Raw genomic sequence first — 576,716 nt, forward strand, 5'->3', positions numbered from 1 at the left:
TTAGTGGACTCTTTTTATCAGAACTGTGCTGATTCACCATCTGACAGGCTGCCCCTAAATATCCTAGTTGTATGTCTGCTTTTCCTTTACCTGTTACTTCTAACTGTGGAGATATTTTACCTCATCATGAGAATGAAAGGCAGAAGAAGGAAGACCTGGGAACCCTCACAGGAATGGAGGATGAGGGTTAGCTACATTATTTGCCCTTTTTTAAGGTTTTTTCCTTTCCCCCAAAGATGAGAGAGTTCTTTGGTGTCCTTTGCTTTTAGTTTCTGAGCATGTTATGTTATGTGATGCTGCTCCTATTCTGCTTGGCAAAAACTGCACCCAGCTCTCTGGGGTCCCTTGTGCCAGGCACACCTACTAAGAATGGCTTTGCCTAAGGAGATTTAACTTCAAACAAAGGCAAATGGAATAAAGGAAAACTCTGACACATAGTCCCTTTTCAAACTAGGAAACTGATTCAGCCAAATCAGTTCTTCAGTCAGTTTCTCTCCAACATTGGTCATTGCTGTTGGCTGGGAAAGTAGAACACTCCAGAAAAAAAGGTATATCAGGTATCAAAAAAAGAACTTGCTTCTTCTGGTATGTACACCTAGAATTGCAGATAATACTGCAAGAGGGTTAGAAGCACCTTTAATTAGCACCCTTAATTATCTGTTTTCCCAGCATCTTGCTTAAGAGATTTAGGCACTGCAATGCTGGTAAAGTGATGGATTTCATGCAGTAAAATGCACGGTGCCAAGAAGATTCCCTGAACACGGGGCTTTGTACCCCCAAAACAGAAAAGACTGGTCTGTGTAATGGAGCACAAAAGCCAGCTGATCAGAAAGACTGGAAAAAGTTGTGGTTTAACTTTTCTCTGGTATTTTGTACCCCTTTGCACTTGGTCTGTAATTAAATGCTTAAACCTGTGCAAGAAAACCCCAAACCAAAATAGACAAAAACACAAATGGCAAAAAGCAAACAAACTCAAAATGCTTAAAGTTGTTAAAGCAATTAATTTTTGATGCAGAAGGCTTTTCATAGGCCTGTGGAAACAAAACCCACCTTTGACTGAACAGTCCAGCTATTTGTTTATGTGGAAATGAAGATGGCCTCTCACACTGGGGCCGTGTTGCTGGCAAGAAGGAGCTAAGTTTGGCTGAGATGAAGGCAGAAGAGCAATTCAGTTCTCATTTCTGCACCCTCAGCTGAAGGCAGAGCCTGGGAATGGGGAGATTTATCTTAAAGAGGGCTGGGAGATGCAGTTGCTTTGTTTCCAGACTGTTGAATATGAAACTATTCTGACAATATGTATACAACTTCCCTCTAGTCCTTTTTCTTGTTGCAGCAGAAGCAGATATATCCCAAGCAAAAACAATGCTTCATCCTGTCAGATTTGGGTGGAAAGGGGAGGGGAGGATAAAACATGAAAACAATTAAAATGTTTATTTTTAATAGTGTCTGGCAGTAGTCAGAGGTTCTAAAACTATAAATAAACAAAGGTCATAGTTAACGATGAGAAACATATGCCATACGCATGTTTTTAAAAATTTAGATAAAGAAAATAGATAACAAGTAGTATTACGTAGATGGCTCTTGATCAGTCTCATCAAAACTGCCATTGCAACATAGAATCAGAAGAATGTAAAATTCAGGTGTCAGTTCCTTGAGTCACCTCTGTTCTGATGCATTTAATGTCATCTTCCCCCTTTTTTTGATTTGAGGACAGGACTTGCTGTGCCTGGAGAAGATGTGAACCTGGTGGGGCCAGGTCTTTGCACCAACCTGCAGCTGCTTTTAAAACAAATGCGGGATCTGAAAATCCACTTGTGTCCAGAAAGTGGGAAATTCTGTTTGGTGACAAACGAATACCAAAGCTCTGGCTGAGAGGACAACCCTGAATTTTGGTATTTGCTAGAAGATGAGGGCAACTTGAGTGCCAGCCCAGGTGGCTAATCCAGCCGTGGTGTGTGGTCAGCAGCCCTGCTCTGCTGCAGGATTGAGGGCAGGAATACGGCTCCAATTATCAGAGCTATTTATGTGCACTTGCTTTTGGCAGTCCTGCTTTGGAATGCTGCTTCTAAAAGGTTTCATACTTTTCTCTTAAGCTTCTTAAAGGGCCATTATGCATTCACAAACATCCATATCCATCTGGTAAGGAATGTCTCCCAACTCAATTAACACCACATCCACACCAATCGCTGCCATTCTGGAGTGTGATTCAGTATTCCAATTGTGCTTCCATATTAAGAGAGGAGGCTAGGAAAGACTGGGAAAACGACAATTTACAAGAAAAACATAAAGAATAATAGTTTGAAAAGGATTTTAAAAATAATTCTTTTCACAATAGGCTTTTTGGACATTGGCATTTCTGAGTTTTAAGGAAACAGCTACATTCTCTGTTTTCAGGCCTGATACCAAAGATTCAGATGCAAGTGGGGCCCTTTAAAAGCAATAATATTTTCTTGAATCATTTCTGTTATGCTTAACAGCAAGTAAGATTTGCAAATACATATAATTTTTATATTCATTCCTGTAATTCCACTGCTTTAAAGCGTTTTCTTTATTGACATTTGCTGCTGTTGCTGTATGTGTTACTTTAGTTACACAGCACTTCAATTCAACACTGAAGGTTTTTCTTTCCAAAAGTACCAAGACAGATGGCATAAAAGGGTATGATGTCTTAGAAAACATGATGGCCACTAAGAATGCATAAGAAGTATTGAAGCAAAGTCCAGAATTACTGGAAAAACCAAAGACATTAGAAATAGAGGGAAGAAGGCATCTACCTGGCAGAAGAGAAGATCAGTTTCTAAAACGCTTTTAAGTTAGAGGAAGATATGTGGTCTCCAAAGGATTTTTAAGGAAACAATACACAACAGTAAATGACACAAGAATTTCAAGTGTTTTGAAGTGGGAAATGAAATTAAAGTGGGAATAAGGGGACAGAAAACAATAGATGCAACTTTCTGCTTGTAAGGCAACTGGGACAGAAATTTGTTTTTACAGAAGGAATTCAGGAACATGATGGAAGTGTGTTAGAGTTTATCTGAACTGCAGGATTATTGTTATTAGCAGAACGTTGCACAGCTGTTAGTGATAATTGAATTTCTTGGCTCTTCATGTTAGTATTTCTACCAATGGACTTTCTATCTTGGCCACAAAATATGACTTCACTTAAATCCTCTACAAAATTAGTTCAAGCCACTGTATAGTTTATTTTTAAATCATGTGTGTTCATGTAAGAAAAAAGTTCTCATTTAGTATTTGGATTTTTTTTTCCCTGTAAAGACAGGGAATTGGCCATTTAAATACAAGCTAGTAAGTAATTGGAATCACTAGCTGTTCATGGAACCTTCTCTATCAGGCTACTGTTGGCATTCTGATTGGATTCCATGTGAGTGAGTGATAGAGATGAAATGTAACAGGCAAAGCAACATTTTGTCTATTCTAAGCATTTATTATATAATGAGATTCTTATTTTAATCATTGTCTTTCAGATTATAAATCATTATTTTCCTCTTTTGCTACAAGGGAATAAACTCCCAAGCAATGAAATATGGTTTAGGTTATTATGTCTTTTTAATTCACTGCCTGAATGATAGCACATAACCCGTCAGCTTGCTGGAAATCCTCGCCGTTAAGTTGATTGATAAGGGAAATAATAAAGCAATAACTACTTTGATTTTGCACCATCCATATATTGTCACAAGATGGGAGAGTCATGCAGAAAAATGCATTGATAAACTGGTTTTACCTTGTTGGAGCATCAGTGAGATTGCTGGGGGGCTGCCACACCTGAGTCATAAAGGAAAGAGCAGGGTTGGTTCTGCCTGGGGAAGAGGAGGCAAAGGGAGGATCTTAATGCTGTCTTCAATTATCTCATGGGTAGGTGGAGAGCAGATGGGAAAGACAAACTTTTTTTTTCAGAGGTTCACAGCAAAAGAAGAGGGAATAGATACAATCTGCAGCAAGGGAAATTATTCTAAGAGCAAAGGAAAAAACAGACCTTTGCAGCAAGGATGGCCAAACTAAAGGGAAATCCTCTTCAGTGCAGTGATTCAAAATACCACTGGACAAGCCCTGGGCAACCAAATGTACTTTTGAAGCTGTTTTAATTTGGAACTTGGATCAGGTGTTGTCCAGATCTTCTGTCAGACAGAAATCATCCTGGCATTTTCTGACCACATTACAGCCCTAAACTCCATTAATGACTACTGTAAGGTGTATTTAAAGTCCATTAATGAAGTCACAGAATCATACAATCATAGAAGGGTTACGGTTGGAAGAGACTTTAGAGATCATTCATTCCAACCCTCTGTCATGGGCACAAGCACATGTTGCTTTTGCTGCTCATATCTGACCCTTGCCATCTTCTGACTTTAGAATATCCACTTATCATTTTGTCTCATCTGCAATGAAGAGAGTGACTAATATGACACCTCTAAAACACAGAGGAGGGTATTAAGAGATCTTTATAATTCAGGAAGGTGTGGAAAAGACTCATTTGACCTTCTTAATGCAGGGAGATGACAGAGAGAAAAAATATTTTTCTATGATAGGAAAGTAAAACTTGAACCATCTCTCTACCTGAAAAAAGTCTGTTTTCAGGGTGCTACATTTTTCTTTTTTCTCTCCCTTTTTCCCTGATGCAAGGCATGCTGGTAAATCAGTCAGAATTCTCATGTGTCTTAGGAATGAAAAACACTGAGAAGCACGGGCATGTGTACATCAACATCAAAAAATATGTCCTCCCAGTGTATCTTGGAACTACGTGTGTGAGAAAGAGGGTGGCTCCTGAAAGCCCTGCATTCCATGCCTGGGTCTGTGGGACAGAAGGCAGCTGCCATCCCTTCTGCACTTTCTGCTCTGACTTCTGCAGGACAGCATTTCAATTTTCAGTGCAGTTTTGTAGCCTGAACCTTGCCCTTGTGAGGCCTCAGGAGGTAAAAAGTTAAAAAAAGCTGCTTCTCCTTTGGCTGACCATTCAAAAGTGTTGTTATTCTGCTACTGCACAAGTAAATAAAACAGCATGAAGAGATGAAGGCTAGAACATTAAAATATATGTGCCATCAGCAGGATTTCTGAACAATTTCAATATGTTCTCTGAAGCAGCAGAGGGACCTGGCAACAGCTGGAGCTGTATTTGGTGGTCATCAGAAATTTACACTGATATGTACTCCCTTGTAGGTATGATTTTCCTGGGGAAAGGGGACTTTGTATTATTTGGCAATAACCCTGCAGTATTCATTGGAGGAAAACTTGCCTCAGTATTGAGAAAAATCAAACACTTGAGTTTTTTCTCTTCAAATATAATTTATTCTCTGTTGATATTTTTGTGATAATTATTCCCCTCCCCACTGATAGCTTATTATTATTTGCTCGTGATTTCAGAGCAACATCTTAGTTTTGATCAGAATTTAACATTGGTCTCTGCTAAAGCAAATAAAGCCACATTTTGTATAAGAGGTCTCTAACTTCAAGGATTTCCTTACTTCAATGAATAGTTCAATGCAACTTTTTGGAAACCTGGTGCCCTGTGAGGACTGAAGTGCTCAGACCCCTTTTGATTTCAGATATTATATATAAATGTGAATATGCTGAAGAAATGTAAGCAGTAGGGAAGCAATGCAATGATATTTGAAGGTTTCTTACAGTACAATTTCTTAATATAAAAGCAGTGCAGAGGTGTTTCTGATTGTGCTGATGCAGAATAGCAGATATGGAAATCCTGTTTTGTCAGTTCTTTCTAACACAGTATTGTTCCTCCAGTATATGATTCCCTGCTCCAATTACTCCAGTCCAGAATGACTCAGTTTCCACATTTCCTTAAGAGATAACTCAGTCTGTTAAATAACACCAGGATGGTTTTGCTCATGGTCTGTTTCTGCACTGAGTTTTATCCAGTGGTTGGTAGCAAACCTGAACAATTTTGCTTCTGTTGTTTTATTCTCTGTGTTTTAATATCACCAGTGCCTTACATGAGCCTATTTATGGACCAGGACTATCTCACCTCTAATACTGATGTATTATTAGTTCATTGTGTGTGAAGGTAAAATTTTTTGGGTCCTTTCTACATGAAAGTTGTACTGCATATTTTTATCCATTCTTATGTCTTTCCTCTATCACCTTCCAAATAATATCTTTTTATAGGATTCCAAGCATCCCAGTGGAAACACACTCTGGATTTTTTTTCTCTCAGTTACTTTACCTATCTTTTTTCTGCAACAAATAATTTCTTGGTTTGTTTTTTTAATCATTCTATTGCAAAGGCTTACCGACACTTGTGCTGTGCTGATGTGATGAGCAGCATGAGATACAGTCATGATGGAATAAAAGTGATGGGAACTGAGGTGATGGAGGAAATGGAGTAAATATGCATTGTTTTACTACTATCAATAAAGAGTCAATGTTAAGGAATTAGAGGGCTGATAGAATGCCAGCTTCTGGATAAGAAATGAAACAAAAGCCATGACCAAAACCTGCTTGTGGTTATTCAAGTTTCCATGGCTCTATTCCAATACTAACATGCAATTTTGAAATCCTGACAAAATTCAAATTCACTTATTTACATTCTGCCTCCCCATATTTCCTATTATTGTATAACACATTCTTGTTACTTAATTGCTGTGTAATGTCCTGTGATGCTTAGCAGGTGCTGCTGCTTTTTTGGGCTTGGGAATGTGATCTAAATGAAATGTAAACCTGTAGTTCAGTGAATCACCTGTCTCTCTAACCTTTGATTCCTTTTTATGTTGTTCATATTCATTCAGACTAATATTATTTTAGCATTATATTCCTAAATTAATTTACATTCCCTTTTAACACTTACACATTTAGCCACAGGATAAAATTTGTCTCAAGTACTGTAATAAGGTCCTGGTGTGTGGATATACAGATAGATCTACTAAAACAACTTCAAGCTTTTGATGCTTGGAAATAAAAATATAAATAAAATAGGCACATTTAGTAATTTTCTTACTTCCTTGATCTAAGAAAATGAATCCCTCAGTTCTATTATTTAATCAAATAGCTAAAGCAAAAATTTAACTGTAAATAAATCTTAAAAGTAGAAATTTTTTCATGTTTCAAGTGAACCTCTGGTCTTGTTTCTGTCAGCCAGAAGCTTCATGTAATCACAACTGGCATTTTAGGACTTCTCAAGTGTTTCTTAAGATCTTGTTTGGCTTTGTGTGAAAAAGTAGACCAGCACATATCCTATTTTGATTCCTGACTAAACCAAGACAGAAAACTCTAAGGAGAGATATCCTAAAGTGTGTTCTTTCAATGTCGGTGGGCAATAACTTTGAGCTAGATTTAGAAAGATTTAGGAGAAATTGAAGGCTATAAGTTCAAATATTAATTAGAAAAATTTCTCCATTCTGTTTAACATCACAGACACCTAAATTCTCCAAGTATCTTTGACTTCAAAAAAACTCATAATTCTCTCTTTGCACACACCAACCCCCGGCTAAGGAGCTCATGACCTCTCCATGCTATCTGCTGTGTCAGTGCCCGAAGGTGGTACCCCAGCTGCAGGCACACAGTTTGTCTGAAACTGGCACTTTGCACCCCAAACACAGCGCAATGTCGGCTGCTTTTCAAATCAAAGCACCACAAGTTCCTTTCTTCGCTTCCTGCAAGGGAATCCAGGATTGTAGTGCTGTCCTAAGCCATGGGAAATTTAGTTGCTTGCATGTCATGAGTGGGTGGAAGTTGTATCTTTCAGAGTCTGTGAAAATGACCAGCTCCTGCCTGCATTAAATGTTCTGCTGTGCTGGCTGGTGACAGCTGAAGCAGCATTGAGCTCTCTTGGTGCTCCAGTCCTTTTGTAGTTGACTGGGGAATTGTTTGGACTGTGAGATCTCAGGGAGGAACCATCATCTGTGCTTTTAAATTGTCTAAAATTTGATGTTCTTGATATTTGTAGATGTCAGTGAGAAAAATTGAAGATGGCTGAACTTTTTGTGTTTATGTGTAATAAAGCAAGAAAAAAAATGCATTAGGAAATGGAGGGGAGTTTCCTCTTATTTTTTGCCTCTAATGTTTTGAATAATTCCTTTTCTGCCTTTATTCTAGAATTTGATAGATGGCTTCAATGTGAATGCAAACCTTCTTATTCCCTAATGAAACAGTATTTTAAAAAAAACTTTCAGCATCAGTGAAGTAGGAAAAAATGTTAAAATTCTGATAGCATATGTTTAAGGGCTGAGTTTGACTGAAAAATTCCATTTCTTCTCAGCAAGGTTAACGCTGAACAAAATCTATGCTACCATCTTAATAAGTGCATATTCTTCACTTGCACTTTCAAAAACAGTGTGGATGTGACAGAATTTTTCAAAGCTAAAAAGCATTTTCAAAATTAAATACATTGGGTTTCTTTATGATAAATAACATCATGCAACCATAGCAATGTTGAGTGGTGTCCTGAAATACAATCCATTTTCCTGCCTGCCAGTAAGCCTTACACAACTTTGCTTTTAGAAATAAAAGAGCAGAGGTTGTAATATTTATGATTTTTTTAAATCAACAACTGTTCAGAAAAAGATTGTTGGAGAAAAATTTCCTATTACCCTTGAATTTCACAAGGCCACTACCCCTTCTATCACTTATTAATACTATAGTGCCTAAAGGCTCCAATTAGGTATTGGAACAGTGATAACAGGCACTGTAAATGTGCAAGACAAATCTTCCCTAAGGGGCTATAATAAAATATTATTTTATAAAACCCAAGTAATTTCTTAAAATAGCTTTATAGCTATGGCAGACTATTACTAACTTTGGCCTAGATCCTGCAGTGAAGATGTGCATTGTGAGTCTCCATCCAGCAAGTGAAGACAAGGAACCTGCTCTTTTAGCAAAGGGCCATTAAAAATGGAAGTTGCTGGTACAATGTGGAATTTTTTTGTTCACTTCTAGGAAAAAAAAAACAAACAAACAACTAAAAAACCCAAACAGGGTAGCTTGTTGTTAATGCTGAAAACCTAGCCTAGAAGTTACTAGTCAGATCAGAAAATAACTATTGAGGATGCTCCAAAGCCACCGAGTGCCATAGAGGACAGAGATGTACAAGTAGAAAAGAAACATGCTCGTTGATTAGGATGATGAAGAGTCTTTGACTGATCAAACCTTTGCTTAGGTCATGTTCACAGCATTTTCTGAGGTGTCTGAAGCCAGCTAACTGCAGGGACCCTTCCCGGTGGCACTGGCTGGACTGTCCTGTCTCTTGGTCCGCACTGCCCCTTGCCCAAGTCCCGGAGCGTGTTTCCCACAGCCATAGGTGCGAACAGCACTGAGCACACGCGCTCCTCAAGAGCGCTACCAAAGGTGGCTATTTTCAAAACTGCATTCCGGACCCGCACGATTTTCCCAGATCCCGATTTCCTGCCCCGTGCCCGGGCTGGCCGCGCCTCTCGGGTCCGCGGCGCGTCCTTGGCGCATCTGTCCGGTTTCCCCGGGGCGCGGACCCCGCCGGGGCACCGGGCGCAGGTAGCGCCGCTCCGGGCGCTGCGGGGCCGCGGCTGCCGGCCCGGGGGGCGCGCCCGGTGAGCGGCGGCGGGAGGGAGGGAGGGAGGGAGTGGCGGGGGGGCCGCTGAGCGCCGCGGGGTCCGCCCAGCGCCGCGGCCGCCCGGGCTGCGGCAGGAAAGGAGCGGCGGCTCCTCGGAGAAAGGAGGAGGAGGAGGAGGAGGAGGAGGAAGAAGAAGGGGGGGTCCCTGCGAGCGGAGCCGGCCGCAGCGAGAGGCGGGGCGGGGTGGGCGCGGGAGGCGTGCAGGGCCCGCGGAGCGGCGCGGACGGACGCGTGCCATGCGCGGCGCGGCAGCCGGCGGCTCCCGCTCGCTGGCTCAGCATGCGCGGGCTGTGCCCCCGCCTCTGCCTGCTGGCCGCCGCGCTGGGGCTCTGCGGGGGCAGCAGGAACTGCCCCGACCTCATCGTGGACCGCTGCCTCTGCGCCGCCGAGCGCGCCAAGGGGCCCGGCCGCCCGGCCCTCCGCATCAAAGTGGTCTGCACCGGCGGGGACTTGGTGGAAACTTTGCAGCCCGCCGTGCTGCCCAACCGCACCGTGTCCCTGTGAGTACGGCCCGCGGGCGGAGCGCACCTGGCGCGGGAGGGAGGGCGGGGGACACGGGGGATCGAGGGGACCCCGCGCCCGCCGCTCCGGAGCCGCGGAACCGCTCCGTGCCCGCTGCAGCCACGACCCTGCTGCTAAAAAGTCTGTGAGAGTTTGGGGGTGTTTGTTTATTTATTTATTTATTTTTTCGTGTTCAGCTGGGAAACTCCTGCTGGCGTTCGGGTCCAAGCGGGGGAGCTGGGCTCTCCCTGGTGTGAATTGCACGCTGCTGCGGGCGGCGGTGTGGGAAATGCCAGTGGCAGCAGAACTGATGGAGCTCTCTGCTGTACCTCTCCGGCAGCCACGGGACGGGCTCGCACCGTCCCGGCAATAAATGGATGGTATCGGTAATGCTGAACTGCTTCCTGGAGTGCTGTGTCATTAACTGGTTTTCCCTTTCTCTCTCGTCTTCTCTAAATAAAGTTTGGAATTTGATGTCTCCTTTTTAAAGATGAGTTTCTATACTGCGGTATGAAACTCTCAAATCTCCCATATCGTTCAGAGTTGTCTGGTAATTTAAAATGATTCGGGGTACTGTGAATTAGGTTATAATACTTTGTTGCCTGTTGCACACAGCTAAACTTGAATAAATAGCATGTTGTAAGTAAGGTAGCAGAACTCTCTGTGATTGTATCCTCAAGTACGGCTGAAAGTAATGTCCCTGTAATACACCCGAGCAGTAATAGCTCTGTGACATTTACCCTTTGGATCATACACATATCTACAGATCTTTTACTGTTGAATTTAGTTCTGTTGACAATTCCTGCTATGAACATCTCCACTGTTCAGTGCATTTTCTTTAAGTCAACACTTTTGGGAGGCAACTGGTAAAGATAGTAATTCATAACATCTGGGGAGCTTGTGCTTGTAAATGTACAGATGTGCTGTGTATGCTCCAGTTCAGTTTTAGCTATAACTGTTGAGTGACTTGATGCTGATTATCTGTATGCTGATTATTTATTTAGGAAACTTCTGCTTCTATACAAGAGACAATAATTGCACTTCCTCCTAAATTTTAATAGGCTGGTTTAGAATATTACATTACTTACCAATATAAGCTTTAACCTCAGTGATAAATTCACTGCTATTTCTATAGTTTGTATAACTGGCTATGGAGTTAGAAGTGGTACCCACCAGATTTATAAAATGTCAACATCTTGGGGAGGCAGGAACTACTTTTTCCTCTTGGTTATAAAGCTGTAGAAACTCTCACACTCAGCATGTCTGCAAAGGTTTTTCCTCTTAAGCATTGACTTGCAGAGTCTTATTTAGGTGTTTAAGAAACTTTTGCTGAGGTAAGTACCAGTCAAGGAATCCAGCTGACCATGAGATCAACAGAAGTATGTATTCACTGCAGTGAAAAGAAATTGAATTGGAAACAGAAGTGAGAAAAGATGAACAGGGCAGGTGGTGTGTTTGAAGTGGTAGGTGGGAGGATTTGCTCACTTATACATATGATTTAAGGCACCAGTAGCAAGCTTGATCTTATCAACTGAAACACATTCATTTCAGGTAACACTTGTTTAAAATTAATGAGAAAGGTACTGTGCTAGTTTTTTAAACTTAATAGCAAATACCTCTTGATCTGAGAGCTGATTAGTTGGCCTTAGTTGATACAAAAGATACACTTTGCAGTTTTTTTTGTATTTCATATGGACAAGTATAGTACTATGTATCACATAAACATATCCCTTTTCCTCATACAGTCTCTCATCTCATTTTTGAGAATTTTTTTTTCTTTCCCAGAAGTAAATTTAAGGTTAAATATTGAAGGTAAAAAAGAAAAAAAAATTAAAATCTGTATTAGAAGTTTTCAGTAGCTAGAGCATACAGGTGAAAATGCGATTGAATATGTCAAAGATTTTCCAGGTGAAACTGGTTTTTATGAATTAAGTTACACTTGTGGGATATGGCCAGCTGTAGAAAATAATGATAATGAGCTCAAGTATTAGTTCTGTTACATTTGTTTTTGTAGCTGAATAAGACATGCAGGCAGAAGAGAATATTCTGGTAGATGCTGCTTGCTTCCGTTCAGTTTTATGGGCCCACAGAGAGAAAGAGCGCTTTAACATATGGAGCATAACCTTTTGGATTGCTTTAACAATTAAGAAATATAGAGGTGAGTAAAAGAATATATGTTCAGATGCAATAATACTGTAATGAAACAATGTAATAAACATTTTGTGGGGTTTGGGGCAGATTATTCATTATATAGGGAGGCTATTTCCCTAGTGCTATCATCTTTTGGAAGGGAAGATCAAAGCCAAACTGGTAACTGCTCTGCAGAGATGGAAGAGAATTACCTCTGCTTTATCTCTTCAGCCATTCAGAAATTTAACATCTCATTTACATGCTCAGTAATGGTACTTATCAGCAAATTTAGAAGTTATGATTTGGTAGTTTAATTGAAGCCTGAATTTGGTGGCTTAGGCTCTTTCACCTGAGTGAGTGACTGTGGGTCTTGTCTGAGTTTGATAGTTTAGGCTCCATGGTATATATGTACTGAACTATTGCTGCTAGGAATGCTTCTGACACAATCACACGTGGTGACTGCAAACCAGCGTGAAGTCACTGAAGAAATGCTTATTCTTGACATGTTTGGACCAATTACTTTGAGATTATGAGGTGAGGAAGTCTGCAGAGTTTCTTTGAAATAATTTGAACACTAGAGCTATTCAGTACTGTCTAAATGCTCCCAATGATAATCACACTAGAAATAAAATCAAAATATAAGCTGAAAAAGCACCTATTCTCTCCTCTTTATTTTATATTAAAACCCAAACCAAACAAAAAAACCCCTTGTCCTGCACTCTGTTTCACTGTCTTTATTTAGTATTTCACTGCTTTGGAAACAGGATTCATGAGCTTGATGTGGATCAAAAGCAAAAACTTAGCTGTAGCTTCACAAAGTATTGGACGTATCTTGTTAAAAGAGATTCTAGTCCTTATGAATTTGCAACATGCATCTCTTGCTTTGTATTTTGGGACAGGGTGGAGAAAGGGAATAAAGGGAATTACTTTTTTTTTTTTTTTTTTCCCCATGGAGAATACAGCTGTTGAATCACTAATTTATGGGATCTACTCTCACCATTTCACTCTCAGTAGGCATTGGAGTGTAGACCCAACAGAAGGAGTCATATTGCTTCAGCATAATGTAGTTTTCTCATTTTAGACTCTGTGGTTGAATACTTGGGAATTATTGTATGAAACCAATATTTTACATTTTTTTTAATCAGTGTGTTTGAGTTGTTAAAATGTAACTCTAGGGAATGAGTCTATTTGCAATATTCTGTCTCTTCTGTGTTGATGGAAAAATTAGTTGTAAACTTTTTGACTGAGTTGCTGAAATTTGGGCTGTGTGGAGATGTTGCTATGCTGCTTTTTACAATGTGAAACTTCTGCAGTTTGAAATTTTGGGAATTAGGAGATTGGATTCTCTACTGGACAGTATATTGGTAGGTTACTTACATACTTGTTTCTTTCATATCGAGTAGTGTTAAAAACTTCATGCTTTTAATCTTAGAAGTTCTCAGTTCAATAGGTATCACTGGGCAGAATGGACTTTGAAGTTATAAATGCCATCAGTTTCTGATAGTAGCATCACTTTTTTTTCCTCCCTCAATTCAAAAGAAAGTCTAAGATGTATACCAATGGTTGATATTTTTACAAATTCTACCCACAGATACACCTATTGAAATGTGTAATTTTAAACTGTCATAATAGAAATGAAGAAAATTTATGGTAGTGTATGGATTATATAAATTCTTGATCATACAGGATTCTTCATACTTTTTATGTCTAAGCCTTTCTTCTGACTTTGAATTGTCTCAAATTCCTCAGATTCTCAATTTCAGAGTAAGGCTACATGACTCCAATGGTAATCCATAGCCATGATATGTATGAAGGGTGTTCATCTTCAAAGCACATCACAAACATTAAATACTCTTCTGAAAGCAGCATTGCCCCACTTTCCTCTGTCCCAAAATTACTTTTATGTCACATTCATTTATATCATGTCCACTGGAATTTTTTCAGAGTTATTATATTACTGTGTTTTTTTCATGTCTAGTCTGCTCTTTTACACGCCTATATTCAGTTTAGGATATATCAATCTTGTTTATTTGATATGAGCATCTTGTTTTAAAAATAGATCACAAAAATGTTATGTCCCAAAGAGTTCAGCGCTTAAGCTAGCCAAAGCAAACAAAGAGTTGAAGAAAGACTGAACAAAAAATATTATTCAGTAGTTTTATTTCCATGTCTTGAAACTCACATATTCTTCTTTATTGATTTGAGAGCTAACATAGCATTGCTGATTTGTAAATAAGAGCACTGTTAAAGAAGGTAGGGTGATTCTTGTTATAAAGGTTTTTGTGAACATTTTCACCTTGGTTAGTTTATTGTGTTCACTCAAAGTGGCAGGAAAAAAGAAAAAGAAACAGGTTTCCTGCTTCATTATTTATATGTATATACATATTTATAAATGCTTTCTCTGAAACTCTTAAATAAAGAAAAAGAAAAAAAAACAGTTTGTGGAAGAAACTCCTAATAAGGAAGTCTACATAAAATACACCAAAGACTTGGAAGGTCTGGGACAGATGGTTAAGGAGAGCAAATTATGGAGAAGAGAAAGGTTGTAGTGATGAAAGGTCTTCAGATATTACTCAAATGTTAGTCTAATTCTCCTTGATAATACATTTTATATATTCATCTAGAGTGGCCATATAATATTTTTTTTGTTTTGTTTTTTTCTGACAAGGATATACCTGCACCTGAAAAGTACTAGTAGTGTGACCATTTCCAAATGATGACTCTTTTATGACTTGGATGAAACTAGTGCATTTGGCATCACTGGAAATGCTAACCCAAGAGGAGTGTGAAAAAAATTCTGCTGTGGAAAATAGAACTCTCATAGCAAATAGTGTTCATAATACTATAAATGCTACTTTAATAGTTACCATATACCATAACTTTTTAAAGGTATATGAGTCATCCTGAAGTTTCTTTCTCTATTATTATTAAACTGTAAAGGCCATGAGTTAAAACAGTGCCATATATCATCCTGGTGCTTTTACTTCCTCGAGTGTAATGTTATCTGAAGAAAGCAGTTTGTGTAAGAGGATGGGATAAGAATATCTGGAAACAGATAAAATTATTTTACAGTATCGAACAGTTCATTAATTTGGTAATTTAATGTAGAAATCAAGTCCTATTTTTGTTGCATACTAGGAAATTTGCAGTATTGTGGTCTTTCACTAAGTTTCATTCAAGAGGTAAAAATAAACTGGTGAGGATAGCCAGGGGGAGAGCAATGCATGTGGGAAAGGAGTTTTATCATGTAAGTATATGATGTGATACCTATCGAGAAGTTCTAAATGAAGCTGAGGTTTTATGATACAGTGTAATTTGTCAGTTGTCTGGCTACTGACCTTGTTTGCCTTAAACAGGAAGAGATTTAATAGATCTTATTGGCTCTCTTATATTTTTTTTGGTATGTTCACCTAATAGTCATAAAATCTATTTAATTTTATTGATCTAAAGATATGTGCAACATAAATTAGTTTCTGAAGTGTATATATTTGCATCTCTTGCAGTGAGTTGGTGCCAGGGAGGTGATTTGTGTATATGAAATCTGCTTTTATATCAAGCTGCATGAGTTGCTGGCCCTTGGGACCAAAGTGCTGTCGTCTCTTAAAACGGATTATTCTTAAAAGATTTGAAAATGTGATGCCTTTTTTTTTTGGTTGTTTTTTTTTACTTTTGTTTTAAGGCATTCTAGAACGTTACTCAAAGTAAATTTCTCTTTCCTTGTCCCCTTCTAAATATCCTGACAGTATAATAAAATACAAGGTGAGGTGAAGAGTGGGGAGTGGTGAAGTGGTTAGGAGAGAGGTGAAAGTGGGAAGGTCCAGAAAGAAAGGGTCTAAACAGTATTATTAAAAGGAAATTCCAAAGGTTTAGAATTTTATGTGTTGTCCTTTTTCTGCATCCTCAGTGTTTTAAAATCACAAATATTTAAATGATAGATGCTTTATAACAACAGAATCACATTAACCCCCTGTGATGCTAGAAACCCATTTATTACTTTGCTGTTAAAACAGACCCAGAAACTTTATGGGCAGACATAGCCAAAGAAAAACTATGTTTTTGTGAAAAGTTTCTCCCAATTTGAGTTCCTCTGTCATCACAAATTTTTCCACTATTGGATTCAGCCATGTTCCAGCTTATCCATCCCTACTTTCCTCACTGATGTCTTTTGCCTTGGTTTTATAATACAGAGATGCCATAAATGTGAAAGTTAAAGAGCAGAGTACCTTTACCAAGGCAGAACTTCTGCCCTAGCAGCCAATAGGAATCACACATTTGTATATCTGCTCCTTACATGCTTTGTTCATGCACATCTGAGAGCCAGGGCTTTCACCCCGCTTGGTTTTCACTACTCAATAATATTGATGCATGTTTTCAATAATTGCTATTTATGCCATTTGATTTAGATTTTTGTGGAAAAATAGCCTATTGATTCTAAGCTTCCTCCCTTTCCATATTTCTAATGGAATATCCAAACCCTCACAGCAATAAAAGCATACAAACCATGAAAAGTTTGAGTATGTACTTAGCCAGTCAACTGTGATTATTTTTTATCAGTTACAAGTTTACTGTCTAGTTCTCGACTTGTCAAATATGATTTGGCTAAGACCTCTGTATTATCTATGATATTAGCATTTTTTCCTCTACTTTAGCAATTATGCAATACAGGGAACACAGTTTAGGCTTTGTTCTTAGTCTTGTGGCAACATGCCATTCTTCACCCTTCTCTTAAAATCAGTTCCAACTGTGTTTTCATGCCTGGGACTGATTTGAGACTGTTCTGAAGTTATGGTTAGTCATGAAAACTCTGGTTTTGCAATTTCTGTTACAGTCTTGCAGAGTTGTTGACAGTTTCTTTTCTGTACTTAGTTGGATATCATCTTCTCTGAACAGCAGTTTGTCAAATGCATAAACAGTTCTGCCAATAACACAAGCACACAGAGGTTTATGGGTGTTATGCTCACAGACCTGTAAGTGTGCAAAAACCTGAGATTGATTCCTAGATCATATAGAATCTGGATTTGTTGATAGCTGTGCAAAAATAAGCAAATTATTTTAAATTTGTATTTTATGCTTGCCTTTGAATGCCTATTCATCAAAACTTACAAGGATGGAAGGACACTGGTCTGTGTTTTCAGCATTTCTACTGTAGGCTTGGTACAACACACAATGAGGTTTAATGGATTTTCTATGTTATTAAGGTATCATTATGGCTTTCAAGTAACCTGGTAAGTCAAGGTCTCTAAATTATGAACATTTATGATTCTCCTTGTTTATTGAAGAATTCATAGCAGTCAAGCTGATGTCTCTTCAAAAAACCTTTTTCTTTATGTTATGAGATTGCCTGTCCCAGAGAACTCATGTTTTGTAATCAAAAGTATTAATTGCAAGGGTAAAGATTTTATGTGTACTGTGACTTGAGAAAAGAAAAACTGCATCATAAAATGGAAAATAAGGTTAAAGCTAGTAATAACAAAATCAAGCCTGGAAAATGTGAAGAAAAACATAATGGAAGAATTGAACATAACATTATTTTATATTCATAGTTCCCTGGCAACATTTGTGTTTATATTTGCATTAGAAATTAATGTGCATGGTACCAATTTCTTTGAGAGAGGAGGGGTGGAAGGAGATCATAATCTGTTGGTGAGCAATTTTATTACCAGATTAGTTTTCATGGAATTCTCACAGGAAATATACTGAAATGTCAGGTAAGATTTTTCTAATGGAATGTGCTGGCACAATCTGGCACAACAGGAGACATACAAGCATTTAAGAGAGAGGGAGAAGCAAAACAAAAATATTATCAATACTAAGCAATAAAATTTGCCAGCACTCCTAACTCCTGTGAACTCCTAACTCATGATTTTTTATATATTAATGTGTGTCCTATCTGGGGGACTTTGCCCTGCTAAGAAAAATACTTAGCTCTTTTTTTTTTCCATGGTCCATCCTCTTTACTTTGTCCCATCTGTCGCATTCCCAGAATCTTTCAATTCTACACTTTCCTTTTAAACTCCTGTTATTGCTGATACTTCTGCCTGTTTTTTCTTCTCATCTGCATCTTGGTCTTGCTCACAGATTATATGAATTGCAGTCTGCCAGTGCATTTCTAAAAAAGTAAGAAACTCATCTCCCTCCTCATCAGCTCTGCTCTTGGTCCTCTGCTGTGCTGCACTTCTGTGCCAGCCTCTGCGATTTCACTGCCCTGTGCTGCAGCCTCTGCTTTCAGCTCACGGTCCCCACCACTTCTTTAGCCTTGCATGACTTCCCAGTTTCTTTTGCTTTTCTAAAACCCTCTATTACATCTTCCCTCATCACCTTTGATCCTTGATTCATTTTAACCTTCTCTTCTGAACTCGTTGAGTGGAACTGAAATAAGCGAGGACATGGGTCCTTAGAGAGATCTGAATTAAGTCCTGGAGTTCAGCCGTGCCTGGAATTGGGGCCAGGCAGATGGAGTTGATCCTATTAGACAACTTAGAAACAAGAAAAATCGTTTTATCTCTAGCTCTCCCTCCTTAGATCTTATCATTAAAACTGCAGCTAGTGGAGTAGAGAGGTCTGAATGTGGTAGTGTCAAGCAGTGATTTTATATTGACCCACCAGACATGCCACTGCTGATCAGAGGGAACAGCCACAATGATCAAAGTTGTTTTCCATCCTCAGCATTGCATATGGTTTAGAAAGGAAAAGTCTAATTTCCAGTATTCTCTACTCCTTTGTGGCAACATTCAAACAGTACTGCAACTGCCCCTGAAAAACTGTGAAATGTATGTAAAGATGAAATCTTAATGTTTGTTGCTACTCTCCATGCAGTTCTTGAGCCATAAAACTCAAGTTTACATTAGCAAATCTAAACTTAAGGGGCTGTATCCATTTATTCTATAACACAGCTAGTACAGCTAGTATTATTCACATCATTATCATAAATCTTTATCTTAAATTAGATCAGGTTAATGAACTGTTCTCTGCTATGACTGAGAAATATGGCTATTTGTCAGCTGAGGTAACAGTTGACAAATATGTGCTAATTTTGGAAAAGACACATTTTTCTATCCATGTTGCACAGGGGATGCAGGAAAGGAAGAAATCGAAATGCATAAATGGATTCCTGCTCTCCACTGGAATAAAACAAGGTGTTAATCTCTCAGTAATTGATGTCATCATTATAAGGCTTTTTCATTGGGAAGGCATTCATGAATTCTGTTGTACGAACATTTTCATCATTAGAGTTTTGTTTTACTGGAGTCCCTGATGCAGTCACACAGCATGTCACCTGTGGTAAAGGGAGAATACCAAAATTTAGTCACATTATGCTTCAAATAACTCTTCAAAGTTGTATTACAGCTTTTAAAGGAATTCCGATCTCATAGTGTTTAGAAAAAACAGTCAAGCTGTGGGAGTTATGACACCAGATATTCAGGTAGCTGTTAAACTGCTGATGTGAGAATAACATCTGAGATTTGTTTCTTTATCCCTCCATGTTTGGTAAACAGTAGGTTCTTGGAAAGTTAATTTGCTCTTTGCCTGGCCTGTACAATGTAAGGGTCTTGTGGAGGGAAGTTCAATACTTCTTTCCTCTAACGTTGGGAGACTGGTAAGATTATTGAGTCTGTCCAGTGGGGGCATTAAGTCATCAGTTGTGTTTTTATGGGTTCTTTTTCTGTGAATCATACTTTCCTTTGCTTTCCTTTGCTTTCTTTACCACCAGTGTTGATAGGGTCACACAAAGGTTTTAGAGTTTGAGGACCCGTTTTTTGTAGACCCCAAGTATATCTGAGGAAGAGCAGAAGAGGACAACATTTGGGATATGAACATCAGAAAGTGACTCAATGTCAATTTTAGATGTTTGGTATTTATTTTTATGTCTTAATGTGCACAAAATTAATGCCAACTGTTACTCTTGTTAAAGTTACCTGGCATATTTGTATACTTGCTAGTCCTTACAGAGCTCTAGCAGATGTTCTGGTTCTGGTGTCTTTCCTTCTTTTCCTGTTTAAAATAGAGAGATTTGCAGAATAAGAGAAAGTAAATTTTCTAACACTTTCCTTTGTCTTTCCCTTCTATTATAAAAGGATGAAAAAAGAAATTCCTAAGACAAAATGTGGGGGAAAAAACATATTTTATCATTTATTGTTGTACTATTCATAATTCTCTTCCCTTTCTGCACAATTAAAAGTTATAAATAACAATATAAAGAGTCAGCAATATAGATTGATGAAGCAAAAAAATAACCCGGAGTGAAATAAATATAATAAATTATAATCTTCTGTATTTAGAGCAAATGAAGTTACTGCTGTAAAGTACTTCATGATTATTGATTATCATTATAAATTTGTTTCTAATAAGCTGTTATTTAAAAAACAATTCTAACTAATTCATTTGTGCCTGTATTTAATAACAAGTCCATTAGTGAATTGATGTGTGAAACAACCTTCATAACAGCTTTACACAGTTGAACAGTAACTTGCTGACTAGGACAACATCTCTATTTTAAATAAGTAATACAGCAGTATTGCTAATTGGATGAAATTGCTTCATATGAAAACACCCTCCATATATTTTCATATATTTTTAATAAGACTAAGGGAGTTTAAGCCTGACTCTCTGTGTAATTAAATGCTGTTTGAGTTTTTGTTTCCTGTAGTTACCTTTGAAGAACTCAGGTCAACTCTTTTGGTGTTGTTATTGTGGCTACTTTACAAATGGAATACTTGGTTACTAAGCTATTTGGTAATGAAGAGGAATTAGATGCCAAGCTTTAGTTTGGAAAATACTAGAGCAAATAATTTTTTAATGCTAGCTTTCCAAAGTACTTCTTTAGCTGAAGCAGAGTGATTGTTTTAAACAAATAAAATCCCACAAGTAATCATTTATTTAATAGCACTTAAGTCAAGTTGGTTTGGTTTTTTTCTCTGAAAGTTTCTGTCAAAATGGTGGCACTGAATTACATGTTGAGACAGTCTTTCCATATGATTAACTAATCTCTTAGCCTTTTGGTTGGTTGGTGCTTCCTTTCTGAAATGGGAGTAGGTAATAAAGCTTTGGAAGAAGCTTTAGTGGGAAGAACTGTGGCAGTTGGGTTTCCTGGCTGTTTTTACCTGATGCTTTGCTGTTTTGTGTGAATTGGCCATTAATAATACTGTTCTTGAATAAGGGAAGATATGATAAATGGACCTTTAAAATGTTTATGGTTCATTTTAAAGTGTTTATGGTTACACAGCTTTTCATTTTCTCCAGTCTGGACAATTCATAAAAATACATATAGCTGTCCTGGACCAGACTGAAGAGCCATGGATTATCCCAGTATCTTGTCTCCAGACTAAAAATTTTTAAAACAGGTGCCTACAGTAGAGTAACATTGTGATATTTTCCAAAAGAATCTTGTTGTGTGTATCACAGCTTGGAGTTGTAGTTCCTGTGCATCTGATATACCCAAATGGATTGGTTTTCCAAGCCTGATCCAGCCCCCCTGCGATCCCATGGCAGTTCCCTGCACTTGGAGCATCCCATGGCAAGAAGTACCACAGCACCTTGCCTGCTAGCAAGGAACCATCCTGCTTTTGTTTATTTACAAATTCCAGTTTGCTTCAGTCACAGCTGATGTGGTTCTCAAACCTGGGAGAATGGACCATGTTTGGTCTTCAGTAGGGGACTTTATATCTCTGTGCTTTTCTCTTATTATCTGTTAGTCACTCTCAGTGAGCTGAAAGGTAAGGGGGTGATGAAATGTCACAATGTAATTAAATGTAGTTTATTCTACTAATAATATGCTTTCTTCTGTTTTCAACACTGTGAAGAGAGAACAGTGATAAAACTTCTTTCTATAAAATATCATTATATTTAACTCAGTCCATGGGAGAATTCATTGGTCTTCCAGGAAAAATAAAAGAAGCTCTATTCCTGCTCTTAAATTTTGGAATAAGGAAAAATGAATAAAAGTTCAAAGTCAGATTTCTCATTGGTTGGCCTAGTTTTCTTGTGTCAGACTGATAGATTTTCCCGTTTCCCTCTGTATTCCTGAACAATAAGAGCATCTTCAATTTTCCTTGTGTTTTGAGGCCAGTATTTTGTGCTTTGTTTAGTTGTTGGCACTGCAGAAAGCAGAGAGGGAGATCCTCTTACCAAGAAAAAGCCTTCTAAATTGCAATAACACATTGCCAGTGAAAAAAGGTTTAGGAGGAGGTAAATGCCTTCAGAAGGTGTAGAGTGCTGGTCATTGGTCCTTTTTAATTTCATTTTTCAGATGTTAAAAATAAATTTCTTTGGTTATTGAGTCTGGCACTGTATTTGTTTAGAAAGACTGCAGCATGACTCTGCTGATTGATAACACTGAGTTATGCTTCACTTTTTTCTTTCACTGTATTTATAGTTATTATATCCTGAAAGAAGTTGAGTAATTTTGTTATTTACTGGATATGGGCCACAACACTATTTATCTGAGACTGGAAGAAAATGAATGAAACTGGAAGTGGAAAAATTCTGATTTTGAGCCTTACTGGGGGGAAACAAATGCAGAGTTGTACTTCTTAGCCAGTCTAGAAGTCCTTGGTATAGTCTCTCCCCATTATTTCTGTGAGATATGCATGAGACTGATCCTCTCTGAACATCTGGCCACAGAGCCTGTGATTCATCCCTGTCCCTGGGCTTTTACTCTTTATTTTTCACTTTGTTCTGCACCATTTTCCTGATTTTGTGCTGTACTGCTGACTGTCTTGGCTGTGCTTTTTTGGGGAGAGGTGTTTTGGGTTTTTTTTTTAACTTGTAAATGATAGAAGCCACCTTCCAGTTACTGAGGAGTAGGAAAGTCCTCTCCTTGAGCCTTCAGCAGGAAAACCTTTGCCAGTTTTGACTATTCAGGGTGCCCATTGTCTGCCAGATTAACCCTGGAAAACAAGATATTTAGGGACGGATTTATCACAGGCTTACACCCCATCAACTGAGTGCTTTTTACAGCAGGGCAAAATGCTTATAATATAGATAATTTCCTCTGTGTATCAGTGTGCCTGCATGGTTTGGAGATTCACAGACTGCACAGAGGACATCCTGCCCAGTCATCAGAGGCAGATCTCATTTGCCAAGGTCTTTGTGCAGAGAAAAGAGGAATGTGCCTGTTGTGGGCAGTGAGTGGGAGCTGAAGGCTGTCCTGCAGCAGTGGAGGATGCTGTGGGGTCCTGACGGGTCCTCCAGCCCTGAGTGGTTATAGGGGATTGTGTGCTCACTTTGAGCTTGCAAGTGTTGTGTTAAAGTAATATTTTTGGTCTGTTTTTGTGTTGTATTTAATTGCAGTTACTCTGCAGAAAAAGACATATCGATCACTGAACAAGTAGTATTTTATTTAGTTTTCCAATGTTTAAATTAATGGGGGTGAAAGTATTAGTTGATGACTTGAACTTATGAATATTCCATTAACTGTCCAAGTCTTTTCCTCCTCTGCTTTTCCGTGATCTTCTGTAAATTTAAGTGATCAGAAAGAAGAGTCCTATAAAATCCAGATTTAATTTAACATTGATAAATGTTAAGTGAAAAGGGGTATTTGGAACATTTAAACTTTGCTTACACTTTGATTGGCTGTGAACGAGGCACTTGGTAGCTGCCAGAGCAGGAGTGATGCTCTGGAGGCTGGAAAGAGTAAAACTCAGAGCAGTCAACATGCATGAGAGAATAAAACATCTTGTTCCCACTGTTTAAGCCCACAGTAGTGCACCTGCATCTTGGACACTGATTCTGACACAGCTCTGATTCTTCCATCTCAAAATGGCATAACAGGACAAGGAAAGGTATAGAAATATGCAGAGTTGTGAGAAAGCTTGTGTGTGAGGAATGATGAATAGCTGAGGGGTTATTATCCTGAAAACCTCTAAAGTGTGTTAAAAGTAAATAAGGAACATTATTCACTGTTTTCCATATTATGGGGCTGAAGAGGCCACAAATTAGTGAAGTTTCATAAGAAATTAAAAGTAGGTTAGCTGCAGAGCTTCTTGCTGTGGTTTTTGTATTCACATCTCTTCTCTTGACCACTGTTGGAGACAGGGCAGAGTTACTGGGTTCCTGTCTGAGCTGCTGCTGATGGCTTGTTGCTGTATTTATGCACAATGCAGATGGAACACACTGAGTTCTCGGGTCAGGTGAAATGATTCCAGCCTGGGGTAGCTCTGTGCAGTTACACGGATCACTTGGCGAGCTGGACTCCATAGATCAGCATTCATTTTAACATGGCCAAGAATCTTGTCATGGGTCCAGAATAAAGAAAATAGTTTGCACTTGCATGTTCCAGAAAACAGTTCCAAAATTGTGTCACTGAAAAGCAGTTAATTATAATGGTACATAATCAGTTAAACATCTGTTCCTGGTGTGATATTACTAAAAGTGCAGTGGTAACATCATCCTGGATCCAAAATTAGGAATAAAAAGCAGAATTAAGGAGTGTTACTTTTGTTTGCTGCTACCAAGAAAAAGATGACCAGAAAAAGGTGTTACATTTTAGTTTCAAGCATGATTTAAGAACTACAAAATCTGTGCTGTATCCTTGAAAGTGTTCTCATAAATCTGTTTTACTTGTTTGAGATTAGGAGTTTTTTGATCATTTTTCTGATCATCAGAAAAAAGAAAAAGATGCCTGATCTTGAAGATGCTTTAATTTGGGAAATAGTAAGATAGTTATTGAGAACTCAAACCAAATGAATTCAGAATAAGAATGCAAATGAAAATCTACATGAGAGTAATTAACCTTTGGAAGACATAGGAACTGTAATAGAAACTTTTTCCCTTCTTAAATTAAGACTGAATATTGCAAAACTTCAACAACTTAGTGGTTTGACATGTTTATTACTGGGAGAGGTTCTTAGCTTTGTGATCACATTGTCTCTTCTGGGTATTAAAATAAATGACCTGGTGAAAATTTACTTCTAGTATGTATTCACGTGTACTTATGTGAGTACTACCAAAGCCATGATTTCAGTGGTTTTGGGTATAGAAGTACCAAGGCAATCTCTGCAGTGTTTCTTTCTGTGTGCTGGAAGCTGCCAGTCCAGCGTGGTCCTTGTAAACATGTGACTTATTGTTTCTAGCACAGGAGTAGAATCCTGCTAGTATCAAAACAGTGCTGTTGACTGTGCAGTTGTACACTGTGTGTTTGGAAGTTCTCAACACTGGATAGTTTCCAAGTGTCTTTTGGCTTGACACTGGCAAACGTATTCACCAGGTGTACTTCATCTGTGAATAGTTCTGCTTTGAGTTCTGCCAAATACTCTGGCTCTAATTTAACTCTTGAGATGTCAAACCCAGTGATGTTCATGGTGTTTGTTTATTATTTGATGGTGCACAATTAATTCAGTTGCTCCGTCAAATTTAATCCTTGCCACTTTACCTAAAACAGACTGATCAGAAAAAAGGTATTAGTGTAAGAAGTTGCAGTTTAAAGATAATCACTGTGTCTACATTCTTTTGTAATGAATTGTATTTCTGCTTTCCCTGTCTGTTTCTGCCATTAGTTTTTTTTATTGATTGGTGGTTGTTGGTAAAGGGGATTCTACTAAAACCCAGTATAGCTCTAAGTCAGTGTATAGCAGCTTTATTGCAGAGATGAAAGTCATGAAGAGCTTTGTGATTTGAATGTTACCATCCTTTGATCTTTAAGTTACTCATTAAGTTTAATGTTTCAGTAGCTACTGTTTTGAAGGTCTTCTTCTGTACCTCGTATTTTAAATTTTAAAAAAGAAGTTATTTCTGTAATTTGGCACTGTTTCTTTCCTGTACTAGAAAATGCGACCTTTGAGCCGTATTATAAAGATTTCCTCTTAGACTTTCTTAGTACTGTTAAAAATAATTTATGCAACAATGAAAGTAGTATGTTATAATTTATAAACACAGGCTGAACAAATTAGATGTCTGTTTTTTCCATATCACATTCAATCAAGCTTACACCTAGTTGGAGAACCTACAGTTACATCACGTGTGTGCAAAATTAGTGTATTTCACTTACTGAAATGACAGCTGTCTAAAAGAACATATAAATCACCCTGAAGATTCACTGGCAAATTCTAGTTACTTCTTATGTAATCTAGAATTATTTCTGTATTATTGATGGATGATCTCTTGTGTAACAGGTATGAATATATACATTATATTATACCAGACTTCTAATGCCACAGGAGTAATCCATGGTATTAAAGGAGAAATCTTAATGCTGGCAGTTCTTTAATTGCAAATGCTTTCTAGACAATTAAACTACTGCTGTTTCAATTTGTAAAGTAAAAATATAGGGAGGGAGGGGGTTTCATGATGCAGTTAGATTTCAGCTTTCTGCTGTGTAGAACAGCTACTAATAATTTGGAATTAAATTGAGATATGATGCATATGCTGGGGGGAAAGGTTATGTTTAAAAATGAAAAAAAACAAAACCCCCACAAAACATTCATAGCTCTTGAAGCCAGCAAGCTTTTTTCTACTCTGTAACTTAAAACTGGCTTTCTAAGACAATGTGCAAACCATTATAAAAGTATTCAAGAGCAAAGTCTTTTGCCAGAATTCGGTAGCAGGATCTTGAAATGTTTTCATGGTATCCATGCTGCAGGCATTAAAGGAGGCTGCTGCTCCCTTCCACTGTTCAGAGCTCTTCACTTCATGTGTAGTCTCTCCAGATGCTTTCTTGATTCTCTGGCATTGGTAAAAATTATTGCTGCCACCCAGTTCTGCAAGCAGGTACCATTTTCACAGGAAAAACTTTTTAAAGTCCCATCAGTTTATGGCACCATTAATGAGGTCTGTATGGAAAGGGCTTATGGTACAGCATGCGTGATCAAAGATTGCAAAAGTTACTTAATACAGTATGTATTTATACAGCATTTTGATGGAGTATGTGTCCAAATGTTATTGTCAATAAATCTTGACAATAGCCAAGCTGAGAAAATACAAACTGACAATAGGAGCTGGCACATGAGTAGCAAACGTTATACTTTGGGGATTTCTAATAAAATAAAAGGATATTGAACGACTTAAAACAAGCTTTTTCTGAATTTAATTCTTCCCAGGACACATCACTTGTATATTTAAGCACTTACATTATGAGCCTGGTGAGAGTGATAGTTGCAGTTTCTGGGATTTTTTTCAAGAACAGAGAGTGCAGAACATGTTCTGTGCTCTTTCAAGGTGACTAAGATCTTACTTTACTTTAATGAATATAGAATGGGGAAACTTGCTCATACCAGTCTGACGGAAATACATCAACAGTTCCTTTTGTGCAAGATGATAGCACGGTACTTGATTAATTTTAATAATGTTTAGGAGAGAGATAAATTCCCATTTTCTATAGTGAGAAATCAGCTCTTTGTAATTGGTTCAGCATCCAAGTCAAGATCCATTTTATAAAAGAATGTTCCTTGCTTTGCTATTTTTAAAGATAATCAAAATACAATTTTTAAGTTTACTGTAAGAAATGTTTAGTCTGTGACAGAAAAGTAATATTACAGTATTTGCTTTCTGGTTTGAGTACTCTGCACAATGTGCACATTGGCTTAATTTTAGCATTTACCAAAATTTGTAGTCTTGTCAAAAGCTAAATTTATACTTCTATCTGTAGTATTTGTTGTTCAGAAAGTGTAGTTGAAAGGAAGTTGAGATTTTATTTTATTTATGATACAAATGACAGATGTTGTACTTTGATAGCTAACTATAATTTTTGGTTCTGTTAAGACATGTTGATGGTGTTCATAAATGACATTCAATATTTAAGAACAATTAAAAATCGTCACAAAACAAAGCACCTTAGGGAGTCAGACTGTTGGTCCTCTAGACAAATATACTCTGATTTCAGTCATTTGAAAAGTATGAATTTAGGTTGCAGTATTATTATTTTTGAGATGAGAGGGGGAAAAAAACCACAGGGGGTAGTGGTGATGCATGGCTTGTAGGAAAGCAGTAAACTGCTAAATATTGTACAGATTCAGATGACCATTGTCAACACAGTGGAACACCATCTTTCAGGTAAATACTGGATATCTCTTTAGCTGTCAGAGGTGGGGTTTAATGATAATCTGTACTTCCTTTCAGTCTTACTGCATTTTCACATCTACCTGTCATGTCATTGCCATTTTCTCCCATTACAGTGGTACAAAAGAAGAATGGTTGTGCTGGTTTCTTGCGTATACTGCAATGGAAATAGCAAAGAATTTCTTCTTTTTATGTGTAAGAAGTCACAGATAATGTGATAAAATGGCAGTAGCTCCTGATGATAAACAAAAGCATCCCTGCCTTGTTTTTCCAGGCCTGGCTGAATGGTGGGTCTGTGGGGCTTGTGGCAGAGGTGTGAGAGGATGGGGTTTGGGGGAGGTCACCTGTCATGGGTTTTCAATATTTCCAAGGCATTCCAGCCAAGTATGGAAGTGTTAAAAAAGTTCAGCTAAGTAATTTTTGTTTGCCAGTGTTATGGGTAGTGCATTTTGAAGTCATTAAGGTATTTGAAAAGGGAGGAACAGGGTCTATTTTCAAATTGCTTTACTTTGTATATTTGCAGTATTATTATTTTCTATTACTTCAGCTAATGACCAGGACACACTAAAAACCTGTGTGGGTAAAAAAGAACAGAAAAAAAAAAAACCCACAAAAACAGCTTCATCACAGCTGTTATTTAAGACCTTTGAAAACTTCTGAATTTCCGACTTTTTCTGATTCTTAGGACAGTTTCATTCACATTAGCTTGATTTACTACAGTGACTTTTAACATCATCTTATGTCAGATACAAGATATGTGGAGCATTTGAACTGAAAAATACAGTTTAAAAATCTTTCTATTAAAAAAAGAAATTACTGTGAGCAACATTATGTCATCAGATGATCCAAGTCTTGTACTGCTCCAGGTCAGAATTCAGGGGATTAGATTTGTCCATGATTTCTTAAACCGGGGGGACATGGTTTAAGACTCTCAGACTTGAGTTTCAAGAGTGAACTATTGCCTTTCAACCAGCCCTATGGGGCCCCATATAAGTAGGCCCTTTATCTTTAGGGTTAAACATTCTGAATGGATGAACTTCAAATAAATACGTTAATTTTTTATGTTGTCAAAGCTGCTTTTCTTGCAAGCTTTCCTTAGCTTGGAAGAAGAGCTGATGTATTTGTTTCTAGAAGAATTATATTTCATAGAAGATGGTAGGAAAGGAATTTTTTCCCATGTTTCTTTTTCTGTTGGAGTGGTTTTAGTTGTAACCTAACACTTCTAGATGGATTTCTAGCTGTAGCTGCCACCAGCCTCAGTAAGTCTGGCCTGCCACCTGCAACAGTGTGAGCCTGAAAGTAAACCAGTCAGCCCCAGGAGTGCTTAGTTATTGTGCCTTAGAATATGTGTAGCACACTTAAGGAAAATACTTGTGCAGTGCTTGGCTTTTGTGAAGCTCTCTCCAGTTCATGTGCCTGCTGGCTTGTTGTTCTCAACTTCAGAGGAGGCTGGGATCACGTCCCATTTCAGTGAGGTTTTGGGACCTTCGTGGTCAGCCTTGATGTCCATTCCTGCCTGTCTGAATCCAAGCTGGAAAAAGGAGCTTCCTTCTCTGCATCAAGATGTTGATCTGGAGACAGAGGTTCTGATGAGGAAAATAAGCATAAGGGGAGTGACAGTGATGTCTTCAGATGGTGAGTTATGAATTAAAAATTACAGGTGCAGTCCTCAGTGTCAGTTAAGGATAAGAATGTGATGGATGTGAACAAATATGCTCTGGTGATTCAAGTGTTTCTGCATGAAAAGTTGTCATTATTGTTTATTTATGAAGTACTGTGAAGATGTGCTGGGTTTCATAAATGATCTGAGAAGTAGATGGAGAGGCCAAAGATGCTAAAATTATCAAGGATTTTTAAGTACTGCTTCATTTCTGCAGTTCTTACCGAAAAACTAAAATCATAACTTTTTAAGATGGATTTATACGTGATAACTCTTAGATGGTCCTAGGTTTGCCTCTGTTGTTTTATTCCATGAATAAATTGATTGGTACAAGGTATTCAGAAGACTTGGAAAGCAATGCAGTAATATGAAGTCTTCAAATACGTGTTAATTACAGTAATAATATTTTGAAAGTCTGGAGACCAGAAAAAATGATTCCCAGAAGGAAACCAATAGTTCCGATGAATTAACCTTCAAAGAGAGATTCCAAGTATAAAGAAAAAAGAAACTTCTTCTATGCTGATATATCAAAATTATCTTGAATTTTATTTTCATGTAGTTGTAGAACATGGATTTTAACTGTGTATGTTAGGAGAGAAGAGAATTAAATGAAGAACATATTTTAAAATACTTTAGTGGCAAGGTAGTTTTTTTACACACAGGTAATTACCATAAATCGTTATTTTTGATTTTTTATTAGATACTTATGCATTGAACCCAGAAAAAGTAACATTTTTATTTTATTTCTCAGGAGAGAAGAGGTAGGGCCAAATGTTATCTTTGGCAGGCATAAAGATCATCAGAATTTTGTCCAATCTTTGCATTTTGCACTTGTATCTACTGAGTTTTGATGAAAAATCACAATTTGCCTGTTGGGCACTCCTGGAATAAATGCCACAATTTTTACTTTAATTTCCTTTAATACACGCATTTTGTAATGTAGAAATGTTTCTCATTGAAAAAAACAACAACAACCATTTAAATAATTTTTCCTAATCAGTTAATTATGAAAGACCAAGCTTGTTTTTCCTTTTCCGTGCTGCTCAAATAATATTTGAATGGGCCTGGGAAAATTCAATACTCTGAACTTTGGTGACTGGATATAGACATCATCCCCAGTAAGCAAAGAGGGAGTAACATGGATACATCAACATAAAGAGCAAACAAATGCATTGACAGGATATAATGAGCAGTAAACTTAAGAGGGGGCTTTTAGTGAAATTGGAATGGAGTTGAAGTAAAGGAAGTGAACTTTAAGTATGGCACTTGTACAACTTATGAAAGATACTCTTTTCAAAAGTGTTTACCACTGCAGTAAAATAAATAAAACCAAGTTTAATCCTCTGAGACAAAGTTTTTTGATTAAAATAGAAACACCTTGACAAAGCAGTAAGTTTAGTTGATATGAAAGCCAAATTGGTATACTTGTATAAACTATATCTGAATGCAGACAGTGACACCGTCAGAGCAGATAATATAATGCTTTAAAAGGAAATTTGGAAGAAGAAATGTGTAAGGGGATACGATATAAGAAAATAAAGGTAGTATATAGAAAGTAATCTTACCCCTAAAGAGTTGCAGCTGGGCCAATTATTAAAGATTAGGAGCAGGCCTGGCTTTACCAGGCCACAGCTGTAGCCAATAAGAAGAAGGGCGTTATAAAAGAGTGGGTTGGCTACTTGAGGAGAACTGGAGTCAGTTGGCAAGAAGGAAGAGTCAGTGCTTGGAGGAGATGCCTACGAGAAACATCAAGGAGGTATGAAACTCCTGCACTAAGGAGACAACAATATGGAACCTTTGTAATGTAATGACAACAGAAATGTACAATGAGAGCGTGTGTTTTCACTGGAGTAGATTAAAAGGGTGGCAGGTACGTTAATTGATGCTTTGGACTAACAAGTTTGTTGAGGACAGCCTTTAAGCAATGTCTTTAAAGTCTGCAGTACTTCACGTGCTAGAGACAGACTTGTCAATGTACAATATTATCGTTAAGATAGTTCTTATATTTGTGTATTGTTTACTAGCAGAAGAAATCAGAAATGAATTTGAAATGTAAGGAAAATGCAAGAGAACCCTTACGAATGCTGATAGAATAGCTTATGCTGCTGGTTTTGTTTGGATAATTTGCTCAGTGTAGACATATTAAACAAAGTTCATACCCTTTTTATTTATTGGTGCCTGCCAGCTGCTGTTTATAATGCAACATGTGCTCAGGACAATGTATGCAGGGTAATATTTATTTTGATTTTTTTGGCAGGTTCAGGTCAGCTGCACATTTTGTTATTTTACTTTTTCCTTCCCTCCACTTCACCTAAGTCAGGAACCGTAGCTTCCTGTAATGTGGCTTTCGGATATTCTCTGAGGAAATTGAATTTCGGGATTCAAAAGCTGCCCATCTCAAGTTCAAGAGCTCTTCTTTCTTCATGAATACATATTTATGAAACTATATAGCTTTGGAAAATTTTAATCAGCCTTATGAAAGTTCTTTCTCTTTAAACATAGTAGGAAATCTGAAAGAATTTAAAGATAAAGGCACATTCTTGAAGTTTAGCAAGCTGTCTTAAAGTTTCATAATAACACTGTAGGATTTAGGAATTTAAATTCCTTTTATTATAGAATCAAAACCACCTGTAAGTATATAAAATACTTTGCCTGACTTAACATTCCAAAGCAGTATGGCAAAGAGCTCTACCTTTATTTTGAGCTTATCGGACTATTAGGAGTTTGATAGCTTTCTCTGAGAACACAGAGAGTGTTCAGAAGAACCAAGTTCACTTGGAATGCAAACTTAGTGGGCTGTATTTTTTTTTTTAAGGTAGGCTGCATGTTAGAAAGTAAAATATTGGACTTTTCACTTCTTTAAGTGATAATGCATTTGGGAATGAATGAGGCAAGTTGTGGTTTGTAGTTATTTTCGCTACTCATTCTTTCTGAACTATGCAGCTGCAAAATTATAGAATATAAACTATGTGGCCAGAAATTTTACTTGTCTTATGAATTTTACAGGCCTTGGGCTAATACAGCTTATAAAATCTGGTGGCAAACTTAAAGAAATATAAATAAACTAGTGTCATGAGTACTGTATAACCTTGTTGATGCAGATATCATTTAAGTCATATTCAAGCTAAATAAGAAAACTGTTAATCTTATTCCTGCATCCCTCTTAAAGGCCACAGTAATTTTGTATATATTTTTTCAAAATTATGAAATAAATTGCTACCTAAAGCATGTAACTGCTGATTAGTCAGTGGTTAGCTGATGATTTACAGATGGGAGCGAGAAGAGCCAGATTGCAGGCCAAGGAGGTTTTTATAGTTCTGGTGTATCATTAGGATAAAATTGCAACCATGGATGCTTTAGAAGAAGGGTGATCAAGTAGTTAAAGTGAGGTACCTCTTGTAAGGTTACTACATCTGTTCTTTATTTGACTGTGGTGAGTATGGTGAAACTTGCTGGGGCATTCATTAAAACATCTGTCTCTTGGGCATCTCTGCAGAGAATGCTTCAATATAAAAAGTGTGAGAACGTGATCAAAAGTGAACTCGCTTTTATAATTTCAGTCTAATCCTGTTATTTGCCTCAGTGCCTCTGTCCTGGACCTTCTTCCCTTGCCCTCTTCTGGCTGTTGCCTGTAGTCCCGGACCTCACTTCTATGTTTCATGTAGATGGTGAGAGTCTTCCCTCAGGTGCTGAGCTGAGCTTATCCTGATGATGGTTTCCAAGGCTTATATGTAGATATTCTGCATTGGCAAAACAGGTACTCTGAGAATATTTTATCTCTGAGCAAAGAGTTTATTGTGGTGAGCAATTGCCTAGAAATGTGTAAAGAGATTTCTAGACTGATCTAGATTTCAGTGAGACTCTAGTATTAGATCATGTACTTTAACATGATTGAAAGCGTGAGGCTCAGGTATAAAGACAGTATTGCATTTTTAAAACCTCTTTTAAAAGTACTCTTTTCAATCTGTAAATGTATAAAAGCATAAATAATAAGATGAAAGAGGTATCTCAAAAAAAAAAAGCAAAGTACAATGTACAGAGCAGCCCTATGATAGCTGCTCTATATTCACATGCAAGAGAATGCTGTGACTTGCTTTAATAGTGTCATATGCTTTGTAAACCTATAAAATAGAGAAAAATTGAAGAAACTAACTCCAGGTTTGGTATTCTGAAAAGCACTAATTTTTATAGACAGAATCAGTGTTTGTGGTGAAATCTATAAAATGTTGAAGACACGTGTGTTGCTGGGTCAGATGGTGTTAACTGCATCCTCAGTGGTTTTTATATTCTGTTGACATTCTCTAAATGAGGTTGGCAGTTCACTCTCTTACTGAGTTCAACTCCAAGTCATTTCAGGAAGTTCTTATGCATTAACTTTGCTATTTTATTAATATTATTCTCCTCCTCCCCTCTTTCTTCTCAGCTGAACTTAAACAGATGCTATAGCTGTGCAAGTATCTGATTTCAGGCTCTAGAGCCAGCAGTAGGTCCTAAAGTTCTGAAATTGGTTTTAGAAATAGCCTTTTAAAGGTTTACAAGAGTAACCATTTTATTTTGTAGTACAAGCCATAACTGGAAATGTGATTTCTTCTACTTTAAGATAAATTTGCAGTCACACAAGCTGCAGTAACAATGATTTATCACAGCTGTAAAAGATTGGTGCAAGCTCAAAACTTACCCAATAATGAATGTTTTCATGAGACTTATTGCCAAGGCAGGTATAGGGGAGGTTTTGTTTTTAATATCTCAGATGATTTAGTTGATCAGAGTGAGAGCAGAGTGGCAATTTACAATTGACAGACTAAGTTAAGTCTTTCTGTCAGGCAGCATTAGGTGTGGAGGAAAGGTCAATGAATGCCCCCACAGTTTTTTATTGCCCTAGGCAGCCAAGTATCTACATGAAAGTCAATGCCAGAATTTCACCAAGTGACAACTGATTTAACCCTTCCTTCACCAGTTTTGAAGGCAGCTCTGTCACTGCTGTGAGCTGTGACACTTGTGAAATGGAATGGCTGGGCTCAGTTGTCATCTTAATCTAGAAGAAGGCTGTAAATTTTCAAAACTTCTGCCCTTCAAATATGTATGGAGATTATACGTAAAGAAATTTTGACAGTCAATATCTTTCTTTCTAACCCAGGTACTTAGAGCAGTCTGTAAAACTGCCAAGGAGTCCAGCAATCTTTTTGATTTATTCTCTACATTGTAGAGGGAGCTGAGAGTACAGGAGACATCTGACATCTTGATGGAGTTCTGGATATGTGTTCTGAAGCAGGAGTTGTTTGCTGATGCCTTTAAGTTTATGGTGAACTCTGTGGATGAGCAGACAGACTTTTCTTGTACTGGATTTTAAGTCTTGGTACACTGCATCTGCTAAGTGGAAGTGATTTCAGGCTTTACAGCTTGACTTTGCAAAGTCAATACTCTGTGTGCCACATTCTAATTCTTTTAATCTTGTTTGATCAAATTGTGCCATTTTGTCCTGAATGTCTATCAAATCATACTGGTTACAACTAGGAATGTCCCTTAAAGGCTTAATATAATATTCCCTAGGATTTGGCAACATAAAGAAGCTCCTGGCTTTCCAAAGAGACCTGCAAAACCCTTATTCTCTGGCATTGACAGTGTTAGTCTCAAAGGTGTATCCTCTGAGAAAATTCCTAAGTATGTCTCACAAAGATGAGTGATTGTTTTTCATGTTCAGTGGTGGCAGGCAGTGAACTCAGACTTTGTTTGGAGGTTTTCTGTCTCTCCTCAGAAGATCCCCTTCCTGCCCATTCCTTGGGCTCTGGGTATCCCTGGGAGGAGGAACCACTGCTTGCACTGCCCTTCTGCCCGCATGGGTTTCATAGCTGAACTTAATGTTTTACCTGTTTCACATTAACAGGAAAAGCACCCAGAGAGGGTGAGGCAGTTGTGCTTAGCTGAGACCCAACTGATTTAATGGAATCTGTAAAAGGAATATATGCTTGTGTGTTGGTTTTCAGTCAGTGATTTAATAAGGAGCTCAGTCTAAGGGGTGAAATGAGCTTTGCCTAGACATTGCAGCTGGAGTTTCCTTAAGCTGTCTGAAGTTGACTCATGTATCTCAGCTAATTCTTGCTCACAGTTTTTGTTCTCCTGGTATTCCTCAGCAATGCAATTCTTATTCATCCCAAAGCTCAGGTTGAAATCAGTGAAGTGGGAGGGAGAGTTGCTTGCTCAGAGTTGCAGCCTGAGACGCCGGAAATTTGATTTTGTTGCCAACTCACCCGGAAGTCCAAAGCCACATGAATAATTCTCTTTCTGGTACTTTGATTCACTTTCTGTGAAATAATAGTACTTAGAGAAATGGGTATAATTTTAAGGGTAGAGAATACCCAGATGTGCTTTATAAAACAAAGAACATTAGATCTTTCAGTGGTAGGGACCTAATGAAGTTCATCTCATTTTTGCTTCTACTAGATCACTCTGGATTTTGTATTTGATCATAAAGCCTGTGTGAAAGCTTAAATATTTTTCCATTATCCCATTACTTCTTAGTTGAGATCTAACTGTTCTCAATACCTATTTTATTTTGCACTGGAAGCAAAGGGAGCTTGAAATTCTGTGTTTATTCATGTCCTGTGCTATTATCAAGAAAGATTATTGCAAAATAAGTACAGTCTTGGTTCTGTTCTGCTACAACCAGTGAGAGAAGGCTTTGCAATGAAAAATAACCTTTAAAACTTAGCATAATTCATAAAACAGTTTGCTATTTCAAATATCTGAAAATCTATTCCCTTAGGGTTATAAAAATTCTATTAGCCAAGGAAGATAGCTTTCAGAGTAAGAAACAATATATTTATATATCCTCTAGTATGTGTGTTGTAGCAATAAAAAAGGACACAGAAGATACTGTCTCTTGCTTTTCTGCAGTTCCCTTTTGGTCTTGGCTATATGAAACTTCTTTAGGTAGTACTTCAACATTTAATAAAATTTTTTCAGTACATACAGGATGATAATGATCTTCAGATGCACATGTATCACAAAAGATAGCTGTTGTGTCATTCATTACTGTAGATGTAAGAAACATCAAATGCAATTTAAAATTCCACTTATCTTGCCTCTGCTGAATCATAAGATAATGTCTGAGTGTCTGAAATGTAACACATCCCCTCTCTAGGGCTGGTTAATCTGATGAGGGAAGCTTGTCTGAGTGGTCTATCTCCAGTATCTATAACTCTGAAATGAAGTGAACTTATGGATGGAGACTTTTTAGATAGAAATGTGAAAATAGTATCTAGAAAACAGATTTTCCTCTTTATTTAGTATAGGATTCTTAAGGCATGCTTGAGTTGAGTATCAGATTATTCAGCAGCAACTATATAGCTTTTAGTTAAGAACTGCTTCAGGGCTGACAGTCTGAATATTTTGCCGTGAAAAGAGCCCTCAGGGAGCCGTGGACGCTCAAAATGAAGCTGCTTGGTGAGATTCCCAAATTCTTACTCTCCTTCTGGCCTGCTGGTAGCTGGCAGGAGCTCAGGGTGAGTTTGAGTGTCCTGTGCCCGTGGGCTCAGTCACCAGCAGCCTTTTCCCCATCCCGTGAGTGCGGTGCCGAGCGCTGCGGTGCCGCTGGGGAACCCTGGCCTCTTCCCCTCCTCAAAAGAGATGGCAATCCCAAAGGTTCACTGTGGGCTCCAGAGGGGCAAGAGGGAGTGTCCTGCAGGGGGAAGGGCTGTGGGGCTCCCTGCTCTGCCAGGCCAATCTCTGCGTTTTGGGGCTCTGGGGTCTGCTACAGCAGAGGACTTTGCGCGTCACACTTTGAAGAGAAGGAAAGAAGCATTGCAGGAGTTGTGACTGAGGGCTGGGGTTTTTGGGGAAAAAAGGCCTGATTTTTAACGGATTCCTCTAGTGTGCCTGGATGGTACCCTGGGTCAGGTTTTTTTCTTCATTTGTTGTTGCTTTTTTGTCCACAGTATCTAGGAACTTCTTGTTTTAAAGAAATTTGGCAACCGGGCTTCTCAGAGATGAAGACTTTTTAAAAGTGCCAAATCCCTCAAAACTAATTCCAGTGCTGTCATCTTGTAATAAGATGCATTTTATAGGTATAGAAACATTTTTGAAAGGAAAGAAAAAGCAAATCAGAGCATGACACTTTAAATAATATAGCTGTAGGTAGACAACTGATGTGGATGTGTTAAGCTTCTCTTCAGGTATATTGTTCTTATGGGAGTGTGTGCTTATCATGCCATGAAATGCTTTAAGGTAATCTATTATTATACATAAATATTCAAATTGGTGAGACCAGAATCATGCATAATTAAGACATTGAGCCATTCTCATTAATATTTTCCCTAGTCTATACTGAATATAATTGATTTTGTACTGAAGCAATCAGGTCAGATTGCTTGGCTTATGTGAAGGACTTTGAATGAAAATGTCTCTGTTTAGTCTAAAAGTTCCTAATACAAAGATTACAGTGAAGAGAGATATTTAAAATATGTATTGGGATTTATGTTACCATCTTGAAATTGTTTATTTTTGGACATAAAATTCCTGCTTTTACCTAATCTTTAATACACAAAGCTTTCAGAAAACTTGGTTAAGAAGGACTTCTGATGCCTTCTAAATATTTTGTGGCATTTACTGGGGCTAATTTCTGACACAGTTTCTATATTTCTCTCAGTGCCTTGCTAATATTCTATAAGAACTTGGAGTCTAGTGGAGGGAATGAAACAAATTTTAAAGAAAGGGACCTAACAAGCAAGGAATACCAAAGTTAGCTTCATTCAATACCTGAAACACAGTAGAAATAGGTATTTAAATGAAGTTTGAAGGAAAACTGTCTTTGCTCTTAGTTTAGTCTTTCATAGTGTGAGGGTGAAACTGATCGAAACATCATTGAAATATTCAGGTTGAATGTTGGAAATATTATTTGATAATCCAGAGTGGATGTTACAGTTAATTTTTTCCTAATACTGGTTAAGGGTTTTTTTTTTTGTTGTCATCAGGCTGGCACTTGGTAGTCTTTAAGATCTGCTAGATGGGTTCAGTCAAAATTCAGTAATAGTGTTACATACTTGTACCAGCAACTTGCTGCCCTAAATTCTGTACATTAACCATCTCCTATGTCAACTCCGTGAGCACAAAGTAATAAGTGTATGAGCAGCACAGAAATAACAGCTACGTGTGTTGCATGAAGTGCAGTTATAAATGATGAAATGGCATTTCAATGGAAAAGAGACAGGTGGGTGCCCATGCTGATTTTGGCTGTTACAAGAATTGTCTGTTGTGCCCTGTACTTTCTTTTGCTTTCTTGTCTTTGATGGGTGATGGATCTTCCACATTGGTATACCCAACTGCCCATTACTCTAACAGGGGCTTACCCAAAGAATGAATGTCTAAGGTATTTATTTTAGGAATTATTTAAGGACAGAGTATTTTTTGTCATTGTTGTTCAAGCAGGTTGTACTGGTTTTCTAAAGAACAAAAATTATGTATCGCTTGTAGATCATTTTAGTAAATAGCTTGTAATTATATGTGTACCAGAAAAGACAACCTTTATCTTACTTTTCTTTACTTGCTTTACTTCATTAGTATTCATAGCTATACTCTCTGCCCTAACCCTGCTTTTATTTCCTTTGTGCCTTTTATTTCTTCAATTCTTTCTGAAGACAGTCTCTGTTTTTAAAAAATAAATAAGTGTGACTGGTCTTACTTATCCTTTCATGCCATTTCAGGCATCCCTGAAAGGTGCTATCACTCTCATTATTTATTCAAGGATCTGAAGACACTTCTGAAAAAAAGAATAAATTATTCTGTCATCATTAGTTTAGGAAAACTTTTAAAACCTCTGAAAGAAATGAATTGGGAAACCATTATGAATAACCGAGCTTCATTTAACATAGCTGTGATCATTTCAGGACGTGATTCCCTGCAAAGGCTCTGGAATTCCTTGTGGATATTGCTGCCAGAGTTTATTATTTTAAAAGAAATGCATTCAGCTACAGTTATTGTATAACTAAATGTTTTAGGAGCCATTTGGCAGAAATGCACACTGTGAGGTAGAGCTGAATATTTGCAATTGAGTATCAAACAGAAGGTGGCTGAGTGAGCTGAACGTTGACTGATGTGAAAGAAACAGATACAAAGCAAGGTAGGGAGAAGTGAGTTGTGTAATGTAAGTTGAATCAAATGATAGGTGTCTTTGTATTATTTATACCAGTGTTTTGAACAGTTGTGCTGAAAGCTTTATTTCAGAGATTGCAGCTATAGTTAAAAGGGAAAGAACATCAAATATTGAACAACACAGCCTTAGGAAGATAATTTTAAGTACCTGAGCTGATAGATGCAGCATTTGAGACTGAGATTAAAAAAAGACAAATCACAACTGAGGCTGTCATTGACCACTTTAGCTTGGAAGCTGGGAAGTAGATGGACTTGGAGGTAATTGCTGTGTTACATTCATCACATGGGGTGAAAACTGCCTTCTCAAATGTCCTAGGAGAATTACCTTAAAGCCCATTTTCTTAAGGTAACCACATTTCCCCTCACCAGCGCAAAATCTCTGCATGATAAGACATGAGGATATTGCTTAGGCTTAAAATCAGTACTTTCAACCAAGTAAGTGGAGTCTTCTGCTTACAATAATTAATTATTAATTGTCTAGTTAGGGACCCATGTTGGGTAAAGCAAAAGGAGTTTCTGGAGAAGCTCAAGGTCTGCATCCTCATGTTTGGAGTTTCTCAGTCTGACACTTACTGTGACAGTTCTCTTGCATAAATATCTGATCTGTCCTATAAGTTTAGAGCAGAGGATCTCTGTGCTGTCTAAAGGTCAAATTTTTAGGCGTTGTTCAAACTGTTGCAGTCTGTTTTTTAAGTGGTGCTCAAGGCCAAAATAATCCACAACAGCTATTCTGGATTACACAATCTACAAAATTGTGTTGTGGATTACACAATTACACAAAAGTGTCCCTATTTTACCTCTCTGAACAGTGCTCTGATCTACCTGGGTCTGCTTTAGGCAGGACATGGGCCTGGATGACCTCAGGAAGTCCCTTCCAATCCAGATGATTGGGAGAAGCAAATTATCTGTCATCCTGCATTTTCTCCCTCAAATGGACACTATCCCAAATCTGGTTTTTAAACCATCTGGCAGACTTGAAGAATCTCCAAAAAGAACTATAAACTGGTATGATGGACTGGATGCATTGTGTTGGGTTCACTTGCCCTCTGAATTAAATAAGAATAATCACTAACTGTTTAAAACTTTGGGCTGTTACTCAGCTAGAGTGTGTATCAGTAGCTGTCTGAAGTGCCTTAGAAAAACTTCTTTGTCGCTCCTTATTAACAGCTAAAACTCTGTTCCTCTCAGTCTTTGACACCAAATGGAGGGCTGGGGACCATTTTGACATGTAATCTTAGTGGTTGAGGCAAGATAGAAAAAACAATTTAGATTTCCTAACCTAGCTCCTTACATATATATTTATGAGAAAAGATTTTATTTTCAAATTCAGCAAGGAATTATTTAATGATGCCAGACCACGTGTTTTTTTTTTTCAGGCTTTCAGATTCAAATATATTACCCAAAGGATGTACAATGAGTTCTGTATTTCATTGAATTATCAGAAGGTGTACATTGTCATTTAAAAAAATATTACTGCAGATAGCTCTTTGGCAGAATACAATTACAGTCCCAGCAGAACTTGTAAGTTAAGCTATAAACATTATAAAAACAACAAACCGATTTGTGGCAAAATCAAAACAAATTGCTACAATAGAAACTTTTCAGCATTTTTCTGGATTTACAGTCAGCAATTGTTACTGCTTAACTGTTTTAGTAACTGAGAGACATGAGCATTTTGAAGACAATTCTGAGCATAGTTTTCAGAAATAATATGGAAACTTTATAATGCTCTTTTAGAAATACATAAAAGATTAGCAAAACTGGGGAAAGCTAAATGAGTGTTTCAGGATTTAAGAGAACAGCAGCAAGCTGAATATGAGAAGTACTGAAAAGATCTTACAAAGGAAACAAAAGGTAATATAAGAAGTGTGATAAAATAGGAATGGTGACTCAGGATATTTTACTCTTTGTACAAAGTGACTTAGAAGTAAGTCATAGTAAAATCTGAATAGGAAAGGTGAATTCTTTCTTATACAATTTAAAATTAAATGTTAATTATTTATTTAGTAGTCTTGTTAAAGTCCTTGAACTTAAAAATTCAAAATTTACTTATAGTACAAAGCCTCCTGACTGAGTTTTTTGTAGTGTTAAAAACAGGTTTGGCCCACCTGTGGAGGTGTAAGACATTTTGGGGTGCTTGTGATCAATTGGCTGAGAAGTGGAGTGTCAGCCCAGGAGAGAGGAATGGTTATCTGACCTTGCCATGAATCACTTGCAGAAACCATTTTGAAGTGGGGAACCTAAATGAACTTCTTATTCCCACTGCAATGCATGTAAAAATTCATGTCCTGTAGGATAAAGATGTTTCTCAGCTCTTGTCTGTCTGGTTGGTGCTGAGTGTGCTGAAATGCTCAATCTGCACATTGCTCCAATGAATTGTTCTGTTTCTCTGCAGCTCCTGGTGGTGTTTGCACCATTGCTGGTGGTGAATTTTATAAAAGTGTGAATGAGAAACAAACATAAGAATGCAATCTTCCCACAATGTCAACTGAGTTGAATGAAAGCCATGTCAAAAGCTAATCCTCCTGGAGACAATCACTTCAGTAAATCCATTTGCATGTTGCACAGGCTTACTCAATGGAGAACTTTTAAATTTTAAATATTCTGTATGAATCTCATTTTTCCCACTAAAAATGGATTTTAAGTACATATTGATAGAAGGATGTGCAGTGAGTCAAAGGCAAAACCAAGAACACCAGGGCATGCAGACCATGCTGTCACCAGTTGGCTACATATGCTTTTAGAAAGTGTTTTATTGCAAGGTCAGACATAAGGATTTCCTTTTCATTGTAGAGAGAGCTTTGAATGATTCCTCTCTTTTTCCAAAGAAAGTGTTGACAATAGGATCTTTGATCTTCTGAAGCTAATGCACGTGACAAATTTAATTCATGTAAATAATTCTGCTAGACTCAGTAAGACCCATCACAGGAAGTTAAACACGCATAACTATGTCTCAAGTAAAGACCATGCACGTGGCAGGTATAGTGATATAGTCCAAAAGTTCACTTAGATAAAGTTCTCTCTTCAAAAGATGTAATGGAAATGCTGTCTTATCAAAAGATCCTATGGGTTTTTTTAACTACCTTTTGCAAAAACTGACATGCACTCAAGTTCAAATCTTGTAAAAGCAAGATTTATCTAGACAGCTGAATGGTGTTATAAGTGTCCATGTTGTAGTAAAATAGTAAGGATTTATCACATTTTTTTATATCCTTGTATTTTATGTTCAGTTCAGTATTATGTGGTTTTAGGAAATATCACTGTGTAATTTCAGTTTACTATTCCAGTGCTATATTGCTATTGTCAAACCTTTTTCTACAATCATCCACTCATGATGTAAGGTTTCCAGGTGCTGACTTTCTTGAATACAATTGATTAAACTTGTATTCTGTAGAATAGAATCCTGTATGACACCTTGGGTGTTCAGTGATCTTTAGAAATAACCTTTAGACCTCAAGGTCTTGTGGGGAAAAAAAAAAAGTTTTACTTAATAGGATCATCTAGTTCAGAAATTCTCTAATGCTTGACAAAAGTCATAAAATAGACAAGCACATTTCTTTTCACAAGTACTTGCAGTCCTATTAGTAATGCTTTGATTCCTACTGCTACTTGTCCTGTTCAGTTAATTAATATCATTTTGTAGTGGAGTGGGCTTGTTCAAAAGCTGAAAACTCTTTTAACTCCCCCACTGTTAGGAAATCATATTAAAATTTCTATTTGAGAGTGACCTTGCTGCTTCCTTTTGTTGATACATTAATACCACTAAACCAGTACTGGGGAGAGATGAGTTGTGCGTCCTGCTAGTGATGATAATGTTTTGTTTTACTGCTTGAATTGTGATGTTGCTTACAAAAAAAGGCTCTTGAATAAGACTTTACCTAATTAAATCAGTTGATGTGGTAATTAATACAAGAATTCTCTGGGTTTGATATTTTGAATGTGACCTAGCAGTCCCTTATATCATCCAAGAGGAGTCTTGATGAAAAGCCACCAGTATCAACACCAAAGAAAAAAGGATAAGAGTTTTGCCTTATACTTTAAATTGCTGAAAGTGGGACTATTGAACAATATGGTTTTCCACAAAGGCGATGTTCTGTTTTCATACTACAGTTTCTCCCACATTCCATCAAATTTATGACAGACTATTAGTGTTAATTTGCGCTTTTGGAAGGACTTCCATTTTAATAACTAATTACCTATAAGGAAATTTTTTGATGCTCGTTTGCTGTCATCAAATAGTGTCAAGATGTGGAAGCTGCTGTACTGCTGGTACTGTACAAATTAGAAGGATAATTAGCACACTGTTACTGCCTCTTTGACTGTAGCTGTTTGGGAGTTGTTTCTGCCATATAAACATACTATGTACAATAGTAGGCACTTCTTGCAGTATTTTTCTGCTTTCACTAGTGCTTGATGTTGCTGCAAGTGAATGGGTTTAACACAAGCTGGTATATGGGAAAGATAATGATGAAACCAGCTGGAGGTGCTGAGAGACTGGGTTTTATTGCTTTCTACAGGATTTTTGTATGATTCTTTTTAGGAATGCTGACCACATGCTTTGTTTAGTTTGAAAAGACAATACAATGGGCCACAATCCCTTTCAGGAAGAGCAGTGTCACTTCAGAGCATTATATGCATCTTTACTCTTCTGATAATTTAGCTTTATGCTCTTTTAAGTTTCAGTGTTCTCAAAGTCAGAAAGAGAGGCAGACACTGAATTACTGTACACAGATACTGATATATAATAAATTAATGAATACTCCCCATATCTTTACAACTTTTCCTTCCTTGTGTTTGGGTATCAGACTATGTAGATGTCCACCACACCCCATTCATCTCGTGAGCTGTCAGTAATGTTTTCAGTCCTTTTTCTCTTTTCACTTGTTCAATCAGTTTTGTTATTGTTCTGTGACTTCCCTCCCAGTCTGTCTGTATAGTTCTAATATTATCTGTTGAAGTCTTAGGTAGTAGCTCAGTAGTTGGGCTGTGGTTTGCAGTTGGGAGAGGGGAAGAAAAAAGTGCCATTAGTACCCGTATTTTATGATAGCTCCATGTATCTCTCTGTGTGGCACAAAAAGCAGGTATCCTTTTTAAAATCTATTTTTCTATTTCTGCCATGTTTGTGGGCAAACTCCTTAATTTGTTTCTGTGGTGCAGCTCTCAATGAATTATGGATGTTGAGGGGAATAAACAATAGTCTGGTTTACCAAGAAGGATTTTAAAATGTTAAAAAATTTAGAAAAACTTAGCTTTTCATTTTACACTGTAGGATTTCAATACAAATTATTCCAGTCTTCTTCTGATAGAATAAGACTGAATTTCTGATAGAAATTAATTTTTCCCTACCAGTGTTACAGGGAATTTCACAAGATGTCTGCTCACACTCCCTTTGTATCTAACCACGTACCACATGTAAAGAGAATGAACACCTTAAACTTCAATTTGTTAGCTCTTATCCAACTTCCATGAAAAGTGATTAACTGCTATTTGTACTTAGATTGTTATTTTGAAATAAAAGATACTTCAAGTTGCTTGATGTTAGGTTAGTATATAAGAGAAACTTCACAACTCAAGCTGCAGTTTCTGAACAGATCTCCTACACAGTCATTCCAGATGTACAGCCTTAGTGGACCAGGTTTTCTAATTCTCCTGGATGTCTGCCTAGCACACCTTTCTACTTGAGAAGTGGAAAGCTGAAGAGGGATTAAGAGGAAGTGCACAGCAGGGGCAGGTGTGGCTGGGGGTCTGGGGTGTGTTTCCTGTAGCACTTCAGCTGTGCTCAGTGAGAGGGGCTTAAAGGAAAGATTTGGAGATTTCAATTTTCTAGATGTGGTCTATCAGCCTAGACACAGGCCTGGGTCAAACTTGATCTGTACCAGCTCTTGGGCTTCTCAGCAGAAAATCAGGTGAAAGTTGACATTTCACTGATTTTTCATGAAGTTTGGGTGGGAGTTTTTTGCTTGTGGTTTTTGTGTATTTTCCCCTGTGAGTATTATCAGAGGAAATACATATTTTCATTAGTGGGTCACACTTCCTTCTGTGTTCACTATGCATTTGGGAATAGCAGTCTTCATCTCCATGCCTTGTCCTCCATGGATTTGGTTATGTGAGCTGTGCTTTCTCTGTGGGTGCACTGCTGAGTGAGCTCCCAGGCTTTGGGCTTTACTGGGTGGGATGCAGCCCCATCCCACTGAAGAAGCCTCAGCTGTGGAATTTGTTTACTCTGTAATGTCATTGACTTTGGAGGCTTTCTAGAAAGATTCCTTTTCTCTGAGAGGTTATAGGAACTTGAAGTTTGTTTGCATTATGATTGAGAGCTCTTTATTTGATGCTTTTTAAATACTATAGTAAGTTCTCTTATGCTGGGCATTTTTTATACTTGAATGAGACTCTGTTGCACAATGTCACATCATCCTGTACGTTCTATGGTTTCACAAAACCAAAAATCACAGCATCATTTTAAGCTAACTGTGATTTGTGGCTTGTTTAACTCAAATGGAGGAATTGGAAAGAAAATCAGAATTATTACTTTTATCCATTTGAACAATCTATTCTTTTAGATATGTCTGTCCTGTAAAGAGTGTCCAGGAGAGAGTGGAAGCAATGGCTCATGGACTGCCCATGCTTCTCCATTGTTAGCATCTCCTTGGCATGATTTTGGTCCTGGTGTGTGGTGAGTTGGTTGGTTGGTTTGTTTGCAGTGCAGGGTGGATGAAATTGTGTTCAGCCTGTGCTGCAGCCCCCTGGGGAAGTGCATTTGTGCCAGAAACTCTGTGCATGGATTAAATGCTTTAGGATGTCAGTGCAAGTCGAGAGAGGGTGTTTGAATGATATCCCTTCAGGACAGGAGCAGTGCTGGAGGGCTCCACAGGGCCAGCAAAGGACAGAGCTGGTGTTAATGTCTTCTGAGCAACCTCCCTGGGGTAGACTGTCCCCCAGAGTGTCTTGGGAGAGGGAGTAGCAGGGACATAACATTTCAGAGGGTCAACTGCAGTAACAACGTGGTTCATAACATGTCTGATCAGCAGAGTGGTACTGACAGGTAAATTGCTCCCCAGCACTAGTTTAGTTGTATCCTGTCAGAGCTGGGACTGAAATTACCTTGATTTGGATTTTCAGTTGCTTGGGCTTAAGTCGTTAATATATTGTGTGAAGAAAGTTTGCAAGCTGCTTTAAAATAAATGCTTATTAGAAGGCTTCTCTGGGAAACTTCTTTCTTAACAAAACCAAAAAATAAATGAAAGGAAAAAACCCACTGCCATCACAAAAAAAAACAACCCCCAAACCAACCAATCAACCAGCCCAAAACCCCCCCAAAACCCAAACCAAATAAAAAAACCTACTTGAAGTAGATTTTGGTTTTGGAAAATATGATCATTGAAATAAAGTGTGCTCATTTTTCATAGTGTTTCTTCTGCTGGAATAAAATATTTAAAATGTGAGATTCTTAGCACATGGCTAGAAACTGATAATTATTTAAACCAGCTGCCTAGTTGCAGTGTATAGTGAGATTCATCACTGTGATTCACTAACACATCAGAAAAAAAAATCCCAAAAGGCAACCAAGTGAAAATGCTATGGATAGATAAAATGTGAGAAGTGGGTGCATGGTGTTGGTTTATTTTTAAAAAATGCAACCTCTATTTGGAGTTTGATTAGAATGAGTCAGTTTCTGTTAGATCTGACAGTTATAAATTTGTTATTAGCTTTCCAAAATAAAATACATGACTAACACTTTTTAAAAATGTGCTTATTCACCAGACCGTTGCATCTGTAAGTACAGGAAAAGGATGCTTATCACTGCAAAATTTCTGCAGGTCTTTAATTAGAAGCATTTCCCTGTAAGGAGATGACTGTATTCACAGGAAAAGAGAAACTTCCCTATTTTGGCCGTACTTGACACATTTCATATCCAGTCTGTTACTTGTCTAAAGAAATAATGTACAAAAATCATTCAGTGTAATTTGAGCATCAAGAGTAAGAGCCACAATTTTTCCTGGCATTAATTATTTTCAAACAATTTTCATTTTCTGTAGTTTAGCCTCATTTTTCTGTTAGGATTTTGAACATTGTAACTGAAACTTTCCTTCCTTCCATCCTCATCCCCACAGCAAATATTCTCAGAAGGGAAGGATGTTACAAGTTGCATTGAAAGTTTAGTAAGTGATTTATTATTGTATGAAAATAAATGGGATTTGTGTTTGCTGGTGAAGTTGTTCATTTTATTCACAGAATTGATCTTTGGTGCAAACCAAATCCTTCTTGATAGCAGCCTGTTGCAAGTTCTTGTACATCACTAAAACTAATTAAAAACAGGTGGATTCTTCCCATGGAGCAGTACCACCCAGCTCAATGAAATGAAGATAACTTGTATGAATTGTCAGAGAGGATGTTGTTTTCCTTAGGGACCGTACTGGAATGTTAGGATTCTCTAAAGCTGCATTTCTGAACAGAAAAAGAATCATATTTTAACTATGATACCCGTATTACTTTGTTTATAAAACTTGAATTTAAGTTGGCGCCGTAGAGAAGAGGAAACCCTAAAGGAAACTTAATTTTTGAAACCTGATCTCTGTGTGAAAGTCTCTGTGAAACTCTGGTATAAAGATTTGAAGGGCTTCATTTAGGAACTCAAATCTACATAGCTAAGTTTTGTTGGTGTTTTTTTTTAAATTTTGTGGTGTCACATTTTTCAAGACAGCTTATCTTTCCCAAAAATGAAGGAGATAGCATTATTGAAGAATCACGAGCTGTGTTTACTGAGTATTTCATTTATGAACTAAATGATCTGCTTAATCTCGTGATTTATTGCTGGTTTGATAGTTCTCTTTAATTAATAGGCATTTGGCTTGTGTGGGATAATGATGCTGGTTTCATTCTGTGTGTAGGGCTGTGCAGAACAGGACGTGGAGGTAGGGTAGGAGACTGCCTGATTTGTGCTGCATTTTCCTGGAGTGCCAGCAAGGTTCAGACCGGCCTCTCTTTCTGGGCAGAATGAATAGAAGGCTGGAAAAAAAACTGTCACAATAAAATTTTTTTTCAAGACAGAAATACTTGTATCTAAGCTAGCTATGAGTTTTGAAATCATGTATCTTTGCAAATCAGATTATTCAGAGTGGTCGAAATATAGTCTTTGTATCTAATGTCATCGTTACAGACCTCAAAGATGGTCTCTCTGTAACAAGGCATATTAAAAAAGTGACCCAGTGTGAAGTGGACTAGTTTATGTTAGTCTTTACAAGCCTAGCCAATTTTAATTTTGAGTCCTCATTTTTTCATGTCTAACTCCAGTTCTGTGCAGCCTCAGATGACAGGTTGAATAAAATAATAAAGTAATAGAAGACTGAAAATAAAACACTAGAGCATTTCATATATTTACATTTTCTACTTTAGATAGTTTGAATTTTAAACAAGTCTTTCATCATGTCACTGCTAAAATGTATTCCTAAAATGGTGAAGAAGACTTGGTAACTTAGATAAATAATATTATCATACATACAATTTTTAATCTGAGAAGTAGGAGGAGGAACTTGTGACATGTGGAGTTTCTTAGTTGATGGAAATAAACTGTGTGTATATTGGAGCATATTTAATTTTTGTTGCAAGCTGAGGGTTCTGCGTGCTTTCAGATGCATGGGTGTATGGGCCATGGTCGATGCCAAATTGCCATTTGTGGGTGCCACTGTCTGGCTCTGGGTGAGGAGTGATGCTGCTGCACACACACATTGACAAGCACATAGTGTAGGGCAGGTCAGGTCTGATCCTCTCTCTCCTCCATGTAGATGGCTCACATCAACTCACATCAAAATATGCATTTATTGATGAATTTTAGATCGGCAGAAATCTCCAGATCTTAATAACATTGCAGTATTTTAACTTTGCTACATTAGTATTTTTTTTTTTCCCTGTTGGGTCAGTGTTGTTACATTTGCACCTAGAAGTGGGATTTTATGTGGTTGGTTTGTTGGGGCAAAGAACTTACTGTTCATATACAGTGGCAAGTGCTAAGAGCAAGACTATCTTGTCTTGTGTAACAGATTGTTTTAAAACTTTACTAAAAAATAAAATTGATCAAAAATTTTAGTTAGTTTAGTTTTCTAGTTAAGAATATAAAATTTCTTTTGAATTTTTTTTGTCTTCTATCTTATTGCAAACTGCTTATCTTATTTTGAAATGTACTTTTGTGCACTAGAGAAGTATAATTTATTGTAAATGTTACATTAAAAGACTCATTTCTCAGGCAGTTGGAATTAGATTTTTTCAGAGAAATGTTTTCTATGCACATTGCATAATCATTAGACTAAAAACCCAGTTTCTCCAGCTTCTAAAACAAACCATTTCTTTTGCATATTGAAAAGTTTTTAAGGGGTAACATCTTCAGAATAAGTGCATATTCATATCGTATTGCTTCTGAAATAGCTGGGAACAGTGATGGAAAATCACTAAGCTAGAAAGGATCACTTGTGAAATACACAGTACCTTAACATAAAGATGAAGAATAAACAACTTTTTCCATGGCCTGCATGCAGGGCCAGTTTGCAGCTGTGTGATGGTGGTGGTGCTTGATGGGACAGGCATAGTTTAATTACTGAATTTCTACTATGCAGAGGTTGCAACAGGAAAACATTTTTGGACATGTCTGTTTTTGTTTGTCTCTCCTATAGAAAATGAAATACTTTGTCTGTATGTGTGAGCTATCCATGATATGATGGCTCGTACCTCCCTGCTACAGCAGCCACTGCAAAGTGATTTTATTGTCCTCCAATCTACTGGAATAGTTTTTAACATGTCTTTTGCTTTACCAGCCTTTTTGCAGAGCAACAAGTACCTCAGTGTTAATTTAGAATCTACGAGTGAAGTGTGGGCATTTAGCAGTGTTAGAATTTTCAAGCTGGAGTCAAAATTCTTTCTTGACATATTTATTGACAGTGCTTTTATTTAATAAAGAAGAAACCACACACTTTGGGAAATGGTAATTTTTATTTATGGCTAAGATGGGAAAATGCAAATGAAGTGGTGAATTTTGTGATTAGTATTTTACAGAGCAGTCACTTACGATAATTACATGTTTTAGATCAGTGGAATTATCATGTTCTATTAACCAGATTGTTTCCTGACTTCTTGTAGGATTCTGAGTAACAACAAGATCTTGGGGTTGAAGAATGGCTCTTTCTTCGGGCTGAGGTCCCTGGAGAGACTGTGAGTAACTGATCAGCCTTGCTCCACCTTCAATTAAAAGTCTTTGTACTTTAAATATAGAGGCAAACGACAGATAAGGAAGCTGAGATGTTCTGAGCTGCATAGCACAGTAGAGTTTCTAGGCAGCCATCAGGTTAAGAAACAGCATAAAAATGAGTGCATGAGGATGGACGTGGAACATGCAGGAAAGCACTGCCATCAATTTGGAACTAAAATAAACACCCAGTCAAAGCCCTTGTACTACACTATGTGCACTATGACAGCAAAGACTGCTATATGTAATGGTAACACTAATATACCTGACATGTAGTTTGGGTTATTTAACTCGCTGGTCTCCAATATTTTTATTTCAGATCTATATAATTTTAATTTTTTTCTATATTATATCAACAGCTTAGCATTTATCACAGGAGCAAACAATGACTGATAAAGCTCCATGGCCATGTATTTCAAGCCAGTGTTTGAAGGGGGAAGAGGAGCTCAGGAACAGCTAATGAGTTAGGAAGAAAATATTTGGAAACTTCAAAGGAAATAAATAAGTAGTAATCGCTACACTATAATAACAATACTTTCTGTATATATAGGTCAGTCATTTGAGAATGATTGTGAACAAGCCTAAAGGACTATTTTGTATATCTATAGGCAACTTCTGGTACCGGTACATCTAAAATGAGAAATTATGTCATGCCTATCTTACAGTATCTCCTGCAGCTTAAGCTAAATTACCCTTATACTGCTTTGTAAGAGTAGCTTTGTTATGTAGAAGTATTGATATAAAATTGTTGCTACATTCATGAATGCATGAATGTATTGTATGGGGCGTGAATATTTCCATATGCAAAGAAATTATGTATTAAAATCAAGCTTAGCTAATATTTTTTACTATAGATATGTGTGATATGCATGCTGTTCATGGTTGTGGAACAAAGTGGGTAAGTATACCATACTGAGTTGTTTGAGTGTCCTAAATGTGGTTTAAAAATAAACAACTTATTTCAAGGTCTACAGTGATCCCTTTGAAGGATTTGGGTAAAGTGACTTTCAGAACATTTCTGCTGAGTAGCATTACATTGTCTCTGCATACAGTTATAGTTGTGTCAAATACTTTCATCAATCTATTAAATTATATGGAATATTAAGTAGTCTGGAATGGAGAGTGAGGTATTCTTAACTAACTATTATTATTTAATATTAGGATTAACAGTGATATGAGGTTTGTAAAAAAAGTCTACAAATATTTTAGATGAAACAAAAACAATTTAGAACACAGAATAGAATTACAAATTTATTGCAAGGGAAATTAGTAAGTTAAATTCTCATATAATGGAAGTAAATGCAATTAATGTAGTGTTTAGAACTAAAGGAAAACATTTCCTCTGAGGTTTTCTTAATGCTTAATTTACATTGGAGAATTATACTGAGTGTGTGGTTTTAAGAATTTTATTAGTTAAATAGTGAGAGAAATACTTGAGCCTGAGAAGACATTACAAACAAAACTAAGAGCAGTGAGAAAACAGAAAAACTGCCTTAAGTGTCTAACCTCACGTACCATAACAATCCAAACCATTCTATTTTCCTGTACTGATTTTTCACAACAGTACAGACAAAATGAATATCATCTTCTCTGTTTATAATTCTGTTTGTCTATGGTGTTAATACAAAATCCATGAGTGGTCCATGAATTGAAGACTGGAATTCAAGTGATGACATTCCCATGATTCAGCTGCTCTGTTTCTGTTTCATTTGGGGCCACTCAGGGCCCATATGCTTCTTATCAATATCTGTGAAATCCCAGTTTCAGCTGCAGGGGCGAGAACAGCTGGAATAGCCTATTAGGAGGTGAGTGTGAATGAATTACAGCTGGATGAGTGCTCCCAGTTCTTGGACAAAGGTTTCCCAGCTTTGCCTTTTGGACAGAACCTGATTCAGAGCAGTACTTCAGGTGCTCAACATGGAGAGCTGTGGCAGCAACAGCTGCTGATGTTCATGACTTATCAAAACGGACCAAGAGCTTCCGTTCCTTGCCTGAAAGGAAGGACTGTGGCAGGGAAATCCAGCTTCCCTTAAAATAATGTTAAGTTTACAAGATTAGGTGCTTAGGAACATGGGTGTACTGGAGTTAAGAATTACTCACTTAATTTGGCTTTACACTCCTTGTGGTCCTGTTCAGAAGAAAAAGTAATGTGAGTGTCATAGAGGAAAGAATTGTGTAAGTCAGGTTTTTTGGTTTTTTTTTATGGTTACCATGAGATCATGAGCTAGAAGAGTGTAAGATTACATGGAAAATGAAATCATTCAATGTCAAACTGGAAAAGAATAGAGAAGTAAAATTTCAGGTGGAATTGAATGACTTGTATATTCTGGCTCTTCCCTGTTCTGGAGTGCTTAAACTCTCTTTTTGGGTAAAGAATGGTTTGAAGCACTACTCCAATAAGTGAGTGACAACTTTCCCCCTATTATTTTGTTTTTCAATGCATGTCACAACAGGAATTAGATTACAGAAGTGTCAGTCTTCTCAAGTTCTGGTGATTTCTCAAGAGCATGTTACACAAGTGAGGTCCCTCACTGAGCAGTTGTCTCAAAGGGGGGCTCTCATTCTATCAAGCAAATCAAAAAAAGTTATTTACCCCTTAACTGTCCATTCTGAGTAAGACAAAATTGATTTCCCTAAAACTAAGGCTATTGTAGAATTCTAATATTAACCTGGATTATTTTTTTCAAATGTTTTTTCAGAAAATTGAGATTTTTTTCAACCATAACAAGAATAACAAGGTTAGCATTGCAGATTTTCTCAAACTGTGCTGCTGCTGTAGGAAACATGATACTACATTTTCAGAGGATAGAGCCAACAAACCAGGGAAAAATATGTTTAGGGAAGCAGTTACTTCCTGTTTAATAATTTAAGGATAGTATTACATTTAATAATAATCCATTAATATTAAAAATGAAATGCAATAATGTCCATTAAAATAATGATCAAAAGGCATGTATGAAATACTGGTATTTTTACTGGGCATTTTGTAAAAATGCTTTGAAAAACACTGACTCACAAGGTTGCACTTTCAATTTTATGTATGTGTATGCACAGTGACTCATGAGTGATCTGTAGAGGTGGGAATACCTTTCCATAGTTACAGTTTTCTGAAATTAAGAAATTGCCATATGCTGGTTTGGAAAGGTTGGCTCACAAATGTGACATGGCATCTGGATTGTGATGTGCCCCTGTGCCACTGAGTTTACACTGTAGAGACCAGAGGCATTTAGATGTGAAGATCATAACTTTAATACTGTGAGAGAACAAAAGTTTTCTGCAAACTTTTATTTTATACAGATATTATATGCTGTCCAGTTATATGGTCCTTGAGTTGGAATAAATCAGAAGTGTAGGTAAGACTATAAATAAGCTTTTTTTGAAGCAAGTGTGGTAAAGGAATTGTTTGTTAAAATATGAAGAGCCATGTGGAATTTAACCAGAGGAGATCTACAGGCCATAAATTTTTTAAATGAGAATGCACACCTTGAACCTATTTCTGTGATACACCCTGTGGAGATGGCTAGCTTCACATTCAGGAGGCTGAGAATTCAGTTTGGATCTGAAGCTGAGGGCAAAGACTTGACAGCTTGTAATGATTTCAGTTTCAGTGCCTTCCCTGTCTGCAGTCAGTGTTCTGCCTTCCCAGAACAGCAGGAGTTATAACAGAGATTTAAATAAGTTTTACTTATGCTCTAGGTACCATAAAAGAAAGGAAAATGAAAGTGAAGTAGCCCTTTCAAGTAAGTTTCAGCAACCTGAAAACTCTTGTTTAGTGAAATATTTGGAGGGATCTGAACAACTGAATTTTCTATGTGATTTGGCGGTGGAATTATTGCATAAATCGGAATATATTACATGGGAAAATCTGACAGTTTCCTTCTTTAGGAATTATTTTTATTTATTTATTTTTATTTTCTCAACATGGGGTTGAATATGCTGTTACCCAAAGAATCATAGGCTAGTGCAGGTTACCAAGCTGCTTGCAGATGCCTTGTCACGGCAGTGTGGGGTATGGATGCTGCTGTGAAGCATTGCCATCCCCCTCAGTGTGCAGCAGTGAGAGCATTAGTGCCAGCTGTGGCAAGGCATTTTATGCCTGAGGATGTTTGGCCAGCCATAGCCCATGGGATGCTTCTGGGGACAAAGACTGAGGTGATTGGGCCAGGTGCTCCAGCTGTGCTGGACCTAAAGCCAAGAGCCAGACTAGGAAAAGAAATATTTTGCCCTCATCCTGGTGCCAGCTGGTGCAAAACAGAATGTCCTGCAGCTATTATCCACAGTGCTAATTTTCTTACTTTGCACAGCAGCACTGCACCACAGTTGCCTGGACAGCCCTGCCCTGAGCTCTCTCCCCACGTTATCCCTCCTTTCGTGGCTTCCCTGCCGTGGGCTCCTGGTGCTCTGGGATTGAATGTGCACTTGGGATTTTCAGAAGTGGGTCTATGAGGTTGCTCTCTCTCTCTCTCTTTCATAACCAAATGGACTTTTTCATTAGGTTTATAGGAGCATTATACCTCTGAGACTGTTGCTCCTTTGTCCCAGTGACTGAACCTCTGACGGGTTCAGAAGCTATTGGGAGGGAACCAGCAAATACAAATAAAGAAACATACACAAACAGACCGTAGTTGCATAAGCAGTTTCCTTGGGAAATCAGGATGAAAGATCACTAAGCAAGATTACACATATTTTTCCCAGTTGAGCCAGAAGAAAACATGCCAGGCACTAATAAGCAGCAGTGACTGTTTTACAGAAACTTGCTTTGTTACATTTTCTAGACAAAGAAAAATAGTATTCAAGTATCTGTAAGAATTTAGCAATGAGTTTATTTTTTGTTTTATTTTTTTAGCACTATACATGTCTTACTCTACCAGGCCTCACTTGGATTGTGTGTAGTTTTATTAAGTGCTGCTGTACAATCAAGTTCCACTCACATGTCAGTGCTGCACAGCCACATGTTGTCCTCAGTTATTATCAGGCAGGCCTAAAAGCTGCTTCCAATAGATTTCAGTGGGACATTCTGCAGCTATGTGTTTTGGTGTAACAGAACTAATAACACACTAAGTTGAGGGATGAAAAGGAATAAAAAGACAAGCATAAAAAATTAGACCATAGGAAAAACATGCTGTTAAGCAGTTGTTAAAAAAATTTGATATTTAGATTTTCTTTAGCAAAATTCAAGTGATGGAAGTGTAAAACGTGAAGGTTTGACATTTTTAACATGCAATTCACATTTTCTAAATTACTGTCTTCTTCATTTTTTCCCTGCCCATACATTTGAAATGTGCATATGCACGCACACACATGAAGAAACAGATGTTCTTTGTAGGTACTGTGAAGAATTGGAAATTTGCTCAAAGAAACTGTTAACAATTATACTTTCAACACATTGTGTATGACGTCTTTAAAGGTAGAAACTTCATAGATTAAATTTAGAATGTGTTCTTTTTTGGATTGTTGTAAAAATAGAAAAATACTGGTTATTATGAACTCACAATATTTCTGACTGACAGCCAGGATCCAGCTGTGCAACATTTTTGGCTTTTTTTTTCCCTTGAAGATCTTGCAGCTGAGGACTGTGCCCCTAACTTTGTGCAATCACTTTTAGCAGAAAATAAATTTATAAGCTTGGAGACCTCAAATGCCACTGAACTGAGTGTTTAGAGAAATGCTGTGATAGTATTCAAGTGAAGGGCAATCTAAAAATCTGTTTCTTAGGGCTGTTTGTTGTGTAAATAGTCATAGTATGAATAAAACTATTCCATTTTATCAGGTTGTTGTATTTGGAGAAATATTGAGAAATAAACTCTCAAGCATCAAAAGTTGTCTTGCAACTTTTTCTTGCATTTGAAATTCTGCATGGATTTAGTAAATTTTCTAGGTCCAGTTAATAATGATAGCAAACAAGTTATTTCTTTATTCTCAAAGAACAAAAGTACAGATCCTGCAACCATTATTTTTTCTTGTTTAGTAATATGTCTAGGACACCTGAGGAATTCCAAGCAGTTTTACATGTAAATTTTTTTACTGTGTTGGCTTGCAATTGTTTACAAAAGCTCATTATGCTGCATTACTGTTTGAAGTGATTGATCATATTCTGCTAGATGCAGAAGGATGGGAATAGTTATGGGGAATGATTTTTCTCCAGGAGCAAGACTCTGCTTTGTGCCTGTACTCTAAAATATGCTGAAGGTAATTCATGTTCCTCTTGGCAGTCATTGAACTTTGAGTTACCCTTTTGGTTTCAGTGTCAGAGGAAGGGTTTTTCTTTTAAATTGTGATGATGCCAGTGTTTGCATGAGGCAGGAGATTTCCCTTTGTCAGTGCTTAACACAGCTAATGTAGCTGGCAGGTTGATAGCAATTGATAGATATGTTTGCAGTATGGTCTGTACAAAGGCACTTGTAAATACTGAGCTTAAAAAACAAAGTTCTGAAAATCCCTGAATTACTGAAGTGAAGGTACCTTTTCATTCAGAGACATGTCTATTGCAGATAATTGGTTTGGAGGGCTGGAGATACTTGGGAGATAAAGGGCTTTACAAGTGCTGAAGGAAAAACAAGCCCAGTGAATTTGGCAGTGGACAGATCAGAAAGAGGAAAGAAAATAGTTATGCATATAATAATAATTTATCACCTAAAATTAGAATAGCTTCTATTCTAGTGAAATGAATGGTTTTTAAGGTTCATCCTAGAGCATGGAGAAAAGGAATTTCTAACAAGAAGATGAGTGTTAAGCTAGTGAATTGGGCTGTATTCTTCAGAGTGTAATACACACACCTCCTTAGCCATCTCATTTTATCATTGGTAGTAAATGTCATGGCCGGCTGCTGTAAACTTTTTCTCTGTTTTGTTTTTTTATCGTGTCTCTGGATGAGAACCAGATGCCTTACCCATCCTAGGACTCCTGCATTTCCTTACACCAGTCCATCTTTGTGGTGGCTGCAGCCCAGGGATTTTGCCTCTCTTTGTTGCTTGGTTCTTTGTCATTGTGATAATTTTGGTCATGTTACTCCATAATGCCAATGTCAGATATATTCTGGTACAGACAGAAGATAGAGATGTTCACTTATATGAATGTGCTCTTTAAATATCTGACTTCATGTACCTGTCAATGAAGATTGTAATGCATTACTGAATTAGTAAAAAATAATTAAATGTGTGTCAAAAAAGGAGCATTTTTTCCATAAAATCAATTTATTTCTGCAAAATACATTTTCTATAAAATAATTTTAATATTTAAAAATATTAATGGTATGGATTGGTGAGAATGGTATGAGCCTGATATGAGACTGAAAGGAGATAGGAAAATGATCCTCATAGCACCAGAGTACCTTCAGTTCCTCACTGTCAGGGTTTTTTTTTAGCATCAAACAAGAGTTCCTCATTAACATTTACAATATTTGAATTATATCTTGTAAATCATTCAAAACCACAAATTTAGTAATTTCAAATAAAATTTAATGCTACAATGCAAAGTTTCCCTTATCACTTAATTAAGTAGAATTATCTAATTATTTCTAACTGACTATTTAAGTTGAACAAAGTTTTTTACCCAGCCTTATTCATTTATTTATTGACAGGTCTCATTTGTCATTATCTGATGGGAAAGATAAGGTGATATATTTCAGGCATTGCATTCAATTAAAAATACAACTTTTTAGCTTCTATGTCTTTTACTTGAAAACAATTCTTATTCATCATAAAGGACTTTGTATAAATAGATAATTTTATGCATACTGCAGCAAATACATAATTGTTAGGTAATACAATATTTATATGTTGATGTTAAACAAGACAATCTTTAGAAAGAAGAAAATCTTTGAATGACAAGGCTTTTATTTGAGAGAAGTGATTGGAAATCAAGGATTGTCGCATTTTAGTGTTTTTAAAAATTTTCATTTCGTTTTTGTCTCGTCACTTGGTCTTTCTCTACCTCTGTTTTTTATCTGTACTCCTTATTTAATATCTCCAAATTCAGTGATACTGAGAGATCTCAGGTGATCAGGAAAGAGAAAGCAAGAAAAAGTACATTGGTGTTTGTATAATGCCATTTATTTTACATTTCTACCTTATGTGAAGTCATTTTTGTACATTCCTGCCCTGAGTGGGAAGAAACCTTAATGGGCACAAGTACAAAAGTGCAGATAGAGATTACTGATGCTTGTTGAAAATACCTGCCCATAAGCAGGTAAAGACAGAAGAGGCAACAGCAGACCTAAGGAACTATTGGAAAATGTCATGGATCTGGACTTGTTTCTCCTTGCTGTAGTTGAAGGAGTATAGGGTAAATTGCTTTTCAAAGTAAGTATAATTTTGCTGCAGGCAGTGTTTTAATGAATTGCACAGGAGGAGAGTATCTAATTTGCTATCATTGCATATAAATTTTGAGAAACCAGAGAAGGAGAAACATCAATGTCACAAGTCAAACTGGGCAAACTTAATTAAAAATTGCTTTTTCCTTTTTATTCTGTGGTCCTTAATGTATCTCTTTATTCTGTTCTATGAATAACAGTAAGTTACTAATTTATTAGTGCAAAAACTGAGTATTTTTTGACAATGGCCTCCCTAAAAGCAAATTAAAGGAAAACCGCCAACCAAAAAAGCAACCTCCCCAAACTCTAAGCGCCAGAATCCATTATGTTCTAGTGTGCAGTATCAAAGAATGATGTAGCATTCTATCAGGAATTGTAAAACTTTTGCTGTTCTTAATATGACTGTCAGAAACAGAGGAGTTGGAAATTAAAAGTAAAATTACACTACCCTCTTTCTAACAGGTTGTATGTACGGTAAGTCTTACAAGCATGAAGTATCTATCAAAGCACTTGTAATGCAGTGTGACAGAAAGGTAATGCATCTTTTTCCTCTATTCATTTGTTATTTACCAGTGCAAAGTCACAATACAGACTATTATGTGTCACATACATTATATTTCACAGGATGAGACAACAAGAAAATAACCTGTATGTCTATTGCTATGGAGTTGCTATGCTGTAATGTGCAAAAAACAGCAGTAATTTTAGAAAAAGAGGGTGTTTTCTTGGGCATATTACAGTGCTGTTTAAAAATAGCAATAATTAGCTCTGAAAAACAGGTTAGTAAATCAATCCCATTGTTCCTGGTACAAGAGCCCAGAACCAAGTGTGATTTTCATCTTCTCTCTATACCTTAAGCCTGTTGTTCGTTTGCCTGCTAAACTGCCACATTAATTTGTCTGTTTCTGTGGTATATTTGTTTCCCCCTGGAAACAGCATGGGTAGTATTTAATGTAGTGAGGTCTGAGAGCTGCTCAGTGCTGCCTTCCCTCGCAGGTGCTGCTCGTGGGGTGACAGGACTTGTGTCATTCTGAATGCACTGCTGAGATCGCCCTCCTCTGCTTCTGACATGGAGCTGTGCTTTCAGCTTGGGCACAAAATTGCCAGCTGCTGGCACAGACGTGGCATAGCAGCAGTGTTTCAGATGTCAGTGGTTTGCCAGGCTGCACTGATGGACTTTTGAGTGTAACTGTTTGCAAAACAGATTTCTGTTGAAAAGGTGAGCATGGCAAAATAAAAATGTTCAGCAGGGGACACAGCAGTTTCACAGGACCATTTTTATCATAGGCACCAGTGTTTCATTGAAACTGCTTTATAGTCACAAAATATAGAATCTTTTTTGATTGACAAAGCTAAAGTATACCATTTAGGAATGGTGCAAGCTGTGTTTCTATAAAGAAGCACAGACTGTTGAAACAGTAGGAAAAACAGAAATGTGGTCTTAGGGCAGTTTGTATGAAGTCAGAAAGAAGCGTTCTGGGAAGCCAACCTGATAAAAATTAGTGTTAGTTCATCAACAACTGAGCATGTCTTGTGTCGGGAACTGTGAGGTGAATTGGTAGCTGAATCCTTTTATTCAGTATGTGGTTTTGATTCCTCAGCTGTAGGCTATTGGTGGAATAACCTTCTCAAACTCCAGAAAATACTGTATATTAGTTGTATTCAGATGCAATGTGGTCTTTAACATGTTAACTGTCAAGAAGACCAGTAAGTTGCCTCACCTGGTAGTATCCATACATAAAACGTGAGACGCCTCAAGTTCTGACTAGGGACATCTCAACATCATGGTGGTGTTGGGTAACTGAGGATCCAAAGACAAGCTCCAAACTCAATCCTTCCCTCCCAGAGAGTTTTCTGGGCCCTACTGATAACTTTTTGTTTCCACTTCTGACTTGATACCAATTGACAGACATTTCTCAATTGCTTACTTATAAGGACAAAACTCCCTGTGTATATAAGTTATTGTCTGCCAAAAGCGCATGTCTGTAGACAAGGCTGGGAGATCTCAGATGAAAACATGCTATTTCTCATTCATCTCATGCTGGTCTGAAAATGCTCCAAGGGTACCAATGACCCTGGGAGCTTGCTGCCCTCCAAACTTGTGGGGATTTCTGCAGAAAGCACGGCTTGTTCTCTGGGTGCTTGTGCTTCACCAATAATCTCTGACAAGGCAAAAAAAAAAAAAAGTGGAATTGAAAAGGAATGGAAAGAAGGGCTATGGTTTATGCCAGTTTAGTTTAAAGAAAAAAAAAATCCCCAAAATGAGTTGTCTGAAGTAGTTAGTAAAGCTGATGTAATATAACAGCTGTGGGCAGTTTTTCTCCCCACTTCTTAATATAGACAGAATTGATTAGTTGGGTGTAGTGTAGTGCTGCATGTGTCAAGTAGGTACAAAATGGTTGTTCTCACGAGAAAATTGCATGCAGACTTAGCACATGATAAGCTGTCTTGTGTTAACACAAATTGCCTCGTTCTTGAAATGGAAAGTGACTGGGAGAGCTATAGAGGATGTTTGTATAGTCTGAGCTATGCACATATTCTGTGAAAAAAAAAAAGAATTACAAAATTCCACTATGTGCTGCTTTTGAAAGTGTTTTGCTGAGGAGAATACAGAGAGAAACATTGTGCTGAAATAAAATGGATATTTTTGTTTGCTTGTTAACTTGAAAAAATGAAATAAAATTGCAATGTGCAATGGTAATGAGATTTATCTGATAAAAATAAGTCGTTTAAGTTAAAAACAAGCCACTTGAGTTAGCATAATGCAAGAAACTTGTTGAAGCAGAAGTAAAATGTATTTACCATGCCTTTATAACCCAGGAAACTGCCAAAGGGGCAACTTGAATCTCTTAAAGTCAATTAATCTCTATCTATGAAAAATATGAAAGATATTAAATCAGGAAAAATGTTACCTGTAGGTGCCTGTGAAAGCCAAATTTATTAAAAAGCATACCCTCAGCCATAACTGTAACACTTCTGTCATGATGCTGCAATTAATGGCCAATGAAAGAAAGCTTTACAGCTAACGTATGTACTCAGACACATGGTACATTTATTGCTTTCACCAATTGTGTTTTACCTTTTTTTTTTTTTTTTGCATTCAGTATTCCCATTTGTTTGTTCATGCAAAGTAAGTTAATACTTTTTTAAAGACCTTAAAGACATGCTTTTCAGCTGAAAGGGCAGTGTAAAGTACATTGTGTTCAGAACAAAACGGTGTTTTATGTACTATGTCAGCAGCTAAATTGAGAATTTGATGCTTTTTTCCTTTTTGTGCCATTAATTGCTTTTAGGTATTTCTGAGAAGTGCGAGTGCCTCACCAGGGACAATTCTCCCATTTGAGTGAACTTCAAATACTGTATTAAGCTTTCCTACTGTACAGAGTTATGTGAACTTACAAAAATATTTAGGAATGTAAGACCAGAATGGGTTGCAGCCAGCCTGGTCTTACAGGCACAAAAGAAGAAATTGTACTGGAACACAGATCGGGTTTTTTGCTTTATTTTTACGTGTCTTTGCCACTGTAACCAATAAATCCTCATCAGCCATTCTGACAGTTCCCTTAGCCATGACTGTGCCAGCAAGGTGCACCAACACAGGTACTGACTCTTCAGTACTGGACTAGAGCAGGTCACCAGTTTAAACTATCAAATACACCCTCATTTAGCCTGTTTTAGCAAAACAGGAGGAGCAGAGGAAACTCCTGAAACCATGCTCTGCATCAAACAATAAATAAATAAATAAATGTTGCTGGTCCTGGAAGATGCCTGGGGAGGATTCAGCTCTGGGTATGCAAAAATTCATGTCACAATCTGCAGTTTCTATCTCTAGTAAGTTATATTCATGCATAAACAATATCAAACTGAACAAATATTTTAAGGCTGCTCCAAATGTTTATTTCTACTTTTTCTCATCTATGATCTAAATGTACTCGTAGCCTATTTTTAGCCATATGATTTTATAGTATTGTTATCCTTTAATGTGTACTAATCCTTTTCTCTTTGTAGGGTTCACTATTTATAAACAGTGATGTAATACTCACTTTGATCATCTAGCAAGCCAAAAATATGATAATCTCTTAGTGACATCATGAAAGTAACCATGAATTGTACATATCTTTAAAAAAATTATGGGCACAATTCCTGAAGTATCTAAAAGTAAGATTATTATCCGCAAAGATTTATTTTATACACAATGGCAATGTAATCTCTTTATAGTCTAAAAAGTTGATTTTAATCCAGTTAATTGAATGCTTGGATAAGTACAATTTCAGCTTAGTTTAGCATTCAGAAATGATGTTCATGTTGTAAAACTGATACAGTTGAGTATAGAAAAGGCCCCTCTGCACCCCTTTGCATGCAGTAAATAAATATCCTTGGGAAATTCACTGTGACTTTAGGGCTTAGGAAGTCTGTACAAAGCTGCTTTCTCTGCTCTTGCATAACAAGCCAGCACTGACCAAACGGTTACTTAAAAAATCCCAGTGAAAATTTAAAGCTTCCTGCTGAGGACGTTGAATTGATTCCTACTTTCCATCCTATTTTTATTTTTGTTGTCCCTGTTTTCAGGTTGAGTGCTGGATGAGTGGGGGTGTTCCTTTTCTTTTTGCCCTCTTGAGAACTGAGAATTCAGTAAATTGAACTCTTTTTTTTTTTTTTTTCCCTTTTTTTTGTAAGCTCAGCCATCTGCACAGAGGGTAAAATACAGACATTTTGTTACAGGTCTCCTCTCCTGATTTCCTTGCATTCAGGTGTTTGTGTAGCAGTCTGTGATGATTACTTTGTATTTTATTTGTGTAAGTCAAATTAAATGTCTTTCACTTGGAACAGAAAGGAGATATTTCACTCATTTTTCCCCATTGACTATGTTATTGCACAACAGCTGCTCCCTGGTTTCATAGAGCTATCTGCTCATGTATTCAGACTCTGTATTATTGTAAGATGAGAAAATTCATCTTAGCTAATAGCTCTGACATAACTTCTCCTTCATTCATTAATTTCCTACCTTTCTACTTGCCTTGTTCAAATCTTTGATAAGCAGTGGCAATGAAAGGAAAAACACAGAACAAAAGAGTGTGAGCGAGTGTGAGTGGCGTGCCTGGGTGTGCAAGAGTGTGCCAAGTGTTCCTGTGTGTGCCCAGGTGTGCCTGAGTTCAGTTTTAACAGGGGGACCCTGGATTCAGACCTATGTCTCTGTGCACAGTGTTCTTGCAGTAAGTGCACAGATCTGTGGCTTTCTTGGCAGAACTAACTCATGGTTTGTGTTCTGAGTGCACTTTAGGAAGAAAAGATAGACTGTGGAAAAATGTACTAGGCATTAAATAGGTCAATAATATATAATGTGCATTTCTGCTAATTGATGTGGCCAATGTACAGTGTAATAGCTGCAGAGGAGCTGTTGTGGTGCATGCTGTGAAGACATTAAAACAGTACAAAATAGTAATTTAAATTCTAATAAGTCCTTTAACATACAGCAGTATTGGATCCAAGAGTATCTCTATGATTTCCCTGTCTCAAAGGGACAAGCTGTATGATTTAATTTCTACAATATTAATAGAAAATAAATTATAATATTCTAGTGTATGGACTAAACAATATGTTTAGTATACATCATGTTTTGGTGTTGTGTAACCCGAGTTTATTTTAGGTTAAAGAAAACTGAATAATTTTTGTGCTTTTAGTAGGAGCATCTAAATAGCAGTTCCTGATAGTACAGTGCTGATAACTACTTTAAAGGTCTTTGCTGATTAAAAAAGCAGTTGTGCATGATTCTTTTAAACAACTCTATACTTGCCTGTGTAATCTAATGACTTTTGGTCCACTTCTCCCACAAATCTGTAAAAGCTTTTTCATTTGACAATTCTTTAATAAAAGAACGAGGATTTATTGCCCACAAAGGTGAGCTAAGCCAAGTTCCATTTCTTCAGCCCACCTAATGTCTCTCAGCAGCACTTGTGGCTCTGCTGCGTCCCCATGTTGTTACAGAGGTGCTGTTCCCCAATGTTCATCTCTTTTTCACAGGAGCAGCCAGTGTCTCTGGAGAAAATACAGTATGCCACTGAGCAGCAATTTCATTAGCAGGCATTTTAGGGAAAAAAAAAGTAGGTGCAGGCTGGGAAATGAAACTCAGCCTGATGCCTACAAAGAATGTAGAGGCATAATTTATGAAGGCTGTGTGCTGGACACATGGAGCTGAGCACACGCCAGCAGCAAGCGTGAACCCTCGGGGCTCTGGGCTCAGGCCAACTTACACAAAAGCTGGTACAGGTATGGCATTGTTGCTGCTCTGCTACAGCTCATGGAACTTGGGCTGTGCCAGGCTTTCTTTTGCTAAATGAACCTGGGGAATTAATTTCTTCTAATACTTGGTGTGTCATAGTGAGGTTGAGGTTCAGTTGGCTAAAACCCTAGCATTTTTAATGAACTGTAGAGCATTAGCTGTGTGATTTCTATTTATTTATTTAAATGCTTGAATGTTTTAGAGTTTTTGCATATGTTGCTGTAGTGTGCTGTTTAAGCCACTGGTGGTACACTATGAAGACCCATTGATTGCCCCATTTTCTTGGTATGTTAGTTGTATCTAAAAGCAGATGTGGATACTGTTTTCATTAAGTGGGTTTAAAGAAAACTTACTATTTACAAAATTGCTGGGAAGCATAAACAACATTTACACTATTTTGTGATCCTCAGTCAGATTTCCATGAAATGCACATTTTTGGAATCCAAAGCTTTTCTAATGACCTATAAAGTAATTGTGTAGTTCAACATTTAAAAGATGATATTTGAAAAACAAACCCTAATGAAGTGTGGTGAGCCAGCAAAAAGCAGATGGGATCATGCACAGTATTACTGGTCTTGCAGAATGACTGAATGAACCTTTTATACTAGTTAGAGATTTTACTGTCAAACTTCAGTACTGGGCTAATGTTAGAAAAGTAAACTGTGAGAGCAGCTGCTGTTCACTTTCCTGCTTCAATCAGGCTGGAGGCAAACTAGAAATGGTGTTTCTCTTGTTTCAATATTGAGATAGTAGTAGATTTCTAACTTAGAGTTACACAAGTGCACTGTTTATATCGGTTGCTAGGACAAATTAACATAAAAATTAACTGATAGATCAGAACAATACTGGCAGTTTGGCAGTGTTGGTTCTGCATGCAATTACCTTTCATTTCCCACTGAATTTTCAGGCTCCTGTGTGTGACAGAGAGTACGGGTTCAGAGAAATTAAAAGAGAGAGCGCATGTGCAAGTATGTATAATATCAGTGCCAATATGCCAGCAGTGAGCCTGAAGGAAAGCAGCCTCACTGCTCCACCACTCACCCAGAAAGTTAGCAGAACAGTCAATCAGCCAATTACCCAGCCAGCTATCTACATCCTCCAGTGCTAAAAGGCAAAGCAATTTGGTTTTGTTCTTTACTGACCTTTCTCTTTTGCATGTCAGCTATTTTGTGCATTTTTTGTATGTTAAATTTGGGATTGCGTAAGCTTTATTTTTCGGGCTTATTTGCTTGTATCTTCCTAAACATATATTTATTTAATTTTATTATATTGCTGAAAACAATTTCTAGGTGTTAGTACTGTTATACTGAAGTGTACCTATAAGTACCTTAAAGTACTTTGAAGAAGACTTTATGCAATTAGATTGAATGTGACTGCCTTGCTTCTTGGTTTTTCATCCTAACCACATCACAGAAAGGAGTTCAGGGAACAGTCTAAGAGAAGAGTGATAGAAACAAAATATGAGGCCCTGCTGCAGGTCTTTATCCTCTGTCCCCTCTTTGCTCTCTTCTCTACTCTGAGACAGAGGCAAAGGAAGCGATTTGAGCTTTGCATGCCTTGCACAGGAAGGTTACAGTTCTGCCAAGGAAAATATCCCTGTACATTCACCACCCCCTGATGATTTGGGCTGCCTGTTTCCAGGTTGTTTGCAGGTAATGTTTAATTAGTGATTGTCATAGTGAAATTGATTAACTGTTGCCAGACCCAAAGAATTATCACTTTTTTAATCCTGAAGAAGCTTCTCTGGAGTCCAGTCTATTCTTGGTATAACATGATTTTCATCAGCAAAATGTACATCAGGATTCATTTGATCTGCATGATTTTTGCTTGGAATAATGCTCAGCAGTTCAGTTTCTACACATCTCCTATACTTTTGGATTACTTTTCTTTTTTTCTTTTTTTTTTAGATAATTTGTACCATAATAAATCTGAGTATTCATTCTTGGTTTTCTTGGTTGAAAGATCAGTACAGGTTGTAAATTTTTTTTTGAGGAAAAATGATCTATTTGCTGCACCACAGAACTTTCTAAATATGTTTTATGCCCTATTTTTATGGCTGTTTGATAGAATTGTATATTTTATTTTCATAGGATGGAATAGATATTGTCATTAAAATAGTAGTGTTGCCACTTCAGGCAAATGTAGCATCATAAAGATTATTTGTACAAAAATTTTCTTTAAAATCTTCTAAAATGTGGACTTATTTCTCCAATGAAACACTTAAAAGGTTGAAAGTTTATTTTGTGTTTTTTTTTTTTCTTGCCATAAGCAGAAATCTCTTCTTAGAGCTTAGTACAGATTTGTTCTAATTCTGTGGTTTTAATCTCTGGTGTGAATAGTTTTATCAGATCTTTTGGTTATTGCGTGATTCATTTTAGGTTAAGCCAGGGGTTAACTTCTTATAGAAGTTAGTTAAAAAGCAGATGGGCCCTTTCTGTGGACAAATGTGCTTTGGCCAAGATTTTAAAGAAATCATGCGAAATTGGGATTTACATCCATTCCCCTCTCATCCCTGAACACTTACGTTAAGATTTGAAATATTCAGACTTGAAATCTGGCAGAAATTTGTCCCTGTTTCAGATGGGGTCTTGCACAGTTCAGTAATCTTGTTTCCATTTGGCTGAGATGCAAGTTTTTAAACAAAGTGCACTTGGGACATTATTTGTGTGTGTATGATATATAAACTGTGAAAATTCCCAGTAAAAGTCTCTATTGCAGTACCTTGCTAGATTCATGTGGATAAAGAAAGTGAAAGAAAGGAGTTCAAAGATATTTACAGGGCTCAGGACCATAATTAACATAGTCCAAGTGAATGAAATCATGGATGGAAGAATTCTAACTGCATTCATTGGGGACTGAGTATGAGAATTCTGATTACCAGTTCTGTGTTCATGATGATGGAGTTACAAATCAGTGGCTTAGTATGCCTAAAAGTGAGTTTCTAAAAGCTGTACAGTGAACTAAATATAAAACAATAAAAAAAGTTTCACCTGAAATGCTAACATCTTAGTGTCACTTAAAAAAGGGTAATTTTGCACAAGTATAAAAACTTTGAATGTAGCCAATCAGGCCAAAAATAATTATTCTTAAGATTTATAAAAATGAGAACAGAAAGGTAAAAAACAGAAATATAAAATAGCATTGCATGTCAGATTTTGGTCTTATGGAATGACAAAAGTTTCTGTTTCAGTTCTGAATGACCTATTAGAGCTGAGCAATACAAGCATTAATTGCTAAAATAATTATTTTACTACTACAAGGAAGTTGGATTAGGTGATTTTAGCAGAATGAATTGAAAAATACTATGCATTAGCTGAGAGAAAAAAATGATAATTGGACTGTAGAATTATCTGCCTTTTCATATTTATTTTACTTGTTAAAAGATTGTTAAGAAATAATGTTTTAAGGTTACCATGGCTGTAGGCTATAGAATGTCACCATTAAGAATCCAGACATTTTCCTAATGGTGGTGTATCAAATACCTGATACTGACAAATATCAAATATGCTCCCTTTTTTTCTCAGAAATCCAGGTGTCATAATGGCACTGCTCTTACTGTTTCCAGAATGCTTCTGTATAGCTGTCAACTTGATGGTCTTTGCACACATTAGATGTGGGCATAAACATGTCAATAAATTTTGTATAATCCTGTGGAATACTTTATAATAGAGTAGAATATGAAGCAAAGTAAGCTTATATTGAGTCAGAGTTTGAGGTGCATTATTAAACAAACTTAAATTGGTCCAATTTGCATTTTGCCTGTCTTCCCTGTTGCTGCTAAGTTGGATGCTTTTGAGACTGATATTTAATGTGTATGGTCAATCTCAATGTAGCTGTGAGATTCTATGAGTGTGAAAATTTGTTGGCAGATTCATAGTACCCATTATTAATCTCTAACTAAGTCTGACATGGCACACATGTGGCCATTTGGTAAAAAAAATGTTCTATCTTGTTGAGGCCAATAGTGAGGTAATTATCTAAGGATAATATAGAGAACTTTCTTGACAAACAGTTCTGAGGAATGAAAGTCAAACAGAGAACATGAGATATTTTACTAATAAAGGGACACTAGCTTTGGATTTATTATAATAAGCTTGACAGAGTTAGAAATGAATGTCTAGGAAGACTGCCTATTTTATCAGGGTTTGCAGAGCAATACCTTCTGAGCTTCTCAGCTGCACTGGAGTGTCACAGCACTGAGCCAAGCAGCCCATTAACCAGTCTGAGGGAACCGGGTGTGCTCAGCTGAGCTGGAGAGGAAGGTGATCTTTGTGGATGTAATAATAACACTTACAGCTCCTGGCTAAGCTCCCTGCTTCTAAAAAAGATTATTGGAAATGGTAAAAAAGAAGATGAATGTAGGAGAAGGAAAAATGGAGTATGAAATTAAATAAAAATCCAGGTGGAGAAAGCAGGGTTGGAAAATGTCTGTTGGTACCACAGTGGATATGAGCAGGGAAGATCCAAATACAGGATACCTGTGACCAAGTGCTGGGATGGTGGTGCTTCCACAGGGAAGGTAGAGAGTACCAAAGAGGTGCTGAAAAAGGAGGAAAATTCATTGTTCTGACCTGCTCAAGCCATCAGGCATGTGGTGTTACTTGTCAGGGCTGACTAGGCCTGGCTGAGGGCTCTGGTGGACACCTGTGTTTAAGTGAATGTTTTATGTTCCTTATCCCTGGAATGGCTGGTGGATCCTGCAGAGGGAGTCACGTGCTCCTCACAGTGAGGAGGAAAAAGGAATAATTCACATTGCTTAAAAATAACATTCTTCAGCTACACATTGCAGGGCACCTTAGGGGGAAATTGGCAATGAGTTAATGATCTGGGCCGTATTGGAAAAAATTATTTAGGAGTGTCTTGGGGGCAAAAAAATCAAACTAAAACCTGTAATTCCTCTGCAGGATAAAGCTTACACAATTTGCTGCTTCATTGCAAAACATTTCTTTTGCACAACTATGCCAGAGGTGTCTTACATACTAATACATGTATGTCAGTCCTCCCTCAGTCTGATACCAGCTTGGGTAGGTCGTTTGCTGAGGGTTTTCTGATGGCTGCCTGTCTTCTGTGTAAAAATCTGTGGTTTTGGCCAGGCAAAGGGAGAGATATAAGAATGCCTGGAAAGTCAAGTGGGTCTTTCTGACCACAGAAGAAAATGAAAAAGAAAAGAGCAGCAAAAAGCCCTTCACCTTTCCAGTGAAAATAAAGTAATAGAATGGGAGATGCCAACATCACCCAGTTTCTGAGACATCCTTGTTATGCCTGCTCCGAAAGAGATGTCTCCACCTTCAAAATACAGTAGCCTCTAGCAAATCTGGAGTATAACCTGCACCAGAAAAACTGATCGTAAAGGAAAAAAATCAATGAATTCTTAAACAGTGAGTAGATCCTGCTGAAGTTGTGAGATCCTGAACTGACCTACAGAAGTCCAAAGCTGAGATTTTCATGTTCAAGCCTTCAACTTAATACAGAGAGGGCTATTCTTTCCCTTCCCTAATTCTTTTCTCAATTTTTCTGCCTTATTATCCTTTGTAGCTAAGGAGCCATTCAAGGTGCTCCTCATAGACATCTTGCTAATTGTTAAAAAGGGACATGATTTCATCCCTTTTTGGGGCTAGAAAATGCAGGAATGCAGAAGCAGGAAAAGGGCAGTGATTGTGAATATGAATTACAACAGAAATATTGATTTGGTTTTCATTTGTTCAGGCCTTTCTTAGGATGATGGGCTTTTGCAGCAACTGTGCTTTGGTGTTTAAAAAGGAGGTTTCTATCTCCCTTGAAAAGAAAGTCAGTTTAAAAAAATAAAGTATCTTCTTTCCGTTTTTTTGTTCTGTTTTTTTGGTCTTTTGTTTTTTTGTTTTTTTTCTTTTGTTTCCTTTTTAAGAGTTCTGGGTACTGAACTGTAACACTGGCCACATGTGCATTAAAACTATAAAGTTCTTATGAATCTTTAATGAGTAAATGTTCATGTGCGTACAAAGTAGATGGTTCTAACAGAGGCACCTCAGCCACTTTTAATTTTGTTCCCTCACCATCCCCCAAATACCTCAAGGGCTCCGTTCTGCATTCCTTACACATTTTGCTTGCTCCGGAAAGACTCACATTCACATTAATTGAAAGACCATCACCTCCTTCCTCCCCCCAAAACCCACATAACAAAACCAAAATTCCATTGCAAAATCATTTTGAACTCAGAAAAGAGGATGATTTTTTTTTTTCCTTGATTATTTTCAGAAGTTTTTATTATGGGCTGGGGAACAGAATTATTATAACTGCAAAGAGGGAAACCTTTTGGAAGTGCTCGTGTGCTGTGATGGATCTGGGCAGCAAAGTTATTGTGTTCCATTAGAGTTCCTGCTGTAATTGGGGCAGGGGAAGTGAGGCCAGTCTCAGAGCAGGCAAGAGGAGCTTGGATCCTTGGCAAGAAGTTGGGTCTCATCCTTGGAACTCAGTGGCATGGCAGACAAGGATCTTTGTGTGAGACCCCATGTAGCAGCCACCTAGTTTTGATGCACTATTGGAAATAATAAAGGTTAATGTCGTTAAAATGGTGTATGAGTAAAATGCTTATCTTGCAGGAGAATCTCAAAACCTACTAAACATGGCTTAGTTGTGAGCTTAGTAAAATATTAATAAATGGTTTATCCTTGCTTTCAGAAGTATGGGGTGACATCAGTCGACAACCATAGGACTGTATAAAGTCCCATCCTTTCTATTAATTTGCTTTTTCAGGAAGGTTGTCCTTGCTTCCTTGTCTACATTTTGAGAAGTTATTCACTTTAAATTATGTTTCTGCTTTTAAGAAAAGGAAGCTGAATAGAGGAGTTAATATTTTAAAATGGAGCAAGAAACATGTTTTAGTTTGTGGGGTTTTTTTTGTCCTAAGTAAGACTTCACAGCAATAAACCTAGTAGCGTTTGTGAAGATGGAGATAAAGTTCAATGGAATGTAAAGAAAAAAAACACTTAAGCTCTCTTTTAACACCAGAGAGGACAAGAAATGGTTGTTTCACAAGTACTTGTTTGTCACAGTACCACTGTGAATTATTCCCAGCGTCTCAAAATGAACCTTGACAATGGAATTGCTTCTCTATCACTATTTTTAAAATCAGATTCAGGAATTTGAGGCCAGCTGTATGTATGCAGTTTCAAACTGCGGTGTTTTAGGAGGAAATGCAATACTAGGAGCAATACAGCTTATGAGCACACTGAGTTTAGAGGCCTCCCATTTCTGGTACAGCAGATTGAATGGTAATGGGGGGAAGCAGGCCAGTTTTGTCATTGTGACTATGGGATGGGGAGATCTGCAGCCTGACCCCTGCCTGCAGGGACCCACCCCAGCATCAGGGGTGGTTGTGTGTGCCTGTGGGAGCTAATGGGGCCCCTTGGCTTTAAAAGGGTGGGCATTGGCAAGGTAACAACCTTTGTTCATTCATGTATATTCTTGCCTCTGATCATATTATATTTTCTCTGGTATCCTTCAAATGTATCATTGGGTGACACTTAGAATCCAGGACACAGAGAGGCTGGATGTGGGACAGGATTGCATGTCTTTGTGGAATTATGATTAGGTGGCATCCAAAAACTGCTCTCAGGAGGCTACCCTGAATTTTTACTGATCTTCCAGGGATTCTTTCAGTTCTTGCAGCAATCTGAAAACCAGAAAATATAAAGACATGAAACTTCATTTTCCCTCAGGGTGTCATTTAGTTGCATCTTTGGACCATCTTCTCCCTAAGTCTTGTCATGTACAATACCACAGTGTGGGGGGATGAGAGAATTTAATTTCCTTATAAGTTTATTTTGATGAAATTTATGTAAAACTAGAATTCATAAGGCCTGGATTGACTATGACTTAAATCAGTACAATCAGTACTTTGTATGAAGTTCCAGGATTTAAAAAAGGGTAAACCTGGAGCTTGTCATGTCACAATACTGGCTATGGACAAACAGCATGGCACCACAAAGTAATGTAATGTGCCAGCTGGAAGTGCTAGCAGATAACTTAATTCAGTCATCAAATTGTTACTGAGGCTAATCGTGGAAAAACCACCAGGCTGTGCAGCTGCTGCTGTCTGTGGAAATTTGTCATATGTCAGTGGGTTGCCTTTTAACTATTTTGAAACGCCAGTGTTTGGCATATCACAAACCCTCTCAACTGTGTGTTGTGCCAGTTTGTATGCAGTGTTTTACAATCTGTTGAAATATAACTCAGAATTCAGGAAGGACTTGATATTCCACGTAGTCCTCCACAAAGGTCTGAGAGCTTTTTTTTACCAAACTTCATTTTCTTTTGCTAGTGCATACTTGGCCACCAAGAAGATCAAGTCCATCCTGTATAAGTAATAAAAGTAGCTTCACTTACAGTTTTAAGGGTTTTTGAGGGAAATATTTTTGTTGCTATGCTAGACAGAAGCTTTTCCTCAGATGGTGTCCTGTTTTTCTCATATCATCAAATGTTTAATGTACGGAGCTGTTTGCACTAGGAATTGTGAATAGGAAGCTTGTGAAATTCTTCATTAGAGCATGCTAAGGTTGTATTTCTAAATATTTTCAGCTTATTAGGTGGCTTTATATCCAGTTTGGGTTTTCTGTTACTTGTGAAGACGCACAGCTATGTTGGTATCCACTGGCATGATATTGAACACTTTTACATTGCCTTGGCAAAAAGGCATTTGAACAGTTAACGTGCCAAGATAGTTTCTCATCTCTATATATGCTCCATTACAGTGCATTTTTATAAGGTGAAAATTTATAAAAAGACCCTGTCTTAAGAAATAATTTGCTTTGGATTTTTTTTTTTCTTTTAAAGTGTCGTGGTGGTGCCCTGAATTCAAGGCAACAAAATCAGGAATTTGTGAACCACTGTAACAGGAAGTTACATGATTTCCCATTCAAGCAGCTGTTTGACTGTTCAAAACATTGCAGTCAAACACATCTTTAAAAGTTAATTGTATAAGTTTTGATTACATGAGCACTAAACTGCCTGGCTACAACTTTCAGGTACACAAATAGTAAAGTAATGTAAAGTTATTAATGGCATTCCTTGTATACATGATGGAGAATGTAATGTATTAAATGCAATATGTTAATATTGTCTAACAATGCCTGTAAATGCCTGTGAGGCCATGGTTTTATAGATAAAATACACCAGCCCACCATTTCCCTTTCGCCTACCATTTCCCTTTCCCTGGTTTCCCGACTGAAGCAAGATTTCCACTGACAAAGACTGCTGTTCATTATTAAACTTGCAAATACAATTCCCAGAAATACATATGCTTAAAATGTTATCATTGGGCTAATTTTTTTTTTTCTGTTTAGCATTTTCTCACAAGGAAATTCACCAATCATAATGCAATAAAAAATCCCTTTATTTGCACTCAGGGTTAATTTATAGCAGGCATTAGGAGAGATGTTCACTTACAAGCAAAACCAACCTTCAGCAAAATATTCTGAATGACAGAAGCAGCTGTCTACTGCTCGGGCAGGAATGCATTGTTCAAGTGAGGAATTTTAAATTAGCCCTAGCCAGCTATATGTACAGACCCACAAAAGAATGTAATTGGAGAAGCCTATGGGAAGAGAGGGTGTGGCAAAGTTTGTACCACCTCTGTGCTCCCAGCCACCCTCTTTCATCCCTCGCTGCATGCACCTTCTAATTGTAGTCCCAGGGGAGAAAAAGTCAAAGGTTTTGCAGCTTGAAAATGAGGAAAACCTGCTGGTATTACTTCACATGATTGTGAAATTACTGCTTTGGACAGATTTTTCACTGCACAATCTTATGTTGCTTTACTGGTCAAATTTAATTTGGAAGGTAATGAAAAAGATGTGTCCTAAATTAGGAGAGGGAAAGAAGGGAAAGCCTCTTCACAGAGCCTCAGACCTGAACAAGTGTGTGCCTGTTTTCCTGTAGTTGCCAGTGGGGTGATGAATGCAATGCAGATTCAGTTTTAGTTAAAGTTGCTGAAAGATTCTTCTGCTCCAGCCGTACTCAAACCACAGGAAAGCATTATTTACTGAAGCAGTGTGCATCATCTGTTCTTTTGCTTATTCTGTTTTGTTGCAGCCAACTCTCCTGGCCTCATGTATTCCAAATCACATTTATAGTTGCCATGTTTTTAATGTTAACAATTTAATGTTAACAATTTAATGTTAACAATTAAAAGTTTGTCCTTTACCCTTTACTTTTCTTCTGCTCAGTCTTTAAAGAAAATTAAACTTCTGGCATTAATAAGGGCTGCTGTAATGCCAACTATTTTATTTTGCATTGCTGCTAAATATAGGTATTCCTTGTTAATTCCCTTGGGGAATGTTCGTCTGTTGATGCACTAAGGAACATTGTGGTGTTCACATTAATTTTCATTGGTATTAATGATGTCAATCTCAAAGAATACTTCCCACATATAATTGGAAAGTTTATTGAGATAGTCCTGGTTATGTAAGTTAATATATCATTAATAGTATTTTATATGGAAAAACAAATTGAATTTTATGAACATTTCCTCAATTTATGAAATCTGTCATGTTACCTTGCAACTGGAGGGGGAACCTCCCACCTCCTATTCCTTAAAGAAATAACTCTTCAGTGCCGGTGTACTTCCATCACTTGGGTGAGTTATATCTTAAAAAACCAAAATAATTTTAGGGAAAAGGATTTGACTTTTTCAAAAGCCCACATAGGTAAAAAAGGCACCAAGTATTGCTTTAAGGTAGGTTCCCCACTTCTGTAAGGAAACAGTGTAACAATCACCCTGTTCACTGGGCTGGTGTCTTATCTATAATGGAAATTCCTACTTTTAACATAAAAGGTATATTGTGCTTCCTGCATTTCCAGAAAATACTACTTCAAATGCATACTATGAATTTTTAAGTAAATGAGAAAATAGTTGTTCTTTCAGCCTTTTCCGTTTTAAATATTTTAAATATGAGACTTTTGTCAGTTGAAATCCTTTTTCCTTCTTTGGGACTCCTGTAGAATTTATTAATCCCTGAAAATGCTCCTCCCTCCAAATATGGACAACTTTTGTTTATCTGTGTGTAGATAATCTGAGTTGCAGATTCTTTGTGCAATACACAGTAGTTTGGTCAGAGCAGCGTACCTGTGTATGGCTCTGACAGCTGTGAATTCAGAAGCAGCACAAGAAGAGTTTCGTGTGGCACAAGGCTGGAGTTCAAAATGTGTGCTGGACCTGTGCTTGATGTGAGAGAGCTCAGAAATGTGAGATAATAAATTTTTAGGTGAGTGACAACAAAGGAAATGTGCACAGGGACGAGTGCAATGCTGCCCATAGGCTCCTCTGAAAGCCAGTGTCCTGGGAAGGCTGTTACAAGGACAATCCAATCCAACTCGAGGGAACTGGATTTCTTTGTATGAGCTACACATTATCTCACTGATTAGCCAAAATTTCCTATCACGTAGGCTCTGCTGTCCCCTTTGCCCTGGATTATAGACTGAACTGGATTTGATGAGCCATGGAGGTCAGATGGATATTTACAGGAGAGGGGATGAGATGTGGCAGCCTATTTTAGCTCTTCCTTTCTTAGTCATGATTTTGCTTGATAACAAGTCTTTCCATTCTAGTGAATGTTTGCCCAGGAAATCTTCCTGTGAGACCAAGCTGCAGTTTACTTTTAAAAAATATCACATATTCTGTTTGTCATATGGACAGGAATTCCTGATGTTTTCCAAAAAGATATGAAAACTTTTGTATATTTTACAGCCCATGAATTTATAGACAGTTTAGGATTGTAAGTATTAAAAAAATACAGGGGTATCCTGTATTTCTTGAAGTGTTTCAGCTGATGAAGGTAATGTCATACTTAGTCTAGAATACTCATGACGGTTTCAATATTTTTTTTCTCAATTGACCCAAGTGGAAGAAAAGCAAGTAGGTTACTAGTTAAGGTACAGGGTTGTTTTCTCTTTGGTGTGCATGCACAGTAGTAAAGCAGTGGAGGTGCATATTTAAGTAGTCCCTTAAAAAGGTGTGTTGAAACATGCTCCTGAGAACAGTTAACAAGATTACTTTAAAAAAAGTAATTAATTATAAAATTAGTATTTTAAAACTCTAAAAGTAGAGGAAGGCAATGCAATGGTCAGATTATATGGTCTGTTTTATGGTCATTATTGCTTTTAGAAGTTAAAACTATGTCAACATAAAAAAATAAAGATGTGATTTGTGGCTTTTCTCCCCCCAGTATGTAAAATTCAGCTGATATTTTGTTTCATGCAAGCTGATATATAGTAAAGTTGTATTGTATTTAGTGTAGCTTTATCCATTTTTTGTCAAATACCATTGCCACAGATGCCATAACTGGGGGTTGGGCAGCTGCATGGAAAACTTCAGAAGTGACCAAGGACTCAGTGAGCACTTTGGAAAAGATGAACCACTAGGGCAGCGTTGCATGGCTCTCTAATTTTTTTTCTTGTAGGGAAAAATAAGTATCCCTGCACTGGATGGGCAAGTGCTTTGTGTTTGGGGTGTGTCTGTGTAATAGATCCAATGGGCCAGGTTTCTGCATACAGACTGATCTCTGTGCAAGCCAAACATGCCCAGGCTCAGCATCTCCCTGCAGTGTCAGCTCCCTCAGGTGCACCTGCAGGTGTCAGAACACTTGTGACAAAATAATATTCCAGACAATGACATGGTCAGGCTAAAATAATTGATGTGTTTCTTCTCTGTCTTCTGTTTCACTCATCCTTATGACATTTTCAACAACTATTTGTATTCCCTGACTGGCCAGGAAAAAAATTATAGAAGTAGACCTTAAATACAGTGCTCAGCGTGGCAATGCATCTCATCTGTGTGCATTGAGGACAGCTATCATTGAGCCTAAAACAGAGCTGTAAATTTATTCTGGAGCTAAATTCTTCTAAAAGATTGAAACATTTTATTTTTTTGCCATTCACTAGCTCTAATCTTATTGAGGTGTTGTAGATGCCAGGTTTTCCATTGTGTCAGGAAACTGTGTATATATGGTTTGTTAAAATAAAGAAGAAAAACTGTGTGGGAAATAATTCTCGATAGTATGTAATATGGAAAGTATTACAAAAGCGCTATTAGACTGATTTGTGCTTCCTGACCTTTATACAACTTTGTATCCCATTTCCTGGTAGTGACAGATATGAATTCATTATGCTCTATGGCAATACAGAATATTTCAGGCTTTTGAATTTTAATCTTTTGACTGTGGTTCAGACTTATTGCATCTCACTGATTTAACCCATTTAAAGTTGACAGCCTAGCTGGGTAATATTTATTTACCTTCTCCTCTTCAACCTCTACTTAGAAAACTCTTCCTTCACTTCCAGTCCACTCCTCTTTTGGGAAATTTGGATTCAACTCCTTTCACTTTAGATAATCATTTTATGCCTGCACATTTTCAGACAAACTGAAGGGCAGCTGCTGGTTTCCCTATATGGATTGAGCCTTTCAACTGAACTTATGTTTTCTGTATCTTGACTTTAATAACCTTCAACACATTGGTTTTCAGATAATATGAGGTTTGCAGATAATATGCGTGGTTCATGCAACACGCTTTGTGTTTCTTCCTTTCTAAAATCTTCCTTGACTAAACAGTAGTTTCCCTACCACTGTGATTTTCATCTGTACTATGTATTTCAGATTTAAAATTTGCCTTTGATTTTTCTAAAATAAAAAATTAAACATATTTGAAATGTTTTCCTCCTGTGACTACAGCAGAGATATAAAAGGCCAAGACCAAGGGCAGTGTTATTTTTTGCACTGAGTGCCACAGGTGTCATGGGTTGTTCAGCCACATCTGAATGGGAGTTAATGGACAAACCTTTACCAGTGTTTTATTTTGATTAATAATAGTTGTAGTACAATCCTGGATGTTTCAATACTGTGCATGGTGGTTGTTAAGAATACCAGTGAAATATTAATTTTCTACTATGTAAAATGATAATTGTCAATGAGAAAATGGCATACAAAAATCAGTCGACTATGTAAATGTACACTAATATAGAAAATTCCTAAGTACACAAACAAGCTAAGAAACACCATGGAGTTAGGATATAGCAGTAACATCTGTAAATATCTGTGAATAAGGTGATAGATCTGTGTCACAATATCTGTGACAGCAGACATTGCATTAGATGTGCCATATATCCACTCTATTGCCTATTAGGTTTTGCATTTAACTTTGTACTGATCTAAATGTATTGATAAAAATTATTTTGCATAAATGCTGTGTAAATTAATAATTATTATTTATTTATTTTATTAATAAAATAATATTTTGGATTTTTCTTTTCTTGGATCATGTTGAGAAAGAAAGAGAAGCCAAACAAACTGTGTTGCCTGTGACTAATAGTAATGCCTAAAGGTAGCAATTAATTTGAAACCCAGCTAATGTGATTAAGGCATGAAAATACTTTCAAATTATCTGTTCTGCTAAGTAATAAGCATGCCCTGATTAAATAAAAAGAAGTGAGAACATCTGTAAAAATTTCAGAGGTCTGCGGGGTGTAACCCTCTCTATTATGTGAGCTTACAAAAATGCCTGAAACCACAATACTTTGAATGCTTTTCGTACTTTTTAATGGTATTACTGTGAAAGCACCCACTAACCAGTCAATAGATAAATGTCAAGCTTTCTATGTAAATTTTTGGTTTTCCATTGTAGAATAGCCTGGTTGGCTCTTTCAAATTAGGTAAAATTGAGAAGATGTGCACAGTGTGCCATTCTATTTGATAAGTGCAGACTTTCATTTTAGACAGCTGGTTCTTGAAATTGATGTGCAGCACTTAGATGTGCTGCACTATTGTGTATCATTCTAGAAAAGAGATCCAAACCTTAGTGTGCCTCCCTAGGCAGAGCCACTGCAGGGACCAGCTGTGTAAATCACTTTCTGGTCCTGATATGGTTCCAATCTGCAGCTTGCTAAGGTTTTGGACACAGCAGAATTACTGTTTGTAGGTGCATGACTTCAGATTGCTTAGCTCATAGAGATGAGATGTTGTCAATCAAAACATTTCAATTTAATAGCTTCTTGTCAATCAGTATTTAACCTTCAGTCTCTCCTAACTAGCCTAAATTCTGCATCTGTTTTGATGTTACTGATATGTTTGAGCAGAACAATTCTACTACTTTCAGTATTTCAAAAAACTCAGAGGTGTGTAAATGTATCACTGGTTTTTGCTCATGGTGGTGAGGTCTGAGTGGAAGGGGCACAGAAGAGGCAATCACACAGCTCTGTGTGATAAAACAAAATGTGCTGGCTTTCTTTTGGGCTCTGAGTGAGAGTCTAGAAGGCTCTTAAGAGGGCAGTGTTGGTAAGGAGCACAGAGGATGCCATCTAAAGACATTATTGATTAAAGCAGAAATAGTTTGAGCCCCCTTTCCCTTTCTCTCATGGCTGGCTGGAAATAAACAATGAATGTTGCCTTTTTGTGCCAGTAGGTTTATTTTAATAGGATCAATTTTGCCAATGTGAAGTTGAATTCAGTTGATGATGACTTTCTTTTACTCTCAGCTGAAAGCCCATAAATGGCTGTCAAAGACAGCGATATAAAATTTAGATAATTTTTGCCGCTCTATTATGATTTATATTTGTATTTATAAAGTATTTATAATTTATCATCTTCTATATATTTTTATATAAATATATTATTATTCAGTCTTTTAAAAAGTAATTATAAATACTTGGAAAATAAAAGGTCATGTTATCCCTTCATGGCTATCTGATTAATTGGCCTCTAGCAGTTTACTCCCTAGACACTGCTGCTGCATGACTGAGGCACTGAAGCCTACTCCTTCCAATAAAACATCTGAATTAAACAAAGCTCATTTGCTGTCCTTCAATTACTGTGATGAACCTATTTACTACTTTTTTTGTGTCACAGTGATAAATGTTACAGGCCTGTTGTATAAATACTTCATATTACAGATTTTTAAAATAGAGAGCAAGTTTCTGTACAAAAATAATGAACAGTGGTTGTAGAAACATTAAAGAGAAAAGTACAGTTCAAGGGAAATAATGAAGGCAGAGTTGCTGTGCTGGGCTCTCTGGTTGCTTTTGTTTCCTCTTCATGGGTTGTATTAGGTAAGGGTTATGTTTTTCCAAGCCATGTGCAAGTTTGGTGTGTACAACCATCAACACCGAGATGATAATTCAAAGAATTTCCTATCCTACCAATGTGTCTGTGACAAGTGAGATTTGTTTGAACAGATGAGTTTAAAGAGGTTCTTGGGGGAAAAAGGAAAAAAAGAGAAATTTAAACTCTTGTTATACATCATGTGTTTATTGTTCCTGTGCCTATGTGCTTAAAATCTTGTATTTTTGACAATATTTTATTTTGCCTAAATATGCAACTTAGTTGAGAGTATCCATTAATTGTTTGCAATAGTGTCTTAGCTGATGTGGAAACAAAAATTACCTCCTTGCTGAGTTAGGCTAGTTAGCTGTTTCTTGTCTTGAGAAAGTATCCATTTTTATAATTCCATTTAGATTTATATATTTTTAGATTTAATTAGTAATTTTTTATATACATATATATATGTTCACACTGATGCTGCATCCTTATTTGTGTTGGATATGGGGATATGGTTCAGCAACTTTTTGCTTATATTTTCAATTTTATAATAACCAGCAAGTAGAGCTAGTTTTAGTGCTAGTTTCAGCTTTCTGCAATGAATTTTTTTTTCTGCAATGAAAGCTTACAAAAAAGCCCCCAAAAACCAAAAAATACTCAACCAAATAAAAAATTCTAATAACTTCTTTTAAAGACTTAAAATGAATTGCTGTAAAAGAGAAGGCTCTGTAGTGTTCTTAGAGGAAATTCCAGTACCTAAAGGGGCATGCAAGAAAGCTGGAGAGGGAATCCTTACAAGGACATGTAGTGATAGAACATAGGAAAATGACTTTAAACTTGAAGAGGATAGGTTATATAAAAGGAGGAAATTTTTCATTATGGGCCTCCCAGAGAAGTTGTGGGTGCCCCATCCCTGAAATCATTCAAGGCCAGGTGGGATGGGGCTTTGAGCAACCAGGTCTAGTGATGGATGTCCCAGCTCGTGGCAGGGTTGGAATGAGGTCATCTTTAGGGTCCCTTCCAACCCAAACTGTTCTTTGAAATATAGATTTATATTAATGATATACAGAGCTGTTGAGCCAGTTGATGGAGAATCTGCTATAAGGTAAATGTGTTTGTCATGTACTTTTCAATATAAAAAGGCAGTTAAATATTAACAATTATTTCTGAGCTTTTTTTCTGGTTTTAGAGATACTCTCTTGCAAAATAGAGGCAATTTATAACCTTAAGACTTCAGTTTGTCCAAGTCAGGAAATGCTGTTGAATGCATCACAAATATAGGTGTGACTTATTTATTTTTAATTTGATGAAGGGTCTCTTAATTCTGGAGTGAATAACTTCAATGTCAAGGATCTAGGATGTCAATGAGGAGGATAACAAATACCTGGCTCAGGAGGATATTTGCAAGGTTGGTGACAATTCAGATATTACATATCGGAAATAGGTGTCAGTTTCCTAAATGAGAGTTCATCGCTGTCTCCATCTTTCCTTTGGAAAAAGCTGTGTGTTAAAGGCCACAAGTGGAGGAAGTACCCTTCCTGTATGAGGGAAGATTGTTGTAATAGTAAATGGCATTATTTCTAAATAATCAAAAGTATTTGTCTTCTGTACAAATTTGAGGAACCTCGTACAGATTGTGGGTACCAACCAATTTGAAGATTTCCTCACTTTTCACTATGATTGAAATCCAGAAGCAACTGTCACCCAAATATGTCACCACCTGGTGTCTGATTTGATAGAGTCAAACTGCTGCGTAAAATTTAGGTCACTGGTTTTGGTAGTCCTTGCCAGTAGGTTGCAAAAAATGCCTGCTAAAGCCTCTCTTATCAATGAACCTGGTACCTGAGAGCTGGAGAAGCTCCTTTTGCAGCTTCATGTTTATGGGGGGTCTGAAATGACCGTTTTGGTGGGGCAATGTAGCTTCTACCTGCTGTGGCTGCTGCCCCACCTCTGACCTCGCAGAGCCCCTGACAGAAGCCAAAGCAGCCTGGCATTGCACCAGCCTGCTCTGTTCCACGGAGTCAGCATTCTGCCTGTGGGATGCCCGTGTCAGGCCCTGCTGCCGTCTCCTCCCAGGGATTACATGATGATGAAATACCCCTGGTGTGTCCAGCTCGTGGGAGAGAGCAGGAGGGAGGTGTCACACTGTTCCTCAGAAGCATTTATGGTGAGTTTCCACAGCTGGCCACAGCACTCTTGGCTGGATGCACTTGCAGTCTGGTCTGGTAGTTCCTGTGCTCCTGATGTGTAGGAAGCCAAAGAGCTCACTGGAGACTCTGGCTGCAGCCAGGCTTTTACAGCCCCAGCATTTGCCTTCGTAGAGCAAACCCACAAGGACCCAAAAAAGGCAGGAGGACGCTTGCTGGCAAATCTAATATTATCTTTCAGAAAACTGTGTCCGGCATGCCAAATGCTATAAATATGCTGTAAATACAAGGTTTCAACTCCTCTGCCTTTTTCTTTTGGTTTTTCAAATGTCACTGTTGCTCATGAAGAGAGTGAAAATGAATGAGAGCACAATGAAACAAATTGCAGTTTTAGAGGAACACACTCATCTGGGACCAGGAGGCAGAATTTTCAAAATAGAAATACAGACAAATGATCTCTAATGAGAAAATTATGTAAAAATAATACTGTCACTTTAGAATTTTCTGTTTTCCATGAGCAGTTGGATTTATATATATATATTTATTTATTTAATTTATTATTTTTAAATGGGGAAATGACCATTTCTCACATTTTGTTCAGTGTTTTAAATGCAGTTGAAAGTTTATGCCTGGCCCAGTTCATAGAAAACTCATGCATCAATAATGTGAGATTTTCATGCACTTGGAAAATGCATTCTGTGTGCTTCCAACAGAAAGCAGCCTCTTTAGTATGTACAATATGTTCATTAAATACTTTTCCCTGTTTATACAAGTGCTCATGTCTCCATTATTCATTCAGGCAGAAACTAATACAAAATGTGGCACATCTGCTGTAGCACGTAAAAGTAACTATAGAAAAGAAAAAAGATTTTTACTTAGGAGGAGGTAATTCTGCTCACTTAAGAGGAATTCTCCTGCATGTTTTTTTCCACAGCTGGAATGTCATCTAATTTCTGATGGATATCAGGTGGCATTAGAGTCCTACATTTGTTTTAAAAACAGGGGGAAGGATATTTTCTCTGATTCAAAGCTGAAAATTTTTGTGTTAATGCATTGGTGATGCTTTCAGTGGAAGGGGTGGCTGGAACTCAGGGGCTTTCTGGAGCTCAGGGCTATACCCTTACTAAGGCACTTGACAGTGTTTTCTGTTGAACCAGGTAGTGTTTATTTTATACTTGCAAAAAATAACAGTTTTGAGAATTAAAACTGACCGAGGCATTCACCAAGATTCAAATGTTTCTCCATATTGTGCAATGATGGCTGTTCCCTGTCACAAGACATCTGCTTGCTGGGCTCTCAGCCCCTCTTCTATTTCCTTCAAAACCACTAAGAAAGTGATTTCTTTTATTAGTGTTGAATGAGAAAATAATACCAAGCCTCCAGTTTTCATGAAATTGAAAATTTTTCTGGCCCTTCCTGTTATTACAATATTGGCTATCACTACTGAGAAGAGATTCCCTGACACAGTGTCCACCCAGATATGCTTTTCATTAAAGCAGTGACATCTGGTTTCATACTCACAGACACACTAGTGCATAATTTTGCAGATACTCTTTTAAGGTTTGAGAATCAGGACTTGATCTTTCTGCATACCTAGAAAGATGGCTGCATTTTAGAGGAATACTTCTCCATCCTGGTTTTACGAGGCAGCATCTTGGTCTCTGTGTGCTGGAGAGATCTGAAAAAAATCTGAGTGATTTGGAAATTGATGCTGGCTCCTTGATACCGGGGAAAGTCTTAAAATTCCCTGGGAGTTAATTTGGGAGGGCACTGGATACCAAAGGATGCAGGGATCATGTACAAGTAAGTGTATGTCCAGTCTCTCAGCACAGGGCTCCCGTGCTTGTTAAAGACTTTTTGCTGCAGGTCCAGGGCAGCGTAAGAGCCTTCTTGCTGGAGCAGACAGTTCTTTGCATCAACTCATGCTGCAGCAATTGCTATAGGCATTTAGATAAACCAGTAAAGTCTTGCAGTATCTTTAAGCCATGATTTATTCTTTTCTTTTTGGGGGATATAATTAGGCAAATTGAGAAACTCATTGTGTAAATGCAGCTTTAAAATAACACTCTGCTTTGCCATTCCATTATGTATATCTGCTGTCAACAGTTTATTTTTTTTAATGGGAGTTTCTGAAAAGTTTGGAAGTTTTCTAAATCCTGATACTTTAATGGAGACTGTAGATGAAATATAATCCTCATCTATTCATAACCAGTCAAAAATAAACAATTTTTTCAAGCCATTAGAACATACAGAGGAAAAGTTCATGAACCAATCATTTGGGGCTTTTGGCAGACCATACGGAACTTTTCTAACAGCTATTTATAAGGTCCTAATGTGTTTATTTTCACAATAAATCTGACTTATTGCTGAATGTGTTGGTTTCATAGTAAAATAAACACTGAAGATTACAAACACATCCTTTCGTGAAGTCTTCTGAAAGTCCAAGGCTTAATTTAATAAATGTGATATTCTCTGTATTGGTTGGGAAATGAGTGCTGACTCTGAGGAAAAAAAAAAAAGGAAAAAAAGGACAGCCCAAACCCTTGCTTTAAATTACAAAATCAATTGTCATCAAGTTTACATTATAGCTGAGCCATTTGACATGTAAAAAGTATTAACAATTGAAAGGTTGATAAGAACTAAGAACGAGCAAAAGAGGGGGAAGAGTTGTGGTTCAGTGCTGTTATTGAAGGGCTGAGTGGAAAAATGCTGTCTATTTCTAAATACACAAACTTAATTTACAGATTGTTTAAATTTGCTTAGCTTAATTCTGTAAATTAGGAACAAAGTTACACGTAGTTAGGCTGCTTTAAAGTGCTCTGAAAGTTTTTGCATTGTGACTTTTACTGGTTTAATTAGAAGAATTTATGTCATCGTGCTGTAAATCAAACTATTTGTGCAATTCCTCCAGTATTTTGCCCATTGCCAGTACCTGAGGTGAGCATCCTACTCTACTAAAGTTAGTGGCTTTGTTACCGATGTTGTTGAGTCATATTTTAGCTCAGATAGATAGTAAAATTTTCAAATCTTCAGAAAAGAATAATCACTCATCAAAAACCTTTCTTTTCTTACAATATATCTTCAGAAACCCTGCCTGATGTGTATGTGAATGTCCTCATGAAGCATATAATTCCTAATTCTTTTAGTGAATCTTACTAAGCTCTTGACCTCAGTGATGCGTTTCAGTAATGAGATTGTAGGTTAATTGCATATTGTGTTAGAGGACTTCTTTCTGTCAGCTTTAAAAGTATTGCTTTTGTACTTCACTAGATATTCCCATCTTCTTGTAAAATGAAAATGTATCACTGCCAAACCATCAAGCAGACTTTTGTGGTGGTTTCATTATTTGTTTGTCACTAAATTAACTTTATCTTTTCTTAATGGTAAAGTCCCTTCAGACTTCAACCAAATGCTTTAGGTTCCACACAATGCAAAGCTGCTTCATGTAAGTTTTATTGTGCTTCGTGCATGTCCATTTGCAAGGGTGGGAATTGAACTTGGCTGGGATTTGGTGTAATGCTGAGCATCCAGTGTCAGACCACTTTATGTAACATAGCATTGTTTCAATATATCATTTATTTTCAAAAGAACTTGAATCGTGGCCATAGAATGTGCTTTATGTGCACGCTTTGTTCTCAAATAGAAGCCTGCAGGATCTCAAACAATTAAAAAGAAGTTGTCATTCCAGTTGCTGAAATGCTAGTTGGGGATAGTTTGGGAACAGCTCCAAGGGACATGCCTGGGAGGGTGGACCTGGATAGCAGATTGTTTTTAAGAAAACATCCTTCTTCTGAGCGATTCTGTGTAAAAGAAGAAAGAGACCATTGAAATCCATTAAAAATACTTTGTATTTTTTGAAATGGTTTTTAAAGCTTAGAGAAAAATGGACCAGCTGGACTAAGGATCTTAATACACTGCACAGTAGTTATCTGTTTTCTGGGTGACACAGCGGACATTTATAAATACCAGAAATGTTGGCCTGTGCCCGGTTTGGGTTCATGAGTTTTTGTTTTGGTGGGGTTTTTTCAGCAGTGGGACAGCCTTTTTCTGCTACTCAGAAAGCTGCAGATATCTGATATTTCTATCGGGAATTACTGTCCTGTAGAGCTTTTATGAATATTTTGTCTTCCCAGTAAATTATTTAAGCTGTGTTTGATTAGTTCAAAGGAAAAAAAGGTTATAACAATAAACATGGTCATCACATTCCCCATTTTTCTGAAAGTAATTAAGACTCTACTGGCATGAGTTCATACTATGGTAGCCTATATATCTTGTGCAGATCCTGAACACTGGTGTCACATATACATTAGATAAGTCAGAATGAACAGATTAGTTGGGAAGGAGGATTTTGGTGTAACCAGTATCATGAAGAGACTGTGCCCAAAGAAATGCTCACAGTTTATAGCATTAGCTTCAAATGAACTCCAATATCAGAGCAATCTGGGACACTTTCCTTTATGTAAATCATGTAATTTAAGTTTTGTTTCAGCTTCTACCTTGTATTTCTGTTGTGTTTGAAATAATTGAAAGACAAGAATTTCTTTGACTGCATTTTAGTCTCTCAGAGGTCAGTGACAAAACTTGGATTAATTTTATTCTGATCTCTTTAGGGCAGGGAACATGAGATTTTTGGCTGATCCTACAGATGATTGTATATGGGTGAGCTCATGACCTGTCATTCTATATATATCCAGAATAGGAAAAAAATGTGTTTGCACAGCACAAAAGAGCTCCAGCCTTGACTGGGGCCTTCTGGAGTTTTCTGTATTTTCTTTTGTTGCTGTTGTTGTTCCTGGAAACAAGCGATTTGGCCAAAAATATACAAAAGTACAAGAATACTTTTAGTTCTAGTTGATGCAACCCTGGATATCAGCTTCTGTATTTTATTTAACATGTAAATGGCCAGATTTATTAGCTTAGTGGAATGTAGCTGTACTTGGTCATGTCTAGTTGTTCTATAACGCTGTGTTTCTAGATAGTTAACATGTACTGTAGTACCCCAGCCTCTTGGTAAATCAAGAGTAACAACTTAATCCAAATGTTTACCTGATTTCTAGATGAATTGCAGTACTATAACTTCAGACAAACTCCAATATTGAAGATACAGTAAAATTACAAAAGTGGCAAATTAATCACCCATACAAATGTTTAAATTCTAATATCTTGCCATGAAACAGTTCAAATCCCTACTGAAATGAGTGCACAGTTCAGTACATAGTCTCTCAGAATCTATGATATATGAAAATTACTTTTTAGAATTACCTAATTCTCTTTTGTTCTCTGCACTTGTAGGTACTGTGTCACGGAAAAAATTTAATTCATGCCACCTATATAACGTGGGTTTGGATCAGTCACCCACACATTGCATAGAGTAAAAGTTAGAGTGATTATATTTAGCTCAACAAGAGGAGCCTTCATCTAAAAAAAGCCAAAAAACCTACCTGTCATCTGTCAACATTTCCAACTCATATTTTTTTTATAGCAGCATTCACCAAGCCAACACTTAAAAGCAATAAAATGAATAGTTAAATACATTTTCTATTGTATAAATACAGTACATTTTCTATTTCATACATAAAAAACAAGAGCGTTGTCATCATCAGTTACGGATAAATACATGATTGCAACTAAAACTGCTGAATTTGTCTAATGATGAGGGATTTTGTTGGATTTTAAACTTGTAGATTTTGAAAACTACTACTACTAAACTTTATCTACAGAATATTTTTGAAACCTGCGTAAAAATTCCATTATCACTTTCATTGTTGACTATTAATATTTTGATACATAATTTACATTTAAATTTCTTGAAAGCCATATAGACTATTGTAAGTTATCAGGAGAGCTTGTGGTTAGAGAGGGAGATAAGCTTCTCATTTTTTGGTCCTCTGTGCAATAGATGTCCGCATGTGGTTTTTTTAGAATGCTGAAAATTTCAAAATCAAGATATTTTTAATATACTTCTCTTGAGCTGAAAAACTTATTTTCAAAGTAAGTGAAAGAGACTTAACTGCTCTCTACTCTTTTGGTTATTGTATGAGTTCTATTTTTCTTGAGGACGATTGAAATGCTGTGTAACGTTTATCTTATTTCATACACTATTTGGCAGGAATGTGTTGGTGTAGTTACTTTCACAAAGTGAAAATCCGCCTCTTGCCTTCTCTCCCTCATGCTTGAACGTGCTCAAAACAGAGACAAGTGAGTGATGAAATTTGGGCCTATGTGCTTGCCTTAATATATATATTTTCAAATCAAAAGACTGCTGAAAAAATTTCACAGCAAGACTGTTGTCCTTTTAGGACAGTCCTCTTGTTAATGAGTCTGTGTCCAAACAATGGCAACATTTCTTTTCTTTGTATTTTTAATTACATTGCCTAGGTAAGAGCATAATTACTTTGGCATTGTATTTGATTTTCACACAATTTTTCGTAATTGACATTGTAAAGACAAATTATCTTTAGTTTCTTGATGTGAAAAATACTATATATTGATGGATGAGCATGTAATCTGTGTGAAAAATGTTTTGTTAAATCATTAACACTAGGTTGTTTGTCTGTCGAATCAACGACCTTTTGATGGCAACAGAGATTTCACTGTAATAGTTTTTAATATTCTTCTTTTCCCATTAGGGCAAGGAGCACCAGTTTTAAAGCAGCCTCTCTTTCACTTTGATATGAATAGATAAATTGTCAAAGCTGCCAACAAGAATGCTTCCTAACTACAGGGTACGTTGTGAGCAACACTGCATACAGTGTTCTTGCTGGTAAACACAAACTGTGCACAGTTAGTGCTACAGCTTCGTTCTCATCCTTCCCATTCTGAATTTAATGAGCTGAGCACTGATGAGGTTTTTGAGAATTGGGTTAGTGTGTGCTGAGTGGGAGACAGATAGGGAATGACATTTTTTCTGAGTTGCCCTTTCCCACCACTTATCAGCAGAGGGGAAAGGATAAGAGTGGAATATGTGCATAGTGTATATTGTTCCAGATATAAATACTGTTCTTCAGAATTAACCCTTTTAAAGTGCTCTATATGGAAAAAGAAACGCAAAATCATATTTAGCCTCAAGATCCATGTCTTTATGAAATTATAAATTGGTTTTAGAGGTATTGCCTGCAGTGTTTCTTATGGGTATTGCACTGTGCTATTACTTAGAAATTGGAGTAGCAATCCCAAGCATGTACCTTAGCACTCTGTGCTGGAAAGGAGCAAGTGTCACATTAATTATGCTCTCTGCTCTGCTTTCTCACCCCTGTCTTGGGTTTTCTTGCTGGATTGAAGAGAAAGTTGATTCTTGTCTTGGCCTATTTCAAAGCCATCTGAAAACAGCTAAAAACAAACTAAACCCAGCCAAATGGGTAGTAAATAATAAATACAGCTCTTAAACAGAAAATTTAGCACCTTGCTAGCTGAGGAAGTTGCTAAAACTCCCATCAGCAACCAAATATAGTAGACTTAGTGCTTCTCAGCACTGTCACGTGTAGAACAGATACTTGGCTTTAAAAATGTAGTTCTCAGCTATTCTTTGGAGGCCTAAGCTCTTTATACAGTGAGTAGGGAGAATTAGGTCTGTAAGAAGAGAATCCAAACCAGCCATCATGGCTGAGGGACTGAACAGGAATTGAGCCTTTCAGAAGTGCTGAAGCCTGACAAGTTTTTTTCCTGGGACTGGGATTTGCAACCTAATACTTGTACTGAAACCATTCCTCTTTAAAGGCATAACTGACTCCATATTTTATTTGAAACGTGGTCGTAAAAGAAGGTAACTGTGCTTTCTCTACTGGCCTGATGGCTGGAGTATCTACTCTGGAAGAGAAGGACTCAGGTTCAGCCTCTTCAGCCTGAGCACATCACACATTCACTGGCCTCTGTGGGAAAGGCCTTAACCAGGATGTAGAGCTTGTTGAAATGGAGCTGTGCCAGTGTGTATTCAAGTGTTCAAGATTTATGGGGCCAGAAAGAAAAGAACAGAAGCAGACAAGTGCCAAGGGTATTTCTTTAACAAGGAGATAATTGGTTTTGCTGTAAACAATTGTTTGATAACATATAAAAATACTGTTTTAGGGAGCAGAGATCCCAGCTAGTTTCTTTAGCTCCTGTGTATTTCAAATGTAGTTATCCACCCCTTCTGGTGGAGGGTACCAAAACAGTGTCTTCCGTTTCTCCAGCTGTCATTGGTTCTCGTAGGAATGCTGCATGGCAATATTTCACCCTTCCCTTTGATGCTGGGCTGTGCTTTGCTGTCATGGCTTTGCCAGTGGCATCCTCTCAGCCTGCCTGGCCCTGCAGAGAGCCATGGTGTCTGCAGGTCTTGCCTGCAAATCCCAGAAGGGCTCTTGTGTGTCACCAAGCTCTGAGGTGTTGGGCATGCCCAGCACCCTTTCTGAAATTTGGGGAGTTGAAAAGAGGAGGCTGAAGTAGCTGCAGCCATTGGGACACGTAGGAGGTGAAGTGGGGGCTGTGAATTGCACTCTGGGACTCAGAACCAGTGCTCCACTCAAGTTTTACTTTAGTTGTCTAAGTGCTTTTTTGGACCCAGGCCAGCACTTTCCCTGCCATTCTCCGGGAAACCAGTGTGTGTATTTTGTCATGGCCCTGCTAGGCATTAAGTCCTTTCTGACTCTGATATGCTTTGAGTACCTGAAAGTGTTGAAAATTATTTCTGCCATTCAGGGCAATTGATTTGAAGAAGAGATTATCCAGTCCTGCTTTTAGTTTCAGCAATGTTTGTGTGCCAGTTTGTGAATGCTTTACATGACTTGACTGGCTGTGCCCCAGCATTCTTTACTGATACTGCTTGTATGACTTTAACAAGTATTTTATGTCTCAATATTGGCTAAATGAAAATAACTTAGAAAAGGAAGACTCTCTAAATAATGTGTGCATTATTTATGGAGCTCTATGCCAGCTGTTGCTAATCTGCTGAGGTGAGTTATAGTAACAATTCTCAGGAATTCTCTCTCGAAATTTCAAAATACAAATTAAATTCAAATAGAGAAGTTGGAGTGACCTGCTCTCCAGCAAGCCAGTTTTACATCAGGCTATCTATTAGGGAGATTTCTGGGCATCTTTTAATAAAACAGTTGGATTCTGCTAGTGTACAAATAGCTATAAAGGACTTTAATTCACCATTACCTAGAATTGAAATCAGCATCACAGAGTTAGAGCTCAGCTGAGAAGGTTTGAAACCACTTGAAAGAAATTACAACATAGAAAAAGAAATGTCACTTTGAAGCAGCATTGTTTCCCCAATAATAAATGTCTCCTAAAGAGAGAAATATTTTTGTGGTTTTGAATAAGAAGGAGACATGGCAGGGTCCAGGGTCAAGTTCAATTTTCTTGAAGTAAAATAGCCATGAGGGGAGTTGCTTTTGCAGAAGATGAGTTGAGAGGCTGATGTACCACAACCCAAACTGCATACTGAGCAGTTAATATTGTTTCAAATAAAAGAACATAGTTTCATTATTAAAAGAATAGAGACTAATAAAAGATATTATGCTTTGTAATTTTTCCATTGGTGGATGTTGTTCTGTTCTCCTATCAAAGTCTTTGGAAGAATAACAAAGTGTAGCCCTACTGATGTTTAGTAATATAAAGCTTAGTTTATGAAGGACTAGTGAAGCCTCATCTGTGCAAGTTTCCTTCATTAAGAGATGCAGGAGATATTTGAAATACATGATCTAATGTAACTTGATCATTAATTATTACTTACATATTTACTACTACTACTGTTATTATATAAAATTATTAAAATTATATGTATTATGTAATTTAAATACTTTGAAGTGTTCTCTATGCTATTGTATTTTGCTGGTACAATATTCATTATCTTTATGCTCCACATATCTCATATAATCAAGATATTTTTGCTTTTATATACCTTATTTGCTATATTATGACTTTAATAATAATAATATATATCTTTATATATCACATTAATTATCCTAGTATCTAAAAGTTTCATAGGAAGACTACAGAAGAATTAATACAATTACATTTTTAGTAAAAATTAAGTTTGCAAATGATAATCATAAATCATAATTCAATAATTCATTTTGCTGGACAATAATGTCAAGAAGCTGTTTTTATTTTTTGTCTAAAAACATTTATATTCCAGTCTAGTGCTGTGAAGTGTTTTATGAGTAGGCACTGGATCCACCACCTTTTAAAAGGACAAAACATGGTGTGTTTTTTTACTTGTGTAAAAGACTAAAATGTTTCAAAATGGGAGGAATGAATATAAGACACATAATTTTGTTAAATGTAATCCCAGGGAAATTGTTTAGTGGAAATACATCTTCAAAATTATTACAGTTGCTGCATGAACATGAAACAGTAAGAACATGACAAAAGCCAGGAATTTCTTCTTGAAATTGAGAGGATAGGAATGTAAGCAAAGGGAATGAAATGCAGGGTAAATTACTACTGGTTAAAAGTGAGAGAATTGATTAGAAACAGAATGAAAGAAAGTTGTGTTAGACAACTGCAGGCTGGAATGAAAGGTTATAATTTGCAGATCACTTTTGGTGTCAATTTAGAATTAAAAGCATCTTTCCTGTTGTTAGTGCAAAGCACTTGCACCATTAAGTAAAATGCCAGTTCCTCAGGGTCAGCTGTAGCTGCATTCCTGACCCAGAGCAGTCTAATGGTTTATGGGTTTAGATACATTTATTTGATGTAAGAGTTGTTATTCCAAGGAATTACTTTTAAATGCCTCTTAAAATGCAGGTATGTAAGACTACTTGGCAGTGTTTCTTAGGAGTTTTGGATGAACTCTTGTTGTTGAGTCATAGTTTTCCTGCAGTATGAAGTTTTACTTTATGAAACAGTTCATTAGACACCAAAACAGTTCTTGACTTAGCACAAACTTTAAGATTTTTATCAGGGCATTTTATATTAGGAAAAATATAAAGGCTATTCTATATAAAAAATAAAAATTAAATATTATATAAAAATTAAATATTGTGATAAGTGACAGGAATATAAGATAAACTCACTTGTAAAGTTAGTTTATAGGGCTGTCTAAATCATGAACGATTTCTTTTCCCTGGGATTTTTTTTGTAATGTACGTAACATAATTTAGCTGTATTTCAGCACATCACTTAATTAAATTTATGGATATCTCAGCTTCTGTTTCCTGTTAGGACCACAAACAGTTCTCTTAGTCTGATGTGCAGTCAGCCAAGGTCAGCCCACCCCAATGATCTATCCATCTGAAATGTTATGTAGTGATGTCATTAAGATAACACTTGATTTGTGTCAGACGCTGTCATCCTTTAAGAAGATGTAGCAAGAGCAGATTTATAAATACACGTGTTAAAGTAGCCACCACAAAGTCCCTTTTCTTCCACCAGATTCTTGCTCAGCAATGAGGCTCTCCCAGAGCTCCAGCAGCCCTGGGGTTTGTTAAGAGGGCTGCTCACACCTAACCACCAGCTTTTGTGTGCCCCCATGCCCGGAGGAGGGTGTGCTGAGTAAACTGAATTATTTGTGGGAGAGAATAGCTGGATCCCAGGCCTGACCTAGGAAACCTGTGGAAACAAAGCACTGTTTCTGAGGGCCTGAGGGAGAGGTGGTGTGATGAAAGTAGAAGAGATGCCACGAAATAAGGTATGAGTAAATAAGCTGGGAAAAGTTCTGTTGCTCCATGTGGTGAGAAGGATTGATAAGGAGAGGATGCCTCACTGAACAAAACATGCCAACAGCTTTCAGCAATAATGATCTCCAACAATAACATAGTTCTTCTTTCCCTGCATCCTTTTTTGTGTTTTCTTTCCTGTTTCCTCCATTTTTTTGGTGTTCTTTCAGGCTATGAAGACCTGTGAGTGTTCCTGTGGCCCCAGCTTCTATTGTGTTTTATTATGTCTGTGTTGATTTTTGTTTGGCTTTTCAATAATCTTTGCATATCCTAAGGCTGAATAACTGAAACTTTCATATAAGCAAAAGAAAATTTGTTTTAAAACCCTATGATTTTGCCTAAAACACTAGTGGATGAAACAAGGCATGAAAATCACTGAAAAAGAACATTTCAAGTGGGACCAACAGAGACAGGTTAAGTATGTGCCAAGTTATTTATAATAGAATATATTTTGACTTGAAATAATTATTTGCAGTTCTGAGATAGAAGAAATAAGATTTTTTAGTTTCTTTAAAATAATTTTTACTTGAAAATCTCAACATACACATGATATAGAATATAAAGTATATGGCAATGAATTTAAATAATGGGGAGATATTATACATTCACATAGAACCTCTGGTCATATTTTTCAGCTCATATATAGTTTGCTCATCTGTATTTTACATGAAATCTTAGCAAAAAGTATTTTAAAATTTCTGACATTTACCTGCAGGAAGGTGCAATTTTATAAAATGTGCACTGAAAATACTCAAGGAGGTTCTGCAGAGGGCTCACATTAACCCTCATTTCTGCAGAAGACAATTCTGCATGCCTTCTCATTAGTACATGTGGTTAGTTTTTGAGAAGCTAAAATTTGTCTGTGTTATTACCAAAGACCCAGTTTATATAAAACAGGACCTTCTGGGGAAGGATTCTCAGACCAGTCTTCCAGCAAGATTTAATTCCTCTGAGTTAAACTGCTTATAGACAATTCTTGCCTGTTATCCTAAAACTCCTTACTGGCAGTTTAAATTGACAGGATTTCTGTGCAATTAATGTTGCCTCTGACACTGACTGAATGAAGGGTTCAGGTGGTTTCTATATTTGTTTCCCCGCTCCTGTTCTGGAAAGGGCTTCCTTCTCTATACGATGCTGGAATGCATCTGGGCACTGCCGTGTTCCCAGGTAAACGGGAGCACCTGGAGATGGGTGGAGATCTCTGCGGTGTTGCCTTGTCCCCAGTGCTGCTCATGTCTCCCATCATGAGCTGAATAATCACTGCAGGTCCCTGGACTCAGGGTCTATGTCAGTGTCCCTGTTCTTTGTGATATTGTTAATTAAGATTCTTTCTCTTTTGATGAAGCAAAAGTAAGTAGGAAGAAAGATGGAGATGCTCCTTGACATTTTTTTAATTGATTCATCTTGGGTTTTGAAGTGTTCTACTTCTCTATTATGAAAACAGTAGAATGAAATAAATGCTGTAGGAAAGGTGATGCCTATTTTCTTGATCTACACAGACTAATAAACTGTCTTAATTTTGGCTCAAAAGTACTCCTAGATTAATCTGTGTGCCATCTGAAGGTACTTATTTTTCCTTTACACCTCAGGCTAAAATTCATTCCTCTTTTCTTTGGATGTTTTAAGTCCTGTAATCTCAAATTGAAATTCAATAACGAATCACTTGTGGTTTTCCAGCTCAATCTTGATACAGTAACAGAAAAAGAATCGAATATTTCCTTAAAAAAGGCCCCACCCAAAGCTCCATGATACGATGGATGTATATTTTAAGGTTCTCTTATCTAACAAGAAACCACATTTCATTGCATTTCTGATACTTGGTATATAAAGGAAAATCTCCATATTTTATTATGAAAGATTAATTCAGATGCACTTCTGAAAATTTTGGATTAATTTCCAGTAATTCATTCTATTTTTGTACTATAATTCCAGAGTTTAAAATTTGACCTAGGAATGTTGAATACACAGTGCTGGAAATCTGTAAAGCCAAAGCAGTGCAGTCTCAAAATGTGGAATAACTACTTCTTTCTCAATAGAAAGGGCATTTTACCCACTTTCTGTCTGTTTTACATTTTATTTGGTCTGTGTGTTTTGTTTAAAAAAAAAAAGGTTGAGCATATTTTTCCCCTGACTTTTAAATTTTCTTTACAGTTTTCTCACAGACTGGAATTAATCTCTGAACTCATTTATTTTTCTTCTTTTTCCTTTCTTCCCCCAATGGTTAGATTTTTTGCAAGAGGCATGGGGCACATGTCAAGGAACGTAAGCCGTGCTGAACTGCCTTCTAGGCATGAACACAGAGAGGAGTCCCAGTAGGTGCAGAATTTAAGGAGGCCTCTGGCTCTTTGCAGCTGCCAAAGGTTTCTGTGTTCCTCATGTCTCTCCACAGTTATGGACAGACACAAGTTCTGCCACTGTAATCAGCATAGTGCCAGATCTGTCACTGTACACCAAGGCCTTGGTGCCAGCAGGGAGGCATTTTCTGCTGGCACTGCAGAGTTATGGACGCCAAAACCCACTTTATCTGCTCTTAGCATTTATTTCTTCTGACCTTTCAGTCTTGCTTTAGCCCCATACAGTGGGGCTCCAAGTCACTGCTCCAAGTGACCCCTCCTTGGGGGCTGGGGGGCACAGCCACTCTGTCTTCAGTCCCCAGGTTAAAAGTGCCAAGCACCTGCTTCTGTGCCTAATGTGATCTCACCACATAGGTCTGGGTTTGTGGCATAAAAAAGAAAACATATTGGAACAGTTGCATATGCTTGGAATGCTGAATTTTTGTTTCTTAAAAGCATGCCAAAATAGAAGAATACGGAAAGCGTAGATGATTTTTCTTCATTTGAAAATGCATTTAAATCTGAGCGATCAATAACAAAATGCTGAAAGTAGAGGCAGGTGCCAAACATCTTTGCACCTACATTCTGATTGTTCAATGCTATATTTAGAATGAAACTGCATTAATTAATCTTTTAAAATGTTATTTTTATCATATACATTATAAAAATGTATCAACAAATGTTGATACTGACAGTCTATCTTTTTTTATCTTGTTTTACCAAGTTTTTTAGTAATTTTTTTTCTTACTTGGCATGCTGCTCCTTCAGTTCAAATACCCTGAGTCTTACATTCTTGCTCTATGACTATTACTGTGAAAATGAAATAACTTATAAGATTCTATGGGATTCTTTGAGCAAGCAAACTACCATGAAGCTTCTCTCTGTTTTGTTTCAGCTGCCATTATTAGTACTTTGTTTTACACTTTTAGGCATGTTCCTAAATAATGAATAACTGCCAAATTACCACAGCACACTTGATGTGAATGAGTCATCAGCCTTAAATTAAAAACCAAAGTGTGATGACCTTTCTGTTGTTCTGCATATCATAACTGCCATCAAGTGATGAGTCTGAAACCTCTGATCTGTCATTAGCACCTTGAGCAGACAGCAGTCATGTTTTTATCTAGTCCTTAGGGCCTATTGTTTTAGGGAATCCAACCAATAATGGCTTGGATTAAAAAGGGGAAATTAAAGGAAAATGCATCATCAGCATGCTAAGCAAACAAAAGACCTATAGCCTCTGTGTCTGGAAAGGCAGATCATTATTGGACAATTATTGTCCATATTACTGTGCATGTTTATGTTTATTATCTGATGTTTCTAACTGAAAAGTGTTTTGTCTTTATCTCTTCGAAGTTAACTGAGATGTAAGCATAACTTTTCTGATTCTGGAAAGTAGGTTAAATATCTGCTCTCATAATTTAAAAAAGATTAAAATAAAGACAACAAAAGAACTTCCATGGAAGCACCTTAGTTAATTTAGTTACTGATGATGGTACCAGGTAACTGATGTTTAAAGTTTAAAGTGATGTTTAAATCTGCCTATTTAATGAGATATGTTGGTTCAACAATGCATTTACCAACAATGAGATTAAAATAAGTTTTGATTATATCTATGCCACCAGAGTACAAGAAAGGTACTGGTTCCAGTACAGATGGGTACCTTTGAAATGTTTTCAAAACTCATTTTGCCAATATCAACCCAATTGTTGTTTCTTGTATTCAGGAGTGCCAGCCCTGACTGTCACTGTCATGGTGGTAGAATAGGTGCTAACTATTATCTTCTATCACTGGCTATGCCTCTTTGCTACTGCAGTGACCATAATATTTTCTTCAGAGATCTCAAGTCTGCATTCATTTCTGCATTCATTTCTTGGGCAAAGGTGACATTTAGTTTAGCTGTAATATTTCACATGAGAAAGAAGTGGAAGACGGGACCTTATTTTTTTTGTTTTGTCTGTTGTTGTTTCATAGTAATATGCAAAATGTGGAAAGTCAGTCATATTTCATTGGTATTCGGCATCTGCTCAACAACTGATTGCTCTTCTCAGAGCTTTTTTGGAAAGTTTGCAGCACCATAATGACAGCTTTCTAAACACAGATGTCCTCTTGGTACAACCTATAATTTTTTATGAAAGATGTATCAATGTCAGGAATTTGAACAAAGTACTGGAATTAGTTGAATATTCTTGTTATGAATATGTATTCAAAATATCTACAGTACTTATATTGTAAGTTGAAGAAAGAATATGCAATGTCTGAAGGCAAAGATGTAGGTACAAAACATCAGAATATAGTTTAAGATAAAGTGATTCCTTTGTTAATGGGCTGTCTATACTTCAGTGAACTTTTTCCCACTATGTTCTGTACTGTGTAAGTGCACACAGTGATCTTGAAGCATCAAGAATCTCAGGGATACATTCAGATAATCAGGGATTTGGCCACGGAAGATGTCTAACAGCTGAGAAGCCAGGACTAGTTACTAAATGTTCTTGTGATGTCCCATTAGTAGCCTGTTCCTCTTCTTTCATTTACCTCTCAGCTAAGCCATCAGGAAGTGAATACTTCGAACACAAATTCCCTCTCCTCAAGTCAGCTATTTTTCTTAGGGTTTCTCTTAAGAAAGTAAAAGTCAGTTGAGAGCTTAATGTGTAAATTGATAAAATTCCAGCATCCTGTGGTTCTTAGTAAATGAATCATTGATTGCATTTACCTGTGGGCCTATTATTTGCAAATACCTACAAATAGAAGACAGTGCTTAATGGTTGTTGGATGTAATTTATGTCAGTTCAGACTTGCAGGTGAAAAGGAAAGTCTCCTCTGTAACCATTTGAGATTTTTTTTTAATGATAACACAGTCCATTCTATATTGTTCTTCTACCTATTTAGGTCAAGTTAAGATCAGAGTGCCCTGCAGGAAGTTTATCTAGCAACTCTAATGATATTAGCAGAAACATAGCTCAATAAATATTTTCCCATTTTGATTTTGTGCAGCTCTGCAGCCAGGATATAAGTGCTGCAGTTTTTATGACTATGGCTAACTTCTTGTAGTTTCCCTCTATCTGTACTTGTACATGGCACTTGGTTTTGATTTAATTTCAGGTCTACACTCCCACACCACTAATGACACGTCATTCAGATTCAGAATAGATACTTTAAAGATAGAATACAGCATCAGAAAAGATGGAAAATCATAACTGTTAGTTAGAAAGTGCTTTCTTTTTGGACTTCAAATGGGTCATGCTGTGGTCATTCAATATTATGGTATTGGGGTTCTTTCACTTCTCTCTTGCTTTTGGTTGATGATAAAATCACTTGTCTGGTCTATGTGCATGTGTGTGGTCCAGCCTGGGCTGCTCTTTGGCTTCTCTTGGATCATGAACTTTTGCCAAACCTCAGCAGGAGCTCTTGGGGAAAAAATGTAAACATACCACCAAATTTACTCTGGTTTCTTTATTTAGCTCAGCGCAAGTTAATTCTAATTGCTATAAGGCTTCAATATGACAAACTTTTTCCTAAATCAGAAAGTGGGAGAAGCTAATTTAATAAGTTAATTATAGTAATTTAGTAACAAATACAAGTGGCTGGGAATAAAATGGGATGTCCTAATGAAGAAGTATGAATTTTTGGTTTTTAGCAGTTGTTAAATTTTTATTTTTTAATTTTAATCACATTAAAAGAAATGCTCAAGAATCACAAGGAATAAAACACCTATTTTGTTAGGCCAGAATTATATGGAAACATTATGCAATAATACTAATTGCTAAGAAAGTGCCAGAATTGTGGGCAGTGTAATTATCTACAATTTTCTGAGAACATCCTTACAAAAATGACCTACCTATTTTAAGTGTAATTTCCAAAATGAGGAAGCCAGATGTCTTGTTTGTGACAGTGTAAGTGATGGACACTTTTCCATGTAATGGTCTACCTTCTACTAACATTAAATGACCTTTTTTTCCCTGTGGGTGATAGTTGAGGCTTGGGCTGGTTTTTCCTATGTGGTTACAAGTTATGGGGAAACAGGGCAGTTTCCATAAACAAGAACAGAGAAGATTTCAGTAAATGGAAGGCATTTTGTCTACTAGGTTATTTTGACTGTCATTAAAACTCACCTGTCAACAGTTTGCCACATTTTATATTTGTTCTGAGCTGTTACCACTGGCTACGAGAGCTGATCGCTTTGCCTGATTGCAACTTTCAGAAGATTTAGATGAGTTGGCAGTTAACATAGAATGTATGTAATTGATATAAGATTAATTATTAAAACTGGCAGTTTCCCCTACCTAAAATGCACATATTTGCATATGTACTATGCCTCTTAAGTTGTTTACAAGTGCTTAAACACTTCAGTGTAAAACTTGAGATAGATTTTTGCTTTGTCTTATGAGTTATAAGAATATGGCTGTTCTATCATGAAAACAGTATTCTTCCAGTCATTTTTATATGGATTTACTTCTGCAAGCTAAATAACTTCTTTGACCTGAGTAGTTACATATTTAACATACTGTACAAGCAAGAGGAGTAGACACAAATGTTCAGTATTGAATATTTGAATGTTAAAAAAAAATGAGGCTTTGACTCACCCACAGAACAAAAACTCTAAATCATCAAAAGAATAAACACTTGTGTAGATTAATTTTTGCCAAACAAAAGACTCATCCTTGCAAGCTGACTCTGGAGAATGGTGTGCCGAACTTTTGTTTAAACAGTTTTATTTATGAGAAGGTGTGGAAAACTCACAGTTAAAGAAATGGTCAGAACTTCTTGAGTGAATGAAGAAAAAGAAAGATAAATCTAGTAGCTGCCTCTGATACCAGGGAACTAAGATGAAAATGTTTGACCACAAAATATTTAAAAAAAACCCTAAATCTTCTTCCAGTTCTTAAAGACTTCTTCAAGACTGTTAGTGTCTCAGGCTGAATGCTGAACTTGACTCTTAAAGAGTCCAGCTCAGATCTTAGTTAGGGAGAAATCACTCATCGACATTGTTTCTATAATAGAATGGGCATGAGATACAAGTTTTTGAAACTGTATTCAAGAGATGTACAAAAATGACTAGAAAAGTGCAGAAATATTTATGATTTTGACTTAGAAAATAAAATATATCCTTCTGGGAAATAAATATTTGGGATGCTGTATTCAGGCCAATCACAGGTAGTGAACTCAAGCTTTCAGCCAGAGTGCATTTTATCTGCAGTAAAAAAAGTTATAAATAATATTATTCCTATGTCTGTTGATCTATCCATGCTTTGGCAGAGTCAAGCAGTGTATGTGCTGTAATTTCTGAAGGTGGCCAGCCTGAGAATCAGCACTGAAATTAGTGAGCACCAGTTGCTCCCTATGAATTGCAAATTGTCAGAAGATGAGCACTGCCTACAAGAATTTACAACAGTTGTCTCCTAGGCCTGCTCATCTGGTTGCACTGAAGGCACTTCCTCAGGGTTCACATCACAAAAGTCTTTGAGACAGTTCAGCAGTGAATCTCTGTGGGGACTGAGCTGAGAGCAGTGCCATGGCCCCAAGCTCTGTGTCAAGAGCAGACAAGGTTACTAATGCCAGTGAAATATTCTTTATCTGTAAAACAGCCAATGCTCTGGATTGTCAGCAAGTGCAAAATGAAGCACCAGTCTGCCAAATAGGAGAAAATGCCTGTATTTCAGAACAGAAACCTGACCTGTCTGTTTGTCTCACATGCCAACTGCTTTGCCTGCACTAGGTGGAAATGAGAAATTTATTAAGTGTAAAGTGCACAGTAAAATGAATAAGCAAGCTAAAAGGCTCTTGCTTTGCTGACTAATTACTTCATTCACTCATTGATTAAAACATTTTTTCTTGGGTGAGAATGGCTGGTAGGCTTGTTTTGAAAAGAATGAATAGGAAAAGAAGATTTAAAGCAAACAGATTTTTTTTAAACATCTAATCTTAAACATCTTGCTTAGAAAAATATGTTTTTATAAACTGTGGATGATGTACTGTTTTTGATGCTACTAGCTAAATTCTTAGTTTTAGCTAAGACAGATAAAGGTTAGAATTGCATTGCATTTCACACTCCACATGTGTAACAGTGGTAAAGTAGGTAAAATGATAATTAACTGCTCCTCCTATTATGTCTCTCTAGAGATCTGAAGAATAATTTGATCAGCACAATTGAGCCAGGGGCCTTCTATGGGCTTTCAGAACTGAAGCGCCTGTAAGTATTAATTCCATTTGAATTATTCTGAAAATTGTGTTTGTATCGACATTTCTATCCTTGGGCAACTCAAATATGCCACCAAGCAATAATCAAATAAGGGCACTGGCTGTAAAATAGAAAATCACACACTCTGCTTTTTACATTTACCATGCCTTTTTTCCCCTTCTTCCCCTTTGTTCTTCTTTTTCTTTTTTACCTTTTGCCATTTAAAATCATCAGTTTAATCTCTGGTAAGTGTACTAACACATACACCCACAAAGGTAAAAGCATGCCTAATTAATGGCTAAGCAGAAGATATATCACTGTAGACATTAATCAGAAATATAAACAGTAGACAGAAATAAACACTAAACAGTTCAGATGTGTGTGAACAATGGTTTGTGCTACACTAACATTTTTTTTTTTTGCTTTTATCATAAATCAGCCCTATCAAATACATTACTAGAAAGGAAAATTTGTCATACTGTAGAGTTTGTCTACCATTTTCCATACCATCAGCCTTGACTTTGCTTGATATTTTTTACTTTTATAACGGTTTTCTAAGGAAACACAATCTTACACAGTATATTCCCTGTTCATCATTCTTGCAATTCTGTCTTGGAAAAGGCTCTCATAGTACTTTGAGAAGCACTGGCTGATTTTTAAACTATGTTTTAGAGGGTAAAAATATCTAAGTTAGTAGGATTCTACAGCTGGGCATTTTTCTTTTAATTAACAAGGACTACAGACCCTCCTTAGTTGTACTCAGCATAAGGAAAAGTGAGATGAACCCTTTTTTAATTATAATTTTCCAAGTGACAGCTTCCAAATATCCGTGCACTGGCTAACTAGGCCATCAGCACATGCCAGGCATTTTCCAAGCCATCATGTGTGCTGTCTTTTGAGAAAACCTATTAGAAAACAAGGATTATTTTAATGAGATGGGAAGATTTAGACAAGAAGGAGAAGGATTGCAAATAGAAACAGAAAAATAATTTTACAAATCCTCTGCTTTTCTGCTGTGTGGTAGTCTTGAGCCGCTGTGTGCTGGGAGCGCTGCAGGTTTCTCTCTCTGATCTTGCTGTAGCTGTGTTTTCTAGTACCAGCCTCTCAGTTCTAGCGTGTTGCATAATAATGATGAAGCCAGAGTAGCATATACATTTTTAACACAAATAAGATCATTAGGTTTGAAGCTTCCTTGCTGGCTCTGTGTGCAGGGGTAGCAGTAGGATGCAACGATCAGGATGAGCGCTAATTGTTGCTTTGGCCGCGCACTCTAATAACACAACCCTGACCTCTTGTGGGAAAACCAGGAAACCTGCGCACGTCTGGGCTGCCCATCCCCTGAATGCACAGCTGGAGCCTTTAGGTCAGCCAGGAGAAGGGAATAAAGGGAGAGGAACTCATCAGGCATTGGACAAGAGAGAAGAGTCTTCAGCGCAGTACAATTGGCAATGTTGAGTTTTGTCATGCCAAATCTCAAAAAACCTCCTTACTGATATGCACAAGAAACACTGGGAGCAATTTAGAGACAGAATTGTTTAATTGCTGGACTACCACATTTGATACAAATCTGTGTAGTTCCATGGTAAACAAGAAAATATCTTCCCTCCTTCAGTGTGCAGCTGTTGGGAGGGAGACAGTAGAGCAAAAGGAATAAATAGTGTAAACTCCTGTTGAATATTGAATACAGTAATTGCTTTAAGACTATGCATTCATATCTCTTTATTTCCCATGTAAAATATAAATGATGCTGAGAAAAGCAGAAGCTGATTTAATGTGGGCAACTGCAAGAGAAATGGCTATGGCAAGTCAGACAGACAAGCTACAGGTTGTCAGAATATTTTCTAAATGATTTGGAGATCTGTTATTATTTGTATGACAAACTGAATTATTTCCAGGGCTTACTCAAAAAGGTACACACAAAAGTAATGGAAATTGAAAAATTATGAATCACTAAAATTATGGCATTTGGTTATTCAACACAGAAGAGTTTTTTCTGTAACATCAACTTTGTGAGTCAACGTTAGTAAGTTAATGTTTAACTCCTGAAAAGGAGCACCAGCTTTGTACATTATGGACTGAATTGTGTTTAATGTAACAGGTATTAGTCTGGGGAAAAGTGTAGCAAGTTGCCTTTTCTTTTTGCTAATGTTTTTTTTTTTTTGAAAATATGTTTTACAATACAGAAATTTCAGACACTGCTATATAACTTCTTATGAAAATAGCACTTACTGAAGTAAACTTTGAGAAAATAACATTATTCTTTCATTTTGGTAAAAATGTGATTTTAATGTGTGCCTGTCTTAAAGAAATATGCACCCATATTGATTATTATAGACAAAATCTGCTTTTGCTACCCAGCTTATGCCCCACATTGTGATGCAATTGTTCCATATGTGTTCAGACTTTGCCTAGACAAAAGCAAAGCATTATATAACCAAGAATTCTGGGTAGGTTTTTTTGTATCTTCTAATGGAAAGATATGTAGATGCATATATATATATGTATTTGTCTTAAATTTGCATTTTTAGAGTTCCTATGTAGCTTTTATGAGGAGAACTTAAAGAATAATGCTAACATGAAATTAATGCACTATATTGTATCCTCAGCTGTTCTCTACTTAATATCCTTGACAAGCATTTAAGAAATATTTTCATTCTAATGTGAGGTTTCATCATATACTTGCACAACAATATATTCTTTGTCTGATAGAAGACAACTTCATAGTGAACTCTAAAGAGATTGCCTTAATTTTCCAGCTAATTGAATGTGTTCCCATGAAAGCAGTAACTGGATTTGTCAAACTGCAACCTTTAGTCTTCCATTTGATTACTTTAGTATTCTCATGTATCAGTAGAAAAATATGGAATCTGCATAATGTAGTGAAGGAATCAGAAAACTACCTCTAAAAAATACATTCAAATCAATTTTAACATTTTTCCTGGTGGCATGATCACTTAAAATCCTTGCATAGTTGCAATTATTTTTTAAAAAATGTACTTGGTGAGAAGGAACATTTGGGTCAAGGTTGAAAACCAAATACATAACAATCAAACTCTAATCTACCAAGGGGCATTATTCAGGGCTTTATCTCAATATGATTGCTTATATCTGTTTTTGTCTCCTTCCTGCAAGCATCCTGTACTCTATGTTGTGTGTATGGCTTATACAGAAAACATTTCTTCACTTTCTGCAGGCAAAAGTTATGGAATGTAATGCCTTTTACTGTTTGTGCTCTCAGAAAGCCACAGTATTGCTCTTTTAAGAGCTTGCCAAGTGCTTATCAAAACTGACCTCACTAGCTCAAAAATTAATTGCCTTCTGGTGTCTGTGATTTCAGCAAGAAAGGCTCCTGTTAATGAGATGAAACATGAGTAAACAGTAAAAAAAAAAAAGTCAGTTTTGGCTGAATATTGCATGGAACAAAATACATAGTATTCTTCCTAAGTTAAAAACTGCAGGTGCTGATAACTCTGATCAGGAAAATTCTGTATATTTGTAATATTGTTTTGCTTTTATTTACTGTATATATATAAAATCCCATGTTAATACAAATAGATGTCACAGTATGATTTGTGGAATATTGTTCAATACTGTTAATATAAAAGTTATTTAATCTATTTAATTCAGTTACGTTAAATTATGGGAAAAGGGTTTATTTTTAATTTGTCTCTAACTTTTTAAGTATTAAAAATATAGATGCTTTGTGTGATTATGTAGGTGTGTATATAAATAAGACAGACTTAATGTTTTATGGGATTTTTCGTTTGTTTCAGGGATCTTTCAAATAACAGAATTGGTTGCCTAACACCAGAAATGTTTGTAGGACTTAATAATCTTCACAAACTGTGAGTATAACACCAGTTTTGTTTTAAACAGAAGAAATCTCAATGGTCACATTACTGACCTGAGTATAGTTGGCAAGAATTACTTTATAAGAAAGTTGTAGGTTTTGTACTAAAAGGCCCCTGTCCTGAGCCTTTGATTGTGATGAGTTGAGATTTTAAATATTTTTTTTCTCTACTTGAATTGTAAAATCTATCATAAATGCAAAGAATTAAATTTCATTTCCACATAAAAAACAAGGCTAAACATGAAATTTCTGTTTGCATGTCTAAGAAACAATTAAAGTAAGTTGGCTGTAAATTTCCTGGCTGGGAAAGAAAAAATTCATAGGAAGAATCCTAGTTTAAATGGACATTTGGCAGAGCCCAGTAGGGCCCTGTATCTTTGTTCAGATCTGTCTTCATTCCTGAATGAGAAATAAATTCCTATACTGCATCCTATAGTATAGTCATTCCTATAATATTTGACAAATCTCATACTTTCTTTTCGTCTTCTCCAGCCAGTTATGGCATTTCCTTTGACAAAAAGGGAAGTCTTTCTAGAAAGATCTGCCATGAGGTCAAGATAACACCAGGTAAAAGGCTGAAGTCTGGCACACTTACAAATCCCAATTATGAGAGTAACTATGCCAGGTCTTCTGTGATGGAAACAAATGAGAACAGATGATGGGAAGAGCCTTGATAGCACATAATGAACAGGTGCAGCCTGCCCCTCCTTTTACTCATCTCAGATGAGGTGCCAAATTAGGCAAGCCCAACTCAGCTATTGAGAATTTCTATCTCTGCTTTTGTTGTGCACAGTGAACAGGACTGTGGCTATAAAGCCAGATTACCTTGGAAGGTAAGTTTAATTCAAGATGGTGAAGTCACGTTATTAAATGGAATGTGTTTCTAGTTGTTAGGAACAGACTCAATAGAAGCTCTTCAAATCCATGTTCTCTCAGAAAGATCTGAAATTTCCCATCACAAGTCTGCAAGACCCCATCTTAAAAGTTAAGTAGAAGTTCAGTACAGAACATTGGTCTCTTGGTGGCAAAGAGCAGAAATTCATTCCCAGAGAGTGCACAGCAGTTGGTCTGTGGCAGTGTTTGGCTGTACTATCCCTTTTCTCTGAAGCCCAGGAAAGAATGTGTTATCTCCACACCCTTCACCGATGCCAGAGATGCTGGGAAAAGGCACAATGTGCAGGCTGACTGCCCATGGTTCCTGGGCTGATCAAACCACACCATTACAGTTTCTTTTTGTACAGATTTGCTATATACCTGCTCCTTCTGGTAGCCCGAGTATCTGTCCCAGCATTGGCAATTTTTTTTCTGAGCTGTAAGGACCAGAGAGACTCACCAGTTCCCTCTACAGAGTCATTAACTGTATTTTCTTGCATCTACTCTCTTTGTGGGTCAGACTTTGACCCACATTTCCTTTTGAAATGGCTGTTTCCAGATCTTGCTGTATCATTTTCCTTCTGAGGCACCAGTTTATAACAGAAATTTGAATGAGACATTTCTTAAGTGTAGCTCCCAAGTGGCAGTCTAGTAGCATTTTTCACTTTGAATTATGTTATTAAATTAATTACAAGTCTCTTCATGTTTAAGAGGGTTCATCTCTTCTTGTTCTCCTTATTTTGACCAAATGTTGGTTTTGTTATTGCCAGATTTCATACTCATATTCTCTTAATGCAGTGAGGCAGAGTCATTGTGGAAAGCTCTAAATGCAACCACTCAGAAGACCATTTTGGCAGAGCATCAGCAATGTCTTACTCCCCTCCTTTCCACCTTGTCCATTATCTTACTTTGCTTTACAGTAAATGCACTTAACACCAGGTCCTTCACGCTTTTGTGGATATGATGTCCATGCTTCAGTGAAAAAATTATGATTCTGGTAACTGGAGACCTCTTAGTCTGGCCTCTTTCTATTTTATAAGTGAGTTTTGAAAGCAAGAAAAATGGAAAAAAAAAGTTGGCAAATCAGATATTGTTAAAAAATCAATATGTGGCTATAGATGCTTCATAATTTAATCATATAAAGAGATCTTTAATCTTAAAAATCATAGTAATATATATGTAGGCTGTCTATAATATCTACTCTTTAATAATCTATTAGTTACAATAGAGTAGTTTGTTGAAGTATCTTTTGCACCATGTCTTAGCATACTTTTCAGATTTTAAATTCTTCCTTCCACTTTGCTAAGCTTTTCCTGTTATCTTCTCTCCAGTTCTTTGATCTTTTAAAAATTTGAAATATTTTTTTCAAAATTTAAGATTTGGCTGTTAATCCATTTAGTCTACCTTCCATTTTTCTTATTTGGGTTTTAAATTGCCTTTCTACCACTGACCTAATAAATAGGTCCATCCTGCATTGTAGTCTGTGTGGCCTAGTGCTTTATTAATTACTTTATTTGTTTTATTAGTAGTAGTATTTCAAAAATCAGTCCTTAGGAAATCAGAGGCTTAGTAATAGTTTAGTCTACCTTATCCTTTCATCTGAAGTGAATCATTTCACAATTGCTGTGTCAAAAGCTTCAGCTGCCTTGCAGGGATTGTCCTCCTTACCAAACCAAAGCCCAGAGTACCACCACTCTTGTTGGGTCACTGAGTATTTTGTGAAGAAATACAGCCACAGTCCCAATCAAGAGGAAATGTCCCCTGCCATTCAGAGTATCACATGTTCCTTGATCTCAGAAATCTCATATAATGTCCTAAAGCTGGTAGTAATTATTTTGGACTGAGATCTCAATTTGCCTGTGGTGTAAGAAGTGGTCATTGTTAGTGGACTGCAAGCTGATGCTGCCTGGTACTTTTCTAACATTGTAGCTTTGTTTGGCTTGAAAGTTTATGAAGAACCATACTTTTTAAACATGTTTTAAAGACAATAGGTCACCTTTCTGTTCCTACTGATACCTCTGAATTGTGTTTACTTGCCATTTGAGGAGTATGAGAAGGCTGTTCTCTGGAAAGGTTATGGAGAAGCATTTACTCACTGCAGCATCAGTGTTTGTAACAAGGAAAAGATGACAAGTTATTAAACATGGAACTGGTTTCATAGCCATTTACTGAAGGAGAAATATAATGATGTATAGATGTGTGTTGATTTATGTAGTTGTTGATTTGGTAATTAGAGCTCTCCTGTGTTATGTTAGCAGAGATGAAGTACAGAAGCATCTTTGCAGGCTGTTATCAGAACCAGTAGGGAGAGCCGTGAGTCCACTGGAGGGAGCAAAGGACATAAATCTTTTCATGTGCCTTCTGTGAAGTACAATTATGGGATTTTCTTGTACTGTTTACAAGCACAAATGCCAGGTGAAACAAAATAACACGGTGTGTTTCACTCAATCTTGTAAATCTAATTCAGTTTGGAAAAAAAATGGAGTTAGAGCTGTAAAATCAGCTCTAGGCCCAAACTAACACAGTGTGGTTTAGCCCAATGATGTGATGCATAAATCTAAACTGAGTACAGTAAAGACATGTTAAAATATGTCATAAAAAGGATGATGAGGATTGCTTGGGCTTTCAGGGATAATGCAGACACCCTTCAGTGGGCTTGGTGGTTTTTTGCAGTCTAGTTTAGAACAGGACAACCTACAGAATTCTTGATTAAAGAAAAAATGAATTAGTAGTATCATCTGGTATTGTTTTTAAACAGGCCAGCACACAGAAACCACAAGAAATGGTCAGCTTCTTGATGATGTAGAGAAGACTTTTATTCCATTGTAATCAGGAGGTGTATGTCAGGGAACAGAAATTGAATTCAAGTAATCCAAGTTACTAATGAAACCTTAAATCTCATACTGGCCCTGAAATTACTGCAGCCAGTGACTTCTGATTATGTTCCTTGAGATTGATCTAATTTTTACACCCTCTTGGATTTGATGATTTTTACTCCGTAAAATGATTTCAAAATGCTTTGACGTCATAGGACAAATGCAGCTGGCAGTGCCTCAGTATGAGAGTAGATTTATTACATTTTGTAAGATACTAGTTTACCTCTTTTGGCTAATATATTGCCCTTTGGCTGTTTTTATGCTGTAATGAGGTGCACATATTCTAACTAGGAGTGACATAATTGAATGCAACAAATCTTCCAAATCTCTTTTGGACCCAATGTTTCAGTGCTTTGTTCCAGAATTAAGTATGCAAATATATTTTGGCTAGGTAATGGAGCTGCTATCTACATTAATTCTATTTATATTTAATCTAAGTATTAAGAGCTGTGGAATACTGGGATGATGCCACTGTGCTGATACACCAGACTTCATTTATTTAGTCCCTCATAAATTGTCTTCTCAGGTTTCGAAATGTTGCAGCCTGGAATCTATTTCAACAAGTAGCTACTGCTGGTTCTTCCCTTTGGAGGTTCAAACCCAAACTTTATCACTGCTTCCAATTGTTTGATTAAACTATATCTGATTTACTCTTCATCCTGTCTCTGAATCATCAGCAGCAATTAGCTTTGTGATAATATTATACTGCAAAATCTTGTGTGACTTGATGTCATTGCACCAACTAATCACTTTGCATGGTGCCAGAAATCAAATAAAACCACTAACAGTTAATCAAGCAGACCCCATTTCGGCAAATAAGGAAATACAGAATGTAACCTGCCCTCTCTGTATTTCTCTTGTCATTTTTTACACCTCCTATCCCATTTTGCCTTTTTTTTTTTTTTGCACAGATCAATCTGTTACCATTGCATTTGACTTTTGCTTTTAAATGCTGCTCTTCAGAGGGAAGCATTCTTCATATTCATATATTTCTGCTTCTGTCTATATTCTGCCTCAAATGGTACTTTGACACATGTAACTCTTTTTGACTGTTTTGTGGCATTTGTCATTTATATTGAAACTTTTGGTAGAAGTGCTTTATTAATTTCTGTAAAAGCACAAGTATTGGTATATGAAAAACAAGTTTAGGACTTCTAAGTAACAATGAAATGTTTTATCTCTGGTAAAACTGAAATCACATCATTCTATTAATGGAGTGAGTTAATGGCATAGTAAGTGCTATAAGCTTTGGAGTGCATTAATTTGTTGCATTTGAAATATTTGCAAAAGAGATGTTACTGACATTTTAGAATAAATAACCTTTTAAATGAAGCTAGAGTGGGGTTTTAGGATATCTGAAATGGAGAAATTTTACAACAGTATATATTTGACAATATTTTAATATATAATGTAAATTATGTGCACTAAAAATAGGTATTTACAGAGTACTGCATCAGCTCAGAAATGCATGAGTTATTTGGGTGATTTGAGAAGATTTCTGAAATTTTTGTTAAAGAACAATCTATTTCCACTGGTGGATATCCAAATATTGTAGTTTTGTTTCTTGGACATAGAAATGTGTTGCATTTTGATTTACACAGCCCTGTGAACATGATCCTAGTCTGCTACTTATTAGTAGTAATATGGAAACTTCAAACCAGGTCATTGCCAGAAGAATATGAAAAGTTGAATTGCTGGATTTCTGCTGATGGCACTGTTAGGAGCTCAGTTATTCCAGCACTTGGTAAAAAAGAATTCTGAAATTTTTCTGGTAACTGAATTTTTGTAACCAACTTTGAATTCAAACATATGGTGTTCAGGCACTGGACAGAACATATCTCAGTATTTCATAAGTAGGTAATTCATATGCTCTGAAATCTTGATCTTGGATATGCGCTAATTTTTAAGTTTATGGGTAGAGAAAAAGACATTATTGCTTGACAATTAAGCATTTAATTTTTGTATTACTAAGGCACTGGCAGAGCAATACTGTTTAACTATGTAAAAGTGAATTGCCTCTGTTTGCAAGTATTCAGCCTGAGCCATTCAGCCATCAAGACAAGAAAGAGTAGAGCAGTAATTAAAATGGAAATGACCTAATTTAAGGATGGGAAAAATCGGTGTGTTTAAAGTCCTTTGTAATAAAACTGTTTGTGTAGTCACTTTGAAAACTCATTACTGTTTTAAGGAAATGCTTGAATTCTTTGGAACATTACTAATTTAAGACACTGTTTTTGTTTATTTAGCTTGTAGACATTCTGACTATACAATAAAAATACAATACAAGTCTCATTGGCTAATTATTTTATTAATATTTTCACTCAAATTCTAGAATATTCTCTTCTCAAATTCTCTTCTTTTAAATATGTAGAAGTGTTTCTCTTTATGTGACCAAGTGAATTGTATGTATTTCTGCTGCAAAAATAAAACAAGAATCTGTGAATTGATTTAAATATTACTGTCACCTACCAAAACCAAACAGCAATGCACCAAATTTAAATGTTTTTACTATTGTCAAGAAAGCAACTTTTTAATTAGCATTGGGAAAATGATATTCTATAACAATTTTCTTTTCTTCTTGCATTTGTTGTAACCAACAGTAAATTGCTTTCTTTTTTCCCCAGGAATTTGTCAGGGAATATTTTTTCAAGTCTCATGAATGGACTTTTTTCTGAGCTGCTAGCTCTGAAAGCCCTGTGAGTATCCTTCCTTTTGTGTGTAATCTGAAGTACTTCAGAAACACATTAGAATAAACATAGCAGAGTTGAATATGAATTCAAGCAGGATTGGTTTTAGAGACGCATTCTAAAAATAAAAGCTGCAGTGTTTTGTTACCCATGTCTGGCTCACTGTTGATGAGCTGCCATCTTTACCTGTTGCAGGAAAATGGATAGCACTGATAATTCAACTCCATTCCTGACTAGCCCAGTCTGGTCCTCCTGACTAGAATCCCTTTTTTTCTTTTCTTTTTACTTTAAAATCTTATAATTTTCCATGGTTTCATGCATTAAATTTTATTAGGCCTCTAATTGCACAAAACCAGTAATGTTAAATATTTTTCCTGGAATTATGCTAACATTTCCCAGTTATTGATATTAATTGTGCTTGCCTAAGATTTCAAAGTGTATACTGAATCTTTCTACTTAGAGGGGTTTTTAGTAAATTTAGGTATGTTATAGTATGATTTCTGCAGTAACACAGACCCAAAATTATTTCAGTAGTCAATGATGTTGTCCTGGAACCAAACCCAGAATTTTTCTATAATATTATGAAAGTAATAAACAGTGGGACAACGTGTATTGGTTATAGTATTTTAGAGTATCTTTGAATTCATGCTTCCATAGTTATGCATTAATCTAGAATTCTCTTTCAAATTAGATAATCTGAGTCTAGCAGAAGAAAATATATTCATGGAAACAGCATGTTTACCAATTGTGGTCATTCTTTGCCTTTGTAGACATTTCAACACTGATTCACTGATTTGTGACTGTAACCTGAAATGGGTCTTGCAATGGGCCAGAAATGCTTCAGTGCGAATAGCAGAGGAAACAGTTTGTGCTTACCCCAGTGCTTTACATGGACTGTCCCTTTATAACCTGAAGGAAAACCAGCTGATCTGTGGTGAGTTGTACTCTCATTTAGCATTGCAAATTGAAGTGGAACCCAGAGAAAATATCGAAAACCCAGAAATTAGGCAAAAAGCCAAAATAAAAATTAATAAATCTGACAGGTGTTTGACACAGAAGTTACACGTGAGAATGAATGAGACAAGAAAAAAATAGAAATTTCTTATTTCATATCTCAAGAGCATCACTGTTCTGCAATGTATTCAGTAATATGCAATTATGACATAGAACATGTAACTATGATGCTAGTTCTACATTATATTCTTCATGAAACTGAGGATTCCTACCTGAGTTTATATAATGTTTATTTCAAGTTATTTATCTGAAAGACTGATATTGATGTCAAATTTCATTCTTGATTTTTTATTTTTATCAACCTGTAACTATACATTTTATCACTGCTTCCTGGGGGTGAACAGAATTCTTGCAGTGAGCTTCAGTTGGGTGAATTCTGTATGGAGATGTAGAAGTGAAATGTTTTTTGGATATTTTCCACCATAACAAACATGATAGATGTGGTATGAAGGAGAAAGCAAAAAGGTAAAAAGAAAACTCATTTCACATTGGGCTTTGTCTATCAATGAGCAGATTAAACCAGAGATTTTAAAAAGTATCACACTGCCTAGAAAAGATCACTGCCTGAGATGGTGCCAGTGGGTTCCAGAATCAAAAGTCTAATTTCACACATGGTTGATGAATTTCAGAATCTTTGAATCTCTCACATGCTTGAATGACCGAAAATTGCTGAGACTGTGACTTTGCTAATGTCTTTTGCAAACAAAAAGAGAGTCAGACGTTTCTCTTATAACCACAAGAAGAGTGATGTGTGTTGTAACAAACATATTAATAGCAGGAGGAAGATCAGAAGTTGTCTGGAATGATTTAGAGAATTGGTTTTAATAACAAATACAGATGTTTATAGGTTGGAAATGTGAAAGGATGTGAATACTACCTGCAGATGATCCATCAGGTGAATTGTTAAGGAAACACAGATAGGTGTCTGGAGGCAAATATGGAATGTGAGACCTTGTGAGTGCAAGGCAGAGACAATTCCAGTAGCCTGTGTTACCAAACATTTGAAATTCTGCAATGCTCTTCAAATATTAAGCTCCCATTTTATAGAGAGCCAGCATGGGCATCTTCATAGAGATCCATTTCCTAGCAGGAAAAGTAGTTATTCTAAAAGTGCTGGAATGATCAGGAGTGATTAAGGACTGTTAATTGGTATTTCCAGGTAACAAGTGAATATAAATCTCTGAATTCTACAGAGGAAATGAAAGCAATTTCTCATAATTTCTTAATTTAATTCCTAATAGAACTCCCTATCAGAGCTTTGATACAGAATTTATAATGCCCATCTAGTTCTCACTTCTATTTACAATCAAGGGCTGTAATGACTGCCAGTAGCTTGACTTTGCTTCCAATATCTGCAGAGAGTTTTACAGTGGTTGTAATTGCTGAGCCTTCCACCAGCTCTGTAATATCTGCCAGGTATTTCATGGAGCTCAGAGTATCTCCTGGGTAACTCACAGTGCCCAGAACATTTAGCAATTTCATTTTCAGTAAGTTAATTTGAGCTTAGGCATAATAGAAGCCTGTCTGGCACCAAAATAATAATAGTTATTGAGGATGATTTATAAATAATATGTGTTAAAATATGCACAGAGTTGATCAAATTAAACATATCTTAAAGAAAATATTGAGTGACTTAAAAATTAAAAACTCCTTTATGTGAACATCATCCATCTTGTCAGACATTTATAGACACTGATCTTCCTTCTACATGCTAAAAGGTGCTATGAGTTTTCACAGTGATAAGATGAGCAAAAAAAGAAGAATGAAAGGGAAAAAATTAAAATAGGAGAGAAATGGCCAAAGAGTTTTGCAGGGGAGGTAGGGAATTAACCAAAAAGTCAAAGTATGTGGACTCTGAATAGCTACAGGGATGGCAGTTTGCCATCAGCTTTTTAGATTATTTTATATGTTAAGGTGAGAAAAAAATAATCTTTTGGATTTCTTCCTGGCAAATCTTTCTCACACATCTACTTACTCATGATAGCCAGAATAGTAAGTTGCCTGTTGGAAACAGCTAAAAACCTGCTTTGGGCGTTTTAGGAGCTATGTAACTGCACAGTTTTAGAATTCCCAGGATTCTGCTTGCATATTTCACTAACAGCTTTTAAGAGCTACTTAAATCTTCTTTAACAAAATTCTCCAGCTGTCAGAAATGTTTGGTTATAAAACAATTCTTCACAATGTTGGAAATAAGGCTGAAAAGCTAATTGGATGACAAAATATGGTTTTGCCCTTGTCTTCTGTGTTAATGATGAGGGACTGTGGTGAATTCATAATGGTATGGACAGAGAATATTTCTGAAAAATGGTTGTGAAATTGGCTTCATACAGTGCCTTGTTACTCTTTCTCCATGACTCCAAATAGGAGTTACTCAATTTCCAGGAGGAAAATTGTATTTTCCTGAATGCAAATACTATAAATTTCTAATTTTCCTGAATACGAGTGCTGAGATTTGATAGGAGTCTGAGATTTTCTCTGGCTCACATCACCAGCAGAAATGGATTCTCTAAGCCAAATTCTTCACTCAGGAAAGACCTGTATGTGTGTTTGTCTTAAGGGGATTATGAAAGGTTGCTCTTAAAGCTAGGTTTTGATTATTAATACTGGTGAGTGAGATATGAGAATGTAGTTTCTCAGTCTCAAAACTGTATTGATGTTACTGAACAGCATGAATAGGTAAAAATTCAGTTGTTCTGCAAATTACAATTGACATATAACTGTGATGGAGTACTTTTCTGTTAAAAAGCGTTGACTCATCAAAACAATGTTTGCAGAAGTGCTGATTTTCTTTTTTCCTCCAATTAGATTTTATTTAAAAGTTAGAAAGTAGTTGACATAATATCAATAACATTTAAATAAGTTTTTTGACTAAAATGCTGAAAATGTTTACTAAATGTTACAAAAAATATTGCAACAGTCAAATTACAGAAATAATTTTATGGTGCCTTAAGACATTTATTTATTTATTTATTTATTTTCCATTTATTTATTTATTTATACCACAAAGAAATTTCTCTAATTCTCCTGGGCCAGAGTGCTGTTTCTCATACAGATCTCCTACAAATTAAAATCTTGGATTTTGAATATATATATGCTCTACTGATGTCTATAAATAAGTAATTAAGAACATATTATTCCCTTCTGTTAATTAAAAAAGAAACTACTTGAAAAAAAAAATATAAAAGGATATTGAGAAATCTGTTTTTTTTTTACTTAGAGTTTATTGCATTAATACATAATAAATTGCATTTTTATTCTTTATCATTATGGATTTTTTCATGCAGTTAGTAAAAGAGTTTTGTCCTTATTTTGGTGTCAGTAGCTTTTCTGGTTTCTGTGGTCTACTGTTCTAATCTTGGTCCTGATATGGTTGCATGGACCTATAAAGCAGACAGGTTCAAAGAACTAGAGGCAGTATCTTGGTTCTCAGGAAATCTAAATGCACAGAAGAGTCTACATTGCTTTAATGTGGTTGTGCTCTACTCAGCCAGATGGTTTGCTGTGCATACATTCACATCAGTGCATCACAGCATTTTCAGGCAAGCTCATTCTGCTGCATGGCACCTTTCCTGTAGCTGTCCTTACCTGTCCTGTAGCTGCTTTCTGAGCTGTGCTATGAGGCAGTCTGCCAGAAAGCCCCATAAAGCAACCTTGCCCCATAAAGCAATCTTAAGCAGTCCTGGGTGGCTCTCTGGCCACTTTAGCAGAGCTTGCTCTGGCTTTTCATCTGACCCCATATGAGATGATGGCTAAAGATAATCCCCAAAAACTGTTTGCCCTTTTTCTCTGTGTTGATATAAAGCTATGCACAGTTCTTTTCCTTGGAAGAAACAAATCTATTTCTTCTCTCTTTATTATGCTTTTGCATTGAATGTTTCTGTTTCCCACTTCCTTATTATCTGTGTTGAATTGAGTGGGAGAAAATCTCTTTCCATGTTGAGCTGATTCAACACAGGACTGTAGGACAAGAGTTACAAGAAATTCTAAGATACAGAGTTATTTATTCACCTATAGTCTGCACATCTCTGAAAAACCCATGCTGTTGCAATAATTACAACTAGGAAATGGAGACAATTAACAAAGCTACTATTAATACATCTTCTCCTTATACCATCCTCGGCAAAGAAACTTCAAAGGTAAAGGAAATATGTATAAGCACAAATGTTAGATACATTCATTGAGGAGACAGTTTCGGGGAAAATATGGTAGAAGTAGAACTTGGAAAGCACAGGGTAACAGCAAATTACTAGACAAATATCTCAGCTGAGTAATTTTCCTTTCTTGTATTGACATAGGTGAGATAGCATGTGGTTTTAGGTACCATCCCATCTACCATAAATGCTTCCTGAGTCACAGGACCCTGTTTTTCAGAGGTGGAGTACCCAGAGTTTCAGTACCCAGAGGCTTGATTTGAATTGTTGCTCTGTGTGCTTCACATTCATGAAAATCAGCTGTAGGGTGTTTCACAGAGGGGTTATTCCAGTAAATTATTTTGAAAGAATGTATTATGCCAGAATATGTGTTCTGTCCACAGGTGGTGCACCTGTTGGCTGTGATCCATAGAACTCTAAGTATTTACATCAAACTTACACTGGGAAGTTCTTTGGGTTGGTTCATAATTCACTAAAAGCTTTCATAATCTATTTGGACTTTCACCAGGGGTGGCAAGGAGCAAGTACCCAAAAGAGAGCTGGAGTTTTGTCTGTGTAGGATCTGTATGGTGAGGCTGCTGCCATGCCTTAGGGGGCTGTCTCTGAGAAAAATGTTAGCAGAATAAAAATCCATCCTATTGAATATAGAGGTGAGAAAAGAAGATAATAGTTGTGGCTTGTGAGTGTCCAACAGTGTTTGAATTATTACTCAGTCTCTGAATTCTGTAAACTACCTCAGTTTCAACTGTTAACTCATTAATTAAATTAGCAAGTTCTGACTCATAAAATATTATTGAAATGTGGGTTTTGGGGAATGATAGACTCCCTACTTAGGATGGACACTTCAAAGGGAGGAATAAAAGTCAAAGAAGTAAATCCTTTTCTGACTTCTGTATTCTGCAATAAAATTCTTTAAATGTTTCATAGAAAATGTGAATAATTTATTGGAAGGGAGGAGATAAAGTTGTTAGGGAATTGTTTGTACTTAACCAGCACCTTGTCCTTTGTAGTTTGCTTCACTTCAGTGAGAATCAGAGTATCTGTTCCCCCAAAGGAGCAGAGTCAGGCTAAAATGTAGGTGCTTTTTGCTCTGATGCTCCATACCTGTTCACGTTAAAACTTGTGCAAGGAAAAAAAAAGAAAAAACCACAATTTATGCTTTATACATTCATTCTACTTGTGTTGTTAGAGATTTCTTTTCCATTTTAAGATTAAATTTCTTGCAAATGAAGCACTTTCTTCATCAGCTATCTACTGTCACATTTTCTAATCTGCATTTCTTATGCTTAAATATCAGGAGAACATTAGGATATATTTCTCCCAGGCTATGTGCCACTCCCTAGTCTGTTTTTATAAGTTTATTGATTTTTTTTTTTGCAAACTTACCTAGAATACAAAAAAAATATTGAAATATTCAAGATATTTTAAATCAATTATAGTAATACCATTGGGAAAAATAGAACATTTTCTTTTCTACACTGCTGCTATATTTTTATTTTTTTGAAGCAGCTTTCTTTTTCCTTGACATAGATTCTTAAGAGAGTGTGGCTTTAAATGATTTCTCAGCAATGGTGGAGCAGCTTTACATGCTGTATTTGTTGAGATGTCTTTGTAATTTTACCTGATGTAATTGCACATTGTTTCCCCATCATTCCTAGCAGAGAAGCTTGGTATCCACTGTCTGATAGTAAGAACTTTGAAAGAAATACCTACTTTTAAAATGCTGAAGAGGGAAAAAAAACTATGTACTGGGGAATTTTTTCTTTGAGAGAGCTTTTTCAACATTTAAATTTAAGCTGAAGTCAACGGAATACAATCAGCCTTGATTTGTGTCAGTTTTTAAGAACACTGCCAACTATCTTGTGTTAGGTATATGGTAAAGAAGTGAGATTTGAAATTCCTTTTTTCATGTGGTGCAAAAATTAAATATCTACATTTCCATTCAAGTCTTAAAATTATAAATATTTATATTTGCCCACAGATTATTGTTAAAAGCTTCCTTTTCTGCATAAAATATATTGCAAGAAAAAACACAATCTTAAAATTACCAAGGAGTATTTTTTCTTCCTTTATTTTTTTCAGCGTACACAAAACATATTTTTGGTAACATTTGTTACTTAAATTTAGGGACAGGTTTGAGATTATTGTTTCAATAATTTCTTTATTAATTTACAAGTCATTCTTACTGCATTAACACAGTATAAATATTGAACTGCGGGGGGGTTTCAGGATGTACTAACTGACTAAACTCAAAACCTCAAGCAGCAAGAATGATGGATTAATTATCCAGATTTAGATTTCAGTCCTGCAGTTTCTTGGCAGTCCACAGGTAGCTTGCTGCATTCATGCAGAGCATCATTGTCTTCCAGAATATGCGGGATCAAGACTTCAGCTCTAATTCTGCAGGGAGTGCCTAATCACATGAGTAGGTTTAATTATGTTAAAATAGGAATATTCACACTAATAACCTTTCATAGGATTAGGTTTTGCAAGATATGGATAGTGATACAATTAGCAGTATTTAAATCCTCTTCCAATTGCTTTCGTTTTACAATGTTAGCAACTCAAGATTTTCTTTAATAAGAAAGTACTCATGATAACAGAATGCATATAAATCAGATAAAATAACTGAATATTTTGGTCTTTCAAAGATACATGGGCTAAGTTCATTTCATGTCAGAGCTAAGAGGCCATTTGTATATCAAAGCTGGTTTCCATACTATCATTTAGTAGTATGAAATGAACAATGTTTTGAACTTTTGTCTTCAAATTCTAGATTTCTCATCTAATATGATCAGTCTCAAAATGAGAGGAAAAGGACTATTTTGCCCTAAATTTAATCTTAAACATTATTATCTGATTTCTTCAGTGGTGGTGTAGGACACTGCTGGAAGATTGGGGGCATAAAATTAGTAACAGTTAAATCTTATAAATGTGAAATAGCAGAAATATTAAAATGTTCATTTGAGGATGAAATTTGACTACAAAATATTTTCTTGCATTTGTGTTTACACATGAATATTCAGTTCAACCGAAATTTTCATCCCTGAAATCTTGCTGATCTAGATATAGGAAAGGTACCCAGTTGTTTGGGTTTTTTTCCATGGCTTACTCTTCTATACTGCATTAGAGGTTTTTAATGTACACTTATGTCTTATTTTCTACATTGTCTTTGACTGAAGGAAAATTTAAATGACTGAAGGAAAATTTAACCAAGGTGGAGTGAGAATGGCAGTGAAATGAGGCATTTTAATCTACAAACTCCTGCCCTTGAACACTTAGGTGGCCATATTCAAAAGCCAGTTGCTTATGAGAAAAACAATGTTAAAACAAACAGCCTTGGCTACAGTCCATTGAGTCTCTCTGAAGATATATTCTTTATTTATTATGGTAACATGAACATTAAAACACTAGGGTTAAATTTTATACTGGTGATTTCTAGGTAAAATTATATAAGCTTTTAAATAAACCTATGTTAATATTGTCCAATATCTGTGCTTATTAGGGTTTGCTGTAATTAATCTTAATTGTTATCATAGGAAAATTCCCTATAAAGCTTTCATCCTAACAATCTCTCTTTCATTTAAGTGGACTATACCATAGTGGCATTTCACATTTTTATAGCACATTTCAACATACTGCACTTTCTTTAATGTTTGTATAAAAATGGCTGTAGAGAGCTTCTGACACTGTCAGCTGGGCTGAAAGGAGCTTGGAATGAAAAAATGGAATACTTCAACAGAAGTGTTGTTTGTTCAGCATTTCTTTGAAGAATTTTTTTCTATTCTTTTTTTACGTTCTGGCATAGATGAGAATTCATGCAACCTTCTGGACTCTGGGCAATTGGGGACAATCACTGACACTCTTGGGGCCTTCCTGCTACCATCTTTCTGTGATCTGAGTGTACAGTTATGATTTGAAAATAAAAAAGGTTTAAAGTTTGGAAAGATGAGTGCTATCACTGCACTTCCCAGTTAGATAAAGCTAATTAGTGTATTTGATTATACCTCTTGGACCTATTGGAGTGGGTCCAGAGGAGAGCCACAAGGGTGACTGGGGACATGGAACATCTTTCCTGTGACGAAAGGCTGAGGGAGTCGTGGCTGCTCAGCTGCAGAGGTGAAGGCTCCACGACCTCAGTGCATCCTTTCAGTACCTAGAGAGGGTTTATAAGAAAAATGGGGACAGACTTTTTAGTAGAGGCTGTAGCAACAGAATTAGGAATAATGGTTTTAAACTAAAAGACGATCTATTTACATTAAATACGAGGAAGAATTTTTTTACAATAAGGGTGGTGAGACACTGGCAATGGGCTAGCCAGGGATGAGGTGGATGCACTGCTCCTGGGAGCATTCAAGGTCAGGTTGGGTGGGACTCTGAGCAAATGTCCCTGCTCATTCTGGGGGCAGTTTAAAGGCGACATTTAAAGGTCCATTCCAGCCCAAACCATTCTATGATTCTGTGGTTTTGTAGAGCTGGGTGCTTTACCTTTCTGGTGCTCGGCCATTTTTATTAACTGCAAGCTGTAATGAGTATGCACAGCCATGAGCCAGCCAGTTCAGTTGCCATAAGGGTAATTGGAGTAATCAAAATCAGCTTTTTAACAGTGGGTTTCTGGCTGGTGCCAGGAGGAAATTTGTGTTGATGAATCTTCCAGTACCATAGCTGTCAATATGTCAATTTCAGCATATGGCAAATAATCAAATGCTCCCCCAGCTTCTGAAATAGAGTTTTGGGACAATTTGAAAATAAAAAATTGGAAATTTGTAGCAGTTTTATTTGATAGGAAAGAAATTAGTGATGCGAAAACTATTTGCCTATTCTTTTAGATTTCTGTGCCAGTGCAAGACAATGCAATTTTTTAATTGTTTAACTGGAACAAAACCTTGAACTTCATATTGTGGAAATCTTTCAAGTAACTTTAACATTTTACAAATTAAAATGTTAGGGTATTTACCATTTATATTAAATAAATGAAATCTGTTATTAAATAAGTGAAACCTGTTTCCTCTGTTTTTCACTGCCACTTGATTTCCTTTTAAGCACATCACTGCTATCATCAGTAAATAAGACAGGGTTTTTTCTTGTGCTCCTTCTCAAGATACATCAGTCCCTAGAACTGGTGCAAAAAGCATAATTAATTTTACTGGGACTTAGGAATCTGGAGGAAACTCCAGTAGATAAAGACAGGTTAAATAACTTTGTCATGGCTAGAAATGTCATCCATCTGCTGAGTGATGAATGAAACCTGAATTACTTGGATTTGCCAAAAGTGACTAGATTTGAATTGTACATTCCCCAGCTCAGCCTTTCTTATTTTCTATCTAGCTGTAAATTATTTTAAGTAAATAAATCAGATTAGTTATATAATCCAAGTGACTTTTGAAGACTCATTCAAAGCTATGATTTTAGCTCATCTTGGCATATTTGCACTGAATTTTAGCTTCTGTTTTGTGTTGTGGAATACCTCTATGAGGTCAGCTGACGCAGGTAACTGCAGCACCAGAAGCCATGGACTGTGACAGCCTGGGTTCATTGTCTTTCTGAGTTATGATAAATCCCATTTACTACTTCTGCTGATCTCCTTTGATGGCTTTACAGAAGTTTGCAGGAGTAAAATTGCAATAAAAATCTTGTAGATTTAGGTAAAACAGCATGCATGTCAGAAATCTTGCTCTGTGGTTAGTGGCTACCATTTCTGTGCAGCACTTAGCATTACAAAAGAAACATAACACCCTAATTTAATTATAAGATGCTGGGAAGAAAAAAAAAAAACAAACAACAAACCAACCAAAGCAAAAGCACTGCTTGATATTCCTGTTTGAAAAGCATGCATGAGAGGGAAAGGGATTGATAAAATGGTGTGGTATATCTCTTGCCATGCCAGCGTTATGAAGCTGGTGGAAATAAGAAGCTATTACATGAACAAAAGCTCTGCTTTTCCTGCAGTGAGTGGTAAATGAATGTGCTACAAAGCTTTCTTGTCCCAAGCCCTGGAGACTTACCTTATTCTGCTGTTTAATACATGTTGGCATCTGTATTTTCTTGATATTATGTTGAAATTGGAGCCAGACACAGCTTTTATTAAAACTGAAGCTTGGCCTCAGTTCTGTATTCATTTTTTACTTCCTTGGCACATGGTGTGGTCTGTGACCTTCTACACCAAACGTTTCCTTACTGCCAGCAAATTTTGCAACACAGAAATTGGCGTTGGTGTGCTGGCACCTCCCTTTTTGGCAGAGCTGGCTCTTGGAGCACTTCAGATCACGCTCTTTTCTCCAGTTCCATTTGGTAAATATCAGATATCATTTGCACTGTCAGCAATTCAAATTTTTTACTAATGTATTTCAATTTGTTTTTCCTCATTTTCATCTGTCCTTTTTCTTGGATTGGTTCCTTTGCTTTGTCCTCACTTCCAGCTTTCCCCCACTGTGCTTTCCATGCACATTTCTTTCCCACTGAGACTGTATACAAATATTAGAGCTCTAACTCACACTTTTGTCAGCAGGATGTGCCGCACTCTGTAGGCACACTCAGTTCAAATAAAAAGCCCATTGGCAATACAATAAATCAAGTGATTAACAAGAAGCAAAATGCCAACCTCTGGCTTTTTTTCTGTCCCAGAAGCTTGTGGTACACTGTAGAAAACTGAATTTTCTACCAATCAACTGAAGTCAAAGGTATATCCTTAGACATGAGCACTGTAGTGCTGAAATGATGTGTGGGCAGCCTGGAGAAACCTGTGGATTTTCCTATTTCTGGTTGTGTGAAAATTGTTGATAGCAAACAAAGCCAGTTAATGAGGAACAGAAAAGAATAGCAGAAAACTGTTTCTGGTAGACTGAAGAGCAGAAGGTTCTGGTGTAGTACAGGTTTATGCACTTAGTTGCTGTTGAGCTGAGCTGCCCAGATTAAAGGTTATGCAGCAGGAAATGCAACAAAGCTGGCTGGAGGTAGGACAGTTTCTCCACCATCTTGTGCTGGTCATGTTAGTTAATGACTAGCCAACTTTCTGTAGTGTTTAGACAGACCTGTTGCATGGGCCAGGTTTTGTACTTACAGGTTTGCTTTTAGTCATTCCCCCAGAAGACAGTAGTGTCACTCATTGGAAGTGAATATTACCTAAAGATAGTAATATGGTACTTTAAAATGTAACTAAAATATGGGTAAAGATGCATTTTGTCATCTTTTTTACAAGCGTTTTTGTTCCATGTATGTGAAGAAACAGCAGTATTTCCTTCGTACTCTTCTCCTTTCCAACTTGTTAAACAAAATAGAAGGCCAGAATTAGATAGAAAATTGGAATACTTTTAAAATCTCAAGAACTGAATTGTAGGGAAAACCAGGAAATACAATATATGTGTATATGTGTGTGAAGCAAATTCTTCTATAAATATACTAAGGGCATATGCATTGGTGCATTCCCATAGAGCTTCAGTGCACCTTGCTATTTTTCTATTTTTGCTAATTTTTAAAAAATAATTTCTATTTTCTTTTTCAACATTTTGGGACACTGCATGCATTAAAGTATGCAGGGGTGTACTCTATTTGAAAAAGACACAAGTGATCCTATAAATTCAGTGGTTTTTGTGTAACCTTATTCCTTCTCTGTATGTCCTCAGTATTCTAGTCTAGATCTAATCTGAAACACAAGACTAGATGGCACAGAGAGTCTGGCCTTCAGTCAACAAAACCCTTTTCTGCTGAGAAGTGAAAGATAATGAAAAAGATGTAATTACTGTAATGATGGGTTAGACCTTTAGATTCATGCTGCAATCAGTGATTCCTGTGGTGCTCTGCTGCAATCATGGTTTAGTGCTGACTGGAGAGACAAGACAGGTAAAGACTGTAAAACACTCCATCAGCTCTTGATCTGGATGCCTGAGGGGAGTCACATTTGCAGACAGGGGTGCTGGCTCCGAGATCGAGGGCAGCACAGTGAATTGTCTTGGAAGGAGCATCCTGGAATATTTTTCAAGTGTGTAAAGACTAAATGAGATCCCTGTAAATTGCTCCCTCCCTTCTCAACACACAATAGTAAACATTTTGATTTTATGAGGCTGTTGTGTCTGCCATACACGCACACACACGCATAAATATGAGCATCAGAGATTATATATATTTAGTAATCCTGATTTAGTCTTTTTTACCCACATAATCAAAGAAAAAAATCAATTGTCTAGGGCTATGCTTGCCAGAGCTGTTATATTTAAAGTGCTGTCAAATCAATACCAAAATAATTCCAAATACTTTCAGAATTTCTTACTTCTTCATTTATTCTCAAAGTCAAACATGAAAATGTGCATACAGCATTAATAGATACTTTTATTTTTATTCTGAATTTGAAAGATTGTTGGATTATGTATTTAAAGTAAGTATTTCCAGCTGATGCTGATGTAACTACAATAATTTTATAGCCATTTGGGATAAAGGGTATTGGTCATAATTCTGAAACTCTTATTGGTGTGATTAATCCTCATAACTGTGAGCTGTGTCACAAAAGTCAACTGGAACATCTGCATGAATAATGGTTGCAGAACCAGCCTCAGACATTTAAATCATTACTACCCCTGGAAAACAACTGAAGATTAGCTCTGGTATTAATGTTTTTGTGTTGATGTCACAGAGATTAAAAGCAGATGTTTTCCAGGAGTACTTATGTTTACCTTCCATGGTCTGCAAATGTCATAATCCATAGAAATTTTATTCTTTTTAATTTGAAAATGAGTTTTCAGTGTTATTTGTCAATTTGGCCAACCCAAATAGGTACATTCTCAAAGTTGGTCAGGAGGATATCCTAGCATAATAGTATGTTTAATTCCAAGGATATATTTAATTCATTTTGCATCTTTATTGGCACTTAAAAGGATTTGCAAAGAAAAATAAAATGAGTACACTGTTGATAGGACTGATAATTTTTTGACATGCTGAAGTAAAGTTTTCATTCACTTCTGATCACTAATTGACAAACCCTGTAGAGAGCACCTCATTCCCACTGAATTTCTGGGTTTGGTGATCCCCAAGGCTGAACAGCAGAAGGGTTTATGGGGGAGCCTTGGACACCCACACTCAAGACAGAGATAAAAATTCAGAGTGATAGTGCTACACTTCATCCATATGCTCAGCAGGTTATTTAACTTGACTTAAAGATATTGATATTCTAGTTCACACTCTTCCTTCTTCATAGCCTCACAGCACAATGTGTCACTCACTGCAAGACCAAAACCATTCAGCCAGATACAACATCCTCAGTTAAAAGCTACTGTATCAATGAGAAATACTTTGTTTCTGTGAGTAGTATCTTTTGCTGTTGTACTGTCACAGTGCGCTTAATTTTACTGCATTTTGGTAGTCATTTAATAAATTTATGGATAAATTTGTATTCCATATATTTCCTTATATTCCATAATTGACTTCATATTGCAACACAAAAATCACAACTTTTTGGAGACAGAGAGATTCTTTCTATCTGCTAGTTAAAGACATTTAATATAAATGACTGGGACCAAGGCTGCAGCTATTAGGAATGAGGCATTAATCTAGTTTACCTTCTCTTCTCTTAATTAGAAGCCAAAAGTCATATAAAAATACTGTGTGTATTTAAAGGAATTTTTAGTATCACATCATTGTCTCCATGTAACAGGTGCAATCAAAAGGTAAATTTCAGGATGTGTACACAGGTAAGGAGTGCTTTCTGAAGGCTGCACTTTATAGTCAAAGCAGACTTAAAGCATTTCAGTAGAGAGCAGCTAGTCCCTTAATCCTCTGTGTGCTTCTCCCAAACAGAAGTAGCACGTATTCACTTGTACCAGTTTTGCATGCTGTGCTGGCCAGCATTCTTCTTTGCATAAAAATAGAACTGCTCCCTCTCACTGTTTACTCAAAACAGGTGATGAATGTAATGTTTAACAAAATAGTAACAAAGGCCCAAAGCGGGGTTTGTAACTACAACTTTTCACAATTTAAGAGTTCCAAAGACAGCACCTGAATGACATAAAGAAGTGTGTTAGGGTGGAATGCTGAGTAAGAGGAAGAACACTATTGGCTGTCCACAAATTTTAGCAGCTGTAGAACCAGTGATTATGGCTTGCAACCTGGACAGGCATGGCTAAGTGCATCTGTATTTGTTATGGGCAATGGCGGGTTTTGAGGAGCAAGTTTAAGGAAGATAAAACGACAAGCAGTGAAATGGAAAAAAAAAAAAGATACTTGTCAGAAAAATAGATGTTTGAGGTAGTAACTAGTGGTGCAAATGGTGGAAGGGTGACCTTTCAGCTGACAACTCTGTAGGATGGATTGATATTAATGATGAGAAGCCTTTAAATGAAAACAGAAGAAGAAGAAGGGATAAGATCTAGCTTTAAAATTCTCTTTCCTCATCAAGGTAGAATAATAACCAAGGTGCAAGACTCTATAGGTCTTTTGTCTAAGGTGAGATTGCAGATTGAGGTTAGAAAGCAATCCAGGCTCAGAGAATTGATTTGGTGTTGGAGCCTGAGGTGAAAAGGCTCTATTGTAGGAGCTATTGTGCATGATGTTCATGAGAATTTAGGACTGAGGAAAATAACCTTCAATCACTCTCAAATCTATGAAATAGCAGACCTTCATCAGGGCCAAAAATGTACATATCTTCCTAATTTGCATTTTTTTAAACTGTGTTTAGGCATTTGGATTTGTGGTTACAAAAGCTGGTTTTTGTAGTAGCCTGCTTAGAATGTGTAGTATTCTCATTATTGGGGTGTTTCTGCGAGAGAGCTTTGAGAGATAAAGTTCATTTAAAAAATATGGTAAAAAGTATTCATCTTTAAATAGATAAAAAGAACTACTTAGATAAATATTTAATGTTAAATAATTATCTAGAGAGTAGAGATGACTTGTGGAATTGGCAGAAGGAACGGGAAATGAAAAGTCATGGGGACAGTTGAACTTAAGAGGAAAGTTTAACTATTATTAGTCTTATTATTATCCAAATCCCAGGCAAATGAAGTAGCTTCCGCTCTCTAGACAGTAAGTTTCATTCTGGAGCAAAGTGGGCATTTCCTCTACTGACAGTGAAGTGGTCTTGTAAATGTTAACTGAACCTATATTAATAGCTGTATTTTTTCTCTAATTGGAAAACTCACTTTTTCATTCTGTACACTTGTATAATAAAGCAGCCTGCCTTGATAAGGAGGCTGGGTTGGAGCATCTCTAAAGATCCCTTCCAACTTCAACCATACTCTGACCTGTTTCATGAAACTCATTTTCTGTAGATATTCTGGTAATCCTGTGTTTATCTGGGCTCACACCAGTGAAAAAAAAGTGATCTCTAGAACTCACAACATGATCAGACTGCAGTGGGTCATATCTAGTATGTCTAAATTTTCACGTGAAGATATAATAAGCTAGAATGGTATACAACCAGCTCATGTTACAATATTCATAAGAGAGGAATTAATTGTGACTTTGTTTTCCTATTTTTGTTTTGTTTTCCCTGCAGCTGGGCCTCTGGAGCTTCCTCTCTTCGAGCTGATCCCATCACAAAGACAAGTGGTTTTCCACGGGGACCGCCTGCCCTTCCAGTGCACTGCGACTTACGTGGACAGCAGCACCCAGGTGCAGTGGTACCACGGAGGGCGCCTGATCGAGACCGACGAGGAGAGCGGCATCTTCGTGGAGGACAGCATCATCCACGACTGCTGCCTGATCACACGGTAACACACACCCCCTCTGGGCATAGCCAGCCTTGCAGGCAAGGGGAACATATCTCACGCTCGCAACAAGCCTCATTAAAACACCAGGAGTTGTGCAATTTGAAGCAACTCAATTGTGCGCTTGAATCTGAGTACAGAGGTAGAGATTTTTCATGGCTATGTTTGGCTGTGATTCCAAATTGTACATTTTTGAGTCTAAGCATCCAGATTTGATCAGGTATGGGTTTGAACCACATAAAAACAGTTTCTTGTACAGTTAACCATGCAAAGAAACATAAAAAAGCAAGAAAAGAAGAAAAGCTTCAGAGCATATGAGTGACTTATAGCCAAACTGTTTCTTCATTATACCATCCACCATAAATGATGGACCTATGAAGAACTATCAATTGAAAATGAATAATTTGATTAGTTTTAGCAGGTTCCAATATACTAGATCCCATATTCTTTAGTTAAGTAATCTCATTTTTGTTTCTTATTAAATATTTCTTGATTTTCTGTGACTTCTACTGTCTCTGTGCCTGTGTGCTTGAGATACAGAGATCTACAGATGCATTTGCTGATGTGAAAAGTGCAAGAGGAATGAAGCAGAGTAGGCTTATATAAAAGAAGCAAAAACTAAAATTTGGCAGTGACTGTAATGTTCCATTTTTGCTTCAGTTTTCCTGTTACACATTATTTAATAAATTATAAATTTCAGTGTTTATTTTTGGGTTTCATCACAGAGTATTGGCTTGTCACTAAAAGCTGCTAAGTTGTTGCACACATCCTTTTGTCCTCTGCCAGTTTCCATCACTGGTCAAAAGAGAGTCTGATTCTGTGTGCATGTTCTGCCTTTCTCTTTGTAGAAGATGGAGTGAAAATAAGTATGCTAATTAGCTCTGGATAATCATTAACATCTTTTCACTCAAACAGTTTCTATTAATATAATTGACCTGAAATGCTTCTTGAACTATCAAATAGAAGTTATGAAGGGAGTCAAATTAAATCCTGTCCACTGGGGACTTTTGGCTTTATTATTTTCGTCTACCCACTGATTATTTGACCCCTTTTGGAGTCCCCTAGATCTAGAGGCATAGATCTGACCTATTCTCAGAGCTCCTGTCTTTCTTCTAATATCAATGAAAAGGACTATTAGACCAATTAGTACAGTAATGCCACGTGCATGAGCTATTATATAACTGCCAAGTCACTTAAATTAAAGCATGTTCTTCCTATTTCCATTATACCAAAATTAAAATACATGCTGTTAATCACCTCATTATGTTTTTCAACTGAATTATATTTTGCACTGTTTAAGTAATTTTTAAAGCATAGTAATAAGCTAAAATAAATAGTCTAAAATTGTTTCCAAATTAGCTAACTTTTTTTAAAAAGCTGTAAGTAGCTTGACTGATTTTTACCTTACATTACTTCTTTTTTGCCAGACTGTAAAATAAAAACCATTGTCTACCATAGCATATTTTAATAAGGATGGTTGATCTCCTGCCTACCTCGTTTACTGTGCCATTTAATAGGTGACCTTGATGCTGATGGTGCAGTATGCACTGGAATGTGCAATATGCACATCTATTCAGAAAAAATGTTCTTTAAGTACATCATCACATTCGCTGTTATAGACTGGAAAAATACTCTGACTTGCTAAGTTATGTGATAAAGACTGTTAAAATAAGACAAAATATTTTTGAATAAAACTCTAAGTCCTAAAACAGCTGTTGAAAATCATTCAACATTTTAATTCCTCATTTATTTGCATTATACATGACACTTTGTAAGATAGAAGGGCATTGACCATAGTGCATAATCCTTATCCAGCCAAAAATGCTAATACTCAAGCAGCTGTGCCTCTGCTTTGATCTAGGTGCTGATCAGAATTAACTTACTAAAGATATACTTTCAAACCTACTTTTAAAAACTGCACTATTTTAAAGTCAAATTTTTAAAATTAAAGACATGTATTGTTGAAAATAAGAAAAGATTTGCCATGTTATGACTGTTAAAATTATCTTCAGAATTTCTTAATGTTAATCCCATCTTTACGACCATCTATATTATATCCTAATTAATATAATTATTATAATAAAAAAATGAAATAATATATAATAGGATGCTTGTTACATGTTACAATAGCATGTATTAGTATGCTTGTTACATGCTATTACTCACTAATTTGTGATAGTTCTTAAGGCTAAATCATGGTTGTACAAGGCACTGAAACATCAGAAAGACTCTGCTTCCCTGAGGCTATCAAATGTTAAGTATATGATTTGGACTAAAAATGAAGGTAACTTGAAATCAGTTCTTACAGTATCATATTTTGCCTTTGCATACCTAGTCTTTACACCAAATGTCCACTCTCTGTGGCTTTCTGTAATTGCACTAAAGGACAGACTTTGGCCTGTGCTACTTAGCAATTTAAAGATTTCTATAGCTGGTTTTGAACAAAGAGGTGCAGTCATGTTCCAAAAGCTGCTTATTCAAACATTTTTAGGTGGTTATTTTATTGGGTAATTCCAGATATTTCTGGACGTGGATTTACAACACAAATATCTGTTAAACCCTCCTGTTTTATTAACTGGCACAGTAGAAGGATAAAATATCCAAATGTGTATTTTTTGTCTCCTATGATAAAGCAGAATAAACTAAAATAAATATTTTTGTTACAATAATTAAACTAAAGTTTTGAACTGTATTCCGGTTTGTGACATTTTTCTTGGCAAGGAGTATTCCCTTACAGGAGATCTTGAAAAGGTGTTTTCAATTCTGCTGCTAGCTTGCATTTATCATTTCTTGCCAATGATAATAATATTTGATTTTGCTGGTGTTTAATCTTCTGTCATTACGCCTGTAAATGTCATAGTCATATATGAAAATATACATATGATGTGGGACTAATTTCCTATCATTTGTGAATGGATCTAGCTGAATTTGTTAATAGTGCTTCCATGAAGGCAGCCTCATTTCTTTAGCATGGAACATTATATCAATTCAATGATAAGCAGCAATTCTAACTCAACACATTGTGGTTCTCTGATATCCCTGAAGCCACATAGAAGGAAGGTCATGTGGGATTCTCTGCAGCACAGCATCTTTCCCAGCTTCCCCACTCTTCCCTCTCAGTGTTTGGAGAAGCTAGCAGGACAGTTATTAGAATATTAAACTAGAAAAAGAAACTAATGTAATTCTATGAACCAAGAAACTCCACCGTGGCAGAGATACTTTAATTTTCGAGAAGTTTCTTAATTTACCACAAAGAATATAATGACAATTTGGAAGTCTTTTTATTTCTAGTCTGCAAATCCTTGTGTAGAGTGTTTAACAGTGCTTATGCCCCGACAGCTGTAATTGCTGCTCTGGGACCATTACAGTCCACAAGTGCTCCTACTGAGAACATTAAACTGTGAAGAAAGTTAAGAACCCATAAAAAGGAGAGCTGCAGCTGGAGAAACCAACATGCTCTCAACTAAACCTATGCTGACAGGTGTCAGGATCAAAAGTTATTTTCAGATGTAATTTTTGTTGTGTAGATGGATTTGCCACTGGAAGTGCAGTCTCTTAGGACTGAATTTTGATCCCCTGAAAATTGTGTTTTTCTATTATGCTCTGTGCTAAGTACCTCAGTCTTCTAAAAAGGGTTGACAGAGCCACTTTATTTTGTGGGGGATTTTAATTAAAAAAAAAATTAAGCTTAAGAATCTGTTTAAAATCCTCCACGTGTTTCTTTACATTGTGACACTAGCCACTGCCAAGTAAATAATGAAATAAATAGTAATGCTTGAGATGAGAGGTATATGATTACGTGAAAATCTCAAAAATGTGGAGAAGAAACAAAGAATTTCAAATCAGTGTCCACTTTTAATAGCAAAGGTACGAAAAAATTTCAAACCTATTAAATGTTGTGGGTTGAAACTTTTGATCATAATTTACATTATCCAAACAGGAGGTTGATTCCAATTAATGCTTTTTTACTGTTTGAAATTATCACTGCATATATTAGTAAAGAATTCAGAGCTTGATTGAGGCAGTTTCGCTAGAAGTATAAGGGTTATTTAAGATATGATTATAGAAAGGAAATTGATTCCACAGGTGGTATCATGGCAAGTTTGAGATCCAGGCAGACACTTCCTATAAGAAAGAACAAAATGCTTCCAGGACCTCTGTGTGAAAGGCAGAAATTCAAGGCATGTAATGACCCAGATGATCCCTAAACTTTGTTGACAGTTTGGGCAGGAATGCATCTGGAAAAGACATGAAGCAAGCAGCAGTGGTTTGAACTGGTCCTAGGTAAAAATACAGCCTGAAAATCCCTGATAAGGATGTTGGTAGTTTGGACACTTGACTGAAAGTTCAGATATGTACCAAATCATGGCAGAATATTGGAGATTGCACAAGATTAACAAGATTAGAACAAATCCAATTAAGTTGACTCAGAAAAGCAGATGTTTTATAATAACTTTGTGTTCTGCTGCATGAGTATTTTGGAGATGAGCAGCTATGGGTCATACTGAGAAATCCAGGGAGATAAGCAGAAATTGTTCAGTGCCGATATTTTTTGCTTTACCTAATTGACCCAGTTTGACCTTTAGCTGTCAAGGAGCTAGGAAACAAATGAAGCAAAATAACAGTTTAAATTGTAAATCAATATTTCTGTATTATTTTGAGGTCACTTTAAACTTTGTAGGCAATGGTACACAACTCATTTCAGGCACTGGAGGCAGAAAAGAACTACTGACAGATGTGACTTCACCAGCAGTCTTCTCATATATCAGATAGGAAGATAATATTTTAAATCATTGCAGAATATTATTAAATGCCCAGGGTAAGGATTTCATAATGGGAGCTTAAGAGTACCTTCATGTGAATTAATTTGGAAGATTAATTAAACTTAGGTCTTTTATCTAAAAATATTTCAATTACCTGAATAAAATCAATGGCAGTTTTATTAATAATCGGTATGGGGAATATTTTAACATATAACCTGTGGAGAGACTGATACAATGAAAAGCAAAAGCAGCAACCATGATATCCTCTGTCATTAAAGTAATAGACCATTACCTAAGAGTTCTGCTGTGTCATAAAACTTGTAGGCTTAATTTGGGTAAGTGCTTATTGAAACATGATTGAAAAATAGATATTTTCACAAAAAATATATGTAAGCATTTTGGCTGCTAGAATTAAAATACCCTAGAAATATAGCAAATCAGAACAATAAAAACATTTTGATGGGGTCCTTGAAGAATGATACAGAAGTATACTTTTTTTGGTGTTGACACCAGATTAAGATGCCTTGCATTAAATTTTGACCTCTCACTTCCCTCTCTGCTTATATCCAGCAGCTATATATGGGTCTATCCAGCCACAACTCTGAAATGTTCAGTAGTAAGAACAAAAATTGATGCTTTATCCCCCACAAGGGAGAATCAGAGGGTTTTGCTTTGACTTTTTAAGGCCAGAATGATTTTAATGTGGGCCTCCAAACAGCTGCAGCTACACAGCTGAGGACATGCTGCACTGCAGCAGCAGCTGGGAGTCAACATCTCAGGGATGGCTTTTTCTAAAGTACTTTTCCTGTCAGCATCAGTGTTAGATATAATTGTACATTTTCTCTGGGTCCAGGCAGTAGTTTCTAAATCTGTGAACCAAATGTGAGCATATCAGAGCATTTATGACATACATCCAGAACCCAGTGCCAGGTAAACCACCCTAAATATTGGTGAAACAAACAGTTTCTACAAAGGAATTCTTGTTGGAAATATTAAAACAACAACTGAATTACTTTTTAATTTTCATATATTTCAATCTGCTCAACATTGAGAATGTATTGTAGGGCATATTCCCATTAATATGCTGGGATTCCATGAAAATGGCTCCTCTCCCTCCCTTATCTCCCTGCAGGATAAACCCCCCTGTATTTAATTGTTTATGGTATTGTGATTGAGTGGCTCCTGGCCATTACAAAATAAAGTTTACACTGTAAGAGAGACGCCAAATACTGAGAAAGAATAGAGATCGTTCCTGAAGTTCTTATGTAGGAAACTGCTGTCCTACCTTCTTTTTAGATCTTTCCAAATTTCTTCCAAGTGGGCAAGTAAAACAGGTCAGTATTCTAACTCTAATATATCAACCAGCCCACAAAATGTACATTATATATTTTATTTCTGCATTTGTATCATGTCAAAGTAATATGCATTTTACAAATAATTTGAAAATGTAAAATTAATTTATTTTGGAAGTAGATTTTTATTTCGTTTGTTGTGGTTTTGTCCCTCTGGTTTTTTTTGTTGTTGTTTTTTTCTGTTAGTATATTGTTATTAAATCTAGGCTCTTTCCAACTCTTGTCATGGTTCTAGAATGTGAACAAATTAGCTGATAGTTAAATTATAGAGAAAAGTATGTTATGTTATAGCACATTACATTTCTTGGGTACCCACAGATGGTATTAAATGGTAAGTTAAGCTTTGTCTTTATATGCAATCAAAAGAAAAAAAAATGTGTATTGCATTACCTCTGTGTTTGAGAAATTGATTACACCTGAAAATACTTGCTAGACATCTCGCATAAAATGAATACCAACTTTCATCTTCCTTTTTTTCTTGCTGTTGCCTGGACACAAGTTTACTTCAAAGGCCTTCAGCCTTCTAAAGCTGTTTCTTTCAAGGGTAAATAACTAATTTTGTCAGAGAGATCAGACTAGCAATTTGAGTTCAGACAAGTGCCTTGATTTACAGATTCTCTCTTAATTTTCCATGTTTTAACCTTATGTCCCCTGTGAAAGGCTGTATTCCGAGCATCAGTACTCTGGAGACCAACACTCATTTTTTAAATTGCATGTTAGTATTAATAATTTAAGGTGGTATGGGTTGGAGGCATGTTGTGCAGACCTTCTGCCTGAACTGTGGGAACACATTAGCTATTTATCTGTCTGAAGAAGAATATGAGAAAACCTAAATATCTCCTGAGTCAGAGTAAATAATTTTTATTTTCCTGCAGAAAGACCAGTTGGTTCTTCCTAAATCTTACAAAAACTCAAGTCAGACTTTAAAGTATTTCTTGTGGAAAGCCAATCAAAGCATGGTGTTCAAGTCTCTCCTTTATTTGTTACTTTGTTTCCTGGCATGCAGATGACTGCTGGGGCGTACAGTAAATGTCGCTATAGTACTTCTTCAGGACATGGCTGAGTAACTTTGCATAATGAGACCTACTTCTGATTGTCTAATTAGTTATGCATAGCTGTAGCAATGCAAACTATGCCTCAAATAGAACTCTATTGTCATAGGTTACTTGATTACATGACTATGGCTTCCGTGTGTGTTATGGTTCCTCTTTTTATAATGACAAATGCCACGGGCTTCAGTTGAATATCAGAACAATTTTTTCATGCAATTGCATCAGCTATACATTTTAATTAATTTTTCAGTATGTCAATCATCACATTTGTAAAAAGGAATTCTACCATGCATGAAATTTCCCAGTACAAAAAAAGAATCATGTATATTCTCTTTTCAATATTTTTAATGAGAAGGTCACTGTCATTTCAAAGGGAAAGTTGAGAAAAGCCTGCTAGCCATCCTTTTCTCATCAGGCAGCAGTCTTCCTATTCAGTTAGCCTTGATACCATCTCATGAATATCTGACTTCATTTTACCGTCATAGAAGATCACAGAATGGTTACGGTTTCAAAAATCCCCTAAGATCATCAAGGCCAAGTGTTTAGCATTAAACCATATCCCCAGGTGCTGCATCCACATGGTATTTTGAATACTTCCTGGGAGATGATTCCCCAGTTCTGCTAGGCAGCCTGTTCTGACACAGGACCACCCTTTTCATAATATCTGATCTAAACCTTCCCCCTGCTGCAACTTGAGGCCATTTCTTCTCATCCTGAAAGTCAAAAATTCCTTGCAAAGTGGCAACTGTCACACAGCTGACGAGTGGGATGTGATTGCTAATGCACAGGGCGTAGGAATGCTTGTTGACTCATATTCCATCCTTAGGAAAGCCGCATAGCTGGGGCAAGATTGTTGGCACTTGTCGCCCAATGTTTATTAGCTCTTGTGAGATAGGATAGTCGAGAAAAGAATACAGCCAAAGGAGCCATCCTCTCCTCTCTTAATTCTTTTGAGGTTTTGTCAAGCTCCTAAATCAGAGTCCTGCCATGTTCTCAGGTTATGGGAGAGTTCTTGCCTTTATCCAAGACTTGTTGCCATTGCCAAGAGAGATCGAGAATGCCTTTTGACTATGGGTGAGAGTCTCTGGGTGTGCTTATGCAACCATGCCAAGACTTAAACTATGTAACTGACCTACTAGGAAACTTTGTGAAGTAGAGTTTTAAAATTCTATACCCAGGAGAGGCCCACTCCTTCCTTCTGGTCTGCCAGGACTGTGAAGTCAAAGTCTTCAAGGATTATAAGCAGAGAGAATGCTAAAGGACAAGCTGACTGCTTTTTTTGAGTATTAAAAGACTTTGTTTGGTTTTTTTTAATTCAGTCCCCCAAATTCTCCAGAGATTTAAGATCAATTTATCATTTGTCATATCCAGATGGTAAGTAAATGAACAGTTTCACCATTGGGCTTGCTATCAAGATATTCCAAGAGGAATATAAATGAATGCATCATTTGTAGTGGCCAGATGGCAATTCAGAAGACAATTTCATGATCTAGTCACTATATTGCATAAACCTATTCTGGCTTGTTTTTTATCACCATCTGAAAAAAGGGCAATAGAAAATTAAAAGTGTGAATGTGAGGAATTTCTTGTCTTTTGAGATAATTTGAACCAGTGTTCAAGTATTGCATTTCTATCAGAAACAAGGCTGGTGTATCAGTAAATATTTGTCTGAGTCTAGGAAACTTCATCTACTGAGGGGAGACCTGTTAAGCAGCAGATACATTCACATCAGAACACATTTCACCAGTTTAAATAAATGGAAAATATACCCTTTATTTATCTGCATATTGATTACTTGTAAAATTTATAGTAAGCTGAAATATGGTATTTACCTACCATCACCATCATAATTGTTTCCAATTTTATCACATTTTTATTATTAACAATGGTTGTAGATATTTTCTAGAAAGTATATATAGAAAGAATGCACAACTATTGTACATTCTATTCATTTTTGAAGTCTCCACGTGTTGATGCCACAAGTGAATGTACCTTCTGCCTTTTCTTTCAGTGAAAAAGCTTTATGCACAATTATTTTTATAAGCTCTAGGAATATGATCTTTCTTAACTGTCTATAATGATGTGGGATTGTTGTGATGTATGAAATATAATATTTAATTAAAACATTGTTAAACTGGCTAATTTCACTGACGTACTTCTCCCTGAAAGCAAAAAGATGTATTAAAAATTAGCTGAGAGGCTGCTGTTACTGAGTGATTCACCTGAGACTTCTTAAGAGAACAATTGCTTCTTTTGACATTGAAATACTGAGCTATTGTCTGAGAACCGCTAGTAATGCTTTTTCTATATTTTTTCCTATAAAACTTTGTTAGAATTCATTGTAAAAATGAAATAGGGGGTTACAAGGCACTTGGAGTTCAAAGCCATCATAAATAGGAATAATGTGATATTTTTAAAGTTACTATTTAATAATAAATTTCACTGAATATCTGGAGAAATATCTGAATTTCTGAAACAACTATCTTAAATCAAAGGCGATTTATTGTGGTTTGCTTGTTTTCTGAGGCCCTAGATAACAACCCCATAGTAGGTTCTTGAGAAAATCATCTTTCAAAATTTCAGGCTCTACAAAAAAAGTGCTAAAGGCAACAAGTAAATTTTTTAGGTTTTTTTTAAAACACAGATCTGAAATAAATTTATTAACTGTTAATTCAGTCCTTCAATTTTTATAATGTACATTCTCTCTCACCCCACTGTGTTTCTTCCCACATAATTGTCTAAACCACAAGGCATATTCAAAGACAAGCCATTTCTGTAAAGCAAAGTAAATATTTCAGATAAATGCTACTTCTTTTCCCCTCCCAGCTACTTTCAAAAGCTGTAATTTGTTTAAAACTGTAGCAAAATTTATTTCTAGCCCCATGGCAGATTTAAGATATAAGGTGTTACCTTCTTAAAATGCAGTAGTTAGCATTATTTTTGGTCTATGACATCTGTAGAGTTGGAGTAATTGAATAATGTTCTACCCCTGATAGCAGAGTGCCAGATTCTGGTGCTAAAATGCCTCAGGATCTGTAATCACAGCTGAAGGCAAACCCATTCTCTGTGGGTTGGTTGTGTGGTCCACTTGAAATGCCTTTCTGACTTCCAAGTGCTTGGTTAGGCAACAAACCAAATACTCTGTAATACCTGGGGAAAACAGAATGGGCTTTGATAAATAGTTTATATTTTTTGTGATGATTTGTGATTTGTGTTATAGCCTGTTACTACCTGAGTAGTCAAAACAAATTGGTGCTGCTAAGAGCTTACTACCACTTCCATACTGTCTGACCCTCTGATATCATAGACCAAATCCCATTCTGATGTTTTCATTAAAAAATAAGTTAATGTCAGAAAACCAGTGACTTGATATCTGTATAATTAAGTGTATACAATGATGATTCTTTTACTTTTTTAGTGAACTTATCCTATCCAGTATTGACATTGATGCAACTGGAGATTGGGAGTGTCTAGTCAAGAATTCCTATGGAAATAGCACCAAACATGTAGAAATTGTGGTACTTGAAACAGCTGCTCCCTACTGCCCTGCAGAGAGAATTATTAACAACAAGGGAGATTTCAGGTATGACTTTCTGGGTTTGGAGTGTGTTTCATGTATTAATGGAGGTACAGACCATATTCATGCTTACATGACACTTCAGTCTCAGTTATAAATCACTTATTTTAGTTGTCGCTTTTATATAATATGGTAGGAAGGAGAGCACTGTACGATCTTGATGGGAAATGGCACCTAGTGCTTCAAGAGAACCAGCGGTTTGTGAAAGTCAGGAAATCTTCTAATTCCTCAGTATAAATTATAGAAATTTTTAAAGAAATTAGATAAATTAGAGAAGATTCAGAATTTTTCTTGTCCTTTGTAGAAGATGATAACACTGCATTAAAGCATTAGAAGATTAAAGCTTCAGTGCTTTACTTTTTAAAATCTGTTCTGGTTTGGATGACTTTGTTCAGCTGAGGTTAGAGGTAAGAAATGACATGAGACTGTTAGTAAAATATTTCACTGAGGAGGATCAAAATAGAAAGTAAAACTATTTAGTAAAATAAATAGATTGTATGAGGTGAGCTTAAGGACACAAAGTTCTACCAATGTAACCCATGCTTACAAAATACATCTGTCCTGCTAACTGAATCCTAGGAGCTGCAAGATTTTGTAGAGTAAATGTAGCTTTTGCTCCATCATTACTTTTATCTACATGTGCCGGTGGGGCTTTTAAAAATTGTAATAATTTTAATCAGAAGCAAATGTTCCTGTGGAATTTAGCATTGTTTTCAGTCAGCTCTAAAATACACCAATGGTATGCACAAAGCTCTTAAACAAAACCTGCTTGACAATAAGACTGATGTATGATGGCAATCCCATTGAGAAATCAAGGCAGTAATTTGTTACCAAATGAATTGTAATGATAATTCGGCTTGAATGGATAATGAAAGGAAAGTGGATGAGGAAAGAAGCCTTTCTTAAATAGCAGAATTTTCTGTGAATATTTCTGACCCAAAAGCCTCTATTTATTTTCAGGTTACCTTTAAAACTTAAAAGCTCAAAGGCTTTTTCTACTATTTCTTGTATTTGAATAAAAGTAAAGGATTGAATTAGAAAGAAGTGGAAATAAAAACCTACTCAAATAATCCGTTTTCTCTTTACTACAAAGCTATTTTATTATGTGTTAACCTCAGTACCAGCGAGTTTGCCTCTTTCATTGAGGTAAAATTGCTGAGGCAATGCATATATATGGATTAAATTTCATTAGAGACCTTTGACAATCTTAGCTATAGATGTTTTTGTCATCACAATAACTGGAATTGTGCTTTTTCATACTGGATATGCTGAAATAGGTTTTCATTAGATCTTTAAAAAATATATATACTTTGTATCAGAAAACTCATACTGAATCTTTTAGATGGCAACTCCATGAAGTTCATGTTCTTGCCTTAAAATGACATCCTTTTCTCCATAAATAAATATATATAAATCTTCATGCTGCACAAACTAACACCAGGGGCATTTTTGTCATTTTATATAAATCAAAAGAACAAGAGTGGACATTTCTCAACCTATTGATCATCTTGCTAGAAATCCATATAAATTTATTTTTAAAATGTACATCAAAAGGATGCTGAGTCCATAGGTTCTTTTGGCATTTGAGAGAATGAATTTAAATCGAGGAGAATTTATGAGGCTCCAACTCAGCATTAACGCTTGAAATTGTTCAAAGGTTTATCCTCAGAGATGGAGCTTTCACACCAGCAAGTTTTCTTACAAAGGTCTTTGAAGTTTTGGTAACATAACAAGTATGGAAGTAAAAAGAATTGAATCACAAAGGCAAAGCTAGAAAGAACTGTTCTTTTATTGGGCCAAAGAAAGGGGAAAAAAAGCCTCAACTGTCAGGGGAGTGTGGCTATTTCAGAGGTCCAGCCTAGGTGGTATTTATAATTGTGTAACTGCAGCAAGAATTAGGCACTGAGAGTCAGAATAAACTGGCCTTTTCTGCTAAGAGGTTTTCTCTATCATGGCCATATTCTACCTTTTTTTTTTTTTTTTGGTTGCTGTTTTATAGAATGCTGTTAGTTTATTCTGAAAGGCAAATGAAAATGCTGCTATATGCTAGTATTCCTAGTCATAAAAGCTGGATTCTGCTCACTGTGACAATGCTAGGCTCAGAATTATCTCTTTAGTTTCACTTTTGAGGTAAGTTGCCAAGAAGTGTGGCCCAATTGCATTAATGCAAATTTCTTACTAAAAATAATTCATCCCAGAGGCAAAAGTCCTTTATGATACTATATGCTCTATATACTACTTTACATATTTTGATTTTTTGGGAAAGCTTCTTTCATGATTCGTTTTTTTATCAACTGTTTTTACATTACAAATTGAATTTTTTTGGTGACAGCTGTGAAAAATAAAAGTATTTTTCTTCTTAGCTTTTCTTTGAGATGAAGAAAACTTTTTTAGTCCAAAACCTTTCAGTATATTATGTAACAGTGTACAATTGAATATGCATTGTGTAACTAGAGGAGCTAATACATTTGTTTGAGGAAAGGTTGATTGCCAAGCTGTAATTTCATTGAAAGACAGAATATTTTTGTGATTTATTTGGTTCACTCATCAGATCAGTGCAATTAAAGAACCATATCCTTCCCACACCTGCTGACTCGCTGATGATATGCTTATGGCTTTCTTTGATTTCTACCAGTTACCTGATCCTGCTATGTCCACACTAGGCTGTAAATGACAATAGATTCGGTATCTACAGAAATAGATCCATTGTGCCATTCTAGAGAATGCAGCAGAAAAACACTTTCTGTGCACAGAAATTGTGTTTCATAACAGACCAATCAGCTAAATAGAAGAATTCTGGCTGCTCTTGATTTAGTTTGTTTTCAAAGACTGTTTTGGAATCACACTACATAAATCATGTGTACCTAAACAGCTAATTTTTGAGGGCTAATTTCTTCCTCCTTCATGATGTGTGATCTCTGCTGAAATCTTGTACACTGTACTCTGAGACATTCAGGACTTTTTGTTTTTTCAAGGCTTTTTAGGGGTGGGTCAAAATGCAAAGCAGAGATTGTCAGGTACATTTTTGGCCCTTAGTTTTAAGAGCATTTAGTAACAGTTTGGGTTTTTGGGGTTTTTTGGTTTTCTTTTTCTTCACATACTTACTGCTCTGCTTTTTGCAGTCTGCAGACATTAATGTAGTAAAAACACCAACCACATATTTTTCCTTACCATTAAACACCTTCCTGGAATTAACGCAGAATGAATGTGTGACCAGCTAGACTTGAACCTGTATAATTCTGACATTTTCCAAGGAAACAAAGTAATTCATTATAAAACATTTTGAAGTATAAGTTAAAATACTCTTATACCACTTTACTTTGTTGTATATGGTCATATATATATATATATATATATATATATATACATATACATATACAGATATATATATGTACTACTTAATTAATATATACTGTAAGTTGCCTTTTGCATTTTAATTTTTACTACCATGGTGTTTCTAGGTGGCCCAAAACTTTGGCTGGGATAACTGCTTACCAGCCCTGTCTGCAGTACTCTTTTAACTCTGGTGCATTTCACAATGGTGCAGAAGAGGCAAAGGCGTGGCGCAAATGTAACCGAACTGGACGCTGGGATGAAGAAAACTACTCTGAATGTCCTTATTCACAAGAAATAACTCAAGTTCTTCATGCTTTTAGTCAGGTAACATTTTGAAATCCAAGGCTCCCCTTCTCTAACACTGAGCTTGTTGGATAGCATAGAAATGTCAGTTCAGCCATAAGTTTGGGATAGATGGACTTTTAACAAATTGCTTTACTTGAGAGACAACCATTTGTTTTGTTGGCAATTGGAAGTTTAGTAGGAACAAGTGCACAGCATTAACTTTATCTTAATATTTTTTCCATTAGGTGCTTAGAGTCTAGATGATTATTAGTAATGCTGGAAGGGTGATCAGCACTCAAATTTCCTTCCCCTCATACAGTTTTCCAGAAAGATGTTCATTTCTCATGGAGTCCCATATCAGAGTTTCATCAGCTGAAGTGCCTTTCCTCTTTAGAATGCCTTTTTGATGTCTTCAAAAAAAGCAGTACCTTAACTGTTTCTTATGGATAAGTAAAAGAATGTGATGAAAAAGTAGATGGATAGAAATTAAAGAGAAAAAATGAATGTAACAGGAAACACTGTGGAGGATGGCCCAGATTTGTAACTGCCATACTGATTTTACAACTTTCAGTTTCCTAGACCATTTCTTCCCTGGTAGTATCAGTAGTGCTGGATAAGGCCCCAGAAAGTTTGTTTTCAAATGGATTCAGAAATAAGAGTAGTTAATATATTAAGAGAGCCATTGCAATTACAGGGTAATAAAATCATTAGAGAGATGTCTAGAATCCAGTCTGTTCTTCTGTAAGCAATGAGGTGAGGTTGGGTTTCTCAGGACCTTAGACACTCAGGACTTTATAACCACTGAGGACGGAGGCTGCACAATTTCTTGGGGCTAACCTGTTCAAATGCCTGACTCCTCTTACAACAGGAAAGGCAAGGCAAGGTAAGTAGCTTGGTATATTTTATGAAGCCAGATAGTTACAGTCTAGAAAAAGTAGACAAAAATCTTCAAAATTTGTTGGTCTTTTGTGGGGGTGTCTTCAGATAACAGCAATGTAATCTAAGACCTAAGGCTGAAAATACATTCATATGCCTGAATATTCCCCTGAAATGTATATCCATGGCATACTGATGCACATAAATCCATGTGAAATTATGGCAGGCATTGTACCAACGCATGTGATCTCCAGTTTTTGAAGAGAATGAAGGTAGCTGATTTATTAGGGCTAACACTTCTAATGTATTTTCAGATGCACATCAATTTGACAACCGTGCTGGAGTTTTCCCGCCAGCTGACAGCCTACACAAGAGGTGCTTCCCTCTTTGCAGATAAAATGGATGTCATATATTTGGCTTATATAATGGAAAAGTTAATTGTCTTCGTGGATGAAGTTGAAGATGTAAGATATCTCCTCTGTGCTTAAAAAAAGTATCAGTTAGAAGTGAAGTCTTCTCATGTGGCCCTGCTCTTAATGTATGCGGGCACACAGTGAAGAGTAGCTTCTAAAACTGATTGCTGATTGCAAATGTTCTGCGTAAACTGTGATGTGTCTCTTTGTGCCAAAAAGGAAACTAAGTCTTCTTTGCTGATGACAAGGGCATTGCTGCTTAGGAATAAAACCTTTTTATAGTGAGCCACTTTATTAAATTTCTTTTTAAGTTTATTTTCCATCATTGCTAAGGTGTTAGAATGGACTCTGGCTGGCCTCTGGAGCTTCTTTTGTTTTCTCCATTTTATCAGAAGGTTTTCACTGAATTTTGAAAGGTGGTATCACATGTAAAGAAAAGATAATATGTCTTTATGTGCAACTTCTTACAGAAACTTTTAGCATTATGTATGCCATTTTTGCAGCATAATCTAGTCAGAATTATGCAAACCCTATGGGAAAAGTAGGTTTCTAGAGAGAACATAAATGTTATTTTTTTTTTACTGTTAATTTTCAGAGTAGCTATTTGCATAAACATTTGATAAACTGTAATTTTTGACCACATGATGTTTTCTTTTGGTTTGGCAATGTTCATTCCATTCTGGCTCTGAGAATTGTAACAGTTAACATTTCAGTGCCAATTTGAGAAAGTCTCCAACTCAATTTCACCATAATACACTAGATCTAAAGTATATTAGTAAGTGCTCTCCAAGAATCATGTTTCAAAGCTGCAACTTTATTTCAGCTCAGAATCCTGATAAGATCTTTCTGCTTTCTGACAAAACAAAAATTTGACATTCAAAAGAAACAGCTGGATTTGCCATAAAGCCTCTTTGTTTTTCTAGCACTGATGTATTTTCCATTAAAGCTGAGCACCATCTCTAATCTTTTAAATGACTTCTTCCAGCTTTCAAATAGGTTTTCATTTCTGCTGTTTTTTGTATCAAAACATCTCTATCTCCATCACTTACGTCTACATCTCTGATATAGTAATACCTTATTTTCTTAATTTATAACATTTTTCCTATTTTTTTCTCTTTTCCTTTACCTCTCTCTCAAGTTTTCTAGATAGGGTCCTCATCCACTGAGTTCTCAACTAGCATCCATTTCTTAGCTCTCACTTGCAAGGTACAAAAGCACCTATGAAATTTGAACATGCATAATAGTGCAAATTTTTGTATTTTCAATGACATGACTTTACTCTTCATTAATGCACTTAATTATAGTATAAATTACTTCCTTTTCTTATTTCTCTCCTTTTGTATATTTATAGACTATTGTTCTGCCCTCAGTAAGTTACTGCCTAGCTGATTGGTGTTTGCTTTTATAGTTTCTCATAAATCACTCCAGACTCTTAATGTGATTCATTATTATTCATTTTATCAATAACTCTGTCACATTGTCAAAAGCCATCTAGAATTATCTAGTAATTATGTTCTCAAAAATAGATTAAATATTTCAGGAACAGTCACATAAAATTTCACATGTAGTCTCATTATGTGTTTCCTTTGCAATGCATGGGAAATTTATCTTGTTTTTATTGAAAATGCAAAACTAACTTCATAACCTCAGCAATCTTTTAAATCTTTTTCACCATTCCTGAATTTCTGTTTTCCTTTCCACTGAATCATCTGTGTATTTGTCTTATTTTTTGCTTCTATTAGCGTGACTTTTTGGCTTCTTGAACTTTTCTTTAACAATATTTCTCAGTTGTTTTTCTCTTCTATTTACCTTTTTATTCAGGTTTACTTGTGACAACTGGGTATATCTTTTCCATATCTTTGCCTTCAAATATATTGGTACCGTGGTCATGTTAATTTTGAAATTTCACTCAAATTAAGTTTTTTAATTTTAAAAACAAACATTTTTATTCCATCTTGAAATAATTACAGTGATATTTATTCTTTCTAAATGTAACTACTAATAAAATTTCAAACACACATTTACCAAAATCTGTAAAATGTCACTTAGCAAAACAAAGATCTGTTGTTTTGGATTAGGCACAAGTGTAAATTAAACCTACCAAAGCTATGGCTCATGAGATGATCTAAGTTTCTGTCAGCACCTGAGCTATATCTCAAATTTACTCCACTATGTCTGTAACAAATATGTCTTTCAAATATGTTTTTCCTTCCCCCAAGCCTCCCCCTCAAGGTCCTTTGATTAAACATAAAGCAGTTCTTTAGAGGGCATGGCCAATTTTAATTAGTTTATGAAAGACGGTGATAATTCTGGAATTCTGTTTATTGAGATGAGATGACTCAATTTGTCTGGTTTATCTAGAAGATAAGCTTTAAAGTTGTGAATTAAAAAGCTCTTCCTTGATGTGAGTTGCACTTTTCCTTTCTTGGTTTTTCTTTTTCAATCTATTTAAATTTTTTATAAAATCAAAACTGTTTTTCAATGATGGTTACCAAGAAAAATAATATGTCTGCCTTCATTTGTACCCTTATCTGGTTTTTTTTCTTAGTTATTGAGTTTTACAGACAATAGCTTTTTTTTTTTTTTCCCTCTTCCAGATTGGGGATGCTCTTATTGAGATTGCCAGCAATATAATGTTGGTGGATGACCACGTGTTGTGGATGGCTCAAAAAGAAGACAAAGCCTGCACCAGGATTGTACGATGTGTGGAGCAGATTGCAAGTCAAATACTGACCAGCAAGACTCAAGTGATATCAAAGGTATTTCAAAAAATTAAAAAATGTTTTGTAAGATTTTTTTCTCTTGAATTCTATTTGCAAGACCAATGTACTTTTAAAATATAACTAATGGTATTAAAAAGTGGTTTTCTTTGCTCAATTTTATTTATTGTGACAATATAGTGTTCACAACAATATCTTTTTAATGTTCTTACTATTCATTCAGTTTCTCTTTTTAAAGCCTCTATAGTATATGGTTTTATTTTGAGAGGTCCAAATTGAGTGAGTGACGGACAGCAGCATGTCAGATCATAAAAGACAGCAATATCCTTTGTAGCTGGAAGATTTTAATATGCCTTACTCACAGGCTTTTGGACAACTACAGATTAAAGTATTTAGAAGATTATCACCAAGGTCTATCATGTCCTAAACACTACCAATTTGGGGATAGTTTTAGTATTTTTAGAAGCAAACTGTACCTGTTAGAAATATATTTCTTTTACTCCTTGTCCTCCATCTACACAAGCGTGTCACTTGGATGCTGAGAGGTTCTCATTTGCAGACTAAGACATTGTCTTCTTGTCAGCTTCAACATCTGAATAGCAGAAATACATCTAAATCAGAAGCTTGAAAGTTATCCTTTTAGAAGTTTATCTAAACACTTTAAAGCCTTATCATTCCTTGAGTTAGATTGCTTGCTTGCTTGCTAACAACCTTTATTCTTGTCTCAGTTGTCCACTGCATTTACACAAAACCACTATTTAAACGTGAGTTCAGGTACAGAGTAAATCACAGGAAAAATACAGAAAATTAAAAGCAACCAAAAAAAAGGAAATTATAGACTGAAGTGAATTATAGAGGAAGCCAAATAGCATAATAGCCTTAGTTTGTGTTTTTAAGAAAATGGTCTTTCAAACAGACACAAAAATGTATTGGACTGTTTCTTAAAAGAAGTTTTTTATTTAATTCTCATTTACATAAAAGAATCAAATTTGCTAAAAGTATTTATATTGAAGCATAGTGACAATAATGTAACTTTTAGAAGTATTTGGCAATGTGACAGCTGGGAGGGCTCTGTTGTTTTATACTTGCCTTTTTTTTAAATGTCAAGTGACAAAGGTGGAGTTTTTTCCCTTTCACTGCTTCAGGAAGATGTTGACATTACTGAAAAGAGTAATTCTATGTACTCAGACTTCAATATGTGTCACTAACTGTTTTGCCTTGCTTTATCTTTTAGCTTCTTAAGGTTTTCTGTAGGAAGTAGTTTGCTGTTGAGCGCAATTTGTAAATAAACAAAAGCTGTGGAGTATTTCTGGTCTCATCTTAGGCAATACCAAACATATCTGTTCCTTTGGGAGGCCAGCCAGGAAACTGTCTCACAGAAATTGCATCAGCTTTCTTTATTTTAGAAAACAGCAAATAAAACACCTACAGCTTAGGTAGCCAATAGTTTCTCGTACCGTTCCAAAGGGGGGAAAAAAAAGAGAAAATCTATAAACTGTGTCAGCCATGTAACATTGAATCATAGAATCATTTAGGTGGTCAAAGGACCTTTAAGATCATTGAGTCCAACCATTAATCCAGCACTGCCAGGTCCACAGATCAGGAAACAATCTGTGCCTGGAAGCAGAAACCATATAGTCCTATCAGTGTGGCACCAGTCTAAGGTAGTGCACCTGTTATAACATGAGCTGTTTGTCTCATGCACTGTGATGAAATTAAAATGCCTAGTTTAAGGGTAGAGATACATCTCTGCACTCTGCTGCAGTCTCCAGCTCCATACACTTCACTTTGCTGAAGGATAGGTCACAAATATACCTGCAACATGGTGTTGCTTTGAAACGTTTAGTGATGTTCAATGCTCTCATGGAACAAGGTGTGTGAAAAGACTCAGCCACTAAATAGCTAAGAAGGTTCCTATTTAATTTCTTAGGTACAAAGTACATCCTTATTCATTTTTTGAGTTGTTCTTAAGCCCAGTGTTGCTAGTTCACTTTGTACCTCTATTGCTTTAATTCCAGATTCCACTGAAGCTGATAATGATGGAATTGCACAACTGATACAATAATAACTATTGTAACTGACAGAAAGAGATCTATATCTATGTGTATATACGTATCTTAGAAGGAAAGATGGGAGCAAACCCACTATGCTGTTGTAGAATCCTGTATCATATTTTTAAATAAGTTCTATTTTCTTTCTCATTCCAAGAGAATATATATATATACCCACACATATATCTGTGTGTATACATGCACAATCCTTTATAGAGTTTATGCAGTAAGCACACAGTGCACATGCAATGGCAAATATGGTTTGTGACAACTATTCTCAATGTTTTCACAGGTATCTCGTAATATTGCACTGGAAGCCTTCATGATCAAGCCCTCCAGTTTCACAGGAATGACTTGTACTGCCTACCAGAAAACATCTGCAAACTCAGACAAGTCAGTGACTCCTGATTTGGGAAGATGGGAAGCAAATCACAATCCTGATCTATATTTGAATTTCAAGTGCAACACTGGTAATCTGGATGGTTCTTTGGTGAATTCTTCTACCAGAGTAAGTCAGTATGATTATGACTACAGCTATCTGTTTTATTTATTTAGTGTTTTCAGTAGCACCTTTAGGCAGAATACTGATTTTTAAAATGAATATTTTATGTGTTGTTAGCACTGTAAACTTGTTAATAATTTCAGCATGTAAGTGGGCTTCAACTGGTGTATTGAGTGTAGCATATTTTGTTGTGCTAATGAATATTCCATTAATATAATCAGGCAGAATGCAGGATGTGAATAGAGATGAGTGAATGTCTTGTTCTTTCTATCTCTGAGTCCAGTTGTGCAAACTTTTCTATGTGTAAACAATCTCTTCAAATTAATTTGGAAGTACTTGTTTTAGTGAGGCACTGTCACAGGATTTTACATTGCAGAGATGTATTTTTTTAGGGAAATTAGCTTTACTTTCATAAATAATACTGCACTATCTTCTGGACTTCATACTGAGGGAGAGTGTTTTGCATGATTTTTGAGTAGTAGCTGAAGAAAATAGTAAATAAGCCTTTTAATAAAATACGCTGTTGTTATCAAATAATGAAGTGTAACAATTAAATTTTGATCTAGCAGGAAATGGAATTTTGTATTTGGCTGAGCATGTTATTAAATTTGAGTATTAGTGTTGAATTTCATCTATCCTCCAACTGAATCTCAGTTTAATAGGCTTATTTCTTGAATTATTTACTATGACAAAACGATGCTTCTCTGAATAATATTACTGGTTTATTGAACTTGAAAATATTTTGATTGAAGTTTGGTGCATTTTAATCCATATGGACTATGCAGTCAGTTATATGGTATTTTGTGCTCCCATGATCTTCTGCTAGAAGAAGTCATCTTAATAATGGAAGAATAGGTTAAATTTGTTTCCTTTAATGGAGTTCATTTTTTTCCTCTGAACACTTTGAACACATCTGTCTATAGGGAAAAAAACGGTGTCTCTGAAAAGTAATGACTTTACCATTCATGAGGTGAAAACCAAATGTCGGAGGTCTGAAAAACAAAAGATTTCCTTAAGAAGAAATCCTGGAACATTCAGAATTGTATGGGATAGTATTATTGATACAGAAATATATATGGGATTATGGAATTGGAAAGTTTTCTTTATTAGCTCCACCAATATATTTTGTACTTCTTTAGAAACTGAATACCAACATTTTTAGTAAATTAGTCTCTTTATAGTTGAATGGTCAAGCACTGGTGTATCTCTCCTTTTATAAAAATCCTACCATAATTGCAAATTTCTCATCTCTTCTATCAGCATGCATTTGTCAAATATTTAAAGTAAGTTAGACCAGTTACTTGAAACCCCTTCCTAAATTGTTGTTAGAACGTCACCATAATGACTTTATGCAATATAGAGAAGGGAAGTTCTCCTGATGGTACAAAGAAGCCAGAAGAAAGTGAGCTTATTCCCATGCAAAGCCACTTTGATGTATGTGATATATATTCTGATGGAAGTGACTTTCTTAGGTGGATCTCCAGTTATCATCTGTATATGAATTTGTCAAGATTGTAAGAGTACAATACAGGAGATTATAGACTCAGCTAAATGTTTGTTACATGGATTTAGGTTTTGACATGGAGGTGTACTCTGGCATTAAATGTGGTAGGAGAATAAACAGACTGGATATATTCCTTTAACTTTATCCTGAAAAGCGAGAAGTTTTAATTCTCTGCTAACTGAATGTTTTAGGCTAACCACTCCCTTAATTCATTCTGAACTTGGTTACATTTCTTCACTGTTGAAGCAAATGACATGTGGAATTGTAACTCATAACAGAAAATGGGATTCTTTATCATCATCCACTAGGAAAATTATTTCTGTATTTGCTCATTGGAGGTAAACCTACTTGATTGTGCTGTGCAAAGTTTAGGAAAAAAGAGAATTTGTTCTAAGGTCAGAATTGTTTCTTTTATTATATCTGACCTTTAGAACTTCATCTTAGATGCTGAGATTACTCTTACAGTCTTCTTCTATTTAGCATAGGATTAATAATGAAGAAGAAAAAACATCTAATTAAAATCACCAAGTAGATGTAGCAATCACAAATTTAATTAACTAATAATAAAAATGTGAAAATCTGCTTAAGAAGCTTACTAAAAGAGAATATTCATATGTTTTTGTGCTAGAAAGTGTAGCCCTCTTCAAATTTATGGTACAATCATCTGCTCACTAAGCAAAACAATTGTTTATGCCTTCTGTTGCTAAGAAATTTCACTAATCAATTAAAACGTGAATCCTCAGGAAATAAAGCGTGGGCAGTAGAGGGGAGAAGGCCAGTAGGGGTGAGCTCAAGCTTTCTTGTGAATACCATCAAAGCTTTTGTAGCTATTCATAGTGATCTTCCCTGGCAGTGGTAGGAAATTGGTACATATTTAGACAGTGGTTTTCTGTACATAAATTAACCTGATCTGGTTGTTATGGTATAGAACGCCCCCGAAAAAGGTTAAGTAACATCAAAAGTTAAATAAAAAAGTAAAAAACAGTTTTAAAAGATAGACTTTGAAAATTGAATAATTTAAAAGATGCTGAAAGAGGTTCACCATTCAGAGACCATCAGGACATAGCTGTTAAAATATATCTGTATCCACTTATGGTTCCAATATCTTTATAGACCAACTTGCAGTGTTTTCAGTTATCCTAAAATCAAATATTATTTCCATTTGATACACAAATTTTTATCTTTAAATCTAATTTTGACTCTGTAGCTACCTGCAAATTTGAAAATAATCATTTATCACTGTTGCAGATCAGAAGTTTTGTGTGTTAGGACTTGGACCGAAATGCCTTCTCTTAAATCCCATTTTTGCTGCTAGTAGGAGGCTTTTGCTGCCTGACTGGACTCTGCTGGGTGGGGAAAAAAAAGCTCAAATAGATATTCTGAATTTTTGTTACAGTATTTTGACACACTGGTTGTTTTCCTCTCTGTTTAAGACGCTTTAATGGGATTCTCCCACCCTGGGTCTCCAGGCTGAGATCCTCTCACAGGAATGCTCCTGAGGCTCAGTTCTGTCCATGAGCTGTGGTCTGAGGATATCACAATGATGAAGTGACGATCACACACCAGCCACGCTGCTGCACATTTGAACTCAGACAGTGTGAGAACAGTTGATGAAATTTTAGTGCCATTCGGTACAAATCCAGAGTCTGGTTCTTGTTTGATACCAGACCTGGAGCATTCTTGGAACCTGATCTCTGCTCGAACCTGATTCTGCAAAATAGTGTGCAAAGATAATGATTTGTGCAGTTAACCCACCCTCTGACTCAGTCAAATTCCTTCAGTACAGAATGAACCTTTACATTTCCTGTGCCATGGCAACAAAATGTGCATTTTATGGCGGACTGTAAGTTTGGTATTTGTGCTTTGACTTTGGAGAAAGTATTTTCTTAACATCATTTATACTTCCTGCTTAATTGAAAATTCTTGTCAAATGAGAAGTCTATTCCTATCTTAATTATTCTCCTGACACACAAATGAATTGGAAGTGAGGTTTTAAAATTTCAATAATGTGAATTTCACATGTAATGCCTGACTTCTGGGTTCCTCATGATAGTCTCCATGCATTTTATTCAACTTTTCAATTCCGTTTATTTCTTCTATGCTCTGAGCCAGACTGACCTTTGGATTTGTCAGGTTGTATTACAGGTAGTGTCCATATATGAAGAAATGGTAAAAGTTAAATTGGTACCAGACATGCTAACTACAAAAACAAATTCTAAAGTGCACTAACAAAATCCTGTGATTACTTGCATGTACCATGTTGAGATATTACACAATTTTAGAAATATTCTTGTCTCAGATACACGCTGGAAAATATACGATATATGTAAGAAAAGGTTTTGTCTTGCATAAAATAAATTTTGATTGTCAGGCCATAGATGTAATGCATACATAATGGTAAATTCACAAGTAAAAGTTACCAGGAATGGAGAAAAGAACTTAAAGATTTCCACCAAGTGATGAGAGTAGGATAAAACACAGAATTAAAAACCCAAAGAGGAATTGTGAATGGGAAAATCATTGTTACTGATATCATGAGGTTGCTCATCCATTTTAGGATACCTTTTCCCAGTTTCAGAATGCATGTGTACAGAAGTTTTTCAGTGCATGAAGATCAACTCAGGAAATTCAGAATTCATATAGTGTATAGAATTTGTGAAAAATGTAATACAAAATGAATATACTTCCTGTAATTTGCACAGAAAATAGCTATTATTGATTTTTCTGGTTCAGTCTATGAGACTGTGTTCCCCACTCCAGATCTTTTTTCATTCCATGCTACATTAAAAACAAATACTTTTCAGTCTTCTGTTGAGAACATTCATGTTGAAATATTCAATAACCACATACATCATATTAAGAAAATACCATCCAACATAGTCAACAAAATACTTTTATCCTACAGTATGTCACAGTATATTGTTAGGTTAATTCTGGTTTTTTTTCTGGCATGTAATATCCAGTAGGTTGATAGATATCATAAATACAGCATGAATTATGTTGACATCATCATTTCCATTGTGATGGCCTCTAATTTCTCAGCACATATTGCTTTTTAGAGATTATTGCAGCACTTTCCTCATCAAATATGATGAACTTTGAGTATGTTGTATCATACACATTAGTACAAAATTATAATTTTTCTTTTTTTTCTCATGCTTTAATTTTCACAACTGCAGAAAACATACAACAAAGAAAAAATTGCCCAGTAAGCAGGACAGCAGCAAACAAAACTTAGTTTCTCAGTTTTATAAGTATGGCATATTACAGAGTAACACTGGGCAGAATGCTGGAATACCTAATGTCAAAGCCTATTTTATTTCAAAATATTTTACAAAGATTTAACATCCAGATCAAGGCATATCATGTTATACATCAGAATTTGTCCTCTTCCCTTCCCTTTGAGAAAAAAATTTTGCCCATTTTTCTCTTTTCTCAATTTTCTTTCTATGTCTTAGAGCCCAAAGCATTTTGCTCTTCCTCTCTTGGATAATGATATTGTATGAAAATTTGTCCTGTTAACTTACAAGAGATTTTGCTTGGTTGTAAATTTATAAATTGATTTTACAATAACTAATCTAGGACTGTGTTTCTCTTTTCTCTGTGATTAGGTGTGTACTATCACAAAGGTATAGCTTAATGTGATGTAGGCATTTTTAGATTTGTTATATTTTACCTGCTTCATCCTTTTACATTTATTCTACTTTTAAAATATCTTTTTTATATAGTTCTAATTTAATCCTGTAGTGGTTTTAATAGTGATTTAGACTTTATCCAGACATACAATATCTATTTCTTCAATATTCTCAATAATCACCTTTATTCTAGATTTTTGCATTCAAAAAAGGATTTTTTAGTATTTGTCCTTATTCTTAGACATAATGTATAAGAGTAATCAAAAAATAGCTGTTGGTATCTCTCTTATTACAGCCATGGAATGCTTGTTTTAAAATAAAATTTAAAATAAGTAAAAACATTTAGCAGTATGATATATAAACTAGTATTTTCTGTGGAAGTATTAATTTGCTTGCAGATGGGTTCAGATGATACATTGAGTACTAGCTATGGAAAAAGTTGAAATATCTGTCATTCAGGTAATTAGAGGGTTTAATTTCAAAATCAAAACCAGACAAGAAAAACTACAACTCTCTTTCTCTTTCCAGTATGCTCAAATCACATTTTTATATTGATACCACTTAGTACTATTCCTTCACAAATAATGACTTCATATATTTATGCCCGGTATGACACCTGCAAGGTTTGTAGTTTCGTGTTTTGTGTTCAATATATCTCTTTTCTTTTCTCTGTACGTGCTTCTGTGGTGTTTTATAATGTGGATGTTCATCCTGCCCTTACACATCTTTCTGAAGATTGAGAAAATGGAACAGTGCCCAAATATTATAAATGCATGTGTGAAAAATGTCAATTATCTTAGGTATACAGAAGTGTTTCTCTAATTCTTGTATTGGTTTATCATATATTTTAACATCTAGCCATTTAGTCATTCTCCCTTAATGCTATGTACAATTTGGAGCCCAAACTTGTATGTCTGAAGAAGTGAAAAGAAACATGAACAGCTTGAAGTTAATAAATACAAGGACAAAGAGACTGGGAGAATTAGCAACTTGTACTTGATGCAAAATTATGTTATTTGAATTCACATTTGCTTTCTTGTGAAACAAATTTCTGCTCCTGAACACATGAATACTACTGATTTTATATATGCTGTCAATATATATCTAGGAGATGTGCTGCCACTCTCTAATCCACAATGGCTGAGTAAAACACAGACTTCTGATTTTCAGCACCATTGCTCTTGTTACAGAAAAGTTATCTTTGGGATTTCCCAAAGGGCATTATAAGATTAGTTTCCTTGTTATAAACTATCAGACTCCTTCATGTGCATTCTGCTGTTAAATAATAGTTTGTACACTAATTAAGATAAACCACATAACAAAACCCCACTGACACCATAACAATTAATAACACAGAGCATCAGTTGTTGGAATGTATTTTATGTTAACTTGATGGTACGAAGGTAATAATGACCACGTACAATATTGAGTACAAATGCATGTCCCAGTTCTGCATTGATTTTTGAGGACTTAACCCCCAATTTTCTCATTATATAAAATAAGATGCCCATAATTTTCTCATGGTATAAACAATAAACTTTAAAAATTTTTATAGAATTCTCTGTGTAAATTAAGTATTTGCAACTGTTCTTTGCTAAACTCTTCTTTTTAATGTTTGTTTTATTTTGTCAGAGAATGATTGATGCTACGTAATAGAACATGCATCAGTATCCAATAAGTAATTACACTTTGTTTCTCAAAATCTTTTTCACTACATGGATGCTTAGGTAATTGATTGTTGCTTATTTTAGAGAAGGCATTTCCAATTTCTAGACTGATAATTTTAGTAAGTGTGGAAGTGCATTTAGAAGCTTTTTCTTTCTTCTTTCTTATTTTTTTTTTTCAGTGTTGGTTTGCTGGCTTATATTGGTCCTCAAATAGACCAGTGGTAACAAAGAGTTCACTAAAATAGATTGAATATTAGGAGGTGGTATGGCTGGATTTTTCTTCCCAAATTTGGGTTATTTTCCTAGAAATTCTTGATCGTTTCCTGACTTTTTAGTCCCCAGCTGTATGTGATAACCTGAGGGAATGGTCAATAGCACACAGGTGAGGAGGCTGCTTTGGAGGAGTCAAACCCTGTACGGGGTATAAAGGTGCTCACACAGGGGTAGAGCCTTTCTCATTGTCAAAGTGACCATATTGGCTGGAACTTCTCTTCAGGAAAAGGCAGCAATGGATGAGGTCATGTATCAAAGACTTTTGAGTGGGTTTTGGTTTTATGTACGTAGAGGAATTAATCTGTGGGATTTTCTGTGTGGTTGTTAGGGCACTGTAATTGCTGTGCTGTAGAAACTTTCTAAAGGATATGTATACACGTGTTTATCTCCAGACAGTCATTATTGAGTATGTAGTGGAAGTCAGCAATGGAGTGCAAGTTTTCCAGGGAGTGGGTATGTTATCTCTATATTTTATGCACAGTGTAGACCTAGGGGTGTAATTAGGTAGAATACTTCTTCTAAAGTGACTTATGAAGAGGCAACTATACCAGCATGTTGATTAATGGAAGGACTAGAACAGTTCAGAAGTGTCTTTGTGACACAGGAACTGAAATTTCAGTTAAAATATTTCTGCCAATATTGCCTTGTTGTTTGCTGAAGAAATTATTAAATTGGGTGGTGTTGTTTCTGTAGTTTTGGTAGACTTAGCTGGGAGAAGGAGTTCACCTTTGATTTCTTTTTTAGTTCCAAAAAATGTACATACTATTAGAAATCTCTAACATTTCTTTTTTGGGTTAAAGGATTTAATATTTCCTTATTTAATTGACTGTTACTGCTTTGTAGAAATTGTGAGATGCGTTCTGTGTCACAGTGAATTCAGAAGTACTTTGTCTGTCTTGTCCCTAAAAATAGATATGAAATTCTGTCAAGTAAAAAATCTTCTTGCAGTGGTTGTTGTTGATGTATTAAAGTGGTGTTCACTAAAAATATATAGATTAATTATTCTATAAGAATTAATTTTTTATTATTTTAAAACCCAATATAAAATTCTGGCATTTTTTACTGTATGAAAAGAATAATAAACTTGTAGTCATCTATGAGCACACGTGCACATACACAGATATTTGTACAAATGACCTGAAGGAATAGCCTGAAGTTGCGTCAGGGGAGGTTTAGATTGGATATTAGGAAAAAATTCCCTATGGAAAGGGTTGTTAGGCATTGGAACAGGCTGCCCAGGGAAGTGGTGTAGTCACCCAAGTGACTCAAAAAATGTGTTCAAGACTTTCAAAAAGAGCTCAAAAAACATGTGCATGTCATTTTGGGAAATGGTTTAGCAATAAACCTGGCAATGCTGCCTTACCTGTCAGACTTGGTGATTTTTAGAGGCCTTTTCCAAACTTAACAATTCCATGTTTCTATTTCATGGTTTTGAGGACTGGAATCCTGCTTTCTGTGTATGTGGCGTTAGCAACAATGCTTTTGGAAGGATAGTGCACATGGACAGGTAATAATACATGTTTATGGTGCCTAGTAGGTATTTGAGTTTAATCTATTTTCTGAACTTTGAAAATATCTCCTAAAAATAACACAGTGAGGAAATAAAGTGAAGAGAGTGAGGCAAGGGGCAGGAGGGTGTTTCAGAAGTAGTAAACTTACTAGAATCAATTTCCTGAGTTTACAGTTCTCATGAGATCATTCCCTGCTCTAACATTGAGTGTTGGAGTGTGTGGGAAGAGGGAGAGATTTTCGTGGTGAGGGAGGAGGAGTAAGTTGTTTACTTGGGCTTTTTTTAACAAACAAAACTTTGACAAGGCTTGTGATTCTAGGGGAGTTGACTGTGACTATAATGATTCATTCTTGTCTGTCATTTTAGACTGTCATGTGCTACACTTTGAAAATAGGATGTAAAAGCGCATGACTACTGTCCCAGCAGGCATCTCACAAAGATCTGCATAGTATTTTTTGAGCCCATCTCAATGAAAAATTTATTTTTTAGCTAAATTAATATTGATATGCTGATTCATGTTTATGCTCTGAGCTCCATCTGCATTATTGATTTATGTATGGTTGGCATACTATATTTCAAATATATCAAGGAAAGCTTATAAATTTGTTGAACTATAATTGAATATAGTACAGATGGGATCATACCATTATTTTCTGACTGTGAGTTATAAGAATCCCATTTTTAAACTTTCATAGCTCTACATAAGAGTTAGTTCATTATTCTGAATTATTGTTATTGTGCTCCCATAATGTTCCAGAAAGCGAAGGAACTTACAGGTGTTAATTGAGTTTCCAAATCATCAGTGGAGGAACCTACAGTTTTTAATACCAGGTTAGTTTGTAATGAAACACTTAAGCTCTGCTTTACAGAGAAAGGAATTCTACACAGATATATTCATTGTTTGACTTCATAAATGGACAGTCATTCTTTGTGAAGTTAATTGGCTTCATAATCTTGTTTTAGTGAATGAAACTTGTACACGGCTTTCTTTAGTTTCTGGGAAAACTTCATGGTGAAATTAGGAGGGATTTCCTTAATGAATTTGATAAAAACAAATGTGTCTGGACTCTTCATCCAGACTTGTTACTGCTTTCTTCTCTTGAGTAATGAATAACTAAACATAATTTAAAACAATATAAACCAAAAGTTACAATTGTACTTAAAATAGCTAGAAATATTCAGTACTTCAGTAGGATTCTTGAATCTGATGTTTTTTCAAATGCTAGTGAAAAGTGTTGAATTTAGGGATATAAGAAGAGTTGCAAAGGGTCAGTCTAAAATTCTATTTTGGCTTGTTTCTGGCCTCTGGTAGGAGTCTAGTAGGTTGGAAGTTTTGGGACAGAACTATATATAGAAATGGAAATGTAGCAGTACATCTCATTTATATGCACCTTGTAAGCCTCATGGATTTCCTCAACAACAGACTGTAGCCAGAAGATGGTAAATACAGGAAAATGGTTCCTTTTTTGAGAAAAAAATTATCTCAACTTTTGATACCTCTTAATGGCTTAGGTCTTATAGTCTTAATGGTCTAAACCATCTTAATGGTTTAGGTCTTATCCTACCCCACTTGGATTTATGTGTTCACTAAGCTATATTATGTTTGTTATTCTATGTAGAAGTAGTTCTTTTTCTTAGTGTGCCGAGAATGCACATGTACAAACCTGTGAACAGGAGTGATGATAATTGTTAAAAAGTCCACATCCTCTCTGTGTCCATGGGAATATATATTTATACAATATCAAAATACAGTCCTGGAGTTTTTCTGCCATTAATCTTGTACTGAATTTTTTTTCGTACACCTTGCATTACTGCTAAGAAGAAAAAAAGAGGAAAAATAAATTGGCCAATTGTTTCAGCTCAAAACAGGCTGTAGGGTATGAATTTGGATAGACAAGATAACAATTCTTCTCCTAAATGTAGGTTAAAGCCCTTCAGACCAGAACTCTGATGAACCAGAACTAAAACCCACAATGGCTAATTCGATATGTACAGGTCATACAGTGGATGTAACAGCTGTGTAGTGCATGCTTCACTGACCAGCATATGCTGCTATTTTAAAGGAAAAGAGTAATCTTAGGACTTGGCACTTGAAGAAAAAAATTGCATTTCTGTGACATTTTATTGCAGAAAGTCTCCTGTATTTCATAAGCTCTGTTTGATCGGTACTGTGTAAAGTGTCTTAACAGATTCAAAACTCTTACTAAATATAGTCTAGCAAAGTTGCATGTAATTATCAGAGTCATTGAACTGGAGGGTTATTTACAGCTATGTTGTGATTCTTCAGCCTTTATCACTGCACTTTGGATGATAGCAGTCACCTGCAGAAATGCCACTGAATATCAAACATACTATTTAAGTAGTACTGATCATTTAAATGTGTAAATTCCTAATTTCCACATAGAATAAAATTAAATATGTATTCCAAACTATTGTAGTAGCTGCTGTTCACCAGAACTATGGTTTTCAGTCTTGTGCACTTTCAGAGTACAGATGCCAAATCACTGATTTGGCATCTGTATTTTAATCCTTACTTTTCAGAAATTTCATGTCTGATTTTAGTGAAGTCTGTAGTAAATAAATGTCTAACTTGAGTATATGTCAGAATGTATGTAGTATATTTAAAGTTCATTTAACCCTTAGAGTGGAGTTCAGTTTAATTCTGTCAAATAACAAATCCAATCAGAGGGAGCATCAAGCTTCAGCAGTAAGTTTTCCTCCAGTGCAACTACAAGAATTTCTGTAAGGAGGGAACTTTCAAAGAGAATCAGACCCACTGGGTACCTTTTCTACAGTTCTTCTCAGTGTGTTGGTTCTTGGGAATTCATTAATGTGTGGAAAATCACTCTAGACATAGCTGCAAACTAGCAGTGAATGTTACAATCTATTGATAATTGATTTTCTGCAATAAAGGGTCAGAAAGCCTACTGCTGTACCATTTGGGCCTGATTTACCCTTGTAAAATCCCAATGAAATCACTGCACTGAAGTCTATATTTATTCTGGGTAACAGTATGTGTATTCTGAAAACATCTTGTCCCTTTTCAGTTAACACTTAAAAAAACCCAAAAAAGCAAACATAAAGTGACTAGGGCGCAATTATTAATTTCCATTTTAAAAAACACTAATAAGTTATGTTTTTCATTTAGCATTAAACACAGTCATACTCTAATATAAATCAAACTTAAACCATCAGCAAAAGTATGATAACTCAGACTCTATAAGCATGAACTGGTAACCGGGTGCTTTTTGTAATCATCTGCTAATCCTTGATTTTTGGTAACATATTTGTTCAGGTTTATGCTCATACCCGTTCCTCTACCTGCAATTGCTCTGGCAATTGTTTCTTCTACACCACTATTGCCACTAGGAAGAACAAGATACATAGATGATGCTGATTTTCTTTCAATATGCTTTCTGTTTACAGGACATTTGTACAGTCAGGAAAAGCTACCATGCAATTGCTGATTTCTCAGTGTCCTTGAAAGTGGTACAACAGTAAATCTGTTTTGCCTTATATTTCAGTCCAATGGTAATGGAATTTTTTAATAATTATAATGAAAAATACCTGAGAATAAGCAACCTTTAAAATGAAATAGGTCTTCTGCAACTGGGAAATGGGTAGGAGAATCAAAAGTGAAATATACCTTCTGTAGGCAAAATGTGCAGATGTGTCATGTGAAGCTGTTATATAACCTGAAGAGTCAGGGAGGAGATGTTTATTCAGCTCAGTGAACAAGTACTGGAGTCAGGTTCAAAACTTTAGGACACTAAATTAAACATCATCAGTGCCAGAAAGGAGCAGGCTACAGCTTTCACATACAGCTATGGTGATGTCTTCATGCAGCTATGAAGAAGAAAAAAAGTGTAGGAAAATTCTTCTAGGACTAAAACTCTTCTCCTGTTGTCATTATCTTTGCTAGTAGGTTCTTCTGTGCTGCTGTGAAAGCATGCCCTGTTTATTTACAAAGAACTCATGATATGAACTCCATTTTACTTAGCAGTTGAAAGGATTTGAAAGAGCACAAGCTTCTCTGTAGGTCTCAGCATGTAGATATTAAAATAATGCAAGAAAATTTAAATAATGCAAAAAAAAAGTGGTAAAAAGTAATAAGCTCTGAACTGCTGAAATTATTATCTTGGAAATAAGCTTCTAGTGACACTCTATGCATGATTTCTTGTAGTCAATTTAAAGGTTTTTCCTACATGTAGACCTAGAGAAAAATTAATCTGAATTAATTTTGAAAGTGTTAAAGTGAAACTCTAAGTAGGCATCCTTATCCAGAATCAAAGTAGTTTTGACTCAGTTCAGCTGAATTGAATTAATTTAGAAATGAATTCAGCTAAATTGAATTAAGGCCACTTAGTTATGAAGGAAGGTATCAACAAGAATGTCTAAGTACAGTTTATTAACTTTAAGACTTTTAATAACTTGTTCTAGCTTTTCTTGATCATCACTTATGCAGGTAAGTGATCTTGATCATTCTTAACACAGGTACACTCTCCAAAGATTTTTCTGTGGCGTGTCAGAGGCTCATTCTAAAATAATTCTGCCATATAGAACAATTTTGTATTTCTTTGCTTAATCAGTATTGAAAACTTACTTTTCCTTTTCCTCTTTCTCCATCTCACCTTGTTATTCATGCTAGTCATATTTTCATCTGTTAATCCATGCAGGATGGACTGACTGACCTGTCATTGTCCCAGTAAGAAATTAGTATGTAGTCAGTTTTCACTGTGGAACTGCATACTGAAAGCGCTGTATGCTTTTTCTCCCATGGCCTCACTATAGCTCAAAAAGCTACTTAACAACCTCAAGTGGACAATTGCAAAATGCAATGTGCAGAAATTATTGGTGAGGTTTCAGAGTCTAAACATGTGCTCAGGGTGATTTGCTTGGCAGTAACATCTTTGAAATGTCATTATCAACAGTTTCATACTGTTATGTAATAGTAGCTGTCTTAGCAGGCCCTTTTACAGTCCCTTGCTCCCTTGTATTAACATTAATTTTAAGAAATACCATGAAAGGATAGAAGAGAATATTCCAGGGTTGATTTTTATGAGCTATGAATGGCAACAAAATGAAAATGCAGTAAAAGATAAATTTACTGCAGTTACGTTACATAACAGGGTCATGCAGGCAAGCCAGGCAAAGCACAATCTAAAATTTAGTAAATATACAAATTAATTCCTCAGATTTTATCTCTATAAAGTAAACAAGCATGCAAATCTTGAGTTAAGCTGAATAAAGGAAAACTCTGTGAGGAGCCTCAGGTACATAATATTTTCATAAATCTGCTGACAGAGCATGTCAAGACAGCCAGCTGCTTTTGTCATCTTATATCTGTTTATATTTTCCTATAGAATTGGCTCCTGAGTACATATTTTGTAGTACAAGCACATTATAACCCTTAAGCAGCAAGATAATTGCTTAGAGCTGATTCAGTTAGACTGTGTGTTGGAATAAATCCTGCTCCTTACTGCCTGATCACAGGAAGCTTTGCAGGCTCTGTGGCTGTTTTGTAAGGACTCACAAATCTCATACTCTCTGAAAGAAGTGTCTGCATTTTCAGGTTCATAGTACCTAACTGTGTTCAGACAAACTTGGAATTTCTTGTGTTCCAACAGGTTGTGAGGCTTGCAGGGTAGGATGAGTCAGAGTAGTGAATCCATCATAGCTGTACCTGTTACCAGCCAAGTACAGGAATGTTAGAGTAGCAAGTCCTGATTCAGTGATTATTGGCATGACAGGCCATTTTCTTTCTGATTGACTTTCTAGAGCATTAATACACACAAATCCCTACTAAAAGAGCCCTCTATGAAGGAGTTAGAATTTATTTTAATATCAGCTACTCTGGGAATTTCATGTGTTCTGGCACTGTCACAGTGCCATCCTTTTTCTTTTCTACATGCTACATCATCTTTGAAAAATTAGTTTTTTAAGAAAATAACCTATGGATTTTTTTTTCCTTTAAATCCTTGCTTAAGAATTCCTTAGAACTTAAGTCAGGCCACCTGAAGCCTTGGCCATGAGGAATTTGCTTATTAATTGAGCAAGACTTGAATAGTCACTAGAAATTAAGACAATCAGATCTGTTCTCACCTATTTCTCTTCCACTAGTTTTTCAGTTTCTTCTATGACATTTTTATTTCCCTTTCTTTTACTGTGGTATGTCCTTTCTTTTAGGATTTAGTTTTTCCATTGATTCTGATTCCTCTAGAGGAAGGCAGTACATGATAAACTGATCAGGTAGTTTGTTTTCCAGTAATGTCCTAATGCACTGCTTATCACTTCAGCTGGTATTTAGCTCGTTTGGGCTGGTTTTTTTTCCTTTCTCTTCTCTTGGCAAAAGCAGCTGTCAGGCACATCTTGCCCTTTGGCTGCTTGTGATGCTTCTGCTTAGGCTCTGCAGAAAAGGTGACTGCCATCCTGTAACAGGCAGGAAAACTCACTACAGAGGAGGTCGGGGTAGGGACTGAATACACAGCTCCACTTTTACTGCGCAGATTTTCAAGAAATTGGTGGTTTGTTATCATATAAAGGCAGAATGTCATCTCTTAAGTGATGTGCTGCTCCCACCAGAGAAGGGTTTGAAAAGTCTGTTATTGAGGCTTTTTTCAGTAATTACAAAAATTATTGTTATGATTGCCTAAAGTTAAAATTACTTTTAATGTTAGAATCTTCAATTAAAATCTAAAAAACAAATCCAGTGGGAATTTTGGACATAATAAATAATATGATAAATAATACTGAATTGTTCCAGTTAGCTTTAATTCTTTGAATAGTCTTCCCATGATTCTCCAAGCTAGATACAATACAAATATAATACTGTACAAAATAGTAGGCAGACTCTATATCATGATTATATTTGATAAATTCAAAAAGATGTCTGTTTGCTGGAGAAAAATAAGGCAATTTGGTTTTTTTTTTCCTTTCTATATTTACTTAGCACACAATCAAAATAAAAAATATATCATTACTGGGGAAGTTTTGTTCCTTAGACCCAGTGGTTTCATATGGTCTCTGCTCTTGCAGCTACTCTCCAAAGCAGTGTGGCTCAGAAAAACTTAGTTAATGGCAATAACTGACAGATGTGACTTCTCTCTGGGACTTTCATCAAAATATAGCTATAATTTTAAACGTTTATGAATATTGATGGTGATGCTTACCTTACTCGCTTTAGATAAGATTTTTTTACAAATATTCCAAATTACATTTGTCACAGCAACAGTAGTGGCAATCTATGCACCTGCTTGATAAAACTATAAGCAAACAAGTTGGAGAAAGATTTTTAGACGTATTTATTGGCTAAGCATTTCTGTGTTTTTCTTTTACTTCAACGAAACCAACAAAGGTTTTTCAGGTGGCAGAATATGTTGCACTGTCTCTGATCTCAGTTTTCAAAGGACAGGAATTATGGAAGCATATACTCAGTATTGATACTATTATTCTTTTTTTGTTTGTTTGTTTTTTTAAATACAGTTAAAACATATTTCACATTGCTAGAGACAAATTCTTGTCACGAGTTCCCGTACAAAAGTAGCCCAATAGAAGACATTGACAAAGGTCAGCACAACATTGAAAATGTTACTAAAATGTTGAAAGTGTACAGGGTCAGGTATTACAATAAATGACCAGTAGCTTTGAAAAATAATGAAATTAGCTCTGAACACAGCAATATGTTTATTAGCATTCTACTCAGAAATGTATGTGTGCTTTTAAAATTGTACATGCACTGCATAATGCATGTAAAATAGAGAAAAGTGATTTTGTCAAGTGAATTGAAAACAGATTGTTGCTGAGATAAAAATTGCTTGAAGGACACAAGGGAAGAATTCTGCCTCAAGGGGATGGGTCCATTTTTGCCCTGGTAAATCTCATGTAAGCTTGGAGTAATCTAGATGCAACTTAGAGGTTTTTTTACAAGTAACACACAACGTTGTGGAGAAGGGAGGAGAATTTTATTAGTTAAGTTATTGGATAATGCTTTGTCAAAAAATTAATCATTTTTTAACAGGTAGGTTAAAAGCTGGCTTCTACTGAAAAGCAAGTTCTCACTATTTCAAGGCAATAGGATGTCATTCTGATTTTAGATGTTTGGGAAAGGAATAGTACAATGTCCTAGCAAAATAGTTAAGAGTGTAACCTACTAATGCTGCTCTAGAAATTTTATAGATATATGGACTTGGAGCCTCAGTATTATGAGTAATTATATTCACAATATGCATGTGTAGAATAATGGGAAAGTATGATTGTGGGTGTTTACCAGTAACACACCTTATCAGGAATTCATGGGAAGGATTTCAAGAGATGGAAAGTATTATTCCCACATGCTCTGATAGAATTTGAGAGTTAAGAGCCATATGAAAAGTATATTTTGGTAATAATAAAAAAATTAAATTAAATTGGTTTGCTTTTGGGAAAGCTTTATTAATTTACTTTTTTTCATGGTCGTCTAACATTTCAGCCAAGATAACAATGTGGAGGTAAAGCCTTCAGGCTTTGCAGCTATAGAAAATTCTTCAGCTTCTACTGAAATATTTGCACCAAACTTGGAAAACCAATCCAAATATTACTCCTGTGTTATGTACAAGATTAACCAAGCAGCCTTCAATTAATGTATTTAGTATTCACCTGTTTGCCTTTACATCACTGATGTTTTTGTTGTGAAAGCACTAATTATTTTCCTTCAAATTAAAGAAATTCAATGACTGATCATTAGACAAACTCCTTGGAGACCATCCCTGTGACAGCTAGACAGATAATTAGAAAACAACTAAATTAGATAATTGGGAAAAAGTGATAAATAGTACAGATGGAGCTAGATATTCTTTATATTGTTGATTTGTTTGCTTGGCAAAGTTCTTCTGTTATTTAAATATGTGTAATACAAACCATGTAAAAATAGCTCAGCAACTGCTCCATGAACTTTTTTATAAATACCTAAATTAAAATAATGACTACTGCTGACATAAGTTTAGAGGAGCTGAATAAAACCTTACTCATTATATTTCAGTTTTTCATGTTTCAGTCCTAAATACACAAATTGATCAAACTAAATTTTTAATTTAATAATTTTAATTAAATAGGATAATAGATGTGCACATTCACAGTGCAGTCACTGTGCATAGCTTAATAGAAAACAATCATAAAAGCACTGCAGAGTCACTGACAAGAACTGATCATCTGAGCACAAAGACTCACATACTGCACACCTATTGAAAAGTACCTGTTCACTCATTCTGACAGTCATGTCTTCTAGAGTTTTATATTTAAACAATGGAATAGTTCTTCATTATTATGAAGTTCTTTATTATTATGAGTTCTTAATTTAGTAGTCCTTTTGTAGGGTTTTTGATCTCTGATTATTTGCAATGATTCAATCTAATTGTGGTAAACTGGATTAATCAGCACTTGCCTAATTTTCACTTTTCTTTAACAAAAGTTAGGTCATATCAGACTAATAACTTCCAATTGTGAGTCAGCCAAAGAGTAACTTTTATTTTCCTGATTACTGACAGAGCGGTATTATGTGGGGGGAAGTGACTCATGTTACCAGGATTGGAGACCACAGGTCCTTTTCTGGAAAGGACTGTGATTAAGGAAGGTGTGCCCACCTTTGCACTGTTAATTTTGGCACGAAGAGCAGGCAGTAACTCAGAGCAAGTGCTCTCTGCTTTTCTTGCCTCTGCAGATTGTAGAAAATAGAGGTCTGCAGTCGCATTATTCTTGTTAGATGTAATCTGAGTTTTTAGGTTTTTTTCTGAAATGTTCACTAGACTGAATTTAGATGGGGAGGCTGAAATAAATAATTATTTATTTGATGTGACTGATGTATTCCATATTGACCTTAGGAGGATCAAAGAGATTTACTATGAGTAAGGCCAAGTGATGGACAAAATCATAAAGGAAAATACAACCTCTCTTAAAGCCTCAATGTTACCAATTCTTACCAGAGAAATAAATCTGTGCTTTTGTTATAAGAGAAGTGAGATATTTATCACTGCTCTTTCTGTCTAGAAATAGCCACCTTTCCATATTAAGAATCTATGGACTCGGGGGTGAGCAGATCTGTTGCTGTGAAATTGTATATTTCCGTTCATGGCCTAGACCAGTCTGATGGCAGATGGCTGTTTTCAAGCCTACTTACAGAAAATTAGTCTACAATAACAGAAAATAGGAGTTGAGACTTTAAAATATGCTTGCAATTGTTAGCGTGTAAGTGATGCATCAAAAGTCTAAGTTTTGAAAGGGGTGAGTAATTGTGATGCAAATAAAATTGAAGTCTGTTCCCAGCAAAAAAGCATTACTATTTATCTTGTTTTATGTAAATAATTTCTTTTCTGTTGTAGTTAGCATAGGTTTGATGTGAAATCTTTATAAAATATGCCTTACCTTCTTTCACATGGTGAGCAGCTAGAAAGTCAGAGCTGGAAATTTTACTGCTACTCTTTCTTCCACATATGTAGATTAATTCCATGGCTTTTTCAAAAGCTTGAAATTTTAATGCTTCAGCATTTGCTATAATGCACAAAGAACTTTTGAGAAAGATACTGGGATAAGGGAAGAAGGAACCAGCAATTACTATTTATCTGAATATATTAAGTTTTGACCTAAAGAGAGACCCCTAAAGACTGATGTGGCAATTCAGTTTTCATATCCTTTTCATCTTTGTTCTTTTTTTTGTCTGTCAAGAGGGACAGTATAGTTTCCAGGTCTACTTGTGATATTGTGTTATGTTTGTGTGTACAAATGAACAGCAAGAACAAAACAAAAGCATGTAAAAAATCTGTGTGAACCATTGATTGAAAGGCTGGGTAATTAAGATGTTTGACTACTAGTTTTAAATCTAGATTCACTCTGGTACTGTAAACATGAAAATTCCTGAATAATTACATTTCTAGCTGACAAATATGAAAAGAAATTCTTTTCTCTTGTGAAAGCCACAAAGACTAAAGAGTTTGGTGTAATTAATTCCTGTGCTTGCCCTTCACTGTATTTACAGAACTTGATGGAAAATGCACTGCAATTAATTTAGATCTTCAGTCTTTCAATCCTTTTACTTGGCTTTCTGATCACTTATCACCTAAAGTTATTTATCAAGCAATTTAAAGTTACAAGTCCAACCAAAGGGGGAGGCAATTTTCTTTCTCCTTTGAAAAATTGCATCCCTGCCCATGGCAAAGGGGCTGGAGCTTGATGATCTTTAAGATGCAAGGTGCTTCCAGTGAAGACTAAATGAGAGATACTCAAGCAGAGAGGGCATTACTCTTCCCCTTTTCCCTTCCCTCCTCAGTCTATGGCACTAAGGCAAAGATCAAGGGATTTGGGTTTTTTTTAATTCCTGCTTCATAAATTTGAATGAATTTTAGGAATACGAGAAATAGAAATACAAGCGGTGTACAACAGAAATGTGAGATTCCTTCTAACCCTAACCATTCTATTATTCTAAATGTAAGTATTGATGTTTGTTCTTAGGAAATAATTAATTTCAGTGATCTGAACTTAATTTCAGTGATCTGAAATTGAGCATAGACAAACCCAATCTGAACCTTCTGGAAAATAAGTGTTGAAAAATCTCTTAGAAAAACAGTCTTCAGGAATACTGTTTATTTTTAGCTATTCTTTAGAAAAATTATCTTCTCAAGTTTTTCTTCAGAAATCAGACCCTTCAAAACACTTCAGAATATCTTTACTTTCTGACTGTTGACTCTTGTTTCCCAATTTATCTGTCTGTAGTGAATTCCCTAAAGGCTGAGACCATCTGGTCCTTCAGTTTATTTAACTGTTTCTCAGTTTCTGTGAGCTTTGAATTAAAACTGTCAGGCTCAAGGTTTTTAACCATAACGATTTTTCAGACATCATTAATTTTAATGTTTCCAGGATCTGTTCCATTTTTGCTCTTACACTTATCTCCCACAGGAGTAAGAGCTTCCTTCTTGTAGAATGCACTTTAAAAGGGGATTAAAATGAAATAAGTAGGGGGAATCACTGACTTGCAATTCAAGTCTTTATTGGAGTTACTTCAAATTTTCATTAAATAGATGCTTATGCATTTGCTTGGTTTCACGTAACCTTTCATTAAATATAGAAATAAATCTATTTTTCCAGTGGACAAACCTCCTCAGATGTGTGTGGTGATTATATATGCTAAGTGAACACATAATAGTACATTAATTATTAACACCTTCTGTAAGGGTTAACCACCTACTCTCAAAATACCTCTGGGAGGCTAATAAGTATTATTTATCCTTGGGGGTTTTTTAATTGACAAGATGTACAGACACTGATTTATAAATTCTGATGGTACCTTTCACATCTTTTCTACGGGAATTGAATATTTAGTATACATTCAGTTAAACTTACACATCCTATACTCTACTGAGAGAATTAGTTAACATTTACTATCCCAGTGAAAGAGAGTTGAATCCCAAATATGTTTTTATGGATCTTTTGTGATATATATATATTATGTCAGTCTTCTTACTGATTTTTTAAAAATATCTTAATATTTCACTAAAAATAATACTTTGGGGATCATTATCGCTGCATAAAACCAGAATTTTAATATTGATATAGACATGAAAGATAAAAGCACATATCATATTGATCATGACTTTATCATGGTTATTTTAAATGCCCAGAGCAAGAACTTAAATAGTATAGTAGATAAATCACAGAAATGTCTAGGGATCACTGCTGTGCTTGCACTCTTGTTTTAAAGTACAGGAACCTCAAATATTATCCTCTTAAAAAGTGGGATTGTACCACAAGAGAAAGTAAGTAAGACAAATGCTGCCTCGGAATGTGAATCTTGGGTCACATAATTTACTCTTCAAGTCTGTATTTTTCCATTGCTACCATCACAGCTCCTTTGATTTCCTTTGCTGTGACCTGAATCACATTAATTCACAGAATGATCAAGATTTCAAATGAAGAAGGGTTTACCAGATAAGGGCTCCTTCTGTAAGGACATCTGTACTTTTCCACATGATAGACTTGAAGTTTTTTGGTGGCTCTCCCACCTCAGGAGTCCCAGGGGCCTTTGGTTCAAACTTAGAAACTCATCTAAACTAGGACAAGAGTATTTTACTTTTAAAAATACTTATCTGCTGAAGTCAGTTCAACTGAACTTCACACTTCAATATTAATGTTTTTAGAAGTGGTTTACCTGGAGGAGGACAGCAGACCCAATTGTAAGGATGTTATTTTGTATGTAAAGGAGAAGAGATTTATTTACTTGTTTTAAGACAATCTCTCTTTGCTTTTTTTTTCTTTTCTACACTCAGAGATTGAGGTAATGTTAGAATTTTAGCAGCCCATACTATGTAGTAGTTGGTGCTGTCATTAGCTAGTCTCACTGCTTAGGAAATCATGAAGGTGTTCTTCTTTAGTTTGTCTTCTGTACATGAAATATTCCTTAAAGCCAGCTAAAGTAGTCAAAGTTGAGATATCTTTAAAAAATAGTTCCATTTCCTGGAGTTGGATCAGCTTGTCACCTCTTTACTTATATGTTTTTTACAGTACCTTTAATCTAAAAGCCTAAGATATTCTTGTGAATACTGGCTAATTTTCCTTTCTTTAGAAGCATCAGTAATTTTCAAGAAATACATTCTTCAGACTGTACATTGCTTTTCACAGTTGTAACAATTGCTTCTTAGTTCTATGTGAAGCCTTTTCTATGACCTTCCTTACAATCACCTGTTGTCTTTGTTGTGCTGTCCAAGAGTAATTAATGGCACTGTCCTGGTGGCAAGGCTGGAATGCTAATTTGGCATAGAAATCTTGATAGAAGGGTTTTGCACTCCTTGTACTTTAACTGAAGGCCACTGTAGCAGTACATTTATGTTTGGAAGATATAATTTTTAGTATCTCATCTTTAACATCAGCTAGATAACCTCCCTAATGGGTAAGACAGCGTGGAGACCTGCCTTGTCAGTTAGAAATTACCAGAACAGTAATATTTAACATTAATAGTGTTGTGCATACATCATGAAATATATGCAAATGTTTTCCTAGTGATGTTTTAAATTAAAACTTTTTATGTTAAGAGAATTTCCAGTGTAAGATATAGATTTGTTGTAGATTTTTAGAATCACAACTCTAACTTGCATATACTGGTAATTAATCAGTTTATACCAGTGGAGTTTCCATTGGCAAAATTAGAACTACCATCTCTTTGTTTACACTGAATATTAAATCAAGGTTTATTCTGAATCTTCTAATTCAAAGTTTCCATTTCAGTCTCAAAAAGCTGTAACTGTAACTTACAATGTAGTGCAGCCCAGATTTAAAACTCTGGCAGGTGTGTAAGACACAGATTTGTGCTGTGGTCGACCTCACCTCTGATGTGTATTTCAAGCACAGCTGAGGCTGTTTGTAATTGCCTCAGTAAGTTGGCTATGCTCATTCCTGTGCTTTGAAATAAAAAAAAAGTACAGAAGTTTTCCTAATTATCCCCTGAAAGGAACAAAAAGCATTCCCAGCTTTTCCAAATTCCAGCATCTATAGCCTTTGAGAGGATGTGACCAGAGACCAGGAGGATGGAGGAGGATTGCATGACAACAGGCTGAGGTGTGACCAGCCACCCTCCAATGGAGGCATTGTTTGGATGCCCCTTTAGTTGGGAATTTTCCTTGCTTTTCTACCTTGAATATGCACCCTTGGACAAAACCTAGGTCTCAGGTTTACTAGTGTTCTTCTGCCACTTCACACATTGTCAAATGATTCTTCAGGTACTAAAAGAAAAATCTCAGTAGAGTTTTAAATTAAGGATTAGAACATAGCTGTAAATTAACAGGAATGTGATTATCTACAGCTATGCAGAGACAGTAAAAAATTAATACTGATTGCTAAGAATGACTGAGTAGATATTTCTTTGTTTGCAGTTATTAACCAGATGCTGCTTGGAGGATATTTCTCTGGTTTTCTCATTTACAGGTGATAAATTTTCTCTGGAATGTGAAATAGGCTTTGCCTTTTTCAATATTATGATATATTTAGTTCAATGCCATTGAATGCCACTGAAGGATATTTTACCACAAGAGGAGCAAATTTGCCTATCTCTATCAGAAAAAAAAGCACCCAAATGCAAATCTGCAAATCTTGGGCTGCTGGAATGTTTGTATATCAAAATGCATTAAAGCAAAGAAGATTGACAGAGTTAACTTGATTTGCCTCTGTTGAGGCTTATTAAGCACTCAATCTCAATATTACGGACTTAATTAGCTGGAATCATAGTTACATCACCTTCAATAGGGAGGATAATTGGTATGAGTTGAAGCAAGTCTAATAGGCTTGACCTTCAGTCACGTATTTGAATGGGTTGGAAGTTAAATGCATGCTATATTTACCTGGAGGTTCAGACTGATCAAGTCTTCAAAAGAAAGAGCTGCAGAAGTCAATGCTGAGAAAGTCAAGTGCAGGCATACACACATTTTAAATGTAGCTAGAAGCTGAACTTTTTCCAGGACTCCAAGCACTTTTGTAAAAGTACTGCTGACTGGAGCATGTGGTTCTATGTGTAGGGAATGAAATTGCAATCAAAGCAGGAACAAGTTGTCAGAAGGAACAAAAGAAGTAAGGGTTCCATTTTTAATGCCATAGGCTAAATATACCAACATTAGTTTTCTTCCAAAAAATTAAATCTACCTGCTATCTTCTTTGCAATTTTTGCACATGGTTTCCATATCCACATTTCACTCAGAAACTATTTAACAGATACAGTGTTTATATCTACATCCTTCCTCAAATGCAGTCCAGAGCACTATAATGATGTCTGTCAACTGGGAACGTGCCTGAGTGTCACAGCCGTGGTCTGGGCATGTTTATCTTCACTGGACAGGGCTGACAGTGAATCCAGAACAGCCTGAAGTGAAAACAGCCTCAGCTCCTTCACAACAGAATATCCTCCTGAATGCCTTGAGAACCATACCCTGTACATACACTGTGGGAGGAGAGAGAGCTTTTAAGTGTCCTGTCCTCATTTCTCCATGTAGGTTTTAGCCCATGAATTTCCAAGGCCTCTGTAAAGATACTTGTTGAAGTGTTTAAATCTCATCCTTAACTAAATGATGCTGAACCTAGGACACATCAGTGAAGGATGAAGAGCACAGAGACTGAAGACTAATCAATTTGTTATATGTAGTCTTTGGCAGTGGCTAAAAGCAAGGGATTGGAAAGGGTGTTTGAACAGGGCAGGCCTGAAGAGAAAGTGTCCCAGAACATTTCTGCAGCTCTGGGTTTTCTGGTCCAGTCTTAATTAGGGGAGCACCTTATAAGGAATTGGTATTAGGCGCTTTCTTCTTACAGAAAAAAGGGAGAATTGTAACTTAAAAAAAAACTTTAAACCGTGAACTTGATCTGTGACTGCCAGGCATGCTACTGTACTTTTTTGTACCACTAACAGCTCAACTAGAAAATATAGTGGAACACTGGACTTCTGTGAAATTCAGATGTTAAATGAGTTTTAGTACATGACAGTTGAGAAACTTTACCTGAATAGACAATTAGGAGAGTTCTGAAAGTCTTATTGTTGCTAATGAAAATTACAGCACTTTCAGTATTGCGTAGTGCATATTCTGCCAAAATAGTATACTTAAGGTCTGATATTCAGCATCTTTTGTGATACTTGACTGAAAGGCATGATATGCACTGCCTTAGTTCTGTCATGACTATTTACAAGCATGTCAATGGAGCTGCCTCTCATACATTTTTTTTCCCTTATTTTAGGAATTAAAGCTTATAGTGATGTCTGAGAAATTAATTTAAGAATATCAGTAAGATGTTAAATCATAAATAATTGTGTAATTCCTGTAGGCTTCTGGAAATGACTACTTAACATAAGTAGCTAAAATTAACCTTTCAAATACTGCAAAATAGCTGCACTGGATTTGAAGTTGCTACGCTTACTCTCTAGTACAATATATGGTAAAGATTCAGTGATATGCTGTTGCCTGAGTTCTGTAGAAATTATCTTGCTTTTGTGTAGCTCTCCCTGAGAAGTTTTACTGAATATCTTTCAAAATGTGTTTATATATATATGTGTGTGTATGTATAGATACAGAAAACCCAGGTAAATACACACTTAAATACCTATATATGTAAGTATGATGACAGGAAAAGTATAAAAAATTTATGCTTAGTCTTGACTATTGCTGAATATCTTCCTGAACAGCTTGATGGTTAAGGAACGTTGTTGTCATGGTCTATTGTAGGTAAGAGTTATTACTTACTCCACTGATATTTCATTATGATTTGTTTGCAACTGAGGTCCTACTCTTTTGTCTAAACTATGTGATTTTATTTGGGTAGCGTGTTAGAGATACTTTTAGAGTGCACTGCAGTCTTCCTTCAGTAGATCAGAAAATGGAAAGCATAGGCTAACTTATTTAAATTACCAGTTGTTAATTCAGAAGTTAGTTTTAACGTCATGTAATGTAGAAGCATCAATGTGCAATCCTGTGTGATCCTTCAGGATCAGGTACCAGTGGTTGTCCAGCTGTTCTTGCTCCTGGGACATCAGTAGAGTTTCACTGGTGATATTGACCAAATTAGAAACTTCCACTGATCACATACAGTATCTATGATAAGGCTTCTCTTAACATTTTTTATAGACCTTGTGAAATCAGTCAACAGATTCTCAGGGTTCTATAGTCCATGTGTTGAAATCTGTTGACTAACTAGTGTTGATATAATTAATAAGTTAGCCAGGTGATGAAACTTAGGTTATTGGCTTTTAACCTGTGTAGCAGTCCCAGAAGAAGAGACAAAATGAGCTCTCTTCATACTTTATTTCTCTTGACTCACAGCACTAATATTGCTTTTATAAAGTGGAGTTCTTTTAGTTCCCTAGCTTGCCTTTCATGAAAGTGATGCGTTTTGTATCAGATACATGGCTGCTTCATCATTTTGTAAAACACAATTGCTATTCTATAAAAGTGGATTGAGTTTTCCTTTATACCCTGTGACAAATTCATTTTAGAAGCAACTGCAAAGTACTGCATTTCACCCTGGTAGGCCATAAGTTATGTTGTATATGTGGTTAGAATACTCTGACAGTGGTCTTTTGTATCCAGAAGGCGTCCCAGTAAACAATATCTGAAACTCTTACCTAGAAATTTTTACTGGAAATTGTGCTTCATGTGGCAGTAGAGCCGTAATGTTCTCTCCAATGGTCATCTGCTGAATCTTCTAAATTGTATCTAAAAGGAAAAAAAATCACAATTGCTTCATTCTACATAACTGATTATTTAATAAAAGGTACTTTAGTTGTTTGAGTAAAATGTAGATTTTGATACTGGAAGACTTTACTTATTGACTGTATTGTCTTCCACTCTGTAATACTGACAAATTCTAAACCTCAAGTGTCCCATATACAGAAGATTCCTAACAAAAGGCATCCATTTTTCATTTTTTGTAAATAAAATTTCCCCTTATAATATTGGTGTTTATCTCATTTGCTTGAGAATATAGCATAATCATTTCACAAAAGAAGGGAAAAAATAAATCCACTGCAATGACTTCCATGTTGATTTTCCATGTAGGCAGATATTTCCTTCATTGTATTTTATTATGGGATTTTAAAATTTTATTACATATATTCTATTTCTACATTTCTTATATATTTTTATTAATTTATTATGACAGGTAATTTTTTCCATTCTAAAGAGAAACGTCAAAGAATTATTGACTTTAGATTAATCGCTGTATCTCACTGTTATGTTTTACTTTCACATAATTTACGCAGTAAACAGAAATACTCTCTTTAGAAATAATATTATTTCAGGCAAACTTCCCATATTTCCTCATGGTATGAGCCAACAAGCCACATTTTAATGAACAGATTGGAGAGATGGAGTGTTTCTATCTTCTTTCATTTGGTGTCAAATCCATTCCCTTCCATCTGAGGCCACTAAAGTGGTCAGAATGTGTTTTCTCTGCATGGCATGGATGGGAGGGAACATTTATAAAGAATGAAGGGGAACATTCCTGGACGTTTGCCAAAAAAGAGAGAAATCAAAGCTTTTTTTTCTCAGCCTGAATACATCCCTCTTCAGAAAGATTTGTTGGAAAGGTTGAAAAGTTCAGATTCCCCTAATGTAATGTTAGTGTTTATGCAACATTTTTGTTCCATTTAATCTTTCCCACAGAATCAAATGCGGCTTAGGGAACCAAGGTTATGCCACCACTGCACTGCATTGTTGATTTTGTGTTGTTTTTTTAATGGTGCTGCTAAATCCCCTTCTTTTTTTTTCTATTCCAAGAACACTCATTTAGAGAGGATTTAATTTAGCATCTTGCATCTTCATTTTCCTGCCCTGCAATGGAAAATACCCAGGCTTCATTTTTTATGTGGGCTTCAGAATACTTTCACAGTCTTTAGGGCAAGTGCAGGGAGAAGAGAGAAACCTCATGAACTCGGAAATTTTGGCATGTTTATACATTGATTTAAGTTAATACATACAATCTTTTCTAACTCTGTTACTTTGGAAGCTTTTTGACATCTGTTGGCACTGCTGGTGAATTTCCAGCTATGAGACCCATATGGTATGATGGGAACATCGGTTGGGTTCAAGATTTGTTAAAATGTACCCTAGCTGCCAAATTGGGTGGATGTTGCAGAGTTTCTTCTCACTTATCTTTTAACTTGTTATCTCAAGTTAAGGAACTTTTATTTCTGTATTCTGTTGTCTTTTTTGGTAGTAGGAGAATTTCAGTCTGTCCAGTGGATCTCTCCTTAACTCCCAGACTTGTTTGGTAGCTGGAACAGAGACACTGTGTTTTAGCAAGGTCTAGTTCTTGTGCTGCATTATTTCCAGGGATATGTACTTTCAGAAGAATTTTTTGCTGCTTCTCTGTCATAATTATTAAACATAGATATTCAAACACAGTTTCATTTAAATATATAAATAAAAATTTAATTACATTAGCACCAGAACTAAGTATCATGTCACGAGGAGCCAGAGAAAAAATATGGGATTTTTTAGCTAAAAAAATATTTTCTAATCACAGTCCAGTGAGGCAAGGACATGCCTTTGAACAACTCAGAAGGCCTATAGGTTGATTCCTATCAGAAATGCAATCAAAGACCCAAGCAGCAATTTATAGTGGTTATGAACTTAAAACATAGCTAGTGCGCAGCTAATACTATGGAGATATTTTCAAGAATTGACAAAGATCTTTTGTTAAAATACCACTTGTTAAATAATGCTGCTTCCTTGAGTGAAAACAATATAAATATATCTATTATCATCTTAAAGGCAAATATTTTAGTTTTTGATAAATATGGGGTTTGCAATAAAGGAATTATAAAGCTTCTGAAATAAAGTGCATTTACTAGCTACTCAGAAATGTTTGATTGGGGTGTTACCTTGTAGGAATAATATTCTTTTCCCTGTCACCTCTTTCCTGAGTAGTGTGAAAGTGAGGCATAGACTGATTTGGGCTAAGTCACTGTTTGAAATATTGACCTGTAAGTTTATAAAATGTAGCCAGGAAATACATAAATTTGATGTGAATAAAAGGTCTTCATTAGAATTGTCTGTATTGAAACCAGTCCATTTTTTGGCAAAGTAATGATGTTATATAAACAATTTTTCCATGTGCAGGCTATACAACATTACGTGGAACACGCCTCTTAAAATGTTGATATTCTTTGGAGCTGTAACTAATTTATCAGAATATTGAAACAAAATCTGTAATGTATATAATCTATGCTTCTGATTTTGTTAAATTTTTTGTTCTAGAGCAGACTTGTGCACAAGCTGCCACAAATTTGTAAACGCCTACACTACAACTGGGATAAATTGAATTTATTTTTTGAGTGGAAGAAATATTTTATGGTGAGACTACAGATAGTTTATTCATGCAATAGAAGGATGGCTATAAAGTGGTAGGTCTGTTTATGTTCAAAATCAGAGATAATTTGCAAAGGTTAACAGACTAATGCTAGGCCCTCTTAATGAAGACCTGCAAGAGCTTTAGATGAAGATGCTGAGATGACTTGAAGTCATCAGATTATCTAATAAGCCTAAATACAACTAAAGGCTTTTTAATGTTTGTGTGATACAGGCACTGTGCAGTTTCATAAACAAACACCTTCAAATATTTTGACAACAACTCCACTTTAAATTTCAGACATATGCTTTATTCAAAATTTTACAATTTTCTGTTTCTGTTGAATCAACCACTTTCACACATCTCACTCATGTTTGAATGTTTTCTTTTAAACCCTGATAGTGTTTCCTTTCCTGAAATTTTTCACTTGTTGTTCCAGAACTTATCAAAACAGTTTTATATGTTTTTAGAATGAGCTACTTTTAAATAATTTAGAATATCAATGTCTTTTATGTCTTAATCATTCAGGACAATAAGTAGTGATGACTGACCCAGTCAAGGCTTCTGGAATCCAAGAAGAAATCTTCTCTGCTATAATCTCCTGTCAATCTGCTTTTTGCATTCCTTATTTTGAGCCCATGTGAGCTCATCTTTTAGCACTTTCAGCAAAATTGTATTTCTCTTATGTGCTTAGGTTAAGATACATTGCAAATATTTCTTCATTCTTATCCACTAGTCTAATTACTCTGACCAAAAAAAATTAAATTAGGATGGTTTAATATGATTTCTTCTTGGCAAATCTGTGTTGTCTGTTTATTATCATGTTATCCCCAGGTGCTTCGAAATGGATTTTTGAATATTTTTTTTTAGTAAATTTTCAGATATCCCAGTTTAGTCAACCATTCTATGAATCCCAAGATGCATATAAGAAGGAGGGAAATGAAGTGCAAGTACTGGTTTTGCTGCCTTAATTCCAACCCTCCCTCTTTTCCACATGTTGTCAGGCCTAACAGATAAACATCCGGTTTTAGCTGATGACAGCTCTAGCAGATTGCTAAGTCCTGCTGAAATGCAAATCTAAATATGGTTTTATTCTTTCCCTTCCACTCTTTTTTTGTCTACTCTGATATTCATTTTATTAAAATTATCCCAGTGCTTGGTCACATAGTTGCTTTCTGAAAACAAAAGAAAAAATTTCCAAATTTTTTCAGACTTCTCTGTTATTAGTCATTCCACTTTTTTGTTGCAATGAAAGACCCTTTCATGCCTCTTTTTTACTTGAGACTTTTAATATTTTTCTGATTTGTTTACTGCACCTTACTTGTCATTACTTATCATCTCCATAATGAATTAATAAAATTCCTTTCCAGGTGATATTGTTTACATTCTTGGTGCTATTCCTTTTTAAAATGTCAATCAGTCAAGAGATTTCAATTTAGACTCTTAAGTGTCTTCACACACTTCATTTTTATCTTCCTGTTTGGAATGAGTTATTTTTCTGCTTCCAGAACTAGGCTTCAGTTTTGAGGTTTTTTTCAGGAACAAAACCTTGACTGTTTGCCTAGGAGATCCTGTCTTTTGCTTCCTCAATTTGCTGAAGTCTGGTTTTGGAACGTCATTGTTCTCAATGCACTGTGACAATTCCTTCCTTTTGTAGTATTTGAGAACTCTCTTTTAAGGCAACTTTTCACTCAATCTCTTGACTCTTCTCTGTACAAGTAGGAACTGCAGCAGCAGTCCTGACCAGAGCTTACCCACTTGTTTTTCTGTCTGAGGCTATTTCCAGAAGAACTTGTTAGACAATCCACATCCTCCATAACAGCATTAGGGCAGTTGGTTTGCCATCATCCCCTCTTCCTAGCTTTTGGCTGCATTTGTTAGTTGCTCTGGAAAAGCCATTCACCTGCTGCCTGCATTGGATGTATCACTGATCCCTACTGTGGCATTGGCTCATTTTTTCTTTGGTTTTATCCTTACCCAAGGGTAATGGTCTCTGTTAGGTCCTGACTCTCACCCGTTCTAGAATAGCAGGAAAATAGATTCATCACAGCTGTGTCTCTGCCTCCATTTTTTACTTGCATGTCCTTTCTTAAGTAGTGTTTCGTAGCTTGAGGAGAGGACACTCTATCACAGCACCATACTTAATGGTAGATTGATACTACCTTTTATTTAAAAGAATAAAATCTAAGCTCATCAACTAAACCTAGTGACTTGAGTGAACTGTGCTAAATGACTGGGAAGTATGTCATGATCGATGTATTGAGAGCAACATTTATGACAGGAGGAAGAAAAGTGTAGAAACCTGAATTAGAAAAAAGAACATTATTCTTCTAAGGGCATGCCCAATACTGATAAAAGGGTGGCAACTCAAAATTTTCTAAGATACTTGAAATTACAAGATCAGCTGGAAAAAGTCTAACAAGTCTGAATATAGGGTATGAAATTATTGGAAACTCTTAGAATGAATAATTGTAAAATAGGATTGAAATCTGAAAGAGAACTGCTTTGTTGACAGAAATTTTGAATAGAATTGGGTATGAAATGCTTGTGCAGATTAGCAATAAGATTAGCTAAATATTCCATTTCTTGAGAGCACATTTCAAATACATGGCCAGAATACAGGAAAAAGAAGCATGTAGACATCAAAAACTATTTTTACTTATACAGAAAAATAAAGGGGAAATGAAGATGATATGGACTAAAGATGCTGCTTAAAATGCAGATTTCCTCTGTATGCACGACAGTACATACAGAATTTTTGCCATTGCTTAGCATGCAAGGAAATCTGCATTTCTTGTCCACAATAAATTTGTTTTAAGTGTTCCCTGTCCCATAACAGTGAGAAGATGGAGTTAATGAGTTCAAGGGGGAGGGAGGATGCCCATTAAACCTTCGATCACAGGAGTCTCCTGTCCGAGGTTCCTGTTCAGGGTAATGGGAACAGCTGTGGCTGCTGTGCCCATGGACCACAGCAATGATTGCAGAACGGCTGCTCTGCGGCTGGGAAGCCGAGGGGAGGAATTTGCTCTCTCCTTTTACTCTGCACTGTGTAGAGCTAATTTACTCTGCACTGCAAGACTGTGTAGAGTTTGCTTCTAAATACTTACTTCCAAATGAAACTCTCAACAGAAAATTAACTCAAAATCTTCTGTGTGCATATCATACATTTGTTGTAGGCATTCAAAATTATTAATTTTGTTATATCAGTGGTAGTATCTTTCCAAAAATAGTCTGTGGAGTGTAAACATCTGTTTTATAAGCTCATAAAGGGACTTTTTTTATAGTTTATATATGGTTTTATTTAATCTCTCTGAAACCAATATGTAAGGTTTTACTGTGGTGTAGAGACTAACTTTTTACTGCCTTCATTAGTTTTTTTCTGAAGTGCTTCCTAAGAATTACAGGTCTCTGTAGCAACGAGGGCTTGGGGGCTTGTTACATAATAACAGGTATGATACTTTATATTGTTACTTAGTCTGTGAAAATCTCTCAACACAAAACTTATTGTTCAGGAATGGTACCAGCAGCATCACATAATCAATATCTAGTGCATCTCATCAGATAAGAGGCTATGTAGATTTTTTTGGTTACTGTTCTTTCTTTAGATGGTAAATACAAAGCACACACTTCAATTTTATAGAGGACTTGAATGTCCTGAGTGCTACTGTTCTCCACTTCCTTGGTTTTTCATCTACAGGGACTTACTAAAAATAATTTTCAGTCCTGGGGAATTTTATGTTGTTTTATTTGCATTAGAGGCTATTCTGCCATTCCAAATCCATACCACCTTCTGTAGGAGTCTTCATACTTACTTCTACATTCAAGAAGGTAGTTGTTGAATTAAAACGTGAACTTCCACACTGGAGTTTCAGATAAATTTTGCTTTTCTTTCAACATTTTAGAGCCTTTTTGAGGGAAAATGCCACATGATACAAATAATTATGCAAATGTATGTTAGAGTTAACAAAATATCTGTGTATTAAAAATAGCTAGTAATTATTTAGATATTTTTCCATCTCATATGTTATGACTTAATTGTGCAGCTCTCATTTCTTAACATTTTAACACTCTGATTTAAGCAACACTAACAAACAGCACTGAACTGTGGGTAGATGTTGGTGGACAGCGAAGGGACAATAGGGGATGTGTTCCCAAAGTTAAAACTTGTATAAAGTATGTGTGTAATCACCCTTTTTACTGCAGATCTGCATTTATACTTGATAGTTCGTGCAGATTGATTCCAGGCTTTTAGAGCATGGGGACTGAAGGTGATCTTTGTTCATTTTAAAGATCAATGAGTGAAATATCACTGAATCCTACTATGACAACTTAATTAAGACAAGTTTGCAGCCTTTCACAAAGGACCAACCTTGAAGTCCATTCTGTGCTATTCTCTGAAGAAGGAATGATGTTTAGTGCTTGAATACTGATGCTATTTCACAGCATTAGTTGCGTTTGCCTTTTAAGTTTTCCATTGTCTGGTCAGCCACCTCCCTGAAGAGGCTTCTGGAAGGACTTTGTGTGCTCAGCACTCCATCAGGACCAGGACCATGGGCTCTATGAGAGACCGTGAGTGCCCCAGCCTGGTGCTGCAGCTTCCATAGCTACCCAGAAGTGGCAGGAACACAGCTGGAATGCTGTTCCCAGGTGTAGCTCTCCAGAACAGGAACAACATGGGAATGCAAGTCAGCAAGAATGCAAGGGGCCAGGAAGGGGGATCAGAGAGTGGGTGTGGAGAAAATACAGAGTGATGGAGCAGCAGGTCCCATGGCTCCTGGAGGGACCTCTGTGGGTAGGTGGGTTTGGGTACCTCAGGTGTTTAGTTAGGGCACAGGATAATACAAATGTGATTTTGCATAAGGCCTCATACTAGGACACAGGTGAGCTGGGTTGTATTTTTGCCTGCACGCCACTTTCTGCATCATGATTCTTACTTAAATAACCTGATTTCTTTGAGTCTCAGTTCTACAACCTGAGCAATTAAGAGATAATTGCTATCTTGTATGTTTATGTAAAATGTTAATGAAGTGCTTTCAAATATTTGAATAGAAAATGCTATAGAGGTTAAAAGTGTTCTTTTATTACAATAAATTTTTCTTTTACTGGAGTTTGCTACAATATTCAGTTCTTGTTGCATTTGATTGTAAATGAATTCACTGGGAAGCTGAACAAATCCATGAATTCATGACAGATAAATATTTCTATAAAGTAATTTACATGGTCACGCTTGCTAATCTGCCAAAACTTTGAAAAACTATGTAAATTATTTAACTTCAGAATATAAAATGCAAACTTTTTTATTGTTGCTGTAAGAACAACTACATTAATGAAAATAACTACATAAAGTTATGCTCTCTGACAAGTGCAAGATTTCAAGGGAAACCATTGTATTAGGCATATAGAAGTTCTGTAACAGAAATTTTGCATTCCTACTTGATCACTTTTTTTGTCAGGTGAGGAAATGGTTTCTGTCTCTATTTGTGCTACTCTTGTTTCCAGAGTATACAAACGAAATTAAATTTAGATTATCCTGAGCAAAATTTGTATAATTTTTTTTTGCTCAAATCATGTTGCTAGTGGTTTTCTTTAGATATCACTATATAGGGGTATGCATTACTTTGTCTGACTTTAGTTAAATATGAGATTGCAAGTTGCAAATTCTTTCCAGTCAAAAGTGTGAATTGAAAGAGTATAAGCAATTGCTTATCAAAGCACAATTGTTGTTGTTATTATATAGTCCCTCTAGAATTTTCTTTGCACATTCCTGCATTAGAGTGTATACATCCTTCTCAGACTGAATCCCACCCAAAGAGCTTGTGGTCTTCTTTAAATTTTAGGATTATTTTTTGCTTTTTCTCAACCTATGGTTTTCTGTCTTGAATAACAGGACATACTTCTGAAGTATCCCAGCTTGAAGTATCAATAGAATTCTGGTACTTGGTACAGATTTCCTTATCCCGTGTTTTGCAAAAGCAGTGTTCTTCTAACTGTTCTGCTCTGACTGCCAGCACCAGAATTGCTGTCTGGGATGTTACTCTAGGAATGGAAGCCAAAAAAAAGACAGTTGGACTATTGTGAGGCAGGTAGGCACATTGCCTGGCCAAATGCCCAGGAGCTTGTCTGAGTCTCCCTATAGTGCTTGCCTCAGAAATGCTCTAATGAGTAAAATGGTGCAAACAAACTGTGAATTCATTCTGAAATCCAGCCTCATAGCTACTTTTGCACAGTACTGTAGATCTGGCATCTTGAAATCACATTTAAGCTACACTTACCTTGTGTAAGAGTGATATCTTGTAAATGGGTCTTAAAGTGCATTAAAGTCCCCTGGAAATCAAATGTATAAACTCTTCCTCTCATATTAAAATGTATACACTGCTAGTCCCCATGAAAGCGCTGTATCATGTCCTTGGGAAAAAATGGTGTTGTTAATTTTCCTTATTTAAATGTAGAAGTTGGGGGATTTCTAATTAACTAATTAGTTTGGTTACTCTGAGTCTTCTACGTGAATTCAATTTTTTCTCAAAATTCAAATTTCATAATAGTTGTTTTATCTTTGAGCAATTGAAATTTTAGAGGGTTTTACGTGTTGTTAGGAGATTGAAGAAAAATTATGATTTCCTGCCCCCAGGAAAGGTTGGACACTTTGTTCACTTGTAGCTGAGAGGTGATGTAACACAGTGACGTAAATTCTGAAATTTGGCTTCTGTCTTCTCCCTCTGTGCTTTTGGGATTGTTTGGGAGATTTCATCATGAGGTGCTTCATGTATTTCTTTAACAGCTACTCCATGTGAGCACTAAAGATAAGGAGCAGGATTAAAACTGCTACCATAAAGATCCATTTGTAGATTGGTTTCCTGGCATTTCACAATGACATAATTTTTGTTGACTCCACGTGTGAACTGTGCATTTGTTCTCACTTGAGCAGCCATTTCATCATTGCTTTTTCTGCATCTTGTCCTGAATCTTTTTCATCTTCATACGATTTGTAGCTGCTCTGAACACTGTTTAGTTTGGCTGATGCCTAAAAAAGGAAGAAAACATAACTCCTGTGACAGAGAATTTTTGAAATGCCAAAATATCCAGTAAGCAGAACTTCCAAAATTCAACTGGCTTTGTTTCCTGCTGGTAAAAAGAGCATGGCAAATTGATGCTTGAAATTGATGCTTTGATCTCTGACTTTGCTTTTGTCAATAAGCAAAGGCCAGCATTGCTGGCCAAGCACATCACTTAGTTACACCTGTCATTTCTCTTCTCTATTAACATTTTAAAAGAGCATAATTCTGCAATTGTGACATTATCTGTAGTATGTGAATGCAGCTGTTTCTAATAAGATTAATTGCTAGAGATGTTTTTCTTTTTTCTGTGGGAATAATTAGGTACATCAACACACAAAAACTCAGCATCATATGCAAACAAATTGGCAAAATCATATTCTTTGCCATAAAGCACACGAGCTTACAAAATATCAGACTTGGTATAGTCACAGTGAGATGTTGCCCTCCCATCTAGAGGACTAATTTGCAGAAAACAATTTGTGGTTTTGTGAAGCAGCAAGGAATTCCTGTATCCATAATCCATAAATCTGCACCCTCAGCTATGTCTTTTCACCTTGTACTGAGTTTCAGGAGGTTACTGAGTTTGGCTGAATTGTTGAGAAAGGTCTGGTAAATCAGCATTCAACTGATTATTCTTCCATACAGATCATGTATTTTCCAAAACTATATTATTTACAAGTCTAAACTACTTTCCAGTTCTGAGGTCAAAGCACTGTTTAAGTGTTTAAGTGTATGTATATGTATAAATATATATGGAAGACAATGCTCCTGCTATGCCTTCATTCCCTGTGTTACTGCATGGTGGTTCAAATTGCCTATATGATTGATTTGTATCTTGTTATTGGTAACACGGTTCTTTTCTTCAATCATACACCTATTCTTAAGGTTTTTGAGTATTTTTATAGATCTAATACCATATGATCCCAGTCATAAAAGCTGTTATTCGCCATCATGCCCAACAAAATAATGATTTGACCAAAGAAATTAATAGAATACTTCTCATCTTTCATAAAACATGAAAAAAGCCCCAACCAAGTCAGGCTTATTTTCCTTTTATTCAGTATTTGTATTCATTAGTGAATATCAAAATGATCAAAATAGCAGATGAAAAATATCTGCAGTCAGTGTGCATAAATTACAGATCATCACTTGACTAAAATAGTGTGAGAAATGCTACTGGAGTATGTTAAAAGCCACAGTAGTTTATATACCATGCTTTTTCACAAAATCATACTGCATGAAGAGAAAGACATGTCAGTGTGTTCAATTAGGATTTTATCTGCCAGTCACATATCAAGTAAAAAGGTTGTTTTAACACTAATGCCTCTGGATGCAGCTGGCTGTTACTAGTGGCTAAGAAACCAAGATCAGAAATTTCAATTTTTGGTGCTGTGCAGAGTGGAAAATTACTTTTTAAAACATCTATGTTTGCTGAGTTTGTTTATCACAGCTAACATTTGTTGAATGATAGCTGAATATTGGTAATTATGTTTGTAATGAAACATTATTTAATTTGATTATAATTTTTTTGTATAAACTTAGTGTTTATTCCTCAAAATGACATCTGAAGTACAAACAGGGAAGTAACCATTATATTAATATTTTAAATATACCATAAGCAAATAAGATACTCTCTTATTTGATGGAAGTGTGCTAGTGATGTTTTGCAGCACTTGTAATGCAACACACGTTTATTCAACAAAAACCACCATTATTATCAGGTCTGTGCACTGAAGTCCATTTTAAATACTCCCATTTTGACAGCTCAGGAATGAAAATAATTAGATTTTATATGCTTCAAGGCAGGTTTGGGTACTGATGATTTAACTATCTACAAAATCCTGTTCATTTTAAATTCTTCCTGATCCAAAGCTTGCACACAGTGGATGTTGGAGTAGGTCTTTTCTTAACGAATGCTGACTGAAGTCAGTGACACATTTTGGCAGAAATAAGCTAGAAAAAATTTTATTAAATCAGTTATTGGTCTTTTAAGGATTTGTGTATATGGGATATGAATTTTTTCAAAGTATGAAAGCCTTCATCTTTGCTTAAGCCTGGGAAAGTTTGGGATTGCTGTTTTTCCTGCACCACTTTTGAGGCCTCCAGCTTGCTTTTGCCTGCAGGAGTTGCTGACAGTGTTGGGTGCCAGGGCTGTGCAGGGCACCTGGCTCGGAGAGTCAGTCACAAACCAGATCCTCTCTTTAAGGTGGGTGTGGGCAGAGCATAACTGGTCAAGCACACAGCAGACTGACTGCCACCTGCCTGATTTTAAAAAAACCCATGTGGGTGCTATAACTGCTGTCTCTCAGACAGCTGGGGACTGCTTCAGTTATGCTGCCCCATGAAAACCACAAAGTGTGCCCAGACTGGTTGTACCTGCAAGGGCCAGTTCAAATAGGTACGTACGTGGAAACTAGAATAAAAACTTTAAAGAGTCATATAAGTAACTGCAAAACAATAGAAGCAGAAATGTTTCATGGCATCCAGTTTTCATACTAAAATTTAATAAAAGCAATTATTGAAAAAAAAAAACCACATACAGAAAGACCTAAGACACACAGAGGATTCTTTCTGATCTAGTTGTTATAAATTTAGTACTCTTAGAAAGCACCAGTTCCCAATAGGTCTAAGTCTGCATCTGCAAAGCTTTGAATCCATTCTGTGCCCATTAATTTGGCATGATGTAAATCTGATGGGCAAACCTACACAAAGTCAAACTGCATTTCATGTAGGCCTCAAATAGAATTTAGTTTAATAATGATTTGTATTTTTAAGCACCGGATACCTGTGTGGGTGTCAGTTTAGGCTCTCTCAAAACAAGGTATAGATCTGCAGCTCCAAGTTTTGGTTTTTTCCAAAATTTTGCAGTTGAAATTCAAGAAATTGAATTCAATTCAATTGAATGCATAGAATGGGTATTTGGAAAAGTTCAATTCAAGCAATTGAACTTTTCCAAATACCCATTCTGTGCTTCAGTACAACTAAGAACTCCTGGATACCAAGTACTTATCAGTAGTGTAATAGAAAATATTTTTCTCAGGGATGGTTTTAGTCAGCTTTAAAATTTTTCTTTTAAAAATGCCATATTTATGGGCCTAATTACTAGATTTGATGGAAGGTTTGAGCATGATTTTTCACACTGTTATTTTCCTTGTCTTGAATGCTGTGTGTTTCATAAAATGCTTTTTAATTCCTCATAAATTCTAGAATGAAAGCACTTAAGCTGTTAATTTGACAAGAAAATTTTCAGTTGTACTAAGAGTATAATTTTCCCCAATGCACAGTGTACTTATTTGGATTTTCCAAAAAAGTTTGTTTTGTCATGTGTGTATCAGACCTAATACCCCTATGTAGTTTGGAGTGAATAGTGCAAGAGACTGAAACATTGTTGAGGTTCATATTGCTGAAGTTTACTATCAGACTGAAAATATAAACAGAGGCATTCAGACTTTTTCAGAAAAAATACAGTAATTATTTTACGTACAAAGACAAAATGTTTCAATAACTTCATATCAACTCATCATTGTACACAAAAGAGATGTTTTCAAACATGAAAAATGTGTTTTGAACTCACATTAGAAGAAAGATAACTATGAAACGGCATTCTTAAACATTGAGAAACAGGGAAGAATGGATTAAATACTAGTCTTAGTGAAGTCAAAGTAAAATTCATGTGCACTTCAGTGTAGTCAAGATTTCTTCTACTGTGTTTGTTTTAATAAAATCTGTCAATTTATAAATTCATTAGACCTTCAATGCACCACACAAATACAAGGAAGGGTAAAAGCTGTAATGTTTGGCATGCCAAAGTAGCATTATCCCAAAGCTACAGACCTGTAAAAATCTTTGATGTAGCTAAACAAAAAGGGAATAATGTCGTTAACATTCAAAGTAAAATTTAGTGCTAAATTTTGGAAGGGATTTAAGATAATTGTGCACACTAGAATCAGCATCTTTGCTGGGGGCTATAAAACCATTATGCATTATATCAGTTATAGAACCCAGCCCTGAATGCAGCAGACAGAAGAGATATGGAGACAAGACCAAAATTAATGCAGCAAAAGAATTAAATTGAATACACTTTGTCCATTCTCAGCTCTTATTTTCTCTATGAATTTGCCTAGTACAGCTTCTGTCTGCTGGGTGAACTTTTTCCAGTTCTGTTGTTTTAACTCATCCTGATTTTCAGGTATGTTACCTATTCCTTATAAAAATAAGGACCAGTCTTGTGCAGCATTTTGAATCTGTACCAATGAAAAAGGGTTGCATTGTAAGTGCTAAATTTACCAGTTATGATATACTTTAAAGTATGAGTTTGCATATTTAAATCAAATCCTAATTTTATTTAATAGCACAGTTAGGCCACTTCTTACACTGCTGTCTTCAATGGATTTGGTTTAGTTTGGACTGATTGGACCCTCCTGCACAAGTGCAGTGATGCACAAGTAAAAGCAGAAGCCAGTTTTCTCTGTCTCTTGCTGTACTACATCTGGGCTGAAAAAAAAATCAGAAATAATGGTACCAAACAAAAAATTGCATCATGAATAAACATGACAACATTTTTTTAAATGGCATTTCAGCATAGTCCATTTTGGTTTGGAATTTTTTGAGTGTAATTTAATTTGAAAGACTCATGATTTAAGGCTGAACTTAGCTGTTCAGTTCCTAAGACTGTACTAAATTTGTAAAATTAATCTGTGAAAAATTATGCTATAGCAGTTTAATTCTAATTGTTGAAACAGAGAGTATAGTGAAGGAACTTCAAGGACTTTCCGCACTGCAAGGCCAAAACAATTAAAGGTTTAATCACATCTCTGGTGGTTAAAGCTGGTAAAATCTCTCAGGCAATATGTGTGAACCATTTTATAGTTCCATTTTGGTTATGTAGGCACTAGTTCAAATAATTATATTACTGGACTGCCTTGTAACATTTGGATAGCTCATTTCTGTGCTATCCATTACTGATGATGGAGACCACACTGTTTCCATAGAGATGATCTCTCTCTTTTATCTCTTGTCATATAATTCTCCATGCAACACATTAAATACTCTTCACAGAGCAGAGGGGCAAATTTTTCTCTGACATCTACTCCATTGGCTGGAACTTCAATATTGTTTATTCCCATGACAGTGATGATCCTTTTGATTCATGTTTTCAGAAAATCAGAGAATTGTGAGACAACATATAAGTATAGAAGCAGTTTCCCCTTTTAACTGGTCCATTGTTAAAGAGCTGGTGAACTTTAGCTTGTCAGGATCATAGGTTTTAAGAAAGGACTTTAAAATTGTGGGTTTAAACTTTCAACTTAAATTCAGAGTTTATGAGGGTTTCTTGATGAATTTCAGCTCTTGGACTTGTGGAGCTAAAGGATGGTGGGATTAGGAATTTACCAAAGGACCTGAACCTCTGTAACAGTGGGCAAACAATGGTGTGATCTGCAGTGAATTGATGTAATGCCAGTTCAGAGGTTTGTAGAGTTAATGTGTGTATCAAATACGACAAAAATGTAATTACATGAAAATTACCCTTTCAGATGTGTGAAAAAACAATGTCAAAGGCAAGTTATATCATATTAGAGACATTTTGTACCCTGGTGAAAGGAAGCCTGTACTCCTGATTTGTTTCAGCTTTTCATGGTGTGCCTCTGATACCTGGTAGACACAAATAGCTGCACAAAATTGGGACTTTTTGGATGTCTGCCCTTACCTTGCCATGTTTATGAGGTTATTTACTGCTGAACAGAGACAAGAAAATCAATTGGTCATTTACCATGTGAGCAAAAGGACACATACTGCAGGTTCTTCTGGCTTGAAACAAACATAATAAATCTATTCTCTAGCCTGTCATGCTTTATGTAGACATCCTCTCTATCACTGCTTTGTCAAAGTGAAGAAATTTGGTTTTCAGCAATAAATGATTCTATTTTAGACAAACTTTGGCCTACACTCAGTGCTTCTGCCTGTTTCAATACCAATGTTAAGTTTTTCATTGATTAGCCAGGAAAGACCCTCAATGTTTAGTATAAGCAATCTTGCTGGTTGCTGAAAATTACAACAAATGAAAACACAGAGTCTTGATTTGAAATCATGCAATATTTTTACCAACTCCCATATGTTCACTGGGATGCAGAGAAGAGACTGCAGCACACCCTGAACTGCTGTAAATTAGCATAGCAGTGTGGAGTGGAGGGGCTGATGATCTGCTGCATTCTTTCTGGAGCTGTTGGTATTATTTAGGTGCCATTTATCAATATTTCCTGCATGAAGAGTACATGCTCTCTCTTTCTTCAGAAAAATGAGCAGGTACTGACTTGCACTCTTTGTTTGTTTTGTTAGATGGGTTTGTTTCTACAAGGTATGTACAGCAAGTGATAATTAGTGTTCACGGTGTGAAATTGCAAACTCTACTACACACCCAAGGAAAATGATGTGTGCTATACATCAAACTATAAAATTAAAGGTTTTTTTGAAGTGGACTCTGCCAGAGCAAATCCAGCTGCATTGCTGGACTAAGGTTTATGATACATTTTCAGCAGGATATCAAGTTACTGCAAAATGCATATTGCACATGCCTTATGTATACAGAATCTTTCAAATTCTGGTAAATTTTCTTAAAATAATGAATGAAAAATAGATATAGAAGCCTAAGCAGGGGGAAAAAAATCACACATTTTTAAACCCTTTGTACCGTTATAACATTCTTTTCTAAATCATCTCTGAAATTCTCCAATATAATAAATTCCAAAGTTTTGCTTTAGATATTCAAATTGGTACCTACAACTCTTGCCTGCAGACTCAATCTCTCTGTCCACTTCTCCCCACCTTATATAATTATGGACTTCTTTCAGGATCTCTCAGTTCATTATGTACTCACCTATCTCAAACACAACCTTTGAATTGGCTTAATTGCTACAGTCAGCCTTTTCTAGAAATATCCTATTTGATTATCTCCATAACAGAAAATCTTATTTTCACTGTATGACTGGAAATGCCAATTGAAATGGTATCACTTCCTTTATGTATATCTGAAAAGAGGTTAACTGCTCAGAAGAAAATAATCATTTTTATTTTTTCAGCTCATTGATTCAATCCACTAACTAGTCAGACATCAAAATGTCTTTCAAAATGTTCATTTTAAATTACTGCCTTTCCCTTGCTTCAGAGGAAAATATATTTCAGGATTAGATTGAAATGTGATCAAATAAACACATACTTTAAAACATTAGAAAGGTCGGTGTTTCTAAGGAATATGGGACTGATTGTAAAATTGAGTTACTCTGTCTATCTTCAGCAGCTAATCAGCAATGGGAATAGCATCATATTATTGTTAGAAAATTTATATTCAAAGAGAAAATGCCAGCCTAAAAAGAGTGTAATCCAAATCTCTGCTTGCCAAAACCACTATAAAAATAGTGATGGAAAGAGAGTGATGACAAAAACTCAAGTTATCCGAAGTCTCTTCAGTTGTTGGGTTTAAAAAGAATGTCTGAAGTGCACTTAGGTCTCGGAAACAAATCCTAGGACTTGCCTACAAGGTGAAAAAATACTGGCATGCCAAATATTAGCTTTCCTGTCCTTATCAACCAAATAAATTAATGGTATTTCCTTCTTGTTGAGCCGTGTTTTCTGGCTTTTTGCAGACCTGATTGAGGAGTTAGAGAGTGAAGGTGCTCTCTCTGATTTGCTCCAGCTTTTAACCTGGCCTTTTCAAACTCTGTCCTGCAGATTCCTTAGAGCCAGAGCACGAGGTTACTTCTGGAGAGTGGCAAGCCTGGGTTCCCTTCCCCCACGTGAGTTCTTCCACACATGTGGGAGATGGGGAGCTGCTGTAAATGCAGCAGTCACAGCACATTTCAGGATTCCCCCCATTTCACAACTGGTGGCAGTTTCCTTAAATGAGCTAGTGTCCAATGGTCACCTGAATATGTAAGGTGCAGGACTTTGTGCCAGTATGCCATTATTCTAACAAAATCATTTGCAAGTTCAGATCAGCTGTCCCTATAATCATCTGGGGAACCACAGGTTCCTTGTTTCATGCTTCTCCCTCTTTCTCCTATCTTTTCCATTAGGTTTTAATTGCCTGATTGACATCTGTTTCAAGGGGATTTACTGATAGCAGTTCACATCTAGAGATGAAGATTCTCATCTCAATTTAGGATTGTGGACTGCCTGTAATTTGAAAAAGCCATTCAGTTCTGGTTCAGCTGGCTGTCCTTCAGTGGGACAATAGTTGAGGTTACCTGTTGAAAGCTGCAATGGTTAGACTATAGTCCAATGGTATGTGCAGGCTGAAATGATTGTGGCTATTGCAGAGCTATCCACATTTTTATAAAGAAGGAGAAAAAGAGGATTAGACTGTAGGGAAGAGAAAGAGCTCCATTTTAGTTGGTTTTGAGGCTTAGGAATAGACTCTTAGGAGGAAGAGAATGAGGAGAGGCCTGAATCACAGAAAGGGAGGAAGGAATCTGTAAAAAGAGAGAACTGTTTAATCCCACTTTAATAGGCAATGCAATGCAACAGGTCCAAATCTGTGGAGTGTACCTGAGAATCCAACAGCAATATTGTGTACTTGAAGTTATTTCAGATTAGGTCTTGTCCTCTCCCATGTAACTCATCAGTTACATTTTGGGGCTGTTTCATTGGAATGGAATCCACATGGTGCACCGTGAGAGGGCTTTGTGGAATCATGGCAGTAGACATCTCATCAGAAAATTGGCAAATTGGAATTCAGATATGAATGTGATAGGATGAAAATAATTCCAGAATATCAGACCAGTTTTCCCAATCTAATCTAAAATTTTAATACAGACACACCCATAAGTCAACTGTATTGAGGAAGCATGTATATGACAAGTTTATTCAAAAATTTGTGTGAGACCTATTTTAGAGGAATGCAGCCGTGAAACTGAATATTTTTTCTTATTTTTAAATTGCTATCTGAAAGACCTTTTGCCTGAATTTATAATCATGGAACCATGTCTTTTTAAAATGTGCTGTAAATACTTTTTTGAAATGTAACAGGAAAATATCCATTAATGTTAGCAATGCTACTTGAACCCTATTAAGGCATCTTTGACACAAGGGTATAGATGCAGCTTCAAGGCAAAATTATTCACATCTGCCTATATTATCATCTTGATTTACTTTTAATTTGTATTTTACTTTATGATATTACACTACAGCTTAATCTAGGAGTTAATGGGTTATTGCAAATCTATTGAAATTCAGTAACAATTCAGTAAATTGTTTTCCCATTGTCATTTACCTTTGCCTGTGCAGCCTTTTTGCTGGTAAAAAAATAATTGCTCCTGTCTGAGTTTGTGGATTTGGAGCCCCAGGTTATATTTTATTCCTTCTCTTGCTTTCTACCTCTTTTCTCCCTCGAAGTCTTCTGTTTTAACATCTAAACGTTATGCACTCCCATTGTTGAAGATCGAAGTGCTATATAGAAAATCCATTTCTTTTTCTTTCTTGCTTGTAGTGTTCCTGTCAGTTCAGTTTAGTGTAACCTTAAAGAAGGGTTTGATTTCAGGCTGTGCTTGATTTCACATTGCCTGTCACTGATAACAAATGTGTCCACAGTGATCCAGAGCTGAATGAATGTCTGTGCTATTTCCTTCCTCAATCTCTTAGATATTATATTATGATTATAGTTATTTTTCTGACTTTGTCCTCTGACCAGCATTCTCCCATAAATGAAATTTAAAACTGAAAGCATTATATTAAAACTAAAACTTTTTATTGCATGTCTTTTCCTGAGGTTTAGAATTCAAAAATCCTCAACCACAGATTAAAAATGTTTTTCATAGCATTAGATTCCTTACAGCCTCTGAATGTTTTGCCTTTTCAACTTATTTGATAATTTTTCTTTCCTGAAGTGTTTTTATGGTCTGTAATGCAACAAGTGCTATACTGTACACCAAGTGGGAAATCTGCAGTAATGTTTTGTTGTGGCACTTCCTCCCACAAAAATGAGTGAAGAATATATAATTAATATGTGTGTAGTTCAGTATGCAATATTTACAGTATCTTTAGTAAACACAGACTATATTTTTCCTGCCTTTGATATATATTTTTTGTTGCTTGCATAAAAAGTAGGGTTATTCATTTTTTACCTTTAGTTTGACTATACATTACATTTTAAATAGCTTAGTCACCTTTTTTTAGGCATTTAGGTTGCTCTGTCCCCACTGTCAGTGTACAAATGCATAGTTGAGAAATGTGTTTTATGTTGTTGTGGAGGTTCCTGTTTTCCCTCAGAGCTCTACATCCTACTCTTCCAAAGCAGACCTGTTCATCATTGCTATTGTTTATCCAGTGATACTCATGGAAATATAGAATAATTTAGGTTGGATAAGGGCTCAAAAACCATTGAGCTGAGCCATTAAGCAAGCACTGCCAATTCCATTACTGAACCATATCTTTAATTGCCACACCTAATGGGTCTCTTAAATACCTCCAGGGATGGTGACACAACCACTTCCCTGGGCAGCCTCTTCCAGTGCTTGACAACCCTTTCTGTGAAGGCTTTTATTCTGATATCCAGTTTAAGCCTCCCCTGGCTGATGCCATTTTGCCTTTAACTTATTGCTTGGCAGAAGAGACCAACCTTGTTCACCCAAGCACCTTTCAGGTACCTATAGAGAGCAGTAAGGTCTCCCCAGAGCCTCCTTTTCTCCAGGCTGAACAACCACTGTCAAATCTGGCCATTTGCTGCAAGAATGCCTGGCAATCAAAAGGATCTGAAGTAGCCAGGTGGCTCCTTCATGCTGATGACCAGACATGCAACTGTGTGATGTTGTACCAGACATTGTAAATATGATGCATTCCTGTTACTTTTCATGTTGCTTGGCTGTTTCAAAAGCAACTGAGGAATTGATTATTGAAAATAAAAGCAAAACCAATCTACCAACCAAGCAAAACCCAGCAAATGCAGTAGTTTACTAGAAAAGGCAGTTATTTTGGAATTCCCCAGAAATGATATTCCAAGTTTCAGGTTATTTTCCCAGTGGAGAATTGCTGGTTGATACTTTTGGTGAACATGGGTTAAGCTTTCTTTTCTAGTAAGAATCTGTATAGCGAGCATACACTGATGATGTTAGTGATACTACCCAAGGTAATCAACAGCATCATTCAAATGTAAATTTTAGAAAATGATTAAATAAATATTCAAATGCATTTTCTTCACAAGCTCTTCTGTGAATGTTACAGTGTCTCTTCTCCATAAGCTTCCTGCATGTTCAGGGGATTAGGAATTTTAATGGTCCTCAACTTTGTATTGAGCAGAAGATGACTATTCACCTTTAATTTTGAAGAAAAGTCACTGCAGCTCTCTGAAAATCTCCCAAGTCCTACTTGGAATTAATGTAGTGAGATAAGTAATATTATGAAACCGAAAATATTTATTTGTTCTTAAACCAGATTTTTACCTTAGGGTAATGCCGAATTTGTTGACTTAAATCATTGTTAGAAATGGTCTGCACAAATTCAAACTGATGCTGTATGTGGGAGACAGCTGGTTGTCATGGTAACTGTAGTGCAGTTTTTAATTCCACTTGGTGAGTAATGCTAACACAATGTTGCTGAATAGACCATGGCTTAGCAAGTACAAGGATCTTGAATTCTCCATGTCGGTGTTACAGACTAAGAAAATGTTTTGTTCAGATATATGTATACTGCATCATTTCTGGCTTATTGCTTTTCAACAATGACATTTAAAAAGTGTATCTAAAAAGCTGGAGGATATCAAAACTGTATGGAGAATATGCTTTTGGTGTGGCCCTCAAAGAGCCCAACAAGGTCATAAAATTAAAAGACAGACAATAAGATATATATGACCAGTGAATATGATTTTGTTTCCTTGTGACTCTTTGTCAGTGCGTTTTTAATGTGCGTCTATTGAAGAAATGTTGGATTATAAAAATTTAGGGTGGCAGAAGAGCACAAAATAGCCTATCAGTTTTTATTTTTGTATTTATTTGTGGAAGAAAATAGGACCTTAACTGAAGTTATTTAATTTTGTTAAAGCTCGGATACTCACTTAATGCTGTGCTTAAGAGAAGACCTTTGCTTTTCAGGTAATGTGTCCTATGTGAAAGAAACAAAAGACAATAACTCTAGGTGTAGTTGGGGAAAGAGGATGAAAATCCATTTGTTAGTTTGTGAATGACTCTTTTCTAGACCCTCATAATTACTAGAAAAACACTTTTTCTTTATGTAACATAATAGAGAAGAATGAGAATACAAATTTAAGTAGAGTCTGTTCCTTCGGCATCAGTGTTTCCATTTCACTGTGGATATATAGAGCTTCCAGGACTCAGAACTCCTGATGATAATTGTCTTTCTCATTGCTGAGATAGACAATTTGGGAATCTGCCAGTTTTTAAAAAATACACTGTCTTTCAGCTAATAATGTCAGTTATTAATTTTGTACACGATGTTAGTCCTTCACTTGGCATGAGAGACACAGCTTTTTTCTGTATCGATTTTTTTTTACCCCCCTTTTCCTACTTGAGCACATTTCTTTCAGATCCTTGCTCTAAATAATTAATTCATACTCTCAGGTACTCATGTCAGCATCTGGTACAGCAGCAGTAAAAGTCCAGAAGTGCATGTGTAGGATTCACCAAAGTACTCCCATCTGATTTAATGCAGAAAGTAAAGCTGGGAAGTCCAGAAGGAAAAGGTTGTGAAATGGTGAACATATTAAGTTTTTATGTTAGAAAGTGAACATTGCTACTGTCCAAAATAAAGGCATATCAGTTTAATAGGAGACTGGAAGTGATTCAGCAAGAATGAGAACACATTTAAAAAAAAATCCATTAAATGTGGCGGGGGAAGTCCTTGAGAATCTCTGAACTATACACACTGTTGATGTGCCTGACTGGTAAAATAAAGTCCTTTAAAATAAAGGCCTCTGGTAAAAATTTTCAAACACATTAAATATACTGATGCCAGAAGAATTGACCTTTATGGAAAAAGATTAGAAAATCAGTAGAGCAAGAAGGAAAGACCAAGAATATTCAAACCATTGTGAATACTTACAATATAACAATGTAAACCAATTAATTTTTCTACTGATTAAATTGAAAACTTGGTGCTTATATAATTAATTTACAAGACTTTAAAAGTGAACACTTCATGGAATATACGCCACTATTTTTAATGAACATGCTGCTGTAGCTTTTTCAGTATGCAGGCCCTGCAGCACTAATACTTCATACTATTAATTCAAAAGCCATGAGCAAGACAAAAGGACTGTGTTTTCCTGTTCAGTCCTGTGGTACACTGAAAACTGGAAGCAGCTTTATATTTGGAAGAATTAAGATCATTATTTTTCCCTCTTTTAGATCTAAGGAATGGGGAAAGAAGACTGAGCTGAGTCCTTAGTTATTACTATCTAAGTCTCATCCCATGTAACTTTAGCTGTGTTGGCACCTCTCTGAGTATTTAAAGGAATCTCTTACATCACAAATCTCTTGCATATATAGGAATCCTCATTCTCAACAGTCATTGAATGGGAATGAGGAGATTCTCCTCCTGGGCTTAGCTCAGACCTCACCTGGATTCAGCCTCTGTATAAGAAGGATCAAGTGACCTTTGGTGTCTGAAATCCAAGGGACTCGCTTGGCTGAGAGTGATAGAGTGCATTCTGCCCCAGAAATATTACACCATCCTCGCCCAATTTAAACCAGGAGTTTTCAAGTGATGAGAGATGACAAGTACTGATAATGTGTGCAATATTTTAAAGTCTTAATCAGGGGAACATTACCACTATTTCACAAGCAGCTGAGCTACAAAACTTGATTTGACTAGAAGATTAAGATTTTAATTCAGTCAGCTTTTAGAACTAATATGACATAGACTATGCCAAGTGATTATTTTTGCAGTAACAAACAAAAAAAATTCACAGATGCCTAGGTGTTTTATTAGCATCTGTATAAGATTAATAAATAAGAGGTAAGTTTCTTCTAACCTTCTTAAACTAACAGGACTGTATAAGGTGATCAGTAGGTTGGTGGAGATTTGCTCTGATGGAAGGTTTGCTCCGACTTCACTTCCGTTGTGGTTGGATTTGGATTTTACTGTGACTAATGCTAGCAAATATTTATGATTTTCCCATCATTCTGTGACAAAACTCTTAGAAAAGCATAGCAGAACCAATCAAGATAGAGAATCCCTAAATTCTTATTAGAACAGAAGTGTGCCCAGATAAACTAGTGGTCTGTGATGAGTGATTCAGCTGGAGGTAAAAGTGCTCTCTTTGGCTCTGAATGTTTTCTGGCTGAATTCTCTTTGGCTCTGAATGTTTTCTGGCTGAGCTAAAGGACTGACACCAGATTTTCACATGAGCTACAGACACAATGTGCCTGTGGATGTATCAGCATGCATGGTATTTGGCCAGAACTGAATTTCAGAGGTGAAATTTTGGCTAACATTTCACTGTCACACTGAGCTCAATATCTTGTATTTTGTGTCCACACTGGGGGCATCAGAATGCTGAAGAGCAGAGTATGGGATTCTGCATGGGAGCTTTGGGGAGCAGCAACTTCAGCTGATGGCTTCAGGCTCTGGCCGTAGAGGAGTGTGTCTTCTCCTTCACACTCAACATCTCAGTTACAAGAATTCTCTGAAAATGTCACTTGCCATCACTGATACAAATGCGCTTTAGCTCCATGCAGCTCAAGGCCCTTGAGTACTTTCATCCAAATGCAAACACCTCTGTGACACAGAACTTCTCTCCTGCTGATGTAACTGTACTCACTTCACTTCCTTTTGTTTACGTTTCTTTTTATGACATGTGCTTTCTGACTGCACTCATAAATTGGCTACATGGCTGAAACTCAGAAAACAAATTATTATTTTGGCAAATTGGAAATAAAAATATATCAGTTTTTCAAAATTGAAAAATTAATTTTGGAACGGGAGGGAAGAAATCCTATTTGCTCCTCTTGAGGAGGCGTAATTTCTTGATTATTGTGAGGATAGTGAACTTGTATCCTGCAACTGAGGGAAGGGGAGGTGTGACTCTGCATAAAAAGGAACTAAAGGAAAAGACATCTTCTGCTTTTCTTTTTCTCATACTTAACTGTCTCTATAAAGCAAAGGAATGTAGTGGTCTTGCATCTGCTTCTAGAAACGTGTGCAAGAATAATGTTGGGTCTGAATTGTTTAATGACTATAGGCAACATTCTTGATGATAGTATCCAAATGATTCAAAATCAGAATATTGAATCATTTCATGGTGTGGAAATTTTAAATTCACTTCCTAAAAGATCCAAAATGCTAAAATTATTTTCAGCAGTTTCAGCTTTCCTCCAGTGTCAGAGAGGGACAATATTTCAGCAGTCATCAAGCAGCAATGTCAGCATTTCATTGCAGGCATCTTTATGAAAGGGCAGCATCAGAAAAACACTTGGACTTCTGTATATCATAGGCAATGCAGAAGCTCCCTTTGCTTCAGGCAAATTATATCAAAATAGTTTATTAAAAATTTCTGAACTAAGCTTTTTCACTATATTCCTACTTATATTACTAGATGAACTACTATTTATCTAGCTTAGTTAAGTGTGAATATCACATCAGTGAAATCAGAAGTCCTATAGTATGATTAAATAATTGCAATATTCAGTCATTGAATTCAGTTTTGAATTACTGTATTACCTAATTGTTGCATCATTCTCTACTCATAAATGTATCCATACAAATTATCTAAGTGTTTAGAAAATTATCATATCTGTAATGGTATGTATTGCACTCCACTAAAATGCATCTGAATTTTGTTTAGTACTAAGTAAATTTTCTCATGCATAAAAGCCATTGAGTAGCCCATGTTCTTTTAATGAAATTGTGCTTCTCCAAATTTAGAAATAACTTTGGTAACACTTTTTGTCTGATTGTTGGGAAATATCCTCTTTGTTCTCATTCATAATATTTTGTTATAAATGATAATTACTAAGCTATGCAGAAATACTGTTATGAGGCCTACATTAACACAATTCACCTAGTTAAAAAAAGAAATTAAAAGTTACCATGGCAAAAAAAAACTTATGTATGCCAGTTAATTCAGAATTCACATGATTTCTTTTTAGTAAACTGATAATATTTATGTGTAATTGAATTTGGTGGTCAATGAGCTGTAGAAGATATTTTGGTTAGTTAGGTATTCTGTATAATTATGATGTTCCCTCCTAAGATATATGGAGATAGCTTTGCAATTATGTAGCTGAAAGTTCAACATAGACAGCTTATGAATGTTTTTTATTGTCCTTATATTTTAAAATTCTAGCAGAAGTTCATCCCATCCTCTAAGTGCATCTGCAACAACTAAAACCACAGTATCAATGTAACACATTTGAATATTCTTATGATCTTTCCAGAAAAAAATCATACATTTAATGCCTGAAGATTAATTGAGCTTCTAAATAAAAAGGAAAAATACTCTTCATCACAGGCTGTTTAGAGGAAAGTGCAGCATTTCTAGGAGCTAATTCACCCCTGAAAGGCCCAGTGAACCAAACTCCTGAGAGGATGAGTTTTCCTGTAGAATGCATTGCCAGAAGCCATCCTTTTCAAAAATGAAGCTGCAGTGAGTCTCTGTAGGTCCACAGCTCATAGTGTGAATGTTGGAGTGAGTCTAAAATCCTTTAAGACTTCGGTGATCTTCCCCAAATCCCCAATAAATTCTGGTTGAAAACTCAGAGGCCACCCATAACACTCTTAAATTCCCAGGAAGGTGCATTTTATGCATTCTGTGGTAGAACTTTTTGCAATGTGGCACATTCAGTTGTGGACCGTGAATTGAAGCAGTCATTTAGTGCTGCCTGAAAAAGTTTGTTGCCTGCAGCTCTTACATGTGTCCAGCATGTTTTTAAAAAACTTGTTTCTCAAAAAAATAATAATATAATTTTCACACTTTTTTTATCACATTTTTTTCCTATCATGTCTGTGTAGTCTTTTTTTTCTTCTTAGTGAGATTTTTATGAGCTCTCTTAGCTGTATATTGGGGACGTAAGTAGAATGTTCAAAACTCCCTTTAATCAGGAAATTCATGAGTTCTTAGAAGGAATTTTAAACACTTCTTGTAAAACAGAGAAATAAATCAAACCTTTCTAAGTTCATTTTGTAATTCTGTCATAAAGCTTTCAAATACTCTCTCAAGAGTAGGTAATTTTTTGTGTCCATAATGCCTGAAATGTACCCCACCCTCTCTGTTAGAAAGGCTAGGAAATGTTTACATATTTTAAGCCTGCATTTTTTCTCTTGGCTAGTGTCCTACTTGTCCTTGTGCTCATGCTGGCCATTTGCTTACATGGCTTTCATTTTGCCAGGCTAGCAAAGCTAAGCTCCTTTATTTTCCACTTGTGAAAGAAATTACTCATTCTAAGGATGACCCTAATAACCATCCTTTACATCCATTCTGTTCTGGACTGACTTTTCCTCAGCCTAGTTGATCAAAATTGTGTATTATATTTCTGATCAGGCCTTTAAAATCAGAATGTTTACATGGAAATGAGTCATCTTGTATGTTCTGGATTGTATTTGTAGCCTTTCTTTTAATTGTTAAATCATAGAGGCTCTGAGTCATCCTGTGATCAACCAGTGCTTTCACATCCTTGTCCTTATCTTTTGCTTTCCAAAGTGGCTTGTTTCACCAGCTTATAATAGACAATCTCATTATAAATATGTAAAACATGATTTAGAACATTGTCTTAGATGACATTCCTCTTTGTTTCAAGGTCATCAAACAAAACTTGGAAGTGTTTAAGCTGATTTTCACACTAACCTTGGATATATTCACTCCAGCCTGTCTTCTCCTTTCAAAGTAAATAATTGTGTTATCAACTGTAGCTTGTTCCTTATTCACCTGGAACTAATTGCTGCTAGTTGTTAATGTCTCAAAAAAATTCAGGTGAATTGTATTGCCTTGTCTGGAAAAATACTTAGTGAGGAGAATTATCATTTGGGTCTGGCATTATTGATGGTAAACCTACTCTGTCTCCCTTCACGGTCTTTTTCTTTAATTCCTTTTTTTTTTCACTTTTTCCTTCACAATAGCTAATTAACAGGTTAGCTGTTGCTTATAGGTTTGCACATATTTTCGTTTTTCTTAGAAAGTTTGCAAGATGTTCAAATATGAAATATAAAATCCTAATTTGGAGACTTTTGGTTTTTACCTTTATTGAAAAAGGGCTACTGACAATCAGATTTCCAGATTATTTTACATTATCAGCTTTTCTAAAATTTCAGTGCTGTTTGCTGTATCCATTTTTATTGAAACGGATTTTCCAGAAAACTTTTTATTATTAATTAGGGAGAACTTTCAAATTAAGATTTTTTTTTACCTTTTGATGCAATTTGCATGTATTTATAATTTATGCCACATTTTCATTGTGCATCAAACCATCTTTTATGCCTGGCTAGAACAAAGATATCTTGGACTCCATACTTAGTTTTCCAGAAATTGAGATGGATGCACACTGCAGAATTACTGCATAATGACTTTACCACATAATAATCCCAACATGCTTAGCAATTTTGTCTCAGTAGCCAGGTAATTTCATGTTGCATTTTTGGAAGTACTGCTTCATTTCATCCTGGGAATCTATATAAACTTTGCTTTTTACCTGCTAGTCATCCCTGAGCCTTTCCAGACTTGTGTTCAAACTGCACTCCAGAAAGCACAGTTAAACCGTGACAAATTAGTAGCAAGATTATGTAGGTAAATTAGCATGGCTGGAGAACTCCTACTTTCCTTGTTTGGTATCAACCCATTAAAAAATAAAAAAACAAAATCCTCTTTGTTTTAGCACCTGGCAAGTTGATTATCTTGTATAAGCATTTTCAAAGTGGCATTGTTTTCATGATTTTTACAAACCCCTTATTTGGTATTTTCCCACCAGGTCTAAATTTTGGGGGCTTTTTGTTGATTCTTTTCATGCCAGAAAAAGAGATCAGAACTCATGCACAGCCTACCTAAAGCCTCACAGAACTGGGCCAAATGCCTGTACTTATCTCATATATTTTGTGCTGAAATAATTCCAAAGGAGTGTTGGTTAAATACCTACCAGGAGAGACAGCTGGAAAACACAATTGTGCCTCTTTCTATTCGTTAACAACTAAATCTTTAACATAAACCACAAACTGAAATCTTCCATTGCTTCTAAGGAACTGCTGTCTTATTTGAGGGACTAAATACAATCTATTATATATGTATAAATAATTTATTTGCTTGATTTTATTATGATGACCACAGTGTTAACTCAGTACATATTTAATAATACAGCTAGAGAGCTTAGTTTCTACTTTTTTTACTGTAACTTTATACAGCTTGTGCCATTTTTGGCAGCACCCTTATATCTTTAATAATTTAATATATGGTGTCTTGCATCTGAATCTCTACATTACTTTATCAGATTCTTTGAAATCTGGAAACAGTGAAGCTGCTTTTCCAGTTCTCCTCCAGGTTTTAGGTGACTTCATTCACTTTTTTTTTTTTCCCTTCAGACTTCCTCTGACCTGTTGTTAAGGTGCTGGTTTTTAAGTTAAGGAAATTGCTCACTGGAAAAATGTACCCTATGACTGTTCTGAGGACTAAGAATTGGATGGTTTCCTGTGAAATATATTTTATCTTAAACATAAATACTGTTCCTGATCTCAAAAGTCAATCTAGTACCAAGGCATGCACAAGGAAGTGTTACTGAAAATAGATTGATTTTTGTCATTCCACAGTGGTTACCAAGTAGGTTTCTTGATAATGATTGATAATGAGTATGGTCTCTCAGCATTATGCTAAATTTTAGGCAAGTTGAGCACTGTAATGGGAAAGCAAAGTTTCAAGAGTAAATGGGAGCAGGTCTCTTAAAGGAATTAAGAAAGTAGAAGGGCCAACATATCACAACGTCACCTAAGGCAAGAGGCTGTCTTTCCTAAACACTTCAAAACTCCTTGTAAATGCTAGCATTCATTATAGGAAATGGACTGCCACCAGAATAAAACTGCCTACGGAAAACTTCACTTTAAATCTCTCATTTTACCCTTAAAACATTTTTAATAAGGGCCACACATGCATGAGTTGCAAGAGTCCGTAGCTCCCAATATCCTGAGGACCACTTCTGCTTTAGAATGAGATTTTTAATTTAAAACTTTTAGAATACATTTGGATTTATTGGTTCTGTTTTGGTGCCTCAGATATTTTGAAAAATTACACACACACACACACACACAAATAGGTCTAAAATGGAAACAAACCCCAAAACTTCAAAAGTACTTATAAAACTGTACTGTCCAAATTATGCATTAGAGTGCTTAAAGCTACCTTTCATTCTGCTTTTTGGAAAGTTGACCAGGTTCCAAGAAGTCCTAGGACCCATGAGTCCTAGGAGGCCTCCCAGAAAATCCTAAGAGCTGGTTTAGAGCTGATAAGCCCTCTTTCCCTGGCTGCAGGTCACACAGCAGATTTTCAGATATCTGGGCAGATGACATGGAAGACACTTCAGAGGGTTTGAAAATTGCATTATTTCTATCATATTTGTGTGCAGATGGGTGGATGTCTATAAATAGTTTTCATTTTGAAGACAAGCATTTTCCAGAAGAAAAATGCTCCTTAGAAGAATCTACGCTGTATGTTCAGGATTCCCTTTTTCTAATCAATGCCAGTACAATCCAGTTAATAGGACTGAAACTGAAATGGAGTCATGATGGGATTATTGACATTCTGTTTTGAAAACACTCACAGAATGTCTAAATCCTGACTGGTGAAATGCTGACACAAACTGTAAGCTTTTCCAGGAAAATTTGAGGTGCCAGGGCTGTCACTGCAAGGCTGTGGCTCCGGTGGTGGGTCTGCATTGCTCTTTCTCTCTTCTCAGAGGTGCAGGCAGCTTCTTGCCACCAGCATGCTCAGATACTTCAGTTCCCATGTGATGTGGTGATATGGTGCCCAAATAAAAAAAAATTAGTTGAAATGATTTATGTGAATTTTGAAGCATCTGAAGTACAATAATTCCCTCAAAACTTGATGTTGCTGTCATTGGTTTTAGTAATACGTGTTCCTGTATTGTATTTAATGTCTGAACTCTGGAGCATCTCACAGTACAAAACAAATGCCATCACTTTAATCTCACTTAAGTGAGAGGGAAACTGAGGCAGGAGTGGGGAACTGACTTATGCTTTACTTCACACAAGATTAGCAGAATGTAAAACTGAACCTTTAGCTGGGTTCCCTCCATCCTCTACTACAATAATAGGAACTACCTCAGTGCTCACATCCTCCCTCTCATGTGAATAATAAGTAATACTATTGAAAATTCTCACACATCTTAGATGAAAAGAATGTATTTGTTCATATTTTTAAACAGTACCATGAATGTGTGGGCCTTCTCACTGTGTGCATCTTTCATTAATATCCTACTACAGGATCTTGTTGGCAGGCTTGCTGTCTTGCTGTAGCAGACAGTTGGGTGTTTCATTCTGAGGAATTGCTAAGCAAATATTTGATGTGCAGCAAGTAGTTTGACTTTATGGGTACATTTGTCCAGTTAAGGAATACCCTGTCCCTTTGCCTTTCACTCCACCAGACTGCCTGCATGCAAAAAACCCTGAAGTAACAAGTAGTATAAGTGGGCAGTGTTCACAATAAAACTGGACTCCAGGTAGTGACTGTAGGCAATTTAGTGAAGTTTATTAAATAGTTTGTGCTATGGGTATTCATATTCATTTTGAGCAGACAACAAGGGAAAAATGCTGTCCTGAAGTCTGATCAGGAAAACGTTTTCTGTAAATGTGTCTTTTTGTCAAGTAAATAATTTGATGTTGCTGCATGTTTGAGATTTGCTCAGTCAGCCCAAGCTGTGCAACCAGTCCACACTAATTCCACTGTGGGCTGTGTGCAGCCTTTCCTCCCTGCCTTCAGCCTTGGCCCTGTGATGTGGAGCTGCAGCTGTGGGTAAGGCTGGGGCACCGTGGGCACGTTCCTCCCTCCCTGCTGGGTGCTGAAGGGTCTCTGTGGGCAGGGAAGGGCTGGGGGCAGCTGGCCCTGCCCAGCCCAGGCACTGCCACCTGCCCCAGCTCCCTGTGCCTCAGGTGGGAGCAGCTCCCACTCCGCACCTCCCCGGTCCCACAGGCAAGCTCTGTCTACACCATTACTTTTTCCTATTAGTATCAGTAAGTCCCAATGGAGAAGCAATTAAAGAACTACAATAAATTAGATGATTTGCCCTCTTAGCAAAAGTGCTATAAGCCTGTTGTTTTCTCTGGTTTGTGTAGGGCTGCTTTTGTCAAGTCATAGCACACTGTTGCTTAACCCAGTGCCTTTAGCTGTCGGTTTCATTATCATAAGCTTATTCATATGCTTCTATCTTTCTCTTTTTGTGTATAATGAATAATTAGTGCAATTTAATGTGTCGTCATTGTTGCTTTTTCCAGCACAGAATAATAATAAAAATCCAGCATAAATATAAACTTAATTGCACCGTAACCTCTTTACACATCTGTACGTCTCCACATAAGCCCTCAACAGTGATCTGGTTTGATAAATGACACTTTTTTAAGACTCTGTACATACTTTTTCATAGCAATTTTAAGGACAAAATGGAATCATCAGAGGTTCAGCATATGCAGATACTTGGGATATCATAGAGTAAAACATGTCTATTTCAGAAGCATGAAATAAAGCCAATTATAACAGCTTTAGTGAATTAGACAGTGGAAACAATCTCAGGATGAGTGCTTGATATTTAGCTCAGTTAATACCAATTAAAGCCTTCATAATAATTTAAAATTCTAATGTAGAAATGTTCTGTTGCTATTTGCTCTTTTTTTCTCAGTACTTTTAATGAGCAGCATTGCCTAGATTGAATTTTTATTTTTACTATTTTCAAAAGGACATTTTTGCAGTTGTACTGTTAAAATCTCAAAACCTTCCTAAAATATACATGGTAAAAGGAAAATGGTGTACAGAAGCCTTTATCTCTTTATTTAAGCATTCAAATGACATCACAGACTACTCATGCCTTCCTTCCATATTTATTCTGTGGTCACTGGATGCTTCTCATACTCATTTCAGTTTGCTGATCTCTGTTACACCTTTTATCTCTCACATGTGTATTTTTCCCAGCACAAGGATGTATATTAAATGTCATGTTTCTTTATAGTGTTGTGAAGATCATTGTTTTACTTCTGAAATAGGTAGTGCACATGTGCTATGAGCAAACTGTGGTAATCTATGTAAATTATGTGCACAGAGCCCTACTCTACCCTTGGGGGAAATGCAAATTAGAACATTTTGTAGTGTGTTTGTTTTTAAATACATACACTTTTCACATCAAGGCTCAGGACAGACTCCCTGTTTATTTTCCCATTGCTCATCATTTGTTATTCCTTGTAAATATCTCAGTCTTTAATGATTAGTTTGCTACTTTGGCAGGAAAAAAAATACTTGATGAGTGAAGTCCTCAAAATACAATGTTTGGTGTATTTTATAGCTCTGCTGTAAGGGATTTATCTGCTTGTAAAAGGGTATGTAACACACAACTCAAAGCCATTATAGTGATCTGACAGTCTTTATTAATTTTCTCCCAGTGCTGTTTTGTTTTCTTCTTTTACATTAATGTTTGCAATATTTTTAATCCTGCATGACTAAAACATAGTTAACTGATTTTCCTTATATGAAGCAAGAAAAACATATCCTAAACTGTGTTGTGTACTGCACTTGCAGTTCTCTGCAGATGTAATTTGTTTTAATAATAAAATTATTTTTATACCCTTTAAGTACCCTTTCGGAGAAATGTTTTAATGTAAGTTGTCTGATTCTATTTTAAGTGAAGGAGAAAACCTGGTAGAGGTTGTCTCTTTAAATCAGATCTGCAGTGTTGATGGACCCTCTAGCAGGCACGGTAAGAACCATTCTCACCTCTGCAGCAGGGAGCTTGACCATATAGACTCTCACATTCAATCAAAACGTTTTCCCTTTTAATATGCACTGTACCAATCCTATTCCCATGGTTACAGCCGTGCTTCTTTGGTTGCTTCCAGACTGTTGGAAAAGGAAGGCAGCATACATTTCTCGTACAGGAGTTTAAAACATCATGAAAGCAACCCTGTTGTGATTTGCATTTTAAATGTTTCTTTTTTTTTCTCATTGTACAGAATGCTGTAGCAGTAGCTTCAGTTCATTTGCCACAGTCTGTCTTCTCTCAGTCTTCAGCCTGGCAATCTGTTGATAACTCCACTTGCAAGCTACAGTTTATTGTCTTTCGGAATGGAAAACTCTTTCCTAGCACAGGAAACTCATCAAATCTCGCAGACGACGGGAAACGTAGGACGGTTGCCACACCAGCTGTTTTTGCTAAAATAGGTGAGAAGCTGTTATGCATTATTTTCTTTCATCTCAAAGCTACGGTATACTTGATTGTGCAGAGAATAGAGGGGTAGAGTATGCAGTGTGCTGGGAGGCTGGATACAGTCTCTGTCTTTAGTACAATGTTTGCAATTGTTCCTGTCTGCACGGTTTTGTTCAGATTGTCCTGCAAATAAAGAAATGCCCTTGCGCTACGATTAGAATGTAAATTCTGGGCTGCTGTTTGTTGACTGTGTTGTTACAGATGCTCACTCCTTAAAGCTATCAGAAGGATCCTTGTTTTACTCTTTGCAGTTGCAATGTTAATGTCCTAGGCACTGGTAAAAATAAGGCTTTTGGAGCGGGAGTAGTGCCCTGTTGCATGTATCAATACTCAGCAGTATACTTTCTGATGCGATGGATGTAAAACAGGTGTTGTTAAAGACTTTTATCTAAATGGCATACATTGTATGTGCCAGTGAATCAGTATTTTGGTTAATTACTCACCCATGCATTTTTACTAATTTTGCCCGACACTGAATAGTGCTCTCATTTCTATTAACATTTTAAAATATTTGAATGTTACTTTCAAAGTGCAGAATTGTCTCAGCTAATAATCATCCATGAAACTGAGCCGTTTCTGCAGTTACATGGGCAATAGTGTAATACTGGTCATAAATGAAGAATCTGAAACAATAAAAACTATCTCCTTTGTGAGGAGTTATTAGATCATTGTGACACAATATGTGTTTGAAATGCTCAGATTTATTTATACCATTGTAAACTTCTCCGATGTGAGCACTACCTTTGATTTTGACCATTAAGATTTTATGTCCCCTGGCTTTTTCCCCCCTAGTTTAGTGTATCTGGTCTCTTTACAGAGCATTCATCACTAAAGGGTTTTCCACTCCGTCTCTCTGATTCAGTTTTTTCCTTTTGCAGATGGGTGCAGTTTCGGAAACCTCACTAGCCCTCTTACTATAGGATTGAGGCACTTTGCACGGGGTATAGACCCCATTGCAGCCTTCTGGGATTTTGACCTTCTAGATGGACATGGAGGCTGGTGGGGAGAAGGGTGCCACATAATTAGTTCTGCAGGCAATATTACCACCATTCAGAGTACACACTTCAGTAACTTTGCAGTGCTAATGGTAAGTATATGACTTAGCAAATATAACTATATTTCTCTCTCTCTCTCTTTTGCCATTCATTTATTTATGTTTTATTTACATGCATCTGTTTCATTCAGATTTGTCAGTAGATGACCTGGGTTTTTATAATGTTTAGTATAAAACAGTCTAAAAGAAAGTAAGTTACTTAACTGCTAGCAAGTGAATGAACCTGGTGGTCAGTTTTAATATCCTGAGACAGGCCTAATCAGAAATGGCATTAACTTCAGTCTTATAAATGAAAGTTCCATCAAGGAATGATTAGTACATAATGGTTATAAATTATATGACAGGGTTTAAAAATGTATACTCCTGTGTGCTTTTACATCAGCACATCTCAGAGGCTGGTCTGCTTTTGTTCCTGCCCTGCACTGTGTTGATCATACTAATTAGTTGCAGGCATACCGCAATGTTGAATCATTTAATAAATGGAGAGGAATTGCATCTTCTGCTCTTTTAACTGGGGACAGAGCTGTCCTTGTTGATTCTGTGGGAGTTTTGGTTTGTGCACCGATGCCGATAGCCTACTTACCAAATTGCTGCTTCTGAAGGAAAATATTCCTGTGCAGTGCTAACACATCAGCTGCTTTGCTCTGTTCTCAGTCACACTTACAGTTCCCATTGCAGTTATTTAACTAACCTGCTTAACAGAAAGTTACCTTCATGAAAGCAAAAATATAATGCATACAATACTGAACTCTTATTATTCAGGGACTAGAGGAAAGCGAACAAGAAACTGAAATGTTTCTAAGCTTTAGAAAATCTTTGCACCCTTAAAAATATTTATTATAAAACAGTTGTAAAAAGAGTAGATGTGTGTACTATTAATACTAGATTGCTCTTGAATGCTGATGCATGATTGCACTGTAGATGCTGCTTGTGTACATTACAGAAATGTTTATAGTTGAGTAAATAATGCATTGTGTGTATGTGTAAGGGACAGCAAACACAGGCGACAGGAATTGCGAGGACGTGTGCAGAGAATACCAATCTGCTGCTGTCAGATGGAGCCCAGATGGCAGCCAATCATAGCACAAAGCTCTGCTGCCCACGAGTTAAATGCAGATATTATCGTCCACTTCGTAAGAACTGATTTCCCTGAGACTTAGTTGAACATTTTTTTACCCACTATAGAATTGTTCAGAATGTAAGAGCTGTTCCTCAGATTTGATGACCGCAAATATAGCTCATTTTCTACAGCTCCTGTGAGCTCCCTTTCCCCCCAGCCTCTTGTTTCCCAGAATGTAAATAATAATTTTGCTTTGAGGGTGTTTTTCTAAATTAATTAAAGAAAACACCTGTTGACTTTGCAGGTGCCACACCCAAAATGGCTTCCTCCTTCTTCAACTGCTTGAGTTCAGCACGTTGCTGTTAAACTTTGAGCAGTTACTAAATGTTAACTAACAGTGTGCAATCCACCAATTCCATAATTTCTTTTTGTTTGAAAAGTTGAATACTGATACAAGGGCTGCAGGAAATTTTTGGGTTGAAATGCCCATTTATCTCTTATAAGATGTAGGAAATGGGTTTTTCTACAACTGTAAAGGCAACTGAGGCACTTTTTGCTGGAGATTTTGTATCTGGTATGTAATTCTGCTTTAGGCATTGTGTTTGTTTATGAGCATTTGACTGTGCTTTATTTCATGTGTGCATCTTCCAATTTTATCTGTGCAAGATAAGAAAGTAGAATCTTAGAATCACCCTTGCTTTGCAATTTCTATGGTAGCAAACAATGGGATATGTTTCCTAGCTCATGTTTCACAGTAACTTTTAAGGAAAAAGATGACAAGTAATTTTAAAATCTCCATATATAAATATGCACACGCACAAATCCACTTTCCAGTCATTGTCTTTCTAAATGCATAATAGAAAATTTTTGTAGCTTCATTATGTCCAAACATTTTCATTCAAGTATTATTTCTTAATTACTGTTTTGTGGCATAAAGTCAAGGATTATTTTATTTGATAGAAATTATGCTTTTCTGGGCAGTTCAATTCTCATACCAGAAATGAAAATACTTCATTGTTCTGCATTGTTATTAATTTATAAGATGAATAGTATAATGTGTTTATGTGTACCTTATTAATTTATATCTATATGCCTAAAGTATTTTTTATATACTAAAAAACCATCAGCAAATTCAAGATACCTGGCATATGGTGTGTAACTAATGAAATTAGCTACAATATCATGATACATGTCATTAATCTGTAATTCTCTAATCTGTTAAGCAACAAAAATTCATAATTGATTATTATGGTTGGGGGTAATTGCAGAAAACTGAATATCTGTAAACTAAAAAGCAGCACTAAAGCTTTGCATTGCCATCAGAATTGTGTACATCCTGCTGTAGATTAAGCTGAAACAGAAGCCTCAGTCAATCCAACTGTACATTTTATGGTTAGCACAGCACATATTCTGGTTTGGCACCTTTTTAAATAGTAAGAAAAAGTTTCCTAAGATGGTTTCATAGAAGTTGCTTATGTCTATGTAACATAAAAGGGTTAAAATAAAGGTTTTCTAGAGTCCTTTTTTTAGAAAGGCAGCAATCAAGGATTTATCAACAACGATTGATAATTAATAAGCATGAGCATACTTCAAGTGAGAGGAGTCATGTAGAGCCCTTTGATTTCTCTCTGTGACAGTTGTTCAAGTGATGTCAGTGAGAGAGAAAGTTTAGTTTGGAGGTTGGGTTGGGAAGGAGGTACATGCTCCTTCCCTCACGTGGCCTCACACTTTCACTTTGCTCTGGGTTGGGCTGGCAAATAGAAGTGAAATAATAGAGTCAGACACAACAGAGCATTACCTATTTCTGATCAGGTTTTGAGTCGTATGTCCTAGAGGTGAGAGTAAAATACTGTGATCTAACTCCTACATTATATTCCTGCTTTTTACTTCATGTACTGTGCACTCAGACTAGTCCTCTATTTTTCCTTTCCTTTCTTCTGTTACCTATAGGAGGAAGAGAGTTTGTTACGCTCTAGTTTCTTTTGGAGGTGTCCAAAGCCTCTAGGGTCCTGAACTCTGCAATATGATTTTCTATTTTAGAGTAAAATCATAAATTTATAGACTCTGAAGCTTTGTCATAACTAATGATAAGTATTTGCTTCTTAAATACCAAATATTTATGTTGTTGTGCGAACAAAGTTGTACATCAGTATTTTAATTTTTCAGGACAATGTGTGTGTATCTTATGACCAATCCAGAGACCTCTGTATCTGAGGAATAACTCTTCAGGAGATGACAAAAATATCCAATAGCAACAATGAATTTCAAAACTTGTTAAATACGTTTTGGCATACATTGTCCTTTGTTCTTCCTTTCATTTTTCTTAGAACGCAATAGAAATTCAATAGTGATGGATATTACTGTAATTGTATACAGCATTTCCTTTCCCCCTTAGACTGCTTTGTCAATAGCAATTTCCTCAAATCTGCCAAATAAACACAAATAAAATTATTAAATCTAAGTATGACACTTCCCAATTAACATTAAATGGATTAATAAATATTCTTAGCACTTCTAATTGTAATCCTAAAAGTTAAATCAACATAAGGTTAAATCAACATAAAATCATAAGCAGCTCCTTTCCTATTCTGTCACAATTTGTCATATTATTCCAACCAAGATAGGTTTGGGTTTTTGGGTTTGCTTTATGTGCATAACAAGTAATTATTTGTAGAAGTAGCATACATTCAGTGGATGCTTGAATGAAATAATTAGGGCTGGGGAGACTGAACTGACAAAACCAGAGCATATTTGAAACTGTTCTGGAAGCAAACCTTGGAAAATGGTGTGAATAGGAAACTGAGAAGAGGCAGGATACTAGGAATGGATCACAGTAAGAGTTAGGGTACTTTTCTCTTGTTGTTTTGCAAGCATCCCCCCAATCTTTGTAGTCTTTCCAATCTGGTATAAAAAAAGCCACTTTTTCAACATTTTCATTGTTACTGGGGACAATTGCAGAATTTTTTAAGCCTGTTCAGTTCAGTTCTGAACACAGAATTCTAAACTTCCATCTTTCAGGTGTTCTGCAAATTAAGCAGCCTGTCTAAGCCTTTTGAGAAATTAATTCATGAGTCAGGGAAGTATTACAGAGATGTCATTTGGAATGTTGACATAATTACAGTATTTGACTTTTCCCCATAGAGAACACAGGGTTTTCTCATAGCAGGCTGTGGAAACATTGTTCTGTACTTTGAAAAATCAGACTGCCTATAACAAGAGACTTAAGAACGAACATTTCAAGTCTCTTTTAATGTTTAAACACAAATTTAAACACCTATAGCATAGACCTTAGCAGAGTCTATGCACCAAAGATTGTGAAAGTGATCCAGAAAGTTTACTTGCTATATGTAAAATTAACATTTGTTGTAGTGGGAGCTGCAGAATTCCCTGGAATTAGATTAGTTGCACATGTATAGATGCTTCCCAGTGTGAAGAGCCTGCAAGGAGAGGCACATGCTCCTCACTTCAGTCCTCAGCTGGCATGCACTGCTCTCTGCTCATGCAATGCTCATGCTCATCAGAGAATGCTGAGCCCATATGGACAGTATTGAGTCCAGCCCCCAGAAAAGGCTGCTTTTTTAAGAATATTCCTGACTGACATTCCTTTGCACAAAGCCTCGGAATTAGACTACACTTAAGAGCAAGATGTGCTTTTTATTTCGTTTTCCTTCCATGTACTTTTTATTAAATTGCATTTAATAATATGTATTATTTGCTCTGTAAAAAACATAAACTGGTTTGGTACTGGGCTCAAAATTCTAGGCTTGTCTCCTCCAAAAGGCAGTGTTTTTATCACAAATTAGATCTCTGGCTCAAGCTCTTTCTTTCTGTTTTTCCTTTCTGTTGGCTTAATGGATCTTTCATTCATCATGGTGCAACTTCAGCCAGCAGGTAAATGGATTCAGATTGTAAAGCTCAGTAAAATATGCCAACTCTTGGAAGATAGATGGAAATTAAGGGGCTGGAATCCAGGCCTTGGGACATCTTATTGTCTTGGTGGCTTCTACTGGGCTCCTTTCAATTCAGCAATGTCATTCTTGTACTGAAGTGCCCAAAACTGGACACAGTAGTTGAGAATTGGCTCACAAGTGGTGAATAGAAGGGAATAATTATTTCCCTCCTCTGCTGTGTGCAGTCTTGGTAATGTGGCCCAATATGGGATTCACCTCATGTGCCCCAAGTGCTCACCACTGTCTTGGTTTGTTTCACACCCTCTTAGAAGGGTGAATCAATTACAGTTTCTCATTGGACAACAGTTAATGGGCCTTGTAGTTGTAGACACCAGTTTGTAATGGTCAAAATCTTGTAAGTATTCATTTTCCTGGGATAATTACTGTGATTTTTCAATGTCATAATGATTTGAATCCCCTCTAGAAAATAAAATCAAACCTAACTTTTTAAAATGTAACATACAATTTTGCTGCTTTGCATACAGCATTTAAAAAAATGCTTCTTTTTTGCATGTTGTCTTCCCCAGAAGATTACTCAAGGGAAGTTGATGGATCAATAAGGTTTAATTATCATCAGAGAACACACAACATACATCTCTTATATATCTATAATGAAATCAGTTTTCAATATATAAAACTTCTAAAAAGGATATTCTACTTTGGCATTAATGATTTTCATACTCAAAATTTTACGATTTATTTACTGCAGAAGATTAGATAAGAGATAAAACTCGTGCTTAAAAATGGAATTAACTCTAAGATGCTGATTGTTCTTCATTCTTCTGCAGGCAAAATGGCTGTATTCCTGTAGGACACATGGCATTTGCTTTTATACTGATGATCAAACACAAGGAGATGTTGAGCCTTGCATTTACACTATTAAAAACTAGTTCTTGAGTACACAGTGATTGCTTTCATTTTTTCCAAATGTGCAGCTACATCTTTCAAATGTGTAACTTCACTCTGCCTCATTTTTCACAACTTTAACTTTTCACAGGGATATCCAACTTACTTATTTCTTTAAATAACTGTGCTGTTACTACTGTATAGTTACAGTAACACATTTCTGAATGCAGAGAAATTGTGTGCCTAAATTTATGGCAAAGTGTACTATAGTATATGAAAATATAATTACATCAGTAAGAGCTAGAAGTAATGTTCTATCATTTTTAGCAGAGTATTTCTGTTTAAATTGTCCAGTTGTTTGCATTACTAGTCAAAGTATGAGCTACAATTGTATTGAACATTCCTGTTAAATACTCATTCATCTAACTCAAGAGACTTACTCTATAAAAGAATTAATGGGGAGACATTAAAAAAAACACGGGAAGAAAAGATGATCAGGGTGAAAAAGGATGTTTGAGTGGACATTCAGAGACAGTTCTGAACCAACAGACTTTTAAGGAATTATTTGAAAGTTATGAAGTCATGATATCCTGAGTGTTTATTCATGCACACTGGAAGAAAACAAGAATGAGAAGGCCTTAAGAGCCTAGGTCTGTCATGTTAAAAAAAAACTAGCACATCAAAAGACAGAGATATTTTCTTTTCCATTTGTGATTGAGGGAAGAGTAGCAAGAACTGACTCCTCTAGATGGGACAGCATAAGCTGAGTTCCTCCATGGAAGTGACTCCACCTCTCCCCCTGGGTGCTGGTGAGCTGGGCAGGGCAGAGAGGAAACTTGTGCGAAGGACAGGAGCGACAGAACAGGTTTAACTGAGGTTTAACATGCAGGCTGAGGAAGAACCTGAAGAGAAATGGGATGTGATAGCATGTAGCTGGCATTTTGTTCATAAGTTATCTTTTCATTCTGATGGTCCTTTTTATATAAATGTTGTGAGCTGCTCTGTTTAGAACGGACATTCATACGCATCTGGAGAAACTGGTACAATCAATCTTAGAAACTTCAAAGCTAATAATGAAGGAAAATAATAGCTACCAGGGCATCAGTTACTTAGAGGATCGTTTTAGAAGGTAAACTAAATTCTCACCATTTAGTAATTGCATATACTCATGAACATTATCTGCTTGTACGTGGACAAATTCATATTCATAAATAATGGTGCTAGAAATCAGCTCTCTGCATGCAAATGCAATTAAACAGAGGTATTAGCATCACAGTCCCAGTTTCCTAAGGGGAGATTTCAAAAATAATGTATTGAATCTTCTTCTGCAAAACAATGTATTGAATCTTCTTCTAAGGGAACCTAAAACTGACAAATAAGAAAAAAGTATTTTAAATGTTTGCCAATATTTTAAAAGTTAGAGTTTGCTGGATTGTCATATTTGGTACTATTTCAGATTTTAGCTTTGTCTGCTGGGATGTATATTCATTTTTATGTGCAGAGTTAGTGCCTCTGCACATGGGAAGTAGCATGTAGATGACACTGTGTTTGCAGTCAGGTGATAGGTTTTGTGTATAAATTTTAGTATCTGTGTGCAGAAATGTAGTGCCACAAGCAAATGTGGCTTAATGCATTACAGGGAACATAATGTTTGCTGTAATTCAGATGGTCCAAATTTAATTCAGACAGTCTGAAGACATTCTGTTTTATGTAATGGTCTCCTTTTGCTTTCCATCCATCACACCTCCAGATTTAGCTCTCCTAAATGTGTGATTTAGAGTGGGAATTTTTTAAGGTTAATTTTACAAAGATATGGATAGTTTTTCATTGTTTTTCATGAAGAATTGTGTCACTAGATACTAACTTTCAAAAGGTACACATGGATCTTTAGTCTGCTGTTAATATAGCTGTCCAAGTTACTTTAGAATTACTATAGGGAGTAGAGTACTTCCAACTAAGTGTGAAGGTCACTGGGTTACAGGAGTTGTATCAACTGGTAATTATATTTGAGTGAGTTGATAATTTGAGTGTCTTCTCATGGTCTTTTTACTTTGAGTGGTTCTTCTGCAGCCATATATATGCCATTTGGAGACCTTTATGGTGATTTGAAATTTTGTTCTTAATATCTTAGTAAAATACACTCATAAAGTTCATGTTATCAGGAGGACCAGATACTGCTAATGCTGGGAAAATGAAATATTCTGTGTATTTTTTCAGACCTTTTTTTTTTTAATTAGGATATGTCTGCTTGTACAAAAAGGTTAATTTCTGTCTAGCAAACTGTATGCAGATGAGGAAGGAGCAGTCTGTTATTGCAAATTCATGAACTGCATCTACATTAAAAGTTCATCTTTTTTTTTTTTGTTCCTGCCCTTGAAAGGAAACAGCTAGAAATGACAGGACATATTGGAATGAAGTCCCAGTTTCACACATGCCTAACAAAGTTAAATCATTTTGCTCTTTCCACAGGATTTTAAGACAGTGCTGTCTTTCCCCCAGTACCCAGGGGAGTTTCTGCACCCTGTGGTTTATGCATGTACTGCAGTGATGTTGTTGTGCCTGTTTGCTTCCATTATCACCTACATTGTCCATCACAGGTAAGAATTCCATTTTAAGCACATATTAAATGGTCGGCACAACACTTGAATTTTTATAACCCTTACTGTGAAGATAAATTAAAGTTATTTGAATTACTGTTGGATAATAACATCAGCAATGTGATTTACACCAGAGAAATCAAAGTTTATGTCAACCTCTCTTAAGCTTTCTGAGCTTTCCTCACATATATGTTTACATTTTCTGTACACTTTTCCTGAGATTTGTAACTTAACAAACTCAACATGAACACTGTTAAGGTGCTTTCTGGCAAATTCCAGTCGAGCAGCCCTTTGGTCAGCTACACTTGCCATAATGACTTTTAAGACCAAGTTTGGTTGAAAGACTGGTAACTGTCACTGGATAAAAGGAACTTTCTTTGTCTTTTAAATTTTAGGTTTAGAAAACTTGTGTTTTCTTTGATATGAAAAATTTATATAAATGCCATTTTAACTACATACTTCTGGTTAAAGACCATTTGCAATTTAAACGAGTAGGAATGTATTGTGCTGTAGAAGCTGCTAAATATTAATTCTGTGAAGTTAATGCAATGTCTTCTGATATTCAGCTTCCATTTAGTCCTTTAGAGATGTCTTGTTAAAGCTCTGCATACGTGAAGCTATGCAATAAGCTTTTGCTTTTAGTACTCCACTTTAAATGCTTGATTTGGTGGAGGAAACTAAATCAGTAGAATTTGATGATTTTTACTATTTATTTTGCCGTTGAATCATTTATTTCTATGCTATATAGGTCAGGCTCTGTCCTGTGGGTAGATTGTTATATACGTATCCAAGAATCTGAGAATTTTATTCTATTAAATTAAGTGTTTTTCCCAAATAGTAATCTTTATAATAAATATGTTGGGGGTTTTAATTTTAAAATGTGGTTTTTTTTTTTTCAACAGCACAATCCGAATAAGCAGAAAAGGATGGCACATGCTTCTCAACTTTTGTTTCCATACTGCTCTCACATTTGCTGTTTTTGCTGGTGGAATCAATCGCATTAAATATCCAATTATATGTCAAGCTGTAAGTATCTGTCTCAGAAATTCTTACGGATAGAATTGAAACTTGTAAATGAGTTCTTAACATAATATTTTGGATTGAATGTGTGGGAGTTGCTGCTTCACTTTTGTAACACATGCACTGTTTGCCTGAGAGTGGCCCTGGCTTCGCTGGATGATCCCTAAGGAGACACAGCAGACGAGCATTCTTGTGATTTAAGAACCCTTGTTTGCCCTGCTCGACTGTTTCACACCTCTTGCCTCAGCATTTTGGGGCAATAGTGTGATGAGATGCACAGACAGGACTGGATTCAGCTGCTCTTAATGTAAAGTCTGTCCAATGTGTAAAGTGAGTCATTTCAGTCATCTTCTGTAATGTCTGATGAGAGCGTGTTGCAATTTGTTTGCCTTGAGCATTTCTTCCTCTCAGATTTTGCAGAAGTGCACCAGGGCTCATGAATGTTGTTGGTAATTTCCTGTAGTAAAGCACATTGTTTAGCTAATGTTCTCCTGGGTTTTTTGCCTGTTACTAGATCCAGTTCTTCTGAATGCCTTGAATGGGTGTAAATAGCAAGTCAGGAGCCAACAGCAGAGTCACTGTAAAGCTTGCATAGCTAGTGTAAGAGTTATCGCACTTAGAGTGTTCAGGGAGGTGCTTTGGAAGCCTTTTGTGTATCCTTGTGCATGACCATCAGTAATCAGCACAAGTGGCTCTGCAAGCACTGTGATGTTCTACCTGAGAAGTCTACCTAAGTGTGTTACATGATCATCATTTGAATAACAAAATTGTCCATTAGATGGAGAGAAATATCTCACAATATCTAGTGTATTGTGTCATAATTAATTTGTAAGTTCTAGCAAATTGAAATATCACTTACTATCGTCTTTGTGTGCAGTTTGCAAGTGATAGTAGCAGATTAGTTTGTAGGGCAGCCATGGCCATGTAATTACATGGCCACAAATGACCATCTGTTGTTTCAGGCGTTGTCTGATTATTTACTTTGCAGCTTGCATGGTAGCAATGTGGTATTAACAGCTATAATGAAAAATTGATTGAGATAAATGTGTTATTAATAGCCTTTTATAAGTAGTACATTAACTACAGGGGTATCTTAATAAAGTGCATTGTTAGTGGCATCTGTCTTTTGCTGTGGGATAGGGCCAGATCCTGAGCTGCTGAGAAATGTGCACACTTAGAGAAACTGAATTGAACCATCCCTATATGTCTGCTAACCAGTTTCCTTAAGTTATTTATTTACCTGATTGTATCATCAGTAGTTACAGTATAGGAAAGATACAAGTGACAAAGATTGTACTCTGTTTCCTGGTAGAAATTGTCTGATGTAATTAGACAGAGCTAATGGAGGAAATGGTCCAAGCAATCTAAGACAAGGCTCCAATAGCTGCTAACAGAGGCTGAAAAACTGCTCACTTTGAGAACATCATACCCAGCCACAGATCTTTTCTTGCTTTATGACAGCAGGGTTTACAAAATTCTGAGTCCCAATGCCTCTGTCCTGTGATAACCCTGAGACAATTAGTCCGTGATTTAATATCCAATGTGCCAAAGCTCTGTTACTGGGGCTCAAAATACATTTGTGAAAATGTTACTGCTTCAAGCAGCATTAAAATGTTAGTTATACCACAGGTGTAATACCATCAGTTGCCATTCCAGAGGTATCCTTCATTCTGCTAAAATTCAAAGCACAACTTCAACCTGCAGCAATGCAGATTTCACTTTTTATTTCCTGAGTGCATAGAAGAAGATTCCAAGTGCAAGTATTTTTTGTCCTAATCACTGAAATGTTGCATAAAAGCCAGTCAACCACCCCCTTTCCTATTGTAATTATCCCTAAAACTTCCACCAAAAGATCACTGCAGCATACTTATCAATGTGAAATAATAGGCTAAGTCAACTTTTATCCTTCAAATTTAACCTAAAAGGGTGGTTCTAAATTGGCTTTATTTGGATCACCCTCTGTCTATTAATGTGCAGTTACAGGTTAGTTTTAAACATCAGGAATTAATGCTATGGAAATGGCCCCATTTTCTGTGATAGCTGGAAGAAACTTCAAATCCCCTTCAAGGTGATACAGTTACACAAAAAAAGTCTTTTCAAAAATGGTCAGACATTTATTTTTATGTGGAATCTAAAAACCTAAAATTCCCTTTTAAACCTGCATATCTGTTTCAGAGAGGATTTTGTATAGACCTTTCACTTGCATGTGTGCTCTACAGTCATTATGATTTACAAAAATCCTGAGGTTAGAATGCTGGTCCAGAAGAGTTGATTGCATCTCCTCACATTTCCCGAGTGAATGGATCTACAGACTCTTTAGATTTCCCTTGCATCTCGTTCTGGGTGTCACTGAATGTTGGCTGTTGTAGAATCCAGACTCTTGAGTTCACTGGCAGAATCTTTAAAGCAAGGCAGAGGTTGTCTTAGGAGCTGCAGGGATACATCAGAGGCACATCACTGCCAGAAAGGTGCTTGAGCCAGCCAGTGAGCCCCTCCATCTCCCAGCCTCAGGTTAGTTTGCTTCAGAAGGCAGGAGGAAGCTCACTCCTTTAATGTGAAGAATGAGAGAGAAGGAGACACAACTGTTGCTGGATCACTCCCCGTGTGTGGGAGGCATCAGTTCTGTACTCTAAGATTTCTGTTTGGTGGCTTCTACAGAGGAAAGGATGATAGCCATGAGTTTAGGGATGCTAGGGGATGAAATCATCAGTTAAACATGTTGAAGCATGAAGAATGGACTGGGCACAAGATTCAGGAGGCAGAAAAGTTACGGAGAGAGACAGAATCTTATTTTTTTTATTCCGTGATCACTCCAATCACATCTCCTGGAACCTCTATATGGTTTATAAAATAAAAGCTTCCATGTAAGTTTGGCAAGGCTCAGATCTCCTTCTCCCTGATGAATGTCATATGTGAAGCTGCTTGTGAATTCGTTTCTGTAAGGCAGTAGATCTTCAGCAAGAAAGGCAAAGCTCATTCCATGTTAGCCAGCAGCCTACAAGTTCAACTCAGAAAGTTGAACTTTTTGCTCTAAATTTTCTACCTGTGAAGGGAGCATGGGGTTTTGCTAATGCTAAATGTTTAAAGATCATGAAATATTCAGATCCATTGGTGTTACAGACTGCAGAGAAATTCCTAAGCCCCTTCATCTCACAGAAAAGAATAATTTTCATTGCAGGATTAAAAGTTTAATCAGAATGTTCGTGTATATCTGTGTCCTTCTTTAAATAAAACTGAATTAAGAAGTACAATCTTATCTGAAATATGATTACAACTAGAAAAAAAATAAATTAAATTAAAAATTTGGGAAAAATAAAGAAAATTGTGTGCAACTTAAAGCTAATCAAGAGACCCTTTTGTGCCAAAATGCTTTGCATAAATGTGTATTCTGGTCATTACCATGGTAACTGCGTCATATGGAACTTAACTTATCTCTAGGGTACTGAAATATATTGAAGGAGCACAAACAGACAGCATCTTCTTGCTGAAGAAAAGTATAATCTTCTATTCAAAGGGCTAGTGCTTATTCCCAAAGATAAGAGTTCTGAGAACACAGGACGAGTTAAAAATGAATCCAAGAAAACAAGAAAATTTTTACCATATAACTGTGGTTATTAAAGAGCTTTAGATACAGTGCTCTTATCAATGCTTATATTCTGGCAGGGTTTTTGTACCATTTGGCTTGTCAGTGGAAAACCTTCTTAAAAATAGGGGTCATCACTTCAATATTTCCAATCACAATCCTTTATTCTCTGTGGAAAACTCAACCCTTTCCATAAAATTTTACGTGAAATACAAAAGTTTTGCTAATAGTGAAAATAGTTTTAAGTTATTACTTTGGTATTTAATTTGTATATAGTTTTTGGCCTCTTAATCTTTACAGAGGTAGAAATCCAGTAACAGATACACACAGCTAAATTTGTACCCTGGAGTTATCATGCGTAACCTCAAGTTTGCATTTGCTCAGAGAGTCAAGAAAGAATTTACTGAGCAAAGCCACACTGGTCTTTCTGTTGAGCCTCATCCTTCCCTCCTGTGTCATGAGCTGCTATCTCATGCATTTCTACTGGAGGGCCTGGTGTCTTCCTAGCCTGAGAGTTAGCAAGGGGTGACCCCACTGGAGGGGACAAAAGAACTTGCAGCCACAGTCCCCAAGCACAACAGTGAGGACGATGCATCTCTGTGACATAACTGATGTCGGTGGGGAGACAAGGGGAGGGAAGAGGCAGAGAGCAAAACCCAGCGCTTTGAAACACTGAACTTTCAATGGGAAGTGTGACAACCCTTTCTTTACTATTTATTAGTGAATATTAGCAAAATTTCTAGAATTTACTGTAACAGCTTAGTGCACCCTTTCAAATCCCACACTTCTGCTGTGTCATGTCAAATCTGTTAGTCATAAGGAGGTCCTGTATCTTCAGGATAAATCCTTGTTTCCTTCAAGCAAGAAATGCAAATGGTTGGGGCTTTTTTTGACAGAGAGATGCAGATCATCAAAGAGTTAGTACAGAGAATGATAACATTTTTGCCTCCTCCATGTTTGTTCAATTTCTCCATATATCAGAGGTAACTCAGTTGCTGAAACATGAGCACACTGTGAAAAACAGCAATGTGATGCAGGTGTGGCATGGCCATGATGTTTTCAGTCATTTCAGTTGCCTGCTTGAAAGTTCAATAAAATTGTTTTGTTGTACTATGTTTAGGTCTTACATTCATTTAAGTGGCTGATGATCTCTATCCATATGGTCATATATGTTTTCAGAATTTCACATGTAGGTGCCTTTTGACCTGGAATTCATTTCAACTGTTCCTATTATTGCACGTACCTGTGTGAAAAACAGAATATATAGCAGCAGGGCTATGCTCAAATGAGAAAGAGATTAGGAGCTAAATATCTAGATTTTTTTCCAGTTTTTTTCTCATTATTTCTGCCTCCTTTTTCTTCCCCCTTTCTCGTCCTCCTGCCTCCCCTCCTTGCTCATGGTTCTGTGCAGGGCATCCCTACAGAAACTCTGCAAGCTGCCTGTGAACCGAGTCCAGACAGCACCAGTCCCTAAGCTGGCAGCATCTGCCGGCCCATAATACACAATTGTCTCATTCTCTTATTTCTGCTTCTTTTACCTCAAGCAGTAGCAGTGATGAAGGCTTTGTCCTCCCTTGTCTAAAGTGACAAACAAGTCCCAGAGAAAATTACAAAGGGTTTTCTGTTGATGATATTTGCTGCTAACTTCAAGTTTTGAGCTATAATACTAAATAGAAACAAAATGCATAGAATTTTTTTTTTCTTTACCCGTCAATTATTTTGTTTTAAGTCAAGCAAAAATGAACACTGGTTCAAATAAATCATTATAATAGATTTGTGTTAGCTTTATTCAGCAATTCTCTGTATTCCTTAAACTTTTATGTTCTTTCCAATTATAGCAATATTTTACTTGTCACTGCAAAATGTCAGGTTATTGCTTCAAAGGTAACCTCATTTTATATAATCAGATGCAGACTTAGCTGATGTAATAAAGCACTGGAGATTGGATAAAATTCCAATTACTGCTTCCATAGTAATGAATAACAATTACTAACATAACAAAGATGTTAGCATTTTAGAGGTGCTTGTACTTTGTTTTCCTTTCAATGATAAACACACCAGTTTCTTGGGGACAAAGTGATAATAACATTATTAGAGTTTATAATTCTTTTTAAGGGGGAATGCCTAGAGTTGTCATTTTCTTTTTAAATTCTGTAGACAAGTTTATAATTTTCTTAAAATACGTCTGAAAATAATCTGGAGTTATCAGTGCAAATAGTACTGATGCCATTTCCAGAAGTCAACCTTGCTTGTGTATAGCATAAAGGGAACTACAGCAGGCTATTCATGAAAAGTTAAAGGAAATAGCATAATAGCAAGCAAAAATGCTGGCCTCCCATTAGATTTTAAATTGCTTTCTCATGATAGGCTAAAGAGTGCAATACAAAATAAGAGTCACATCACTTTAAATCCAGATGTAAACTGTTTTCATTAAACAGATTCTTAGAAAACAAATGTTTTTATGTCTCTAATTCCTAACATTGCTTCTGGTATTGCAGATAAGGCTATCTATGGTGGATTAAATGACTGGTTTTAAGTGCAGATGTTAGTTGCATTTATAAATTCAATTAATTTTGTTTTTGTTTTTGCCCTTATGAAATAAGATTCTTGCAAAAGTCTTGTTTTACTGATCCATTTACTGAGTTGTTGAATTGTCCACTCTTTTTTTAGGTTGGCATTGTACTGCATTATTCTACACTCTCCACTATGCTATGGATTGGAGTAACTGCCAGGAATATTTATAAGCAAGTCACAAAAAAGCCTCAGCCTTGCCAAAACAGTGATCAACCTTCTTACCCAAAGCAACCTCTGCTCAGGTATGGAATATTAGTTACCTTTTTTTTAATTTCTTCCTAGAAAAATATCAGTTATAAGCAAACTCTCATTCTTATTTCTGTATTTTTTACTTTTTAAAAACTATAAATAGCATCCATAAAGAATTGAGCCACCTGGGTGTGTACAAAAATCTGAGTATTTATTGTGTGATGATAGCTAGCTCTGCTCAGAAGATGGAAATATGTAGAACATGTATTGGCTAAGTTCAGATACCTTTATCTGAACAGGAAGAACTGAAATGTTTCCGTTGATTTATTATGGAGGAAAAAAAATCCCCCAAAGCAAAAACTGGCTTGATTCCGAGCCTTATTTAATCACCAGAAACTGTGTTGTAACAACCCTTCACCTTTATCTCTTCTGCTCTACTTCTTGCCACACTTGTATTGAGAGCCTAATAGCCTGATAGCAACCTTCCTCAGTGCCCATCAGGGATGTGATTCTGTCACAGAGCCATGGGAGTCTGCACTCCCCTCAGAGCCCATCAGAGATGTGATTCTGTCAGAGTGACTGGGAGTCTGCACTCCCCTCCCTGCCCATCAGGGATGTGATTCTGTCTCAGGAGCCACTGGGAGTCTGCACTCCCCATCAGCTCACACGTGTCTCTGATGGCATTGCAGGTGTAAGGCAGAGGGAGTTCTTGCCAGATGCCTCTGAGATGCTGAAACTGCAAGCCAAAACAGTCACTCTGCACAAGAAAAAAAAAATATTAAACCCTAGCAAAACCTTACCACAAAACCAGGATTTCAAGCCAAAGGCAGGAGAAGATTGATTCATCTATTTTAAGCTTAGCTATCAAAAACTACTTAGTAGCCAAAGTTATATATTGTCCCTGTACAGATTTTGGAGGGAGGCTGAAAAAGAACTTCCAGAGAACAATTCCTCCTGTCCATCTTGAATGTTTCTGTGAGGACAGGATGAATTGTCCTATGGAGGTGCCTCTCATTTCCCACACATCATGGACAAGTCTGAATGGTCAATTCAGCCTAAAGACCTCAGTTTTATAGTGAAAGTCAGAAAATACAAATTCTACTTTTTATGTATTTTCTGGGGAAAATCCACAGTGTATTCTTTTAATCAGATGTAGATTATTTTATTTTAAAAACAAAATTTCTAGCAAGTAGCATTTATAGATGACTGTGTGAGTGTGTCACAACTTGTTAAAAGTTTGTAGGAAGATGAATTGAGTTTTTCTGTCTGATTCTGCAGTCAGATTTTTATAACATGATTGTAGTTAGAAAACTAGCTAGTTTTCTTCTTTTTAAAAAAATTTATTTCTAGAGATGAAATTGATTAAAGTTAAGATAAAATGTGTATTGTGATGAGAAGGAGTGCCATATTGGATCCTTAGCTTTGTTAGGTGTAAGCAAGAGGGTAGTCTTTCCTTAAGAGTGCCTGACTTTGCTAATCCATCATTTACTACACCATTCTTTAGAGATGAGAATTTCACTCCTCCACTTACCAGCTCATGGCAAAATGAATAATTGCCAATTTTCAAATGCTCCAGTGTGACTATTAAGGTAGAAAATTGTTACAAGTTGCATAGACCCAGCATAGCGTATGTTCTTCAAATTCAAATCTTGTTTGAGTTGGAAAACAATAGACAGTCAGGTTACAGGAAAGATGACTCTAATTAGAATCTTTGTTGTACCAGTCATGTTGAGGTTCCCAGACAGTGAAAATAAATAGTAGCTATTTTAAGTTTAGCAATAGAAATGATAAACCACCTTCTAGCTGTAAGAGAACATGGGTATAATTGTTTAATAGCTAAGTAAAATTATTCCAAGCTATTTTTCTCCCACAGGGCACCATGTATCTTAGAGACACAGGCACTGAAATGTCTAATACAATTTCACAATGGTGAGCACTAGATTCAAAATAGTAAGGATCAGTTTCACTTCATGTAGGAAACAGGCATAGTATATGTAAAATTAAGAATCACTTTAAGCAAGAACATGCTAAACTCATAATTAGTAATTGTTTGTTCTTTCAGAATGATAATGATCATTTTGGGGGCATTTTACCTTTCCTGATTTTAATGAAATTAAAGTCTGAATTAATCTTTGTCATAATATTTCCATAAAATCCATTAAGGATGGTTACATTTCAAGGCAGTAATTTATAAGAAATGTTTTAACTAGTCAGTGTTCTTGTGTCTATAAACCAATGCCAGCCTTTATACATATTGTTCCTCAGGTACTTAAGGGAAGACACCTGAGTTTGAGTGAAGAGGTGTTAATTTGTCTCCATTTGACATCAGTCGATAGCTAAATAGTATAAAGTTTATTCGAATGGAGATGGAGTTAGGCTTTTTTATATGTCAGGACTGTCAGTGATAGGAAGCCAATGATACAGTCTATGAGACACTTTTAAACAAGAGGTGGTTTTTCAGTGATCCTTCTCTATAGACTTACAGAAGTATACAATACAAATATGTGAATTGTTTGGCCAGAACTCTGTGCTCAGCTGTTGTCCTTCAGCCTTCTTTGGTAAGGGTTGTGTTTGATAGAAGGTGTTTCCAGTTCACATGGGAGTGGTTTTGTATTCCTTATATATGCACTTGCTGTAGGAGACACAGAGGTACCTTTTGTGAGTCAGTAAGTGGGATCTAATGCCAAAAATCAGTACATAAATCTATCATGTGGAATTTACCAAGAAATCATAAAAATTGCCTCACCACATTTGTTTCACCAAGCTTGGTCCATTGTAAAAAGTAGCTGAAATAGTAAATATAAATAGAAGAGAATATCTGAAAGGGGACCTTACATGTTAGTAGGAAAGGATGCAGGCATGTAAGAGTTGCTGCAGTTTCTCTGCCTGCTGTTTGCATATTCATTTGCAGAAGCAAGACAAATGAGGTACCCTTGATCTTTTTCTCCTACTTTTCTTAGAGCTGTAGCAATAAGTACCCTGTTATGGAAAGCTGTGGTTCTTTATAAGTTTTCTCTCTTCTAGATAGAGTGATCAAATTTGGAACATTTTTGCAGTCTAATTCATGGCAATATGATTTTAAATATTGCCTCTTTTTATATGTTAATCATGTATTATGAGATACATTATATACACTGTACATCATACAGTATATCTATTTTATTATAGATATTATTCATGAAATATATATTATCTGTTAATTACAGAGTTAAAGCCCTGAGGGCCCATCACTTTGATGACTGGAACCAACTGTAACAATTCTGGCATTTTTCTCTAAATGTGCCTGGATGCTAATGAGGTGGATCAAATTAATGCATCATTGAGTTTTGTGTATTGAAATTCTGAACCTTAGCACTTCAACAGATAATGAAATTACTTCCTGTAAAATATACTCTGTGGTATTCTTAATAGAAATAAATAATTCTATCTGTTCATCCTCTGTGGACATTTGTTAAACCTGGCAGACTTTAGCTTCTGACTCATCTGAAGGCAGATTTTGCCAGCAAAGGCAAAGAGGCATGCAAGATTCAGCTATTACTGCAATGTACAGAACTTCTTATCAGCCCAAGCTGAGGCACAGGTAGTGTTAGGTTTTGTGCCTGCTATGTGCATGCATTTTTCATGTGATGCTCTGTGCCCATACAGATTAGACAGAAGCACAGACCAGCAGAAAATACTTCTGAAAGATATTCTGTAAAATCATTTCTTTCTAGAGTGACAGGGAAAAAATCAGCTGCTTTCATTTTTAATAAGATAACTAGTGAGCACAATTGCATTCTAAACATTTAAAATAAAAAATAAATAAGCTGCTAGCTGCGCCAGAGATTGGTGATAAGGAGACAGATAATTAAGTTTTATCTCAAGGTTAGGTACAAATATATCTCCTAATGTTCTCCCACCTCTTTTATTCAATGAATGTCTTGCAAGATAACTAATATGGCAGTCTTCAGATTACAGAGTCCAATATCCCATATCTGTCATGAAAAAATATCGATGTGCATAAATAAGGTTGCAGAAGCAACAGCAAAACAGATAACAGTTGATGTCACTGTCTCTGTTAAACTTCATCTTATTTTTTTTTATGTAACATATTTTGATAAGCTTTTTAAAATGTTCTTTCTAAAATGTGGGGCTGTTAGGAAATGTACCTCATGCAGTTCTTTAGAAAAATTGTATATCTAGCCGTCATAGCAATTTCAGAATGGATTGTGCCCTTTGCTTTGTATTCAAAGTTGTAGCCTTAGTACTAGAGCTAAAAACTCACAGCTGAGGCAAATTGAAACAGTTTTCAGCAGCACATACAGAGTACCTACAATCAATACCACTGGCTTCAATTCCCTTCTCTTGCTGTTTTCAACCTTGAATAATTTTTAGAATGAGAAAGCTGATTTTCTGTCACATATTTTGGACTGTCTGAACTGTCCTTTAAACCTGCACACAGAGCAGACCCAGAAGTACAGTCATTGAGGTCAAAGTCTTCTAAATGGCTAATGGATGTTTACATGCAGGTATGTGTCTGGGTCTGCTCTTCTATATGAGGTTGTATATGGACGAGTTTCTCTACATCACACAAACACTTCCAGAGTACAGAGCAATGTCTTGCAAGCAGCAGTGAGAGGGATCTTCCTGGTGAGCTGTGTTTTGGTGACTAACAGCCTCCCCCTGAGGTGTGCTAGTGCTGCCCTTGCATCCTCCCCCTCTCCTTGGGAGTGTGGCAGCAGCTCTTCATGTTCATTCCTGAGCTCATTATTTCTCTCAGCTACCTAAACATTAACCAGCAGCACCCAGCTAAACAGTAGCTAAGTATCTTTGGGACACTGAATTGTGCTAAATCCTTTCACTGCAAAAAGGAGAAACCACACAAAACTTTCAAATGCAAGAAAATCCGCTCATTCTGTTATTGTCGACTGCTCCTGTGATGAGGCTCTTGCCTTACAGTGAGGGGATTTTAGAGACTTGCATGATACCACAGGGGTCATGGCACCCACTTAGTGCTTTGTTCACAGTGTTAACCCTGCTTTTCTCAGGATGAACATTTAGCTGCTTGATCTGAATTCTGACAAGCTGAAAACCAACACATGGGTGCAAATAGATCTATAGCTGTGTTTGCCTGACTGCTGAGAGAGTCCTGAGAGAGCCTGGCAGGAAATGTTGTGACTTCCACCACAAATTGACTATAGGGAAATTTTTACTGAGTAAGTTACCAATAAAGCAGGCTGTGTCTTGAATATGAGTTGCACACACCAATCTTCATTATGTTATTAGAAATTGTCACATGATATTTGTGCACCATAATGGAGATACTAAAAACATTCCAGTTATAAAGACCAAAGACTTATTATATTTAGATTTTAAAGAATTTTTATGTCCACTGAAAAACCCTAGGGAAAAAAAAAAAAAAAAAAAACAAAACAACAAAAAACTAGTGCTTTCTAATATTCCTGAGGCTGAAAGGGTCTTCAAAAAATGATCTTTGTTAATGTCCCCTATCATTTATAACAAGTTTCCTGCAATTTACTGCAGCATGATAGGGGTGTAATTGGGGATCAGCATTTGACTACGATCAGAAATACTTTATTAAAGATCAAGTTTGGCAAATATGCTATTTTTTTGGTCATGCCATTTTCTGAATCTTCAAACTGAATCATATGAAGCAACATAATTTACATTGTGACAGACAGAGACATTACTTGTTCCCTTGACACCAGCAGCTCTGAAATGCAGTTAAGTTGCAGTGCATTTTTCATTAGTGCTGGCTCTCATGAATTCATATCTTCTAGTACAAAACAGTGATTGAGAGAGAGAGGGAGAGAGAAAGAGGTCAGATGAAAAGTATCATTGCAATCCATTGTTTTTTTCTTCATGATATGCTCTTAAAAATTAACTCATGAAATTTTGATCCATGAAAGCCCATCCTTCCTTCCCACAGAGAACATATCAAACTTCCTCTATAAAGTATAAATTTAGACCTGATTATCCCAAGGGATCATCTGTATTTTTCTTAAAAATTCTCTATGGTTTGAGTGTGTTGAATTAAATGGGAACTGCCACAGGGCAGAATTCTCAGGAGCCTTGAGGAGGTCTCTCTAGTTCACTCTTTACTATTAGCATAGACCCAGTTGTGTCATTGCAGAGTAAGTGAAAATGATGTCTCCCAGCAAGAAAGGTTTTCACCAGCTGGATGAACCGTGGTGAGCCAACAGTCTCTCTGAGAATCTGCTCCAGGAATTTGGCTATAATTTAAGTACTTGATCGTATCCTTTGCTTACAGGACAGAATATTTTGATCTAGGCAGGGTCACCAGGAAGCCTGTCTCACATTTCTGATATTATAATCAACATTTCTTATTTTAGATATGGGAAGTTAATACTAGAAATGTCTATTATTAGATAATTTTAAAATTTTGCAGTAATTTTTTGCAGTCCTCTTGTATTCTCAAGGCTGCTTATCACCTCCATACTGTGAGTTCCTGGAAACAAAAAAGTGTGTAACAGCTGTTTTTATCAAATGGCTTGGTCTGGGAGGGACCTTAAAGATAATGTAGTGATATTTCTTAGATACTATCTGCAAAACACTATTCCCATGTTTCTTGTTTCAATATTTGTCATATTCCCAGGGAAGAGAAAGACCATATTGATGAAATAGCTTTTCTAAATTTTTTGCATTTAATAAATTACAATTGAATATAAGAAAAGTCATGTTTCCCTTCTAGCTATTGTGTTCATTTTATTCACCAAAGTAAGACTTATATCACAACATCAAAATAAGTTATTATATCCTTATATTGGATATTAAAATTATCTAAAGGTAGCGGCCTTTTTGAAATTTTAGTTTGATTTAATGATAGAGGTAATATTTTGAACATTGCTACATTGCTTCTGAAGACAGTTTTAGTAACTGTCATTCAAAGATGACACAACACAAGTAATACAGGAAAGCTGATCCTGGTAGACAGATTGTGCACTGTCTTATCAGCACAGCAATTTAGGCATGTTCTGAAAAAAAACCAAAAAAAACACCCCAAACCAACCAACCAAACAAAATCAACCAAAAACCCCACTCAAACAGAAAGAATTAAAATGCTGGAAGGAACCTCAGCCAGAACAAACAGAACAATTCTGCCCCTTGAGGTATAAAAGCTAGAGATAATGAAAAAGAGAAGCTGAAAAACAAAACAAGAAGTTTAAGTCTGTATATCCCAAATTAAAGGAAGAGACAGGATTGCAGAACCTAAGGGTACTTGGAATTTGGTTTGATACTTCAAGGACATACTGATATTATGTGCTATTTAGCATGATCACTCTTAAATGCTGATATATGTTCAGATGGAATCAAGGATGTAACTGAAAGGTCTGCAGTGGAAAAGGGTATAAAATTGTGATGAGGGAAATATTTTCCCTCATCAAATTTTCCCTCATCAAAAAGAATTCATTAATTCTTTTTACTGAATTTCAACTTGAAGCCAATTTTATTTCCATCAGATGGGGGTAAAAATTTTGGTGAAAGACGACTTTTAATTCAGGTTTGTATTAATTGTTCTACACAAGAAAATTTCCAGTAAAATGAAAATATTAAAATAGTATGGAGGCCCACTGGTGTATGGAGTAGCAATATATTGTCATTGGGATCCTGAGAACACTGTTGCACTTTGCATAGGCCATATAAATATTCATTGTTGACAGCGTTGGATTGCCAGGGTATGGTGCCATAGCACCGACATATTTCCCTGCCAACTCTTAATCAAACAGGAGAAGTGATCAGAGCTTTTCTGCCCCACCTTCAATGTGAGTGATGGAATTGTGGAGTCACTAACACAAGGATGGTAACAGAGCCGCCTGCTTTGTTTGTAGTTCCACTTCATCTGGCTTGTGAATCAAAATTCCAAAAGTTCCTTCTCATGGAGAAGTTTGCAATAATATTCTTCAAAACTGACCTGAAAGCACTAGCAAATACTTTAAGTCAATTAGAATGCACTACCAAATACTTAAAGTGAATGATCCCCAGAGGATAGGATTCTCCTTGATGTGAACTGATTTCAAGAGCATGGCAAAATCAGGGTAGAAAAAGGATTTTGTCGCTGTCATAACTTCATTAGCTAAGGTACAGGCAAGGTGCACACAATGTTAGCACTGTTCAGAGTAGAAATACAGTAATACCAAATCTTTGAGAGATATTGAGGTAAAAGGTGAAGTTTTATCTTCTTTTTTCAAAGAACAGTGTCTGAGCTACTTAGTATGGATGAAAAGAAACAGGTTATGATTATTGCAAAAGAAACATATGTCAGCTTACCACTTATAAGCAAGATATTAAACAGCATAGCAAGTCACTTAGATCCATTCAACTGAAACTCTCTTCTATGCTATGGCTATTGACAAACATAGCCAAAAGAAGAAAATTACCACACCTCAGTGATACCTGGGCATTTAATGAGGAATTGATGGGCTTGGGACAGAAATTTTAACTACATGAGTTATGTAGCTATGGCAATTGCAAGCTTTCAAAATTGTGAGCTTCCTGAAGACTTAATTCTATGATATTTTGAGCTTTGAAAGGCTTGAACTGCAACAAGCTGATCTGCAGAACTGTGTACTAAATTGAATTTTCAGCTGCTTTTATCCTGAGTTCACATCTAGGTATTTCCTGGAAATTCAGAATTCTTGTCACACTGTCCCTTGCCTCAGTAGCTTTTAGCACTTGAGCTACTCATATACATAATTGTAGAGGGTAAGTTGGAGGGTGGGTTAGCTTGATAAAATGCTCTGTGCTTTGATATGCTGCTCCAGGCAAAATGTAAAATGCTGATTGGAATTTTTACAAGTTCAAGGATTTTTAGAAGATAATATATTCAGACTCCAATGGGGGCTTTGTAGGAAACTTTATCAGATTTGAAAGAACTAAATATTTTCTCAGATGATTTCTCTGGTGTCATATAGATTAAACTTGATTATGCAAAAATGCTGTAAAGATAAAGGCAAAAGATCTTTTCAAGTGTGCTTATTGTAATTGTATGGACAAAGAACTAAGCAGTCCCATCTGCATGAAATTATATTCACCACAATTACAGAAAAGAATATCTGACTTTTAATAGTAGATGATTGTACTCATTAATTAGTGAGAAAAATTAGTCACATTAGATACAAATTCCTTCTTACAAGAATTTTTCTGTGAGAAAGATAGAACTTAAAGTTTGTTACAGAACACTTGTCTTAAGTAGGCATCTGTATACATCCAGCTTAAGTGTAATGAAAACCCTGATGTTGCCAGAAAACATAAGTCATGGAGATTTATGAAGCATGTTGTGCAGACTGATAAACTGCAGTGTCACAGAAATGAGAATGCTGCAGGCAGCCAACTAGTGTAATATAGGTTTGTGCAATAAATAGTCTGATAATAACTGCAGTACAGTACAATCACTGTGCACTTAAATTATAGTGTGGTATTGGACATAGTAGGTGTTGCATTTACCAATACATTGCCACTATTCCATAAAGTAATTTTGGCTAAAAGATATTATCAAATTCCAAGAGAAAATGCTGAACAAAAAATATTTATCTTAAAATATGGCTTATCTTAAAATAAACTAGCAATAAAACACAAATATATATATTTTATTCACATATGTATATATATCAGCAGTGGTAGTTTTAAATACATAATTTTAATGTTTCATAATATTTTTCTTTATTAATGAATGGAAAAATTCAAGGAAATTAAATTATATTCCTTGGACAAACAAAATAAGTGAAGTCCACAGATATGTATATTACATTAAATATGTTGGAGCACTTTTATGTATGACTGTTGCAAATTCAGTTTCAGACCTGGTTTATTCTATGCATACTTCCTGTCAAATATGTGTGATAATCTCTGGTTTATGCCTGTTTGGAAGGAGGGCTTAAAAGTCTTGGGAGGAAAAGCTGCATTAGATTAATTCACTTGGTTTTGAGTTGAGACACCTTGGAAAATGATACATAAAGTTCCACTGATCTCCCTGACATTGTACATCCTAACTAGTTGAAACCCATCACTGGAAATGTGGATGACTCAAGTTAGTGTTCATTGAAAATTCCAAATGAAAAGGCATTAAAGAGAAAATAATGCAACAAATAATAAGCTTAAATTGCAGCAAGGGGTAAAGAGGTTAATGTTAGGAAAATATTTCAACTTACAAAAATAGTTGACAATTGAAACAGGTTACCTGGAAGGCTGTGGGAACTCTGTCCCAAGCAATTTGTTAACATGGATTAGTAAGGCCAAGCCAATCATGACAGATGTTTAATGTGACCCTGACTCAGAGCTTTTGAGTGGACAAGATGATCTCCTGATGTTCATTCTTGCCCTACAATTCTGTTACTAGTAAACCAAGGATTTTTCCTAACAATATTTCCATTTTTCAACCCTTATTTGCTGCTGAATTTCTACAGTCTCGTTGGTCTCATAAGAAACTCCTGTGTTTCATTATGCAAGCAAATTCTGAAAGAAGAGACTTTGAAACTAATATGTTCCAAATATGCCTTCAGTGTTTGGAAATGTTATGAGTCCTGTAGAAACTGGCTGCTGATCCTGCAGGTATTTTTATTCAGGCACCACCTTACTATATAAAATGTAACAAAAAATTAGGCCACCTTCTGCTCTGAAACACATACAGTCACACTGGATTTTCAGTGGGAGTTACATGTATTTAGTCACAAGAATATTTTGGTTCACAGGTTGAAAATACTGCTCATTGCTACCTAAAAATAAATTTTGGTAAATAATCTGTAATTTTAATGATGCAGATTAAAATATATTAGATATTATATGTTGAAATTACCTTAGTAAAATAGAATGTCCAGGTTAAACTTTATGCCTGTATTGATTGAGTACTCATTCAGAGAAAGGGGTAATGCCATTATTATTGGATTACACTTAGTAATCAGAGAATCATTCAGGATTTTAAGTTTATCAGAAAGTGAACATTGGTGAGGTTTTCTGTGAAAGAAAACTTGAGCACACGAGATACCAGACTTGTTTATCTATAAGAGATACCTAGTATTGTTTTAGCTATTAATTATGAGGTAAGAGAACTGTGATTACAGAAGACCATTTGTGTTTACTTTTAAATATTTTTGAGGAATGTCAAAAAAAAGTCATGAGTGGTCAGTCACACAATCTTGCTGCCTTTTCATATGAGATAAACTTGCAGACATCGCCAGAAAAAATAAAGATACCTCTACAGGGAGAGTTCATTTCCACTCTGGAATTCTATATCTGGAATTACTGATGTCTCTATAACTCTTTCTCATGAATCCAAAAGATAAGGAGCAGGAATTGTGGGCAAATCACAACCTCTGTTATTTGCAAATTAGCTAACCCATGCTGGCTATTACTTATAGGTAAGGCATTTTTGGCTGCTTAATGTGGATTACCATAATCATGTTATTGTCATATAAGAATGGTGTTAAACTTGTCTACTTGTATATCTCAGTCATCCATTAGAGGTGTTGCAGAAGCAGCCAATTACCCATATTCCCTCTTCATGCTTCTAAGAGAGTGTTTTCCAACTAGAGAGAACATTCCCTTCTGAGGTTCTGGCATTGCTAAATCAAATAATTATTGTACCTAGCAAAGCTAGGCAGCCTTTTGACCCAGAAAGCTGAGCAACGAGATGCTCTTACAGTTTTGTGAAGATGGCTGTTTATTCCTTTTCAAATCTATATTTTCCATATTCATAACTTTCTAGAAATGACACATCATTTCTAGCTTTTGTTGTTTGATATTTATCGATTAATATTTATAAAAATAACTCTATCCCTGCTTTTCCTTTTCTTTCAAAGTTTCATGATCACTTCCAGTTGAGTGCTCAAAAAAAACCCATGATTTTTTTTAAAACTTAACTTTTGACCTCTTTATAAATGATGGAAAACCTTTCTTTTTGCTTCAGGTTAAAATCTGGAATGGGAATCACCAGAAATAGATTTCTGTGTATGTCAGCTTTTAAAAAAATAGGAAAAAGCAAATGTTCATGCCATCATCATACATAAAAGATAGCTCATAGCTCACCTTAGTAATACAAAGACCGACAACAGCAAAACCCCTCAACATTAAAGTTAAAAATCAGGGTTGACATTCATGAACTCATGCAATTGTACCCTTGTTTCTTACTTTTCAATAGGGTGAATTAAGGACAAAATGTCAACCTGAATTTTTGTAAATAAATCTAAATCTCCATGGTTTTGTGGAGTCATTAATTGAACAGTACTTTCTATGGGTTAACAGCAGGCAAATCCATAATATTTTTTTCTAATATAAAGTTAAAAAAGAATGCTCCTTGCTGCCTCTAGATTAGCAGCAGATTGAATTACATCCTACAGACTGTGAAAGAGAAAGTGTTCCAGAAAGAAGCTAGAAGTCTTAAAACCATCTAAAAAATAAGTTATTTTCAGCATGTTCTAATGCTTCCCTCCTGCTTGTTACATTTAATGAAAGCTTCTTGCTAAGTTTTAAGTTCTTGGCTACCTGCATATCTGTCAAGATGAAAATTTGGAGTTGTAGAAATGTAGAATTGCATAAATCCTAATGTAATATTTTCTCCACAAAAAACAAAAAAAGTTGGCTTTTTTCTTTTTGAAAACTTTAGGAATGAAACTTCATTAAGGTTCTTCACAGGGTAGATTAATTTCTGAAAAAGAATAATGCAGTTGTGTAGTACAAAATCGAGCAAGTCTGCATGGCACCTGGAGTTTGATGGAAGCAATGAAGATAAGGCACTTGGATAAGTAATGGATGACCAACCTGTTAAACACAATAATGGGGTTTATACATAGAATAAATTTCTTCTTGGTTACAGCTGTTCTTGGCTGGCTACAGCCACAGGTGTAAGCATTGTTGGTGGGATGTGGAGCAGGGTCTCCCTCTGAGTTTCATTGTCTCCTCTCTTGGTTATATTTTGACTGCATTGCACTGTTCTAAAGAACTCAGACCTTATTCTCATTTCTTAAGAACTCAGAATTTATTTGAAAATTTATATTTCAAGTATATTGAAGCTTGAAAAGATATGAAATACGTTTATATTGAAAAATATTCAGAACAAATTTGAAAATTTATGAATTTTCAAGCTATGCTCACTCACCTGTGAATTAGTCCACTCTGAGTAGTGCATATGTTTCAAATTACATATATAATATATACCAGAAGAGCAGTGGTTGAAAGAAGCCTTCTCTCAGCACTGACAGCTGGTATGGATGGACTCTCACAAGCCTGAAGAGATAACAATGAATAATAAGTTAATTATAGGGTCATAAAAAATAAGATTGGCAGAAACATCTGTAAGTCATCAAGTTTGACTCTCCTTTCAAAGCAGATCCAACTTAAAAGTGAGCTCAGGTTCTCACCTAGGTCAGTTTTTAACATCTGCAGGGACTTCTTCCTCTTGTTCTGGCTCTGTATACTTTTAGCATTCAAATTGGATGAACCACAAACATAAAATGTAAGGCCTGAAATAAGTCACCAAAAAAATGACCCAATCCCATCAAAATTCAGGAATAGGTTACAAATTAAAATACATGGAAACAAAGTTGTCATTACTAAGGATTCCTGAGGGGAAAAAAGATAGGAGGTAATGAAATGTGCTTTAAAATGTTGGAATACCACTAAAAAAAGTCAAGGACAGAAGTTATTCACAATTAATCAAATTAATAGATTTTGGATTCCCACTATTTTCTTTTTGTATTAGTTTATTAAAGTGTAAGTAGTGGTTACATGTAGAATAGTTGCCTGTTCCAAATGTTGCCAGCTGTAAAACTGGATTTTCCTTCAGGGAAGATGACAACTTTTTTGCTATGTCTTCTTTTTCTGAAAAGGAAAATAAACTTAAGATTGAGAAGTGATTATGCAAGAGAGATGCAGAAAAAATTATGATTGAAAAAAATTGAAATGTTTTATCTTTGTATTTTGAATTTTTTACCTGACCTATAGTTTGCAGCCTCACATTTTAGATTTCTGGTGAATAAATTTTCAGACTCTAGTCTTTGTGGACTGCAATTTAATTGTTGAGGGAAGCATTCTATTCTGTCCTGCTGCTCTGTATAAGGACTGAGATTTTTTTTTTCCACAGGAAGTAATCGTGAACAAAGACAATACAAGGGTACTGTCTAACATATACAGGCACCATGTACATAATAGTTTATTTGCAATGTTTCTTTTGTGCAGTCTTGGTAAATAAAGCAAAAATGTGTGCCTTCAGGATCTCTATGTCAAAGCACTGAGGTTATATTTTAGGATTTAAACATCTGTGCCTTGCCCTGGCTTTATCTGACTGTTTCCAGATGGTTTTCTGTACGATGGAAAGCAGCATCAGTGTGGATGAACATCATGTCTACTACTTTTTCTTAAGAGATGCTCCCTCCTCAACTCATGACCTGTGGCAAACCCTAAAAATACTAGAACTATTTTAAAAAATCAAAATATTTTAAAATTGGAACCAAATTAAAATGCAGAGTCCTTTCCTTTACCACAGAGGTCTTTAGAGGATTTCGAAACCTGTATGTATGCTTTTCATGGCTGAAAAAAATTCCTTTTGGGAAACTGTTTGATCTCTTCTCAAAAATGTGGGTTTGATAGCTGAAAGCTTGGTAGCTGAAAAGATTCAACAGAAAGGGTTTTGTGGTTTCCACGGATCTTCTGTGTAAATGCTTTTCAATTTTAAATGGCCCTTGGGGTTTGTGACTGAATACTTCTTGTAGACCAGGAAAATTTAATAATCCAAATGATATTATTTTTATTTAGTGTGTGGTTTCTTCATGTCTTAAACAAGACTGTTTGTCCTCTCACTTTGCCTGAGGATACATCTTGCTATAGCTGTGTGATTAGATTTTCGATACATGCAGTTGAAAATAAACCAAACTACCTAACTAAAAGGAAGGTAGCAGTAAATTGTGATTAGCACATAATTGTAAACTTCACAATTGTAAATTGTGAAGAGATGCAGAAGTTTGAAACACTAAATGTTTAAATTTCAGGATGTAGCACCTAATCATTAACAATACTTTGAAGATGAGGCATTTATTACCTTATTAGTAAAATTCTCAGAAACAGTAAGAATGCTTTAATACTTTGAAATATTAATATTTAAAAGCCAATAGAGATACTTCCATATATTTTCTATACACAGTCTAAATATGCCTTGAGTATGGTGTATGTGTTTCATTTAAGAATATGCATAGGAGATGCTGAACAAATCTAGAGGGATGAAATTTACCACTGTTCTGCGCACTTCATAGGAAAACACTTTATGAGGACATATCAACCTATCAAATATGACTTTATCAAATATTAAAAATATGTATGCTGCACTGTGGCCATAACATGTGTGCTTTTAAAGTCTTTCTGAGAGGACTCAAGCAGTAACAACCCAGTCTATGTGAGAGAAACCAGCTGATGCATTCAGCAGTTTTACATGCAATTATGTCTGAAGCTGTAATTTTCATTTTCATTGAAGAAGGACAGTTTGGGGTTTTTTGCAGAAATGGCAGATTTCCCAGGGCAACATTAAATTTCCTAAACTGATAACTTTAATGGCTTGTATCAATCAAACAGGCTGTAAAAGATGCTTGAAATGTTTCAGAGCCAGCTGAAGAGATAAATATGCTTTTTAGCTTTCTCACTACTATATTCTCTCTGTAAGTAGTTACACTAACATTCATCATTCAGGAATTAATAAACTAAAGTAAAAACTGTGATATTAATATAGAAAAGAATATAAAAAAGCAGGATATTTTTGAAGACTGAATTTAAGATTCCTGTTTTCTAAGCTTTGAACCATTAAAGCTCACATTTTCACATTTCACCTATAATCATCTTTAATGGAAAGATGGAAATTTCTTCTTATATTTATTTTAATTTCATTAAAGGAACAGTTTGTTTAGGGATGTGTCTGTTGTTGAGACTTTTCATGTCTAATAACTCAGCTGTAGTTGGTCTGAGATCGATGGAGATCATTAAACTTCTCTGGGTTCCACATGAATGGCTGGGCAGGTGAATAACAAAGATAAATAAAATACCTCGGCATAAGGGAGAGCTGAAGTTACAGAGAGATGGCAGAACTGTGGGAAAGATCTCAAAGGGACCTTGCAATGTTTTAAACACCAAAAACAAATGTAAAATTTGTAGAAAATCAGATTTGAGTTTTTCCCACATAAAAGTTCAGCTTAGAAAGCTAAGATTCTTTAACACCTGCCCTCTGGAACAGGGGCTTAATTTTGCATCAAAAGATATAAGGCTTGCCAAAAATGTGCAAATTAACAATGTAGTTTCTTTGGAAATGCACACCTTTGAAGTGTTTCTCATATTTTTCACTTTCTTCTAAACAATTTCAACTCCCTCTGGCACTTTGGGCAAAGATCTTGCCCTTCCTGTAAGATCATTGACTTATATCAGAGAAAAAGGAAAGAATACATGAATTTAGAACAATAGAATTAGCATGGTCTCTCTAGAGCTATTTCTCATGAGTTCCTGTATTCTCTTTCCATTGTCTGTTTGCACATATCTGTCTCAAATGCTCAGCTGAGCAAATCTAAGAACAAGGCTGCTGGGTCTACCATTGAAGTCCCCATCTTTGTGACATTGATTGCTTGGTCATTAATATTTTCTGAATGATTCTTTCTGTGTACAGTGAAAGAGTTTAACAGAAGATAAAACTGAGAGTATTACTCCTAGTTACCAGTGAATCTTATGCAATTGAAATTATTTAGCTCTAACTACTCATTATAGCTCATAATAAAAATTAATGCTTCAGAATATCTTTTTTTAATACAACAAATATACTTCATAGCTAAATCCAAAAATATATCAAGTAGTGAATAAATAACCTCTGAATCAACTCTCAAAGCTTCTCATTCTATGAAAGTTAAAAATACTGTATTTTCAGGTCATTTGAGAATTACAGAATTTCAAAACAAGGACTTGAATGGTCTGATTAAAAATTTTAAAAATTACTGCAGAAGAAATAACATTTTTCTTGAGAAAAAAAACATTCCCTAAAAGGCACCTGAGTGTCAGAAACTTAAAGTGCATGAAACACAGGGGAATTCAGGAAGTTATGTTGGTCACTGCCATAATAAAATACAGGATTGACATAAATTCCTTTTTAAAATTATTATTTAAGAATTTAGTCATAGGAGAACATAGACCAGAGCCCCTTGTCAGTGACTTTCACAGTCAAACCAAATTAAAATATATGTCCTCATGATAGTAATTTTATTTGGTTCCTTTGGCAGCCTTAATGAAATACTAGCTCAAGTAAAACCAAAGAAATCCATATTTTCTGTTTAAAATGCAAGGTGGCTCTACTGACAGTCATAGGACATTGATACTAATATAAAGTGATCTGAGTATTAAATATGTGACAATATAGGAGTACAGCACTTATTATCTTTACATGCTTTACTTTTCATTTCACTTTCACATTATATAAAATGCCATTGTCACATATAGGCTGCCATCAAAATTTCTTGTCTTGATGAGGGTTGATAGTTAATGGTTCTTTCCTCCCCTTTGAAAGGCAGAAGGACATCCTGGTGGTAATTGACTTTCCAGAGGTGTACTGCAATGCTTGCTGGAGCAGTTGTGTTTGATTCAGTAGACTGGAACTGCAAAGTGATTTCAGCTAACAGCCCCACGCCAGAGCAGTCAAACGCCTGGAAAAATGAGGTGGCAATGAATACCTCCAAACAAGGGTATCAACCATTTTACTGCTGGAAATTAACTGTGGAAGCAGAATTGAAAGGGCTGCTTTGTTCTCTAGGGATAAAATAATCGTGTAAATAAAAAATACTCAAAGCATAAGTATTATTTCTCCTCCCATGATTTCTCTCCGAGCATTACCATAAACTGTTCTCTCTAGAAGCATTGTACCTTTGAACTTAAATACTGAATCTTTAAGAAATACTAATAAATGTATTTTCTTTCTCATCAGCATGATGCTTAATATTTTACTTACTTCTTCCCTTCACAAGTGCTGTCAGGATGGATTCCTACTTACCCTGACTTAAGTTATTTATTCATTAAAATAAGCAGGAATAGAAGTCAATAGAGCTAAACTACAGCATGGAATACACTGTAAGAATCATCTCTGTCTGATTTCCAGCAGCCCTCAAGGCATTCTCCAATAAAACAGGGAAAAAAGTCAAGGTGTCTCCTGCTTCTTAGATACAATAGGTCTTCAATTAGTCCAGTTCACTAGAGACAATACAGTTATCTCTATGTAAATGAATCTCTAAATTTTCTCTGAAGGTTTTTTTGAGTTCCTGAATTAATCTTTTATCTTTTTGTTACATGCATTTTTATTTTTCTGTCCTCTCTGCTGGCTTAGACTCTCTCATGTGCTCCTGGTAAAGCAAACTGCAACTGTACTGTCAGCCTGTAAATTCCTTTTCGTCTGCAAAATCCTGGATAAGTCACAATGGCCACACTCTCCATGGAGGGTGATAACCGAGGAAGGTGAATATAAATCACTTCAGTGAAGCCTCCTGGCTGCCCCCACCAGCAGGAGCCAGACTGTCACCCTGCCTGGCAGGGCTTGAGCAGGGACAGCCCTGGGTGGAAGGGCAGAGACACAGGAGTGAGTGAGTGAATACCCAGGGCAGTGGGCTCGCTGCAGAGAGCCTGAGGATATGACAGATAAGCTTTCCTATTAATTGGTCTGGGAAGTTTTAGGGAGGCAGAGAGAAAGAATGGTAAACAATCTGTGGCTGGCGTTTTGAGCAAGTTGCTTTTCTCATAAGGTCTTTATGGAAGAGTGGTTCCTTAATTAACCAGTTGGGTTACTGGTGTTAGTGAGAACCAGTCAGGTTCTGGGTGAATGATGTTGGTTATAAATATTGTGAGACTGTAATAAAGATACCCGTTTTGCCTTCTGGTTGTGGATGGAGTGTGTCACTACCCTTCTTGTTCCTGACTCAATGGTGACAAGAAGCAAATAGGTTTGAAGCTGTTGGTTAGATGAGGTTTCAGATCTTCTGACGCTGACTAACATTGTCCCACTTTATTGCCCACGTTCCTGTGACTCTTTAAGGACAGATGAAGAAAGGTATTTAAACTCCATTCTCATGGCCAATTTTAATTAAAAAACAGAGGCTAGTTTTGTCTAATAGAGGCCTGGACATAAGCTGAGCAAACAAATCTGCAGAGACATTTCTTAATCAATTTTTTAAAATCCATCTTTCTGTGGGTTGGTGTCTGCCTCTAAATGGAAAAGATTTTACATATTCTCAGAAGGACATTTTGACAATTAATTAATTAATGTTTGCAAAGCTCTTAAGTTGCAATAAGATCTAGAAAGAAGGGGTCTATATAAAATGAATTAATAACTACCTGTCCAGTGACCTTTGCTGCTTCTGTGCTGAGTGAAATGTCTTATGGGGAAAAAGAAAAGTGGACTGTGAATGGGCAGTTAAGGAGAATAACAATAGTGGCACATAAAAGGTGATAAATAGAGTTTTCACACAATCCTTACTTCTGCTCTTTACCATTTAAAGCTTGACTTACAAAAGTAGAGTTTATTTTAGCATTATTAGTAGATTCTTTTTTTGTTTTTAATCTGTATTCTCCATCTTTAGATCTCCTTTGCAGACAGGAGAAAAGCACTGAAGGAAACATAGGTTGTTTCTCTTCAAAAAGGTCATTGAGAAAAACAAACATAGTATTTATAAATATGTTTGTAAGTCAAGACTGTCTGGGAATAGGAAAAGTATATTCTCAGAATCACATAATGTTTAAAATTTTTATTTTTATTTTATCAGATTCCCAGGAAAAAGGGCCACGAAATGATGTGATGCATGAAAGATTCAGGAAGAATAATTTGAAAATCAGGCTCATAAATTCAGGTTTCTGCAGAGCAGCTACTTATCTGTCTGCCTGCCTCCTGGGTACTTGAACAGTGGCATCTGGTTTGCTCTGAAGTTAATGACCATTTTCTATATGAATTATTTTCACAAAGATGTTAAAACCAAGTCCAGGCTCAAGGAAAAAGAAAAGGGAAAGTCATCTTGCTGTGACTGTTCTTTTATTTTGATGTTTATTTTGCAAGTGGCTAGTCTTCCTGTATGACCTGTGCCCTAAACATAAGTAGAGCTAAACTGATAATTTTTTTTTAATTGGTACGATGGGCAGAAAAGAAATTAATGCTTCAGTGGTTTCTTTATATATATCTAACATGTACCTTTCTAGATTTGTGCATGCAGAGAGGAATAAAGTTAAATATATATATATATATATATATATATATATATATATATACATCTTAATCAAGTAGTATCTGCAATAACGTCTATTTGAAGTCTTTTAAATGACTTCCTGATACATTGCCATTTTGTCAACCTCTGCAGAAAAAAACCCCTTATAGTCAGTCTTGCATTACATCCATAAAGGCAATATTTTCCAGACTCAGAACCTTGATACTGAAATTTTCTTTTTGGAAAATTTCAGAGTCAAGGTTCTGAGTCTGGAAAAAATTGAGGCTAGAGAATAGCCAGACACTCAAGCAAGAAATTTACCACTGGGTAGAAATCTCCTTTTACTTGCTGACTTACTGAGTAACATTTATGAAAACAAACTTAGCAGAATAGAGTGGATGTTAAGTTATCAGAATGGATGCTGCCTGCAGGCCATCGCAGTCACTCCTGCTGACATTATCCTGTTTCTATCAGACTGGCTGTGTAGCTCCCAGTATTTTGTGGTAGAGTTCTCCTCACAAGAGGAGTTCTTGCCGAAGGGAAGCTGCAGAACATTGAGGCAGGATGTCAACAGAGGGGCATCTCCTCCAGCAGTGTCTGCTGCTCTGTTTGGGGGGGTTGTGTTTGTGTCAGTGCATGCAATAAAAATTATTGTGCTTGCTGGTCTCAGGCAGTCTCTGCAGCAGAAACTTGGGGGTTCCCTGTAATGTTCAAGGAAAGTGATTCCTGCAGATCACTGCCCACTATTGCTCACTGTGTCTGCACAGCCCCGTGCTCAGGCCCTAGGTGTTGCTGCACTGCAGCTGAGAGGTGAGAGTGCATCCTGCTGAGCCCTTCCAGGCTGGATTTAATCTAATTAGCTGGGATAACAATGTTAGTGAAGATGTGATGGAATGAGCTTCGGTAAATAAATGTATGCTGATGTAAAAGCCTGCTAGGAATCATCAGGACATCCCTGGGTGGCCAGCAACAACAATGTACAAATTTGAAAACCTCTTCCCAGGGGCTACTGAAGCAACGGCTTGCCACTTGCTTCAAAGGCCCAAATCATCCCACTGATAGTTTATAGCTTTCCCTGTAAAACAATTTGAAAATATTACATAAGTTAACTGCTTGTCAAGATAAAATTGTAGCTGGAAAAAGAATTTTCATTTTCTCCCTGGGGTTTCCTAGTCTTTAAAGATTTGCATGCATGGTTATCATTACTACAGCCAGTCTGTCTGTGTTGTCTGCCTTCCACATAACAATCACATTGCTCTTCTTACTGCTGCATACAGGGTTCAGGTACTGGCAGCCGGAGTCTCACTTGTTTGTGTTCTTGAATGGTAGAAGAGTAACACAAGTAGATGAAATTGGCTCTGGGTTACTGCATGTTCTCCTTTGAAGAGGAGACACCCCACTGGCATTATGAGAAAAATTAGAAAATCAATTCAGAAGTAGAAAAGGCAATTGGAAGACAAAAGCTGTTGACTGAACCAAAGGAGATTGACCTTTAAAGCTTTAAAATTCTAAGACAGTTATAAGAGGAAACAGGAAATGAAAAGTAGGCAAACATTATAGGGAAAAGATAGATTTTTTTTTTTTTTAAATAGGAAAATATTCTTGGGGTGGGGGGAAAGATGGTTGAAAAGCATGTATTTGATCAGTTTACAAGGTTCACACTCCTGGTACAGCTTTATTACTCCTTTATTCTGTGAACAAGCATTACTGGACAGGAGCATAGCCCTTCACTTTTCCTCTTGTATGGCTGAAAGACACCAAAAGTTGGCTGCAGCAGCCTAAGGAGCAGAACCAGCATCTCTCCAGCTACAACCCTTACACTTGGACTGCTTTAACTGGGCTGTGAACACGCCCAGGTGGTGCTGTCCCAAACCTCAGTGAGTATTGGCATCAGGGCTGCCCAGGGAGGAGCACACCCAGGCTCCTGCAGGGGCAGGCACTGGCTCAGCGAGTCCTGGGAAGGCACCACCCTGGGCAGGGATCATCCACATGACATTATATCCATCTTGCTCCTGCTGAGACAGGGGCAGTTGGGCTTTTGGGCTTGGAGACAAAACCCTGGATGCCTTGGATTGCCCAGTCCCTTCAGGACAGTAACAGAGAGGTGCCTTGAGTGTAAACATAGGATGGGAGTAAAAGACTTTCATATCCTGCATGGTCTTGAACACCTCATCTCTCCTTGTTTCCTCTCTGTACAACAGGAACAATGCAATTTATTGACCACACAGGGGGCTGTAAGGCTAAATTAATTAATGTTAAAAACCCCTTTGATTCTCTTAGACAAAAGGTTTTCTAGAAGTATGAAAAATAGCTATTTATTATCTACATTTTTGTCACTTTTTATTTATGCCCTATAAATTCTACTGCACTTTTTCTTTAGAATTATTTGCTTTATCTCATCTGCATGAAGAAGAAATTGATAACAACTCATGAAGGCATAAAAAGTAATGTTTGAAAAGTCTGGTTTATATTTATTAATTTGAAGTGTACTTCCTCACAAGTAACATGTATATGAAACTTCTTGGTCAATGTCTTTTCTTTGGTGACTTAGCAATACGGTCTTTTCTTTTTTATCCACTTTTTAAGGTATCCACAAGCTCACTCAAATGGACAAGAGCATGCACTTCTGCTCTTACAGTTAATTTAACTTCTGTATCTTTGATTATATTTTCTATTCAGTCTATTTTAATCCTATTCCTCTCTTGCTGACTTTTCTTCTATTCGACAGCTTTTATTTCACTTCAGCCTTCGAGAATCCTGAACCCACAATGAAGAATCATTTGTATACACTGTCATTTCTATTTGCTATTTTCTTTTTTTTTCCCCTCCCAGTGAGACGGGGGGGTGTGTGTGCAATGTGATGCGCTGGATATCAGTACAGTGCACCTCAGGTGCACTGAAACATTTGACTTCACTTTATGTTGTTTCTAGAGTGTATTTTCTTGCTCTTAGCTCTGAGCCACAACAGGAATTCGGCTGAATTTTGCCACATCTCTGCCACCCTGTGTAGCTACAGTGCTTCCACAACATCTGCTGCTGCTGTTGTGTTCAGGAGCCTGCTGAAAGTGTGAGCTGTGAAGCAGATTATCCAACACCCAAATACTGGCTTGTCTGAAACTTTAGATAAGAATTGATTTATATGTATGTATCCAATCTGTAAAAAGTGGTGACACTGCAAAAAATGAAATTATAGGTTGCATTTTAGGTAAATTCTATGGTGTAATCACTTCAAGTGAGTTCAAAGTGCAGTTTCCTGTACTTCATTCTCTATTCTTATCTTTTCTGCTCCTTACTATTTCTTAGATTAATTAGGATTAGCTTTTCCATGCCTCATTGCTGTACCCTAGTAATTTCCTGGATTTCAGAAATGCCATTGAAAATGTCTTTGTTAAAAATAATAAAAAGCTATTAAGCTAGCTTATTCAACATGCTCAAGTCAAAAGATATTTACAGTCATTAAACTGTAGTGGATGAATGGATTTTGTAGGAAGACAGCTTGTTCATTGGAATTTGTTGAGCTCTTCAGAATAAGCCAAGTTGAAGAAAAAATATATACTCGGTGACATTGAATTTATAAAATCTGAAGGGCTTTCTGATGAGAGCAAAATATGATTTTTCTCTGGTCTGTTTACAGTTTAGACCATTAGGACAAAGATTGACTGTAAATACCGACATAAAATTTTCTGAGGCCTGACCCTTAATTCTGCTTTGGAAGAAGGTGGGAAAAGAGGTTAAGAAATTCTAACACTTATTCTGGGCTTGCATTAAATGCTGATTTATTTAATCTTACTATTGCTCTGTTTCTGTAAAAATCCTACCTTGCAATGAGTGTGACATCTCCTAATATTTATAATACCTTATAGAACACTAGTGGCTAGGTTGTGATCAGAATGTGCCCCACAGGTCACCGGGCTCCTCTTACACCTGGGGGACACAGCAGCAGGGAGTGGGAGGTGTTTGCATCCCTGCACATTGTTTCCACACCAAAGAAGTGGCTTGAACAGAAACTCATTTTGCCTGCTGACAGAGGAGGAGCATTGGTTGAGGCAGGAGATGAGTCAGGATTTCAGCTGAGCTCCTGGGTGCAGTGGAACATTTTCCCTTTGCTGCTGAGCATGGTCACCTCCAGCTGCAGGAATGGGGGCTGGGGCTCTCCGCCTCAGAGACCACAGCCCTGGAAGTGCTGTGCTGCAGGCACAATTCTCTGTTTTGGTTGTGTAAATGGAAAATGTGATGATGGTTCATTTTGCTGAATTTGGATGTAGGCATGAAGGATGGCAAATTCAGTGAGAAAAGTGGCTCCATATAAATATTAAACTTTCTGCTCTTTGCTACATAGAGTACAGTTCTTATTGTGACAGTACTTCATTCTTTGCTTTTCTGGTTTTAGAGTCTTTTTAAATATTTCAGCAATATTTTATTCCCAAAATACTTCAAGAAGGTACAATTATTTAAAAAGTATTTTCAACTTCAAGTCAGGCAAATTAAAATATCAGTTATTATCTCTCCACAGATTTTACCTGATTAGTGGTGGAGTTCCATTCATTATATGTGGGATTACAGCAGCAACCAATATCAATAATTATGGGATTGAAGGCAATGCACCATAGTAAGTACAAACCACTATCACACCACTTTTAAGGAAAACAGATTGTTTCTGTTTCTTATCCAAATAAATGTACCTGACTTCATAAAGGGTACAGGCATGCAATTTGGGATGGTATCTGTTACAAAACTTTATTAAATATTAGCTGTGAAAGAGCAATGTCTTAATCTGGAGTTTCCTGCTTCACCTCCAGCAATTCGACTCCATTACTGGCAATACAATCACCTTTCATTTACAGAATTACTCTGCATTTACATCTGAATAAGTGAAAGATATTAAAAATACCTAATGAATATCATATCTAATGCAGCTATTATTTATTTAAATATATTCATTTCATTATCTACCTTGATTTACCTTCTGGCAACGTAAAGCAAATTAAAAATAATTATGTAAGAAAAGGACAAGTAAAAATCCCTTCCCCACTTCCTCCACTCCCATCCCTCCACTAAAACCCAAATATTTTGGATTTTCACCACCTGGAAATGTTCCAGTCACAATGCCTGGCAATCCTGTCATAATCCCTTCATGTCCTTGTCTGTAGGAAGGTGTTCAGCAGACCTCCACAAGCTCACCAGGCATCACATTGTTATTAATTCCTAATTCTTGGCATGAAGTATGAGGTATCCATAAGTCCATTTAGTCTTTCCATAAAAGCATAGCAGAAAGTGAATTAGACTGCAAAGTTAAATACAGTGTGTGTAACAGATCAGCATGGCAGTGACTGGCACACTAATGGATATTTTAGTACTCTGGCAGCACTAATACTCCAGAGGACATCACTCTTAGTTACTGCTTTGAGCATCTATTGTAACACATTTGAAACTGGTTATGTTCTGGGCATGAGAAGTGGCAGCCAAGGAGAATGGTTCATAAGTGAGCATCTGGCTCCTTAAAGACATTTTTATAGGTAATTGAAATTTAAATTCCAATAAGAAATCAGTGCATACCATGGCTAACTCAATGCTCTGCCTAGGGCCCAACACATATTTATATATTTATTCAAATTTATCCAATTAAACAGCCAGTTTATAATCAACAGTGTATTCTAAAGCTCTATTATTTATGTTCATAAATTTGACACATTTTTCATTTTGGTGCAGTTACTGGGGTTATACTTCTTTAATCATGTTAATGTAGCAAATCAATACCTGGTGCCACAGTGTGCACAGAAAACAAGGGACAGATGAGGAATGGTTATAAGACTGAGTAAAAAGTTTCTAATTCAGTGGCAGCATAGTGAGTTATATGCCTTATTCATTTTTTATAGTATTAGTAAAGTAAATGTAGATGCACAAACTTGAACTTCCTTTTACCAAATAGATTTTGTAAGTGATCCACAATGAAATTCTACTTGAAATAACAGCATCCCATGACACTGTTCCACTTGGGAGCATTCTGCTCTCCACTTTGCATCAAATACGCAGGATTCAAATGTATTTCAAGTATTCACCTAGCTTTGTGTTCTCTACTTATCCAATTAAATGTAGGTGGTTATTTACCTCTGTTTTCAAAATATTTTCAGGGGATCTTCTCTTGTGCGTAATAGTAAATTGTGTACTCTTTGGAGTGTTTCTAAGTTCATTAATACATGTATGTATGTTTCTGTTTAAGATTCAGATATAAAAAATTCAAAGTCATTATTCTGCAGTTTCTTGCTGTAAAGTCCAGTGGGACTTTCTCTATTTAGCTGAGAAGTTCTCAGCCTGGGAGAAAAAAGTCATTCTGCCCTTTTTATAGTAACTTGTAGATAATTCCTGGTTTGTCAAGAATCTGATATCAGAAGTTTCCTCACTGGAACTGGAGGAACTGCAACTAATCACACATGCCTAAATGAATATGAAGTGTCACACAGTGTCACTTTTGGAGCTGGAATCATCATGACAGATCACCTGGTCTGTCTGTCTGACCCAGTGGGAAATTAGCTATATCCAAACCACTCCTGACAGTTATTTATCTGAGGTACTTTAAATGCTCCCGTAATGGATAGACCACATTTCATTCCAACAGCTTATTATCCTAATTGTCCTAACAGCTGAGAAACTTTTTAAAAAATCTAATTTAGATCTTTCTTGCTGCAGTTTAAGCCCATTACTTTGTGCCCAAGTCCAAGAGATAAAGTAATTCCTCTTTCCAGAAATCCATGCAATATTTAGCATATAAGAACCTAGTAGCAGCTGTACTAGGCTACACTGCCAGCTCAGATCTCTGTCTGTAACCATGGCTAAAAGCAGATCATTGAGAAGAGTCAAAATGAGGCAAATATTCCTTCTCCCTCTAACCCATGTTCTGCCAGTTTCCATCTAGGATTTCATTAGTGGTTTCTTCTCCCATGTTTGTTTGATCAGATCATTCATACTTAAGACAATCCTGTCAGACTCATGCTGGCCTGGGAGCTACTTTAAGCTGCTCTAAAATGGCTATGGTTATTTTAAAGGCTAGCAAACCATGATCATGCTACAATGATACTATGCTACTAACATATCACAAAGAGATAATCAGTTTCCCTAATTTTTCTGAGAACATTCAAATTGACATGGATGAACTCCCAGGAATTCTAGAAACAGTACAGAATTCAGAAATGGCATATATCTTTGAGGTCTGCTCACTGCAGAAAGTGGTTACAGTTCCACTGGAAGTCTTTTATCCTTTTTTGGTACTCAGGCCATTCTCTCGCAAGAAGAAAATTCTGTAAGAGCAATCTTCAGGCTTAAGAATTTGTAGCAATGTTCATTGATACAAACAACTGAAATCTGTACATTTCTATTGCTCACATAGGATGTATAAACTATGCCTCATTTGCTTTTTAATCAAAGTATTAGTGCTGACATTTTTAATAGTAGAAAAAAGGGTTGACATAAATGGTCTTATACTTCACTGCAATTCCGGAGTCTAAACTGACCTACATTTCTTGGAAATTTTTCAGTTTTAATAGTCTGTAAATTATACCACATATTCTATTCTATTTAAAAATTAGAAAGTGATGCCCTCAGCTTAATTAATATTAAAGACAGGCTCCCTCTCTCCACAAGCTGAACTTCTGATATACCGTTGTGTCATACTAGTCAGACAACAGTGAGTTGTCCATCACATTTAATATGGGCTCTGAAATGTTCTTGACTCTCTCTTGTTGTTTTCAGCTGCTGGATGGCCTGGGAGCCCAGCCTCGGTGCTTTTTACGGGCCAGTGGCATTCATTGTGCTGGTGACCTGTGTTTACTTTCTCTGCACATACGTGCAGCTGAAGCGCCATCCTGAACGCAAGTACGAGCTGAAGGAAAAGGCAGAGGATCCGCAGAGAATGCCAAGCACTGACATGGGCCATGGTCACATTACAGACTCTGTGTCCGTTCCCCAGGCAACCTGCCCCATGATTTCTTCTTCCTTGTTGGAAAATGAGCATTCATTTAAGGCTCAGCTTCGAGCCGCAGCATTCACTTTGTTCCTGTTTACTGCCACTTGGACCTTTGGAGCACTTGCAGTGTCGCAAGGCCATTTCTTGGATATGATATTTAGCTGTCTTTATGGAGCTTTCTGTGTGACCTTGGGGCTTTTCATCCTGATCCATCACTGTGCAAAACGAGATGATGTGTGGCATTGCTGGTGGTCTTGTTGCCCATCCAAAAGAAACACCTACTCCGTGCAAGTCAACGTGCGCCCAAAGGTCAACGTCAATGGCGACACCCAAGTTCACGCACCTTGTCTGCAGGAATCTCCGTGTCCCAACAAGTCAGCTGTGTTCAACCACCCAGCAGCCAGCCACTGCAAACTCACCAACCTGCAGGCAGTGCAGAACCACGTTAACTGCCTGTCGCCCGTGACGCCGTGCTGTGCAAAAATGCACTGTGATCAGCTGCTTGACGATGAGGCTCACATTCACGTCCACAATGAGGGAACCTTCAGACCCAACATGCACATTCACAGATGCCTGAAAAGCAGAACTAAGCCACGTTACTTCAGCCGGCACAGGTCTGCGGGGGAAAGGGAGTACGCCTACCACATCCCCTCGAGCATCGACGGCAGCATCCACAGCTCCCACACAGACAGTCCCCACAGCACGCACGAGAGCCAGGCAGGTCACAGACGGGCCTGCTGCTCCAAGAGTGACCCCTACCCCACCGTCAACCAGCCCGAGAGCAGCGACGCAAGTACTGTCATATACAGCTGTGGTAAAATGCCAGACAGTGACTCCGTGCACCACCCAGCCCACTTTGAAATGCACCCACGGACACAGTCATTGCCATTTAACACCACAAATCACAACGGGATTCTCAAGGGAAACATGCACGAAGCCATGATATACAGCTCAGATAGTACGGGAAATATCAAAACTGGCCCTTGGAAAAATGAAACTACTGTGTAGTTCACGGGTCACCATAATGTGGTTTTTTGCCCTAAACCATCGTTATCTTTGGTTTTATTCCAAAATAAATATGGTGATATGTTTGCGTAGCTCATCAGTAAATTGTACAGCTTTTCATTTTCTTTGTAAGTGTCAAAGAAAGAGAGATAGTGACAGTTTTAAAGTGAAATTATTTTTAAAAGAAAGTTATAAAGTTATTCTGAAAGGTAATGAGAAAATGAAGTCTAGAAAATTGAATAAGAGAGGCAATATCCTTTTGTTTTACAGAATGGCATTTCTTTAGAAACATAATTTTCATTCATTGTTTTCACTTTTTTTCTGTAGTAACTTCAGACACTTTTATAAACATATCAGCATCCTAAACTTTTACTTATTTATTTTTGTAGAAAAATATTATTACTGTGCCATGAATTTTAATCAGAAGTGGCTATGGTAGAAATGATAAACAGGATTTTATAAAATTGCAGCTTTTTAGATATACAAAAGTGATACTGCCTCTAAAAACCTTCTGTAGCATATGGCCTGTAAAGTCATGTAATGTACAGTCTCTGTTCTGTCCTTTTTCTTGTTGGAGAGAAGTGCTAGGTAATGTCTCTGTTTCATCTTTGGTGCTGTATTGGTTGTATTTTGCATGACATATGTCAGGATATACCATTTGCTGTTTTATAGTGTTACATGTGTTTAAAAAAAAGAACAAAAAAAGTGTGGTACAAGGCTGTGACAAACCCTATTGATATTAATCTAGAGCATTATAAATCTACAGGAAAAAAAAAAATCACTCTGCACTAGTTTAAGTGGCACAATCCTTTGTATAAGGTTATATGATAGCTTTGATAAGGGTCCACTCTAATGTCTTTACAGAGCATGCACTACTCATTGTATGTGGCACTGTGCAGTGTAATAGCAATTGTCTCAACAGATTTTACACTTCTTTGTAAAGTATGCCTTTTAAACAAACCTGTAAGCTGTTCCACGTTAACCTTTCCAAAGGTAAGTTAAGGTAGAGCAGTTTTATCATTAACTCTTTGAGGACTACAGTTATTTTCTTAAAGTAGCTTATTCTAGTTCAGAGATACTGTATATATGATATTGTCTATTTAGTTACATGATCAATGTAGTCCAGAGTTGTCAAGAAAAAGGAAGTTCAGTAATTTTCTAAAAACACCTTCTTAGAATCCATCTATTAATTTCACCCCTTGCTTTCTGAAAATCCATTTCCTCCCCTAGCAAATTTCAGATTGTCTTAATCCTTTAATGCAAATTTGACCTTCAGAGAAGTTCTTTATGTTCATGATTTCTGCTGAATTGTAGGGCATTCCAGGGTCAGTAGCATTCTCTATTAACAAGGCTCTTGGCAAGATTTTTTTCATATTTCCATGAACATCTGGACACAAAGCATCAACTCACAGTAGAGAACTGCATCGGAATGATGCCTATATGAAATAAAACTGCTTTTTACAAATAGAAAGGGTGCAGAATAATAATAGATTTCAGAAAGTGAATGGGAGCATAGAGCTGTGAGAAAAATGTCTACAGTGGAAAGTGAACACTGGATCCAGAAATGAGAGAAAAAGCACAATTCTGTACAGCCACACAAGAAAGTTTGCTGTGATGTCTTCACACAGACTTATGTAATTGCTTCAGAGAGGAAATAGAAAATTCCATTGAGAGACCATCAGTCTGCGATTCTCTGTGTATATGTGGCAGAAATCTTCACTATATTTAAACTCCATATTTTTCTGTTATTAGCAGTTTATTAGACTCTACCTTCTTTTTTTTAATATGTAGGAATAAATTTCCTAATAGTGTACATAAATGACAATTATAATTGTTAGAATGTTATAAAAACATGTAAGTCGGATGAATGTGTTCTGCAGTGTTGCAGGTGGGAATTAGTACTCAAAGGGTTAATGCTCAGTATCTGAGTGCAAGAAATCTTGTTTTTCTGTATTTTTGTAAATTTGAAATATATATTGTAAACTCCAGCAGTGCAATGTATCCATCTCAGATTGTGTATTTTTAAAAGGTGAACAAGAAGAATGCACTAGGTGGTTGTTAAGTTTTAAGCCAATATACAACAATTTCATGACTGCTTCTTAAGCTAATACAAAAAAAAAAGACAAAACACTGAGCTTTATTATGTATATGCTGTATATGCTTGAACTGTCTCTAAACTAAAATACAGTATTTTTCTTTGTTTGCATACTGAAATATTTTCTGTTTCATAATTGTTTTCTTTTAATATTACTTTTACTCATTCCACATAGACAGTGACCCTAAATAAGCATAGACATAATGTGAAATCCACTTCTCTGTCTCAGCACTCTGTATATGTATATTCTGTAACAGTAAAGTTGTAGGAAGTCTGTAGACCATTATGCAAAGTATCTCACACACACACAGAGCCAAGATGAAATACTCACTCTGCAAGAATCCACTCAGTAAGCTCCTTTATTCAGCTTGTGTTTTAATCACCTCTGTTATTTTGTCTGAGAGGCCAATTCCATCTTCATAATGGCTTACAAAAAAGTAAATAGGTGCTGCTTTCCACAGAATATCTCTGGAATTCAAAAGTAAAATATTAAAACACTTTTCTTACTGTGTTAAAAATTAATTTAGTGAATATTTCTGGGTTAATTTGGAAGAGATGTGTTATGCAATAATCTGTTTGCATATTATTTTTTCAGAAAATATACAGTATATCTACAGAGTAGGAGACATGATATTAAATAAATATAAAAATGTTTTGTAACATCAAATTTGACCAAATGCTTTTTATGCTTTTGACTTTTGTTTTCTCCTTAAGATAAATGAGATCATTTCAATGTTTTGGAAGTCTGGTTTTGATTTATTGTGGGGTTTTGGTCAATTATAGTCAGTGAACCATTACTACTTTACCTGATTTTCTTCCCTATAAAAATAAAGTCAATGAAATAACCAGAGTATTAATATATATTGTCCTAGTAAATTCCTCACGGACACACGTAACACATTTAAAAAGCAGTTTTAGTTTTGGTGATTCATTGATGATAATAAAATGGTTGAACAGATTTTACTGTTCACTTTCTGTCTGAGATTAATCAAGAGGAATTTTTTCCAAAAAAAGATAATTTTCAGAGAATGATGCAATCAACAGAAATCTGAATAGCTGCTACCAGAATGAAAATATGCTCTTGCTGTGGTATTGTTCTCTGCATATAGAAATTCCAGTTTTCATGACCGAATTTGAAGTCACATAGGTTGTTTATGAGAAAACTTCCTACCCAGCCTCATATAATGAATTTGGGTGTCAAAATAAAGCATACATTTTTGCACATTATGTCTGGTCACATATGTGTTGTTCCCAGGATCCGCTGATTGCGGCTGTGCTGATGGGACTGGGCAGTCACCGTCAGTGCTCATGAGCAGCTGCTCTCCTCCACACACAGCTGCCTGCCTGCCACCCTGTCAGCACCCTACGGGGCGTTAGCCCACCGGGGGAGCCTCACTGGGGCTGCAGAGCATTCATCCTCTCTGACCAAAGCAAAGTCTGTGCTTAGAGCAAAGTCAAGGCCACTTTGATGGACTGACCACACAGGCAATTGGGCAGCCCCCACTTGAACACTAAGCAATGAAGGCAGAAAAATGGAATGCAAGTGGATTTAAGCAGTTTTAGGTCCTCCTCCCTCCATCTCTCTAAAGCACCTGCCTAGTAAGTCTACTGCCTACAGATAGCTACCAAATCCAGACAAACCTAGGCAAAAATCGGCAGCTGACCTAAAATTCTTGGTTAGCTGAAATGAGTGAACAGCACAACCTAGTTAACAATCAGAGAAGCCCAAGCTGGAGAAAACCTCTTTGGATGCTCTGTCACAAAGATGTTTCGGGTTGGTTATGTATGAAGACATGGAACTAAATCATGTCTGAAGATCTGAAATTGCTCTTGTGTAGACACTGTTAAGGCTAAGAAAGCTGATTTCAACTCCTCAAATTCAGAGGTAGCTTCCACTGTGAATTATATGCCTTTCACAATGAAGAGATTATCTGACATTTCACTGTTTGGGAAAAAGAAAGTTGTCATCCCAATCAGGCTAGTTATCTTTTTATCATAGGATTTTCTTTGCATGGAAACAAGAAAAAGGAGACCACCTGTACTCCCAATGAGTTTTTGCTGCCTATGAAAAGAAATGTCAGGCTGATGAAGACATTGGCAGCTCAGCAGCTTCCTTGCCAGAACATAAATTCAAGTTCCTGTAGCAGCCTCCTCCAATTCAGAAAGAAGCTGTAGAACGCAGCTGGATCAATCAGAATTCATTGGCTGAGTTTAAAGGCTGCCTGGCTGACTTCAGCTGAGCAATTTCAGTAGTAACTTGGTGCTCTAGGCAGCTTTTACTTGCCTAGTTAACTCCACAAGGAAATGAGCTTTTGGGTTGGCTGGTTGGGGTTTTTTTTGCTGTGCCCAGTTAACTATTTTCTAATTAGCAACTGAATAGCTAAGAAGAAAACTTACTCTACAAATTACCTTAACTATAAGCCATGAGTTTTTGGTTCCTTTTAGGGGGTCTGTGAAGGTGCAAGTGAATCCCTATTCCCCTTACCTGACCAGTCTATATCCTGAGTTTTTAAGGGAGCCAGACAAGCAAGTATCAGTGAATTCAGGTCAATATAAGAGGGCTCACTTCTCTGCAGGGAGGGTTGAAATTTGCAAATTCTAGAGCAATTCAACCTCAACAAATATCCTGCCTTGAAGTTGTGCAGCTGGCCATGCCTCTGAGGTAAGGGGTTCTTTGTAAACACGGTGTCTGCATACCCTATAGGTACTGCTGTCTCTTTACATTTTGATCTGTTAGAATTGTGTAGTGCCTTGCAGTCTGAACAACAGAATGAGTGACTGTTCCCATCAGCCCATCACTCTGCTCCAGCTGTTTGCCTTAACCTGCAGCACACTGCCAGGCAAGATTCTCCAGCACAGCCAGTGTTTTCATTCATTCCTAGATTTGTTTCCCAGGTACTCAATAACACCTGAGGAAAGCAGCAGGAAGAGTTTATTTTGGGACTAGGGGGAATTTCTGGGAGAAGAGAAAGCAATAAAACACATTATTCATATTCTTCTCACACCACTTTTGTTAGCCCGTTTGTTAGTGAGCTGGAAGCAGTTACAGTCACTTATTCCCTGATTCTTTCCATTGTAAGACCTTGTTCTCCACTAATTAGAACATAGCTGAAAGTTAAGCTTTTAGCTTGATTTATGCCCTCAGCAATTACTGCCCTCAGATGGATGATTTTACAGAGTTCAGCCAAAGCAGCTGCAATGCTTTCAACAAAGACTCTTGATGAAAGCACGTCTGTCCACAATAACACCTTTCAGTGATTTTGTAATAGTTCTGTCTTCAAGGCCCATTATTTGAAAACTTTGAGCAGTATGGCTATTATAAGAAGATAGCATCTCTTGCCGCTTTTATAAACTAAGTGGTTTGGTACAGATAATTTAGCCACTAAAAATACCACAAAATATTACTCTGAAATGTCTTCCTTCTTAGTCTGTGTATGCCTCAACTGGGACCACACTCACTGATCTTGTGCTGCTGATGCAAGCCCTAGGGGCTCTAAAGGACCAGCCCTATAAATGATTCACTTCAGCTGCCCTCAACTAGTATTAGGATTGAAAACAGGGGGCCTTGGTTGTTATCTTCTCTGCTAAATGCTCCAGTTTGCTTCCCCTTCAGAGGCACCATGATGGAATAGCAGAGAGAACTGATTGGTTTGTATGAGGGAGACAATGCTGGGCTTGAAGAAATCAAGAGACTGATCTTCTAGCACTGGATCAAGCTGATCAGCAGGAGAGAGGTGGGTGTGAGTAGGGAGCTGCAACATGACTTGGGGACTGGAAAGGAAAGGAACAAACTTTAAAAGAGAGACTTGGATGTTGGAAAAAAACTGGGACCAAATTGGTCGTTGGGGTAGAGGAGGAGGAAGGTGAAACAATGAGTCTTTCCAAGCTGCATGTGAAAGCCAAGCTTTGTGACTCCACTGTCATCAGTAAATATCTGAAAACCTGCTAGCAAAATGGCTATTCACTTATAATATCGTCCTCATACAAAATTACTGTATTAGTGCTGTCAGCTATTCCAGTAATGTGTCAGAAATCTGGGTATAGAATCACAGATGCTCAAAGCTGTTGATTAACCAGATATTTCATGTTCCACATAACAGAATCTCTGTATTTTTAATGTCTTTTGAAATCTAGACGCTATCACAAAAAAGAAAACTGATTTCAAACAGTGTGAATGAAGCTGAAAGTCAAACACAACAAATTGAGGAGCTGTTAGAATTAAGGCTGCCTTTGGAACCTTCATTCACAGCTTCAGTCTGCCTTTTGATGTTGTTTTTCAGTATTTGAGGTCATGCTGCTTTCTAACACTTTGGCTTTGATGCTGCACATTTAGTGTTCTTTAAATGTGCTTTTGTGTACATCTAGAGCTAGGCCAGCCGTTTCACTGTAAGCTTTCTTGTCTTTTTCTTTTTTTTTTTTCCTGGAACTTTTAGAGAACTGGTTCTTAGAAGAATATTGATGTTGAAACTTTCTGGTAACACAAATTCTGCTTTTCAAATCTTCCCTGTGCTAAATACTAAAATGGAAGAAGTGGCATGAAAGACTTTCCACTGAGCTTCTGCTTGTTTGTTTGGGTTTTTTTCAAAAGTAGTTGTATAATTGTCCCAAGTGTCACTGCTATCAGGAGAAGGAGCAGGCTGAAGTCAGGAGGTGCCTGCCTGACTGTGCAGCCTGTTGGAAGCCTGCACCTTAATGATGATAATTTGTGCTGACAAATGGGCTGCCCGCAAATCCCATCTTCCCTGCAACAGAGCCTCTACTGGAATGCCTCCTATGGATTAGATCCCTGGGGCTGCTGGGGAAAGCATCCCATGCCCTGCCCCTCCAGCCTGCAGGAGCTGCCAGCTCTGGCCCCTGAGGGATGGACACGCCTTGGTCTCTGGCACTGTGCAGTGGCCTCCTCCAGCCAACAGCTGCCCTTGCACACCAGGAGAGGTTCACTGCAGGATTAGGTCATTATACAAAGATCATTCTGCTCTGAGCTCCAGGAAGGCCCCTCTCCTTCAAACTCACACCTCCTTGCTAACCTAGAGCTCATTGCTCATGCCAGAAGCTGGGAAGTCCCAGTTCTCTTGACAAGATGGCATGAGAATGCAACATCAGCATGGAGGGGTGGTTTCTCTCCATCTGGAGTAAAACATGCTGAAACCTTCTCTGTGTTCCTATATATGAGAACTAAAAAGCAGGAAGGAGAGTTAAATGACCAGCTAATCTCTGCTAGGATAATAAGGGGAGTAGTTTAAGTGCTACAACAAACAAAACAAACCCCCAGCCATTCTGAGTCAGTATGGAAGCCTTAATTCCAGCATTATAACAATGTTGTATTCCACCTGACAGCACAGCACAAGCAATGTGACGCCCAGTCAAGGGCTATAGTACATTCAAAGTAACTACACTTCACCACAATGCTTTTCCGCTGGATAAAAATAAGTTGTACACAGTTGTACCGGGGAAAAATTTTCTGCATCTTTTGATACACTGGTGGGCTGTCTTAGATTAAGGACCCACTTAGTGCGGACATGCACTTAAAATGGTTTTGTACTATTGGAGTGAAAAGAGGGAAAGTTACTTTTTTCTTTTCTTTTTAATTACACAAAAAGTCAATCATCGGTGTTACACTGAGATGTTATTTTTCTTCAATATGTAGATCACACAGAGTCAGAGAGCTGCATAACAGAGCACTACACCAGAATTGAAAAACAACCACAGGAAGAGGGGAAAAAAATCCTATTACTATCAGCATTTCTCAACTTTGTCTGTAAGGGAATGATTTCAGATCATGCAATCTGCTTCATTAGCCTGCTCATCTTCTCAGGGTGTTATTAAGGTTCAACTTGCTTAACAAAACCAGGAAGATCAGAATATGCCAATCAAATCTGGAATGACTTAAAGAGTCTGTGGTATAAGTGGTTTACATATTTCATTGTAGGTTGATGTGGGGAAATTGCTGATACAGACAAAACATACAGGTTATAATTTCAAAGGCCCTGAAGCTGTAGGATGAAAAAATCTTTAGCAAAAGTCTTTTTTCTTAGACAAAGTAAGAAGAAAATATCTATGTAGGAAATAGAAGTTTTCAATTTAAATCAGTGAAACAATGAAAGAGACTGACAAAGAGCATTTTGAACAGCTCAGCACAGGCTTTCCTTCTTTGTGCAACCACTGCTGGATGTAAGGAAATGTTTAATTTATGCAGTCCTTAGTAAAACTTTTTTCCTTTCAGATGTAAAGTTGAAACTATAGGCAAGAACCTTTCCTTTGGTTGCCACAGGTCTTAGACCTAAATGCACAGTGAACAGCAAAGGCTCAGCATTTAGGTTTAGTTAGGTTTAGAACCTAAACCAGAGGAGACTGACAAACTACAGACCCCATTAAATGGAGACTTTCTGTCGTAGCATGGGGTCACATGTCCTGGCATGCATTCACAAAGAGAAGGATCCAGAGGACAAGTGGAGAGATGGAGTACAAAGGGGAGGAGGGTGTTGTGATGGGTTATTGAAGGAGCACAAGTGCCTGCTGTAATGGTGTCATCATAAAAGTAACCACAAGCCCTGCATGAGTAAAGGAGGGTATTGAGCAGGACCAGTGAGCCTGCTTCTGTTGTGATGGTCACTCAGTAAGGATGACAAAAGATTAGATGGTGTTTTTGACAGGAGCCTCAAAGATGGGCTGAAAACTGGAAATATGCTCAAGGCATGTAATGTGTTCATGTTATATAGAGAGGGAAGAGAGGAAAAAATAATTCAGTGGTTTAATCACTGTCCACAGGTAACTAAATGCATAGAAAGTACTTTACAGGAGGGTTTTAATCTAGCAGCAAAGGTATGAAAAGATCCCATGATTAGGAGCTGAAAGTAGCACTTCCCCTTTAATCTGCAAAAGTAATTAACTTCATAAAAATTTCTTTAGTGATATGGTATGGTATTTTTACCTCAAGAGAGCATACCTTTTAGCAATATATTTTTTCCTTCAAACACACATTTTTGACCTTGGTGCTATAAGAGCTACAGGGTAAAATTTTCCAGGCAGTTTACATTATATTTGATGTTCACTAGATTTAGCCTCAGAAAAATAATCCTCTTTTCAGACAGGTATTGTCGAGGTGAGGTAGAAAAGGAAGGACAATGTCTCTACCTGCCTATGGAGGTTGGGACATTGAAAATGGGTTGTATTCCAACAACCTTGACTTTGGCCTTCATGGAACTGTTCAGTTTAAGTGTTATTTTTATGTTTATTATTCCAGGTTCTTTGTAAGCTGTACATTTGAATGGAAAATCTTTATATTCTACAGCATAATAAAATTCCTAGTTACTGTTTATTATTAAAAACTCCCTTAACTTCTGACAAAAATCACAATGGTCTTTGCTTAACTAGATGTTATCACGATATCCTGTAACAGTCTGCATTCAACCAAACTCTTCCTTATCTCCTCTCTAGCACATAATGACCTAATTTTGAGCTATATTAAGAATTTGATGTTTCTAAATTAAATCCTTTCTTACAAACTTCTCAGTATTGCTGACAGTCAAATACATTCTTTAGAGTCTTCTATTTTTTCTATCTTTCCAGTTATTGGTAAAATAATTCCAGATTTCGCATTTACAGTAGTAGAGAAATTGAAGATCTCAAAAGTTTCCCAAAATATTGTTCTAGTTTCTAAGTCCAAAGCTTCATCTTCCTTATTCTTTATATTTACTTGGTCTTGATGTAAATGATTGAGTCTTCAGTCTGTTGGGACATGGTAAAGCAACCTGTGCCAGGATCCCAAAGTGCTGCAGGGAGATTGGCATCTTCTCGCTGGACACAGCCCTGGTTGTGCCCTTCCTCTTTGTGCAAAGGCCCAGAGTTTGTACCTGTGGATATCTGTACTCTTCAAACTGTGATGAAGAGGATTTCTGTTCCTGGACTGCACTAGGAGATGTTCCTTTTTTGTCCCTCTTTCCAGCCTCATGCACAATGTTTTTTCTCATATCCTCCTGGTTTTCATTACCTGACTTTGGTTTGTGCACTGACTGCTCACATTGCTGTTATTCCACTCACTTTTTCTTGTCTTTTTAGAAAGGCAGCTCCAGTTCAGTGCTGACCTCAGCTTACCTGACAGCCCCAGGTCTTGTCTGACAGGGTAGGTCATAGCTGTGGTCTGAAATGCTCTTTGCTGTCTTTTTCTCTCTCCTCCTAGATATAAATTTATCCAGGGAGATAATTAACTGCAGTCCCCACACTCTCTCTGTTTCTCCTGCCTGCTGCAGCATGCTGGGTCCCATGACAGGATCAGTTGTGTCCTTTCTCAGGCATGTTGTGTAACTTCATTGCCAGGCATCCACAGTGTCCTCTTCTTTATTCTTCCTTTCTGAAAATGCTTTTGCTGTGCAGCACATAGCTCGGCCTGATTTTCTGTTATTTGTTTTGAAACGTCCATATATTGGAAAGGTTGTTCTGATTAAAGACCTGTGGCAAAGTGGATTGAAATTATTCTGCTCCTTCTTTTAATAATTATTTTATTTGACGGTCCCCACTTGTTAATGAGTACTGCAGCATAAGCACCACAGCCAGTTTGGAAATGTCCTCTGCTGACATTCCCCAAAACATGGGTTTATCTACCAGAAAGTATCATTTCTCATTTTTGTGCTAAGCCATCTGAATTCTTCATTTTTCACTCCTGTGTTGCCCCTAAAGCTCCTTGCTATACCTGGGATTTCATCCTCCCTCTCACTCTTTGCTCTGTGTGGCTCAGACAGCATCCAGATGGTCTCTTCCTGAAGTGAGCCTGTTCTGGAAAAAGCCTCCCTGCTGTCACTCACCAGAGGATGAGGCTGACCTGAAAAGACTGTGCACAGCACAAAAGGTCATTTTTCTTTCACTGGCACTTAGGAGTTACCCAGCTCTACACTGCAAATCTGTGCGTGTGCACGTGTACATTTTGTGGAGATTCACACACAGACTCACACATCTATAAATTAACATGTCAGAGGTATCAGCTGAGTGCTTGTTACTGCCTCCTTCTGTTTCGAGCAAGCAGATCATGTTTTCAGACTATGTCTTCTAATCTGAAATATTCTGAGTATTTTTAGTATTTCCTACTGGCTTTAAATGGATCCTACAATTTTCCAAGTGTTAAAGGTAATCCAACTCTGCATAAAAGGATTTAACAATTTAAAACCTCAGAAGGTTTTTCAGTAGCAGTAATTGCTCTTTCACTTGCTAGTATCTCCCCAGAGGTACAGTTATAAAATTAGTGATATTTTTAACACAATTTTGCACAGGCTAGACAAAGTTAGACCTTTTGTATATTTTGGATATACATTAGCAACTTTAACTTCCTTTTACAAAATTTCTCTTCCTTGGAAATGTCTTGATTTACAAGCAAAGAATACTACCATGTGTTATTTTTAGAGAATTGAAGCCATGTGGGTCTAATTCAAATTATTTCAGATGCATGTGGTTTGCAAACGGAAATTCCCCCATAAACCATTAGATATTGATGAGTTTCTCCAGTTAAGAGTTAAATGAGTCAGACCACGGTCTATCTAGTCATAACAATTAGAGGCAGAAATCATTAATAATTTAATTTAATTATAATTACTCTTCTGACTGTGGCTGGTGTAGAAGATTGCAAATAGGAAATGCTCACATAATTATTATTCTGAAGATCATTCAGGACAAATAAAAGTCTGAAAAAGATGTTAAATCTCTTAAAGGACTCACTTTAATTATTTTAAAGTCATACATTAATTAAGGTGTTTACTTATTAATCCTTGGAAATTGAATTCTGTACTCAGAATTAAGTGCTGTAATTTTCTTGAGTAACTAAGAGCTGTGTTTCTCATACATGAGAGGCTGAATTGCTCAACCTTAACTTTAGAATTTTCTATAATAACTTGAGGGATGCTGACAATTAACTCACTCAAAAACTTCTCTACGCCTCTAGCAAGTTTTGTGGCTCTAACATTCTCTCTGTTTAGAAATCTTGTTGGCCTAGTTTTTTTGGGTCATTTACCAGTCATGGTCTGCTGCTTCATTTCTTACTGGCCCAATTTATCCATCTGGAATTGAAGCAGAATGTAGACAGAATTGATTCTGTGGCTGCCATTGCATGCCAGCTATCATAACCATCTGAAGTTGAAGCACTTTGACATTTGTGGCTACTCTGGAGAATCCCCTTCTCACAGGCATAAGGGATGTGGGTGTGGACTGTTCTCACTGCTTTCTTTTCCTTACGCTGCTGGCCCTCTGAAGGTAGTAAAGAATCCTCACAGACCTTCTTACACATCATGCCTCTCCTTGGAATATCTTTATCGGTCAGAGTTTTAGCTATCCTAATGAAAAACATTTTAACAGCCTAAAACTCAATCTGCAGGTTCATGATTTTGTTCTTTAGCTCTCGTGTGCACCACATTCCTCTTCCTACCCTCTCTTGGGTCACCCATATAAAGCCCACACTAAGCACTTCATCCTCAAGCAGAGGATCAGCCCTAGTGCTTGTTAAAAAATACATGATTATGGTTCAAATATTTTTTCCTAGAAAAAGTAATGTTTTGAGGTACATGGAACACTTTAATGATGCATGAAAGAAATCGGGTTGTTTAGATTAAGAAAATGAATAGTGCAATATATTCAAAGGCTTTTTCAGGCTTTTCAATGCTTGCAGGTCCCTTAGAGCCAAAAGAACTTCACTTTGCCTTCTGTCCTGCAGTGCCCAGGGAAAACTGACAATCCTGCATCTTCAGCAGAAATGCAGAAGCAGAAAAATCAGAAAATTTCAGCAGAAATCTCCCTGCAGATGAAATAATGCAAAGCCACAGTTCTGCCACAGCAGCTCGTAGAGTGGCCTGGAAGGGCACTGTTTCAGGAAAAGGAGAGGTGCCTTCCAGATTCAGCTGTGAGCCTGCTTGACTTGGCTTTGCTCTCTCCCTCCCACTCCCTCACTGTCTGTGCAGGCTGTGAGAACTGTCACTGCACCAGCTGGAGCAGATTTAAATTTCACATGGGAAGTAAAATGTTGGTTATGACAACGTGAACAATTTTCCCATTGTGCTGCAGCGTTAACAATCACCATTCCCTCTCTCACGTGGCTCCAGCTCACAAACAAAGCCCAGCATTGTTGTTGTAACCAAGCCTGAGTTTTGGAAGCTGAAGCCATTTGTCTCCTACCTGGCTGCTATCTTCTCCCACACTGCTTTCTCTGGGTTATTTGAAGTTTCTCCTCAAGCTCTTAACCATTTCTGTGAGGTGGCTCTGGCCATGATGGGTTGCCCTTTTCAGCAGGGAGATGTCATCCTCTGAGCTATAAACTCAGCAGTCTGACTGATGGCTGTTCCTTAGCTGCTGCAGAGACTGATGGATGCACCTGGTTCGTTGTGGCCATCCAATTCCAGTGATGTGCAAGGTCTGGGCAGATGTCGGCTGTGAAAACAACTTACCTGTATTTGATTGACTCTTCTCTTTATTCATCAAAGCCTTCTAGAAAAGTTCTGCACAAGCTTTTAAGTGCTGAAATCTGTTCAAGGCATTCTGAATTTCCTAAGCAGACATATGTCATTGATTTAAAGTTAACAAATCTGTTGTCTGCAGCATCTTCTCAAACTACCTCTATCATAAGGAGCAATCATGTGTTTGTGAAATTCAGTTGCCAAATAAAAGATTAAAGCTTCAGGCTTGATTGTGGCTGTTAGCAGCCTTTCAAAGACAGTAAGTCATTGGTCTAAGGTAATTTACCTTTTCATACTGTTGGACATAGAATACATAGAATTTCTCTGAATGCCCATCTGAAATAGCTCTTATCTACAGAGTCACTTATTGATTGCACCTGTGATTATTAGTGTAATTGAGAAGGTCTATTTTTCGCACATTAGACCAAAAATGAAACATTTATTTTGACACATTGGGCTACAGCCATCTGTGCCCCAGCATCAAAACATTTTTTTAATGTTCTATTTCAGCTGTTCCAGTTGGCCTCAAAAGAGCTTAAAATCTGGCAAAAATAGCACCAATGTTTAACTGTGCACAGAAGGTATTATTTATATGTCAGTAGCACATTGTTCGCTTTCTAGGTCTTTAACAGCTGTATGTAATGACACAATCCTTTACACATGCTAGTTTTTATAGAATATGTCACATGGCTCTTCAGTACAAAGCTGGGGGGCAGAAAATAATTTTATATTTTTTCCTTGTATGTAAGACAATACACAGGCACTGCATGGATTTTCATCATAAGCCAGATACTATATTATTTCATCAAAAGTAATAATGCACTTTCCTGGCATTTGTAGAAAAATTGATTTCTATTAACCTGGGTCTTTTCTTCAGATATTGGGTGACCAGTTCTGTTTAAATCTCTTTGTATAGACAGATAGGGATGTAATATCCCCACGGGCAAGAGCGAGGACTTGGCTCTCAGATGACCTAATTTTGAGAGAGACAATAAGATTACTGAACTGAGGTGCAGCTGATATGAGAGCCCAAGGCCACCCCTAAGCTTCATTGCAGTTTATGTGATGGAAGGTCACCTCACTTCAGTGTTTGTAAATTGTAAAACAAACAAAAATATCAGCGGTGCAAAAGGCCTCACAGAAACCTCTGTTTTAATCAGAGGCCAGTTCTTTATTTCAAAGGTCTTTATAATAATTCTATTGTAATTTTTAATTTAATATGAAAGAGTACTGGACATAATATGTTTTTCTAAACTCTAAAATTAATTGTTACAGTCAGCAAATAAAAACACAACAATTATTTTGGCTGAATATTTTAGAAGAATATAAGTCATCTGAGAAGTAATAACAAAATTAATGTGACAGTTAAATTTTTTTGGTCTCAAATCCTGATAGAATCTTCCAATTCATAAACAATAAATTCCAGATGCTGCCTGATATGACTTTTTTTCTGTAAAACTAAGGACACATATCAATCTGTAGACACATTGCTTATGAGTTACAGGGAAAATAAAATATCTTCAGACTGATTTTTAAAGGAAAGGCATGAATTGGTCTCCTAGACAAGCTGTGCCAGTTTATCCACATTTGTTGGTGCTGAAATGAAATCATTACGGAAATAAATATCATTCAATTCAAACTCCCCCTATTCCATTGGGACAGCAGCATGAGAGGAAAATGGATGTTTCAGATTTCCCCAGCTGCTGTGTCTGTCCATAACTTACTGCCCTGCAAAAGCCTGCAAGTGTCCAGTGTCCCTCTCTTTACTGGCTTAAGAACCTCATTTCAGTAAAAAAAAATCAGGGAAAAGGATAAAATTTATTAAACTGGTTTAAAATAAAAGGAAACATTCTGCATTTTTAAATGCATGTGAAGTAGTCTAAATGAGAAATTAATACTACAAAGTTGAATTCATATGATTCTATGAGCAGTGAGCTGGGCATCAAAATAGCAGCACCAAGATCTGTTCAACTGCAAACTGAAAGCAATAACTGGCTTAAAAAATAGGTAAGCTCCTGTTTCTGACTGCAGTGTTTAACTAAACTTTATTCCCTTCCCTATTTTAATGTCTCATCTCATTGTCTCAGCACATAACAAGTATTATGACATTATTTTTTTCTCACATCTCAGTATTTTTCAGGAAGATTGGGGTTAACAGAAGTGAGCTAAGAAGTCTATTTTTGAGACTGTCTAGGAGCTCACTTTGGTTATTCATGGATGAATCAGCATGCCGTCATCTCCGTAGGTCTGGACGTAAGAAAGGTCTAAAACCCAAGCCCATGCAAGTCACGACTGCAGTGCAAGCCCTTTATCTGAGCAGTGTGAAAGCACAGCCACTCTGCAATCAGATGCAGGCTCAGAAGCAGTCAAGCAAGAGCAGTTCAGCTGAAAGTCCGGGGAAAAAAAAGAAAATCCTGGCCCAAAATATTGTGAAATATAAACAACAAGACCAGTTTTGGTTGCAAAAGCATATGCTGAATGACATGTGAAAAAAATAATATCCTATAAAACAGAGAAGTCTCTGTTTTTCCAAAGGTAAGGCCAGTCTCTCTTTTCCCAAAGGTAAGTCAATTTAAGACCTTTCTGGTTCTTGTGACTCTGCCATACCTGCAAATGCCATCTGCACTGGTGAATTTTCATTACCTCAGTGTCATCGAGAGAAAGGTGCATGGGCATCTAGCTATATTTATTTAGTCAGCAGCTTCAGTATTTTCCTTTCTCAGTAAAACTCATCTGCCATAAATGCAAGAGATAAAGGCTCACTAGGGATTGTAGAGCAATGCAAATTTTATAGAAGAGATCAGATATTATCTAAAACTCACTTGTTAACAATTCTTTAAAGTCCCATAGGGCAGTTGGTGGACATTAAAAAGGTTTCCAAAGAAATCTGGTGATTTGCAAGCCCATCCTTCAGTACTTTCCAGGGGAAAACCATGTTTTAGCACTGTGCCTCTAATGGGATTCCCTGCAATGTTGCCTAACCTACAGTCTTTGGTGAGGTTACTATCTCAGGGGCAAAATTTTCTGACATGGGTAAATGTAAGATACCGAGATAACATGTGGAGAAAAAGCTTGTATTATTTAAAAATAAAATAAGTTTGTGTAAAAGACTAAAATATTGCTTCTGCCTAGAAAATATAGCTATGTGTTACAAGGTGCGGAGGCACAGGCAATGTTGATGAAGACCAGGGGAAGACTGTAACTGCCACAGTGGGCTGTGTAGAGCAAGCTGAACCGTCTGATTTGCTCACCAAACACCTACATTGCAGAATGACCCCACTGGCTTCCTACCCTGTGAAAAGTCCTTAAGTGTATGTGTGTAAGTATGAGGTCTCTTTCTCATTCAAGTAGATTTAATACATTGATCTGTGTGTGCCAGGTATGAAAACTGTTCTGTATTTGAGCTAAAAATTCATTGCACCTTGTCTATGATTATTATGAGCTAAAACAGTCCATGGCCCCACACCACCAAGCTGGCAGATGCAGCTCGTCCATCCAAATAAAATTAATGTGGTAATATCTGTCCAATCTGGCCCACATCAGCACAGGGTGCCTGAAATATACAAACAGAGAGAGATATTAGTGAGTAAACGATAGTCAGTGTAGATATTTTTTAAATTTTCATGAAAACAGAGAGAGATGAGAGAATATCTGGAGAGGGACCAATTACAAATAACCCTGCACACACATGCATAATTAACAGGATTCAAGAAGCAGTAATGATCATTCTTTTAACACAGTGTAAGTCTGCCTAGAGAGGTGAACACATCAAAAAAACTCAGCATGAAATTTTTAAAAAATCTTTGACTCGTTGGGCTTTGGGGAGCTTGTCAGTTTATTAACATTACCCTAATTTTAATTTTGTTTAATGTGATTTCTTTTTCTGTGAAGCTCTTTAAAAAAACTGTTGTTTATGCAAATAAACTACATGGAAAATTGGTTTTGTAACTAAATGACAGCTGACAGACTAGGCTGTAATAGTCAACTGGGAACTTCTAAAGCATGATTTGTTTACTCTAGTACAAATTGCATAGCTATGATTATTAGGGACAGTAAATATCTTAATAGTGGCTATTTTAATTAACAGAGTGCTATGGCTGGATCTCAGTCCCCACTAAGACTGTTTTGAACTGCTCCAGAGACAGCAAAAATAGCCTTAATCCTTATTTCACTACTTGGTCTATTTAATATTTCAGAGGAGTTGGCATAATGAAGGTCAGATTTGTCTCATTCATTTCCTACCAAAACAATGTTTCTTGCTTGACTGTTTGCACAAATCATACATCCTACCATTTTTATCCTCACTGGCAGCTCTGATTTCACTATTTGTCTTCATCTGACTTCATAGGAGTTTTTCTGCCTGGGATGCAAGCCCTTTAAGAAATCTTTCTTCTCCAAATAATTATATTCCATTCCAGTGTTAGATATTTGTAATTTTTAGATATTATTTCTTCATTTGAACAACAAGGTATTTTTGTCACACAGTTCTATAGAATTTTTTAAAAAAACCAAACATAATCAGCAGCAACAATAATAAAAAACCCCAAACCTCTATAACTGATGCATTATCTGTAAGCAATAAAACAATTTTCTCACATTTCCAAATGTAGAAATATGGATGCTAAATAGGCAAAAAGCTGTTGCACGTCGCCACTTTCCTGCCAGAACAAGGTTTTGCCTGCCGACAACAATTTAAAATAGCACGTTATTATGGAATTATGCAGCATCATAGGCAGCAGCTTCATTTCTGAGAGCTTGGTATTCTCAGAGATATCTTTATTAGCTGATCAATATTTGATCATTGTGTTAAAGAAAGTTGTGCAAACCTCTGAGGCTCTGTTCTTCCTCACATCAAAGCCAGTGCTCTGTCAAACCCCCATCATCCTAAAACACAGCTCCTCTGCAGAGGAGGATGAAGGGAAACCAATTCCAGAGACCATGGAAACTCTCAGCAGGTGAATTACCAGGGGCTGAAGGGAGATACCAGCTCTCTCCTCACATGAGTGCTCTCATGAGCAAGTGAACCGCCTTTCAAAATGACTGACTTTGAACTTCAACATATTTTCTTCTTGTCCTCCTTTCTTAGGGTCCTTTCACACCTGTGGATTTCCCCTATTAGAAGGGAGTGGGAATTTGCTTTCTAATCTGCTTTGCTCCGCCCCTGGCTGCTCAGACTGCCACAGACAGTGGCACAAATCAGTGAAGATGCTGCAGGGAAAGGGTCATTTGAGTAATTTGAAGCAGAAAAAGCTGGTGACAGCAGTAGTCAGATGAGCAGAGCCTTCAATGAAATATTCCTAATCTAGCTAAGTGAACACCTGAGACTACTGAGAAGTAGTAGAAATATTAGTATAGGAATTAAAATCATCTGAACAACATAAGAGATGAAACTGAATTATGATGCAAGGTGTCAAGGCAGATATAATTAGGGTAACCCAGCTGAGGTAGACCAATAATAATAGGGTGCAACATAAATAGGGAGAGTACACATTGTTCAGGCAAGCTGGAAATTAAAGGCAGGGTAGTGAAACAGCATTATAATGTATAATGTGCTAGTCTTAACAAAAAAGATAATGTGATAAAATGATAAAATGGATAAACTGGATAAATTTGAATAAAAAACAATTTAGGGAAGAAAAAGGTTTGGATGATGATGTCTGCTTTAGCCCCCTAGAGTTTAATTTGTGCTGAATAAAGATCTTCATAATGTTATTAGAAAGAGAAATATTAGCATTAGGGAAGATTTACTGTCTTTATGGAAGATTTTGACCTTCCAGAAACAGGCTTTAGAACAAATATTACTAATAATGGCACAGTGGAGGAATATCTAGCCATAGTAAGGAAAAGATATTTTCACTGAACAAAGGAGGTATAAGAAAGCCATGCATTTAGGAAGGAAAGTAATAATGATGCATTTGGAGTTCAACATTTGAACAGTCACAACATATTTGTGAGTCACTAATGTAATAGGGAAGAAAAAAAGTAAAAGCTGTTCTCAGATACATCAGGCAAACTAAAAAGAAAAAAAAGACCAGAATGCTAAACACTATTTAAAGTTTATCTGCAACAGAATAAACAGTTCTGGTTAGCTGTATTTAAAAAAAAGGCATTCTGATAGAAATTTGATGTTAGAGCTCTTCTGTTATTTGACCTGAAAAGTACTTACAAAAGGACAATACATAACAACATTTGAAGGCAGAATAAAGTTTGATAAAGGATGATCTTGGCTTGTTTAGAGAAAATAAATCAGTGCTTCAGGGGGTGGGTAACACAAGGAAAGGAAAAGAATTACTGAAGCATAAAGCATTTATACCATTGGCTTAAAACAACTGGACCTATAGTAATTCAAATATAGAGTAAAGATCATTAATCACTAGAAGATTTAAATTCTCAGACACACCAAGACAAAGAACACAGTGAAGTTATAAAGCTGTGATTTAATAATTGAGGTGGTCACTTCAGGTGATCCCTGCATCCAGGAGAGATTAGGTGATTTTGATTATTGGCACCAATGAACAACTGGGATATTTTATCCTGAGATTTAGCATACTTTACAGAAAAGAGTGATTTCCAATTTGGTTGTGAGGTGACTGCTTTTCATTACTCTCTGATCTTACATACCTTGTCACTTATTTGCATAGTGCCACAATAAATGTTCTTACAGTAACTAAGTCACAGGGCTTTCTTTATATAGATTTATTTGAGTGCATTTAGAAGAAAAACGCAAAATGAGAAAAAATTGTTATGATATGTTATATACTATAATTCTATTCTAAAAATAAAATTTCACAAATCAAATGGTTTTATTTATATTGTGTTACTATGGTGATACAGTATGTTATGCTGAGAGAAAAAAAGGCATTTGGTTAATTGGCTGCACACACTCATAATAACATAATAAAAGGGAATTAAAATGAGTATGCAGCTCTCTTAAGGTGAATTCATATGGGGAGGGGCAGCGATGTTGCTTGGTCTGTTCAGTCTGGAGAAGAGGAGGCTGAGGAGAGACCTCAGTGCAGTCACAACTTCCTCATGAGGAGGAGGGGCAGGCCCTGATCTCCTCTCTGTGGTGACAGGGACAGGCCCTGGGGAAATGGCCTCAGGCTGTGTCAGGGGAGGTTTAGGATGGGTGTCAGGACAAGGTGCTTCCCCCAGGGGCTGTTTGGGCCCTGGAACAGCTCCCCAGGGAAGCGGTCACAGCACCAGCCCTGAGAGAGCGCACGAAGCCTTTGGACAAAGCACACGGCGTGTGCTCAGGCACAGGGTGCGACTCTTGGGGATGTTCCTGTGCAGGGCCAGGAGCTGGGCCTGATTATCTTTGTGGGTCCCTTCCAACTCAGCACATGCTGTGATCCTGCAATTTTATGATTTCCTTTTCAAGTTCAAGAAATGTGATTCTTGCTGGCTGCAGATTCAAGTGGACATCTCTGAATTGTTTACTTTGTTAGCAATGCTAACTACAGGTAGCATTTCCTCTAGAAGTCAGTATTTTTCTATGAGAACTAAGCCACTACGGCACAATTATTTGGGAAACTACAAAAGCCAGAAATAAAATTACCAAATATATTGTATGGCTAGTGTTTCAAACATCAAGTGCAAGAGCCTCAAAGTTTTATAAGCCCCCTGGGACTTGTTACATAAATAATATGATACAAAAAATAACTTTGACCATGGTATATGATAAAGTGTCTAAAGCTATTGCTTTTTTAGATCATAGTAAATCCTAATGACCTGTGTGATGGAGACTTGCTTAGAACTCAGAACTGTTTATGTTACAGATATATGATGAAATGGAGTGGAGTTTCTGCTAGTGAGGACTTTTAAGCTAATGTTAGAGATGAGGGAAACAACCATCAAGATAACCAGCCTGGTCTTTCTCAGCTGGCTCTGTTTTCTCTAACTGTAATCCCCTGTTATACAATGCAACGCCGTACACTCTCTCTTCACTAAAAACCATCTCTCACTCTTAGTGCCAGGTGTTCCCAGGCAGTGATCAGGATTGATGACCTTACAACATGCTCTGGCTCATCACCCCAGAAGCTCCTCCATGCTTTTATTGAAGGCACCACCTTTCTGCTGAAACTCAGGGCTAAATGCATCAGCTATAGCTGTCAGACCTCTCAGCATCACCTTGCAGAAGTGGAGCATTCAGGCACATTAGGAGGGCTACAAAAATGAGCTGGTGACTAGAGAGAAGCAATAACCCATAGAGAGTCACCTGCAGACTGTCAATTAAAGCTGCCATCCCGCAGCTGAACCTATTTTGGCCCCATACTATGGGATTGCTTTCTGTTAATGCATTAAGTGCAGTCAGGACATGTGTCCTTAATTTTGTACCCTGATAGCTTACAAAAACCCAGCTATGCATTGCTTTGGCTTGCTATGCAGTAGAATAAGTAATTTTATGACTTTGGGAACTAAAGTCCTTACTCTGTCATTCACTAAGAATTCATTTGCCAAAAAGATCAATCTAGGCTGTTCTTGTATCAAACAAAAATATATGTCTGAGCTAAGTTGCCCCAAATGAATCATAAAATATAACTTAATAGGCACATGCATCTGTTTCATGGAAACAACAGGGGAGAGGAAAATTATGTGAGTATTTTAAACGTGCTTTAGTTATGATGAGTTCAATTGTATTTTGATAATGCAAAATTGAATTTATAAAGAAGAAGTTAAAAAATTAGCTTCTTTTTCTCTTTTGATTCCCCTTCCTTTCTTATTTTATGTGTATTTTAATGGATTGCTATTATGAGAGAGATTCTTTTTTGTGTGTTGCCCCTGACATGCCAATTTGTTTGTATTTATTTGTCTCCTGAAGCTAAATTCAGAATTGCAGAAGCACTTCTGGCAGAGTCTCTCCTTATGGTTGGTTTAAACTACCTAGACCACTGTAATACTGCTGTGGTTTCCAGGAATGATGTAAAGAGACAATTGACCTTTATTTTCTGCCCTCAGATACCTGACCTGTTCCAGGATTACAAAATCTCATGGTCCTCTTACATGGCAGAGGTCAGAATTTACCAAGATGAGCATTAACTGCTATAGAGAACAAAGCACTAAGGTAAGAAATATGAGGATTATGGAAAAATATAATATATTTCTATTTTGTGATACTGAAGGGTGAATATTGGCTTGTTTTGTGCCTTGCATTATCCAGACAAGATTTCTTCAGTCTGTCACCAACACAGCATCTTGTCAGCTGTGCTGTCTGTCTTGCAGGCGCAGAAATGTCATTTTTGCTTTCATCCCTTTTTTCCTGGCAATACAGTGGGAGCATAAAAAAAAGTTGTTAATGCTGAAGAGAACATTGCTGCAACACTCAACAAGGACAAAAGCAGGCATCTGAGAGTCATAGGATGGTTTGGGCTGGAAGGGACCTTTCAAGGCTGTTGAGTCCAAACCCCTGCACAGAGCAGGGACAACTTCAAGATCAGGCTGCTCAGAGCCCCGTCCAACCTGACCTTGAGTGTCCCCAGGATAGGGAACCACCTTCTAGGAAACCTGTTGCAATGCTTTGCCACCCTCATTGTAAAATAATTTCTTCCTCATATGTAGCCCAAATCTACCTTTTTTAATTTAAAACCATTAGCCCTCGTCTCATTGCAACAGCAATAAGCCCTTGTACACCCCCCTAAAGCACTTAAATGCTGCAATAAGATTTCCCTGGAACTTTGTCTTCTTCAGGTTAAACAAACACAACTCTCTCAGTCTTTTCTCATAGCTGAGGTGTCCCAGCCCTCTGATCATTTATCTGGCCCTCCTCTGGACTTGCTCCAATGGATCCCCATCTTTCCTGTGCCAAAAACCCCAGAGCTGGATGCAGCACTCCAGGACCTCCCCAGGTTCTTCTCTGTGGGGCTGCTCTTAATGATTTCTTCTCCCAGTCTGCACTCATGTCTGGGATTGTCCTGATCTGAGTGCAGCATTTTGCACTTGGCTTTCTTGAACCTCATGAGGCTCAGGTCCCTCTGGATGGCATTCCATCCTTCAGGTGTGTCAAACCACCACTCAGCTTGGTGCCACCTGCCAATTTGCTGAGGGTGCACTAAAACCCAGTGTCGTTGTCATGGATGAAGATTTTGAACAATTTGAAATACCCTGAGGGGTACCACTTGTCACAGGTTTCCGTCAGGTCTCTGAGCCATTGACCACAACACTCTGGATGTGACTGTCCTGCCAATTCCTCATCTACTGAACAATCCAATTATCAATCCCATCTCTCTCCAGTTTAGAGAGAAGGATGTTGTGGGGGACTGTATCAAATGCTTTACAGAACTACAGACAAATGCCATCTGAAGCCTTTCCCTTGCCCACTGTCCATCATGGAAGGCCCAGGGTTGGGCAGGCAGGATTTGCCCCTGGTGAAGCTGTGCTGGCTGTCCCAAATCTCCTCCTGTCCTCCACGTGCCTTAGCAGGATCTGTTCCATGATCTTCCCAGGCACAGAGAGAAGGCTGACAGGGCAGTTTCTGGGGTCCTCCTTTCTACTCTCTAATAATTGGTGCAGTGTTTGCCTTTTTCTTGTGTGTGTAGAGTGATGTAGCTGCCCAGCAGTGTAAAGCCAGTTACTCCGTTGTGAGGTCACATTGACGGCAATACAGAGAAAGCATGAAATTTGAACATGAGGTTCCAGCACACAGGCTTTTGGAGATTCCTCAAAGGGACAGATATAGTAACCAGGAGGCTGAGTCATTCACAACTTACTTGAATTTCATGAACTTCACTGGACTGCAAGAGATTCCATTCTACACAGGGAAATTTTCATTCCTAAATGCTATTAGTGTGTTTTGGGGTTTTTACACTGATTCTTCATAGATGCCAGCATGAGGGCAGACTGCAAAAATTTGATTTGAATAATAGAATTACTGTAACTGTGAAATTTGGGGCTTTCACCTGTTGGATTTTGTTACTGGATTAAGAAATTTTCCAACAATAATAGTAAAAGCTCCTTGCTCTATCCTTTCCCTTCTCTTTCCCCAGTGCACATTAATAGCACTGACAGTTGTCAGCATCCCCTTTGTCATCAGTGCTGACAGGCAAGAGGATGTACAGAGAAATGTGTTTATTTCACCAAAATAAAAGCTTGTGATGATCATAACTCTAATGCCTCTGAACTGTAAGTCATTCCCCCTGAAACGTCAAATAATGTGAGCTGAACAGGGAGAGAAACAACTTGGTCACAAAGAGAGGAGATCTTTCCTTCAAAATAAAAGAAAACTAAGCCACCCCAAACACACACACAAAAGAACATGAGTTACAGACATTGCTGTTATAGCTAGAGCTTCCCAAAGTATTCCTTCTCTCACAGGATTTCTTTTTCACAATAAAAAATTTTGAGCAAGACAGACATTTGCCTAGCAAATGGCAAATGAAATCTGGAAAACATTCAATTTCTGTTTTTATAAATGTGTTAGAAAAACCACTTTATATTGAGAAGGAAATTTTCACTGTCAGTCTTTCAAGGACAAAAACATTTTCTTACTGCTATAGGTTGTAAACTATGACAGTAAAATTAGCTCCTGGGAGGATGAAGGTTCTCTTGTACCAAGCTGCAGCTACACTGATGGTTTCATACTTTCAAAGATCTTAGGAAGGCCCCATATTTGACATATCATGGCTATATAAAAATTTTACAGTTGTATATTAAAAATAATTCTGACAAGAAACGTTGTACCAAATGTCTCTGAAATTCCAGGTCTCTGTTTGCCTACTGTTATGTGAAGCTCTCATTTAGTTTCATGGACAAAGTGAGTGTAATTTTTCTTATTTTAGCCATGAGTAAAATTGTTTTGATAAACCAGAAAAGGCTTGATATAATGAAGTGCAATATAAATTATTTTATATAACAAAATCAATATAAAATAGGGTTAGAATTTATCTGCACAAACTTGCCAAGGAGATAGTGTAGCCATTTCTCCTCTTTGCTGTGGCATTTCAAAACTCTGACCATGTTAGTGAGGAGTGAAATACTGGTCTTGCTACATTATGCATTCCTGAGACCAGCCCCTTATAACTCATTTTCACATGGGGTTTGGAGGCCAGAAGTGACTACCTACTCTGACTGATATGTCAGAGGCCAGTGATCATTTTTGATTAATAAATATTCTCCAGAAAGCAAATTGACACTTTTCATTATTACTCATTTCAGTAGTTTATCTTAGAACCTGTGCTCTCTGTACAATGTAAACCTTGTTTTCCACTTCCGGTGAGAATTTTTGATCCCTTCCAAGACTGTTCTTGGTGAGCATGTGGTCTCCTCTTTAGAGATGAACATATTAAAATCCAAACTTTTGGATTAGCTAAGCAAATTTGTTTTGCTAAGTTGTTATTTGGTATTTCTCAGGGTTCTACCATCATTGTTGTGATGCTGGTTTTGCAGTTTCTTGGCATCTTTTCTTTCTTATGCTGGGCACCAGGGCTGTGAAGTATTTTGTATTGCTCTCATATTGCAGTTACTGGTTAAAAAAACCCACATGTTTCTATACAATAATTAACTTGTATTTATAGGGTCAGTTCCAGCCAATCTTCAAGATAATTTTAAAGAGAACTGCACAGACATGCTTTTGCCCCTCCCCTTGTGAAAGCGATTTAAGTTAAACAACAGTTCTGAAATGAGAAATTACATGGCCGTGCATATGTCCACCCTGCATAGGCCCACAGAATGAACAGCACAGTCCATTACCCCAGGCAAAGCAAATTGACAGCTTGTCTGGGGAGATTTCATTTGCTCCCCACTGGCTTGGCAAAGCCACGTAATGTCTGCCTGTAAGCGAGCGTGTAGATGTGTGCTGAGCACGGCCCGGGCCCCTGCAGGCTGCAATCACTTGTCTGCCACACCAGGAGAGGTACTAGCAGCCAGAATTTCAGAAGAGCACTGTAGGGATGATATCCAGTGAAATGTGAGGCTCTCTGGCTGTTTTACACATGAGAGCATTAGAACATACCTTGCACAAGTGAACCTTGCACATCAAGAGATGCAAATCCTGCCAGTCATACACTGGAAAGTTTGGCCATGTGGGTACAAATTGCAATGTGTGCCAGGGCCTGTAATGTTTTAAAATCTGCAAAGATTGCACGCTGTTTACTGTTGCTTTCAAATTTAAATCTGGCTTGGATGGTATTTGGTGGGGCTGTCTTTAATCTCTACTTTTATAATATTCAGACATACGAGAAAAAATTAATCTTTTCCAAGATCTAACTTGGAATTTAACTTGGTCTTTGTTGCATTTTGTCAATACAATCCCTTTATAGTATTTTTTTTTCACAGAAAAAATCAGGCATAGATACATTATAATTATTTTTAAAGTCCTCCTCAAGAAAATTCTGCAATCTATAATTTGATCTTGTATCTGAGATATTGTATTTTGAGTTCAGGACCTTTTATAAAAAAAAAAAATGCAAAATGCAGTGTTTCAGTCCATTAGTTGCTCATTTTAGTTTGACTCAGCTTTAACTAGATTGAACATTGTGCTAATGAGATAGATTGGAAATGGCCTTCAGTAGAATGAATGATTTGATGATGTCTACTAATTTGCTATAGGACAATGACCACATTAAGGAGATGCATTTTTTCTGGCCTAGAAAAGACTTCAGGCTATGTTCTAATGGGGGAGGAAAAAAAGGAACTGGCTCCTATGCTTTTTTGATATCCCTTGTCCAAATATGTTTCTAACACACAGAAAGAGAATTCTTTACAACTAAAAAGAGCACTTAACCTGCAGATTTGCATTACACATATATGTCTCAACTTTCTTTCACTTGTCCAAACTGTTGCTCTCATTAAAGCAGAACCTGCAGCTTATGTTTCATTTCAAACCACTGTTTGTAGAATGAGTTTCTAATCATCTGAAGAGTCTTACCTCTCTGGCTCTGTAGTATTCAACAAGAAAAATTCTCTCTTGCTAGAAGGATGGATCAAATGCATCCTTTTTTGCCTTTTCACCAGCAGGCAGATTAGAATGAAATGACCCTGATTAAAATGCCAGTAGTTAGAGAACAGAAGTTGCATTGCACCACCAATGAAAATAGCTAGCAGTAGGAGAAAACCTGGCAGGGACAGTGTTCAGCTCTAACAAGAGAATTCCCAGTGGGTTTCCAGGCCAGCTTCCCCAAAGCAGGAATTCAGCAGAGCACTCCCATGCAGTGCAGGCTTCTGGCAAGCTCCTTCCCAGACAGATTGCACCAGCAAGCCAAGCACAGGGGCCCCTCAAACAAACTGCTGAGGAGCTCAGCAGGGAGGCACAAGAAAGGGTGAGACGTGGTCATCCTGAATTTAGAGGCAGTGCATTTGAAGATGTGACTTGCAAGAGTGCTGAAAAATTCTTCTGTGTGTTAAAACATCCATGATTTCTGGTGGGAGTTGTTCACAGCCCAGAGCATTTTATTCAATAAAACCTGGCATGGGGTTGGAAGAAGAAGAAGATGCTGGGAAGAGGGTATTTCAAAAATTCTATTGTTAAATAGTCTTTATTTGAACATCAATTTGATCATTTTAAATTACATTTTCTGTGTGTGAATCATGAAGTGGCTTTTAGGTCAAGCTAATCAGAACAGCTAAAACCACCTTCTTGCTGTCCTACAGTGTCTCATTAACCTACACAGAAAAGGAAACCTGCCACTTCTCACTGTGTTTCATTTAATTTCTGCTCAAGTAACCAGCCTATTTCCACTTGTCTAAGCTGTCACAAGAAAAAAAAAATTGAGCCTGAAACATTAGGTTTATAAATATTCAATGTGACATGCTTCTTTTTTTTCTGATACATAAGGCTGTGTCACAAGGAAGTCCCGTGTTATCTCCAGAACTATTGAGAGGAGGAGTCAAGATGCCACCATTTACTAATATTTTGGAGCCCAACATCCCCTTGTGCCTAAACTGAGTCTCACATTGAACAGGCAGCGTTGGATGGTGACCTTTCTTCACCATCAGCTGAAATCTGTATCACCTACTTTCACTGACCGGCCAGGCTTTTAGAAGAGAAGGAGTCTGTATCTCATTAAGCAGTTGGAGCGTTTAAACTGCTGATCTTTACTAATTACAGCTATTTAAATGTTAGGTATCTAAATCTAGCTTATCACAGAGACACAACTGACCTTACAGGTAAAAGATTTTAATCTAAAATTTGTCCATTCCTGAGACAGGCAGGACTTATCGTGTTCTTTGAAAGCCTTGTTGTCTCCACTGTCTAAACACACCCTAGCAAATGGCTCATACCAGATGCCTGACTTCCAGATTGCTGAAGTAGGTGAGACAAATCCCACCTTTATCCAGGTAGTACCTGCCTGGTCCCACCCCTGCTTATCAGATACTCCAAGAGTTTATTCAAAAGGCATTTCTCTGGCTCTTCCCTCTTTTACTGGCAAATCACAGTTTGAGTCATAACCGGACCCATTAAAAATGGGTTTTTGTGACCTCATTTGAGCTTGTCTCTTCTCATTTCAATATTAAATAAATAAGCAAGAAGCTCCTTTTTTCAGCTTGTCTTCACAGACTCCAAAAGCTCATCTGCAATTTGACTGGGCTGAATGGATTATTCAAAGCAGGCATGTTTGCCACTTGGAAGGGGATTGTTTTGGTTCTGTTCATCAGAACAGTACTGAGATGAGAATCCAAATGTGCTCACTGTGGGGGCCTGTTATGCCTTTATCCATATGCATTGCTACAGTCACATTTGGTCACACGGACCCTTCATGTCAAGTGAGAATCATCTTGCACCCACTAGTTAAGGTATTGTAGGAACATTTTCTCATTTGCTAACTTTTTCCTCTGTTATCAACTTAAACATTTAAAGGCAAATCATCTTTTGCCATCTTCTTGTAAATGCATAGTAGTACATAAACAACAGCATATTTGAAGTCTGTAAACTTTCATACTTATTTAGTATTTTTGTCAAAGTAAATTATTCCAGTGTCCATTTTGAACAAAATGAGTTCTCTTGTGGCTAATTTCAGTTTACTGTTTCTCACCAGTTTTATTGAACTTTGATTGTCATTTAAAAATAATGTTAATCTGTTGGGGGTTTTTTAATAATAGATTAGTAATAGAAAACACTTCAGGAACTAAAGCAAATAAATTCTTTCCTTTTTTTTTTAATAGCATCCCACAATAAAGTTCCCTGTTGCTCCTGTATGTTTCTCCAGTTGTGATATAAAGGACGGTGTGACAGATATACAGGAACAAGTGATTTTTCTCCATGGTTTCATGGAAGTCCTTATGTGAATAGTTCAAAATTACCACAAGGTAAATGGTGCAAGGCAGAGGAAGGCTGGACAGTCTGGAGAGATCTCCAGAATCTCCTCTGTTTATTTTTAAGGAATAGCTGTGCTGTTTGTCTTTGAGGTGTGATCAGTGGGTTCCTGGAGGCAGCAGGTACACCCCAGTTCCAAAGGCAATTGTGCTGCCATGGGCTTCTCTTCGTGCCACCTTCTCCTCTGAAACGCACGAGAAATTTAGACACAGGCACACGGACATTTCCCTGGGCTGAGGGCAAGGCCCTGCGCTCTCAGCATCTTCTTTAGCAGAAGGACACTGCAGGCTGGTGTGCATGCTTGGATCAGGGCCCAGTCTCAGATGGCAGTTTAGTATAAATGATTTTAACCTTGATCAGGAGGCAGGAGACAGACTCACATGGTCACCCAGCTCCTCCATCCTGCTGGCACACAGCTGCTCTCCGTGCCGAGCCATCCAGACACACGTTCAGCGTCTGGCTGCACTGCAAGCCCTGGGGAACGCTCACACACACTTGGAGTGCTGAATTTTGTCCTGAGGAGTTTCTTTTAAAGTAGGTGAAAGTTAATGAAGATTCAAGTGTCATACTGGAGTGGGAACACTTCCTGGTTCCATCACAGTCACACAGTGACACAGGCTTGTCCATTCCTGTGAGGTTGAGAAGATGGAAAATGGTGTAAGAGGCAAGGGTGACCTGAGACTGAAGCCAGAAAAAGGTATTTAATATTCCTGCAGTCTGTCTAGCAAAATATCTTAAGACTGCTGTAAAGTAAACTGAGAATAATGTGCTTAATAAAAATAATTTTATTTTCATGAAATGTATTTCTGTGATGAATAGGATTCCTTTAATTGGTTTGTTCACGTGGGGGTTTTTTTCTAGTTTGTTTTTCTTGTGAAAATTTTGCCTGGATGGGAGAGCGGGGGAGCTTCCTCCCTGCCTCATCCTGGCTGCTGCTGCTTTCTGGGTTGGGGAATGGTAGAGCCTAGGGTAAGACACTGTAAACCTTAGAGAAACAGAGTCTTAAGCCTGGAAAAGACCTCATCAAGCCCAGCTCTTAACCCAGTTCTTAACCCAGCACCACCAATGCTGATTCCACCCCTTCCCTGCTCCAATGCCTGGCCACCCTTTCAGTGAAGAAATATTTCCCAATCTCTAATCTCAACCTCCTCTGGTGCAACTGGAGGCCATTTCCTCTCCTGTCACTTGTAACCTGCCAGAAGGGCCCTTGCTGCACCTCCCCTTCAGGGAGCTGTAGAGAGTGATAAGATTTCAAAAGCACCAGATTCTCTAATTGCACCACATTTTCACAGAATGCAATCTGGAGCCGGCACAGATTTGCACATTACATTTGGATAATTGTAAACATTGTTTTAAAATAATTATTTTTATTAGCATATTTCACATGGCTATGCAATGGAAAAATATTCAGGCTTCTAGAAAGACAGTAAAATGAAAGAAACAAATAGGTATCTTCATATGCCAAACCTTTATCATCCCTGTAATTAAAAACATTTCTAGTGTGTTAGGATTAAAGAAACTGAATTTACCCTTGTGCAAAGGCTAGCTTAAGGTTCATGCATTATTTAAGACATACTTACATCCTATTTTAAGGTTTTAGGTGAGATTTAAATGACTTATCAGCTTTAAGCTGAATTTTCCCCTTAGAGAAGTAATCTATATGCAAACATCATATATTAAATCATACATTAATTTCCTTGGTACATAACTTCAGTAAGAAACAGGGGGGTTTATGTTTTATGACTTGAACCACCTAAAAAGCATTGAAAAAAGCCCAGTTCATCATTGAGATGCCATCTCTGCACCTAAGGATGAAGGTAATGCTCTGTGACACTAATGTATCCTTGCACCATCTGCTTTTTCAGTCAATAACACTCAAAGCTGTTTCTTTCAGAATTCATTCATTTTAAATGTTTAAATTTTCTGTGGAAAGTATTTGGATCATGGAGTTCTTTTATATGTGTTTTTATTTATGTTGCCTTTATGTGTTTTAAAATCAAAAAGGACAAAACCATATACTAACAAGCAAGAACTTAGTTGTGCAAAGTTCTTAAAATAAGCTTTTCTGTTTTATGAGCTATCACTGATACAGAGATACAAATCCTCTAGGAGGAATGTCTATTATTCAGTAAGTTTTTCTGTACATGTAAGAGATCTGAAAGGGGGAAAGAAGTGCTCAATATTTCTTTTTCAATAAATTTCAGAATGAAGTAAAAACTCAGGATGGGCTGACAAACATAATCATGAGTTTCATGATTTTTAGGCCCGGGAAGCTGATGTGTAAACTGTAACCTAGCACTGAATAGAGCTGTTCAAACACACAACTGTGGGTGTCAGCTCAAATCACATCCAAAGTCATCTGGGGAAAGAGGAGGAGCACTAAAGACTTATTCAGGGATATCTTAACTTCTCAGTCTCAAGACTTGAATGTCTTCATATCAAATCTTACCTGCCAATTCTCCTTGGAGATTAAGAGAGCCACCAAGTCTCTCTGGATGTAGCAATAAAACCTATAGTACTCGAGGTAATGCTTTCTTTGTCTGGCCCCGCCTGAGGACAGGTATGGTCTTTTCTCACAAATCTGAATCTATTTCCTTAGCAAAGCCTTTGTCACCATCACTTTATGTTGCTGGAGGTTCCTCTGCTTGCTGATACAAACACTGAAACCAGTTCAGCCATGGAAGAATTCAGGGGTCCTACACAGGGAAATGTTATGGTAGCAGTGTCTTAAGGTCTTAAGACCTATATGATGAAAATCTACTTTTGTAGATGCTCCCCATATTTTGACTAGATATTTATTTATCGGCATTTTTTATTATTATGTATTTCTTAATAAAGGTAGGTGTGCCAAAGCATCAGTGAGCCTAAGGAAATCTTCTGTGCACAAATTTCAATGTGTGACAGGGAATGCATTTGCATGGAAGAAATTGAAAGAGACACCAGAGGAGTTACTGTGTAATGTGAACAGACAGAGCAAAAGGGCTACATGACAATCCAGGGAGAGAAAGAGAACTGTCAGATAAAATATAAAGGTGGAGCAATCACAGTGCTTGGGACTGTACTTAACTCCATCAGTGCCACGCCAGGTGAGTCCCAGGATTTATTACACAGTTTGCATTCATCTTCCTGTATGTGCCAAATTGCTACATCCTAGATAATTGTGGTTAGAAGCAGACCTCCTCTCCAGGCTTCTCTAAAATATGCAGTATAGTCATACACAAGCAAGGATTAAAGCAGATAAAGGGCAGGAAAAAATTTGAGAATATGTATTTTGCCAGTTCCTGCAGAAGACAGATTAAGAATTCATGGGAAAGGAATGTTAGACACTGCACTCCATTTCTGCACTGGTCAGTACTCACAAGCTGTATTCAAAGGTCTTGTTGAGATTCACCAATGCAAAGAGCAAGTTAATAAAAAATAGATCCTGGGTTTCTTGTTCTCATGTGTAGCTGATGTTCTGGCAGATCTTTCTCAAACTATGATGCGAACTGGCAAGTGAGCTGTCGAGAGTGAGATGAAAGAGCATGACAGAGACTCCAGAGAATGGTAACAGTATTCTAATCCCAGCCACACTTACACTGTTATTTTATTTATTATTTGTTACATACCTGGGGTATGCTTAACACATTGCAAGACTAAAGGAAAGATATTTCTCTTGTGCCTTAATGCACTTTGCAGTGAAACACACAGCTGTGTCTTTGTAAAAGCAGGGAGGCAACCTTCCATATTTCTGAGACACGAGCCCTTCAGAAGCAGAAATTCTAGCAATTCAAGAAATTCTACCTGCAGCATTTGTGAGATTTACTGAATAAAAGGTTTCAATTAGATTGTTTTTCATGCAAAGCTGTGGGTTTTATCTTTTTCTTTTCCCCAGAAAACCACTTTATATTTTTCACACAAATGAGAGAACCTTCAACATCCCACTCACACCTCTAGAAATTTGTATCCCATGTCTGGCCTACAGAGATGGGATGCAATTGATGTATCAGATGTGTTTTATAGCTTGTATCTCTCTGATATGTCATATCCATAATGAAACCTGTTAAATCATGATTTTCAGATCTTAGCAAGCCCTTTCTTGAAGGAAATTGGGAGTTTTATTTATTTAGTAACATTCTTACTAATTAACAAAGGTGGGCCAGATGGACCAGATTCTAAAATAAGTCCATTTTGTTACTCTAATTCTGCTAATGGTTCTTAGAAAAGGAACACTTCAGGTCTTCAAGGAGTTGTGTGCCTTAAATTACAGCATTTTATAATCCTCTATATTATTGTCCCTCCAAAGCTGCAATTTTCCTGTGTATTTGCTAATAGACCTTTGAACTAACACAAAAACAGTCCTCTGGTAAATCACACCTTTCCCAAGTGATTACCTGACTGGAATCATTCCCAAGGGCTGAAATAGCCACAGTCATGAGACACACATTCTCTGTCAATGGAAAAAATCAAATTCAGACTTCAGAACTGACCTGGGGGGTAACATGTAAAACCTAGTCCATTTAAATTACCAATAAGTGTATTTATAACTTAGTGTGAGTGTATGAATAGATTATTTCTATCTTTTTACTCCCAGCAATTGTGGTTTTATATAAATATAGATGGACAACTGCTACATGGGTAATATAAGTTGGCTGAAGTCAAGGTCAAGGGTGATAAGGGATATGTACTAATGGAATAATTTTGTTCTTTTCAACCTCTTGGATATCTTTTTTCAGCTTTCTGGATAGAAAAAGCCTCTTCCTTTAGCTTCTCCAGACACTGAGAAGATTGTCATATTTACCATGAATAGTCAAGATTTCTGCAAGACAAGCCTGGATGTTAAGGCAATGAAGAGAGTTTGCTGTCTTGCTGGCCAAAGCCTAAATGCTGCCCAGCTCAGAACTGCAAGGATTTCATAAGGTCTGTGGTGTCTTTAAAATTTATCATTGCAAAAATAGCACAAAAATATCTACTAACTCTTATTCACAAATCTGATTTGAGTTTCATAAAAGAGAATAATCTAATGGTGATGTAATTTGAGTGAAATGTATGCAGCTGTACATCATTTTATCTTGGTTTATTTGCACCATTCCTTGCACCTGAATGTGTCTTGTGGTTTTTACATAAAACAGTAGAAGTAAGCAATACCATGGTATTTCATGGCAAGTTTGGCCTAAGAATATGAGGTCTGCCTGTTATTTTGTTTGAGCAACATCTTTCTGAACAGGAAGGGAAGTAAAGATAAAGCATAAAATAATCCATGATAAAGTAGAAAATGTTCACATAACAAGACTTTAAAGAAAATTGAGGACACAGAACCTTCGGTGCTGCCAGAAAGCATCTCAGAATTGGATGAGAACACCAAATTTTGGCATAACTTAATTACTGTCCCGTTCTAGGAAACATGGCTTTTTCACAATTATTAATAAAAAAACACGATAGCGCTAAGGAATAATTTGATTGTGTTTCCTAATCAAATTTATGTGAAGGTTCCAAAAAATGACTGACGGGTTCAAAAGTGGATCATGAGGAATATTTGTTCAACAAATCTGAATTTCTGTTTCTCCAGAATTTTTATGCTGATTTTTTAAAAGACAATTATAAATTCATTCCTTAGTGTCTTACTTGGAGGCAGGCAGGTCAATATTACATATTTATATTAAAGCCTCAACTGAGAATATAGTTACATTTCCCATCCTCTTATAACATGCTAATATTTGGGCTCTTTCAGAGAAAACTTAATTAAATAGTTCCCTAGATGCACTAAGTTAAGCATTAAAACAACTAACGTGACATAAATCATTTAACAACCTTTATAAATGCATTTTCTCCTTACATTTCCATGTGTCTGTGTCTCACTTTTACTCAGAATCCTGTGATTAAGTTCCAGGAAATTCAGAGCCCAGCCATGCGTTCTGCGTTCAGAACATACAGATGGCTGAACTCAGAGATTTGATGAGGATTGGGTGGCAATTTGCTTATTATCACAGGTTGCAGCTGTGGTGAGCAGATAAATGCCAACAGGAAGAGCAGGATGGGAGTTTCAGGGTGCTTGTGCACAACAAAACTCAGGTCAAACAATACACTCACACCCCTTTAACAAACAAATTCTATTTGATCCTTTTATTATTGTGGTGGTTGATACTACTTCATTGTGTCATGGTAATTTGTCATCCTTGCATGACATGCATGGCATTTCATCCACTTTATAATGCACCCCCTCTTCTGTATTTGGGGAACAACCGGGGCTTGATGGAAGTGGGGATGTTTTACCACCTTGGCCCGGGAGGTGATGATGTGTGAAATGGTGTCCTTTATTGCCGGAGATAATGCTCTGGCGCTGGGCTGCCCTGGGAGGGAGAGAGCCTGGAGTGGGAAAGCTCATTCCCTTGAAGTGAAGGAATTAAGCTGCGGCATTTCTGCTCAGGTGAGTTGCTGATGCTCTGCTCTGTTCCCCTTGGCATGCCTTTTGCAGCTGCGGTGTGCCTGGGGCTCTGGGCTTTGAGGTTTTCTGAACCCTAACCCTAACCTGCTCTTTGATGGAAACACTACTGTGTTCAAGTCACACCTACCACCTGAACAGTACCAGGACACTCAACTCTGACACTGAATTACCCACTGGGTATCTAAGGAGGCTGGTAGCCCTGATTTTCTGATGAATCACTCAAGTTAGTGTCACTGACTCCATTATGGTTACATAACTCATGACAGCAGAGCATAGCACCCATTGCAATTAATTTAGTTGGACATTAATGAAAGCTGTGTTTCAATGCTGCTTGCCATTTGCCATAGTATGAAGAAATGTAATATATAATGTAATGATATAATTCAACCAAAGAACACTTCTCTCCTGTATTCACGGAATCACAGAGAGTTGACTAGGCTGGAAAAGAGCTTTGAGATCATCGAGTCCAACCAAACTTTCAGCTTCATTCCCAGATACACAGACCTTGGCAGGTGAGCAGGCACGTGCACAATAAAACAAGAATTACTTTTGGAACATTATTCAAAATGAAATGTAAGATTTATCTGGCTTTTCTACTTCTCAGAGTGCTGTAGAAACCATGAGTAGGCATCCTTAATCCCTTACCACATCCTGGAAGAAAGAGGGATAATTTTTGGCATAAGCATAAGCTAGAGAAGTGTCTCTGTCAAACTCTCTCTGGTTTGCCTAGGTGTGTTCTTACTCTAAGTAAATTCATAGCTTTGGGAAGACAGGTTTGAGTCTGTGAAGCAAATTTAAGAAATTAATCTAGAATTGGCTTTGTTGGTTTATTGTTTGTTTGGTTTTTTTGTTTGTTTTTTTTTTTTTTTTAATTAAAAAGAAAGAATGGTATTGATAGTCCACTATTAGTACAGACGTTGGCATGAAAGAGCTGGCAACTGAACTGAATTTATGCAGCTATAGTATGTCAGATATTCTGGTTATACCCTTCCAGATTTTTACCAGTTATGCTGATGTTGTTTTAGAGCATTCTTCTACTGTATTGTTTTTGTACTTTTAGAGACCTAGTAATAAAACAGATTGCCTGACATAGCAGAATTTACTTTCTGGGTTTGGTTACTCGTGGTCTGCACCACTTTCCAGACAACCATAAGAACATTCCCTTTAACTTGACTGTTACTGTGTCCCTTGCACAAACTATAGTGAAACTATAGCAAACTATAATGAAACTACTAATGAAATTACACTTAGAGGATGGATTTGCAGGTGGAATTCCCTAGTTTCTAATAGATAACCAAAGCATATGAGTCCATTGAGTGAAGAAATAATATTCTGGGAAGTATCTGTTATGACTATGCAATATGGTGACTTGATGATTTACTGTGGCTGGAGGCAGCTCATGTGCCACAGCTGCTTGTGATCCCAGCCATTTCATTTAGGGACTTTCATGCTGCTCTCAAGAGATTGAGGCAAAGAGCAGATTTCATGTCCTGTTCTTCACAGAGAAATGTATACAACAAAATTGTTTGGAATGCATTCCCTCTTACACAGCACTCAAAAAGCAAACTATTACTTTGGAAAATAGCTTTTTTAGAAAAAATATATTTTAGAGAATAACATTTCTGGTCAGCTTTTCTGTACAAGCAAACTGATCTGATGAGATTGTTGCCATACAGTAACACTGGTTTTGATAGGAAGCAATTTGCTGATCAAGCAATGGTTTGCAAAAAAATATTGCATATACTTTATATGGCAGGTGATATTGAAGGGGAACCTTCCTGAGCAAAACCGAATGCAGTGGTTATAAGCTTTGATCATGATACTCTAAAGAATAAGGGAAACATACTGGTCTACACATGTATTAAGAATTGTGTGACAATTTATCACTAGATAAATTACAGTTTTATAATGAACAAAATGTATTTTTCATAATTTGAAAGATGCTTGGAAGGTTTTAGAGGAAAATATATCACCATATTAAGTAGCAGACAAAGCAGAAGAGGAGAGCCTATCAAATGAAGCAAGACAGAACTCCATTATGTAAGATATACATATGCAAAATCTCTAACATAGTGAAGAAAATTATTTGACTTTTCTGATTGACCTTTTTCTCACTGAAGCCGTAAAACTTTTTTAAGTATAAAAGGAAAATTTGATGAAATTTATGGAAGGCAGCCAACCTATTATTTAATATTCCACATGACTGGATAATATTATTGATGGATAATAGGCAATTTGTTGGAATATAGTAAGAAAACATACATATTTTTTCCACTTATATGTGCAATTCTCTGCATAAATTAGCTTTCTTTGTTTTTATTATTTTTCCTGCAGATGGAAGAATAAATAGAAATTAAGAGAGATACCATTAGGTACAGTTCTTTTCTGTAGGACTATATTACTCTTTTCTAATTTTGTAAAACTCTTTAAAAGATATCTCAGGAAACTACTGTGAAACAAGAGGGCATACTGATGGATTCACAATAGCATCTTCAAAATAGAAAAATGATAAATAATGTTCCCAAAGCCTAACTGTGGTATACCTTAGAGGTTTCTGAAATCAATTTTCAAATAAAGAAAAACTCATAAATCTTGTAAATTTACTAAGAAAGAATTTATAGCATACTCCTTTAAAATGCTGTAAAGACTTTTGGACATAACAAGTCCTGAGAAAAACCTTAGTGTTTCAAATGAAGTGAAACTAGTTTTTTTGTCTATGTCATGGGACTGCTCATTTTTGTTAAACATTTGTTTGAGAGGTACTTATTCTATTTTCTCTGCCCACTATCTCTTCTGTTATTTTTATTAAAATATAAACAAAAGAAGTTACTTTAATATTACTACATAGCTCTAATTTGTCATTTCTACTCCATGCAAAGTTCCCCTGGATCTAAGCTTACGACCTCATTTGGTTTTCAAGATGTGAGAGCATTTCTAAGGCACATTTTCCCCTTATTGGCCATCGCAGATTTTGCAGCTGTTGTCTCACAAGCTTTGCTGCAGTGACACACAGCTTTAGAAGGGCACTGAGACCCTAGCAACTTGCAAAGTCTGACGAATATTTTCATACTGGCTTGGTAAATGAGTCACAACCTTTGAGAATTGCCTGAGGGCACAAAGCAATTCAAGGGAAGAGTCATTTAGAGAACTCATCTTTGCAGACTCCTGTTCTCTCTTCACTAGTTAACAAGGGTCTTTTTGTAATCACAGTAAAATGCTGATTTCCAGAATGCTGTGTTCTTGCTGTACATGCTGTATATTCTTGTTTAAGCCTACACCATTGACCAGTGGCAGAGACAGAATAACTGAACTAACTGGATCTCTGATTTGAGATGGTCATCGGTTTTTATAATTAGGCAAGAGACCTCATATTCCTCCTCAAACAGGTGAAAGTAAAATATTATTTCATTAATATGATTAATATGCATTCATTGGTTATAGGGAGGATCTGCACTTAACCCAGTTATGAGGAGGTCTGGCAAGACCTTGTTGAGCTGCATGAACAACCACCTCCTACATCCTTAACAAATGTCTTTGGGAAAAGAGGGTAGTGAGAGTAAGGGAGCCTGGAGGAGTTCAATATTACTTTTTGAAACTTTCAAGAGCAAGCTACAAAAGGTCTCTCAATTTGTGTCTTGCATCTCTTCTCCCATGGTCTGGAATCACACAAGTGTAATTTAGATTAGACTGGAAATGTGGAAACAATTTGGCTAGTGATGCATAAGGAACAGAAACCAGTTCTTCCTTTCTGATTCTCTTCTGTCAAGACAGAGAATAAAAAGCGTGTCATCTCTGCTTCCCTTATTAAAATATGGTTCCTAATATTCAAAGGGAAGTAATCCATAGAATACAAAGGCAATGTTAAGACATAGGTAATTTAGAGGGTGGCAGAATGTGTCATGTAAGGCTAGTGGAAATCCAATACAACAAGGGATTTGTAGAAAAACAGGGAAGTTTTAAAGTAGACTTTTTCAAGTGTTCTTTTCACACACTGTTGCAACTGTGTAATACAATAATATAAAATTGCTGTCATTAATAGCATGGACCTATTTTGCCTGCAGAATTAGGCTCAGCAGGATGGATCATTGTTAAATTGCAGAAAACATTAAAATAAACTCTGGCTATTGAGGTAGCTAACTTGGATAAAGTTTTAGAAGCATGATGCAATGTTGAAGACTATGTAACACTGAAAAGTAGAGTGCCCAGAGTAGACATGGCAGAAGAAATTGAAGTCTGTCCTTTAGTTATCAAACAAACAAACAAAGTCCCTGGCCAGCCACTGAGACTGTCATGAAAATGCTGTCATATCAATTCAAGCTGCTTTTCCCCCGGTTTTTTTCCATGCCGGCTGAGGCCCAAACAAAGGACTTGTGATATCCCAGCCCAATTTCTTTTTGACTTTCTGTAACTTGCATAAAAGTAGGTGAGTGAACATCCCATTTTCTTACTATTTCACTGTAAGTCTTTAGAACTTGGAGGTCTGCATTTGCAGCGCTGTCAAACTGAGAGCAGAGTGCACACCCAGTGTGTTCTCACTGTCAGTGCTGCTGGTGGACCTGGCATTCAGATCTATTGGCCATCTGCCCTTACCCTGATGCAGTGCATGGGGGAAACAAGGTGCCTTGAGTTCTTTCCCTGAGCTCCCAACAGCAGGATTCACACACGGAATCCTTCCAGACAGCCAGGATTCACACGCAGCCTGTGGCAATAGTGAGGTGTTTTGTGCCATGCTCTGAGAATGCTCTGGTTGCTCTTCACCAACCGACTGCTCACAATGCCCCAAGAGAGGGCATTGCCGCGGGAGTCACAATGATGGGTTCTTACTAGATTTGGTAAATCTCATGTGGACACAAAGAAATTACTCTGATGTAATCACCTGAGTAAACAAATATGGAATTTCACTGAACTGAGAAATAGGTTCTGTATTTTTATTGCAATAAAGGATGATAGATGATCAAAGCAGAGGCATCCAAGATGCAGATATATGTCAATGCAGAAGATTCTAATAGCAGAGAATAGCACACTGTGCTCCAGTTCATGGTAATTCTTTCTTGGTGAAAGGCAAGTTCTCAGGGTTGGAATATATTTTCTCAAACTGAACTCTTAGGGAATTTCATTCCTTTGATGTCACTGTCCATTTTAATTCATGAATACCCAAAAAGCCATGATTAGACCCTAGGCAGAAGGAGAAACTGAAAACTGGTCAAATTAAGCAATATGTGGAGCAAGTTTGTTGAGTGAGAATTTGTTTCACTCCAGGTTTGCTGATGTTGATGGGGAACAGCCACACTGCTGCTCTTGCAGGGCAGTGTTCCCATACCTGCAGCCAGAGCGTTGGCTCCCAAGGAGCTTTGTTAGCAGGATGGCACCAAGAGCAGGTATTAGAAACTCTGCCAGGTTACAAATGCTGCTTTCTCAGATAATGAGAAAAAAAATTACGAGAGGTCTTCACAGGTAGTTCTTACCCACAAACTCACCTTGTCCCCTCTTTCAAACAGAGAAGCAAGGTTCATTTTTCCTTAATGCATTGTATAGTGGGGGTTGAAACCTGCAGGTGGAAAGCATAGTGCTGTTGGTATTACTTAGTCTTATAAAAGAGAACACAGGGATTGCTAACAGTGAATCTGTCTCTCAGAGTTAGGTTTGAAATTTGCAGTCCTCAGCTATCTGGGTAGGTTTAAGGAATAATTTCTATTATTTGTAATATATGAAGCAATAAAATGCTCCTAAGAATGATTAATAGCCAAAGTGAAGCTCAGACATTTCATCGATCTCAAAAGCCATTTATTGCAAGTATATGAAAGCAAAAGAGATTATTGCTATTATACAACAAACTATAAAATCAGAAAGGAGAAAAATGCATCTTTTTCTTCTTGCAGATGATGAAAAGGTATTCTGCACTTTTCCTCTCTGCTGGATTTTCCATTGGAAACACATGTTGGAGGCATGAGTGGGATCAATAACATCACAGAGCTTTAAAGACTGATTAAATGATCAAGGACAGATACATTTGAGGATAAGCTGAAAAACTGTTCACAGAAGGAGCTGGTGCAGAGCAGAGGTGACTGGACTGGACAATGAGGGTTTCATGTGCAGATACGTTTGAATTTTTCTGCCTGGAATTCTGTGCTTGTTACATAACCTCTCTTGATTAATTGAGCCCCTGTGCCAGGTTGTCAGCTGCAGCTGAGCTATGTCTGGCACAGCCAAGGGGAACTGGCACACCAGCCTGCTGCTAGGTTTTGCCCTGTTCCACCCCAAGCCTAGGACAGAATGAGCCTCAGGAACACTTGATGGCCTGGATGTTCCTGTGTTGGTTCTGTACCACCTGAAGGCTCTCCTTCACACCAAACAAAACGTCCAGTCCTTTGGCTTCACACTGGTCAGAGCAGCCCCACAGAAATTCTGACTTGGACAGAACATTCCTGGAGGCCCCGTGCTCTGGTCATGAGCAGACAGCCTTTTGCACACGGTAAAAAAATCAGCCATTCCACTGGTCATGAGCCACTCTAACAACTACTGATGTCTGGGGGACCTAGAAGACATTAGGTGCATTAGGACAACTAGAATTTGTTATATTGAATATGTGATTCTAGTTTTGCATTTTTAGGTCCCAAATGGAAGAAGTCTTAAGAGATATTCAGAGAGAAGTCATGGTGAGAGGAGTTTTCCCTTTATTCCACGCAGTAGTGAAGAGTGAACAGAATTAAGGAAGTCTAACTAGGGAAGGTTGCGTGCAGCTGAACTTTTTTTTTTTTTTTTTTGTTTTAACCATTTTTCCAGGCTATGCTCCTACAAGTAATAGGGATTTATTTCAATAAGTTGAATTTAAATGATTTACGTGTCCTTGTGAGGCAGATAGAAATGGTGTATTGTCTCTTTTCTCCCTCTTGAAAGGTGTGTTCATGCAGACACCAACACAGAGACCAAACATTTCATGAAATCAATGAAATCCTATGCAATACTGGATGGAATCACTCACTACCTTGTATGCTTTCTGCTTCTCCCTGTGTGCTAAGAGACTTTCTTTATTGGATATTCTTCTAACCTAACTGCTTGCTATACACAATCTTTCCCTTTTTTTTCTCCTTAATATAAATCAACAATCTTTACTAAAAATGAAAATTTAATAACACGTTATAGATTCAGATGAATCAATATCTCTAATGGTTTGGAAGAGAGTTTTGCCCAGTTGATTAATTTGGATTATCAAATTCTGGAGACACAGACTGCAGTTCATGGATTTTATGATGCCCAAGATGGCTTTACCTTCATCCAGAAGGTAACTGACGATACCTAATTAATGACGAATGTTTCAAACACATACTTGCTGTAGCTACTATAGTCTTTTAGCTGAAATCAGCAATTTATCTTTCTTCCTGGCTCATTAAACTCTATTTTGAGCTCCAATAATATACAGCTAACGATCGTGTCTTCAAGAGTATTTGCAAATCAGTCACCTCTGCCCTGGAATTAGTTCTTAAAAAGTCTAAAAATCTACAATAATTTAAAACAGAGTGCATATCAATCCTTCAGGGCCTGTATAATTTGAAGGTTGGGGGATATTTTCTCCTTTCTCTTGATAAGATCTCTTGGTAAGAGAAGCTCTTCTGGTAAAATCTTCTCTCCTCCTCCTAATCTGCACGTGCAATGTACAAAATTCAGTCTCAACTATGTTTTCAGGTTGTATTTATAAATGTTATGGCTAGATTCTGGGTATCAACTTCTCCTCAGAGGAGCATTTGCCATTATAAAGGAGTCCCCAGTGGGACAACACATTCCTAATGTATCCATCAGCAAATTATCTAGGCAGTAGTCACAAAATTGAGATTTGGTAGTAAAAGTAATTGATTATTTTTCACAATAGGAGCTGAGTTGAGAAGTTAGAAAAGAGTCTTAATTTAGGGTGACTGGAAATAGAAGTGTTGGGGTTTTTTTCTCAGAATGCAAAAAAGGCATTCAGCTGTGTGTGGCATCAGGGTTCAAACCCAAAGCAGGCCTGCAGAAAGGACAACTTCTTCCATCTGCCAGGAGCATACCCTACTTACAGCATTTCAAAGCTATCATAGCAGAGGTCACCCTTAGCAAATGCCCTTTTCCTCTTCAGTTGTGGCTATGTGAAAAATAAAAGTCTCCCTGGAACTATTTTGGAAATTAAATTTACATTTTTAATAGCATCAGTATGCCTCCTGTTGTGTTCTTCACCAAACATTTTCTGGTACCCTGTATGAGATTTGCCTCAGTTTGTATGTAAAAAACCTCTGCTCTTCTGAGGTCAAGTGACTTTATTGGATGATCTGTACCTTTGAAAGTTTCTCTGACTATCTTTGTTACCTATTGAAGGATCAGCAGAAGGATCACGTTCAGCATTGTGATCTGAAATTGATTGGGATCAGACTCATTCTAATCAGCTCTGGCACAAAGTAACATAGCATAGGGCTCTCTGCCAAGAACAGTCTGATCTCAGCTCCTGAGTGCTTCACAGTGAAGCACTGCAGGCTCTGGGCTTCCATGGAGAGCAGTTTTTTTCCTAGGGTAAGAATGGAGAGCAGGTTGCTGGATTAGCAATGCTTTTCTTTTGGAGGGTCTGTAAGGAACATGGAGGACAGCACCTGGTATGCTCCCAGGAGATTTGTGGTGTTGTGTCTTGCACAGGTGGAATTTCTTAATGTTTTTCCAGTTCAGTGTCAGAAAGAACGAACTGCATTGACCCAAGTGTGAAACACAGTAGCTAAATCCTCACTGGAGACAAGTAGTCACAGCAAATCAAAAAGATTAAATTGTAAATATTGTCTATTACCTCTGTCTCTAGTAGAAAGTGTTTTCTATGTTCTGGTTTGTCTTTCTGTTTTATTGAGAAAGATTCCCAGAACAGCCATGGTCATGTCTTTGGAGAAAGGAGCAGAACACAGACACTCGTGGATTTTGTATCAGCTGTTTGGGACACCAAGTGATTGTTTTGGAGACCTTAGATCTTCAGGATGGGCTTTTTCTGCTGGCTTATTGACTTCAAGAAGAATTTAAACAATTCAGTTTGATTCACTGACCCATAGATGGAAGACTACTTTGTCCTGTTAATGTTCTCCTTTTCCTTATGAGCAGCTGATAATGATCTCATAAATCTCTAGAGGAAAGCTTAAGGAAATAGCCAAATGTCAAAAATAAAAGCCATCTCAGGGTTAGAATGTGGCATGCACTTAGCTAATTTTTATGTTTTTTTCATATGAATTTAAGTCTTAGTTAATCATTATGAGGTGTTTCTCTGAAGGATGGTTGGTACTATGCTGCATCTTATTTTGCCATGTGAAATTGCCACAGGCACCATATTAGATTTTATTATGAACATTTTCTTTTAAATTTATCTTCTGTGCAACTTCTTCTTGTGTTTTCAAATGAACACCACTAAAATGAATTAAAAGAGCAAAGGGACCAATAGGTGGTTCAAAGCCAATATTGTGTTATGAAGACAATATTATAACGTAAAAACTGAAACAGTTCAGAATCAATTGCAGAATATTTTGCAATTATTGTATAAATTTGGCTTTCTAGGTTTATGGCTTAAATTTCCACTTGGTATGAGACTCCTGAGTAATGCTGGAAGTTATTTTCATGATGCCTCACTTTACCATATGAAACAAGCAAAGTGGACTACATTGCAATAGAAGCAATTGAGATAAAGGAAGTCATATAACACTCCAGAGTGATATCAATTGGAAGAATGTGTGTTTACACACATGTATGTTTCTGGATAGATACTGCCTATGAAAAACCTAATAATCTTATTGAATTAATGAGACAACATCTAGGAAATTCCCTAATACCAGACTTAGCACCAGATTCACTTTGGACACATACCTCCTCTAGTCCTAATTTTCCAGTGGTGAAAACAACAGGTCTGTTTGCATATCAGATGATTACTAGGTTATTTGTCCGTTTGCATACAAATAAAAACAATTCCAGTCTTTGATCTTGCATATCAGTGAATTCTCTTCAAAGGAAATTATGCCACGACAGTTTTGCTTTTACTTCAATTTGGGCCAAATTATGTTCTTTACTTCTGCTGTCTACCTCTATTTCAGCTGGTAGAGAAACTGCAACAGCATAAGATATTTAAAGAATGACAAAGTGAAGATGCCTTAATGCAAAGCACATTATTCTAAAGTAGCTCCTGATGGGAGCTGTCCATGCCTGGAGTGCCACCTAGTAGAGTTCATGTGAAAAGAATACAGGAATTGGAGAGGCTGCTGCAATTCATTTGGAAATGTATTAGATGGCTGAAAGATGTCCTGAGGAGGAGAAGGGTCAAGAATCCTTTTATCATCTTTCATATGAAAACAAATTAAACTACTATTCAAAGGCACAGTGAAATCAAAGTCTTTAGACAGTGGACATGTGAGAAATTATGAAGATGAAGAAAAGCACATGCCTAAAGAAATACATCAAGAGGAGAGATACAAGAGGAAAAGATCAGATCTCCTAAGCAGCTAAGGAAATTCTGAAATCAAGTTTTATCACTATTATAAATACAACAAAAGTGTAGTGTAGTAGAAAAGCAATCATGACTAGAATGGGCATTTAAGAAAATGCACTATTAGGAAAGTATAAAAACAAAGTAAAAGGCAACAGAACAGATGTATACATAAAGTGGTGATTGGTAAATAATTAGAACTGAGATTACAAAATAAAAGACAATGTTGAGGCAAAAGTGAATGAATGTATGTAAAGTCTGGAGATTAAAAAGTTCCTAACTTCTAGGAGAAGGTGGAGTTTGATTATTTCTTTGAAAAGAATGATCTGACAGGTGTCTATAATGACTGCAGACTGTGCTTCATGACTCAAGTTAATTCTTCTACCATTCAACCCCATGAAAAGAGTAGGCTTCTATATGAGTTTCCCCATACAGTAAGCAGTCTATGCATGTAATTTTCTGATATTCTTCATGAATGCATGGCTAACTCACCCCTATTGCCTTTGTAAGATTCTGTACCTGGAATACAAACTAACCTACCACTTCAGGCAAGCAGAGTTATGCTCCTCTATGAGTCATAGCAGTAATGGGACCAGTTTAAAAATTGTAGTTCCTTACTTTGAATTCTTTCAGGCTTTTCAGTAGCAGCAACACAATTTGCTTTTTATTGTAATGCTTTCTCACTCCTGCCACAAAGGCAGCAGCAGTTGGCAACTGGCAGAAAACTTGTCTCTGTCTTGAAATCCAAATAACTGCTAAAGGAAGAATGGTAGTTTCACAGACTGTGAAAGTATTAAAACCCATGGCAATAAAGAGATCTCTGATTAACAAAACCCAAACAATTGAAAAGGATACAAGTCACACACACAAAACCCCCAATTCTTTATAAAGCAATCCTTCAGTCCCCTCAGTTTCACCCAAACTAAATTAAAATGAGAACCTTCAGGCAAATTGCCATTAAATGAAAACTCTTAAAAGGAGAATGTACAATCTAATTATAGTGTAACAAATGTGTACCTTTCATCTACAAGGCTGGTACTCCAAATTATAATAGTCAATTATGATTATATAATCTATTAAAAAGAATAACCAAAGTGCTATAATGAAAAGTAAAAACCTACAAAAGAACATGAAAGACATTTCCAGTGGCTCAAAGTGGCATAACAGTAGTACCCTATACAATTTCCTTTCTCATGTAGCCTGTATTTAGACTATGTTGCAGAGAAGGGGTGCTGGCAGTCACTTCCTGAATTCTCAGGAATGCGTTCTTTATGCCCAGTGCCCACTGAATTATTTTCTATGATGCCCCATGAATGTAGCTACCTGGAAGCAAAAGTCATGCAGTTCATAACTCCAATATCAATAAATCACAGTTAAAAGAAGTACTTCCTTTTATTTTGCAGGTTATTCATATATTTGCAAAAAATTCCTTCCTTCCTTCCTTCCTTCCTTCCTTCCTTCCTTCCTTCCTTCCTTCCTTCCTTCCTTCCTTCCTTCCTTCCTTCCTTCCTTCCTTCCTTCCTTCCTTCCTTCCTTCCTTCCTTCCTTCCTTCCTTCCTTCCTTCCTTCCTTCCTTCCTTCCTTCCTTCCTTCCTTCCTTCCTTCCTTCCTTCCTTCCTTCCTTCCTTCCTTCCTTCCTTCCTTCCTTCCTTCCTTCCTTCCTTCCTTCCTTCCTTCCTTCCTTCCTTCCTTCCTTCCTTCCTTCCTTCCTTCCTTCCTTCCTTCCTTCCTCCTCTCTCCCCATTTTTTAATTAAATAATGACACAATTGGAAAAAATACTGTGACTTTTAAAGCATGTTCAAAGTTATGGAACAGTTTCAATTCTACAAATTAACATCTAGAGCATGGCCTTTCAACCTGAAAAGATTAAACTAGGGGAGACAGGAAAACTTTACAGTATCATGAATGACAAAAATATGACATATAAAGAATCTATCCACCACCTTTTCAAATACAAGAAATTAGGGGGCACAAATGAAACAAAGAATTTACTGTATGTGTGGGTCAGTGGAGGAATTTTGTAATAGAATATGGTAGATAGTAAGCCCATTCAGACTTAAAAAGTGAATGAACAAATTCATTAAAGAAAAAACAGTCAAGTGTCTCTTGAACCACTAGACACCACCACTGCCTTAGGGACTATCTGAACTGTGACACTCTGGAGGCTCTGGGAACATTGTACATTATTACCTTGTTCCTGCACTCTTCCCTAGACATCTGCTATCAGCTGCTGTCAGACACAGAAATCAAGTCAGCTGCTTCACTGCAAATGCCCCTTGTGTGAAAATTACAAACCTCCCTAACTCAAATGCATTTCCTCTAAATTTGATACAGCTTAAGGGTGATGCCTAGAGAGGCTACCTGGAACAGAGGCTAGACAGTGTTGAATAAATAAAATAGGTATTTATTAAAAAGGCCTTCAAAGGATACACCTTGGCAGAGCCCAACTGTGGCTCCACCCAAGATGGACCCAAGATGGACAATTGGTCACAAGTTTTCACACTTTCACAAGTTTTGGTCCATTTGCATATTGGGGTTAACTGTCCAATTACAGCTCCAGGTTATGAAGTCCCATCCTCCCAGATTGCTCTCCTCAATTTGCTGTTGTTTACACTTTTTGGGCCTGAAGCTGCAATGGTGTCCTTGATTTTCTGGCTGGAAAAGGATAGCTTTGTCTAACTAAACTGTGAAGGGAACTTGAACAGAGTTATATACTATAGCAGAATATATACAGAATCTGGAAAATATGAAAGCTAAAACTTAAGGCATCAAGGGGAACATTTTAAAACTGGGAGGACTAAAATCAGGGTGTATTTGATCCATTCCTTCTGCATTGTCTGTGATCATACAGTCTAAAACACAAAGCTCCATGTGATTTAGTGACTTTTTGGTCAAGAATTTTCTCGTGTATAATACCTATGCTATATTTAGAGTTTGCCTTTGCTTAGCTTTCCATCTCTAATCTAGTATTAAGAAGTCAAAATCTCTAGTAATTGTGATTCTTGGTGTAATTATTGCTAAAGAGATCTCAGTTCATATTCAAAACCTGATCACAGGTAAGTGAAACCTCTCTCCGGTACTTTCATAGTAAAGCCTGTCCCAAAAATCCTTTACCAAAACAATTTTAATCACAGTATATTCATTTAATCAATGATAAAATTTCTTATTTCTTTTCCATCTGTAGACTATTATTAGTACAAAGTAATGTTTTTATTTCTACCTTTTGAGAACTCTCACGTATGAGAACCTGATTTGTCTTCTATATATTTGTGTTTAATATGATACTCACCTGCATATTCAGTCAACCTCAGACTCAGAAATAAATTTCCACAGACATACATCCATCAAAATGCTTTTCAAAAAATGCCTACCAATAAAGACCTCCTAGAAACTTACACTTCCCTAAGCAATATTGTGGGAAAAAAAGAATGGAAAATATGACTGCAGACAAACTGACAGCTCCATTTACGTGTGGGTTTTTTATAATGCTGAACTGTGTAGTGTTGCACATCCTCCAACAATCCCCGTGAGCCATGACTAATTGCAGAAGTTAAAAAGAATGAATATTCTAGCCTGAGAATTGCCACGTGAATGTATCAAACAAGTTGCAATGCTTTTCCTGACAGCTGCCTCAGCTGTGAGGAAAACAAAACAACACTATTATTGATGAGAGCAAAGGCTTAGCATAGCAATTTTTCTGGAAAAAAATATACCAAACCATGTCAGTTCCAGGGACCGTTCTGTCCTGCCCAGACACTTGTAATAAGTCTAAGTCCACTACAAGTTTTTGTTTACAGAATAATGTTGTGTTTGTTTCATTTTGTTTTCTTCATAGAAATAGCTCTTCCGTAGAGCAAACAAGTTAACCAGAGCAACCATGAGATAGGTCTGAAGCATCCTGGATCACTTGGAGACAGTAAGTCAGGCACTTACTCTGATAAAATCTACCTAAGTCTAGATTCAATAAATAAATAATGCAGGTCCAAATAATGCAGGGTAGGTGTGTGAACCTGAGCCTGCTAACCTCACAGGGAAATGCCCTATCGCCCAATTACTAGAAAGGGAATTCCTCAGTCAACAAAAAACATTGATGCTTTCAAAAGTAGCATGTGAATTTCTGTGCAGCTTCCACAGGTGTACCTTAAACAATCTCTTTTCAGAAGAATTTGTGAATGCTCAAGCAGTGATTGCAATGGAGTGCCATCTAAGATATATTGATGGGTGAGTGTAGATATTAGGCCTGATTTAGGCACCAGAGAAACTTTTTCTATTTTCTCTCTCTTTTTTTTTTTCCAATAATGCACTTGAGTCCAACCCACAAAAGTCCATTCTTGGATTCTTGGGTTCTTCTTGGGTAGATTGTGCTGCCTGAGGAAAATATTTTGCCAAAAATGCTGGTAAAATACAGTTTAGGAAACTTGTATATTTTATAATGTTGGCCTTTTTTTTTTCCAGAAGTACCAGGCATTGTTTTCCATGCTTCAACACTTGTTCACAAAAGCCTGAGTTACCAGATTGTAAGTATATCTATTGTTCGTATCAATTTAGTTCAAAAATGTTAGTAAGAAGACAGCACATATATGAAAGGCTGCAATCTGTCTAAATTTGGCTTTTTTCTCAGTAGCTTGCCATGACTGTGGAATGTATCCAAATAACATTCAATTGGGAGAAATCTTACAACTGCAGGATGACTTTTATGGGCCAGTTAATCAATGTACCTTTGTTTGCATCACAGTGTTTGTTAATGTTTATTTTAATAGAGTATTAGTCTTTTCCATAGAACACCACATACTAAAAAAAAAACTCTTGCTTTGCTTGATTGTACAATGCAGAGATTAATTAATTAATTAACATACTTCATTTTGACAAAGAATTATAGATATAAAGGAAAACAGAATAATGAAATTGGCACCATTATTTTCCAGTAGCTCTAAAATTTAATTACAGGAGAAAAGTGTTCTCTCCATCCACCATGTTTTTACAATAAAGATAAAAGATTGTTATGTGGCTTAAAGTTATATCAGGAGACACCTGGTCAGGGGTTACTTGTCCATTACCAAATGCCCATTCCCATTCCCAGGCTACAGCCTGTTTACTCAAAACAACCTGAGCTTTCCGATGGGGTTTACTTGAATTAAAAACTGGCTTATGCGGGTGGTGGTTTTGAAGGAATCCTTGACTGTGAACCGCCGATTTCAAAGGCGAGTCCTAATGAAGTTCCTTGAGGCACTCTAAGCCCTGTGGATAGCAAAAATGGGCCGGGGCTAATGAACGTCAAGCAGGTGACAGCGCCTTGGTTTTGCTTGTGGTTGTTATGGCTCGAACTGCGTCAAGGGTTATGCCACGGGCGTGCAAATACTTGGCCACCTGTCTTAATTGTAAACACTGCTTAATGCAGCAAACCCAGCGGTTCCGAGAGCCGGGGGCGGTAACGCGAGCCCGAGGGCTCGGGCAGGGCGGGCGGGGACCATCGGCGGCGGCAGCAGGGCCGGTGCCACCGCGGGCACCAGGCACCCCTCGCCCGACGCCAGCCCTCCCTCCCCGCCGCTGCCGCTCGCCCGCAGAGCGCAGCCGGGAGGGACCGGCCCCGGCTCCCGCGGGGCCCCGGCGGCCGCAGCTCGCACTGCGGCGGGCGCGCCCCTCAGGGCGCAAGGCCACGGCACCGCCACCCCAGGGCGGCGGGGGGGGCGGGGGCCGCGGGCACCCAGCGCGGCGCGCGGCCGTGCCCCGGTGACTGCCGGGCCTGCCCGGGGCGCGGCGGGGGCGGGCGGCGCCGCAGGAGGGCGGGAGCCGCCGCAGTGAGGCCGCGCGGGCGAGGCGGCGGCGGCCGTTGCCATGGCAGCGCTGCCCCGGGCCGGGGCCTGAGCGGAGGGGCGGGGGCGCCCCGGGCCGGGCCCGGCAGGGGAGGGGAGGGGGTTAAAGCGGGCGGGCGGCGCCGCGGGGGTCGCTGCCGGGGGCAGCCCGCAGGCGGGGTGAGCATGAGCCGCGGCGGGGGCCGAGGGCCGCGCTCCGAGCGCACAGGGAGGCTGCGGAGGTGAAGCCTCTGCTCCCTCGCCGGGCGGGATGGAGACTCTTGGCGCTGCAGAGGACGTGTTTTATGAGGAGGAGGAGGAGGAAGTGAACTGCTACGACTTTGAGCCTCTGCCGACGCTGCTGGAGGATGAGGTGAGTGCGGCAGGTGCGGGGATGGAGCCGCCGCCCTTGCGCTCACCTGTAGTGAGGCGGCCGGGCCGGGGGCGCAGCGGCCCCCGGGAGCGGCCAGGCCGCGGCTCAGCGCCGCTCGCTTTCCGTGTGTGCTCCTGCCCCGCGGTCCCTGCCGCCAGCCTGGGCTTAGCCCATTGCCGTGCACCTTCTCCACACAACAGCAAAGTCATGGTCCTCGAGTGCGGGATGTCTCGTCACTGCTGTCTTAGCCGTGGGTTAATGCTGCAGTCGGCAAGTACGTGTCCTTGTCGCACTCGATCAAGGGAAATTTACATGGGCAAAATAATTTCCCGAAGCTGCCAACCACTTCTTTTGTACTGCCGTATATTGCTGCCCTGTGCTAAAAGGCCTTTGACACTGGGAAATAAAAATCAAAAATATCAAACTGTTAAATCTGTTTCTTCTGTTGTTATGCTGAAAACCTGTAGCTAAAACCACTTCTTGTCATTGCATTTGTCTGGCTCTGTTATTGGTTTTGTCCTTGCTTTTTATTGCTCTTGCTCATCTTTATATCTTTTCACATGAAGTGTTTCTTACCCCCTCATGAATGTTGGGGCAAAATGTTTGGAGATACTTTGCTTTTATAAGTAAAGGCTTGGTGAACTGTATGTGAGCTGCCCATTCCCCGAACCAAATCTTGCAAACTTTCTGACTTGCCATGTCAAGAATCCATGCTGAATCAGGAGTTAAATGTGAGTTTGAAAATGCAAAGCCCCTTTCAGCTTTCCTGAGTCACCCATTGGCTTGGCAGTTTGGCTTTTCCACTGTCTGTAGTGCTCAGTGCTGTAGGCCCTCTCAGGCTGACCCATGCAAAATCTTGGTGGAAGGTGGTAATGGCCTTATTTTTTACACATTGGCTTAAATACTTGGAGTATTTTCTCGGAATGGAGAAGGCTAAGGGTCAACGCTTCTGTACAAGAAAGTACGGAACCTATTTTTCATACCTGCTCAATGTATACTTTGATTGTGGGTTCCCATGAGTCCTATCTATTTAATTATTACAGAAACAGAGTTTCAGTATTTTTCTTGGGAGAATGAGCATGACCTATCACCTGGTGACTAGATAAGTTAATAAAAAAGAGCTGCTTCGAAGAGTAATCAGAGAGCTTACCAAGCCAACCCGGTGTTTTTCTTCAGATGTGATGAATGTAATGGATGGCATTTGCCACATTTTCTGTGATTCTGGAATAGAATGTTTTGAAGTTTGTGTGAATTATCGTGGCAAAAAGGTGTGAGAAGGCTGTGAGTGCTGTTGTACTGAACTCTGAGCTACTTAGTCATTTAGTGGAGTCTGCTCTTCTTGTCCTTGTACCAAGTATAAAGAATGATGTTGGTGTCTGATGCAGGTGGTATTTTGCCAATATGTGAAGCAGAAATCTACCTGAGCTGAAGAGTAGAAAATGCTAAGGATGAGGGTGTGTTTCCATTTCCTCTCTTTACTAGAACTTTATTCATTTCATACTCCTTAATATTTGATTTCAAAAATGTTAAGAAATGGTATGTGGCCAATTAATTTTTTTATTCCTACTCTCTCTTAATTATCTCTGCTTAATTATATGCTACTGAACAGTTTTGTACTTGCTGAAGAAAATCTGAGAGAAAGCTGAAAACTAAAGTGAGTAGTTAAGTGTGGTTGTGCAACAGGTTTACTTTTTGTAGTTCTTAGTGTTAAAACCAGACGCTTTCATAGTGTTAAAACCAGACACACGTGTCTTTTGCTGAAAGAGACAAAAAAGAGGCTTTGGTGTCTCTGATATTTACCATTTGAATGAAGAGGCTTCCAGTGGTCCGAAGTACTGAAGCAGCTGCTCACCAGAAGTTTCAGCTTGCCAGAACCTCCTGTGTTTGAGTGTTAAAAGGATGGTTTTTTCCACAGTGGTACCTCTGGGTCTGTGTTGCTTTGGAGATACAAGCCAGCCAAATGCAAGTCTCAGTGTTTTCAATGCCTCATTCTCTACAAAGGCCTTGCTCAGCTGCAACAGCAGCTTTAATAACTAAGGTCAAGGAAGAGTGATCATTTGGGAAATTTGTGGTTTCTCTGAAGTAGGTAACTTGCTGCCCTGGAGCACTGGAAATAGAAAGGCCTGCAATATGGTGGTGGTGGTATTTTGCTTTATCTTTTCTTTGTTAGTTTTATTTTTACCTAGCCATCCACTGCTGATGGAAGCCATGGAACATTCATAGGACTTTTTTTCCTTTTATCTTTTTTTTTTTTTTTCTTTTTCTGTATGACATAACTTTCTCATCCCTGGGAAGGAAGATAAACTAAGCTTATCTGACATTTGAGCATTGCCTTTCGTTTACTTCCCATATAACCACAAGACAAAGATGTTTTGTAGGTTTGTGCTGTAGATATCATTGCTGGTAATTGTTATCTGCAGTGGAGTTCAGCCTCAAAGCTTAACTTAAAAGTTCTCTCAAGTCCTTATTGTGACTGGAATGTGATGCTGAGGCTGTCTTACAGATTGCAGGTTTAATTTTTTTCATATACACTCTAAATTGAGCCTCTTATGTCCATATGCACAGATCAAACTTAGTTTTGCATCTTGATTAGTGAATCATTCTTTTATTTCTCTGTTGTGGCAAATGCCATCGTGTCGCCTACCTGGAGGATTCTAGGAGAGTTAAAAATAATTGCTCATTCATTGCTTTGATCATAGAGTTTCTATTTTTTACTTTTTTGCTGGCCATAAAATAAGAAGTGGATTGCCTCTTTCCAAGCCTGTCCTTATCCCACTGCTCAGTTTGGTCAGTTTCAAAGCCTAATGATTGTAGGAGAGTTTATTGCCATGCGTTTTTGTTTGCAGATAGAGGAACCTCTCTGCTGCTCTTCATGCTTGCAACAGCTTCCCTATGGAAATTTGCAAAGCCTCCTTATCCACCCTCACACTCTGATGGCAGCATTACACAATTTTACTGAGCATAGCACACAGAAAATAAGATTTTGTGCTGAGATCTTTTGCTGCTCATTATTATGTAGGACTGAATTTGATGAGACCAGGATCCATGATTAGTGCTAGAAGGCGCTGAAATAATGCTGCCATTAGTAAATCAATCCACGTCTAGGCCATGTCTATAAAAAATAAGACCATTGAGAAGTTAAGTTTGCCAAACAGCAATGAGTGTGCTTTATTTCTTACCTCATATTTATTTATTAAGCATTATACTTTAGACTAAAAAGCACAATACACTTGTGGACTGAGGTTTGTTTCTTATTTGAAGGATATTATGAAAGCAATGCTTAATTCTCTGAAAGACAGGTTAATAAACTGTTAACCCTTTCTGTATGTGTTAATCCAAATATCATTGATGTTCTCCAGTGCTGGAGTAGGTAAAGAAATTTTTAACTGTTCTCCAAGGGATTAAAAGTTTAAACTACTGCAATTTTCTGAGCTGTAAGATAGTTCACATCCTCTTTTGCTGATTATGGCATAATTTATTTTTTCTCTCTGCTAAGCAATGTATATCTGCATCTTCTGTTAAGGATATATTTAATATCACTGTGTAGTTAATAGTAGTTATAGCTCTGATACAAAGTGACTTCTGTAGATTACCTTCCATTTTTGTTACCTTACTTTTCCTTATAGATGGAATTGATGTTTTCTTTGTTTGGGTTTTTTGTTGTTTTTTTCTCCTCGTTCCTTTAAGTTCATGAAGACTTCTGTAGCTATGGGTAATGTATTGGGTTTGTTTTCCAAAAATATCCATAGAGAGTCTGGTTGCTTTGAGTCAAGCAATGTTTCTGACCATCTTGACCACGAAAGCCACATTAGAAACACATTTGTTTGGGAATGGACTCATAGCCTTACTGTGATAATAGGGTCAATACGAGTTGACTGCGGTTTAGGGCAGCAACTCAGAAACTTAAGCCCATGAGCTGTTTTGATCACTAAAAGCTTTGGATATAATGGGAAGGCCTAGGACAACCAAAGTGTTTGGTTTTAAGTCCAAATATAAAAATGCTTCTTCTATGGCATGTTTGGCTTTTCAAAGTTTATTAAATGGTCTACACCACTAAACTTCACAACAGCATCATTTTTAAGACAGGCCAATGTAAAAGGTATTTTTTCCCAGTTCACAAATGGTGGGGAGAATTGCTGTGAAGAGAATTTTTAAGTAGTTTATATAAAGACACCTGGGAAAGCTTGAAAGGCAGGGATGAGACGAAATGTTTTCATTTAGTCTCTCTGCTTTTACCTCCAAGTGGTCTGTTTCCTTTGATGTAGTGTTTATGTAACTTACATATCTCCCATAGTATTTTTTTTTATGTAGGCATACTGTGATATCTTTGTTCAGGTTAACTGTGCGTCTTAAAACATCTCTGTGTTAAGAGCAAAGTCATGAACTTGGTGTTTCTTGGGGTGTTAATCAGTGTCCTAGAAAGTCTGAGAACTTGCTGGAAACATTACTTGTAGCCAATTGTGTCAAATATAATCTATGATACAGAAAGTAGTGTCATGAAATCCAGGGTAATTTATTAATTCATATCTTGGCAGGAGAATGTGTCCCTTGCTGATATTTTGTCACTGCGGGATAGCTGTCTTACTGAGCAAGATATTTGGGCAATTTGCCTGGAGTGTTGCCATTCTTTGAAGAGCATTGCCCATTCTGCAATCTTCCAGACACTCTGCATCACTCCTGACACTTTGGCTTTTAACACCAATGGCAATGTATGCTTCATGGAACAGCTCAGTGGTGAGTATTTATGTTCCCAGGCTGTTTGTTTTAGAACTGTGCAAACTCATGGCGAGAAACCGCAGTAAAATATTACATTCTATTTTTAAGACTTCCAATTAAAATAAAGATAAAATAAAACTTATTTGAGAAGGGTTGTATATATTTTCATGTGAAACTACATGTTCAGTTTTATATTTGATGAACAAAGGCTGTTCTGAATTTGCTTAGAAAATTCCTCCTAGTTATTTTAAGACTTATCGAGGTGATAGGTCGTCTTTATTTCCATTTTAAACACACAGATTATGTACTTGTGTGTGCAAGTCTCTACCTTTGTAAAGCATGTCCTTCACCTCTTATAGATCTTCTGATGTCACAGATATATTCTGTTTCTAGAGAAGTCTGATAGTCGGTGTATCTTGGTGACTGTGGCCATAAAAATGGAGCAATTCTATTGCATATTTGCTATTAAAAAGGAAAGTTCTCTCAAATAAAGGCCTTGTTTTTTTTATGCTCTCTCTTGAATAAAAAATTATTACTTTTTAAGTAATGATTTTCAGACTTGTCAAGTATTGGGACTGATTGAGAAATGAATTTTAATATGTTAAAAACAGTATTTAGTAGCATGGAAGATGTTCAGGTATCATGGCAGATGAACAGGGAGATGCTTGACTTTAAAAAACTTCTTGTTTCAGCTTGGACAAAAAAAGCATGTTATGGTTGCTGGTCCTTTCTCATGTGATGCATCTCAAGATAAGTCTTCAGTCTCTTAATGATTTTACAGAAGAAGAGTAAGGAAACCAAACAGCTCTTACTCTATGGTACTTCTAAAATTATGTTGGCTCATAACTAGGAGAACCATTCTAGTCCAGATGCACACCAGTCAAGTTTTTGTTGTGATTTCTTTAGCCTAATTTATTTTTAAATCTCTGTCAGGATGTTTATGCTTTCACACAAAATCTAGATCACAGTACTTAGAAAAAATACTAGAACAAAATGAGATAAGATACCATTGCAACAAATGAAGATTTTTTGCCTTTTTACAGTTAGTCTTTCATATAAATGAAACATCATAAAATATAATTAATAAAGATTAAAATATACCTTTATAATTGTTGTGATGTTTTTTAAATTAAATTCCTTAAATAGACATGAGACAACTTTTAGTTACATATTAATAGGGTAATGTGGAATCAATTTCTTTTATTTTAAGGAGCTTGTCATACCTTGAAATTAAAAAATAAAAAGAAGCTGGCTTTGTATAAGCCAAGGGTATATGAAAGACTTGTTGAAGAGCATAAATCTAGTGGATGAAAAATGCCCCTCAGCTAAGATCTTTGCTTGTAGCTGGGGAAGAGAAAAATCAATTCCTTCCTAAATGTTCTAGTCTAATTGAATAGCTGGCAAACAATTGATCCAGGAATGCTGTATTCATGTACTTAAAATGTGAGAGAACAAATTCCTGTGCAAAGCAAATGTACGAAGATTTAGTTCCCTGAAGTCATGTTAGTCCCTAAGGAAAGACTTTTCATTAGTTCTCTATAAAGAGAGATATGTTTTCCATAGGAATGTGAAAAAGTGACACCTGTGTTCTATCTCTCTCAGGCTTCACTGTGTCTTTGGCTCTTTCTCTCAGATTCTCTCACTGTTTGGTTAAAAGATAGTGTGTTGGAGGCACTTGAGGAGGTTGTCCTTTTTGCTTCCCTGCAGTTATTGCCTATGGATTTATTCTTCCAGAAGAAAATTATAACCTCTGGATTTGCTTTCCAGTGAGAGAAAGTGAACAGGCTGTCATCTCTGCTTTAGCAGGAAGTTCTGCTTCCTGCAAGTTCCGTGGTGCTAAAGTGACAACCATTCAATAGGATATTCTGCCAAGGGCTCTGATACCTTCTTGTCTCTTCAGATCACACACATTCCCATTGTAAACATTATATTAAAAGAATACAGTGAGCTGTACTAGTGATAAGTTAAATACTTTTACAGCCTTTAAAGTGTTCTGTGGAAAGAAAGGGAAAAGATAGTGAGGAGATAAAAAGGAGAAGTAGTCTGCAGATGGGGGAGGGGGAGAACAAAACATGTCTCTGTTAGTTCCCCTCCCCTTCAGCATCCTCTGCCCACCCCCAAAATCAGGAAAAAATGTGGTGGTGGGTAAGAAATGCAAAATTGGTTGCATAGCCCTCTTTTTCAGTAGGAAAGTACGTTTGGGAATGTCCTAAAGAGCTGTAAAGCAGTTACTGTTTCTAGTCATCCATACCACCTAGCTATAACATATGAATATGTTTAAAAAGTCCTCTCTAGTAGTCTCTGCTACAAAACTGGTTTTAATAAAAACTTTGCATTTCACTCTAAAGTACAGGCACAAAAGCTAAAGTTATGATGATTTAGAATTAAAACTGAAGTTATGATGGTTATGCTGTGCCTCTGAACATACTATTTTTTTCTTCTTGTTGAGAAAGGAAACATGCTTTTTGCATGTCAATCATCTTGACTTCCCAGAAGGATAGACTAGGTGAGTTGGATATGTATGTGGAGAGTAGGCTGCTTTGTTGTGCTCCTGTTGAATTCCTTGATGTTCTTTACTGGGTTCATGTGACGTAAATGCAGTGTGATACTGTGTACCTGCTTGGATACAGAAACAGCATCAGACTCTCATAACATGTTCTTTTCTTCTTTCCACCTCCTCACTCAGAATTGGCTGCTGCAGTAGCTCAGTTCTCTGCTCTGCAGCACATGCATGGGCTCTTTACTTCCTCTACTCTTTTATCATAAGTAAAACAAACTAAGCAGGAAGGTCAGAGTTCTAAGCTGGCCTGTAGATGAAGAAGCAATTAGCTGTTCAGGCTGGCTTTGCTGCTTGAACCCTTATCTCCCAGGTCTGTAATGGAAAATAGTGAGTAGAACTGTCCAGTTAATCAAATCAAACCTCTAAGCCACAGCTGAGCCGCACCAGCTTTGGTGATAACTGGGTCCAAACATAAATGCCTGAAGGTAAGAAGTGGTAGACATGTTAAATGTATTTCTTTGTGAGTGTTTAATCTGTTTTGTTTCTTAGTAGGGAAGTTATGATACCTCTTTGGAGAGAGCTTGAAAACCACACTTTATTTTACTTCCAGCACTATAAACATGGATAACAAGTTCTTTGTACAGTGGATTGGAGTGAAACAAAATACTGCTGTACAATGTTTCTTTTGTATCAGATAGGAGCGTGTCATTACACTTGTATCATCAAGTTGGTTTGTGGTTTTTGTAAACAAGACTAATTTCTAATCTGGCATGTTTCTTTTTGTTTTCAAAGATGATCCAGAAGGTGCCTTTGTTCCACCAGAATTTGATATCACCGGTAACACTTTTGAGGCAAGTTCATAAATTTATCTGTAAAATAGAGGGAGAGGTTAATACTTTTAGTACCTCTGGCAATACCAAATGCTCAGCATTCTCAGTATATAATTTTAGAACTTCTAAAGATTGTGAGTAGTAAATGGTGCTATTTAGATATGTTTTGTGAAAATAAAAAGTAAACTTAAAATGCCATTTTAATTTTTGGCATAAACATTTGTTCACTAACTGTTAAAATGTGAGAATCTATTTTGGCTGAATAATGTGTTACACTAAACCACAGCTGGCCTATATTATGTTCACTGGTACCCTTCACTGGTTACATTGACTTGTTTGGGGACTAGCCATGAACTTTTATGACTAAATATAAAATTTGTTTGCTATCCTCTTCAATAAAATAATTCAGGGAAGGGTAATAAGCAGTTTTATCTTTGATTTAATGAAGAAACTGATTACTGTCTGTTGCTTTGCAATGCACAAATGCTCTACATTGTTAAATTAAATTAGATTTAAATTGTTTATACTAATTCATTAGCCTCCCAAGTCAACCATCTCATTGCCTGCTAAAGGAGCACTTGCTTGCTTAATATCCATTTTCTTAATACAATATTTTTTATTGCATGTATTCTTAGATAATTCAAATGCTTTAACTAGCAACGCATTTAACTCAAGGTATATTTTAAAAATCTGCTTCTTTATATCTTGAAACAAATATCTTTTGCTTTTCAGAGTCATAGCTTTCATAGTCATGTTTATAGTTCTCTGTTTCTTGATGGGGGGAGGTGGGAAGGAGGAGGAGGAAAAGTGAACCTTGGAAGTGTGAAGTATCACATGTTAAATGAGAATGATAAGGCAGGAAGGGTGGTAGAATAGAATCTGAAATAGTGCAGTCTTTGAAGGTTAAAGAGGCAAAAATTCAGAAATTCAGTTGTTGCTATGCTTTATTAATGTATGTACATATGCCAGCAGAGATCTAGTGATTTTTGTGCTCATTCCCCTCCTCATCCCCATGATGGTTTTTGGGGAGTCTTTCTTTGAGGACAAGGATAGTTAAGAGGTGGCCTGCATTCCCTGCAAACTTGGCGACTGTATAAGCCTTTATATTTAGATGTGGTTGAGGAAAGCGAGACCCAAAGGTGACTGGTTTTTGTTTCTTTCTTTTTGTTGTGCTTCTGAAGCTGTACTAAGGATTTTACATAAATATGTTCTTCATCCCTTAACAAGTTTCCAAGACTTGACACAAAAATGCTTACAAGATTTGCGGAATTACTTGCTCCTTTGGCCAACTGATTTCCCCCAACCCTTTTTCCTTGCCTAGTAGTTGCTGAACTTGTCTGCATAAAGTAAATAGATGCACTGAAAGAGTGTCAAAGACTAAGGAGATGGAACAAGGTGAAATAGGAATTTGGGAAGACTGTGGTAATACTAAGTGACCTGAAATTTTAGTTCCATCTGATAGACAAAGCCATTGTATTCCGTTTGGATAAAACATATTTGTGTATAGATCTGTTGTTTAACTCTTCTCTTTCAGCATGTACAGGCCTGTTAAACCCCAGTGAATCCCAAACCCAAGCACAGCACAATCAATTAAACATTCAGTGAAAGCTGTTTGAGTCAGGAGTAGCTCTGAACATTGACCCTTTTACTCCTTTTGCAAAGGTCAGTGAAGGTACACATTTGTGTGAAGAAGTTGACATGCTCTGCCTTGTCTCTTGTGACATGGGCTGAGTGCACTGATTTCTGTAAGTTGCTGCTGTCTCTTCATCTAGCAAGTTGGGAGGCCTTCCAAAGCAGGGAGAGCAGGGCTGTGACAGTGTCCTGTTGCCTCAGCTGTTTTTCCCTGACCACCCTAGAGCAATATACAAGGCAGAAAAGCAAGGGCTTTCCCCTGCATTAAGGCAGAAATATATTGTTTTACTCTGGGATTTATGTGCATTTGGTCAGCCATTTATAGGATTCAGACTATTTGTGAAACATTCAAAGCTTTACCTCTTACCATGTGTAGAGTTTGGTTGAATTTTTAAGTGCTTTAGTACCAGACCAACTTCTGCCAAGGATTCCATAGTGATCTCTGCTTGTTTTTACTTTTGCAGATTCCAAGACCTCCAGTAGGTTAATGCTTATGTACTTGTTTCAAGGGTTTTATAATACTGTAATCTTTCCAAGTTGACCATTTCCTTCTTGGTGTTGATACTTCAAGTTCTTCTCTTTTCCAAAAGTATTGAGACTTTTTTCTATCCCCTTACCCTTATTATAACCTTTTGCTATTGCAGTAGCAGAATAGTAGTGCTTTGTATACATCTCCTGGCCTGTTGTGTTTTCTCAGTGTTATGAAGTTCTTCGATTACAATAAGCTGCCCTTTATACAGGGGTGTCAAGTGTCTTGAATTAAGTGCTTGCTCCTTCCTTGGTGATGACCTGACTTGGTTCTTCTTTGTTGGAGTTTTTCAGCTGCTTGGTCTGCTTTGTTTAGAACAATGGCAAGTAGTGTTTGTATTGAAATGGTCTGATTTCAATATAAAGAGAAAAGAATTGGTTTTGGAACTACTAATTATGTTCAGGATGATCTTTGATAGCTGTTACTCTAGTGTCAAAGCTTGGCTCCTTTGAAATAGTTATGTCAGCCAGAGGTTTTGCTTGATTTGAATGCAACCTATTTTGTGGCTTCTAAAATGGATACACACAATGAGATCTGTATGGCTACTGGATGACTTCTTCCCCTTGAACTCTTCTTTTAAAAATCCTTCAATTAAAGCTACAGTTATTTCAACAAGAGATGTTTTGTTTCCTGCTTGGTGAATTACTGATCCAGACCTCTAATGGTATTGTGACTCCAGCCTAATTAGTTGCTAAACTTAGCTGGCACTCACAAGCACACAAGGGTAATAGACACAGGAAACAAATTGAAATGCATTACTGTCCTGGTGTCTGAAACAACACTATTAAAGATGTCAGTTTCTAGTTGGAATTTCAAATAACTAGAGATCTAAAGCTTTGTCCAAATGACAATGCACAAGACTGAAAATTAATTGATTTCATGTGGTTGGTTTTAGACTTGTGCCTTCTTTCTTGACCTGCTCTCCATTTGTTAAGTAGGAATAATAGCACCAGCTTCAGTTACTGCTGAGAGTTGGAAGGTGAAAACCAGCCCTTCAGTTTCAGTATCAGGTGTAAAATAGACTTTTTAGAGAGAAACATGGTTAAGAAGGAATTAGCTGTGAAAGGGGCTTGTGGTACTGACAGTGAAGTGCAGCTGAACTTTCCATGGTGACTTTAGTGCTGCCACAGTTCCATCCTCTGGGCTTGGAGGAAGGATTGCAGTTTCTGAGCAACTGAAGAGACCTCGAAATCACTGTGTTGCTAAGTAGTTGGAGTGGCATTGAGTAGGGTAGTTCTGGAATGTTCTCCGCTTCCAGGTGTTTGCGTAGTTGCCGTACAAGGACAGAAAGGCAGCCCAGCAGGTACTGCTGGGCTCTAGGACAGTACTGAATTAAAACAGAGAATCTCCTGTCTATCTGTTCGTGTTATTTTTTTCCTCTAACTGTGCTATCTCCTTACAGACTTCCATTACCATTGTGCTCTAGTAAATGTACTGTTAAGAACTGATGCTGAAAGGAGAGAGAGAATAGGAGTTACACTTTAGAGTTATGATCCATACTGTAACTGCTAAAAAAGGTGAATTTCTGTACAGTACACTTAGTATCATTTGCACTTCTTCATGCAGATGCAGGCATATGATATAACTGTGCTCTGTAAGTTTTCAGATGACTGAAGCTGTCACTTGCCTGCATTGATGGAAATATCTCAGTTTCTCCTTTTCCTCTAAGCTGGAAGTTGTGCCTTAATTTGCTATTGCAAGTATTGACCATGTCTTTGTTCTCACTGAATCTTGAGCTAGAAGTCCATTAGAGACATCTGGATTATAAATACTAGTGTCTAATTTTATCATTTTCTACTCATCATACTGTAGAGAACAACAAAGAATGTGAATTTTTCTGTTCTTCAAAGACAGGAAGAGGCTGAGATGCAAAAATACATAATTGAGACTTCTTCTAAAATTTGCCCTGATTTTGCCTTCTAAATAGGAAGAACTTCAGCCTTTTTCCTGATGAAAATGGTTCCTATTTCATTTTCTTGCCCTGAGCAGTACAGTGTTAGACTTGTGAAATTTGACCAATGGGAGGCTCAACATGAATAGTTAAATATTGTTGAGTTCATTAATAGCCTTACTTCTATCACTACAATACAAGATTGCCTCAGGTTAAAAACATTGCCTGTCTCAAACCAGTTTCAAATAGCTATTTGTCTGCATCACAAAACTGCCATTGAGTCTCACACAGAGGTTCATTGATGTGGAACACCACATTTCTAAGATATGAGCTTTCAGTGAGATGAAGGACTGATGTCCACCATGTGTGAGCTTGCATTTATAATCATTTAATAATGTGGCTATTCAGTTTCGCTTGTTCTGGTGAATCTTTGTAATAGAAATCAGTGAATTTTCACTCTTGTCTATTTTTTTTAATCTAAGGAAGATGGGATAATACTTCTGTTAATAACTTATTTCAGTATTTGGAGGTGATAAGATGCAGTAGTTTAGAAGCCTCAGTGTGCAGCAGGATGAAAACCTTCAGAAATTAAAAGAACTGAAAAAGTGATACAGAGTTAAGTACTACCTTGAAGAGAAGGGTGGGTTAGTGATGGGGAAGAAAGTGAAGTTCACATTGCGTCTTTTTCTCATCTAGAGCTTGTTCTTGCTTTTGTCTATCAAGACAGGAGTGGGGTGTGCTGATACCTCACCTGTGAGAGAATCACAGCTGGAAGAGGCTGAATGCTGTCACTATCTTTGTTAGAATGTCATGACTGTCAACTTGCAGTGGGCTGTAGTTGATTTATATTATATTTTAAAATAAGTCCAAGCATTTCACCAACCTTGAGAAGAAACAAATGTACGTGAAGTGGTAGAAATGCTGCGAATAGAAAAGATACAAAATAAAATGTTATTTCATTGTTTTTGAATACTAAATTATTAAGATTCATATAGCTTTTTCCTATGAAATGTGACAAGGCAGTTGGAGTGATAAATGCAGTATACATGTGAATATTTTATGTAAGTATAAATGCATGGGTTGAAGTTTCAAATGAAACATCGTGTTCTGCAGAATAGATAAAGAAAGGTTCAGGGGGTGTGTGTGTATATATATATATGTCAGGCTTACTGAAGAAAACTCAGCAGACAGTTTCATGCTGCAGTATTTTTCAGTGCCTGATCATTACTGACTGAGTGCTCATGTCTCAGCTGTTGGTCCTTCTCTAAATGTGAAAGCCTTCATCTTTCTCCCAAATCCAAACAGCAGATAGTATAAAGGAAGTCTTGTCTTTGTGACCTTGCTAGTCTTTTAAAGCAGTAGCTTTGAATACTGTGATATTATCTCTATTGTTCTATTTGTCTTTTGCTCTCAATGCAGGATGAAAAAAGAAAACTTTTATATGTTCTCCTAGATGGGTTTTTGGTTTTGTGTTTATCTGACAGGGGAAGCAAGTCTTTTGAACCACCTAGTGCCTTTTTTCTTCAATTCTGTTTCCCTTAGTTTTGTGTAGCCTCCCCTTGAGACTAATTCTATCTAACAGCAGTAAGGCTTGTCATCAGCAAATGGTAACTTATCTCTTCCTGTAGTCTAAACCATTCGATCTCCTGAGCATTATTTAAACCTGTCTTTTCCTTCAGTGACAAAAATAAATTACTTTCATTTGTTACGTCTGCCTCTACTGTGCTATAGAAGAGAAAATGGAATCTTCCTGTTCTTGCTTTTACATCACCATCCCAGTTGAGGTCCCTTTCAGGAACTTAGGACTGAGCAAACACCCTTTAGATGCTTTACACAAAGTTAACAAAAGGAAGAATGAGGCAAATGGAATTTTTTTACGTCAGTCGTTTTGGGTTTTTTTTTTCCTTTTAATGCATAGGCTATCTTAAAGTTTATAATTTGATTACCTCAAAAACCTACAGCTTGTTGCTTAGTCCTGAAGTTGGAGTTGCAAAGTTGTCATATTGGTCTTGGCATTATTAAAGTTAAGATATATAATTTTTCCCCTAAGATTTCTGAAGATTCTGCCCTGATGTATAAAAGAATTTTTAAATGATCTTATTTAAAAATTTTTGTGTGGAAAAGATTGAGAGTGAAGACAGACCTTTGTGTTCTCTCTTAAAACAGATGGGTTTTGTTGTTGCAATTTACTTTTTTTGAAGCCTGAAGGGTTTTGTTGGATAAATTTGTGGATAGCTTCCATCATGGGCAAAAAACTATGGCAAAGAGAAGAGGTTGTTTTCTCCTGTTACACATGCACAGTGCCATAAATCTCTGGGCTTCTTAATGCTAAAGATGCACAGATGTTTTGGATTAGTTGTTTGTCTCCAACCTCTTCCATGTAAACTCATTGGTGCTGATACTTTCTCAGCTATGGATGAAGTTGTCTTCTTTAGTCCTCATATCATTATCTGTCAGTTTCTGGTGCTGCCCATTCAAACTCATTTCTTTGATGTATCCATCATCATACTGGTCTTAGTTTTCTCTGGTCCTTTCCACTTATTTCCATCATTTACTCCTTAGAATGGTTAACAATGCTGTTGAAATGTAATCCCAAACCCTTAACAGCACCATGGAATTATGCCTTATCATTAATTTTTATCAAAAGACTCCTCTTTCATTAATTTTATGTCTGTTTTATGTGCATATTCAGGTCACTGAAAGATCATTGCTACTCTGGATCGGGATAATTTATACTCCCTGAAACAATGGCAATTAATTTTTACCATTGCACGAACTGAAAATAAAGCCATTTCACCAGCGTATGAGTACATTTATAAAATGCCACTATTTCTGAAAGGTTCAGGAAATGATTGACTTAGAAATAGATGGTAGATGCCTTCTTAATCTCCAGCTAAAGTTTCAAGACTAGTTCAGTTTCCCCTGTGAATTAGATGGTTGTAGAGGATTAGGTTGTTGAGATTTAGTCAACAGAGCCTTCAGGATTGTGACAAAATGGTTGTCACTCACATGTCACTGTCCTTAGTTACAGCATTTCGGGAAACCTTAGCAGAATAACTGTGAACATGCTTTTGAAGCTGAGGATAGTGTCTCTTGGGAAATGTATTTAGTGTGACTTAAGTTTTCTTAGATAACCTTGCAACATGTTGTGAATTAATCTCTTTGTATATGCATACTCGAGGATTCTTGAACTTTTTAGCCCTTTCACCAAGTTTAAAACTAAAACAAACAAAAACAGGGAAAAAAACCCACTCAAACAAAAAAAAAAAACATCAAACCCACAAGCCAACAAACAAACACCCTAAAACAAAAAAAAGCTCTACAAAACAACCAAAAACCCCAACCAAATTTCTTCTTTCTCTTGACTGTAATACTGCTTCTATGCTTAAGTAGAGAAGGAGCAAGGTTTACTTTGGCAGAAAACATTCCCCTGTGAAACAATCAAACTAAAAACATGACCAGTCTGAAATCAGCCCCCAACCCTCCCTCACCAAATGTTTATGTTCCTGTAATATACAATGAGAGCTACCTACCTTGGCTGCTTCTGTCACCTCCAGCTGTTCTGTGAAAATTGGTGATTTGAAGATATTATGCAGAGAGGTAAATATAGAAGTGTCTGACCAGCTTTTTACATTTTGCAGTTCATCTTATATATGATCCTGATAGAGAAAAAAAGGAAATCTACATAGATTATTTTGTTAAGGAAGAGTTAATTGGTTATTGTACAGTAATGAATATTTTATGTGTCAGTCTGGATGTCATTGATTCATGTCATGGTAAAAGAACTGGAATGCTGTTCTAGTGTATTGGCCCATAGTGTTCTTATATGAAAGTTCAGGTTTTTACTTCCAAAATCTGTAATAAGTATCCCTCAATACAGAATGATGTGAATGCATTACTCAGAGTGACAGACTTTACCAGTAGGCACCGTCTCTAAGGTTTAAGAGTAGGGTTTTTTTTTTAATAACATACTTCAGTAGTATGACTAATATTGTATTTGCTATAAAAAAAAAAAAAAAAAAATCCTACACAGTTGAGGGAAGACAGAGCCAGTCTGCTCAGCATGCATATAACTGTTTCTCAGGCTTCCTTGTTTCTATGCCTACAGGGAATAAGTTGTGTTACCTTAATTAAGTGATAAATTAATTACCTATGGCAAGTAACTTAAAAGTAAGGAGGTTAATGGCTGATAAATCATAAGGAGAGCTGTGACACATGAAGCTCCGTTTCAAAGGGAGTTTTTTAAAAAAACCATTGTTCAAGAAGCTTTAAAGGTAAATGTGAGTAACTTCTGCTATCTAAACCTCTGAGGTCTTCAGCAGGTTTTTTTTTTTCAGCATTCTTCCTTACCTGTCATAATTATACTTATTCAGTCATGCAGGAGAAGAGTCAATTGGTGTGCTTCTCATCCGTGTTGGGGTGCCTGATCTTTGTGATTTAAGGGAACCTAAAAGGGGGATGGAAGTAAGAAACCTGTTCTTAATTTGTTTCTTCACTCTGCAAATACATGAGTAATTTCCTGCAAATAGCATGGTTTAAATTTGCTCAAGATTCTGGGCATGTTCATCTTCATGTGACTTCCAAGAAGAAAATGAATCTTTACTGAGATAACAGTCAATGGCTTAAGATAGATCTGTCTTTAGTACAGTAGTTAAAATAACAGCAGCTTTTTGAAACTGTATTGAGGTCCATTTGAAAAATTTGTAATTTTTTTCCTCATTTCTGGGTATAGCTTTGAATTGGCAGTATTCCTTTACAAAGTGATTACTACTATAGATGCTGGCAAATTGCTCTATGGACAACAATCAACAGAGCCATATGGAAAGCCAGATCTGTAGCTGTTAAAATAATGTTTGCAGGTGCACAGAGACTGTTGTAAATGTATCTTATGATTTATTTAAAAAAAAATAATCTTCTGTCAAAGAAGACCTGAAAAGAAACCCCTGAGGTTAGTCAAAAAGTATGAAAAAAACTTACAAAAGAATGAAAACCTGATATTTTTCAAATCTCTCAAAACACAGAAATGCTACCTGATGTCTGCAATGTTTGCAAATGAATAAGATGCAAAAGAGTTTTTCAAAGAAAGCTGTAGCCAAAAAGCTATGTCATTTTTTTGAACGTGTTTTTATCTTGTAGGACCTTCAGTAGCTTCATACATTGCAAGTCTTCGTTATGGAGAATTATCAAAAATTTGACTCAATTAAGAGTGTCAGAATAGACTAGTGACCAACCTGACAAAATTTGCAATAACATAAATTTCCAGGACCAGATGGTGAAACAGCATTTGTGAAAGAAACAGTTACTTCATGTAATATTCTTTAGCTGGAAGACAACGCCCTGAGGGAGAAGCTCTGCTAGAAATCTGTGAGGTGTGCTGTGGCAGCAGCCATGGAGTAAGTGTCAGCTCTCAGAAATGAAGAAGTGGGTGGCAACAATGAGATGTACATGGGTGGATTAAAACAAAATACTGCCTTTTTATGCTGTAAAATGTGGAAATTCTTGCTGCAAAACATAGATGCAAAAAGGTTGCATGTGGCTAACACTTAGACAAATTAATGAAAATAAACAGTTGGCATGAACTGTTACAAACAAGAAGCCTGCAACTATAAAACTAAGATTAGGTTAATTTCCCAAGTAGTGTTTCTCAGTTCAAACTGGATGATACAAATAGAGGTCCCCAGAAGCCAGAACCAGTAAAATGGAGGGACTAGGTAACAAAGCCTTGCTTGTGCCTTGTAATATAAATTGATGACCTGATGTTTGCCTAACAACATATACAAACTTGAAAGCTTTCACTTACTTTTGTTAGGTTAGTTAAAAGAAAATTTGAGAGTTAAAATACCTGCAGACTTTGGTTGTGAGAAAATCTGACCTGTTGATACTTTTTGGGCCCCATTTTTTTAAAAGTCTTTTGGGGACCAAGTTTTTTCAGGCAAGGTGAACTGTAGTTAGAAGGGACAAGCTGCACATTCCAGTATTTGTTAACCACTTCAAGCTGAACTGTATGTTTTGTGAATAGTCTACAGTTGCTGAGCACTTCTAGCACACTCTGCAGACTAATTATGAAGGTATCCAGAGTGCCAAATGAACATAAAGCTAATTTTTAATACAACACCTTCCAGTAATTACAATTATGCAGAATGGCATTTAGTCCATTTGTAGTGAAGGAAAGTATTGAAAATAATGGGCCTATTTCCCTTTAATTTTCTCACTAAGGAATATTACTGACTTTCTTCTGCATAAAAATAGTGCATTTTAGAGTGACTACATAGAAAAATTACATAGGTAAATATTAAATGTTTTCTCTCAGTAGTAATTTTCTCAAGCATTACCTTGAATTTCTTTATAAAACTTTGAGGCTTAATATCACACTGAAGCTTTCTTTTATGGAACCCTTAAATACCTTGAATTGTGAAAGGGTGGAAGTAGTTATATCTGTGCAATCTCAGTAAAAAAAGAGAAAAATACACAAAGTAAAATAAGGGTCAAGGAAGAATGTCAAGACCAATTACACAATTTCTATAACTTATCATTTAGTCAGAAATATTTTTCAGGAAGAATTAGTTGTATTATGGTCTGTCTTTTTCAGTTCTTTGGAAGACCTACAATTCTGAACTTAGTGCAATCTCAATACAGAATATAAATGGCCATTATTCATAATTGCTACATGCTTGTGCAGTCACTATTCAAAAGCTCTTTTGTCAGCTTTTTCCTGTAGTGTTTGTCTGCAAATGGGAGTTTCTGGAGAAGTTCAGTTCTTTAGCTCTGTCAAGCAGTAATACAACAACGCCTCTGTCACGCTCTTTGTGTAGACTTGGAGCTTTTACTTCCTCTCCTGATCTTTTGATTGGCAGATTTTAAAACTAGAGCAGATCATTATTCTCTGATTTCACTTCCTCTAGTGTTAAATGATTATAAAATGACATGCAGCAAGGCAGGTAACTTTTAAGTAGAACTTGCAGAAGCCTTTTGGAATATATTCCAATCATTATATAGAATTATAACATGATGGCAGAATCTTTCCTTGCCCTTGGTAAGTGCTTCCAGTACTTAGCCTGATCATTTAAAAAAAAGGTAGTATCTTCACCTTTTGAATTACCTTTTTGGAATTTTTTGTCTTCTTATGCCTTTGTGTCTTGGAAACCACTCTAGTATTTAAAGTTATTTTGATTTGAAGCTACTCGTATGATCATGACCTTCAAAATTTTCTCTGGAACATGTGAGTTCCCTTGTTTCAGCATATTGCTGAAAGGACTTCTATTACCTCAAATAATTACTATCTTCAAACTTTTTTTTTTTTTTTTTGTGTGTGTGTGTAAAGCATACCATAATGGTTTACCTACAATTCTTGTTGTGTTTGCTGGCTTTGGGCTAAGAGGATATGCATTCTCTAAGATCAAATCTGGAGAGCTGGTTTCTTAATGTGACTTCCCCCCTTTTCTCCCATCCTTTCTGAAGCTGACACTGTGGTGCAGTCTTGCTGGCATGGTCTGTATATTTTTGTAACAAGTGACATTTAGTCTTTAACTCCTGAACCTCCTTAGCAATTTTGAAGAGATTGCTTTGGGTTTGTTTGGTTTTTCTTTTGGACCTCTCCTCTGACAGTCATGCTATTTATCAGCTATTAAATTATTACCCTGTAATGAAAAATGCTCATAATTCAAACAGCTTTCCTCCTTATCTACATTTAAAACAAGTGGGTGTGAGGGGTTTTCTTGAGGGGGAGTGTTTTGTTGGATTTTGGTTTTGTTTCTTTTTGTGGTAGTGGTTTTGTTTGGGTTTTTTTCAGAAATTAAGGAAAAAAGACCTCTTAATTATTTAATAAAATTCCTAACAGCCAATTCAGTCTCAGAAGAAAAGTTTTTTGCCGACCTTTCGTATTTGTTGCTCTCCATAGAACAGGCTGAAAAGTTTTTAGCTTGTTTGTGAGATTGTTTTCATTGAGAGCAGTCACTTCTAGTAAGCAATAGGTATTTTATACTCAGGAATTTGCTTTATTTATTGCATATACCCATCTTGCTCTTCTTTCCCAGGAAGTGAAATTTTCTTCCTAAGCCCAGCTGTGCAGTTAGGTAGAAGCTTTTTGATGCATTAACTTGGGGGATGCCCCACCTAGTGGATGATGGTAAATGCATTTTCTCATTGCTCCACTAGGACACAAGGTTATGTCGGATTACCTTAAATATTACCCATGTTTACTGCCAGCTCGGGAAATTGATTAAATAGCTGGGTTTTCTTTCCCCTTTTACTTGTGGGCTGATGGTGGTGGTGTTTGGGGAGCTAGAAGAGGGGAAAGGTAAAAGAGGGTTTTACATGAAAGAACGTTTCAAGTTGAAAAAGTTGTCCACATTCCCTGTAAATGTTTTAACACAGAAATTAGTTACAAGCTATGGTGCTTAAAATGGCCATCTGCAAAACTAGTTTTCCTGCCTGTCAGAGGAAAGGAAGTACCTTAACAGAGCCACTTGTAGTGTGCTGGGGAAAAAAAGGTCTTCAGTTTTTTTCCCATCACCTTGTTAGTGGACTATTTGCTCAGGCTTCATAGTTTTGTGTCTTTTTACCAACGTGGTCTGTTTCATCTTACCAAAAAATAAAATCATTTCTGGTCTGTCAAGGGTGTGGTTCAGTAGGGCTGCTGCCACTGAGTGGCACAGGGAGCGGGACCGAGGAAAAGTAACCCTTACTTTTGGAATATATGAATGGCCTTCATTCTTCTGCTAAATCAAAATAAAAATCATAACAGTTCCTGTCTTAGTTCCTCTGATATTCTCAAAACTCTTCAGCTAGCTCTTCTGCTTAATGATGAAGTTGTATAACAGTGGAAAACTTGAGACTGAAATTATTGCGTTGGGAAAAAAAAAAAATATCTTTTCTGTCTAGATCAGATGGCATGTAGTCTGCTTTTCTGACACTTGTCCTAATCTTGATGTGTCCCAAACATGAATCAATGCCAGCACCCAGCACTGGTTTATGTGTTCTTGGTTTGGGGAGGGCATGGAGGGGAGAGGGGAAGAGGGGAATTGTTCAGTCTCACATACACAGCTCTTCCTGATAGGTGGTGTTACACGTCCCTTCATGGAGGTGTCCTCCCTCACTAAAAAGTAAATCTAAAAGCATACCTGTGGAAAAAGTACAATTCATACAATTTAGAGACAAAAACACACCTTAATGATAAAGTTAGGGGTGGGTGGAGGAAATAAATTACTTTTGACCTTCAAGTCAGTCTTCTTTCTAAGATAAGAAATGGTCAAATGTGTAGCAAAGCCATTAAAACCAATTTAATGTACAAGTGCAGTCATTATTTTACTTATGTATGTATCTGTAAACCTCAGAGGGCAGTGTTCAGTACATTTGAATTCCTGGCTATGCTGCATCACCATTGAAATGTTTATCCAAACTTGCACTTATATTTGCTTATAAATTTTACACATTTTATAAATCTGTTATATTAATGGAATATAAAATACAGGCCATCACAGATAAAATACCATTGCTTAAGTAGATCTGAAAAAGTATTTTAAAATATTTTTTCTTTTTTTGTTTTTTCCCCAAGAAGCAAGATACTTTAAAATTAGGATGTAGCTGTGTTGTGTGGGAAATCTACTGCATTAGCACTAGATTTTAAAAAGTTGCTGGTTCACCTAATCCTAACCCATCATGAGGATGTGGGCTTTGAGAGAAGCAGAGGTGGAAAACGTGGAGTATTTTTAAAAACTCTTTCATAAGTGTCTTCAGTGATAAGTGTTATTATGCTGTATTTTCTTTGCTTCTTTATGCTTGATAGCACTCATAAAATATTGCTATAGAGAAAAGGTTTTTTTTCAAATAAATATTTTGTTTCCCTGCTAAGAGGGATGCCACTTCAATCTCCCTTCAATCAAACTTTTTAGCATGCTTTTAACTTAAACAATACTTATACAAACACAGGGTTCTCCGTTTTGTATTTATTTGTAGCCTGGTATAATCCTTGTAATACTGGTTATTGATGAGGGGAAAAAAGAGTTCTAATTGGACCCCACAAGATTTCCTTTTGTTTGCAGCAAGTATATCCCCCAAAGCAGGTCTGAAGCTGGTTTTGTTCATCATGTTTAAGTTAAACCACCTTTCCAGTAAACTGTTACATTAAATTTGAAAATAGTGTAAGCTTGTGTGATCTTGAAGCTTTTGTGGCAGGACAGAAAGAATTGGTAACATATTTAATGTCTTTTTTAAAAATTCTTGCAGGCACACATCTATTCTTTGGGTGCAACACTGAAAGCAGCAATAGAGTATATTGTAGAACCTGAGACAGAATCAGAATTTGGACAAGATCTGCACACTCTGCTAGAACAAATGCAAGAGGAGAATCCTGAAAATAGGCCAGATATTGAGGTAAAACAGCCCTACATCATTTTTTGTTTTAAAAAAAGTTGATACTAATACTTCTGTATGTGTGCTCATTACCTCTATTTATCTCATTAATCTCTGTAATTATCAAGATTGTCTTGATAAGCAGTATGCTCGGGTTTTGGAAGAAAGCTGAGGTCTTCTCTGACTCTACAGAAATTCATCCTTTTTCCCACTCTGCTGGATATACAACCTGAAAGTAGATGGAGATGTTTGACAGTGCTTGGATTTTTAAGAAGATTGTGTGAATACACTGATGTATCTAAATTTTCTCAGTAACTGTTTTTTTCCCATTTAGTATTTGGTTTGCAGAGAGACAGATTGTCATTAGAAATAAAAGCACAGGCATTATATTGTGAAATTTGTGTGATAATGGGATTGCATTTAAGAAGGGGAAGTAGGGACCCTGCCCCAGAAAGCCTCTGTTCCTTGGCATGTTCAAAGCAGTGTTGTTCAAAGCATTACTACTAACTAGTTTTTCTGTAAATACATAAAGGCTCAGATATCTTTATTGAATTTTGTATTTTATTCCATTTAGCCTCTTATTTTACCTTTAGCCATTAGAAAGAATTTGAAGCTGTATAGGATTTTTCATGCTGATGTTTTCAAAGAATTTACATTCTAAATGTTGGTTACCTGATAGAGTTATTTGACATTAATGTGCAGAAGTTTAATGTTTTTGCAGACTATGAGAATTTCATTTTGGGGGAAGCGGGGGGCGGGGGGGGGGGGGGGAGGTCATGGGTGTTTCATTTTCCTGAACTGATAGTGTATATTCTAAATGGTATAGCACCTATGATCAATACTTTGGAGAAAGATTGCTGCAACAGAAGAATTAACAGATTCATTTTTAGAAAGTAAAAAATATTGGCTCCCTGACTGAGGACTGCCCAGGCAGGAGACCATACCTAATATGGAGCCTGCTTGGTCAGCTGCTCTATTTCTATTCATTTACTGTTAAGTTGTCAGAGGAGGGATTGTATAGCACTCTCTCATTTCTGAGTGGTCTGTAGACCCTGAAAGCTGTTGCTGACTATTGAAATCATCCCAAAACTAATTGGTCACTTTGTGGGTATGTTCTTTCTGTTTCTTTTCCACTGGACACTTTCTTGGGTGAACAGAGTTGTGGGAGCTATTTGGAGGGAAAGCCCCTAGACTTTTCTAGGTATTTTGCTAGACTTCAGCACAGCTGGATACCTGTGTCCCTTTTTTCTGTCCTTCCTCAACCCCATATGTGAACCAACAGGGTAAATTTTTTCCTTCCATGCACAACAGCAGAGGAGCAGTTGGGTGGGAGCTGCTGAATGGGGAAGTGAGAGCATCTCCTGAGGGCTGTATGAGGTCTCACCAGTGTTTATCTAGGAATAGTTGCTGAGGAAATGGTGGGATGTATTTGGTAAGGCAGCTCTCTCCTACATTCTGCCCAAAGGGGCAGGTTTTTAAATGTGTGAATCTGTAGTTAATTATGTGTGAGACCAATGCTAATGCCATCAATGGTGCCCAAGCTGCAATTTAGAGATATGAAGTATGGTTACTTTTTGTGATCTGATAATGATTGCTTTTTCTAACTGGGAATATTGCTTTTTAGATAATTGTATTTTTCAGTTTTTAAAAGATTCAGCATTTAATTTTCATGTAATTTCAGTAATAAAAACATTCATCATCCTGCCTGTGTCACTGAATTCAAGTGAAGCATTGGCTGTTTAAAAAAGTAATCAGCACTCTAGTTTTTTGCATTTTCACTATGTTATTCATAAAGGATAACATTTAAGATAATTTTTATCAGTTGTTCTTGATGTTCTAACTGTAGGCTAAAACTTGAATTGTATTAAATGACTTCATAATAGCCCATGGTAAAAACAAGAAATTAATTCAACCACATAATAGAAACATTATAAAGAATAGAAACGGTATAAAAAATTGGAGAAGAAAGACCTCCAATGTAGCATCATATAAATTCAGATGTACTGTGGGAGTTAACATCATTCATATTAGTTGAAATTCACAAATCTATTCATTATTAAATAAGTATTTAACATTCTTTTTCTCCAGAGCATTTTGTCATTATGTGAAGAAAAAATGAAGATTGCTTCATCAAGTAATATTTGTCGAAGCTTGTCTGCTGTTGGAAGAAGAGTTCTTTCAATTGAATCTTTTGGTGCTTCTCAAGGTAACAGTAAAATGTATTTAGTCCAAAACTTCAGATTGCCTGACATATCTAATGATTTTTCAAAGACTGTGTTTTTGTGATCTCCTGTTATACGTTCCTGTCTAGATTACAACAAATCATTGTTAAATATTTGTAGATTGGTGATGGGGAAACAGGGACACGCAACTCTTAATTAACATAATATGTTTGAAGTGTCCCTTATGATTCAAAGTGATTTGTTCAGAAATTGAGAATTTGTGTAACATACTAAAGATATGTAACAGCAATAGCAGAAAAAGTAATGTAAAGATTTACAAGGAGAGATTAGGAGGTTTAAAACACATTTAATATATGCATCTGTTTTTGTATCTAGATGTCTGTGATAACATGTGGAAGGGAAGAATGTGTCAGAGGAGTTTGGGATCTAAATTATATGCAAATGAGAGAAACAACATTGCAGGTGATTCGTCTGCAGTGGAAGATGTGACTACTGCCTGTCATAACAACTCTTCTGTAGTTACCATGGTGACTGGCAGAGAAAGTGGTTTAAAGGAAATGCAAATTGATCAGGATAATGAGAAAACTCAACATTCACAACTTGCAACTCAAACTGAAAAGAGCAAAGAAGAGGACAAACACGCAGTGTATACTGACAGTTTCGCTAGTGTTGCTTTGGATATAAAATCATGTGTTATTGACCTGGAGAGAGATTGCCTTTTTAAGAAAGGTTCTTTGAGAAAAATGAAAACCTTTCCAAAGCTACCACTCGAACTTGCAGATACAAATAACTTTTTTACTTCTGTAACCAACAGTGGACCACTAGATAGGAAAAATCACTTTGTAACACAAGAGTCACTACCTCTAGACAATAATAATGAGGTTGCTTTTTCAAAGGGAAATCTCAATTCATTTGCTGTCAATAGTCCACCAGAAACAGAATCAAACAATCGCCAAGTTGATGATCATCATTTAGAAGCACCATGTGTATGCACACAAGTGTCTGGCTTGAATCTAGAAGAACATATGTCACTTATCAATGGTAAAAAGATAGGTTTTTCTTCTTCTGGTCACAAAGAAGACTCTTCTGGTGCTACCTCTGAAGTGCTAAAATCAGCTGATATGCTAAAAGGCCCAAACCAGTCAATTGCTGGAGCAAAAATGCTAGACAACTACATGGTGTTGGAAGACTGTTCTGAAACTTTTCAAGGGTCAAATGAGAATTATGTACCATATTTTAACAAGATGGATTCAGTATTAACAACAAAACCCAGTGGGAACAGACATGGATCAAACCTAATTAGGCCACCAGAATTAAGCAACGGTGTGATGAGTGCAAACAATAATGAAGATAATCTTTGTGGAGGCAGAGGTTCAGAAATCAAAAGTAATGAGCAGGTAGTAAAAATAAAGTCTTCGTTATATAGTTGCTGTAGTCACTTATGTGGAGATGAGATGACTTAAATACTGTGTGATTTCTTTCCCCCTTGTCCACTTTAGCATCCCATAAAATGGCATTTTGCTAGTCTGCACACTTTAAGAGTTAATATTGGAAACATGGTGATCCCTTTTTCTTCCTAAATTAAAAAGTAAAGTGCTACAGTGAAATTTATGCTGTTGCAGAATCAACTTCCATTTTAAATTATGTTTTTTTAACAAATGGAGTCTACTTGCTCATGTATTAGAGCAGCATTCCTTAATAGCTGATTGCATTTGTAAGCGAACAACCAAAGCATACATGTGTTTTTAACTCTTTGTGTTCCTGTCAATGCATAAATTTCACTACCTTGCAGTGAGCCTCCCAGGTGCTTAAGAAAATTGCAGAATTCCTGACTGTAAACCTGACCTCACTGAAATCAATGGCAATATCCCATCAGCTTCAGGAGGATAGAGTCTGCATTTTTTTTTTAATCTTCCGTGTACATTTAAGTTTTTGGAAATTGTACATATGCTATATTCGTTCTGTGTTCTTAAATTGCTGTCTCTGTTTGTTATGTATGTTTCACTATAGAATTTAAATATGTGCACAATATGATGGGTATGTTGTCTCATGCATTAAGTCTTTATAAATAGCCAAATAACAGAGGGAGAATCTACCAGAGTTTGTTGATAGATAATTGTAATATGGTCTCTTCTCTGCTCAAATTGCGCATCTCAGGGTGGACAAGTTTGGTCTCTGACTAGATGGTTTTCTTTTGTGCCATACTCAGAGGTGTAAACAATCCATGTGGTAGGAGAGCTGCTGGCTAAAACTGCAGGGTTGTTTGTCCTTCTCCAGCTTTGTTACAGCAGGATAAAAGCAAGCAGCACAAACTTCACACATTTTGTTTCCAGAAATTATTCTTAGGTGAAGATGTTGGGCTTTTTCCTTGCTTGTCTACTGGCAAGTCAGCCTTGTTCTTGCCTACCAGCCCATCTTCCAGCCCTCCCATACAGTGGCACTTAGGGCTGTATTCAGTCTCTGTCCCTCCCTCTTTTCACCTTGCCCAAACACCTCCTTTGGAGCACTAACCTCGAATTGCCAGGTGTGAAACGAGCCTTTGGTTCATCATAGCTCAAAAACTAGAGCAAATACAAGAATCTGTCCCTTTTTCCCTTTCCTGTCTCTTCTCCCTCAGCAGGTGTGCTTATTAAATTCATAGTTCAGGAGGATGATAAATGTGGATAAGTACCACATAGCATGGTTTTGCCTTCTGAGGGGGTTATTCACTGTATGCATATTGAATCCTTTATTTAGGTTTTAAACCCTGCAAGTGCACTCTTCAGACTCTGAGAAATAGTCCATTTATTGTGCATGCATCCTTTTTTTTTTTCTACTTCTGCCGTCACTTATGGACATTAGTTGAATGTAGTGATAGGGGTTCTTTTTTAAGGAGGAAAAATATTCTGTCCTTACCAGATTACCAGGGCAAAAGTTTAAGTCTGTATGCATGAAGGCAGTTTTAAGAAAATAATCTTCCCCTGAATTATAGTTTTCCAAAATTCTTCCATGAAATTAAAAGTTGTAACAAATCTTATTTGCTTTTTTGCAGCAGCACTTGAGACTGACACACAGAAAAGTAAACCGAAACATATTTTCATCTTATTCTGCCATTCTTCTAAAGTCTTCTTTTTCTTCAAATATTTCATCATCAATTTAAATAAAGTGTCCTTTCAGCCTAAACAGAATTTCATTCTTGCAAACAAGTAGGCTCTTATTAACAGTGATGTTATCCTGCTCCCACTGAACTCACAGGACAGTCACTGTGACTTAGAAACAGTAACTCTTATTCCAGGTACCCTAATAAGCAGTGTTGTATTACATAGCATCTGAAATGAAAACATCAGGGTAGTGGTTCTTTATTATATCAGAGGTTTATAGCTGTCTTTTCAATAGAAGAAATACTTGATAGACTCATGCTCTACATTCTCTTTTTGAGTAAATTATTCCAGCAAATGTTCAGGTACTGCCACAGAAAAATGTGCTATTTAGAAAAATCTTTTTGGTCTTAAACAAAAATGCAAATATAATAAAATGTTATTTGATTATTTAACTGCTCTAGGGAGGAAAAAAAAACCTTTAAGCATATTAACACCTAGGCTTCTGAAATGGCTTCCTGAAATGCTGAATTTCTAGCCTCGTAGTCCTTTGTTTTCTGAAGGAGGGTCATTCATCATTAGTAGTTGTTGAACTGTATAGCAGACTTTTTTGTGAGTCTTCTTAGAGAAATGCAGTGGGTTAATGTTTTCAGCTTGTTTTTTTCTTTGGGAAAAGCGATTTTATTCCTCAGGCTTCCAAAATATAGCAGTTTTTGACTCTGTGTTACCTCCTGACAACTGAAAAAAGTCACACTGCGCTATTCCTTACGTGACAGAAATACAATTGCTGTCTCTTTCTCAAGTTCCCATTAGCCAAAATTTTACAAAATACCTTTTTTTAAAGAAAGCCTGAGTCTGAGTTTGTTCACTTACTGTAAAAGCACAAGAAGTGCGAGGACCCAGCTAATGTGATTTCTGCCTTGTGGGGTAAATAGAAAACACCTCAGAGGATTTGCAGTGCTGCTCTTTCCTGAGTTCTCTATTACAGATTGGCATGATGGCAGCAAGTAGAGCTTTTAGAATGGCATCTCCAGCATTCCTTTCAATATTTCATGTTGTTTAGAGAAGGTGCAATACCAGCCCCATCCGGTTGAAGATCAACCTTGTCTACTCTGGAGAACAGACAGTTTTTCTTGCCTGTCAGTACTTCTCCAGTGGACAATATTTTTCTAATACTCAAACACTGCTTCTTATTGTTGTGTGCTTTACTGCTAGTAAGCATTACTAAAAATACTTGCTTGCTTTTGTCTGGCTACTGCAATGTATCTTGTGAGGGTTTTCCTAGTAATTTTTATAGTTTTGCATGCCATAAATAAATATTTTTCACTTCAAGTTTGAGTGGGGATCTTTTATTTCTCTAACCAGTTTCATTCCAATCAGGTATGTCTCATCTCTAATCCTTTTAAATGTTTTTCTGTGATTTAAATGCTATGGCCTTTACTTGGGAAGGGTTAATGAAAACCTGGCAAATGCAAGTTTGTTTTCTGTTGGTCATTCATACCCTGTCAAGCATGAGAGAAGTGAAAAGCCATGTAGCTAGAGGCTGACACTTTAACACTGGGGAAATAACATGAAGGAAAGAAAAGTTGTCAATTCCTAGAATAATACTTGCTAAGAAAAGAATGATGAAAATCTTGCTTTGGCTATTTAAAATGTGCTAGCATTATGTTCATAAAATAGATTATGTTTGCATAGTTGGAATGCTTTTCTAAATTTGGGGGTTACAATTCTGGTACCAACAATTAAGCAGATCTGTTAAATAGTCTTTGCAGCACTGCAAAAAAACAATCGATTTTCCAACAAGTAAGGTTTAAAATACAATCTTTGAGCATAAACCAAAATGGCACCAGGATGTAGATATAGACAATAATGGCTCATTTGGCTTTTTTATATTTTCTGACAAAATTTCAATGCTGTGAAAGCATTTTCTTACTTTAAAAAATTGGCAATATAATTTCTATTATCAAAAGGTCTGGTTTAGAACATTTTAAAAATTTGGAAAGAGACATTTGATTATCATTTTGTTTCCTCTTTGGTACACTGATGATAATATATTCATTAATGTTTAATAGCATTATTAAAATAATGTTAATGGTTTAAATGAAGTGGACTTATAAATGCTGAAGAGTTGTCTTGAGCTTGCTTTGCTAAAATTTCTTGGTAGATAAGTAACAATGTATGCTACACATGGTTTGACTAAAAGCATTTAATCATACATTTTCCAGTACTTCAGATTTTTTTTTTTCTTGGTGTTTGTGTGGGGATTTTATTTTTAAGTTTTAGGAAATAGTAATAGCTATGAATCAGAGACTTGCATGTTAAAAACCAAAACAGCCACACCTGAGACATGCCTAATTAAGGAGCTGTACACTTACATGTTTACTAAAACAAGGTTCAGGAGAGTTAGAACGTGCATCGTGTTAAAATACCTCAGAGGGTGAGGTACCAGGAGCATTGCATTAAATACCTTTGATTTACCTTTGTTTAAGGATTGAGGCTTAAATAAAAGTTGCCTCATAACCATAGGCTGAGAAGTATATTCTTTTTCCTTTGAAAACTGTTTGAACCAGACTGCATGCATTTTTCACCTCAAATGCAAATATGTGATGAAACATGTCTTGTCAGGTACCTTCAGTACATGGGGTAACTTCTGCAAGGTGTTAGAAGTCCCCAGCAGGTCTGAACCCTCAGTTTTCATCTGAAGTCTTCCATATTTCTCTTTCTGTTGGAGGAAGGTGGGAATTTGGAATAATTCTAGGACACTAGAAGAATGGCCTTCTCAGGTGTTTCTTTCAGGAATAAAATTGATATGGTCAAGGTGAGGAGAGAAGTGAATTACAGTAAGAGACAATAGCAGTGCAGGTATTTATTAGCATGGCAGAAAACCAACTAGCACACAAATACCAGCTAACAATATTATATTTGAGGTTTCTTATTTCTTTAGAATGGTTGCCAGAGAAACAATGACTATATACATTTAAATAAAGTTCACCAGACTGTAACCAGACTCCATCCTTCTTTTTCCTGACTCAGTTTGTTTTGGCTATGCCACAGATGGCAGTAATTCCCATTTCTGCTAAGATTTGCTTTCCCTACATACCTTTTTCTTCCAAAATAGAGTTTTTCTGGTGTCTCTTCATTCTCTGTTTTCTAATCTATCATTGACACTTCTGTCTTATCATAAACTTTTGCTGCTGCTCTTAGGATTTATTCCTACTCTGCTGCCACGCCTGAATTTCTTTCTGTCATTTCTTTCTCACACTAAAGAGTTTGGATATCCCAGAGGTGATGAGAAATACTTTGCAGCTTTCTGCAGTACAACAAACTTCAGTCTCCAGTTCACTGAGAGATTCTTCTTTCCCTGGCTAGCCATTCATCACCTTCTCCTGAAGTGAAAGGTGATTTGTATATACAGTAAAGGAAGTCCATCTTTCTTTGCTGCAGCTTTTAGAGCCTCTAAAGACATAAACTTCAAGAGGAGGGATTCTCTTACAGAGAAACATGTGGCACTTGTGTGTACTTACTAGAAGAAAATTCCTAAATCCCAAAGCCTTCTTAATGTTTTAGTCAGTCTGAAATTTCTCTTATGGTTTCTCTTCACTCATGTCAGCCGTGCAGGGTTAATTTGAAGATTTGGGTGCTCCTTTCTTTGTGAAGTGCCTGTGAGCAAAGACACTTGAGGCACATGAGAACCACAGTGCTCTGGAGGGGGAAGCACTGCTGCTCAGGGATAGGAATCTATCAACAGTATGAAGCTCTATCCTATATGCTTTCTAGACTGATTCATTCTTTTGATTATCTGTCCTTTTCCTTCCTGCTGTGTGATTGATGGCTTTTTTATCGAACTGTTCAAGAGCTTACTTTTCTAGATACAGGAAAAGAGCACATGGATGAAAGAATTTTGCACTCCAGGGTGCTGGTGATAGCAAAATTGGAGAATGAAACTGAATCTTATCACCTGGCTTCAAATCTGTCTATGCTGAAGTTAATAATTTTTGCCAATATAGGATAGAAGAATAGCACCCAGTTCATTTTTATCTGTTGGAGGGAGGCAGAATATGAAACATTTTCAATAAATCAAAAGGTGTGTTTCCTGACATATTTTGTTTTAAAAAATGTAGTTTATCTGATTCACCTTCAAAGAATATTTAAACAATATGAGCCTAAAGTATTGTGTTCTTTGAGAAGATCTTCTGGTTCAAATTATTAGCAAAGTTTCAGCTACAGAAATTAATGTCCTTCTTTTCTCCATGGATTGCACTTAGGCTATTTCTGTTTGTTGAGCTTTATGAAATTCAATGCAATTGTCAGCTCATTACGTATCTCATGATAAAATCCAAAGAGCATCTCAGTAAAAGGATGAAAAATTTACTTTAGTAAATGACAGTGCAGAGGATGATTTGTCAAAGTTAATGATGTAGTGCAGTTGTATGTGGGAAAGACCTTTAGGCAATGCAGTTTTTGCAAATACTGATTGGGATAGAAAGCTGTCTGTAAAAGCAACAGTTCAGAAGATTTTTTTGTTTGTCTCCTGTGCTTCAATTTTTTTGTTTAGGGTTTTTTTAGGTTGGTTTGGTTCATTTTTTATTTGATTGATTTTTGTTTCTTTGGGGGGTTTTTTGAGGGTGAAATGGGTTTTTTTCCAGAGTTAATCCTGAATTTCTTGTGGTAATTCTTTTCCCTAACATGGCCTGAAATTGACTCATTCAGGACTGCTTATGTAAGAGAAAATGTGCTGTGCTCTTTTAAAAAAGAGTTCTTTGGGTCTGCTCTCACTCAGGAGCTTCTGCCTACAATGAACTTTTTAGTGTTCCTTCGGTAGGTGAACGGAGATCATGAAGTGCAGCTGATGTCAAGAGCCTCTACTAGAGATGAGCTTTTCCATTAGCCCAATTTGATCAGGAAGGTGTGTGTGCCCTACTATAAATCTCCGATTCTTAGATTCACACAAACACACACCACCCCCCAAAAAGAAAAAAAATCACAAAATGTAAAGTGTGTCTCTGAAGAACAGTAAGTTTCCATGGAGCAGTATCTTTGTCACATCAAGATATGCCAGATATCAAAACCTAAATTGGTAGTCAGGAAAACAAACGCTGTTACTACAAATTGAGCAGCCAGTGATTAAAAGCAAAACAACGTGCTGGGATTTTGAATAAACCTGTCATTAATTCTGTCAATATTGTTAACGTCTTTCACAGAAGAACAAGAGATGTTGATGAAATCTTTAAGGTAAGACATGTAATGCAACTGTCAGGGTAAATCAGGTTTTGAATGTGGGACTGTTTTGTTGATGGCAATCATTTGAGTTTTTATGTTTTTCAGTCTAGATGTTGTCCCTATAATTATGCAATTATGTTTCATCATAAAATATGTCTATTACACAAAGGACATTCTAAGAGTCTTTTCTTAGTATGGTAAAAAAAACCTTCCAGACAGCTCACATTTCCTGGAGGAATTAAGAAACAATTAATTAATTTATACAGTTAGCTGACTGTGCCATGCTTTTTTAATAAATAGTATTAATTCATTACTGATAAGTGCAATAAATACATTTTCTTGTTACTTTTTAAGTTGAGATTTTTATATTAGGATTTACTTTTCTATTGCATTAGTAAATATTTTTAATTTGTAATAATTTTTATAACTTTCTGCATCCTCACTGTTTTTTTTTCAGTGGATCTCTCTAAAACTCCTGTTGTCCTGGTATGGTAGGCCTCTGAAAGATTATGAACTCTGGGCATTATGTCATGAGTGTTTATGTACTCTGCAGACTTGCATAGATTATCCAGGTATAGTCTTAATTATCATGAAGTATTTTGCCTAGTTGTTTATGTTAACTGTATTAATATTTCCTTTATTCTGTTGATTGAAAGGATGATGACTTTCATTTTGTGTGCAGATATTTCTATTTTGATTCCCTTAAATTGTGACAAAACTCAATTTGGAGTTGTTTTCCATATATAGGTGAATGTCTCATATATAGGTGTTGATTTCTTTGTGACAAATAATTCCTGACCTATTTTCTACAGTACAGGGCTTTGTCATTTTAAAGTACCCAGGATCTTGTCATGGAATTAGTCCTTCCACATCCCCTATGCTTCAATTTATGGGCAAATTATCAGAAATAAACTTCTGAGAGAGGAAGAGGGAACTGTCCTTTGACAAAATTAGAATATGTTGTGTACAAGTCAGAAGACCATCTTAGATTACCATGGACATTCTGAATGGTGGTTTAGTTTATACTAATGATAAACCTATAGCAGTTCTGATAAACAGAGCAGAGGTTTCCACCACCACCACCACCCTTTCTTTTCCTTAATTTAAAAAAACTTGCTTTTGAGAGTATGGGCAGGGATGAGTTTGAAGCCTTTAAGTGAATATAAACAACAGGATAGTAATGTACAGAAAACTTACTGCATCTCTTTGGATTTCAGCTTCAGTTATTTTATTTCTATTATATAAAACTGCTCAAAAGGAAATAAGCCATAAATGAAGATTCTGAACACTTTAAGAAGTGTAACCCATAAAACTAAGTATTTAATATACCTTGTACAGAAGGATTATTTCAGCCTCATAGCATGTTCCTTATGTTTCTGAAGGTTTCAGATAACTGCACATAATGGCTGAGATTCTAATGTAATATGCTTAGCCAGCCTTTGTTACTGCTCTCTTAAAAATGCATAAAGTTCTCTCAAAGTTCCTTTTGAATAATACTTACTAAAGGTGAAGCTGATACATATTTTGAATACATCTTGTGAAAAAATCCTTTGTCTTGACAATAGTAGTGCGACTGGTGGCTGATGAGCCATGGTTAAATATATGAATCTGGATTATTTTTTATTTATTCACATAGACAGCCTTTTTCTCCAGATCCTTCCTTGATTACACTTTTTTCATTATCCTAAGCAGGAATTACCTGGCTAAGAAAACATATCCCAAAGCTAGCCTCTTCTTCACATATTTGTTAATTCAACTCCGGTACAGAAGTTGTTTGTAACCTCCATTGGGACTTAATTCCTCTCCTCTTATCAGAGGATGTTGCTTACATGTTGCTCATGGGTGATTCAGGGAGCCCAGGTGAGGATTCTTATGTTGTACTGAACAAGCTGAGATCTGGTTTGTGTGAGCAGGGCCAGGGGCATTTACTGCTGACAAACAAAGACAAGTGAGCATGAAGCTGCCTCTGCAGAGAGAACCAGCAAAGGTTCTCATTTGGGAAAGCTTTGCTTTTCAAGACATATACTTCAGGTCCAACTTAAATATTATTGAAAGTAGTAGACAAGCCTTTATGTTAAGCATGGTGAATAATTTAATTTTAGATGTGGTTTGTACAGATAACCAAAAAAAGGAAAAGTGTTACTGCCTTTTTTCTTACTTTCGTTTTTTTCCTCTTAGACCACTTCAATTAATTATTAATAAATTAAGATTTGTGTGTCTCTTAGACATCTTTAATATTTTATTTCATAATTAATACATTTAATGTTTTAATCTCTTATTCAATTTAAGAATCTATTCTTCCAGTATTTTGTTTTTAATAAGAAAACGGTTCATTAGATGTTAGTCTAGAAATAGAGGACTACAGTTGGTCTGCAAGAGAACTACTTACTGTCTAGTTGGCTTAATATATTAAAACATGTTTAATTAAAATGTCCTTTGAAGTTAGCAAACAGGTAGTCACAGTTTTGTCACAAGATTTTCAACACCAAATTTATAGGAAATTATCTCCTTCTCTTAATGTTAAGTTCCTGAAGACCTCAGATAATTTAAAATAGTTTTAGTAGTCCATTATTTCTTTTTTAACAATGGAAAATTTCATGACCTTGCAAATATTGGCCTATGTAACATTTCTTCACTGAGAAAGTGTGATTATAACTATTTGTGAAAAACTGGACGTTATATCCTGTTGCACCTAGAGGAGTTTTGGATCTGGCCACTTGTGTGTCAGCTTTCTCTAGATGGTGATCCTCTATTTTTGTGGGGTTGAAGGAGGAGAAGAGGAGACTTAAATTCTTAGATAAATTGACTATCTTTTATTGGTACCTTGTGAGAAGTCTAGAGTATATCTTCCTATTGTATTTATATTTTTGTTTGGTTTTGTTTCTTCCTTGTCCTTCCTTTTCAATGCTGGGTATAAAGAGAAAAAATTTCCAGGTTTTTTTCCACTTCTTGTCTTTGTTCTGCAGAAATTGCCTTGGGCAATTACACAGCTATTGTCTCTTTTGTCTTTTTATTGGCTTATGTCTGTTTTAGCATAAATGTTATTTAAAGCATCATTTATTTTAGGGTAATTTCTGACACTGTAAATTCTTTGATACAATTATTTACTTTTTTTAGTGCTAAATAGCTACAAGAACAGATACTTATTATGCCTTGCCCTTTTGTGGTTTTTTGGGTTTTTTTGCAGTGGTCTTATGTTTGGACTCTGTGCTGATTGACTGCCATGGAAGGATCCTCTTTGCTGCTCCAAAAGCTGGAGGTAAAATAAGAGATGGCAAGTTCAGCTTTTATTTCTTTTCAGGGGAAGTGGAGAAGAAAGCAAGCATCTTACCTTTTGTTTCTGATTTCTTTTCTCATTTAGAATCTTGTGGTGTATTTTATTTAGCTCCTGAAATTGAAGAAGAGGATGTGGATACTGAGAAGGTAATGTGGTAGGTTATGTAGATTGCTTTGTACTTTATCAAAGGACGGTTTTATCCCTCTGCTAGCTGGAGAAGAAAGCTAAACTCTTCTAAGATTGTGTTAATATTTCTCCCAATGTTTTCTGTGAGGCTTTTTTTGATATATTGATCTCTCATGAAATCAGTTGCTTCTAAAATTTTTCCTTCCAGGATTCTTGGAGTAACTGCCAAAAATCTTCTCTTTGATGGTTTTCCATAAGACTTAATTATTTTCAGTTTTTTAGCAGTAAAACAGACTGCTAAAGTCTTTTAAGTCATTTTTTCACATTCTGAAGGTCACAGTAAGATCATTAACTTAGACTATCTGGGCAAAAGCCCAAGCATTATTCACACTTAGAAGACTGGATAAAAATATCATTATCAGTATGTTTTTACTTTGGAAACATTATGAATGATGTCTTTTTCAATATAGTTTTTTTAGAGCTTTTCCCTATAGATAAATACCATAAGGAGCTTTTAGAACAAAGATAATAAAAATGTCAAATAGCAGGTGAATGTGTCTCCACTGCAACTACTTTTGAATTGCAAACTGTACCACATTGATCTTAAAAATCAGGGGAACAGAATTTACAGTACCTTTCTGTTTTGTAGCAAGAAAAAAGGTTAATTGATATGTGCCTTGTATCACATGAGTTCTTTGGAACTAGGCATAGTAATCATGAATCAGAAAATAAAAGCTCATAAAAATCTACTAAAAACATTCAATTTTCTGTAAAACTATCTGTAACTAGAAAATATTTTTATATCTTTCCCAGATTTCTGAAACTGCTTTGATCCAATGTGCAGGTTTTTCAAAGGCTTCAGAAGCTTAAACTAACCCTGAAATATAATACAGCAGTTTCACCAGACAGTAGAAATTAATAATCCTGAAGTCTTTGTGACTTGTTTGCTTTAGAATATCGAAAGTAATCTGTTTCCTTGCTTTTCTACAACAATTATTCTATTACATATAGAATAAGCTGATGGGGTTTTTTGCCTTTTTCCTGATGGCTGTATAACTTTCTAGTTATAAACATTCAGTTCAATTTATGCTATGGGAATGAATCTGTGTAGTGTCAGTCACAATAACAGTAAAAATAACTTTCTTTAAAGGTTCTGATGGCTTGGATGGCATGTCTTTCCTAAATAAATTTAGGGTAATCTTAGAGTTCTAAACCTAAGGGGAAGAAAATTATTTTTGTTTTGATTGAGTTGCTTTCTCCATTCCAGGTGGTTTTGTACCTATTAGTAGCTTTTGTTCAATGGTTCAAATGGAGCTAATAAAAAAAATTGAACTATTTTGTCTATAATGAACTTACTTGTTATGTTTTGTTCATTGCTGTTCACTTTGCTCAAAAAGGTGCCAGAAAACATTGTTTAATGAGAACACATTGTTTTCTATTGTGCTTATGGTTCTGTCCATTCAGCTTTTGTAATATCTTTCAGAGGCAATGTATAGTGCGGTACTTTAAATTTCTTAAAATTGCATTTGTAGTACATGCTAACATATGGAAACTAAGCATTAAGTGGACTAAATCTGACTCTGAAAATTGTAATTTTTCAAACAAAACAAGAAAGCTGGTAAAGACCAAGTCCTTTTCAAGGTCCCTCGTTGGAGCAACTTCAATTGGTCTAGCTGCAGGTAGCACAATAATTGCTAAAATAAATATGCTGTGCCTCATTCTTCTGACAGGTGTAATCTTCTCTATAAAATATGACTTGTGCTAGCTAGTGTGTAATTACTGTGTGCCACTTACTTGCTGAATTATCATGACCTTTTTTAAGTAAATTGCAGCTGGCCACATTTTATGGTAGAACTCTGAAGCTTGCAGCAATCTTTTTACATGAGAAAGGAATTCTTCAAAATGGTTCTAAAATACATTTTTCTTAGGTAAAGAATAAGACAATTAATGTCTGTTACTCCAACAGTAGAAAAATAGCTGCTGTTTTTTGGCCCTGCATGAATAACAACTAGAATTTAAAGTGGGCTGGGATTTTCATCAGCACCCTCAAAAGCCAAATGTAATCTGTACTTTAAAAACTCTAGTAAGTTTTTTTCTTTTTGGCAGGAAATAGGGGAAATGTTTGGATAATTTTCTGGAATTGTTTTTGAAGTGGAGGCTTTTTTTAGTCTGTTCAAATCTTTCTTGTCTCTTACGTTATACCAATAGGTCTGTGTTTATGGTGTTGCTGCAGTTCTGTGGATGGCGGCAAAATACAGTGTTCCACTGAGTCACAAAGTAGTATTGCCAAGAAAATTTAAAAAACTGCTTCTGGAGATGGCAAGAAAAAACCCTGAAGAAAGGCCTTCTCTAACTGCTGCAATTAAGGTTACTAGATTTAGTTGTGTCTCAAGTCTCATTTTAGTATTTTTAAAATCAAAATAACAGCTTAATACTTGTAATATACTGATATCTAATTAAATCATAACCAGTCACTTTGGGTTTTGTTTTTAAAGTTACCTCCTTAGGGACACAGAGGGGCGTGTTTTAATTTATATTGAAATTATCAAGGTACTTGGACTTGGAGAAGCTTCATAAGACTTCCTAAATTTAGATTACTTCTAATTGACTATTTATCTTGACTTTGTCCTTGTCCAAGAATACCTCACTTGATTGAAAACTTATTTACTGACTGAAAATTACAATTTTTTTTTTTTAGACATGCAATCATTATTTACTTGAACAAGGTGTAAACAGCAAAAGTATTTTGACATTATTGGGTAAACCCATCTTTAAGGTAAGAGTGCCACCTTTCTTTAATTTTATATGTTTTTTCAATTAATTCTGTAAATATATTCCAGTAAGATTTTGTTGCCTGCAAGTGTAGCTAGATTTTGGGTTTGGTTTTGTTGGTGTGATTTTTTTGGTTGTTTTGGTTTGGGTTTTCTTTTAATGTATTTTCAAGTAGTTTGTAAGTATTGCCTTTTCCTAGTTCTTGTTATTAGAGTGATTCCTCCACAGATTGTGATGCTCTGACTCCACAGTCTATATGGATGAAGAACAAGTAACTAATGTCATAATCTCTCTTTTTATTTACCACCCCACAGAAGAAATTAATATATAATTGTTGGGTTCTGTTTGTGTTTCAAATATGTTTCTATAATGCATACAAGATTCAGTCAATCCATGGAACTGAGTTTATTCAAAACTTTGAGTACCAAGTTGTCAAGATTTCTAAACAGTTTTACTTGTCCTTAGACTTCTGTATGTCCTTAGACCTGGCATGACTAGGTTGTTGCAATATTTAAGGTGTATATGAGGATTGGGGTTTTTTTAAATAATGTGCTGAGCAGAATTTGAAAAAAGAAAATGCTAATAACATCAATTTGTGCTTCAATGTTTATTGTTAGGCTGTTGAGGAAGAAGTCTTGTCTCAAAATCACGTCACTTTTGAATTTAAAAATGATAAACATGAAATGGATCCTTCAGAGTCAAGTCCAGGTAAGCAGTCAGGCAGGCTCTGACATGTTTACTCTGGTTTAATGCTCTCTAGTTCAGTTCTTCATGTAAGATTTTCTCAGTCCAATATGCAATTGTTTTTCTATGTAAATTAATTGTTACTTACTTTACATTTATATTTTACATATTGATCATCTTTCTGTGTTTTTGCTTTTAGGATTTGTGCCTTTTACCAGTGAAAGTAAACTTGTGGCAGTTAAAGGACCAGTACCATGCCAGATTTCACTAAATTGTGAGAAAGCAACATTACCTGTTGCGTTCACTTCTCCTGCAACTCACTTTAAGCCTATTATTTTGCAACAAGATGCAAATGCAACAAAGTTAGTATATTCTAAAACAGAATAAGTTAAAGATTAAATGTCATTGCTAAATCTATTTGAATTTTCCTTTAAAAATTCTTTGTTTGTTTTTTTTTTTCAGAGATGTTCCAACACCAGTTTCTGACCAATTCAAGAAAGAGACAAGGAAAGAAAAACATATGAACAACAACAAATCAGGGTATGTAGAAGACTCCAAAAGCTGTGATATTGAGGATACAGGTGTAGTTGAAACTGTTCCTGAAACACCTGAGTGTGACTTACAAGTTCCAAGCCACTCATTCCAGATGTCTTCAGAAGAGCAAAACTCAGGCAATATGTTTGCTTCGACAGTTACATTACCATCACCATCTGATTCCTCACATGCTCTACAAGAAAAGAGCTTTTTATCTGAAGATCCCTCCAGCTCTTCAGCTTTTCCTACATCTCCTAATTTTCTTCACATAAATAACATCATTCTCAAACAGGACTCAGAGAAAAGAGTTCTGACATTTGTCCCAGTACATTTGGCTGTATCGGAGCAAATACCAAATAAGCCTCTTCGCTCAAGAATTGCTTATGATTGCTATCACAGTTTGCCAGTGCTACTTTCAAGTACTATTGCAAGTTATAAAATGAGCATGCAAGCAGAAAATGATGCCTCCCTTTGCAATGTGCAAAGTCATGAGACTGCTAATACAGAGAACCACTTTGATAAAAGCAGCCCAGTTACTCAAACCAGCTGCCAAGAAACTGAGTGTGCTACCAGCATAGACAGTTTTTTCACTGAACAAGAAGACACATCATGTACTTCAGTGAGTAAAGACAGCTGTAATTTCTTTGATGATGAAGTCCTGCCCCATCAGAACACAACAAATGACACTTTACTCCAGGAAGTGATTCATCTTATACAAGAGGAGTTTGCATTTGATGGTTATTTAGAGAATGGAGCTGAAGTTTTTGATATGGGTATGTGCATTTTCTTCTGTATGTTATTATCATTGATTTGTAAGAATATTGCTATTAATTTTTTTTCCTCTTTTGTTTGTTTCTGTTCTTTTTATTTTAAACAAGGTAACTTCATTTTAAACTTAAAGGAAATTAAGTTTGGTATGTTCTCTGATAGAATTTGTGAGAAGTTTTGTGACCTCTACTGGGATGAAAAGTTACTCGAGAATCTCTATCAGGTAGTAAATGGAGGAAGATCTTCACATTTATGGTAGGTGTTCTTCAACTTTGACCTGCTTACATTTGAATTTAATGCTTTTATCCCTACTTCATAGAAGCAGGAAAGAATATACGTTTTTTCTTCAGGTGTGTGTGCTGATCTCCTGCAAACTGTTCATTTCACAGTTTGAGGGTTTTCAAAGCTTTCTCCATGGCAAATAATGCCTAATGGTTCAGTCAAAAATAGTTTCTCCTTCTTTTCTGTAACTCCATCTTAGGATATCTGAGTCATGGAAACCCAATTCTGATCAATTATAACCATTGATGGAGAGCTTCATAGTCCTGTTAGAAGGAGACTGTTTAATCAGAAGTATATTGTTCTTACTGTTCAGTTTGTTTATTCTGTTTGGTATTAGTTCTGTATACATCATGTGTTCTAATCACACCCAAGAAAGAGGAAATTAATTTAGCTTTGCTAGAAATATTTTGTTTAACTGGTTTAATTTGACTCAGTGTTTTAAAAGTAGCCTGTTAAGTGACAGAAACCAACTAAATTTATTTCTTATTAGTCTTATTTAATTTTCAATGACATATGTATCTACCTGAAAAAGAATTTTAAATTCTTGTTTTACTGCAGCCTCCAAATGTAGCACAGTTTTGTAAAAGTGTCTTGCTGAAGACTGTTAAAAAATGTAACCAATTTATGTCAAAGTTAATTTGGGGGTTTTTGGAACTAGAAATTTCAAGTTTTGACAAAGAAACTTAGTAGATACAGTTTAGAAAAACTTCATTGTTGAAAGATGTGTAATCCTTACAGCAAATTTCAGGGATAATAGATTATGACCTCCAAATACCCAACCTTGGTATACTGGCCTACTTCCCATTTCAGTTGGGATTTTTAAGGAGATATTGAAAATTGGTTGGAAGTTAGGCCCTTAGTTCCCCAAAGTTCAGATATGGTAGGAGACACCTGAGCTGTTGCAGCTGAATTACTGAGATATATGGAGGGTTATCCTGTATATGAACTGTTGTTACAAAGTGGCTTTTGACAGTGAGAGATCATAATTTATTATCCAGAGAAAAATGCAGGTCTAGCTTTCACATCACATGCAGGGCCTGTCTTAAAATATCTCTCAGACACTGCTTGCTGAACATTAGTTTGACAAATACTACAGCAGTTTTTCAGTGTTAGCTTTCTTTGATTTAAGATTATGATTCTAACTAGGGATGACTTAGTCAGTTTTATCCAGAGGTTGAATCCTGAGTGAAAAACCCACTACTTGCAGCCTGTAGTTATGCCTTCTGTCTGTGTGTGCTCTGATCCTTCTGTTGAAGTTTTGCCAAATGCTGTACAGGAAAATCTCTATCTTACTGTGCTTGAATAGCCATTTGAACTTTTTTTTTTTCTCATAAAATAACAACTGCAGCTGAACATGAAAACTTTAGGAATTAGATAAATGCTATGAAACTTTTTATGTGCATGATAGAGTCACTTGTAAGATCTTATTTTACTGATGTAAATATAAAAGTATAGGAAATATTAATTTTTCCTAGTCTCCTTGTATTTTCAGCATAACTGAGGCAGATGAAGCAAAATGCAACAATATGTTCCAAGATGTGAAGAAATCTGAAAGCTGTTTGGCAAGCAGTGATCAGACAGAGGGTGAGAAGGGACTTCATGTTTCTAGATCTTTGTGAGTGCTGGGAATCTATCAGTGTCAGAAGCTTTGAGACACTTTGCTTGTGTCCTCAGGAAAGCACTCTGCTATGACAGTTACTGACATTTTCACTGAATCTGAACATTATCAATGCCTTAAGGACATAAGTGTCTTTTATATAAAGCTTACATATGACCCAGTGTTATTTTGTGGGATGTCATTAACTTACTTTCATTTAAACAGATGTCTCTGTTGAAAACCCTAAGGATGGCAACTGCTGCGTGTGGTTTTCTTGTGTTTGAGTAGATATTTTAGTGTCTACTATATGAGTGGATTGTTTATTTATACTTCTTCAGTTTGGGTTTTACATTTCTCCTGACACACTTTGTGATTGAAAGTTTACAAAATATCTATCTTTCAGTAACTGAACTCAAACCGAGCTGGGACTGGTGAATCCTAATATTATAACAAAACTATTACCCTTTCTAGGCATAGTGCATTGATGGACAGCTTCTATTTGGTTGCTGTTTTACCAGTGTGAGGTTTTTTCAAGATAGTTCATCCAAATTTCAGCATTTAAACTTGGTTACTTCTCTGTTTTGAGCAAAGTGAAAATAGCTGTACTTTACAGAAGGGCTTATACACTTGTATTGTTCATTTTTATAGCAAAACCTAAATTTGCAATTTTTCACTTGGCTGCTATTGTTCAATATTACAGTTTTGCATTTTGTCTCAGAATGATTGCAAATGTAGAGCCAGACTTTACCATGGAGTGTGTGATTTTCTTGCACCAGGAAATAAGCTTTGTTTGACTCCAGGGTGGCATATCTGAGCCCTGGAGGGTTACTCAAGTGAAAAGGCAGACTTCTGGCAGGTATAAATGCTCCTGTCAACATTATACTGACCTTTGACTGTCACCTCAGTCCCTGAAGGCTGGTAGTAGATGCTACAACTGAAAAAATGTCCCATTATAACTCAATGGATTGAGTCCTGTAGGAGTAGAAAGTTTAATATCTATTGGCTATATCAAGTATTCTTGCCCTTTCTGTATGGAATAAAAGCTTCAAGACTTACTTACAGATGCAAAAAAACCTCAAAAGCTAAACATTTTACTAATGTGTGCTTAGGTCTGACATATTTAACTTCTGGTTTAAAGTTTCTCAGTGTTGTTTAAATGCTTCTTGCATATGCATGGAAAATATTTTGTGCTTTTCAGAAATTTATTGTTAAACTATTGCTTGATAGTTCTGAAATGTTTTTAACCTTTATCATTTTACAATCTGTAGTTGAGAAAAAAAATGTAAAGTCACAATAAGCATCTAAACCCACTAGGTAGTCTCATAATAGTGTTTTGTATGTGTCATGTTTAAGCTCAATAAAGCATGCATTACAGCACATGACCATTATTTATTTTCCCCTATACACCTTCTTTAGGAAAAGGGGAAGCAGACTTCGATGTGAAGGCTGAGCTTGTGGTAAAAACATCATTAGTTGAAATGGATTTTGATGAGTCACCTTTGGATGATATCAAAAAAGAATTGACTCTGCAGAGTACAATCCCCATAGCAAAAGAGCAACAATATTTGCAAAGCAATGGCTGTGGTCCAGGCTTTGCAGAAGAAAATGTAAGTTCAGAGGAACAGGCCATGATAAAGACAGCCGGAAACACCTACCTGGCATCTTCCAATCTACCTGACTTTTGTGGCTGTAGTCCTGGTTGGAGCAGTGCATTTTATGGAGCTGAATGTTTTGATTCAGAAGTTCATAGTTACTTGAAAAACCTTGGAAAGCAGAAATCAAGTGAGTCACAAAATATAGATGCTAAAAAAGTGGTGAGTACATTGATTTTAAATCCTTAAGTTACATCTTGCTGGTTAAAAGTGTGATAAAATGTGTTCTGTTATAGTGAATCAAAACACCATTTCATTTCTAATATTGACTCTTCAGCAGTTTAAAATTCTCAGGATTTGTCGTGTCTTGGTGATAAACCACAGGAGAGGTGTAGTATTCCAAAATAAAGCACGCTGACACAAATGTGCAATCACCAATCTACAACCCATTTTCTGCTCCTAAAGTTGACTGGAAAAGCACTGTCTGCCCTTTGCACCAACCCCATGGTGGTGATACTGTAGGAAAGAGCTAAGAATGACTGCGACTGCAGCACATCACAGACATAGAGCTTTATAAAAAGTTTTTATACTCTAGACCTACCTTAATTGGAAAATGTTGTGAAATAGGGAATTTGCCTTTGATTTCATTGCTACTCACCATTGCTACTCTTGCAAATCCCCAGATTTTTTAGGGGACAAACTACTTTGTCCCTGGATTCCAAATGGTCATTCCTTCTGATTCCCTTTCTGCTTACATAGTCTCTTAATCACCTTGATTTTGTTTTAATTGACGAAGCAAAAGCAGACCTTGAAGTAAAAGCAAGCAGCTTCCAATTAGAATCTGGGTAACAGCTTTCCTGTGCTTTCCCTGTTCTCTAAGCAATGCCTCTGTAGGAGTACCTCTTGTAAAAATCTGAGGGGCTATTATGACTCTGTGCTAATGAACTGTGTTGTTAAACCTTTTGAGCTTTTCTGAAAAACAGTGACAGGTTTTTCTTAAGCTCAAATTAATTTCTAGCAAGGCCATCCCATTAAAGCTAACCTATTTACCAATCTGTTAGCTCTGAGCTGTGTGTTTTCTGATCACTCTGCTTGTGGGAGTTTGCTGCATTCCGTGAACTTACTGCATTTAAGATGCTATTTCATGTAACTGGGTCACTGGTAGTTAACTTAGGACCCAAGTGCAAAAGTCACCTCTTTTATAAAGCACAACATACATCATGTTTGTTTTTTCATAATAAATGAGAAGCTGAACTCAAAGTGGATGGCCCATTTTTACTGGCTGGTAATTTAATGAAACCTTTGATATGCAAACAATTATAAATGTAAATGTTTGCTTTTAAATGTATATATTTTGAGGGGCCTGACATACTTTAATTTCTACTCATTGCTTAAGTTACATAATTCTATAGAAATTTAGTTTCATTTTTCCAATTTTGTGAAATACATAAATAGAAAATATGAAAGTTGAACTTTGAAATGTACATGTCCTTTATTTCTAGAGCATCTCTCTTGTCTGCCTTCTGACCTGGTTGTATAATATAATGTAATTATACTTCTTTAAAAGCCATTGATTTCAGTCAGATTTTCAGTTCTTGCTACAAATATAGGTCAGCTGTTTAACGTGTTTCTAGGGTCTGCACTAAATTCAGAACAAACAAATTTTAATTCTGGATTACTTCTGATTTTAGGTTTTAAAAATACTCTTGAAAACAACAAGATAAGTGCAATTATAACTAAAGGCATATTTATGTGTACAAATTCAAACAAACTTCCACACAGTCTGATCATACACAAACCTGCTCCAGGTCTTAACTTGTAGAACTGTGACATCACTAATTCTTTTCTGGGAACAGGTAACTCCTGCTGTATCTTGCCTGTAAACACAGATGTGAAAGGTAGTTGTTCATTGTTAATAACATATTCTTGTCTCTTTGGATGTTCTTTTTTCCTCATACAAAATAATTCTCTTCTAAAACTTTACTTTCTTACCACAACTGCCTTCTGCTTAGAATTCTGAACAGAATCCTATTTCTTTTTAAATAGGAACTAGAACAATTACTAATGATGGAGACAAAAAATTACAGAAAGACCATAAAGTTTTACCAGAAACTATTGCAGAAAGAAAGAAGAAGCAAAGGTAAGATTACAGCAACTTGCCAGTAATAAAATGGCTGCATGGTGCTTTTAAGGACCTGCTCTGGAAATCTGAATCATTGATGTTCATATGCCATGTATTTTAAATCTAAAGGTCCTGAAATGAAATCTATGTTGCCCAAACTGAGAGGACAGCTACAGGAGATGAAATCAAAAGTGCAGTTTCTTGAACTGGTAAAGAAATATGTGCAGGCAAGTCAGACTTTATTTCACTTGTGCTTCATTTGTCATTTCATTACTGCGTCCGTGTAACTGGCTGCTCAGATCACTATATGAAATTTGAAATGGTTTGTGTCGAACTGCCAAATTAAGACCCAAAAGAATTATTAAAGGTAATTGCTACTAGTATTGCTTAAAAAGAAAAAAAAATTAATTGTATGAAATGCAATTTGTCTTTAAATTGATTGGATTTTGTGTGACTTTACCTCTCTAACTTCTTGTTTTATCATGGCCTTGCTTCTTTGAGCAGATGATGTATGCCGAGCAGTGGGGTGTGGAATCCTATGTGCTGCCTAAAGTCATTCACAATGGGAAAGCTGAGACCATGGACATGGCACCCATGGATGAATCATCATTGTTGCTTTACTATAACACAGAGAAACACCATTGTAACAATCAAAATGGAGTGAGAGTTCTGCAGGCCGGTACACCACTTGGTTTAATGGCTTATTTATATTCTAGGTATAATATATTTTACACATAAATTGGGAGTGGGTTGAAGCATAGTTGCTAAATCAGGAAAAACTTGTTTCTGTGCTGAATCCTAGTTACTCAACATTTAATAAATTCTCCTCTCTTCTATCAAGTTTGTGTTGTTTCTGTGAACAGTCATTTACAGAAATGGAGATGAAAATGTCAAAAGATCAGCTGGCTTTCATTAAAAGTATTTGATAATAAATAAAAAACTAGCAATTTTAAACTTTTTAATCTTTGACTTACTTGAGGCTTGCTCTGATAGTTGCCATGGAATCAAGACTTTAAGTTACTGCCAGCAGTACAGCAATTCTTCAGATAATCATATAATCATATAATTTGGTAATTCTTATTACTAAGGTCTGGATATGAAAATGTTCAGGTTCATTTCTACAGATTATTGCCCCAATAATCAGTCCTTGGCACTGATCAAGATGCAGGCTTATCTCAGGGTTTAAATAGGGACAGAGGTGTCCTTCAGCTCTGGTGAGGGCAGTGTTGTTTTAAGGTACCTAAGCGGTAATAGTGTGAAAGATGGAAATTGCCAGAGGCTCCATCAGACTTGTGGCACTCTAGAGGGAGCAACTTCCTCCCAGCTACTTCTCCCAGTTCATCCTGACTCTTGAGACCCAGTTACATTGAGTGCTACTTTTCCTGGTAGTGAGTATTTTGCACAAAGTGAAGGAAATGTTTTAGAATTGGACTCTCCACATTTATCAAACCCAATTTCCATGGTCAGCTGTAAGCCAATAGGGAGAAAAGACAATTAACCTGTGTTAAGACCTTGAGAGTGTGTGTGTATAAAAAAATAAAATGCCCTCGTTTTTAATGTGTATAATAAGTGTATTCTGCTGTTAAAGTAACTACTTCTCTAATTAGAGCTACAGGGAATATTTTCTTGCTTAATGTATCTACTTCTTATGCTCTTATTATAATAAAAATGCTTTAAAGCAGCATCAAGTTAGATGATTAAAAAAAAAAGAAAATGTAATATGTTCTTCCATACTATTTAGATTGCAACTTGCCTTAATAATAGAAATGTCAAAGTGGTTATTCACAAGATTGAAAGTAGAGAAACTCTTTATGAAACAAATTATGCTTTCTGGGTTGGCAATCACAGTACTTGATGTGTAAAAATAATTTTTGAAAGAACCAAGGTTTTATGAAGAGCTTGAGAATTTAAAATGCCTATTCTTGATATTTTGAGGATTTTTTTGCTGTTGCTGTACTTGAATGCAAGTTGAAGATGTGTTCTGGCTTGTCTGAAGTTTTTCTTGTGCTTTACAGAAATGCCTTTTTAGAAGGTTATGTACAGCAGTTTCTTTACACATTTCGCTATTTCTGCACACAAGAAGAATTTTTGCAGTTTCTTCTTGATAGAATCAACAGCACTTTATCCAGGTACAGTAAATTCTCACAAACAACATTATTGAAGCACAATTGATTTTCCTCCTGTAGCTGTTCCTCAAAAGTCCTACTTAATTTTAATTAATTTTTAAGTTTGTTTTTGTAAGATTCTCTTAACAAGTGAGAGCAAAATGGGAGCAAGAGCTGCATCTGACAATGTGCTTACTTATCAGTTCTGCTTCTCACTTTTACCAGTGATCCACTAACGGCTTGTAATTACAACCTCAGCTTTGTTTCCATAGAGCCATGGATTCTAGAGACATGAAAATTAAGAATTTAAGACACTACACTAAATACCAAATAAAACTTGTGGGTTTTGTCAGTGCTTATTTTTCAATTGGAATCGGATATCAATTTTGGTGCAATAAGTTTCTTTTTCTTCTCACCAGTTCAAGCCTGGATCCTTCCACGTCCCTTACCAAAATATGTAACCGCAGTTTCTACATCCTGCAGGCATGGATTGAAGACTGTTACAGTGTAGACTTTGCAACAAATACTGATCTTCTGGGTACCCTAAAAGAATTTATTTCTTCCAAGGTAATTCAAAATTTCAGTAGATCCTTTAAGAAAAAAAATGAAGTCAGTTATTGGATATGTAACATAGTTATTACAAAAAGCTGCCCTAAGTACAGTTAAATAAAAGAAAATAATGCTGTATTTGACAGCTATAATCAGTATGTCTGGTTTTGAACAGGTAAGACTCTTACAACTGTATTGCAACTTGCTTATAATTTCTGGGCAATTGAGTTCTGTGTTCTGTTAGCCTATTTTGCATTCCCAGGTTGCTTCATTGAATGGCTACGGGGAGCGTTTGTTGTCGCTGCTCGAGAACGCCTCTGCCAGGAAAAGTGGCAGTGCTGATCTGTGCTCTGGTGTGGACAAATGTAAAGAGGAAAGTGAGGAAAGCAGAAAAACATTACATTCCCTATGTAAAAAGCTCTCAGAAGATGTTTCCAGAAAGGTGTGTCTTTTTATCAGACTGCAGTGTATGGAGCACATTTCCATATATTATGTTTTGACAAAAACAGAAGTGTGCAACTTAGAGTCTAGAACTACTTAGTAAGAATTATGTACCTGCAGTTTAAATTTTCTTTTGAAAGTATGTAAGATTCAGACAGTTCTGTAACCATGACAATAATCTTAAGTTTTAACTCTTGACAGCTGTTTCATTAATCACAGATCAGATAATCAAAATTTTGAGAGTAGAATTCTTCATTCTTGACACTAGCATGTGATTCATAGTTATTAGGAAACCTTTGCCCCCTTGTCAACCATTAATGCTTTTTATTAGGCATCTTTTTAAGACTATAAATACAAGAAAACAGCAGGAGCTATGAGGTTCCCTGCTAGAACTTCAAAGCTTGTAGCAAGAACTTGTCTGAACTTTTGTCTGTATTTACTATTTTATTGTATTCTACAGCCCCAGAAACCAGAACATACTGCAGGCTTTTCCCAAAAACAGATCTCTTTACACAGTGATCAAAATAACATGTGGAAGTCAAATGTATCAATAATTTGCAAGCTGAATTAAACATCAGCCTCGTGATAAAGGTGCACAATTCCATGGGTATACTGGTAATTCAGCCAAGAAAGGGCAAACAGAGTAGAGGAACGTGGACTTTTTTTACTGTCACTATAATGATAATGGACAATGGAAGAAGGGAAAAGAATGAAAAAACAAGTGTTTCTTGGAAAGGGATGCTTGATTCTAAGCAAAAGGAAGGAAAATATTTTATGGCAGCAAGCTTGAATACACAGAGGTTTGTTTTAAATACTGATTGTTGATTGAGATCTGGCAGCCTCCTGCTTAGACTCATTCATTGTGCATACTATATTAGCTTAAAATAGCAGTGTTGAGTAAGCCAATTTGTTCTGGGCTAAGCTTGAAGGTTAGTTGAAGAGTTTTGCATGCACAAAGGTGTTTCTCTTAACACTTTCTTGAAAGTTACATCAAGGGGAGACTTAGTGTTTGTTTTAGAGAAGTTGTAACCTTACATTTATTTTTTCTACAGAACTTCTACTGGAAGCTATCCAAAGGGATGGGACCAATTGCACAGTATCAGAGAGAGCGACTGCCCATAGGTTCAGCAGTTTTGCCAAAGCCCTGCTGCAGCAGTTTCACAGAAGAATCCTCAGTCTCCTTAGCCAGAGCTGATGAAGTGGGACCAGTTTTCTTGTTTGAGTGCAGTGCCCAGCAGCTTTGTTGGCAGCTGACTCTACTGCAACAGGTACAAAGGTCTAGGCTTATTTGGAGGTACAAATAATCTCTATCTTCTTACTCCTTCTCTTCTTTCTTTATCATTTCCCAACCTTGTTTCAAGCTTATTTCATACTATTTTATAAGACTTTGAATTAAAACTTTTCTCTTAAATCTCTACAGTGAAATTTAGAATATCTAATGCTATTCTTAGACTCTGATCCCTCTCATAATTCATGCAGGTGGGGGGGAGGAGGACCATACTCTGTCATTTTTATCCTCAGGCATTTTAAAAGAACTGCTAGAACTAACAGCAGATATATCTTGTTTTTTTTTTTTTATTTTTATTTAGGAAGTATTTAATAAATGTCATCCAGTACACTTCCTTAATTCCAGAGCACTTGGTGTTAAAGACAAATGTGTTGCTGTGCCAAAGTAAGTTGCTTGTTTTAACTACACTTTGATTCTGTTGATGCACAATAACTTGGAGTGTTACACTTTTAATACAGCCGAAAACAGAGAAACAATTGAAATACTTAATATTTTTTTTACAGACTAGGTAGCCTTATTTAATTGCAGGAGATTTCATATGTTATACAGGTATGTACCTATGCACACGCATTTATGTGAAAGGCCACATTTCCCAGGTGATTTCTTTGAAATCTGAAGTGAGTTGAGGCTAAAAGTTCTTATTGCTAAGAATTTGTATTGGGAGTTGCTTGGAAGTTTCATTTTTGGCAGGGAAAATGTGTTGTGGGTTGTGATGTCAATCTGTGGTCATTAATGTGTGTGTGTATATAAAATCTCAAGGACATTTGCAATCTTACAGAATAGCTGAGGTTGGAAGGGACCTCTCAAGATACGTAGTCCAACCACCCTGCTGAGGGCAAGGTCAGCTGGACCAGGTTGCCCAGGGTTATGTGCAGTTGGGTTTTGAAGGTGGATGGAGACTCCACAGCTTCTCTGTACAATGCTCCTTCTGTATGTTAGGGAGATGAATTTTTGGTATTCAGAGATAGATACACAGGAATTTTCCTATAGTTACTGGAGTGATTACCAACCTAGTTAAATTATTTGCTCATCAGTAATTAATGTTTTCATCCAACCACATAGACCTAATTATTTTTATGATGGTCTGCTTCTTACATACTCAGTGGATTCAGTTTGCTTCTAATTAGTAGTTGTTAATTGCACTACTTATGGTAGATTTTTGCTTCTAAGGGTAGGGAATGAGCATCTAAAGCAACTCAGGTTGTTCAATGGCTAAGATTAGATCACCTGGTTTATACAGATTTTGGAGTTCAGTCATGGAAATCAACATGTGTGGTGCCACTTGATACCAGGTTGAATTTCTTATGTGGCTGCAGTTCTTGAGTTTGGGTTTCTGGCTGTTATTTTGTGTCAGATTGGCTGAGGTTTTATTATGCACTAATGAAAGTGGTGAAAGTGTTTTTATGTACAGAAATGTATTCTGTATATGCTTTTTTTATCAGATATACTTACCTTGTAATTATAAGGAAGAAAAAGTAGCATGGCTTGCTACATATGTCATGAAGTATAAAATCAAGATATCAAGCAATGCAAAATTATTTTAAATGGTTAGAAGTTGACATCTTCACAATCAAGATTTTCTTTTAAAATCCAATGTCAGCCAGAATTATTTTTGCCCTTTTTTTTTTTCTGTATTTTCCTTAGGGCAGTTTCTGCTGAGACAGTTTCCCTTAAAGTCTGTAATCTCTTTCTGTCGAAGTGCATACAAGACCAGTACCTTCTGCAGTTATTGAAAAATGCAGACAGTATCAGCACCTGGGTTGCTGCTGAAATTGTAACATGTCACACAACTAAGGTTTGTCATTGTTTATTGTACTATTAACTACAAAAGAGTTACGTATTTGTCATTATCTATGACTTGTTATGTAGCAAACCTGCAAGAAATAGTCAGAAATACACCTGTGAGTGGGCAGTTAACATTTTGGTTTGTTATCACAAACCAAATTGTCTTGGATGCTTTCTAGTACCAGGTGTCAAAATCTAACAGAATGTAAGAAATGGATTGTCTGAAGGGAGTACAGGTCAAACTTTCTTCAAGGACACCTGAGTGACAGGAAGGGATAAACTGTGTGAAGGGAAATGTTATTACAGTCAGCCATTTTGATAACAAATTGAAAAGGAAATACCTCTTCTTCCTTCTCATTTAATTTCATTATGTAGATTTACTATGTATATTATATATATCTTCATTTTTTTCCAGCGGCAGGTGAGCTTGTTATCAAAATTTCTTCTTATAGCAAAATGCTGCTATGAACAAAGAAATTTTGCTACTGCAATGCAAATCCTAGCAGGCTTGGAAAATCTTATTGTACGACAGTTGCCAGTAAGTTGGGACTCTGTTCTCTCACCATTTTGCTTAATATAATCTTGTTCCAATATAGACATTAATGTGAAAAAAATATATCTATTCTGTTTTATTGTAAGGCCTGGAAAATTCTACCTGCAAAAATAGCTGAGATAATGGAGGAGCTCAAGGCTGTTGAGGTATAGTATAAAGTTCTTAATTACATCTTTGGGGTTGGAGAAGGTGCAAGATCTGCTTAAATGGGTGTCTCTGCAGGGTGGAAACCATAATTATTACTTTTAATTGTGAGTTTAATTTGATTGAAGGTTTTTTACTCTTAATCCAAGAGTTTACATAAATTTTAATCTTTGTATTTATTTAACATGTGTCCTGTGTGACAAATCAAAATTTCAAAAGCAAGCTAAAACATTAGATATGCTACACTGCGTTAGAAGATTTCTGCAGAAACTTTGCAGCTGTAATGTGTTTTGAAAAATCTGAAGTGCCTATTTTATTATAGGCATTCTTTTATTGCTCTGTACAATTTTGAAACATAGTGAGATTTTAAAATGCAGTTTTGCCTGTGATTTAGAACAATGGAAATTATGTATGAAATACTTTTGATTAAAGTTACTTTATTTGTGTACTTTAAAAAGTTTGCCACCAGATGAATTCATAGTGTTGTCTTCAACTTCAGTGCCAGAAATTAATATTCATGGCAAATAAATAGATAGTGTTAAGTACATGGAGAATTTGTAAAACCTTCCCCAAGACTTAATGTGAGATTAATCTGTGTGCATTTTTTAACTAGGTGTTTTTAAAAAGTGACAGCTTATGTCTGATGGAAGGAGACAGGTTCAAAACTCTTCCAACAATTCCATCAGCCCATGTTTTGGCTATGCATGTCCAGCAACTTGAAACTGGAGGATTCACAATGACAAATGGAGCTCACAAGTGGACTAAACTTAGGTAATTATTTTAATCATGTGCATTTATCACCCATGTTTTTTGTTATTGTCTAATGAGATAATGAGAGCTAATGCAGCATTTCACAATTAACAGTTCAAATAGTTTCATTTGTTTAGACATGTAACCAGAGGTATATATACAATAGAATAAAATTTCCTTTAAAGTTTGTTTTTTGGTTTATGCTTTTGTTTTTATCATCAGCAAAACAAACTAATCTTTTTTACCATATTCTCTTACAAGAAATATTGCAAAAGTTGTGAGCCAAGTTCATGCCTTTCAAGAGAATCCTTATACATACGCACCAGATTTCAAGCTGCAGTCTTACCTCAGACAAAGAATAACTCGTTTTAAAGATGCAGACATTTCTGCCTTGGCAGCTGACAACTGTGCCAACTTCCATCAGATACCAGCAGAAAAACATTCTCGAAAAATTCAGGACACCCTGCGCAGGATGAAAGCAACATTTCACTAATGATTTATGTTTCACCTGTTCTATTCTGGGTCTAGACTGTAAAACTGGATTAAGTTGGCTTCAACTACTGGACCTACTTCCAAGAAAATACTTAAGTGAAGCGACATAAGATACTTTCTCAAGTTGAAATTATTTTATTTTATAACATGGAATTATAAAATGCTGACTAATGAAGTTTGAATCACTGGCAACTGAATGGCAGATCAAAAGAATAAAAAGGGAGATAAAGAGAGTGTAGATGAAAAGGCTTATTAATTTTGTTACTCTTCTTTAGCATAAATAATTAATTAGCCTGAAAACCGATATCTAAAAAATACTGTGGAAAAAAGTTGAAATTCCAGCTTCTGTTGCCAAGTTGGCCTAGGAGAGTTCAAAATATAGTTCATTAAATGTTGAATCTATTTTTATACAAACACAGTACACTTATATCCTGTCACATTGTGCATATAATTCAGAAACACAGATCCTCTGCTATTCATTAACTGTTGGTGTGTCTTGCTTTTATGTTGTGTATCATAAAAACTGTAACTGACATAAATAATTGGCTGTCTATTTCTCCTACCAAGGAAGGAGAGGAATGCTATCATTCAACTTTTTTTTTAGTTTGATTTTAAAGTCATCAGACTAACCTGTTTCCAAATGAAAATAAGATCTGAATGTAAGTATTACCAATTTGTTGCTCTGCTTCTGCACTCCTGGCATTGTGAAGACAGTAAATGTGAAATTGCTCTTTTCATCTGTATTTGGCATGAGTCACTTTGCCAATTTATGTCTGTCTGCACGTTTGAGTATGGCTTTTGCTCCTGAGGTTTTTTTTGTAGATCACAGTGCTCCCGCAGCGTCCAGTAGAAGATAACCATGTGAAATGTGGATCTGCAACTTGTAAAACTGTGGTGCTAACCTACTCATAGAGCTTATACTTACAAGAGCTTCTAAATGGCCATGAAATGCATTGCTATTGCTAGAAAATTTGTTGAGCTACCCAGGTTTATGCAGGGCCAGAATGTTAAGGCTAAAAATTAGTTTAAAATACAAGTATTTCTACCAGAGGGAGCACTGGTAGTGTTGAATGAGAAGTAGGGAAGGGTAAGAAACACTTAAGTACTGTTCTGAAACTGATTTGCTTGGAACTGTGTTAAAAAAAATTAAAAATAAAATGTTTTGAGAGAAGTGAAGGGCAGATATGAAGTCAGTATCTCATCAAGTGTTAATGATGGAGAAGGATAATGATGTAAGAAATGGGAGCATGTACATGTCTGGTGTTTTGCACTTGTACTGTTGTGTTTGACAGAAATGCATGTGCACATGCTAAACTGTAGCTTTCTCAATGTATAAGAGGAAGGCTTCTCCTTTTCTTTGTCAGTAACAGCAATATTACATCTCAACCCTCTCTCATCTTCCTCAGTAAAAATATGGTGTGTCCATACTTTCCTTTAAATACTCAGTTACTTTTTCTTACTAATACAATACTACTAACTTTGGGCTCTTATTGGTTTAAACACTGAAGAACTCAGTCCTCAACAAGGTTTTCTTGCTTTTGTCCTACTTTTAATATGATTTATTTTCTTTACCATATGTAGGTTTAACATGTCATTAATTATAGTATTCTGACTTGCCCTTAGGGAAGTAAATCATGTTGCTATTCCTCTAAAGATTGTCAAATGTGAAAAAATTTCATATTTACCTCCTACCTTTATGATTTAAGAATGTTAATACTAGCATTATCTTCAGACATATATTTCACATATTTTATCTGTATGCATTTATTTTAAATAACTGGTTTTGTCAGTAGTTATTTGATGTTTTGTCAATTAAAAATTACCATTCACTTAAACCCACACCTTGCCTTTAAACAACAGTAAAATTTTGAGTAGCATAAGTTTTACTAATGTAAAATACTCCACAAGACTTGCTAATCACATGATCTTAATAAATTCATTTTATACAGTTACCAGTCAGACTTTTGAAATTGCTTTTGTGAATTTTCTTATCATTTCTATTTTGCACTCATGAGGATTAGCTCATGTATTTCTTAGCTCTGTGTTACTAATCTAGAAAATATTGTTTATTCTATGACAATAACTGGTGCTACACAAGTTTTTAAAAATCAGCTCATGTCTTCTGTAAGTACTTCAGCATATCAAACCTTATATTGGTATTAATGCATAGTACTGAGTTATGGTACTACTTTGGGGTGTTTCCACCAATCAGGCATTTCAGATTTTGTGTTTAGGTACCACCCCACCCCACAACAACAACAGCAGCAACAAATATTAATAGCTAATGAAAAAACTTCACATTTTGAATTTCTACTTAAAAATTCCTGTAGCAAGCAAGTTTGAAGAAACTTTTAATGTGGCTGGTTTTAATCCATCAATGAATGACAACAACTCTGCAAAATAGATCTCGTATGCTGTCATATGTGATAAAGTTCATAAACAGTAACAGTAGTCAATTATTCACCTAAGTAGCAAAATCACAGGATAATCAACTGCACAGTCAGAGAGTAGGATTGTTGGGTTTTCTGGGGAAAAGGGAAGAAGTTTGGGTTTTCTGGGGAAGAAGTTGTCTTCAAGATATCTCCTAGTTCTCATTTTCTTGATGCAAAGAAGTGAAAGGGCAAAGGACTTGAAAATACAAGGTGGAAAAGAGCAGATGATTCCTGAGATGAGAGTACAGATGTACAGACATGAGCAGAGTAACTTTTCTTCATGAAGGTAAACTACAGGTCAAAGGTTGGATAATTCTGTTAAAGACCATTGTTGGGATTAAAAAATCCCCCAAAATTAGTTCATTTAAATAAAAAATAATGGACTGACACCTAGAGAAAGATGTGAAGAACACACTAGAGTGCCCAACAATTGTGTTTTGATGTTAATCCACTAAGCTGATGAAATACTGAATATCCTAGGCTGCATCTTAAAATGTGAGGATGATGTCTTTGGAAATGTCACCTATGGTCTCTCATTTATTGTTTCTCCAGACCAGGGGATGTGTTGAAGTACACTGTGCTCACATCCCTGCCCACACCAACTCCTTATCTCTCTGATGACAGCCTGGATATGAGCTGCTCTGACTCAGCATGAGCACACTTCAGATACAGCTTTGTGTATACAAGCTAGTGCTGAAACCGTAGGGAGTATTCTTACTGTTTAAGATTTTACAGTGTTTTCTAGATAAACTGTTAAAAATCTGCATGTGGAAAACAATCAAGATGAAAGTGACCATGGAACAACAGAGTTCATGATTCAAAGGACACAAAGAGATGAAAGAAGCAGAATAATAACACTAGACTTCAAAAAAGCAAACTTCAACAAATTCAAGGAATTCAATTGAGATCCTGGGGATGGAGTTAAAGCACAAAGAAAAGTTCAAGAGAGCTGAGAGTTTCTAAGAAGAGTTTCTAAGAAGCATTTCTAAGGCTGTATTTAAGTATAACAACAGTCTATCCAAATGCAAAGGAAAGAAAACTCAGAGAGAACTGTGGCTGCATTAGGGGCTCATCAATTACATGAAAAAAAAAATAGAAAAAGAATACTGGGGGAAAAAATAGAAACAAGACAGCTACATTATCAAGAACAAATATAAAAGACCGGCACAGCAGGTTAGGAACAAAGCTAGACAGAAAGAAAAATTTTATCAGCAAGTGAAAAGCAAAACAGTAAAAATGGATTTTTAAATATCTTTCTATTATACAATAAGAGCTCTCTGCTTACCAGAAGAGATAAGTATCAGATGGTACAAAAGCCTGGAGTGCTTGCTGTTCCACTGCCTGCACTCTAAACAATGCCTGTCATAATCAAAGTTAACCAGGAATGCAGGTCAGAGGCTATCAAGCTAATTAATGTATCATTACATTAATTTCTGATAAAAGTTGTTCTATAATAATAATAATAAGGAAAATTGAAATAATCTTGGAATTATGGTATTTTTGGTTGAGGAAGAATAAGTGAGTTCCCAGAGAACCAGAAAATAATACTACTTTTTAAAAATGGGCAAGACCACAGGCATGAGTGGAAAGGCAAGGTAAAGAAAATGACAGAAAATCAGCCAGGAAAACTTTGACACTAGAAGAGTTACTGAAAAAGCTGTCTGAAAATCTGCAAACATGGAGACTAATTGAAAAGACTGACATGTTTTTGTCTATGAAGTAACTTTTAAATGACTTAATCGTGAAGGTAACTGTCCCAAGAGATAAAAACAGCATGTTGTACATTGAAGTCAATGAATGCTTTGACAACAGCTCCTCCTGGCCTCATTATATATTTCATTGCTCAGATTCAGATGATGGGCCTCTAAGGTGAATACACAGTTGATTTATACATCATTTCAAAGGGTAATTAACATGCTTGTTGAATTGTGAAAGTGAATTGACTGGGGTTAGGACTATGCAGATGTTATGAGTGAAAAGCAGGTGCAGATCCCTCGGGGACAAGACACAAAATAAGTGAGAGCATTGGCTCTATCAAAAGTGTAGCATTCCCACAGTGGGAATCCTGGAGCAGCAATCAAACCAGGACCCAAGGCACTGGAGCCCTGCTCAGGAGTGAAGCTCCAGGGAAAGTGCTGTGGGGTGAGTAAAGAAATCTGTGCTAATTAACATTTCATACATATGCAATGTCCTGTTTTGCTCATTAGCTGCCCCACGTAGTGCAGGTGCTGCTCTTTGAATCCCAAGATCTGCAGCTGGCCTTCACCCTGGCACCCCTGCAGATGGGGGAAGCAAACTATTCTGCCTTACAGTAATGAGGTAAAACATGCTCGGTGCACAACACACCCAGGTGGTGAGAAGGGAACTGTCACAGTAACAAGAGAAGCCCTGCTTGGGACTCTGCATACTCTGATGAGGGAGGCAAACTGTCCAGGATTACCATAAAGCACTCTTCTCCCAACCTACACTCTATGGAACATGTAGGAATGTCTGTGAATTTTACTGCTCAAATATAAGGTGGGATGGAAAGCACACTTATACAACATACAAGCTTAGAACTCCCAAGAACTGTTATCATGTGATAACAGCTTAAATTTCAGCTTCAAGTCTTATGGTTTTGAAGGATAAATATTAAATGAAAAATAACTACAGAGCTTCAGTAAAAATCTCTGGGGACCATAACACATCACAAGCTGAATATGAATCCATGTGTACAGTTTGTAAAAAGAAAAGAAGAAGGTGGGGGGAGAAGACCTGAGGTGTACTGCGCAAGAGCTGCACATGACAGAAGGTAATTATTTTGCTCTGTTTGGCAATAGAGAAGCATCAGCAGGAATACTTTACCATTTGGACACTGCAGCTAGGATACATACAGCCAAAATGAGAGAGAGTAGAGGACCATGATAAGTATATATTTAGAGTCATAGACTGAGAAAGACCAAAAGAATTTGACTTAGATAGACAAGATTGGATTGAGCAGACCTATGAATGTGAAATGTTGCTGTAAAAAATTTTAGTAGCTGCAGGGGTTTTTGAGGTGCTTTTTTTGTGTTCTGTGAAGCTTAAGCACTTAATTTTGAAACACGGCTGATTTTATTTCAGTTTTTACATAGGAAAGCTTCCTGTGAAGCACTGGAATTGGTTACTCATCTGTAACACACCTGTGATATCTGCTTTCCTGTGAATTTTTAAGAACAAGTGAGATAAAACTCTGTCATAAGTGCCCAGACCTCCTTGTTCCTGTGAAGGAAGGGACTCAGTAGGGATCTTCAGTAAAGTAAATTGGGCACTAATTCAAATACTTACCTGCAATCAGGGAATTATGTTAATTTTATTAATAATTTAATTGTATTCCAGTCAGTTCCATTTTCAGGGGTTTATTTGCATTCTTCCACTGATGCATACCAAAAGTAGGTGTTGCTGTGGGATGAGTTGCTAGAACTGATGTCAGAGATGTTCTAGAGGGATGCGGAATTTCCTTTCTATACCTATGCTAATGCAGTGGAAAAGTGACTTGCTGCTAAAAGCAGCAGCAGGGGCAGTAGAGGCCAAGCCTGCCGTGCACTGTCTGTGTGCAGGGTGAGTCCTCTCAGCTGCCAGGACCTGAGTGGCCACCCCGGGAGAGTCCCTGGGTACATGTGGCACTCAGGGACGTGCTTCAGTGCTGAACTTGGATTAAGGGCTAGACTCGCTGGTCTTAGAGGTTTTCTCCAACCTGAAAGATTCTCTGATTCTGTCACTGCCTCAGCTAATCTTCTAGCACTTCCCTTTCCTTTCTGTAGCAGCTTTCTGGCTGCGAGGTCTCTCCATAACCAGGAGATGGCACACGAGGCCCTCGGCAGCGTTTTAGGTGTTGCTGCTGCACCGGGAGCAAAGGGAGACTGAAAAACGATCGGCTGTTCAGATGTCTGCCCAAACCTTGCTATTAGAAACATGCAAACACGAAATTGCAGGGGGTTTTTAATATTCCATTTGTAAAATGAACATGTATTCATAGTCAGCGTTCAGCTGTTCCCTTTAATCTTTTAGAGAACCTGCACACACATCGTCATAGTCTTAAATGCTGTTTACCTTCTATCCATGTGTAATACACTCATTTCTGTAAAACCCGGCACAAGAATTACACTGCACTGTCTGGAGGAAACGTAAACATCGAATTGCAGGTTACAGGGCAGTGTGAAGCATCTTAACGTAACTACATTCCTGAGCCCAGCTTTCCCCTTATCAGTAAAGCAAGGGAATGTCAGGACATGTCTGTGCTCCCTGTTTGGCATAAGTGAAGGCAGACGTACAGTGTCATTTATGCTCTGTTGCTACAGTTACATGTCCTGCCAAAATTCTTGTCTTCTTCAGGCAATAGTAACATTTGCAGGATACTTGATGGAAGTGACTGGAATAAGGGAAATTGGAAGAAATGGTGTATAGTGGGGAATACAGATGAAGGGGAGAAATAACTAAAAATGTGAAACGGAGAAGAGCCTTGAAGTCAGGAAAAAAAAAAAAAAAAAAACAAAAAAAAGGTAAAGGTTATTTTCATTTAATTTGAACAGACTGGTTTTAGAGCAATACAAGGACTTGATTTATTTTAAATGTAAGTTAGAGGGGAAGGAAGAGACAGTAAAACATTTACACTGCTGAGACCAATGCATTTCAAAGCAGCATTGTATGGCACAGACCACGATGGGCACAGAGCTGATAGATGTCCCAGGGCTGCCAGCTGTGATTGGTCATTCCCCTGCTGGCTGACTCATCATGCTCAAATGCTAACTCTGGAATCAAAGGGGGAAATGATTCATTCTTTAATAGCCGAAATTGAAAAGTTACTTTCAAGAATAATAAATGCTTTGGTCAGTATAATTTCTTTCATATTCTTTCCAAATTTCTTATTTAGAGAGTAAGCCTCTCAGTTTTGAAAAGATTGCAAGGTGTCTAAGTGTGTCTAATTGTTTTTAAAGTATAATTTCTAGTCTAAAGATAATTAAATCAACTACAGATTTCTGAGCAGTTTCATTTGAGCAGTGTCCATAGAGATCTCCCTCTGGCAATATGATGGCAATGAGTGCTGAAGTAGGATTTACATTCCTGAAACTTGGATGGTTTTCCAGCTAGAATAGTTTGTCTAATAATAAATAAACAAAAGACTCTGCTTCTGTAACAAGAGCAGTACATGTTCTAAATGTGGTCCTGCTTCATACTGAATTTTACTTGTTTTTAATAAACTTAAATTTGAGTAAGGAGCCACTAAAACAAGTATTTTCTCTATTAATATTTGCAGCATGTCTCTGCAGAATATATATATTTTTAAAACATTTCACTGATTCTTTTTAGCTGCTGGTGGCAGCCTTGTGTTAAGGAGCAATGGGAGCTCTTGGCATTTTGAGTGCTATGTTGATTTAGATCAATTCAAAACATGATGAGACATTAAATTTTCATATGTGCATTGTCGCTATGTTTATACCAGGCCCTCGTGGTATTTATGCACATATGGTCTTTAAATGCCTTGTGGAAAAATAGCTCTTATTTTGTCAAAGAGGAAAGATAATGATAATAATTGATAATTAAGCGATTGGTTGGAGGCCATTTGTAATGCTTTTAAGTCCTAAATAGTGATTACTCAGAAATGGAATGTTTGGATAAGCTCACCAGGGCAAAGACTGTGTAAACTGCATAGCAGATGCCAGCAGCCCTGTTTGCCTGGGCGGAGCTTCATAGGGAATCTGCATGTGCACAGGTGAGCACACAGAAATCTGCATGTGCACAGGTGAACACAGAAATCTGCATGTGCACAGGTGAGCACACGGCCCCTGTGTGGCATGAACAGCCTGGCTTTTACTCTTTGAGTTGCATCACCTCCTAGCTACTCCTAAGAACCACAAATTCCCTCTGCTCTGGTCTCACATGGGAAAGGGTGCCCTGCTGGTACACGATGACAGTCCCTTCCTGAGCCCTTGTGTACCCACAGCAGCAAGGCCAAGTGGTGGTGGCTCTCCGTGGTCCCAGAGGGGAACCGAGGCTGTCACACCCTCAGCTGCTCCCTTCAGTCCTCCACAGCTCCAACAGCAAGGGGACATCTCAGCACAATCCTGCCCCTGCACAGCTCCAATAGAGAGGGGACATCTCAGCACAATCCTGCCCCTGCACAGCTCCAATAGAGAGGGGACATCTCAGCACAATCCTGCCCCTGCACAGCTCCAATAGAGAGGGGACATCTCAGCACAGTCCTGCCCCCCTGCAGGGCTCTGAGCTGGCTTACTGGGGCACAGCTGAGCTTTGGGCTGCAATTAATTCTCAAAGGCTGAGATGTAATCCCAAAGTATTTCTATTTATTATCCATTATCCAATATTTCTAAATATTATCAACTGTCTTGTAGGCAGCCAAGTAGGAAGTTCTGCAGAACCTCCTCAACACGAGACCAGCGTTGTGTGTGAAGATTTCTGCAAAGCTGAAGGGGAAGGTGCTGCCTCCCCAGAGAAGGCAGCTGTGTATTCTGCAAACATCTGCATAGAGTATTGCCATTATCTATGGTAATGGATCTCCAGACTCCTGCTAGTGGCAATCGTGTTGGTATGTCTGAGCTCTTTGTCTCTGCCAGTAAAAGCTGCTGTCTGTCCCTGTCCCTGCCCTACTCTGACAAATTTCATTAGCATGAGCAGGTTTGCAACCCATTGGTAATATCACTTGATTTCAAACGTGGTATTTCTGAATCACAGTGTAGCAGGAGATTTTCAAACGAGCATTTAATGAACAATAGATAGAAAAGAAAGAAGGCAACTTAAGAATTTTAGATAAAATTAAACTAGCAGCTGTTAAATATTGTAGCAGTCATTACATTCAGAAGTCATCTGCTACCTGTCCAGGAGACTTACACATTTTATGTGTAATGGAAATGAGATTTGGTTTAATCTTGTCACACCATGATCAGTTTGTGTCTATGGGAGCTCAGCATTTGACACTATCTTTCTGCAGTGCCATTTGCTTCAATGCAATGCAATTAATAAACCAGCAGTGTATAAAGATGTCATTTGCAGCTCAGATGGCAAAAAGTCTTCAAATCAGTAAAGGCAGATGTATCAGTGGATGATAAAACTCAATATTTTCTATTTTTAGAGCTCCATCATAGGTCATGTATTCTTTTCATCCTATATGACAGCTTGCCAAGTGTCTTTATTTGTTGACATAAAGCTGGAAAAAGTAATGTCATAGAAATAGACTATTTCATATTGTTTAAGTATTTGTATAGAGATATATATGTTATATAGAAGAAAATAAGTAGCATATATTATACTTATACATAATATTCTGTAAGAACTAAGACTGGAAATAATTCTGAGCACATATTTATCACATTGGGATGGGATTGTGCCCCATCTGTGGTGCAGAATGCTGTTACAGTGATCAGAAATACTTAAACTGAGAAGGAAGCCTGCAGAAAAGTTACACTTTCTTACGTTCATGAGAATTAGTGCTTGAGAACGGCATTTTGCCTGGCTGCAGGGGAGGCTTGGCAGGACTCTGCAAGCTGCCAGTGGCACTGATATTCCCAGTTCTGACTGGAGAGCCTGCTGCCAGGCCACGTGTGTTCAATGCAGCTGAGTCAAGAGCCCTGTCCTTCAGCAATTCAGGGAACAGAGCACATCCCTGTCTGTCTCCTCTCCATCTCCTGCCTGCTTGGTCTGCTCTGTCAGATAGGCTGACAACAGGACTGTCTAATGCTCAGAAGTTCTGGGATTTTAAAATTTATCCTCAGGTCTGTGGTGGGGGAAGTCTTCACATTTACCCAAAGAAAGGAATAATTAAGAACCTGAAATATTCAAGGTGGGGTAGGGGAATTGGTGGGGGTGTGTGTTATAAAACAGGAAATTTAAAAACAATTTTGTACTGTCTGCTCAAACAAACTTTCTAAACTTTCCACTGTTAATTGGAAAATGCTTGGGAATGATAAATGGATAAGGATTCAAATACTTAGATATCAAACAATTACATTTGTTTGGTGAAAAAAACCACCAAATATATATATATATGTCTGTATGTGTCTGTGTCTGTCTGTGTCTTTTTCTGTGTGAGTGTGGGTCCTTTGTCCACGCTAGAAATGTTTGTGGACTTCTTCAGGTAGATATATGTGAGACATTAATCGTTAATGTTTGAATGTTTATTTACAGATTTTTACACCATTTTTCCTCTGGGAAGCTTGTTTAGTGGACTCAGGCTGCAATGTCAGTCCTACCTACACAGGCCAGAAACAAAGGGCTCCAGGAGGGCTCTGATCATGTATGGTTGTGGTTCTAAATCAGTTATTAGTTATTACATAAAGGTGACAATTTTGTTTCTGGTTTTGTTTGGTTAGGGAAAAACTCATGAACAGTGTCATCACTGGTAGACCAAAGTAGGACTCACACTATGCCATGAAAATGAACAATCAATGATAGACAGTGCCTAAAAGGGGTTCACAAGTCAAACTTGAATATAGTTCAATGAAACAATTGTCTGGTGAACAAAAAACTGTAGGATTTCTTAATGAATGGATCTAGCAACTGTATTTGGAGTGGAGGGGATGAAATATTTGGTTTAGGAAAACATTGACGAAGAGGATTTTAATGAAATTTCTACTGGATTAATATAAAGAAAAATATATGTCTGTACAATATTAAAATTTAATACACTGGAAGATTTAGACATTAAGTAGGAGGGTTTTCAGTCTTCAAACCTCTGCCTCACCAACACTCTAAGAAAGAGCTGGAGCCGTGGTTACAGCAACTGTTATCACAGAGAAAGTGAAGGCTGAGAAATGCAGCCAGGTGTGCAGGCTGGCCAAGTCACAGGGCAGACAGACAGCAGAACACTGGGTTTGTGTGCAGGTGGTGGGTGAGCGTAGAGCAGCAGGCAAGAACAAGGACAGATAAATGAGATGTGCAATCATGATCTCTGGAGGCAGACTGATACCAACCAGGGCTGTGATAGGAATTATCAATGCAGTGCAAGTCCCACTCTGTTCTTGCACAGGACAGGAGGGTGAAAAGGGAAGGGAATTCATGGCTACCCTGAGGTGGAAAACAGCCCATAAAGGACCAAGAACCTTTTATCAATGTACTACAGAGGCTTTGCTGCAGCAGCCAAGTGTTTCTGTGGCACACAAAACCCAAAGATGAACGGGAACGTTTCTGAAAGACACACATAAGGTAGTAAAAAGAAAAAAGGTGAGATAGTAGAAAAATCTGGGTAACCTGCATAGCTGCAAGAGTTCTGGGAAGGAAGATATGACATGAATTCTGTAATTTCAGAGCTCTCAGCAGAATGTGAATTCTAAGGCAATAATTGTCATTTTCTGACTCGGTAGTCCAGAAACCATACTTTTATATAAACGACCAGAAGCCTGTCGATTTGTAGAATCCAATGACCTTGACATTTACCCTTTTCTGTTTCACAACCTTCTCCTCCAAACTCCTCAGCCTGTGCCTGGTGCTGCAGTCCCGGAGAACCCAGTGAGTGAGTTTCTCCGCTTGCCTGGCCTAGGCTGTCTCAGGAACGCAGTGCTGAGCCCCGAGAGGAGCAGGCTGGAGAAGAACAGTGGGTCTGGTGCTTGAAAAGGAATGGAAGAGCAACTCCAGGGGAAGGGAGTCGGAAGTGGCAGCGTCCCTTCTCCCTGCAGCGGCCGGGGATGCTGCGCTCCCCCGGGGGTACATTCCCCAGCGCCGTTTGAGGCTGCTCAGCTCCATAAATGCCATTTGCATGGGGATAGGATGTAACAAGAGCTGTAAATCACTGACGGCGGAGTGAGCTCCTCAGGGGCAGACACGGCGGAGCCGAGCCTCCGCGAGCTGGGGCAATGTGTGAACGATATCTTTTGTTGGGGGGGAGGTCTGATAGCAATTAGATGATACTTATCTGGCCCTTTGATGTGTATTTACACAAACAACGTTTTCCTCCGGGAGTTGCGCTATAAAGGATAGGCCTGTACTCCCTGCCTCCTTCCCGGCATCTCCGAAGCGCGGCACGATGACTAAGGCCCCTTTCTCCGTGGAATGGCTGTCCCAGAGCAGCCAAACTCTCAAGAGCCCCACCGAGGGCTCCCCACACCGAGCATCGTCCGCGGGCCACGGCCCCGGCTGCGGCTCCAGCCTCGGCCAGGGCGAGCGGAGCCCGGAGCAGCCGGCGGGCCCGCGGAACGGGGACGGGACGGGCGGCCGGAGCCGGGAGAGCGGGGCGGCCGCTCCCGCCGCAGGTACCGCGGGACAGCCGGGGCTCCCGGGCGGGGGCGGCGGGGCCGGGACACCCCCGGGCCTGCCCGGGAAGGCAACACTGCGCGGGGGCTGCTCGGGGCGGAGGGGCGGCGGTTCCCCACGCGGTGCCCGGGCCTGGCTGACCCTTTGCTCCTCTTTGTCCCTGTGCCCAGGAGCCGGCGGGACAGCAGCAGGCGGGAGGCCGTCGGGAGCGGCGCCGGAGGACGGTCCCGAGTGCGCGGGCCCCGAGGAGCCGTGCGGGCGCGGCGGGCGGCGGCTGCGCACGGCGTTCAGCGCGGAGCAGATCAGCACCCTGGAGAGCTCCTTCCAGCGGCAGCAGTACCTGGGCGCGGCCGAGCGCCGGCAGCTGGCGGGCAGGATGCGCCTCTCCGAGGTGCAGGTGAGCGGGGGCGGCCGCGGCACGGCTCCAAACAACCGGATAACCAAGCCTCGGTGGCGTTGTAACTAACCTCGTCTTTTCTCCTTCCCCTGTGCCCTCCCCCACCAGATCAAGACCTGGTTTCAGAACCGCCGGATGAAGCTCAAGCGGCAGCTGCAGGAGCTGAGGACGGAGCCCTTCTGCAGCCCCGCTCTCCCTTACGGACCTCAGGGCGCCGTGCTGCCCCTGCCGCTCACGTACGTGGCCCGGCCACCGCCTCTGCCCCGGCAAGGGGCCGCGCCTGAGGGCTTCCCTTTGGCGGCCCTGCCCGCACCCGCCCTGGAGCTCAGCAGCGCCTGCAGAGCGCAGCCGGTCGGCTTGTGGGCAGCGCCCTGCTTCCTGGGGTACCGGGACCCCAGGGCCTTCCTGCTCGGTGTCTGACCCTGTGACACCAACCAGGACTAAAGAGGATTTGCACTACTCACGGATATTTGGGCTGCCCTCGTCCATAACCGCTCGGTGGAGTTATGATGCAGCACCGACCTAAATATTTACAAAGAGATGCTGGACAATCTGAATCATGGACTTCTGGCCCTTGCATTTATAGGCAAATGTAAAATATAAACGGGGTGGGACAAACAATAATATAAATGGAATCTTTTAATAAACCTATTTTTTTCCAGATTTCATGTGCGTTCCTTTGTCAAGACTTGTAGAGGTATTCATCCTGCCCCCAAACAAAGCTCCTCTTCACTTAAAGAAGCATAGACTCCTTCTTATCTAAATTTGTTCTGCCCCATCTGCAATTTATTCTGCCACTGAATGCAAAAAAGTGTGAATTTCCCTCTGTCTTCCAAAGCAGGTATCCAACCCTGTCATGAAACTGTGCTTCTAGCCAAATATGTGGATACACCTGTTACTCAATACTGGGCTTGCTATAGTAGCAGAACAGATAGTAAATATTAAAAATTTACTTTCTAAATAAGTATGATATTATATCTTCTCGATTTTATGGGCAGCCTCAGTAGATTAGTAAGACCTTCTTACCTAAACAGATCCTGGAAAGGATCTTGAAATTTCTTATCTACAAAACAGTATCTGGTCATCTTACATGCAGTTATTAAGGTACAATGGTGATGATCAAGAGAATTTTAGCATTCCAAAGCTGGTTTTCCATAAGAGGCAGTAAAATTCCTTACTGTGCTATGCACATTTAAAATTTGGATAATGAGCTAGTAAGCTGATATCAAAATGGCCTGATTTCAGGCCCGAAAAAGGGCTCTGAGAAATTATCTTTGACTGTAAGTTGACATAAGTCTTTCAAAGCCAATTGTCAACTAACATGAAAAGAGCAATAAAAATTTCCATGACTTTAGAGGTGATCTGGGGGGGTTACCAGGATATTTCCGGCACACTGGTGATTTAAACTCCTGTAATGAATGGTCTGAGGGTTCTCTGTCACCCTCCTTGAATATCTTTTGTATACAGAGGCCCATCTCCCACTCGAGTACCCTTGCCTGGTGAAAAGCAACATTATGTGCTGCTGTGGGCAGTGGGCTTTGCAGTCACCTCGGCAAGTCTTGACTTTTTTGTAATCTATGTTGTATTTTTCTAGTCTTTTGAGAGAATAGTATCTGTTTGCAATTGCACAAGTTGTGTGTCTCTAATGCAAGAATTTCAGCTAAATTAAAAAGGGCTGAGGTGCTATCAATCTTGATGAGGTCTCAAGGAAGTTCCCTTTATAATCTCATATGGCCACGGAAGAGTCCCACCACTCCTCCAAATGTTCTGCTCAGCTCGTACGAAAGGAATAATGGGAATAACCCTTCCCGCTCTCAGAGGGCAGAGCGGCGGTACGGGAAGCTGGGGGTGAAGGGAGGGAGCGCTCCCTGAGGGCCCCGGGACTGCCCGCGGCGTTCCGGGAGCGCCGCACCCACCCCGGGCCAAACGGGGGAGGTGGAAGGGAAGCGGGCACGGGCAGCGCCGCAGCTGGGCCCGGGGGAAGTGAGAGACAGATGGAAAGGCTCGGGCGGAGAGAGGGAGAACAAAGCGCTCCCGCCTGCGGAAGGGAGCTGCTTCCAGGGAGGGGAGCTGCGGGGATGGAGTTCGTGCAGGGGAGGAGGGTGTCACCCCAATGCTAAAGAGGGAGAGGCAGGAGCACTCCCCTATCGCGTCCCCGTGTCTCCGGGGAGAAGTGATCTGGGGTGGCTCTGAATAAGCCCTCATCCCCTGGGTCTGCCCTCCCTGCTCCGGGCTCGAACCCGGCCCCAGCCTGCGCTGCCCTGCCCTGCCCGCCCCCGAGCTCGGCTCCGGCGGTGCCCGGAGCGGGGCAGCAGCTTCCCTTCCCCTCCGTGCAGAGGTTCAGGGCCAGGCAGAGGCAGCCGGTGCTGCCGGGCGCAGCACACAGCGCTGCTGTCCTTGCCGTGACTCAGGCCCGCGCCGGGACAAGCGGGGCTGCGAGGCCGAGGGACGCCCGCTCCGGGCGAGTGTGCGGCTCCCCCAGCTCCGGCTGGGCTGGCGGGTTTCGTGCCAGGGCCGAGCGCTGGTTAGCGGGGACTAACGGGGCATCCAAGCTCCGGGCGAACGAGCTGCAGAGCGGCTGGCGGGACAGAAGCCGATCTCTGTTAGAAAGGGTGCTAATGGTCACTTAACATAATGACTCCTTGGCCACAGGTATGTTCAGCAAGCGCATGAAATACCTTGCCAGTGTTACGGCAGGGCTAGCTTGCAAATACTGTTCTGTTTCCCGGTAATTGCTGAAATGAACGCGAGAGGTGATGAGTCCCTAATGGTATGAGGTTCCTCCAAATGTCTACATGATAATTTATCTCCCACCTGCAAAAATCGGCTTTCTCTAGAAGGCAACTACTACTTTCCACTTGTCTAGAAAGCTTTATGAGAAGTAATTTCATTTTTGCTAAAGCTGTCCAACTCTGGCATTAAAATGTGAATGCACTTTTTTCCTTTGATCTGAGAGGAAGAAACGCGGACTTCGGGCTTTCTTCCTGCTTGTTTGAATTTCACCTTCGCTGTGTTTTAGCCCTGTCAGCAGTGAAGGGGCACTAGCGTCAGTGACACCTGCACGGTACCGGCCCCTCGCAGCACACGGGAGCGCTCCGCTCCCGCAGCCGAGCCCCGGGCAGCGCGGCGGGGAGCGGCCGCCTTTGTGCCCTCAATAACCGCAATAACCCAGCCCCGGAACGCTCTCCGGGAGCACAAAGCGGTGTGGGGGGCAAGTGAGCTACAAATGGGAAGGGAAAAAAAAAAAAAAAAAAGAAAGAAAAGAAAAGGCGAGTCGATTAACTGGGGAGGAGTAGTTTAATGCTCGCGGGGTGAAATTGTCGGAATCCCCCGGCCCGGCGGCTCTCGAGGAAGAGGCTGTATAATCTGGAAACTGTGCTCCCCGGGGAGGAAAAGGGGATGGGAGGGGAAAATTGCCAGGGCGCTGACTTCAAAGGCCTTGTCCCCTGCAGTGCGCGCGCGGAGGGGGCGACACCCGAGTGAATTTACACCGCGGGGCGGGGGAGCCGCGCGCGGAACGCCCGTGCCAATTCGGCCAAAGCGGCCATCGGGGGACTGGGAATGGGATCGGGGTGTGTCACCCCCTACAGCTCCCAGACATGGTGGAGCCACTCCAGGGAGCTCTGTACAAACTAGGTGAAGTTATTCGGCGTTGTGTGCTAATCGAGAGAGATCTCGCGCTGTTAGGCCATTACATCTAATTGCTGCCCATTATCTTTTTCTTTGATACTCAATTAGATGACAATTAACTGGATAAATCCCACCGTAGATGGGGGGGGGGGGGGGTGGAAGAAAGAGGAGAGACTTGGTCTCGACATGTTCCTTGTGTAGATTTTACTACTTTTCCTTTGTACTTGTGTCTTAAACTCCTAGGCTTCGACCTAGTGTAATCCTCCCATAGTACCTAGTAGGGAGTTAATCCCAGTGTCTCTTCGGTATTCAGGTAGGCTAAGTGCTTTAATTCTTATTTCAGCTCCTAGCTGAAATATTTCAGCTTATTCTGTCTGGGTAATTCTGAACAACTGTGGAGGTGTCACAAGTCCTTAGGCACTGCGGCGATGGCGCGCATAGAAATTCAAGCGCTAGTTTGTTTCGAGCTAACTTCTTGTTAACTTATCTAGGTGTTTTGTCCATTATTTCTGCAAAGCACGCAGAAATATTTCCCCGATAAATCGTTTTCAATGCAAAGCACGTGTTTGCTCCCACAGCGGCTGAATGGGGATATCTGGGCTTGCAGCGTGAGCCGGGTGCTTAGAGGGTGCAGCGCTGCGGGCTGAGTCAGTAGCATTTGTCATTTATTGTGTGTTAGCCCGCATTGTTCCCGTGGGCAAAGGAGCGGCGGGGTGATGGGCCTGTTAGTGTTCACGGGTACTTCAAACAGAAAAGCATCTATTCCCAAACAATCGATCTCGTTGATGCCTAATTGACTATCTAATAGCACCTATCAGGACATCAAAGGAGACGCTGAATAACCGAGTTAGCATTTCCAAAGGGGAGCAGCGGAGGGTACAAACAGCCATCAGCTGTCCCCCCGGCCGGAGCCCAGCCCGGGCCCTGCGGCTGCCTGCGGGCCCTGGGGCCCCTTCTGGAGCAGAGCAGACGGTCCTGCGTTGCCTGCACTTCTAGCCGTGTTAAAACCCCAATCCTTAAAATGAGTTTACTTGCCTCTGAAGGGCTGCTACGCTTCCCCAGGCTCTCTCCTCCTGCCCATTTGTGCAGCTAACCATGGGGTTTTTTTGTGGTATTCCAATGTTGGAGTCTTTTTGGTTTGGGTTTGTTGGGTTTTTCGCTTTCTCATAGTGGAGTGGTTGGCATTGCACCCCCTATTGTCTCCAGTCCTCCAGTGTTGTCAATAATACTTTGGGGAATCGGTGCTTTACATAAATATAGTTAGCATCTGGCTATGATGGAGCCACTGTCCCACATCTGGTGGCCTAGTACATCAACTCTCAATCTATGACAAATGCTATGATAGTTTGGTCTGTATATTGCTTTGAGGTTTTGGTTTGGGTTTGTTTTTTGGTTTTTATTTAACCCATGGTCTACTTACAGACGTGGCTAGCAGGTAGAAAGTTTGCAACTTGAAGATTTGCCCAACTATCCTAGCAATTATTCCCCTTGAGAAGGACTATTTTTCTGTTGGCAAAATATGTCCACTTTATGTTTTCATGCAAAATCAATGTGATGGTCTGTTGAAGGTGGCCCTGGCACACCAACAGCATTCCTGGGCAACAAAAGTGCTTCAGCATCTGGCAAAGGACGAGTATCTAGTGTCTTGCAGCCTGAACAATGGGCTGGATTTTCCTCAGGCAATACCTTCATGCTGAAGAGGTGCTGCAGTCCTGCCTGTTCCCATGGATTTACATGCCACATGTGCACAAAGCCCCATAAGAAATATTCCCAGGCATACCAGTGAGAGAAATCTGCCATTTGTCCTTAGAAGCCTTGTCGAGCTCACGTGGGAAGAGCACTCTGTCCTGACAGCCGTGTCTGTAATTGTCACATCCTGGCACGAATCTCTGCACTTGCATTCAGGATTTCATGCTGAGTTACAGGAGTGCATAAGCTTTCAGTACATTTCTTGAAGCAGCAAGTGTGTTTCTTATGGTTGTAAGGCTTGCATACAAAGGCAGAGGAATAAATATTTTGAAATGTGATTTAGAGAAATGGGTCCACCATGTTCTTAATATAAAACGTGTAAGAAAAATCCATCAATTTTTCAATGTTATACAATATCTGAAGTTCTGAGTGTACAGAATTCTCTAGGAAAATACATAATTTTCCCTGAGAATTTAGATTTTTTTTCACCATGTTTATATATAAGATCAATTGAATGCTGTAAAAATTTCACATGACAGGAAAGAATTGAATGGAAGTAAATTTGTGTCTCATGTGAGCCCCATACTGCTAAAAGGTGAGGGGAAGATTTAACTGCAGATGTAGCACCTCTGTCCACCCAGGGTCGTTAAAGTTTTCAAGTTTCTCAAGCTGCCACCTCTTTCTAATGGGAACTACAATAGCCACATAACACCTTCCACACTTTCCCCATCTGTTCCAGGGTTTTGTGGTCCACAGATGCAGCTACTTTCATCTGGTGTTGGGGGGGATCCTAGTGTTTAGTTTAAATATCCCGCTAAATAGGCAATTCAGATTGGCGTCTAATTAAAAAAAAATCAGTTTTCGTTGACTTTCAGCAAATTGTGTAACAGGTCAGCTGCTTCCCTGCCTTCCCAGCCAAAGGAGAGGGAGGAAATGGCAGCAGCTCTTCAGGGTTAATAACAGTTGCCTTCTGTAAGACACACGTAATGTACCACTGCAAATGTTGGTCTTTCTGGGCACAGTACTGCTTGGTCCTCCCATGCCTGGTTCAATTTTGGCAGCTGGGGATGAAGTGTCTCTCCTACAGGGCGGTCCCTGGGTGTTTCTGTGTGCTCGGGTGGGTGAGGGGCCTGCAGGGCATGGGGGACCCGAGGCTGCCTGGCTTGGCACAGGTTTCTTCTGCTCGAGAAACGGTGGGAGAGGCTGCCCTGCTGGAAGCAGAGTGCGTGCTGCTTGCTGGCAGTGTGTGCTCCGTTTGGGAGCACCTGAATACCAGTGTTTTTCATGCATTCTGTCTAAACTTCTTTCTGGTGAGGTAGTCAGGCTCTGCAGATAGCACTCACTGCTTTACCAAGGACAGCTTGCTGCGTATGAGTTTCTGTGTGGCAAAACACAAGATTTTCTGCTTGGATTTGTCCACATATGAAGTTATTTAGAAATTGCTGTTCTGAAATAAGATTGGAGATAAGATAGTGATGTGTTTGCTTCAGAAAAAGAGGGACCAAACAAGAGTGGAAGAGTTAAGGAATAGTTATTAAATCCTGAAGTTATTAAAATTAATGTGCAGGCTCTTAGTTCATTTGGGGAACAAAACCTATCCCTGCTTGACTGCAATGTGTCTAGGATTTAAAGGTTCATGTTAGAGTGGTTTTGGGTCAGTGGCACTCACAGGTGTGCCGTTCTGATCCACGGTGGGATCCAGCTGTGTTCAACTGCTTGGACATTTGCATTGGCTTGCGCATATCAGCCAAAATGACAGTCTTGTGCCAGCACTAAGTGAAACCCCTTTAGCAGCTGTGCCCAGCACCCCGCAAAGAGCAGGGGGATCTCGCTGTCGGGGCTGTGCCGAGGCACCAAGAGCCTTCGCCATCCCTGCCCGGAGGGGATGGTGTTGCAAGCAAAGCTTCAGGAGGCATCCAGCGCTTGGTGAGGGGTTTGCATTGCTCGGGAGCCTGGGCTTTATCCCTCCCCCGGGGCCAGCGTGAGGGAGGGACAAGCCGACTTGTGGGATGCGGAGGGGTGGATAACCCTGGACACATTCCCGCGGCCACGGAGTTACGGGAACCCCTGAGACAGTGAAAATTCATAGCACGAACATGAGGGTTTTTTTCCCAAATGATCTTCATAATAAACTGGGGAAATGGTTTAGTTGGGGTTGGGTTGACTTCTTTTTTCCTTTCACATTGCCCGTGTGTGTGGGAACCTAGATTATTGCTGTGTTTTAGAAAGAAACAGACTACTTCCCTGTTAGACCCAGGTTTATGGGCTCCACTTCTTCCGGTGATGCACCCGAGCTGAGGATTTTGGAATCGTCATTGAAATTGAGGTCCTGTCAGTGCATTTACCCAGTTAGAGGGACTGGCGCTCGCTTCCATTCTCCTTTAAGCGAGGGTTAGGATGCGAGTTATTGAAGTATCGCTACTGGCGGCGTGCTCGTGCTCGGTGTGGTATTTTTTACTGGCGTGACCAAAAACCCGGTGGAGCTGAACAAAAGAAGAACCTGGAGACGGGCTGAGCTGCCGAGATGCCCCTTTCCCCCAACCAAGCGGTGCTGGGAGGTGTCTTGGTGTCCTCCCTGCATTGCAAGGGCACGGTCCTTGTCGGGAAGCGGCACATGGATTGCGGTAGCTTGAAGCTGATGAGGTGCGAGCTGCGCTGCTCACCCAGCGCTTTGATCGCTAAACGATTGGGGCGATGGGCTGCGTTTTCTGGCTAGACAGACGGCGCCAAGTTCAAGCTGAGAGGGCCCGAGGCTCTGCTTCCCCCCAGCCTGGCTCTGAGCCCCGTGGATAGGGACTTCTCGACATTGGCACCCCGTGGCTTTTCCCAGGGACGGAAAAGGACGGCGGGACTGGCAGGCTGTACGCGACGTTCCTTATCCCTCATCCCTGCCCCGGCCCCGTGGGTGCGGGTCTCGGGGCTGGTTTCGGGCATTGTGCAGTGTGGGACCCCGCGGCTGAGAAGGGGGCGGTGAACCCGCGCTGGCACCGGCAGTCGCGGTGTTTTTGGAGGGGCGTTTGCGGGGCTGGGGCTGCCCGTGCCCTGCCCTCCGGGGGAGAGGGGCAGCTTTGCACTTCAAGGGGGTCTCCCCGGCCCCGCAGACACGCTGGAGCCAAGGGCTGTAGACATTTGCCAGACGTGTGAACTTTCCTCCTCGCTGGTAGCTGTTATCTCTGCCCGATTCCCACTTTGATGTGTGTTCGCACTTACAAACGACCCCTCCCGGCACGGAGCGCCCATATAAGAGCGGATCCGGCCGTGGGTCACCTAGCCCGACTCAGCCATGGATCAGGTGGATCAGGCCCAGGTCCCTTCGGCAGAGACCAAGCCCAATGGGTGCAGGCCCCACATCTGCTGTGCGCCCCCTCCCCGCGCCCCCAGCTCGCTGGGCAGCCCCACGCTGCTGGTCCGGGCCAAGCCACGCCGCAGCAGCCCCGAGCCGGGCCAGCCCGCCGACAGCGAGCCCTGCGCGGCCGAGCCGAGCCGGGACCATCCCCGGGATGGCAGCGAGCCCTGCCCGTCGGACACAGGTGCGTGAGGAGGGAGAGTGAGTGGGAGGCCGAGAGGTAAGGAGAGCGGGCTGGGAACACGCCGGGATTCGGGATCTCGCCGGTGGCACGGCCTGGCAGGGCTGAGGGGCGGCGGAGGCGCTGTCCAGCCGGGCAGGGGCCTCACCGCCGCTCCTCCTCCTCCTCCTGCAGCCCCCGATGGCGGCTGGCTCAGCGCCGACGAGTCCTCGGGCTACGAGAGCGAGAGCGCGGGCGCGGAGCGCGGCGGGGCCGCGGCGGCGGGCGGGGGCCGCGGGCGGCAGCGGCGGGCGCGCACCGCCTTCACCTCGGAGCAGGTCTGCCGCCTGGAGAAAACCTTCCAGAGACACAAGTACCTCGGCGCCACGGAGCGCAGGAAGCTGGCGGCTGCCTTGCAGCTCTCGGAGATCCAGGTTAGTCCCACAGGAAGCGGATCCTTCCCGGCCCCGCTTGGCAGGAGCAGTCAGGGTTGGCGGTTCCACATCTGTCTTTGCTGCCATGAACCTTTGAGTTTAGTAGGAGTTTAGTAGGAGCTGTGGGATCTCTCGGGGATTAACGAGTTATCACTCCGGGAAATTTGTGGCACTTTCTCTCTGGAAGCCATCAAGGTATTTTTATTTGGTAGTGGGATAAACAGTCCTGGATATACGGCGATCTGCGTGTAGACCATGCAGAGCTCAAAACTGGTCTTAAAGACTCTGATTATTGTAAAATCCCTGAATTTAGCCATTCTCTCCTCTACTTCCCGCAGATCTTCTGCCCTTTGCAAAGTAGGGCAAAAGCATCAGTCCCTCTGTGTCAATTCCATCTGAAGCAACAGGGCAAAAGCAGCTGAGATACGGTTGTTTATAGTTTGCACATTATCCTTAGGCAAAGTCCCTGATTTGTCTCCTGCATCTCCCCCCGCCTTCTTTTTGTTGCCTAGATAAAGACTTGGTTTCAGAACCGGAGGATGAAACTGAAGCGACAGATCCAGGACCACCAGCACAGCCTCGTGTCCCCCGTTCCGTTCCACAGCTACGCCCCGGGGCCCTCCCCAGCTCTGTTTCGGGATGGTCTCCACTACCCCTTTGCTGCCCAGCACCAGAGACTCCTGCCTTTCACCCCGGTGCCTGCTGTGCAGTTCAGCTTCTCCTTTCCCAGATACGACGCATCGCAAAGCGCCTACCACTTAATGGCAAATGAACTGCCCTACTACCATCAGCACCTGCTTCCTCATCCTTCTTTCCATCCGGTTCTTCAGAACAAAATGGACAGGCAATGCCACCCAGTATATGCATTATAGGGATAAAGCAGTGTTTTATACTGTAATGTATTTCATGCTCAGAATTTCTTGCCTGATTTAAAAGAATGTCTTTATTAAGTTAAATATGAGAATGAATAATTTTATATTTTATAATATTAAATATTAATTAATCTAGTCTAATATGTTATGTAGGTTGTTTTCATTGTTCCCCCAGTTTTTTTCATAAATGTGTTTATATATATTAATAAAACTTGAACGGGGTTATATGTGTCAACTCTATAAAAGATTACACTTGTGCAATGCAAACTGCAGTGGTCACTTGTCCTCCTGTGTAAAGGTAATGGATTTAATGGTTAAATACATTTTGTCTGTCTTTCCTACTGTCCCACCGAGATTGTCTGTCTGTTGATGAGTGTTTGGTAGCCTGGACAGAGGCAACTGCACCAGTTGCTCTGCACTGTGCTTTGAGCTAAGTACATCCTCCAGAGGAAGGATAAGTTGTCACTGAGTTTCTCAGTGGATATAAATAAAATATTACAGGTTCAGTCCCGTCTTCCGTGTGAAGGCAGCAGAGGTAATAATAATATATTAAGTCAACCATGTCTTTAAAAAGGAATAACATATTAGGCCTTCATTATGGAATTTTAAAGTTTTACAATTGCCAAAGCAAATGCTAGGCAAAAAAAAAAAAATTTGGGCATAATTGTGTCTGGTTCAAAGCCATATCATCTGATTGTGATTGTAACCTGAAAATTTGGCCATTGTCTCACCACTAGAAAACAATTATAACTGCGTACTTGGCAATTTGCACTTCCTTAAGCAATTTGATCTATTTCCTCGAAACGTAAAATTTTGCTTTAGTAATCCTGAAAGGTGTTGGGGTTTTTGAGTTACTCCTGGGAGTGGTGTTCACTCCTAAAAGCGCTTTCTTAACACTTATTTCTTAGTCTAGATTTTAATGAAGTCTTGTTAATTCATTTGTAAGGCCTTTTAAATACATTATTTGACTGTTGCACTATAGTCTAAATTTCCGCCCTCTAATCCAGTGAGTCATCATGAGTTTCGATGTAATAGCCATGGGGCTTTCTCACCTGTGGAAAAATACTTGGTAAAGGGAATTTTCTGTGAAGTGTGCTCAAAGTGACCTGGAAATGCCAGGCCGTGCCTTCAGCTGCCCGGCTGTGTCACGGGCCGGCGCTGCCCTGGTGGGGCGCAGGGGAGCGGTGTGGAGGGGGAAATTCCTTCGGGTCCTCCCAGCTTCCCCCCCTCCCTTCTGGCTGCCGGACGCGATGGAGGGAGGCGCTGGGGGAGGGTACACGGACATGGAGGGTGGAGGGAGAAGGGAGAGGGAATGCATGGCACAAAGCCTGCCATGAACGCACGGCACAAAGCTGTGGCAGCCCCCCTTTTTTTCTGCCTTGTGAGCAGAGGGAGGGAGGGTTTGGGTTTCTTTCTTGGTGGTGGTGTTTGTTTTTTTAAATTTTTTTTATTTATGTTAATTTTTTCTCTCTTTACAGCTGCAGAGTAGTCTAACCATCACCTAGCCAGCAAGTTAGATTGGTCTGGATTGGGGAAGAAGATGCAGTCAGACCTGCTGCAGCTGCTTCATGCTGATGTAAGGTCTCTGGTTTCCCATCGTCTAAATGCTTGGCTTTGGTACTTTCCATAAAACTTGCCCTGTGACTTTAAGGAACATCCCTAAGTGTTCCTAAAATCAAGCCTTAACTTATTCTGCAGCTTAAAAATTAGGGAGGCTATCAAGTTACAGCTGCAAGTTTTAGAAGCAAAAAGTGAAATATTTTCTTTTTCAGTGTTCCAAGAGACCTGAATTGGTGAACAATTCGTTTTTATAATCAGATTTAAATTGCAAGTATGCTTGACATTGGCATCAACATGCATGCTTGCCTCTTAATTCCTTAGCTTTATCTCTTTCAATGCATAAATGCAACATGTCCATCAAAAAACAGGTGAGACCACTTGAAGAATGGTCCAGAATATACACATAAAAGAGAATACTGGGCAACTTGTTTGGTTTTGTTCATAGCATTTTTACCTCTGGTAACATTTTTATTTAAATGCACTTGGCTGTAGCTCACAAATGTTTTCTAAAAGACCCACACTCAGGTAGAATGGACAACGTTTTTACCACCATTGCCTATTAAAAAACATAGTTACTACATAAAATTCAGTGTATACAGCACTCCACTTTTTGAGTGGATATCCCCACATGATTATAGGTTATTTTCTGAAAACTTTTAGATAAGAAAATTTATATAGAAATTTCTATACAGCATGATGACAACTGTAGAAATAAGTTTTCATGTCCTCTGCTTTCACTCTCAGTATAACTTCTCTAATATGAATAAATTAGTTTCTCCTCTAATCGAACCTTTTTATGTAAAGAAAATAATTCAAAGAATCTTTATCTAATATAACAAAATAAATAGTTACTCTTAGAGATATTTGGCACTTTTTTGAGATTACAGATAATCGTTTACATTTTTAACAGGAGGGAAGATCTGGTTGGAACATCAGTCCTTTATGTTCAGTACTTAGAGTCACTGCTGGAAGCACAGAAGAGCAACAAGACAATCCTGGCCCGGGAGGCAGTAGTAAAGCTGGACTTGGCAAAACCGGCAGAAGAGACTGAGCTGGAGCAGAAGGTAACAACAAGGCAGGGCTTGGCACAGCCGGGTGAAGGGAAGCAGCAGAGGTAGCAGGGACATTGACATCCACCCCTTGAGGACAGCTGGATGCAGCCGTGTCTGGGTAACAATGACAGGGCAAAAACAAGCCCGAGAAAAGAGCTTCGATCCTGGCATCTTGAGTCTGGCGTTTGAACTTCATACGGCGGTTCTGAAACCAGGTTTTTATCTGAGGATAGGAAAAAAGAGTCAAGAACCAAACTCCTTATCCCTTTTCCGTATAGTTCCTCTTCCATATAGTAATATGGAAAGGCAGACTTGTTGTCAAAGTGACAGAATCCATTAACAGTAAAGGTGTAGGGCAAATAACGTTGGCCTATATTTAATGCAGAGTAATTGTGCTGGCATGATGATGAATTGAGCAGTGAACACTCCATGATGCACGGCAAGCCAATACTCAGATATGGACCATGGCTGTAATACAAGACTCGTGCAGTGGGGATAAAGGGCTGGGTAGGGGTGGTTCTGTTCAAAAATCCTGCAATGCCCCTGACAAGTAGATATACAACCATGACAAAGCCTGAAAACTGAGGTTCTGGAGATCACAAAAGTACCTTTACCCCCAGTGAAGTTTCAACTCTAGAACTTGCATTCACCATTTTCCATCTGTCCCTTGTCCCTGGAGCACTCGGAGCTGAGCCTGGGCTCTCAGTTTGCTCCAGCCCCGTTTGCTGCCAGCGGGGCGAGGCTGACGGGCGGCTCGGGCCGCCGCCCCTGCGGGAGCTGTCACTGTCACTGTCACTGTCCCCATCACTGTCACTGTCACCGCCGCGTCCCCCGGTGACCGCGAGGTGCCTCCCAGCCCCGTGTCCCGCTCGGGCGGGGGGCGAGGCGGCGCTCACCTGGCTCTGGGAGAGGTTCAGCACGGCGGCCAAGCGCCGCTTCTCTCCGGCTCCGATGTAGCGCTGCTGGCAGAAGCTGCGCTCCAGCTCCCGCAGCTGCGCGGCCGAGAACTTGGTGCGGGGCCGCCCGGGCGCGGCTCCCGCCGGCCCCGCTGCGAGCCCGGGGCGCTCCGCGGCCTCCCGCTCCCGGGGCGACTCTGCGGGGACAGGTGGGGGCGTCAGAAGGGGGGGACCCTTCGGGGGACCGAAAGCGCCGCGGCCGCCGCTCCGCGGGGGGACCCGGGGGGCACGGCCGGCACTCACCGGGCAGCTCCCGGGCTCCGCCGCGGCTGCTCTGCGCCAGCCACTCCACCGAGAAGGGCCCCTTGTCCATTCCCCAGCCCTGCCGGCCCTCGCTGCTCGCTGGAGCCGCCCCGGACGCCGGGGCAAACATTTAAAGCGCCGTCCCCGGCGTGGTTTGAAAAGGCCCAAAGCATCAAATGAGGCCGGGGACAAAGGACCTCATTGAGAGGCGCTTTAATCTCCCCTTTCAGGTGATTGTTACATCCGCCTAATCTCCGAGCGCAGCAGTTTGCAGAACTCAAGGCTGCCTGACCTGGCGCCAAGTTCAGCGCGGAGTCGTCTCACCACGTAGGTGCTGGGAATTGCATCACGGGCTGGGCTTCTTCACGCTGCCACAGCTGCCCTCGGCCCCCGTGGTTTCCAGTCTCTATCTTCTGCTATGAAGGACGAGGATTCAGAAGGGACTGATAACAAAGAAGGACAGAGAGAAGCCTCTTTTATGAGTCTTATACCCAAATTTTGCCACCCTCTTGCCTGTTTGATGCAAGGTTTGAAAGTATCCCCTTGCATCATCAGCAAAAGAAGTAGGGACGTGAGGTAGGAACAAGTAAGTAGTCATCTTCAGATAGAAATCTTGAAGAAATCTAGAAGAAACACTGATACAGTATCTTATCAATATGCCTGTCAGCAGCTCAGTGCTCTATGCTAAGTCTGAGTGGGTAGAGGTTGGAGTTACTTGGAAAATGCAGGGTTAACTATTTTTGGTGCTGTCCACGAGGCAGAGTGCTGCAGTCAGGACCCTCATCTTCCTCTGAAGTCCTAGACTTGTTGAATTCAGTATATGTACAATCAGAGATTTTGAGAAGTCTTCCAGGAGAGAATGGTTGAAACTAGAGACAGGTATTTGTATAGCAATTTGTTAGGTCATTTTCAGAAAACAGAGTGGGAAATTTTGAATAATTTCAGTTCATGCTTATGAATTTATTTAAGAATAAGATTAAACAAATGAGCAGTTATATGTCAGGACATTGGACAGGACGGGAAACACTGAGAAAATTACTAGTTCACTTGAATTTATCTGTTCATGTCTTAAAACGCCATCTCCTTTCCCTGCATCCCAAGAAAGAAATGTGTGCATTTCAAAGTAAACAGTTCTGATGTTCTTATGAAGTAGATCAAAGAAGAGGAGTGTAAACTCTGTTCGGAGGCAGTCTGTTCAAGGATGACTCAGATAAGGGTGAGAAAAGAACCACTTTTACGGTCTGAAGTGGGCCTGCGATGGCACAGTCCTTATCCCCAGCAAACACGGGCTAACACATTTACAGGTTGTTTCAGTAAACAGTCACCGCTGCTTGAGTTTATACAGTCAGAGATAATGAAGCGGCTTCCACGGAGCGGAACATGTTTGAGACAACGTGCTAATTCTTAAACTTCAAAGAAATTCATGTCACCTTTTACGAAGGGTGATGCGTTTATAGTGAGATGGCATAAGTGAGATAATGCTACACTCGCAGCTCTGTCTCTTCTTAGGTTTTCTATATTCCTCAGGCAGGAATATCATTTCCTCCCTTAAAACAAAATGTAATTTTGTTAACTGTGCCGAAGCATGACACACGTAAGAAATTTTTAGACTCTGATTTTGAATATTCTTCATATACACATTCATCTGATTTTATAAAGTCTTCTACTCTTCTTGTAGTAAAAAGGAAAAAAAACCACCATCTCTTGAATATCTACCTTGAGCAGTCTTGCTTGGTTTTGTTGTTTTTATGGGTTTTTTTTTTTTGTTTTTGTTTTTTTTTTTTTTTTGTTTTGTTTTTTTTTTTTTTTAATGAACATGATACTTTCAGTGTGTGACTACATAGGCTTCCAGGTAAAGCAATGACTTGGCAGACCTGACACTTATGTTTTAAAGAAAAGCTCTTCTGACTTAGCTAACAGGGACGGTGGTTGCATTGTCTTCATGTGCTTTTGATTCTGCCCACGGTAATTTGCTGCTATAAAAAGCAATTAAGATGCAAGTTGAAAGTTACAGCTTTTCTTTTTACTAAAAACCAATCCAAACTCACCAACACCACTGCCCCACCGCCCTCTTCGTTTCCATAATGTTATAGTAAAAATTACTGGGAAATGATTCAATGTTCCGGACGATTTTTCTGAAAAGGACCATTCCAAATAATGGACCATTCTTTTTTAATTAGCCTGTTTCCTAGTCCAATAACCCTGCAAATTAATGCTGGAGAAAGTAAAGTTTGGTCTGGAAAAATGAGTAAGTACTAGACAGTCTCTGAAATGAATAATTGTAATTTTAGTGTTACAGGTAACAACATCTAACCAGAAGGATTAGCAAGATATGGTTCCTTTGCTGTATTAATGTTTCTAGTTGTTGATTATTATTGTGCGTATTTTAATAGATGAACAGATGTCTTGAAACAGTAAAGTTTTTGCTACTATGATGGCAGTTTTTAAATTTGTATTTTAGTATTAATGAAACCTGTCTATTTGTGGGTATATTGGTTTTTTATCCTGCAATGATCGATCATGTTATTATCTGACTATATTGTAATAATCGATTGTACAATTTCAGGAGAAAAGCCCTAATTTCAAAAGACTCAGGAAGCTAATACAATATTTTATTTACCTCTAAGGAGAGCAGTCTTTCAGACTATGCTTTAGATTGTGAGGCTTCCTTCTTGTTTCATGCAGAAAACCTTGTACAGACATACAATGACAGTGACTCTGGTGGCTGTTTTAGACATTGTCTCTTTTATTGTAAACAGAAATAGATGATCTAATGACTAAACTGTCCTGTGCTGGCATGTGACTGCACTAAAGAAGATGTACAATGTTCTATTATGTTAGAAAACCAATATGCATTTTATTTTGTTTTTAATGGGTTTTGATCTTGTTAGTGTGATTGTTTTCCCCTCTAAGATCTTTCTATTATGTTTCCTTTGGTTGATATTTAAAATTTAGAGCCTTGGGGTGTTGTGGTGTGTGATTGATTGATTTTGGGGGGGCAGTATCCTAAATAACAACAAGTTTTATTTTTGCCCATTGTCATTTGACCTGCGATGTTAGAACTAAACAGGAAGTTCAACAAAACTAGAAGTATCAGTGGCTGTGAAGGTGATAAACACCAGCAAAAATATGCTTGAAACACATTATTTTAAAGTATGCTACTGTTGATGCCGCGGAGTGTTATTGTGATGATTTACATAAGATACAGATCGGGGCTTGAGGCCAAGCTCCCCTTAAAAGGATTTTGATGGGGTGATTGGATGTCATAAGCGACCATCACCTGAGAGCAATTACAAGTCAAAAGGTAATTGTCGTGTGTTTCTGGTTAGCAATTAACATTCGTCAGAACCTGTGATGAAACATTTATCCCATTTTCCATTGATCATCAGCGCTGTTTATGAACACGTGGGCTACAAAATCCATGATGACTCAAAGTTTGAATCTAAATGGTAAGCTGTAAGTAAGTGTAGTGGTGGTGCCACTGATCCACATTTTACTGCTGCGATTTAGTGACAGTTTTTCTTGACAGAGCCCTCAGTGTGAACATCTGGTGACACCTACAGCTGTGCTTTCTGTTGCCTAGTTAAGTGTCTGTTTGAAATAACTTTATGATGTGTCTCATAGTTGCTAATGTTTTAATCACTGCATCAATTGGCAAGATAATTTCCGGCGAAGCAACAATTAATCCTGTGGTGTTGGTTTGAGCACAGAAAATATTGCTGCATAGATGTAGTAGGATTTGTCAGTATGCTAGCAATGAAAAACTCTGGAAACAGGTTACTCAGTTATTTTGATAAATATTAAAGACATTAATCAGATAAAAAGTTACAAACGACATTAATTTCTATCTCATGCAAAGGACATGCCTATCTAAATGAAACACATTGTATAGAACTGCCAGCTCTGCTGTTGGGAGGAATTGATTCACTCCTCCTGCTTCTGTCTGCTGGCCATGCTTTTCCCCATGTGCTCTGAATTTAGGTGGCCCTCTGATCTATCAGGGAGTCCATTTGGGTTTCTAAGCCAGCAGGAAAAGGGGGAAAGAGAAAAAGAAAAGAAAATTGCTTTTTAAAAACAGTTTGGAGATATACCCGCTTACTGAAAAGCTGGATGAGTTCTTTAACTTGCACAGAGCAATGCTTGAAGTAGAAGGGGGAAGACGAAGAACCAGGATGATTCACTCAGTAGTGAGTAGATTTGTTTCTTTATATGAGCAAATGCAGGTGTCTACAGTCAGTGGATCAGTATAATTCCTCACTTTCTCCAGATGGAGAGACTAAGGTAGAACAAGGTCAGAACTGGATTGATGTGCGGATGGAGATGTAACTCACTAGTAAATAAATACTGATTCTTGAATGTAACTTATACTTTCAGGGCTTCCTTTTTGCCGCCTTTTCCGGCAGTTTGCCGTGTGCCCCAGCGTGGCTCCGGTGCTGTCCCAGCGCGGCTCCAGCCGGGGTCGCTCCGGGGCCGCCCCGCTCCCGCTCCCGCTGCCGCCCGGAGGGGCCGGGCCGGGCTCGGTCTCCGCTCGGGCAGCGCCGCCCGCCGGGAGAGCCGCGGTCCCTGCGCCGGGCAGGGCAATTCTTCCTGAGCTAGCCACAGATAATGGACATCATCTTCTCCCCTGGCTCCCTTTAATGCAAAACAAAGCTTATTTTTTAGAATTAACATTCGAATACTGCTTAATCTTATTACTCTTACATATTACACAGCATGGGAAAAAAAAGGCATGGAGATTTGGTTAAAAACCTTGACCCATCTAATGGAAAATCTGCCTCTGTTTGCTGTGTCACTAGGCTTTCTTCACTGTAAACTTTTTTCTTTTTTTCCTTGCTTCACTTGATCTCCAGCTTCTCTTACCTATAGCTGTGAGGCTTTGGTCCTGCAGAATGGGGAAGGAGTATGGGAAAAAAAAGTAATAGTTTATTGGACTGAAAATTCAGTCCACATTGTAGGGCATGTTTTATGAACTAGATTTAAGTTTGAATAATGCCAGTTTGTTTTTACTTTTAAGCCTGTGGTAGTTTGCATAATAGTTACAAAGATTACTTTAAAAATAAATAAATCCACAGCGTGGGTGCATATCAAAGCTGACTATCAATAATGGTAAAAACTACATTTTACTGACAGGAATAACCATTGTAACCCCAAGTTCTGAAGAGGGTTGTACTATTAAAATGAATGGCTTGCAGAAAGGGAAGAGCTCAGGAAAAAAAAAAAAAAAACCTAAAGGCCCCAAATTTTTCCATCCTAGCAATAGATCTTTACTCCAATACACTCCACAAACAGCCAGCCCTGCGGTCCCTGCGTGCCCGGCGGGGTCGGCAGGGGGAGCGCTGCGGGAAAGGATCGGGGCGATGCTCTCGGAGCCTCGGCGCGTCCTCTCGGGGGCTGGGGGAAATCCGTCTGTCTGTCCGAGTACTGAGAGATGGAGAATTAGAGATCATTAATTAAATTGATGTAGCATTTATTTACTAGAGCAAGGAACCCTTGGGTTAGTCCCACACTGAGGTATTTGAAGTCAGATATTGAGTCAGGCTCTTTATGTTTTCCTTTCTCTCTTTACGCTCATGTGCATGGTGTGTAAATTATCATTAAATTGCAGTTCTTTAGTGAAAAAACCCATGAAATTAGCAAGGACTAATATACAAAGTTGTTTTGATGGATTTTTTTCACTGGTTCTGGTTTGCTTTTTGTTTAATCCCAAAGCCAATAATTTTTCTTTTTCTGTCTTTGGTAAGAATTAATTGAGGCTCAGAAAATTAGCTTGAATTGGTCCAAGGTAATCAGCAGGAGGAGAATGGTATAACAGAATGCTCCTTTTCAGCATCAGTGAGCTGTTTAATCTGCTCAGTTTTTCATATAGAGCTGCACCTCTCTTGTTCACATGGAGTAATGAAGCTGACCTATTGGCATCCAAAATAAAATTTAATAAAAGAAAATTTCATGTGTATGCGGGAATAGTATTTGAAGATTTAGCTTCAGTTGTAGTAACCAATGAATGTAAGTGTTCATGGTACAGTATGTTGCTTCTATTTGTGTTGGTTTTGTAGCAAAACCTCTCCGTTTGGATGTACAGACCATGATTGCTTATTGCTTTTCTATTGTCACTTATGGCAGTGCTGACAGGTGGATTTAGAGATTAATTACATTTACAAGTGTCTTGTGAGTCTCTGAAATAGGCAGAGATGAAGATTTTTCTCTAGGACAAATCTCTCATGGGTATTTTGTGTTAGGCAAACTGGGTGCAGGGGAAGGGTAAATTTTTTTCCTCACGCTGCAGTTCCAAAGAAGTTCCTAACTGTCCTGCCAGCAGAAGCAACTTCTGCTTCTCTTATTTAATTTCTTTTGTTATACTGATGCATCTGTGCCTGTTTGTGCTGGTGCAAAAGGAATTAGATCAGGGTTGGTTCTCTGATCTGGTTTAAAGACCAGATACAGTGAAGCAAAAGCAGGAACAGGGAGTCATGGGAACTGCAGGATGAGTCACGCATGCACAATGTTTCCAAATATGAGGGCATGATTTCCAAAAAAAGACATCTTGTGTTCAATTTTTCCTGTTTCCCAGCAGTTACATGTGCAGTGACAAACAGAATGAGCAGCAGGAGTATATTTGTGCAAAAGAACTTTGTTTACGGTTTCCCTGCCTAACTCAGTGATATAAACTGTGGTGCATTTGCTGAACAGTGCAACCCTTAATACTGATTTCATTTGTATTGTAATGTTTTTTGATTTTTCCAGCCCTTCACTTTACACCACTGAGTATTTACTATTCAATAACATGACACGTACCTTATGTTCTTTTCATTGCATTGTTCTATAGATTCATCTTATCCTGATGTTTTCAGGAGGTGAAAAAGATATTTACAGCTAAAATTCTGTGTTTCTAGTTAAACACTACAGTATGGGATCATCCTGTCCTTACAACCTTACTTAAAATAATTATTTTTTAATGGTAATTAGAGTGTATCTTGCATTATGCCAAAGGAAAAGGGGGGAAGGTCTCTCCACCCACACTTAAACCATGTATTTTACTCTCCTTTCAGCCTTGTTCAGGAAGGTGTTTAAGCATAGGATTTTGATTTGTGTTTGAAAGATTAAGCACGAGCTTAATAGAGGTAAAAACCCCTGTAAATTATCTGTGCTTCACTGTGCTATTGACATCCCACTCCTCCTCCAGATTTGGTAGCTCAGGTTCCAATGCCTGTTCAGAGTTTTATCATTTATATGTCCTGTTGTTTCACCACTTTATGGACAATTACAGATGTTTGGCGTTTAAGAACCATTAGAGGTTATGTTATGGCCTGCCAAATTTTCACTTTAGCCACAGAAGGTGGGATCAGTAACCAGTGGTGTTAGGAAGGAGAACTAGATTTGCTCTCCTTAAATGATTTTACAAGCATTATGAAAATTTCAAAAAGTCCAATAACACCAAATAATACAAAACCCCAAAATCATATAAAAGAGGTGTTTGTTTATCAGTTCATGCTGTTCACTTTGATCTTGCTGCTTGCTCCACTGCTACTGTGATTATTATGGTTGATATTTGGCCTGCTGTTGTTATAGGTTTCACTCTTAATTCAAACACTTTATTTCCTTGTTTTGGTAATGGCTGAGATGACATTATTATTCCTATTAGCTTTTAATTTAAGCTCTGCATTCTGTGCCATGAGAAAAAAAAAAAGAATCAGTTGCAGTCCTGTTACATAGGAATCTTGGATTTGCTATAGGCTAAGTTTTAAAAGAGATGTATTAAAGGTAAAATATACACTTTTCTAGTGCAATTGCTTTTAAAATTTTATATTACTGTGAAATTTCTGTGAAATATGAGAAACTAAGTTATATGGGGGGGGTTGTCTCTTGTTTAGTAATACTTTTTTTTGTTTTGTATGTCTTTATCTGCCGCTTGTGCAGTAATTCTGGCAGTTCCTTCCCCTACAAGCTCTCTTTACCACAAGCTTTGATATGAAAAAAAACCTGGTGAATAAAGATGTGGTTGTGGATGTAAGTTTTATAATTGCTTTTGAATTTAATAAAACAGTGATATGTAAATAGAATAGTCCTTTGACACCATTATATTAGATGAAAAGTAGCTTCTAAAACATTCATTTAATATTGAATAGTGTAACATAACAATAACCACCGGGTAAAATGACTTGTAATGTAATGTTTTTAGCTCTTTCTGAGCTCACAGCTTTATAACACTTGTGAGAAACTGTGACGCAGCATAACACAAACTTTTGATCTGTGACTGAACCATTAGATATTTATTTGACATGCATTATGTACAGTTACATTGTCTCATAACAGCAGAATTTTCCCCCCAGAGTTGATGTGACACATTGCTATTTAGAGTAAATGAAAGTAATTGGACAGAAACATTAAAATTTTGTTTTTCTACGAAATAAAATGAGCAAAGAGAGCTTCTGCTTCCACTTCCCAGACACCTGTGGGTAAAAGAAAGGGAAAAAAAAATCAGTATGTTTTTAATCTGTTTTACTACAAACTGAGTTTTACAAGGGAAGACTTCACAATTTCACACACGCATGAATCATGTAAAAGGTACTTAGGATCTTAAAGGATAAAATCCTAAGAATAATTGATATATTAGAGAGAACCCACTTAGGCAGCATTTGCATGACTGGGCTTTACACCTGTGAGTCAGCATTACCTGGATTCAGTGACCGTGATCCCGGCACCTGTGAGACAGGGACAGAGAGAGGCATTTTTGGCAGTTTGTGTGACTGCATTTTCATTATTTTCAGTTGGACTTATGGCAGTAAGGACAATAGGGGTAACTCCTTAGCAATGCATGTGCTTTACATTAGACCAATTGACATATTAAATAATGTAGTTGGAGAAATGCTTAAAGTATTACTCTTGTAATAACTCGGGTTTTAAGAGAAAACCAAGATTTAGACGTTAGATCAGAGTAAATAGTGGCAGTATCTTTTTACAAACATTTTGAGGGTAAATTGGGAGTTTCATAAATTTACCTTTCATTTCTTGGCCCGTCTGTTTTCTCTAAACGTTTCTGCGGCTGCCTTCGCGATGCTGCCTGAGATGAGGGGTGAAGTACCTCATTGCCCCATTTTCCCATGCCCTATACCTCTTTAGAAGCAATTCTCAAAGAAGTATATGCATAGGAAAAAGGAACAACGAGCCAGATCGTGATCCCCTCCGCTTGCGGCGAGAGTAAACCTGGAATATAAAAGTATATGGTAGGGAGAATAAAAATAGTTTCTATTTGTTACACACTACCGTTTCTTTTGAACTATAAGGCTGTTAAAAAGAACTGCAGACTAAAAGAGAGGTTGAAATATGAGATAACCAACATTAATACATAGGATTCAACAGTATTTAGAATGTTAAAAATTCATTGGTGCATATTTCTGAAATACGTACAAGGAAGTGCAGAGTTCTCAGAAATAATGAAGTGTAGCTCTGCAGACTTGACCTGAAAATTAATTACAAGTTAGTAACAATATCCCCTTTTCAGTATATTGCACAAAATTTGATGCTTTTATATTTAAGACCTGAGAAAATACTTATTTGAATTACTGAACAAATGCAGGAGAGAAAGAAAGAAAAGTCTATAAATTACAAAATATGGCAAGATCAGCCTTACAAGCAGCAATGAGACTTACCTGGTTCGCTGTCTGATGCCTGAAGTGCAATGACTTGGTTTTCATGAGAATTTATGCTTTGCTCAAGACCTTGAAGAAGAATGAACTATACAGTGTTACTGTTTTCTTAAGTGATAATCGCTTTGCCCCTTGCCAAGGTATTTGCTGCACCTGCACATTGGGTACACAAAAAGTGCTGCTGAAAACATGGGAAGTGTTGCTCCTAAGTTGGGGGAGTGCAGTAGACAACAGAAGTGATAGGAATAATCAAAGTGATGTCTTGAATTGTGCGCTGAGAATGAGAATTTATCATCTGTGTTTTCTTTCACGTACATCAATGGTGTTTGGAAAGTGTAAATCTGCAAGAGGACCTTTTGTTCTCAAAGCCTGTGCTGTGTTTTCAGTCTAACTCACCCCCCTTTTCCCCAGCACACTATTTTGAGAATCTCTATCAATGTCCTTCAGCTGCAAATGCAACTTTACCGGGGAGATAGCAAGGTCTGTGTACAAGGCTTTCCTCTGCTTATCCAGGCACCAGCGAGGCTCCGTGCTGGATGCCAAGGCTGGGAAACATCTTTCACCATATTTATCCTATTTGCTAACAAATTCATTAACCATTTGCTTTCAAGTTGCTGTCTTTCTTTTAGGTCATTTATTACACTATAAAACTGCATTTCATCTCCTATAATCTGGTTTATATAAGTCTGAAGTTACCAGCTAAAATTGTTCAAAGTGGTTCAAATTAATTCAGAGACCAGCAGTGTCACAAGCAGTCACAATACTAATTGTTACATGCTGTTGTTTATCCATAAGTTTGGACACTCCTGAAATGCACTGTGTGTTCTTTCAGTGTCAGAAAGTTGCAAAGTTTCTTCAATTCCCTAGTTTTCCTTTTCTGATCTCAGGTTCAGTTCATTCTTTTCTGTCATAAGAAACAGTATTGCATTCTGATTTGCGTACACTACCTTCAATTTCAAAAAACCTGGTTTTCAGTTTAGGATGAATGTTTCCCTAGCTTGATTCTTTAAGCTTTTCCTCAGGTTCTGTTCTTGTGAAACCATCCCAGTTGTGATCTGAAGCAACTGTGATTTTAGTTTTGTGATTTTCAATTCTGCTGGGCTTTCTGCCTTCAGTCAGACAGCCACATCACCTGGAAAGAGAAAAATTGTATTGCACAAAACCAGAAAGTGTTCAGAGCTGTGAACACTTTCTGTGAACACATTTCAACTGCTTTTGACATAATAGCTGTGCTAGGGGAGTTGTCAGTTTTGGTTTTGCTGTGTGGCGTTCTAAGGGAGAGAGAAAAGGTTGTTTGGTTTTTGTTTGTTTTCCTGGGGAGTTGAACACTAAATTTCTGGATTGGCAGCTGGAATAGAGATGCTGTTTAAGCTCTGGTCCTGGGTTCTAAGTGGGCCATCTAATGCCTTTAGACGGTGGGTGAAGCTCAGGTGAGGGGCTCTATGCACAGAAAACCACAATGAAATCTGGTGTGGGCTCTGAGGGCTCTGATCAGGATCCTCACTGAGAGTAATAAGATGGTTCACTTGTGTGTGAAGGAGCAGCCTCTTGCTTTATGTGCCTTATATTTGCTATTATTTTTTTGTGGATTTGGAAAGTACCTGCTACAGCTGATTTGTAATGTATCAATCTTTCTTTAGACGACACTTAAAGATGGTTTTGATTTGGATTGCAGAATTAAACCTTTATTAAACTGTGTTATATTCAGAAATAGAGCAGGCAACTTTGAAATTTTAGAAAAAAATTTAAAATAACACACCAGTCAGTCTTTTGCCTCTGCTGTTGAACACAAAATAGTTCCTTAATCCTTCTAACCTCAAGACATGTTTTCTGAAATTTACTCCATTCAGACACTCCTCTGAAAGCCACATAAAGTTGGTAGCTAGTGTAAAATAAATAGCCTGAAGCGTTCAAGAATGGATGTTTCCAATATTTTATGTCTTGTATGTGTAATTTGATATCATAAATATTTAACAACCTCTTCCTCTAAAAAGACTCATGCAAGCTTCATGAAACTGATTTTGAACCATGACCAGAGAGGATAAAACAAAGTTTTCTTGAAAAGAAAAACAAACCCAACAACTCAGGTCACCCCCCGCCCCCCCAACCCTCACCATCCCGGTGCACTTGTTGTTAATTTACTGATTCCTGCCCTGGTGGGGAGAGAGAGTTTGGCAATTTAAAACTGGTATTTAAAATCTTGTGGTCTAAGTAAAGAGCAGTCTTAATTGCATGTAGCTGGCAACTTTTGAGCACTCTGTCTGAACAGCCCCTTTTGAATGTTAAAAGCTATTTTAAACTGCTCCTCTAAAACATTTGTAAGCTGTCCTTTCATGTAGGATTGCTGCAGAGCAGATGCAGCCAGATGGGAAAACTGGGCTGTAACACAGAGATGTGAATGAAAGCTCTAGATTAATCTTCCATCCACTGCATGATTTGTAATTGAATTGTAGCTTTGAAAGAGAATAGGCTGGAATGCAGTTCATCTGAACTGTGTGGCAGCTATATATATTTATATATAATGCTTTGGAAGTTTGATATAATAATGTTCTGCCCAAGTTCAGTTTATTTTGTGGATATAAAGTACTTCACTGTTTGGTGCACAAAGTCTTTGATGTTTAGCTTAAAAATATGACCACTGCAAATTAATTTCAGGAAAATGTAGTGAATGCATAAAACCATCAGAGAGCCATCCTTGGAAAAAATGCCCATTTGCACAAAATCCATTTATAGAACATTATGTAAGCAGAAGAGAATGAGCATTCTTGTTTGCAAATGCCAAGATATGATTTTGTAAGAAGATGCATTATTATATTTTCTTTTCTTTATTTTTTAATTAAATTGCCTTAAAGTGAAGATGCATTAAGTGTGAGCAGATAGTTGAGGCATAAATTACAAAAACAATGCAACTGTCAGGAATGGTAGTGTTCAAAGCAATTGGAAAGAAACCTTGCATATTTTGTCTGAAAGAGTGAAGCTGGCAAATATCTTAACTGCTAAAGGAACACAAGATACAGTAGTTGGCCTTCAAAAATGTTTTTTCTGGGCTAAGTCATGTGAACACAGTTGTTTTTTGCAAACTGCAGGAAGCAGCTTATGAAAATCAACTGGAAAAAATTCATATTCAGAGACCTGATTCAGCGTCTCCTGAAGTCAGCAATAGATTCCCAGCAAAAACACTGGAACCTCAAAATCTTTGGGGTGTTTTTTCTCCTTTTGTTCTGAGGGATATACAAAGTGCCACTATTTTAACACATCAAAGCTGAAACCCTGCTTAACTGTACAGATGCAGCAGAATTCCAACACAACTAGTAGAATTATTTGGTTTTTAAATGAAGATATTTGATTGAAAATATTTGGTTGATAATATTTAAGTTCCATTTGATATATGTTAACCAACACAAATGTGTGTTGAAACTACCCTAAAAAGATTTTCCTATCCTTCAGTTGCCTCTTGCTGATCTTTTAAAGGAGGAAAAGCTCCTATTCTTTCCAATATTTGATTTGGGATCAATTTTTTTCTTCCCTGTGAGTGTGCCTTTTTCCTCTTCCCTCAAAGTACTGTTTAGCTATGTGCTTGCAGGGTGATGTCCTGGTAGAACTCAAACATGCAGAGTTACACTTTTCACTGATGTGGCACCGAGTTGTCTTAAACTGCAAATCTCTCTGGGCTACCAAAAATAATTGGTTTCAGTTTTGCAGACCAGGGCAGGCTAAACTTGAACCATTTCTGGTGTGCAGATGCTGTCCACTCTCTCCCTTCCAAGCAGTGTTTCCTACTGAAATGTGATGCTCCATGATGCATCCACGAAGTGATCCATCTCGGGTGTGGGATAGAGGCTGCCAGATGCTTTTGCACAGAGGTGCCTTCCCCCGGCTCCCTGCGAGGAAACAGCTGAACAGCTGAGTAGCTGACAATGCCCTGTCCTCAGCAGGACAAACAACTTGTTTCACAGCTCCCTGGAAAGGATTCTTGAACTTATACCAATGTTATGGCTGGGGGGATAAGCTGCTCCAAGCCTTTTAATCTCTGCCAAACAGGTAGAGTATAATGAATGCTCCACAAAATGGGTTTGCACGTCTGGCTTCTGATATCCAAACTGTATATTCCTGTATGACCTGAGTGGATCACTCTAATTAATTCAGCAGTGTAGTATACTCTAAAATAATTTGTATTTAAAGTCACCCTACAGACAGAGTGACTTTAAGGAAAAAAAGTTGTGTTTAAAGTTGAGCATTGATAGAAGTATTTGAACCACTGTCACTTTGGTTTTCACTAGAAAGGAGCATGTAGAGAGCAGCTTTTAAAATTTTTCTCGGTTTGTCAGTGCTTGCAGGTGACCTTGCTGTCTTCATTCATTGTGCTTCATTAGTACACTAATTGAAGCACTGATGCATTCAGTGTAATTCTGGGAATCCAGCATGTTCAAAGATAAACCTCTTGCTCATCTTTGTGGAAATATAGAAGAAGATATAGACAGACTGTAGGGTAATGAATTTAAATCCTTAATTGAGTTCTGAATCTTTCTAAAAGTTCTGTTTCTTGACATTAGCAGAGAAAATCTTAATAGAGCTTTGCTGCCTCTTTGCTTTTCCACTGAGTCCCAGCCACATGCCTCTGTTGCTTATTCTGTGCTGATTCTGGCTTTTAGTGTTCCTCTTCATAAGCCAGTTCAAGTCTCTAGTTAGTTTTCAGTAGAGGATTAATTAAAAAAAAAAAAAAGTGGAAATATAGTCCCCATTTTCATAAAAGCAAGGAAGCAAGATTTGCTGGCCTGACTGCAGCACCACACCTCCAAAGTACAGAAAGCCAGAATTGCAGGAATTTTTCTGTGCCTTGTCTCAGAATGGTGTTACTGCTGTGTGCCATTTCCACACACCAGCTTTTGTCTCTAATTTAAAATTGATAAAATTTTGTAAAAAGAATGCATTTCAGATGCGGAAAAATACTTACATGTTAATAAAAAGTGAGGATTTTTTTTCACCTGTAAATACATGTATTGGCTCATAAGACTTCAAGTACTTCAAGCATTTTCCTGGCTGGTTAGTAAATGGCAGCAGCACTTCTGAACAATCTGTTAGCCTCAAGTGCAAAGTACCTCCTGCATCTCCTGTAGACTGATCCCCAGCTGATGTGAAGGAGTAAAGATTTGTGGGGTGAAATTGTGTTGATTCTCAGCAGCAGGCCTTAAAGTTTTTGTGATGTTCATTGAACAGAAGTTCATATTTTAGTATTTAGCAATTTGTTCTTTAATTTAAATCTGAATCTATTGGTTTTGTAAACAACTAAACTGACTGTAGCCAAAAGTTTCACAGGCCCTAAATTCAACAATTTTACATGTTTACACTTAGAAGAAAAAGTTTTCTTTCAGTAGAAATACTAATGTGAACAATACAAGGAATGGAACACTTTTTGAAGGATATGATCTGAAAAATAAAACTTTAACATTTATACAAATAATTTATATCTTAATGCTTTACATTGTGATCAGGACATTTATATTTTTCCCCAATCTGTTATACAGCCACAGGAAGAAATACTTTTGATCAGGTTCAAGCAAATCCTCCTCAATTTCAATTACTCTGAAATAGAAATGGAGACAATAGAGCAGCTTGCCCTACAGTGTTGTCAGTGAAAGTATACAACATTCTCAGCAATTTCTAACAAGAAACAGACAATGCTTTTTCTACATCTTTTGAAGTATCAATATTACTGTTAGAAATATAACAGACAAATTCAAACAGTGGCCTTGGCAAAATATGAAAACTTCATTTAGCATGGGTACAAGTTACTGATATCAAAGAAGCTGGGAAAGAAATTAGTGAGGAGACAGAATTATCTGCTTACCCTGCCAGAGGGAGTAACAGCAAAATTAACCTTGAAAACTGTTTGGAGAGCATTCTTGTGAAAACAGTATGACACAATGTTGGATTTATGGATATGAAGAGGTCAACAGTTCTCAACTGACTGTGGGCAGCTACATTTTATTTACTGTGGTTTTGAAGTAATGTTACAGCAGACCTGCTTGTTCTAAAATGTCTGAGTACAAAAGTTTATTCATATTTACTGTAGTCTGTTAGATTTGTTCAACTATTATATTGTTCACCTCTAAAAGCAAAGTTCCATTCAGGTATTTAATTTGAACATGACAAAAATACAGCATCTGATCTTAGGCAATTCTTGCTTCAGGCTCAGTTTTGGATAATCAGTGAAATAATATAATTAAGTGGAATATAATAAAATTCATAACTGTTCCATGTATTTGAAGACCTTTTCTCCTGTGTGTAGCTGAAACCTGCTGCAAACTATCAAACACATTCTGTTTATGGTGATTAGAATTTATATTTCAGGATGTGAGATTTTGTTAATATTATGTTTAGGTCATTAGGGAATACTCACTTGGACATATTTGCTGTAGACTTCTTGGTGGTTGTGACAAACAGTCTTGTAGCCTGCTTTTTAAGAACATTATTTTTTTTTTAATGTCTGTTCTTTCAGAAAAAGCATGCTCTAGGGCATAATTTTGGTGCAATCATGACATGTTTTCAGATCTTAGTTTAAATGTGGTTATGCAGTAATTCCTACATGCAGTATCATGGAATAATGGTTATGCTGCATGCAGAGCAGCGTGGGCAGCAGGGCCAGGGAGGGGATTCTGCCCCTCTGGGGGAATTCTGCTCTGCTCTGGTGAAACCTCACCTGCAGGGCTGCATCAGCTCTGGTCCCAGCACAGGGAGGGCAGGGATCTGTTGGATGGAGCCCAGAGGGGGCCACAAAGGTGGTGAGAGCAGCACCTCTCTGGAACATCTCTCTTAAGGGGAAAGAGTGAGAAAGTTGGAATTGTTCAGCCTGGAGAAGAGAAGGTTCTGGGGAAATCTTGCAGTCTTTCAGTACTTGAAGCGGCACCTACAAGAAAGATAAGGACAAACTTCTCAGCAGGACCTGTTGCGATGGTTTTAAACTGAAGGGGTGTAACTTTAGACCAGACACAAGAAACGAGCATTTAACAATGAAGGTGTTAAAGCACTGTCCCAGGCTGCTCAGGGAGGTGGCAGATGGCCCATCCCTGGTGGCATTCAAAGTCAGGTAGGATGGGGCTCTGAGCAACCTGCCCTGACGGGAGGTGTCACTGCTCATGGCAGGGGATGAGGTCAGGATGGCTTTACAAGGTCCCTTCCAGCTCAAACTGCTCTGTGGTTCTATGACTTAAACAGCCTTTACTAGCAAAGAATCATACTAAAGAGTGTGCAAGTAGAAAGAGAAAAAAGGAAACATAAAGCAAAGTGAAAATGTCTGGATTTTATATTTAACCAGGGGAGCATTAGATTAAATAGAAGGTACTTTATATTGTCATGAAGGGGACTGAAGATGTGAAATTAAAGGGAAGTTTTTATTAATAACTGCATGTGAGTAAATGCATTTTATAAGGATTTTGATTTTCCTGATGCTTTGAGACCTATACTCTGTCCTTTTGTATCAGCACAACCCCTACAGTGGCATGAGGTTAATAATTTACTTTATTTAGACTTTCAAGATTTGGTCTTGGTTTGCTGAAAATTTATAGAATGTTATATCCCCATTTAAAGATTTTCCTCACTTAATGAGAGAGTAATATGACAACTTTCCCTTTTGACAAGACAGGAAGCTGGCTTTGTACATTTTTAAATTGATCACTTTATACAGGCCATGTGAAAGAAAGTTATGTACTAAGGACAGATGGAAATGGATGGACGACAGGAAAAGGTTGTGGCTCTCTTGAAGGAGAACATAAACATTTCTAGTGGATCTAATGAGGCCAAGACTTTGCCACAGGCATCCAAATAGATTTGTTCAGCTCTGATTTTACTGTCTTTCCTGCTCTGGAACCTAAGCTTCTCCTGATACTTCTGTAGCTATACACACAGACAATTTTTAATATTGCTTTGAGTGACTCCTCTAAGTACTGCTGGATAATGGCCCATTTGTCCCAAAAGATTCATCCAGTGCAGGATTGCACAATGATCTATTCTTCTATCAATAAATGAATTGTAACAGACTTCTGTGCCTTTGTAGCAGAACTGTGAGCTCCTAAAACAAAGAGAGAAAACAAGAAAATTGTTTCAGATTGTGAACAAACGTAATCCTTGTCTAGCAGTATCTCTGGCTGAGATTGTGTCCAGGCAGCCTCTGTACCATCTGCAACAACTTTGTTTTGAGAGAGACTGATAAATAGCAAAATGAAAAATATTTTCCTTTTGTGCAGTAAGCATTCCCTCTTTAAAAGTGTTTTCAAATCTTAGCTATTAATGCCAAGTTCTGAAGTGCGTCAGGTGATGCAAGTGTGTCATAAACATATCAGAAAAACATTGAACATTATTTTGGCTATTGAAAGTAAGACAGAGAAACTATTAAAAATATTAAAATGGTTTCCTGAATATAGGATTTTTTCAGTCTATGCAGGGTTTAAAGGCCTTTCAATATTTTATATCTTCCTTTTAAAAATTTTTTTGTGTATATTTTCACCAAATTTACTTTGAAAATGGTTTATTCACAGAAAATGACATTCATTTTTTAGTATGTGTGTGTGTGTCTTAAAAATTACACTAATAGAAACAAGAATTTGAAGCTTGTATATAAAGCAGAACTTTGATAACTGACTTTTTCTTTATGGTGAAAAGTTTTCTTTTTTTTTTTTTTTTCAGAAAAGACTTCTTACATGGAAAATATTCACATAAAGAATATCAAAAGCTATTTCTTTTATGCCCTTCCCTCCTGGCAATTGCAAAACACTTGTCAAATCAGGCTCTGAAACCAGGTGAAATTCAGGACCACACAAAAATTACCAGAATTACTGACTAAGAATTGCTCATTTAAATTGGATTATTAACATTTTCATTTTCCAATCTATAGCTGAAAAATTCATCTTGCCAGAAAATTCATATTACCAGAAAATATAAGGAATACACTTGTATCTTGTTAGAATGAATTTTCTGTGCAGATGTGAAGCCTTAGGGGACAACCCCTTGGGATTATTTTGCTTTTTTTCCCTCAGTTAAGATCTGGCTTAATACAGTTTCCCCTCCCCTATTTATGACTACCTTACAAAGTGTTCTGAAACATATAAAGTATGATATTTGTTTTGAAACAAAACACTGTAAATGACAAGGAATTCATGGAACTGGAGGCAACAAGAAGCTTTGGAAGGTTTAATAGGAGGTGATCACTTAACAGGCTCTTATATTTTACCTCGTTACCTCTGCTGTTGATCCTGCTAATTTTGTTTTACTGTAGTCTGCCTTTCAAAAGATTACCTCATTTTGACTGAAATGTCAAAAGCTGGGACCCTTATTCTCCTTGGTAATCCCTCGTCCCCCTCCCCCAGCATGATAAATCTCCTTGCATTTCTTTTCCCACTTCTCACTGTTGGTTCTTGTTATGGGAATGAGATAACTCTCTATTATCTGGTGTTTTCTCCCCAGACAGATACTTTGTATTTCTCTGTGAGACCGAAGCCCAAACAGCTCCTCCGCAGCTGAGTTACAGCAAAAACAGGAGAAACTCTGTTTGTCTCTGGTAGCTGCAAAGCTGAATTGCAAACCACTATCAGTATTTACTTTCAAACTTTTAAGCATAAAACTTGTTTTTTTCTTTCCACAGTAGATTGCTTTTCATTGAAAACATGAAGATTGCAGTTTTTTTATTACTTATATTTACTTATATTTACTTTTTATTACTTATATTTTCAGTTTTTTATTACTTATATTTACTTCAGTAGTCAGAAGCTTAAATGTGTATTTCTGACATTGTCTTATGTAATGTATTTTTCTAGAAATGAAATTATGAGTTCAGAAATTATTAAGGTATTAATTCTGAATATTCATTTATTTTAACTACTGACAAGGAGGGGAAAATGGACTCTTAAGGAAGGTGATATTGTATAGCTCTTTTTAAACAGTTATTTAGATAACAACTTATTTAAATATAGATAGAATATTCTCTGAGTGCTTTGGTCTTGATTTTAATTTGGTTCTTAACCTGGTTTCCAGTGTTGAGAAGGAGAGTTTGTGTGTGGTTAATTACAAAGGTAGTGATTTCATTATTCAGGTGAGTAATTTTCTGAGATTTTGATCCAGCCAGTTCATTTTCTATATTTTTCAGGTGCAGTTTGCCAGGTGACCTTGCTCAGTGAAATAATTACCTGCTGTTTTCAGCCTTGTTTCATTTTGGTATAGAGCCGTCTGAATTTTAAGAGAAAACTGCCTTTATGGATGTTAGCTGAATTAGCAGCTGTCCAGAAATTCTCAATGTCTTAGTTCACCTCTCACAAAGAAATAGTAGATCAGAGGAAAAAAAAAAAAAAGTAAACAAGAAAAACCTCCTGCTTTTTGGGTGATTTTCAAGGTGTGTTTATAGGGGAGTGCTTGTCTTGTTGCAGCCCTTATGGCCACTGCAAGGGAGGAGGAGGCTCCTCTGCTGAACATACATTACCTGTTTAATTTTTTTCACTTTTGCTGGAAATCAGACTTTAAAATCTTCTTTACACCAAAATTCCTCACTTTAGTGGTTTGTGCTGCCCAGTAGTGTCTGGCTGTACAAAGGAAATGGTTTAGCCATCCTATTCCAGGACAGGTTTGCATTAACATTGGAGCAGGCTGCACATGGAACTTGGACATGCTCTGTCCTTGGACGTTTTTCGGTACCTAAGGGATAAAACTCCAGGTAATTTCATCTGACCTCAAAGCTGACCTTGCTTTGGGCAGAAAGACCTGGTTACCTCTGTTCCACCTGGAAGCTGATCCTTGTTGGAGTGGGCTTGGTGCATTTCATGGATACAGCAGAAACATCTGGAGGAATAAAAGGGCCCATCTCGAGATTGTTCCACCACAATGATCCCAGCTGAGTTTGCTAAATCCTTTTCCACTGCACAGTGAGAACTGGTGAGGGTTTGGAGGAGAGTGAGTTATGAACTGATGGTCACTGCAGAACTGAAGTGTTTGGCCCGGTTCAATCTCTGATTGCTGCATGTCCTCAGCCCTGTAGCTGAACAAACTGCAGCTCTGCTGTTGCAAGCTCAAAACATTTCATCCCTTTTCCTTCTGCAATCACTATGTAGATATTTGCTTTAAAAAAATAATATTTATAACAACAAAAAATTTTCCATATATCTTATGTGATTTTTTTTCAATGTATGAAGATACATAGCCAGCTGTCATAAGGCAAGATATTTATTGTGTTTAATTAATTTTTATGAGATGTTATAAAAACCGTGATTGTATTTGGTATGTTATTGCTGAAGTTTATAATTTCATATGCTGTTACTTTATAATTTCTTGCCTATTGTTTTTATAGGGACATAGTTATAATAGATTTGCCTTTATTACAGCAAATAATGACTCAGTTTAATGAGATTATACTATTTTTAAACTTGACATTTAACTCAGCCTTGGTTTTTCAATTAATCACAATATGGTAATCTTTTCCACCTAGGTTTCTTCAATTATCATTAGAATGAAATAGTTCTACATGCTGATGATGTCTACTATTGGAAAATTCAAGCTGTGAGCCTCAGATAATTTCCCAGTAGCAGGAAAGGTTAGGAGTAGGGTGGACTAATATTCCCCATTTACCTTCTAGTTGTCCTTCAACCAAATGATGACCCAGTTCTATCTTCCAGCTGCCCTGTTCTATTATTCTGTCCATAAATTAAGAAAGAAATGGAATGAAAAGTGAGAATACTGAGAGGAAAACAGGTTTTTCTAAGTCTGAGGGAGACTGCAATTTAGTGGCCAGCTAAACCAGAATGATTGACTAGCCTGGCTGCTTGAAGTGCCTTGATCAAACAGCTCTTCCACTTTACTAGGTCAGGTTCAGCATGGCTTGGGTTATTTTTTTTTTTTCTATTTTAAGCAATGTAACCCAGTAAAGTACATCAGTGACAATGAAAATATTAATGTTTTTTGTTCATGACAGCATTCTGTTTGGACAAGCACCAGAACTGAGACACAGGAGTGTGCAGCACTGTATAGGTGACACGGAGATGGAGGATTTGGAAGCACAGAGGAAAAAGCTGCACTGAGGACTGATGAAATGCAATGGCTCATCCTTGTGAGAATGGGTAAATTACTCCTCACCTTCCTGATCCCACCTTCCCCTTCACACCAGCTCCAGAACTCGACTGGACAAATTGTTTCACATGTTTAAATCACAGACAAACTTTCTTTCTTTGTTAGGCTCGTTTTCTTTTCTTTCAAAGACTTGAATTGACTCAATTCAGGGCACGATGTGTGGGAGAGTCAGAGTGGGAATGGAGAAAGAGAGTTTAGAGTCCGAAGGAGGAAGATCCCCCCCTTTTGGTCATGATGAATTTATAGATTCAATTCAAGGCCTAACATCAAACCATCCCATGCTGTTATTTTGTGCAACAGCCCAACAATTGTTTTCAGAAAAAAAGAATTGTTATTTATTATCTTTATTTTGTTTTGAAGTTAAATGCTGAGTGTTCATATTCCCTGGACTAGTTCTGGAAAACACTGATTTAAGGGCCCTGGTCTGGTCCATTTCACTGTCTCTGACAAGTGACAGAATTCTCTGTATGAGCTGCTTTGGTTTGTGCTTTCTATCCCAGCTTGCATTTCTGACCCTGGCAGATTGCTTCTTTAAAAGATAATTTGCAGTGCACGCTTTTCCATCACTTGAAGTCGTGTCTTGCACAAGTTATGTTGTGACTCATAAAATAGTGCAAATTAGAATTGTTAGTAGTCCATCAGTTTAGTCAATTTAACAATGACCCATGAATGCAAGAAGTCATAAATTTTCTAAAGAGTATAATCTGCGTATTTAATTAACAATGCTAAGACACCTCTGCTTTCAGAAGAAGCATTTTCTTTCAGTTTACTCAAGTGGTTAGAAATATGTATTTTGAATATCTTACTGTAATATGGTAGAGTGTATATTTATTAATAGTATCTAAATCTGAAGAGATTCCAGGAAGAATGAAAATGCACTGTAAAAAACACACTGTGTTCCATTTTCATTCCAATTTGCACAGTTAATTATCAGAGGTGCATTTGCTTGTTTGTATTACAATGAGATTTATCCAGGTATCAAAAAGCTGAAAATCTAAGAATTAAGCTTTCTGGGATTTTGGAGATTATTTTAATTAAGTAATCTAGAACTGAGGTTGCTGCTACGTATGACAATAGGATTACCTTTGTGCTAAATTATCAGTTTTATTTTGTACAGAGAATTAAGTCTAAAATCAGAATTAGACATACATATTTGTTTCCACACAGAGAATTGACAAATGCAGCAAGACATTTGGTATTTGGAAATATTAAAAGAGAATATTCACCAGCTCATTCTGAGAATATAGTCAAAGTGTTTTTAATACAATTTTCTGCTAGAATAAAGGATTCAAGGATTACTTAATTTAAAGACTGTCAACATTCTTTAGAATATCAAAGCCAGGGAAGATACCAAGGAAAGATATTTAAATGAGTATTAAAACATTCCCTAGAGGCCTGTGCAAGTACCTGGAGAAACATCAACCCGTGAAGAAAAAGCAAATAGAGCTCACTGTGCCTAAACCCCCAGTGCTTGGTCTGTGGTCCAGACACCTCTAATGAGCTTGGAGAAAGTCCGAGCTATCCTAGGGTAGAATTGTGTGAGACAGCTTTTCACCTGCAGTTCAATTAACAACCAAAACCAAGTTTGAGCATGATTGATGTGACAGTGCCAAGTGTCAGATTTTGTATTCTTTTAATATTTCCAAGCACCAAACATGTCTTCCTGCATTTTCAGTTCTCTGTGTGGAAACAAACATGTATGTTTAATTCTGATTTTAGACTTAACACTCTGAACAAAATAAAATTTAGCACAAAGGTATTGTCACACGTTAGTATCTTTTTGTTCTATGTGTAACTTGATTCGAGATCAGCAGCACTATGAATTGTCTGACCACTCAGGTGATATAATCTAACTAAAAAAAAATAAATTAAGTGCACATAGCTGTAGAAAATCACTAGGTAATTTGCTACTTAGGAAGTAAAACCTGATGCTCATAAACCCCATCTGCCAATTTGAGCTCCAATGAATTCTTTAGAAAGATCAACCCTGATTTAAAGACCTCAAATCACAGACAAATAATAAGTGTTTAAAATAGGCCATTTACCTTCATGATTAAGACTGTGTGTCCTATTTACATTTGATCTTCAGCTTCTGGTAATGTCCAAGGAATCAAGTTAGGTAGGTAGGAGATCTGGGAAGTGATTACTGTTCAAACAAGATGGGACACGTTCTGGTGTTTGAAAAGGGGAAGAGGTTAGCTCTCTTTACTTGACCCAAATTATTTTCATAACTTATATGCATATAAATAGTTATGAATAATTTATTAACAAACAATGCAGTAATAAAGATCATGGCCATTTCAAGGGAAATTTGCTCAAAGAGAAGTTGAATACGTTATAAACTCCCACGGTTCTGAAAAGTCCTCTTGGGCAAGACTTCAAGTGCATTCTTATAGGGAAGACAGAAAAAACATCAACCTTCAAAACTGAATATGCATAAAATTGCATGCCAGCATGGGGCATTGCATAAGCAAATAAATGAAGCATAGATTTTTAGAATATACCCTGCACATTTCCAAATACTTTTGATGAAATATGATTTCTAACTGGGCAGTTTTGACTATTGTAAATTGTATCACTAGATGGCAGTAATAGCCAACTGAAATGAAACCATGTAAAGAATCTCAAGGTTTTATTTTGAATTCAGTTTCTTAGTATCAACTCTAAATATAAGTCCTTGGTATAGTTCTGTGTCCAAACCCAGGCCAGACATAAATTATTATAATTTATGATAATTATAATAATAGGATATAAGATACTACAAAAAGCCATTTTCAATGCTTTCTAGAACTTTGGGGGTCCTAATAGAGTCTCCAAACTGTTCCATTTTGTTGGTGTTTAAAAAAACACAACAACAAAAATACCCAGGACCCAATGGCTAAAGTGGCTGTTTCTGAGATATTAACACAGAGCCTAAAAGGCAGGAAATGAACAAGTGAATATGAATTGTAAGCAGGAGGCAGATGGAGTTCCAGAACCTTACTGGGAGATATGCAAATCAAAACATCTAAAATTGTGTCGATTTGTAGGATTTTGAAATTATTTTGGCTGTTCTCAGGCAGCCAAGAAGACACTGAATCTAAACCAACAACCTGACTTGTAATGAATTTTTAATTGTGTAGACTACAGGCTGGAGAATTGATAAAACAAATGCTTCATTTCTAGTCTCCCATAGAGCAGATCCTCTGTGTGCTCAGTCACACACAGCATCTCAATTTTTGTATTATTCACAATGATTCAACACTGTCAGAGCCCCCTTTCTTCCCAGGTTCTATGCACAGTATCTGTGTGTGAGAGAGATGAAATATTGCTGCTATCCTTTCCATATGTACTTGAGTAGATTTGGAGATAAAGAGTCAGCTTTGGCCTCTCTTGCTTGTATCTGAATTGTGCATTCTTCCACCAGAGCGGCTGCAGAGGAGCCCGCCAGCCCGAGCACAGGGAGTGGGATCAGCCCCGCAATTTCAGAGCAGCTGTTCTGCTGCCTCCGGTGGCTGCACCGCGGGCAGGTAAGGGGGAGCTGTAGGGGAGCCAAGCAGGACAGGGCTACTGAGATTCAGCCCCAAGCAAACCTGGAGTCAGCAGAAATTCTGGGCTTTCCCCTGGGTTTTCTATTAACAACATACAGAGCTGAGAAAGATTTTTTTTTTTCCCCTTATCCCCCACACCCCCTTAGAAGAAGTCAGATATATATACACCAGCTAGTTCTGCTGGAAGGTGTTATGCTGGCATTAAACTAATTTTCAGATAGTTTTACTGTTTCTCTCCTTTTCAGTAAATTTACTGTTTATAATTACATTCATCAGTTTAGTTGTTCTCATTCTGAGAATTTTGTAATCAAACCAGATAGGTCTTTTGTATTTAGTGTCCATATTTAAAAATTGTTATGGACATTAAAGTCAAAGAATGTATGCTTCCTGACACACAGAAAAATCAGTTTATTTGGTCCATATGAGTAGCTGTCCTATTCAAATACTTTAATATTTATTACTTAGAAGAGAGTTTAATTGGATTTTGCTCCAAAACATGTTTTACATTAATGTTATAGTCTGCAAAGTTTTTTCTGCTTATTGTAGGATCTTTGGAACATTAGGCTAATCTTTAAGAAATGCTTGTGTTGTTAGATCTCTGCTTCATGTACATTCACAGATCCAAGCTGAGCTTCTTGAGAAGAGCGGAACTCAGCCAAGGAGCTGCTCCCAGAAAAGTTAACAAAACTGAGAGTGCAGCACAATAAGCTGTTGTCGAGTGGACTTCTAAAAGCAGCAAGGCATTCTGCCAAGTCCAGATAAGGAGGATCTACACAGATATTTCTCCCTTCCCCCTACAAAACCCAGTGTGTAATTACCAGCACTGAATCTAGCAGCAGAAAGTAACATTTCAGTTTCAAACTGCAACTTGATTAGACTTTCAGTGTTAAAATTAAAGCTGTGAGAGCCCAGGAAGATCTGCCAGCTCAGCTAACTCATGGTTTGTTTGCTTGGAATGGGGTTTTTGCTACTCCTGCTGCCATTATTATGCTGAACTTAATTAAAACAATTAAAACATGGAACACATTTCAGTTATGTTGAGGTTCCTATAAATTAAAACAGCAAGAGATAAGTGAGAATAAAGAACAGGCAAGAGAGCGAGGATCATTTGCTTTTGGGACTTAAAATGTATAAACAAAACTCTGTTTACACAAGAAGCTGGACTACAATTATGTTTTGTTTTGACATTGCAACTTACTTTGAGGAAAGGATAATTTTGTTCACATTTAAATATTACAAACTTAAAATAATATAAACTTGCCATACATCTGTCACCACAGAGTCTTATATTATTTTGTTTTTCACCATGACCTTTGCTATAAATTTTGAGATTTTGAGAGTTTTACTTAAGGACTAATGGACTGTTTAATTTCTTCTCTAATTTGAGTTACACATTTCACTACCTGTTGCTTTCCTGCAACAAAGATATAAAGAGTTTAATATTATTTATTCAATTGTTGAATTCTCCGCTGGCATAGAACTTATCCTGCACACAGTAATTAGTAAGATGAAGCCAGTTTGCATTGCCTCTTATGTGGAAATTATTAGTCTGGATGTGTATTATTTCCAAAGAAGCTGTTGAAGAGATTAGGTAATGGCATATTTTCATTAATATTTTTGCCATCAACTGTGCATGAGTGGCTCAGATCTCAGAAGCAGAAGAGTTTTAGAAGATGAGTGTTCTCAGTTTGGTTGCTTTGCTGACAAAGCAAGGTAAGTTGCTCGAGGCAGAACAACGCAGTAATTAATCACTATTGCATTTGGCACCTGATTTAGCATGGATATATCAGGATAATCTTGCATTCTTCCATGTCAGACGACTCTCCTGATGTGTAAACAACTGACAGTTTACAGGTTATTGTGCCGTGAATGAGTGAAATCCTGGCAACAAAGAAATCTACACCAAAAATCTTGGAGGTGCTTTCTGTCAGGGTGTTGCCACTAGGTGTCAGTTTCATTTTGTTAGTGGGAAAGAACAAATTGATGTTGTGTGGATGCCTTTGAACTAGAGATAGGGTCAAAGGCAGGGGAGCACAAAGGAAATTAATGCTTGGTTGTTACAGTCCTGGAAACTTCTCTGTTTCTGCATTGAAACTTCTGAGTTTAGGCACCCAAATTAGGTGCTTCATATAATAACTCCTGTTAGTTCATATAATAACTCCTGAAAATTAATTTTGCATCTCTTTAGCTCTTTCCTGGCCTGATGATTACACACACCAGCTATTTGTTATCTGTTCTGTTTCTTTACAGAAGAAACAGAAACAGCTGCCTTCTAGACTATGTAAAATGTTCTTTCCCTTTATGGAAAGACCTTCACTTTTTTCTGAGGCTGAAATGCCTTCAAATCTATCTAACTGAAGGTCAGCCTCTCAGCTCTACTTCAGCATTCTTGCAGGCTCTTCCTTCCAGCTTTAAAGTTGCTGTCAAGTCCTTTATCACCCTGTTACCTTGGAATCTGCCTGCTGGGGCTGTACTGTTCTTGCAGCAAATTTGCATGACAACTCTTTTTCCCAGGGACTTTGTAATTTTTTTCGGTACTTTAAGTAAGGCCAAAAATATTGAGAAGCCTTGTGCCAATTTAGTCTTCCCAGGAGAAAGCTTCCTTACTCCCCACAAATACTGGTGACTGGCTGTTCCTCCTTCTCAAATCTCTTTTTGCTGTTATCTTCATTTGTTTTTGGTGTAACTCATTTTCCTGGCCCAGATTTCAGAAAGAAACCTTTACATTCTCGATGCCAAACTTTCGCATTGTCTGTCACCTCACTAGGAAATTAGGACGAGCAGAACATAAGTCATGGGGGAAATAAAGGAAACTGAAACATTCAGGTGGGGGAAGGTATGAGTTTGGCCTGAGCAAGGGGGAAGAAAGATTATTTCCATAAGTGTTTGTTTAATTACTTATATTTCCTTTTTCCCAATTGTTGGAAAAGATGAAAGTTTAACAAGAAAGTTTCACAGATATGTATGCTTGGCAGAAAGCTCTCTGAATGTACAGCCTGAGAACAGGACAGAATTGGAAGCAAGTTTTGATACAGAAGAACAATAGATGTCTAAATTGACAATTGCTGAGCCAGTTGTTACTGGACAACTAAGAAAGTAAAGGTTAAATCGAGTTGGAAGTTGATTTTATGACTAGAGCAAAGGATATATTGACCACAAATAGAAAAGATGTTTTTACCAAGCAGAAATAGGTCTTAGGAAAAGCAGAAAGATACCACAGGCAAACAAACATGCTGATGTGGCAAGTAGAAAAGAGGTCTAAGCATTTTCCACTGCAAGAAAACTTAAAAACATCTTTAAGCTTCAACTGTGACATACTAATTCATGTGATTGGATAGTAATGACCATAATATGGTAATGATTGTAGTTATGATAGGCTGTAGGTAATAGTGAAGGTATTGTATATGATGCTGATTGGTTGTTATGTATTAAGATGCTCAGCAAAGAAAAGTATATAATGTATGGTGACCAGAACTAAAGTGGCTTCAGGCTTGCCTAAAAGCTGCAGCTGACTGCTGTAGGAGTGGCTCTGTCACCCAGGACCGGAGGCTGCTGTGCAATGAACACCTCCTGTGCAATGAACAGCATTTGGAAGAGCTGCCTGGAGTCCCACCTCTCTTGTCGCAGGCTCTTACACCCAATATTTGAATCAGTCATTGTAAGTTTGTGTTAACTGGTAATAACTTAAATTAAGCTAAAGTAAATTCCCTGATTGTTAAGACTGTTTTGCCTGTGACTATTTAATTTCTTAAGATCTTGAGTCAAATTCCACAAGGAAATGTGGGTTTATAAATTCTGTTATACTTTGCTTTTGCTGCCTGGTTTGCCTGGGACACCCCAGCAGTACAGAGCTGGAGACAGCTGGGAGCAGCTATTCCTGGATGCTCATCTGTGAATAATTCCTGTCTGTTTCCATCCTCGGGCTAACCCAAACCTCTGTTCTCTTGCCATAGTACAGAACTGAGAGTTTCAAATAACTTTATGCGTACTTAGTTGTACTCTAGGAGTCGTCTCAGTTGACCTTCCATTCTGTAAGTGCATTATGAAATTCTAATCACCAGACAAAGTTTTCTGCCTTGAATCCTAATTCTCCACTGCTTTGCACCTCGGCTATTAATTTGCACATATGCAGAGTGAAATCAGGTGTTAAATGAAACCAAGCCAGTTTGGTAACAGATTGCATACCTTCTGAATAGTTGTAAATTATTGTGATGAAATTTAAAGGAATAGGGAGTTGAACCCTTTGTGGCAATTTAAAGTGATTTTGTCTGATTGCTTTCACATGATGTAGAAATGATGAAATGTTTTTTTCACCTATCTTTAATAAAGCATTATGTGTATCATCAGATGAGAGCAGCCAATAATTTAGGACCTGAAATTGTTGCCTTTCTTAAGATATTAAGAACAGTATTCGTTCTTCAAAGAAAATATTTATATTTAAATAATGGCAGTTCAATATGAGTACCAAAGTTTTTGTGAAAATACCTTTTTTTCTGAGATAATGACCATTGATTACTGAAAGAGAGCAGTAGTCTATGTCTTCTAAAACTAATATTGACTGTGTTCTGATGAGTAAATCACACTAAATGCTAAATTTTATATGTACTGTTATTAATATAACTTTCAATATTATTTTAGAAATCAAAAGCTATTGAAAAAAGCATTCACAGAATCATGGAAATATTGGTTGGAAAAGATCTTTGAGGGTCAGCTAGTCCAGCCTCTGTGATACATGAAGGGATGAGATTCACCAGCAGAGAGTGAATCTGAGGTTTATTCAGCAGTGCTCAGTATGTTATCTTTACCCCTAAGAGCTTTTGGTTACAGCTTACAGACATAATCACAGTCCCACCATAAATCTGTCCTCTTGACATTTTCCATTGTTCTCTCCAAGCCATGCTAAAGGAGCATGAAGAGTGAACAGTTCTGTGCTGATGTAGAAGCAGAAACTCCAGCTCTGTTTCCTGCTGCTGCTGGTGCTCTCTGTTTAACTCTTTCCTCACAACAACACCTGTACCCCAACAAGCTTCCTGCTACCAGACTATTGCCAACCCCAAATAGTCAGCAATGGCTTCTTAACGCAAAAAGAGGGCAGATAGGAAGCCAGAATAGGTGCCAAAGATGCTACAAAAGCATTGCTTAGGGATGAGATCCCTAAAGCCAGGCTTAGCTGGAGCCAACACTGGATAAGGACAAAATGAGAAGCCATAAGTGATTCTACCACTACAGCAGGAACAAAAGGAAACTGTAGGTCTGTTGATGAAAGGGTCCAGTCCTGCATTATGTTATTTTTCCTTTGCCTGCAGTTGTCAAAGCAACAGCATAAGCATTCTTTATGGCTGGATTCCCAATGCAGGATTGCATTAATGAATCAAAGAGAACTAAGTTATTTTATCTAATTGTTTTAATCTGCTTTTAATTTGCAATATCATGTTCTGCTTATGACAGTAGGACCAGAAATGGATTTTTAAAGTTTCCTTGTCCCTAGTCCTTTTTTGCAACTAATTATACCACAGGTTATAATGACACTCTACATAAGAGAGAAAAAAATTGCTGTCAGTTATATGTTTTCTGTTGATTCTAGGCAAGAGCTCACAAAACTTCATCAGGTTACAGCCAACTCAGTGGGACTATCTGCATTTTCATCAGGTAAGGATCTCAGCCTCAAGAAAACAAACCTACAACAAGCCTCAAGTTGCCAAGTGATAATGCATTAACAGATTTTTATTTTGACTTTCAGATATTTTATCATTAAAACAATTAAATCAAAACAAAGTAGTTCTACAAAGTACTCAGCATTCAATCTGAATCTCTTATCTACTATTATAGGTCCTTCTTCTTTCTTAAAAAGGAAGCTATGCAAACACCCTCTTTTGTACTCGGACCACTTTCTCAGAGTTTTTTGTCCTAAAAGACGGTGAAGAAGCAAAATTGTCTTGCAGTCCGGAAAGAAAACATTCCTCTTTGTCTTTATGCAAGCTGCATTATCATTCCTTTGTTCCTTTGCTCCTGTACTTGGAAATACTTGAATTTTCCAGTGATGGAAACATATTGGCAAATATGTTGAATTATTGTTAAAACAGAACACCAGTAGATATTTTAAAAATAGCTACAGTTTTTTATTGTTTCCATCATTAGGGCTCAAGCCTGTGGGAAATGACTTTCAGCAGTTTTTGTGTGCACGTTTGCTTTCTCCCTGTCTTTGTGCTTGCTCATGCTGTCTCTCTGATACATACTGTTAGCCTTAATTAGAGAAAAAACCTGAAAGCTTTGAAAAATAAATTAAGGAAACTGGAAGGTGCATCGGACAACAACAATAACAGGCTTCTTAACTGGTGATCTGGGGGCTGGATCAGCTTTCCTGTGATGGCTGAGAGAACTGGGGCTGCTCACCCTGGAGAACACCAGCACCAGGTTTTGCACGGCCTGCAGGCAGCCTAAAGAGAGCTGGAGAGGGACCTTTGGCAAGGGTGTCTAGTGATGAGAGAAGGGGGAGTAGCTTCAAAGAGAGTAGGTTTAGATCAGGTATTGGGAAGGAGTTCTTTTCTGTGAGCTTGGTGAGATGCTGTTGCAGGTTTCCCAGAGAAGCTGTGGCTGTTCCATCCCTGGGAGTGCTCAGGGCCAGACTGGTCCAGGGGAAGGGGTCCCTGCCCATGGCAGGAGGGTTGGAACTAGACAACCTTTGGGTCACTTCCAAACCAAACTGGTCTGTGATTGTATCTGTTCTTTATTGACAGATGAGATGTCATGACTATCTTTTAGGTTTTGTGATGTGACTATTCAATGTTTATACTATTAACAAATGCTGTTTGGGATAATGTGCACAAAATGCTCTAGACAAGTCCCCATGCTTCCATTCTCTGACAGTGTTCTATAGACAATGACTGAATGATCTTAGTTGGTTAGCACTTAATTCTGTATTCTTCATTTCAGTTTGTGACTGAAATATGAGCATAGTTTCTTATCTGTGCGTCATGGAAATCACAGCTCACTTCTAATTTGTCCTAAAAATGGAAGGCCAAAATTATTTGGAGCAAAGAAAATCAAAGATGTAATGAACAAATGTCCTTTTGATCTGGCAGAGAGGAAATAAAATTAAATCGTAGAGCTACCAAAGCTACCAACGGTGGATATTACAAGGAAATACCACTAGAAAAAGCCATCTGAACATTTAAATATGTGGCCCAATACCTGTAAGACTAAGCTGCTAGTAATAAAGTCTTCAAATGGATAATGGCCCAAACTTAATAAATGCTTGAACTTGCAGGGTGCTATTAAGGAAATATATTAAAAATTCAAACCTGAAGTATTAAAAATTTTAGGACCACAGGTGTATTGTTGTTAAAATTAATGCATTTTGCTGTGAATTTCAGTGAAAACAGATTTAAGCATTTTTGTTTCTTCTGGTTAATACTGGTTAAATTAATCCTGACAATGCAACCTTCATGATTCTATTGTTCTAAAACTGCTTTCAATATGAATAAATGATTGAAGGAAAAAATTGCACAGGTATTTAGAGGGCAAATACATTTGAAAAACTGTCTTATACCCAGTACAACAAAATCATGGACTCAGTGCAGCAAGTTTTCTGTCTGTCACCTAAAAGAAGTTTGTTAGTTCCAGAATCTGCCATGACTAAGAGCTGTCATTCCTCATCAAGTCTATCTCTGAAGCCCCAAAGCTCAGAAAAGACAAGGTGGCTGTCTTGTTAGAAAAGCCCCTGAGGGTGTTTGGGTGAATATCAGACTCTGAAGGGCAGCTTAGTTCTTCTGGACAAGTCGTTTCTTTCAGGCCTGTTATTCTAGGGGTTAGCATGGATCTCCTTATTGTGGGCTTCACAGCAGATAAAAACATCCTTCCAAGAGTCGATGAGAAATTTTAAATAAAAACATGACAACATAACTTAGAGGAACTCTTGGCAGAACCTGGCAGCTTGATGTGATTTGAGCATTTGAATGAAGACGTCAGCTGACGTGCAAGCAGAGCAGAAAGTGCTGCCCAGACAAGGTTTGGAGAAATCTCCTGTAGGTAAATTCTGCAGGACATCTTCAGAGTGGGTAATTGTCATACATGAAGGGACAAAACCCACCAGCAGAGAGTGAATCTGAGGTTTATTCAGCAGTGCTCAGTATGTTATCTTTACCCCTAAGAGCTTTATTTTGTTGCAGCTTACAGACATAATCACAGTCCCACCATAAATCTGTCCTCTTGACATTTTCCATTGTTCTCTCCAAGGCCATGCTAAAGGAGTGTGCAGAGTGAACAGTTCTGTGCTGATGTAGAAGCAGAAACTCCAGCTCTGATTCCTGCTGCTGCTGGTGCTCTGTGTTTAACTCTTTCCTTACAACAACACCTGTGCCCTAACAGGCAATCTTTCCCAGTGCATTTAGACCTGGTGAAAAGGAAAGAAAAAAGCAAAGAGGAAGGCTTTCAGCCTACAATAAATTAATATAGGACATTGGGAGAGCAAGAGAAACAATGGAGACACCTTCAGGGCAATAGAGGAGGGTTTGAGATCTGTTTTGGTTTGTTTTGTTTTGTGGTGGCTGTGGTGGGTTTTTTGATGTGTGTTTTGTTTTTGCTACCTTCTTGAGGAGACAGGGCTTATGTGGCAATGCTGTGCCTGCTTCTCTTCATCTGGTCATTGCACCCATAAAAACTTCTGAAATTATAGCTATTTTCAAGCAAATTTGAAATATACTTCAATTCCTATGAGATTTGTGCCACTCACATGCTGGAGATTTATTCAAAATAATGTCACACTGAATGAAAAGCAGGTACAAGATACCTTGTTCTTTGGAATAAGAGTGAAATTCTTGAGGTGAGTAAAGCTTTGTAGGGAGTGAAGGATAAAAATTCTTAGGAGGGTTTCATTACTTCTGCTGTTTATAGATCAATTTATTTTTCTTTGAAGGTTTTCTTACATTCTGTGCAGCATATAGGAAGGAAACATAAACTTGTAAGATCATATCCTTTATGTTGCAAAGAGATTGTCTTGTAAATACTTGGAAATATAATATTTGGATTATAATCCATACTGCCATGTAAATTTCTTGAAATAGGACTTTGAGAAATAGAAACTGTAGTGAATCATATTATTAATAAAGTCAAAAGGTGCTTGAAATTTTAATCCATTAACTAGTTCAATATTGATTATAATATTTTTTAACCTTAATACAAGTTCATAGAATCCACAGATGTTTGTTGTCTGAAATGCAGAATGACAGAACAGTCTATGCAAGAAATTACTTTGAAAGGTCATTTGGTCCAGCCTTTCATAGGAAAGAGAGCAGAGATGAGATTATTTCCAACCTGTCCCACCACATCTAGAAAACCTCCAGCGATGGAGGCTCTCCCATGTCTCTGGTGAGGTGGGTTAGTGGCTGATTGTTCTCACTGGCTTAAAATGTGAGATTACTTTCAATTATTAATTAGGTGTTTTACATACCACGAAGATCTTTCAAAGATTAATTTCTTCCCTCTAGTTGAAGAATTATTAGCTAAGTCTAATTATTCCAGTTACTATAAAGTTTAATAAATCTGTTAAATCCACAGAAGTCTGAATTTATGATTCCCTGAACTCAAAAGTATTACAAGAAAAGGAATTTATTCCCTGAGTTGAGGAAAGCACAGAGGATTTGAAATGAAGACATGCAAAGTCTGAATTTAAAATAGAGGCAGTAGTTGGTAATACAATTATGTTTACACAGTCGGAATACCTTATTAAAGAGATGTCATAATGACTGTTTCCAGCACGTGTAGAGTAATTGGCTTGAGTAGCCACTTGATGTCATCCTGGTGCAACCAAATTTGTTTAAAAACCTTTGATTCACAGAGAATTACTGTTTTGGTGAACAGTTCTCTGCTAAGCTTAACTTTTCTTTTCTTAAAAATTTATTTAGTGTTCTTTTTCCTGTAGTCATGCAGAATCTTTTTAAGAAGCCTTATGACAAAATGCTTAGTATCTTCTTTTTTCTTAGACTTTAGATATCTGTTAATTTTTCCAGAAAATGTGACTCACTTGTCCCTCATGTAATTAATTAGGTTGCTATGAGCAGGTAGATTGATTTGGCCCAAATACTCTATTGATATTATCTGAAAAATAGGCAGAACATCTTTCACGACTCTGAGTGATGGTTTTACCTCCAAGATCATTCAGCTGTGTTATGGCACTTCTGTCCTTTTTTTTAAAAACATCAATAATTTTACAAAGGCAGTTATATTTTTGTCCAGGAAAAGTTGTTCTTTAATGTTTTGTTCTTAGCTTTCAGCTTGATTTAAAGGGGCAAAAAGTCCCGTTTGATCATTGTGCGTGTTTTTGGTCAGGAGAGAGGACAGAAGAGATAAACTTTAGATAGCTTCATAGGATTGAGAACAAAATTTTATATGGACTTTGTCAGAATTCATTTTCTCTGACACTTTTACCAGAATAAAATGTCCCTGATCTCTCAGCATCTTCCTCCTTCCACCCAGGCAGGTACCCTAGATCAGCTAATTTTTTGCTATTTTTAAAATTTCCTCTGACTTGTTCTTTCCTCTTAACTCTTTGTGATCTTTATGCTTTGGCTCAGCTCTGTGCCTGCTTGGCCAGCATTTTCTATCACACAATTCACTGTATTTTCCCACACTACTCCCCCGGAGTTGTAAAACATGAGCTCTGACAGACTGCCCCTTTGTTCTTTATGACTGCATTTTATTTACAAGAGTTTACAAGTTTGTGTTGTCATTTGAAACTTCCACACATTCTACAGCCTATTGTGTAATCTAGATGGTTATTTACAGTCTATGGACCAACAGAAGAACAACTTGTATTTCAGGCTGGAGGAATGAACAAGTGCAGGAGCTCGCTGGCAATCTGGGAAACCCTGTGTGAGAAAATGTTATCCAGTTTCTGTACATGTTTGTGATCCCAGACCTGCTCTGGCAGCTGCCTCAGGAAGATAAAGCTGAGACTGAAAACATCCAGGTAGGTGTAAAGGAGTTGACTAAGGGTACAGTAGAACTTCTATAGGAACAAAGAGTCATTGAAAAGAGCAAGGATAATTCAGTCTGAATAAGGTGAATAATAGGGATTTGATTGAAGTGAGAAGATAAGCAAGAAGTGACTACTGTCTTCCTTTCAGCTCTATCTCAATGTGTGAAGTAAGGAGATAAAGTGAAATTAAAGGCCAAAGGAATTTTTTTTCTTAGACGAATCATTCATTGACACTTGCTGTTTCAGGAGGTCATTGAGGCAAGTCAGGAGCTGATCATAGCAGCTTTTAAGGGTTCATTAACAGCAATTAGTAATTTTTTTTTCCTTTGAGTAGTTTTCAAAATGAATAAAACAGATACAGGTTTAAAAGCAAGGACCCTGAGCACAATGGTAAATAAAAAAATGGGCAGTATTTGAATTAAAGAGAATGCATTCTACTTGAACTTTCACAATTATTTATGGCTACAGCAAAGTTTTTGGTTGCCAGAGTGAGACAATATGGTTCTTTTCATCCAAGTTTATATATAAACACTCTTCATTTGCTCTTCTCATTGATAACAATTTGGGTAAGATTCATCTGCTTGAACTTAAACACTTTCAGTGCATATATTTGCAAATGTCAACTCTTATGTATATTTCAGTGAATGGCAACAGACACCCTTAGGGCATAATTTTTCTTTTGCATATATGTCTAAAATAGGTCAGATAAACTATGTTCTATAAGTGATCATTTCCTCCCCTGCTGCATATTACTTCTAATTAAAAAAAAAAATCAGACAATTCTTAAATGCAGGTAGCTACAATGTAAACATAAAAATTTAGGTGCAATGAATGTTAGATCAGTCATGGCTCACAGTTTATCACAACTGTATTTTATAGTTGAAGTTTTGCAAAATGTTAAGAGAGATTATCTACAGTCTCTTCTGCTTCTACTTGATGTCTCCATTCCATAAATTATTTTATATTCCCTCCTGAGAAGGTGCTATTACAAAACTATATAGTTTTTATTATCCTTGCTGATGGGTTTTATCAGATATGTATGGAATCATTCCTCTGTTTATATTTCAAAGGTTTAAAATGGGACTATTTTTGGCCTGCTAAGATTGTTATACACAAGACTTGGCTTTTTTGTGCTTTTCAGAATAAGGCAATAGTATGTTTAAATGATGTAAAGTCTCTGTGACTTTCCAATTTCTGCTAATCCACATGGATTATCTAATGTGGTTCTTATCTAATGATATTCTTCATACCCTAACTGAATTCTATAAAATTTACCTCTGGTTCCTCAAACAGCACTTGATATCTCAAGATGTTCACCTGTCAAGCACAAAAGTTCAAAAAGTTGGCATGTGTAAACTTAGTTAACTTTAGCATTTAGATGGCTTTAAATGGTCAAAATTTATATGTCTGGGATGAATAGAAATTTGAAATTAGATAAGATTTCTTAGTCATAAAAGAGAATGAAAGCAGAGAATGACAAATTGATGCATGAGAAGCAATATATGAGATGTGGTTGATAAATTATCTTCTGATATGTTAATGAAATCCAGATAGAGAAGTTCATAATATGATGACTTATTGAGATTTTAATAAAGTAAATTAAAAATTGAAAGGTGATCTGAATGAAAGAAGCTCCAGGAATCTTTGAAAAAATAATCAGGAATTTGAGCTTTAAAAAAGGCTTTTTATAGACACTGACCTTTATGCTCACATATACACATATTTGCATTTTAAATAGATACATCTGAAAAATCTACTAATTCTACACTTCTCCTTATACTTACTGGAAATAACAAATTCTATGGTACTTACTTAGAAATATGCTCTGCATACTTGCATGCACTAAAAAAATCCATATTCAGTGCCAGATTCTTTTTGACCACACAGAAAATCCTGCAGTTCTGTTTTACAATGGTGAGTAAAGATAATACACAGAAAGATGAAAAAAACCCAAAAAACTTAAACACATATGTATTTATGATTAAGACTTCATTTTAGTAAAAACGAAACCTGTAGGTAGGATTTCTCCAAGGAAAACCAATTCTGTAGTGCTCTTTTTTCTGTTTTGCTTTCACAAAAGAAACACAAGAAACAATGTAGGAAAAAAAAGAAACTATTGCTGTGGCAGGAAAAAGTAATTGTAGCTGTCAGTTCAGCCTGCTAGTCTTCTAATTAACTGGGTGAAACTTATACAGCCAAGATGTATCTTTAAAATCCAAGAGCAGCCACCATGCCTTTATTGTTTCTGAAAAATGTTCTTAATGTCTCAGCATCTGATTCAGCACATTTGGTTGCTAATGTTCATATTATCATTTTCTATCATTAAAACATATTTTATAAAATAAATTTATTTGAGAGATAATTCCTATAATGCAGAATATTTCCAAAACCATCAGTATTGTAATTACGTTAAAGTGAGTGTTTAAACACTGATTAATCTTGAGAGGTAAAAATCATCTGCCGTATCTACAAACAACAATATAATAGATGAGATTGAAAATATTAAAATAATATATTTACATAAAATACATGAGAAACAGTCCCCCACTAAATTTAATCTAGCAAATGTTCTCATTATACAAGATGTAATTTTTTTTCTTTACTGTTTAAGTAATTATTTCTTTTCTCTTTTAAAATTAGGATCTATTTAACATTTAGCATCAAAGTAAGTCTCCATAATTTTAGCCTTTCCTACATGAAATTTAGGCACCATTTTATAATCCCCATGTATGACAGGAGTGCTTCAAATGCTGACTTTTACTGTAGGGGTTTGAAATTTCTCTCAGTACAGAAATTTTGTTGAGTGTCTGCTTTTGGAATAAATGAATGCAAGACACTTTCTCTCTCCTTTCTCAGACATTCCCAGTAGTGTGGTATTCTACCCCTCCCTCCCCAGTATTGAAAGATATGGATCCATCCCATTTGAGAAATTTGGAAGAGGCTTTATTTTCTGTTCTGCTTTGCTTTGTTGTGTGACAGCAGGAGGTCAGATTGATAAACCACCACTGGTGCACCAGTGCAGAGAACAGCTTTCCTGTCCCTGGGGAGGCCTTGCCCATAGCAGAGGGGTTGGCACAGTGTGGCTGTTCTGCCTGCACCGTCCAGAGATCTGCTTGGGGAATCAGGGTCCTGGTGTCTGCAGCAGTGGGTGCAGAATTCCATATATAAAGGGTGCTAATGGTCACGCATCAATAGAGGCATTGCCTGCAAAATACGCGTGGCTTTTTATTTTTATTTAAAATTCTGTAGCATCGTGTAAAGAAATTGTTCCAGCAATACTTGGTTTTGCTTTTTGCAACGTTTTCCCTGGTTAAACAGGCATCCAAATTAAGTATTATGGAAAGAAGTCACAGTAAATTAACAGGTGGCTGGTAAGCGTGGAGCTTTAGAGAGAAAACCCTCCTTCCTCCTTACAAAAAGTTTTTTGGTTGCATTGATTGAGGTCAGGGCAAACTGAAATAGAGGAGAATTGGATGGAGGAGAGATTAGGATCTATGAGCAAACACTGCTGACTTCCAAAGAATAGAAGGAAATCTCACACTATCATGTTTTACTGAGTGTCAGAGTACAGATATTTGGTTGAGGATAAAGTAAACAATTATAATGAAATTTTTGCTTCTTAGCTCTTTAAAATAATTGATCTCTCATTTGTTGATGGGCTTATAAATGCAAACTCAATGTCATTCTCATCCATAATAGAACTGCTAACTTCTAGGTATTATTCATCAAGAAAACACACCCATGACAGCTATCAAGTAAAACATGTATTAAATTATGCAATTTATATTTTGTTCCTGTATGCGGAAAACCTGAAAGTATTGGAGCATTAATACCACCCTAATCTGGTTTATCTCCTTTATTGCATAAATGTATAACAAAGCTTCATGACTGAGTAACAGCAAAACCCACATGAAATGTGCATAATCTAAAGAGCTCTATAGGGCAGAGTTTGAAAATCTGCAGTTTCTGTTGAAATGTGTTGAACATATCTTCTTAAAGAATAATATGGTTCATTAAAAGAAAAAAAGTAAGGAGCGTGTATCACTGATTATTATGAACAAAAGAGTATATTTCCAAGGTAATAAAAAATTTACAGTTCACGGAGCTTGATCTAAATATTGTAAATTGATCTAAATATTCTAAATTCCTACCATAACCCAAATCCAGATTATAGTAGCAGAAGAATCTGGCTTTGAATTATACCATATAGCATTAAAAAAAAAGAGGATCTCATGAGTATATGATGGCCCCTGTGGTTTATAGCTGTTTGCCTGACCACCTTTTGCATTATCTCTCTCTGATACTGCAGATCCAGAAAATTCTCCAGCTGATAAACTAGAAATAGGAAGAGTGTGATCAGTCTCTCTCCCACTTTGCCAGCTGCTATGTTTGAAGTTTGAGTGTCAAGTGCTCTTTTTTCCAGGTGTTGGAAAATTGGGACTACATTAGTGTAAGTATCTTGCCTTACTCTCTTTTAATTACAGCATGTGTTTATGTTTTCTGGTTGCAGAGAGAGAAAAGCATGGAAATATGACACTAGAACACGCTGAAGGCTTCAACAATAGAGGGTTGTATCAAACTGACTAACATAAAGAACCTATGATTTTTCTTTCAGTCTTGCATTTCTTTGGGACTGTTTATTTTCCTAAGCTACCTGGGATGGCAAGTGGAGCCAGAATACTTCTGAACCTAGTTATTTTCTTGCCTGTTTTTGCATTGTGTCTCACAGGGGTGTGGTTTGGTTCCTGCACTTATTTGAAAGCACAATCTGACTTATTGAGAGTTTGAGAGGAAGATGCCCTGAGTTTCCATTACCGTAATTTATACCCTGCTGTAGCTAAACAAGACTTGCAATTGCTTTCCCTCTATATGACTGAAGCATGTGATCAAAAGGCGAGATTAGCTAAGGCAAACCCCCGCAGATTTAATTTTTCGTGGTGGGTTTGGGCAGGAGCTCTGAAGAAGGCGTTGTTCCCCTGGATGCTGGCGAGGCGCTGCCTGAGGCTGCAGGTACTGACCAGAGGCTGTGCAAGGACCTGCAGTCAGCTGGTAACTCCATTGCAATGGAAATGAGACCATGCTGTGTTTGAATTCCCTTGTTGGAATCACCATGCATATCTTTGTGAAATGGCACACAGATTAATGAAATACACGGGGCACGGGGCACGTTGGGCACCTTGCATAAATGATCTGTTGCCTGCAGCTGGTTCTCTGGGTAATTTTGTGTTATTTTTGCAAGGAGAGATCAGCAGAAGGGACTGTGACTCCTCACAATGTTTTGCTGGCTGGCTGGCTGCCTGCTAGCCCAAGGTTTCAGATTTTTCATGTTAATATTTAAAATCCCAAGAGGATTGCATCCCAAGTGCATTTTTGAGCTTCTGATGCCTGTATTCCATTTCAATCTTGATGGTTAGGCGGGAGAGATTTGGGGCCTGAGGGCTTTCTGAAATGAGCCAGCTGAGAGTATACAGTATCTTCTCCTCTGGAGTACTGGCTGTGTGGAATTTTCCCTCCAGAGCTCAAATGTGTGATACATTTAGTATATTTAAAAATATGCTTTCCACCTAAGCTTTGCATGACAATACTATAAGTTGTAATTATTTAACTGTTAGTAGTTATGATTTAAACTAGCAGACTAAGGAAGAAAGACTGGGAATATCCTAGTCTTATTAGAGTCATCACTCTTTGCCTTGGACATTGATTATGAAATATTATTAATTTGACATTTTCAGCTTACTTTCCAGTACTTTAAAGAATCTATGAAAGGCTTTTATGATTGCTTATTTTAAATCATAAGACATTAAGTACTTCAGACAAATAAGATTTTTATGCTCTCCATTTGTAAAATGCACAAAGGTCAGCTACTAAGCATGCTGAGACTCTTTTGCTAGAGGTATCTTTATTACTCTGTCTGTATTTCATATGCCTGTCATAACTACTAGAGGACTAAATCCAAATTCATCCCCAGGTGTGGGGCAAGAAAACAGCGCTTAGTAATCAGAGAGCAAAGGAGATTCGGCTAAGAACAAGGACTGTTTGGTCAAGGCAGGAGAGATGGAAAAAAGTTTCTAAAATGTGACAGGTAGCAGAACCATGGTAGTTTGCAGAAAAAAAAATCTTATGTAAGCACTTGTTTTAAGGAAAAAAAGCTGATGTGAACACTAGGAATGAGATCTATTGGTTAGCAGACGCATGAACAGTTATACTTCTTGGCTATCCAGGTGTGTGTTACTCTAATCTGATAGTGAAAACATTATAAAAGCTGTGTACACTTTTGTTAAATGTTTTCTAGCTGTACTGTGCCTGGGGACTGTGCATCATTCCTACGCCACAAATGGCTCCCTGAACAGGGACACACAAGCTCCTAGGCCACCCTGGACCTGCAGCATACCCTGACTGTACCAATGGTGGCCTGCAGGGATTGCCAAGGACGGCCTTTCATCGCTGCCTAAGGAACAGGTTAGCCTTGCAAGCGGTCGGGAAAAGTTCCCCATAAAAATGGGCAATAACATCAGTAAACTGGAAACTCTCCATAAAGACTGTTTACTGCATATTACAAAGGAACAAGGGTATAAAATACAAGAAAGAAAGCTTATACAGCTCCTTATATGGGTGAAAACTTACTGTCCTTGGTATCCCCCCGATGGCTCCTATGACCTCGATCACTGGAAGCGAGTGGGGGAGTCTCTGAAGTCTCATCAGGTAGACAGTCATGAGGTTAACCCTGATGAATTCATTACATGGCTGATTGTTTATTCTGCACTACAAGCTTTCCGCGATTCGGAAGAAATATTACACCCAGCTGTAAATTTGTCTGCAGACACTTCCCATGCACTCACAGCTTCACTTTCACGTCCTGACTCAGTTAGTTTGCAAGTGGAGGAGGGAATTAATGGGGAGGAACAGGAGGGTGATCTTGTGAATCCAAGAGCTATTGATCTAAGACAGGAATGTGATTTATATCCTGCTATAAAGCCACAGCCACTGAAAGCTATGGCTGCATCACCATCTACTGACACAAAGGTGCTAAAACAGCAGTCTTGTCTCCCACCCTATGACATGTCTCCCTTAAGACATGTGACCGATAATGAACTTTCTCTGTCCCCTGAGCCAAAAAGCTTTTTAGACACCTGCCGAAGACAAGCATTAGATCAAGGGGATGTTGAATTGCTCCATGCTATGCCCACAGTCTATCAAGGCAATCAGCCTCATCATGAGCAAATTTCTTATGAAATGGTTAAGGAATTAAGAAAATCTGTGAAAGAAAATGGTCTTCAGTCTTCCTATACGATGAGACTTGTAGAAGCTATAGCAAAAAACTACGTTATGTTACCTGCTGACTGGAAAGCTTTATTTAAATTGATTATGACAACAAGACAATATTCAATATGGTGTGCAGAGTATGAAGAGTTATGTGAAAATCAAGCCCGGGCTAACATGGACACTGGTAATGCTGGAATAACCAAGGATCATTTGGCAGGGACTGGAGCTCAGACAACCATAAGAGATCAGTTAAGAATGCCCCCAGAGACATATAACCAAGTGAGGGGACTGGCTATAAAAGCTCTGAAAAGAGTGCCAGACATTAACAGAACCGAACATGGCTTCTCCACCATAAGGCAAGGACCCCAAGAACCCTACATTAATTTTATTGATCGCTTGCAAACAGCTGTGAACAGGCAAATTGATTTACCAGCTGCGGCGGAAGTTTTATTGAAATCCTTAGCCTATGAAAATGCTAATACTGACTGTCGTAAGGCACTTGATCAAATAAAAACCAAACCTGGTGCTTCCTTAACTGACTTTATCAAAACTTGTGCACATATTGGTACAGAACAATACAGAGCAGATTTACTAGCAACTGCCTTAGCTCAACAGTTACAAGTGGCTTGGGCAGCAATTAAATGCTTTGGCTGTGGAGAGGAAGGCCATGTGAAAAAGCAGTGCCCAAAGAATAAGCAAGGGAAGCAAAAACCTAGTAAACTGTGCTTCAGATGCAAGAAAGGTTACCACTGGAGTAATGAATGCCGTTCTAAGTATGACAAAGATGGCAAACCTCTGCCACAACGGCAAAAATTGAAGGGCGGAGTGAAATACGGTGCCACACAACAAAACAGGATCCAGGTACAGCAAATCCACGCAGCTCAAGTTACGTCAGGAGAACCCCAGGCAGTGCCAGCTTGGACTTGGCAGTTTCCACCACAACCACAATAAATGACACATCAGTTCACCTTACACTTATCGGCTTAAATGGACCCCTTCCTTTTAAATGCCAAGCATTGCTGCTCTGGAAATCATCATCATCTAAAAGTTGACTTTTTATTTTGCTAGGAATCATCAACTCTGATTCTAGGGGTGAAATAAAAATCACAGTTTAGACTCGTAACCCACTTTGTACTATCCCAGCGGGATCATGCATTGCTCAGCTGATACCACTCCTTCTATTGCCCGACACGCAATCGATACCATCTGTCAATGCTGACTGGGGCACTGAAGGTTTTGGGAGTACCAGTAATCCCAATATTTGTTGGTCCAAGCTCATTTCAATACAACAGCCTTTTCTAACCTGTGTAATAGATGGCAAGTATTTTACAGGATTATCAGATACTGGAGCAGACATAACCATCATCAGCAAACGTGAATGGCCATGTGAATGGCCCTTAACAACTCCAGCAGTGGTCATTGCAGGCATCAGAGGTCAGCACGCGCCACTAAGCCAGCTAAAGAGCTCGTGGTGCAGGTCCAGAAGGGAAAAGCACCTCTCAAACCGCATGTACTTTCTACTCCATGTAGACTGTGGGGAAGAAATATGTGAGATCTGTGATCACAGTCAACAAATCACTGATGAGCAGGCGAGACTTCAACTCCCATGGAACACATACTCCTGGGTGGATTGACCAGTGGCCCCTCAGAGGGGAATGGCTGCAACAAGAACAAAAGCTGGTCAAAGAACAATTGGATGTGGGAAATATAGTCGCTTACACTAGCCCATGGAACACCCTAGTACTTGTGACTCCAAAAAAGACTGGCAAATGGAGACTCTTACAAGATCGGAGAGCTATCAATGCAGTAATAGCTCCAATGGGTGCGCAGCAACCCAGAATACCTAATCCAGCAATGATTCCCTGAAACTTGGAAATTGTTAATTATTGACTTAGAAAATTGTTTTTTCACAATTGCATTACACCCTGATGATGCACCTCATTTTGCTTTTCCATTACCATCCTTGAACAACAGTGAACCCATGCAAAGGTATCACTGGGCTGTGTTACTGCAAAGGATGAAAAAGTCCTACAATATGCCAGCTTGTGGCCACAAGTGCTTTACAAGCAGTGCAGCAGCAGTTTTCAACAGTCCTATTGTATCATTATATGGATGTTATACTGCTAGCAGCAGATGACTCTTTTGTATTGCAAAACTGTTTTGTCTTTTTGGGTCTTTCTCTTGACAAATTTGGTCTTCGTATTGCAGCAGACAAAGTTCAAACTGTCCTGCCTTGGAAATACCTAGGGTTTCTATCATTTGAACAGAAAATTGTTCCTCAGTCCATTGTGCTGCCAACCTCTATTAAAACAGTACATGATTTGCAATAATTATTAGGAACTACTAATTGGCTGAGACCTACCCTTGGTATCTCCACTGAGGAATTGTCACCCTTATTTAATTTACTTAAGGGAGACACAGATTTACAATCTCCGTGTGAACTCAGTCCAGGAGCCCATGAAGCATAGCAAATAGTGACAGATAAAATTCAGACATCCTTTGTATCCAAACAACAAGCAGAGTTACCACTGAGACTTTTTGTTATCATAGCTGAATTCCAACCATATGCATTAATAGCACAGTGATGTGATGATAACAATTGTGGACGCTAGAGTGGGTATTTTTACCTTGCTTCCAGAAGACAAAAATTATACCAAACTCTATGAGGTTTTTTTTTCCTTCTAATATCCACATTCCTTTGCCTGCAGATGCTTTTCAGGATATGTTCCAGGAATCATTATCTTTACAGGCTGCCAGGACAGACTTTTTGGGAAACATTGTTCATTCTTTGCCAAAAAGTAAAGTTTTGCAATGTTTAAAAGATCTTTCTCTACAGCCACATTTTCAAACATTGTCACAACCCCTGCCTGGAGCAAAGACAGTCTTCATAGATGGCTCTGGGAAAACTCAGAAAGCAGTTGTTGCCTGGAAAAATTCCACAGGAGATTGGAAAAACTCTGATTTTTCAGCCAGGGTTGGCAGAGCTAAGAGAATTAGCAGTCACTGTAGAGGCTTTTCAGTTGTTGCAAAATGAGACTTTCAACTTAATATCAGATTCCTTGTATGTAGTTGGCATTTTAAACCATGTTGAACATTCTTTTCCAAAGCAAAAGCTAAAACATTTATTCAGACTTTTCTATTGCTCTTACTTTTGGCATTGTATTATACTATATATAAATTGGTTGGCTATAGTTTTGTAAAATGTTTCAAGCAATACTTCATTTAAGGCAATAATGTAAAGTTTGACAGTTGTCCTTGCCTGTCTTATTATCACTAAAAGAGCACTGCTGCTCTGTATTTCTTGATATTCGAAGATGTCTAAATACCACCAGTGATGAGTAAAGAAATAGTAACTGAACACAACTTTGAATCAACTGCAATAAAAAATTATTTTAGTAATTCAAATAAAACACTTTCTAAAGTAAAACAAAACAGTTTAAAATAATTTCTGTTATCATTAGCATTGAAATTTCTGTATTTATTTTAAGAACTGGTGGCTTAATCAGCGTTGAGGGCATGTTGTGAAGTGTTAGAATATATTCTGTCATTTGGCTCAGCTTTAGGCAATTATACATGTAAATATAATTACTATGGTATTTTTTTAAAACATATTAGTCTCAAGTTTGTGATGAATGAATCTGCAACATGTTTTCTTAACACCTTTTTGAAGTGAATTAATCCAATATTAATTTATTTTAGACGTGCCAGAAGCATCATCCTATTAGTAATAAGTTGAAATAGACAGCAGGAGATGCAGGTCCCTTCCTAGCATTGCCAGAATGTATCTCTGTGTGTATCCAGCAATCTGGGTGATATGTTGACAGAATGAGGCCAGCGATGCAAATAAAGGAATTCTCCCCCCTCCTCTCCTTGCAGTTTATTGCTTGTCATTGACTAATTCACTGGCCAGAATTTCTACAGAAAAATCAAACTAGTAGAGAAGCAGCTTCTATATTGGCATGACTATCAAGTGTTTAATTTGTGTATTAGGTGATGAGAGTATTTATGTTTCCAAAATTACAGCTATTTAATTTGGTTTATCAGCTGCCTAAGACTGTAGTAGGATTCTCTAGGTATATAAATTTCAGGCTGGATTCTTAACACAAATTAGAGTAGTTTTACTGCAGTCGCTGTAGTGGACTGTCATCAGTGTCACTTTACATTAGTGGAACACATGAATCCAAATGCTTCTGTTAAATACCAAATAAATACTTCTTTTTTAAAATGGAAGGTGATTTTTTTAAAACTATCCTCCCAAAATATCTCAAATTATGCATGCTAGATGTGTTAGGATTTGTTATTTTGTCTTAATCGCTTGCAATTTTTTAATCTGATTCCCTGACATAGTAACAACAGCACAGAGGCAACATATATTTATTTTTGCAAACCATAGGGTATATGTCTCAGCAATTACTGTTTTCAGATCAGGAAAGCTCAATTTAAGATCAAAACTATTTATTCCATAAAAGAGAAAAGCCAGAATCCATTAATAAATGAAAAAAAAAATGCCCCAACAAAAACAACAAAATCAAACACAGAATTTATAGATAGAGAAATTCAAATAGTGGATGACTGGAAGGAAAGTTGCATTTATGTGAAATAAATATTCAGGGTTTTAGCATTAAAGTGAGGTAATATAATCCTGTTCCCTTTGATCATAATACACAGATGATCAGGATAGGGAGTCATACAAGCACATACAACTGTACCCAATTCTTATTCGATAAAAAGGAATCATGGACAAAGGACTCAAAGAAGACAGATAACAAGCTTCTGCATTTTCTGGCTCATTGTATCCAGTAGATACAGAAAGCCAGATTAGTATATTTTATTCATATTTACTTGAGTAGCTTTATTTATGTAGCATAGTTACCATCTGTGAAAACCAGTGCTTTGCACAAAAATAAGAGAACCTAGTTAAAAAAAAAAAAAAAAAAAAAAAAAAGTGGCTTCCAAATTTAGTTTGCTGTTACCAATGAAATACATACTGCAATTTGGCAAAAATCTGTCTTGTGGGTGATTTGAGGGGTAGAAAGGCACCTGATCACCCATTTCCATACAGGCACTCTACCAACCAGAAAAAGATTTTTCTCAGATTGAAGCCTGAACCTCTGTTTGATGGGAGGGGGAAACCACTCTTCCCAAGCTCTCAAAAACTGTTGCAAGCTGACATTTGACTGCTGAAGCAGCCCTGCTTTCTCCAGTCTGGGGCACACAGCTCAGATTGATTCAGCAGGTGCCCATTTTAAGTGGCCATAGTTATATTTCATGGGCCATTTTTCTCACTCATCTGGAAGAAGTGTAAGCCTTGGCTGTCCCCATGCCTAATCTTTGTATATTTAATGCAAGTGATGCATATTTTGAACTGCACCCATATAAAATTGAAATCAGCTGGCAAAAAAAGGTATTTCCTATGAAAACATGTTTTAAAGGGAGAGATGAGAGGGGCAGTGTGAGGCATAACAGAACTAAATGAGAAGTTGATGGTGTTGTAATGCTGCTAAAGATGTAGTAACTTTTGAAAGGTAATACCTTATTTAGGACACTGAAACCAAAGTATTTTTGAATTCTTGGATGCATTTGAATTTTAAAATTCCACGTTTGTTATTAAAAAGTGTAGAGGAGGATTTTGCACACACACACACACACACACACACACACAATTAAAAGAAACTAAAGCATAGAGGAAATTTGTTTTTTAAAAGTATGAAAGGCAGTTTGCTTGAACTGTGTTCTGGTGTGCTTCCTGTGCATAAGTGGGCCCTACATATATGATCCATTTTCTGTTTTTTCTCCAGCTAATCTATACATGTGTTTTATTCATTATGTCATATTTACACATGATGAATAACTTCAATCACATAAACACTGGTTGTCTGGCAAACACGTAGTTAATATGACAAAAAGTTACAGATAGCTCATATATAACTGTTACCTCTGGCTTGGTATGCCTTCAACAGCATCATTTTAGTGCCTAATTTGTGCCTGTTTTTGTTTTAGACTCTGTATTTTGTAAGCTGTGTGTGATGCATGTGTGTAATTACAGCATATGCTGTTTATGAGCCCTTAATCTTTCTTCACTTGAGGCAGCACTGGCCTCCCACAGTTTGCAGAGTTCCATCTGCATCACTTGTCTTGAATTGTAGATTTGTATCATGGCAGAGTATAGAAAAGGTATCCTCAATCTTCTCATGACAGCTGCACAGCATTTTTCTAGGCTGGCAGTCATGGTCAAATCAGCAACAAACCTGCTGCATTTAGTGCTGCTCATTTTCCATAAGGCATTTCCAAGGCATTTTAAAATGCCCAGCATTTAGTGAGGACAGTTATTACTTCCCATCCAATTTAACAGGGTATCACTGCAGAATTTCACCCAAGGATAGGCATAATATACTCAACCTGTCCTACAGCACTGTAGGACTCTCTGATAAGGTGAAATATAGGGCTTTGAAAATGTATATTCATGTATATTCCCAATAGCCTAATGAGCACAAAATTCATTCAGACATGTAGAAGATGTAGCCAAATCCCTGAAACAGGATCTTAGTCCTGTGTGTTGTCTTACCAGGCCAATCATAATTTTCATTTGTAACTGTGCCATATTAGGTTAACAAATATTTCACAGAAGAAGGCCTTCAGCTCCTGTTTTATCCTGTTCTAGTTGCCCTTGTCTTATTTTTTCCTATTGCAAGTTTGGTTGGTACATCCCTAACAAAGTTTATGATGGAACAAAAAGAAAACCTTACCCAGCCTGAGTGGCAAAGGGAATGGCTCCTTAATTACCTGTGCTTCCCTTTAATTACTGCCACTTGATTTAAAGATAAAAGGCACTGCTTTAGAGTGACAATGCGTTTAGTCTAACATTCATCAGAATAAGAAAAATTGGAACATAGTTGTATTATGTAATGAAGAGAGAGAAAATACTGAGACTGTTAAGTTATTATCTGTCCCTATTTAGAAGTGGTTTTTACTGAGAACTGTAGCAAATTGAAGTAATATTAATTCTGATATAACTCTCTACTTTTATTGAAGGGTGACTCAAGCCACCTTTTTATCTCAGAGGAAACAATATAATACTAGAGAAATGGCCTTTGAGAGAAAAACTGTACCCCTAGTTGAGAGTTTACATGAAGGTACTTTTCTAACACTTACTGAGAGGTTTTTGTAATGGCACTGAAAGAATACACAATGTGAAAGTGTAAAACTATATTGAATCAGAAAATAGACCTCCCAGTACTTGTTACATGGGCTAATACAGGAGAGTCTGCATTTTTCATCACATCTATTTTCACAGAAAACTATCATTTTTCTCAGTCTGTTTTAATCTGTTGTATTTCCCCTAAGTAGCAGATTCACTTTCAAGGACTAATTTATACATTGCAGTTCTGTTAGTGTCTTGGTTCCAAATGTTTTCAGGAATTGTGGTAAGCTCATGTCACTGTTAATTAACCTGAAAGGCAAGACAATACAATTCCTCTGTAATCACAGAATGAAACTACAGAGTCTGTTTAACCACCATTGCTTCTAACTTTTAAATTAGTTTTACAAAACAGCAAAACAATTTATAAAGTCACACTGAAACTTGAAGTAATCAAAGTGGAAACTCTTTGGCCAGTAGCTAAATATTGTTCATTTACTGCTGGCAATGATTAATGTTCTAGGCAAATTATTACTGATTTTATTTCCAATGTGTCTACATACTTATGACAAAATTCAAGCTTTTGAAAGAAATTAAGACCAAATCCACAAGTACAGAAAATAATAATCTACAATAATATAATACTTTAATAATTTAAATTTTCCTTTCTCATAAGGGAAAAGTTATTGTGCAATTCTTACTATGAATCAAAGTTTTTGGGGTAAGTCTCTCTTTTTCTTTTTTAATTTTTTCAGTTAAACTGTGTAAGTAAACTGATAAATAATATTTTTGGTTTTGACCACATAGATAAAACAAGAAATTATAGGGATTATAAAAGTATTATATTTTTTATCCAACTCACAAAAACATCTGAATTGACAAAGGCAATTAGAAGTCAAATTTGATAGAAACAATTTAATTTTAAAATTTCTTTTTGATGTGCATGAAGACAGAGAACTCCTTGTGTGGATAATCTTCCCTGCAGTAGTCAATCTGATTGGTCTCCAATAGATAATCTTTATAGGAGTATCAGCTTTGTGTCAAGAGGACAGGAAAGGAGCCGATGTGGAGCAGCATGCAATGTGTGTGCCCTCTGTAAAGTTCTCTACAATAAAAAATGTCTCTGCTTTAACAGATATCCTTTAAGAGGGACTCCAAATGCCAAGCTTTCAGGGCTTAGTTGTGAAATACCAGAAGTCAGGGTCCAAGGATTTTGAGCACCTGGATTCAGGGGATACAATGCAAAAATCCAACCCTTTTCCTGGTAAAAGAATGGGTTAGAGTGCAATGGAGGAACTTCCTAATTTCTTTCTCATTAGTTAAGTACTAGGAATTTTGGGGGCAAAATCCTAGCTTTTAAGTTTCCCAGTAATTTCTTTTATGTACTATAGATAGTATATATATAGTCAAAAAAAAAAAAAAAGAGGTGATATTAGACTCATCTAGACATTAAGTGTGGGCTGCTTATTGTGGCTAAACAGATTCAGTTACAGCTGCTTGATATGGTTAATTCTCTGTAATATTAGATCAATGAAACTGTAACTATGGCATTTTTACTAAAAAAGAAAAGGAACAAAAGGTTCATATTTCTGGAATGTAAAACAACATCAAAAGCCAGTCAAACCATCATAAATTCTGCAGTAGTCCTGCACATGTAATTATATCATCTGTTCCAGATGCTCCCAAAGACCTTTGAAAAACTGCATGACTTCTTCAAGTGACCTTCCCACATGAAATTTACTTTTGCAAACAACACTTGAGTATCAGATAATGAGATGATAATTTCTTTTAGAGAAAAGTAACTTCTGGTTTGCTATCAATGGTGTAAATTCATGAGATATATGTAATTTTTAAATTGTGAACTGTCTTGTTAATAACATCTGCATACTGATTGTAAGCCTTCAGGTCTTCCCACAAAAATGGACTTTTGAATTCCAAGTTTCAAAACCAGTACTTTTTATTTTACTATTACTCAAGTATGGCTCAGTGGACTGTATATTAAATTGATCTGATTCCCTTCCTAAGCATGAGAGGAAGGAGGGTTTTCTTAAACACTGTAAGAATGGAAAAGGTCAGAACAACATGAAAGAGTATTTTTCAGACCATAAATGAGAAACTGATTGAAATTTTGCAATGTAAAAATGCAGTCTAACCTCTTTTTGCAGAGGTTGAGGGGCAGGTTTTTTGACCATTTACTAAAATAAAATTTCTGGTGAGAATCTTGGTTTACATAAAACCACACCGAACCAAACCAAACCCTCATCCAGATTTTATTAATATATTTATTAATACTTTATGTACTTCTCATGATATTAGTAAATTCTAAAATAATATTAAATTCATGCCATCAACTCTGTTTTTCCCCAAAATGCTGAAGAGGAATGAGGAGTGATAACAAATCAAACAGATATATGCATCACTAATCCATACAGCTCAGCTCTCCTTGAAATGTAAATTCCAGAAAGGGACTTGCATTTTCAAAGATGCATACAGCTTCTGCTAACTGGTGCTCCTGCATTCAGCTCATTTAAAGATTAGCTGTAAACTTCAGAGAAGAAAGAGAAAGACTTGATGCCTGCAAGCATAAATATAGAAAGACATTAGAATTTTCTCCCTTCCTTTTTCTTGGAAGTCTATGAAATTTAATGTGGCACATAGACATATGAGTTTTTCAATTACTAGCATCTACCTGAAACTTTTATTAAAGTATACATTGTTTTCAAATTTGCTTCTTGTAAGAAAAAAATAAAATAAACTCTAAATAAATTTTCAGAATGTATAAGAAACAGAAAGTAATAATTTTTGCCTAATATAATCTGCATTTATGTTTCTCCCTTTGATAATGTATTTCTGAAATTGGAAGGAGTTTGTTTATCACTGAGATTGCATTGGTGAGAAAGAACCAGCCATGCTAGACAATACTGGGAATCTGGATTTGGGTGTTCTGTTATCAGACTAAAGTGCTGTGCCCATAAAATAGAAAGAGCCATTCTGATATAGAATCACACTGTAAATTCAGAGTTCAGACATTTTCTGGTCTAACCTTTTACTTGACAAAAGACAAAGAAGACACTGTTAGACTGCACAACTGTAGTCATTACAGTTTGCAATGTCCTTGTAGAGATGGTAGAAGACCAGCATAAACATTCTGTTCCTTGACTAATTTGAAACAAAAAATTTTGTATTTCCACAGATTCTTATTTGACATTGTATTTCTTAGTGCCTACATCTGATTAATATCAAGGATTAAGAAGCCACAATCTCAGAAAAGTGGAAGAAGTAAAAGACAATTTGCACCATCTGTAGAAATCAGGGATGTAGTAAATATACCTCAGAAAGGTAATTTCAGACATTAATTATATGTTAATGAAAATAATTTGCTCTCATACATACAGCATAATTTCTCTCATACATACATATACAAGTAGTAGAACAGCTAAAGAATAAGATTCATTATATTATTTTTAACATTTTGCATTTTTTGAGAGAATATTTGGTGAAAGATATTTCTACATAGAGTCTGATTCTATCCAGCTTCAGAGGAATACCTCTACCTGCCTAAGTAGTCCGTCCACTCATAAGGTATTAAAAGCCTAAAAATCAGCCCTGCAATACATACCTCTTAGCCTGGAAAATGGAAGAATCCCAGGGTAGGAACATACTCTCCTTTAGGCTGAGCAGTGACTTAGGTAGAAGGACAGAGATGCAGGATCTTCATTGGGTTTGATGCTCAGAGTTGATTTTCTTCTTTGGTATTGATATGTAATAAAATGTTAACATGAAAAAGCAGAAAAATCTGCACAATACTGTTAAAAAATACTGAAAATAAAATCCTGATGCAGGGCTAGAAATGGTTGTGGTTCTTACATATAACCTGAGTATGTCGTGCTGAACACTGTCTGAAATATGTAGCACAATAAGAGATTTTTTTAATGTTGAGACTATCCCATGATCTGCATCAGAAATGGCAAAATAAAACTACATCATGCTTCACGGGCAAGTAAATAATTTTTGTTTTTAACAAGAACCGTTGTGCCAATAGAGGTATATAAACCAAAGTCAGGAGAACAATAGAATAATTAGTCAGAGAAATAATAATTCATATGGTAGTACTAAGAGACTTTCCATTCAAGAACAAAGTGATAAAATTTATGCAATCAAATATTTGCACAGTCACTCGTTAATCATTAATATTTTTTGGCATTGATTTTTATTTTAGTGTATAGAATATTAGTGTTCCTGGGATATTTTAATTTCTTTACATTCAGAACCCTCACTTTAACCTTCTTCAAACAGTTTATATTTTTACTTTGGAGATTTTTTGAAAACACAAGATAGTAAGAGTGTGGTTTAATACCCATGTTATATAGACAGTAGCTTCTAGCTCACCTATTCAAAATTACAGGTGAAATAGATTCCTTCTATTATTAATTAAGTACTTCAGCATATTAAAGATGATGATTTATTTATTGGAGCTACTATGTATGCCCCTATTTTAACATACAATTTAAACTTATTTTATGAAAAATTCTATAAATCAACACCACTATCATGTGGGATATAAAAATACTAACAACAAAAAATACAGAACAGTTAGAATAATACTATTTCCAATATTTACATTTTTTTACAGGTAGATGCATTTTTCCAAAACAGCAGAAATCTTGTAGAGATACACCTTTGCTAAGTTTGCTGAAGTTAATGTATTTGCATTTGAGACAAAGATGATCAGAATATGACTCCCAGTAATCATACAAATACATAAAACTTATTTTCCCCAACATAAAGAGTACCCTTTCCATGAGTAACAGATGTGTTGTTCCAATGAAGCATATAACCAGTGTGTTAATTCTCATAATACGAGTCTTTACAGTTTAGAAAGGTACGTCTGAAAGTGTGTCTCAGGGCCTTTTAAAGAAACATTGACCCCTAATGTGTTAATGCCAGTCAAAGGAATGATTAACCATCCTGTAAAATTTTGCATTGTGCTCTCTGAAGTAAGAATAGAGTTGCTCTAAAACAGTGCTGTTAACAAGAGGATGGGGACGTCCTTTGGATTCATGTAAACATCTCTCCCTCCCATCACTTCTGATGCAGTAGAATCCCTTGGTTTGGTTAAAATAAAAATTAGAAGACATAATTCGGGATGGAAGATTTAGAAATCTTTCAACTTTTTGTAATTCAGGAAGAGGGTCCTTGATCAAAGTATTTCCATCCACTATGTGAATCTGATCCAAACTGAAATGCTTAAGCCACTTTTCCATATGGACATCATATAGACTTCTCTGAATAGCTTTGTATTTGGTATTAAGCACTCCATTCTTAATAACAATATCTTCAAAGAGCTGAACAGGCTTGTGACTTTCTACTCTGTTGTAATACACTTGGGTATAGTCAGATATAACTCTCTCAGTGGGATCTCTTAGAATGAGCAGCAGTTTAATGGAGCTATTCATGTCATGAATTCTTCCTGGAGCCTGTGGTGATGTAAAATAGCCTGGTGTTTTCTCAATTGTAATTTGATTTCCATAAGAAAATGGCATCAGATTTCTATACCAGTCTATTCCTTTTACATAATTTTCATCCCAGTCAAAGAAGTGGACTTCTGTAGCTGCCACCACGATGTTAGGATGAATATCCAACATTTCCAGCAAAGCTCTGGTCCCTCCTTTACGAACTCCTATGATGATTGTCTGAGGTATTTGTCTGCTCGTGCCAGGAGGTCTCACCTGTGCTGAATAGTGCTCACTTTTATTGCTGAATAATCCCACTTGTGACTTCAGTGTTTCCAGCAGTGCCCCATTCTCAACAGGAGCACCCCGAGCATGAGTCAGCAGAAGATAAGCTGACACAAGTAGGAAGGCCATGTGGAGAGGAATAATTATTTCAAGATAATGTTTTGCTCAATTAATGAAAGAACAGGTGAGTCCCCTCTGGTTGGCAGAACCCGTGGTAAACACACAGCAAGCTTCTGAAGCATCTGCAAAATAAAACAAGACAAATCAGTGATTCTAAAGTCATCATGAGTTAAAAAATTCAATGCACAATTCAATTCACAAAGCTAATCTGTGATACCAATAGGAAATTAATAAGGTAATTATTTGTTTCCCCTGAGTTTATATCAGAAGGACAGGAAAGTCCCATGTGTTGGGGCTTTTTTCTCCTTACCATGAGTGACCATTGATGGTTACTAACCTTACAACAACTTTTATTTACTCTAAGCAGATTAGAACTTTTACCTGATTTTGAATCCTGACCATTTGTTGCTTGCTTTGATTTTCCTAATTATCTTCAATATATAGCACATCTCTTGTTATAAATACTGTACCCCGTATGATAACAATAATTCCAAAGAATATTTGAACGTCAGCACCTTTCCTCAAATTCCCTGCTAGAATAGTATATTCTCATATAAATAACAGACCTGGATGATGGTGCCACCATCTGGGTTTTAGTGAGCTATGAATCATACAAAAATAATTCTGTTTTCTTAGACACAAAAAACCAAAACATAGATAGAGGCAAAGTTTTGAAATCTGAGCCCATTAGAGCAGAAAACTAACTCTGTCAAACAAAAGTAAAGTGGCTAAGTGGGATCAGTGTGGGAAAAATAAATGATGCCGGGTAGATGGATTCTCTGCAACTATCCAAGTGTTGCGCTGCACAGTCATATGCGTGTTGGGAAAGTCTGGGCAAAATCAGATCTTCAGATAATATTCTGCAGTTCCTCCAAAGCTCTGTATAAGACATATCCAGATGCTTTCTTGTCACTGAGAGATTTCTGCAGGGAGGCCAATCTGCTTGAGGCTGAACAGCTTCTTTTACTTAATCCACATTTCATATGGTCATTTTAAGAAGTGGCAAATGTTAAATATCTTCAAAATTTGCAAAAACTTCAGGCTTGCAAGTACATGCATGTGCAGATGTAAGTGAAAGAAAACATCTATGTAACTGTGTAACTAAAATTTGAAATCTCCTGGGTAACTTTTGTACATAATATTTGAAACAGATTGTTTATGGTTCTGCCATCACAACAACAGTCATAAAAAATTCAGATCAATGCAACTTGAACCACTGTGCTTGGATTGCCTGTTTTTAACTCTGAAAATCCTTCAGGACAAATTCCCATTGAGAGGACTCTCGAGTTTCACTCAATTTCTGAGCAATTACATGATTTAAAGATTTGTGGGCTATATCTACATTCTTGTTTTGTTTTCAATGTAACACGCAGAAACAAGGGGTTTTTGTACAGTGAAGCAGCAGTCATTTAATAAGCAATAACCATTTTTGGAATAATTTTGAATTATGGCACATATTCTAAAGTAGTCTCAGAAATGTTACAACCTTCTCCAGTGTTCACTGTCTCTTTCTTTTTCTGAACATATTGGTCACAGTATGTCATCTCTTAGAAACAACCTTAGAAAACACAGCTGATTCCCATTTGTCATGGCACTGAGGAGCATTCAGCATTTCTATTTAAAAATTGTTTACTTTGAGTCTTACTTTACAGGCTTAAAGACTTTAAATTTTTGATAATAACAGTCTAGGCAATGCAGCAGATTCATTAAATCTATTTTCTAATTTTATTGAAACCTTCTCCAGCTTCTTGGATATCTAGGGAATGATTGTAGTCAGCCTCAACGAGCACTAAACTCACAGCTATATAGCAAATATTAACCCTAAAATTGTCATTTAAAAAATAAACTATGACCTTTAGTGAAGAAATCTGCAGAGAACATTCCCTGTTATGTCTGAGCAAGACTTAAAGGGCAACTGCTTCTTCAAAAAGAGCATAGTTTCAATAGGAAGAGTGAGTATACGATTACTAAATATTGGAAAATCCAAGTACAAATTTGCTTTGTAATCACAGAGTGGAATGCTGCTCTTTAGGAACTTGAAAGGAAGTTTCATTTTAAAGATCACCATTTTTTTCACTAGGAACTTCACTCAGAAGTTCTGTTTGAAGTTCCCAAGAGGAAAGAATGTGAGAATTTCTATGGCAGCCACAGGAGGGAAGAACAGGTATGTTTATACCAAAATCATTTATAGTTACTATTCCTTTGGATGGCAAGTTTGGGAAGTGGTAACCATGCCGTTCAGTGCTGCTGGGGATTAAAATACATTTTACAACAATGGCAGCTAATGCTGATTTTGGGAAGATCCTTCGGATGCACAGCACAAAATGTGAAGCATCGCACCCCAGATGATTCCTGGAATGCCAGCTTTCAAAGAAGGGACTCTGCTTTAAGAATTTCCAGCCTAATTTTCCACAATTCTCAAGGTTCCTGAATAGTTCGATCTGAGGAAAGGCACCGCAATGCACAAGATGGTATCAGAAGTAGCAACATTTGACAGCATGGCATCTTCCCAGCCCTGTGATGCCAGCAGGCTGGGATTTGGGAGCAAGGGCCAAGGGAGAAGTTGATCATTCTTTTAACCTGAAATTAATTCTGAAATCCCACTGTTAATTTGCATTCTATTAATCTTCATTGTTAAATTAAAATTCTTCCAGGAAGACTGAGGAATTGTTTTTATAAAAATCTTACAGGTTTTCTCAATTTACCACTTTCATGATAATACAGCATGTTATACATTATAAATGCATTTGCACATCTATACTTTAGATTACAAGTACTTTGAACTAAGGGAAGACCTGTCTGAATGTCTGCCAAGCAAGGGATTACTTATAAATACCAAGGTGAAGACTTAAATCAGTTCATTATCTGATTTTAATTCTGGAACTATCCCATTTTGAAACAGTTTCATGAGCTGATTCAAGACAGGTATTTTAGGCAATTTTACTTAACTTGAAAGAAAACTATTTTTAGATTTCTTGAGAATTAGTATTCTTGAGACTAACTAGGTTAACAGCTTAAATTGAAAAAATAGAAAGGAAGAGGAAAGAAGCAGGAATTTCTCTGGAATAAACTAAAAGCAGAGTAAAAAATAGAGAAGTATTTCATACTGGGACTCTGCACTAGTATAGACAGAGATGTGCTCTTCCTAGATCTGGTGACAGGTGAAAAAATTCTCACATTCACTTTTTAATTTTGTTTAAATAATTCAAACACACTAACATTATTTCATCCCTGAGTTTTCTAGTTTCATACACCTAAGAATCAGGTACAAATACTGAAACCCAAAGAAGACTGTAAGCTGTATGAGAAAATCATACTTATCACTGAGGAAAGATTGGTCTTCCAAAATATTCTCAGGTTCACTTCTGATATGAGTGAGAGTCTGCTTAATTTACTATCTGAAATCAGCAGTTCTCTATAAGACACATTCGGGCAGCAAGAAGCAGAAGGAATTCTGCATATTCTGTGGCCTGAAGTACTGTTTGAAAAAATAATTAAACTTAATTATTAACCATTTTAACCAGTTTTCAAATTAATTAGTTGTTTTAAAAATTTGTTAGAATCATTGCTAGGAAAAATCCTTACCCAGGAAATACTACAGAAAAAATCAAATTCAAAATGTGCTGTAAAATTGGTTCCTAAATAGATCAAAATTGCCTTTGGGGGCAATTCTATCACAACAACATTTCAGGTTTGGCCTAAGACATTTGATTGATTTCAGTGAAGCTCTGAGATTTTAGATCCTGTGGTTAGGTTATAATTGCTACACAAATGTAAAGGTTTTAAAGCAGATTTATCACATATAATTGGAATGTTATTAGAATAATTTTTGTGTTGCTTTCATGCCTTTATGCAATTACATTTTTAGAAGATATTAACTGCCTTTTATAATGAAAACAATATATTTTACATTGGTGCACTGCGCCAATGAAGAATCTGAAAGTATTCTTGTAAAACTAACCCCATGACACATGATCAGAATTACAGTGCCTTACTACCATTTTTCCCTGTTATTTAGTAGTGTTGGTGCTGTTTAGTAACATAAGGAACATCAACAGATATGATACTTATTAAGCAGAAATGTAGTTCAGAAAGAAATTCGTGCTGCAGAAAGGACTAATTAAGTAAATAGTACCTTGGGCTGCTGTTTCTTTTATTTTTTAAAAGTTAGACTAGACTTGAGAAGCTGTTATGCTGGCTGAAAAATCATTTTAATATTACAGAACTGTACTAAACACCCTTAACTGCGGCACTGTACTCTGAAAAAACTTCCAAGTGTCTTATGATTTATCTTGCTTTGGGGTAAAGCACAAAATCATTGGGCAAACCTACATATATTATTACTAATTTATAACATTATTAGTTCCTAATAATACTTCCTGTATTACAGTGCCTGTAATGCTTTTCATTGGAGAATTCTGCAGCACTCTGTGTTAATGAACTGCCTGCACCTTATTAAGGCACCATTCCCACCTTGCAGGAAATTGCAGCAGACCAATGGATAGATCCAGTTCAGGAGTGCAAATGCTTGGGAAAGTCAGGCTAATCTGATCTGCTCAAGGTCACATAGCAGCTTTATAGTCCAACCAAGAATAAAAACCCCAGGGCTTCTAATTCTCCTTCCAATTCCCTTTTCAATTCTGACTTCGTGCCATTCCATAGCACCATCTGCCAACCCTTATGATAACTTATAGCTGGATTACATGCTGAACTGAAAAGCAAAGAGGTTTCTCATTGTTTCAGCATAAAAATCAATTTTTTTAAAAATAAAGTTGCTTCTTTCCACTTGCTTCTCACCAAAAAAAAAAAAAAAAAAAAAAAAAAAGAATCAAGTACTAACTACAAACTCAGGATTTTGTTGTTTCAAGGCTTTTGTGCAGAAATATTTCTGTTGGTGACTGAAAACTGCAGCAATGAGGGGTAGTCAGAGCAAATATAACAAAGCACCAATTTTTGTCTTGATTTTTAAAAATATAATGGGATTCAAAAAAGGTTACAGCTTTTCCTGTTAATTCCTATTAGATACAAACTTATCCCAACACAAAGATCAATCACTGAGAAGAGTACAATACAAACAAGTTAAGGCTTACTGGCACACAAACTTGGAACAGCTCAATTATATCTCTATAATTAAGAACATCTCTAATGATGACAATATAAAAAAACAATTCCAGCCTAAATGTATTCAGATAAGGTGAACAGCTTCAGAAATTTATGGAAGGACAATCATAATGTGATGTCAGTTAGACCCATGTAAAGTATCCCTATACAGACTGGGTTATGTAATGAATAATTCTCAACAACAAAAATATAATTCTAAAAGTTTTGGAATCTGAAATTAGGCTGGTGATTTTCCTTCAGTAAAACTAGAATTAGTTACGTATCATAGCAAATGCAAATCTGCACTCAGTATAGCTTATACATCCTTTAAAAACAGGAAAATGAATTATCCAGAGCATATAGGACACGTTGCTTAAGAGAACCCAGTATCAATGTATTCAAATCCAATAACGTAATGACTAAGTCAATTAATTCTAAGCATTAAATGTTAGAAATAATACTATCATCAAAAGTCCTCTTCATAATACCTTAATTCTGATTATAATGTAATTTGTGAAATAATGGACATTTGAAAATACTTGGCACATGTCCAATGGTTGAACAGAAAAATATCCTTTTTTAATATTAATTCCAAGGAAACACAATTCAGCTACTTCTATCCACACATGTGAGATATGCCTAGGCAGAGTTTAGGGGACAATGAAAGCACATTTCTGAGTGTAAAAAACATTAAAAAATTTTGGAAAAGTTTCCTGTGTAGAAACAATTGTGAGTCTTAATTTTATTACGAGCAGAGCAATTACTTTAGGTCTATGTTAGAATGACACCAATCAGGGCCAATTTAATAACTTTAGAGCTGTGCCCTAGAAGTGAGATTTCATTCAGAAGAATCCCAAATTACCTATTCCATGAGACTAAAGACTATGTGGGAAAGGAGAGTTATCCCAGAGAGATAACCCTTTATATGGCATGAAACTTCTCTACCGCATTTTTATGCTCTGCTCCAAAGGAAGAGTAAAGTAAGAGAGGGTAAAATACAACACTGGAGTTTTGTAACAGCTGCAAGTTGAGCTCAGTGATCTCTTTTCATACAAGGAGCAGAGGACAAAGTACAAAAAGGACCACAGACCCAAAGCCAAATAAACATTGCAGCAGTTCATTCTGCTGATTAAGAGTCTTGTGGGGACCTAAGAATTTTGTTCACTTTTGTTTTACTCAAACTATGGGTGTATTTTTTTTAGGGAGATGCACTAAGATTTCCTAAATGAGGTAGTACTTAAAAACCCATGAACCCACAGACTGTCCAGAAATGCTGCCTTGCTGTTGTAACACCTCTTTGGGTAATGAAAAAGTTTAAAGGTTTCTCTTTAAGCATCAACACAAAATATATGTAAGCACAAAGAAAGACAAAGACATTAACATTTTAAAGTCCTAATCTCATCAGTGAATTTATATGTGTGAGCTTTTTCTAATGAGATTGCAGTTTTATAACAGCCAACAGTTACTACCTTACAGAAATAATAAAAAAAAAAGGGAATAAAAAAGGAAATAGCTATTTGGTGTGTAATGGTGGGAGCTACAAAGTAGCAGCAGCTGGCTGCAGGCTTCTACCAAGTACACAGACTATAATGGATAAAAAGGAAAGCTAAGAAATGTTAGCATGAACTATAAACACCATTAAATCATTGGCAGGTGATATTAGCAGATAGGAGTTTTGAAGGAAATTTGCTTCCCTAAGGCTAGCATTACATTTCCTAATTCCTTTTCTGACTGCAAATATGTAGCAGAACAGTAATATATAAAGTATAAACACACTAATAAATTTCTGAGCTAAATAAACCTTCTACAGCTGTAGTTTACACGCTTATATTTTATAGTATATTTGAAAAATATCATACTCAAACCTTCCACATAAAAGTCACTGAATTACTGTTTCATAAAGATCTTTAATATGTTTAGCACATAAAACCAGGTACATTCTAGGGATACTTGTAAATGGACAAATAAAAATTCAGCCCTATTAAGATGCAAAGAGTGGATAGTGATCAGATTAGCACAGATGAGAAGGCAAATTTTACTTATCACATTGGCATATTTTAAATGGAATTGCATTAGCATTTTGTTGAATTAAACTTACACCTCTAATTGTTAATTAAGCATCTGAATTAATATAAATTGAGGTAACAAAGATGCCATGCCAGTTCTTCAGCCAAACAAGCAGTAGTCATGTAATTATAAAGCTGTAAAATGTAATGATGTGTGGCTGATAAGTAGCTTTTGTGTGTATTTCTACAGTACAGCAAAAGGGTCAAACTTCAGCCTCTCTGCCTCTGGTATAATTAATTGAATATTATTAATTTTCCCCCGCTCATTTTCACAAAGAATAACTTAATACTCATAGATATTTAGGAAATAAAATTAGAATTTGGTGCAGAGGATTTACTAGAGACCTGTCTTTTAAAGGAAAAAATTCCTCAGAGGGTCAGGATGGCAAATTCTACAGAAAGGACCTCATAGTCCATCTTTTCTCAAAGTAAACAAACAAGTACGACTTGAAGGGTCCTTAGAAAGCAACTTCTTACCAAGTCTTAACACTGATTAATAAATATATTAGTAAAATAAATTAAAACATATCAGTAAAATAAATATATTGGTCAAAACTGTGCCTTCTATTGGTAAGCAAATTCTTGCTAATAAAGAAGGCAAATAGACTGCAATACAGAACAGGCAAACATATTAGAAAAGAAACAAATAGATAAAACATTTCTTGAAAAGAAAATTGATGCCTTCAACACATATCCATCATCAAGCTATGTGCACATTCAGCCCAGCAGATAGCTGTAGAGGTGCAGGAACGAAAGCAATTTAGGGAACATTTGGAAATGCCTGACAACTGGAATAAAACACATAAAACAGCCCCGAGTGCAACACTTGTGTCTCTCACACTGCTCCTCAGGCTGCTACTGGGAGACAAAGATGACAGGCTGAACACAAGGAGTAAGTAAAAGATTATTTTCTGGCTATTATGGAAAATCAGAAATCAGATCCTTGCTCCTTACCAAACCTTTTTCCAGGGCCAAAGTAGCACATTAAAGTACACTAAAAGAATACTCACCAGTCTTAAGAGTCCGAGAGCAGACATCTAATACCACAAAATTCTAATTATTTTCTCCAGGACTTCTGACATTTAGTAGGGTCCTACCTGACTGTCTTTTCCACTTTTTAGTTAGGAAAGACAGACCTTAGGAAAGTTTCAGTGCAGTCCAAATTTTTCAAACTTTGATGTACAGCCCAAACCTGTAGTCATGTCAGTAGTACGACCAAAGATTTAGGTACATGTCAAAAACTCCTACACTTCAGTGGTAAACAAAGCAATTCCTTTCCTTCAGTCCAGACTGTTATGATGACTTCCCTGTGCAAAAACATCCTCTGCATCTACAAGTTTAAGGTGTCCTCACAGAAACACTTTCCATTGTTGCACCACTGCATTGCACAGCACAGTGAATTCCAGCAGAACACGCTCCTCAGCACACAGCATCACTTCTGCCCCACAGCTCGCTGCCATGGTGCACCCAAACACCTCTTCCACACCTTTCCTTTAGTGCTGCTTCATTTCAAATCAATTACAGCTTCTCAGAAAGGCTCTTTGATGGCTGAGAGTGCCTACAGCAATTTTTTGGCACCCTTAAGCTCTGTCAATTTTCACCTAAGTCTTAAAGGTAAAATCATATTTAGGAGCCATCACATACATTCAGGATGTGGACTTTAGGACCTCAGATTTGTGAGACTTGAGACAAATGGTGAGAGTTTGTCACATCAGAAACTTTAACTAGAAAGAGCTACAATAGATATGGTCAGACACAAAATAAAAGCAAGGTAAGAGTTGCTCTCAGATTCAAATACTGTGTTTGCTGTTTATGATAATAAATTTTTTTAGTAGCAATTTTTTATTTGAATATGTAGAATCAATTTGGAAAACATCTGTTGCACCTAGGTATCTTATAATGACCTTTTCATATTTTTCACCTCAAATCTGAATGCTCTTATCAGTGTTCAGAGTGTTGATGTTAGGAATACCTATAGCAAAAAAGAGGCAGAGGTAGGGAAGGGCTCTGATATATTCTCGTAATTAACTGCATATTAATTAGAGCAATAAAGAGTTAGAATGTTCAAAGCCATTCTCTTAAGACAAGGTAGGCTGTACAACACATGTACTTTAATTGATTCTAATCCCTTGATTTTAGCTCCTCAAGTAGACACAGTCTGACAGCAGACTGGTCTCATTGTGCCACAATAACTGGACATTTCCCTAAGGACCAATCCATCAATGTAGCATAGAGGAGACAGGTACCTCCATTACCTTACATTTTCTCTCTCAGTCTCCTTCCTTCCCAAATAAAAAAGAAAAACCCTCAAAGCATCAAATTTTGTTATTTTAGTTTCAAACTTTACTTTTTCTGTAGGAGGAGATGATCAGTTTTGTGATCCTAGGTCCATGTTCTAGCTGCAGTTAATTTTTTCCACTTACTATATAGCTTATGAGCCACATATTCCATACTATTCTAGTCCACTTATTTTTTCCCTCAGGAAATCAAAAAACCCCAAAAAGTTGATGATCAGTACTCATTTCTCTTATCACTGTTCTCTATTACCAGTACAACACTGCTATATAAAGCAAAGATGTAGGTGTTAGTATGTGGTGGTTTTAAACATAAAATACACATCCTGTGCATCCTGATCATTGTTTCTTTGCCCCATGAATACCCTTAGCACTCCCTACCCAGGGTGCAATTTTAAAGAAAATCACTATCTCACTGTACATTTTACTTTTGACTACATTTTTTCTCCTGGGGAATGCATTTGGAGTTTTTGCAGAGTTAACAGGACATTACTAGCAGATTTTCTGCAGCATCCTTCGTCAGTGTCTCAGCTGCTACTTTAAATGTTTTGAAGAACAAATGTCACCATGTGAATACCAGTTAATTTACAAGTCCAGTGGGATTCATAGATAAAAACGAGAAAATAAAAAGCACCAAACCAACACTTTCACATCAGATTGCCAGAAACCACATAAAATCAGACCAATCTTCTGCTACTGTTTACCACAGAGAATAGGAGTTTATTCCTTTAATAAAATGAAGATGGAATTGGATAGTGCTGAAGCTGAGACTAGAGAATCTTAATTCTCTACATAAACTGTGGTGCAATTTTTAAAGATTTTGAGCACCTGAGGCTTTTTTTTTGCATTTGAGGATGGCTGAGAACTCCACTGAAGGTTGCCTGTTCTCAGGCACTGATACAACAATTTGCCAACTCAGCAAGAGGGAAGAAACAATGCCAGTATGCGTAAAGATTCTCTTGCAGACATTTGCAGCCTCCCTCTTTGCAGCTGAGGTTGTGTCCAAACCTTGTACCATTTCATAAGAACTTTAATATTTTACAAAAGCCTCACATTCACACAGTAGTTCGGAAAGATTAATACGAAATATAGTTAGGGAAAGAGAATCTCTGGTGGAATCTCCAATTTACTTACAAAACTATCCATCCTCCTGCTCTCAGTATTTGGTATCTCAGTGTTTGGCCACTGCCACATATAGTGCTTTGAAAATATAGCTAAAATACTATTTCCTCCAAGCCCAGTTTGTGAGAAATGTGTACGTCTATTTAAAGCAACATCATGTTTAATTTAATGACAACAAAGGATTTTTTTTCTGCATTCTGATTATGAGTGTTCATTCCTCTTACCTTAAAATATGTGATCACAAGGGAAAATAAATCTGGATTTGAAATTTAATTTGTAGCTATAAAATATGGAATAGTTATTCCTGTTTATAGCATACTAAAAAAGGTAGTGCAAGTATGCAATGTAAGCTACTGGTTATTGATGCCAGTTCTGTTTTAAAGCACTGATAATAGCTTTTCCTCTCAAGGGAGGATAGTATTTCTTCCACAAACTGTAAATTGTATAGATTATTTCACATTTTTTAATGTTGAATTTTCATCTTAGATTTGTAGTTTGATATTTCTTAGCAAAAATATTTTCACATTCATGTCCCACTTATTCTCAACGGCATCTATCATTTTCAAGCAGAAAGAACATTAATATTAAGAGAAGGTTAAATTTCCCCTGGAAGGTTTTTTGTCCAGGGAGGAGATATGGATACACTTGGAAAATTATTACAACTACTAATACCTTAAGAGGAATTATAGTCAACAGAAAAAGTGACTTTGAGTTTATAGATAATAAACAGTTCAGAACAAATTTTTGAGATAATAATCAAGATGCTGGGATCAAACAATACCTGTCAGTGTGTGAGAAATAAGGAATTCAATTACTGAATGTGAAAAAATCATGATTCCTATACTATGGAACTTACCAAAATTATAGAAATTAGGGCATAGCATGGAAAAAAAAGTAATAAAATAAAGCTATTTCCTCTGACATTTAAAAAATGTAGCTGATATAACTGTCATTCAAGTTCTGGAAATATTTCTGTCAAATATAAACATACCAGGAGAAATAAATCACGAAGTCCAACCTATTTCATAAAACATCATGATCTGCTGTGTATGTATGAGTATGCAAGAGAAATTGAATGTGAAGTACTTTAAATTATAACACAAAACCATCTTCTAGTAAATGCACCACAAAGCCAGTAATGAAAGAGCAAAGGATTGGAGAAAGCAAGGGAAGTGATGAAATGCAAAAAATTGAGCATTTGTAGGAAAAAAACAGGTTGTTAATAATTTTATTGAGAACAGTTAAGTTCTATACTTGTGCAAAGACAAACACATATATACATAGCACACAGAGAAATATAGAACAGACAGTAATAGAAAATAATATAGACAGATTAAAGAATTCAAGTCATGTAGGTTTATGAGCAATGAAGCAGATGCTGATAAATGTAGATCATAAAAGTGGATTGCAAATAGATAAATATGTGTACACTGGAAACATGTTCAGGATCAAATGTTCAAGTGCAGAAGCACTTAAGATTTGTTACAACATATCAAACCTTAAGAAAATTTAGATTCTACTATAGTGCAGGTACAAAGGAGGCAAAGGTTAAGGATGGTATTGCAGTAGATTCAAGTGGAAATTGCATTAATTGGAGTTCAGGGTTCAGATTTTCTTGTGGGGACTGCATCAAACATAACTTGTGCAGTTATGCCATAACAAAGTGAGATGGAGTTTGAATTTACAGTTGATTTCTTGCTTTCCAAACAGAGCAACTTACTCAAACTCTGTTTATTCACATGGGGCGTTAATTCATAACACATTCAGCAGCTAATGTGTTTTATAATTTACACCTCAGATTTCTCACAGAAATTTCCCCTTGAAGACAAATCTTGAGATTGAAATTTTTCAGGATCATTTATGCAGGTCTCATTCTAGTCCCACAGAAGTCAGTCATAGTATTTTTTACTTAATAACAAAGTTATGAAAATTTTGAAAGATTCCTCTCTCTTCCTCATCTTGTGCTTTTCAGAATTGTATTTCTCACCTTGTAGTGATATTACAAAGGCAATTTCAAACACCTTGAATGTCCAGGTGGTAGAAGAATGTAGGAAACCATAAAATTAATTCCTTAAGATTGAAATGCTGAGTTGCATTGCTACAGCTGAATAATAAAGGAAACATCTAATCACTATGCATGTTTAGAAATATATCCAGGTGTTCTGGAGAGATTTTAAACCACAGAGCTGAAAAACTACCAAGCAATATCAGCCCACATGTTGAGAGATATTTGAAGCCTATATACAATAGCAAAAATATCATGGTCATTGATGTAAATTGAGAGAAATCACACTGAAATTAGTAAGAAAATGGAAAGGAGTGATGATAGGCTAAAATTAAATCAATTTGTTTAGATTATGCCTCCCTCCCATATGAACAAACACAAATCCTACTTTGCTGAGCAAAATTTTTACACTGCTTTTGGATTCCATCAGTCATGCAAGCTAAAGAACGTGGGGTGAAAAACAGATTGACAAAGTTTATTTGGCCTTCTGACAAAGCACTTCACTATTAGTTTCAGGGTAAAAAAGCAAATATTCAATGTGGATTAATGAAATCGCTCAGAAAGCAAAGTGTAGGAATGCACGGGAAATGCTCAACATCCAGCTAATTCACAAGCTTGCACCAGACATCTCTTTAGGAAAAGATACTGGCTGAGAGATTCAGAGCCCAAGGAGCTTCACTTACTGATGCATTTGAAATTTGAATTTCAAATTAGAGATGGACCTAGATCCCTTAGACTTCCTGGAAAGCCCTACCCTTAGGATTCTTTATGAAGCACCCAAAAATCTCAGTGAAAATTTCAGATGGATGCACAGCAGTGGACAAAGGCCAGCACATTATTAGTATGCAAAAGCAGTAAGAGAAAATGACAGCACAGTTTGAATGCATTTGGGTAAACTAATGGTTCAGAGTGACTAGAACAGCGTGTTTCATTCTGCTCAATCACTCTGAAAAGGAAGAGGGAGTTCAGAGGTGGCTGCCAACAAAAGATTGCAAGCATAAATAATTTGTCAATATAAGGAGATAGTAAAAAAATGCAGAGTCTGTAGTTTGACTGCTGCATTAGATAAATGGACTAAGATAACCCTTGCTCATTCCCTCACAAGTTCACAAAACATATTTCAGAGAAACAAAAAGGCAACGAAATTAAAACTGACAAAGTTATATGCTCTGAACAATGCACAATTAATCTAGGAGTGTCATTGCCACTAAATGTTACTGCAGATCTATATAATGCAAACAAAAAGAAAGCAACCACCAACAAGGAAAAAGGACATTTTAAATTGCATTTCAAAATACAGTATTGAATTTCTTATATAAAAAATCTACTATAAAAGTGGATTTTACAAGATTGCAGGTGAAACAGAGATCAATTTGAGAAAACTGCATTTCTAGCTTCATAATACCTCAGAGGTATGTCACACAGAGATATGACTAACCACTTACTAAAGATAATTTTCAAAGAAATTTCACATCAATAAAGTTTAAATAATTTTAAGTGTATTTGGATGTGTTTTCTGAGTTCTGTGGAAACAGGGAGAGAGAAAAAAAAATCTCAATTTCCAACTAAATGACCATAGTTTCCACTCTTAATTTCAAACCCAACTTTTGCCTTTCACTACTTCAGTAAAGACTAGGAAATATACAATCAGAGCATAGACATTGACATTGAAAGTAAAGGCAAATCTGGATCTACAGAGGACAAGGAAAACCAGAGCAGCATGCCAGGTTGGAGTCTCATTCCAGAGGGGAAAAGGCTGCAAATATAAAAAATGAAGCAAGCTAACACAGAAAGTTAGGAACTCATATGGTTCTGGTTTCATAGATGCCCAGACACAAAGTAACAGGATTTAATTTCAGGTTGTGAGTCATGTGTTCTAGACTCGGGCCATTCTCACTGATGGCTAAATTTTCTGTTGCTTCATATTCAATCAAGACACCAAATTCTAGGCCTCTTTACTCAGATCACACCCCACTAACAGAGAGAATAACAAGATTATGGTCCATGAAAATACTCCTTCCCTTTTTTCTGCTTTTTTGCTTGGAGGTGGCATATATTCTTGAATGATTTCTAATCCATCAAATCACATGAAATTCTTCAGGGCAGAACTCTTATCTAGGCAAAAACTCCACACTTGGGATTTGTACAGTTAAACATTTATCTTATTTTCTATTTATACTTGTTTTTATTAAACTGCAGCCTATTTTATGCAAACCTTTTCTTGGAGATAGCAACAGCATTTTGACAGAGTCTTGTTCTCCAGTATGCTTGAACCCTTCCTGTCTTGAAGTCACCCTTGTCTCCCCCATAACCCAAGTAATTAATAAAAGAAACCACCTACTGTGGTTTTTATGCTTTAAAATTGTGCAGTCTGATGTTGCTTTTTTGCCAATAAACACTCAACTCCTCAGTTTTCATTCAAATGTATTAAAAAGAAAGTACAGGAGTTAAATACAAGGCAAAAGTTTATATGTGATTAAATGAAGAAAAAGAGATATGAATATATGCAGTGAGAAAATTAAAATATAATTAGCCATGAAAGGAACATAATTTCATGTGACAAACAACAAGCATCTATAAATTCATCCCGTTCATCTCAATGGAGATGCTAATTTCAGATTAAGTAAAATTAAAACAAACATAGAAGAGACAAAGCCAGCTCTCCATCTCTGAAGCTACAAGCAAATTGGAGAATGTTTGCATCTCAGCAGTGTTTTTAACTGAAACTTTGTTAAGCTTCATCTCAGACAGCCTGTACTTGGTTGAACCAAGCATTTATTTGTCTCGTATCCCCTTGCCAGCAGTGGCCCTTCAGGGACACTTGAGGGACTGTACAAACCCAAGGCAAACACGCAGCGATTTTTCCAAGCACTCTTTCCTGGGCTCCCATGAGTCTGAGCTCCAGTGGCTCTCTGAAACAGAAGTATGAGCTTTATAGTCCTTAATGGACAATATCAGTAATTCTGCAAATTTTACTACTTCTTGAGTGATTGTTAACACAGCTTGCATTGAGGAGTTCCATGGAGAACTACATGAAACTGTAAAAATACTTCCATTGCTTCAACTCAAACACACCACCTGCTAGTTTCACCTAATGCCCAATGCCCTTGCTGTAAAGAGCCAGTACACAATCACTCATTATCTATTTACTCACCACTCCTGAGTTAATAAACTTGCCAGAGCCTCCTTCTGTTTTCTTCTTCCCAGACTGAAAGCTTGTAGTTCTACCTGTTTCTTGTTTAAAAGATTTATTTAGTCATCCTTTACTCATCCAACCCATTGTCTCTTTGCCTATTCAAGATGCAGGTGCAGCACTGTGACACTGCTTGTAACCATGATGTTTTCTAATTTATTGTATTTCTTTCTAAAAATGTGTAATACTAAATTTTCTTTTCTTTCCTGCTACTGTTTTCATAGCTCACAGTGAATACACCGTGAATAGATAATCTCACAGTGAAGTCCTTAAAAAATAGTTGTCAGTTTGAAGTCCATTGTTGTGCACAAATTTATATTTTTTTACCCTTTGAGAACCACTTTAAATTTATTGACAGTGAATTTCACTTGCCACTTTATCACTCAGTATTACTGAGGTACTTCTTTGCAGTTTGTTTTCATTTCTCCTATTCTAAATAATTTACTATCAGCTGTAAATTTTCCTGTATAAATTTTCCTGTTCTAATGCATTTGAAATAATATTTATGTCTTTAACATGTTGCTTTGTAAGTTGTTTTGTAATCTACACTATTGTGGTTTCATGTTGTGTTTCTGTTATTCTTGAATAATGGAGTAACAGGCATGCCTTAATTTCGTACATACTGATTTGTTGGGGCATCCTTGTAAGAAGACTTAGCCAAAATCTGATATTTAGAACAGACTAAATGAATCTCTAAGAGGTATAGCAAAAGTAGCTGAAGAGAGCTATTTAATGTATAATCAAAGGGACTAGAATAAGCCAATTGAAAATTTTGCATTCTAGAGGATCTTAATTTGTTACCGAAGTCCAAGGCTAAAACCAGCCACACAGTTCAATATGCCAATACACTGCTTTGGAAGTGGCCTAGATGAAAGCATCAGTTCACTTGCTGAGATCTGCTGATGTTTTTGCAATAAACCTCCTCTACAATAAGCATACAATACAAACCCCACCTGCCAGTGGGAATTATTTGTACTCAGTTTAAAAGCTTTGGAACAGTTCATAAGAATGGGTTAAACGTTAATAAACCAATAATGTTTTACACCTGACATTTTATTATTTGGTTAAGGCTATGCAACCTCTCTGACACCGAGCAGTAATTTCTGGAAGACCAGTTGTCAGTATCTCAGCTAAATTTAAGAACTATATTTTAATTTTTCTCTCTATTCAAGACATGACTGAACAGAGATATCAAATAAAGCTCTTAATTGTGTTCTTGAATTTAGGCACATGTTAGAATTCCTTGGGGTAAAAAGCACCATATTTCAGTCTAAAAGTATTTGCTTACATTATTTTGTAATCAAAGAAAACCAGGCAATATATATATTTTTTTTTATTTTCCAGTGTCATGCTGCAATTTCAGCAACATCTCCTTCAGCTGGCAGATCTCCCACATCAAGTCCTGGGATATTTTAACGAGATAGTTGTGTCTGGTACTTGAACTTCACTTGAGCAAGGGTAAATCTTCAGGTTCATGTAAACAGCTCCCTTTCTAAATTCATTGGAAATGCTCACACATTCTTAAATACTTGATTAACTGTGACAAATGAGAAAGGAGAACAAAAACAAGCTAGAATAAAAGGCTCAAACTAGTAATTTTCTGTAAAAATTAGATTCTGACACACAACATTTCAAGACTCCATAGGCATGGAAACTTAGGACAACCTTTTTTAGACATTTTCAGTATGAATCTGAATGCATCCCTTCTAAATTAATATTAAAATGCATCCCTACTACATAAACAACCTTTAATATACAAGATTTCCAAGTACAAGACTTCTACAAATACAGCCCATATTAACAAGGACAGTCAGGTACCTGACTGACACCTGATAATAACTACACCAAACACCTAAGAATAGCAGCATATATAATTAATAAATACTTCAAAATATGTGTGCTAAATATTTTTCAAGGCAAGAGAAAGTATTTTATCCCACTGTTACTTTGAAAGTGGATATTTGCATATGTGCTTACATTATCAGCGCTTATTATTTTAATATGTCTACTCAGAATAAGAAAATTAACTGTGCATGTTCATCTGAGGTAAATAACAGCTTATGTTACCTTCATTTTACCAGTATTTAATCTTATTATGGAAAATTTTAAGTACTATGGCAAATAAAGGCAATGCTTTAGTCCTGGGCTGCAGGGACTTTCACTGACCTCTTAATTATTCCTGTTCTAAATTGCTACTTCATTTTTAATGAGTGTTCTATAAATGGTGTAGCTGTTTGTATTCTGAATCTGCAAATGTTGCAAAAACTTCTAAAAATGGGTCAGTTTCAAAACCCTAAAACTCTCAGTCTATTATTGCATGGTAGTATTTAAAGAACATTCTCAAGTGCTCATGTTTAATAGTAGGCATGTATTTTAATGACAGAAATATTAAATAACAATATCAAATAATGTTGACTTAAAAAAAATAAGAACTCACTAATATTAAACCCAAAATAAAACCAAGTAAATAAATTAAAATAAATTACTTCAATTGAACAACAAAGAGCAAACACTGACATGCATATGCACAGATACAAATTGTTATGAAGCTTGAAAGATGACTTAATCGTTAGTCACTGTTCAAGACTCAAGAAACCTCAGTTCTGTTCTACCAGCAAAACTACTGCTTCACTTCCAAAAGAGACTTAATTTCAGTTAATTCTATCAAGCTTAGCTTTGCTTGTAATAAAAAGCCATGTTGTGTTTCTCATATCTTCTAAGCTGTATGAACTGTACCTACAACATGGACTGAAGATCACTACTGCAAAGCCACTTACATTCTGAAGTTTCCTAACAGATGCTCCTTCTGCAGAGCCCCAGAACTGAAACACTTAAATATTTAACAAGAGTGCCATGTCATTAAGCTGTGTTTGAAGGGCTGCTGTTAGGATACTATTCTGGGCTCAGGGGGAGCAGTCAAGCACTTGATTAGTCTGGCTCAGATCTAATTTGCCATTAGACCAGACTACTGCAAGAGTAAGTAACACTTGTGTCCTCTCCTCCTTACCCAGCTTTTCTATCTAGAACGCTCCAACTCCAGTTTAATTAACACCTCCCTTGGGATTGCAGTTTTTGAGATTGGGAAGTTGATAAGAAATTGCAGGTGCAGCTGCAGAGGCATGACATTGTTGTTGCCATCTGCTGGCATCTATAGTTCTGAAGACTCCTGCAGGTAAATCTACCCTCATTGCATCACCAGGACAATTTCAGTCCTGTTGACAAGTGAGAGGCTACAAATGCACATTTTGAACAGCACAGAACAGTCTGAATTAGCATGTGATTTGTATCACCTGTTAGTAAAATGTTAAAACACTGCTAAACACACCATCAGTTAAGAAAGGTTGATTTAGCAAATTCCAAGTCTTCATCTGTGCTGCTTTGCTTATGTTTTCCTTCCATTCAGTCTCAAGGTAGATCTCAAAATGAATAATCTGATTAAATTGCAAAAATTTCCATAATTAATTAGGAACCATTCTCCTTTCTTTTCTACTTGGGGGTGGGATAAAATAGTAGAAATAAACTTTTCTAAGTGGGTAACTTCTATATAGATATCTACAATTTGTGGCATCACAGTGCCACAGAGTCACAGAGCACTGAGGTAGAAGGGACCTCAAGAGGTCACTCAGTTTGCCACTCTGCCCCTAGGCTTGATCAGTACACTGAAACCATTCTTGACAGATGTTTGCATACTTGTAAAATTTCCAGTGATGGAAAACACATCACTTCCTTAGGCAATCTACAAAAATATTGTTAAAATTGCAGCTACTATTCAAGATAGCAAAAGTCCTCACTGACACTGGTGTGCAAGATTAATTCTTTCCAGTTTTAATCCACAATACAGCACTCTTGAATTCATGCAGATAATGACTATGCACATATATCTCCATGAATAGGGATATAAAATGTACATTGGATTCCAATTATACAAAAATAGAAATTCTGCGTAACTGATCACAAATGATCTTAAATTAGTAAATTAGAGAATTTCACAACTAATCAAGCTACAAATACATTGAATTCTCCAATTCTCCAATAGTATATTTTAAATAAATTTATCTTACTTTCATATTATTTTGAAACAGAAGGACACACATTTTCATGTATATATATATAAATATACACACACACATCCCCTCTGGGTAGACTGTGGATTAATACAAATTTCTAATGTAAACTATTCCCAGGTGTCTAGGTCTGTTGAAGCCAAAGGTTCTAATGATAAAGAAATTAGCACTTTCACAAATGAGGACCTATGGTCAGGCCAAGCCAGATGGCTCTTGACACCTGTCTGCATCCTGACTGGCACTGAAGGGTCAATATTACAGTTTATTCACAAGCAGGAGCTGGGAATCCCTGTTGGTTGCAGTAAGGATGGAGAATTAATTCTCTCCTAACAACACAAAACCCAGCACGATTTTACTTGCAAAGGCAACAACTCTTTCCAGAATTTAATACGCATTAACTAAGGCTTCTTACTTTTTTCCTGCAAGGTTGTATTTTTTTCTCCTTTTTGAGAATAATTTTACTAGACAAGTTAAAATTTTCATGGTGGTAGACAGCAAAAGATCTTGCAGTGAAGGGAAAAGGACAGCTTTAAGGCTTTAGTCCCAATATCTGGGGAAAAAAAAAGAGTAACAAAAATAGATCAAAAACAATTTTTAAAAGTGGAAAAATGGACAATCTCTTTTTTTATTTTATATCCCCTAGAAGAAAAGTTTTGAACTTATGAGTTAAATATTGACCAATAAGTGTGTGGGGACCTTTTCAAACAGCTGGAACATTATAGATTTTTGCAAGTTCACAAGCCCTGTGCTCACATTTCCAGTAAAAGCTGCTGTCTAATACAAAGCTAAATGCCCCAGGGACATTGAAGTGAACATATTTTTCTGCTGGTTTAAGCACACCAGCAGTCATTTGTAGAGTTTACATGGCTTTCTTGTCAATACCTGCTGGTCACAGTTGGTGAAGAAGCAGTTTCACTTAGGATCTGCTTGCTAATTAAGCATGGCAGCAGCCATTCAGAGTGAAATTTTCAGCAACCTGACACACAAAAGGAAAGAATCAGATGTATTCTCAGAAGACTTCAATCTTTAAAACATTTGGATTCTGTAGGTACTGGAACTGAAAGATAACAGAAATTACTTTGTCAGATTAACATGCAACTCTTCTGATAAGCTATAATATACTGTATGTAGGATGAATGGTTTAACCCTGATGTTCTACAACAAAATTCTTTAAGAGAAGGAAAATTGAAAGGATTTGAAGTAATCCCAATATAGGCCAAAAATGTGTATAGTCTTCTGCTTCTCCTCATTTTCTTCAGTGGTTCATAATCAATCTTTTCTGTTGACATCTTTCATCATCTAGCTGTCCTTCATGTCTGCTGCCCATTGCTGTCCTTGCAGGAGGATTGCACAGCTGCTGCTCTTCTGCACACAAAACACCCTAGAAAGCATCAGCAAAGCCACTTCATTGCTCTGCTTCAATTCTTTACTTCCCTGACCTTCAAAAGCCAGTTGCTTCTTGCTGAATGATGATCATCTCACATCTCACTGCTGCCTTACATTACTCCTCCTTCTTGGTTTGTATCCATGCGTTGTCTCTTAGCTCATGCTTGTATTGCAAACTTGCAGGCAGAAGTCTTTGACATTTGTACAGCCCCACCCAGTGGTCCCTGGCTTGAATTCCACGACACATTGCAATATAGTAAATAAAATAACCCCTTAAATATTAGTTTCCTTGAGATCTCACTCTTATGTTATGCCCCTTGTGTGCAGGGCAGACAAATCTGGAGGGGCTGGTAACCAAATCTTGTAATGAAATAGAACACACCAGTAGAAGTGAATCTTTTCTGATAGAAACCTCAGGATGGCAAAAGCATAAGTGCAACTACCAGAGGTGACTGAAAGGTCTCTTCCCACAGAGCAAAAACCCACTCCACAAGGAACACTATCATATCCCAGCATATTTTTAAGCATTTACAAGCCATGCTCAAATTCTTCAAATAAAACACAATAAATGTTTAATTATATCTAGTTTGCAATTGCAACTTTTCAGTTCTTGTCCATCTATGCTTTATAATTATCCTCTCTAAAATTAGATATTCCACATAATTGAAAAAAAGGGTGCCTTTTGCAATTTTGTTGTGTTCCAAAGGAGTGTTCCTGGTGAGGAAGCAAGGCAGGCAGAGAAGCCCCCAGGCTGGAGCAGGCAGTTTTTAGGCAGTGGCTGTGGTGCCCTGTCACTGTCAGCAGGGATCCCTGTGGGTGCTGCAGGGGAGCAGCAGCTCTCCTGCCTGGACACTCTGCAGTGCTCTTCATGTCTCTGTTCTGCTCAGCATAACTTCAGCAATAAACTTCTGCAAGGAAAAACATCTGATAGTGTAACTGAAAACTTGCTTTTGAAGAAAATACTTGGAAAACTAGACAGACTTTATTTTGAAGCCTTTTTATCTTATTAGAGACAAACTAAAGATCCTCTGGTGAGATAGTAGGGGGGGGGAAAGGATTCAGAATATATATATGTATAAGATTTAATTTTAAAGACTGATATTCTTTCCCTGACCTTTGGCCATTTTTCTTTTAGATTCTTAATAACAAATGAGGTTGAGCTATTAAACTCACTAGAGATAATTCACAAAAGAGCTAAATAAAGAATCAAAACTGAGGCACAGTGAAAAATACATTAGAAAAATAAACTACCAACATTTTTAAGTAAAGTAGTCCAAAGAGTTAGAAAGCCTCTAAATTTCAATTTCATGATGTTGTACTGAAAGTCATCCCTGAGTCCTGATAATTTTCATGCTTTCTTGTTTTGGTTTTTTTTTTGTTGTGGCTTGTTTTTCATCACTTCATTGGTATCTATTATTTGAGATGCAGTTCTTGACTAAGATTTTGGCTGCACCTATAATGAAATATTTTCTGCTGTGGAATACTTGCAAAGTGCTGCCAATAATCACTAATAATCAGAAAATGTCACAGCAGGCAGTGCTGTCAGTGCATGAGTAGCCTCACACATGAAATTCTGCATTGGAGAACAAAGCATAAAAGTCTTTGAGCTTTTTTCAATATGAACTGCTACTTATTAAATATCAGGATTTTACTAAGCATGCTTTTAAGAAACACTTCAATGGAAAAAAGGTCACAAGAAAGCCACCAGTACCTTTTTTTTTTTCAGTTGGAGACTTTTGCGCAAATGTTACTCCTGTGCAAAAATCCAATTCTGTCTATGATGATGCAAGGATGACACAGTATTGTCTGTGAAGCTAGTTCTGCCCTGGGTAAGAACCTTCTGGCATCAAACTAGATTAAAAAGAACAGATGGTTGCAGAAATATAATTAAGAAAAAGAAAAGGAAGAAGAAACAGATATCAAAGCATCAGCATCTCTTTCCCTGAATTTTCCCTGAAAGAAGTAGAAAGGAAGTTTTAAAAAGGTTGGATCATCTAATCCACATAAGATTCTATTCAAAAATTAATATATCAAACACTCGAATCATAAAGAAGAGCCAGATGCTCAACATGAACTTGGACATTGCTAAATGGTCACTATAGGCATTCTCAAGAAATGAATATAGTGAAGAAGTCTTCACAGGTAAATTACCATATGATAATTCATTAGCATAGAAAGAATCAAACACAGGTTAGCTTTAGGTCTCACCTTACTGTGTATCTGCCCTGAAGACATGGTACTCCTTGTATTTGATTAAATATGGAACTTTCTGGAGCATTAAGAAAACCTAAACCAATGCCCCAAAAAAACTCTAAGCAAAACAATCCAATCCAATCCAAAGCCAACTGCTAGGCAAAAGACAAAAAGTATTAATAATGAGCATAAAAACAAATGTATTTTTAAAAAATACAAAGTTTAGGTATTCAAGAGCTGGTTTTGTATAGCTATCAGACAGCAGTGCCTCAGGAGACAGCTTGGGATTACATTTGCCTTCTACATCTTGGCTTGCTGAAAGCTGACATCCCCTGCTAGTGTAAGATACAGTTTATAACCAAAACAGCCCGGAAGAGTCAGAGCTACAAGCACAGCAGCATAGGCAGATACACATGAAGCTGCCAGATCTTCTCACAACAAGCTGCAAAATTCTCCAGCATCATCTTCAATGCACCCTACACATGAATCTCTCTGTGTGTGCAGGTTCTTTCCTGCAGTTTAGTACTCAGTTGTTTCATATGCACACTCTGATCATGAAGGTTATGCTTAGTATTCTGCAGTAAAACATTTTAATTACTTTAAAAGAATATAAATTTCATTCTAGTCTTTGATGCTCTTAGAAACAACTATAAAGCAGCAAGAATTTCAGAAAACAATTGTTAGTATTATTTAAATTTAATCAGAAATCAAAGTTATGAGAGTAGGTAAAAGCATCAGAAGTTGCTGGGAAAGCTGAAAAACCTCTACATCTGGCTCATTAAAAGTACAATACTCTACAACTCCAACCATGTGCAATATGGACACCTCCAGTAAAAATAGCCTTAGTTTATAATCTATTCTGTGGCACATATTCAGGGGTCCAAAACAACAAAGAAGAGGTACAGGTGTGGGTGAAGATGTTAATAATTAAACATATTGACTCTTGTTGCTTTATAATAACGAGTCAATATTTTTAATTATTGTTGCTTTATAAATTTATTATAATTGATAATAACTAGCTTTAAAGTCCACTTGTGCCACAGGAGTATCTGTACAGTCACCATAAATGGGAGGAAACTAAGAAAAAGGAAATTTGTGGATTGGGATTGAAGAATGTGCAATTAAAGCATGTGTGACCTTTTTGTTTGGCCTGCTCTGAGCCATTGCAAAATGCTTCAGTCTTAGTGAAACCAATGCATTCATCAAGTTCTATCAACTAGATATTAATTTGAAAGTTGAAGGTGTATATATAAATACAAATGAAAGATTACTGTGTAGTGCCTAAAGGGTAGCCTTGTTTGTTGAAACAATAAGCACTGCTCTTTAACACCACTGATATGAAATCTTTTTAGCAGCAATGTTTTTATTCAAAATTAGCTATGTGCCTGAAGTTATAAATTGCCTTGTTCTAAGTACAATGTTACAAAACAGATCACTTAGTGAAGCAGCTCAGAAAATGGATGTGCTTCTGACACCTTTAATGTAGGTCCTTTTTCTAAAGAATAAAGAATAAACCCCAAAAACTCAGAATACTTAAAAAATTTCTATTTATCAGACAAGGAAAAAAGCCTACATATATTACATTTAGGCTGTCAAAAAGGTTCATTATAGGAAGCTTATATATTTATTTACTTGTAGAACTGGTAGGGATCACTGTCTGTTACAATTACAGACACAACACTTCATTCCTGACAAGACTTTACCGTGTCTCTGTTAGCCCACAGCACGTCTGTGGAACTCATGGTTATCAATCTGATAAATCTCAATGTGCTGTGTCAGTTTTAAGCACCCCCAACTGCTCAGGCACATAAACATCAGCAGCTACCAGGTGCTCTGTAATACTTTATATCCATGCCCTACACTGTCCTTCCTGATATTCAGTTTTAGAAATCCATTTTCAGTTTCATTGCTCTGGTACCAATAATCAAATGGCAAAAGGTGTTGCCTGAACTGCATCCAGTGTCCCAAAAAGATAATCTAAGAGGGCTGAACTAAAACCAATATAAGATATTTAAAAACATTTTTATGATCTACTTGAAACAGAAAGCAACATGACAAAATGTAACACACTGCTAATAAGAAGGAAGATATATCTGTAATATGAGTTTCTTCAGTTCTCCTGAAAACAAATCCTAAAATATAAAAAACAAATTATGACTCCAGGAGAGACTTTATATTTTTAAAAATGAGATAGAATTAAAGCATTCTTTAGACCTAGTTGCAGGTATAAAAATAACTAAACCAGATGATGAGATACAGGGAAAACAGAACTAATGATTTTATTGTACTCACGTTTTTTTTTTTTTGGTCTTGTTGTTGTTTCTAAAAATATGTTTACAAAACAAAGTTGAAAGAAAGATGCCCATAAAGAAAAGTGGCTTTTTCCCCAAGGACAGTCAGGCGTGGGAACAGGTTGTCCCAGGAGGTGGTACTGTCTCTGTCCTTAGATGTTTTCCAGACCAAATTGGGAAAACCCTGAGTAACCTGGCCTGATTTCAACATTTCTTGAGCAGAAGGCTGGACCAAGATACCTCCTGAGGTACCTTCCAACATGAATTTATTGTATAAGCCTATAATCTGTGAAGTATTTACAGAAGTATTTACAAAAGTATTCATAATTCATTTTAAAGGAACAGAATAAAGGTCAGAGCTAGCCCTACCACTGTTAAGCAACAAAAACAAAAATCCACACAGGACATCATCTGTCTTCTACAAATACACACATTTGTACGACCACAAATAACACACTGTATGAGAATAAGAAAAAAAGATCTTAGAGTAGATGTAGGTAAGAGAAAGAAATGTTAAACGCTAATTCTGTTTTACAGTTTTACACATACAGCAAGAGACAAAACAGTGCAGGAAGTAACACTTTTTGGTGGGCTCTATCATCTTACACACTGCACTTGCTGCAGATTACAGGTTCTCATACTTTTAAGCAAGTATGGATTAAAAAATCTCTATTACCCACAGCATAAAAAAATCAACATTCCATTCTAGAAGAATTAATCTCTTTCCAGTTCCAACATGACCAGGTTTGGTTTCAACAGTTACAGCTGTTGCTGCTCAACAGTTGTTTAACAAGTCAGGGGCAAGATGTGTGCTCAGACCTCTCCTCATCCAAAGCCCTGTCTGGCTTCTCAGACATTTCAGTGGAAGCAGGTGCAAGTCCTTCAGAAGTGAGTTAGAGTGCACTGTGCAGATTTAATAACTCCTTCCCCAGCTAGGAGACTCAAGTGCTCTAAAAAAATATAAATAAGAAAACTGAAGTTCTCTAGCAATCCCTTGGGCCAATTACACAGATCAGAGATGGAATGACGATCCTGTCTTTTCCATTCTTTTCTTGATTATTTTAGCACGAAAAGAGTCGGCTCTTGCTAAAGGTGGAATCAGCTCAACTACATCTTACCTAGACAGCTGTACATAAAATTACATAGTTCTCCAAGTTGTTTCTGATTAAGAAAAGAAACAGATGATGGAACTTGGTGTCTGGTGCAGTCTTGCTAATTTACAGAGGTAAATTTCTGCTTTTCTTAGCGCAACAAATCATAAGCAAGTAAGCTTTCTGTTACTTACTATTTTCCTTCATCTACCATTCCATCTAAAACCTCTCACGAAGTAGTGTCTGAATTCACACTTCAAATAGTCATTCACTGAAGGTCACGAGCATTTGCTTCATTTTTCACTTCTGTGCCATTTTCTCATTTCTTCTAAGGTTTATTTCAGCAAAACCCCTCAGCTGCATGAATGAGAGATAGTGGCTAATTCCTCCAGCATCCTTGGTTTTCTTCAGGAATTGGCTATCACTGCTAGAGATTGTTAATTTCTAACCTGAGCTATCTGCTAACACTTGGCTGCAGATGGATTTCAGACACCAATTACATGGATGATAAAGCACTGGCTTTTCACAACAAGGCTCTACAGTTGAGCCCTTTCCACATACAGCTGCTGGCCAACTGTTGGTTATTCAGAGCAAAAAACTCAGCTTTTCCACTGACAGCCAATCTGAGCCTCATCTATAAAGTCAAGCCCTGTAGATCAAAACAGACTCAGTTCTCGAGTTTTCTGTGCCAAATGAAGAATCAAAGAACACCAAATGAAGGGCAGAGAAGGCTGTACTTAGAAATGCAGTGCAGTGTACAATCACTTTCTGCTCTGCGAAAGAGATGAGCAGGACAATAAATGGCACTGGTCTCTGCAGGCAAAGACAGTTCTCTTTTACACTAGTGTCATATGGAGAAACTGGATTACCACACAATAACAAGTCCAATAAACACAGATTATGAGTGTAGGATAGAAAGTAATTTACCACTAGATTAATCCCAGGCATTCCTCTTACCTAGGCTGCATTAAAACAGGAGCATTTATCTTTCCACCCTATTGTTCAATGTGTTTCATATCCTCTGCTACCCCCAGAAAGAACAGTACATGATTTTTTTTATGATATTCTATTTACTTTTTCTATTCTATTTTTTTATTATTTTCTATTTACTCTCTACAAAATAACAGTTCCACATGCAGCAGATGAAATCTAATTGGCAAGACAATACAACAGTATTTTTAAGTTGCTTGCATTTTCACTGGGAGAAAATGTGAATCTAGGACTTGAGCACATGAAGTAGCTACTCTCAGACAATCACACAGAGTACACCTTACTTTGCCAGCCAGGATCTGAGGTCACATCAATATAAGACGACTCTGAAATATAAGGCCAAATTAAATCTAAAATATTGATTTGGGTGTACAGATATTTCTTTAAAAATATAATGGCCATTCAGTAAAATACACTGAATGGAGAGAAGTGTTATATACTTATTGAATTAATAAGATTTTAAAATTATTAAAATTTTAAAATTCTTAGTTCAGTTAAACTTTGAAAGGATTGTGTAGTTATCTTGGAGGAAAACCATTTATAGCTCCTCCCATTTCACTCAGCCTTCCTAAACTCATGCTCTTGATATTAAATAGGAAGAAACTAATGTATAAAACTTCAAATAGAGAAAACGTTTTCCTTATTACCTTAACAATTTGATGGCAATCACTTTTCAGAGCCATTCCCCATTAAACAGGAATGTATTAAAGGTAAGTAGGTATTTACTCAGAGGCAAAATTCAAATAAGTTAGATATTAAAAGGTCAAGATGAAATTATTTCATACTTGGATACTTATCTAACTAACTGGAAGGTAGAATTTGTATTCTGAGGAATTCTGAATCTCCAGTAGAACAATAAATTAGTTCGTTTAGGAAGCAAAATTCCTCAGGTCATTTGTAGAAAGGGAAAGACGTTTTGCCCTAGCTCTTTGTTAAAAAAAGAAAAAATTCTATTATGTTAGGTGAACCAAACTCTGCTACTTATACAGATTTCCTGCTGCCCGCATGGTAAGCTCTGTCCTACAGCTCAGCTTCCTGAAACCTGTAGTTCTCTTAAACTTAGTTAGGAGTAGGAAGTGAGGAATTCTATTTAAACATAATCAACATTTTCTCAGGTAATATTATGTTGAAATAGTGTGGACAGGTACATTCCCTCCAAAAGTTTCTCACCAACCCTATGTCAATACCTAAAATTTCTTCATGCCTGACATAAGAACATTTTAAAGCGCTAAGAACAAATTCACCTCAATTACACAATACATCTAAACCACTGGACATGGGACACATTCTCATACTGAAAATGTCTCATTCAATGGCTACCAACCCAAAAATTAATTCTGAATCTTACCCAAAGCTTCCTATGTAACGACTCACAGTCTAGGCTTGGTTGCTCCATCTGTTTAAGAAAATGAGATTATAACAAGATGGAAAAAATAAATTTAATCTTGCTATCCACAACAAAAAAATCAACAAAAGAAAAATTTTAAAGTAACTATTGTTATTAATTGCTATGCACAAATAACACATTTCATGGGACCAGGATCTACAGCACATGGCTGAACAGACAGAGAACGTGTCAAAATACTAATGCACTTACAATACACCATATACAGAGACAACTGATATTTTTTGACTCATAATTTTAAAAAATTACTCTGTAATTTGAACATTCTTCTTTTTCTTAACCTTTTTAGCAAGGAATCATTCAGAGATAAATGCAAAATCATCTTAACTGAAACAATACTTGCAATTTAAGACCTATATCATTATTTCCCTCCATATATATATACACACACACACACATAGACACACATATATATGATTATTTCCATTTACTAAATGAGAATACCCCAGGATCACAAAAAGTAAAGTAGAAACAATAGAGTAGCCCATATATTTTATTTATAGTATAAAGTAATATGATCAGCTTGTACAGGAATAAACATGTTAAAACATTTATGGTATTATTCCACAATTGGCTGAACAGTTAATTGCCTTAATCAGTTTATATGATATTATCTGATTTTTTTTTAATGGCAATTTTACACACTGAATATTAGTGTTCTTAAAGAAACAAAACAAAATGCTTTAACAGCATTTCCTTCTAGTGCAAGCTAGCACAAATTTAAATATCTCCCAGCAGGCTGCAGAGAGCCCTGTTCGATGCTCGTGTATTTCTATTGGCTTCCATTTGATTAAAGGAAAGTGCTTCCCTATAGAAGCAAAGTAGAACAATTCCTTGGAGTATTACAGCACCATGTTCTGTGCCTGTGACCACACAAGGATTCAAAAGAAGAATGATACAGTGTTCTTTTCAGAATAGCAGATTATCTAACTTTGAGTAATGACTATTTAGTGAAGATTTGTATTATTTCCATTTTCTAAAGCTCTATGCATAGTTATCATAACGGTTCTCTTTTCAAGATAAATTTAGTTTCGAAACTTTGGTTTTCTATCACTGGCACTATTTATACTCTTGGGATAAAGGAGATGAAGTTGCAAGCATAAAAAGCCAGCCATTACCCATTGAAATAACTGTCCTAAACTTCCATAATTTTGCAGAGGAGTGATTAAAAAATAATGAAACAACACAAGTGTTCAGGTCTCTAACTTGCTAAAGAGGCCTAAGTTCTCAGGAGTGTTTGCAGTGTGCAGGCATGAATCTTACTTTAGGATCCAGGAACTTAGAGCTAAGGTAAGAATGCAGCAGAATATGAAAATAATGAGCCTTTTGTTCTTTTTGTGCACATATCATATTTTGAATTTAGAAAACTCTAGAAGCACGACAAAGTCTACACATAGTAAGGATATTTCATTAGTCTACTATAGGAAAGGACGGAAATTACCATAGCCAGGAAATTGGTGATGTGGTTGCTAAAACTACTGGAAGACTTCACATTGTATAGTACAGAACAAAATCAAACCCATACAACAAAATTCTGTAAATTAGGTAGATTTTAAAAGCCCAACAAAACACCATCTAAGTAAATGGAACTATTTATTTACAGAATAAGCTAAAGGTAGCATGTGGTGCAAAGGAAGCTGAGTCATAATTTGTGAGACTGAAATAGCCTAATGTTTGGGGATAAGGTCTAAAAGATTTCTGACTGCAGCAGTCTAGAAAAAGAAAGCCCTTACATGTTTATTTTCATATTGCATCTCAAGAATCTAGCATTAGAAAGTGTCAAAGATGACAAATGCAAATTATTTTCCATCTTAAACTTGACAGTATTTACCTTTATAAATGGTGCAAAGGAAAACACAGTGCTGTGAGGATTAATGTGAGCCAAGTCTGGAAGATGCTCAAGAATCTGGCTGTCATAAGACACGAACTTCTTTCATCCTGAGAATTACCTACATGCTCTCCATATGTGACAAGGTCACCAAAATAAATATTTCATTATAATATCTGTGTAAGGATTATTTTAAACACTTAGTGTATGTGTATGTAAACAATAAATAACAAATTCTGAACTTCCAGTAAAATTTTAATTTTTAGAAATTTTGTGTTACAAGCTATTGTTTGCAAGGCTTGACTGCCTTTATTTAATAAGGTCTGCTGACTGTATAAATTGCAGTGAACAGCTTAGCTGAGTAATATGGCATTTTTGTGGCTATGATTTTAACTAGTTAAGCCATGGAAATAGATGACAGCTACTTTATTTTTAATCTTACTGTTGGAGAAAAGCTGTAAACTTTTTCCTTCCAGAAATAATCCACAAACTGATTGCTGTCAACTGCTTGCTGGAGGGAAAGTCTGTCAACCAAGGAGGGTGGAGACAGGAGAGACAAGCTCCCTCTTTCCATGTGTAAATACCTTTCCACAAAATGGAAGCAGAAAATTATAGAATCTTTGTAAATTAGGGATCTATTCTGTGTGAACCTTTAAAAAATGTTCTTTGTAGTATCCAACACTTTTATTCAGAAAAAAACTATGTCTGACTAGACTTTGTTATCAAAGAGACATGATGTTATTCAAGTGTTCTCAATGAAGCCCTGTATCTTTGTTCCTTAAAAATGAAAGCATATCTTGTAAGAGCTGATTCTGGATTCTGAGGGATGTAGTCTGCCCTTTATAAACTTCAAAAGCATTTATACCAAAACTCAAACTCTTAGCAGATTTCTAGGTCTAAAATATATTGGTCCTATACCATTAATTTGCAGAACACGTACCTGGCTTCAGGTGTAATGAAGATCATTAGTGTCTACAAGGAGTTTTTACCTTGTGAACACTATACAAATGCTAAATTATGACAAGGACAGAAGTAGCCCAGTTTATCTCCATCCAGAAGCTAAATTTTTTGCTTGTATTTGAATTACCTTATTAATTCATGTCAAAAACCCAGTATCTCTACTAACTGATACTTTGCCATTCATCAAAATAATCCAAATCCCTAATATCTCACTTCAATTCTTTTTCAGCTATCCACTGTAAGATCCCATTGTAAATAAATACAACCTCAGAACATATTTTTCTGTTGCCAATTTAATGGAAAAAAAAAAGTCTACTCCTTGCAGTTTACTAAAAGTAGAACATGTTTTTTACCTCTCAATTTCTGAAACCTTGAGTTTCTTTACTTGCAGAAACTTACATGACACAAAATGGTTGGTTAGCAATCTGGAGAACTGTAGTAGGACAAAATATTAAATCATTTTCTCCATTGTTCTGCAGGTAATGTGTAACATTTTACTTAATAACTATATCTGCACCTTTTATAACCTCAGTGGAAAAGGATTTGCTCTGCCTTTCCAAGTTAAACAGATGTACAGTGTTAACAGGAAATTATAGACAACAACAAAAAGACAAAAAACTAAAGCAATTATTTTTCTGAAATTCAGATGATTAGCATTTATGCACTTACATTGATTTTGGAAATAAAAGTAAAGGCTAGAGCTGCACACTTGCACAGGTGCCCATTCACAATTTTTCAATTCCCACCTATTCACTGCAGCTTGGATGCCAAGGGTCACTTCTCTCCAAATTCTGGAGGCCTTAATACCACACAGAGAAGGAAAATCCTCCCATTTTTCTGATGGAGTTACTGCAGAATGTCAATTCAGAATCAAACAGCAAAGACTAGATTGCTTCTCAAAATCAGTTTCAAGGTACTAAGTTGTAAGTACAATTAGCTCATCACTGTCCCTAGGACACTATATCCTCATTTCATGGAGAAAGAAAGAGAATCATCATTTTCAGTATTTTAAGTGCTATCATTGCAGTATTCTGTAAATGGAAAGCCATTTGATTACAAAGTTCCTTTTTATCACTCTTCTATATGCACACACACAAATAAAATATATCTTTTTTAGCTAAAAGCAAAAGTATCAGTCACTTGCTAAAGAAACGGAAAACTCCTTCTCTTCAAGCAATATTGAATGAATTTTCCTGCAGCAAAACAGCTTGATCCTAGACCAAACTTAAATATTTTGAGGCAAAACACAGAGCCCTGAGTCTCACCCTAGAAATCTTAAGCATTGCTTGACAATGAGGGTAGTTCAGTGTCTTTTCTCACTGCTGCTGGCAAAGCAGGTGAGTGTGAATAGCAAGAGAAAACATGGAACACCGAAGCAATTTTTCTCAAAACATCTTTTTGCTATTTGAAGGAAACATAAAAAAAACCCTTGCATTTTTTAACATAAGGCACACAATTTCTTCACCTGAATGAAAGACCATTTGGCTTCCGAAAAATCAGCTATAGAGCAATTAATTCACCTGTATTTTGCAATCAATTTCAAGTTCACATTTCAAATTCCCTGTAACTATAACAAGCCCAGAGGTTCATTTGACCTATAAAAAATGAGGTGGGGAACTAAATCTAATGCAAAAAAAAAATGCAGTGCCTCTATGACATGTAAAATAGTATCTTCCTTGTGTCAAACATATGGTATGAGTAATTCACACTCATACACTCAAACACAGACAAACAGACAACTGTCAGCTGGTGCACGTGTGTACACACACGTGCCAGTGCTATGAAATCAGAGCAAGGAAAGATGGTGAAGAGATATTTTTATCTGTTATTTTCCTGGTCACAGAGCAGTAGTAAAATTATTACTGATGTTACTAACTATTATTACTAACAATTACATTATTATTAATGAAGCATGAAAGTGAGGCGAAATGGAAAGTAGTGGAATTACTGGGCTCAGATGATTGTGATCAGTGCCACAAAATATTCAGCTGGGAACATTACTAATTGCGTACCCCTGTTGATATTGGGGCCATTTCCCTTAAAGACCAGAATAATGGGACTGAGGGCACCCTCAGCAAGTTGGAGAGTGTGTGAAATAAGGAGCAGTTGCGCTGCTGTTAAGTGGGACCTCAGCAGGTTGGAGAAATAAAGCTCGGCAGAAGAAAATACACATTCTTCACCCAGAGAGAAATAACTTTGTGGACTAGTAAAAGTCTTAGGACCGGCCAGGGGGAAAGAACTGAGCACTAAAGGATGGGGAATGTCCTAATGGACAAGAAGTTAAACATGAGTCAGCAAAGTGCCCATGTAGGAATGAAAGCCAACACTTTCTGTGTTAGGAAAAACAGTGTTAGGAAAGGCAGGATGAGAGAGATGATCCTGACCCTCAGCACCAGTGAAGTCATATCTGGAATATTGCCTCCTGTTCTGGGCTCCCCAGTACAGAACAGACATGGACATACTGGTGTACATCCAGTACGGCCATTCAGGACACAAAGATAAGGGTCTTGGAGCATCTGTCATTTGAAGAAAGGAAGGGAGAGCTGAATTACTTTTTCCTGAAGAAGGCTCAGAAGGGATCTTAATCAGTATTTAAAAATGCTTGGTGGGAGGGAGGGAGAAGCCAATCCTTTGAAAAGCAAATATTATGAGAAAGAACATTCAAAATCCACTCTCTCCAGATTTCATTAAGGAATTTGACATAGTATCACCCAGCAATTATTTACTGGGTTGGAAATACAAGCATAACACAAAAATAAAGTTGACACAAATGGTAAGTATTGAATGATAACTAATGGTAACTATTGATGACTAATGGTAACATATTGAACGGACTTAGAAATCGTTCTTCACACTCACTTTACCACGTCTGTAAACACGGTGAAAAGCAGAGGTGTTTTAATAAGAACTGGTTACAGGAAGCCCTCTTGACACTGGGGAGGTTCTTGCTAACTTACAGAAGAAATTGGAGGAGCATTTGCACAGGATTAGAAATGGGAAAAACTTTAGCTACTTTTCAAAGCCACATGATTACGAATAGCAGAATTTCTGATTATTTCTGTGATGGTCTCTTATTATTTATCTCTCTTGCATTTGAAAGCAACACAAAAAAGATAAATCACCCACCCATGTTTACTATTAACAGATTAAACTAACCTGGCCTATCTGTAAAACAAACTTGATATTCACCAGTGTCTGACAAAGTATTTTCAAAAGACCAAGTGGAGTATTAGCAGTCTTATTCAAGACTTTGAGCAAACACTTCAGGTACAAGGTTCAAATTCAGGAGAATCAAGTTACTAGCCTCTCTATCTTCCTATTTATTCTGTTTTGCCACACAGACTAAAAGGTGCTTGCTCTGCTTGTTTGATCCTAGCACATAAAAGCTGAGAAGACACATGATCGATGTTTATAATTTATTGAGGGCTACACGCCAGGAAGGAGTTGGTTTAAAATAACAATATAGAGAGATTAAAAATTAGGAATCAAAGAATATATTTAGGTTGAAAGTTCAAAGAAAGCTCTAAGCATTAGGAGAGAGGTTTTGAAATATCTTTAGAAACATCCAGAAAGAACAACAGGGCAATGTACTTAAAGGTAGACTGTGATGACTTTATAACTCAAGTTAGATAAGATTGCTGTTTAGCTCAGAAAGGTCTTTTCTTCAGTCCGGAATTACTACTGTGACCAACTGTTCCTGGTTCTGCTCCCCTGCTTCCCAGACTTCTTGCTTCACACTATTCCCACTAAAATTCAACTAGGGCTGTGAGAGAACCTCATGCCATTTTTATCCTTGAGAGAAAACAATCTTAAGACTTAAACTCCTACCCCTCTAGCTTAAATGTTTTTATGGAATATTGCATCAAAGCAGATGATTAGAAAACCTCCTTGAGATCAGAAGATTTAATCAGCACCTAAACAGAGCAGTGCACTGCAAACATACAGAAATGATATTACCTCTTTGAGTCTTCATTAAATATTTGTCCTCCTGGCCAGTTTAATGGATTCCTGCTTACTATATAAACAGTCAAAGAGAGAATTTGATTGTACTCCAAGCAAATACACCTCAAACGCTGTCACTATTCAGAATCATGTAATTTAACCTGTCTGTTAAGACATACAATTATCCCCACCCTTTATAACATGGTAACATGTTAATCATTGAACAACCCATTCAGAGGATTTCCATGGCAGTGGGTAAAGCAAAAACAGCTCCTGAAAAGACAGAGGGTGTATTCACATGTCTCTAACTACTGGCCAGTTGTCACATAATCATTTGTGTAGCAGCAAGTGAATATTGAGCAATGTTGCAGACAGCCAACTCTTCTCCATTCAGCTCCTTTCAAAGATGTGTCCATCACTAAACAAGCAGCACTCTGCTTTCCTGACCCAAAAAGCATGCTCGGCTTGTTGCAAATATTGAAAATGTAGGCGGGTCTGTCGTTCACCAGTCCCACAATCCCCAAACACAAGTCAGTACTGTAAGGCCAATAAAATCTGGTATGACCACATTTCCCCACCTCCCTCTGGCTGACAAATGATTTATTACACTTTGTTTTAGAAATTAAGCAAATGTTTTCCCAATATAAGTGAATCCAACGCTTGACAGCCAATTAAAAATTTACACTGGACTGAAATTTACACAGTGACATATATTGTTCAAACCCCAAATCAGAACTCCCATATTTCATTTATGACTTGCAAAGCCAAAGCGCTGTCCAGAAGAATGCCAGTTACACAGAAAAAAAAGTATTTCTATTTTATTGGTATCTCAGAACAAGAAATGTTCACTAATTAATAAATTTGGACCACTTTGTAGACTGGTGTCCATGACAGCATTTCCAGTTAGACACAGAAGATTTGGAAAAGAAAACAAATTATTCTCCTGTTCCAAGTTCAAAGATGAACTCCACTTTTATTGATTGTCATTTGACCATTACCATCTCTTATTTGGTGATAAACCAGATTCTCAACAACTGAATCTCTTTTAATTGGTTGGTTATAGTCTACACCAAGGCTTGCGCCTTAAATGCCATAAAAATGCTGTGTATGTGAGTGTGGTTTCATTTAACAATGACCTGCACTCTTGGATCTGACAGAGTCTTTATTTCCAAATGTTTTTCCCCACCTGACTAGTCTCCTTTTAGATTTTTGTCTTTATTTCTGGCTTGTGCTTATTTTTGTCTCCCTTATTTTGTTGCTGTAGAACAGTGATGTGAAAACTACTGCATCCAGGCTTGCTTTCAAAGTAAGCATATTGAGTGGCTAGCCTGGCTCATATGTTCTTGCTTACCTCACAGATTTCTGTGTTATTATTAGTTTCTTCTACTAGCATAGCAGTCTTTTGCCACACACATACACACATTTTACAATAAGCTCACAACTTATGAAACTTGCAAATCACACATTCTGTCAAAGCACACAAATTCCTTAGTTTCCTCATTCTGAAGCAATGTACAGGATCCTTCTATAACACTTAACATCTTCTTTATCAAAAAGCAGTATTTTTACATAAGTGGAACAAAAAATTTAGTAATATTTGCCATTCACAGTTTGGTCAAAAACATGCTAGGCTACTAAAGCAACTAACCCCACTCTAAATCAGTTCCATTTGAAATGACAAAAGCTCAGTCTAGTTTTGCCAGCAACAAACCCAGTGAAATATATGAAAAGTCACAAAATTAAGTATTAATAACTTCTACAATATAAAACCATTATCTCATCAGGCTAAAGCTGTCATTTTGTATTTTATGATGAAATACCTGGCACATGAATAACACAAACATCTTACTGAACAGTAGGTCTCCCCAGTTCATCTCATTTAGCAGGCAAGCGTCAAAAACAAATACTCTATTGCCTTAGGGGCAGTAAGTGAAATTCTTGGAAGTAGCTTATGACATTTTTAAAGTTTTTCAGAAGGTGGAAATAATAAAAAAAGACATCACACAGATTTTAGTTGCTGTAGTTGAGGAAGTCAACATTTTCAATGGAAGTTGTGCTACCCCTTGTCCAAGTTTTCCCCACCCTGCATCTCAGAAAATACGGGTTTGTGCACACTAAAAACAAGGTAAACCAGCCTGGTTATTCTCAGTCTTTTCATGTGTGGCAAAAATAAGAGGACACATGTGGTTCTAAAGCACCATCCTTACACACCACCACCTTCAACTCTGCAAGAGATTTCAGGCTGTAATGTGTAAATCATTACTACATGCTCTAATAGTACTTTCTATTTAATCAGGGGAGAAGAAAACCCCCTCTAGAATTACAATAAATAACTACAGTTTTGTTTTAAATGAAATGATGTAGTTTATATCTGACCTGAGTTTCAGTCTTTTCCTAGTGGGAAATATAAATTCAGCATTTGGATACATAATCCTACAGCTCTCAGAAGAAGCCGACTCCACCGCGAACACTTTACATGATTTATAGCTCTCCTCCAGATTCAGATGACAAGTCTCGGCGGAGCAGGTGCAACGGGGTGTTTTTTCCTTCCTTCAGACATCATTCCCTCGTATGTAAATTAATTAGCAAGTCTTCCTCACTTTCGCGTAAGCGAGGAAGATGAAGCTGATGGAATATCAGCGCTCGGTTCCTCACGAGGAGCGGGTGACCCGGCGGAGGGAGGGAAGGAGGGAGGGATGCGGGGAGGGGGCTCGCTGTCGTTACTGCTGGAGCCACAGCGATTTCGACAGCGTCAGCGGCGATAAAGTGAGCCCGGCTCCCGCGCGCTTGTGCCAAGAGAGCGATTTTTAAACCACGGGCAGGATTTGGAGGAACCTCGGGGACGCGAAGCGAACACACCCCGCACGCCTCCCGCGGCAACCCGAGCCTTCCTGTCCCCCCTGCCGGCAAGTTGGAGCCGCCCTGCCCGCGCCCCCTCCGCCCTGCCCCTTCCTTCCCGGGCTGCCGGGGCACGGGGAGCGCGTCCCGACTCCCGTTACCTCCTCCGGAGCCATGGAGAGCCGCGGCCCAGCGGAGCGGAGGGGCCGGCGCTCCCCGCGCTCCCTCAGCCGCCGCGCCGCCAGCCGCTGGCACAGCCCGCTCCACATAAATGCATTAACAGCAGCCACATCATGATTAATTCATCAGTCCCAGTGACCAGGGGAGGAGGCAGGCGCGGGGGCTGCGGAGAGGCAGGGCGCACGGGACGGTCCCTTCTCCTGGAGTTCGCCCCGGCTCCGGGCCCCGCCGGCGCGGAGGGACGGATGGATGCCGCGCCCGGCTCCCAGCGCGGTGCCCGTGCCTGCCCGGCCTGAGGGAGGCGGGGTCTCCCCTCCCTGGACAGGGCACGGGCGGCGGGACCGCGCTGGGGGCCGGGCGGGGATGGCGAGGCAGCCGTGCGAAGTTGGGAAGGCTCCGCCGCACGGGGCGGGCGGGATGCAGTCCCCGCTCAGCGGGAGCATCCTCAGCTCCACGGGAGGGACATGCAGCCCCTCCTGGTCTCCGGGCTGCCAGCGGCCCGCCGGGTGTCCTGGCGGCGGAGCAGGGCCCGAGCTGCCGGCACGGAGCGGCCGCCGGGCAGTACAAGCAGCCCGGCCATCCGTGCGGCCGTGATCACGGCAGCAGGACTAAGCTCGTTTGCACAAATGTGTCCAAACCCCTCCTCAGCCTCGGTGAAAACAACTGCTCGGCCACGCGCCAGTTGCTGGAGCCAGGTTTTTCCGTGCCACACATCATTGGTGTCCATGTGAGCTTGCCTTGGTCTGCTGAGGCAGCGAGCCCGGCTCCTTCCCCAGTCCTCCGGCACAGAGCTTGGCTGCCCTGTCTTCTGAGGGCAGCGCCGACTTCTTCAAACACCATTTGCTAAACTAGCAGTACGCTGGACTTTGAGTTTCTTCACAGAAGTGGCACAATACCACTGTGATTTTAAGGGTTTCAGAACAGCTGTTAAACGTAGGAAACCCTTTGCATTTCTCTGCCTTCATTTTCCACTCCAAACATAGGTAGAAGTCCTCTAAGTCCACCATCCCCCTCCAATATTTAATACAAGGCGTACTTTACAACACCAAGCAAGATGCCACCTTAACTTCTTAGTCAGGTAGGTCCCTAGTCAGGAGATGAAATTTGCATAGAATGATGACTTATCACTTCCTTATCACTGCCTCACTTCATCTGCAAAACCATGTTTGCCTACCTATTGTCATACTCCAGGGGAATGTATTGGTATAGGATATTACCATGGTTTAACAGTTCCTTATTGATTGTGTGCCAGGAGCAAAAATCACCTCTTGTGGATTTTAGATTAGCAAAGAATCTCCAAGCTGACGCAGCTATATATAGAGATTGCCAAGTACCAGACAGAGTTCATAAGCTTTAGATAGAGAGATCCTCAAATTGTCACAAGACCTGATAGGTAATCATAGGCAAAGAGGTTTAAAGCTGTGTAAGGAGGAAGCAGAAAATAAATGAAAAATAGAGCAGTTTTGTGGGAAAAAATCATTTACATGACACATTAATTTTCCTTTTATATTATGCTCTAGATTTGTGTTGCTCATACACAAAAGAATAATTAACTCCACAGTTAAGGCTGTGTTGTGGTTTCCACTTATAGCGGGAGTAAAAATCTCTAGGTTCAATGCTTGAAAGCTGCATTTAGACTACATAGCACAATAGCACATAAGAATTACAGTTGAATTTTCTTCTAAAACATAATACTTACTTGCCTTCTACAGAGAAAAATCTTAATTGTCCTCTTTTTCGAGATTTTCCCATTTTCATCTGTGAATTCTGAAGGTTCCTGTGTATATTAGAAGCCATTCATCCTGTAGGAAAAGAACACAAATAAAGCTGATTTTGAACTTTTAAAATTAAGTAGAAATAGGGTAACACAGACTATCCACTATATTATTTCATTGCACTTGGTACTGGCATCCCAAGATAATTACATAATAGCAGATTGAATTGTTCTACTTACTTTTTGTTTTTTGAACAAAAAAGGATTTTATCAGAATCAAATGTTTCCTGCAAAAACTGATGTACTCATCTGAAAACATAAAAACATGGAACTTGATTAAAACCTCTGAATCACCAGTCCAAAACTCTGCTTTTTAGCAGACATTACCTAATGTCTACTGTAATCCAGTGCTTCATCTTAAAATCAGTTCATTTCACTCTTCCTAGTGAAGGCAGTGCCTGAACATGCACTGGCTCCCTGATTAGAAATTGTCCCATTTGTTTCTCTCCCCAGAACATTCTAAGTATTATTCTCTTCTGTTCACCTATTGCTATATTCATATACAACACTCACGTTTTTCTTCAGTTGAAACAGATTCTCCTTCAATCTCTTTCCGTAAATCAAGTTCTGGATTTCCCCTGATGATGTCTATGACCTATTACAATTTGAATTAGTAATTTTTAAACTCTGACAGATGGACAGAGCTTTATACATGACATTCCAGTAAACTCTTATTAGTAATGCCCACAATGGTCTCTTCACCCCCATTTATTACAGAACTCACTTGCCTGGGCAATTTTATTCACATGTCATCTTACTGAGAGTGGTACAACTATGTAACTATCAAAGTATGGAAAACTTCAAAGCTGGATTTCTTTTATTATTGTTATTTAATGAAGTACAAATTTATGTTTCTATGAAATGATTAACATCCTTGCTGATACCTTATTGGTATGAAAAGATGAATGCATAGTTCCACTACCACAACATCTGAAGTTATATGGATACAGATTCATTAAAAACACTTCAAGTAGTATTTATTTTTATATTGTGAATCAAGTCTCAGTGCTGCCACATCTACACATTTGGTCTTGGTGTATCTCTGCCTAAGTCTTGGGATGAAATCTCAATCACACAAAAATAAAAGAAATTCTTCTAGTTAATTCATCAGATCTAGGACTGCATTCACTGATTTTTCTCTGAGGGTTCACTACATTTGTCATGAAATCCTTAATTACAGCAGCTTATATTAAATATAAGCATACATGTGTCTAGGTTTATTTCTAGAAAATAAATCATATTGAAGGAAGAACACTGCACAATAGAATCAATCCTTATACAGTAAAACTAAAAGCAAATGATAATAGTACATCTCTATGAAATATCCCTGGCCTGAAGGCCATATGACATTTTCTTGATTCAAGGCCTAATATTCAAAGCTTGGTCATAGTTATTCATCTGTTAAGGTTCATGCAGTTGGTCTGATTTATGACTAATTCTAGCTACAACATGGAAACTGTGGATGCAGATGAATTATGATTATTTTTTTTTTCAGTCTGAGGCACAGACTAAAACTCAAGGCATAAAGAGTGTCTTTTGTCTTGATTTTAAACTAATTTTCAGTGAATTAAATATCTGACAAATAAGGGGGCAGGTCTACCTTTTGGAATTCAAAGCACTTGTGTTAATTAAGAGTGAGTTTGACTCAACTTTCCTCATTCTCCAAAGAACTTTTCTTCTCAGCCTTATAAAAGTCAGATTATGTAGACAAATGTGGATTTCAATATCTATAAAACTTATGGGAACTATATCATATAAAAGCTCAGGGCTTGACATAGGCAACCTCTGTTATTCAATAAAGTAACAACTCTGGAATATTCCAGAGAAGTGCACCTTCTCTCATGTTTATCTGGTCATTGAGGGTTGTAATTTCTGACATCTTAATTTTCATGAAATGACTTTTTCTTACTGAACTCAGAAAAGCTGTTAGAAATCCTTAGTAGCAGTAAAGCAATAGACACAAAATACTGATAGGACACCAATAACGTTGAAAGATGACAGACTTATTTTCTGAAAGAGGGGAAATTCTGTCATTCTTGAAGGAATGCTGAGGCATTCCAAAAAGTATAGATAATTTTTGAAACTGAAACATTTTGCTATATACATTATTTCTGATTTTTGAAATTGCCCTCAGTTTTAAATACCCTCACTCATATGTCATATGTGCTACCTCAAATTGTGGCAGCAGAGGCAGTGAAGTGAAGAAAGAGAGAAAATGGGAAAAATCACAGCAAGAAATAAGATGATCCAAAAAACCATATTACTCCAAATTGCTAGTCCAGCTGAGCTGTACCTTTTGCAGTCTCAGAGCAGACTGTAACTAAGATGCAATTTCTATTGTAGTTCTCTCACCCTGAAAACAGTCCAAAATGATCTATACAAAGCTAGGGCAAGCTGCAGACAAGGCTGGTGTCTACAGTGTACACCCTCTGAGCATCCTCCTGAAGCTGTGCAATTTGCTGAGGAGTAAAGCATGTTGCAGGCTTGCCCTTCAGAACCTCAATGCATTTCCTGCTACTGAAGGAACAGACATGAAATCAGTGGAAGGAAAACTCACTACACCACAATACTGAACCAAGACCATTATTGTTTTGGTAGCTCTGATGTTTCAGCTGAAATGTGGTTTATAATGCTGTAAAATTATGGGTCAGGTAAACCTCATTGCAGCTCTTGGGTATAGCTGTCCCTCTTCATTTAAGATAGATGTAAGAACTCATTATGCTCCTTTGCTGAAACAGGTAACTGAAATGACTTTAGTCTCTAAACCCCAAACACAATTACACATCTCTGTACAAAACAAAAGCTTGAAAAAGTCAGGTCAGAATGAGAATGAAGTGGGTGGAGTGGTTTTGCTGTTTTTTAAGAAGGATACAAATGAAAGTGACACAAAGTATGTAGGCTATGCATGTAGGACATGCATAAATATGGAGAAAGAGGAAATATGTAGAAGTTCATGTCAAATTAATGCCAAAGAACAGGTACCGAGGAGCAAATCTAGACAGATTTTGGGCTGCTGGCACAAACTGCCACGGGTTGAATCTCTGAAAAATAAAAAGCTTTTTCAATATGCATAATTTCCGCTATGCTCAAAGAAAGATTTTTTTTAATGTTGCTTCCTAGAAATAGGACTGCACTGACAAAAATCAATCTCTATTAACAGCTCCCCTATCTAATGGAAATAATAAAAAAACTTCCAAATTTTGACCAGCTGTTGGGCAAAGTGACAAAGCTGTGTGACAGAGTGACAGATCTCAGATGTAAATATACATGCTATTATTAAAGATATAAATCTCAGCTAGAAATATACATATCATTACTAATTGATTTTCAGAATTCCCACCCTGTATTTTCAGAGATGTGTCTTCCCTTAAGTTCCCTAAATATCATTTACACTTTGGGAGCTGTGACTGCTATATCCAGCTTTCAAATACCCCAAGGACCTGCTAAATCAAAGACATTCCTATACAGGAGAAAAATATTTGAATTCTCTATTTCTATATGAAGATTTAGGTGTCTGTAACCTCCCCAACACAGTTACATCCCTTCTCCAGCAAGTTCAGGAAAACAATAAAGAGGACGTAGGCAGGTATCTATCTATCTTTGCCCCCAGGTGCCTTGAAAGAAGCTTAGAAAAGGAGAGAGTCTTTTGGGGTAGTGGAGTGAAAGTGGCTTGGAGCAAGAAGTGAAGAAATACTCCAATGCCTTGTTCAAGGAAATAAGATTTTGTAGTTTTTTGTAAATAAACAGCCATACAAGAGGACCTAGCTTTACAAAAGCCATCAAGTTTTGACCCACTGTTAAGCTCATCAAAGTATAAGTGCGCTCCTGACTTATAAAGACCAGGAAACAGTTATCTCAAATTATCTTTCCCAAAGGAAACTCTGAGAGTAATCCACATAGTGCAAGTGATTCATTTTCTCAGTGCACATGTTACTTCTGACTTCATTATTAATCAGTGGCTTTTTTCTATATCTGCAAATCAATGAACAAACTTAAGTGGAAGATGCAACACACTCATGAATGAAGCAAAAATATTTAAAATGTCCACCTCTGAGCTCTCTAAATCTCACAGTATCAGTCAGGACTTACAAAATCCTTAAGGTTAACACCTAAGATTGGAATGCATTTTTTTCACTTTGCTAAATAAATGCACAGTACACTGTAAAATGGTCACATAAGGACAGTTTAAAATAAACACACATTCATATCATGTGCAACAGCAAAAAGAGACATCTTGCAGAAGACAACAGTGATTGCTCAAGTGCTCAATACACAAAAATGGAATATTTCACATGCTGGAACTGATGAAAGGTCCAGTGCTCTGTCTCTGGTGTGCAGTTCATCTACATTCCTATCTTTGGCCAGATGGTTAGAGGCTGTAAGTGAGTGTGTGTACAAAGTGGTCCTTTCAGAACATCCTCCTACCTTCATTAAAGTATTAAAAGTATTATTTTCTGAAACAGATTTTCTACACAAACCTGTCATGTTTCGTAGCCATGCATGGATTCAATGGAGGAAGAACAACACAAGCAATGATTTACCCTTTCTGAAGAGGAACTGTCACAGCTCCTGAATCTTCTGTGCACCACATACAGCACCCGGGCTTTCCTGAGAGGTCTCTGATCTAATTACTCACCAAGTTCAACCTGCTTAGCTCATGAGGTCTGAAAAAATCACAGCCTGATGTGAAGCAGCTGGGATTTAACTCTCATTTATAAAATTTAATTGGGAGATTTTTTTCTTTCTTTCCATTTTTTACACTTCTTCACCCTTAAAATCTCATAACTTCCCCACATGCACGTACAAACACACAAAACAAAGAGTAAAAGCAAACCACAACAGTCAGTGAAGTTACTTGCTATAGAAATGCTGGTATTAGCACTTCAAAGTGAAAAGCTATTTTAAAATTTAACTGCCTGGCAGATGCAGCAGATATAGGACAGGGACCAAAGAGAGGTAAGGAGATAGGGAGAGTAGGAAGAGGAGAAAATAAGTGGGGAAGGGTAGGAAAACAGATGAATGGTGCATTAATTAAAGGTAAAAATAGCCAAACTCTATGCTGGCAGTGACATTTTGGCAATGTGGAATCCAATAGCAAAATTCCAATTGAATTCCGGGAAATCTGGTTTTCACTCTGTATCAATAGTTTTACTCTCATGTACTGCAATGTATCAACATAATTCCTCAATGTATTTATCTCCTTTTAGTTCATTCTTGCCAATAATTTATTCTACAGTGATTCTACAAATTTTGTAAAGGCAAGAAGGAAACTAACCTTGACCACTGAGTTTTCAGTATTACATTGGAAAATCAAGCTAGTTACAAGCCTGTTAGTTTTTATGGCACAAATTGCTATTCACACAGATGGTATTATACAAACCATAAATAGTCATTCATCATATATTAAACTCCTGTATTTTGAAGGAACAGCTACAAAGTTTCATCCCCATCATTCCTGGGATTTGTTATCATCTTCTACACTGTTGAACTCCAGAGGCCATGATGATTTCAAAGGGAGGGATTTAAAACCATCTGTTTAGTCTGTAATGCAAGATATATGGGATGGTTAGTCAGTCTACACTGATGCACAACTGATTATTACTGAGGATCAAAAAATATTCATGGAAAAGCGTTGTACATACAGTCAGTCTGATTGCTGTGGTAACACTGAATAACCTGAGCTGGCTCATTAAATCCATCCATGATGGAACTTTTTCTGTTTCAGTTCTTTAACAATAGTGGTAATAATCACATAGATAAGTCATTAGTCTATTACAACTCTTTTTAATTTGCTCTTAGATCCATTCTGAACAGAGTTCAGGCAGCGCTGTTAAAAAGTTACTATCCCTGCCACTGTTATTCCAGGAGATTTTTCTGATAAAGGGCATTACAGCAAATATGAAGAGGTACACTCTTCATATATACATCAAAATAACTTACAGGACCACCTTTGCCTTGATATCATCAGCCCATTGTGTAAGCACTGTGTGACACCACAGGTTGCTTTGAAAGAAGGGAGATGGATCCTTTCTCAGAGCTCCTAAAAGGTGCAAACATTTTACAGTGGGGAATCAGGCTCCATGAATCAAAGCAAAATTTTCTTGGCATATGGACCTCTAGGATCAGAAAAAAGTTTATAACTCCAAATGTATGACCTTGTGGAGAAGCTCTGAATACAGGGAATACCAAAGGGTAACCCATAAACTTATGGGGTCATAGTTGAAGGACTGTGCTTTGCACTTTATAAGGACTGAGAAAAGATGATGGGCACAATTCCAGGTTAGGGTTTTTTGCAGATGATTTTGTGTCTTTTTAATAGACAAAAAAATGAGAACCTAGTCTATTAAGAAATAAGAAATTCCTTATCAATTTAGTGTGTTTTCTGAAAGTTGCATTAAAGTTGCATAAAAAAGGAAACTTTCTTCCTATAGGTGCACAAGGAATGTTGCATGAGGATTTTATTTATGCAAACATTAAGGAATGGTTAGCATGTTCTTATCAGGATAGAAACTGACTATGGCTTTAGACAGTAGAAGAAACAGAAGAGACTAACACTAAGAACTGAGTAAATCTACAGTTTCAAGTGTGTAGTCATACCAATCAGCCATATGAAACAGAGACTGAGAGATGATTACATTAATCGTAGAATCATACCTTTATGTTACTCACTCCATCTTTTATGTGTTTTCTTGTACTTCTCCATGTTGGTAAAGTTCAGACCATTTAAAGATCCTTTATCCATATGGCTGGGTTAACAGTTCTTTAATTAGATTTCTAAAAAAAAATCTGTGGTTTTGCTTTGTGGCCTCAAACTTTGAATTCCTTGGCTGAAAAAAAGGCTTTGTAGCAGATAAGTTTCAGGGAAAATACATTTAAAATAAAATGCACATGGTTAGAATAAAGAAATTTATCTAAACAGCCAATTATTTAATGCATAAAACCACGTGGCCTTCATTTTCATATATGTAGCTGTAATCATTCTGGATTAAATAAATCGGACTAAATGTAGAATATAGAATATGTTTATTCTAAAAATAAAATTATGAAAAAATAATACTTGCAAGACTTCTAGGTAAGGTACTTACACTTTGTTCAGCTCTCAAACTTCTTTATAGGCTTAGTCCATGTTATGGAAGCCTAGAGACTGAATCTGCCGCATTTCCTTAAATGCACTGCAGGTTTCAAAGCTAAGAGTTCTCAACTCTAGAAGTCTTGCTTTCACATTGAACACATTTTCATTTGTTTACATGTATATCACATCTCTGTCTGCATTTGTAGAAATCAGTTGAGACTTTTTCATTGAAACCATTGGTCACTGGAGGTGAACAAGGAAATACACACATTTTATATTGAGGAAATGACAGTAATTTTAAAAAGTGTGGCCCTTGACTCATTTAGGTTTTGGTATTAGGTCTCTAATATAACCTAGGTATTAGGTTAATGTAGTTTTTGAGGTTTCAGTTGGATGTTTTTCTTGGTAAGTATATACAGTAATTGGGTTATTTTAACACTTCAGAGCACTATGGAATATTTTAACTAAATAGAATCCACCCCTCTTGACCTCTAAGCCACCAAAGACGCTTACTCAGTGATGATTTCAGTTTTTAAAAGAGCAGGTTAACCTTAAAAGAACAACTTACCATACTTGTCAAAGAAAAAGAATTCACTTGAAACAAGAAAATAATGGTATCTCTTTTCTTTTGATGTTAATTATATGCTTTGTTGTTGATTCTACTGTCAAATAATAAACATAATCCTCTAGAGACCGACCTGGCTTTCAGTTTGGGATACATAGTTCATGTTACAGTCGATTCTTTAACATCTGTGCCTGTAACAGTGGAGACCTGCTTAATTAGACTCCCCTCCAAAAACCACAAAGAATAATTGCATTCCCAGGTTTTTAGGTACCACATAGTGTTCTGGATGCAAAACTAAACTCATAGGAGCAAATAAACCCTCCACTACTAATATTTCATAGGTAAAGGCTACCATGCATATTAACACAGAAATAATGGATCTCTTTGCCTCAGATTTTTTTGCAGACAGATTTAATTGCTTATTAACTCCACAGGTAGAGATAATTACAAAGATTTAAACATATGCCTTCCATTTTGACATATCCAACCTAATTTTGGCATTTCCAAACTCTCATTTTTCAGACTGGCTAGTGCCTCAAAACCCAGCTGATATTGAAGTGGTAACTGTAGGTACTCATCCTCATTTAATAAATACAATAAATAATTATTAGAGCAATATTCTTATACTAAGGTATTTTAACTGTATTAAGCACACTTAAAAACCATAAATATAAGTAGTAAAGCTTTAATTTTACTTTGGTTTTTTGTTTCTTTTGTTTTTTTGTTTGTGTTTGAGAGTTTTGGGTGCTTGAGAGTTTTGAATATGCAAGGCTGTTGTCTTGTGTATTGACAGATGAAAAATCTCCAACAAAAGTAGAACTCTGACTTGAACTAACTAAAAGACCGAGTTCAAATGAACGACTAAATGGCCAAATGAATGACTAAATGAGATTATATTGACAGAGGATATATTGACCCTGTGTTTTACCAACAGACACAGTGTCTGTCTCGTGTGTTTTGAGCTGAATAGAGGAAAGCATCTTCCCAACAGGAGCTGTGCACTGCTGTGATGCAGAGTGCTGGAGCTGCTGAAGCTCTGCAGCTGCCTCATGGCTCATGTTTGGCTCATGTTGCTTCAGAGAAAGGGCAGGAAAAAATCACTTTTGCCTTTAAAGTCTAACATTCATTTATCTAACAGTGGAAGAACCAGCCTCAGAATTTTTGCTGAATATTAATGACCAAAGCTTATTTTTTAATGATGGTTTTTAGAAAAATTATTGTGTACCCTATTTTTCTGTCTGCTGAGGAAGATGTTTTGTTCAAGTAGTAATGTGGGTAATTTAGCTCAAGTTATTCACAGAAGTTTATTTCATGACATATGCAAAATCATGATCTAAAAAAATACTCAGACACTTCAAGAGAAAATTTTTAGGAGTAGATTCCTCCTCTACCCCCAAATTAGCCAAGTTACCAAGGATAAACTGATTATTTCTCCTTGAGATGATATTTAATTTATGATGCCAAGCACATATGCCCTGGGGTTGACAATGACTAGTAATATGACATTTTCAGGAATATAACAGCAGTTAGACTGTTACCAAGATGCATTGAATACAATGGGCAATTATGGTAATTATGTAGCTAATCACTAAAACAAAGTGTACTGAAGATGCATTAGTTATTTCATTTATGTACATAGAATCTGAACAATTTAGAACTCTTGTCTATTTAGAAAATGGGAAAACATTCTATCACTCTGATTCTCAATGCATATTTTAGAACAGTGTCTAAATTTTGTTGGAATATGAAGGAAAACAGGAAGTACTTCCAAATATTTGCACATCACATTCTATAAACAAGTATCTCTAAATTTTCATCATTTCCTCATAAGTGCAGTAACTTTCAATAGGATAGAATGTGATCTACACTGCAATTCACATAATAAGACAAAAGGAACCAAGATAGAGGATGCTGGAGTAAAGCATCTAAGCTGAATACACAAAGCCACTGAAGTCAAGGCAAAAATTGCTTCTTGTACATGGAAGCACCAAGGCTGCTTCTGGACCAAGGGGCCTATCAATAACAAATTCAATCTCTTGGGTTTCCACACACATATGTATTCCATATATTTTTCATAGCAGTTTTGCTTTTTAAATATTTCATAACTTGAAATAACTTCTTCTTACTCATATTTTATATGAAAGGGGAAACCCCTAATAGAAGAGTTTATATAAATTAGTATGTCCCTTTTAGGTATTTGTTTATTTTGCAGTGTCTAGAAGTTACAAAGTACAAATTAAGTGCTTTTAGAAGAGAAGGGTGTGCATCTTAAAGCAGTAATAAACATTCCTGAAGTTTAAGGGGGAGAAGGAGAGGCTTTTTACTTAGTTATATTTTTGTGGTTCAGCTAACTAAAGAATTCAAGTTCCAAGGCTGAAGTCTTTTTCTATTGTTTGCGTTTTCTTCTTAAGACTCCTGGGATCTCTAGGAGGGATCTGCACCAAGAAATCTTGCTCACTTCTCAAGGAGAGATTTAAGGCAAAGTTCTCAAACACTGGCAACACTATTCTGTGTTCAGGAAACACAGGAAAAAGCCTGTTTGGGGCAGAGTTCCTCTGTTGATGGTCTATGCCTGTGGCAAGACCTCATTGTCAGCTGCCTTCCCTGTAGCAGGTGGTGCCAGCAAGCACACTCTGCCTTCCCTTCTTTCACCTGGCAAGAGTATCTTGTCAAAACTGGTTATTTCAGCTGGATTGTCAGGTCAGGGTAGCACCTTGGGCCTGATGATGATGAAGGAAGCGAGATAAATGTTCATGAGGAACTTTTAATAGAAAATTCCAAATACCTTTTACGATACAGAATGTCAAAGCTCTGTTCAAATGATGTTTCAGGAATCTGTCACAAAGCACTCAACCTCAGCAGGTTTTGAGGTACCTTCAGGTACTGTCCTGGCACAAAAGCTTAGAGTAAGACAGAACTTTTGCAGCAATTATTTTTGGCTTTGTAGAAACAACACCGCAGAAAGACTCCCTGGAGTGAGCTGATGATTGTGTGGCCTTTTTTTGTTAAAGTCAGTCTCAACATTTTAAAGTTTTTAATAAGCATTTTAGCATAGGTTGCTAGCATGGAAGCTGCTCATTATGAGCTAATTGTATCAAAGAGTTGCTGAAAGTGCTTGAATGTTAAATATATGCTACTGTAAGCAAATATTCACAAGTCTTTCAAAACAGATGTTTGAAAAATAGTAGGCTGTCTGCTCATGGTAGCAGTACACAAAGGACATGAAGAAGAGGGATTTAATAATAATATGCTCACAGCTACATGGATGCTAATCCACAGCAGGGTTTTTTAAAAAATTTTCAACGAAATGTATAAACCAGCAGTAACCCAAATACTTTTTGTAAGCAAGTTTACTGCAAACAGGAGTAATTCTTGGCTTTCCTGTGTTCTCCATTCACTTCTCTCCACTGCTTTCCTACCTACCCTGGCTGTGTATGGCCCTCCCAATCCCAGCACCTACTCACAGCCCTTGTTTTCTTCTGCCAGCTGGGGCTCTGCCTATTTTCAGTCTATGCACACACTCTTTGTCTTTCATTCTTCCTTTCTCTTCCTTCCTTCCTTTTTCTTCCTCTTTCTCCCTTTCTTTATGTCTTTATTTCTTTCCTTCTTTGATAATAATTTTGGTGTCAAAATGTCTTAAATTCTCCAACACAGAGTGGCAAGGTTGGATAGTATGGCATTAATGTGCCACTCATTATGAACTACAGAAATACTAAAGCTGCCAATGCACATATAGCACATCCTGCACCACTGTCCCCTCTTTTGCCTTTTGTTCTTGTTTTACCTCATATATCCTCAAATCAATAGCATTCTGTTGACTGATTCCCGATATTGACTACCTAGGACATTCAGCAGATCCTACTCTACCAAAAAAAAAGAAAAAAAAAATTACATTGTTAAACTGATCTTACAAATTTAAGTACTGGTATTTCTTACTTTCCTATTTTTACTTTTTATTCTTATGGGTTTCAGCTGTTTTCTTGTTTTACCTTGGATAAGGACAGTTTTATTCAGCAATCTGACATCTGAATAACATATGGTTATATGGTAATTCATGGGGTTTTTTTATGGTGGATACATTTGCTGATATTGAGTCATATCACGTCAAAGTACTCGGTGGTCACTAAAGCATCTGGGGGAGAGATCTCTGCGCTAGTGAGCTCAAACAATCAACTGCTACATGAGTGTCACATTTTACTCATCAAACAGAAGGGATTTCTGACCTTAAAGAACTGAAACCCAGATTGAAACAGAACTAATGTCACAAAATTCAAATAAAATCCATTACTAAATAAATACATTTACACAGCATTATACTTATCCTCAATTTACTTTTCTACTTGCTGAACCTGGAGTAGTTTGCTTGGTTGGTTGACACTTGTTTTGATTCTTTTGTTTGTTTGTGTTTGTGGATTTTGTTGTTGTTTGGGGGTGAGTTGTTTTGATTTCATTTTTTAACGATAATTTCTTGTTTCTTCCTTCTATCCCCTCAGAATGTTACTTAGCTTTTTATTATATTGAGTTGGAGCTAAGATGACCCTCCTGATCTTGTTCCAAGAGTGAATTGGAGGCAGCTTGGCACTGACAAGCAAAACCTGACCTTCATCCTCCCTTAGCTATGTTTTTCTGTATTTCTACATTTTAACCAGAATCACTCTTTTACTATAACCTCCTATAGCTTTTGATGCACCCAGAGCTTTTCAGCTTGTCCTCACAAATTCTTCCTGACTCTCTACTTCTGTTCACCAGCGTGCCACTGTAATTTTCTACTATTATACCTCTTCTCATAGTGAACCATCTACAAACTATGCCAGAAACTCGAAACAGGAAAGGGAATTTGCAGAATCAGCAAGTGCCTTGAAAAATGCTATTGGAAAATACTTTGCTGCTAGGGCAACAAAGGAGAGAAGAGTTTCTTCCTTGCCCAAATGTCCAAATTATACTCCTTTGATTCCTTTTCACATTCACACTCTGGTTTTCTCTGTTTAACACTTACATTAAAGTACACCTTGATCAAATATGCCTTCATTTAAGTCTTCCTGGTATCTTTAGAAGATGGGATTATACTGTTACAACTTAATCCTATATTTGATGATTTGTCTTCTGCAAAGCTGCAGAAAACATGAGTCATCTTTTGCAGGCAGAATTTACCCATCACCATGACACAGGAACTCCTTTTTTTCCTTAAATTTGAAAATACCAGTCTTCAAAGCACAGTTTGAATAGCAGAGATGAATCAGGAACTCCAGCCATTTTCTCCCTATGAGCATGATTCCATTAGAAGCTAGGTGAGGAATTCTGCATCTGCAGAGCTGAACCCTTAAAACTTTTTATAGAGACACCGTGGAAAAGAAGAGAGACAGTGTTGAAGAAAATCTCTCTAATCATTGCTTACTTTATCAGCCTGATCTGCCACAAGAGGGCAGAGGCTTATGTCACTCAGCTTCATCTACTGTCACATGAGAATGTCAGGGATCTTTAATGGGAAAATTCATCATGTTTAAATATATCAAGGTGAAAATGAAAATTCCATTAACTATTTTTAAATGGCTTTAGGCCAAAAAGCCAAATGCAGCAACAGAAATCTGTCATCTCTGTTGCAATGACTACAACTACCATAGCTTGTTTATAAGGCATTTATTACTGTGCATTAATTAATTACGCAAAATACAAAGAAAAAAAAATTACCTATACACACACATGTATAGAAAAATATGTATATGGAGCAAGGCTTTGCTAGTTTGAAAAATGTGTCAAGCCAAGATACTGAAACCTTTGTGTAATTTCTCATTGTAATAAATGGGTAGATTTTGAAGTGGGAAAATGTTAGAAATCCCAAACCATTATGCCAGTCTTAGAATAGTTTAAACTCTCTGTATTTTCTGAGCAAAAATGAGTCAATCAGCTGCTAAGGGCATAAATAGACCTTCTTTTAGGAGATACAGTAAAAGAAAATGTGAACACTGCTGGCTTGGTGCTGAATGGGGAGCAGAGAAACTCAAATCAATAATGTGTTATAGTCTGCACTGGTACAATAGTTTTGATGGAAAAGTGAGGAAATGAAAAAATCCAGCTCAGTTTTTACACTGGGGTATTTTACATTGCATACACTGACTTCCACTACCTTAAAATTTCTGATAAATTGAAGTTGATGGAACTATGATTTAACAATTTGTGGGCTAAGATTCTGACAAATCCCACTCCTATTTCCTACTGCTAAGAATTGCTTATAATCACATTCACACTTTAAAAAAGTTTCCATAGTTTATCAGCTGATTCAACTACTGAAATGAAACCCTCAATACCACTCACTGATGCATTTGTCATTAACAGAAACTGCCTAAAAATCACAGGAATTTCTTTTTCTTCTTCCTAATATTGCAGCAGTAAAGCAAGAGCCGTTCTTTCCCCTGTCAGGTTTTTTTCCTAAGCACCAGCTTAGTAAAAAATACATTACGGAAGCAGGAGAGGAAACGATAATGCTCTTTTCCATTTTTGTTAAAGCATATTTTAACTAAATGCAGACTTCTTTATAGTGAGACTGCTACCATGCTCTCTGTTCAATGCCTTTTTAAAGCTACTGTTAGACACGGTGGGAGGAGATACAGCAAAAATCCCTGCACATTTTCAAGTTCACTAAACTGATAGTGATGATTGTAATTATAAAGGACAGCATGAAGGAGGCAGTTACAAAATTCTGATAAGATAACTTGGCTAGCACAGTGCTCTGTCAAAAAATTAAAACCTATCTATAACGGGGGTAAAAAAAAACCCAACAGCCTTTTCTCCACCCTCAAGAATTTTGGGAGAAAAGAAAAGAAAACAAACAAACAAACAAAACTGCAACGCCCCCCTCCACACCTGAATTCTCCTCTAGGTAAAGAGATTTCATATTCCAGAATCTGAAATATTTCCATTTAAAAAGATTTATGTTGCAAAAAGTATTCTCTTTGAAAACTGCTGGAGACTTAATTTTTATTTTAAATGCGGATTTTTGCTTTTATGATTGGGAAACTAAATATAGTCTGTTATCTGGGAATCGATAACCCAAAGTTTCTCATTCCCCCACAGTCCCTGGGTCTGCAATTTCCCATGGGCTACCACAGACACAATGAGGTCAGGTGAACTCTTGAGAAACTACACCAGATTTACCAGAAACTTGTCTGGTTTCATTAAAAAACTGAAGAGAATTGCTACATTTCCACCCTGTCCTGACAAAATAATGCTCTCTGATAGAAATTTTTTGCTAGAATTTTTCCAACCAGGCCTAGTCTCTGTTACAAATGAACTTGTGACAGCACTATTAATGCAGCTGGGACAAAAATCAAGGGCTGATTCCAGTTTATTCTTCTAATTTTAGACCAAGACTTGGACAACTCTTACTACCACGCCAATTGTGATTATCAAGTCATCTGACTTACTTCCAGCCCCTGCAAGAAGAATAGTATATAAAAATTATTTACTTTTTTTTTTTTTTAAACAGATGTAGCTATAGACAGCGAGAAAATAATTCCCTGAAAATCAAGTGTATTAACTTAGGATGAAAAGAAAGGGGCAAAAGTATATCCAGTTTAAGCAGCAGCAAAAACTTAGGTGGCTGATTCTACTAGGTTGATCCAAGGAGTTACAAGATGATCCAGGGAAGTTGGGCACCCAGGTTCCCCTCAGAAGTAAATAAAGACAGAAAAATATCTCAATAAACAACAGAAAAAACCCACCCTGTGAGGAAGGGTGGGGGGTGAAGATATCCAGTTCTAGCCAATAAAAATCACTGTGAGCATAGCAGGTGAGCCAAAAGTGCCACCAAATGTAGCAGTGACAGTGCAGCATTATTAAGGACCTACACACATCCATCCTCTGCACTCTGGAATAAATTATCTGAAGACAGGCACTTAATTAGCTGGGACTCCCTTCTTGTGAAGATTAGCTGGCTGATGATACCTGCCTTTTTCAAAACAACTCATAAATTAAGCTAATCTGTTCAAAAGCATAAAAACTGTGGGTTTGCTCTCCTTAGCCACTGCAAATTCAAATGTATGCCTCCCACTTGCCAGGCATACATCCTTGGAACCAGAGTGTGGGAAAGCTGCTTACAGCAGTAACAAAAAGCAGCCCCAGTATACGTTGGTTTTGTTAGAATACATCAGGAAGTCCATTTGCATTCTTTCCAAAAATAAAACTCTACAGACACCTTAAGCTCTTCTGTCAGTCTTTTTCTCATGTCAGGAGATGGCACATTTTGCTGAGTTAAAATCAATTGTAAATTCCCATAGATTTCAACTGAGACAGGTTATCACTACAAAACAGTAATACCAAAGACAAAGAAATTATATAATGTGTTTTCCTTTTATAACTGGAATAATCTGTACTTTTTAATATTTTTAAATGTCATTTCTATATCCAGAAGGTCAGCTATCATTCTCATACCCTTTAGAATAAGACAGCTGTGAAGGGGACTGATTAAAAAAAGCTGTCATTTTAATGACGATTCCATTCTCAATTGGTTTTCTTAAAAAAACTTGCACATGCGTAAAACCTTACAGCCAGGCCTGACTCATAGCCATTAGTTCTGCCAAGTACAAAAGCATCCATAATCCTTCCCAACAATGTATAAGACACATTTCTGCTGAATAAACTTTGCCAGTGTTATTAATCTTTTTGCTACTTAATATGCCTTTATAATGCACATCTACTTTTCACACTATTCTCTTCAGAATTTCTAATTTCTTTGGACCATTTTCAAAAATCTAAGTTGGAATATTCTTCCCCAAATATTTAGTATCAGTGAATCTGTAAACACAGAGAAGGATCTGAAAGGACTCACCTGATACAAATTTAGGATACTACCACAGCAACTAGATCATTACAGTAAATTGTGAAAGAAAGTGCTGACAAACAAGATTCAATTGTTATAAAATGGTGATTTAAATGAGAGTCAAGTGAAATTCACAAAAGGAGCTTGACCTTGTTGGGAAAGGACAGAAATGTGATTAGTAAAGGGATATCTGTCATTGGCCCACATCCACACTTTCAAAAATGTATGTGACATTGCCAATTAAAGGTTTGATAAGAAAATCACAAGTTATTTGGTGAAAGAAATGGAGAAAGTTGTTACCTTTTCACAGGTAATGCAGGACTCATGAGAGGAAGAGTGTGACTGATCCTCATCAGTTTCAATGCAAAGTGACTTAGGCTCACTGGAACTTAATCAAAGAAAGAACATGGAAAACACAGATTCAGTGGTGAATCTCAGCTGAGCCACCAATAATTCCCTGCAAAGGGAGTGAAAAGTAGTAAAATTGCCAGACTTTTACCATTCCCATTCATCAAGCAATACCCTAAACTCATGTTTAAAAAAAAAGACCTGTGCTACAATACTAATGTGATCTAATTTCTTTAAAGAATCGATCATAATGCTGTGGACCAACAGTGAAAATAATTTTACCAAGAACTGAAAATAACTGGGAGATCCTGTGAAACATTAAAAGATGATAATTATATGACAAAGGTCACAAAGAGACAATAAAAGCAAGACACGAGAGATTTCACCCATCACTGAATTAATTAAAAAACCCCACAAACCCAAGGAATCATTACAACAACTTCTATGCAGTACAGTTCAGAGGGTAATGTTTCAGCAGCATGTGTACTCATCACCCTCGTTATAAACTTCCTTGGAAGGATATGAGCTTCATTTAAGGTTACTATGCTCATGTTCCTAATTACAGAAATTCACATTTCCATTCACACTGAGCTTTTAGCTTTCTAGCTGTCATTTCAAGCAAAGACACAAACTTGGTTATATTTCTTGAACTCTGACACTAGCTGAAGCCACAGGATCCCTGATATTACAAATAAACATATACCAGAGTAATTTTATCAAAACAAAATTCACCATGAAAGACTAAACTGGGACCAAATCTACATTCTCCTGCAAGATTTAAGAATAATTTACCTCTGTATGCACTGTAATACATCATCAAAAGACAAGTTTAAATATTTCATGGGGCATCTCTGAAATGCCTGACAGTAGAGATTTAGGCCCAGTGAACTGTGTTACTGCATTTGGAATATACTTAAATATACAGACAGTAGCTTTTGTTTTAAGAACAGCATAATCACAATTGTGTGCTGAGGCTGAGGACAGTATATTACACTGCTGCTTTCTTCCTGGAATAGAAATGATATTTAAGGGACTTCTGTCACCCATGATTACTGGTTCAGAACAAGCACAGCTATATTATGAGCCTTGCATTGTGCTGTGTGACCCATCCAAAGTTACTCAGGTAGTCACCCATACATTGCCGAGAAGGAAGCTTTCAACTGATCAGCAGAAATACCAATGTGAAGTGCTTCTTTACAGAATGAAAATGCAGTTGAATGGAAATGGCAAGAACTCACAGAGAAACCAACACCACCACAAAACCCAAAACATGTCAGGGCATCATATTTTAGAGGAGAAATGGGAAAACAAAAGCTGACTAGTATATTACCTTACACCTAGACTTTCAGCACATCCTCCTAGCTGTGACTTCTGCTATACTGTTGTATATATTATAGGATCTGTAATATCCTGACAACTCAATTTTTATTTAAAAGTCTCTATGCCTCTTGTGCTAAGAGCTGTAGCAAATTTTTTGGATAAGGTTCAGTTCACTTAGAGGAAACAAAAGTTACTAATTTACCCCAGCTGTAATTTGCCAGCCCAGCCTTATTACCCAAATACCGTGCTGCAGAAACTCAGGAAGGATTCAGGGCAAGGGCCCTAGGTCTGCCCTAGACACCAAAAGGAAAAGACATCAGTCATTCTTCAGACCTACTATACCAGCCTCTAGCACAAAGCTGCTTCATAATTCATTCCTAATCTCACCACAAGTTTGGGAATCTCCCTAGTTTGGGACTGCCAGAGGAGTTGTATCTACGACACCTCTTGGCAAAACTTTAGTCAGCTAAGGATCTGACCAGTTAGTTCAGCTCTCCATTTCTTTGCTGCTGCCAGAACAGTGAAAAAGGTACAGAAGCAATCCTGCTCTCTTCATATTTCTTCTAGGAATGCTTCCAGGAATGATGAGAAAACAGATAATCCAGGAGATTCTCCCAGTTGGAGACAGAGGAACATGGTTAGTCCTGTAACTTCCATACTGCCTGTAGCCCTCTCCTCTGGAACAGTGAGTGTCTTCATCATCTCAGCTTCCCATTTCATCTTCTTTGATTCAGCTAAAAGTGGTGAGGGAAGAAAGCCTCAGTGAACTCTACTGTCTCACTCCAACACCATTTCTCTCCTTTCACAGGATAAACACAGTTCCAGCAAAGGAAGTGGAATTTATTATTGTTTTGCTCTCAAAGATGCTTCCGGATGAAAGTACAAGTGTGATTTTAAAAAAGTAGTAAAGATTAAAAACAACATTCATAAAAAAATCTAAACCCAGCCCTCTATGAAATAGTGTCACATTCCTTTTTCCTCTCATATAACAATTGTTTACATTCAAAAAATTTAACAGCATTTGCAAGATGAGATTTAATTATCAAATGATGAATCATCACGATTGTAAATGAGTACAATAGCCAATGTTGAGATGAGAGTGCTCATGTCTGCATTTCTCTACTTTGACCAAAGCATTTACAATCACAAATTCTACTTTTCCCCTCATCTTGTTTAGGCTTCTTCTGTAATTATAGCTGTATAGATAAAGGAAACCTTTCAGTGTGAAACCATTTTTACAGCAGTTCCAGGATGGAGTTTATTAGAAACATGGGCTCATATTAGAAAATTCAAATAAATAAATTTATTTGCATTTTCCTTATGGAAAAGCAAGTGTTTTTTCAGTTTCTATAACAGAGTTCTTGGGGATTTCTCAGCTGTGTTAGATACCTAATTGCAATTTCTACCTTTGAAACTCTTCCTGTAAATCCTTAAGTAATCTTCCTAGAGACCAGGTATCACATGTAAACAGGTGGAGAAAGTAATTTAGTAATCATCTCTCCATCTCTGTATGAAAAACAAAGCACATTGACATCTCTGGAGAAAGAATGAAATTAAGCATGTTGGAATTAAATTCAGCTTAGTTTACAAAATTATAGTACACTCCATGAAATACAAACAGATCTACCAAATGTTTCCTGCCCCCTTTATATCAGTGTCCAGGGCCAAACTAGTGGAATAACATAAGCATGACTGTTGTTTTCTTAACAATTTAAATTTTAAAATTTTTATTTCTCCAAGCTGACTTATTATTGTAGACTAGAGCTCTTTTACCTTGCTGTGTCATTAAGGAATCTTGGGAGTAATGTTAAATTTCTTCTAGCTATATCAATTGTCTATAGGTATGCTTGATTGATAATACAAAAGAAAAAAAAAACATTAAAAGTTGGCATATCGGGCCAGATGTTGTTTATGTAGCTATAAAAAGTATCAGTCAGTGATTATTTAGTAGACATTTCTTTTTTATTACTAGTGATCAACGGAAATGCAGACCATTACTTCTCACATTTCATACAAGACTGTATATTCACACAGAGGAGTTCCATCCATCCATCCATCCATCCATCCATCCATCCATCCATCCATCCATCCATCCATCCATCCATCCATCCATCCATCATAAAGAAAATTTCAGTAATGAAATAACCAATACTGTGTGCATCATTTTTTCCAGCACCAAAATTCTTCTTTAGAAGGGGACAAGGGGGGCTTGCTTTCTTTGTTTCCTGTTAGGTCTAACCCTCAGAGCTGTGCTGGCAGTGAGTGCTGCAGGGTGCTTCATTCCTTGTGGTGCTTGTGCTTATTCATAATTGCCAAGGCTGCCTAGGGCTCATCATGGGCTTAGCACCTCTTCATCTATTTGTATGAATCTAAATAATGCATAGCTCTCACAAGTCTGTCTTTGCACTACCCCAAGAATTTCTCCCTGTTGTCCTTTATGAAATGTGAATTCTTGTAAGCATAACTCAGGATTATTTTGCCTGTGTGCATTAGTTTGCATTCTGAAGCAGTCTGTCAATTTAACTTAGCTCTGAAGATGTCTCTGTTTAAGAGAACATGGGATATTATAGAGAGTATTATTTACACGATGCGTCCATGGCTTATTTCGGCCTTATTACCTCTGAGGTAAGATAAGGAACATTAAAGAGAATGAGATATAAAGATAGTGCCTCTGATTTTCCTTATATACATGTTATTTTCTATGGTGAAATTATTGAAAATAGGTTATCCTGAGCTTCTTATGCCTCCACAGGAAAGCTAAGGACATGGTTTTTTTTCTGAGCAAAAACAGGATTTTTTTTCTTTCAATCAATTTAAAATTAGTCATATAGATTTTCAAATTGTAAAAGACATCCTGAAAACTTGCTGCATGGTGCTCAGAGGAGCAAAGTCCTATTGCAAAGCATAACTGATCACAGTCCAGAAGAGACTTCTCTATCTTTTGAAGCTATCCAATATGACAAAGTGAAAAACTTTCTTGTAATGAACATTTTGGAAGGAGCATTTCAGAGCTGAAACAGAGTGGTGGAGATGTTTGCACACTTTGCATTTCTTTTTTTCATCAACATTTCATTTATATTCTTCTATGAGTTATTACATTTACTGCTTCCAAAGTTTCAGACTAGTTGAGTGCAATGGACTCATTGCACACCTACCATGTTTATGGAAAAGGAGAACAGAGGGCAGAGCTTTACAGAGAATGTAAACAATGAATAAAGAATCAAATCACTCTCTGTAGGATTATAGCACAATAAGAAGAGCTTAAACGGAAGTATAAAAAAATAGTAAATATAAAAGCTTAGGACATCACTCCATCAAAATTTAAATCTATTAGCAGCTTAGATGATGAAAGTTTTTTTCTGTTTAATTTTAATATAGATCAAGTAAATGAGATATAGAAGATAATTAAATAGTGTTTCTGTTTACTTAAAAAAAATCCCCCACAAAAATTAAAATTCACACAGTATGTTGTTTTGAAGTTGGGTATTTCAATGATTGCCTTACTTTTGGGGGCATATGCCCATGAGTATCACCTAAGAGTTCTGCAGTAAGGCCTAGAGCAATAAATGAAAAGAAAAATCAGTGTAGGAAGAGACTGCAACTAATAAATATTTGATCAGATACACAAATTCACACAGTTTGATAATGCCTTGAGGAATTTGCCATAAATTATTAACTCCTGCAATGTAAACGTGTGGTATTATGTTCTTTAAGAAACAGCAAGCCAATAAAGAGCTATTAATTGTTTCAGGCAATTTTTTTCCAGACGTACATATATCTAAAATATTATAGGCTTATATAAAATCATGTGAATAAAATAATGTGTGAATAAAAAATGAAAACCATAAAATATAAAGAAGGGTGCCCCAGAAGCATAGAAGCTGTAGAGTCATTCCCACTTTTCTGAAGAATTATACAATTTTAATATAGGAACTGAAGGTGTTTTTAACAATTAAATTACCTTAGGAAAATAAAAAGCAGTCCTAAAGTAAAAAGTAGCTGGAACAGAAACACCTCTTGGCACTTAACTCAGCTATTGAAATGCCAAATGTTACTTCAACAAAACACATTTGGAGTAGATTTTATGTTTAACTCAGGAGCAGCTGCAAGAGTAACATCACAGGATTGGACTGCACAGCACAAAATATGATTTTCAGTTCTTCTACAGTGCAAAGAGATTCCTGTAGTGACAGAATCTTTGTACAGTTTCTGTTACTGTGGGTCAGGCAGTGCTCCTGCACATCCTCCCTTGAAGGCAGTGATCACAGTGAAATCCAGGGACCTGCTAAAGGCAAAGGTGCTCCTTGCCCCTCTCAGAGAAAGGTGTGTGAGATACAGATACATCAGTGCAGAGCTACTAACAGATGGTGAGAAATGGCCAGCTGCTAGGCAGCAGGGTGAGCTTAAAGAGAGAATTTTCCATTACTGTTTCATTGGAAATGGAGGGAAAATACTTCAATTGTTCTCAGGATGGATTAGAACTTCAGAGTTCTCACTACCAAATACAGCAACTGGGAGAATCTAGGCAGTCTTCATCTTTCACGAGGATTTTTCTGTATTCATTTGAAGATGCCCAGCAGTCACACATACAGGGATATTTATTAACCATATCATGTCACCCTTTGCCCTTGCAATTTTTCCTTTAGGGGGCCTCTAAAAAGGAAAGAACATTCTTTTTGATCACTCTAAAATGAAATAATGAACTGAAATGCATTTCAGTCTGAATAAATTAATCTGAAACCAAGCATGAAAAGCACATAAAAAACATTCATCATCTTCACATTTCTGCACAGTAAACTCTCCTGCCTACGAACTCTGTGTAACTCACTTCTGCAGGAAGCAGCATGGAAAATGTTCTGCTTCTGCAAAACTAAAAATGCTGTATATAGATGGACATTTTACACATCAGATACCACTGGGAAATCCTAGGAAAAGCTGACTATATGAACTGGTGAATGTACTAGAGAGTTTTCATACATTTCAAATTGAAGTTTGTGCTGATTGATCCTAGTAAATTGCATAACATTTTTTAGGAAAAAGAAGGAGTAAGTTTTTCTTCACAGTGTCTTAATCATTGTAACTGTCAGGAAGAGCATTGTAGCCTGTTAATTTATAGTCTATGTATTTACAGGAATGCATTGAGGCCCACAATGAATTCCATGCAATTTTATTCTACAAATTGCACCTTTATAAAAAATAATTTTGCACAGGAAACCTTAAAGTTATTTTATCTCATTTTATGGAGAGCAACTATTCAAGTATTTAGGGATTAATAATAACAAAAGCAAAGAGCAAAAACTTGAAATATTTCTATTCCTATTAAACTTGCAATAAGAAAAACCAGAAATCTCTCTATCCATGATGAAATGAAGTCCCCACAAATCTGGTTTGATTGATTGTCATGCACAAAGCTAAGGAAGCATTAATGTAGATAAAACATTCTTACTTGAGCCATGTGAGTTTCTTACGCACTAATTCTCACAGATATTTATGTTGGGCTGTTTAGGGTGCAAGTAACCCAAATGTTACATCCATTTTTCCTTTGTTTTAAACTCAAAGTCTCCATATGCTGCCTGAGATCAAAGTTTTTGCAATCATATTCCATGTAAACTTTGCTTGATTTCATAAATGTGGAGGAGTCTATAATTTTTGACAAACCAGTTTTAGGTTCAGGCATCTGCCTCAATCTAAGAGTAGATTACTAGAGTAATCTCTAGTATAAAGTGCAATGATTCAATGTTTGAAATCTACAGTAATTTCAGTTTTGTAGTAACTGGGCAAAAAGAAAGCCAGTTTAAATTAGATGGAAAATGTAGTAGTTTATAAACTCCTTGTTAGTATTTTATACAAATAAAATATATATGCACATTTAATTTTCCTAAAGTATAAGTTTTAGTAATAAAGACCTTGTCACATGTTAATATTTAATTCCTAAATTTATCAAAAGCACGGGAGAATACTGGCAAAGACCTTTACAGATAATCCTGTGAATTAAGAGTTCAGCTGCCACTGAATTTAAACATCTACTATGTACTCCTTTTAATTCCAGTGAAGATTCTTTCAGAACTAAATGTATATTTCAGCATTTTATACAGAGAGACAAAATCCATATGATAGTTTGAATCTTTATACAACATTTGGTCCTACAAGTTAATATTCAGCACTAGAAGAGGCCATGCAAGAGTTTTCTAAGGAAATACCACATGAAGGGGCTAATATATTTTAAATTTATGTAAAAGATGCCATTGTAATTAAGCCAGAGATGTGCCTTTTATGAGCCATAAGAACATGATTGTTTAGAGAGATCCTTTCACCTTAATATGGGTGGTGCAAATTTTTCTGTGCACACAAAGGAATTAGTCAAGCTGCGGGGGTAGGAGGTGGATTTTTTTGTTGTTTGTTGGCTGGCTGTTTCTTTATATATATATATATATATATATTCTATCTTAACAACTATACAATAGAAAAATTAAACAGGTGATAGGCAGTGACACAACAAATTGATTGAGGACTTTTTAAAGGTTAGTAGCAGTCTCGAGGCTCTAAAAACACTCCTTAAAAGTCACTGTACATGATGTGCAATTAGGTGGCTGAGATTCTGCAAAATTTGGCATATGTCAGAGACAAGATTCCCTGCAGAGCTGCTCTGACTGCAGAATAGATGTGACCTTTTAGGGTCATAAAAAACAATAGTAGAGTTAAAAATCATGTATTCCCAAGTATTTAAAAAGAGTTCTAAATGCTTCAAAATACGTACATTCCTTGTCCCAATAGCCAATCAAGTTTAGTCCAGAGAAAAACCCCACAGAATTAAACTCACCATGGTGAACTTGGTTTTGCAAGGTCTCCAGGGCCCTTTATCTACCCTTTGAATTGGACAGGACAAGGCAATCCCATACTTTCTTCTGACTGAGCTTTCAATAATGCTTTTCCACTATAGCTTACTAGAACTCTAAAAAGAAAGAGAATACAAGAAACTAAACACTATCCTGCAAAATTCTTTATTTTTTCTCTGAGCTTGAGCAAAGGGCATAAAAAAGTGAATTTAAATTAGTATAAAATGTTGCAGAGATATTAAGTTAATTCACTGCCTTCATTTGCTTGTCTGGTAAACTGGTAGGTTTTCAGAGGAAAAATAGTTTTTTGATTGAGAATTCAGAATTCTGGTCAAATAAGCTTTTGTAGGATTTGATCACAAACATTTCTCTGCTTTGTTCCCAAGGTATTTCTCTGTATCAGAAGAACTTGGTGAAAGGCACATTGTGACAGGAGAGACTGACTGTGGACAGTGAAAGCCCACTGAAGATTATTACAACCCTTCCACTGACTTAAATGGATCAGACACCTAGGAACAGAAAAACATGATAGAACTGGCTGAAAATGTGATAGCAGAGGTGAACTACCTGAAAACTGGACATTGCAGAGCAGCTGCAGTAGAGACTGAGCTGTACCCAGGGTTTTGCTGCAGGACTTGCTGTGCAGGGCTGCAGGACTGATAGGCAGATACTGAAATTTTCAGAACAATGAAGTACCAATGAAATAGTTACAAGTGAGGAATATCAGGTGAGGAAATCAGTTTCCATCTGCTATCCTGTATGGTCTTAATTGCACAACAAAGTAAACAGAACATATCAAATATGATTTTTTATGGTTACTGTCAGAATGAGAGTTTCTTTTGGAGGGTTGCCTTCTTTTCCCAAGCAGCTGATGACAGGAGGAGAGAAAACAGCCTCAAGCTGTGCCAGGGGAGGTTTAGGTTGGACCCTAGGAGGAATTTCCTCGAAGAAAGGATGATGAAACATTGGAATGGACAGCCCGGGAGGTGCAAAGTCACCACCCCTGGAGGTGTTTAAGGCTGGACATGTCACACAGTGCCATGGTCTAATTGACAAGGTGGCATTCAGCCATAGGTGTGACTTGGTGATCTCAGAGGTCTTCTGCAACATAATTGATTCTGAATTGCTTCTGAATTGTATTTTGGCATAAGAGTAGGCTGATAATTATTTTAACTACATGGAGAAAACAAATTCACTGCCCTTCCCACCCTGCTAATGAGAAGTGAATGAACAGTGAAAAGGATTGCCATGAGATGGGCACATTGATCATCACTCTACACATAAAGATAGTGAAAAGCAAAGGGTAAATTAGAGGAGTTGAGGAGCTTCAAAAAATGCTTTAACATCTTTGGTGCTGCTTTGGAAAAGATATCACTCTCTTAAAAGGCACATTAAAACTAAGGAAGTGACAAGACATAGAAGGTATGTTTGGCCTCAGGGCAAGTACCATCTGGCACTCTTGTTTAAAATGAGAGCGAAGCAGTTTGGGAGCTTTGGAAGTGAATGTTGTAACAGGAAAAAATGTGATACATTTCAAGAGAAGGTCTAAGAGTGAGAGACTTTAGATTTTTTTCTTGTTTTGTTTTAAAAAAAGTACATTTTTTAAAAGGCTAGTGCATGATTTCCAAATATCACTGCACATCCATGCATGGGTGCATAAGCCCTGGTCTCTTTCACTGTTTTAGTGACCTATCAGTGCTGGGAATCTCCATCTTCAGAGCTTTCTGAACAGATCTGAATAAGTAACTGAAATGTCTTTGAAAATTACATCATGAAGGGGAGAGGATATGTGCTCAATATCAGGAAAGATTTTCTAGCAGTGAAAGTATTGAAATTTTACTGTTACTTGGGAAACTGGTGTGAAGTAGAAAGCTTAAGTTTGTGAGCCACGTTCTTGTGAGATGATTCAATCAGCTGAGAGTGAACTAAATGAGCAGTGTTCTGAAGTAAGGAAGCAAACAGAATACAATCCCAGTTTCAGGTGATCTCAGATAATATCTGAGTATAATAGCCTACGCTGAATTCTGAATTTTATGCTGTAGCAACTTGACAGATGTTGACACCCAAGATAGCTCATTTGCAGCTAGCTTGGTTATCAATGTACTAGATTTAGATCTGCACCCTCATGAATAAACTAAACTGATACCAAAAAATCCCAAAACCCACAAAGTCAAAAGATGACATTTTTCAGTTGCTAATGTACAAATCCTATGAGACTCCCTAATGACTCCACAATAAAAGGAATGAGAAATTCTTATTGTGGAAAAGAAATTGAACATAACTGGCATTCCTGAGATGTGATGTGATGATTCATGACTTGGATGCTAATATAGCTGGTTGTTGCATACTGAAAAAAGATGGACCACGTGAAAGATGTGGTACATATTCAGCATTCTACATCTCTCTCTCTTAGAGCTCCTGGCAAATTAGGAGTATAGGCTTTAAATGCATCTAGAGAAAAATGTTAACAGTGACAAAGTAGAAAGCTGTTACAGACTATCAGATCAGATGAGTTTCTTTTAAAATGCACGTCAATAATGTGTTCAAATAAAGAAGGAAAAGCATTTTTACATAAAACAGGAGCTATACATTTGTAGTTTTGTGCATGTGGTGATGAAGAAATGTTTACTGAATAGATCAAAAAAACAAACAACAAAGACCCCAAACAAACACTGCAGGACAGATATTGACTGATAAAGGCATGGTAGTTATATATATCAGTGCTCAAGTATTCTGTGTGTGTATATACATATATATATATATATGTAGCTGCATATATAGATTCCAAAGCTGATCCAGTCACATAAACACATAAGACTGGAATAGACTGGGGCTAGGCAGATATAAAGATCCATTTTCTATCAGTTCTGGGAAAAATGGATGAAAATATCTGCATTTTTATCCTTTCCCAAGTGTGTTCTTTTCAGAGACAAAAATGCCATTTGATTTTGATATACATAATGTTTAAAATACTCAGCTGTTTTGATATTACTTGGTTTTGTTGAATTGAAAATTGGAAGTATAAGATGCAAAAGTACGGCTATAAAATCTGAAGCATTTTGCATGGGAATAATCCAATGTTATAATTTTTTTAGAATATCATTTATGGAACACCAATTTTACTTTCCACAAAATGCTACAAAGTTTTCTAATATTGTACAGCTAAAAAACTGCAAACCTTGAAGTTCAAGATTCTAACTTAGAGTATTTCTATTTCACGCAAGACTATTTGAGGACCATTAGTGCTGCCTGGGATTTTTACCTTCTGCTGTTATTCACTTCTTGTCAGCAAACTCTGTTCTCCCACTGGCTGCTGCTCAGCAGTGTATCTGTATTGTTAGACATGTGACTTCATTTAGTTTCCTTCAGAGTGAGGGATGGAAGCTCATGTAACTGCTGCTCCAAAGTTTCCAGAGTCTTTTCCACTTGGGGGAGAAGCATCATTTATCTTTAAATTCATGTGCATAACATACAAATCAGCTTCTGCATGCAATACATCTTTCAAAACCTACAGACATTTCATATTTTGATAGTGCTCATGGATAACTTTAAAAAACCTTATCCCAGATGTGGTATCCACAGGTTCCAGATTTCCCCTTCTAGGAACTGCCAAACAGAAAAGGCACAGGGGAGAAGCAAGTGACTTTCTGCTTCCAGCTGCCTAATGACTTCCTGGTAAACTGTGAGGATACCTGAAGAAACTACAGACTCTATCTACTCGCACTCCAGCTTCTGTGCCTGTACCCTTATTCTTGGTATGCATCACATCTGTCTCTGTGGCATTATAAAAAGGCATAACTGGTGAGGAAATGTTTCCTTCCTTTGAGATTCGTCATCTGAGTTCACATGATTTGCAGTATTCTACCACCTGGAGATGAAGAATCAGTAGCATAATACTGGTCTTCCTCATTCTTTTTTCTCCTTCTGAACATTGGGAGTTTTTTACAAATGTATGTAAAGGCATGGAGGTAAAAATCATCATTCTTGAGTGAAGAGAATTCTGTACTCCCTGCCATGAAAATAAACACAGGTCTTGCTCTTGTATTTATATGAAACAGAGAGGTCAAAAGGGCTAAGGTTAACTATTAAAATAATCACCAAAAAGAGAGACATTTTTCTCTCCTGTTTACAAAAAAATATCAGAAGTGTATCCTTAAAGTACTGGGAAGCCCCACAACACTACTTTAATATCCTGGGTCCTGATATGTGATCAAAATAATGCAAAGAAGATGCTGGTCATCTGCCTAATGCCAAAAGCTGACTGAGAGCTTTGGAACAGAAAACAAATTCACAGAAAACTTCTCACATGAGCAAATAAAATCTTACATACAAGATTAATCATATGATCTTATAATAAATCTTATTATTTTACCAGCCTGTACAGAATTCCAGCTCACTTTGCATCTTCCTTGATCTTCTCATATGTTTCTGGCTTCAGCCTTTCTTTTTCTAGGAATATGGAAAACACTGTGAATAAAAAGAAAAATAGAGATTTTTTTAAAATAAAAATCCTGAATATTTCTTATGTATTTGCAGATAAAAGACTGTCCATGGCTGACCATGACAATATTGCCAAGCTTGACTTGCATACTTTAAAGTAGTTTTATGGGAGATAAAAACTGGTCTGAGAGGCAGCAGAGGGTGGTCCCTATGAGCTGTATCACACTAGCAGCTACTAAAGGCCATTGTCACCCCTTGTCACCAAAGGGAGCTATGCAGGATGGAAAACTTACTAAAGGGCAACCAACTTGAAATACAAATAATAAGAGTGCAATTTCTATTACAACATGATCTCCTTTAATTTTCTTCCATTGAGCTACCTTATGCATTCACTTAATACCAGGGCAGCCTAAGTTGACCAGGATTAAGTGACAGGAGATCTTGGCTGATTAAATTGCTTTAAGGTGATTCACGTGGTGCTAATAGTATAGACACAACAACAAATGGTGGTGAATAATGAAACAGAGAGAGACAAATAACATGCAGTTAGCTGAGGCTAATTTTACCAGCAGGTGCTGAATACAGACCATAGCTATTATAGTGCTGAAAATAAAAAAGCATACAGTAAATGTCTCTAATGCTATAAGTTACAGTCTGCATGTTACTTTAATTGTATGCAGTCATCCTATATTCTGAGGTTTCAGCAACAACCTAATTACTAGCCTTTTGTTCTTATAATGTTTACTTTGAGAGGTGTTTCTGGGAAAAAAAGTTGAAAAAAGTAAAAAAAGTGTAAAAAGTAGAAGCAAATATGCTTGGATGCACAAGGGAGAGGTCACAGGTACTTGGGAGTATTTACCATATGTGGATTTTAGTTTCTACTTGTGTGTCTCATTAGCATTAAAAGCTTGGAACCACCATAATAAAATTGATGAAACATATACAGCTATAGAACCATTATGTCATCTGATGGTAACTAAATTCTACATATGGGTGAGTGGTATTTTTACTCTGGATGTAGGCAGGACCAGCTCTGAGGATACTTGGCTTGAATCTCCTCAGGCAGGGGAGAACCTCAGTTTTAGAACCTCAACATTTTTGAGTAGGGTTCTCACTTCTAGGCATCATATTTTCAAAGGAATTTGGACATATAAATTCTCCTGGGTTTCAGTGGGAGTTAAAATACATAAGATTAAGATAAATAAAATAGTTAAAAGATACCTGAATAACTGAAACAAAGCTGATTATATAAAAGAGACATTGTCACTACCAGGTTGTCTTCTTTTTTCTATTCCAGCAGTTAAATTTTAAACAAAAGTAAACCTACCTGAAATATTAAAAGAAAGATTAAAATACTATCTACTGGAGAGACATACTGGTTGTTCACAGAATCACAGAATCTCAACATTCTGTGTTTTTTGATGCCATTAGTATTTATAAGATGTTTTTAATAATGCTAGTTCACTATTGATAGTGGCAACAAAGTTTATCAATTATGAATTCACAATTTCAGTTGCCATGTGTAATCCAGTAAAGAAAAATTCATTGCTTTAAAGGCACTTTTAAAATTCTCATTGCATTTAATAGAAAACTAGGTCAACAGCCACTCCAGACAGACAGTGATATCAAATGTGGGGAAATGTTACACAGAAATAATTAAGCACTTGCTAAATTAAATTGTGATAACATTCTTTCCACATTGAGCAGTGACATAAATTTGAAAGCAGGTTCTTTTGCTTCATGTTATATGAAGTTTCAGGACTGCAACACAATGAAAATGTCACTTTTCTTTTGTGCCTCAGTAATTGCTATGTGATAAACATGCACAAGATAAACATGCACACATTCCATATGATAATGAGTGGACTTATATATAGAAACAAGTAATTACATTTTCCTCTTTTGTTTTTTTTTTTTGTACTACCTTAATTGGTAGTTAATTTATGCACCTGATTTTTCAGGTGCTTGTACATAGTCATTAAAAATGACCTCCAAGAAAAGCAGGAATGCTGAAAAATGAGGCAGGATGGCAAGCTGGCTGTTACTAAGTATAGCCCTTTTCTGTGTCAGGAAATGCTCTTGTAGATACAGTAATTATACATGATGGAAACTTTCATAAACTTTTCAAATTCAGCAGTATTAAAATGTTAGGAAGAGACCTCTCACTATTTCTCTTCCAAATCCCTCTTTACCACTTTGTTACAAAATTCACTGTAAGCTGAAATCTGATGTTTATCATAATAATCTAAAATATTAAATTTTTGTATTGTATTGTTTTGTTATATAAAATCTGCCCTTTTTCTCTCAGAATATGAAGAAATTGTTTACTATGTTCCAGTTTGAAAAATGAAGCAAGAAAATGAATAAATAAATTTGTTTTAGTCAACTAAAATTTAGTCTAAATATTAAACTGTGAGACTGCATAAAAGTAATCACAGGATGTGTACAATGGCTTCAACTCAAACACAAATGTCCTTAAAGTTGTGAAACATTGGCTGCCTTCTATTAAAAAACATCTTACAATGGGGAGCATAAATGTAGGTACTCATTTTTATGGAATAAATTTATCGATAATATTTGAGATTCAGAAATACCAGTGTACATAGTATCCACAATGGTTTTAGAGATAGGAATCCAAAGGCTACATGCATTGTCTTTAGGGACTAGGTCTGCCTCCCAGAAGCATTAACTTTTTCATCTGCATCTGGTGTTAGGGAAAACTGCTTTCCTCACTAGTAGCCCCCCTAAAATTCCAAAAACGCACTAAAAGGCTTTTCACCTGCATTCTTTGGCCAAGCCAGTATAAATTCAGGATTGTCAAAGTCTTAAATGACCTTCTCCTGTCACTGATCCACTGCTGCTTTACCTCGGGTACACTTTGGAATACACTTGTCACATCAAGGATGCCTCTGAAGGTAGATTCACTGCTCAGTAAAATAACACCAACAAGCACTTTTTGAGTTTTCCTCTTGCCATGCCTGAATTCCTCACTGCCAAAGGGAACTGAGGAACTGTTCAGTTCCTCACTGAGCTCTGCAGTGTTAGAAAGACAGTCTTTCAAAGCTATGTAATATCCAGTACTCAACTGTGCAGTGTTAAAGGTCTTTAAAATCACTTAAAAAACCCAGTAATTCCAACAGGATAATTTCTTAGGTATCCTAAAGTTTAGAATCCTGCTATATGAACTGATATAAGAATGTGAAGATGGTGGACTGACGTCAGTCTGAATGTTTGAGATAACATCTGAATAACAAGTAATAACCAGTCCACTCTATTGTGTTTTACCTGTCTTTTTCTAAGCTTACCAAAGCTTCATAACTCAAACAGAAATGCTGAACATTTTGATTGGGGTCCACATTTTCCTCAGTGCTTATATGGTGACTAACACAATGGACTATAATCAAGGCTTTATTGAAAACTACTTATTAAATAGCAATAGAAACTCAAATAATACCAAGATCTCTCTAGAGCATTGATTGCCTTACACCTTTCATAGGAGAATTTTAAAAGCAAAATAAAATGTGGATTGATTGTACCCCAAATATGGAATGGCATTAGGTATTGTACAAGCGTGGCAAAATTTTCTCAAAAGGAAAATGCACACTAATAAGTAAAGCCCACTCTGTTCTGCTTCCTTTTTCATTATAGCTGATGTTTCATTTTAACATGTACATTTGAAACTCACTTTGTGTTTTAATGGAACGCTCTGGGCCAAATAGATCCCCGGCGTAACATTGCTTGTGCATGTCAGACAACTATTACAATTTCTAATGGCATGAGCTTGGGGTGGCTGCATTATTCATGTGGGGTATATTGATAAAAAGGTCATGCAGGTCAATGTATGAATTTAAAGTACTTCTGCACTTCAGAAATGTATTCTTTACATACATTTAAAATGTGTGCTGATAGATTTTGCTTTTTTAATTGATGAGTATGGATATTATTTATTTTACGCTCTGTCTATGAGGTCAAATTTCATTAGCTACTATTTGCAGGGTCCAAATGAAATGAAGACTACAGTAAGCTTTAAATTAGAAAGTACCAAAACAAAATTCCAGTGTTGCAGCAGATTCTCATTCTCTTAAAAGATTAATGGACAAGACTTGTAGAACAATTTCTGTATCCTGTGGCAATTCATTTAGCATATTCATTATGCTGGACATCATGTTCTGTTTGAGCATTTGTAAGAACTAGCTCTATTTTTTAGCAATAAAGCTCCTGAATTTTCTTCATTATGAAAGTAGCATTCATTTCTACAGGGCTGTCTATAAGAAAGACTTGAAAGAGTTCATTATATTTCTACATCATTATAACAATATCCTGGAGTTATATTTTATGTGTTGTGGTGACTCTATGCCCTTTCTTCTTGCAGTTCCTGCAACAGGAGATGCATCCGAAGAAAAATGATTGCTCTCTATATTGCTTATACATTATTCCTGTTCCCCCTGGAGCTGTGGTTTCAGATGTGACTTGGAGGAACCCAAATAGGTCTTGTAATTTACATCATGAGCTAGACCACTCACAGGCAGCTCCAGCATTTAGTATGCAGCAACATGAAGTAGAAAATCATAGCAGAGTTCCACAAACTATCACCTGACAGGAATAAATGCTCACTTTGAGTGAAGTGCCATAGAAAATGTCCTTCATTTCACATGAAGCAACATCATGGCTTTGCCTTAACCAAGGACTGAGTGGTTCATTATAATGAGCCATGGCCAAGAGGACACTGCAAACAAGGCCTGAGCATAATGAGCCACACCTGACATACAAGGAGGACCTGAGCCTTGGTGTGGACCATGGATCAAAACTGACAGGGAATGGTACCTGAAATGCTGGAAGGGAGAGCTGTGATCTGATTGCATCAATCCCTGTCTGTGAAGACACTTGGTACTAGAGGCTGGGGCTGGAGACGATGTTATGTGGACATCCAAGTGTGGAAGCAGAGTGCCTCAGGTGGAACTGCTTATGAAGTGATGCTGAGCCTCTGCCCAAGGGCTTGACACAGAGACTGGTCAGAGGGAGTGTCACAGTCCCTGGACTTCACTGCTCTGACTCACTGGGCTGGTAATTAGGGTTGGTTAGTAGTGCATATGTGTATGAATTTTTTATATGACACAGCTTTTTTGTTGCTCTACTTACATTGAACTTAGCAGAGCCATAGAGTGACATCGTTCCTTTCCTTTTTGCAGTGTTTGAGAATAGAACAGACAATTCAGATTTTGATCACATTTTAGAAGCCATTTAGCAACATTTGCCTTCAATCTCTCCAATTGTTTTTATGAAAAACTCCATAAGCCTACTGAACTGGAGAAACCTGAGCCTTTCCATGAATTGGGAGCATCTTGTGCTCCCCATATCAGTGAGAAAATGAAGTCTTAAAAGATCCTAGTGACAGATACATGGTTAGGGTTTAGAGAACTGGAGCAACTAGTGGTAAAAGTGTATTGCCAAAGAGCAAATGTCACTTAGATAATACTTTTTAAATTCTCCTTGTTTTGAGCATATCCAAAAGTATCTAACCTAAATTCTTTGTAATCAGAATAAAAAAACCCTGCTGATCTTGTTTTTCAAGAAATTATCCTGTGTTAATTATTGAACAGATGACTCACTATTTCCACAATTTCCTGTAAACATACACATATTTCATGAGATCCTGTGGGAGAGGAATATTTTAGAAGCATAAAGCCATAAACTTATAATTACCTCTGCACTTTGGCAATGTCTGACACATGTAAGCCGAACATTCTTTTTTTAACCGAAGATTTACATTCTTACTATGAAGATCAACTCATTTTTTATTTCATAGCATTGTGTTTTAACCATAATTTCTTTAGCTATGCTTCATGTCATCCTATTAGTGTATGTTTGCAAACAGAATAGGGTATACAGAAAGCAATTTGTTAATCAAATCTCTTCTCACTCTTTTATTCTTTCCTCTAGTAATCCCTACAAGTTCTTGGTATTAATCACAAAAAACTCAAGAGCTGTCCTTGTTAAAAATTCAACTCAAGAATTCAGTATGACCTTTTACATCTAGACCCTGATTTAAGAGCCAACACAGCTAAAATCATACGATAGTATGCTGCTGTAGCACATTAAAAGGTCAAATTTAAATGAGTTCAGGTTGACATACTGTTCTTTGTCTTAGGGAGGAATCAATTATGAACTTCAGTTAAATACATAACTCTCATGACTTTTTCTCAATATATTGATAAATTTAGGCCATAATTATGCAAGTATTAAGAAATACTTAACATCTAAGTCCTAATTAGTCATACCAGAATCAACAGGTATTTAATATTTGGAAAATTAAATATATGCATTGGTGTTTGGAGGACTGATGTCTTCTACAGTAAAATCTTGTATGCATGCAACAGTTTGTTCCAGACTACCTACTGTGAAGGGAGATTCCTGTCCTCAGCAGAAAGTAACTTCTACCTTACACTGATTAGTTATGGTAGTTTTAACAGCTAAGACTGAAGGAATCAAGCAGTTTTAACAACTAAGACTGGATAGGATAGTAATTACCTTCAACCACTGTTATGGACAAGGGCTGACTTGGAATGTTGAGTTCAAAAACTCTTTCCTTGTTCTCCATTTCTTTGTAGGTATCTCTGTCAGCTGTCAGGGCAGGCACCTGGTGTGGAGACTTATTATTATTTTCCTACCCCTGTTACGAAAGAATACATCTTTTGTGTTAAGGTCTTGCAATGAGATCCATTTTGCCCATAGAAGGTCACAACAAGATCAGCATGTCCCTCTAAGCACTTCTCTTCATGAAGAAATTAGTCCCACATGCTTAAAGTCCCAAATTAAAAAATCTGTCTCACTTATCCTCAAACCATTGTGCCCATAGGCAGATGTGTGCACATGTGAGTGTATACATGAATCCATACATACACATGTATGCGCCCTGAGACCAAATGTAAATAATATGGGTAGGGACTCTAACCACTGTTTCAACTTGTTTATTCTGAACAGCTACATTATGCTCTAGTGGATTTTTTTTCAGTGTTGGACTTTTGCCATTGACTTCAAAGGAATCAGATCCAGGCTGCTGGGAAAAAAGCAAATTTTGAAACCAATAAGATTTAAAAAGCCTGGCTTTGAAAGTCATGATATGAAGATCAGAGTTTACTCTCCCCTATGTAGAAATAACCTGTAGGGGGGAGAATGGGACCTTTAGATAATTAACTATTCAGTAAGTCTTAAGCAGCTCAATAGTGCTTTTTATCTTCAAAGTGCTTTTTAAACATTAACTAAGTAATCCTCTCAATCCTCTGAAGAAAATAATTTGCTATTTATTATCCTCGTGAAGAATTGCTATAAATGAAAAGGAAATGCTGAAAATAGTACTTTTCATGTACATTTTTTTAAAGAAAAAAAAAGTCTCAGGCTCTGCATCTGCATTCCCATGGTACTTACTCCATCTCAAGAGTTACTGCTCCAAAGTAAATGTAAAATCTATATGACTGTCCATTGTCAGAGATGGAAAACCAACTGCAGAAAGTAGCTGCTTCTGAACTCTACTATTCTCCCAGACAATTGTACTGCCAAGCAAACTTTTATAGCACATTCTTCAAACAGCCTCCACTGTGATGAACTGCCCTGATTTGTGGAAAAATGGTTTGACTGCAAATTCTCACAGTGGAAGAAATTTTCTATAGAGAAATGTAAAGTAGTGCTCCTGGGAAAAAAATCAAAAGATACCTAAAAGAAAAATATTGCCAAAAAGGAGTAAGAATCCATGGTTGTGGCACACAATTCTATAAAAATATCAATTTGACAGCCAATAAAACTAAGAAAGTAAAGCAAATGCTAATAATTATTAATAAATGTTCTGTGGGGTTTCCTTTTAAGCATATATTTCACTGCATAGTTTCACTATTGCTGTATATTTACAATTACATACACACATGACTGGAGAATAAGAATAATTTTATATAGGATTTCAGGTTTTGGTGTTATTTCTTAGCAATGGGATTTGCACATTTCCCACATTGTTTTCAAAGTAAATGGTGTTTCTTTAACAACTGGAGTATCATGCATGCCTGAGCCTCTCAGATTTACAGTTGTATCAAAAAGACTGAGAAAGAAGATAAGCTTAGCTTGCATCACCCAAGAAGTATGCTTGTATAGGTGAACTTTGAATATTTCAAACTCATAAAATTTGAATATTTCAAACTCATAAAATTTTTCTAACCCTATGGCCACTACACATGTGAGGATTTTCAGGGTCTTCACTCTAATACTACCCCATCACCACCCCCACCCTCCCCCCAATTAATATAAACTGCCCATGTTTCCAGTATTTCTGTTAGCTATACATTTTTGCTTAATATTGTAATTTTTAATTAAACATTTATTTCTATTTCCACAAAAACATTTCCACCAAGACCTCTTTCCCCCAATATTTTAGTGTATGAACTCATTTTGGTTAAAATGTCAAAACCAGTAGACATTTTAGTAAAAATGAAAAGCGCCCCACTATCTAAAATCCTGCAAAGTGAAAGCAGTTTCAATATTAGAGGCAGGAAAATTATCTCTTCCTCCCCACTGAGGTTCAAGTGTTAGCCATTGTAACTGATAACAAGCAAGATACTAATGAAGTGTTAGCCATTAAAAGGAAACCACAATGGCTCCAGCTCACATCTAAAGTTTATCTACAGTTTGCTTTCTACTTGACAGTCAGTTTACAAGCTAAATTTTTCTTCAAATCCAAATATTCTAAAACAAGGACCAGAATAATTTCTTAGAAATGTTATTTCTCTTAGTCTGCTGGTCCAAATTCTACCCCAGAGCCAAGGTACAATAATGTTAAAGGTTTTGCTATTTGAAAGCCTTAGTTACTAAATTTTTCTTCCCTAACACACATTTAGAAATGTTTGCCAATTGATAGAAATGTTAGAAGTACATATAGCCTAAAACCTCAGAGAACCAAGGCTTTGAAATTATTCAGCTGTAGAGAAGAGAATAAGTAGAATTGAATCTGCTACAATTTTAAATAATTGAGTTTTCAGTAAAAAAAAATCAGTAAAAGATCATCAAAAATTCCTCGTGTCGTATACAATATTTAGATACTGGGAGAGAGTTATCTTAACTGTTGGAGACAGGAAATTATTTTAATCATTGGGTTTGGGACATGCATGTCAGTTCATACCTTCTACATAAACTTCAAAGATAATCCAATTAATGAAATATCGTTTTCTAAAAGGCATCAGGAAAAATAAGAGAATTACCCCAAAATCAAAAAGAGAAATATTAATTTATAGATAGTAGATATGCTTCACGTCAAAAAATAAGTCATGCTGAACATTTTTTAAAATTCCCTTTTGAACAACTGTTTCACTCTCCAATCAAACTTCTGACACTGCCTTCTATTAAAGTTATGGAGCTGAATTAAAAAGAAGAGGACTGAGCTAGTTCAGTCATTCTTGGAAAATTCAACTACTTGTAACTAGAAGTCCCACTGCACTTCATAAAGTTCAGATCCTGACCAGAACAGTGACAACAAGTCCCCCCTTTTAAGGCAACTATCTCAAAAAGGAGAAGGGTGCATAATTACTTATGCTGTAGCATTGAGACTTGAGGCTTAGCTCTATTAGAGCCAACAGCAGTACTCAAAAAGGACTTCCTTAACAATGGGACAACTGATTGACCATGTAACTAATCTATAAAAGACACTTTGGTATAATCTTCTATGAGCAGAGTTATAAAATATTCATGGGGTGCCTCTACATCCAGTGCGGAACCAGGATACTGTTTCTGGAGATGCCATTACAGAAATATGATATTCAAAATGTGAACATCTGGTAATCAAATGCATGGCAGTGTAGTACTTACATGAGAAACATGATTTATTCCCAAGAAAGAATATTAATTCTAAACACAGGGCTTCCAGACTTTCTGGAAGACAAAAACATGAAAGAGACCGGGGGGAAAGTAGAGCTGTGTGTATCAGGAGAAAAATCAGATCTGAAAAATTGCTATAGTGAGCCTCGGAGAAATATAATGAATCAATCTGGGATTAAGCTACTAGATAGGAAAAAGAATAAGGACAGAAGCACAAGGGATGTGGTAGAGACCTCCAGGGCAAGAGGAGAGGTGAGAATAAAATTCTGCTTAAAGATGAGGAAAGAAAAAGAAGGTAAAAAAACCCCACAAGACTATGTGAATTCGTAATTCCAGCCCTCTAATTACCAAAAACCTCAGAGACACAGAGGAGGAGAAATATAGGAATGAAGATGTAGTGAATGATTAGATCTGAATTAATTAGAGACACAAAAACATGTTGAGAGCAAAGACTCTACTGCATTACACAGAGATGAGGATGGCATTAACACTTTCAGAAAACTGAAATATTCTTGAAAAAAAATTCAATGTGCAGAGTTGATAGCTGTCTGTATTTCATCACAGTAATGCATGGAAAATAAATCTTCAAAGGAAAACTACTTTTACAGTCTACTTAGGCAGACCAGTTGAAAAAAACAGGAAAAAAAGTGCTGAGTAATGGACACAAAAGACAGATTCTTCATCTCTGTAAAATAGTTCAGCTCCATTAACTTTTTCATATAATTCAAGACAGGAAGGATCCATTAGATCATCTATTCTGACCCTACATGTCATAGGTCATTAGATTTCATTTTCAGTTCTACTCAGCTTAGTAGTTTATGTTAAACATCTTTCAGAAAAACATCTACTCTTGATTTGAAGGCAGAGAGATGGAAAGTCACATTGCCCTTGGCTCTTTGCTCTGAAGGTTAAATACTATTGCTGCAGCAAAATTGTGCCTTATTTTGCATTTGAATTTGTTTGGTTTCAACTTCCAGCCAGGAGTTTTCATTTTTTTTCTGCTACCTTAAATTATCTTTTAACATTTAGGTTTTTTTTGTTTTTTGGGTTTTTTTTTTTTTTTTTTTTTTTTTTTTTTTTACTTCTACATCATAATTAAGTCACTTCTTTGGGAAGCCATACAGAACAAGTTCATTTTTGTAATGCCTCTCTAAAAGTCAACTTTCTCCAGCTTTAATAAATTTCCCCTTTTTCAACCCTTCTGTTTTTAGCAATCCACACCCCCAGTTATTGCACTGGTCAAAGTAAAGCTAACCTCTCTACCCACATTCATTCACACTTTGGTATTAATAAAACACTGTAGGAGTAGGAGATTACAGAAAGTCTATTCAGCTCTCTACAATGAAACTGTAATTTTTTAATCTTTCCTTGCAAATTCTACAGCCAATAAGACAAAAACTCTTCTAAACTCATTACCAAATTCTCCTCTGGCTCCACCATTTCCTCTGTATTTGATAGAGGGCTGTCTGAAAACTCTGAGAAATAGGATCACTGTGCTGTTTGATAAGGCATTTACAAAAAATTATGAACAATTTGATTTCTCCTCTTTCTTGTCTCTCTTTGCTTGTGTTAGTAGTAATAGTTTCAGGAGAAAGGGTAAAAAAGTGCAACACAACCCTTTAGTTACCTTCACATACCTGCTTATTATTTACTTTGAAACTGCTGTCAATATCCCCCTTCAACCAAGGCACTAATGCTGCTTCAGCACTTAATATAAAATATTACAGTCCGTCACTGAAAAGTGGTGTTCCATGAAGAGAACTTGTAGAGCAGACTGACTCTGCCTATGCTACCTATTTCTACTGATAATTTTACCTAAGTCACTTCCAGTTCTGTTTTGCTAAATCACTTGTGAGTTATGAGGTAATTTGTAACTCAGAAATAAATGACACAGCGTGGGTTATCTTTTTGTAAAGTATTGTGCTAATATATTTAACTAGTATCATTTGGATCTTTTATAAAAAGAGGATATACATTTGTTTAGGACATATCAACTCATATAGTTCCTGTAATGAATATTAAAGTAACAATAAGGTAGCTCCACTCATAAGTATTTCCACCACTAACCATGACTGTGTAAATGAACATCACACTTATTTTTTTTCAACAGTAAACTCCAAATAAATGTGCATCAAGGAATCTCTCACTGAGCTGGGAAAAAAATGGCTACTTTAGGCATTTCCCTAAGTGACCTCTTTTTATCATTTGAGGCTTTTGTCATCTAGACTATTTTAATTCTTCTCACAAAATTTGTTTCTCTCCTGTGCTGAACTAAATGGTGCCTGGAAAATAATAAAGGAAAACTGAGTACAGTCTGTGATGTTTTTCTTTCGTTTTTGAATTCCTTGACTAATCAGAGGTATTTATTTACTTAGAGACCTTGCTAAATCTGACAAAAAGTAGTAAGTTGCCATATCATAAATTAAACAATAGGATGTTTACATGCCCTGCAATAAGCCTTCGGTCCTACCCAGGCAAAGATGAGTTTTCTAATAAATCAGCTACAGCTCTGAGACCAGATGGCTCAGCTCAAAACGTTGAATGTGTCCGTCCTTTCTAATCTTGGGTTAGTTTCTATAATCTCATGTTTCAATTCTAACAACCTTTGGGTGACCACAATTTCACAATGCCAATGCAACACTGATAAGACTGATAAGAATAAGGATATGTAAGCACTGGGCCTCTCTATTGGGTGCAGCTTAACTTTTTTCCCATTGCAGGATCCTTATTCTCCCAGCCAGCCCACAATTCACAAGGGATGCAGAGCAATGCAGGTATTGGCAAAATAACCTGTCAGAGTTTGAAAGTCCTTTTAGTGATAACCACTGACTTCCAAACCCCCATAATGCCATCTATAAAACCCTATATAGTTGATCTAAACTGAGTGATAGTGAAAAGAAAATAGAATGTTATTGAGGTAACTTCTGTTCAAATCAGATTACACAAATACTATTCCTTTAGGAATATTCTCTGTAAATCTCTCCAGTGAAGATGAGAGTAAGTAGTTTCATCCCCTTCATGAAAATAGAAAGTTCCCTTTTTTGATAAGGTGGTGTATTTTTCTGAGTGTTTTGGCCAACTATGGAATAAAGCATCCAGAACAAGGATAAAGACTAAAATTGTAGTAAAAAATAAAAAATGAAGGAATCTATTCTCAAATTAGTGAATAAATTGAAAATATTTTACAAAACAATAATATTTTTAAAACACTGAGAATAAAATAAGTGGTGTTATTATGAGTTGATATTGCATCAGTTTATAAATTTAATCATTTTAAAGTGGTGACATAATTATTTTTTAATTTTTTACAAACATGAAGTATTACTTAAAGAGTGTCATTAATAATGGCACAGAGCAACATTATTCACCTGTGAAGTTCTCACTTCAATCTCTTGTCCTTGATCACACAGTAAATCTTTGAAGTGTACTTAGACACCACCGACTTCTTTACACTGGAAAAAAGCATATTTTCTGAAAAAACAAACCAATATTCCTTGGCAATACACCAAGCCATTTAAGACTTGCAAGATGTAAACTATGAGCTCTGGTTAATTCTTTATCTACATAACTTTCTTGATCAGCATTGCCTAGAGCACTTAGTGAATTGTCTGCAGACAATTCTGAAGGCAAAGCTCTAGAAATAAGAAGTTACTGAATTAGAAAATTGTTGGTTTCATACTGCCAGTATTCTCCCCAGTGAGCCCAAAGAAGGCCACAAAGATGATCAGAGGGCTGGAGCCCTGTCCTATGAAAAGAGCCGGGGAGAGCTGGGTCTGCTCAGCCTGGGCAAGAGGCGGCTGCAGGGAGACCGTGGAGCTCCTTCCAGCGCCTTAAGGAAACGTACAAAAGAGCTGGAGAAACACTGCAGCATGTGCTCATAGGGCAAGGGGAGATAGCTTTAAACTGAGAGAAGGAAATTAAAGTTGTATCTAAGGAAGAAATCTTTTACTGTGAGGATGGTAAGGCACTGGCACAGGCTGCCCAGAGAAGCTGTGGGTGCTGCATGCCTGGCAGTGTTCCGGGTCAGGTTGGATGGGGTTTGGGCAACCTGGTCCAGTGGAAGTTGTCCCTGCCCATGGCAGGGGCACTGGAGCTAGATGATCTTTAAGGTCCCTTCCAAACCAGAGTTCTATGACTTCTCTTGACAGAGGGATGGAGAATTGTGAGCTCCTCATATTTCAACAAGGTGTTTGCATTGCAGCTCTGGATGTAGAGGCCTTCATTCATGGGGCAGAAGTCTGTTTGTGCCATGTATTTTTGGAGCCAATTTTCATCACACTCACTAACCTCTTTTCAAACAGAAAAGAAATTGTTCTTACAGGAATAATGGAAGGAAGAGGACGTTTCTGTCAGAGTACTGGACTTACCTGTTTACTTTTTTGGCATGTGAGGAACATGGGTTCATTGCTGGGTGAACTTGGTCTGAGGAGTACAAAGCAGGTTCATTACACTTCAGCAATTCACAACCATGCCAACTGTCTTCTTACTATCTTGAGTTCTGTGGGCTGTTTCAGACCCTGGATAAACTGTAGGCAAAATTACAAGCATTTGACTTTCAAAATTCATTCTTTGCTTTTTCTTTGCCTTCCAGTTTGAACCATGAAATGTTCAAGTTTCAATATATGGTTCATGTATGTTTTGAGGCTGTCTCATCATACAGAACATAAAATCTCATGTTAATCAGAAGAAAAGCACAAGCTCTTAAAAAAAAAGGATTGGAAAACACTATTTTTACTCTTAAAAATTTAGGTCAGGTGTCGCCTACATCTTTCCAGGTAATTAGCAAGGAGAAATAGTGTTGAAAAAATAAGTAGGTAGGAGGTATTTCAGAGCATGCCTCTAAGGGATAGCAATAATTTAATAAGGGATAACTAGCATAGTACAGCACAGGGAAAATTCCACCCAACTAGCTTTGTGGATATTATAGTGAAACTTACAATTTTTAACAGCAGATGACATTACTGATTTATATTTTTAGAAAGCCTTTGATGAAGTTCCTAATGACAAACTTCTACTAACTATAGAGTTCTACAGTCAGATAGTGAGAATCAGTTAGTATCTAATTAAAACAAATTTTAAAACCTAGCTCAGTGATCTAGCTCACTGGACACAGTTCTGGTTCCATCAAAGTCAATCTTCAAGATTTTTTTTTCTTTTTATAAACAAACATAGATGAACAAAGGAATTTTCACCTAAATTTAGTCATCTTGAAACAGGTTGACTGAGCTTGTTGCTTATGATTCCTCTTTGGGTATTTAAGATGGAAGCACTGAGCCTTCTGGCAGCTCCTCTTTTGCTCTAATAGTTACCAAGGGAATTTTGGTGACTAACAGAGTGACAAATAACTTGCATGTCTGAATTAAATCTGCTAATGACTCCAGGCTTGCAAGGCCCTTCAGCAGTCAGAGTCCAATGAATATCAATAATAGTTATTCCCTCTGATTTTGGATTTAATTTACCTGTATTACAGTCTTCAAAGTGGAAGATGCAGATAATATAATCATACAAAAGAGTTGGCAGAATGCAATTTAATTTGTGTTATTTAGGTCACCAAACAATATATTCTCCATCTATTGTAGGAGAGCATATTCCACTAGTATTGGGGTATATCTGAATATAAAGGAAGCAAGTGCATTAACTCTTCTGTCACACAATTAACTTTTTAAAGACCAATGCTTCTAGGAAGAAAATGTGCCATTTGTAGATGAGAGTAAATTGATTACAAAATAAGCTAAAGGCTGTGGCTTATTTATGTCAAATTTTTGAAAATCCAGAATTACCCAGAACCTGTAGAGAAATACCAGCAGAGTAAATTTCCTTATATATGAACAAACCTAATGTCCAACAGTGATGCAAAAACTGACAGAACATCATCAGGCCAATGATTTCTAACTAAAGCAGTCTTTCTATATCCAGTTAAGTAAATAAATAATCAACACTTTGTGAAATCTCTTCTACCACTGGGTAGTTTCTACACTGGGTGTAGTTTCAAGATATATTGAAAAGCACCTAATAACAGGATACTATCAACTAGTTTCCACTTTTTCCATCCATCATTTAATATTCAGATCCAGTCTATACAATATGTGATCACATATGGAGTTACTCTACAATTTCAATATTAAAAAAATACTACAAAGATCCCCAAAAGACTTGTTTTCCATGAGATCACTAAATCGAGGGAAGAGAAACCACAACAGCCCATTTTGAGAATATCCCACTGTAAGGCAGGTATAACATCTATTGTTACTCAGTCATAATATTCAGATACCCAGTGATTTGGGCATTTACATTCCTACTGCTACCTGCCCTCATGTGCTGAGCACCTTTCAGCTCTCACTGAAGCCAATGAGAGGTGAAGAAACTCGGTACCCCACAAGGTCAATTCCTACTGAGCCATCAGCTGGGATCTGATACTTCACAAACAGCAGACATTCATGGACTTGCAGGCTGTAGCTGCTCTGATTTCATCATGAGCTTTTCCTGAGTTAAGTATAAACAGGCTGAATTTCTGAGAACATCCTTTGAGATTCTGAGCACCTGCATTTCCTTTTAAGCATAAGCCACACTGAAATACAAACAAGAAATAAATACTGTCCAGTCATACCCTGAAACTTCCTGTTTTAACAAATATGCAGAACTGAGCTCTAACAAAGAGGTATTTCCATGAAAGTCCATGTGCACATAGATTTACACAGAGAGAGGAGAAAGTAATAAGAAATAATGGAGTAAAAACCCCCCCGATTGTGACAAACCTTGTTAGCAAACTAATCACATGTTGTTACTTGTATCAAAATACATCTGCAAGCTAATGAGATCCAGAATATTATTATACAGCACCCCAAGACTGCTGGCAGTTTTCAAAATAAATTAAGACAGAGGTTTTGTCTCCAAGGAGTCTACAGTGTTATCTTCAGGTATGACAGAGGGTAGCAAAATGACTGGGAAGAAAATTGGGAACAAAAATGATAAGTGCTACATAGTGTCATGGTGTGCATGTCATAATGATTGCTCCAGATATTTTAAATATAGTTTTTTCCTTTGTCCTCTCATTTAATGTTACCCATCTTCTTTGACACTTGGTGTGCAAACACACCTGAACTGGAAGGGTTTTTTCATTACATGCACAAACATGTGGAGCCATTTGTTTGGCTCACAAAACACTCACTGGTTTTTGATGTAGTTGTTTCTCCTTCAGAACTGGAGCTCGAACACAGCTGTTTCTGTTACTGTTATTGCAGTCCTATTCAGCTTAACATCTACAGAAAATGAAAAGCCATATGAAAACGATACCTGCACCTAATTAAGTGCAATACATGGAATTGTTCCAGGAAAAATGATTAAGAAAATGTTCCTAATGTGATATCTGCTTGAGACACAAGAAATTTCTATTTTCCTTCTATGTATTTCCCTCCTTTAAAATAACTGTAACTTTTCCCTTACAGACTTGCTCTTTTTTTGAATAAAATGATATTTTTGTCTTTTAAACATGTTCATATTCCAAGTCTGCCTACTTTTTTTTGTTCAGTTGCTAAATCATGCATAAAACCATTGTGTTTAAAGTGCATTATTCAAAGATATGACAGAAGTTACAGTCAGAACTCTCTTTGTATTTATAGCCTTGTGTAGAAGGCTAAAGAGTACTCACCCTCATTCTATTTTTCTCTAGTCCAACTTTTATTTCTGTGTTTGAAATTGGTGGGATGACTGACAGATCAAATAAGCAATTACAAGCAAAAAATGGCATCAATTGTGCTTATTTTGGAGAACAATTTTCTCATTGTTGTCTAACCAGTAAAAGAAAGGGATAGATATTCTTTGAGATAGCTTAAAAACGAAAGGCAGACAAAAAAGATAGTAGATCAATAGAGAAATCAGAGACATTAACCAACAGATAATATGAGACCTTTGAGTGTTGAAAAGCTTTCAAAAATCCATTTTCAGGCAATGTACATAAAGAGCTGGATAAGGTAAAAAGAAAAGATTGAAAAATATAAAATCAGAGGTATTGTTAATTATAAATGTGTTTTGCATCACAAAGGAAAAGACACGGAAAATATTTCAAACAAAATTCACAAACAAACTTATTTTAAAAGGGAAAAGGGAGGGAAGTGTCTAAGTTGCAATGCCTTTTAATGAACTGGGTGTTATGGTCTTCAGACTTCAGTCAGGACCATCGCAAAAATCTTTGTTCTTAAGAATTAAATTGCTGACCTTGACTGACTCACAATCCGTCTGGAATCCAGAACAAACAGGAAAATGACACAATGTCTTTTTCATTGCTCTGCTTTCTTCACCATTTTTTGTCTCTGAACAGATAGATTCTGGATGAGCATGGGCCTGTTCCTCAAACTGAGCAATAAAAAAGGAGTGCACAGTGGAAGCAGGGACATGTGGCCTGGGAAGAGTGCTGGAATATGGCTTCAATGTGTAGGAATAGGATTGGGAAAGATAAGGCAAAGAAATAACAGGACTTGGAAAGGGGTGTGAAGAATAACCAGGGATTCTATAAGAATGTAGGTCAGAGAAAACCAAGAGACCTAACCTGCCAATCCTTCCAGGAAAATTGCCTGGACTGCACCATGGCTGCTTCCTGGCCCTTTTATGCAGTGTAGGTTCCCACAAAAAATACTGGGAAATAGACTGTGTGCTCTGAAATTACCTAAACAAGCAGGTGAAATGCAGGTAATGGGCATTTGTGTTGTGAAGTGCTGCTGAAACCAGCAGTTTCAACATTAACACAGACACCTGGATGTAGCACATATTATACACTCTGTCACGAAGAAAATATGTAGCCACAATGAACTATCCATTTTGGAGTAACCTTTTACGTGGATTTAAAACTGTGGCTATGACTAACTTGCCTTCTTCAATAGATGAATAGAAGCTACAGAGTTTAGCCAAAATTACTGGGTGAAAAATGATGACAAAGTAATAACAATTGCCTACAGATTACTTTTAAAAGAGTGAATGCCTCTATTTTTATGGAAAAAGTTCTTCCTCCAAAATGTTGATCCAGTACAACAACAAAAGTCTTCTTAGGCACTGCACTCTGAATAACAGGTAGGTAATTTACAGTGAAACTCAGGCAATCAGCATACCTTGGAAAGAAAATACAGACAGAAGGTGCACCATACAAAAATAAGTTTTGCTGTATTATTTAAGCCAGACTATCATTTTAGAATGCCTGGTTTAATTCACTGATGAAATTGGGAAAGAATACATGCAAAAAGTAGACAATTTATTCATATCTATATATTCATGGACAAATAAATGCTGAAGATGTGCAACATCTCATAGCATAAATTTATAAATCATGGAATCAAGTCTGGTTGCTACACAACAGAGAATACCAGTGATTTCACAGCCTCCAACTTCTACCAAATCAAATGTTTCTTTTAAATGCTGTATTGGGAAAAAATTGAATCACGAGTGGCAGAACTAGTCCAATTTTGAGGCTTTTCTTTGCAGTAGCACTGTGTCCTTGGCTAACAAGCTAATTTTTCAAAAGGTGTTGGGTGAAATCTGAAGACATGGAACATATGGCCACAAAATATTTGAATCCTATAGGACTTTGAGGGGGGGAGGGCAGGAAAATAACAGTTCTACTGAGCTCTGATGATCAAGACTATGATTTTGATTATACAAAGGGATAATGAGGGAAGTGCAGAATAGCACATACCATTCCTTCCAATTTGCTAGAATAATTTTTCCTGCTATAAAATGGAATACCATTCCATACGTAATGCATATAATATAGCAGAGAATTAATTTCATATAGAAATAAAACCTGGATTATTTGATTACAGATACAGTAGTAAGTGGAGCAGCAATACAGTCTATATCCTAAAACTCAATCAACAGAATTAAAAATTAGAGGTGAATGAGCTGGGAATATACCTCACCTACAGCTCTCCTAACACTTCCTGTCATTTCAAGTTGAAAATAACCAAATGAATTTTCACAGGCAATTAGTTGCTAGAAATACCTGTGAAAGCAAGTATACTCCCAGTGTCTCCAAGTAATTTAGACCAGCAGGTGTTGAGGAATTGGTACATCTTCAACAGCACACAAAAATTTCCATGGTATGGTTAATAAGGCTAAAAGTTAATTTCAGGAGGACATAAAGCCAATTGTTTCTGTCTTATATTTAGCAAAGAAACAACCAAGTACAAAACCTACCCCACAGCAGCCTTGGACTCCTCAAGGACAAGCCCTTCTCAAGCAGAAAACACTTCGTAAACAGCACTCGGTGTTGAGTAACCCATCAGCATACACAGCTTCATTGCAAGACACATAACTCATTTAACTATTCAATTAATCATTCTGAATTCTAACTGATTCTTCTCAGTTTCCTGAAATGTAGAAAGTAAAAAACACAGAATTTTTACCTGAATATAATAAGGTGGTATGATACATGCATATGTAGGTTTGTATATAGAAAACTTAGATAAGGACTGTTGTGATCTTGCGGTGGGTGCAATATCAGATTCAGGAAAACAAGTCAAGTTGCTTTCTTATATACTACCTATTTTGAAAATATACAAAGGAAGCAATTTAAGATATCTGCAATTAGGGGGTGACCAAAGTCAATTGAAGTTCAGAACTTTGCCAGACATCTTTTCATATCTCATATTAAAGCACAGAGATTTTTTACAATCCACATTACCTCCAGGTATCTTGAATTTTTATCCTTAATTTCTTAACTTGAGCATTACAAGGGAAAAAAAAAGCAAGCAGTGTCTCATATTTCCATCCCTTCATTCCCAAAGAAAACATGAAGGCAAACTTTGATGTACTGTGTCATTATGTCATCAAGAGCAGTAACCTGAGAATTTGTTTACTAAATACTTTTTCCTTTTAGTGTTTATACAAACTGAAAAGCATCAGAATGAAGGAAACTAGCTCTAAATAAAAGAATACAACAGGAAAGTACAGGAGTTTTATTCTGTGGAGAATGGATTGCTATGGCAACAGGATTTAACTGTGCTTAATAAAGCATGGTGCTTTTACAAAATTAAACAAGAATCCCATTCAATCTTTAAACGAGGAATAACTTCTGATACTTTCTTCTAAACTTACGCCATTTACATTTTTAAGTAACTTTTCTCCAAACAGAAATTTATTATTGACTTCTGCAAAATAAATCTAACATGTGACAAATATAACTTGATCTTTACTTCAGCTATACATTAAAATTCTGTTTCAAGAACTGTAGAATATGTATGAGATTTATTCTTACTTAGAACTGCTAAACATCTTCTGAAGTACAATCAGAAAATTCACATCAACATGCTGTTGAGGATTTCCCACTGCATTGTAAGCACAGTTAAGTATTTGATTTCTTGGATAGCAGATACATAAATTCAAAATAACATAATTGAGGAGGGACAAAGCAGGTGAAAGGATCCTCTTAGGATTTGGTAATCCTGCTCTTCTCCTCTCTGTGTTTCTGGTGGTGAAACTTTGTCAGCCCAAACACACAGGAAGAACATGCTTTACAGAGAAAGATAAGAAATTTTGATCAAATAAGGAACATATTTGAGAAGTGCCTGGATGGGCTCCTGTGCCATGTGCCCTAGGATGAGCCTCCTTGAACAGAGGGTTGGACCACGTTACCCACAGTGCTCCCTTCCAACCTGACCCACTCTGTGATTTCATGAACAGCAGCTCAAGAATTTCATTAGCTCCAAACACTGTTAAAAAGATTTCTGGGGTTTTTTTGGTAGTTGTAGGACTCATTTAAGGTTGCCTTTTACATAGAAATTATTTATTTAAATTCTGTATTTTGGTATATTAATCACCTCTTATTTAGCAGTGCCACAGCCCTTGCTGGGTTTGGTAGAAATTTCTTGATGTCTGATATTTATGGTTGTTGGATTGGACTCCTAAAAATGCATCTTTAAAGAGACAAGACTAGTCAGGTTCTGGCATTGCAATGAAGACAAATACAGTTTTACATGGTACGTTGCTGCCTATTCCATAACACACAAAGAATAGGAAATTAGAGGGGACCAAACACAATGAAGTTGGCCATAACAAGCTTGCTTTTCTGAAGTCAGACTCTGTCAGGCTCTTCTTTTTTTTCAAGTAGAAAAGCACTCTGAACTGATAATGTCCTAAAAACCATCCTAAAGCCCTCACAATGCAATGATGGGTATAATAGAACAAGCTAAGAATGAAAAGGTAAAAAGAACAAAGTTATGAGATCCAGCCTTCTCAAATTTACAGTTAAATTTTTAGTTATAAGGCTCTAAGATATCCTTAGGAACCTCGGTTACAGAAGTACAAATTCATAAGGTTTACAGAATCCACAAAGCTATGAATATTAGCAAATTATTTTAGGTGACCTGGAGACATAGTCTGAGAACTTGATATTTGAAACATTAGAATCCTATTTCTATATAATTTAATATAACCACTTATCAGCTGCACAAAGATTCCCACATCAAAGTATGACAGATACAATTAATTAATTTAATTCCAGCATTAAACTATTATGAATAATTAAAATGATTAATTTCAATAAATATCTCATCACATGATCTGTATTATTTCCGCTATTATCCTTAATACCAAAAAGATACTCTGATAGAATACTAGATTTTTTAAGTCTTAGATTTAATCACAATTTATAATCTGTTTGAATTTTTGTATGTGTACTATTCTAAGAGAATTGCTAAAAAGTTTTTATACTTTTTTTAACACATTAATTTTCTGTAATTCTTGAGGGAAACCCACCATCATTTTGAGTGTAATGTAAATAAATTCAGGAATGCTGAGCTAGTATTTGGTTGAGGACAGAACATGGGATATGAGATAATTTTTCCTGAATATTACTGACTTTTACTAAAGTAATAAATGTGTTTTTAAACAGTGATTTCTCAAAATTAGAGGATTTTCTTCCCCACTCCTGCAGTCAGATTCATCCTTTACCACTGAAATAGAAGATTACCCATGTAAGTTTTATCTAAACTGGTAAAATTGAAAAAAATCCCTTTAATTTGTTTAGCAATCTTCATTTTCAATGCCTAGTGGCAGTATATAGGAATGTGTGGAATACTAAAATTTAAAATTGGAAGTTTAAAGCAAGTAATGAAATATATTTGGAAATAGAGAAAAAATTCTGATTCTTCCAGTTCTTCCTCACTGTTTTGAATTCAATTTGAGCATTACATAAGCCTTGTCAACCTTTCTCCTTAACTTTCCATCTACTCTCGACACAGCGCTTTGAATATTTTCTGAATATCAAATAAGAGAACACTTTATTTATAGCAGTGTTGTAAAACTAATTGTTCCACAGGTTATTCCATTTGTAAAAATAAGATAAACTGTCTAGATATACTCTATCATGCGAGAGAGTCTAGGGACCAGTCAGTCAAATTAGGAAACCAGTCTGGTTTTAAATTACAATAATCGAGAAGAATTGCTGTTTTGCTTATAACTACATTTTCTATTCTGACTTGCTTTGTCAAGTTCCTCTTGACTATAGAAGAATGTGGATGAAATGGAAGAATTGACAACCTGAACTGTTTTTTAAAACTCTACTAAAATATTTTTGCAAATATTACTTGAGTAACATTCCTATAGATTCAGTATTATTATTGGACATCTGAAGCCTGTGACATTGGTATATATAGAAGTCCTAGACAAGTGTGTAGGTCAGTGCACTGAAAACCAGCTGAAAGTCTGCTGTGAGTGTTCCATCAGACTATTTCACTCACTAAGCCTATTTGGGTTAAGAAATGTATGCAGTGGAATCTCAGAGTTAGGATTTTATTCCACGTGATTCATAGTAAAACTCCAATTTCCTAAAAAGACAGTTCAATACTCCAGTGCACTGAATGAGCAAATTAATGTTAATAAGCAACATTGCGTTGTTTAATAACATTAGGTGTGCAGGTTAGGCTTGTGCAAAAATACTGGCCATTACATGTCAGCTACTGAATAACTGTGTTCATCACAAAGAATTTAATTCCATTCTAAAATACTACTTTGGTGCTTTCCCTTCTTTCCCTTGAGAAAGACAGAGTAAACTAATTACAATATGCTGTATTTGAGTATGAAGTTATATCCCTCTTAATTCATTTTTATGTGAAAGGAAACCTTTCCTGACAATTTATTTTCTAAGCTCTCTATTTCAAGCATTTGGTTTTACTGTAATTTAGAAAATTAGCTATCTGTACCAGTAAATTCCATAGAATTATTTCAAGAAAATAAAGAAGTTTTCAGTAGCTACTACAGCTAGTACTTATTATATTGAATTATCTGGCAGTTGACCAAAGAGCAGTGGAGAGTGATTAAAAGCAAAGAATAAATAACCACATAATGGATATGGTTGAACATTTACCTGGTAAATTTTAAACATCGCCAAGGATGGTGTTTTTGCAGTCTCTCTTGGCAACGCTCCAGATCTTAAATGTTGTGATTTTATTATTCTTTTTATATTCAGCTGGAATTTCCCTTGTAGTTTGCAATTACTGCCTCTTGTCCTTTCAATCTCCAATTCTTAGAAGTGATTGAGGGTGGACAGTTGGCTCAGCACCTTTTGGTTTTTTGTGGGGTTTTTTCTGCCTTCATGGTCCTATGAATTTGTAGGCATCTATTTTTTTATTCCTTTTCTTCCTTGAACATCAAAATATTTTTGTGAGACAAAGAATAACCTTCATCCAGTTAAGTGGATTTGACTATTTCTACTATGCAGGTATGCAGTGGTAAGCTCATAACACATACACTGACACTGAGTGATAAACCGTGGAAATACCTCTATTTCTAGCAATTATTTCAGTCACCCATGGATTTAGAATTCAAATGCTTATTTCACAGGTCAAATTTCACAGGTTTCATTTAGGTTGCAGCTTCCCTTGGGTTCTCTGTTACTTGGGGCTTAAACCAAAAATACTCTCCCCTTCTTCCTTGTGATTGCAACAGAAAGGGAATAGGAGCTACAGCTTTATCTCTGAGAATAAGGATGAAATTCAGGTAGACAGAAGTGTGCATGTATTAAAGAATGAGAAGATTCTCAGTCTCCTTGTCAAGTACTATTGTAGTTTCTGGAACGTTGCCAGACAACATTTTGTTGCAGAAAAGCAATTCAAAATGTATGAAAAACTTTGCTATCCAAGCCTACCTTCACACTCAATCTCTAGGTGCAGATGCAAAGCTACAAAAAGAAATCTAAATTCATTGCAAATCAAAGCAGCAAAGTTACAAAACAAGTCTAAAAATACATCAGCTTTCTAGGTGAGTATGTAATTAAGTTCTTTATAAAAAGTATGTATGCAGACAGATGTAAAAACAGCAGATATTTCTAAATCACTTTTCATGGTACTTATTATTTTGATATTTCACGGTTTATTGATTCTTCATAGCAATCCATCGTTATTTATGAAATTAGAATATATTATAACTATTTTAAACTACATAATGTAAATGTATTCCAAATTCCAGATGTGATTGTCAAAAAAATTTGATTTGTACTGGTAACAGCGTGAAGTGGCAGGGGGAAAAAAAGCAAGTATTTCAAGAGAACAAGAACCTGCAAAGTCTGTAAACATCTTGAACTAATCTGTGAGTAATTCTTATAAAAGATGTACTCAAACAAAATCAGAGTTGCCTCTTTTCAATCCTTTAGAACTGACTCAAAGTAGGGCAAAACTTTACCAGGTCTTTTCATTAGTCTGTGCTTCATGTGTCATAGAATTACACTTCAATTCCAAAACAGAAATTTGAGCACAAGGAGATGCAAAGAACTCCATTCCATTCTTTTCTTTTCCTTCTTCTAGCATTTCATTATCCTAGAAATCAAATGAATTTTATGATTGATATTGTCAGCACTCTTTAAGGGTCTGACAGTCCCTTGTTATCATCTTAAACATTGTTAGATTTTTCTGTCAAAAAAAGTTATAAAACCCCAGTCCAGAGGGCTGGACTGGAATAACTTCATGGCATAGATGCACCTCTCTAAAGACAAGCAAAATACTCCTGAGGATGTAATTGAATGGAAACATCTGCCACTGGTAGGAAAATGGCAACCTAAAAGAAACCTAATGGCAACCTAAAAAACCTCTAATTTACCTAAGTGTTTCAAGATCCTATTCTTCCATAATACAGAATGTATTTTTGATGATCTGAATTAAAATTAATTGCAAAACGACTTCTATACCAAAGTGCTAGCATTTTCTACCATTACTGCTACAATGTACTCAGAATTTACATTGTAAAAAGAAAAATTGAATAGTCACAATGCCTATAAAATAAACCATGAATCAAAGTTTGCCAAGTCTCTCTTTTTAAATCATACACTTTTTATTTATTGAAAAACCAATATCTCTTAGCGTGCCCTAAAAAATCAGAATAAACTTTCAGTTAAGGAACTGAACAATGAAACCAGCATATATAACCGTTTAATTGGAAGAGTTTCACAAAAAGGCTGGAATAAAGCACTATTTCTTTTGACCAGGAATACCTGCAGATCTGCTGATTTCGCACAAACTCAGTTTAGTGAAAAAAGTAAAACAACAAAACCAAAATAAACATTTCTTCTATAACACAAAATATTGACTATTTTTTGAATGGGACTTATCATTTGTTTGTGATTTTTTTATGCACACAAGAAGTTCAAAAACTCTAGCTCAAGGAAAAATACTTTAACAAACCATAATGCTTTTACCCACATACAAATTTGTAATAAATTTTAATAAGAATTCTCAATTGCTTTTGTTCTATATTCCACAAAGAAAAGTTTAAATTAATAGAATAAAAATTTGATTTTCTTTTGGCTCTAGTTAGTGCCTACCTCAGTAGTAACTTTGAGAATGACCTTGGGAAAACTTTTTAATCTCACTCAGCTCTGTCGGGGAAAATAATAGTTCCTCACAAGTGCTACAGATTGTAAATTAATTGAATTTCTGAGATGTTCTGATATCACAGTGGTATCAGCACAGCATACAAGAAATCATTGGAGAATAATTCTTCAAGAATCCTAGTTGCACCATTTTTTCAATAAAGCCATGCCATAACAGGTCTCAACCATGATATAACTGGAGCACTTTTTCTTTTCTGGCTTTCTGCCAGGAGTGGATTTCACCCTTGGTGAATTTTACTGCTTTTTTCTTGCTAATAAATCCACAAGACAGCAGCACTCCTAAAGAAAGGAAAACCCCACAATTTCAGCATCTTAATAGTGTATTCAGTTGCAAATTACTAAGATGATATTTGAGGAAGGTAAGAAAAAAGGGTTATTGTCCTCAGTCATCACCTGACACCTGTGTCCTGTAACATAAATATGTCCATAATCAATCCTGTAACTTTTAAAACTTCCTTTTTTAAAAAACAAACAAAACTCAAACCAAAACATAAAAACATCCCTCCAGATTTAAATACTTGGAGTGAAAATGCAACCACTGCTTAGCTTTCCCAAAGTTCCCAGGTAAAATCTGAATATTTCCACATTTAGATTCTTATACATTTATGAGATAGATTAAAGAGCTCTTTGCCATCTGAAATTTTCTCTCCATGGAAATGTCAATAAATATATTAAATTGCTTCTCAGGGTTTTGTAGGGATTTTAAAAGTAAAATAACTAGATAGAGCTTCTTGTCTTTCATTCCCTGTCAGGTTTTCTGAACTTAAATCATTGTTGTGGCTCCTGCAGGAATGTTTTTCAATTTTCAATAGCTGTTTTAAAGCATAGAGGCCATAGATATAATGGTCTCATTAATGTGGTGTAATGCAGCATAACTTATTTGCCTACAATGAAACAAAGAACTCTGCTTGCTACAGCATTACTTTTGCAGATCTTATATTTCTGGCTGTGTTCTACGGTGTCTAAATTCCTTTGGTTTCAGTACTTTCTCAGGAATATGTCATAACCAGTAAGTAATTTACATTCTTCCTCATGTTGTTAAAAAAATTGGTGTAGGGCACACTGGGGAGCGAGTGAATACTGCCTGGTGGGAAGAACATCAACCTGCAGATTCACATTTTTGCTCCCATGTACCTTGGATAGGTATCTTCAGGCTGAGATCCTAAACATTATTTAGATGTTAAATCCCAGAGAAAACATGCTAATGAGATTTTTGTTACCTAAATACTCCTGAGATTAAGGTTCTGAATTTTAGGGTTGCAATTCAAATTCAGTTATGAGACTTGTCACCCAGGACCCCAAGGCCTGCTGTGAGACACCGTCCCTGTGTAACCCAAACCTGATCCATCCTCTGAAAATGTTTGCTTTTTCAGACTGGCTACAGATTTCTCAATTCCTAAGACCACAACACACACAAACTTTCACACACTGCTAATAAAATTCATAAATGTATCAGTTTTTCAGATGCTATACAGGAGATTTATTGTTCCACTTCTGCACATTATCATTATCAAAGAGTGGTTGCTGTGATGAGAGATTGGAGTAATAAATCAGAGTGATGCCATCAAGAATATACTGGAGCCAGGCATTATATATTCTATTTAGTCTAAATTAGAGCCTTTTAAAAAAGTTACTCTATGAAAACCTTTTCGATATTTTCAATAAAATAACATAGCAAAAAGGGTTTTTAAAAAACAGATCTCAAAGAATGTCTCATTGCATAGGAATTTTTCAGAATAAAACTTTCTTTATAAAAACAATCAATAGTTCATACTTACTTAAAATTACTTAGCAGTAATTTTATTTAATTTAGCAGGATTTATTCCAATCACATCTTTTCTTCCTTTGTGTCACACAGACAGGAGGGTTTCCATAAATTAATTCCAGGTAGAGCTTCAAAATCCTTCATTCCCAATCTTACTACCACACTTGTGGGTCTTCTTCAAACCTTTCTAATATCACAACGTATCATATTCTAACATTACAACATTTTTCTCAAAGTATGAATCCCAAAGGGATCTTAGTACTCTGAGAACTCTGTTGTCCTGTTCATACAGAGGTAGTATCCATCTTTCCACTGCATTTTGTTTTTATTCTGCTCTAGACCTTAAATCACATTGGCCCTTTTAATCGCCATCAGTACAATGGTCAGCTAGTTTTCTACCCTGGCTCCAAAGAATTTTCAAAATCACTGATTTCCAGCATGCCATGTCCCATGTTTTTGGGACAACATTGCTTGTCTCTAGATGGCTTAACATTGTTATTTCTTATTTCTTAACATAAGAAATATGTTCTTAACATTATTATTTCATATTCTTTCATTATTTCTTCTCTTGATGGACCAAAAATATAATAGTTGGGGGGTTTTACTATAATAAAGATGTTTATTATGATTACTTAATGGAGACTCTTGATTTAAAACCAAGAAGTACATAAGGAAAATAAAAATTATCTTGCTTACTTGTTTTGTTTTCTGAATATAAAACAATTAAACAGAATCAAAGATCTTGCCACAAAGGGAGCATTTTGTGCATATTATACAAAAGTTGAGCTAATGTTAAAGCAACCTGCTGAGCAGTTCCCTTTTTTTTCCTTTTGTAATTCATAATAAAGGCCAGTGACATTACATCCTTCAAAAGCCTGAGTAGTTTTAACAAATTGTAATAGGAACACTAAATCAATTCAATTCAATTTATTTAAACAAGATGAAAACCCTGAGGAGACCTTCATGCATTCGTTCAAACGACAACCTCCAACGTTAGGACCTAAAAATAAGCAGTAGAAAAAAACCCACACCCAAAACCAACAACAAATGAAAGTAGTTTAAAAATATCTTCAGATGTGTTTTATGTCCATTGTGGTATATCTAGGACTTTATAAAAATGATAAGTCAAATGCAGGACACTGAATATCAGTAAGCTGCTAGTTAAATAAATTATAATTAGGACCATATCTCAGAAACTTGCAGTCTTACTTACATGCAAGCATCTTTCTATAAATGAGTCTATGAGTTAATGTACAGTAACACAGGTAAAATCCTCATATCAGCATTATCAGTTCCATCTATTCATGAGTCCTTGTGGAAATCAGAAAGGTAAAAACAAAATAAATCAAACAGAAATGGGACATATTGTTTGAATCTTAAGTAAAATGACAAAGGTTACACTGCATACATTATCACTGAAATGAATCTGCAGCAATGAAAAACAGGAAAATAATCCTGAATGTCTTTCATATGAACATCATCTCTTACTAACAGAGAGAAATAATCATGCCTTACTCAAAAGTAATTGATAAAGTAATTCAATAAATGCATTAAAAGCTAAAAAATTCTGTCTATAAAAACAAGTAAGCAAAAATCCCTAAGCCCTTAAAACACCCCCAACATGTAAATGACATATTTTACAAAACATACTTCAGAATTCTAATTCCAGATGAAATAGGAACAACTTGCTTAAATCCGTTTTTTAGGCAATCAATTGCACAAGGTTCAAAATACATTTTACTTCAACTGGAAGGTGTGTGACAGATGGTCCACTCATGCAGATTGCAAAGTCATCTGCATAAAAACAACTCAGGAACCTACAAGGGATCACAAGGGCCACTAATGTTTCTGAAGAGAGAAGAGTATCACAACACACAAAACCCTCTGGGGCACCTTGTTAATTATTACAGGGTCACATTTCTGTGTAATATTTTGTTCTTTGCTCTGGAGCTAATTTACATTCAGTTTGGTGTATGGTTCTGAAAGCCCAAGGCCAAAAGAGAAATTAGATTAAAACTTGTGAAGGATGATTTGAGAGTTGTCATTAGTGGAAATTAGTTTGCCATAATTGGTGGATAACTAGAGACCAAGAGCTAGTTCCAATCAAGAAACAGCAGATCATGTGAACCTGAGGGCTAAGTTCCAGCCTACAAAAAAAGGAAAAAAAAATCCCATTCATTTTGAAGGCAGTTGTGCCATTCATTCCTAGCCTAATTTTGGTTTGTGGATTAAAATATGAAATTTAAATCATATTACATTATTCAAATCTTTAATTTTAGGTCATGTGTTCTATGATTTCAGTCCACTTTTTTTTTTCTTTTAATTTAAAACACGTGGCAGTTTGATCACCTGGAGAATGGCTGGAGTTTTCCACTTTGAGAACAGGCAGTATCTGTTAATATCCTAATGACAAGGGGATGAGAGGGAAAAACAAGATTCAAAGGTACTCCAAACATTCTTTGGGAGCGTCAGAGCTCTGTTGCTGATTTCACATTGTATTGTAACCATTGAAAACAGTGCTCCTGTGCAAATAATGTGCATTCTCATACCTTCAAACTGTACCATACAGAAGTATATAGGACCTCCTATTTATGCTGTTTACTATAACAGAATAAAGAAAACATGTGCACAGGATGAAAGAAGGGAAATGTTTAGAATTTCAAGGAGGGACCTAAAAGGAAGAGGAAACTGACATTAAAAACAAATACCAACTGCATACTATCCTAGGAATGAGCAATAAAAGGCACTTTGCCCCTGTGCACAAGAGAACTGCATTTTTAGCACCCAGCTGGGACCTTCACTGAAGATTCTTTCTTTTCCAGCCTCATTGAGACAGGCAATAATTTTATTGTCAAAGTTCAGAGAAGCCACATCAATGTGGAATTTAATCATAATTTGCAAATAAAATCTTTCTGAATATCAGATATGAGGCCAAACCTTCCTTATTAAACTGAATTGAATGGATCCTCATCACTTACTTCACTAGGAGCAGTATCAGTCATGTAAATCTGTTTTACTTACACGTAACTTAATTTTTCATCCAATTAGGTCACACAGTCCAACGTGTAAGACATGAAAAGATAGATGTGGTCCTCTTTTAACCCCCTTCTACTTACTCAATTTCCTGACTTTCAGCCCGGAATGATTTTTCAAAAACAAGGTTGCTGCACACCAGATACAATACTCAACAGAGGGTTATTCTTGATTTACAGCTGTCTTTCACTAAAACTCAGATCATTTAGCCTGCTTCTTTTATTCCCATATTGTCAAAATCAAACTGCACAAACCTGGATTTTTGTAAAATAGAAAACAGAGGACTTGAATTTAGTTGTTAAATGATGATCATCACTCATGCACTTCACTGATATTCACTGAGCTTTCTTTCTCAGTTATTATTTCTGGATTAGTGTCTGCAGATAGCACTGGACTAATAACCTAAGAAGAATCATTCATACAGTTCTGAATGCAAAAGAGGGACCTTGGAATATTTTTCTTTTCATACATAAGCTGAGTTAGAAGTGATATTGTGTCAAGTTGCTTTGAACCAGTTGAATGTGACCCCCTCTGTTGTCAAGATGACATTTGAATTGATGAAACTGCACTTTAAAGTGGAATGCGAGCCAAACTGGAAGGCTGTCAACTGAAAAGTATGGAGAATATTAGTTACTCATATTAAAGATTAAATTAACTCTAAGTAATAAAATGAGTTAGACTGTTCTTTTTACCATGATCAAGAAAAACATTTAAGAGTATGCCTATCTAGTCTATTATTGCACTTCAGAAAACACTATAAAAATAGAAAGAAAAAGGGAACAATTTATTCTTTACTGCTCTTCCCTGACAAAAATAAAGAGCTAATGCCTTTTAGAAGCAACTTATTCTGTGTGAGTTCTCCTGAATTTTGAGAGCCATTAATACCAGCTATTTCTTCATTTTTCTCAAAGGTTTTGGCAAAACCTGGAGTTCCTGCATAGTAATACCGTTTGCAGCTTATGGCTTGACAGATTAAGAGCTTTGAAAAAGGCCAAAGTTATCTTTTATGTTATTTATAATATTATTAGGTGTATTTTTAGCCAGGCAGTTTTTGCTTAGGTTTTTATTTCCTGCAGGATTAGAAGCAGAGACTAAAAGGTACCATGATGAGAACATTTAAAGGTCATTGCTAAACACAATCTACTGCATCTAAAGAAAGCCGTAACTCTCACGTTATGGATAATTTAAGAAGAACTAGTAAACTATAATCAAATACTTTCTCCCTTATTAATTCTTTTAAAAGTGAGTATCTGAACAGTTTCAAGAGTTACCAAGTGTACCCCCTGATAAATGTTTTAATCAGGAAGATGAATCCAGAAAATACAATGTGACACTTAAGTGTGGCCAAAGCCATAACTCCCCACACCTATATAAAGCAGTTTGTTTTTCATACTGGAGAAAGGAAAATAATTTGATCTCTCTTCTACTTTTTTAATAATATGCATTGTGCATGTGTTATGGAGGTGGAAAATAACAGGGTACTTGCTTGACAGAAGTTTCCAGTGAAAGACTGTATATGGTTTAGAAAGTGAGATGCTGTCTATATGAAAAAGTTATGCACAGATTTCCAGGTAATAATAGTAATCACTGTTCAAATATAAAGATGGCTGCTAAGAATGAAGAAATTCACAATTCTAATTGGTAGCTGGGGGCGAAAAAGAAGTGCTTTTAAAAGAGTTAACCCGCTTTTGAAATAATTTAGCTGTCCCTTAAGAAATTGCTGAAAAAGAAAGTTTGAAAAGCTTGTAGGTTTATTTATAAATCTCAGAATAAACTCAGGATGTGGCTGGCTTACACCGGAGAGACTTCATGTCTACAAATTATTGCTTTCTAAAATAGTAGCAAACATGAAGGGTTAAACAGAAGAAAAATTTTCTATTTAAATCCCTAAAACAGGGATCTAACCTAGATGGAAAATGTGGGCATTCCCTCTGGGCTCCTTCCATGCCTTTGGGATGCCAAGCCAATAACACCCCAAGACCAAATATGCCATATCCGCAGAGCTGGAGCACAGTACAAAAGCATATTCACACAGACCCAAATCTCAAAAAACCTCTCTTCTTCCCTCCCTTTGGTCCATGAACATAGGAAAGCCTATATTGCATAGCCTGTGACCTCCAAACCTGTGAGGATTATTGCCTGGTACCCCATTAGTGTTACCTCAACATCATTCTGCTGTATTGGCTTACAAATTCATAAAACAGTTTGAGATTCAGTCTTTGCACAATACTTACTCTTACTAAGCAACTTTTCTGCCCTTGTGAATACTGAGGGAACCTCGGACATTAACACAGCCATTAGCTCCTTGCTGTAAATGAGGAGCAGCAAAGGAGCCCCAAGCAGTGAGGCGATTGTGCTCCAGGGCTCCTGCCCCCAGCCTGGCTCCCTGTCCCCAGCAGGCACAGCCAGACAGCCCCAAAGGAGCCTGGGGACAGCCAGGCCCTGCCCTTCCCCTGCAGCCCAGGCAGAGAGGCGAGGGCGAGCAGGGGATCCCTGCTCTGCCCTGCAGCACATCTGCCTGCGCCACCTCTGCACAGCCCAGCTGCTGCACAGCCACCTTTGGCGCTGGAGTCCTGCAGCAACTCTGCTGCAAACCCTCCTCTCCACACAGCTCCTCTATACCCAACAAAGCCTTTCTTTCCAATCTCCCTCTGTAAAGCACAGCTACATGAAATAACACTCCGTTCAACCTGGCCCAGAAGTAGGGTCCCCAAACACAGCAGCAAAAACAGTATTTCAGCTGAGAACAGGATGGATAGAGGACAGATCTCAAGAAATATCAGTAAGTATACAAGTAAATACACCCTCTCCTTAAGAAACTGAAAGAAAACAAAACGAAACTGGTTTGTTGAGATACAGTTAGGAAGCTCCATTTAAACAAAAAATTTACTGTACTATTTAACAAAGCAGTCATCTGCCAAATCTAATTAAGGATGTATTCAAAATGTAATACTAAAGAAGCACATCTGGCAATTTTTAAAGTCAACTGATATAACTTACAAATAGGATTTAAGATATGGCAAACATGTGAGATAGGGCAGATTAATTTTTTCACATCTAAAATTCTTGGAGTTATGTTTGAGATGTTTTTAAGTGTGACTGTTGACAGATGTGATCCAGGGGATGAAGTATAATTTTAAAAAAGCATGCAGAGCTCCTTCAACCATACTGGGGTTTTGCTGAAGTGCTTCAAACAATTTTTCATAGTTCCAAAAAGAGAGAAGTAGATAAATGACTATACTGATGACTCTGCAAAGAGAATCTGCTATTTACAAAGGTGTAGTACATTACCTTTGTGCTTCTCTCCAAAGGATGTCCATGAAATAATTATAACAGAGGTAGGCTTTATTGTTAAAATAATGCAGATGAACTTTTGTAGATATTGAAAGCTCAGTGTATTTCAACAAGGTCCAAATTTTTCCTCTCAGTTCATGATCACTATATGGTCTTAATATCTCTATAACCAGAGATGTGTAGCCCTTGAAAGTTGTGTCTCTTCTAAAAGTGAGTGGAGAGATTGCAGGATCACCTTGCAGGACCGCCTTGCAACCTCATGTACCTTCAAGTCAACAAAAGAAATTACAGCAGGAGTGATAACATCTTTTCTATTTATGGCAATCATTCTCTATTTTCCTGCCTCTGCAGATCATCACATGCATTTTTCTGCTAGCACTAAAAGCATACTACAGCCATTCCTACAGACACCACACCCACTGCACACACAAAGTATGTGCAGCCCAGTGATTCCCAGCACCTCTTTTAATGATTGCATTAAGATCAAGCCACTCTCCCATGCCAAGTTCCAAACTGATTCCTGTCTTTGTCTGAAAGGCCAGGCAGGGATGTGGCCACATAAAGGCCACGCAAACTCTTACAGCTGAAGGTCTTTGCTCCTGACTGACATTTATCCCCACCAAACCCTTATTGGCTCATACAGCAAAGGTCACTCATTGCTGATCTTTTCATTAATTTTACTGTCTTCTTCACTTTTTCTTTGCAGGAGAAATTTGTGACAGGTAAAGCATATAGAATTCTGGTCTCACTGAAAGTTTATCCAAACAGCACTAGATCTAGTCAAGACACAAAGGACATCTCCTGAAAGAACCTCTGCATCTTGCAGGAAAAGCTGATGGCTGTCCAAAAGATGCCAGAAACCATAACAAAGTATTAATCAATCAAAAAGGGGCCAGTGTGCTACTGGGCTTGTTTTATAAAAACAGAATAAAAATCAATTCAAAACTTAATCAGTTATTCTGTGTGCCATTTGAGTATTATAGATTGTGATAAAGGTAATTAAACCTACATTACATCCTAGTTTCAGGTAGATATCTATTTAGTTAGTTCTTTCTATTCTGTCTGCTTTAAACGATTGTTGATATACATTAAAATTTTGTAAAGAGGCTAATAATTTCTATTGCAAAGGAAGTGAGAAAAGCTTATAAGCAGTCTGAAATGTAGTGGGTGCTTTACACATTGCAGAGAAAGGGTTTCAATCCAGGTTGTTAAATTCACTAACAACCTGAATGTTTTAGTAGTTCACTGAATATTTTTCTTCAAGCTCATTGTACAAGCTCTGTCTGCACTTCCTTCTCTTCTGTGCTTAGTATAAATTTTTAATAGTTCCAGTAAAACATCCAGAATACAATTAGGCACCCTTCTGCTTCACCATCTAATCTGACAATTTTCAGAGCAGCTCTTAACCCAGGTACTACATTGGCATGCCTGAAGTTATACAGTGTGAACACACACTTCAGCATTTGCTTTTTGTGGTGTATATTGGAAGCAATGCTTTTAAATAAGCACACAGAATGTGCTATTTGTTCTCAGTTGCCTCCCTGTTAAAGAAAAAAAATATTAATGGGGTAAAAAAGCAGTGTGTAAGTCAGCCAAAATATACTATAAACATTCAAAGTTGCCACCCTACGACTGTCCAATACCTGTTCAACCCTACTGCTCCTGTTTCCTGAACAGACCTTCTACCAGACCACAGCCACTCACAAAATTACAATAAAAGAATACTTAATCGAGAAAAAGGAGTACTTTTACAAGATTTATTACATACATAAATAAATTTTATTTGCCCAGTTACTCTGACTGGGCAATCAGTACCTGGAGGCAGTTCATGTTACCTGGGAAATAAAGTTATTTTGCAACTGAATTGTGCATTGCTTAATTTCACATGAAGTATGAAATAAATTTTTTATGATATTGGGAAGTAATTATTTAGTACCTGTGCAATGCGAAATGAAAAAATATCCCCAAACACCATACAATGGTATACATACATTTACAGGTGTAAAGTGTGTTTAAAATGTAGTAGCACACAGAATATAACAAAATATGACGAGAAAAAAATTCAAATAAATCTGCCATACCAATCACATCTCTATTAAAACATACTTCTCACTGAGGATGTTGAAATTGTGAATTATTAAAAGCTACCCAAAACACATTCACCAAATGCACAGTATGACTGAGATGATTACTCAAAGTCAAAGCACAAAAAATCTTAGAAATAAATACATTCAGACACTACACTTGAAGAAACCAACCCTACCCACTAGATTGCTGACATGAGTGAGCCATGCAACAACATTTTAAAGAATTAAAAATAGCATTAAATTGCTTTTATCCAAGCATGTCGTTAAAAATAATATTGAATGAAAGAGCAAAACACAGGAATATAAAATCTAGAAACAGATTAATTGGGACATTTGATGAATTACATATTGCTTTTAGCCACGTAAGACTCCTGCACCACCTCAAAACTGGTTTTCACCCAAGCAATCTGTGTCCAGGTCAAATAAAAGAGAAGACAGAAGTATCTGCTAAAGAAGGAAAGCACTATTCAAAAAAGAAACCACACACCACAAAAAACACTTTGACATTGTGGTGGAACAGGAAAGAAAACACTCAGTAAGCTCAGGAATATCTAATGTGACCATGAATAGAACAACAGGAAAAAAACAGATGCCAACTGTTCTGTCAAGCTTTGACTGTTTTTCTAGATTAGACAAGTAGGTATCTTAAAAACTGAATGAAAAATCAATAAATAAATAGTGAAAGCTCATGCAGTTCACATCCCTTTGCACGGGTCTTGTTTCTGTCAGGAAAATTCAGTGAAGTATCATTAACAGCATTATCTGAACGGTGTAAACAAGGAAAGGTGCTTCTTTATTAAAAAAAGAAAAAGACTTAGAAATTTGTTGTGGTGCTGGAGTATTCTTCTGATCTCCTGGGATCCCAAGCAGACCTCCAGAATTTTAGAATTGTCTGCACTAGATGAAATTATTTGCACAGCACATCAGGTAAATGCAGTGCTTTAAAACATCTTCTTAATATTTAAATGTACACTAGTCCCCTTTATCTCCTTGCCTTGAATAATTTTCCCATTTATAGATTATTTCCTGGATAGAGTGAAATTAGGCATTTTTAAGATTATTTTTCTTACTTACTTCTCTGAAAATGTAGGACTTTCCAATACATAAAGTTACTGTCAGAGAAACTGACATACATCTTTATGAGCACGGGCTCATTCTCAAAAAATATCATGTTATCAATTCAAAAATTATTAAGAGTCAGGCACTTGGATTTAATTTGACTAACTACACCTTTAAATGTGTTTTTTGCTCCTTAATGTCTACTGAATTGCTGATTTAAGAAGTCTGGAAGGGAAATAACCTCACCAGGATTCAGCCCCATCTGCAGGTACTGGCTCTGAACTGGAAAACAATAATGTCAAGCTTTGCAGTAATGTAGGGTGGAAAATCACAAGAGAGAGGTATAATATTCTCCACCTTACAAACATCAAGGTTGTTAGAGCTATATAGAGTTCAGGTTTTCAGAAATAATACATGATTTTATGCTAGAGCAAAGAAGATAAACAGTTCATTATTTTAGAAGATACAGAATAACTTCAGGATATATTTCCTACATCCACCAGATGGGAAATACGTCACTTGTATTCTAATAATACTGGATTTATTTAGTATGTTTCTATTGTGATTTTGGTAACTCATATAACTATTTTAAAGTCATTTCACAGCAAATATTTTTAGCTTAGAATAATAATATTCTGCAAATATTTTTTAAATGTTTGGGTTTTGTTTGCTTGCTGGTGTTCTTATTTCTTTCAGTTTACAAGAAAAAGTTATTAGCTGTTAAAGAAATTACTACAGTTCCTTCTGAAAGGTACATGGCATATTATCCTCTTTCATCTTAGGTTATTGACCATTTATCTGCTCTTTAGTCCTCATATTTGTGCTTTGTTGAACTGAATTTAAGTGTAATTTAGTCATTTTGATTTCTGATTGGCACTGGTGGAGAAAATTATAGGTTTCAAAACATAAGGAGAACAGTTACCCACACAGTTCTCTGCAAATTACTGCAGGAAAGGCTGGTGTTTCTATTTGCCTACTTTTCATAAAAGCTTTGGGAAAAAACAACCTCCTAACAAAGATTTTTTGATGTTGTTGCATTTACACACATCTAATTACATAATTGCTTGGGGTTTCTAAATGAAATGCTAATTTAGTAGTGTAGAAATAATAAATGTATTAAGCCACAAGATGGTGAGAAGGAAATTTATAGAATTGTACAAATGTACCTAAATCCGTGCTTCAGCTGGAGAGAATTTGCAAAGATTGCTGCTGAGGAGCAGAATAAATTTTCCAAGATAGAAAGTTTGTTCTGTCTGAAAAAGTCATGGAATTATTGCCATTTTATGAAAGAAAGCACCGTAAGGTGATAGAGGAGCAGAAGCAGAGTGTGAAACACTATTTAGCTGAGACATTCATCCACACCTTCTCCAAGTTGCTGCACATTAATGACTCACAAATACAGGCTGGGAAATCAGAATCAATATGTTTCTTTACAATTAAAAATGAACATGACCGAGAAGTAAAATTAACATCAAAACATCCCCTTGCTAATGATAGGGTTCTTCTGATCTACATTTTCCTTTCTGGTTTTCCTTTAAGTTTCACTTTGGGTAAAACCAATGATGGAATAATAAGGTAATCACATCCTGAGAATAAAATAAAGTCTGACCGATGAAGTCAGCTCTGAGGTAAATGCTTCAAATCAACATCACCATGTGAGCTAACAGGTAACAGTAACCAGTGCAAAAAAAGAAAATGTTTTGAGTGACTTATGAATCTTGAGGACAGAATGCAAGTTTTCTAAAGATTTATTTTAGAGTTGTTCTTGGCTAGTGCAACTTTACAAGACTGAGGATCAAAGCAATGCATGGAAAGTAGCAAATAAGTATAAAATAGATCATAGCAGTCTAACAATGGTGTGCAGTAATAGGTGTAGTGACTGCCTTACTGTAACTTGAGTTTCAAGTGTTCTCAGCTTCCAAGGGTTCAGTGTGGCAACTTGGCTCCTCTCTCTCCAGAACACATTATTTCTTCCTTTTCCAGTCCTTCACCTTTACTGGAATTGTCCATTTTCAAAAACTCAACTTTCCCATAAACTAAGGTGTTTTAAAATAAGGTGGTTTTCTTCTTTTAGATCAAGAATAGATCTTCCATTTCAGCATATCCTTTCCATAATACTTGTCAAATGCTCAGCCACTTAAGGCACTGTATCTGTCATCTAGTGCAAGAGACAGATGGTATGAAAATGAAAGCACAGTAGAGGTGAAGAGCCATAATAACACCAGTTAGCCATGGCATAGCATAGCAAGTAGTTGAATTTTAACATTTATTCGACTTCTAACCTCTGCTAAACCTGCTTCAGGAATTATAAATGGGGCTGTGTGTTGCACACCATCTCCTGTACAAGAAATCAAGGCTTTTCTGTGTGGTCCTTACTCCACCCTGATAGAAAACACACTCCCTATTATAATTGCATTTGGCAGAAAATAAATTACACCATGTAATTTCACCTATAAATGTAGTTTCTATAAGGCCTTTACTTTTTTTTCACCTTCTTTCCACCAAAATGTTTATGCTTATTTTGTATATATTACAATGCCCTTTGTTTTCTTCAAAAGCAGAAATTTGCTACTATGGCAACAGTACTTTCAGCCATAACCTGAAAAGAACAAATTTGCAATCAGGAATGAAAGTAAAAAAGCCCTCAAATGCAAAAGATTTTGCCCAGATTCCACTAGCAGTTTTTCCATAAACATTAGATTGTCAATTGCATTTTCCCAGCTTTTAGGTGCTGCACAGGTGGGTGTGCAGTTCTCAGACCAGTCTGCAGGGAGCTGTACAGGAGGAAGGCAGCCGGCTGAAGTGGACCACAGGTGACTCCCTTTACACTCAGAGTAAGACAGGCGCCTCTAAATCCATTTCACCTGAGAAGTAGGTGGGATAGTTATCCCTGGGATGCCTATCTCTGCCTCTGGTAAAGAAGCATTAAGTATGTGACTTCTAAAAAGCCACAGTAAGGCAATCCCAGCATCCCTCAGAACCCATCCTCAATAATCCCTGTCATTCACAAAGGATTTCTGGTGCTGTCAGAAATAACAAAGTTAAATATTTATTCTGATGTCTCAGTATGCATAGTAGGTTTCCCCCTCATATTTCTAGTTAATTCTCCCTAAACTATTTTTACGAAGCGTTCTTAAAGCAATTTTGTGTCTGCTTAGAGCCAGTGAATTGGAATGCCAAATAAAAACTTTTGTTATGTATATCACAATTTGTCTTACTCCAAAAGAATCAAAATCCACATTAAACAGATTATCTTCATGCATTCTTCTAGTGAGTGATTAACATACATTTTAGAGATTATTAAGCTGAGATCCATCAAGATTGACATTACAGAAGTATAGATTTCAATGAAATATAATTTTTCCCCTCAGTATTCACAATCCAATACATGACTTTTCATGATCATGGCCTCTTAAATTTCAAGAAAACAAACTGCAAGAAATTACATAAATAAGAATTAAAACAATGGTCCAACAGAAAACTTTCTGGCTAAAAAGATACAGCATATACCTGAGAATCTGAGGGTAAGTGAAGGAGACAGGGCAAGGTCATCTGAGTTTACATAAAGTAGAATCTGATTTTAAAGTACTCATCATTCTTACAAAGTAACAATGAATATAGGGCACTTCCTTGGTACACAAAAATAATTATATGTAAAGACTGAAAAGTGTTTTAAACCGGTGAGTTGGTACTTTACCTAGAAGAGACAACATGAAGTATGCTTAATAATGAAAAATTAGTATCAAATTGCTGTAGATTTAAAATAAAACAGAACCGTTAACACTTAATGAATTTTCTGAGTAACACTGGCATATGATGTCTATGATAATCCTTGTGTCAATTCATCTCTCTCTCTCAAGGACAGTCCTGGCAAAGACATTCTGTGTGTAAGAATAAGACACTGTGTGTCTGTGTGCTCAAACATATACATGCATATAGGGAGGAATAAGGCAGCAAACCACCTTTTGCCTCTAAACTCATGCCTTATAAATTGTAGAAATATTCACTTTCAGGGTATTGTTCTCCTTCTACACACTCTGTACTATATACATTTACTGGATAGTGGGAGAGTGAAAAAGTCATATTTAAACAAGTGCAAACACAAAGGTTCAAAAATGAAATTAAATTGACCAAGTACTTTAGTGGAGTGAAAGGGTTAAAGTGGAAGTTTGCACGTAAGAATAAAACTGAAAATAGTGAATCCTTTGAAGCAGAAACCATTGCTTAGTGAAACTGCTATGAGACACTAAAGTAAACACAACAGAGAAAAGAGCTCACATACATCACTTAACTGAAATTAAGATCTGATACAGGTGAGGTATCCCATCAGTCAAACACTTAACACTAACCAAAATGTATGAAAATGTGGAAAATATTCAGACAAATAGTGAGGAGGAAACCTCATGGGAAAATACTGTGTCACATACGATGGTATCTAGGTCCTATATAATTTTTAGACCCTGTGAAGACCAATGATGCACAATTATAACCATGTTTGGATTACAGACAGGGAATTGTTCAGAATCTTCCTCAGGACAGAACTGGAGAACCATGAAAAACAAGACTAAGTCAGCAGTAGTAAAAGTACTTGCTTAGCTTGAAGACCAACTACAAGAAAGTCCTACAGTTACTGTCTTTTTCTTTTCAACAAATGATGTCTTTTTCTCTTTCTTAAAGGCAGAAACTTTGGCTACAGCACAGCCAGGAGGGTAGGATATGAGAGGTTCGTCCTTTGCAGTCCTGAGACTCCTCAGCCCAGACACCCAAGGGTAAGAATGACATCCTACTTCCTCAATTTTAATGATAAATCCCTGCTGCAAAATTTAAAAAAAAATACAAGTCCACAAAATGGGTGACCTGGCATTAAAACTTGACATTAAAACCTAGACTCATAGTTTATCTGTCAGAAAACTTCAGTCAGTAGCCAGAAGACTAGAGTTTATCCCCAGGTAGGTCATGAGTAATTTCAGAGCTTTTCTACCTCACATACACTCAGAATCAGAAAAAAACCCCAATACATCAGAGTTGCATAACTCTCATCCTAGATCAAGCAAATACAGACTGATTCTGTTTAATTTTTCTGACTTCTCTTGATATGAGTGAATGCACAGAAGGAATCAAAAAGGGTTAGGGAGGAGAGGTTTGGAGAACTGAGGTTTTACAGTCTGAAGAAGAAAAGTCTAAAGGAAAATACAGTTGTTGCCTTCCAATATGTTAAGGAGAGCTGCAGGTGGGAGTGAAAGCAACTCCCCTCAGAGATGCACAGTGTGCACTATCTATCTATCTATCTATCTATCTATCTATCTATCTATCTATCTATCTATCTATCTACCTACCTACCTACCTACCTACCTATCTATCTTTAAGCACTGTGAAGTTTCCAAGAAAACCTGTAGATACCCAGTTCCCCGGAGATATTCTAAACTCAAGCAGATCAGTGGTTGTGCAGTGCAACCTGACTTGTAATTTAGCCCTGCTTTGTTCTGGGGTGGGTCTAGGTGACCTTCAATGTATGTCACAACCCAAGTTTTTGCATAATTCTAAGTTAAAGCATTTACTACTACTATCATCAAGTGTGAAAATACCCTCTAGGTGCTGAAGGGGTGACAGCATAAAAAGAGTAATCTGACTGAAAAATGTATTTTGAATATTTCTGCAACTTCATCCATTCTTAAAACAAATACCTTACTCTGAACTGTGTAATTTGTGGAATCTCTATCTAGATGATGGACTGCATTTTAAATGCAGTCTCATGACTAATTAAGGGAGCACACTGTAGTTCTACTGGCTCCCAAGAGGGACAATATGATTTCTGGAAGCTTCCCAGTAGGGCAGTTTCTAAGGAGATGAGGACTGCTTCTACTAGATATTTGTGTCAGTGAAGGCTTTAGATCAGTGGGTGATAGCATCATTTATAATATCTGAAAAATTCCAGCTAGCACTGATCAGATGCTTTTTATGTTTTCTTCCCTGCTGTTTTTGATATAGGCAGTGAAAGTACCAGTACTACATAAGAGGAGAAAAGAACTGTAAAGTGAAAAGAGATTATTAGCCACTAGCACACAGAGTGGAAAAATAAATGAGCTGACTATAGTCCTGGGAAATGAGGAAAATGTGGTGGCCTGAATAAAATTCTACAGTAAATCCAAGACAACACTTGCTACCATAAGCTTGTAGGCCAAGTTCAGCAGCTCAGTGGTCAGTAGAAATTTACTGCACAACTCTTGTAAGTACTCTTGGACCATTAGATGTATTAGTCATCAGGTGAACAAGGAGCAGTTTCAGTTTACTTCTGGAAGTAATATATAGTAAATATCAATAGAAGATGGAAAAGAAAAAAAAGGGAAAAATGAAGAACACTGGTGGAGATGCAAGACATGGATGAAGCCATTGTATAAAACAAATTAGCAAGAGCTCTTTTTTGAATTTTGGAGAGTTGAAAGAAATTCCAGATTTATGAAAAGGTTGAGACATCGTTAAACAGAGCACTCAGAGCTAAATACAAAATGTTACAAAATCCAGGCCTCTTTAAAAAAATAATAAAAATTGGGTCTGTCAGCTTTAGTGGGACATAAGGAGCTTCAGAGCCCCATTCACAAGCACAGGCAGCAAGGCCATTTGCCATGGCCCAACCAGCCACTGCATCAGAGCAAGCAATAAAGGCAATTCTCAAAGACAAGTGAGCTAGTGCTGCTGGATTACCACAGTATTTGTTAGGAAAATGAGTTATTAAACCTGTGCAGCATCCCTGCAAATCTCTGAAAAAGTTCAGTAAGGTGCTGACGATTTTCTACAATTCTGGCAAATTAAAGAAAAATCTGACTTAATAATAATTCATAACTATTTATGTTTTTTCCTCATGTTCTTGAGAACCATGGTCCAAATTTGTATTTATACACTTCTCTTAATTTATAAACTTGTATACAAAGCAGTAGAATTCTAATCATTGGGCTGAACCTTTCAGGAGCATACAACCCAAACAGGTTTTTAATATCTTACATTTTATTTATGCTTACAGAGATTTCAACTTTAAAGAGATTAGTAATAGGTTTAAAGAAGCATTTTCCCTCTATTTACAATTATAGCCAATAATTGTAAATTATTTAAATTTAGATGTAAATTTTTAATGTTGCAAATGTTTATTTATGTATTTCAAAATTACTTGGAAGCAGCTCTCACATCTCATCACAACTCCCAATTACCTGCACAGAGGGGAAAGAAGTAACAAAATTCACTCCTTTCACTCCCCAGGCCATGCTACAAGAGCTGCAGAGTGAATAACAAAAGCAGAAGGCTGAGACCATGCAGAGAAAAGTGCAATGAAACGCGGCCAGTGAAAGAACAAGGATGGCTTATCTCATTGCAGAGGGAGTGGAGGTGTCCTGCCACTCCCCCAGGTGTCCCCAGGTGATGCTGTCTGTCTGTCTGTCTGTCCTGCTGCCATTGCCTTCCTGAGGCAGCAGTGGCTGGTGCTTGAGGAGCACAAGCAGACAAAGAACCTCATGGTCTCAGCTGGTTCACAGCTCAGAATTCTGCAAAGCAGGGTCTATCAGCTCCTGTCCTGAGCAGAGTCAGGCACTTAGACCAAAGTGCTACTACAGGCATCACAAGATAACAGGTCTAAAAACTTGATTTCCTTCAGAGAAGAGACCAGACCAGCCTGGAACCCCCACCACAGTAAGCAAAAGGCAACGTGCACTGAAGCAATTATTCTAAGAAAATACCATTACTCTGGTTTTGGAGCCATCCACACATTGTGGCATTCAGAACAATCCTTAAAATTGGAATTACCATTGTATTTCAGACAACGTGATCATCTGACTCATCCTTCCTATTTACAAATAAGATTAAAGGTAGCAGTCACATTGTGGCCAGTAGGACTAAAAACTCCAGAATTACTCTACTGTTCACTCACTCTAATGATGTCAGCAAGTGATCTTTAGGAAATTTTGGCTACATCTTTGCCCCTTCTGTTTTTTCTCTGCTGTGGTAATATTTTGGGGTTTCGATTTTTTAAAAAAATCACATTTTTAAGGTTAATAATTTGGCTTTCTTCCCAATCTAAATATCTGGAATATAATACACTTGATTTTCTTAGCTTTTCCTTCTCAAAGCTGAATGTACATTTGGTACTTCAGACAGAAGGACAACACAGTTAAATAGGGATGCAAGTTCATTGTTTTCCCTACTATTATTTGAGGACATTCATTATAAAGGTATGTCACATTAATGAACAGTGTGGTTCACACCACCTGCAAAGAAACATTATCAGCAACAGCAGCCCTGCAGGTCTCAAAATTTCTTGTCACTTTGGAATGTAGAATCAAATTAGCAAAGCTGTGCTCAAAGGATGAGTTTCTGTAAGCTTTTAAACATCTCAGACAGAAATTCGATTAAGATTAATTCAAGCCAAGCAAGCAATTTTAGAGGCGTTGGAAGCAATTTCCTTTCACATCATGGTTGTGTGCAGCTGACATGAATGCCTGGAGAAAAATGTGCTAAGTTACCAGAAACAAGATCTTACTATGGAGCAGCAACTATGTATGTCCTTGTAAGTTTAGCTTTAAAATATTAATACTAAAGGTAACAAAAATTGTAAAGAAACACAAAATATTCTTCATAAATCATAAATAAATTTACTCTAGTGACAGGGCATTTCAAATACCACAATCACATTTTCAAGCTGGTTTGTGTCATCAGCTTCTAAAGGTGAGACTCTTCAAAAGAATTTGCTGGATGAATAAGATTTAATCTTATGCCATTTTAGAAAAATGATAGCAGTGCTCATCAAATTATTAGTGCACTGGTAAAGCATTTTGAATCTAAATCCTTCACCACTTCCATTTATTTTACGATGTTGAAAAGGTTATCCTTCAAAAATTGTCAACCAATTCATATAAAAGATTTAATGTTTTAAGGATAGATAAAACGACAACATGTCATTATATTTTTGAAAGAAGATTGATTCTAACAATGGTAAAATTATCATTTTTCAGAAGATGGAAAAAGAATACATGGTTTTCACTTCAGTCTCAATTCAACATAGGCAGCCTAAAGCTGTGTAATTACTTCCAAGACGTGAAAAAAAATCAAGGAAAAAGAGATTGATTTTTTTTCCTATTAAAATAATCTTGTGAATTTAAACCTAGGAATGCTTTTTAGACATTTTCATTTTGTACACACACACCCATCTCTTTGGGTTTTGTTTGGTTTCGGGTTTTTTTCAATAGAGAGGCAGAGTTCCACATGTCTAACTTAAAGGTACTGACAAGTTGTTCCATTTTCTTAGTCACCATTCAAAGAGCTTTTACAAGTAGTGGGTGGAACAAAGTAAAGGATGAATAATAAAAACCCAGCCTAACAGCCTGACAGTGATTCCTGTATAGACATTCCCATTCTTATGCAAAAGGGAACTTACTTTCAAGCAAAGATAAGTGACCATGAAAAGAAGAAATGTACTGTTAGGAAATAAATCTAGAAAACTGAAAGACTGGAATGAATAAAAAATATGTACAAGATTCTAAGAAAATGTCGAAACGCATACAAGTAGTCTACAAGTTGGTTTCCATCTCTCCTTGCATAAGGATTAGCAAACATGAAATAGAGAAATGTTTTCTTTCACCTTCATACTGAAAGAATTCTAACAGTGTTTTCTAAGAGGCTACACAGGCAGGTAATGCAAGCTAAGTACACACTTAAAGGACAAACTGGGTCTTAAAGATTATTTGCTCCCTTTTGCAATGGTTAAAGAATTTCAAAACCATTTCTTAGCAAACTCAACTTACCATATTTGCCACAAGCAAAGGTTTATTACTGAGAGATGATGTCTCCATTCTTAATCAAGAGATCACACTCAGCTTCTTCATAGAAGCATAGAATTATTAGGTCGGAAACGTTCTCTTAATCATGAATCCCACACTTGATTCACAGCTAACCCAACACTGTCAAGTCCAACATCCAACAACAAACCATTGCTCTAAGTTCCACACCTACATGTATAATTCCCTCCAGGGATGGTGACTCAACCACTTCCCTGGGCGTACCATTCAAATGTCAATCCTTTTGGTGAAAAAATCTTTTCTAACATCCAATCTAAATTTCCTCTGGCACAACTTCGGTCGTTTCCTCTTGTCCTATCTCTGGTTAATTGGGGAGAGACTGATTCCTACCTCACTACAACCTTCTTTCAGGTAGTTGTGGAGGACAATAAAATCTTCCCTGAGCCTCCTTCTTGCCAGGTTAAATACCCCCAACCCCTTCATCTGCTCCAGACCCTTCACCATCTTTGTTGTCTTTCATGAACTATGATTAGACAAAGGAGCTGTATTGAAATTTGTGAATGACTAATCATGCTGTAATCATAATTTCCCAAAGACTGTCAGTACTATCTAAAAATCAGCCCAGTGCTTTACAACTTAATTTTAGTGATAAATTACTGTATATTGTCTACAATCCTTTGTCAGCATTTAGGAAACCAAATGCATTTTGAATTACCAGAGTTAACAGACAAATGTTCAAATGGCAAGCCTCATTCTTGGTGACATGTGTAATTCAGATCCAACATTATTCCTGCAATTAATGCTTTTTTCAAGCATGGGCATGGAACAATTTAGTTTTCAAAACACAGAAATCGATTAGTTCAAATTAGGAGGTTTAAAATAAGAATAAGTGGATAAAATGAAATGGCTTTGTGCTATATTGTACTAAATTACTCAATGAGTCCTCCTGGCTTCCATGGCATAGGAAGATTGTAGACAAAATGACCCTGAGCAGAAAACAAACAGTGTTTAGGCAGAGCCTGGAACATCATAGATTTACACACACACAAAATCGAACAGCCTCCTTCTATCAGGAGAGAAAAATTGAGAAGATGAGAGTAACAAGCTTTGGATGTGAACACAGCTGAAACAAAGAGGACATGAGTTATTGATTAGCTTCAAAAACAAGTTTAGGCAGTGGCCAAAATGGGCAATGTTACATACTGGTGGTCAACAAATTTATGGGCACAAGGAAAGCAGAAACAGAGGGATTGAGTATCAGGAAAAATTCAGAGCTAAAAATAACTCAAATGAATCAATTTGTTGTTTGTATTCCCTTGAATACAAACATCCATCTTTATTTGATAAATGCTATTTGGTTGAACCCAATTTTCTTTCTAATTTATGGGGGTTCTGAACACTGATTCAATATCCTTCTCTTCCACAATGTTACATCTTCTTAAGCAGTGGTTACCAACTCTACCTGTTCCAGGCTCTTTCCTGTAAGTATTTTTTCCTTTCATTTCTACAGAACAAAGTAAAACAATTAGGAAAAATATAAGCAGGAACAGGGAATGGAAGTAAAACCATTAAGTACACAGTCTTAACTAATAAGAACAAGAATGAACTATATCCTCCCTCAAACACTTGGAGGTTGTGAACAGCTAACAATGAAATCCAACCATGAGAGAAATAGTATTCCTGAGGAAGCTCTGATAACTTCTTGTGGTAATACTGATCAATACCATGGAAAATACATTTGCATTATACTAAGGAGAACAAGCTAAGTGTAAAGGAAAGTAAGTAGAGGATTTCCTGGTTCCAAATTTCTATGTGTACTCTTTCCTAAATTCTCTACATTTCCTTGTGTGGAAGCTATTCCATCATTTTGGTCATCCTGCCTGTCTCCCCTCAGGACCTTTTCTAGGTCTACTGAATTGCTTTTGAAATAGGAGCAGAACAGTCACATCATTACCAAGGTAAAAAATGGATGTAGAGTGCACTTTTTGTTCTTTGCTTTGTTCCTGCTCCTCCATTGATCTGACATATTCATGGACCTTCTACAATCCCCAGTTGTCCGTGTAGTAACGGCCTGTTCAGAGGCCATTATTTTGAATGTGATATTCGGACTTTTCACTTTCTGGCATGATTTTACATTTATCTGGGTTGGATTTCATCATTTTGCTTTTCAGTCTTGTGTTTTGTTATAATATTCTGAAACTTCTTAATAGATAACCTTTTATCTTTAATACCATGAATAACCAGTAAACCAAAAAAGCCAACAAAATTTTTCATAAAGCAATTTGTGAACACTTCAGATTTGATGTAAACCAAAACCTTAAAAATTAATATTATTTTCTGGTTTTATTTTTCCAAGGCCTTCATATAGACTCAGTAGTGTGGAATAGCTGAAACTGTTGATTGAAACTTAGAGCGTCATCTATAAGAAAAATGGTCTGTGATATGTGGCAGAAATCTGTTTCTATTTGAAAACATGATGAGAAATCAACATAAACATCATTTTTCTAATCATACAAAATTGCCAGGTTGATTTTCAAGTCATTATCCCTGTAATCAGATAAAAAGTTTTCAACACCAAATTGTTTTCATTTGTGGTCCCTTGATCATAGCATGTCTAGACTATTCTAACAATACATTCTGTTTAGAATAAATGCTTGTACCATCTGCACTGTAAATTAATAGGAAAAAATGGTTTTAGAACGCTACCCTTCACAAGCTTCAACTGGCTGCATTCCTCCAAGAGCTCAGCTTTGCTATGAACACAAAGAAGAATTCCTCAGAAGTCACTTTACTTACTTACTCATTTGTATTTGAGGCACAGACTTTGCTCACCACTGAGGTAAGCAGTTTCTACTTTAATACGGGGAAAATATGCTCTCCAACATAAAATTATTCAGACAAAGTGCACAAAGATGATTGCTTCATAGATCTTGAACTTGAAAATAAAATCTCCCTATTGCTCATGTTCCTGAATACTTTTGTTAAACAATGCCACCAGTAGATTCTAATCCTAGCTTGGATGAAGAAAATATTTATTCAGTGGCCTGTGTATTTTTGGGTTTTTTGCAAAAAATTAGAAAAGAGATAGTAGGAAAAATTCTTGGAATGATCAGGTTTGTTTATAAACAATATTTGACATTGTCAGTGAATATATTGCTAATTACAGAGAGGGGTGCAGGGGGAAGCAAAAACATCCCAAGAAAACCTGATTCCCGTTTTGCTCTTGTTTCAGAGGCAGGAATGAATGGCTGTTTAACACAAACTACTAAATTTAAGCGCTGTGTAAGCATAAACTTCTCAATCCATAGTAGCTTTCACTGTAGTAACTGTTCTGAGTGAATAATACAGACAAAAGCTATCATTGAGTACATGAACAAAAAAAATAAATGCACCTTGCATCTAAACATATAAAAATCAGATATAAAATGTATTAAATTATAAACATATGTTTAAATATAGTTTTAAGAAGTCAAGTATTTTTATATACATTGCAGACTTTCACTACCAACTACTTATCTCGGTTACAAGAATGAGATGGTGGTAGAGGTGGTAACTGATGATCAAGCAGCAAAGACCTAGACTGGCCTGAGGAGCAAACTTTGGAAACTGCTTCAAATACTTTTTTCCCTGTCTTTGGTCAGGCAGAAGGAGTTTTGGCTAACGTGCCATTTTTATCTCAGCCTCTTTCCTGGGTACTAATAGTCTCTTATCCCTAAAAAAATTAGAATTTTCCAGGTCTGTTTAGTAAAATGGACCTCCTCCTGTAGATGTGTTCTAGAAACCATACTTGTGTGGCCTTTCTGGTTGTGGCCAACCAAAAGATAACCCAGTCTTGCAGCAAATAAGCAGCTCCCTACCACATCAAAGTAGCAGAAACCCCAATGTATACATCAGAACTGCTCTTGTTTACTTTCTTCATAACAGTCTGTAAACACAGATAAATTAAAAAAGAAAATGTGTAGCTGAGAGAAATGTATTGTGAATTGCAGACATCATGAAACAGAAACATATAAGAATTCTGTTCTGCAGATCAAAGCTCACTCCTATCCTTTGTTCTTTACAAGTCAAAAATAAAAATCTAACATTCAGCTTTATTTTGAGCATAGCCTAAGACTAGGTAACAACTGATCTGTGCCATTAGAAATGATACCTCATGAAAGCAAGAGGTCCTCCAGCAGTTAGGATGCTCAAATATGATTCTGAATTCAAATATGTTTTAACCCATTAGGTATTAAGTTGATCAGAGACTGTGAAGTATTATAACAATTACATTGCAAATCTTACTGTTCTAACTTTTTTAGAAGAGCCATGGGATTATACAGAAAAAAAGTCAAGAATCATATTTTGCAGATAATTTAATATACTGTGGTACAGAATGATATACCATATGCAGAGTATCCAATGATGGGCAGAATATGAAATATTCTGTGCAGCTATGTTCTTATATGTAGAAACACAACCACAACTGTTTAGGATTATGCTGCTTATGTTAAACTTAGAATATGGAATACCAACAAAAATATGTTAGAGGCACACATGAAGCACTTACAAAAACTGTAATGTGTGAAAATCTCTAGCCACATACAAACCATAAATGTGTTACAGAAAATTGCAGCATTTGTCTTTCCAACTTTCATTATCAAAGCTGTGATTTTCTCAGCATGTTCACTGGCAAACTGCACTGCTTTGAAATTAATAAAGTCAGTAACACTCTGCTATCCCTGGTATTACAGGAAGAATACCAAAAATACTAACAGAGTAAATTCACACACATCCATCCATGAACAAGGGATTTCTGCCATTATATTTGCCCTTTCCAGGGAGAAGGCTTAATCTCTGGTACCCATGAACAATATAGAGTTTATATATGCAAATTTCAAAAAGCAAAATATCTCTAATAAAACATGTTTAGAAATGTTCCCATCTACCTCAGCTGACAGCAGACATATTTACAGATTTTTAATATGAAATATTTACCAGGAATATAGAATATGTCATGTGTTGAGAAAATGAATAGTCTTCACTGTACCACAAATCAATTTACAGCCACACATATAACTGCAAAGGAGATTTCTTATAACTATTTTTCACATAAAATATTTCCAAATATTGAGAGAACCTGCTGATATAATTTTTGTGTGCTTTTACTTTTAGAATAAAATTTCTGTTTATGAATAAGAACATTATTTGAGTTTTCAAAGTTACAGACAAATACATTATATTTATTATTGCCCAAGCATTTCAATAACAAGCATGCATAAATCATGCCATACAACTTCCAAAATGCAACAAGTCTCTCCTACCTTCTCTTGAAAGGAAGAATAGTGTGTGTCTGTCATATCAAACATTCTCTTTACAACAACAATGGATTTCTCTCCCCCCATAAAACAGTACTTCTATTAATAACAGGACATGCAAGTCACCCCAGTGCACTAATTAACTAATTCCTGCAGCCTCTGTAAAATCCAGCTTAATCTCCAAACAGGAAAGAGAGCTGGACTAAAAAATTTACAAGAAAATATGTAAAACATTTCCAGAAGTTGACAAAGTCCATTATTTGAGTGTTCTGTGCAAACTTGCTTATCTCATTTCCTTTAATCTGATAAATGAACTATAATGCTTCCAAATACAGTGTTCTAATTCTCAAATTAATTCTAATAGAACCATAATTTTAATTCTAATATCACATAGTGGATTAGAGAAAAGTGACTAAAGAAATCAATCCATTAGACCATAAATCTCCATTGAAACCTTTGGTGTATTTCTGTATAAACACCTACAGAAACAATTCCTGAAATATTTTATTGATTGCTTGAAACTAGAAGAACATTTTAGGCAAATGCATAGGAGTGGCTGAGTGAGCTCATGAAGAGTTTCTATAAAGAACTAAATTCACTCAGAGTTATATAATTGGGAAGTTCTCCTCACCCACCTGACATGATCCCAGCCCTGTGATGTCTGGAAGCTTCCAGAGGAGTTAGTTTAGCCAAATAGCTGTAGTTTGTCACTGTTCCAGCTGCTTTCCCCTCATCTCCTAGGCCCAGAGCCTTGCAGAGGGTCAGCCCTTGCCCTTCAGTGGTGAGTGGAACATTTACCTCAACACTCAGACCATGGTCCTGGCCCCACGGAGCAGCTTCAGCCCGACACACCCCACCATGGTTTGACAGCTGTGACCTCCCATGCTGCGCAGACGTGCTCAAGCACGAATGAAAATGTCATTGCTACACCAACAAAAACCACCTTTAAAGTTACTGTTGTTCGTAAGCCTTCAAGCCGCCATAGTATTTGTGCTCTTTGTAAGAGCACAAAGCACTTTGCTGGCCCAGCTGAGCCCATGACTGCAATGATGTAATTGTAAACTGGTGAGTTAAATTGAAAACCTAAACATCCTCCCTTCTCTTTGATAAGCAAAATACAGAGAAAAGAATGAATTCTGCTAAGAATAAAGTGAAGTATATTCTACAACAAACAGAAATTTCAAATTATGTTTGGTAGAGTGACTCTTCCAGCCCCTAAACCAGAAAGATTTTCTAAATATTTCTAGAGTCTTAAACAGAGGAACAGATGAAAACAGAGTCCCTGTTTAAGTTGTGAAAGACAACCTTAAATTATCTTAATGCAGGAGTTCTTTTACAAAATATCATCCTTTGTGTTAAAAAGTCCTAATAAATACTAAGCAGTGTTCCTAATTACGCAGCATGTGCAAAAAAGCAGAATACACAAAAATATAACATTTCCAGCTTAAAATATTCCAAGTCTAAACATAAACTGAGTCTAAAATACCAATTTTGTTGAAAGCAGATTAATGAAATGCAATGAAGAATGTTATTATGCCCTCTTTGTTCTTTTTTGTGACAATTTTATTGATGTTTTATTCAATCTGCATTTATAAATAAGGGTTATGAATCTTTTAAATGGCAGCATTTGACTAATACTTTTACATTGTCATGATAAGAAATAGTTATTATTCTTTTTTATTAGAAGAATTACAATGTATTGCTCATTAGTATTAGAATTCTCCTTAAAAAGAAACCTTACAATAGAAATTAACCTGTGAAAATACAGAAAAGGACAATCTTCAAGACTGCACATCTACACAGACTTCTCTAAATCTAATGGCTTTTTTGGAAAAAAGAAACAATGGCTTAATATAATTGTAAGAAAAAGAACAAAATAATATCTAAATAAGTGCAGAAAAATCACCTTCTCCAAGCATCCTACCCACTCAAGCCAGAACATTTTTAAAATTTTGAAAGCAAGCAGATATTTTGGAGTCATGTTTCTGATCTAGAGGTTCATGAACTCAATTTGTCATAAAGAAAAATTTTAAAAAGCATAATGAAACAGGTGCTCTTACTAATGTATTTGTTTAATCTTTTAGACTCATAACAGTTGAATACTGCAGTTATTTATAGTTTTTTATTATTCCAATTTCTGCTGAAGTTATCTTCACTGTAGGAATTGCTGCACACCCAGGTTTGCAGATTTCTATACATCTTTTTCTCTCTGAATGTTTATGTGAACCTTCTTCCTTTAATTCAATTACAGACACTGCCAAAATGTGTCTACTTACATGCCAAAAATCAAAATATTCATCACATAGTTTCTATTCTACTCTAAAGCTTATTATTTTTCACACACCAAATTTCAACCAGTACTATGTCTGCCAGACCTGTCTGCAGAAGGTAGGAAAACAACTGTATGACTGAAACCATTTGCCAAAAAAAGGCCAACTACTGTAAGCTTGCCAAATTCATTGTTTTTGTGTAACCTGAATGCTTCAACAGAAGGCTGTGGGAAAATCTATAGCCAGTCTCAACTGTAAAAAGAAATCACCATCTATTTTGTAATTTGTCTCCTGCATGCAACTTGAACTACAAAAGAGTTGTTCTGCAATCATAACTATTCACTGTAAAAAACAATTTAATTTCCTTTCTATTTACATGGGAGCAAAATCAATCCTCTAAAAATTGTTCTCTTTACAGTATGACTCCACAGATCCCAACTCGAAAGGAGTCCAACTCCCCTCTTCAGGTAGTTGGTAAATATAATTTCTGTGAGAAAATAATATTTCCTAGTTTCTTTTGTTCTTTCTAAACATTCAATGGTAATAGTCAGCTCTCCTGCAATGATTATGCTCTCCCATATCATCAGCATGAAACAGGCTACAGAGCCCCTAGAACTAAAACTTTCATTTATTGAGCTTCAAATAGAAGAAAAAAATGACACTTCACCTAAAAGTGGAAAACTCCTTTCAGACTAGCTCTTGTAAAGGTTACAGCTAGGAAATCAGACACCTGAAACCCTAAGATTTTTCTCCATTCAATTCTCCACAATTACTCTAAATCAGTTTTTCAAATGAAACCTTGCCCAGAAAATAATACCTTTGTCAGTTCAAATTGGTATGACATGATTCCTCGTCAAATTTTCAGTAAAAATAACTGGGTTTGCAGCTTCTCTCTGCTGCCTCTACTTTAACAATGATTCATTTTTCCTTTCCAGACATGGAAGAACTGTTCAAGATTTCCGTGTGGGTTTTGTTTTTTAATATAGTATGCTGCTTTATACTGAATTTTCTTTATC

At 37.0% G+C, this 576,716-nt stretch overlaps 7 protein-coding genes and 2 long non-coding RNA genes across 12 annotated transcripts; 6 read left to right on the forward strand and 3 right to left on the reverse strand.

Annotated features, from left to right (window-relative positions):
• The first annotated feature begins 9,832 nt into the window (after positions 1-9,832).
• On the forward strand, positions 9,833-262,390 carry LOC132076152 (adhesion G protein-coupled receptor A3-like). The gene is made up of 19 exons (XM_059477084.1): positions 9,833-10,053; positions 51,108-51,179; positions 104,099-104,170; positions 107,932-108,003; positions 114,382-114,453; positions 115,215-115,378; positions 131,089-131,302; positions 141,885-142,049; positions 145,505-145,703; positions 146,855-147,004; positions 149,551-149,712; positions 152,017-152,232; positions 212,856-213,063; positions 213,988-214,196; positions 222,489-222,616; positions 223,519-223,642; positions 229,890-230,035; positions 254,706-254,801; positions 257,939-262,390. The coding sequence occupies exons 1-19, from the start codon at positions 9,833-9,835 to the stop codon at positions 259,158-259,160; spliced, it is 3,912 nt and encodes a 1,303-aa protein (XP_059333067.1). The 3' UTR covers positions 259,161-262,390.
• A 49,493-nt stretch (positions 262,391-311,883) lies between these two features.
• On the forward strand, positions 311,884-368,682 carry KNDC1 (kinase non-catalytic C-lobe domain containing 1). 2 transcript variants are annotated; one of them, XM_059477107.1, is made up of 30 exons: positions 311,884-311,985; positions 316,521-316,719; positions 319,994-320,052; positions 334,308-334,454; positions 336,522-336,639; positions 336,992-338,013; positions 345,371-345,485; positions 348,101-348,172; positions 348,275-348,336; positions 350,525-350,683; positions 351,015-351,092; positions 351,706-351,796; positions 351,972-352,134; positions 352,235-353,079; positions 353,185-353,329; positions 354,849-354,940; positions 356,370-356,767; positions 358,592-358,685; positions 358,797-358,894; positions 359,172-359,383; positions 360,683-360,796; positions 361,192-361,339; positions 361,584-361,763; positions 362,815-363,030; positions 363,352-363,434; positions 364,695-364,845; positions 365,251-365,373; positions 365,475-365,534; positions 366,146-366,303; positions 366,544-368,682. In XM_059477107.1, exons 1-30 carry the CDS (start codon positions 311,884-311,886, stop codon positions 366,773-366,775), a joined length of 5,736 nt encoding a protein of 1,911 aa, XP_059333090.1. In that variant the 3' UTR covers positions 366,776-368,682. The 2 variants fall into 2 exon arrangements, with proteins under 2 accessions (XP_059333090.1, XP_059333091.1); XM_059477108.1 differs by lacking the exon at positions 311,884-311,985 and adding an exon at positions 312,233-312,259.
• A 10,518-nt stretch (positions 368,683-379,200) lies between these two features.
• On the forward strand, positions 379,201-380,244 carry LOC132076514 (transcription factor LBX2-like). The gene is made up of 3 exons (XM_059477647.1): positions 379,201-379,426; positions 379,598-379,824; positions 379,933-380,244. Exons 1-3 carry the CDS (start codon positions 379,201-379,203, stop codon positions 380,242-380,244), a joined length of 765 nt encoding a protein of 254 aa, XP_059333630.1.
• Positions 380,245-388,335: 8,091 nt separating this feature from the next.
• LOC132076260 (homeobox protein vent1-like) lies at positions 388,336-390,308 on the forward strand. Its single transcript, XM_059477248.1, is given in 5 exon segments — positions 388,336-388,360; positions 388,363-388,392; positions 388,395-388,673; positions 388,845-389,083; positions 389,596-390,308. Coding segments are annotated over 5 exon segments (933 nt in total). The 3' UTR covers positions 389,956-390,308.
• Positions 390,309-391,940: 1,632 nt separating this feature from the next.
• Positions 391,941-394,019, reverse strand: LOC132076343 (homeobox protein vex1-like). Its single transcript, XM_059477379.1, has 3 exons — positions 393,767-394,019; positions 393,464-393,660; positions 391,941-392,790 (listed from the first exon to the last, which is right to left on the reverse strand). The coding sequence occupies exons 1-3, from the start codon at positions 393,894-393,896 to the stop codon at positions 392,419-392,421; spliced, it is 699 nt and encodes a 232-aa protein (XP_059333362.1). The 5' UTR covers positions 393,897-394,019; the 3' UTR covers positions 391,941-392,418.
• Positions 394,020-402,004: 7,985 nt separating this feature from the next.
• LOC132076455 (uncharacterized) lies at positions 402,005-403,438 on the reverse strand. Its single transcript, XR_009418922.1, has 5 exons — positions 403,414-403,438; positions 403,172-403,223; positions 402,763-402,967; positions 402,438-402,465; positions 402,005-402,213 (listed from the first exon to the last, which is right to left on the reverse strand). It is a non-coding gene; the product is annotated as an uncharacterized LOC132076455 (long non-coding RNA).
• An 11,937-nt stretch (positions 403,439-415,375) lies between these two features.
• LOC132076446 (uncharacterized) lies at positions 415,376-419,754 on the forward strand. The gene is made up of 3 exons (XR_009418920.1): positions 415,376-415,505; positions 418,922-419,024; positions 419,665-419,754. It is a non-coding gene; the product is annotated as an uncharacterized LOC132076446 (long non-coding RNA).
• Positions 419,755-436,518: 16,764 nt separating this feature from the next.
• On the forward strand, positions 436,519-438,234 carry LOC132076515 (endogenous retrovirus group K member 10 Gag polyprotein-like). Its single transcript, XM_059477648.1, has one exon. The coding sequence runs from the start codon at positions 436,519-436,521 to the stop codon at positions 438,232-438,234; it is 1,716 nt and encodes a 571-aa protein (XP_059333631.1).
• Positions 438,235-446,543: 8,309 nt separating this feature from the next.
• Positions 446,544-540,541, reverse strand: LOC132076474 (heparan sulfate glucosamine 3-O-sulfotransferase 1-like). Of its 3 annotated transcripts, XM_059477551.1 has the most exons (8): positions 540,432-540,541; positions 520,330-520,424; positions 507,754-507,841; positions 491,515-491,596; positions 491,182-491,250; positions 490,927-491,029; positions 448,041-450,401; positions 446,544-446,996 (listed from the first exon to the last, which is right to left on the reverse strand). In XM_059477551.1, exon 7 carries the CDS (start codon positions 450,286-450,288, stop codon positions 449,359-449,361), a length of 930 nt encoding a protein of 309 aa, XP_059333534.1. In that variant the 5' UTR covers positions 450,289-450,401; positions 490,927-491,029; positions 491,182-491,250; positions 491,515-491,596; positions 507,754-507,841; positions 520,330-520,424; positions 540,432-540,541; the 3' UTR covers positions 446,544-446,996; positions 448,041-449,358. The 3 variants fall into 3 exon arrangements, with proteins under 3 accessions (XP_059333534.1, XP_059333535.1, XP_059333536.1); XM_059477552.1 differs by lacking the exons at positions 490,927-491,029; positions 491,182-491,250; positions 491,515-491,596; ... (1 more) ...; positions 520,330-520,424; positions 540,432-540,541 and adding an exon at positions 488,586-488,825; XM_059477553.1 differs by lacking the exons at positions 490,927-491,029; positions 491,182-491,250; positions 491,515-491,596; ... (1 more) ...; positions 520,330-520,424; positions 540,432-540,541 and adding an exon at positions 473,221-473,255.
• Between the last annotated feature and the right edge of the window lie 36,175 nt (positions 540,542-576,716).

The sequence above is a fragment of the Ammospiza nelsoni genome, chromosome 8, assembly GCF_027579445.1.
Source record: "Ammospiza nelsoni isolate bAmmNel1 chromosome 8, bAmmNel1.pri, whole genome shotgun sequence".
Taxonomy (NCBI): Eukaryota; Metazoa; Chordata; class Aves; order Passeriformes; family Passerellidae; genus Ammospiza; species Ammospiza nelsoni.

Excerpts from the sequence above, each read along its gene's own strand:
- LOC132076152 (XM_059477084.1), top strand. The coding sequence starts at position 9,833 with ATGCGCGGGCTGTGCCCCCGCCTCTGCCTGCTGGCCGCCGCGCTGGGG. Across the intron at positions 149,713-152,016 it reads AGACTCAAGTGATATCAAAG|GTATCTCGTAATATTGCACT; the intron begins GTATTTCAAAAA and ends ATGTTTTCACAG. Across the intron at positions 254,802-257,938 it reads ATTGAAGGCAATGCACCATA|CTGCTGGATGGCCTGGGAGC; the intron begins GTAAGTACAAAC and ends TGTTGTTTTCAG.
- KNDC1 (XM_059477107.1), top strand. The coding sequence starts at position 311,884 with ATGGAGACTCTTGGCGCTGCAGAGGACGTGTTTTATGAGGAGGAGGAG. Across the intron at positions 360,797-361,191 it reads ATCAACAGCACTTTATCCAG|TTCAAGCCTGGATCCTTCCA; the intron begins GTACAGTAAATT and ends TCTTCTCACCAG. Across the intron at positions 364,846-365,250 it reads TAACATGTCACACAACTAAG|CGGCAGGTGAGCTTGTTATC; the intron begins GTTTGTCATTGT and ends ATTTTTTTCCAG.
- LOC132076514 (XM_059477647.1), top strand. The coding sequence starts at position 379,201 with ATGACTAAGGCCCCTTTCTCCGTGGAATGGCTGTCCCAGAGCAGCCAA. Across the intron at positions 379,427-379,597 it reads GGCGGCCGCTCCCGCCGCAG|GAGCCGGCGGGACAGCAGCA; the intron begins GTACCGCGGGAC and ends CCCTGTGCCCAG. Across the intron at positions 379,825-379,932 it reads TGCGCCTCTCCGAGGTGCAG|ATCAAGACCTGGTTTCAGAA; the intron begins GTGAGCGGGGGC and ends CTCCCCCACCAG.
- LOC132076343 (XM_059477379.1), bottom strand. The coding sequence starts at position 393,896 with ATGTTTGCCCCGGCGTCCGGGGCGGCTCCAGCGAGCAGCGAGGGCCGG. Across the intron at positions 393,661-393,766 it reads CGGAGCCCGGGAGCTGCCCG|AGTCGCCCCGGGAGCGGGAG; the intron begins GTGAGTGCCGGC and ends CTGTCCCCGCAG. Across the intron at positions 392,791-393,463 it reads TGAACCTCTCCCAGAGCCAG|ATAAAAACCTGGTTTCAGAA; the intron begins GTGAGCGCCGCC and ends TCCTATCCTCAG.
- LOC132076515 (XM_059477648.1), top strand. The coding sequence starts at position 436,519 with ATGGGCAATAACATCAGTAAACTGGAAACTCTCCATAAAGACTGTTTA.
- LOC132076474 (XM_059477551.1), bottom strand. The coding sequence starts at position 450,288 with ATGGCCTTCCTACTTGTGTCAGCTTATCTTCTGCTGACTCATGCTCGG.